Below are 576716 nucleotides of genomic sequence, written 5' to 3'. Positions count from 1 at the left end.
TCAAGCAGTTCTCTCACCCTATTAGATGTTTAGTTTTTAATACACAGGCTTCCCCTTTAAACCTGGAACTAGTCTCTTCAGTTCAAGTCTTTGTCTTCCCAGTGTTCTTGTTGCTCCCAATGTAGGTGGAGGAGGAGAAAGGCAAAGGCATGATGCTACTGTCCCCTATTTTATATCCTCAGTCCATATACCTGGAAAACACTAGCCAAGACATGTCCTGGTGGGCTTTGCTGAGTCAGAGTTGAGCAATCCCCCATTGTGTGATGCTTGTGCAGCCCTCTTACAGTATTGTAAATCCCTTGTTGACAACTCCCCTACTGATTAATGGTCGCTTAACACCCTCCTGGGAGTTGATCACCACCTAGCAGTAGAGACTCTCAAACTGACAACATATTTCAGTAAAGCCATACAGCAAAATCTCATAACTTCATCAGGGGCGGCTCTAGAAATCAGGCTGCCCCAAGCAGCGCGGAGCGCTGCGCCGCCCTTCCCCGGTCCCGCGGCGGGTCCCCTCTTCCCGCGGCTCCGGTTGAGCTCCTGCCGGCATGCCTGCGGCAGGTCCACCGGAGCCCGGGACGAGCGGACCTGCCGCAGTCATGCCTGCGGGAGCTCACCCGGAGCCGCGGGAAGACGGGACCCGCCGCAGTCATGCCTGCGGCAGGTCCGCTCGTCCCGGGCTCCGGTGGACCTGCCGCAAGCATGCCGGCGGGAGCTCCACCGGAGCCAAATGCCGCCCCCCCGGGAAACGGCCGCCCCAAGCGCCTGCTTGGCGCGCTGGTGTCTAGAGCCGCCCCTGAACTTCATACACACTAACGATATACATATTTGGACAGAACAATGTGTTTCAGCAGATCATGACCTTTCATATGATATCTTACATGGCATGCTTTGTATAAAATATATCATAATTATATGAGAAGGGTGAATATGGGGGTTCCAGAGTGCTGCTTTGAGGTACAGAGTGCCATGGAGTGGCACATGTGGCTGCATCCATGGTGGTCCCTGTCAGGACGGGGGCCAGAAGTAGTTTGCATACAGTGAGGATAAGCCAGTGCAATTTGTCCAGTAGTCGAGGGAACAATGGAGCCCTCGTCATCCTCTACTTCCTCCTCCTCACTGGGGAAGGGAGGTGCTGTTCTCAGCGGAATGAAGGAGGAATTTTTTGAGTCCAGAGAGGAGGGTAGAAGTGAGGGGAGGTCCCGTTGAAGAAGTGATGACTTACTTGGTGCCAATGGCTTTGTTGGTGCCAGAAATGGTGTCAGTGCCATAGTTCCTGCACACGGGCTGCCTCAGTCCCCAGAGCTGGGAAACGGTGCCGAGGGCTGAAGGTCTGCGCAGACAGGGTCTTTAGACTGTTTCTTTGAGTCGGTACCAGAGGTACTTGGACAAGCCCTGGACCTGTGTCCCCTGTCGGATGAGGTTGAAGCCACCGACCTAGCTGGGGATGGTATCCTGGCAGGCTGCGCCTCAAGAGTGTGAGGAAGAGGAAGCCCGTTTCTTGTCAAACGCATGATTACAGGATGACTTTCTTTTCCAAGTGTGTGGAGAGTGGGGGTCAGCTGATGACCTGGCAGAGTATGAGGGCCTCTGTGGGAAAGAGTTCAGGCCCAGGTTCATTGCTGCATGTAGCGATTTCTTCATGAGGAGAAATTTCAATCTAATGTCTCTTTCTTTCCTGGCTCTGGGTTTCAGGCCAAGGCAATGGGAACATAGTTGAGGGATGTGTCCCTCTCCTGACAGTGGATACATTGCAGGTGGCCGTCCATTATCGAGAAGATGGTCGCACACGAATCACACCTCTTAAACCTGGAAAAGCTGTGCATAAGAGTGAAGGGAAAAGGCTTCCTGGTTGGCAACGGTGGGAAACGGGGGAAAACAGAAACCTAAGCTATGAGAAGAACTGTAAAGATAAACAATTTTTTTTAGATAGAAGGAAAAAGAAGAAGAAGAGGAAAGTACTAATTACACTATCAGGTAAGGCACCATCTATGAGGGACTAGAAGAAGCGGGTTCTGCTAGCAGATTCCGTCCCAGACCAAAGATGTTAGAGAAGGAACTGGGGGGCCTTCAGACCAGACAGCCCTATATATATGACCTGCGTGCAGTGCAAAAGAAGGGACATGCCCATGTGTGGCCCGATGGGCACTGCTGATGAAGATCTACAAACCCAGGCGCAGGGGGTGCTGCCGCACCTACAGTAAAGCAGCCATAGGGACATCACTTGAAGAAGAACTGCCTGCTACACCAAAGCCTGTCGACCCGAGTCCTGAAATGATGCAGGTTTGCCTGGGTTGCAGACACCTGACCTTGGAGGAGAAAGAATGTCAATGGCAGCTGAAACTCTGTACTGTGGGGTGCCAGGACATGCCCTCGCCTCCTGTCCAGCTGGAAAGAGCTTGGAAAATGGACCAGTCCAAGTCCAATGGAGGGGGGGGGTACAGCTTGGCCATTACCAGAGCTCCATGCTCTAGAACTACCTTCACCCCTCAAGTAGAACCTGACCCAGGAACCATGGGGTTTCCCTGCATTTCTAATTGCTGATGAGGTTGTGAGTCTTCAGGCAGGTGCAGCAGATCCCACCACAACTGGTGATGATAGATGCCACTGTCAACTTTATAGGCACTAAGATAGCCCAAATCATCCAGATCCCTCTCTGGCCAAAACCTACACCAGACCTGGTAGAAATGGTTGATGGGTCGCCTCTGCTGTCAGGACTGGTGACCCAAGAGACTGTTTCCTTAGAGGCCATAGGGGAAGGGCACCAGGAAATAATATGCTTTCTTCCCAATAATTCTTGGCATTCTTTGGTTGTAGCGACATGGCCTGTGTATATCCTGGTGGTGGAGGAACATTCGCTTCTCCTCTAAATATTGCCAGAAAGTTTGCCTCCAACAAATCAACAACCCCCCAGGTGACCTGCAACCAGGGCCCCAGGATCAGATAAAGACCCTCGGAAGCGAGACCCTGGATTGCAGGGGCTAACCCAGAAAGGAGTAACTCCAGACCAGAACCTCAGCTTCCCGTACAGATACCAAAACTACCTGGGTCTGGTGGGAAAGAACATGGATTCATTACCCCCACATAGGGACTACAACTGTCCAACAGACTTAAAACCCAGGGCAAAGGTGCCCTGTGGATGGATATACACCATGCCTGAACCCAGAAATGGAGGTACTATGCATGTATATACAGGACAATCTCGTAAAGGGCTTCATTCAGAGATCTACCTCTCGAGCAGGGGCACCAGTCCTCTTTGTGCAAGAAAAGAATGGATCACTGCACCTCTGCATAGATTATCATGCATTGAATCAGCTGACTATTTGTAACCGGTACCTCCTGCCCCTCATCCTGGAATTGCTGGACCGCCTGATGATTCACCTAGGTTTTGGGGGCATATAATCTAGAGCACACAAGGCCTGGGGACGAATGGAAGACTGCTTTTTGTACCTGATGTGGGCACTTTGAATACTTAGTAATGCTGTTTGGCTTAACCAGTGCCTTCACATTTCAACAGTTCGTAAACAATATGTTCAGGGACATCTTGGACTGTATATAATCACCTATCCTGATGATATACTGGAGTTTTCTGAGAATTCTGTGCAGCACTGTCTGGTCTGTCCTGGATAGACTATGGAGGCATGGTTTCTATGCCAAACTAGAGAAGTGCACCTTTGACCAGACCACGCTTGAAGTTTTATGTTCCCTAGTCTCCCCGGAGGGTACTCAGATGGAAGCCATGCACAACTGGACAGCACCCCAGCTCCTCTGAGAACTTCAGTGCTTCCTGGACTTTGGCAAATTTTTATAGGTGACTCATCGCCAACTTCTCAGAACAAATAACCCCCTGACCTCCCTCCTTCATAAAGCCATTTGGTTCACTTGGTCACCTGAAGCCCAGCTCACTTTTGACCAGTTTAAGATCGCATTCAACACAGCCCTGATTTTGGCATACTCTGACCCAATTTTCCTGTTAATAATGGAAGTGGATGTGTCCAGCATGACCATCGGGACAGTACTCTTGCAGAGAGTTGGACCCCAGTCAGTTCTGCTACCTTGTGCATTCTGCTCTCAAAAACTCAACCCCACAGAGATGAACTATGGAATACTGGACAAGGAGCTCATTGCAATCAAAACTGCATTTGAAGAATGGTGTCACCATCTTGAGGGAGCTTGGCACACAGTACAGGTTTTTGCTGACCAGAAGAACTGGGAGTACCTCTGGAAGGCCTAAGCTTTGAATCAGAGGCAGTTAAAGTGGGCCTTGTTCTTCTGAGTTCGAGTTTATTACCTACTGCCTAGGAAACCAAAATGGGAGAGCCAGTGCTCTATCGCGGAAGGGGAGATACTACCAGGAAAACAAGGAACTTACTTCTGAGACCCCCCCACCTCCTCAAGACTAGTAATGTTGTCAATGTCACAATTCAGCAAGACCTGCTCGCCCTTATCAATTCTGCCTTGAAAGAAGACTCACTTGCCCAAAGAACAGAGTCTACGCCATTGTGGGCTAAGAGACAGTGTTCTGTGAGGGATGGGATAACATACTTTGTTGAGTGCATATATGTCCCTCTGGGGCGCCCCTGACTGGAGGTGCTACGACCATGCCACAGTGCTCCATTGGTGGGTCACTTTGGTCACCTAAATATCTCCTGCATGGTTGCCCATTTTTTATGGTGGTCCCGCATTCGGGCCAAAGTCTGGGCTTTTGTGGACTCCTGCACATGCTGTACATGTTTCAGGATGTTTTGAACGGAAGCCCTCAGTATCCTAGTACCCCTGGAGACTCCAACTAGGCTTTGTCTGGCCATCAGCCTAGACTTCTCTGTGGAGCTCCCAGGGTCTGGTGGCTGCACAGCAGCCTTACCGTCTGACTAAAATGGCCAACTTCATCCCTGCAATCACCTGACTTTTGCCAAGACTACTGCTTATCTCCTGAAGTAGAATGTGGTTTGTCTCCATAGACTTGCAGACCACATAGTTTCAAACTGAGGCCCATACATGTTTCCCTTCTGAAGCTCTATACTGAGAACTTCTTCCTTGACTGAACCACACCACTGCCTCCATCAGTCAAAATGAGTAAAAAGTGCATGTAACCTCAATTTCCAATGGACATGTGGCCACCTGGTGGACTGGGAAGTCTACAGCCCTGAGGAGCACACTTGGACACTTCCCACATCCACACCTTTGACCTGGTGGGGGAATGCCACAGGACTCATCATAACTAGCCTGGCCTCACCTTGAAGGAGGGCAGTGTAAGAACCTGTGGGATTAGAACCTGGGACCATGGGGTTCTGGACTACTGAAGCTTCTGCATCACCACTGGAAACTTAGGTTGGGTTTTTACTGGAGGACACTCTGAAGCTAGACATTACAGGAAGTATCTCCCAGCAGGGTCTGAGTGGTGGCTCCCTGCAGTCCAATGATTGTCTCATGCTGGCATATAAGCCAGAAAGCCAGCATGAGGAGCTGTCTGAGCAACAACACAGACTGTCTGCTTGCTTTCACTCCAGACCTTGCCTTGCTGTGGATCCTAGACTCCGGCTTCTGACCCTGGTTCATCTTTGACTTTGCTATTGTAACCTGGTACCTGACCCTGGCTTCCTGGTATCCTGACCCAGCTTGACCCTGACTCCACCACTTGCCTCCCACCTGCAACTTGGTGCCTGACCCTGTTCAACTGTGATTCTACCAATTGTCTCCTGACCACAACGTGGTAACACATGAGCCACCTACGGCCTGGTCCAGACACCACCTCTGGAGTGAAGAGCAGCAATTGAAATTTAGAAAGGCAGAATAAAATCACCCCTTCAGAATTTTACCAGGGCAGCAGAAACCGTTCCTTAAATCTTGAGAAAAGTGCCAGAGGATCTTTACTTCAGATCTTTACAGAGGTCAGGACCTCTGTTTTCTATCTAATTCAAAATAAGCTATTACATGCATATTGATTTAATTTCTTATAGTATTTGAATCAAGAAACGTATTAAAGAATTAATATTAAATAATGGTAATTCATGTCTGATATGCTAAGAATGTGATTCACACACATGGTAGCTCATTTTAAATACTTCTGCAGCCTGGACTGTGACACATGATGCTGGTGAGGGCAAGGAAATGGCTGCACTTTGGAGTGTAGCGTGGTTTTGGATGTAGAAATTTGCTGACACATTAATTTGGTTTCATTGTCTGGGATGTGCCCAACCCTGAGGCATCAGTCTGACTGAGACATTGGAAATTCAAAAATTTCCAATTTGCTCTAAAACTGTTATTACATTTTCCCTCCAGAGTGGAACTGTATGGTTTAATCAAACTCTCACTTCAATAGGAGTTGATTTGTGCCCCCAGGTCATATCAATCTGCTTTATTTCCTGCAGAAACTGTGGTAGCCAATTCAATTAAGGGAAATGTTCATCTGTGCAGTGTGAATACAGGGGTGTCTGATTACAATGGATTCTGCTACAGAATGGACTTTATTTCCTGATAAAATGGGGACTATATAAACATATAAAAAGGTGGATGCAGATTGGAATTGAATCATGGAGCATTTCACCTATCGGTTGTTGGGGGACCAAAAGTTATTGCCATGGTGTAGTAGGAACACTGATGTCAGATTCCTGGGTACTGTTTGTGGCTCTTCCACGGGCTTCCTGTGTGCCCTTGAGCAAATCTTTTCCCATCTCTTTTCCTTAGGAAACCCAACTGTGCAATAGGGGATAAGACTGACATGGCTCTGAGGGGGCTGAGATCAGGTTTTTTTTTTAGCAGAGGTTAGGAAACAAATGAGCCACGAAAACTGAACTCTCCTCTGCCCTTTAGAGAGGGTCCAAATGAAGTCTATTGGCAGCGCCTTGAGGCAATTTGAACTAGGGAGGCTGCTGCATGTGCTGTATCTATTTTGGGGATGATTGAGAGGTTCATTCTTCAGGTCGTGAATCTGGCAGCTGTTACTAGCACAAATTCACTTAAAAAAGGAACTAATCATTCTTCATGCATCTTTCCTATGTGATATTCTCTCAGAGGACTTTCCAAGTTCTCTGTTGCTTCACCTCAGCATTATTCTAACAGATTAGAACAGTGGCTGGGAATTAATTGCACTTACAAATACGATCCATTAGTGGGGGCTCACAGGAATCTTTGCAAACCACACATGCTTTTTCCGTATTACCTGTTTCATCACTGTATTCCCCGTCAGAGCAGTTCACGCATTGAAAGCAACAGGTGGGCTCTCCCTCAATGATACCTTTTCTGGTACCTGGGAGGCAATCCGTGCTGCAGTTAGAGACTGGCACCTGCAAGACAAAGAGTAGTCTGGTTAAACATGCAAATGCATGATCCAGAACCTTGATGGGGAAGGGGCTCATACATAGGGTGACCAGACAGCAAGTGTGAAAAATCAGGACAGGGAGTTGGGGGTAATAGGAGCCTATATAAGACAAAGCCCCAAATATCAGGACTGTCCCTATAAAATCGGGACATCAGGTCACCTTACTCATACACATTCTACTCTGGTGAGAAATTACAAAATGTGCTAAAATCAGATACTATGGTGATGAGCACAGTATAAAATTCTGGAGAGATATCCATCCTGAAGGTTGGTTGGTCTCTCAATATTTTCCAATTTTCTAACCCAAAAAATGTTGCAGCCAACACAGGGGAATTCTATATTAGACCCTGTCCTAACAGATAAATAAGAACTGACCACAGAAGTAAAAGATGATGGTAGCTTAGGTAAAAGTGATCATGACTTGATCACATTTATATTGTGCAAGCAGAATAAACTCTAGACCAGATATATATATACATACACTTGTTGCTTTAAGGGCCGATTTCACAAAGCTGAAAACAATTATGAGCAAAATCAACTGGGATGAAGAATTTAATCCCAAACATACAAATGATAATTGGGAGTCATTTAAGAACACCTTACTAAATGCCCAGAAAGTCACAATCCTGCTATTGAGGAAGACGGCTGTGCAGGTTAAAAAAAACAATCTGGGCTAGAGGGGAAGTGAAGGCAGCTGTAAAAAAAAAAAACATACACACACAGATACACCAAATGAAAGAAAGGGGAAGTTGATAGTAATTAATATAAATCAGAAGTTAGGAATTGTAGAAAATTGATAAGGGAAGCCAAGGGACACATAGAAAAATCTGTGGCCAGGAGAAGTAAGGATGATAAGGCATTTAAAAATATATTAGGAACAAAAAGAATCTTGACTCATAGACTCATAGACTTTAAGGTCAGAAGGGACCATTATGATCATCTAGTCTGACCTCCTGCACAATGCAGGCCACAGAATCCTTGACAATGTTATTGGTCCATTACTAGATGAAAAAAGAATTATCAATAAGAATGCAGAAAAGGCAAATGTGCTCAACAACTATTTCTCTTCTGGATTTGTGGAAAAACAGATAATGCAGTCTCATCATATGGTGATGATAACACTTTCTCAATTTCACTAATATCTCAGGAGGATGTTAAACAGAAGCTACTGAAGTTAGATATTAAATCAGTAGGTCTGGAAAACCTGCATCCAAAATTTTTAAAAAAGATTACTGAGGATTGCACTGATCCATTAATGCTCATTTTCAGTAAGTCTTGGAGCACTGGGGAAGTGCCCGAAGACTGGAAGAAAGCTAATGTTGTGCCAGTGTTTATTAACGATAAATGGATTGGAATGGGTAATTATAGATGTCAGTCTGACATCAATTCCAGGCAAAATAATGGAGCAACTGATACTGGACTAGATTAATAAAGAATTCAACTCATGCAAATCGACATGGATTTACAGAAAATAGATCATGTCAAACTAACTTCATATCTTTTTGATGAGATAAGTTTGGTTGATAAAGTTTGGTTGATGTAATTTACTTAGACTTCTGTAAAGCATTTGACTTGGTGCCGCATGACATTTTTATTAAAAATTGAAATGACATAAAGTTAACATGGCACTCACTAAATGGATTAACAACTTGCTAACTAATAGGTCTTAAAATGCAGTTGCAAATGGGGAATTGTCACCAAGCACATCTGTTTCTAATGAGATCCTGCAGGTATTAGTTCTCAGCCCTACACTATATAATTTTTATCAATGACCTCGAAAAAAAACATAAAATCATCACTCATTAAGTTTGCAGATGACTTTGTGGGGAAAAAATTGTGGAACTAGTAGATAATGAAGAAGACAGGCTAGAGATTAAGGGTGGTCAGGATCACTTGGTATATTGGGCACAAGCAAACAATATGTGTTTAAATATGGCTAAATATAAATGTATACATCTAGGAACAAATAATGTAGGCCATACTTACAGGATGGGGGACTGTATTCTGGGAAGCAGTGACTCTTAAAAACACCTGGGGGTTGTGGTTTGTGGTGGATAATCAGCTGAATATGAGCTCCCAGTGTGTGATGCTGTGGCCAAAAGAGCTAATGCTATCCTCGATGCACAAACAGGGGAATCTCAAGCAGAAGAGCAGAGGTTATTTTATCTCTGTATTTGGCAATGATGAGACCACTGTTGGAACACTCTGTCCAGTTCTGGAGCCCACAATTAAAGAAGAATGTTGGTAAATTAGACAGTTCAGAGGATAGCCATGAGAATGATTAAAGGATTAGAAAATCTGCATTATAGTGATTGAGCATTTTTGAGTCTATCTACTTAGGGCTAGTCTACACTTACGAGCCGGGTCGACGCGGTGAGTTCGACTTCTCGGAGTTTGAACTATCGCGTCTAATCTGGACGCGATAGTTCGAACTCCGGAAGCGATAGTTCGAACTCTGGTACTCCACCACTGCAAAAGGCAGTGGCGGAGTCGACCTTGGAGCCGCGGACTTCGATTCCACGGCGTCTGGACGGGTGAGTAGTTCGAACTAGGGTACTTAGAATTCAGCTACGCTATTCACGTAGCTGAATTTGCGTACCCTAGTTCGACCCGCTTCTTAGTGTGGACCAGCCCTTAGGTTAGCAAAGAGAAGGTTGAGAGGGTGACTTGATTACAGACCATAAGTACCTATATCGGGAATTGATATTTAATAACGGGCTCTTCAGTCTAGCAGAGAAAGGCACAACATGCTCCAATGGCTGGAAGTTGAAGCAAGACAAATTTAGACTGGAAATAGGCATACATTTTTGACAGTGAGAGTAATTAATCTTTGTTACAAGTTACCAAGGGTCATGGTGGATTCTCCATCACTGACAATTTTGAAATCAAGACTGGATTTTTTCTAGAAGATCTGCTCTAGGAATTATTTTGGGGACGTTCTATGGCATGTGCAATACAGGAACTCAGACTAGATGATCATAATGGTCTCTTCTGGCCTTAAAATCTCTGAATCTCTCTCAAATCGGTGCTCTGATTCTGGCCCAACAGGCCTGTCGCTCAGGGGGTTGCAGGAGAAGCCTGAATATAGCTGGTGCTACAGGAAGGAAGATACATACTCCAATAAGGGAGTAGGTAAATTTTGTAAGTGGTGGCCAAACTGCAAGGGTAAAAATGAATTTAATGCTGGTGGAAAGTGTCAGATTGACAGCCCTGGAGACTGAAATCTGCTGAGAGAACATGTGTAACCGAAAAACTGTCCTCCCTCAACCAGCCTTATCAGTATTCTCCACTTTTGTGTTTGAAGGACCATTTCTAGGGAGGAGAAGGTAGACCACAAGTCTTTGTAATCTCTGCTACATAATGGACACTAATTCCACTGGGAACTCATATTTAGGGTACTATTTTTAGGTTTTAACAGATAAACACCAATAAAACACCCCTGATTAGAAAAAAAATGAAATGAGTGTTTATTCAATAAACACTAGAAATGGTTACTCAATTCATGCTTACTACACCTCTTTCCCAGTGCAGTTTGTTTATGTAGGTGATGTCCCTGCTCCCTGGCTTGTATCTTAGGGCTTCTCTACACAGAGCAGTAATGCAGACTACCGGAGTGTGATTTCTGAAATGCACTAATGTGTTGTGCATTAATTGGTTGGTACACAATCTGTGGGCATGCACTAGAGGTTCTCTATTGTGCTCTATATAGAAAAAGCCTTGAAGAAAATCCAATTTTTGGACATCTACATAGAACTCAAAAATTGCTAAAAATAAACCCTGAAAAATGACATTATTAAACCCCGAAAAACAGAAGCCCAACTCATGTTACTCATAACATCTAAGCGTTATCAAGTGGTAACAAAAGTCAGTTCTTACTGGCCTGAATTTGAATTAGCAGCCTAGAGTTGAAAGGTTCTAATTACCATGAAACAAACCGCTGAGTCAGCCTGTCTCCTTGATCTTGCATGATTACTAGTAACTAAAGCAAAGTAAAATGATTTCTTGCCACTCACTTTTATCCAATATCCCCTCCCACACAAATCCCCCCTCCAACATTGACTAAAACGAATTAACTAAATGTAAAATATTCACTACCCTGAGAAAAAGTTTAACCCCTAAAAGGGAGAAGGGTTAGATTTTTAGGTACTTAGGCGCCTAAAATTGCAGATAGGCACCTAAGGGGATTTTCAAAAGCTCCTAGGCACCTAACTACCATTGAAATGAAGGGAATTAGGTGCCATAGGCTAGGGACTCAAAGGGACTTAGGTGCCTAACTGCCACTGAGATCCTCAAAACACCTGGGACCTAAATTCGCATGGTGCCTAAGGTTCTGTCGGTGGCCATGCACAAAACTGCCTACGTTCTGAAGCTGATAGCTGCTTAATGTGCTTGCTCATGCTGAAGTCCCAGCAGGATTCACAAACGTAGTGTTCCCTGCCTGTGTCATCTGTGGGGCCTGATTTACTAGGTGTGCTCAGAGCACGCCCAACCCTACAAACGACAGCTGGGGACAACCAGGTGGGGACTTTTGGAGTTGGCAAAAATCTATCCAATAGCCCAGAGATTAGGCTACCTGCTATAGTCACCAGGGATGCAGAAGATTTAGGTTTCAATACCTAATTTGGAGCAGGGACTCAAACTTCCACTCCCAGGTGAGTGCCCTAATTACCATGCTGCAGGGTGGGTGTCTCTCAGTCTGTCCTTTGGGAGCTGTTCCACTTTGTAGAAATAATTGAATATTACTAGGAGCAGGGTCTTGACTGACTTTCCTACCTCTCGGATCTGTGCCCTAACCACCAGTCTACAGAGTCAATCTCTCTCTTTTTCTCTCTTCATCCAGCTCAAGGAGTATGTAATTATTTACACAAACTGGAACTGGCCGGCTTAGGTGGCTCCCCAGGGTGTGTCTGGGGGCCTGACTCTGGGTCGTGAATTCCACTGAGCAGCAAGGTGCCTAGGAGTTAGGTGTGGGACTGCCTAAATCCCTTTGTAGATCTAGCCCCTCGGCACTTATGAAACTCCCACTAGGCATCTAGCTGCATCTTTAGGCTCCTAATTAGCTTTACAAATCTGACCCAAAGTGCCAGAGACTCCCTGAAGTCCACAAAGGATTATACTATTGCTTTTGATTATACATGGAAGCGGTATAAAACCATAAGACAGATAGATGGTTGGATAGATCAATAGATCACCTATGAATCAACAATAAATAATAAATAATAATAAATAATACATAATAAATAAGTAATAATAAATAATAATAAACTGTTATACATAAAGAAGCCTTTCATCCTCAACGGACTTTAAAAGCTTTACAAACTTAAAACATGTAGAAAAACACAGGGGTTACTACATCTATCCTGATCCAACTCAACCATCTCTGTAATAGAACATAACAGCTGTTTCATGGGGTATAGTAATGCTTCACAACAGTATAGGTCAGGAAGTGATGATGAATACTGTACTCAACTGATACTGCAGGGGGACCTTAAACCTGAAGAATGTAATAGTCTAGAATCCGGCCAGAAAATTTGGGCTCACAAGTTTTCCACAACTTTTGGGGAAAGTGCCAGAGGATCTGTAATGATCAGAATGGGCTAGCACCTCCGTTTTTACATCTCTTTTGAAATGAAATTTATTGCTGCTGCTCCCAGATCCAGAACTTTAGCCTCTGAACTTGCCTAGGGAACATAAGAGTCAACTACTCAAGGATGGCAGGGAGAGATCTAACAGGGGACTATTGGACAGTTGCAGGAACTGAAAGCAACTGGAGGATCATAGGGATAAAGGATCTGTTGAAGGTAACACTGTTCAATATAGGGCTTTGGGCATGAAACTCCACAGTTCTAGGCCTGTTGCTTATGGTCCTATAAACCTCTGAAGCAGTGTTGCAGTCAGGAATCTGCTCCAAATAACACTGACCCATGGCATGTCTATAGCTCATTCTATCCAAGGATCTCAAAGTATTTATTTTACAAACTTTCACCAATGATTTTCCAATTCCCCTTGTGAAAGTCAGCTTACTAGGGAAAGTGAGGCAGAGAGAAGGGCAATGACCTTGCCCAATCAATACGTCAGCAGCAGAGCTAGGAATGGAACCCAAAACTCCTGGCTCTTCAACTCCTGCTGTAATCCCTCACTCATATTCCTTACGAATGTGTAACATGTATTCCCTCAGCTACTGTGATGTGAGGCAGTGCAGGGGTAGGACTAATTGAGTGTGGGGATTCTAGATGGATCTCTTAAATGTTTGCCAATCTGAACTTTCATTTTTAAAAAGTGTAAATTTCAGGTAGTGAATAAAACTTTCAAAAGGTGAAGCAAGTATAACTGATGCAGAATCTTCTGCTTGAGCTTTTGGAGAGACTGAAACAATAGCTTTGAGGTGTGAACTGTCCCATTAATTTAAATAGATGCTAAGTCAGTGGTTAACAATGATATTATTATGGTGAAAGATGCTAATGGCTGCAAGTAGTGGATCTAGGAGCCTATCTAGATTAATAGTGCAGCCCAGTTTGCTGCGCACTAAGTGTTCATCTAAACAAGCCCTAAATTCCAAAGTTAATCATAAACCTAATTAAAACCAATGTGGGTGTAAGGTACCTATCAGGTTCAACAAAAGGGGCTGTAGTATATAGTAAACCTGCTGCAGAAGATGGAAGCTATTGCCTGAGAAAATAGATGGCAAGGCATCCCAGAAATAATGTAGGTAGATTAACAGAGGTTTTCCCTTGTAGTAAAGGCAGGGGCTCAATCAGGATATAGATTAGAGATTGTGGGTATTGGAGATGGGAATCCAGCAGATGGATTTCTAGCCTCCTGAAAGGAAAAAAAGTCCCTGAGAGGAAGTACTGTGACTGAATTGCTTGGGCACAGAGCTTGCTAGAGTGGCAGACCTGGGGATTTCTGAGCAAGGACACTGCCTGCTGTTGTTTGTTTCTATTGTGCTCAGGGAAAAGGGACTTTGTGTACATTCTCTTCTTAAAAAAACAACAGCCCAAACCCAAGAATATATCTGACTCATATAATCAATTTCTCTTCCTAACAGAAACAACTTTGCAATGCACCACATTTTGGCTAGCCAGTGGGGCCAAAAGAGGCAACACTATTTTAAGTATCAGCATTCTTAACTATGAGAGATTGAGAAGTGAAGCACTAGCCGAGGAGTATGGAGGATACATAAATTAAGATGAATCAGTCCTTAATAACACATGGTGGCATTGGAATGGAAGTGTGTGTGTGTGTGTGTGTGTGTGTGTGTGTGTGAGATCTAATTTTCTTGAAGAAAGGCTCAGCTTTCAAAGATTTAGAAAACACCATGGTGAGGCCATAAGGTGACCTATGGCACTTACCTCCCTGGAGAATCCACTCCACAGGATTTTGTTTTCATTGATAAAGAGCCTCTCTCCCTTCTTGGCATAAACATTGTAGTGTCCGACCTCCTCAAACATGATAGAGCCATCTTCTGGTGACAGGTGCCAATTGATTATCGAGTAATTCCCTATCAGGTCCCCAGACTCGTCAAAATCCACTTGCTCCCCCATGTTACTGGTGAAATTTAAATGACGCAGATGCTTCAGTACCTAGAGAGAGAGACAAAGATGCCTTGAACACCTGCATGTAACAATCCCTCCTGGGCACAGGTCTTCTGGAGCATCAGTACCTTCAGCACAATACCCCATAGCCCCTACCAATTGAGGTGACTTCATTACCTCAGAGCAGTAGCAGGCTCCTGTCTTGTATATGGACCAGTCACTAAATGATGATATCACATCATTTAGCCAGCCTGTGACATACAAACCACACTCCCCACCTTCGCTTGCATCTTCACTGAACTATCAGTTATTGACGGACATGCAGCTATTACTCAACGCTTTTTTCTTCATTTTATAAAAAATACACTGCATTCCAGATGGAACATTAAACTAAGTCTCTTGAAAACTTGTAGGCCCTAGAGATCTTGTGACATTTTCCCAGAATTGTGTTGATCTGGCATCCTAGTCAAATTTGATAATTATATTCTGCCTCTGTACATTCTCCCTGCAGTTTAGCTAGAGTATTCTTCACTCCCTGTCTTAAACTCTGATGTGGTGTTGGTATGAGCAGTTAAACAATCCTAGGAACACTGAAGTTGCCATACCAGATAGGGCCAGTTGTCTATTTAGTCTAATATCTTGTCTCTGACAGTGCCTAGAACCAGATGTATCAAAGGAAAGGACAAGAACCCTGTATTGACAGTTAAGGAATAACTTCTCCTTATAGGAAGTTTCTTTCTAATGCCTGCCAGTTAGTTGCTGCTTTATCCCTCAAGCATGACGTTTCTATCCCTTATAGCATCTTCTCCTATTTACAGGAACTGTGGATGTTCTCATAGCTCATACTTATTCATTACTTATTTGAATAATTACATTTCTCTAACATACTTAAAAGAACATATCTTGACTCCTAGGTGCCCTTGACATCAGTTATAAATATATAACATAATCAAAATAACTCAACGAGCAGCACATTCCCCATTCCTATGCATACAACCTCAGACAGCAAATCAAATCAAAACCAGGCCTGCCTATCTGAGCCCTCCAATCAGGCAGGTGTAGCTGTGGGGAGTGGGGAGAGGGATGGAGGCAGTAGCAGTTCCTCTTTTCTGAATCTGGAGTCTTGGGGATCTCACCTTGGATATGGAACAGAGGCTCCAAATCATCTCTCCCTTCATCTCTACTCACAGCGTCGACAACACTTGAAGGACAAAGGAAGCCTCATTAGACAGAGATCCTGTCTGAAAGGAGTTCAGTCGGTAAGACTGCTAAAGCATGTGATGAGAGAAACCTTTTGCTTTGAATTCACTTAGTTTGTTAAGTTAGGTGTTAGTTGCGTTTTACCTTCATTTCATTGTAACCAATTTTAACTTTTATGCCTCATTACTTGTAACCACTTAAAATCTATCTTTCTGTAGTTAAGAAACTTGTTTTATAATTTTTCTCAACAAGTGTGTGTTTGGATTGCAGTGTTTGGGAAACTCCATTTGAGGTAACAAGATTTGTGCATATTATTTTCTATCAGTGAAATGAAGGACTTTATATGAGCTTGTGTTGTCCAGGAGAGGGCTGGGCAGTACAAGATGCACATTTTGGGGGGTGGGGAGGGGAAGTCTGAGACTGGGAGTTTGCTGGTGTTGCCCTGCAATGTAATTCATAGGCGGCTGGCTATAGCGCTCATATAATATAGCTGGGAGTGATTTACATGATGGAGGCTGTGTGTGAGCTGACCAGTAGTGGTTGCTCTCACAGCGAAGCAGTGTCAGAGGCACCCCAGTTTGAAGAATTGAGGGGACACAGCTGTCCATCAGTCCAGATTGTACCCTGGGGAATGTGTATACTTGGTATCCCTATATATGTAAATCCATACTTTGCTTTGTTGATCGAGTATTTTTCTATGTTCCTGTGACAGTCTACACTATTATGGTCAGTACTTTTACAAAACTATGATAAATCTTGTACAAAGTATACCTTCTGAGGTATCACTGGAAAAGGCAATCTGTTGAACATAACTGTTTGGTTGAAATGTATGTGTCTTCACTGTATATGAAGTTCTGAGATTTTGCTATATGTTTGTTACTGAAACATGTTGTGAGTTTGGGGAACACCCACCGACCAGTCCTCTAGAAATAACAAAGGAACTATAAAACAAGCATTACATGTCAAGCCTCATGTATATGGACAGGGGCAGCTCCAGGCCCCAGCACGCCAAGTGTGTGCTTGGGGCGGCATGCCGCGGGGGGCGCTCTGCCGGTCGCCGGGAGGGCAGCAGGCAGGCAGCCTTCAGCGGCATACCTGCGGAGGGTCCGCTGGTCCCGCGGCTTCAGTGGACCTCCCGCAGGCGTGCCTGCAGAGGGTCCGCTGGTCCTGCGGCTCCACCAAAGCCGCGGGACCAGCGGACCCTCCGCAGGCACGCCTGCGGGAGGTCCACCGGAGCCGCAGGACTGGCGACCGGCAGAGCGCCCCCTGCGGCATGACGCCGTAATTGGGGCGGCGAAATGTCTAGAGCCGCCCCTGTATATGGAAAGTGAAAGCAAGAATTTGCAATTCATATGTAAGACTGGATGTGAAACACATAGACAATGGGGGCTTCCTAACCCCATGACACAGCAAGAATTTTTCCAGCACCTGGAAGAGATTATAAAGTAAGAGACAGAGACATCATCAGATCACCTCTCTTCCCCTCCTCATACTGAAGGCAACAAGATCATTTAGAAAAAAGAAACATCATTGACTTGGGGGAAGTGGTCCTAACTGGAATACTTACCAGTGTGCACAGACTGCTGTAGACTTTTGGGTAAGGAAAAAAAAATAGTTACCTACCTTTTGTAACTGTTGTTCTTCGAGATGTGTTGCTCATGTCCATTCCATTCTAGGTGTGCACGTGCCCACTTGCATGGCCGTCAGAGATTTTTGCCTTAGCGATATCTGTAGGGCCAGCTGTGGAGACCCCTGGCCCTCATGCCACAGTATATCAGGCACCACCGGCTCTACGCCCTCTCTGTTTCTTCTTGCCAACCACTCCGATAGAGGGGCAGGAGGGCAGGTAGTGGAATGGACATGAGGAACACATCTCGAAGAACAACAGTTACGAAAGGTAGGTAACCGTTTTTTCTTCTTCAAGTACTTGCTCATGTCAATTCCATTCTAGGTGACTCACAAGCAGAATCAACAGAGGTGAGCTCAGAGTTCACAGTCTCGCAGCTTGCAGCACTGCTCTGCCAAAGCCAACATTGTCTCGAGCCAGCTGAGTCAGGGCATAATGCGATGCGAATTTGTGGACGGACTACCAGGTCACGGCCCGACAGATCTCCTGGATTGGCACCTGCACCAGGAAGGCTGCAGATGATGCCTGCGCCCTAGTCGAATGAACCGTCACGATCACTGGTGGGGGCACCTTTGCCAGCTCATAGCAAAAGCGGAAGCAGGCCATGATCCAAGACGAAATTCTCTGGGCTGAGACTGGGCAACCTTTCATCTGGTCAGCGACAGCAACGAACAACTGCATTGACTTATGGAATGGCTTTGTTCTATCAACGTAGAAGGCCAGTGCCCATCTGACGTCCAGGGTATGCAGCCTGCGCTTGTCATCTGTAGCATGAGGCTTTGGATAAAGGACTGGTAAGCAAATATCTTGACCAGTGTGGAACTCGGAGACGATCTTGGGCAGAAAGGCCGGGTGCAGATGCAGCTGGACCTTGTCACTGTAGAAGACCATATAGGGTGACTCCAACATGAGCGCACTCATCTTGGACACCCTACAGGCCGAAGTTATAGTGATGAAGAAGGCCACTTTCCAGGAGAGAAGCAGAAGGGAGCAGGAAGCCAAGGGTTCGAAGGGGGGACCCATGAGTCTGGACAGCACAAGATTCAGGTCCCAAGGGGGGACTGGGTCTTGGACATGCAGGTAAAGGCGCTCCAAACCCTTCAGGAAACGCCCCGTCCTGGGATGGGCAAAGACCGACCGGCCTTGAAGCAGAGGGTGGAACACCGAAATGGTCGCCAGGTGTACCTTGATCAAAGATAGTGACAGACCCTGGTGCTTAAAGGTGCAGTAAATCGTTCAGTATGTCCTGCAGCTGGGCCTCAGCCGCACTATTGTGACAATCCAAGGCCCAACACATGAACTTCTTCCACTTTGCCACGTAGGTCACCCTGGTGGTTTTCTGCTGCCCTGCAGGACCTGCTGGACACCAGCGCAACACCCCCATTTATCCACACTCAGCCACGCAGCAGTCAGGCTGTCAAGTGCAGCTACTCCAGGTTTGGGTGCAGCAGGTTGCCATGGTTCTGTGACAGCAGATCCAGCCGAAGAGGTGGCTGCAGTGGGATGGCTGCCGAGAGACTCAGCAGCATGCCGAACCAGTGTTAATAAGGCCATGCCAGGCCTATGACGATGATCAGTGCTTTGTCTTGCTTTACCTTGATCTGGACTCGTGGATCGGCAGTACCGGCGGGAAGGCAAACATCAGCGCTCCCGACCACGGAATCAGGAAGGCGTCCAATATGGGAGGCTTTGTCCCTGCACTGCTGAGAACAGAACACGTGGCACTTCCTGTTCTGTCTGGATGTGAACAGGTTTACCTGGGGAGTCCCCCACGTGCAGATCAGGCTGACCACCTCCGGATGGAGCGACCATTTGTGGCGAGACGAGAAGGTCCTGCTGAGGCGATTCACCAGGATGTTCTTGGCTCCGGGTAGGTGGGCGGCTACCAGATGAATGGCATGCTGCACACAAGTCCCAGAGGCTGAGCATTTCCTGACAAAGGGCTGAAGACCTGGCTCCTTGCCTGCTGGTGTAGTACATCGCGGCTGTATTGTCCATCAGGACCTGCACCGCCTTGCCCTTCAGGGGGGCAAGAATACCTGGCAGGCCAGGCACACCACTTTTTAGCTCCCTGGCAGGAGTGTAGGTCCCATATCGCTCCTAAGAGTCAGTGGTGGACCTTTCAGGAGGCTGAACACCCCAGCTGGGGAGGCATGATCACGTGGCTCCAGAATAGTCTGGTGGGCAGGCCTGGGTTTCTTGATAGATGACCCCTGGGCCAACTTGCTCAGTGCCGGGAAGTGCTTCTTGGCCTTCTTCTTTGGCACCGGCGATGGTGAACGGTGCCGTGAGGAGTCGGTGCTGGCAGTGCGCTGCGCAGAGAGGCTGAGGCACTTGGTGCAACCTGTCTGGACAGCTCAGAAGCTGGGCGGAGGGCGGACTCCATCAGGAGAACTCTGAGGTGGATGTGCTGCTCCTTCTGGGTACGGGGCTGAAAGTTTTGCAGATCTGGCACCACTCCTTAATATGTGACTCCCCCAGGCACTTAAGGCAACCGCTGTGGGAGTCACTCACAGGCATAGTCCTAGTGGGGATTGAACCCAGAGACCGGGGCATTCCCCGCCTGAGGAACAGTCCCGCTGGGATCCTAACTACTAACTAACTCATACTTAACAACTATTTAAGAACTATTTGACAACCACTTAAGACTAGCAAAGTGAAGTATATACAATGGCCTTAAGGCACAAAGCTCAAAATGGTAGACAACCACTAGCTCTTGCCAAGCAAGAGAGACACTCCGACTGACTACCACGAGCGGTAAGAAGGAACTGAGCAGGCGTAGGGCTGGCAGCGCCTAATTTACTGCGGCATGAGTACATCCCTCCAGGGGGCGCCACATCCCACCCTACAGGTACCACTAAGGTAAAATCTCCGATGGCTATGCATGTGGGCACGCGCACACCTAGAATGGAATCAACATGAGCAAGCACTATTACTAAATATAATAGAGCAGGATAACAAAGCAATGAATATAATACAGGTAAGCTGGCCCACTGGGCTACAATGGCCATGAATTTGGTAGGGCCCTAGTTATAACTAAATGGACAGCAACCTCCTGGATTCCTGGTTTAGGATTTATGAGGATTGATTATCTGCTGAATTAATCTGATGATTTGACTAAATTGATGACTTAACACCATCCAATACTGCTTCTGATTTTGATTTGATAATTGTATTATTCAATTTTTAGATAAGTTTAGTAGTGTTTATAATAGTTTAGCCTTAGTGACATGTTTTCTTGGTTTTCTGTTAGTTAATTAAGCTTAATAAAATTTATAAAAAGAATACTTAGTCATATTTCCTTCAGTAACTACCAAGAACCAGAACCTTTGATTCAGAATCTTGGTTGGCATCAACCAGTCCACCCAGGAACTTAATCACTGTTCTCTAAGTTAACAATATGAAACATCTTGGGCCTTGCGTAGACATTCTACAGCACCAATATGGCAAGAGTGCAGAGTAAATAAAAATAGATTATTAAAAAAACAAAAGTTTTTTATTTAAGTTGAAATTTTTCTTTTAATTTAAATTAAATACTGGGTTTTTTTAAATTGTATTTAAAATAAAATGTTAAATTAACAACATATTTTTAAAGCCTAAACTTATTATAATCTATTAAAATAATTTAAATTGAATACAAAACATAAATATTAAGAAGTATGTGTTTGCTGCCAAGTTTTAAAGAAAGTCAAACCATTGAACTGATGAAAGTTGATGGCTAAGTACCCGGAATCAGAGTTTTTTGACGTGCTAAATGTGCTAAACCAGCTTTTGTTAGCAACAACCTTGTCTCATAGAGAGATATATTTTTGAATTTTCATAAATAGCCTTTGAAAATATTGTGGAGCTGATAGCAAAGGTTTTTTGAAGGTGGATTCCAAAGATTTGTGGTTATTGTCCACATGGATATGATCATGTCACACAAGATACTGGTCAAACTTGAAGCATGCTAAAACAATGGTTGGCATTCCTTCTCTGTTTGAGCATAGTTATACTTTGTAGTAAAGAGTGTTCTAGAAGCAAATGCTACAGGCTAACCATCTTGTAACAATGCTGCTCCAAATCTGTATTCATTGGCAGCACACTGAATAGTTACAGATTTCTTCACATCATAATATTTTAGGACTAGATGGTTAGTCACTAGCTCTTAGATTTCTTTGATCAGAGAGGTAGCCGTGTTAGTCTGGTTCTGTAAAAGCAGCAAAGAATCCTGTGGCACCTTATAGACTAACAGACGTTTTGCAGCATGAGCTTTCGTGGGTGAATGCCCACTTCGTCGGATGCAAGAGTGGAAATTTCCAGGGGCAGATAAATATAAGCAAGCAAGAAGCAAGCTAGAGATAACGAGGTTAGTTCAATCAGGGAGGATGAGGCCCTGTTCTAGCAGTTGAGGTGTGAAAACCAAGGGAGGAGAAACTGGTTCTGTAGTTGGCTAGCCATTCACAGTCTTTGTTTAATCCTAAACTGATGGTGTCAAATTTGCAAATGAACTGAAGCTCAGCAGTTTCTCTTAGAAGTCTGGTCCTAAAGTTTTTTTGCTGGAGGATGGCCACCTCCCTGATTGATCTAACCTCGTTATCTCTAGCTTGCTTCTTGCTTGCTTATATTTACCTGCCCCTGGAAATTTCCACTCTTGCATCCGACGAAGTGGGCATTCACCCACGAAAGCTCATGCTGCAAAACGTCTGTTAGTCTATAAGGTGCCACAGGATTCTTTGCTGTTTTTACAGATTTATTTGAAAGCATCTTACTGTTGGGATGCCCATCCCCATCCAGCATCTTTATCAGGCAATTTCCTCAGAGGCCCTTTGATCTGGGAAAGTTATGGCAGGAAGTTGGATGGATAACTAGCAGATCCCATGAAGTGCTGTATGTCTTGCATACTTTGTGAAGAGGCAGTGTCCAAAATGGTTGGACCGTCTCTGGGCCTGGTTTTACGCCCTCTGCAGTTAGAAGGTGTCCAATATACAGCACATCTTTGGAAAACAGGAAACAATTCTGTATGCACTCTTTGAGTCTGATCTCACCCCTCCTGTGTGCCCTGGGTTTGGTCAGTGTCCATAGGTAGCCCTTTCTGATTCTCTCTCCTTAGCCCAGTCTTCTGGCATGAGGCAATGAACAATCCCCCTTCACAGAGAGCATTCCCTCTTAAATATCGTCTCTAACTCCGTTGGCCATGGGCCCAGGATGATGAACAGGAGCTCACTTCCCACCAGGCTTCTGTGTAGAGCAGTGGTTTTCTAATGGGTTGTGGAATGTAAGGTACTGGTCACGGTGGCGCTGGTCAGCATTGCCGACCGGGCCATTAAAATCTCATCGGCAGTCCTGCCCAGCTAAGGCAGGCTAGTTCCTACCTGTTCTGACACTGCGCTGCGCCCCAGAAGCGGCTAGCAGCAGGCCCAGCTTCTAGGCAGAGGGGTCATGGGTGCTACCCCCACCCCGAGCACCAGCTCCGCACTTCCACTGGCCGGTTCCTGCCCAATGGGAGCTGGGGGGGGAGTGGTGCCTGCAGGTGAGAGCTGCAAGGAGCCGCTTGCACACCTCCGCCTAGGAGCCAGGCCTGCTGCTGTCTGCTTCCGGGGAGCAGTGTGGTCCATGGTGCCAGGACAGGCAGGAAGCCTGCCTTAGCACCCACACTGAGCTGCTGACTGGGAGCTGCCTGAGGTAAGTCCATGCCCCAATCCCGCATCCCAATCTTCTGCCCCAGCTCCAAGCCCCCACAAACCAGGAGCCCCTTCCTGAACCCCAAACCTCTCATCCCTGCCCCCCCATAACCTGCACCCCCAGCCCAGAGCCCTGACCTCCTCCTGCACCTCAAGCCCCTACCCCAGTCCTGAGCCCCCGCAAAACCCAGAACCCCCTCCTGCACCCCAAACCTCTCATCCCCAGCCCCAACCCAGAGCCTGCACCCCCAGCCCAGAGCCCTGAACACCTACCAAGCCCCTGCCCCAGCCCAGAGCCCCCTCCCCCATACCCTTCATCCCCAGCTCCACTGGGTCGCGGGCATCAACAATTTTTTTCAACTGGGTCGCCAAAAAAGAAGTTTGAAAACAACTGGTCTAAGGAGCTCATTGTTCTTGTGGATGGCCCGGTGGCTGAAAGACAATCAGAGTTGATGGGCCTAGATTGCTCTGAGCCAGTTACTCAGGCATAGTCATTTAACTAGGTGTCAAGCTCTTACCACAAAAGGGATGTGCTAGTCCACAATGGAGGTTACAATACAAAATGAAGGTCACACTGAAACATGAAGGTTACAACAAGAAGTGGAGCCCCTGAAAAGAAATGGCATTCACGAAACTAGATGGAGTTGACAATTTGACACAGACATACCCCCAATCTTGCCAGAGAAAAGCCAAATGTCATTCACAGCCTTCTAGATCTGCCAAAAGGAGTCCAGAAAGATGTCAGTAAGCAGCTGTTTGTGGGCATGAAGTTTTCCCAGTCAGAAATCATCTTTGGGATCTAAAACAGGAAAGACCTTGGCAGGATCTCTTCAATTGTTGGCAAAGATTAATGGGAACATTGCAGAGCTTTAATGAGGTATCACAGAATATGAGGGTTGGAAGGGACCTCAGGAGGTCATCTAGTCCACCTCACTGCTCAAAACAGGACCAATCCCCAGATGGCCCCCTCAAGGCATGAGCTCACAACGCTGGGTTTAGCAGGCTAATGCTCAAACCACTGAGCTATCTCTCCTCCTGATACAGAGATAAAGTTTGCTTGGCCTTTTTACTAGCTATCATATTGCCTGGTGGCCCTGTAACTTCCTCTAAGTCTCCCAACTCCACAACGTTGTCATTTTGTTTTTTTAAGTTCCTTCTTCAAAGATGGTATAGCAGTTTCACCTTAGGGTTGATAGCCAAGTGGCCCAGGTTTTCCAGGCAGGCAACCAAGGCCTTTAAAACCATCCCCATATCGATTGAGTTTGTTTCTTTATTAGAGGCATATGGCTGGAATGCTTTAAAGCATTGCAGATCATTATTTCATCTGCCACCTGTAAAAGCCTCAATTTTCACTGGATTCTGCTGAGAGCAAAGGCACTTATGCCTGGTTATCTATTGGTCTATACTATAGTTTCAGTGTCATTTTGATAAGATGTACTGAAAAGATCTCTCTTATATATTCCATCTCTTTTAGGAAAAAGGTAGCTTTCTAAAAAATCTAGGATTTTACTTAATCTTGTTGTTCGGCAGCTGCTAGCTGTAAATGCAGAAATGAGAAAGTGGCCATGATCCAAAATCGATATGGGATTCACTGATAAAGAATTAAAAGATGGGAATATAATTAATACTAGTCAACACAGTTTTGTGGAAAATTGGTGTAGTCATACAAACCTGATTTCATTTTTTGATGAGACAACAGGCTTGGTTAATAAAGATAACTGCAGAGAAGTAATATACTTTAGTAAGGAGTTTGACTTAGTAGCACACAGCAATGCACAAGCAATGCATATTATGATTAAAAAACGCACTATACAATATCAACAGATCACATATTAAATAGATTGAGAACTTGCTACATGACAAATCTCAAAGAGTAGTTATCAGTGGGGAATTATCAAATATGGGTGTGGTTCTAGTGAGGTTCTGTAAGAATCAGTTCTAGGCTTGATGCTATTCAAGATTTTGATCAATGAAACAGCCAATGGGAGTGGGAGCCAGTGCTCGGGGCAGGGGCAGCGCGCGGAGCTCTGTGGTCCCTTGCCTAGGAGCCGGACCTGCTGCTGGCCACTTCCGGGGCACAGTGCAGTGTCAGAAGAGGTGGGAACTAGCCTGCCTTAGCTGAGCAGCACTGACGACAGGACTTTTAACAGCCCGGTTGGTGGTGCTGGCCAGAGCCACTGTGACCCAGTGCCTTATTTTCCGCGACCCAGTACTGGGTTGCGACCTGCAGCTTGAAAACCAGTGATCTAGACCATGCTTACAGGGCTTTATCCTGATAACCAGGGATTCTGAAAAGGACTTAGGTGTCACAGTGCACAACCAAGTCAACATGAGCTCTCAGTGCGATGCAGTGGCAAATACTGCTAAATGAAATAATTGACTGTATAAACACAAGAATAGATTAATAGATTAGAAGATCAGAAGAGACCTGTGATCATCTAGTCTGCACTTCTATATAGAACAAGTCATAGGACTTCCATGAATTAATTCATGTTGGAAATTGAGCATATATTTTAGAAAAACATCCAATCTTGATTTAAAAATTGTCAGTGATAGAAAATCCACCACAATCCTTGGAAAGTTGCTCCAGTGGGTAATAACCTTCATGGTTAAAAATTTGCACCTTATTTCTAGGCTGAATTGTCTGCCTTCAGCTTCCAGCCATTGGCTCTTGTTATAATTGCTAGATTAAAGAGCCCATTTTCAAAATTTTGTTCTTCATGTACCTACATATAGACTTTGACCAAGTTGTCCTGTAATCTTCTTTTGGTTGAGATAAACAGATTGAGCTCTTGGAACCTCTCACTATAAGCAGGTTTTCTAATCCGTCAGTCATTTTTGTGGCTCTTGTCTGCACCCTCTCCAATTTATCAATATCCTTCTTGAATTGTGGACTCTAGATCTGGACACAGTATTTCAGTAGTGGTTGCAGCAGTGCCAAATACAGAGGTAATATAACCTCCCTACTTCTATTTGAGATTCCCTGTTTATATAATGACAGGTTTCAGAGTAGCAGCCGTGTTAGTCTGTATCCGCAAAAAGAACAGGAGACTAACAAATTTATTTGAGCATAAGCTTTCGTGGGCTACAGCCCACTTCTTTGGATGCATGGATCCATTCCATGCATCCAAAGAAGTGGGTTGTAGCCCACGAAAGCTTATGCTCAAATAAATTTGTTAGTCTCTAAGGTGCCACAAGTACCCCTGTTTATATGTCATCTTATCCCTTTTGGCCATAGCGTTGTACTGAGGGTCATGTTCAGGTGATTACCCCTCTTGACTCCCCAAGTCACTGCTTCCCCCATCCTGTACGTATAGCCTGCATTCTCTGTTCCTAGAGTAGTGAGTAGGAGTAGAGAGGTGATTTTACCTCTGTATCCTACATTGGTGAAACGGATACTGGAATACTGCATCCAGTGTCCATGTTTTAAAAAGGATATTGAAAAATTGGACAGGGTGTAGACAACAGCCATAACAATGATTTGAGTGTTGGAAAAAATGCCGTGCAGTGAGAAACTTAAGGAGCTCAATCTGTTTAATTATTAAAGAGAAAATCAAGATGTGATTTGATCAAGGTATATAAAGTACCTTCACAGGGAGAAAATACCAGATACTAAAGGGATCTGTAATTTAGCAGAGAAAGGCATAGTATGAATCAACAGCTGGAAGTTAAAGCTAGTCAAATTCAAATTTGAAATCTGGTGCAAATTTTTAAAAGTGAGGATGATTAACCAGTGGAACAAACTACCAAAGGAAGTGGAAGATTCTCCATCTCTTGAAGTCTTCAGATCAAGACTGGATCCTTTCTGAAAGATATGCTTTAGCCAAACAGAAATTATTGAGCTGAACACATGAGTAGTTAGATTTAATTTTATGTCCTGTGTTACACAGAAGTTCTGACTAGATAATCTAATGGTCCCCTCTGGCCTCAAAACCTATGAATCTATTAATATAAATGAACTGCTGTGTTCAGCATATTCACCCTGATCGCCATGCTGCCTTTCTCCTGTCTTACATCCACGTCATAGTTTTCTCTGTGAGGATCTAAATAAACTCCAGTTTTCACACTTGCATTTGCATTGTGCCAAGGAGTGGAGTGCGGTTCACAGCTATTGCTGAAGTGACTCAATGCCTCTGGTTGGCCACAATAAAGAATTAAAGCAGTAAAAACTACTTTACTTCTGACACATTATGGTCTGCATGTAAAGAGCAGCCAGAGGAAACCATTTACAGTGCAAAACAAGAAGTTTTATCAGTTCTATAAAACCCAGGAACTAGACTACATATTATTGACTGCCATCTACTGGTATCTTATCTATTATTAACTAGCTGTTTACATGTATATACATATAGAGTTCTTCTGTAAGAGCTCCCTGTTATCTGCAGCTGCCTCCAGGCAACAGCCCATATGTACCATAGCCTTTTCAAAGTGGGAATGCATGAGTTTAGTCTGCAGAAGAGAAGAATGAGGCGGGATTTGATAGCTGCTTTCAACTACCCGAAAGGGGGTTCCAAAGAGGATGGATCTGGACTGTTCTCAGTGGTGGCAGGTGACAGAACAAGGAACAATGGTCTCAAGTTGCAGTAGGGGAGGTCTAGGTTGGATATTAGGAAAAACCTTTTCACTAGGAGGGTGGTGACGCACTGGAATGGATTACCTAGGGAGGTGGTGGAATCTCCTTCTTTATAAGTTTTTAAGGACAGGCTTGACAAAGTCTTGGCTGGGATGATTTAGTTGCAGTTTAGGTCCTGCTTTGAGCAGGGGATTGGACCAGATGACCTCCTGAGGTCCCTTCCAATCCTGATCTGACAGAAACCTTGAAATGGCTTCATTCGGTAACCAAAAATGTGCTACAATTGAGAGGTATGATGCCTAGCACAACAGAGGCCTGATCCTGATCAGGGAGTCTAGGCACTACATAATAGTAACCATATAGTATAAACGTCAGATTAAGCTTTCTCCCAAGCTTGGCTATTTCTAGTTTTCTCTACAAGACCCCTTTGGGTAGGTCTACACAGCATTTCGGACTGAGCAGAAGCAAGCTTCCCAGCCCAGATCAACAGACTCGAGTTAACAGGGCTCCTGCTACTGCTCTAAAAATAGTTGTATAGACAGTGCTTTGAAGTTGCAGCTTGGGCTGGAGCTTGGGCTTTGAAGCCTAGGGAGTTGGCATATAGTATTTTTTTCTTCACTTCCTGTTCTAATCTGTTATGCAGTGTTGCAGTCTGCTATTAAACATTTCCCATGTCCCACCCGAGAGCTGGCTGGATTTCAGTGGTGGGTTGATGATCTCTGTGTGTAGAAAGTACAGAACTTTTACTTGTTTTGATAATAGGCATTATACAAATTCACAGATATGGTGTTTGATTCTGCAACAGCACTTGCACAGACACATCACTGCACAGTGTTGCCTTTTTAGGGGCATGTAGAATGTTGATAGTTAATAGTGTCAGTGAGTTGAACTAATGAGAAATGTCTGGGTTCCCTAGAAACCCTTTTGCTTTATTTTATCACATTCATCTCAGTTAATCTGTTCTTCTGCCTTACATCCTGACATTAGTCTTCCTAGAAATCATTATATATCCCTGGCTGGGAGCTGGTTTTACAGAATTACCTTAGCAGCACATTTTCTTCAGTCACATACACCATAGATGAGGATTAGAGTCACCAGACCGTAGATATCTGCAAACCAACTCATGTATAAAATGATACTTCTAATTTACAGGGAGATAGTTGTACAAAAGCATTAACCTGCACTGAATGGCTTATTCTCTAGTACAGGGGTCAGCAACCTTTCAAAAGTGGTGTGCCGAGTCTTCATTTATTCACTTTAATTTAAGGTTTCGCGTGCCAATAATACATTTTAACGTTTTTAGAAGGTCTCTTTCTATAAGTCTATAATATATAACTAAACTATTGTTGTATGTAAAGTAAAAAAGGTTTCAGAATGTTTAAGAAGCTTCATTTAAAATTAAATTAAAATGCAGAGCCCCCTGGACCGGTGGCCAGGACCCGGGCAGTGTGAGTGCCACTGAAAATCAGCTTGTGTGCCGCCTTCGGCACGCATGCCATAGGTTGCCTACCCCTGCTCTAGTATATAGATTATCACTGCAGTCCTGCCCAAGGAATAGAAGATTCCATGTAAGTCAACTCGTGCAGGGAAGCAGCAAGTCCTGCCTAGAATATGAACCAGAGGGGCAACAGCAACCAGAGGAATAAACTTTTTGATTCCTGCCTACCAATAGGCTTGGCCTCCATTGCTGGAATTTCTGATGAGCATCTCATGAAACAGCTCTTGAGTTGAAAAGGGAGAGGCCTTGTTAACAGTCTCAGATTATCATGAACACAAGGTTCGTGGCCGACATGTGTGAAGTGCTTTACTATGAAATGTGGGACCAAAATAAGGAGGAGAGGCTCAAGCAACCCAGAAATGTTTAAGCTCTAAACTTTAAAAGAAAGAGCTGCAGCCTGTGTTCTTTCATTGTGTAATTATGGGCCTTTTTTTTATAGGCACCAGCCTATCAATGATTAGCCAAACTCGTCACGGTCAAAAATATGTTTTGTAGCTAAAGATAGAAACAAATACTGAGCACTCAATCTAACATTTAAAAGACTCTGATATATTTAAAGAGTGCAATCATATCTCCTCTTATCCTTCTTTTGGTTAAGGAAAACAAACCGAGCTCCTCAAGTCTCCTTTCATACGACAGGCTTTCCATTCCTCAGATCATTCTAGTGGCCCTTCTTTGTACCCGTTCCAGTTTGAATTCATCCTTCTTAAACATTCTTGTCCCCCAGTGCATCACTAGATGTCAGGGGAGAGCTTATTCACACCCTGCTTACATCAGACAGACAGAAGATCCTTGTTGGTGATTCAGTACTCAGAAGAATCAAAAGAACATTCAGCAAGGGCCAGGCAGGGCAACAGGACAGTGGGCTGCTTACCTGGAACCAAGAGACAAGACATCACGCTAAGACTGGATAGGCTTTTGAAATCACTAGATAAAGATCATAGAATCATAGAATATTAGGGCTGGAAGAGACCTCAGGAGGTCATCTAGTCCAACCCCCTGCTCAAAGCAGGACCAACCCCAACTAAATCATCCCAGCCAGGGCTTTGTCAAGCTGGGCCTTAAAAACCTCTAAAGATGGAGATTCCACTACCTCCCTAGGTAACCCATTCCAGTGCTTCACCACCCTCCTAGTGAAATACTGGTGATGTTTGGTGATGATTCATATTGGCACAAATGACACTGCATTGTGGGATATCTCACAGACAGTAGATAACTTCAGGGCACTCAGAAGCATGCTGAAGCTGAGGAATGTCCAAACCATCTTCTCTGGTATCCTTCCTGTTCTCCGAGCAAAGGAAGACAGAAGGCAGAAGATTCTGGAAGTGAAACCCTGGATAAGTAAGTGATAAAGTGACTTTGGTTTTGAGAAACATTGATCCACCTTCTACAAGGTGTGTGGGGGCTGTATAGTTTGAATGGCCTCCAGCTCAGTAGAAGGGGACACAATCTCCTTGAGTACGGACTGGCTAAAGTGGTCAAGAGGGGATTAAACTAATACCAAGAGGGGAGGGTAGAAAGAGGGAAGATATGATCATCAGCTTAAAATTGGGATGTTGAAAATTAAATAAATCAAGGAACCAAAGGACACAAAGAGAATAAATTCTTTAATTGCTTATTCACCAATACTAGGAGCCCAGGTAATAAACAAGAAGAATTGGAATTCCTCATTTATGAGCATAAATTCTATCTAGTTGGTATTACTGAAACATGATGGAATGATTCACGCAATTGGAATGTTAAAATCAGTGGTTAGAATCGATTTAGGAAGGACTGAGTGGGCAAAAGAGGAGGGTGAACGGCACTCTGTATCAAAAATGGCATTACCTGTTTTCGAGTCACTGATAACTTGGAAGAAAATTAAATTGATTGCTTATGGATTTGTGTCCTAACAGCACAAGATGGAGTACTAGTTGGTGTCTGCTACAGACTACCAAATCACAATAGGGAGCAGGATGACCGCTTCCTTATATGAAAAAAAGCTGCGTGATCATGGGGGACTTCAGTTTGAGTATCATATGCTTGGGGTGTCATGCTGCCAATATTAAAACATCCTTGGAATGTCTAAATATTATAAATGACAATTATAACAAGTTGATCACATTTATAGTGTGCAAAGTGACATGTATATATGTTGTTTTAATAGGGCCATTCCACAAAGCTAAAAACAATTTAAGAATACCTTATTAGATGCCCAAATACCACAACATCTAATAAGGTATTCTTAAATGATTCCCAATTATCCTTTATATTTTCCTGATTAAATTCTTCTTCCCAGATGATTTGGTTTAAAAAACAACCACCTTGTTTAGAAAACAAGTGAAAACAGCTGTAAAAAATAAAATTTATACATATAACAAATGGAAGAAAAGGGAAGTTGATAGTAATGAATATAAATCTGAAGTTAGGAATTGTAGAAAATTGGTAAGGGAAGCCAAAGGACATAAGGAGACCTCTTTGATGAGCACAGTTAAGGACAATAAGAAATAATTTAATTAAAAATATATTAGGAACAAAAAGAATCCTGAGAATGGTATTGGTTCATTTCTAGATGAAAATGATATAATTATCAATAATAATGCAGAAAAGGCAGAAGCATGCAATAAATATTACTGTTTTGCATTTGGGGAAAAAACAGATGATATAGTCCCATCTTATGGTGATAACACTCTTTCCATTCCACTAGCATCTCAAGAGAATGTTAATCAACAGCTACTAAAGTTAGACATTTTTAAATCAGGAGGTCTGGATAACTTGAATCCATGGATTTAAAAAAAATCTGGCTGAGGAGCTCACTGGACTGGTGGTTTTCAATAAGTTTTGGAGTATTGATGAAGTTCCAGAAGATTGGAAGAAAGCTAATGTTTTGCCAGTGTTTAAAAAAAGATAAACGGGATGACCAGGGTAATTATACATCTGTCAACCTGGCCTCAATCCAAGCAAGATAATGGAGTGACCAATACAGGACTCAATTAATAAAGAATGAAATGAATATAATATAATTAATGAAAATCAACATGTGTTTATGGAAAATAGATCCAGTCTAAATAACTTGATATCTTTTTTGATGACATTACAAGTTTTGATGACATTACAAGGCTATAGTGTTGACATGATATAGTTACATATGACTTACATAAGACATGTGACATGGTCCCACACAACATTTTGATTAAAAAAACTAGAATGATATAAAATTAACATGGCACACTTTAAATGGATCAGTAACTTGATAACTGATAGGTGTCAAAATGTAATTTTAAGCAGGAAAAAGTCAATGAGTGGGTCCATTTTCAGTGGGGTCCCACAGGGATCAGTTCTTAGCCCTACACTATTTAATATTTTTGATAATGACCTGAAAGAAAACATAAAATCATCACTGATAAAGTTTGCAGATGCCATAAAAATTAGGGGAGTAGAATCATAGATTATTAGGGTTGGAAGGGACCTTAGGAAATCATCTAGTCCAACCCCCTGCTCAAAGCAGGACCAATCCCCAACTAAATCCCCAAATGGCCCTCTCATGGATTGAGCTCACAACCCTGGGTTTAGCAGACCAATGCTCAAACCACTGAGCTATCTATCCCCTCTCAGGGCAGTAAATGATGAAGACAACAATTCACTGAATTCAAAGTGATCTGGATGGCTTGGTAAACTGGGCACAAGCAAATAAGGCACAATCCCACAAATGAGGAAGAAGGCTGTGCTGGTTAAAAAATGAAGCTTATAGGGGAAGTGAAGACAGCTGTAAATGTATATATGGCCAGCAAAGTTAAGGACAATACGGAGGAGTTGTTTAGTATATTAGGAAGAAAAAGAATCCTAACAAAACCATTGGTTCATTACTAAATGGAAAGGGTAATCAGCAATAATGCAAAAAAAAGGCAGAAGTGCTCAATAAATATTTCTGCTATTTCTTTATATTTTTGGGTGGGAGGGGAAAACAATGATATAGGGGAAACAAATGAGGCCAGCACATCCCTCGGCCTGCGCCGCTTCCTGCAGCCTTCATTGGCCTGAAGCGGCAAACCTGCAGATGCGGCAAGTAGGTAAACTGGCCCGGCCCACCAGGGTGCTACCCTGGTGGGCCACGGGCCAAAGGTTGCCGATCCCTGGGTTAGGACATTGATCTTTAAGCATTTAAAATATTTTTTTGTCCGAGTTGTCAGTGACTTGGAAACAGGTAATGCCATTTTTGTATTGAGCACTACTCCCACTCCCCTTTAGCCCAATCGATCCTTTCTAAATAGGTTATGACCATTGATTTTAACATTCCAATCATGCAAATCATCCCACAAGGTTTCAGTAATACCAACTAGATAGAACTTATGCTCATAAATGAGCAATGCCAGTTTTTCTTGTGTTACCCAGACTCCCAGCACTGGTGAATAGGCAATTCAAGAATTTCTTCTCTTTTTGTCCTGCAATTCCTTCATTAATTTTGTTCTCAACATTTTAATTCTGTGCAAAACAAGTGCTCATATCTTCCCTCTTTTTACTCTCTCTTTTTGTTATTATTTTAATGTTCTCCTGACTACTCTAGCCAGCCTGTCCACAAAGAGATTGGATCCCCTTTACTGAGATGGAGGCCATCCAAACCATACACCTCCCCACACTCACAGGAGTTGGACAAATATTCTACAAGACCAAAACCCTCCAGCCTACATCACTTAGCCAGCAGTTCAATTCTGGAGTCTTCTGCCTTCTGTCTTCCTTCACTTGTGGGACAGGACCTCAGAGAAAACAGCTTGGACAGTCTTCTGCTTCAGCATGCTTCTGAGTTCTCTGAAGTCCCCTATTATCTGTGAGACATAACCATCTCCAATGGATTGTTTCCTGCAACTTAAGAAGCCTATCCAATCTTTGAGTGACATGTAATGTCTTGGCTCAGGAAAACAGCACACCATCCTGTTGTACACCTGTCTCTTGCAGAATAGTCTTTTGATTTTTCTGAGTATTGAATCCGCAACAAGGATTGTCTGTTTTCCTTGGATGACTGGGGAACTCTTTTTGGCCAAGCTTGATTTTCTTACAGGATGGGTTGCCATCCACAGGTGTGTTCCATACATCTCTCCAGTCCCTTGGACAAGCTGGATCTTGAGAGGCATCTTTCACAGATTCCACATTGAGAACCTGGGTATTGATTGGAAATGTCTTAGCTGTATGGAATTCCTCCCAGTCTTCTAATTTCTGGTGCCTACAGCCTGCCCATCCTCATCTGTGTTCAGCAATATAGAATACTGCCATGACCTCTTCTGGTTACAAACTTCCAGGCATCCTCTCTGACTTCCTCTCCCCACCCACCCCCTGACTCCTTGATGGCCAGCTCCTTTCTTTCTTGAATCTGGAGTACTGGTGTTTCCTGAATCTGGCTATCTAGGAACTCCTCAGCTTCTCTGATTCTCAATAGCATCTCTACTTGCCACTCCAGTCCAAGAATCTTTTTCTCCAGCACAGCCACCAACTTGCACTTCATGCACAGGAAGTTCCTTCTGGCTTCAGGCAGGAAAGGAAACATGGTACATCAACTGCACCACTGTTCCATCTCTGGTCATCTTGAAATTGCATATAGGAAGGAAAAGTCTCTCATATTCTCTTTCCATACTCCCTCCAAAACTCTCCTTCTAGTTGCCTCTGTTGGCAGTTCTCGAGTTTGCCTAGCAGAGACTTTTTATGCCAAGTCTCCCTGCTTAGCTCAGCTCAGCTCAAATCCACCCCCCTGTCACCTGATTAACTACGCAGAGACTTCAAACAGCAGAGCTCCAAGGGTCAGAGCTTTGCGGCCCTTACTGAGGCAACAACAAACAGACCTGTTTCAGCTGCTTCCTCAGGGGCCAGCAATGCAGAGAACAAATAGTCAAACAAACAACCCACAGATGGAACAAATGAACCACTCACTGTCTCACTGCCACAAGCACAGAGTCCATGGCCATGTCCTCTGAAACACTGCTATTACCTGCCTCTGTTCACAACTCTTGAATTCACCTTGCAAGTGATTTTTATACTGTCTACCTGCTTAGCTCAGCATTGCCTATGATCTAAGAACCCCTCAATGCCAACTGACAAAGAGGTCCCAATAATATCCTGATTCTGGTACGTACATCCTGGTTCACCAAAGAATGTCATGTAAGGTATCAAAGGAAATCCAGTGCCACACTGGTTGTGAATATCATGGTAAAAAGTATGTGCTGCTACTACGTAAGAAGGTATGCATATATACTGGAAATAAACCAGAGATGTTTATCCATCTGTCTGCTGAAATATAAATTAAGAATTATCTAGCTATCAGTCACTGGTCTCAGCTAAATGCAAATATAGGATTGTGAAATTTAACAGGAAAAGAAAAACAGTGGGAGGAAAAGAACCTTATCTGGGGTTGCACTTGACAGGTTACTGGACTATAACTAGGGGACAAGAAAAGCACCTTGTTATCCTGCACCTATAAAGTGAGATTACCTTCATGAAAATGGGATTTCAATCAGGCTTGGTTGAAAACTGCAAAGGACATTTGGGTGAGATAAACTTCTTTAAACAGAAGGTTAACTTGTTTAGTCTAGTCCTTAGGAACCATGTTACAGTTCTGTTTATATGTAACCCTTCTCTTTCCATTAGCCATACTCATGCGGTACTGGGTTTACGGTAACTTTGATGTCACCACAGACAGGGAAAGCCCCATTCTTTTTCATTACTGGCACTATTAAGATGCTCCATTCACTCCAGTTAGCCCTGGATATAATCCCAGAGTCTTGTAAGTGCTGAAATTCTAACTTTGCCTTTTGCTGTATTGCAAAAGGCACTGGAAGACATTTGCAAAATTTAGAAATTGCTCAAGCAAAGTTTTTTGCTTTCATGGGCTTTAAGTTTCTCATACCATCCTGAAAGATACCAGTTGTCGTGTACAAAAGTCTAGCTAATTTTTGTTTTGGGCTGGAATTCATTATTTTTTTAAACCTGAAGTCATTTTATACTTTACCAGTCTGGCTGAATCTCTCTCAGCTATTCTCTACCAAGTCCCAGCGTAGATTCTTGCATCTGCTGTTTAGTTATATGTTACCTTCATTGTAATAGCAACCAGGAGATTGAGGATTTTCCCTGTACATGTATTTAGTAGTACTCAGATTCTTCTGCAACTTCACCTCTTTAAGTAGCCTCTATAATCCTGTGTGAAATTACAGAAATACCATATCCTGTATCAAGCTCCATTTTAACGCTTAATCCTTCCATTTCTAAAGCAATCCGAATATCGCTTCACTTATTGTCTGAGATGACATAACAGTCAACTACAGTTGTAGAGATGAAATAATATTCTCACTTGAGTCTGTGTTGTCATCTGCAGGCTGATGAATTTGAAATCCTCTGGTATTGTCGTTGTGCTTTTTGCACTGACCTGAACATTTTCTGTGTGTGCTCCCAATTTGTTACCATTTCTGCAGGGTTTGTCCTTGAACCAACCATCATTTGCATTGTGAGACTGATTCCCTCAGTGAAAGCAGGCAGTGATGACATGTGGTGCCTTCTGCTTGACTACCAGTTTATTAGTTACAGATCACATGATGGTGTTGCAGCTTCCTGGAATCTTTAATAGCTATCTCCACTGATACAGCATTTTCTAATTCATGCTTTAGGGTCAAATCAATCCGTCAATAGCTGGTTTTGGATTGTTTCATTTTGCTTATGTCAAACCAACTGGTCCCTTAAGGCACCATTTCAATTCTCTCCGAACAGGCAGTGCTCTGTTAATTCCCTTAATCCAGTCACATATTCAGAAATTGTTTGATTTTCTTTTTGACTCCATTTAGGGATAGGCAATTTTCTAGAATTTCCACGTTCTCAGTAAATGTTTTCTCTTCTAGTTTAGTTAAGCTAAGCAGCATTAGCCCCATTACACTCAGTAAATCTCCTCCCTGTTTCTAATCATTTATGCTGTTAGTAATCATACACTCCTCCAGTTCCAGTCAGTATATATGAGACAGTAAAAATGTAAGGGTACAACGTCACTCAAACTTTGACCCCGTCCCCTAACCCTATAAAGCCCCACCTCTGCCCCATAAGAACCGCCCTGCCATTATATTACTTCCAGAGTCTGGAATATGGCCAGAAGCAAGGGGTATCAAATAACCCCTCTAAAAATTTCTCTCACCACCATCTACCAATCAGAGGGGATTTCAGCACCACAGATCCTTCCCAAGAGTGGAGAGGTCATGTGACCCATCTGGAACAGGGTCATGTGACCCCTCTAAGAACTTCTACCATTGTCCTTTACCAATTGGAGTGGGTTCCAGTGCCCCAGGACATCCCCAAGAGTGGGAGTGACCAATTAGGGAAAGTTCAGGGGTTGGGTGACCCATCCGGAAGAGGGTTGTGTGCTCCCTCTAAAACAGGGGTTCTCAAACTGTGGGTTGGACCTCCTCAAGGGGTCATAAGTTTCTTACATGGGGGGGTCATGAGCTGTCAGCCTCTAACCCAAACCCTGCTTTGCCTCCAGCATTTATAACGGTGCTAAATATATAAAAAGTGTTTTTAATTTATAAGGAGGGGTTGCACTCAGAGGCTTTCTATGTGGAAGTGGTCACCAGTACAAAAGTTTGAGAACCACTGCTCTAAGAACTCCTCCAACTACACTCTACCAATCAACACAGGTTCTAGCCCTGTAGGACATCCAGATGGGAACTGTGTACCAATCAGAATAGCTATAGCACAAGTTTGTAGCTGGAAACTCCACCATCTGGAGTTTAGTAAATGGCTGGTCAGCAGCACCATCCCTGGAAGCCCCTCACTGTGGTGAAGACGCCATATGTTTCAAGAACATATTTTCAGAAATTGTGGAAATGGTGAAAGGAAACAAGGCAGCCTTCATCACCCCTGTGAGAACTATGGCATTTACTTTAGCTTTGAGAGTGCTCGGTCACCTGCAAAGGAAGTGCAATATTAAAGACAGTTCTGAGGAGGAGAGAGTGGCCAAATGGAGCCCTGTAGCCCAGCCATTGCTGAATATGGCAGAACCTGACACCGAGATCCATGCGATCGTGAGCCAGACTGACTAGGGTGATGCCCATCCGATGTCTGAAACCGTGGGGGAAGGTGACAAGGCCTCTTCAGCGACACCATTGGATAAGGTGAACTGAGGAGATGTTGCTTAGGTAAATAGATTCTAAAAAGTGGAGGTCAAGGGGGGTGTAATGCAGTAGGATCTGACCTGAGGTTGTGTAAATCTAAAACAGGGGACTTACACCTGTTTCTGTTCTGAAAATTTTTCAACAGCTTGATGACACCTTTCTAGAGGCCCTGGAAGCCCTGAAGAATGTTGCATCAGAGAACAAAGATGAATCAGGGCAAACTTGTTGCTCAGCAGCAAGACAAATTGTTCAAGAGGACATCAACCATGAAGAGGATGACAGCTATCTGGCTTTATGGAAGGCACTAGGCATACAGCTAATGGCATCCATGGCACGTCGGGAGTGTAAAAGAATTAAGCAGTTTATTCTATACATTTCTGTTGATGCTGTCCTTAATTATTGTCTTAGGGAGAAGGTTTTTGAAGACTGTGAGGGCTGTGTTATAGATACATGAGGCCAATGGCATCATGACTGTGTCAACTAGACTTCAGAGGATATAAACTGCAAGCTCTGGGACCTCTGTGTTGACCTGTGTTTGGAAAGCTTATTAACCTATTAAACACAGTTATTGCCATAGGTTATGCAATGCAATGCCTGTGCTTAACCTAAGAAAATTTAGCACTAAGGGTGGTCTTGGTAAATGCGGTGCAAACTGCTAGAGACTCTGGCAGTATTTAAACAAAATTACTAAAGTGAAGGATATCCACTTATTACATTATACTGACCACCTGATCTGCACATCTGCTTAGGAAAAAGACTACTCTAAGAAATCTAAAAGGATTAAGTTAGAATGGTGATGGGACAAATGTGATATAAAATATAATAAAATGTGTCATCTGTAAATGAAAATATCTGTTGAAAAGGTATTTGATCATATCTGTGTTTCTGTTACAAAGCCTGTGTGAGGCCTTAAATGGGGGGTTTGAAGGATACCCAAAGGAGCTTTCAAGGGGGATTTTTTTTAAAAGGCGCTTCTGAGACCCCAGCTATTCTTTCTTTCTTTCTTTCTTTCTTTTTCTTTTTTTCAAGGCCTATTTTACAACAAAAAGATGGAATGTTCGTAGCCAATTCAGGTCGAAAAACCCACGGTGTTTAAAATAAAGCAAAAAACGATAATGTTTTATAGTTGTATATCTCAAACCATGTCTTGAGAACAAGACAGCTGACACAAATCCATCAGTATGACTAGGGGTTCTTGGTTTAATCAATCTATTTTTTTAAATTTCCTGGGGTGTGGTCTATTGCCTTCAGCAAATGTGTAAACAGATGCCTCAGATCCTTAGCATTACAGCAGAATAAAATATTATGGTTTGCAAAAGTATCAGTAAGCAGTGTTGATGAATATTCAGATTTGGGTAAACATAATGTTTTGTTCAGAGTTACCAACATTTCAGAGTTACAAACAACCTCCATTCCCAAGGTGTTTGTAACTCTGAGGTTCTACTGTAATACTTACGTAAAGACAGTTTATCACCCAGAGACATCAAAAGGGAATGTTCAGGGAGGGATGCATAAATTCCACATGTCTATTAGTTAAGAGCAGCAGTGATCAAAACAATCTGGTAACAGACATTGAAGTTTTGTTTGAAACAAAGCAATATATTGAAGCAGATATACTGGAGACAGAGAGGCCTGTATACTTTCCTGATGATACCATAGTCAGAATTATAGAGACACCGCAAACAGAGCCACTGAAGAACCAGGAATATGCTCTGACACCTTTAGCAACAATGACACCACAAAGCAGCAGAAGACCACAGAGACAGCATCAAGACAGCCCAATGCTCAGATACATCAAGTTAAACGACAAAGCAAAAAACATTGGTAAAAAGCAACAATGCAAACACACCTCCAGTTCTGCACTAAGCCCTGAAAAAACTGTGAGTGAAAACACAAACCCAGAGCATGTGCTTTTGGGGCTGTGAATAAAAAAACAAGGACTGAAAGTTCACACACTACCAAACTGTTTTCTTGTGAAATATCGGATACTGTGGGTGAAATATGGTCTCTCTTTAGGGTTAGTGACAAAGTTGTTAAAGCTCTTTGTGAAAATTATGGTTCTTTGAAGAGATGGGTGACAGATGGCTTTGTCTTGGGAGTTGCCACGGAGGATCTCCAGGGGGCAAAAGACATACATAAGGCTTTAAAAAATGTGAAAGTTTTTCAAGGGTTAACCTGTAGCTCTAAACAAACCTGCCTAGGCATGAGTAACAAGGTTGTGCAGAAAAAGGAGCATAAAAGGGGGCTGAATGCAAAAGGGACTGCACAGAGTTTGACAGGAGGCAATGTTAGGGTTAAGAACAGGGTTGCACAGTAGTTGCTGGGGAAACAAAGGGGGTGGGGCTCAGCATTTGGGGGATAAACAGACTGCTGCTAAATCGTTACATCCAGGGTTTTTGTAAAAAAAAATATTAAAAGGCAAAATAGGTGTTGAGGAGAAAACAAAAAAATAAAAAGGGAAGCCCCCAAGTGGAGACTCTCAAACTGACATGTCAGAGAATGAGGATGTGGGATCTGGCCCTTATGGCCTATGGGATGGTAGTGGCTCTCAGGGATAAATTACAAATGGCTACACTTGCTCAGCAAATGTACCTCAGGAAGGCCTAATTCTTTCTAGAAGCTTTTGAGGATGTTACCAAAATATCTTATGGGTACTGTGACAGACCCAGACTAGTTGGGTGCAGGAGTCTGGTAGAAGGCAAATATACTGGTCACTGGATGAGTAATTTTCTGCTCCCTGAGTCACCAGAGCAGGGACTGCCCCAGAGCAATCAAAAAGCTACTAGAATCAATTATGGCAGGTAGGCTAATCAGGACACCTGGTTTAAAAAGGACCTGCCATCAGTTAGTTAGTGGGGGTTCACAAGGATCAGGCAGTGAGCAGGGGTGCTGCTGGAGGACTGAGGGAGTATAAGTGTTATCAGGCTTCAGGAGGAAGGTCCTGTGGTGCGGATAAAGAAGGTTCTGAGGGGACAGGGTGACCAGTCAGCAAATGTGAAAAATTGGAATGCGGGTTGGGGGTAATAGGAGCCATTATGAGAAAAAGACCCCAAAATCAGGACTGTCCCTATAAAATTGGGACATCTGATCACTCTATGAGGGGAGGCCATGGGGAAGTAGCCCAGGGAGTGCTGCAGTCCACAGGGCCCTGGGCTGGAAACTGGTGTAGAGGGTGGGCCCGCGTTCCCCCCATCCTGCCCAACAACCTATCTGACACAGGAGGAGTTGACCTGGTCAGATCAGAAGGAAAGGTCTAATTTGGAAAGGGATCTGGCCTGTCCCTGACCCACTAGGTGGGACAACAGAGACTGTGGAGATTGTTCTCCATTTCCCCCATGCTGGCCAGCGATGAGGTTAGCTGAGTGAATGGCAGGTTTGAGCCTCTAGCACAAGTGGCCAAACTGAGGGCTGCCATGAACCTCTGAGGTGAGCAAATCCACCAGAAAGTGCAGGACCCACCAAGGCAGAGGAAGAACTTTGTCACAGTACCTAGTGGTAGATTTAAATGCCTCTACACCAGACGCTTATAGATTAGGAACTGGGCTTTTCCCTCACAATTAGCCAGTAGCTTATACTTTGAAAAGAACAACAGCTGGGTGTAAAGAGCAATGAATTATCATCAGGCCCCTTTTAACAACCAAGGTTGCTGACTGAAAACATGTCTAGCTACATGAAGAGACACCTGGCCCTTTTAAAATTACCTAGCAAATCACCACCACAGCAAAGGAAAGCTATCATGTGTTCAGCCTCTGATGATTTAATAGTGGCCATTTCAGAAATAGCAATCAGCAACTTAAAAAGAAACATCCCTTCGACACAAAATCAAGTGTGTGTGCAGAAAAAGAGACACAATTTTATCAAAACTCTGTGTAATAAAAGGTGTCAAGTATCAGAAGGGTAGCCGTGTTAGTCTGGTTCTGTAGAAGCAGCAAAGAATCCTGTGGCACCTTATAGACTAACAGATGTTTTGCAGCATGAGCTTTCGTGGGTGAATACCCACTTCTTTGCATCCGAAGAAGTGGGTATTCACCCACGAAAGCTCATGCTGCAAAACGTCTGTTAGTCTATAAGGCACCACAGGATTCTTTGCTGCTTGTAATAAAAGGGTCTCTTTTAAAAGAAAGAAGCATCTCGTAAAACATGCTGGGGCATATATTGGACCTCTGTTAAGTTTTGTTATCCCTCCGATAATGGGGTATAAGAACATAAGAACGGCCTTACTGGGTCAGACCAAAGGTCCATCTAGCCCAGTATCCTATCTTCTCACAGTGGCCAGTGCCAGGTGCCCCAGAGGGAATGAACAGAACAGGTAATCATCAAGTGATCCATCCCTGTCGCTCATTCCCAGCATCTGGCAAACAGAGGCTAGGGACACTATTCCTGCCCATTCTGCCTAATAGCCATTGGTGGACCTATCCTCCATGAATTTATCTTGTTATTTTTTTAAACCTTGTTATGGTCTCGGCCTTCACAACATCCTCTGGCAAGGAGTTCCACAGGTTGACTATGCATTGTATGAAGAAATACTTCCTTTTATTTGTTTTAAACCTGCTGCCTATTAATTTCATTTGGTGACCCCTAGTTCTTGTGGTGTTTACTACTTCTCATAAACACTTCCTTATCTACTTTCTCTACACCAATCATGATTTTATAGACCTCAATCATATCTCCCCTTAGTGTTCTCTTTTCCAAGCTGAAAAGTCCCAGTCTTATTTATCTCTCCTCATACAGAAGCCATTCCATACCCCTAATCATTTCTATTGCCTTCTTCTGAACCTTTTCCAATTCCAATATGTCTTTTTTGAGATGGGGCGACCACATCCCCACACAGTATTCAAGACGTGGGTGTACCATGGATTTCTATAAAGGCAACATGATCTTTTCTGTCCTATTATCTATCCCAGAGGTAGGCAACCTATGGCACGAGTGCCAAAGGTGCCATGTGAGCTGATTTTCAGTGGCACTCACACTGTCTGGGTCCTGGCCACCGGTCCCAGGGCCTCTGCTGCCACCCTGCGGTACCGTCCACTGGCCCCGCTCAGCCTGCTGCCAACCCCAGGTCACAGCCACCTGTTCTGGGGGCTCCACTGCTGGCCTGGGGTACTGGCCCCCTGCCAGCCGGGGTTCTGGCCGCCATCCCCCTCAGCCCGCTGCTGGGCCCAGGTCCCAGCCACTGGTTGGGGGGGCTCTGCTGCTGGCCTGGGGTACTGGCCGCTGGCCCCCTGCCAGCCGGGGGTCTGGCCGCCAGCCCTGCTCAGCCTTCTGGTGGCCCTGGGTCCCAGCCACAGATCCGGGGGGCACTACTGCGAGCCTGGGGTCCCAGCCCAGGGCTCTGCTCCTGGCCTCAGCTTGGGCTCCACAGCCGCCCCCAGCTGTGGCCCTCTAGCCCCAGCCTGGGGCAGTGAGGGGTGCAGACAGGGCCAAGAGGGGGCACAGCTCAGCATGGATTGCATGGAATCTTATTGCTGGCACGTGAAACCTTAAATTAGAGTGAATAAATGAAGCTTCAGCACACCACTTCTGAAAGTATCAGAGGGGTAGCCGTGTTAGTCTGGATCTGTAAAAGCAACAAAGAATCCTGTGGCACCTTATAGACTAACAGATGTATTGGAGCATGCATCCGAAGAAGTGGGTATTCACCCACGAAAGCTCATGCTCCAATACATCTGTTAGTCTATAAGGTGCCACAGGATTCTTTGTTGCTTTCACTTCTGAAAGGTTGCCGACCCCAATCTATCCCTTTCTTAATTATTTCCAACATTCTGTTCACTTTTTGACTGCCACTGCACATTGAGTGGATGTTTTCAGAGAACTATCCGCAATGACTCTAAGCTCTTTCTTGAGTGGTAACAGCTAATTTAGACCTCATCATTTTATATGTATAGTTGGGTTTATGTTTTCCAATGTGCATTACTTTGTATTTATCAACACTAAATTTTATCTGCCATTTTGTTGCCCAGTCACCCAGTTTTGAGAGAACATTTATAGCTCTTTGCAGTCTACCTGGGTCTTAACTATCTTTAGTAATTTTGTATCATCTGCAAATTTGTTGTGAGTTCAATCCTTGAGGGGGCCATTTAGGGATCCGGGGCAAAAATCTGTCTGGGGATGGTCCTCCTTTGAGCAGGGGGTTGGACTAGATGACCTCCTGAGGTCCCTTCCAACCCTGATATTCTATGATTCATCTGCATCGTTCATGAAGCAGAAGGAATCTTCATTCGGTGTGAATTTAATTTTTACATCCACACCATTCAACAGAAGTTTTCTTGAAAAACACAGGTTGCTGTGTAGATGACCCAACAACTCTATGTTTCTGCTCTGGGCCATCAGATTTACCTGCATTATTATTAACAAAATGGATGTTGGTTGAACAATTTGCTTTAAAGTTTGTTTAAAAAATCTTTTCCCCAATCAGTTTGTAACTTTTGAGGCATGTGACCTTTGCTGAAAATAGTTTTAAAGCCCTTTGATACTTGACCACCTGTCTTACCTTTCAGGCGTAAGGCCAAGGAGTATTTGGATTGAATGCCTATCGCTGTTGAGCATAAAAACACAGTTGCGTATGGAGACCTGAAGCATAACCACCAAATCTGCCTGCCACTGTGCAACCACATCTGAAACAATAGTCTTGTTTTATTTTAAAACATATTTTAAAACATGTTTTTTTAAACCTACTTTTACACTGTAAATGTAATATGATGTAACTACACAGGCACAGTGGGGTTCCAACAACCATGTTTACTAATTATATACTATATGCAAAGATATACCATAGGCAAGGATAGCAATGGGGAGATCCTGTCCAGTTTGGTCTCTATTCTATGGCTATACATGCACAGGCATGCTTTATACTGAAAGTAAGACTTACCTGCCATGCCTCAACCTTCTTAATGTCTGCACATGATCCATTGGTGAAGAGGCCTTTTCCAGGGGTACATGTGTATATATCCTGCAAAGCATGAGCAATGGAGTACACTGCCAAGTACACATTATAAGATATCCTCAGGTGTGTAAAGTCCATGTATGGCGTCTCTACATTGGTGATGTTCTCCTCCCCTGTGCATGGGGGTCGGAAGGCAGCTGTGCTATTTCCAACTCCACTTCCTTCTTCGTGGCCCTTGTGGAAAGAGGCTGAAGCTGGGTGATTCTTGGACCCTTCTGGGAGGTAGCAGTTAAAAGTCTCCTCCCAAAACTCCTTGGCAAAGCCATTGTTGGTAGATTTCTTGGGATGCACTTTCTGTAGAAACTCACGAAAGCCCGGGATCTGCCCTGCCTTCAATGCAAACCCAATGGTACCTCCAATGACATGGAAGAACTCTGGCATGGCTATCAGGGAAGAGCTGGCCCAAGCCTCACTTGCCAGCCAGATCTTGCCAGTTATGTTACGCCTGACTATCTCCTTGATGAGGGGTTCCAGGTCCGGTCCACTGGAGAAGACAACAATCACTTTAGCAGTGGAGTTCTGGATGACCTCCACCACTTGCTGGATCTCCTCCTCCACTGAGTACTGCGATATGAGCTCACTGAAATCAATGCAGATGTCCCTTTCCTCTGCCTCCTCCCGGAACTTCTCAATCCCTGGCCGACCATAGTCATCATCAGCTGCAATTGTTCCCACCCAGTTCCACCGGAAGTACTCAATTATATCTGCCATGGCAGTGGCCTGGTGCTCATCATTGGGGATTGTGCGGAGGAAAGACTTGAATTGGTTTTTGTTGCTCAAAAGTCGGCTGGATGAGGCATAACTGACCTGTAGGAAGACAAGGAGCAGGCAATATGGCTCATTAAGAAAACTGTGTGGAGATAAATTGCCTAGTCTTGTTTTAGGCTCACCATCTAGATGTGTAATCTGAGATGGCGATGCTCAGCCAGCCACTTACTCTTGGGCATTTACAGTGCCTGAAATTACATTTTCAGATGGAAACTGACATTTGGGTATGTTCTTGTGGTAATAAATGACTTGCAGAAACATGTGTGCTCAGTGTGTCCCAGAGCTAGATAAGTAGGGCAGACATATGTACACCTCATGGGTCAGAGATCTGGGGAAATGGGGCAGAAACACATAGACACACAGACTGGGGGAAATGGACAGAGATGTGTGCCACCGGTGGATCACACAAGCAAGCCTCTGCACTTCTTGCCAGATCTGGAAAAACAAGAACTTGTCATTAGAGTAAACTAAGAATGTATACATCATTTCAGATAAAATACAAATGGTCCCTCCCTGAATGTGGTATCTACAGACTTCCATTATCATCACAACCTCAACTACACCACTAGCCTCCTGAAGTCCTTCCCCCACTCCCTCCTCCTTGCATTCCATTACGCAGACTTAGCTATGAGCCAACAGATCTCCATGCGATACCGTTGCCAACTATTATTTCAGTCTAGGTGCAAGAGGTGTGTGAAAAAACAGAAATGATATGGACCTGTGGGTAGTATTAAATAGTTTATGTAAACTCAAAATATCCATGGTCAAACTCAAAAAATCAGCAGTGTGATAGTTAGTGAATCCATGGTCACGGTGCATTGAGTTTTGCAATTAAAGTGGAATTTCAATTTCTTTGTTAGGGCTGCAAACAAATGTTTTTTTCCTAACCAAATTTGTACCACTTACTTGTAGGGAATAGATTAAATCTTCTAGAAACTTAGAAGAAACAGCACTGACTAGTATAGGGATTTGAAAGAGTTAAAATTACTCCTCTGAAATTTCAGGACTGATGTTTAACTTTTCTGAGGACTCCTTCTAATGTACAAGTGGCTTTGCTTTAGCATTTCAGACATTGAAAGATGAAAAAAACACATAAAATCTGATTTTATTCATCTAAAAGAATTTAAGAACAAAAGCCCAGGTCCACAAAGGTGCATAAGCACCTAAAGGCCAGACTTAGTCAAATAAGACTGTGGTTTAGGATCCTAAATCCCAGTTTTAGGCTTCACTGTAATCCACAAAACTCCTGCCATATGCTGTAGGTGCCTAAGCTCATTCAGTGTCTAAGTTTTTGCGGTAAAAGTTCCTTAGGTGCCTGCCTCTGGACATGCCTCACTCAAGGTGTCCAGACACCAATCTCCTGCCTAAGCCCTAGAGCGATCCATGAACTGGGGAAAGATAGGCAGAGAAGCACCTATTTTGCATGTGGGGCCTGATCTGACAGGCATGCTCAGGGACCACCTACCAGATCAAAATTTGGTAGAAAAAGGGCATGAAGTGGTGGTGGTACCCACCTTATACTTTTTAGCCAAATGGTTAGAGTGCTCACCTGGGATGGGGGAGACCCAGGTTCAATTCCCCCATCCCTGCCTAACGGGGAGAAATGATTTGAACAGGGGTCTCTCACTGCTCAGGAGAGTGCACTAAACACTGAGATATTTTGAGGCAAGGGTTTTCTCAGTCTCTTCCGTTGAAGCTGTTCCATTGTGGATAAATATTTAGTCATTGGGCCAGAGAGAGAGAAAGAGAGTGACTCTGTAGCCTGGTAGCTAGGGCACTGAGCTGGGCGACCCTGTGTCCCCTGTTCCAATGACCCTCTAATTATTTATACACAGTGGAACAACTTCAACAGGAGAGACTGAGCAAGTCCCACATTAGAATATCCATACCTGAGCAGCTGGAGCATGCACCTGAGAGGTTCAAATTCTTTCTCCTCCTTAGGTAGAAAGGTGACCTGATCATGGGTCTTGAATATCTTAGGCGAGTGCTCTAACCATTGGACTAAAAGCTAGCAGGAGGGCACCTCCACAACCACTTGCTGTTTTGTGTGGCATGAGACAGGTGCCTAACTTGTATGACTCCAGGAGAGGGGCTCCTGATTGTAAATCACATGCAGAGATACAAACCTATCTCTGTGAAAGGGGCAGGCTTTGGATTCCCATTGGCTAGCTTAGGCAGCTCCCTGTGTAATGTGCTGGTTTTTGTGGATGACATTTGAAGATGCCTATTTCTCCCAATTCATTGCATAGGGAGCCTAGGTACCTACCCTGGCTTTGTGGCTCACAGTACTGTTCCTGTGATTTTTTTCTAGCACTATTGTTTCTTACTATTTCTTTTGCAAAAGCCAATAGATTAAAAAAATTCCTTATATTGATGTGTAAAATTTTGCATGCTAAAATGCTAGCATTTAAAATTTTAGATGTAAACTCTTCTGAGAGAGAAAAGAGAGAACCTGGCTAGCGAAAAATATTCCCAGCACTGCTCCTCCTCAGGTGCACAGAAAATTAGCACCTCTTCTGAAGACCTCAGGATGTGCCCAGTAGCAGGGCTCTCATCTCCATAACACCTTCTAAAGTGAGTAGGGAGCATAGGAGAGGAGTTCCATGCCTGCACACCTCATAAGGTACTCAGTAGCTGAGCTCTTTTTTCTGTTATTTTTAGGACTGCAGAACAAGAGTTGCCCTTCTGTTCACTTTTTAAGGTGCAAAGAAGGCGAGTTCCTCTGTGCAACTCCAAAGAGCTACAACTTATACCAGTGTAAATCAGGAACTGGTGTCAAATTGATGCAAGAGAAGGATCAGTTTCAACATGTTTATGTTTATTAAGTTGGCAGAGTGGAACTGATGTCTAATTATTCCTTAACTTTTTTTTAGGGTTTTTCTTTGTATTATGTGTTTTTTTTAATTAAAAATAATCTGAAGTTGCCAATTCTCTCTGCATAACATCTCTAAGATACAGCCTTCCTTATTCACACAAACAGCTAAGAGTCTTATCCAAGCTCTCTCATCTCATATACTGCAAATATCCTTCCCTCTGGCCTTGACAAAGCCAATCTTTCCCCACTCATATTCTGAATGTTCAGAATGCTGCTGCAAAGACCATTTTCCTAGCCTTTCCTTGCTTTGACCATATCACCCCTCACCTTTGCATCCCTCCACTAGCTCCCCTTTCTCTAGCCCATCAAACATGAGTTGCTTGTCTTCACTTCCAAGGGCCTTCGCAGCCTATTCCCCACCACCTATCATCCCTCATTCAGGATCAAGAAGTTGATTCCTGCCTCTGACAGGCCCTTAATGCCAGCCTCCACTGCCTACTTGTTAAATTTTCAAACAAACATCTTCATGCTTTCCCTCATGCTGCCCACACACTTGGGAGGTGCTCCGATTAACCATCCACAAAGCTGCTTAATTGTTTTCCTTCAAATCCCTCCGCAAAACTCTTCTGTGCTGTGATGCCTACAAAACACTTGTTAGACTGTTATTGCGGAGAGATCACTGCCTATCATGCTGACCAATACTGTCTCATTGTTTCCTGGTACTCCTCCATCAGTCTATATCCAGCTCTTGTCTCCTGTCTTATCCTCTGATTATAAGCTCCTTGGAGCAGAGGTGTCTTTTTGTTCTGTGTCTGTACAGCACCTAACACAATGGGATCCTGGTCCATGACTAGAGCTCCTAGGCATTAGGGTAATACAAATAATAATGGTCTTTCTACACAGGGACCCACAAGGGTGGGAGAGGTACAAGCATAACTGATGGATATAGAACGTCATAGTATGGACATTAGGAAAAACTTTTTCACTAGTAGGGTGGTGAAGCACTGGAATGGGTTACCTAGGGAGGTGGTGGAATCTCCTTCCTTAGAGGTTTTTAAGGTCAGGCTTGACAAAGCCCTGGCTGGGATGATTTAGTTGGGTTTGATCCTGCTTTGAGCAGGGGGTTGGACTAGATGACCTCCTGAGGTCCCTTCCAACCCTGAGATTCTATGATTCTATGAGCACTTGGCAAAGAGAAGGAGGCCCTATTTAGGAGTATAGTTCTGTTCTGTGCAGGGGACTGGTGACTGCCACACACAGGAAGGACTTGCAGTAGACAGAGGACAGGAAGGACTCCACCCAGCCTGAAATGCTGATGAACATCGGGGTCACAGAATGGGTGAGCTAAGCTCTGACTAGGGGAACCCTGTGTCTCAGGATTTTTGTTATTTTAAAAAATCTGTAACTGTCAAACGTCTTAAGAGTAAAGTCACTGTGATTAAAAAATGTCTTTGTTACACCTGGGTTCCTTACTTTCCTGTCGCATTGTCCCTGAAGGGATTAAATGAGTAAGCCAAAGAGTCCACAGACGAGAGGGCATATATAAGCAACTATGGGGGCAGGAGGACTGACTGGTTTCAGGTTATTGAGCAGCTGGACAACAGCATCCCAGAGAAGGGCTGCAGACAAGCGGCCTGAGCCTGGGAGTGTCCCCTAGAGTCTCAGAGCTAGAAACAGTGACTAGACTCTACACAAACTCCTTGGCTTAGAATCACTTGGGGTCCAATTACACCTCTACCCTAATGTAACGCTGTCCTCAGGAGCCAAAAAATCTTACCGCGTTCTATCGAATTTGCTTTGATCTGCCGGAGTGCGCAGCCCCGCTCCCCCAGAGCGCTGTTTTAATGCGTTATATCCAAATTCGTGTTATATCAGGTCGCGCTATATCAGGGTAGAGATGCACTTGATCCACTAGCAACAGGCTGGTAACTGTATAGTGGGGTTATGGGACCAGTTTGTAACAGCTGACATACACCACATTTTAGGTCAAACTATTTATTGACTGAAAAGTCATCTCTGAAGGAAGATCAGAGGGGCAAGAAGATATTTATATTTGTGCTAAAGTATTCAAGTGTAAATGTTATGCTAAAACTTTGTTGTAATGCACATATTACAAATCAAATTTTAATTCCATAAATGTTTGTAATGACAGCAGAGTTTGTAGAAGACACATGATGAGATTTAATAGCTTTTGTTTATTTAAGGCCTGGGTTAGTTTTTTGAATGACAATGAATTCCCACTGTTGATAACAATGAATGGTCATTGGGCCATAGAAAGAGAGGGAGAATGATTCTATCGAGTGTGTGGCGGTGGGCGGGCACTCACCTAGGATGTGGGAGACCCAGTTTCAAGTCCCTGATCCAATGACCATTTAATTATTTATAAACAGTGGAAAAGCTTCAACAGAACAGACTGAGGAAATCCCACACTAGACTGTGTGGCTCATGCACTTTCCTAATAGGTAAAAGACTCAAATCCAAATCCCTTTTCCTCATGGGGGGTGGGGGTGGAGATTGAAGCCAGGTCTCTCACATCCCAGAGCAGTGCCCTAACCACTGGTCTAAAAGTTATAAAGAAGGCACCTCCTGCTCCTCCATTCACTTTGTGAAGCTAGTCTTCCTTTGCTTCTGTTAAAACACCCAAAATTGAAAATTGAAAATTTTGAGCTGAATTGAAACAAAATATTTTGTTTGGACTCCATGCGAATTATTTTCCATGTTTTCAGCCAGCCAAAAATGATGAAAAATTTATTGTTTGGTTTGACTCAAAATGAACCTTTTTCTGATTTTTAAGAAATGCCAGTGAAACAAAAAATTCACCCAGCTCTAGCAACGAGCCAATTGTCTATAATGACTGGCAACTGTGAATGATTTATTTGAACTAAGGGTATTCAGGGGACTAAATCACTGAAGAGAATGCCAATGAGATATGTATCTGGTAATCATAGGTTCTGTCTAATCCAGATTGCTTGTGGCTGGAAGTTGTTGCCATCTGTTGGCTTCTTGGTGGCCTTAGGCTTTATGAAATGAGTTGGATGCACTTCAATCCAATTCCCAGCAGCACAAATGTTCATAGCACACAGAAAAATGCAATTTGTAGTAATTGACCTTCTTGTTGGCAGTCTCAACAGAGAGGTAAAGGAAAGAATGGACTGAACTCCTTTTGTGCTTCTAAAGGTGGTCCTGCTACGGAAAATTGGCAGAGAGTGGTAAATGGAAGCTTGCATTGCCATTGCCCAAGGCTGGACCTATTCAGTCAGAACACACAGACCTGGCAATTCTGCTAGATTTCCTAGCACATTTCACCAACAAAAATATTGAGTCCTCCATGACATAAAATATTTATGAAAGGAATAGGTTGTGTCACATCATATAAATCGACCAGGTTGTTTTGTTGTGTGTTGTTGTAAATGTCTGTGAGAGTCACATAAGGGTGCTGTCTATCTCACGGCACTTTCTGGGCCTATTTGTACTACAAGCCCTTACCAGGACAGCTCACAGTTAGGCCCTCCATGCTAAAACTGTTTTTGTCTGTAACGGAGAAAGGACTACAAGGAGCGAGGATCACATTAGGTTGTAATACTATTCCTGAACATGGCTCAGTAAGTTTGTTTTTTCTGTCCATACGACTAACAATTAGCTATTTTACAAAATAGTTTCACCTAACTTTGCCCTGGCCTGGTTAGACTAAAGAGTAGACAGGCCAGGCCCTAAGATCTAACCCACCTTGTAAGCTAAACAAGAGAAAAATATGCGGTACCTGAGGTATGTAAAAGAGTCCCAGCAGATTGGCCACTGCGGTGGAGATCCCAGAGCCGGTTGCCCCCACTACTGCAATGGTAGAAGGGATGTGGTCTGAGCAGTTGCAGAACTCATCCAGGTTCAGGGAGTCTATCTTGTTCTGGGCCACAAAACTCAGTGTGGCCTCCAGGGCTTTGGAGACAGTGTTGCAGGTATCAAATATCCTGTATCCCAAGGTCATGTTGGGAAGGAGAGTCGGGCTACTGTTTATTTCCTCTATGGCAAAGATCATAGCCTGCAACCACCGGAAACCTCGGAAATTATACCTACAAATGGGTGAGAAATAAAAATAAGAGAGAGTAGGAGGCAGAGAAAGAGAGGGGGAGACATTGTTTGGATGAGAGAGACAGTGAACAAGAGAGCATGTGAGCAAGAGAGAGATGGAGAGATTTTGTGTGTGTGAGAGAGAGAGAGAGAGAGAATTGGAGGTTTTAGATATGAAAATCAAAAGCACAGTATAGTGTGAAGAGCCCAGTCATACATCCTATTGTATTTAATAGAGAGTTTTACTATTGACTTCCGTCAGTGCAGGAAAAGGTCCCTGGAAAAGATGGACCTAAACTGCAAGATTTGGATCAAGACTTCAAACTCCCATATTTGGGAGTGGGTTGGATTTGAGGATCTGGTTCTCATCCAGAGCTGGCTGTGGATTTCTAACCCCCCACAGAGTCTAGGGAAGATGAAGGAGATCAGGTCTGGAGTGTTGGTTGGTATCTCTTGTACCTTGGAGACCTTACCAGATACAAAATAATTACCGTACTTAGTCCCCAGATCTAACTTGGATACGTATGGCCATTGCCCACTGTCAGAGGACAAGATACTGGCTTGATGGACCTTTGGTCTAATCCAGTATGGCTGTTCTTATGGTCTAATGTTAATTACGACCAGGCATTCACCTCACAAACACTGAATGGATGGCCCTTCACAACACCCATGCAAAAAAGGTCAGTATCAATATGCCTGTTTTACAAATGGAGAAACGGATGCTCAGAGAGGGGAAGTGACTTTCAAGTCTACAGAAAAAACAGGAATGGTGTGTAAATTTTCAATAGTGCCAAAGTGGGATTTATGCTCCTAAGTGTCTGACTTCTGAAAATGGGACATATGCTCCTAAATTATTTAGATGGTATTGAAAAATTTAACAAGAATACAGAAGACCTGGGTCCTAGTCCAGTGCTTTAACTACTGTCTTCCTCTGTTATAATGGTCAGGGCAGTTGCCTTATATAGGAGTTCAGAACCTTGCAAGTAGATCTTGGCAGGGAACTCTATGACTCATGGATGTTTAAGGACTGCCTCATAAGACTGCTGCTACCACTCTGCTCTGGAATGGCTAAGCCATATTTCAGGACTACTTTTCAGCTCTGGACTGAGCTTCCACAGTGACATACATTGACAATCAGAAATGGCCATCAGGGCACTAGGAATTTGGGTCTGGAGTGTCACCTCAGGGTGGGGTGAGCATTATCCCTGTGATGTGCTAAACTTTCTAATTGAAAACTTTAAGACATAAGAACAGCCATGCTTGGTCACACCAAACATCCATCTAACCCAGTATCCTGTCTTCCGACAGTGGCCAATGCCAGGTGCCCCAGAGGGAATGAACAGAACAGGTAATCATCAAGTGAGGGAGAATGATTCTATAGAGTGTGTGGTGGTGGGAGGGCACTCACCTAGGATGTGGGAGACCCAATTTCAAGTCCCTGATCCAATGACCATTTAATTATTTATAAACAGTGGAAAAGCTCATTCCCAGCTTCTGGCAAACAGAGGCTAGGGACACCATCCCTGCCCATCCTGGCTAATAGCAATTGATGGACCTATCCTCCATGAACATATCTAGTTCTTTTCTGAAGCTTGTTATAGTCTTGGCCTTCACAACATCCTCTGGCAAAGAGTTCCCTTTTAAATTACTTTTTAAAATTATTTTTTAAACGGGACTTTTCCAGAGTTGACACTAGTAAAGGATGACCTAACTTGAACCTGACTGGATCAGGCTGCATGACTGCAAGGTAGGCCTTACACATGATCTGTGAAAGATCCTGGAGGGAGGTGCTGCCAGGCTTAGGGAAGATCTATACCAAAAATGCTGCATCAGCACAGCTGCAGCTGCGCCTCTGTAGCACTTAAGCGAGACACTCTTACACTGATGGGAGAGCTTCTCTTTTCAGCATATTTAATCCATGAGAGGTGGTAGCTATGTTGACAGGAGAAGCTCTCCAGCTAACATAGCACGGCCTACTCCGTGGGTTAGGTTGGTATAACTACATTGCTCAAGGATATGGATTTTTCACGTCTCTGAGTAACGTATTTATACCGATATAAGACTGTAGTGTAGACCTGGCCTGAGTAAGTGAAGTGAAGGCAGCTATAAAGAAATAATTTCAAAATGAAGAAAGGGGAAGTTGATAGTAATGAATATAAATCAGAAGCTTAGAATTGTAGAAAATTGATAAGGGAAGCAAAGGGACACAAGGCGAACTCTGTGACCAGCAGAGTTAAGAATAGTAAGGAGATTTTTAAGTATATTAAGAGCAAAAAAAATCCTAACAATGATATTGGACCGTTCTAGATAGAAATATTAGAATTGTCAATAATACAGGAAAAGAAGTGTTCAATAAGTATTTCTGTTCTGTATTTGGGAAAAAGGCAGATGATATGGTCATATCACATGATGCTAACAATGCTCTTTCCATTCCAATATTGTATCATAAAGATGTTAAATTGCAGTTATTAAAGTTACACATTTTTAAATTGGCAGGTCTGGATAATTTGCATGCCAGAGTTTTAAAAGATTTGGCTGAGGAGCTTGCTAGACTGCTAATGCTGATTTTCTACAAGTCTAGGAACACTTTGGAAGTTCCAGAAGACTGGAGGAAAGCTAGTTGTGCCAATATATAAAAAAAGTAAAAAGGATCACCTGGGTAATTATAGACCTGTCAGTCTGACATTGATCCTGGGCACAATAAGAGAGCAACTGATATGGGCCTCGATTTATAAAGAATTAAAGGAAGGTATTAAAATGAATGCCAATCCACATGGGTTTAGGGAAAATAGATACTGTGAAACTAACCTGATACATTTTTTTATGAGACAATAAGTTTGACTGATAATTGAACTCATGTAATATATTTCTGTTAGATATTTGACTTGATACCACATGACATTTTGATTTAAAAACCCAGAATGATATGAAATTAACATGGCACACATTAAATGGATTAAAAACTGGCTAACTGATAGGTCTCAAAATATAATTATAAACACAGAATCTTTATCAAGCATGTGTGTTTCTAGTGGGGTCCTGCAGGTACTTGTCCTTGGCCCTATGCTATTTAACATTTTTGTTAAAGACCTGGAAGAGAACATAAAATCATCACTGATAAAGTTTACAGATGACACACAAATTTGGGGAGCGATACATAATAAGGAAAACAGGTCACTTATATATAGCGATCTGTCTCACTTGGTAAGCTGGGCGCAAGCAAACAGTATGAATTTTAATATGGCTATGTGTAAATGTATTCATCTAGGAACAAAGAATGTAGGCCATATTTGCAGTATGGGGGATTCTATCCTTGGAAAAGGTGATTCTGAAAAAAGATTTGGGGGTCATGGTGTATAATCAGCTAAGAATGAGTACCCAGTGCCATGCTGTGGCCAAAAGGGCTGATGCAATCCTTGGATACATAAAATGGGGATTCTCAAGTAGGAGTAGAGAGGTTATTTTACCTCTGTATTTGGCACTGGTGCAACCGCTGCTGGAATACTGTATCCAGTTCTGGTGTCCACAATTCAAGAAGCATGTTGATAAATTGGAGTGGGCACAGAGATGAGCTACGAGAATGATTAAAGAATTGGAAAACATGCCTTATAGTGGTAGACTCAAAGAACTCAATCTATTTAGCTTAATAAAGAGAAAGTTAAAGGGTGACTTGATCACACTTTGAGTATCTACATGCAGAACAAATATTTGATAATGGGCTCTTCAATCTAGCAGACAGACATATAACAAGATCCAATTACTTGTTGCTGAAGCTAGACAAATTCTGACTGGAAATAAGGTGTATATTTTAACAGTGATTGTAATTAACTATTGGAACAACTTACCAAGGATTCTCCATCACTGGCAATATTTAAATCAAGGTTGAATGGGTTCTTTAAAAGATGTGTTTACTTCAAAAGGAATTATTTTGGGGAAGCTCTATGGCCTATGTTATAAACAGGTCAGACTAGATGATAACAATGGTCCCTTCTGGCCTTGGAATCTATGAATCTATGATGTTTTCAAACTGTAAAACTCAAGGGTCAGACTGAGAATCCTGGCCTTTTGACTCAACAAGCCACCTGAGGGAAAACTGATGTTCCAGAATCCCCAAGACTGATCATCTTGTAAAGAGAAAATCATAACATCAGCAAACAGGGTACTCCAGCCTTTGACTACTCTGTCCCTGTACCTAGGGAGATGTGCTGTGCCAGCGGAACATCAATACCTGCTCCTTGACTGCAGGTTCCAGCTCCTAGACAATGAGAGTCCAAAACACTGTGAAAGCTGAAGAGGTCGCAAACCTGTTATCTTAAATATGTTGCTTATCTTTTATCTATTTTTGTCTTATATTTTTATTAGCTGGGAGATGTCCCAGGCTTTTTATTTTCTAACGTTAGGATGCAATAGGGTGATAGTGTGCGTGCATGCATGTATGAGAATCCACAGTCACATGGTTAAGTTACCAGAAAAAAAGTTTAGACTCCCATAATCCTTGTCTCATGGAGATACTCATTGAAGTGTCTTTGGTATTCTGTATTTAAAAGTCCTAAGAAGCGTAAACTGTAGCAAACATTTGGGTTCATAGGAAAGCTGTCAAACTCCTGCTTATCAAAATGTTTTCTTACAGCCTGTCTTATAATATGTGTTCTAGTCACCACACTGGAATTTAATTCTAAGAAAGAAGCATAATGGCTCTTAGGTAGTGATTCTGATATTAGATAATTTGGTTTCAATATTAAGCTTTTAACCAGTTCTAAGTCATAGATTTAATTGAGATCAGTAAAATTCCTTAGTTGGGGGTTTATAACCAAATGCACAGTTACCTTCTTAAGAATCGTCTTTGAGAACTTAAAAGGGTTTATAATTTTTAGAACTGATTTGATGATTTAACTCATTTTATTATTTAATTCCAGTTCAGTGAGATTAATTTATTGATCTGACCAAGATTCAATATTGACTTGATGGCTGTATTGATTTATTTTATTTATATATTAGTTTAACATTAGCAATAAGAACATATCACCAAAACCGCTGCTATTACTCGCTTGTGGAATTAAAAGCATTAGATTCGCTCACATTCTTTTAAATGTCATTAAAGGTGGACTAGTGGTGTGTAAAGCACAATGGTTTGGTTTTGGTTCACAGATTTTTAAGGCCAAAGGGACCCATAGATCATCTAGTTTGACATCCTGTACAAGACAAACCATAGAAATTTAGCCAGTTCCCATTTCTGTCCTTTACTGCTTCTCTAGGATCATTTTCTGGTGTTTTTAAATTAACAGTTTCCTCTAAGCAAGTACTCTTAAAATGTTCAAGGTTTGCTCAAGACATGACCCACAGTATTTTCATTTAGACCAATGGCACTTAAACTGTTTATATGATGGACCACCATTTAAGATGTAGATCATCTCTGAAAGTGTCTACACCACAATGTAAGCCTGGGTTTAGACACAGGCTCAAGCCCAAACCCTTTCTTCCATCTACACACAGGTCTGTCTGACTTGGGCCAATAAGCCCTTTGGGCCCTAGCAAGAGGAGTGGGTTTGAGTCCGAATCCCACTGGGACTTGGGTCCAAACTCCATAGTTTTGCTATGTAGATGCAACGCATGTTTGGGTCTCCAAGACTCATGTTTCAGTCTCCGAGACTCATGTCCTGAGAGTCTGCCAATGCTATCCCACAATCCTATTGGCCAGTGTTCCGTGTCCTTTCTATCTCAAGATTAGCCAACTGACTGCCAGGAAATGGAAGCAACCCCCCTGGTTCAAGTATAGCTGCTCAGCATTTAACTCTCTATTTGATTCTGACTGCTGAGCTGCAGATGGCCACTAACAAGAAGTCCTTTGCCGAGCACACTGCTATCTGGTCAGGGGATCAGAAAAGTTTTGGTGAATCTCTGGTGAGAGATGAGCAAAATATTTGACTTCAGCAAGAATTCCAGGAACACATCAGGAAATAGCAAAGAAGTTAGCAGCACTGTAGATTCACTGGACCAGTCACCAGTGCAGGGGGCCAATTAAATGGTTCAAGAGCAACAGTCGTAAAACCAGAGATGCAAACCACACCTCTGGGAACTCAGCATCATCTTTCCTCTTTTACAAAGAGTATGATTAGATGCCGGGTACTGCTCCGAGCATTGAGTCACCAGCATTTCACAATAGCCTAGTCAGCCAGGATGGTGACTTCTGACTCCCGAATCTAGTCAGCAGGCACCAGCTCAGGTTAGTGAAGTGACTGGTGCTCATACTGATCTCTGAGGAGGCTTTGCTGCCTGCAGTACATCCTGGGTCCCTACTCGGAGAGGCTGTTTGATGATCCCCTGGAAGAGCAGTCCACTGCAGAAGTGGCAGCAGGACCAGAAGAGGTGCAGAAATTACCTACCTGATAAGCTGGTAGCCTGGAAAGTTTTTGGCTCCATGTTTGTTATATTAATATAGAAATGTGAGGGATTTCCAGTTTATGACCCAATGTAAAATTTATCACAAGTTTTGGGAAGCAGTGTCTATCTGCTAATGGCAGAATGCGTGCCAGCACCTTCGTGTCACCACCCCACATGTGGAATTCAAAAGTGAAACACAACAGTTATACAAGCATTTATATTTAAATTTTTATTTGATACTCACACATTCTTACAAAGATGTGCCAGGGTGTTAAAAGTAAGAACCGTATATTGCCTTCCCTTTTAGTATGCTGCACTGTACAAATCAGCCATGACAGAGCATAATGAGCCTCTTGTAAACAGTTAACTATACGCGGGAGGGGCAGGGGCAATGTAGGCCACGGGTGATGAAATTAATGTTCAAAATACAGCTGAATTTTTTTTCTGCAGTCCAGAGATGTGCCAGGGACAGGGAGGGGAATGACTGTGTAGCTCTTTGAGAGTCAGTATTATTGTGTGTGTTTGCATGTAGTCCATAGCTAGATGTAGTCAGAGCAGACTGCATTGGAAGGTGCAGGGAAGCAGTGATCCATGTGAATGCTAATCCAGCATCCTGTTGATTACCTGAACAATGTTGACCCAATCCCAGGTGCGAAGAGCTGCAAACTTTTCCCATGGTAGGAAGTCCAGATAAGTAGTCACATTTCAGATTGCATTTTCTGGGGCAATCTCTGTAGGACACCAGCCCACTCCATTCATAGGTGTGCTGCTCAGTCACCATAAGCTTCAAAATCTCTGTGGCACACTTGCCACCAGCAGAAGAGAATGTCCCTTTACATTCGGGAACCTCCAGGATTGTTATGTCACGTGGAATGTGAAAGGACAGAGAAGGCTGGGTGGTAAGCCATGCTGTCCCTGCCCTGCTCCCCAGGCTACAGTGGTCTGCAATTCTTAAACATATAGCACCTTACCATTATGTGTGCACTCTTTTCATTCTGATTAACTCAAGTTGTGTCCATGGAGCTTCTGGGAACTGAAGTGTTCCTCTGACAATATACTGAAGCAGAGTTTTACAAAGTATTGTTTTTTAGCCTGAAGAGTCGTCTGATACTTTTCTCTGTGAATGCGCTGAACCTTTTTTTAAAGTAGAGACAATAATGTATTTTTGATGTTGTTTTTTCAGGAGGAGCCTGAGATTTGGAACGGTCATGGAGCTGTCCAAGAGGAAGTGTTTCCATGATGCACTTATGGTGGACACGCAGAACAGAGCCAACAAGCAGGTTTAATACCAAAGAGAGAAGGATTCACAGCAAGTGGAAAAGCACAGACAGGATGCAGAGTGCGAGGACAGAATTGCAGTGCACGAGGAGCGACTGGCAGTGCAATTTCTGGAGTAGGAACGTCGCTTTAGGGAGGAAGATAGAGCCCTGGGGAAAGACCTGTTTGAGAGGCAGGCTACTCCTGCTGCACCCACCCCACATCCCGAGTCCCCTCCATGGTACCCTGTGCTGCAGACCAGGAACGCAGTGGACAATTCCATGGTTGGGTGGCCCATGCAGCTGGGACTAGCCGGACAGGGCAAATGTACTCCTGCGGTCTTCTCCTCCCTGCAGGCCTCCACCCTGGTGCAGAAATGCCAAGTACATGCTCCATGGATGAGAAATTAATGCCGGGGGACCAGGGGCGGCTCTAGGAGTCCCGCCGCCCCAAGCAGGGAGGCTCGCCGTGCGGGGCGCTCTGGCGGTCGCCAGTCCCACAGCTCCGGGGGGCCTCTTGCAGACGTGCCTGCGGAGGGGCCGCTGGTCCTGCGGCTCGGATGGACCTCCCACAGGTGTGCCTGCGGATGCGCCACCAGAGTCGCGGACCAGTGGACCCTCCGCAGACATGCCTGCGGGAGGTCTGCCGGAGCCGCCTGCCGCCCTCCCGGCAAAATGCCACCCCAAGCGCGCGCTTGGTGCGCTGGGGTCTGGAGCTGGCCCTGCGGGGGACACACAAAAGCAGGGAATTTATTTGTCAGCACTGGCTTCACTGTTTGCCCTATTCGATGTTTGTTTTATGCACTTTATTTTATTACTGGTTTTGATGGTTTGTTATTTGTTATGGCAGCTGAAAACGCTTTTAATATTTTTGTAATACAGCCATGTTCACAAATAAAGGCTTTTATTTTATTAAGAAAGTTTATTACCGTCACTGTATCACATCATGTAATGTGTACTTCAAATAATAAACACATGATAAGGCACAACTGGAAAGTTGTATCTAAAACACAATTTCTCAATACATCTATTTATATCAATCCATAATGAAAATCCACAGTTCTTGCCATATAGTGTATCCTCCCCCCATTACATAAGAAGTCATCTAATCCATAATTAAAATTCATGACAATCATCCTCTCATTCATTGCATACAGGGACAGTATTTCATTCATGGTTAACACTGCTGTAAAAACACATTCATAAACATGCAATTCTCCCTCTTCCATTGGTCCGTACAAGTCCATAATGTGGTAACATAAAGCATCCCTGATTTCTGTTGCACATCACCTAGCTCTAGGTGTCATGGGTGTCTGGCTGGCTGAGTGTACCAGGTTAGCAATCTACTACTGTCAAAAGTCCATTCTGGGGGCAAATGACTCATCTTTGGTTTCACAAAGATTGAAGAGCTGCAAGCCACAGCAATGCAGGCAGCATTGAGGACACTAGAATCCATATGGTTCTGTAAACAGCACCAGCGGGATTTCAGTCTGCCAAACACACATTCAACCACCATTCAACACCTACTTAAAGTGTCATTAAATCTTCTTTTGCCAGGGCCTCCGAAATCAGGAAACGTTTTCATAAGCCAATGCAAAAGGGGATACGCAGGGTCCCCTAGAATAACAGTAGAAACAGATACTCCATTTATGATAATATCATTTGGTGGGAACAGTGTCCTGGCCTGACCGTGAAGATAGACTCACGATCAGTGGAAAACCCTGGCATCATAAACTTTTCCAGTACAGCCCACGTTGGCATCCACAAATCAGCCTGCATAAAAATGGAGTAGTACCCTTTGCGGCTGATGTATTCATGTGCTCCTTGAGGATGGTGAACTTTGAGTACGAGTCCCATCAATGGCCCCAGCACAATTTGGAAACCCCATTCTCTCAAAACCAGCAGTTACTTCAGGAATATTGTTTACGCCTGCCTCCTTGGGCACACCTCATTGCCATACACTTGATTTCCCCAGAAACCTCTGCCACCACTTTATCCAGAGTTACTTTCCATTGCCAAGCTGCTTAGCAATGGACTTGTAGCAGTCTGAGGTAGCCAGCTTCCAGATGGTTATAACAACTTTCTTCTGGACCAGTAGGGCGACAACATGCATGTATATTGTGATGCTAGAGGGTTGTAGCAAGCTGCTCAGAAAGCTCCAGAAATGTAGCTATCTTTATGCTAAATTTCTGGACCTATTGCTGGTCACCCCAGGTGCACATGATAATGTGATCCCACCAGTCTGTGCTCCAGAATCTCCAATCTACATAGCAGGCATCAGTAACTGTACCAAAAGTCTTCAGCAGCCTCAGCCAGTTTGAGTGTGTCATGTCTATATCATCCTCCTCTTCCAACAGGTGCCTTTGGTAGCTCAGAAAATGCTGCCAAAACATCCACTAGTATCTCATGGACACTCTGCCTATTTCCTGAAACAAGAGTGAAAGTCCAAGCAAGATATATTCCTCCATGTTGCTGGCTTTGGTTGCCAGGATTGTGTAGACCCAGCAGACAGCTCAGCAAGTTGTGTTGGCAGGCTGTGACAACTTCCTGTAATGTGCAGGGTGGACAGTCAAGTTTTTCCACACTACACCACAATCTAAGGGCTACCGTGGCTACAGCTGGAGAGGGAGCTAAGAAGCCTGGTGCAGGCTGGTTTGACTCAGGTTTGTGTAATGCAGTGTGGATGCCTGAGCACAGGTGTGAGAACTGGGTTCAGCAATTCTAAACCTAGGGTCAATATTCAGTGTGGCCGCTCAAGCCTGAGCATATAAATACGGAGCCAGTGGGCTTGAGTCCAGGCTTACATTGCAGTGTACACGTACCCACAGACATCTCCCCTCCAAATCTTCCTACTGCAACTAAAGTGCTGGGTTGAATGCACGTTGTTAAAGAAACAAGATGAAAATAAACTAGCTTTACATCACTTGTGTCAACCAAAGTTTGTAGTGTAGACATGGCCTAAGCATTGCAAGTCCCTTTGTGGATCCTGGCCAAAGTGTTTAACCCAAATGACTTGCCCAAAACAATACAGGAAGTCAGTGCCAGAACGTGGATCTTCTGACACCAAATCGTGTGCAAATTGTGTGCCTTAACCAGGTGACCATATTGCCTCTTCAAGAAGGAAAAGATACTCTTCGGCCTGTTTTACTAGCTGCCACAGGCTGTGCACTGCCGAGAACCATTAGTTGTTCTGCTTGGAATCAAGTACATTCTCAAAGGTTCTAACTGCAGCTTGATCTGTGAGAGGAGTTTCAACAATGTTCTCAGTGAATCTCATATTAATAGAAGATCCAATGTTTCTCTTCTGTGAATTCCCAGTCTTTAAAGCAGTGGTCCCCAAACTGTGGGGCGCTCTCCTCTAGAACGTTGGGAAGGTGCACAGCAGAGACTGGGGGGCAGGGAGGGAGCACCACCCTGCTCCACTCCGCTTCCAGCCGCAGCTCTGCTCTGCCCCCATCCCAGCTCTGGCCCCAGCCACAGCTCCATTCTTCCCCCGCTACACCCACAGCCCAGCTCCAGCCCCGGGCGAAGCTCCACTCTACCCACAGCCCAGCTCCAGCTGCACTCTGCCCCCTGCTCCACCCACAGCCCAGCTCCAGCCCCAGCCCCGGCTCCACTCTTCCCCCTGCTCCACCCACAGCCCAGCTCCAGCCCCAGCTCCAGTCCAAGCTCCACTCTGCCCCCTGCTCCACCCACAGCCCAGCTCCAGCCCGAGCTCCACTCTGCCCCCCGCTACACTCACAGCCCAGCTCCAGTCCGAGCTCCACTCTGCCCCCTGCTCCACCCACAGCCCAGCTCTGTCCTCATTCCCTCTCCAGCCCCAGGCCAGCTTCACCTTAGCCCCAGCTCCTCCCCGATTCTGCAGTTCTGCCCCCAGCTCTGCCTTCAGTCCAAGCTCCTCTGCTGAGCCAACTGTCCTATAATGGAGGGTGGGGCATGGACAGAGTCCATCACTGGTAAAGAGGGCATGACAGGAAAACTTTGGGCACCACTGCATTAAAGCTTCCAGGGCCATTAGAGCAGGGAATGGCTGTTACACTATGACTTTGTCTAGCCTAAGGTTTCAAGGTGTGATATGAGACTGAGTTGGCTCATTGACATGGAGCTAACATGATGTTTGCTGCCATCACATAGTTCACTCTGCTTGTTGTGTTCTATCCCTATCACGTGTCTGTTTTGTCTGCTTAAACAATATCGTCTCATTGTTCCCTGCTCCTACCTCCCAGGGGTCTGTGTTATACTCAGATTACTAGTGTTTGAGACAGGAACTATCTTTTTGCTCTGTGTTTACACCAGGCCTAGCACAGTGGGGTCCTGGTCTATGACTGGGGCTCCTAGGGTAGGCGCTACAGTAAGAGAAATAATGATAATGAATAATAGCTTCAAATTAACACCTTCAAAATCCTAGTCAAAATTAAGAGAATGTGCTAAACTGGTCAAGTTAAAGCCTAGCCCATTTTAACATAGAAAGGCTTTCTCTTCACTAGAGATTTAGAAGGTGTTAAGGTGTGATACTAGAAAATCTATACAAGGCATATTATAAAATGCTTCCAGCTAATCTTAGATCATCTAAAGATGCCCAGGGCAATCACATTTCTGACCTGTGAGCCAGATCCCACTCACAAAGGACTTCTGTTTGGCCCACCAGGCATCAGCTACTAGGTCCTGCTTCCTGCTGGGGGCTCTGCTGTAAGGACAGCCCTGATACCCGGCTCCAGCTCCACCCCGGGCTGCTGGCAGCTCCAGCACCCGTGTGCCTCTGCCCAGTCACATATGCAGTGCTCCCATGCTAACCCGTCTTTGAGCACTTCCACCCAAACTCGGCGGACGCTCTGCAGCCAGGGAGAAAGGGACCACCTGGCAGCCAGGGAGCACAAAGGCTGGGAGCTGCCAGGAGCCTGGGGCCAGCCAGAGCTGGGTGGCCTTTACAACAGACCCCCCATTGGGGAGCAGAAAGGAACTGACACCCAGCAGGCCAAATGGAAGGTCCTCATCAGAGGCTCCTGCGCTCCCATGTCAAGCCCTTTCCCGCCCCTGCAGAGCATCCTCTAAGTCAGTACATTCTGGTGCCAGGTCCAGGCGGAGAGTGAGAGGTGCTTAGAGGCAGGACAACATTGGGACACTACAGCCTAGGACCAGGCATGGGAGCGCAGGGGCTGAAGCTGCTGGGAGCCTGGGGCGGACCCAGAGCTAAGTAGCAAAGCTGCCAAGACAGTGGAGCTCCCAGCAGGAGACAGAGATGGGAAGGACTTTGAGAGAATTCACCCCCTGCTTCCTTAGAATCATAGAATCTCAGGGTTGGAAGGGACCTCAGGATGTATCTAGTCCAACCCCCTGCTCAAAGCAGGACCAATCCCCAGACAGATTTTTGCCCCCGATCCCTAAATGGCCTCCTCAAGGATTGAGCTCACAACCCTGGGTTTAGCAGGTCAATGCTCAAACCACTGAGCTATCTCTTCCCCCCAATTTGTTTTAAAACATATTTACATAATCCACATTGCATGTAGGGTCCCTGTAGTAGGTATATATACCCATCTCATAGAGCTGGAAGGGACCCTCAAAGGTCATTGAGTCCAACTCCCAGCTTTCACTAGCAGGACCAAGTACTGGTTTTGTCCCAGATCCCTAAGTGGCCCCCTCAAGGAGTAAACTCACAATGCTGGGTTTAGCAAGCCAATGCTCAAACCAGTTGAGCTATCCCACCCCCCTCCTTGAGTTTCTTCTAATTCCCCTGCTGCCCCTAACACTGGCAGGGGCCCCGGAATCAAGGGGGCCCAGAATGTGTGGAGAAAGAAGTGGTTCAGGACTATTTAGAAAAGCTGGTCCATGGGGCCGGATGCGCTGCATCCAAAGGTGCTAAAGGAGTTGGTGGATGTGATTGCAGAGCCATTGGCCATTATCTTTGCAAACTCCTGGCAATCGGAGGAGGTCCTGGATGACTGGAAAAAGGCTAATGTAGTGCCTATTTTTAAAAAAGGAAAGGAGGAGGATCCGGGGAACTACAGAGAAATATCAGGGTTGGACTAGATGACCTCCTGAGGTCCCTTCCAACCCTGATAGTGTATGATTCTATGAATAGTCACATTTTATCGAGGTAGAAGGCCAGCGCCCATCTGACGTCCAGCGTATGCATCCTGCGCTCCTTATCTGATGCGTGCAGCTTTGGACAGAGGACCAGTAAGTAAATGTCCTGGCCCATGTGGAACTGGGAAACAACTTTGGACAGAAAAGTGGAATGCCGGCGCAGCTGGACCTTGTCCTTGTAGAACACTGTATAGGGCGGCTCTGACATGAGCGCCCTGATCTCGGACACCCACCATGCCAATGTTAAAGCAGCCAAGGATACCCTGCAGTAAAGGAGCTGGAGGAAGCAGGAAGCTAGGGGTTCAAAAGGAGGGCCTATAAGCAGGGGCGGCTCTAGACATTTTGCTGCCCCAAGTACGGCGTCATGCCGCGGGGGGCGTTCTGCCACTCGCCGGTCCCGCGGCTCCGATGGACCTCCCGCTGGCATGCCTGTGGGAGGTCCACCGGAGCCGCGGGACCAGTGGACCCTCCGCAGGCATGCCGCTGAAGGCACCCTGCCTGCCGCCCTCCCGGCGACCGGCAGAGCACCCCCCGCGGCATGCTGCCCCAAGCACGCGCTTGGCGTGCTGGGGCCTGGAGCCACCCCTGCCTATAAGTTTCAAGAGCACCAGATTCAGGTCCCACAGGGGAACCGGGTCTCGGACGTGCGGGTACAGGTGCTCTAGACCTGGCCTGCACAACATAGTGCCCGCGGGTCGCATGTGGCCCGTGTGGGCTCACTGTGTGGCCCGCGGGGGGCGGTGTAGGCTAGCCAACGGCTGGCCAGTTGTCTGGCCGGCTGGCAGCTGGGGAGGGGGGCTGACGCGGCGCGCGGGGGGGCAGGTGAGCTGGCAGGGGGGGGGGGCTGAGGAGGTGAGTGGGCAGGGGGCAGGTGAGCCAGCGGCGAGGGTGGGGAGCTGAGGACGCAAGTGGGCAGGGGTGCAGTTGAGCCAGTAGTGGGGGAGAGGGGGCTGAGGAGGCAAGCAGGTGGGGGGGCTGGTGAGCTGGCGGTGGGGGAGGGGGGGGGGGCTGAGGAGGCAAGCAGGGGGGCGGGAGGGCAATTGGAAAAGGGAAATGGCAGACTGTCCCCGACGGTCCCAAATGTTCAAGTAACTGCCCCAGGGAGGTAAAGAAAACTGGGTCATTAAGGTTTGACAGTCTCTGAGGGGAATCACTGCTAATCCCCAGGACCAGACAGGCTGCTGTGTTTGGATCAGGGGTTCTTCAACTTTTTCATAGTGTGAAAAACTAGTTAATGCAGGAACTGCCTCATGGGTTCATGTGCCTGTCGTCACTGCAGCAACTGCTTCCATGGAAAAGCCACCTTAGGAGGACGTTTAAATGTATATTTAGCTTCTTTCTATCTCACAGTCAGAAGAAGCTGGCCCCATATGCACACACCCAGCTCTTTGGACTCAATCCCACCACACTTTGGGATCCTGTGCAGCCGAGTCTGTCCCCAGCAGTGCAAAGGCAAAGTGAGGACAGGATCAAATCAAATGTCCATCCTCGCGTTAGAGAAGAGAGAACTATGACATAATGCACATAAATCCGAACCACTTCATTAGCTGAAGAGTTAAGCTGTAAATTTTAGAGTCCAGTTAAAAGCCCATCAATAAATCTCACTTACAAATACTCGACAGCTTCCCTAAAAACCCAAAGGCAGGACAGTCTAGAAATGAACAGTTCAGGGATCCAACCCCACAGCCATATCATTCTTCCCTGTTCCTCACCATCCCGCCTGCCCTGCCCTGCCCTGCCCCCAAGAATCCTAGCCACATCCCACCCAATCCAGGCCTCCACCTCTTCCTCTGCAGAGTAGAGGCCATAGAGCCAGGACTCAGCAGAAGGGCAATTTAAATAATTTTACAGAGTCAGTGTTATAAACATGACAGAGGTCTTTGTGATCCCCCAGCTATTCCCCAGTAACACTCAGAGGCCCCCGTCCAACTCCGCCAGACACCTGGTGTTTGGGGCCAAGCCATTTTGGGGTTAGGAAGCTAGGAAAATGTTCAGAAAGGGAATGAAGGATATTTGTGAAATACCTTAAGTGCAAAACCCCTTTTCTGAAGGTTACCAAACCTCCCAGACAAATCCTACCTGGCCTAGGAGAGCTCAGGGGATCTGGTAATTTTTTGGAGAAGTTACACCGAAGTTAAAAATGGATCTTAGTTGTAAGTTAGGATCAGTCTGAACTATGGAGTGGCTAACACTGGCCCATTACATCCGGGTGAGTGAGCAGCACTGGGCCTGATCTGGTCTGGCTCCCATCCCCTCTCCAAGGGTTGCAGCTGTCTGGAGGTGTAATAATAAAATAATTGGAGATATACCAATCTCCTAGAGCTGGAAGGGACCTTGAAAGGTCATCGAGTCCAGCCCCCTGCCTTCACTAGCAGGACCAATTTTTGCCCCAGATCCCTAAGTGGCCTCCTCAAGGATTGAACTCACAACCCTGGGTTTAGTAGGCCAATGCTGCCTTCCACACCTGCCTCATTCACACCTCATTTATTCAACAGGGCAATCAATTACAAAGTGGGGGGAAGCAAAAGAAATTTTTCTTTTACCTTAATTATACTACCTCAGGGGCCCACTATAACATATTGCCAAGGTTCAATACAGAGTCATTTAAAAGTTATACAAAAATGCATAATGCTGAGATTTATCTACAACTGCATTGATTGACTGCTGTGTGCAGTAATATAGTGACCCCTGGGTCTTTGAATGAGGCTTTATACTGGAGGTGGGCAAGAGGGCAAGTAGCAAGTTGGAGGTGGGGCGGTGGGCAGTGGGCAGGTGGGCAAAGAGGCAAGCAGTGAGCCAGCAGGAGTTCTAGGGGCAGGCATGGGGGTTTCTGGCAGGGGAGGAAGAAAGTGAAAGGAGGCAAGTGGCAGGTGGGGGACTGACTAGGAGGGATGCAGCAAGTCAGCAAGGGGGCTAGGGGGTGAAGCAGGGTGTGATGGTGGGGCTGAGCAGGGAGGGGGTAGGTCCTATTTTACTGCTGTGATCTGGTCACCCTATGCACGCCATTTCTTTCCCCCTTTACACTACAGGCTTCCACACACTGTCAGTGCCTTCCTAGTGTGCCATACACCGTGAGATATCTCTTCTCTTTGTGTGTGACTGTGAGTGTTTCCCTTGTGTGTGAATTTATTCAACAAAATCTTGAGCTTCATAATGGATACCATGAGTGAAAAGAAAAAGAGAAAAATAGAATCAGAGCACAGAGTTTTCAAGATTGAATGGATGAATAAATACTTATGTACTGTTTCCAAAATACTGTGCCTCGTGTGTCGTGAACTGTTAGCCATTCCGAAAGAATACAACCTTCAGCAGCACTTTGAAACTAAACATCCCAATCTCGTCAAACTGAACCCAAATGAAAAAAATAATGAAAACAGCCAGTTTAGTGAAAAACCTTAGGGGAGAACAGCAAATTTTCAAGAAAGTGAGCACTGAGAACGATACAGTTACTAAAGTAAGCTTTCAAATTTCTAAGGAAATCACTGCTGCTGGGAAATGCTTCACAGAAGGCGAGTTTTTAAAAAAGTATATGTTGATTGCTGTATCTGAGTTATGTCCAGTAAAGAGGGGAATATTTGAGAAAGTCAGTCTATCACACATGACTGTACAGAGAAGAATAGCTGACATTTCTACCAATCTAAGTGATCAGTTAAAGCAGAGTCAGTGATTTCTGCTTTTACTCCCCAGCTATGGATGAAAGCACTGATTTAAAAGACTTCTTATTTTTATTAGATGTATTGATAAAAACTTTGAAATTACTGAAAAACTTGCTGGCATGTGCTCCATGACAGGTCGCACAGCCAGAAAAGAAATCTCCAGTGAAGTGATAAAGTGCATGAATGATAAGTCAGGATTAGATTTCACAAACTTGGTGGCCATTTGTACTGATGGTGCTCCAGCTATGTGCGGAAAAAATGTTGGAACAGTTACTCTTCTTGAAGGATTTATCGGGAGACAAATAACCAAACATCACTGCATTATACATCAGCAGGTTTTGTGTAGCAAAGTCTTAAAATTTGAGCATGTAATGTCAGTGGTAGTTTCCATTGTAAACTATATCCGCTCTAGAGGACTAAAACATAGGACGTTTCAAGCCTTTCTTAAAGGGGTAGATGCCGAATGCAGCAACTTAATCTACCATACGGAAGTGAGGTGGTTGAGTCAAGGAAGAGTGCTCAAGCGTTTCGTTGCTTTGAAAGAAGAGGTAGCAAAATTCCTAGAAAATGGCCCAATAAAATTCCCCAGAGCTTGAAAATGAGTCCTGGAATCAAGATCTCTTTTTCTTTTGTGATATTACAGCACACCTGAATGATCTCAACATTCAACTTCAGGGAAAAAATCAACTTCTATTTCAAATGTGTGCGGCAGTGAAAGCTTTCAAAATGAAATTGAAACTTTTCAGAAGTCAGCTGTCAAAAGGTGAAATGTGTCACTTTCCCACTTGTGCACAGCATATCCCTCAGCACAAACACGCCGAGTTAGGAGAAAAATATGCAAAGCACATCAATCTTTTGACTGAAGAATTTGACAGAAGACTTACTTTGTCTAAAGAAGAAGACATCCAGTTGAAGCTGATTGAAGATCCCCTTTCTGTGGATCCAGAGGAAGTGCCACTAGATTTGCAGTTATTGAACTTCAATGTTTGGCAGTTTACCAAAATAAACACAGAGAAAGCAGCCTGCAGCCTTTTACAAAAGTCTGGACGATGAAAAATACAAGAATCTTACTGAAGTTGCACTGAAAACGTTCAGCATTTTTGGAAGCACTTACATATGTGAACAAACATTTTCCATCATGAACATGAATAAAAACAAGCAATGTTCTTCTCTGACTGATGACCATTTGGAAGACATTATGAAAATATCCACTTCAACTATGACCCCCGAATACGACAAGCTTGTTGTCAAAAAGAAATGTAATATCTCTCATTAAATTTGCAAGGTAATTATGAAAAGTACAAATGTTTTCTTTCAATGGAATAGCTGTTTTTCATTTTTCCATGATTCATAAAAAAATTTTAAAAAGTCTTTGCTTTAATTGAAAAATTCTTAAATTATCACCCCCTCCCCCCCCCCAACCCTTCCTTTTCAGCCCACAGCTGTTTCGGCGGGGCGGCGCTGGAGAAGGAGGGTTTGTTTCCGCGGGGTGGGCGGCACTGGGGGGCGGTGTTGTGTTTCAGGAGGGGCTGGGGGGAGTGGTGTTTCAGTGGTGCTGCGCCGGGGGTCAGCCCTCAGCTGTTTTCTTTGGAGTAATATGGCCCCCGCCGCTTTTCGAGTTGTGCGGGCTGCTCTAGACCTTTCAGGAATCACACCGTCATGGGATGGGCAAAGACAGACCTGCCCTCAAGTGGAGGGTGGAACGCAGAAATGGCTGCCAGGTGCACCTTGACCGAAGACAGCAACAAGCCCTGAAGCTTTAGATGCAGCAAATAGTCCAGAATGTCCTGCAACAAGATCTCCTCAGGACTAATATGCTTGTCCAATGTCCAACATGTAAAGCACTTCCACTTGACCACATTGGTAACCCTGCTGGAAGGCTTCCTGCTGCCCAGCAGGACCTGTTGGACTGCTGCTGAGCACCTTTGTTCATCTGTGCTTAGCCACGGAGCAGCCACACCGTCAGGTGCAGCGATGCCAGGTTCAGGTGCAGCAGATTGCCGCGGTTATGGGACAGCAGATCCAGACGGAGAGGTAACTGCAGCAAGTCTGGCCACCGAAAGACTCAGCAGTACGCCGAACTAGTGCTGGCGAGGTCACGCCAGGGCAATGAGAATGACCCACATTCTGTCTTGCTTCACCTTTAGCAGGACTCTGTGGATAAGCAGCAGTGGCAGAAAGGTGTACATCAGTGCTCCCGACCACGGGATCAGGAAGGCATCCGACAGGAAACCCTCATCCCCACCGTACAGGGAGCAGAACACATGGTACTTCCTGTTCTGTCTGGATGCAAACAGGTCCACCTAGGGAGTCTCCAACCGTCCGAAGATAAAGTTGACCACCTCCAGATGGAGGGTCCACTCGTGGCGAGAGGAGAAAATCCTGCTGAGGTGATCTGCCAGGACATTCCTGGTTCCTGGTAAGTGAGCAGCCACCACGTGGATGGCATTCTGCACACAAAGGTCCCAGAGGCTGAGCGTCTCTTAACACAGGGCCAAGGACCTGGCACCGCCCTGCCTGTTGATACATACATTGCAGCTGTGTTGTCCGTGAGTACCTGCACCACTTTGCCTTTCAGGTGGGGGCAAAAACGCCTGACAAGCCAGGCACACCACCTTGAGCCCCCTGACATTGATATGAAGAGCTAAGTCGTGCCGCATCCAGCGACCTCGGGTGCTGAGCCCACCCAGGTTAGCTCTCCAGCCCAGATCTCACATGTCCGACACCAGGGTGAGTGATGGTGATGGGGACACAAAGGGAATTCCCTGCAGCACTGACTTGGGGTCTAACCACCAGTTCAAGGATGAGAGGATGTAGTCTGGCACCGTGACCGCTTGCTGCTGGGAACATAGACCATTGCTAGCCATGTTTGCAAGGGTCGCAGATGAAGCCAGGCATGCCTCACCACGTATGTGCACACTGCTATGTGCCCATCAGCCGCAGGCAAGTGTGGGCCATGGTGATCGGATGTCTCCTCACGTGGGCAATGAGCTCCACCATGGCCTGAAAGCGTGCCTCTGGAAGGAAGGCCCTGGCTTGTGTGGAATTAAGAACCGCTCTAATAAACTCTATGTACTGCACTGGCGTTAACATGGACTTTTCTGTGTTTATTAACAGGCCCAGGTCATTGCAGGTGTAGCGTACCAGATCGAGGCTTCTCTGCATCTGTCCCAGAGACCTGCCCTTGATGAGCCAGTTGTCAAGGTACAGAAAGATCTGGACACCCCCGACATCTTAGGCAAACCGTTAATGGTGTCATGCATTTTGTGAACACCCTGGCAGCCAAGGACAGGCCAAAGGGTAGCACCATGAACTGGAAGTGGTGCTCTAAAACTATGAAACGCAGGAACCATCTGTGTCCTGGGAATATACAGACATGGAAGTAAGTGTCCTTTAAGTTGAGAGCGGCGTACCAGTCCACCGGATTTGGGGAGGAGATAATGAAGGCCAGGGAGACCATGCAGAACTTCAACTTCTTGAGAGACTTGTGGAGGCCATGCAGGTCCAGGATGGGTCTGAGGCCCGCCTTGGCCTTTGGAATTAGGAAGTATCAGGAGTAGAATCCTCTTCCTTTCATGTCCCGAGGAACCGCCTCTACAGCCCGCAACTGCAAGAGCTTGTCTACCTCCTGAACTAGGAGTTGCTTGTGAGAGGGTCCCTTAAGAGGGACAGGGAAGCAGGGGGGCAGGAAGGAGGGCTAGCCACAAACTGCAGGGTATAGTCCTGAGCTACTATGTCCAGCACCCAGCAGTCCGAGGTAACCTGCGACCAGGCCGAGCAGTAGGAAGAAAGGTGGTTGAGGAAAAGACAGGCAGGAGCCAGCCAGCTGACTGGAGCATCACTCTTGAGTGCACCCTCAAAACAATCACTTTTATACGTACACCCCCCCCTGGTGCTTAGTGGGTCCAGGCTGGGCTGGCGAACGAGAGGAGGAAGGGCGGTGATGACTAAACCCGGTGTCCTTTCTCCTTGAAGATCCTTGCCGGGCTTGCCAAGGCCTCGATGGCAGCGGAGGCCGGAATGGCTTTCTGAGAGACTGTGGGGTATGCATGCCCAACAAGTGACGGGTAGCCTTAGTGTCCTTCAACCCGTGTAGCCCGGCATCTATTTGATCGGAGAAGAGCCCAACTCCATCAAAGGGGGATCCTGAATTGATCCTGAATTGAGGCCTGCCTCTCCATGGGATAGGCCTGCCGTCTGGAGCCAGGAGCTGCGACTCATAACCACCACCAGTAAGATCACCCTCACTGCTGAGTCCCATGCCATCTGCAGAGGACATCTGGCTGCCGCGATCCCTTCCTCTACCAGGGTACCAAACTCCTGAACCTGACACTCAGGACGGGAATCCTAGAACTTCCAGAGACTGTCCCAGAGATTAAAATTGTATCGGCCGAGCAGGAATTGTAAGCTGGCAGTTGAATACTTTTTTTTGCCAAATAAATCAAGTTTCTTGGTTTCCTTGTTTTTGAGGGTAGACGCGGTGGGGACCTGCTTGTCCTTCTCGTTGGGGGAGTGTGGGTATACAAGTACTCAAAACCTTTGGCCAGCACAAAGTACTTTTTCTCGGCCCATTTCAAGGTGGGTAGGATAGAGGATGGAGTCTACCATAAAGCCTTAGCAATCTTGAGGACACCATCATGTACAGGTAGGGCAATCCGGGCAGGCATGGAGACCGAGAGGACTGTGAAAAGGGTGTCCTCCTGCTCTGTCATCTCCTGCACTTCCAGCCACAATTTTTTGGCCACCCATCTGAGAAGGGCTTGGTGTTCTTTAAAGTCATCCGGGGAGCTGGCCTTGGTCGGTCCCACGACTGCCTTGTCCGGGGAAGAGGAGGAGGCCCTGGCCGCTGGTGGAGGTGCTGAGGGCTCAGCAGCCACTGGAGAGGGAGGTTTGGGGTAGGGCACCAGATCCTCCACCCAAACCTCGGAGCGAGCTTCTGGTAGTGGGTCCGATGCCAGTGGGGCCATCAACCTTCACTGCAAAGGGGGCAACGTCATCACCGGGATGCCCCATGCTCCCCAACATGACCACTGTGTTGGCCACTGGCCTTGCTGCCACTGCATTGTCATGGACAGCAGAGCCGTTTCCAGTGCCCAATCCTGTCACTGGGTGATGGGTTCAACTGGGTGTCCACGCCAAAGGAACCACTCTCTGGTGACCAGGGAGGAGCCATCGACGCCTGGGTCTGCTTGCTGGTTGTGGCTACCAATGAGTGCTGACCAGGCATAAGCGACCAGTGGCTATACCAGGGAGGACGGTCCTGGTGCCGGGAAGATCAGTGTCGGGGGAAAGGTGCCGCAGAGACCGGTAACGTAAGGGGGAACAGTCCCACAGTGACAGTGATTGAGACCGTCTAGACGCAGATCGGCGAGAGGGACAAAGGCATCAATCATAATATGAGGAGCGTCGACCCTGCACTCAGGAATAATGTCTCAGCATCCAGGGGGAGAGTTTGGGTGACCGGCGGCGCAGTTGCAACCTGCCACAGGATTGCTTGGCCGGCAACCTATGGTGCTTCCCCGCCCCCAGAGGGGGTCTTAACACTGGCTTTCCCCCTCAGGGAGCTTTAGCCTGGTCCTGCGGCACCAGAGACATCATATTAGCAGGTAGAAACCTGTGTTCTCTCTGTGCCTGGGCTTAGGATGACAGCGGTGCAGGCAGGGTGGTGGGTCCCATACCACTCACCAGAGTCAGTGACGGACCTTTAAGAGGGCTAAGAGCCCCAGCCGCAGAGGCACGCTCGCGCTGCTCCGGAGAAGGCTGGCGGACAGGCCCAGTCCCTTTATCAGATGACCCCGGGATCTTCTTGCTCAGCACCGGCGAGCGCTTCTTCGCTTTCTTCTTTGGCACTGACAACAGCGAACGGTGTCGAGAGGACCCGGGCACTGGCAGCGCACTGCGCACGGAGGCCGAAGTACTTGATGCAGCCTGCACAGAGGGCTCAGAAGCCGGGCGGAGAGCAGACTCCATCAGGAGAGCTCTGAGGTGAATGTCCCTCTCCTTCTGAGTGCAAGACCAAAAGTTCTTACAGATCCGGCAACTCTCCTTGATGTGTGATTCCCCCAAGCACTTAAGGCAGCTGTCGTGGGGGTCACTCAAAGGCATAGGCCTGCCACAGACCGAGCAGGGCTTAAACCCGGGAGCTTGGGGCATGGCCCATTTGGGGCAACGTCCTCTCTGGGACCTTAACTATCAGCTAACTATGTACTTAACAACTACTTAACACTAATCGCTAGCTCTTGACAAGCAGGAGAGGTGGTCTAACTGGCCACCACGGGCAGCAAGAAGGAACTGAGAGGGCGTGGGCCGGCAGCGCCTGATATATTGTGGCATGAGTGCGGCACTCCAGAGGGTGCTATAGCCAGCCCCACGGGTACCACTAAGGCAAAAATTTCCAACAGTCATGCACATGGGCACGCACACACTTAGAATGGAACTGACATGAGCAAGTACTCGAAGAACCTCTGTTCCCAGAGTTAGATCAGTCAGAGAATGCTTATCTAAGAGCAGCCTACATAGATACATAGTGGCTTAATTGCTTTGCTTCAATATCAGCCTGATCCAAACCCCACTGACGTCAATGGACCCATGTGAGCAAGCAAAGGCTGGATCCTGAAGATGTCAGTTTGCACATTTAAAATGCAATTTTACTGCATCTAAGACAGTAAAGGAACACTGGATCAAGTTCAAATGCTGACATGCACCACTGCTTGGAGAGTGTGACAGAGAAGGTATGCTGGATTTTATATACATTCAGTGCTAGATCCACAAGGAAATTTAGGCACCTAAATCCAAAATTTAGATGCTCAAAACCCCTGCTCAGCTGCTTCCTAACCCTGAAGCAGGGGTGGTGGAACAATCTGTATAGTGGGGGTGCTGAGAACCCTTGAATCAAACTGTAAACCCTGCATATGATGGAAATCACTTCAAGCCAGGGGTGCAGCAGCATGCCCGGAACCCCTAGTTCCAGCACGTGCCCTGCAGGGGCATAAATTCCCTTGGCACCAATATTTCTGCTAGCAAAATCCCTGAGACTCCTAAATGTCTCTCAGTGGCCATGCGCAGCTGCCTACATCCTGCTGCTGCTGAGCTGCTCTGTGCCTAAGCCACAGTAGAGTTCTCAAACTAAGCATTCCCCTGCCTATCTTGTCTGTGGGGCCCAATGCAGTAGTCATCCTCAGAGGCTGCCTAAGAACATGCTTACAGGATTGGGCCCTGCACAAGGCAGAGCAGAGGAGTTGTTAGAGCATTCACCCAAGATGGGTGAGAACAAGCGTTTGCACCAGATCTACTCCCAACCAATGGGCTACAGGGTATTCTAGGGTTGGGGCTCTCTCAATGTCTCCCATTGAAGCTGTTCAACTTTGCATGAAACAGTTAAATATGCATTGAAGAAGCAATAGGAACTTGAATCTGGCTCCCCCACATCAGTGCCCTAACTAGCAGGCTATAGAGTCATTTTTCAGTCTCTGGCCCAATGAACGAATGCCAAGGACGTCTACTTGAGTGCTGAGTATGTGGCAGGGCGCTCCTCTTCCCCCTCAGTTTTTTGCTACAAAGGACCGCCTGGGTTCATAGCTGTGAATCTTGAGTGAAAGGAGACATCCAACTCCCTTTGAGGGGGTGGGACATAGGCATTTCTTACTGGTTAGCTTAAGCCTCTCTCTGATCAGCTTGCTGCCTTCCATTAATACCTTTCCCAGGCACTAAATTCTCCTTGTGAATTGTACAGGGAGCCTGGGTACCTAACTAAGGGCTGTGGAGTCCACTGGGTGGCAGAGTGCCTAAATGTCAGCTGTTGCAACACTGAATCTAAGTCCACTGTGTAGAATCATAGAATCGTAGGACTGGAAGGGACCTTGAGAGATCTAGTCCAGTCCCTTGCACTCCTGGCAGAACTAAGTATTATCTAGACCAGTGCTTCTCAAAGTGGTGGTCCGCGGACCGGTGCCAGTCCGCAAGCCATCGGTTGCCGGTCCGCGGTGAGTTTCCTCATAAGAGCGTCAAATAGGATAATAATATGGCACCGGTCCCTGGCACATTGGGAAAAAAAATTGCCGGTCCCCCACATAAGATAGCTTGAGAAGCACTGTCCTAGATCATTCCTGACAGGTGTTTGTCTAACCTGCTCTTAAAAATCCCCAATGATGGAGATTCCACAACCTCCCTAGGCAATTTATTGCAGCGCTTAACCACCCTGACAGTTAGGAAGTTTTTCCTAATGTACAACCTAAACCTTCCTTGCTGAAATGTAAGTCCATTGCTTCTTGTCCTATCCTCAGAGGTTAAGAAAAACAATTTTTCTCCCTCCTCCTTGTAACAACCTTTTATGTACTTGAAAATTGTTATCATGTCCCCTCTCAGTCTTCTCTTTTCCAGACTAAACAAACCCATTTTTTTCAATCTTCCTTCATAGGTCATGTTTTCTAGGTCATTTTTGTTGCTCTTCTCTGGACTTTCTCCAATTTGTCCATATGTTTACTGAAATGTGGCACCCAGAGCATTGGCCTGCTAAACCCAGGGTTGTGAGTTCAATCCCTGAGGAGGCCACTTAGGGATCTGGGGCAAAAATTGGTCCTGCTAGTGAAGGCAGGGGCTGGACTAGATGACCTTTCAAGGTCCCTTCCAGTTCTAGGAGATTGGTAACTGGACACAATACTCCAGTTGAGGCCTAATCAGCATGGAATAGAGCAGAAGAATTACTTCTTGTGTCTTGCTTACAACACGTCTGCTAATACATCCCAGAATGATGTTTGGTTTTTTTGCAACAGCGTTACACTGTTGACTCATATTTAGCTTGTGATCCACTATGTCCCGCAGATCCCTTTCTGCAGTACTCCTTCCTAGGCAGTCATTTCCCATTTTGTTTGTGTGCAACTGATTGTTCCTTCCTAAATGGAGTTCTTTGCCTTTGTCCTTAATTTCATCCTATTTACTTCAGACCATATCTCCAGTTTGTCCAGATCATTTTGAATTTTAATCCTATCCTCCAATGCACTTGCAACCTCTCCCAACTTGGTATCATCCACAAACTTTATAAGTGTACTCTCTCTGCCGTTATCTAAATCATTGATGAAAATATTGATCAGAACCAGACCCAGAACTGATCTCTGCAGGACCCCACTCATTATGTCCTTCCAGCATGACTGTGAACCACTGATAACAACTCTCTGGGAACGGTTTCCCAACCAGTTTTGCACCCACCTTCTGGTAGCACCATCTAGGTTGCATTTCCCTAGATGTAGATCTAGCTTATAGTTTTTAGGGACCGGTAAGTGTATTGAATAAAACAAGAGAAGCTTTAGAATTGTTTTGTTACAGTTCTTTCCTTCTGCTCTCTTATGCACTGTATTCAGACCACTGTGTGCTGTGCCTCTGTCTGATCTTACAAACTAGTTGGATTCAACCAGCTCAGTATTTGGATGGGAGACCACTAAGGAAAGCTAAGGCCTGGTCTACACTAGGAGTTTATGTCGAATTTAGCAGCGTTAATTCGATTTAATCGTGCAACCGTCCACACCAGGAAGCTAATTAGTTCGACCTAGAGGGCTCTTTAGTTCGAATTCGGTACTCCACCCCGACGAGGGGAATAGCGCTAAATTCGACATGGCTATGTCGAGTTAGCCTATGTGTGGACGGAAATTGACCTTAGTAGCTCCGGGAGCTATCCCACAGTGCACCACTGTGTTGACGCTCTGGACAGCAGTCCAAGCTCAGATGTTCTGATCAGCCATACAGGAAAAGCACCGGGAAAATTTGAATTCCTTTTCCTGTCTGGCCAGTTTGAATCTCTTCTAATCGCACGGGTGTCTGGCTGAGCATAATCAGCAGCCAGGTGATTTGCCTCAACCTCCCATCCCGCCATAAAGGTCTCCCCCTTGCTCTCACAGAGATTGTGGAGCACACAGCAAGCTGCAATAACAATGGGGATATTGGTTTCGCTGAGATCCGAGTGAGTCAGTAAGCTCCTCCATCTCCCCTTGAGCCGTCCAAAAGCACACTCCACCACCATTCTGCACTTGCTCAGCCGGTAGTTGAAGAGTTCTTTGTCACTGTCCAGGGCGCCTGTATAGGGCTTCATGAGCCAGGGCATTAGCGGGTAGGCTGGGTCCCCGAGGATCACTGTAGGCATCTCCACATCCCCAACAGTTATTTTGTGGTCCGGGAAGAAACTACCTTCCTGCAGGCGTCTAAACAGACAAGAGTTCCTGAAAACACGCACGTCATGAACCTTGCCCAGCCACCCAATGTAGATGTTGGTAAAACGTCCCCTATGGTCCACCAGTGCTTGCAGCACCATTGAAAAGTAGCCCTTTCGGTTAATATACTGGCTGGCCTGGTGGGCCGGTCCCAGGATAGGGATGTGAGTGCCATCTATAGCCCCACCGCAGTTTGGGAATCCCATCGCGGCGAAGCCATCTATGACGACCTGGACGTTTCCCAGGGTCACTACCTTTGAGAGCAGTAGGTCAACGATTGCGTGGGCTACTTGCATCACAGCAACCCCCACGGTAGATTTGCCAACGCCAAAGTGGTTCGCTACTGACCGGTAGCTGTCTGGCATTGCAAGTTTCCAGAGGGCTATGGCCACTCGCTTCTGCACACTCAGGGCTGCTCGCATCTGAGTGTCCTGGCGCTTCAGGGCAGGGGCCAGCAAGTCACACAGTTCAAGGAAAGTGCCCTTACTCATCCTGAAGTTTCGCAGCCACTGTGATTCATCCCAGACCTGCAGCACTATGCGGTCCCACCAGTCCGTGCTTGTTTCCCGGGCCCAGAATTGCCGTCCCATAGCATGAACGTGACCCATTGCCACCATGATCTCCGCGGCGCGGGATCCCATGCTTTGTGAGAGGTCTGTGCCACTCTGACACTTCATGTCCTCACCGTGCTGCCGGAGCCTCCTAGCCCGATTTCTCAGCAGCTGACTGTGGAAGAGGTGGACGATAAGGTGCGAGGAGTTGACAACGGCCATAAGTGCAGCGATGATCGCAGCGGGCTCCATGCTCGCAGTGCTGTGGCGTCCGCGCTGTCACTGACCAGAAAAGTGCGCTAACAGATTTCCCGCCGGCGCTTTCAGGGAGGGAGGGTGGGAGTGATGGTTGAATGACGACAGTTACCCCAAACCACCCTCGACATATTTTTCCCCCAGCAGGCATTGGGGGCTCTACCCAGCATTCCAATGGGAAGCGGGGACTGCGGGAACTGTGGGATAGCTGCCCAGAATGCACCGCTTCCAATGTCGACACTTGCCCCGTTAGTGTGGACTCACAAAGTCGAATTAGTGTCCTTAGTGTGGATACACAAATTCGAATTCATAAGGTCGAATCCACAAATTCGACCTAAGTTAAATCGAACTACTCTTGTAGTGTAGACATACCCTAAGTCAGTGATTTTCAACCTCTATTTGTGAATCCCTACAAAATTTCGAATGGAGGTGCAGACCCCTTTGGAAATCTTAGACATAGTCCAAGGATCTGTGGACCACAGGTTGAAAATCACTGTTCTATCGTAACAACAACCTTTCTCAGACTTCTTAAACATTGTCTCCCCCTGCCCGGGGTCTGCAGACCACAGGTTGAAAACCACTGCTCTAGGTGAAGCAGGAATGGCGTTAGGCATTCATTATCATCATTCTGAATATGTATTGAACTAATTCCCCCGCCTAGTATTAGAAGTCAGTATGCTTCGAGACATGCTATTTTTAGATAAGGTGTAAAACAGATGCCCTGACCATGTGTTGTTATTAAAGTCCCATGCCACTTTACTGCTCAGGAGCACAAGTGTTTCTCCCTTTTTGTCATGACCAAATTCCAAACTGAATATCTTACATTTTGCCTTCATGAAGTTTCAATTGAATTCAATTTTTGTCATAATTTCCAATCTTAAATTGCTATGTAGTGTTGCTGTGCAAGGTTAAACATAAGCCACATCTCATCCCAGAACTGGCTATATTTTGGTAGTGGAAGAAGCAATTCACATACATGCACATAGAGCTTAGTGCCAAAGGCTTTGCCCAGTCTATAGGCAGTATTTACACAAAAGTAACTGAATTTTGGTTGAGCAAGGATTGATTATGGAATTCAGGTTTGGGACCATAGGGCCAGATTTCTTAAAGTATTTAAGTGCCTAAGGAGGAAGATAGGTGCCTAGTGGAATTTTCAAAAGTGCCTCGCCATCTAATGCCCACCTATCTGCACCTTTAGGCACCTAAACACTTTTAAAATTTAGCTCACAGTAAGTGAAGTGCTTTGGGAGGGAGGAGGAAAGGCACAACAAAAATATAAGATTTCATTATTTCAAAACCCTTTTTTGCCACACATGACTGTAGTCAGACAATCTTATATAAAATTTTGGTCACTTCCATTGCGTTTGCTGTGACTTTAAGTGAAGTATATATATATATATTAATTAAACATCCATTATTCGTTGCCTGAATAGATTTGTGTATTTGCGATTTGGCAGCATTTGGAACTATAACTTGTATCGATCTTTCTCATTGTAAGCTCCCAAATAATTCTTAACATTTACTTTAGCTTATTCACCATTCATTCTCTTTACACCACACACTTCCATGGTCTTGTATTATTTAACTCTTTGAGGAGCAAGTCTACTGCCTTCACATGGTGCCCTTCATCAGTAGCAAAAAACAAAGATAACATAGATGGAATCCAGAATTGGAGCTTGAGTTCTTGTCATAAAAAGCAAAAGACAAATACTTAACTCTGTAAAGCATTTGGGTTACAAATTGTATTAAAGATACTATACACAGTAAAGATGTGTTGTATTTGATAGTTAGCTACAGCTATACTACTGAAGTGGTAAGGCACCTCACTTATAACTGATCAAGGTAACAGCTCCGGCATTGTAGATTTTTACCAGTTTCTTTTTGGCTTACCTTATACACTCCACTGATTCTGGCCTAGATTTTAAATCCTGGTCTTTGGCAGCCACTCCAAAATGAATGGGGAACAGTCCCCCAAGAATAATGTCTCCCTTCTTCTGCGCCCTTTGGTTTGGTCCGTAGGCAGAGGTGTTCCAGGTAAACGCCAAGAGAATCAAACAGCAACTATAAAAAGTCATCATTCCTCTTTTCACAAGTGGATTACAGGACGCAAAAGTAAAAAAGATGTAAGAAAATAAATGGATCTAGTAATGTCTGACAAGTATTTCCTCTCCTAAGGCAGCACACTCTGGGTTGGGAGTGCATGTCTGCAGTACAATAAGCCACAAGATGGTAGCCTCAAGACTGGTATTTCTCCTGAAGTCTTCTCCATTGTACACTACTGATCCTACAGTCTTTGGTTCTTCAGAACTGACGTGTTATGTGGAGCCCATCTCTGAGACCTTCTGAAAAAAAATGAGATATAAAAAATGACCAAGTACACAAAGAATTGTTCTTTGCACTTTTGTGCAGTACCTTTTAATCATGTACCCCCACTGCTTACTGCGTTATGCCTACTCTATTTCAGTTTTCATAGGAGAGCAAGGGTCACCACTCCTATCAATACGTGGTATAGGCCTGGTTTTCATGGGTTTATCCTACTTCTTCGGCTACTGAAGAGTCCCAAACTCATGACGGTGTTACATCACTGCACCTCCACACAACAATGTTGCAACAATACATGGCAGATACGGGGGGAGGGATAGCTCAGTGGCTTGCATGTTGGCCTGCTAAACCCAAGGTTGTGAGTTCAATCCTTGAGAGGGCCATTTAAGGATGTGGGGGAAAAATCTGTCTGGGGATTGGTCCTGCTTTGAGATAATCTCCTGAGGTCCCTTCCAACCCTGATATTCTATGATATGAAACATCCATGGAAATTCTGTATGTATAGCAGCACCAGTCCTAGCTAGACACTAACCAATGCAAAATTATACAGGGTCCCATGCATTCAAGAGTGGCCCTGCTTTGTCAGATTCCCCTTCCCAGGACACATCCAGCCCTTCCTCCACACAAAAGCCCATAACAACTCACTCCTACTTTGAAAAATGAATCTTTGGGCTCCACCTCTTCTAGTTGCTGAGATACTCCCTGCCCCACTTCTAGTTTATGAAATCTACATGACAATCCCCAATCCCTTAACAAGTCCCCTGGACCCTCTCAGCTGCCAAATTCTCCCACCCACCCCCAGATGTGCTAAGTGGGTTACAGAAGTCTGCCTGAAGATTTGTGTGTCTTACTTCACAATGAGCCTTGCAAAACCTAGAGTGAGCCCTATATAAACAGTGCACATGGTGGTAACTGGGGATCAGGGTGGAAGATTACATCCCATTTAGGATAGGAGAGATGACATAAAGCAAGTAGAGAATGGGAAACCCTATTTAAGTAAAGTAAGAACCAATCTACACCTTGGCCCAAAACTCAAACCAAACATATTTGATACTCAAAGAAATATGGTAAATTGTTTGGCTAGGGTTTTCCACTCCATTTTCACACAGTCCTTACCACCTTCTTGTTTGGGCCAGATTCCTTTCTCCCCAGCAGAAAGAAGCTAACAAAAAAATCTTTTCTCACAAGCCTTGCCACCCAAAATGGCATGGAAAACCATGTGGAATCAGGATACTTCTCCAAGATGAACCTCTGAGTCTTCTGAGGTTCACTGATCATACCATTCCTGGTTTAGTTACTAATCCTGCTTTGAGGCCTGCATCCTGTTGGGAAGCTAAATATTGTATCTCATCTGTGTTCAGAAGAGTTCCTTCTGTAACATATTAACAGACCTCCTAAGTTAAGAGGTGGCTTAATCACAGTCTGCACATATGTACATGTGGAAAAAAAATCTGCTAATGGAAAGCTCTTCAATCTAGCAAAAGTATAACAAGATGCAAGGTCTGGAAGCTGAAGCTAGACAAATTCAGATTAGAAGCAAGGTGCACATTTTTAACAAGGTAATCAACCATTGGAGCAATGTACCATGGGTTGTGGTAGATTCTTCATCAATTAACATTTTAAAATTAAGATTGGATGTATTTCTACAAGATGTGATCTAGTTCAAACAGGAATTAATTCAAGGAAGCTCTGTGGCTTGTGTTGTGCAGGAAGTCAGACTAGATGATCACAGCGATTCCTCCTGGCCTTATAATCTATGAATCTCTAAGTGTCATGGACATTGTGTGAGACATATGTGGAAGTTCTTCATGCATTCTCAATAAATTGTTTTTCTCAGGAAACAATAACAGACAGTGGAAGAGCTGAGAGTAAAGCTCAGGGACTCTAGGTTTGTAGTTCTGTGCACAAAGACTTGAGGGAGAAACTCTCTTGTTATGCACATATACACAGAGGCACACACACATACACACATAGTCATACACACAAACTCCTGTGCCCCCTGAACCTTTTTGTTTCTCACCCACTCTCCAAAATGTTGCCAGATGGCCTTTCATTTGTCCTTGTTTTCATGTATTGCTTGGTTTAGGTCTTCCATGTCCCTGCACAGGATCTAAAAGCCAGGCCTAGTATCATAGGGAATCGTGATACTACTGTGGGTTTGGGTTATCTCCCTTTTGTGTTTTTCCTTAGTTTTTCCTCCCATTTCTCACCACCATGGCTAGGCCACAACTCTCTCCCTGATGGGAAAGGCACATGATTCTGCCTTCTTAAACCAGCTGTTGGTTGGAGTGGGGAGAGAAGGTTTCCTTTAGCCGCCTCACAAATGTTTATGGTCAGGTTGCCAAGCTGTTCTCCCAAACCCTAGGTCCCCAGGCGCTTGAGGTGGCTGAAGTCACACCAGGAAATCTGCTGCACCTCTGAGTGAAGAAGTTGGTACTAAACCTTCTCTACATCTATACTCTGATATGGGACTTGGAGCAAGTGCTCTTCTATCAGCAGACATCTGATTTCCTAGGTACCCTGGATCATTGTTAGTTAGAGCTGGTCAAAAACTTTCCACCAGAACTTTCTGATTCAACAAAATCAAAATGTTTTGCAGGAATGTCATGATTTTGTCAAAAATTTCAATGAAAAATTATCAAAACACTTTCAATAAGGTCAAAGAGCTTCATTTCAACTTCATTGTTTCAATTGTTACATTCAAAGCATTTCAACCTTGTCAAAATGAAACTATTTTTATAAACAATTTCACTAATTCTGAAGTTACGTTTTTCAGAATTTTCATTTCACGGGAAATGTCAAAATTTTGACTTTTTGTTTAAATGTTTCATTTAATTTTCAAGTTTGTTTTTACCTTTTGATTTTAAATAAAACTGAAGTAAAATTCAAAACAATCAATAATTTCACAATGAAAATCAAAACATTTCATTTTGAAAAAAAATCATCTCTCTCTAATGGTGGGGTCCTGGGAAATGAACTCCCTCATAAGAACATAGAATATCTGGGTTGGAAGGTACCTCAGGAGGTCATCTAGTCCAACCCGCTGCTCAAAGCAAGACCAATCCCCTTATTGATTTTTGCCCCAGATCCCTAAACGGCCCCCTCAAGGATTGAACTCACAGCCCTGGGCTTAGCAGAACAATGCTCAAACCACTGAACTATCCCTCTCCCTAGAGGTGACTACCGCTTCTTTCTGACTCTAGCCTAGTTCTCAGAAACCCTCCATCTAATGCACAACAGCAAATCCCTGGGAATCTATAAACTGACCATTGAGTCATACGGGCTGAGACAGGGACACACATTCCAGAAGGCTAGTACAGATACACACAACATACAGTCATGGCATAAACACAATCCTGAGAGATGATACAGGAACACAAGGAATAAGGAAAAGGATGGAAGAACAGGATGATGAATGGAAATGTTTTGTTTGAACCAGCAGGTACAAGGTGTAGGGTCGGTAATTAAACACACCAGGAGTGTAATATGTAACTTGTTTGTATCAATGTATAAAAAAGAATTCATAGGAGGGACATTTCTTATCCAGACGAGAGGGGCACTGGAAAGTCCCACCACTGACTCATCTGAGTCCATTGTAACAGGCACACGTGTTAGTGCTCCCGTAGAGTATACCAGGCACTTGGATCATGCTTTATTGCCAATAAACCTGATCAAGCACCTTCACCACTGAACTGAGTCTGTGGTCTTTCTCGGTAATACTATCGAAGTCTGCTGAGCCAGCTTCCTACACAAGGCTGGGACAGCATATGGAGAGAGCACACACGCACACCAACTGACAGCAGCGAGGTCCAAAAAAAAGTGAGAGGCAGACCAGCTGAAAGTCCCTGGGTGAAGATAACAGGGGAAAGATGGGGGCAAAATCCAGGGAGTGGTCTACTATAGACCAGCTAATCAGGAAGAGCAGGTGGATAAGGCATTTCTAGAACAAATAACAGAAACATCAAAAACACAAACATCTGATAGCAATGGGAGACTTTAACTACTAAGAGATCTGTTGGAAAAGTAATATGGCAACACACAAAGTTTCCAATAAGTTCTTGGAATGTGTTGGGGACAACTTCTTGTTTCAGACAGTGGAGGAAGTAACCCTGGGGAAACCATTTTAGACTTGATTCTAATAGGGAGGAATTTGTTGCCAGTCCAGACGCTGAAGGCAATTTGAATAAAAGGGATGATGAAAAGATATATTTCATGATTCTAAGGAAAGGAATGAGTGAGAGCAGCAGAATAAGGACAATCAACATGAAAAAGCAGACTTCCTTTAACTCATAGACTCATAGAACTGGCAGGTAAAGTCCCATGGGAAGAAAATCCAAGGGAAAAAGGAATTCAGGAGAACTGGCAGTTTTTCAAAGAGAAAATATGAAAGGCATAAAAGCAAACTATGCTGATGTGAAAGAATGTCCATCAGGAGTTCTTTAATGACCTGAAAATCAATAAAGAATCCTATAAAGAGTGGAAACATGGACAAGTTGCTAAGGATGAATATAAAAGAATACTACAAGCACGTAGAGAAAAAAATCGGAAAGACTACATTATAAAATGATTTAAACATAACAAGGGACAAAAAAGTTAATAATAAAAAGTTCTATAAATACATTAAGAGCAACAGCAAGATGAAGGAAAGTGTAGGTACCTTACCTAGCAGGAAAGGAGTGCTAATAACTGATGACATCAAGAAGGCTGAGGTGTTTAATACATATTTTGCTTCAGTTGTCACTAAAAAGGTTAACGGTGGCCAGATGCTTAACAAAGTTAATATTAACAAGAAGGAGGAAAGAACACAATCCAGAACAGGGAAAGAACAGATTAAAGCAGGGGTTGGCACCCTTCGGCACGTGGCCGATCAGGGTAATCTGCTGGCTGACACTTCTCACAGCTCCCATTGGCTGGGAACGGGAAACCGCAGCCACTGGAAGCTGCGGGGGGCCATGCCTGTGGACAGTCAATGTAAACAAAATGTCTCGTGGCCTGCCAGCATATTACCCTGATGGGCCGCATGCGAAGGTTGCCGAACCCTGGATTAAAGAATATTTAGATACATTTGATGTATTCAAGTCATTAGGGCCTGACAAAATTCACCTTAGGGTACTTAAGGACCTAGCGGAAGCAATTTTGGAACCATTAGCAATTATCTTTGAGAACTCCTGGAGGACGAGTGAGATCCCAGAAGACTCAAGAAGGGCAAACATAGTACCTACCTTTAAAAGGGGGAACAAAGACAGAACAGGGAATTATAGACCAGTCATCTTACTTTTTGTATCTTACTTTTTGTTCCAGATACCAGAACAAATTATGAAACAATCACTTTATAAACACTGAGAGGATAATAGGTTTATAAGGAACAGCCCATATAGATTTGTCAAGAACAAATCATGCCTAACTTATTTTTTTCTTTGACAGGGTTACTGGACTAGTGGATGGGGGGAACCCATGATATATCTTGATTTTAGAAAGGCTTTTTGACTCAGTCCCACATGACATTCTCATAGGCAAATTAGGGAAACATGGTCTACATGAAATTACTATAAGGTGGATGCACAACTGGTTGAAAGATTGTATTCAAACAGCAGTTGTCAATGGTTTGCTGTCAAAAAGGGAGGGAATATCTAGTGGGGTGCTGCAGGCGTCTGTCCTGGGTCCAGTACTATTCAACATTTTCATTAATGACCTGGCTAATGGAGAAAAGAGTGTGCTTATAAAATTTGCAGATGATACAAAGATGAGAGGGATTGCAAGCACTTCGAAGACAGGATTAGAATTCAAAATGATCTTGACAAATTGGAGACTTGGTCTGAAATCAACAAGATGAAATTCAACAAACTATTACTTTTAGAAAGGAAAAATCAAGTGCAGAGATACAAAATGTGGAATAACTCTATGCAAGAGTACTGCTGAAAAGGATCTGGGGATTATAGTGGATCACAAATTAAATATTAGCCAACAATGTGATGTAATCCCGAAAAAGGCTAATATCTTTCTGGGGTATATTAAGAAAAATGTCAGAAATAAAATACGTGAGGTAACTGTCCTGCTCTACTCAGCACTACTGAGGTCTCTGCTGGAATACTGTGTCTAGTTTTGGATGTCACACTTTTGGAAAGCTGTGGAAAAATTGGAGTGTCTCCAAAGGGGAGCAACAAAAATGATCAAAGAAAACCTGACCTAGGAAGAAAGGTTAAACGAACTGAGCATGTTTAGTCTTGAGACAAGAAGACTGAGTGGGGACCCAATAACAGTCTTCAAATATGTTGAGGGTTGTTATAGAGGATGGTGATCAATTGTTCTTCATGTTCATTGAAGGGAGGATAAGAAGTAACCCACCTGATATGCAGCAAGGGATGTTTAGGTTAGATATTAGGAAAAACTTTCCAACTACAGTATAAAGGTAGTTAATCTCTGGAATAGCTTAACCTTCCAAGGGGTATTGTGGAATCCCTCTCAGAGGTTTTCAAGAACAGGTTGGACAAAGACCTGCCAGGGATGGTCTACGTAAACTTGGTCCTGCTTCAATGCAGACGAATGGATTCTCGATTTCCCTTCCAGCCCTAAATTTTTATGACGTTGTGTTCTGAGACATCCTCAGTCTAGACTTTCTCACTGTGTGGACCAGGTCACTGGGGAGCTGTGTACTCCCCCATTCATGCACAAAGACTGTGCTTGCACTGCTGCTTAAGAAAGTGCTTTTGTGCCCTAAGTTATTAGTATTCTTCCTATGCATGGACTTTAAAGTCATAAGGAGGGCAATCTTGCTGCAGCAGAAGTCTATGATGATAGTAGTGACTCACCTTAACCAGACCTACTCTGTCCCAGACTGACTATATTTGACAAGTATCAGAGGGGTAGCCGTGTTAGTCTGGTTCTGTAGAAGCAGCAAAGAATCCTGTGGCACCTTATAGACTAACAGACGTTTTGCAGCATGAGCTTTCGTGGGTGAATACCCACTTCTTCTTATTCCAACTGGTCTCAGACCTTCTCCAGCCTGCAACTAGGGATGGTCTTTTCCCTCACCTGTCTGGCCCTTGGCTAGGAGGATCATGTTTATCTTTTGGGAAAGTTGCTTGGGTCTGGCTTTGAGATCCACTTTGCAGGGTTCTTCTCAGTGGCATTCTGTTCTGCAGCTGCTTGCTTAAGCTCAACCAGACCCTGTCATCAGGAATGCCCTCTGTCCAACCAACTATTCCACTGCCATAAAGCCCTTCCTCTATCTCTTCTATCAACGGCTGATGAGGTTAGTGCTCAGAGAGAAAGCTGGTGCTGTCAGTGTATGCTGATGACATCATCATTGCAACCAGGGACTCAGAAGAGCTGGTGACAATGAATACCCAGGCTAATCTCTAGAGCAGTATTTCTCACTCTTTGCAGGTTGGTGGCTCCTGTTCAAAGTCAAACATTTTCACAATCCTTTACATTATAAAAGTATGAGTAAAAACATGTATCAATTATAACAATGATACGCCTGTAGAATTTGTGTGTTCTGAGAAGTTGACAGGAAATACTTGAACAGATTTTCTTTGCTTTAAACTGTAATGAAATGTTCACTGCTTTGCAACTTCCCTGAATTGCATTTCATAACCTCCCTGGAGGTCGAAACACTGCTCCAGAAGAAAGTCCTGGATTACTCCTAGCAGGCCTGGTCTGTGTTTGAAGTCTTCTGTGGTCACTGAAGTTCAGAGCTTTCTGCTTCTGCACAGCCCTGTCTTCTTGGCCTTCCAGATATCCCTCATTCTCCACCTGAGCAGGCTGCATCCTATCCAGTCATTTCTCCTTCCAGCCCCACCCATGGAACACCTTCATAGAATCATAGAATATCAGGGTTGGAAGTGATCTCAGGAGGTCATCCTGCTCAAAGCATGCTTGTGCTCCGTACCATCCACTCTCTCACCCCTGTGTCCTGCCCAGACACCATGTGGCAGGATCCTCAGTGGGAGAGTGTATTCTCTAGCTTTTTTCTGTAAGATGCCAGGGATTTGAGTTAGTAGCTCCTTCATGGAGGCATGAGCATGGGCATGTTGCTGGTGAACTTCATAAATTCCCCTGATACCTACCAGTGTTGTGTGCACAGGGAAACTGTGCCCCATGCTTATCTTCAGTGCACCAGGCTGCAACCCTTTACTACACGTTTAAAAACAATGCATGTGGAACTCATTGCCACATGCTATCACTCAGACCAAGAGCATGACAAGATTTTTAAAAGGATTAGATTTAAATACAGATAATGATAACCTGATAACACGAGATAGAGTGAAAATATAAATTTCATGGCATAAGCCAAGTACAGATGTACAGATGTATGGGGTTTCTTGCATCTTCCTCTGAATAATCTGGAACTGGCCCTTATCAGACACTGGACTAGATGTGGCCCTCATCTGAACTGGTATGTATCTAAATGAGGTGAATTATGCAAATAAAACATTTTTCCCTGAGGAAATAGATTGGAGGCCAGATTTACAAAGGTATTTAGGTGCTTAAAGATGTATATAGGTGCCTAGTGGGATTTACAGAAGCACCTAAGCAGGGCAGGCACCTAACTCCCATTCACTTCTTATGCACTACTGAAAATCTCACTAGGCACCTATCTGAATCTATAGGTACATAAATGCCTGTGTAAATCTGGCTCCGAGATTCCCCAACTCACTTTATACAATCCACAATAGTTATCAAATATTTTCAGTCACAGACAGAGAGAGGGTTTGTAAACACTGGTGTACAGATGCAAAGCTCTTGCTTCTTGCCAGCACCCTGAACTAGCCAGCCCCTCCACCCTCTGTCATCTTTTGTTATCACAGATCTTCCTTGGGCTCTATTTTCCTTAATTTCATTAAGAATGTCGGTCTCTTCCTTATTAATGACAACTTTTTAGAGTCAGCGGTTGAATTATCCACTAATGCATGCCTGCAGTCATCAAAATTTATCAAAGGATAGGGTGGAAATTGTGCTATTAGTACAAATAATTTTGTTCCTGTGGTTTCAACACACAAATTAAAAGATCAGATTACTAAGTGATTGAATTGAGCAGAAGGCTCTGTATCTATTTCTACTTCCGTTCTTTAGCAAATATTTGTTACACTCTAAACTTTATCCCTAATAGAAAGCAAATATTTATATTGCAAACTCTTCACAACTGAGATCTTGTCTTTCTACATGTTTGCCTCACACACAGAGCTGGTTAAGATTTTTTTGTGAAGAATTAAAAAAATATCCTTAATGTTTTCAATTCACATTTTTTTGAAACAGTCTTATTCTTCATTTTCCATTTTTATCAAAGTATTTTTTCTGTTTTGTACATACAGCCTTTTGGGGTTTTGGACTCCACAGGAAGGAAAAATAAAATGTCAGCCATTTTGCCTGAATTCCTGTGGAGGGAATTAAGGAGGTTTCAGTGAGAGAGAAAGATGGAGGGCAATGTAAGAGGGAGATGAAGAGGGTCCTGTGCAGGCAGACACAGAATCAGGGGAGGGAGCATAGGGAAGAACAAAAGAAATCATAGCAGTGGCATGGGTCTTTTACAAGAAAGGATATAACATTTTTAATAACGATGCAGAAAAGGTCAACAAATATTTTCTGTTCTCTACTCGGAAGATGTTGGATGATGTTTTTACATCTTACCTAGAAGAGAAAGTATTTCATAAACAAACAGTAACTAGGCAGGATTTTAAACAGCAATCTAAAGTTAAACTGCTTAAAAACTGCAGAACCAGGTAATTTGCACCAAATTGTTTTAAAATAATTGGCTGAGGAGCTCTCAGAGCCACTGCTGTTGATTAGTGAACAAATCTCAGAATACTGGGGAAGTTCCAGAGGTATGGGAAAAAGCTAATATTTTGCCAATATTTAAAAACAGTACACAGGAGTGCCTGGAAGCCAATTAGCTGATCCAGATTGCAATCAGTAAAGAATAAAAGGATGATACAAAAACTAATGCCAATCAATGTGGTTCTGTGAAAACTAGGTCTGGTTTTACAAATGTAAAATAGGTACTTGATGTGATTACAAGTTTAGCTGACAAAGTTAACATAATATATTCAGATTTCTGTAAGGCATTTGACTTGGTATCAAATGACATTCTAATTAAAAATGAGCACTATACAAAATCAATGCAGCACATATTAAATTGATTAAAAACTGGATAACTGATATTTAAATAAATTGTAAAAGAGGAATTGTCCTCCAATGAGATTGACACTAAGTGAGATCCCTCAGGGACTCATTTTTGGACCAGTACTATTTATTAGCTTTAAACAGTGACATGTCCATTCTGAAAAATAATCTGAATTGCATGGCAATCTAGGTTTGCTAAAACATCATTTTAATACAGACAAATACAAGTCCAAACGTCTAGGAACAAAGAATGTAGGTCACACTTGGAATTTTAGCAGGTAATGACTTAGGAAAAGCCTGAGGGGGCTTGGTGTGCAACCAACTGAACATAAACTCCCAGTGTCCTGCAGTGGATAAGAGAACAAATATGATGTTTGGATATATTAACAGAGAAAAATCAAGTAGAAGTGGTGAGGTGGAAATCTGATGACGTTCAACAAGGACAAGTATCAGAGGGGTAGCCGTGTTAGTCTGGATCTGTAAAAGCAACAAAGAATCCTGTGGCACCTTATAGAACACAGACGTTTGCAGCAGCATGAGCTGAATGTTGAATACTCTTCTTCAGATGCAAGACAAGTGCAGAGTCCTGCACTTAGGATGGAGGAATTCCATGTACCGCTACAGGCTGGGGACCGACTAGCTAAGCAGCAGTTCTGCAGAAAAGCACCTGGGGATTACAGTGGACGAGAAGCTGGATATGAGTCAGCAGTGTGCCCTTGTTGCCAAGAAGGCAGACGGCATATTGGGCTGTATTAGTAGCATTAGGAGCATTGCCAGCAGATAGAGGGAAGTGATTATTCCTCTCTATTCAGCACTGGTGAGGCCACACCTGGAGTACTGCATCCAGTTTTGGTCCCCCCACCACAGAAGGGATGTGGACAAATTGGAGAGAGTCCACCAGAAGGCAATGAAAATGATTAGGGAGCTGGGGCACATGACTTACGAGGAGGGGCTGAGGGAACTGGGGTTATTTAGTCTGCAGAAGAGAAGAGAGACCCATAACAATTAAATAAATATGTAAAAAGGGAGCATTTTCCACTACATACAAGAGGACAGTTTTGGGGGAGATGGCCAATGCCAAATATTTTTCTACACTTCATGAGGTAGATGCCCATAGAAACACTGAGCACACATTTGTGCAAATTCAACACCCCTTTGGGAGAAACTATTTCCACAGAGTGCTATCTGGGTTTTGCTCAGCATCTGAGATGTTTCACTGGAAAATGTGACACATTTTTGATGGTCTACAGGGAACTAAGGTTTACATAGATGACATTTTGATCTGGGGAAAGAAGAACAGGCCCAGAGGCTCTGAGTAGCTTTGGAAAGAGCCAGAGCTGCAGGGCTAAAGTAAACAAACAAATATGTAGAATCATAGAATATTAGGGTTGGAAGAGACCTCAGGAGGTCATCCAGTCCCATCCTCTTCTCAAAGCAGGACCATCACCAACTAAATCATCCCAGCCAGGGCTTTGTCAAGCCAGGCCTTAAATGTTATATGTAAATTCCATATAACAAAAATAACTTATACTTGGGAGAGAAGCTAACACAGCAAGGTGTACAAGTAGTTCACAGTAAGGTTGAAGCCAGAACCAATATGCCTCTCCCAAGAGACAAGGAAAGGCTTCAAAGATTCCTTGGAATGATGAACTATGTAGGGAAATCTGTGCCTACTCTGTCCAAATCAGCAATCTGAGAGCACTATTGTGCAAAGATGCCCAGTGACATGAGATGACAATCTTAATAAAGTGTTTGAGAAACAGAAGGAGTTTATTAAAGAGGCTCCAGTCATGATACTAAGTGTAAAACTACCATATATACTCGTTCATTAGCCCATTCGTTTATAAGCTGACTCCCCAAGACGGTTAGGTAATAGCAAAAACTATATGACCCTTTCATAAGCCGACTGTATATTTCAGGGGTTGGAAAACTTTGGCTCCCAGCCCATCAGGGTAAGCCGCTGGCGGGTCGGAACATTTTGTTTACTTGGAGCGTCTGAAGGCACGGAGCCCCTCAGCAAACCGCGGACACTGAGAGCCGAGGGGCTCCGTGCCTGCAGGCGCTCCAAGTAAACAAAACGTCCATCAGGAAAATGTTTTAGGCAAGGTTTTTCTTTTAAAAATAACAACAGGAGGGAGCTTTGATCCATTTGCCAAACATGATAAAACCACCGTAAAATGGATTTTTTCATGGCCAGTGCTTTTAATTAAAACTATTTTTTCACCAACACCAGTTACCAGTCTGTTGCTCAGGAGATCGAATGTCATTGGTGTTTCATCCATATTTCCTATTTGTGACAGTTCAAATGCATATTCCTTTCAATATTTTATAATAAACCTTTAGAAAGATTCTATTTTTTCTTCCAGATCTCTAAGCAGCTTTTGAACTATCTCTGTTCGCTGACGAAGACAGAGACGATGACAGTTCATGCAGCGAGTACACCAACTCGCTGATGCGACAAACATTGATGGCTTTACTGACTTGTATTTGTCGTCTTTCGACATTTGCAGAGCAAGCAGACGAATTCCAGTTCTAGTGACAATGTACCCATTTTGTCGACATTCAACAATCCAATTATTGAGATCTTTCTCTAGCTCAGGAAATGAAGCGCACCTCGTTGGACATTTTTTCTTGCTTCTTGGCATGTCTTTTAGTGTTGTTTTATTTTTTCACCATTCTCTTACTTGCTTCTCATTGATACAGAATTCACGAGCAGCGGCACAATTATTGTTTGCTTCTGCATATTTAACAACTTTAAGTTTGAATGTTTCATGATAAGACAACCTTTTTCTTTTGATTTCACCATTGTTCATTTTAAATACTAGTATGAAAACAGATTATTATTATTGTAGTTATAGATTTTGTAGGACTTTATATAGGAATGTCACCTGCTTTATCTCTGTCAAATTATTATTATTCTTTGTTTATTTCAAAGCAGCCCTGTAGATTGGCATGTCTGTAGGGATAACAGGCTATTTCAATTTTATTAGAGAGTCCATCAACTCTGCACGTTATATTTTCATATTGGCTCGAGACTTATGAGGTCAATTTCAAGCCAATCTAGTTCACTACACAAAGCCTTTGCAACTTTAAAAGGCTGCAGTACTGACATCAATAAATGCGTCAGCAAACTTTGGCTCCTGGCCTGTCAGGGTAAGCCACTGGCGGGACGTTTTGTTTACCTGGAGCGTCTGCAGGCCTGGAGTCCCTCAGCTCCTTGTGGCCGCAGTTCGCCATTCCCAGCCAATGGGAGCTGCAGGAAGTGGTGCCATTGGCTGGGAACGGCGAACCGTGGCTACCGGGAGCTGAGGGACTCCATGCCTGCAGACACTCCAGGTAAACAAAATGACAATGTATTAGATATTCAATTCAATGATTCCATAGAGTTTAAAATCCTCAAATTTTGGTGTAGACCCGTTTATAAGCCAACCCTTGCTCTTTGATGAGTCGCTTTTTTACCAAAAATATTCGGCTTATGAACGAGTATATACGGTAAGTTGTCCATGGACAACTCTAAGGAGGGCATTGGTGCAGTGCTCTTACAACAGCTGGTCAAACTGGAGACCGGTGGCTTATGAGTCATAAGCACTAACATAAACTGAGTATCAATATGCTCAAATAAAGAAGGAAACTTTGGCCTTAGGCCATGGTTGTAAAGGTTTCATTTCTTTATAGGACGCCAGTGTTAGCTGAAACTGACCATAAAACACTTATCGCCGTTACCAAAAGGGGCCTGGAAGATACTCCCCCAAGACCACAGGGACTATTTTATCAGTTATAAATGTATGATTTTCAAACTGAATACAAACATGGGAGAGATTTGGTGGGTGCAGATATTCTCTAGAGCACTTGACAATAATACAATGGAGCAAAGTCCAAACCTAGATTTTGTACTTGTCAATCTGATTAAAAAAAATATATCTGTCCAGTCTCAGACAAATCGTGGACTGTGACTGCCAGAGCTACTGCTCAAGAGGACACCCTACAGAAAATAATTAAGAGCTATTAGCACCGAGCGGCCAAGACAACATATTCCCAGACCCTTTTTTAATTGAAAAGGGAGCTCTGAGTCCTAGATGGGATTTTGTTTAAAATTATCACGATAGGGATCCCTAAGAAACATATGTTAAAAAAGATACATGAAGGTCATTTAGGGATTGAAAAATCTAAAAGATGGACCAGAGACATTTTATACTGGCCTCAAATGACCAGTGACACTGAGGAAGCTGTTAGGACTTGTTGTATGTGCCAAACATACACAGGACACGTCGAGCAAAAGGGCCCATGTTGGTGATACAGAAAAAATTGCCCCCCTTGAACAAAACAAGCATAGATTTATTTACATTGCCTGGAAAAATCTAAGGAATTGTTCCAGATTATTATTCTCACTTCCATGAGAGAGTCTTACTAGAAAATACTACAGCTGAGCCGATTATTGTGCATATCAAATCTTTTTCTGCTAGACGTGCTATACCTGACACAGTAATTTCTGCCAATGGGCTAGTCTGGTGGGTATGAGTTTAAGCAGTTTGTACAGGTTTAGACATGTAACCACCAGTCCTCATTACCCCCAATTCAATGGGTTGATGGAAAACAGTATCAAAATAATAAAGCTCCAACTGAAAAAAGCTTCAGAGTCAGATTCTGATCTGTATTTATCACTGTTAAATTATAGGACACCACTGAAGCATGGGTTGTCACCTGCTGATGTTCTGACCAACAGAAAACTAAAAACAAGAATGTTGGCACTGCTACAATGGCATGTGTGAGTCACTGTGAACTTACAGATGTATAAAGAGACAGGTAAGGCAAAATAAACATTCAATATGGTTTTGGGTCCTGGGAGCTGCCACCATTTCATGAATATGGTTCTGTGCATATATATGATGGAAAACAATGGTCACAAACACCAGTGGTATCAGAAGATGTAGCCCTGAAGTCCTATAAGGTTGTCATTCCAGGTGGACACATACAGAGGACTGTAGCGGGGTGGTCACCCGCTCCTGCCTTAAAAGGCTTAAAACAGCCTGGGGAGAGGGCTGTGGCAGGGAAGGAAAAGCGGGGCTGATTGGGGAAAGCAGCTTCAGCTGGGGGGCCACACCCCAATCAGGCACGGCTGGCTTAATGAGGGCCCGGGTGACCCTTGTAAGAGGGCTGGGACCAGAAGCCAGAACAGGAGTTTCTCTCTAGCGGTAGAGAGGGAAGGGCCTGACTGCCTGGAAGCTGAGAGGATACCAAGACTGGAGAGGGCTGGGGGAAGGGGCTGGGGAGCTCCGGCCTAGAAACCCTCCAGGCTGAAGGCCTTGTGAAAGGCCAGAAAAAGGTACTGTGGAGCAGGGCTGGGGGAAGGCCTGAGGAGCTGGGCAGCTCCCACCCTGTTACAAGGAGGAACAGGTGACACCTTCTCCAGATCTCAGAAGGGAAGGAGATAAAGGGAACTGAGTTACCTGTCTTGCTCAAGAGGGTCTCAGAGAGGAAACAACCACAGTAAGTTGAAATGCCTGTGTTATAATCTTGGGGTTCATAAAACAACAAACCAGTGAATGAGAAAAGAATAAAACTTCTATGAAAAACAAACTAGAGAGTTTTTGTGGTAAACTGGTGTACATAGCTACTCTGTGTTCTCTATCCCTGGTTCCAGGACATGTCTCCGTATTTGTGTGATTACTCTTAAATCCCTGGATTATGCAGAAAGACTTTGGATGCTGCTGTCCTTAAATGGTACCCCATTTGACTCCAAGTATTAGAGGTGTGATTCCTCAGGCACGCTCTACCACCTAAACTAAGATATGATCACAGGCCCTTTTTTCAAAATAATATTTCTGTTTCCCTTCTGATTTTCTTTCATCTGCCATATAGTTTCATTGTCATGAGATTTCAGCACGTTACCAGTGTCTGGTAAATTAGATCTGATCCTTCTTCCCTTTAACAGCTGAGCTGGGGAAGAGCCATTCCCCAGAGGTGTACTTTGGCAAAAATCACTCCCACTGTTGAAAGTATTTTTCATAAGGTTCTTTACTGTCCATATCAACCTTTCCCCAAATCCATTTGACTGGGGGTAATTTGGACTTGATGTTTTGTGATGAAAATCTCAATCTAGGGCAAACTGCCTATAATCTGCACTGGAAAATTGCAGCCCATTATCCCTAAGGACTTCATCTGGAATTCCATGTCTGGAAAAGATTCCCTTCATGCTGGCTGTCACTGACTTACTATTAGTACTGTGCAGTGCAAATTTCTGGATATAGAGAATAATAATCTTTGACTATTAAATAATCTTTTGATTGCCAGGTAAATAAATCAGTGACTACCTTCTCATAAGGCCTTTGTGCAACTGGACGAGGTCTCAGCAACTCTGTCTGTTGGCATGGCTTGTATTTCAAGCATGAGAACAGTTTCCTACCACATTAGTAATGTCATGATTGATCCACAGCCAATACGTCACCTCTCGTGTGCGTTGTTTGCACTTCTCAATGACTAAATGACCCTCATGCATCATCTGTAGCATTTCTTTCTGGAGGCTCATTGGTATTTACAACCCTTCTACCATTGAAAATCACCCCATCTATCACAGTAAGTTCGTGTCTGCAGTTTCAACAGTCTCATACTTGGACAGCAAATGCTTACTTCCTCAGGCTACTCTTTAATCATCCTCAACTCTTTAAGGATCCCCAACAATTCATCTTTTTCTGTTTCCCCTATTATTTGTTGCAGTTTCCTATTAACTAAAGGAATTGACTTTACAATCAGATTTATACAGGCTTGCATCTCTATCAGTAAGGTCTTTTCTGGTTTTGTAGTAGGAGTCACCATTCTGGAAAGAGTATCTGCAGTGAACATGAATTTATCGGGCATATAGGTTGCAACCAAATCGTATTTTTGTAGTTTTATCATCATTCTTTGAATCCTTAAGGTAAAGTCATTTAGCAGTTTGCCAGATAATGCTATCAGGGGCCATTAGTCTGTTTCAATATCCATTGTCTGGCCATAAATATATTTATTGAACTCTCACAGGCAAACAATATTCTTAAAAGCTCCTTCTCAATCTGTGCATATCTGGTTTCTGCATTAGTCAGTGATTTGGATGTGTACGCCTCTGGTTTCCAACAAGTCTCACATTTCTATAAAATCACTGCACCTAACTGCAGACTGCACCTAACCCAAATTGTGAAGCATAAAACTTCAGCATTGGTTCTTGTATCAGTTTTTGTTTCAAACCTTCCCATGACTCCTCCCATTCTACACACCAGTACCATTCATTTTTATTTTCTAGGAGTTTTCTCAAATCCACTGCTTTTGTAGATTAGGTATGCATTTTCCAAGATAATTAACTGTTCCCAGAAACCCCTGGACAGCTTTCTTTGACTGGGGATGTGGCATCATTTCAATGGCCAAAATTTTCCTCTTATCAGATTTACACCTTTGTTGGAAATAATATCGCCAATAAAAGTCAGTTCTGGAACCCATAAAACACATTTCTCCCTATTTAGTTTCAAGATTCAGCTCTAGTTGCATCCAAAACTTCCTGAAACCTACAGCCATGCTCCTCTTTAGGTGAGCTGCAGATGATGATATCATACATTGAGGTATCAACACTGTTACTATGTTCACAGATCATATGTATGGTTCTGTGATCCACTTCTGGTCCTGAAGCTATGCCAAATGGTAGACATAAGATTCTGTATCTTCCAAATGGAATATTAAAAGTATATAGTTTTGAGCTTTCTTCAATTAATTTTAGCTGCCAAAATCCTGAGGAGGCATCCAATACAGTAATTTCTCACTTAATGTTGTAGTTATGTTCCTGAAAAATCAACAAAGAATCCTGTGGCACCTTATAGACTAACAGACGTTTTGCAGCATGAGCTTTCGTGGGTGAATACCCACTTCTTCGGATGCAAGTGGTGGAAATTTCCAGGGGCAGGTTTATATATGCAAGCAAGAAGCAAGCTAGAAATAACGAGGTTAGTTCAATCAGGGAGGATGAGGCCCTGTTCTAGCAGTTGAGTGAAAACCAAGAGAGGAGAAACTGGTTCTGTAGTTGGCAAGCCATTCACAGTCTTTGTTTAATCCTGAGCTGATGGTGTCAAATTTGCAGATGAACTGGAGCTCAGCAGTTTCTCTTTGAAGTCTGGTCCTGAAGTTTTTTTGCTGCAGGATGGCCACCTTTAGATCTGCTATTGTGTGGCCAGGGAGGTTGAAGTGTTCTCCTACAGGTTTTTGTATATTGCCATTCCTAATATCTGATTTGTGTCCATTTATCCTTTTCCTTAGAGAACTTTTCCTTATGTGGACTCTCTACTCAGACCCTATGCCACCAGCACTCCCAGCTATCTCCGTGACACCACTTATTTCCTGAGGAAACTACAATGCATTGGTGACCTTCCAGAAAACACCATCCTGGCCACCATGGATGTAGAGGCTCTCTACACCAACATCCCACACGCTGATGGAATACAAGCTGTCAGGAACAGTATCCCTGATGATGCCACAGCACAACTGGTTGCTGAGCTCTGTGCCTTTATCCTCAGACACAACTATTTCAAATTTGATGACAATATATATCTCCAGATCAGTGGCACCGCTATGGGCACCCGCATGGCCCCACAATATGCCAATATTTTTATGGCTGACCTGGAACAACGCTTCCTCAGCTCCTGTCCACTCACGCCCCTTCTCTACCTACGCTACATTGATGACATCTTCATCATTTGGACCCATGGGAAGGAGACTCTGGAAAAATTCCACCACGATTTCAACAGCTTCCACCCCACCATCAACCTCAGCCTGGACCAATCTACACGGGAGGTCCACTTCCTAGACACTACGGTGCAAATAATTGATGGTCACATTAACACCACCCTATACCGAAAACCTACCGACCGCTATGCCTACCTTCATGCCTCCAGCTTCCATCCCGGGCACACCACAAGATCCATTGTCTACAGCCAAGCACTGAGGTACAACCGCATCTGCTCTAACCCCACAGACAGAGACCAACACCTACAAAATCTCCACCAAGCTTTCTCAAAACTTCAGTACCCGCACAAGGAAATAAGGAGACAGATCAACAGAGCCAGACGTGTACCCAGAAGCCTCCTACTGCAAGACAAACCCAAGAAAGAAACCAACAGGACTCCACTGGCCATCACATACAGTCCCCAGCTAAAACCCCTCCAGCGCATCATCAGGGATCTACAACCCATCCTGGAGAATGATCCCACACTTTCACAGGCCTTGGGTGGCAGGCCAGTCCTCGCCCACAGACAACCTGCCAACCTGAAGCATATTCTCACCAGTAACTGCACACCGCACCATAGTAACTCTAGCTCAGGAACCAATCCATGCAACAAACCTCGATGCCAACTGTGCCCACATATCTACACCAGCGACACCATCACAGGACCTAACCAGATCAGCCACACCATCACCGGTTCATTCACCTGCACGTCCACCAATGTAATATATGCCATCATATGCCAGCAATGCCCCTCTGCTATGTACATCGGCCAAACTGGACAGTCTCTAAGGAAAAGGATAAATGGACACAAATCAGATATTAGGAATGGCAATATACAAAAACCTGTAGGAGAACACTTCAACCGCCCTGGCCACACAATAGCAGATCTAAAGGTGGCCATCCTGCAGCAAAAAAACTTCAGGACCAGACTTCAAAGAGAAACTGCTGAGCTCCAGTTCATCTGCAAATTTGACACCATCAGCTCAGGATTAAACAAAGACTGTGAATGGCTTGCCAACTACAGAACCAGTTTCTCCTCTCTTGGTTTTCACTCAACTGCTAGAACAGGGCCTCATCCTCCCTGATTGAACTAACCTCGTTATCTCTAGCTTGCTTCTTGCTTGCATATATAAACCTGCCCCTGGAAATTTCCACCACTTGCATCTGAAGAAGTGGGTATTCACCCACGAAAGCTCATGCTGCAAAACGTCTGTTAGTCTATAAGGTGCCACAGGATTCGTTGTTGCTTTTACAGATCCAGACTAACACGGCTACCCCTCTGATTCCTGAAAAATGTGACTTTAAGCAAAACAATGTTAAGTGAATCCAATTTCCCCATAAGAATTAATGTAAATAGGGGGGTTAGGTTCCAGGGAATTTTTTTTCACCAGACAAAAGACTACAGTTTAATACCATATACAGCAATGATGATTATGAAACTTGGTTGAGGTAGTGAGAGGGTGGGATATTTCCCAGGGAATGCCTTACTGCTAAATTATGAACTAGTACTCAGCTGAGTCCTCAAGGGTTAATACTGTGGAAGCAGGGAAATAATTAACAAGGATTTGAAGGGGATTTTAATGCATGTCAGTCAGTTAGCAAGAGTCAGGCCATACTGTAACCCTAATGATGTGAGACTTGTAGAAGCAAAGATAGTGTGGGACAGATGAACGAACTGTGTAAAAAGTTATTACGACCTTGCATTGATAACCAAATATGCAGGCTTGCTTTTTCTAGTAGTGAGACAAATAAGATAGCAGAAAGGCTTATGTATAAACAAATGCAATTGTTTCTTTTTACCGTCTGTATTATTGCTAGAAATTGTCTGTAACAAAGGTATAAAGGCTTGCTGTAATTGTTTACCAGTTGAGAGACCTGTCCAGGACTGGGGCGACCCTGTGTCCTATGGCACTCTCTCCCTCCATTGTAATTACTGGAGAAATAATAAAGTATTTGATTTTGCTGCACACAAACAAAAAGCGAGAACTGAGTTTTTCTCCGACAATACATTGTTGTTAATGTAGCCTCACACTCTACAAGGCGGCACAAAATGGAGGGAGGGGAGACAGCATGGCAGACAGAGACACAACGTGTGTGTGTGTGTGTGTGTGTGTGTGTGTGTGAGAGAGAGAGAGAGAGATGCGCATTGCCCCTTTAAGTACAGTGACTCCACTTTAAGTACATTGCCTTTTTAAATAGATCAACAGGTTGAGACAGTAGCTGCTGCGAGCAAGCTCCCTCTGTCCTGAGCCCTGTCATGTCCCCCCAGCTCTATGGAGATGGGGTAAGTGGGGGGCAGGAGTAGGGGGACACCCTGACATCAGCACCCTTCATCCCCCCCGCCCCGCACAGCAAGCAGGAGGCTTCCAGGAGCAGCTCCAAGGCAGAGGGCAGGAGCAGCACACAGCAGTGGAGCGAGGGACAGCTAAACTATCTGCAATTGATAGCCTGCTGGGCGGCTGCCACACAGCGAACTTAAGGGAATGAGGAGCTGATGGGGGGCTGCCGGTCCACCCTGTTTACAAGCCCCCACCAGCTAGCTGCAACGGGCTGCTCTTTCTGCAAGCAGTGAACAAAGCAGGTGGCTGCCAAACAACGTTATAAGGGAGCATTGCACAACTTTAAATGAACATGTTCTCTAATTGATCGGCAACGAAACAATGTTAACCGGGACGACTTTAAGTGATGAGTTACTATACATTAACTGTGAGCATTTACAACTTGAGCCATTATCTCTTCCCTCATTGGCAGTCTGAGATATTCTCTTTTTATAGTCTTGTTGAAGTTTCTGGGATCTAAGCATATGAGTAGCTGGCCACTATTTTTCTCCACAATGACTACAGAGCTCACCTATTCCTTTGGCTCCTCAATTGTTTGTATTACTTGCATTGCTTCCATCCTTGCAAGCTCAGTCTTGAGTTTATCACAAAGTGGAAATGGCACCTTTCTACATCAATGGATAACTTGAGGCACCTGCTTGTTTATCTGGATTGTATGTTCATCCTGCAACTAACCCAACACTTGAAACAGATCATGATATTCTTGAATCATAGAATCATAGAATCTCAGGGTTGGAAGGGACCTCAGGAGGTCATCTAGTCCAACCCCCTGCTCAAAGCAGGACCAAACCCAACTAAATCATCCCAGCCAGGGCTTTGTCAAGCCTGACCTTAAAAACCTCTAAGGAAGGAGATTCCACCACCTCCCTAGGTAACCCATTCCAGTGCTTCACCACCCTACTAGTGAAAAAGTTTTTCCTAATATCCAACCTAAACCTCCCCCTCTGCAACTTGAGACCATTACTCCTTGTTCTGTCATCTTCTACCACTGAGAACAGTCTAGATCCATCCTCTTTGGAACCCCCTTTCAGGTAATTGAAAGCAGCTATCAAATCCCCTCTCATTCTTCTCTTCTGCAGACTAAACAATCCCAGTTCCCTCAGCCTCTCCTCATAAGTCATGTGCTCCAGCCCCCTAATCATTTTTGTTGCCCTCCACTGGACTCTCTCCAATTTATCCATATCCTTCTTGTAGTGTGGGGCCCAAAACTGGACACAGTACTCCAAATGAGGCCTCACCAGTGCTGAGTAGAGGGGAATGATCACATCCCTCGATCTGCTGGAAATGCCCCTACTTATACAACCCAAAATGCCATTAGCCTTGGCAACAAGGGCACACTGTTGACTCATATTCAGCTTTTCGTCCACCGTAACCCCTTGGTCCTTTTTTGCAGAACTGCTGCCCAGCCATTCGGTCCCTAGTCTGTAGCAGTGCATGGGATTCTTCCGTCCTAAGTGCAGGACTCTGCACTTGTCCTTGTTGAACCTCATCATATTTCTTTTGGCCCAATCCTCTAATTTGTCTAGGTCCCTCTGTATCCTATCCCTACCCTCCAGCGTATCAACCACTCCTCCCAGTTTAGTGTCATCTGCAAACTTGCTAAGGGTGCAGTCCACACCATCCTCCAGATCGTTAATGAAGATATTGAATAAAACCAGCCCCAGCACCGACCCTTGGGGCACTCCACTTGATACCGGCTGCCAACTAGACATGGAACCATTGATCACTACCCGTTGAGCCTGACCATCTAGCCAGTTTTCTATCCACCTTATAGTCCATTCATCCAGCCCATACTACTTTAACTTGCTGGCAAGAATACTGTGGGAGACTGTATCAAAAGCTTTGCTAAAGTCCAGAAATAGCACATCCACTGCTTTCCCCTCATCCACAGAGCCGGTTATCTCATCATAGAAGGCAATTAGATTAGTCAGGCATGACTTGCCCTTGGTGAATCCATGCTGACTGTTCCTGATCACTTTCCCGTCCTTTAAGTGGTTCAGAATTGATTCCTTGAGGACCTGTTCCATGATTTTTCCAGGGACTGAGGTGAGACTGACTGGCCTGTAGTTCCCTGGATCTTCCTTCTTCCCTTTTTTAAAGATGGACACTACATTATCCTTTTTCCAATCATCCGGGACCTCCCCCGATCGCCATGATTTTTCAAAGATAATGGCCAATGGCTCTGCAATCTCACCGGCCAACTCCTTTAGCACCCTCGGATGCAGCGCATCCGGCCCCATGGACTTGTGCTCGTCCAGCTTTTCTAAATAGTCCCGAACTACTTCTTTCCCCACAGAGAGCTGGTCACCTCCTCCCCATACCATGCTGCAGAGTGCAGCTGTCTGGGAGCTGACCTTGTCTGTGAATGAGTGCCTCATTGTCAGGTTCAGTACGATCTTGTAGTGAGCACACCCGATTTACCAGATTAAGTTTTAATCTGGCGGCCAGGCCTAAAATTGGTGTAACCTCCTTGGCACTACAACAAATGGAAGTCTGTACATGGTGTTTGTATAGCTGATGCTAAAAGTGCACCTCCCCTGCACTGGTATATCTGTTCCAGATTAACCAGTTATTTTTATTTTTGTTGGTCCTAATTTTAGTGTTATTTTCAGTGTCTCATAATCTTGTTGAGACAGAATATTAATCTGAGCTCCTGTGTCCAGTGTGAGTGGAATAATTGTTTCATTCACTTTCATGGGTAGTATCCAGTCCCTCTCATCAGGTTTGCTTGATCCCAGCATGTTTTTTTTTTAATATTCAACCATGTTGTCTTCAGCTGAATGCACTTAACTGTTTTTGCATTTTGGATCTGCAGCATTTTGCGAAAAGGATTATTTCCCCCCCCCCCCATTTATAACAATGTTTCTCAGAGGCCAAACACTGTTTGGGGTCATGCTGTGATCCACACCTTCTACATAACCATCTGTACCCAGTCTTCTCCCTAGCAGTGGCTTTCATAGTGAGCAAAGAATCCTGTGGCACCTTATAGACAGATGTTTTGGAGCATGAGCTTTCGTGGGTGAATACCCACTTCGTCACCCACGAAAGCTCATGCTCCAAAACGTCTGTTAGTCTATAAGGTGCCACAGGACTCTTTGCTGCTTTTACAGATCCAGACTAACACGGCTACCCCTCTGATACTCTCATAGTGAGTAGATTTGACTTTTTCTGACCATACTCTTTTGTACTAAGTATGTGGATAACCACTTCTGGTGAATTTAGCTCTTTGGTTTGTGCTTTGACAGTTTCTGCTGCCCTGCAAATCTGGAGAGCTTTTTCTAAAGTTAAATCTCCTTCACAGAGCAGTCTCTCTCTTAACATATTGTTTTTAATGCCACAAATGATTCTATCTTTGACTAGAGATTGTGTCAACTCACCAAAGTGACATGTTTTACTCTGTGTACTTAATTCAGTGACATGTTGCTCTATGGTGCATGCATGTAAAAAAATTGTGTCTCATTCCTTTTTGGCATGCAATGTTCCTTAAAATTAGTCAGTATATTAATTAACTTCTTGCTTTCACTTTCTTCAAACTTAAAGTTGTTAAATATCCAATGCTTCCTCCCCAACAACATCCAGAAAGATTGATGTTTTCTCTTTATCATTTTTCTCCTCTCCCCCTGCGGCTGCTAAAGACAATTCAAATCTCTGTTGGAATTTCTTCCAGTTCTCTGCAACATTGTCTGACAATTGCAAACTGGATGGAGGTTCCCACACATCCATTTTTTGCTTTCTTCTCTTCTTAAGCTAGTCAAACTAATAATGTGCTCATAAAATACATACAAAAACCTTTGTTGTTCTCTGCTGCTACATGTGCTCTCCTTTCTTCTGCTTTCAGTTTCAAAAACAGGAGTTAACCTCAAAATGACTGCAGTCTCTTTGTCATTTGGCACATCTGATACCAGGTAGTAATCTTGGGGTTCATTGAACAACAAACCAGTGAAAAAGAAAAGAATAAAACTTTTACGAAAAACAAACTAAAGAGCTTCTGTGGTGTGCAGCTACTATGTGTTCTCTACCCCTGCTTTCAGATCGTGTCTCCAAATCCCTATATGCATAATACTGTCCCTTATGAGGGAGGATCTCTAAATTATAACCTTGCACAACATCTCTACAGATGGAGCCCCAGGACATGGAACCACCAGAACAAGTGAACTTGCTGCTTTCTGACAGCAGTAATGCCAATGTTCCAGGAGAGCTCCACAGGTCCAACCAACAGTGCAGAGCACCGCTAAGACTAACTGAACACTGTTTGTAAATTTTCTTAATAGATTGGTTATAAGTGTTTGAAATTCTGCATTATATTAATGCTGACTGTTAATTGATTATTTTTTGTTTGGCTGGGGAAGGAAGAGGTGGGGAACTGCACTTTTAAGTTGAAACTGGTTGTGATGTAATGCATTGGCTGATGTTGTGCAATGCAGATCAGTTAGAACTCAGACACTGAATGAATCAGACCTCTGGGAGACCCCCCTGGCTGAGTGTTTACTGAACACCACAAAAGCTTCTCCTCATTCCCCGCGGGAAGGCAGGAAAATCTGTCTGTCACTCTTGCTCCTGCTGTGCTGAACAGGAGTTCTGAACAGACACTGCTAGGCTGATACAGCACTGGCTAGATAGTCTTTTCAGACGCCATTACAGAAAAAGGTTGGCGTTTGTGGACACCAGCAAATATATCTTCAAGGGACTTAAAGGCTGGGTCTCCGAGTACCAAAAAATCATCTAAAGATCCAGGATGAAGGCAATGGTCAACAACTTCACTCCCTTGGTGCAGCTGGACCTTACTACAATAAGGGTAAAGCTCATCTCTGCTGTAGACCAGTCATCTCCAAAGTGGGGTGCGCGCTCCCCAGAGGATGCACAAGAGGGTCCTTCAGGGTGTGCAGCAGGAGGAGTGCCACCAAAGCAACGCCACTTTGGCAGTTTGGGTGGCTTTTTTTTTTTTTTGCTTGGGGCGGCAAAAATGGTAGAGCCGGCCCTGGGGCACGGGAGAGGGTACGTGCTCAAAAAATTTTTACTGATAGGGATGCACGATCAAAAAAGTTTGGAGACCACTGCTGTAGACAGAGCTTTCTCGGGGGCCAGTGTGAGATTACAGAATGAACTCCCCCAGGAACTAAGACCATCACAAATTTCATCACCAACTTCTCCACGTGCAAGGTGCATTTCTTTGACCTTCTCTAACATAAATAGAGCTATGTATTGATCTATCTATACAATCTGACCAAACAAAACATTCCATGGGGCATACTCCCCCCACCACTGTGATAACCAATGATATGTGACAGATGTCAGTCACATTGCTTAATCCAGTGCTGGAATGTGTTCAGATACTATGGTGATGAATGCAGAGAAGATTACAACAAAATAGAAGAGAATAGCTACAAGCAATTCAATGCAGTTATAGACTGCAGAACAGCCTATAGGCAACCTTTGGGAAGCTGCCATGAATCAGACCAACTTCTGGCTCCCCTAATTTATGCTTTGAACCACATTAATCCAGAGCAACCTAGAATCTCTAGGATGCAAATATGTCATGAAATCATCTTTTCGCCTTTTTCCTTCTGGGCTGTGCCTTCAGTGCTGCACTTCCAGGAGATGCAGCACAGAATTTCGTCCTCTCTCTTTCCCATTTCATGGCTTGCAAATTTTGTTTCCCCCCAAAGAAGTGCATGTTTTTCTCCTCTGCAAAGGAACTCCCCCTTTAAAAGGACACCATTAACTTGAAATTAATCAATTTGTACAAATGGGTAAAAGAAGTTTCAGGTACTATGCTTGTCTCTGTGTGTCCTTGACAATTTTTGTGATTTTACAATAGTATTTTCCTGTTTTTATATCTCCTCTCCCTTTTGCTGTATGAAAGACCCACATAAGCAGAAGGAGAAACTGATTAAACAGAGGAGATAGTAAAACTGACTATACCAGGGGTCGGCAACCTTTCAGAAGTGGTGTGCCGAATCTTCATTTATTCACTCTAATTTAAGGTTTCGTGTGCCAGTAATACATTTTAACATTTTTAGAAGGTCTCTCTCTATAAGTATAAACTATTGTTGTATGTAAAGTAAACAAGTTTTTTAAAATGTTTAAGAAGCTTCATTTAAAATTAAATTAAAATGCAGATCTTATCAGTTTAGTGCAGTGATTCTTAACCTGGGGTGCACGCACCCCTTGGGGCAGGGCCGGGGCAACGATATTTTGCGCCCTAGGCGAAAATTCCACCTTGCACATCAGTTCATTGAGGGGCAAATCCCCAACGAGCCTTTATAGACCCCAGGGGCCAGCCGTGCTCAGGGGCTGCTCCCCAGACCAGGTTCCCCCCTCCCCGCCCCCTGAACTCCCCTGGAGGGTGTACAGCCCCCCCCGCGAGCCCTCCCAACACAACCCAGGTGGCCCCCGCCCCGAGTCCACTCACTGGCTTTGCCAGGCTTGGGCTGCTGCAGCAGCTCGGCAGGGAGGAGCCGCCTTCCAGAGGCACCAGAGAGCCAGAGCGACCCGCTTGCGGCAGCAGCGAGCCCCAGCCATGGAGGAGCCGGCGCGGTGCAGGGGGGCAGCAGCCCTGCAAAGGCGGCGGCGGCGCCACTAGCAGGGAGCAGCTGCACCCCGCTGCCCCTCCTGCCCAGACTGTAGCCCGGCGCACCCCCCAGGGGCGCCTGTAGGCTGCAGTGGATGTATGTTGGCGCTAGCCCCCATGTGCCCCCTGGTTTCCCCCTCGCCTAGGGTTACCATATTTCAACAATCAAAAGAGAGGGGAGAGACCTGCCCTAGCCCCCATCCACTCCCTCCCACTTCCCACCCCGACTGCCCCAGTCAGAACCCCCAACCCCCCCCTGCTCCTTGTCCCCTGACTGCCCCCTCCTGGAACCCCTGCCCCTAACTGCCCCCTAGAACTCCACCCCCACCTAAGCCTCCCTGCTCCTTGTCTCCTGACTGCCCCCTCCTGAGACCCTCCCACCCTAACTGCCCCCCTAGGACCCTACCCCCTACCTGTCCCCTGACTGCCCCAACCATTATGAACACACCCTGCCCCCAGACAGACCCCCGGGACTCCCGACCCATCCAACCCTCCCCCTGCTCCCTGACTGCCCCCCCCCGGGACTCCCCTTACCAGGCTCATGCCGGTCAGACGCTGGCTCCATGTGGAGTTTTGCCTCCACGTGGAGTGCTGAGGCAGCGGGAGGAGGGGAGCTGTGGGAGGGACAGCGGCGGCAGCTCACACTGCCAGGAGCCGCAGAACCCGAGCACGGTGAGGGGGGAGCTAGGGCGTGCGCCTGCCCGGGCTGCGGCCTGGTGCCCCCCCCCCGGGGGGCTCAAGTGGATGCATGCGGGCGGCAGGCCCCGTGCGCCCCCCGGCTCCTCCCTTGCCGCGCTCAGGCTCTGCGGAGTGTGAGCTGCCGTCACCCCTCCCACAGCAGGTTCTGTGGCCTGCTTTGTGCAGGAGGTCAGACTAGATGATCATAATGGTCCCTTCTGACCTTTAAGTCTATGAGCAGGCTCAGGGTCTTGTGCCCCGGCAGCTCACACTCCCGGGAGCCGCAGAACGAGCGTGGTGAGAAGGAAGCCGGGGCGGGGGGTGCCTGCCGCCGGTCTGGGCTCTTGGCCACCGGCCCCACTTCACTCAGCCGGCCATGTGCGCTGAGTGGGGCCGGCAGCCAGGACCCCAGCTGGCAGCCGCGTGCCAGGCAAAATCGGCACGCGTGCCAAAGGTGGCACGTGTGCCGTAGGTTGCCAACCCCTGGACTATACATACACCATCAAAGGTAGAAAGGAAATAAACAGAAAAATATAGAAGTGAGTATTTTTTCACTTATATGTTTCATTTATATCCATCTTAGGCATTACTTGTAAAGCAGAGGATACAATATTTTCATTTAAAAGTGTGGTTTTTAGATTGCCAGTGTCCCTGACCTTGCTGTCTTCTGATGACATTACCACAATCCACATCAGACAGGGCATAATACAGGCTTGCTCCTTCTATACCGGGCATCGAGAGAGTCTTTTCTGTAAAGTGGATAGCAACTCTAGTATATAGCTATAGTCCCAATGGGTATACAGTCAAGTTTGAAAGAGAACCAGGGACAGATGCTTTGGGTTCATATGTATTCCCTCTGGAAGGCACCCTGCTTCCAAGTTTGATTAGTTTAGACTTTTGCCTGAAGGTGAAACAGTTAGGCATTCAACATGTGTGCCTTTCAGAGGATATAATACATTCCTGCATATTATATATACATTCCTGCATCTCAAACATGCCATTTATCCTACGTGTATTACAGAAACTTTGCCAGTAACAGGTGTTAACACAATCACTTAACTGACTTGCTCTTACTGTCTAATGTACAATATTTATATTTTTTTTCATCAAATGCAGAACTGGTGAAAGGTGCCAGATTCGTATCCCTAGGGAATGAAGTCTTCCATTGACCTACTGAGCAGGTTCAGCACAGGCAACAGGAAATGTTTCTCCAACACTCATGATCTGCCAGTGTGCCTGAGTCCAGTCTTCGAGGGAACAGTGCTAAGGGTCAGACACGAGTTCAGCCTCTATGGCCTTCTCAGTCATTGCTCCTTGCTAAGACTGCAAATAAAACACCAATTAGTGTGTATTGTGACAAGTGATTTTTTTTAATGTGGATACTTGTCCACTAGCAAATAGAAAGAGACTCCAACTCATTTCACACAGGTCAAAGAACAATCAAAAGGCATCAACTTTCAGGGATTGCTGACGTAAACTGGATTTGAAATGGTGGGCAAGAAATACATGTCTGAGAGACTTGTTACCAGTTCCCTGACCCATCCAGCCCCCTATTCCTTCTTTTAAAATCACTTTTCCTCAGCCTTTCTTACCTAATTAGGAAAAGAAAAAAAAAAGACGACTCAGGGAGGAGGTTTGTCAGCAGGATTACAGAACTTTCAGGACAGTTTAAATCATTTCCTTTCTGTCTACTTGAGCGAGGGGAGAGGGCCACAGAGCAAAGAGAGAAAGACTGAGGCAGACAGAAAGAGAGACTGAAGAGCAGAGAGCAGCTGTACATAAGTTATACAAATTATACCATTTTATGCAATTGTTATTCAAAATACAACTCGCACTTTCCAGTTGGCCAATGTAAGCAACTGTGTCTGGTGGGTCTGACAGTGATGGGAACCATGCTGAGAGGATAAGGCCATCGATTGGAAGAGGCATATGGGAGCATTCAGTACAGCTATCTGCAATGCTAAGGGGTTAATCATCAGATTTTTGATCAGTTCACTATTTTACAGCTTAGCAGTGGAGCAAATGACCCAAGATCCTCTTTCCTTGTAAATAAAGAAATGCAGAAAATGTATGATGAGTCAGCAGAATTGCCTCTTCAAAACTTTAGATAAGAATCAACAGTTCTTTAAAGCCACAGTATTTATGAGCCCCTAGAAGAGCAGCATGTTTTTAAGCCTCTTCATTTTCTGTTTTTATTTTATTTAATTTTTCCCAGGATTTATCAGTGTTTATTACCACAACAACAAAAACAGGTGAAAATTGGTGGAAAAACTACTAATAATTTTTCTTGGTAAATATCGGGGTTTATTTTGGCAGACAGAAGGACGGGGGGGGGAGTATTCAGTAGATTAATGCTTTGATTAATGGAATTCAATGTGGTTGGCTGCAGAACTAAAACAGAACTCAAAACACAATCCCACCGTTTAAGAAAACAATACATCTCTAATCCTCAAATAAAACTTTTCATTTGAATAAACAGTTTACTGTTGTAGACTTAGAACTATTAGCCTATAAATATTTACATTTAATAATTGGGCCACATCATTTGCAACATATACACTCAACTTCATCCTTTTCTCCTGTTTTTTTTTTCTTTAAACTTTCAAATACTTCCTTGTGTTCTGAAACATCTCCTGATACAGATTTTCATTTTTATCCCATTTTACTGTGTCAAATCTTTAAACCATTATCTGTTAACAGCTTGAAGTGTGTATGTGGTGGACGTGAGATTCATCGGTAACTTCAAAGCTTGTGTGCATGCCTGTTTGTTTGTTGTGTGCATCTTCTAGACTAATACACAGCCTTACTTCAACAGGCAGCTTTGCATATACACACAGACTAATGTATTATCATAACACACAGATATGCAATGTATTGTACTTTCCTAATAAAACAACTTGTTTTTTATATATTTGAATGATACAAAAGTAGGGTGAAAATCAGAAAAAAATGAATAATACTTTTCATAAAACCCAGGATTTTTTTTTGTAAAAATTGGTTTAAACTGAAAACGAAGAGGCTTAAAAACATGCTACCTGAGCTCTGACAGCAGATTAGTACAGTGATATGGGAAGCAACATTCTGTACTACTTAGAAAAGGGGACTGTGACCCAATGCCTACATCGTACTCTTGGCTCTGCCACTGACTTGCTGCGTAGCTTTGGACTGGTCACTTCAGTTGCCTGTGCTTGGTTGCCCAATCTGTAATATGGTCAGGGTCCATTTCAGAAATGTGTTGGAATTGTGTCCCATCAATGTCACAAAACAGAGGTCAAATGGAATATTAATTAGATCCTGGCTAAATATGAGAAGGCAAAACTACTCCATAAAGTAGTACTAAAAAACAGTGCTGCTCCCAGGGTCGGACCCAAACATGTAGCTGTTCTGAGCCAATTTCAACATGGTGTCAATTCAACAAAACAGTCAAGAATGTGCTTAACTTTAGTGGGCTCTGACTTCAGTGAAACTTAAGCAGATACTTAAAGCTAAGCACATGCTTTAGTACTTTGCTGAATCCGAGCCTAAATTATCCCCAGGCCTAACTGCTGTACTGTAGCTTGCCCATTTTATTAAAAACCCTTTTTGTTGGGTTATTTATTGTAATTTTTTATTTAATTCTATGCTGTTTATTAATAAACCATTTTGGATCTTATTATATGTGCTTTTTTCTTCCCCTTTCCTTTCTATATTACTTTATTTTTATATACTGTATCTTGATATAGCTCTTTGTCCATTTTTCTGTGGCCATTTTCCCTTGTTCTTATTTTTCTAAACTGAATCATAGGGAGGGAGTCTGTGAAAGGGGTCACTAGAGGTGGTAGGAAGGAGGTCAGAAGTCTGGTTGAGCCAATGAATGGGGAAAGCCTATTAGGCTCACACCAATTGCAGAGGAGTAGAGAAAAGTTAGATAGGGGGGACTACAGTTGCGAGGGGGGAACACAAGTGGGCACTAAAGAGGAAGAAGTGGCTATAGTGGGATTCAGATCTATCCTGATGGTCATACTCATAGAGTACGTCTACGCTGCAGGGTTTCAGAATCTAGGCTCCAGCTTGAGCCTGAATGTCTACACTGCAATTTTTAGCCCCACTGCTCAATCCCCAGGAGCCTGAGTCTTGATGCCATGGGTTTTTTTTATCTGCACTTTGATAAGGCCAGAGGGGACCATCATGATCACCTAGTCTGACCTCGTGCACACCGCAGGCCGCAGAACCTCAGCACAGTATTGGGGTCTGTGGGAAGAAAACAGCAGCGTTGTTTTTGCTGACTCCCCTGTGCTGCTTTTCACTGTAGGACGGGCCCTGTGCCGGCATATTCCATGGGGGCAGGAGAGCATGATGCAGCACGGAAGTCACAATCATATGCTGTCTAATGAATCCTGACTGGGGCTAATAACCCTGGTCTTTCTGGGCAAAGCACTGCAAGACTGTTGGATCAAAGGTGATGTAGAAGGGCAAAGTTATTATCAATGATTAACTAAAGAAAAGTTCCTGCAAGGCTGCATGTTTGCTGAGGATGCCAAAGGGATGATACCTCAGGTATATGACTCTCTGCCAGTACAACCAGCGGCATTTCAAAAAGGACCGGTTGTCCTAACACCCAGCATAACTTCCACAACAGTCCCCTTGCTTCCTCTGCAACACTATTAACTACTCTTGGGTAAAATACATTTTCACTGGCTAATTTTCCCTACCTACAAGATGGGGAAAGTAAGTTAAAGGTTTTCTCAACAATCACACTTTGATGCTAACTACCTCTTCCCAAAATTCCCACTGAGACCCATTATCCACTCGATAGCCTATGTAGGATCATAGGCATTGCCATACTTATTCAGACCAGCAGCCTATTTAGCCTAGTATTCTGTGTCTGACAGCTGCCAGTAACAGATGCTTCAAAGGAAAGTGAAAAACCACCACGGTGGACAGTTATGGAATAACTTCCACAGGAGAAGTTCCTTCCTTGCCCTATTAGTCAGTAGTTGGCTTATGCCCTGAAACAAGAGAATTTATGAAAATCAAACTTATAATATCATGGTTGCAACCTTAATGATATTCAAGCTAGGATCTCTCTCCATAATTAGGAGCATCAATTATGTTCCTACAGCATTTAAAAGGTCTGCATGGACTCCTGCAAATGTTGCTTTTCATCTTATGAAAGTTTATCCTTGAAGGGCCCCAGTTTTCCACTTGCTACAAGCTCCCACTCCTCTCTTCAGATGAAAATAAGTCTGGGTTCATTTTGTCTGCATTCATGCTCAACTGGCCCGGTCTATATGGTGTTTTTCAATAGAACAGGCTTAGGGATACAGCTATCAGTGTATCAGCTTTAATCCTAGGTAGGAATTTGTATCCTCCTCACTCCTGGCTTGATTTCAGCTGGCAAAGTCCATACTGGACCTGAATCAACCACCTTGAGTAGTATTTTATTCAGCAGTTAGTACCATTTGGTCTACTTCCAGAGTGGGGTACTACTTATTGCAAGTAAGGGTGGCCAAATCGGGCCTAGAGGCAAGAGGAGGGAAGAGAGAGGACTAAGCACTATTCAGCTCACGAAATCATTTGTTTAAAGTATTCTGAGCAGGAGTTTTTATGTGCTGAAGTCTTTTCATCATATAAATGTTACATGTATAAAACTGTACATACTAATTTACTTCCACCACGTGTGAAAACATATATGCATAACACTGCATGTGACAGTAAGACTTCAGCGTGTAACAAATTATTCACCAAAACATTAATGTGCTAAATCATGCCTGATCCTCTATCCCATCTGGCAGAGGCCTTCCCATCCAAAAGAAAGCATGAGATCCCAAATCTGCACTCAGTGGATCTTTTTTCTAAGCCTCCTATCCTTTGATATTTTAAATGGAGTCTTTTTCTGTTTCTTGGGTTGTTATCTTGTATCAATTTTTTCCAGCTCTGGCTTTAATAAATAAAGGGCAGATTATGGAAGGAGCTCTGGAAAGTCTCCTTTGACTCATTTCTGTAACCAACACAAAAGGTGCTCAGGGATTTGGGAAGAGAATAGAGTATGGGTTTACAGCATGGAAATGGTTGAGGAATCCCTTTAATTAACACATGAGCGGGCAAAATAATAGTCACTCATGATCAGTGTCTCTTGAATGGCAAATCTCGTCACTAGAATTCCATTTGTCCCTTTGCCCCCACTGAGCGGAATGATCTATTAAATCTTCAGATCCTAGGGACCATTCAGGGGCAGCGTGAAAGCCTCTGGGCAGGAAGGGAAGCAGGAGTAAATGAATGTTGAAAACATTACAGGCAGTGAAACAGCTTTACCCCTTCCTGTCTGCTCACTCAGCAGCTCTGGAATCAGATGGGATTGGGGACAGAGAATTGGAGGATGGCACTCTGTCTGATGGATTGGCCGTGAGGGCCCAGGAATTGCATGGCCATAGGAAGCTTAACAGGCCTGAAATAGTCTGGGACAACAGATGTATAACAGCAGAAAACACATAGCACAATGACTAATATCATCATCATTAAAATGTGTACAATACACTGTACTGCCAGCTACAACCACCTGCACTTTCTCAGTGCATGTAACACAGGAGAATACAGTCTCATTACCTGACAGTAACCAGGGCAACCTACCCATCATGCAGTGTCTTTTCCAATGAAATTTGAAAATTGACTGTTTTTACTTATTGTGAAGGTGATCTTTCTTCGTAAGGTGGAACACAAAAACACCCAGGGTCACACTCCAGTGAGTCCCAGCCACTCACCTGCCTGCCAACTCTGCAGCAATTCGCGTTCCATCTCCAGGACGACGGTGTGAGTTTTGGAGGCTCCATGCCTCATTTAGCCCTGGTAATGGCCTAATTGGGTTGGAAAAATGCAGGAGCAGGAGCGTGATAAAAACCAGCTTTGCTGTGCTTATTTAAGCCATCGGAAAAAAAGAAAAGAAAAAACATTTCCCACTTTGACCAGCCATTTATTCATCTATCTCTGTTTATAATTATGCTGATTCTGGTGCTGCCACTGGCAGGGCTAACATCATAAGCAAGTGAGCCAGCAGGAAAGGGGCAAAGCCATGAAGCTTTCATATATGTTTCACTTCCTATAATGGTTTCCATAGTAATATATCCCCCTCTCTCAACTACAGGCTTTCCCTCCACCCCTGAATAGTTCCCAGTAGCCATAGAGTTAATGGATGATTTCATTAGATGTGTGGGAGGAGAACTAAGAGAATTCTAATAACAAGAGTTACTGCCATTCAAGACACAGATCCATTTTGACATCTCATGTAGTGAGCCAGAAGTTCCACCATTTCTATTCCATAGTTCCACACTCTATTCTCTTCTCAAGATACACCTTCCTTAGCCCAGATACTGTGTGCTGGTTATACAAACACTTCAGAGAAGGCACCATGCTGTCCTCTCCAGAACTCCTCCCATAATCTGCCCTCTATTCTATAAATCCAGAAATGCAGGAAATGCACACACACACACACACACACACACCCCTAAGAAAGAAAAAAAAGGAAATAGTCTATTTCTAAATACCAAAGGACAGGAGATCTCAGCATACGCTAAGCTGTTCTCAACAAGTATCTGATGCAAAACCAGCAGTGGAGCAAGCTTGCTGAATAAGATTTGCTCTCTCTCTCTCTCTCTCTCTCACACACACACACACACGCCATACTTTTAGCTCTATTTGAGCTTCTGATACCGGTCATCACAGGGTTCTGGTGACTTTTACTTAATTATGGAACCCTGTAACCCCTAGAAAGGCCCTAGCTTTTTGATGGCTCTGTTCTTTATTTTTAGAGTTAGGATCCCAGAGGACTGTTTTGGGTAGTTGCTTATCTTCTTTGTGAGTGATCTGGCGGGAGGTTCTGTCTCCCCTCATATTCAGTGACTGAGGAACTAGAGAGTGGAGTGGGGTATATGTGTGCATAGTGTACCAGTATCCAAAAGTGCTTTCTTCCATCTCCAGATGGGTCCCTTTTCTTTTGGCGTAGGATTTTTTTTTTAAACCAATTAATGGTAAATCAGAACAGGATGTTCCAAATCTAAGATAAAAGTGTCCACACACAGCTTTCCACTAAAATAACCAAAAGGATGAATTAAAGCTGAATTAGTTCTTTTGGTGCATCTTTGTGTCGAGACCAGGATTATTCACTTAAACTATCCCTCTGGGGACTACTGTAGGACAATTCCCCACAGGACATCCTCTTGTCCTTTGTTCAATCTAATGTAAAAGTCCAAAGCATTAGTCTCACCATTTCCTCTGGGAGATTCCTAATGCAGTTTGATAAAGCTCACCAATGGAAATCCTTTACTGATGTCTTTTTGCTCACTGCCCTCCTGTTCCCAGTTATGTTTTTTGGCTTCCCATAAAGAATCTCTTTTCCTCCCTGGTGTTTACATCCTTCCAATCCCTGTGGACAGTTATGATGTCTTCCTTTGGTTATCATTTGGCCAGGTTAGATATATTTAATATTAGGTTTTCCAAAGCCCTAGTGGGCAAACAAAACAGTGTGCTGTCTTCCTGGAGTGAAGAAAAGCCATGTGTCTGCAAGACCAGATGGGGTTCTGAACGTGGGAGACAAGGCTCCATTGGTTATGACATATAACAACACAAATGACATAGCTTCAGGTAATAATTCACAGATCGCTGAAAACTTCAGAGAGCTAAGAAGGGAGCTAAAGGAGAGGAAAGTACAGGTGATCTTGGAGAGCCTTTCTATCCCATGAGCAAGAGAAGACAAATAACAGAAGATACTAAAAATGAACTGTTGGTTAGGTACGTGAAAATAAAAAGACTAGGCCACCAGCTATGGAGACAGGAGGATGTCTGGCTTAGCCACCATCTCAGCAGAAGGGGAACAATCTCCTGATGACAGACTAGCTAGACTAGTTGGGTGGGTGTAAAACTAATAACAAACGAGTAGAGTGTTAAGGGTATAAACATAGTAGAAATATACAACCATAAAACTCATACTCAAGGTATCATAAAGAATGTAATATAATGAATCAAATGATGTACGAAAATAAATCCTTCAATTGTGTATATACCAATGTTAAAATCTTGAGTAATAAATAAGAATAATTAAGAGTGCTCATTTCTGAGAAGATATTTGATATAACTGGCATTATTGAAACCTTATGGGACGATTCACATGACTGGAATGTTAAAATCAGGAAGGACAAAGTGGTCAGAAGGGGAGCACATTAAATATATGCTATCCTGCTTTAGCATTATTGACAATTCAGAAATGTAGGTTTTGGAATGCTTATGGATCCAAGCGATAACGCACAAGATGTAATACTGATGGGGGTTTGCAATAGACCGAGAGATGAGGGAACAGGATAAGCAGCTTCTTAAAAATATATCTATAATGTGAAAGAAAAACTGCATTAACATGAATAATTTAAATCTGGGGAAATATACTTACTCATGCTTTCATAAGTAAAACCTTTTCTAAAAATTATAGATGACAACTATAAAAATTCACACCTAACTTAAGGTTACTCTGTATTATAACTCAGGGGTCGGCAACCTTTCAGAAGTGGTGTGCCGAGTCTTCATTTATTCACTCTAATTTAAGGTTTTGCGTGCCGGTAAAATACATTTTAACGCTTTTAGAAGGTCTCTCTCTCTCTATAAGTCTAAACCAGGGGTCGGCAACCGATGGCACGCGTGCCAAAGATGGCACGCGAGCCAATTTTTAATGGCACGCTGGGGCCTGCTGGGACTCCAGTGTGCCATTAAAAATCCTGCCGACACGGCAAGAAACAGGGTCCGCGCTCCCCGGCCGGAGCACCAGGCCGAGCACAGCAAGCCGCTGGCCCCTCCCCCACCTTCTCCGCCTTCCTCCCCTTCCCCTGGAGCCCTGCCGCCGCACGCACAGTGCTCTGGGGGCCGGGGCTGCGCGCTCCCGCGGGGCAACATTTGGCTCCGTGGGGAGGGAAAGATGCTCCCTGCTCATCCGGAGCCCTGCCACCACGTGCGCAGTGCACTGAGGGGTGGGGCTGCGCGTGGCAGCAGGGCTCCGGATGAGTGGGGAGCCTCATGGTAAGGAGTCCGGGGGGGTTGGATAAGGGTGGGGGCAGTCAGGAGACAGGGAGCAGGGTGGGTTGGATGGGGGTGGGATCCCGGAGGGTGGTTAGGGGCGGGGGTCTCTGGAGGGCAGCCAGGAGCAGGGGTTGGATGGGGCATGGGAGTCCTGGGGTCTGTTAGGGGTGGGGATGGATAGGGGTCAGGGCAGTCAGGAGACAGGGAGCAAGGAGGGTCCTGGGGAGCAGTTAGGGTGGGGGGGTCTCTGGAGGGGGTGGTCAGGGGACAAGGAGCTAGTGGGGTTGGATGACTCGGGAGTTCTGGGGGGCGGCTGTCAGGAGGTAGGGGTATCGAGAGGGGTTGTGGCAGGCAGGGAGCAGGGGCGTTGTATGAGTCCAGAGTTCTGGGGGTCCTGTCAGGGGGCGAGGAGAGGTTAGATAGGCATGGGAGTCCAGTCTGTCTGGGTGCGGGGGTGGGGATAAGGGTTGGGGCAGTCAGGGGACAGGTAGGGGGTAGGGTCCTAGGGTGGCAGTCAGGGGACAAGGGGCAGAGAGGCTTAGATAGGGGGTGGGGTCCCAGGAGGGGGTAGTCGGGACAAGGAGCGGGGGGGTTGGGTGTTCTGGGGGGAGCAGTCACCCAGCCCTCTGCCCTGAGCCCTGACCCCCCCCACACACAGCCCTCTGCCCTGAGCCCTGCACCCCCACACACACCCCCAGATCCCTGCCCTGAGCCCTGTACCACCCAGCCCTCTGTTGACTCCTTCACCCCCCCCATGACCCCAGCCCTGACTCTGGCACCCCCACACATACCTAGCCCCCCTACCCTGACACCTGCACCCCCCTCACATGCCCCCAGCCCTCTGCCCTAACTCCTGCACCCCACACATCCCCAGCCCCCCCACATCCCATGCACCCCGCACATCCACACCCCCACCCTGATCACCAAACGGGAGCTCACAGTCCCACTCACAGTCCCACCTGCACCCCTCACACCAAATGGGAGCTGCCCAGGTAAGTGCCCTCACACCCAAACCTCCTGCCCCAACCCTGAGCCCCCTCCCTCATTCTAGCTCCTGGCCAGACCCTTCACCCCCAGCCCTGTGCTCAGTGCACTCCCACCCTCAGCTCAGTGCAGAGAGAGGAAGAGAATGGGCCATAACCAGGGGGAAGGTAGGTACCCACTGTATGTGGGAAGGGCCAGGACCCCAGATCAGCAGCGGGCTGACCAGGTCCAGCAGCCGGGGTCCTGGCTGGCAGGAGCCGGCGGACGGAACCCCTGAGTGGCAGTGGGCTGAGCCGCTCAGCCCACTGCTGGTCTGGGGTCCCGGCTGCTGGCCCCGCACAGCCTGCTGCCGGTCTGGGGTTCTGGCTGCCAGACCCTTCCCAGCTGGGGTCCCGGCCACAGGCCCCACTCAGCCCACTGCCGGCCTAGATGAACAGAACCCCAGACCCGCAGCAGACTGAGCGGGCCAGCAGCGTAAAATCAACATTTTAATTTAATTTTAACTGAAGCTTCTTAAACATTTTGAAAACCTTGTTTATTTTACAATACAACAATTGTTTAGTTATATAATATATAGACTTGTAGAGAGAGACCTTCTAAAAAACATTAAAATGTATGACCGGCACGCAAAACCTTAAATTAGAGTGAATAAATGAAGACTCGGCACACAGCTTCTGAAAGGCTGCCGACCCCTGGTCTAAACTATTGTTGTATGTAAAGTAAACACGTTTTTTAAAATGTTAAGAAGCTTCATTTAAAATTAAATTAAAATGCAGATCTTATCAGTTTAGTGCAGTAGTTCTTAACCTGGGATGCACGCACCCCCTGGGGCAGGGCCGGTGCAAGGATATTTTGCCACCTTGGCGAAACTTCCACTTTGCACATCGGTTCATTGAGGGGCAAATCCCCAACGAGCCTTTATAGACTCCAGGGGCCAGCTGTGCCCAGGGGCTGCTCCCCAGACCAGGTTCACCCCTCCCTGCCCCCTGAACTCCCCTGGAGAGTGCACAGGCCCTCCGCGAGCCCTCCCCACCCCACCCAGGTGGCCCCCGTCCCAAGTCCACTCACTGGCTTTGCCGGGGTTGGGCCGCTGCAGCAGCTCGGCAGGGAGGAGCCGCCTTCCGGAGGCACCAGAGAGCCAGAGCGATCCGCTTGTGGCAACAGCGAGCCCCAGCCATGGAGGAGCCGGCGCGGTGCAGGGGGGCAGCAGCCCTGCAAAGGCAGCGGTGGCACTGCTAGCGGGGAGCAGCTATGCCCACCTGCCCCTCCTGCCCACGCTGCAGCCCAGTGCCCCCCCAGGGGCGCCTGTAGGCTGCAGTGGATGTATGTGGGCGCCAGCCTCCATGCGCCCCCTGGCTCCCCCCTTGCCTAGGGTTACCATATTTCAACAATCAAAAAAGAGGGGAGAGCCCTGCCCTAGCCCCCATCCACTCCCTCCCACTTCCCACCCCGACTGCCCCAGTCAGAACCCCCAACCCTCCCCGCTCCTTGTCCCCTGACTGCCCCCTCCTGAGACCCTCCCACCCTAACTGCCCCCCTAGGACCGTACCCCCTACCTGTCCCCTGACTGCCCCAACCCTTATGAACACCCCCTCCCCCAGACAGACCCCCGGGACTCCCACGCCCCATCCAACCACTCCCTGCCCCCTGACAGGACCCCCAGAACTCCCAACCCATCCAACCCTCCCCCTGCTCCCTGACTGCCCCCCGGGACTCCCTTTACCAGGCCCATGCCGGTGAGACGCTGGCTCCACATGGAGGCAAAACTCCATGTGGAGGGGGGGAGCTGCGGGAAGGGCAGCGGCGGCGGCTCACGCTTCCAGGAGCCACAGAATCCGAGCGTGGTGAGAGGGGAGCCGGGGGGGCACCTGCCAGGACTGCGGCCCGGTGCCCCCCAGGGGGGGAAGCTCCTGAAGTGGATGCATGTGGGCGGTGGGCCTCATGCACCCCCCGGCTCCCTCTTCGCCACGCTTGGGCTCTACAGCTCCCAGGAGTGTGAGCTGCCGCCGCCACCCCTCCTGCAGCAGGCTCAGGGCCCCACACCCCGGCGACTCACACTCCCAGGAGCCGCAGAACCCGAGCGCAGTGAGAGGGGAGCCAGGGGGCGCACCTGCCACCAGTCTGCAGTCCCAGCCACCGGCCCTGCTTCACTCAGCCAGTTGTGCGCGCTGAGCAGGACCGGCAGCCGGGACCCCGGCTAGTAGCCGCGTGCCAGGCAAAATTGGCTCGCGTGCCAAAGGTGTCACGCGTGCCGTAGTTTGTCGACCCCTGTTATAACTCCTTCTGATGGATAAAAATGAACTGATCACTGCACTAATATTTAGTGGTTGCATAAGTGCAAGTTATCATGACCTAGATGTATTTATCACGTGCAAATTAACTATTATCCTGACCAGTTATATATAAATTTGGTACTTTAAAAGGCCAAACAATCATGAGCAAAACTGATGTTAAACAAAACTGTATGAATTATAATTGGGAGATGCTTAAGAGAACTTTGTGCCATAAACACTCACAATGCTACCATCTTGAAAGAAGGCTTCTTCCATTAAAAATGCCATAATCGTTAAGAAGACATGTGAAAGCAGCAATAAACAATATGAAAATATATAACAAATGGAAAAATAAGAATGTTGATAGCAGTGACTACAAATCAGCAGTAATGAAATGCAGATAATTGACAAGGGAAGCTAAAGGCATCAATTAAAACTCTACGGTCAGTAGAGTTAAAGACAATAAAAATGTATTTAAAAATATATCAGGAACAAAAGAAACCCTAGCAATTATATAGGTCCAGTACTAGACAGGAATAGTAAAATCATCATCATTATCAATAGTAATCACAATAATTAGTAGTAGCTGAAAGCCTGTGCTGTCACACAAGCCCTGAGGGAGAGAAGACTTTGTAACACTAAATAGTGATTTCTCTGGCTGAGTGAGTGAGTGATCTATGCATTCTTTGTTGTCCAGAAAGGTGGCAGCCACAACATTGGGCCTCAACAGTGATGATGTTAGCCTGGCAAAGTATGGGGCTGAAGGTCTACAGGGGTTTTATTGAAAGAGCTGAATGGCAACTGAGCCCAGTTCTGCTGCATGATAGTGACACAACCACTCTCAATCCCTTTCACTCCTCTTATGCATTTCTGTCTCCATTGTAGAGTTAGTCAGAAAAATTTGAATGATCCAAAATTTTGATGAGTGGGGGGGGGGAATTGAAAAAAATGTCATGAGACTTTTTTCTGAGTTTTGATCATGTCTGCTCAATTGTACTTCAAGCATTCTTTCTGTTTTTACAAATGAGTAGACCTGCCACTTTGATAGCTGTATTGTGATGCTGCTTTGCCATATTACAGCCATGAGGATATTTTAAGACATAGTGGCCTGAAAAGCACAGATTGTCCCGTCAGAATAAGAAATGCTGTTTGAAAGAAGGGGCCCTACATAGTCCTAAAGAATCTCACCTCTACCTATACGTTGGCTCTCATCTACTCCTGCTTACCCTTCTGCTCCCTACTATAGGCGCCAAATTCTGCTTCCGCTGGTGGGTGGTCGACCCCCCTCTGGCCCTGTCCCCACCCCGACTCTGCCCTTTCCATGAGGCCCTTCCCCCGCCCCAACTCCACCCCCTCCCTACCGCTATTCCGATTCCTTCCCCAAATCCTGTCCCTGGTCCCCCCTCTTCCCCTGAACGTGCCACGTTCCCTCTCCTTCCCCTCCCCTCCAGGAGTGGCCAAACAGCTCTTTGGCGGTGGCCGGGCAGGAAGCAATGGCAGGTAGACGGAGGAGCAGGGACGCGGCACACTCAGGGGAGGAGGAGGAGGTGGAGCGCGGGGGGAGGAGAGCTTGGCTGCGGTGGGTGCAGAGCACCCACTCATTTTTCACCGTGGGTGCTCCAGCTCTGGAGCACCCACAGAGTTGGCACCTATGCTCCCTACTCTCATCTGAGTCCTCTCACCTGACTACTCCCTTAATTTCCTTCTCCCACTCTTGATTGCATACTTCCTATCACACTACTTTCTTTGCTTGAAATGTTCTCCCTCTTCTCGTTCCCTTGATCTCTCAATTCCCTTCTTCAAGCCCAGTCCTTCAATGAGTCTTTCCTCAATAGTGAGTGGTCTCTGCACACACTCCCCTATCTGAGCTGTTGTTTTGTGTTTTGCCTAATCTGTGTTTAAGTTTAAGCATTTTGTGACAGGAACCATGAGTTATGATTTATTAGGTAAAGCCAACATGCAAGTGGCATCGATGTCTCATCATCATTAAAATGGCAACATGGTGACATGATTTTCTTGCAGACTTTAAACTTCAGTTGCTGAGAGACTAATTTATTTCACAGCAGAACAGTCACCATTTAGTTGATTAAGCAATTTTTTTAAAATGGGAAAAGGATCAGAAAAATAACTGAAAAAATGGTCACTACTACTATCTGTTCCTTGTATTTACTAGGTCGCATCCACTTAGTTTACTGACAAAGGACATTTTTCCTATAGAGTCAGCAGAATGAGCATTGAAGTCCAGGGTCCAGGTGTATTTGCCTTGAGCATAATAAAAAACCCAGATGAGTTCAGACTCTAGAATGTGGGTGATATTGTATTGAAGCAGAACAAACCCTGCTTGATTTTCAGATAGCTGGCTGAATTTGCACTGTCAGCAATGGTGAGAAATCTTGTTTTGACATGTAAACTGAGTAGAGCAAAGACAAAGCCGCTGAAGGAGAATAAATATGGTATAACAAGTGGTCATTTTCCTGACAGTTTATTTTTCTGACAATTACCACACTTAAAATGGAAACTGCAGCCACTGCTTTGAAAACTGATTCTACAGAGCTCCTCATTAAAGTTCTACAGTATTTTGTCCTTTAACTACAAAGATTGAATTCTCAGAATGTACCAGGTCAAATCCATCCCTGCCATGTCCTGAAGCAAAGACCAATGAATTTAGAAGCAGTGAAAATATCATATGAGTTAAAGAGAAATAACCCTTAAAATTTACCTGCTAAGGAGGGGTGGGGGGAAGTCCCCCCTCCCCCTTTACTCCTTCTTATTGCTGTAGAAAGAAGGCCTAACTATATGAAGGTATTTTACGTTAGAAATTCAGGATCTGTGTATTCTGAAAAATGTTATGGAGATTCTGGAGGGCTAGTGAAATGATGACATTATAATAATCCAGAAAGTTAAAATTTATCAACTGAGAAGGGGAAAGGATTTTTAGTCAGATTGTTTAAATTCTTTGTTTTTTGTTTCCAGCTATTTAACTTCAATGACTAATTCAGACAAAATTAAGGTGTAAGAACTCAAAAATGACACCTCTTAGACCCATAGCAGGTTCTCTAGGAAAGAGCACACTTTAGTTTCCTGATATTTCTAACGATAAAAAGAGGAAAATATATTTTTGGGAAAACAAAACCTTCCAGTCCTTCTGGTAAGACAAGCACAAACCCAATGTTAGCATTTATATTGTTTCCAAGCCTCAAATCAACAGTGGGGAAAAAACACTACGGTCTAGGAGACTTTAATAAAAAGACGTTGCACTGAGTAGATACTTTGAGAAGGGCTGTCAGCTAGTGGTTGGAGCATTGGGCTGGCAGTTAGGGGATATATGTATACATTTTTGTTTCTAGCTCAGCCATTGACTTGCTGTGTGATCTCAAGTCAGCCATATGGCATCTCCGTTTAATAGCTGGAGAGCTTAAGGTGCCATGTGACTTACTTCTCTTCGTGGCTCTTCTCTGAACCTTCTCCAGTTTATCAACTGGAGAGGGTTCAGAGAAGAGCCACGGGGAATGATTAACAAATTAGTAACCATGCTTGATAGTGATAGACTCAAGGAACTCAATCTACTTAATTTAACAAAGAAAAGGTTAAGGGGTGACTTGATTGTAGTCTGTAAGTACCTACATGGAGACCAAACATTTAATAATGAGCTCTTCAATCTAGCAGAGAATGGTATCATATGATCCAGTGGCTGAAAACTGAAGCTAGAAAAATTTAAACTGGAATTGAGACACAAATTTTTAACTGAGAGAGTAATTAACCATTGGAACAAGTTACCAAGGGTCACGGTGGATTCTCCATCACTGGCAATTTTCAAATTAAGATTGAATTTTTTTTAAATATATATATGCTCTAGTTCAAACTGGAATTAATTCAGAGTAGTTCTATGGCCTATGTTATGCAGGAGGTCAGACTAGATAATCACATTGGTCCCTTCTGGCCTTACAATCTATGAATATATCTCACTGAGGAGGTGGGAGGGAACACAGAAGAAGGTTTAATTAATGTTAGTAATTCTCAGGAAGGGCAAAATATTATCATCAGAATTGTAGAAAAAGAATATATGATACTTTATCCTTCCCTCCAAGAATCTCAGCAATCTGTACAAATAATACTGTATTAAATTAAACCTCAAAACACCACTGGGAAATAAATAGATCTTTTCAACAGTTTGCATCTGGGAGCATATAATGAGCAAGCTATTGCCTGCAAGTCTCATTTAATGCCTTTATATTCATGATTTGATTTTAAAATGTTTAATTTTTCATTTCCCAAGAGTTAAATGAACAAAAATGGGTTATTTCATGTCAGCCCTTCTGTCCTTGACCTTCATGTAGGAGCTACAGCTGAGCCTTTAGATCCAATGTCTGTGTTTGGTGGCTGAGTCCTGATTATTCTATTGGTATCTTGGACATATTTAAACATTAGTTCTTCTCCCAACTTTTTTTTCAATGCATGAAAGTGCCCTTCATTTTCTCAACACCATTCTTTTTCACAATACTGAATTAGACAAATTCTGGAAATATCACCTCCTCTATTTCACCTAGAGGAAATCAATGTGCTGCAGGGATAGGACCAAACAAAGGTGCAGAATTGGCTAATAATACTTTTTAGTATTAGTATTCACACAGAACTGATTAATATACTTTGCAAATGTTACATACTGAATTTTCACAGCAGCCATATGCAGGCTTCAGTGCAACAGTTGTGTGTGTTTCTCCTTGATGCAAACCTGCCCCCTTTGTTGATTTTAATTCCCTGTAAGCCAACCACCCTCCCCACTTCGAAATAAAGTAACTATTGTTTTGAAACCATGCATTCTTTCTTTATTAATTAAAAAAAAAAAAGAAGAGATAATGGACAAGGTAGCCCAGGTGGGGTGGGGGAGAAGGGAAGGACAAGGACACATTGCTTATTGTAGCCACACTAAAAATCAAACTGTTTGAATGACAGCCTTCTGTTGCTTGGGCCATCATCTGGAGTGGAGTGGCTGGGTGCCCGGAGCCTCCCTCCGTGTTCTTGGGCGTCTGGGTGAGGAGGCTATGGAACATGGGGAGGAGGGTAGGTGGTTATACAGTGGATGCAGTGGGGGTCTGTGCTCTTGTTGGATTTCCTGCAGCTCCAACAGATGGTTCATCACGTCCGTTTGCTCCCTCAACACATGCTTCATCATGTCCATTTGCTTCCCCATTAGTCTCAGCATCGAGTCCTGCCTCCGCTATTCATGCTCAGGGCCGTCCTTAGCCATAGGCAGAACAGGCAGCCGCCTAGGGCACCACTAGGTCTGGGGGCACCGCTCTGCTGTGAGCCCGGACAGATGGGAAGCAGTGGAGCATGTAAGAGCAGGGCTGCTGGGTCCTAGAGAGAGCCGAATGCAGCACAGTCTGAGGGAGGGGATTGGCTGCTGGGGCCTCTGGGAAGGGGTGGGGGAAGGAACTCACCTGTAGGGTGACCAGATGTCCCGGTTTTATAGGGACAGTCCCGATTTTTGGGTCTTTTTCTTATATAGGCTCCTATTCCCCCCCACCACCGTCCCGATTTTTCACAATTGCTGTCTGGTCACCCTAGGTGGGGGTAATTGGTACCTATATAAGAAAAAGCCCCAAATATTGGGACTGGCCCTAAAAAATTAGGACATCTGGATCTGGTCACCCTAGCTGGGGAGCACGTCTCTCCCCCGGGCTGGCAGTGATCCATCTCATCCAGGGGGAGGTGCACAGGGCAGGATGAGCTGCTGTGGCTCCATGGGTGCCCCGTCCCTAAGATCAGATGCTGTGCTAACTTCACCATGGTCGTTGGGCTGGCAGTGGTGCCCAGTGGCGTGTGATCGGAGATGAGGGTTTGCTGCTGCTGTTGCCACTCTGCACCCCAAGAGGTGGATTTTGGGGTCCTGCCGTTTTCCACCTATCTCCTCCTCTACTGCAGCTGTTGGACCAGCAGGCTGGGGAGTGAGCCACGCATGAAAGCAGTACTGAGTTGCCATTTAGATTGTCATTTAACAACTTTGTTTGCCAAAAGAGCTTGCTAACAATCCTGAATTAAATTTCAATATATTTTTTTTAAAAATCAATATCTTAGCCAAAAACAGAAAATTAAGTTGTTGACAATTATTTGTGACAAGTTTGGTATGGGGAAGGGAGTGGGCCAGTTTTCATCAGAGAAACAAAAAATGTTGACTGACTTTCCTATAGCCATGTTACTGCTAAATAGAGCCCTCCAACAACTGTAATATGCTCATCTCCTTACTAATGTATAGAGCAGGGGTCAGCAACCTACGGCACACGTGCCAAAGGTGGCACGCAAGCTGATTTTCGATGGCACGCAGCGGCTCAGCCCGCCGCTGCTCTGGGATTCTGGCTGCTGCCCCATTGCCACCCGGGGTCCCAGCCGCCGGCCCCACTCAGCACCCACTGCTGGCCTGGGGACCCCCAAGGAACCCCAGGCTGGCAGCGGGCTGAGCAGGCTGGCGGCTGATACCCTGGCTGAGCCACTCAACCCGCTGTCGGCCTGGGGTTCCATTCACTTAGCTGGTAGCGGGCTGAGCAGGACTAAATTCAATGAAATAGGAAAACAAGAGCAACTAATGACAAAGTGCAAGAACCTAGAGCAGTGGTCCCCAACCTTTTACCGTGGCAGTGGACGAGCATCCGCCGAAATTCGGCGGCATTTCAGCGGCGACGCCTCTGGATGACGCTGCTTATCGGCGGCAAGCGGCATCATCCAGAGGCGTCGCCGCCGAAATGCCGCCGAATTTTGGCGGCATTTCGGCAGATGCTCGTCCACCAGACAGTACGCAGGTGCACTGAGAGGCCCCTGAGGCGCCATGGCACCCGCAGGCACCGCGTTGTGGACCTCTGACCTAGAGAGCCTCCTGAAGCACGGCGATCGTTTTGATTTAAATGGACTTGAACTGTACGAAGAATTGAGTACACTGTCATCAATGTTGCCACATGCAAAATCGATAATGGACATTGTACAGTTTACTCATACCAGCAAACTTGTTGACATATATCCTAATGTGTACATTGCCACTCGTATTCTACTGACAATTCCTGTAACAGTAGCATCAGGAGAACAGAGTTTCTCAAAACTAAAGCTCATTAAAAACTATCTCCGCTCTACAAGGAGTCAGGAACACTTGACTGGTCTTGCTATTCTTGCAATCAAACAAGACATCACTTTGTCTTTGTCATACGATTACATTATTACTGATTTTGCAGCCAAAAAAGCCAGAAAGATTGCTTTTAATTAAAAACAAATCCTTGTTTCAATACCTCTTCATATAAATTTCCAATAAAATGTTGACAAATTAAAAAAATTACATTATTTGCATCATTCTGTCAAATCAGAATTTTTTCTATAGTGCTACTTCTTTAGTGCTAGTCCATCAGCACTACAGTGTGCTTAATTAAGTTAAACTGGTTTTAATAACATGCATGTGGCAAGTTTTCCAATAGTGTAAGCTTATGTTTGTGTTGCTAAGAGCAAGACAGGCACAGGGGCACCAGTTTAATAATCCTGCCTAGGGCACCATAAATCCTAAGGATGGCCCTGTTCACGCTCACTTAATTCTTTCCTGGCCTCTGCCACTGAATGCCTCCATGCATTAAGCTGTGCCCTATCAGTGCAGGAGGACTGCATGAGCTCAGAAAACGTGTCATAGCGAGTGTGTTTTTTCACCTTCTAATCTGTGATAACCTCAGAGACGGAGATAGACTCATAGACTCATAGACTGTAAGGTCAGAAGGGAACATTATGATCATCTAGTCTGACCTCCTACACAATGCAGGCCACAGAATCTCACCCACCCACCCCTGTAACAAACCCCTAACCTAGAGATGATAGGGGGAGCGTAGAAACACACTACGCTATACAATTCTGGGGGGACTGCATGGTCACCTGTGCTGCTGAGTTCACCATGCTGACCAAACAGGAAATGAAATTCAAAAGTTCCTGGGGCTTTTCCTGTGTACCTGGCTAGTGCATCAGAGTTCAAAGCGCTGTCCAGAGCAGTCACAATGGAGCACTCTGGGATAGCTCCTGGAGGCCAATACCATCGATTTGCGTCCACACTACCCCAAATTCGACCCAGCAAAGTTGATTTTAGTGCTACTCTCCTCATTGGGGAGGAGTACAGAAGTCAATTTTAAGAGCCCTTTAGGTCGACGGAATGGGGTTGGTTGTGTGGACGCATTAGTTTTTAAATAAACCTAAAGCGGCTAAATTCGACCTAACTCCGTAGTGCAGACCAGGCCTTGGTCAGAAGAGCCAAGAGATCACCATTTAAGCCTTGTAGCAACAGCGCACAGTGGCTGCTCGATGCATTCCACATCTGCATTCTGTCCAGCCCTTGCCTGCCCTGGCTCCAGCACCAGTCCCTGCCTACTTCTGAACACCTGATTTCTAACTCCTGCCTCTGACCACTACCTTGTCTCCTGACCCCAACTCCAGCTCTGCCCTTTGGTTCTGTTCTGGTTCTTGATTCACACCATTCACTTGTCTCCTGACCTCCAGTTCTGCCCGCCAATTCTGCTCCAACCACTAGGCCATACCCCTGCTCCCACTACTAAATTGCCCAACCTACACCTTGGTGTGTGATAACAACCCCCAAATCTTTTTCAGAGTTTTGATTGAGTGCCTTTTGTTGTAGGGATGACCTGAGTGCCTGGGGCCTAGGAAGGAGGGCCTGAAGATAGTGCGACTGTGGGTGTTTACTTATCTATCTTGGACATGGGATTTATTATCAGAAAAGGGAAATTTTCTGTTCTCCCTTCCTCTTTCCAACATAAGGGACGGCTCAGCAGTTAGAGCATCCCCTAGCACTCAGCTGTAACTAGCCCAAGTCTCCAGTTCTCTCAAGCCCCCCTTCTGGGGCCCCATTCCTCTTCTCCTACATGTCTATGATTCTATGGCCTGGCTGGAGGACCCAGTTTCCAGAAGAGGAAGGGAGCACCTGGATGTCCAGAGCGGGTTCTTGAGATTTGAAAACTTGATGTAGTCATGCCTAAGTACTAGGGGGTGCTCTAACCAGTGGGCTATCCCTTGATAGTCCCCTCGAGATTGTAACTCCTGGAGATACTCGCACATACTAGTTCAAACTGGATTCTCCAGGGAGCTACAAAAAGGACTTTTGGACAAAGAGCCTGACTCATGGCCGCCTTTCTGATCCAGCAAACAGACAGGACCTTCTGTTTTAGAAAGGGAGGGAAGAAATTCTTATGGAAGGATTGGAAGAACTTGACCTACAAGGGCCCCATAAGACTGGTGGGTGACCTCCAGTAAGCTTTTCACATGCATCCAACTAAGTGGGTATTCACCCACGAAAGCTCATGCTCCAGTACATGTTAGTCTATAAGATGCCACAGGACTCTTTGCTGCTTTTACAGATCCAGACTAACATGGCTACCCCTCTGATACTTTTAGCATGTGTATAGGAACTTTTATTGTTTTTATATGTTTTCTCTCTAATGCTTTTACCTTAAGAATTAATGTGCTCGCTTAGAAGGAGCTGCATGGTAACTTATGACTGTGGGCAATGCAATGGTCACAACCTTCAGAAAGACAGAAAAGTGCAGACACTGGTCTGTTTCGGGAGTCTGGCCTATTGTGCATATCGCAGTGTAATCCAGGTAGCTGTGCAGATTTAAAACCCCTGGTCAAGAGGGAGTGAGACTTTGTCTCAGCCCAAGTCAGGTGACAGCTGGGAACTGAGAACCTAAAGTGGGTTCCCTTGGTGGACCACAGAAGGGGAACACAGGTGCAGTTGTTCAGCAACTGTGATAACCTCACCCTTATTACTGGAAAAGAGCAAATCCTGGGTAGACATCTCTCCCCACCATACTTGTCAGTGAAGACAGAGGCAAAGAAATTGTGTTGCTTCTCAGCAATGTCCTTAATTGTTCTCTTTAATCCCTGGTGATCCATCAGACCACCAATTCTTTTTCAGGCTTCCTGCTTCTGAAACACTTAAAGAACTGTTTGTTTTTTAAACCTCTACCTATTGGCTCTTTGAAATCCATTTTAGCCCTCTTAATTTCCCTCTTACATACCACTTGCTGTGATTTGTGCTCCTGTTTATTGGCTTCACTGGGATTAAATTTCCAGTGTTGAAAGAATTTCTGTTTGGCTTGAGCAGCCTCTTGAACCTTGCCATTCAACCATATTCTTGCCTTCCTGTTTCCCTGTTTGTTCAGTGGTACGTATCTTCTGAAATTCTATTATTGCTTCCTTAAGTAGCATCCATGCCACATGTAAAGATTTTACTGCCTTTACTTTTGCCTTTTAGGGTCTTTTTAACTAACATCCTCATCTTATTGAAATCACCCTCTCTAAAGTTTAATGTCACTGTGACACTTTTTGCACCACACCGCTCCATAAGCTGTAGAATCTACTTATATTGTGGTCACTATTATTTAGTAGCTTGGCTACTGTTATTTCTTGAATTAACTGCTGGATGTTACTTAAGAATAAGTCAAGAATAACTTTTTCTCTTGTTTGTACTAGAACTGGCTGTTTCAAATCTCTGTATCTTGTGGAGGGCCACGAGAGCCTAATAAATCCTAAACTTTTCTAGCAGGAGCTAAATCTCTAAGCATGCTTTTCAGATATAAACCTGGTATGTTTATGCCATAGGCTTTCGTTTTAATTATCTTTTTAATGTTTTTTTCTCCAATTTTAGGATGAATTTGATACTCTTAGAAATTACAGTGCAGGCTAGATTTATGCACAGTGTAGGTTACCACCACCAGGCAAGCTTCTCCAACTCAGAGCTTTGCCAGTCACCTCGATCCCGAACAGGATCATCTGTTATTCTAATCCTGGGCCCAACTACAGCTCTGCCAGTGCACTTTAATCCTACCTGGCAGCATCCCATTCCAGCTATGTATTATTCTCCTTTCTTCTTAGATCAATCATGACCTCAAGCACCCACTGCTATTCCTGTTTTAGGCCTCTCTTATAAAATTATCACCCGTCCTGTTTCTGCTGGGATATCTCCTGATTTTGTAGGGTTGATTCTGCATTCTAAAACCCTGATAATGAAAGGTTAGGGATGTTTCCCCCTAACACTTATACACAGTGATGAGCTGCTAAAATCTTAACAACCGGTTCCCTATAAAAAGTTCTGATTTAAGGGATGTGCCACAGTATGTATTTTTTGTACCAATAGGGTTACCATACGTCCGTATTTTCCTGGGAGGTTCCACCCGGACAGCGATTTAAGAACCAAAAAGCCTGACATCTCCGGGAAAATACGGATGTATGTCAACCCTACCAAAAGTTCTTTTTAAAAAAGATGGGCCTGAACTAGAAAGGAGCTCCGTTTCACATGTGGGTCCCTGCCACTCCTTGGGGGTGTGCTAGGGTGACCAGATGTCCCAATTTTATAGGGACAGTCTCGATTTTGGGGTCTTTTTCTTATATAGGCTCCTATTGCCCCCCACCCCCTGTCCTGATTTTTCACACTTGCTGTCTGGTCACCCTAGGGTGTGCACATGTGTGGGTCCCAGCTGCTTCCTGCCCCCGCCCCCATTGAAGCAGGTGTGCAGGGTTACTGCCCTGAGAACTGCAGGGCACCAGTGGACCTGGGGCTGGCTTTAGACAGGGGCGTGGGGCAGGGCTCGCTGGAGGCAGGGAGTGTGACACGGGCTGGCTGCAACAGAGGGTGGCTGCGGGCAGGGGCTGGGGAGAGCGGCTGGGAGCAGCTCAGGCCCAGCAGAGCAGCCAGGGACCCACCAGGCAGCAGCAGGAGCCCCAAGGCCAGAGGTCTGAGGAGCAGCAGCAGCAACAGGACCAGCAGGCAGCCCACATGCCTCCCGCAGCGCAGCGCCCCCCAGCGGCCGGGAGGAGGAATTACAGGCTTCCTGGCCAAAGCCAATCAAAGCTTCCCTGGCAGGGAAGCCAGTTAACAAGCGGTTCTAAAACGGCTTCAAAATTTAAAAACCAGTTCATGCGAACTGGTGCGAACTGGCTCCAGCTCACCCCTGCTTATACAGCATAATTTTATAGATTCTGATCTCTGGTCCACAAATGCACAAAATCAGAATTGGAATATTTACCCATATGAATGAGAAACAGCCTCAAAGTTTGGTTCTGCTGGATTACGGCCATTTTCCCAAAACAAATTCAGGTCTAGATCCACAGATTTAGATGCCCAACCCCAATTTTAGGCATCTAAATCCAAAGTTAAATCCTCAAATCTGGGTGATTGGGCAACAAAATGACCGCTATGGGCACTCGCAGGGCCCCACAATATGCCAGCATTTTTATGGCTGACCTGGAACAATGCTTCCTCAGCTCTCGTCCACTCACACCCCTTCTCTACCTAGGCTACATTGATGACATCTTCATCATCTGGACCCATGGGAAGGAGACTCTGGAAGAATTCCATCACGATTTCAACAGCTTCCACCCCACCATCAACCTCAGCCTGGACCAATCTACACAGGAGGTCCACTTCCTAGACACCACAGTACAAATAAATGACGGTCACGTTAACACCACCCTATACCGAAAACCCACCGTCCGCTGTGCCTACCTTCATGCCTCCAGCTTCCATCCCAGACACACCACACAATCCATTGTCTACAGCCAAGCACTGAGGTACAACCACATTTCCTCCAACCCCTCAGACAGAGACCAACACCTACAAGATCTTCACCAAGCATTCTCAAAACTACGTTACCCGCACAAGGAAATAAGGAAACAAATCAACAGAGCCAGACGTCTACCCAGAAGCCTTCTGCTGCAAGACAAGCCCAAGAAAGAAACCAACAGAACTCCACTGGCCATCACCTTCAGTCCTCAGCTTAAAACTCTCCAACGCATCTACAGGGATCTACAACCCATCCTGGACAATGATCCCTCGCTTTCACAGACCTTGAGAGGCAGGCCAGTCCTCACCCACAGACAACATATACGGCATCACGTGACAGCAATATACATCGGCCAAACTGGGCAATCCCTACGTAAAAGAATAAATGGACACAAGTCAGATATTAGGAAAGGCAATATACAAAAACCTGTAGGAGAACACTTCAACCTTCCTGGTCACACAATAGCAGATTTTAAAGTAGCCATCCTACAGCAGAAAAACTTCAGGACCAGACTTCAAAGAGAAACTGCTGAGCTTCATTTCATCTGCAAATTTGACACCATCAGCTCAGGATTAAACAAAGACTGTGAATGGATAGCCAACTACAAAAGCAGTTTCTCCTCCCTTGGCGTTCACACCTCAACTGCTAGAAGCTCCCTGATTGAACTAACCTCATTATCTCCAGATTGATTCTTGCCTGCATATTTATACCTGCCTCTGGAAATTTCCATTACATGCATCTGACGAAGTGGGTATTCACCCACGAAAGCTTATGCTCCAATACATCTGTTAGTCTAGAAGGTGCCACAGGACTCCTTGTTGCTTTTTACAGATCCAGACTAACACAGCTACCCCTCTGAAAAATGACAAATGAAACTGAATGTTGATAAATGCAAAGTAATGCACATTGGAAAATGTAATCCCAACTCTACATATAAAATGATAGGGACTAAATTAGCTGTTACCACTCAAGAAAGAGATCTTGGAGTCATTGTGGATAGTTCTCTGAAAACATCCATTCAATGTACAGCAGCAGTCAAAAAAGCTAACAGAATGTTGATAATCATTAGGAAATGGATAGATAATAACACAGAAAATAGCATATTGCCTCTATATAAATCCATGGTACGCCCACATCTTGAATACTGCGTGCAGATGTGGTCGCCGTATCTCAAGAGATATATTGGCATTGGAAAAGGTTCAGAAAAGGGCAACAAAAATGATTAGGGGTATGGAACAGCTTCCATATGAAGAGAGACTAATAAGATCCAGAATTTTCAGCTTGGAAAAGAGATGACTAAGGGGGGATATGATAGAGGTCTATTAAATCATTACTAGTGTGGAGAAAGTAAATAAGGAAGTGTTATTTACTTCTTCTCATAACACAAGACCTAGGAGTCACCAAACAAAATTAATAGGCAGCAGATTTAAAACAAACAAAAGAAAGTATTTCTTCACACAACACACAGTCAACCTGTGGAACTCCTTGCCAGAGGATGTTGAGAAGGCTAAGACACTAACAGGGTTCAAAAAAGAACTAGGTAAGTTCTTGGAGGATAGGTCCATCAATGTCTATTAGCCAGGATGGGCAGGGATGGTGTCCATGGGACTTTGTTTGCCAGAAGCTGGGAATAGGCAACAGGTAATAGGCAATCACTTGATGATTACCTGTTCTGCTCATTCCCTCTGGGGCACCTGGCATTGTCCATTGTCGGAAGACAGGATACTGGGCTAAATGGACCATTGGTCTGAGCCAGATTGGCCATTCTTATGTTCTTATGTTCAAAAACCCCAATTAGGTACCGCCTTACCCTGCCGGTACATAAATTCCCTAGATACTTAAATTTCTGCTGGTGGGCAATCACAAAGCTACCTAAATCATAGAAATGTAGGGCTAGAAGGGATGTCACAAAGTCATCAAGTCCCACCCCCTGAACTGAGGAAGGACCAAGTAAATTTAGAACAGGGGTCTCAAACTCAAATGACCCCGAGGGCCGCATGAGGACTAGTGCATTGGCCCGAGGGCCGCATCACTGACACGCCCCCTTGCTGCCCCTGGCCCCACCCCCAATCCACCCCTTCCATGAGGCCCTGCCCCTGCCCTGTCTCTTCTCCACCTCCTCCCCTAAGCGCGCGGCTCCCCGCTCCTCCCCCCTCCCTCCTGGAAAGTGCTAAGCGCCACCAACAGCTGTTTGGTGGCTTGGCGGCGGGAAGCGCCTGGAGGTAGGCAGAAAAAAAAATGAAGAGTAATATAGTAGTATAGTATTAAAATATAGTATGCTATTAAAAGTCAATTTATTAACTTTTTTATTAACTTCTTTAACTGTAATGTGAAACGTCGGTGCTAATTTTGACAGTCATTTCATTTTTGGCCACTTAGCTGGCAGCGTTTTGCATCAACCAGAGCATCAATATTAGGTTTGATATCCTAAGACGAAACCAATCTCAGTGTTGCTTGCAAATGTTCATCAGTGAGCCTTGACCTTAAAACAGATTTGTTAATCTTCATGGAAGAGAAAAACTGTTCACATATATATGTACTTCCAAACATTGCCATTATCCTTACGGAAGCAGAGAATAACATGGGAAATCTTTCTTGTGAAAGAAACCTGTAGAATTCTGGAATTCCAACATCTGTATACTTCTGCTTCAAAATCGTGTCACACTGAAGCTCCACTAACTCCATCTGCATTTCCTCTGCAACATTGTCAATTTCAACAGCAAATGGTGTGGAAAAAAGTTGAAAATGTGGTTCAAGTGCCTTGAAATCTTTAAACCGCACATCAAACTGTTTGTGTAAGTTAGAAATGATCTCTGCATATTCTTTCAAGGATTTGGGTTCAACTTTTCCTAAGGAATTCAGAGTTGAGAAATGGACCAAATTGCCAGCAGTCAGCTGTTTCCCCCATAAAGTAAGCTTGACTTTGAATGACATAACACTGTCATACATCTGTGTTATCACCTGTTTTCTACCCTGAAGTTTCAAGTTCAGTGCATTCAGGTGATCAGTTACATCTGTTAGAAAAGCAAGGTTGCAGATAAAAGTGGAATCAGCAAGCTGTGGAACCTCCTTGTTTTTAATTTTCATGAAGGAATCAATCTCCTCTTTAAGTGCAAAAAAACGCTTCAAAACATTTCCACGACTCAGCCATCTAACTTGAGTGTGATACAGAAGTTCCCCATATTCACTGTCCATACTTGCTAGAAAAGAAGTGAACTGTCTGTGATTCAGCCCTCGTGCACGTATAAAATTAACAGTTTTAACAACTACATCCATAACTTCTTTCATTTGTAGACTTTTACTACACAGGGCTTCTTGGTGCAAAATACAATGTATACTGGTGAAGCTAATTCCTGGTATATTGAGGCTGTTCAGTTTGGTCTTCAATAATCCAACCACACCAATGTTTTCAGAGCACATTGATGGCGCACCGTCCGTAGCCAAAGATACGAGTTTGTTCCATGGCAGCGCAGCTTTTTCAATGCACTCTTCCAATCCTTGAAATATGTCACGTCCCGTTGTGGTACCCTTCAGTGGCATTAAGTCTAGCAATTCTTCAGTTATATTCAAATTGCAGTCCACACCTCTAATGAACACTGCACACTGTGCGGTATCTGATACATCTGTACTCTCATCAAAAGCAATTGAAAATACTTCAAAGTCTTTTGCCATTTGAATCAATTGTTTTTGCACATTATCAGCTAAATCCGTTATCCTGCAGGCAACTGTATTTGCAGTCAAGCTTATGCCTTCAAAAACTTTCTTCCTATCAGGACTTAAAATTTCACTGGCCTTCATAAGACATTCTTTTATGAATAAACCTTCTGTAAAAGGTCGCGATGATTTAGCTATCATTTCGCTTATCACAAAACTTGCTCTTACTGAATCTTCGCTAGACTTGTTAATCCCTGAAAATAAATTTCTTTGCTTGGCAAATGCTGCTTTAAGTTGCTGAACTTTTTCCTCTCGGATTTTTCCGGTGAATGCATCATATTTTTCACGGTGCATCGTGTCATAGTGCCGACGCACGTTATACTCCTTGGGAACAGCAATCATTTGCTGACAAATAAGGCATTGAATTTTATCTTTTACCTCTGTGAAAAAATATAAATTCTCCCATTTGTCTTGGAAAACTCTCTTTTCTTCCATGAGTGTTCTTTTTTTTGACGAAGTCATTTCCAAGCTGTTTTAATAAATATATACACTCAGTAATGCACCTCACTCAAAGGACAAAACACGCACTTAGATTTACTGCCTAAGGCTCTGGGAGGGAGTTTGGGTGGGGGAGGGGGTTTGGAGTACAGGCCCTGGGCTGGAGTTTGGGTGGGGGAGGGGGTCTGGAGTGCAGGCTCTGTGCTCGGTGCAGGCTCCAGGCTGCGGCAGGGGATGGGGGTGCAGGCTTTGGGACGGAGTTTGGGGATAGGAGGGGGTGCAGGGGTGAGGGCTGTGGGGCTGAGGGTGAGGGGTTTGAGGCATTGGAGAGGCTCGGGGCATTGGAGAGTCTCAGGACTAGGGCAGAAGGGCAGGGGAAGGGCAGCCTGCCCTGGCCCTAGTGAAGGGGGGCTCTAGGACCCTGCGGCAGCAGGTGATGCCGGAAGCTGGCATAGCAGAGGAGTGGAGTCAGCGTGAGCTCCCGGGCAGGCTCCCGGGCGGTGAGGGGGCAGCAAGTGGGGGCCGGGAGACACTGGGGGGAGGTGCGTGGGGGTGGCAGGTGGGGCCAGGGGAGAGACCCGGCCCCAAACATTGGGGAGCAGCGCGTGGGGAGCTTAGTAACAGAAAATAACTTGGGGAGGGGAGTTTGGCGGTGACAGGAAGTAACTGGGGGAGCTCCAGGGCCGCCCAGAGGATTCCGGGGGCCCGGGGTCTTCGGCGGCGGGGGGCCCCTTCCGTTCCGGGACCCGCCGCCAAAGTGCCCCGAAGACCTGCGGCGGGGGGGGTCCCCGCCGCGGGTCTTTGGGGCACTTAGGCGGCGGGTCCCGGAACGGAAGGGGCCCCCCGCCACCGAAGACCGGGCTGCGCTTCGGCGGCGGGTCCCTCTTTTCCCCACCCCGTCCGGTCCCGCTTCCCACCCCGGCCCCGGCGGGTCTCGCTTGCCTTCCCCCCCCCACCCGGGCCCGGCCCCGGCGGGTCCCGCTTCCCTGCCCCCGGCCCGGCCCGGCCCCGGCGGGTCTCACTTCTCCCCACCCCGGCCCGGCCCAGCGGGTCTCGCTCCCTTCCCCACAGCCCGGCCCGGCGGGTCCCGCTTCCCACCCAGGCCCCGGCCCGCCCCGGCGGCTCCCGCTTCCCCACTTACCCGAGCGCTCTCCGCGAGGCCTGAGCTTCGTCCGCTCAGAGCCGCGTGGTGAGGGGCGGGGCTGTGAGCGCCCCGCCGAGCGGAGCCAGCTGCCCCGCCCCCTCCCCACGCGACTCTGAGCGGGGCGGGGCTCAGGCCCCGTTGGAGCTCCCAGCCCCGCCCCCTCCCCACGCGGCTCTCAGCGGGGCGGGGCTCAGGCCATGTTGGAGCTCCCAGCCCCGCCCCCTCACCACGCGGCTCTCAGCGGAGAGGGGCTCAGAGGCCCCGGCGGAGACTCGGCGCTTGATGCGCTAGGGCTCCCGGAGAGGGGCGGAGGCGGGAGCCTCCGCTTTTCTCTTGGGGGCCCCTGCGGAGCCCGGGGCCCGGGCAAATTGCCCCTTTTGCCCCCCCCCTCTGGGCGGCCCTGGGGAGCCCCGCGGGCCGCATGTTTGAGACCCCTGATTTAGAATATCCCTGACACATATTTGTCCAACCTGTTCTTAAAAACCTCCAATGATGGGGATTCCATTACTTCCTTTGGAATCCTATTCCAGAGTTTAACTACAGGTCTGTCATATCTTACGTGCATTTTACAGGCGCGACTTCAGCTTTATGTGGTCGGCAAAAGAAAAAAAGAGAGAGAAAAATAACAATTTTAATACTGTACCTGTAGTGCAGGGAATTCTGCCCATTACACTCAATGTAATTTTGACTATACGCAATTTTCACTTTACTCGCTGACTGCGGAACATAACCCCAGCGTAAGATGTGACAGACCTGTACTGTTATGGTGAGAAGGTTCTTCCTAATATCTAATCTAAACATCCCTTGCTGCAGATTAAGCCCATTACTTCTTATCCTTCCTTCAGTGGACATGGGGAATGATTCAACACAAACCTCTTTATAACAGCTCTTAACATATTTGAAGACTATCAGGTCCCTACTCAGTCTTCTTTTCTCAAGACTAAACATGCTCAGTCTTTTTAACCTTTCCTCATACGTCAGGTTTTCTAAACTTTTCATAATTTTTTCTGCTCTCCTTTGGACTCTCTCCAGTTTGTGCACATCTTTTCTGAAGTGTGGCACCCAGAACTGGACACAGTACTTCAAATGAGGCCTCACCAGTGCCAAGTACAATGAGACAATTACCTTCTCTGGCTTACGTTAAAATATTCCTGTTAATACACCCCAGAATTATATTAGCCCTTTTTGCAACTGCATCACTCTGTATTTAAGTCAATAATTTGTGATCCACTATAACTCCCAGATCCTTTTCAGCACTGCTACCATCTAGCCAGTTATTCCCCCCTTTTTTTGTTGTGCACTTGATTTTTCTTTCATATGTGAAGTACTTTGCACTTGTCTTTATTGAATTTCATCTTGTTGAATTCTGACTAATTCTCCAATTTGTCCAGGTCATCTTGAATTATAATCCTGATCTCCAAAGTGCTTGCAACCCCTCCCTGCTTAGTGTCATCTGCAAATTTTATAAGCATGTTCTCCACTCCACCATCAGGGTGGAAAAAAATCTATGATTTAAAAAAAAAATTAAAAAATGGATTTTTTTTATAAAATGCTTTTTGAGGAAAAAACCTATCTAAAGATAGTTTTAATTAAGATATATTATAGCTCAAAGATATCTCATCATGGAATAGGGATTATAAATTCTAATTCTATAGTATGAGACAATATATTCATGTAATGTTTAAGAAAAGTTTTGTAAATGAGTTCCAATAGTTCATGGATTAGGGACCCAATTTTATGGGGTTCCAGGGGCTTCTGTATAGATTATCTAGATTAATCTTTCTATCTACCGAATGGGACTCAGTGCTCAGTCTAGAAGATACCATCAGGGATGCTTAGTTTTGCAGTTCTCAAACTGTGCATTTGTGTCTCCAGCAAAAATGTTTTAAAATAAATAAATAATATATAGAGGTGAGAAATAACAGACTTCAACCCTATTGTCCCTCTGCAAATTTGTGTACACAGAGTCAATCACTTACCTCTCTCTAAAAGTGCAAAGTTTCAAAAAGTTCAATGAATAGAAGATTGTTGGGGGCGGAATAGATCTGGACAAGGAGAACAAGTCTGGAGATAAATGTGAGAAGGGAGGGACAGGCAGTAGAAACAAAAGTAAAACTCTTTCAGGAGCATATTCCAGAAGTCTTGAGATCTTTCTAAGTGTAGACTTCATTGATTTGAGATCTACTATACCAGGGGTCGACAACCTACGGCACGCGTGCCACCTTTGGCATGCGAGCCAATTTTGCCTGGCATGCGGCTACCAGCAGGGGTCCCGGCCGCCGGTCCCGCTCAGCGTGCACGGCCAGCTGAGTGAAGCGGGGCCAGCGGCCAGGACCCTAGACTGGCAGCAGACGCGCCCCCTGGCTCCCTCCTCACCACGCTCGTTCTGCGGCTCTCGGGAATGTGAGCCGCCGGGGCACGGGGCCCTGAGCCTACTGCGGGAGGGACGGCGGCAGCTCACACTCCTGGGAGCTGCAGAGCCCGAGCACGGCAACGGGGGAGATGGGGGGTGTATGAGGCCTGCCACCAGCATGAATCCACTTCAGGAGCCATCCCGGGGGTGGGGGGCACCGGACCGCAGCCCGGGGAGGCGCGCCCCCTGACTCCCCCTCACCGCACTTGGGTTCTGCAGCTCCCGGGAGTGTGAGCCGCCGCAGTGCAGGGCCCTGAGCCTGCTGCAGGAGGGGCAGCAGCAGCTCACACTCCCGGGAGCTGCAGAGCCTGAGCGCAGTGAGGGAGGAGCCGGGGGGCGCACGGGGCCCGCCACTTGCATGCATCCACTGCAGGAGCCCCCCCCCTGGGGGGGCACCAGGCTGCAGCCTGGGCAGGCTCGCCCCCCGGCTCTCCCTCACCGCGCTCAGGTTCTGCGGCTCCCGGAAGTGTGAGCCGCTGCCGCCACTGCCCCTCACGCAGCTCCCCTCCATCCCACTGCCTCAACACTCCACATAGAGTTTTGCCTCCACGTGGAGCCAGCGTCTCACCAGCATGGGTCTGGTAAGGGGAGTCCCGGGGGGCAGTCAGGGAGCAGGGGGAGGATTGGATGGGTTGGGAGTTCTGGGGGTCCTGTCAGGGGGTGGGGAGTGCTTGGATGGGGCGTGGGAGTCCCCTGGGTCTGTCTGGTGGCAGGGGTGTTCATAAGGGTTGGGGCAGTCAGGGGACAGGTAGAGGGTAAGGTCCTAGGGGGGCAGTTAGGGTGGGAGGGTCTCAGGAGGGGGAAGTCAGGGGACAAGGAGCAGGGAGGCTTAGGTAGGGGGTGGGGTTCTGGGGGACAGTTAGCGTGGGGTGGTTTACAGGAGGGGGCAGTTAGGGGACAAGGAGTGGGGGTTTGGGGCTTCTGACTGGGGCAATCGGGATGGGAAGTGGGAGGGAGTGGATGGGGGCTAGGGCAGGGCTCTCCTCTCTTTTTTGATTGTTGAAATATGGTAACCCTAGGCGAGGGGGGAGCAATGGGGCACATGGGGGCTGGTGCCCGCATACATCCACTGCAACCTACAGGCGCCCCCAGGGGGGTGCCGGACTGCAGCCTGGGCTGGAAGGGTGGGAGGGCGCAGCTGCTCCCCGCTAGCAGTGCCACCGCCGCCTTTGCAGGGCTGCTGTCCCCCTGCACCGCGCCGGCTCCTCCATGGCTGGGGCTCGCTGCTGCCGCAAGCAGGACGCTCTGGCTCTCTGGTGCGTCCAGAAAGTGGCTCCTCCCTGCCGAGCTGCTGCAGTGGCCCAAGCCCGGCAAAGCCAGTGAGTGGACTTGGGGTGGGGGCCACCTGGGTGGGGTGGGGAGGGCTCGCGGAGGGCCTGTGCACTCTCCAGGGGAGTTCAGGGGGCGGGGAGGGGTGAACCTGGTCTGGGGAGCAGCCCCTGGGCACGGCTGGCCCCTGGGGTCTATAAAGGCTCATTGGGGATTTGCCCCTCAATGAACCGATGGGCAGGGTGGAAGTTTCGCTTAGGTGGCAAAAATATCCTTGCACCGGCCCTGCCCCAGGGGGTGCGTGCACCCCAGGTTAAGAACCACTGCACTAAACTGATAAGATCTGCATTTTAATTTAATTTTAAATTAAGCTTCTTAAACATTTTTAAAAACTTGTTTACTTTACATACAACAATAGTTTGGGCCTATAGCAAGAGAGACCTTCTAAAAACACTAAAATATATTACCGGCACGCAAAACCCTAAATTAGAGTGAATAAATGAAGACTCGGCACACCACTTCTGAAAGGCTGCCAACCCCTGTACTATATCATTCTCTCACTAGAAGGGAAAACCTATAATGGAAGCAGGCCATAAAAGATATCAAGTTTGGGAATAAGAACCATTCAAGAAATATAGGTTTGCTGATGATGTTTTAAAGGAAGTCACACCAATGAACTGGTGGAAGTCACTTAAGCACTTAGGCCTGGTCTACACTACGCGTTTAAACTGATTTTAGGAGCATTATACCGATTTAACGCCGCACCCGTCCACACTATGAGGCCCTTTATATCGATATAAAGGGCTCTTTAAATCGGTTTCTGTACTCCTCCACAACGAGAGGAGTAGCACTAATATCAGTATTACCATATCGGATTAGGGTTAGTGTGGCAGCAAATCGACGGTATTGGCCTCCGGGCGGTATCCCACAGTGCACCACTGTGACCGCTCTGGACAGCAATCTGAACTCGGATGCAGTGGCCAGGTAGACAGGAAAATCTCACTTTTAACAGCAGTAGCTTCTTCTGCCAGTGTAGAAGGAATATTTTCTTCCTTCAGACTAATTCATTCCAAATTGAGAAATCGTTTGGGACCTGAAAAAGCAGGAAAGCTTGTTTTTCTTTTCCAGATTATGAACAAAGGAAAATAAGGTGAAGACGACTGAGTTAGCTGCAGAAGCCAATATTTTAAGTTTCTCATGTAGACCTGGCTGACATAGTCGATTGAATTTTTGTTTTGTTTTTTAATATTTCATTTAACTATTTTAGTTAAAAACAATTTTAACAAAAACCTGATTTTAAAAAAACTTTAATGTTTAACTAAATACAAAAATTCATATGTTTGTTTTGTTCAAATATTATACGTTTGCTGTTGAAGAAAAAAATCCAGAATACATAACACTGTTGTTTTAGTTAAATAAAAATTTAAATGTCTGTCTGGTGATGTTCTCCTCCTAATACAGGATGGCAAGAAAATCCTCCAAATATTAATGATTAAACTGTTGAATTGGAGATAGTTCACGTCCCAATAACTTCATAAATATCTGCTTCAATTATCTTTGGTAAATGAAATAACCAAACGATCATTCATTTTCTGAGATAGCTGTAAAACTAATCTGACACGTTTTCAAAATAAATCACTTTATATAGTGTGTACCTTCTAAAAATGAAACCTACATCTGACTCTGAGTTGTGAAGAATATGTATTAAGGTTATAACAACCAACAAGAATGCACTTTTATGTAGAAATCCATGATTAAATCGAGTCTTCCTGATGAGTGATTTAAATCATTATTTTAATCAATTTGATTTTAATCGATTTGATTTTAATCAAATCCACCCTGTCCACCATCCATGTCATTAATTAAAATATTGAATATTACCAAACCCAGGACTAACCCTAGCAGCACCCCACTATATACACCCTCCCAGACTGACAGAGAACAGCTGATAACTACTCTTTGAGTATGGTCTTTCACCCAGTTTATAGTAATTACTTCTAGATGGCATTTCCCTAGTTTGCTTATGAAAATGTCACACTGGACAGTGTAAAAAGCCTTCCTGAAATCAATATATATAACGTCTACAGCTTCCCCCCCCCCCCATCCACTAGCCAGTAACTCTATCAAAGAGGAAAATCAGGTTGGTTTGGCCAGGGGCGGCTCTAGGAATCCCGCCGCCCCAAGCAGGGCGGCGCGCCGCGGGGCGCGCTCTGGCGGTCGCCGGTCCCGCGGCTCCGGGGGACCTCCTGCAGACGTGCCTGCGGAGGTTCCGCTGGTCCCGCAGCTCCGGTGGAGCATCCGCTGGCATGCCTGCGGGAGGTCCACCCGAGCTGCGGGACCAGCGAACCCTCCGCAGTCATGCCTGCGGGAGGTCCACCGAAGCCGCGGTACCAGCAGACCCTCCGCAGTCATGCCTGCGGCAGGTCCACTGGTCCCGCGGCTCCGATGGACCTCCCGCAGGCAGTATCTTTTCAGGTATTGAAGTTAGGCTGATTGGTCTATAATTCTGTGGGTCCTCTTTGTTCCCCTTTTTAAAGATAGGTACTATATTTGTCCTTCTCCAGTCCTCTGGGACCTCATCTGTCCTCCAGAGTAATTGCTAACAATTCTGAGATTGCTTCATTTGTTCCTCAAGTACTGTAGGGTGAATTTCATCAGGCCCTGGCTGAAGCCCGGTGCCTTTAGCCCATGAAGGATCTTCAAGCTAGGCATTCCTCTGCCTATCTTGCCCGTGAGGTCCAGTCTAATAGGGATTCTCAGAGGCTGACTAGTGTATCACTGTCTCCCCACACCCAACTGCTCCCTTTTAAGGGCTGTAACTAGGGATGTGGGAGACCCAGGTTTAAATTCCCCACTCTATCTGCTGTAGACTAGGGACTTGAACACACTTCTCTAACTTCCTAGGTGAGTGCCCTAACCACAAGCTATAGACTCATTCTCACTTGCCATCCCAATGAATATTTAAGTGTTTTATTCGTAATGGAACATCTTCAGCAGAAACTCCAGAATATCCCCACAGACCAGTGGTTAGGGCACTTGTCCCATTTATTTATTTTGAGAGAAAGAGCTGACCTGGCCTAGGCACCTACCCCCAGGAGAGGGCTCACAGCTGCAAATCCTGAGTGGAAGGAGGTGCCCCTGCTTAGCGAAGGGGATTAAAACCAATAGCAAACGGTTTTTTAGCCATATAAATAGGAAGAAAACCAAAAAGGAAGAAGTGGGACCGCTTAAAACTTTAAACGGAGTGGAGATTAGGGATAATCTTGGAATGGCACAATATCTGAATGAATATTTTGCCTCAGTCTTTAATGAGGCTAATGAAGGGCTAGGCAATAGTGATAGAGGGACCGATGGGAATGAAGATATGGGGGTAGACATTACGGTATCTGAGGTAGAAGCCAAACTTGAACAGCTTAACGGAAGTAAATCGGGGGGCCCGGATAATCTTCACCCTAGAATATTAAGGGAATTGGCGAGTGATATTGCTAGCCCGATAGCGATAATTTTTAATAAATCTCTAAATTCGGGGATTGTACCGTTTGACTGGAGATTAGCTAATGTAGTTCCTATATTCAATAAGGGGAAAAAAAGTGACCCGGGTAACTACAGGCCTGTTAGTTTAACATCTGTAGTATGCAAAGTCATGGAAAAAATCTTAAAAGAGAGAGTGGTTACGGACCTTGAGGCCGATGGCAACTGGGATAAATTACAGCATGGATTTACGAAAGGTAGATCGTGCCAAACCAACCTGATCTCCTTCTTTGAGAAAGTAACAGATTTTTTAGACAAGGGAAATGCGGTGGATCTAATATATCTGGATTTCAGTAAGGCGTTTGATACGGTACCACATGAAGAATTACTGGTTAAATTGGAAAAGATGGGGATCAACATGAAAATCCAGAGGTGGATAAGGAGCTGGCTAAAGGGGAGACTGCAGAGGGTAGTATTGAAGGGGGAACTGTCAGGTTGGAGGGGGGTTACCAGTGGAGTTCCTCAAGGTTCGGTTTGGGGTCCGATTTTATTCAATCTATTTATTGCTGACCTGGGAACCAAGAGTAGGAGTGGGCTGATAAAGTTTGCGGATGACACCAAGTTGGGAGGTATTGCCAATTCGGAAAAGGATCGGGATATCCTCCAGGGAGATTTGGATGACCTGGTAAACTGGAGTATTAGTAGCAGGATGAAATTCAATAGTGAGAAGTGTAAGGTAATGCATTTAGGGATGACTAACAAGAATTTTAGTTATAAGCTAGGGACGCACCAGTTGGAAGTAACAGAGGAGGAGAAGGACCTAGGAGTCCTGGTTGATCGTAGGATGACTATGAGTAGGCAATGTGATGTGGCCGTTAAAAAAGCTAATGAGGTCTTGGGATGCATTAGGCGAGGTATTTCTAGTAGGGACAAGGAGGTGCTAGTCCCGTTATATAAGGCGTTGGTGAGACCTCATTTGGAGTATTGTGTGCAGTTTTGGTCTCCCATGTTTAAGAAGGATGAATTCAAACTGGAACGGGTACAAAGAAGGGCCACTAGAATGATCCGAGGAATGGAAGGTCTGTCGTATGAAAGGAGACTTGAGGAGCTCGGTTTGTTTTCCTTAACCAAAAGAAGGATAAGAGGAGATATGATTGCACTCTTTAAATATATCAGAGGGATAAATACCAGGGAAGGAGAGGAATTATTTCAGCTCAGTGCTAATGTGGACACGAGGACAAACGGATATAAGTTGTCAGTCAGGAAATTCAGGCTTGAAATTAGACGAAGGTTTCTAACCATCAGGGGAGTGCAATACTGGAACAGCCTACCGAGGGAAACAGTGGGGGCGAAGGACCTCCATGACTTTAAGATTAAGCTAGATAAGTTTATGGAGGAGATGGTATGATAGGATAACGGGCTTAGTCAATAGGTCAATTAAGTGCCACACTGGTAAATTGTACAATGGGTCAATGACATGATATAACCTTTTTCCAGAGGGTATGGCTGGAGAGTCTTGCCCGCATGCTCGGGGTTCAGCTGACCGCCATATTTGGGGTCGGGAAGGAATTTTCCTCCAGGGAAGATTGGCAGTGGCCCTGGAGGTTTTTCGCCTTCCTCCGAAGCATGGGGCAGGGGTCGCTAGCTAAAGGAGTGGGTGGATCGGCTTATGTGGCCTGCATCTAGCAGGAGGTCAGACTAGATGATCATAATGGTCCCTTCTGATCTTGAATTCTATGATTCTATGATTCAGCAGAAACTCCAGAATATCCCCACAGACCAGTGGTTAGGGCACTTGTCCCATTTATTTATTTTGAGAGAAAGAGCTGACCTGGCCTAGGCACCTACCCCCAGGAGAGGGCTCACAGCTGCAAATCCTGAGTGGAAGGAGGTGCCCCTGCTTAGGCCACTTCCCTTCTCAGATGGCTCCGTGCTCATGTTCCTTCCTGGCTTTTGAAGGATACCTTTCTTATGCCCCTGACTCTCCCCGTGCACTGTATAGGGAGCCTGGGCACTTAACGCAGGGCTGTGGATTCCACTGGGTGGCAGGAGGCCTAAACGTTAGTCATCGCAATATCTAATGTTTAAATCCCTTTTGTCGACTGTGCCCCTAGTGTTCAAGCCTGTACTCACTGAAGCCAATGGTAAAACTCCCCTAGCTTCAGGGGTGTAGGATCAGGCCTCAAGACAGATGTATATGTCTTACGTACCAAAATGGTTACTCTAGGTTAAAGTTGCAAGCATGGGAGGAGATAGGCAAAGTACTTACTGCAACAAGCCTTTTCCATCTTTAATTTCTGTGAGTCTGTAATACTGAAGGGAGTCTCAGGGAAAGGATTACAGTTCTAGATTTGCAAACCCACTGCCACCTCTATTAGTGAAAATTTTGTTCTCTTAATTAACAGGTATACATCTCATAATCCCTTCCCCTAACAGTGTATGAACTCTTGTTCACTTAAAAAATTTCATTTAGGAGGAAATGTGTATCATTAGGAAGTGTCACTACTGCATTATTCTTAGGTAAGAATTATGATTTTTTTCCTTCCTTGTCCATATCTATAACATTTTGTGTGTGAAAAAATAGACATTACTGTATTGTGTCTTGATACAATGATGATAAGCACTTACAAATACCTTAGATTGTCTTAAATAAATGCTGACTTCCAGCCCACCCCGTATGGCTACAGTGACTGTTGCAATTGTTAACTAAAAAAAAATTCATACATGGATTTCTAAAATCCCTCAGTGCTCAGTACTCTGGTTTGTAATATTATAGTTCTTGTTTCTGTGTTAGAAATGTATCTCATTTGTATGTTTTATGTCATCTGCCCTCATATTTCTTAATAAAGTTAAGATAATTGCTTTTTTTCTAGGTAATGTGTGTATTTAAAAAACTTGTTCAACTGTTTCTTAAACAGCTGATTGTGCAATTTATAACTACTTGTTATTCATTTGAAAAGTTATTGGTATCTTTCTAGTCAAGTACATGTAAATTGAAAAATGTGTTTATAATTGCTGAATATTCTAAATAACTGTATTAAATAGCAGTAGTATATTCATTGTGAGATGTATTAATGAAGCACTAGTTGTGTTGTGGTTATTGATTTAATTTTAAGGCTCTGTACATGCTGGCCCATTTTCACCATTACTCTATGTTGCTATTAAAGCTGGGTGAACAACTCACAATGAACTTACTCAGATAATTTAAGTATCAGAAGGGTAGCCGTGTTAGTCTGGATCTGTAAAAAGCGACAGAGTCTCCTATGGCACCTTATAGACTAATAGAAGTATTGGAGCATAAGTACTTCTGTTAGTCTGTAAGGTGCCACAGGACTCTTTGTCAGGCTTTGGCTACACTTGCATTTCAAAGCGCTGCCGCGGCAGCGCTTTGAAGCGCTAAGTGTAGTCAAAGCGCCAGCGCTGGGAGAAAACTCTCCCAGCGCTGTCCGTACTCCACATCCCTGTGGGGAATAACGGACAGCGCTGGGAGCGCAGCTCCCAGCGCTGGGGCTTTGACTACACTGGCGCTTTGTAGCGCCGCAATTTGCAGCGCTGCAGAGGGTGTGTTTTCACACCCTGCTGCAGCGCTGCAAATTTGTAAGTGTAGCCAAGCCCTCAGACAATTTAGCCACTTTTTGGTTTGTGAATTATCTATGAACAGACTTTGTTTTTTGGTCAATTTGTTTCAGGAATGTTTGTGTGAACAAACAAGTATATGGTTCACGCACAACTACAAATTCATTTTTGGAGAAAGTTGAATTCCACGTTTAATTGTGGTCTATGGGCTAGGGCCTACATTTAGAACTCATACTCCTCTTGATCCACAGGAGCTCGCCCACAGATGTCAGTAGGAAGTTTATACAGAGGTCCAGGGAAGAATCTGGCCTCTATGTAATAAACTAAAACGTTTAGTTATCTGTTAAATCACATTCAGTATCACTCACTGGAAAATATTCTCATCTTTAGAATCAGTGCTCGCTCTGCTTTCTATATTTCTTCCGTAGCCTTGTATTTTTTCACCAGCCTGCTTTTTTGTCTGCGTATGGACAACTGAAAGGTCTTAAAATGAAATTGTAAATGGGGAACCATCATCAAATGCATTTGTTTCTAGTAGAGTCCTGCAGGGATTTCTTCTTGGCCCTAAGCTATTTAAGATGTTTATCAATGGTGTAGAAGAAAACAAAATCATCACTGATAAAGTTTGCAGATAACCCAAATTGGGGGAATAATAAATAATGAGAAGGACAGGTCACTGATTCAGAGCAATCTGGATCACTTGGTAAACTGGGGCAAACAAACAGTATGAGTTTTAATACAGCTAAATGTAAATGTATACACCAGGAACAAAGAATGCAGGCCATACTTACAGGATGGGGGACTTAAACCTGGGAAACAGTGACTCTAAAAAAGATTTCAGAGTGGTAGCCATGTTAGTCTGTATCAGCAAAAAGAATGAGGAGTACTTGTGGCACCTTAGAGACTAACAAATTTATCTGATCATAAGCTTTTGTGGGCTAAAATCAACTTACTCAGATGCATGCGGTGGAAAATACAGTAGGAAGATATATATACACACAGAGAACATGAAAAAATTTCTCCTGCTGATAATAGCTCACCTAAATTAATTACTCTCGTTACAGTTGGTATGGCAACACCCATTTTTTCATGTTCTCCGTGTGTATATATCTTCCTACTGTATTTTCCACTGCATGCATCCAGTGAAATGGGTTTTAGCCCACAAAAGCTTATGCTCAAATAAATGTGTTAGTCTGTAAGGTGCCACAAGTACTCCTCATTCTGAAAAAGATGTGGGGGTCATAGTGAATACATGAGCTCCCTGTCAGCTGTGGCCAAAAGAGCCAATGTGATCCTGGGATGCATAAACAAGAAATTCTTGAGAAGGAGTATAGAGGTTATTTTACCTCTGTATTTGGCTGTAGGGCAACTGCTGCTGGAATACTGTGTCCAGTTCTGGTGTCCACAATTCAAGACAGATGTTTATAAATTGGAGAGATTTCAGAGAAGAGCCATGAGAATGACTAAAGGATTAGAAAACATGCCTTTCAGTGATAGACTCAAGGAGCTCAATATATTTAGCTTAACAAAGAGAAGGTTAATGGGTGACTTGATTATATTCTCTAAGTACTAAATGGGGAACAAATATTCAATAATGTGGTCTTCAGTCTAACAGAGAAAGGTATAACATGATCCAATGTCTGGAAGTTGAAGCAAGACAAATTCATACTGGAAATAAAGTATAAATTTTAACAGTAAGGGTAATTAACCACTGGAACAACTTACCAAGAGTCATGGTGCAGTCTCCATCACTGACAATTTTCAAATCAAGATCTGATTTTTTTATTTGGGAATTATTTGGGGGAAGTTCTATGGTCTGTGTTATAGAAGTTCAGACTGGATGATCACAATGGTCCCTTCTGGCCATGAAATCTATGGCTCTATCAATCCAAGTACTCCAATATCCTGTCTCCCACAATGATCAGAACCAGATACTACAGAAGGTGCAAGAAACTCTACAGTAGACAGATGTGGGATAATTTGCCTCCTTCAAGTTTTCATGCTAGCCACTAATAGTTAAAATTGGGTAAAACCCTTAATCATTAAGTTTTATCTGCCTTCTAAAACCCTTTTAAAAATTATTAAATTAAATTATTAAATTATAAATTCCAGTTCCTCTTTAAATCTTGCTAATCAACAGCATCCTGTGGCAATGCATTCCACAGTCTTGTATGACAAAAGTATTTCTATCCATTCTGAATTTGCTGCTTTTCAATTTTATTAATCATCCCCTTGTTCTTGTGTTACAATACAGGGAACAGAATTTCTCAATCCACCTTCTGTTTAGCATTCACTATACTTACTCTTATTATACTTTTATCATTGAATCATAGAATCATAGAATCTCAGGTTTGCAAGGGACCTCAGGAGGTCATCTAGTCCAACCCCCTGCTCAAAGCAGGACCAAACCCAACTAAATCATCCCAGCCAGGGCTTTGTCAAGCCTGACCTTAAAAACCTCTAAGGAAGGAGATTCCACTACCTCCCTAGGTAACCCATTCCAGTTCTTCACCGCCCTACTAGTGAAAAAGTTTTTCCTAATATCCAGCCTAAACCTCCCCCTCTGCAACTTGAGACCATTACTCCTTGTTCTGTCATCTTCTACCACTGAGAACAGTCTAGATCCATCCTCTTTGGAACCCCCTTTCAGGTAGTTGAAAGCAGCTATCAAATCCCCCCTCGTTCTTCTCTTCTGCAGACTAAACAATCCCAGTTCCCTCAGCCTCTCCTCATAAGTCATGTGTTCCAGCCCCCTAATAATTTTTGTTGCCCTCCGCTGGACTCTCTCCAATTTATCCACATCCTTCTTGTAGTGTGGGGCCCAAAACTGGACACAGTAACTCCAAATGAGGCCTCACCAGTGCTGAGTAGAGGGGAATGATCACATCCCTTGATCTGCTGGAAATGCCCCTACTTATACAACCCAAAATGCCATTAGCCTTCTTGGCAACAAGGGCACACTGTTGACTCATATTCAGCTTTTCGTCCACCGTAACCCCTAAGTCCTTTTCTGCAGAACTGCTGTCCAGCCATTCGGTCCCTAGTCTGTAGCAGTGCATGGGATTCTTCCGTCCTAAGTGCAGGACTCTGCACTTGTCCTTGTTGAACCTCATCATATTTCTTTTGGCCCAATCCTCTAATTTGTCTAGGTCCCTCTGTATCTTATCCCTACCCTCCAGCGTATCAACCACTCCTCCCAGTTTAGTGTCATCTGCAAACTTGCTAAGGGTGCAGTCCACACCATCCTCCAGATCGTTAATGAAGATATTGAATAAAACCGGCCCCAGCACTGACCCTTGGGGCACTCCACTTGATACCGGCTGCCAACTAGACATGGAACCATTGATCACTACCCGTTGAGCCCGACCATCTAGCCAGTTTTCTATCCACCTTACCGTCCATTCATCCAGCCCAGACTTCTTTAACTTGCTGGCAAGAATACTGTGGGAGACTGTATCAAAAGCTTTGCTAAAGTCCAGAAATAGTACATCCACAGCTTTCCCCTCATCCACAGAGCCGGTTATCTCGTCATAGAAGGCAATTAGGTTAGTCAGGCATGACTTGCCCTTGGTGAATCCATGCTGACTGTTCCTGATCACTTTCCCCTCCTTTAAGTGGTTCAGGATTGATTCCTTGAGGACCTGTTCCATGATTTTTCCATTGCTCTTCCTATTCATCTCTTCCCTAAAGTGAACAATCCCAATCTTTTCAATCTCTCTTCACACGAGAGGTTTTTCATGCCTCTCACCATTTCCATCACCCTTGTCTGAATCACTTCTAAGCCTGCAGTATTTTGGTTTGTGATTAAGTGACTTGCGCTGAACATGGTCTCTCAAATGAGGGTGAACCATATATTTATTTAGTGGTGTTATACTTTTCATATTATTCTCCATTCCATTCCTTATGCATGCTAACATCTTGTTTGCTTTTTGATCATAAGTGGTCATTAGGCAGATATCTTTGTTGATGGGACCACGGTGATGCCCAGATCTTCTTCTTCAGTTGAAACTGTTAATTTAGAAACCTGTTAAGTTATATGAGTCACTTACATTTTCCCTCTCATGTGCAATGCTTTGTACTTATCAACACTGAACTTCAGTTGCCATTGTTCTTGCCCACCATTCACCTAGCTTGGTCTGGTCCTCTGAAGTTACTCACATTCTTGTACGGACAAGAGTAGCTTAAACAGTTTTGAATCATTGCGCAAATGTTATCACCTTACTGCTCACCTTCATTTCCAGATCATTAATAAATGTATTAAACAACACTGGATGTCGTATGAAACCTTGAGCACTGCTTCCTTCATTTTACAGTTGGCTCCCTCTTCACATGGATCCCCATTCTGTGCAGCACATTTTAATTGGCCTCTAATGGTATAAACAGTGTTTAAAAAGTCAATAGTGGGACCAGAGAAGCACCTTTCACATCCATTATTTATTTGTATGATAATAGCACCTAGAACCTATGGAAATCAGGGCTCCACTGAGCTAGCTGCTATACAAACACATAGTAAGAGACAGTCCGTGCTCCAATGAACTTACAATCGAAATAGATAAGACAGACAAAGGGTAGGGGAAGTTTTCAGAGACAGTGGATCTATTTGCTGCTCCCTCTTGAAGATTGCAGAATGTGGGGGTGGGCAGTTAGCTGGGCATAAGGGTCGCAGCAGTCAGTTGACCACCCCTGAAGATGCCAGAGAAAAGGAACTGGAGATCTCAGGACCTCTCCCCAAATTTGATTCTATAGTAGACATGAGGATGGGTGATTATAATCATAAGGAGTTGCAGAGTGATATCTTTTTAAAAGTTCAAATTTTGAGCTTCCCAGCCTGGACAGTATCTTTTAACTTGGCCATCCCAAGACACTTTCTGAGGCTATGTATACAGTACAGCTTAAGACAATATAAGTTATGTCATTCAGGGGCATGAATAAGCCACCCCTCTGAGCAACGCAAGTTACACTGACCTAAGCACTGGTGTGGACTGTGCTATGTTGGCTTCTCCCACTGACATAGCTACCACTGCTCTCAGTAGCTGGAGTAATTAAGTCGACAGGAGAGCTCTCTCCCATTGGCTTAGAGCGTCTGCATTAACAGCACTACAGTAGCAATGCTTCATCAATACCAGCTGCACCGCTGTAAGCTCTGTAGTGTAGCCAGAGCCTTAGGTAATAACAAGACAGACTTTCAAATGTGCAAATTTGAGCACCCCAATGTATAGTGGGTTGGGAGTTGCTTCTGACCAAGTCAAAGATGCACATTTGAAAGAGCATTTGAAAAACTGGCCCAACAACCAATAGTAATAATACTACTTTGTATGCACATAGAGCCTTTCACCTGGGAATTTCAATAGGCCTTACAAAGCTCAATTAATCCTCAAGACAGAATGCCAGGAAGTAGATATTAGTATCCCCATTTTACAGCGGGGCAAACTGACAGGAAGCGGCTTCCCAGGGTCAGAGGCCAAGCCCAGAAAAGAATTAAGGTTTCTGAATCCCAGTCTGCTGCCTTAACCACTACACCACATATGTATTATAGCCACATGGGAACTGATTACAAACCAGTATATTGTGCATGCTAACGAGTTCAGCAGGCAAGATTTTCTTGACTCTGCAGAAATGCAGCATTCACACTTGAAATAGCCCTGGATGCGACAGGTGCAAAAATTCAACACTAAAGCTACCGGTTCTGTCAGTGCTCCACTCTATTAATGGACAGTTGGGTGGACAATGATCATACAATGCTCGGCAGCAATTAGCGCAGGTAAAGCATTCCTCACTCCTGCAGTTAATAAGTGACTGAGAGGCATATCAACTTATGTAGTAGGAGCTATTTGCAACCAGCAGTACATATGCAGATAAAAGGGGAGTTTATTGATGGCCAACCTGAGCTTTGCCATTTTCCCAAGCAACACAAAGTCTCACTGACAGGTTTTATGTTGATTTAATAAAACAATTATAAAAATATTAATCATTTTTGTAAAGCACTGAGGTTTGAAAACTGTGCAAAAGGTACCAGATTGATAGACATGGAGTCTGAAGTCCTTCCCTTATAGTACGTCTGCTCAGCACAAAATGACCCACGGCAATGAGTCTCAGAGCCTGGGTCAACTGACTCAGGCTTGCACGGCTCATGTTAAGGGGCTAAAAATAGCACTGTAGACATCCAGGCTAGGGCAGGAGCTCACACTCTGAAGCCAGGTGAAGGTGAAGAGTCTCAGAGCCTAGGCTCCAGCCCAAACCCAAATGCCTATACTGCTATTTTTAGCCCCACACCACAAGCCCCATGAGCCCAAGTCAGTTGATCCAGCGTCTGAGTGCGGGGGCAGGCCCGACTCCTTCCCCCAAGCCTCTTGCCCCTCTGCCCAAGTCAGTTGATCCAGCCTGCTGCTGCAAGGGGTTGGGCAGAGGGGCAGGGGGTTGCTGTGTAGATGCACCCATGCTTACAGCACAACATAAAGTACAGCTTAGGCAACAGCAGCACAGACTGCCCCAACAACATGCCTCTGCCCCTTTCTAGAAGGGAAAGTGAAGTCAGGCTCAATCCTAAATCCATGCTAACCCAGAGTTCCAGGACCCCCCTGGGGTGGAGGGTACGAGCAGGGCCGTCCCTACCTACGGTGGTGCCCTACGCAGCCCGAGCACCTGCACACACACACCCCTGCAGGGGAAGCGGCCGCTCCGCTGGGGGGCCGGCCCCTCCGCATAGGGGAGGCTGCGCTCAAGGGCTGCAGGGCCACGGGGGCAGGAGCTGTGGGGGGCAGAAGCAGGGCAGGAAGGCCAAGGGCAGCGCAGGGGATTAGCGGGGGGCCTGGCGCCGGGAGGAGTCGCTCCCCTCCCTCCCCGCATTCACTTGTGGTGGCGGGAATCAGAGCGACCCAGCCCCAGCCTGCTCTGCTCCCCCAGCTCCCAGCCCTGTCGCTTAGGGGGAAGAGGCTTGGAGGAAGGAGTCGGGCCTGCCCCCGCACTCACCGGCGGCAGCAGGAAGCGGAGCAATGTGGCTGGGAGCTGGCGGAGCAGGGCGGGCTGAGGCCAAGTCGTTCTGCTTCCTGCCGCTGCCACTGGTGAGTGCGGGGGCAGGCCCGACCCCTTCTGCTGGCTCCAGTACCCCCACTAATCCCGTGGGCCATGTCACTTGGGGCAGAGGGCTTGGGGGAAGGGGTGGAATGGGGGAGGGGTGGGAGTGGAGCAGGGGTGGGGGCTTAGGGAAAGGGGTCAAATGGGGGCAGGGCAAGGGCAGGGGCAGAGCAGGGGGGCTGGCCGGGGGATGGGGCTGGCCACTGGAGCCGGCCACTAGAACCAGTGCTGCATATGCAGCATGCAGCTGCCTAGGGCCCCACAAAATTTGGTACCCCAAATTACATGGTGCCCTATGCAGCTGCGTATTCTGCGTATGCCTAAGGACGGCCCTGGGTCCGAGCCTGAGTCAAGCCGGGACCCAGAGTTCAAGCCCTATTGTTTTGCACTGTAGACACAGCCCCAATGGACTCGTGCTCTGGGAGTCTGCTAAAAGTATCCCACAATCCCACGGGCCAACTTTCTTTGTCCTTTAGAGAGCCAAGACTGGTGGACAGTCATGTCTTTCCACGCCGCACCATGAACAAAGGGCTAGAGCGGCCACATTTTGAAAGGGCACTAGGAAGTCTGGGATATGGGTGATTGGACTCAGGCTTGCATAATGCAGTGTAAACGCAGATGCCCCAGGTTGGGACCTAGGCATCAACAATTCCTAACCTAGGTTACAAATGAGTGTAGATGCTCAAGCTCTAGTTTAACAAACCCAGGGTGTGCTAACTCGAGTCCTACTACTAACCCTGGGCTTACATTGCAGTGTAGACATACCATCCTCACAGCCCATTCAGTCCTTGGCCTCCATGTGGAGACTGCTGAGATGACAGCGTGGTAGCAGTTTTTATGATGAGACCACTTATCCATTTGGAAGTGAGCTGAAAACAAGTCACTTCATTCAGGCCGCCAAACAAGTCACTGTATACCTGAGCTGGACTGAGAGAGATGACAGAGGTGAACAGCTAGTTCTGTAGCTCATTACTAATCCTCTTTGTCACCCATCAATTTGCTTTAAAACTGCTCTATTTTTCACTAATCTACACTGCACATCCACTGCAACAGCTTTTAGTTTATTCCATTAAACACGGGTAACTAAAACATTTCTTTAAGCTGCACAACTAACCAGTCACTTTACTACCTAGTCATTTAGCCCCATTAAAAATATTTTTAATAATCACATTACTCACATTTTACCACTTCAATAAATATAATGAAAATGCACATGAACTCAATCCTGATCCCACTGAAGTCAATGACAGAACTCCCACTGAATTCAATAGGAGCAGGACTGGATTCTACATCCTTAAGGCATAAACTTGCATTTCTTATTTAGACTAAGGGCTCAATTCTGTATCTGAACAGAGCCTGGGTGCACTGAAAGGAGAAGTGGGGTTGTGGCTAGCTGATTCTTAGTTGCCCAGCCCTGGCATAAATTAAAAATACTAGGTAGCAGCTTTAATTTATGTTGTTGGCAATAGGTACCTCAGGGAGGCAGGGAACCAGCCACAACAAAGCATCTCTCAGCCACACTCCCTCAGACTTGCCCCTCCTTCTCTTCTGGCAGGTGATGGAGCTGTTGTAAGAGGAAACAGAGTCTCTATATTGGCAGATTCCCCTATACAGGGGAAATTCTCCGAGAAGAATCTCCAGCAGGATTAAGCTCACTGTGTGCTATATGAGTAAGCAGTAGGCAGTGCAAAATTGATTTAGCAGACCAGAGAGTATGACACAAGGAAATTAAGGGGAGTTTGACCTGTGAGCAGGGTAGCCATGTAATTGGAGGATCCACCTCAAGAATTACTCTTTACAAGAGAAAAAGTAAAATAGACAAATATTTTATAAAATCAAAGTAAAAATGTCAAGATTATTTTACAGTAACATTCTATGAAAATTGAGACCAAAATGAAAACTTCAAAGCAAGATGTGTTAGTTCACAAAATGTTTCTTTATACTTAGGATGAAATCTCTTTTAATGGTATCATAATCTACCAGGCAAATTCTTTTAGTACATTTTCTGAGACACTATTTTTAGTATTCATTTTCCATCAAGCATATTTGAGACATTTTTTTTGCAGCCTATGTGATTTCTGTAAAATATGTAACTAAATAGTTTTATTTTTAGGAAATTGTCTTAGCTCCACTAATTTCTCCATAAACCTTCACCTGAGAAAACATGTATGAGTAGTACTGCTTGCCAATGAATTTTCTTTCACTTGGACATGTATATTTACAAAATACTTTAGGGCCAAAATTCACAGGTTTTTAAATCAGTCCTTAATGGAAGTTTTGCCTGAGTAAGGACTACAGTATTGGGAAACAGTTCGCTATTTAATTCCTGTTATTTCAGTGGCACATTAATCATTGGCCTTCTTACCATTACCCCTTTCAAAATGCTCTAAAACTCCTATTTTCCAAAGTATCCAAGGACAACTCTAGAGAGGCACCAGAAAAGCCCAGCAGCAGAATTTTATGCTACAACATGTTCCTTCTAGCCACGCATCATAGGATGGCACTTAACCCCGGTACATATAACCAGAGGCATGAACACCTTTTAGGCCTGGAATCGGACTTGTGCAAAACCGTACGCTTCACACTGTGCTTCCCACTTTTCGACCCCATCGGTGAAAATCTTCCAAATCAACCAAAACATATCAGCCCTCAGTTCCTTTGCTCGGGAAGAAAAGCAGGTGAAGTAAGTCCTGGGCTGATGCGAGCACAACAGAACCTGCACTAAATATCGGTGCCCCCGGGGAGCTGGGAGCCGAACGGAGGGGGCAAAGCGGGGCGCTCTGGACTTAGCCGGGGTGTTTGCTCCCGCCCCACTTCCAAGCACACTCTCCCGCAGTCACTGGCGCAAAGCCGCCCCGCTTCCCGCCCGCCCGCCCTCGCTCGCTCTTCAGCCTTTGCCGGGCTGCTCAGCAAACTCACCTCCCTGCCCGCGGGGGAAGGGGTGCAAAGGCCATGTCCAGCCACCGGCCCCGATCCCGCGCTGACCTTGCGAGGAGCGGGTCGGACTTCCCCGGGTCCCGTCCGGCCGCAGGGGCAGCGCGGCCCCCCGAGAGAGCCGAGCCGGACCAGCTGGGAGCCCTGAGCGGCCGCGGAAGCGGCGCGTCCCCTCTCTGGGGCACCCTCTGCTTGCGGCCGGGAGGTAGCGGCGCCCCCGGGCTCCCCGCCCCAGCCCCGCTCACCTCCTGCCCCGCTCCGCCTTGGGCTCGGCTCGCTGCCTCGGCGGCGCCCAGCTCGGTGCCCGGCCGGAGGGGAGGCAGCAGCTTGCGCGCTGCGGCTGCGGAGATGCTCCAGTTGCTCGGGCTGCCCCCGCTCCTACCCCTCCTCCGGCGCCGGCCAGGGCGGCAGCAGCGGCAGCATCTCCCGCAGATCCCCCAGCGGCAGCGGCGGCACTTGCAGCCTGGCGGGAGCCAGCGGAAAGGGAGGGGCACGAGCCCCTGGTCAGCTCCCGCTCCCCGCTCCCTTCCCCCAGCACCTGGGCACGCGCCCAGGCACATGCTCCACATGGACACGCGTCTGAAGATGGGTAGACTTACACCCCCCCACGCCACCCCCACACACCTGCTGCGCACACGTACTGTGTTGTGTGTACAAATAAATCACTCACACAAGTTCAGCCAGGCAAATACACCTACTACACAGGTGCACAGAAAGAGCATACACAAATCTCAGCTGCCACAGCACATCCATGCAACCATCCTATACCAGGAACATACTGGACTCACATTCCACATGTAATATACTGATATACTGGCTCTGCATGTGTTGCATAGGCGGGGGGGGGGCGGGGAAGGGGCATCGACCCCCATACCCACTTGTGAGAACATGAACTTGGGAGCAGTGCAACAGGGGGCTTCCCCCGCCCAAGGCCCCTGGCTGGAGCCAAGGTGGCATAACAGCGGAGCCCCTTCCCTTACACCTCCTCCCCCATTTGGGCCACTTTTGCAGCTCTTCTGGCACTAGCAGGGTTCCCATTCATCACCACAATATCTGAGAATCTCTGGAACAAGGAATTTATCCACAGCACACACCTATGAGGTAAGGTCGTGTTTCATTTTACATGAACTGAGGCAGAGTGGAGAATGGGTACTTGCCTCCAAGTGACAGGGAAGCATGTGGCACAGCCAGGAGTTGATCTACATCACCTGAATCCTAGTTCAGTGCTGTGAACACAAGACCCTGACTGGGGCTCCTAGATAGAAATAAATAATAATAATGGTTAATTAATTAATTATTATTATTAGTATTATTAAATGAAAGTGTAGAACCATTATACAAGACACTGGTGAGACCTCATCTGGAATACTGTGTGCAGCTCTGGTCTCCCATGTTTAAGAAATATGAATTCAAACTGGAACAGGTGCAGAGAAGGGCTAGTAGGATGGTCCTGAGGAATGGAAAAACTACCATATGAGAAGAGACTCAAAGAGCTTGGCTAGTTTAGCCTAACCAAAAGAAGGCTGAGGGGAGATATGATTGCTCTTTATAAATATATCAGAGGGATACATACCAGGGAGGGAGAGGAATTATTTAAGTTAAATGCCAATGTGGACCCAAGAACAAATGGAAATAAACTGGTCATCAGCAAGTTTAGGCTTGAAATTAGACAAAGGTTTCTAACCATCAGAGGAGTGAAGTTCTGAAACAGCCTTCCAAGGGGAGCAGTGGGGGCAAAAAAAAGCTAACTGGCTTCAAGACTGAGCTGATAAATTTATGGAAGAGATGATATGATGGGACTGCCTATGATGGCATGTGGCCCATCGATGACTGCCAGTAGCAAAAATCCCCAATGGCTGAAGACAGAACACTAGATGGGGCGGGCTCTGAGTTACTACAGAGAATTCTTTCCCAGGTTTCTGGCTGCTGGGTCTTGCTCACATGCCCAGGGTCTAACTGATTGCCATATTTGAGGTTGGGAAGGAATTTTCCCTTGGGTCAGATTGGCAGAGACCCTGGGGTTTTTCATCTTCCTCTGCAGCATGGGACACGGGTCACTTGCAGGTTTAACCTAGTGTAAATGGTGAATTCTGTGTAACATGAAATCTTTAAACCATGATTTGAGGACTTTAGTAACTCAGTCAGAGGTTAGGGGTTTATTACAGGAGGTCAGACTAGATGATCATGACAGTCCCCTCTGACCTTAAAGTCTATAAGAGAATAATATCTGTTTACCACTCTTGTATGCCACACTGTCGTTGAGGCAGTTTACGCTAATACTTTGAATAGATAATGGAGATACTACAAAACTGTGTCTTTGAAGCTGAAGATTCTGGGTTGCATCTGTGCAGTTTAGTTGATGCTTGTGATTGGGTGTGTGAGTGTAGCCACAGGTTTGCAATATACACACACTATTGTAGTACAGTACTTGGTTCTCAAGAGGTGTTACACTTAACAGAGTTTATGCTTTTAATCTTTCTTCAACCACTGCAGCCCCTGATCATTTTTGTTGTTCTTCTCTAAGTTCCCTCTAATTTCTGTTATGAGATGCCTAGGATTAAACATGATGGACTATATTCATCACTGATGAACTGCACTGAGGCTGCAATGAAGGTATACCACAGATTAAATTGGCCCAATATTCCAGGCATGGTTACTCCTCATGTGGTAATGTAATGAGTGTACTCATTTTGGAATACTCTGAATATTAGATATTGATTTCCATGATCTCATGATATTTCATCACCTGGTAATAACCCTTGTTGTCATGATAACATAAGGAACATAAGCTGCTTACACCAATAAGCAGGGACACTGGAGAGACAATTGGACAAGCCTTTAAGATGTAACTGAAAGTGTGATGTTGCACCTAGTTAGTTAATATTACTATTATTGTATGATTATTATTTAACACCCACCTGTTTCCTGTCATCCATATCATATATTGTCCTATGTCTTGCATTACTAACACAGGAAAGTGATTTGGGATACAGTGCATTTGAATGAAACTATAAACATATGAATGAAACTACAATAGTTCACTTTCAATTTAGAAAATGTTTGCTATTAAGGGGAAAAGGTGGAGTATAGAATGGCAGATAAAGTAAAGGTGCTTGTGCTTTGAAGGTCAGGGACAAGTCAAAAATGTGCTTTGAGGACTGCTTGCAATTATCAGCAATATTTGACCCATACAGAACTATACATTCAGAGGTGGCACTAGGCATAAGCAGAGTAAGCATTTGCTTAGGACCCTGAGCAGCTCAAGGGGGCCCCCATTCTCTTTTTATTATATGTTGGGGGGGATATTATTGCTTAGGGCCCCCAGTGGGCTAGTACCATCTCTGTGTAGAAACAAAGAAAAGCCAGGCTATGATTAATTTGAGAACTGTGCCCAAAGGCAAAGAAGAAAACTGTTTTCACAGTACCATGGCTACTGCCTTTCAGTACTCTGCATCTCCATTTTACAATATAGCACAGTCACAGCTGCTACTAGGGAGACGAGATAACTGAGAAAAATCAAGACACTTTTTTTTCAGGGGAGGAGGAAGGGATATAGTTGTATATATAAGACAAAGTCCCTAATATCTGGATGGCTGGTCACCCTAGCTGCTACACACTGGCGGGGTGCTGGAACATTTTGTATAGTGGGGGTGCTGAGAGCTATTGAACTAAACTGTAAACCCTGTATATAATGGAAACCTCTTCAAGCCAGGGGATGGGGCAGCAACCCCAGCACCCCTAGTTCCAGCACCTACGTCCACTGGCATTCGTTTTTTGGTCTCACACTGCCTGAAATGCAGAGAATAATCCTGTTAAACTAGTACTACAAACTCTATAGTTCTCTGTTATTTTTTTCTAATCAACATTCTTATGGTGGTAGACAGCATAGCAAATATTGTACCTGCTTTCTCAAATGCTAGACTTCTCTTCATGTATTTTTAATGCTGGTATAAGGGGTAGTATTGACAGCTTTGCAGACTGCAGTCTTCTGTCTGTCGCATAGCTACAGCGCAGGCAGTGATAATGCAATGGCTGGCCCACAGAAATTATGCAAACTTTTGTTATTGCTGGACTATACGGATTTTCCTTTTGCTCAGCTAGCAGATACCTATGTTTCTTGAGCCAAAGGTTCTTTCCTGCTGATGACCATCATGCCTGCGTGTCTGCAACACACACATTCACTACAGAGGAACAGATCTGCAATTATGGGGGAGGCAGAGGTTGTTTCAATGGGTGTAAGAAATGGGAGCAATTCATTCAAGATGACTAAATGCTTTAAAAGCTGGACTGGCTGTAACCCTGGAACTTCTTAGTGACAACTAACAAGATGCACTGGGTAGGTGCAGATGGGTTACAGGAGTCGCTTGAGTCAGGCATGTACATTCTAGTTCACTAAATAATGTTATGTGAAGTCTCAAATGAAAACCAGGGTCACACTGTTCATCAATAGCATTGTGAAGTATAGGTGCACATACTATGGAAGGGGTTATGAGTATATACAGAAAATACATTCTTAAAGCCTGTATGTCAAGGGGTTGGTCACCAGTACAGATTTTCTGTCACACAGGAGATGTTTATCCATCTGTCTGTTTACATAGATCCTGAGTATTAACTTGTTCACAATGGGTCTCCTATCATCAGTCCGACTCAATGCAAATGAAGGATTGTAAGAACTTCAAAAATAAACTAATATGAATAAAAAAACAGGGGAAGAAACCCTTATCCAGAGGTGCACTTCAAAGATTTGCTTTACTATATTTTGAGGGCAAAGAAGATACTTGGGCACCTGGGAAGTAAATAAACAACAAATTTGCTTCATTAAAGTGGGATCTAAGCCAGGCTTGACTGAAAACACTGGAGAGAACTTTGGGAGAGAAAAGCTTCTTTATACAAGAGGATAACTTCTTCACAGTGTTGTTGTAGCCATGATGGTCACAGGATATTAGAGCAACGAGGTGGGTGAGGTAATATCTTTTGTTGGACCAACTTCAGTTGGTTGAAGAGACAGCTTTCGAGCTTACATGTAGCTCTTCTTTAGGTCTGGGAAAGGTACTCAGTGTCACAGCTAAATATAAGATGGACCAGATTGTTTAGCATGAGTAGTTAACACATATTATAAGAGACCATTCAAGGTGAAGTGGCCAGTTAATACTTCTGAAATCATAGGACAAAAAAAGAGGATTAGTGGATTAAGTCCCTGATTTGTAGAGTCTAGAAAAGTTATGAATTTAAGCTCTCAGGCTTATCTTTTGAAAGTGGTGTGTGCTGGTTTCCATGAAAGATGAGGACTAAGAGGTCACCCATGAAGTGGTTGCCTTGTGAAAAGTGTTCACCAATGGGTGATATGGTGTTTTTGTCTTTTATCATTCAAGAGCATAGTGACTATGTCATTTCACCCACATAGTTGTTATTAGGGCATTTAGTGCACTGGATGAGATACACCACATGTTGTGATAGGCAGGTATAGGATCCAACAATCTTGAAAGGTGTGTTATGGGAGGTATTGATCACCGTAATGGTGGAGATATGGCTGCAAGTTTTGCATCTGTTGTTCTGGCAGGGTTTGGTGCCACTTTGAGTTGTGTCCTGGTATATGGGGATCTTGCTTCTGATGATGAGCCTGATGAGGTTGCGGGGGTTGTTTGATAGCCAGAAAGGGGATTGGGGACAGAAGAGGCTTGGGAAAGAGAATACCTTGTTAATTAAGTGTAGTATCTAGAAAGCAGAAAGTAGTCTCTATGATTTTGTTTTATATATAACCATTTGTTTCCAATATTCTTACTTATATCTCCCAAATCTCTATTTTTCATAATAGATATATTTATAATGAATACAAGAATAAGCTTAAGTGTTGTGGTATTAAGCAAAGTGCTGTTCCTGACTTGATTCTTACAAGCTGATGTGTACTGTTCCTTTGGGAACAATAGATCCGGTAATTCTGTGAGTGTTCAGTGGATAAGGAAACACTCCGAGTGTTGGAGGGGGTTGCCAGTGCCTGTCACTACCTGTACAGAGAGCAGGAGGCCTGCAGAGGCTTGAAAGGCAGTGCTTGTGCTGCCAGAGGCTGTTGGTTGCAGGAATCTGATCCACAACAGATACAGCCAAGAAACTGTTTCACGCTAAGGGCAGGTGGTGGCAGGGGCGGCTCTAGCTATTTTGCCGCCCCAAGCACAGCAGGCAGGCTGCCTTCGGCAGGAGGTCCCCGGTCCCACGGATTCGGCGGCTTGCCTGTGGGAGGTCCGCTGGTCCCATGGCTTTGGCATACCCACTGCGAATTGCCGCCAAATCCGCGGGATCTGGGACCTCTTGCAGGTGCGCCACCGAAGGCTGCCTGACTGCCGCCCTCGCAAGGACCGGTAGGACACTCCCTGTGGCTTGCCACCCCAGGCACGCGCTTGGAGCGCTGGTGCCTGGAGCCACCGCTGGGTGGTGGTGAGGTGCCTCACAATCCCAGGTAGCCTGGGGGGAATCACACTGGCATTATGCTACACCAGCTGGATCTACCGCTACAAGCTAGGATTAAAACATGGCAGGCAAAGTCTGCATTAGGCCTGGCAGAGAGCGTGCATGAGAGCTCACACCCAATATATATTCAATAACATCAGCAGCTCTAGGGACTGAGGACAATCCAACAACAACTCTAGGCTGAGCTCCACAAATGTTATTGAACAAGTCTTGTGAAGGCGTGTCCTATGTGAGTTAGCCTTAAACAAAGAAGATTAAAAAGCTCAATCTCATTCCCTCTTCATTCCTGTTGCCTTAGTTTAAAAAGGTGAAAAGTCATGATTGAATTGGCGTTACTTTTTATTTAATATGTTTGGTTTGTATCTATGATTTTTTAAATATTTACCATATTGCAAAAGAACTGTAACTGTTGTACTAGGAAATAGAAGTGGAAGAGACACAGTAAGGTTACATCCAGTCCATCCCCCCTGCTGCCAATGTAGCATTACTCCCTGGTGTACATTTTCCAGGACTTCCTCCAAACTAGTTTTGAAATGTTCCACTTCCCTGGGGAGATTATATCCCTATTGAATAGAGCCAACTGCTTGGAAATATTTCTTGATATTTATCATAACTTTCCTTTGCTTAATTTCATCCATGCCTCTTTGTTATGCTCCACACAACTCTCCACTGGAACTCCCTCAATGATTCCTCTCCCTCCTTGGTGCTTACTCTTCAACTTTTTGCAGACTTATTCAGAAAGGATATGCACAGTTGGGCAGGGCTGGTCTGGAAGATACAAGCAGTCAAAGCAATGTGATTTGAGCAGATGTTTGTTGCACATCGGTGGGGTATCCTCCACTGGGGAATATTTTTTAAAAAATGCAAGCTATTTGCTGAATGAAAGGGGAAAAGCCCACTGTCCATCTATTAATCGCAACAAGCTTTCCCAAGCACAATAATCCTAGATAGCAATGTCTCCATATATTATAAAATAAAAGTGTATGTATTTTACTATAACATTTTGACATCAAAATGTCTATACAGAAATAAAAAAATGAAACTATTATGACTCCTTTGTTTATTATTCTTCTCTGTCTTCCTTCACTCCAGGAGACACATTGGGCAAGTTCGTGTCAGTTCAGTGAGCTGGGGGATTTCCCGGCTGATTGTGATTTTGTCCTTCAGAATCTGAACTTTCATTTAAATAAAAATTAAATCTCTAATTTTGAGTATTGCAAAAAAAAAACCCTTCTAAACATAGCTCAGGTGTAACAGATGCAGTGACATCTGCCTCACCCTGCAGCTTCCCTGAAACAATAGCTCTGAGAGTTGTGAACTGCCCCATTCATATAAACTCTGAAGCCTACTGATGACTATTTAAATATCAGTAATGGTAACTATTTCACTACCTATTAAAGGAAAAGAACAATACTAGTGTGAAGCTATGCACCCTAATATGTGACATCTCATTTTAGTGTCATGAATGAATGGAGGCTGGATTGTGGGCAGAGTTTAGCAGAGTTCCACGGCCTATTTTTCCAGTGTGATCCCTACTTCACTCCCTGATCTCTTTTCCTCAGTCATCTTCAGTTTTGCAGCATATTTACTTTTAATCTTATTTTTCTCTCATCTTTTTCTTTGATTCTCACACCATATTTATTCATCTTTATATTTACAGGCGAGTCTTATCTTACGAGGGGGTTCCGTTCCGTGGTTAGCATGTAAAGCGAAAACCGCATATAGTCAAAATTACATTGAGTTGAATGGCAGGCAGAATCGCCTGCACTACAGAAACAGTACTTAAATTGTTATTTTTCTCTTTTTTGTTTTTGCCGACCGTGTAAAGCTGAAATCGTGCATGTTAAATGCGCGTAAGATGCGACAGACCTGTATCAAGTTTAGTTCAGCTCCATGTGTGACCTCATGCAAATTATTTAATCACCAAACTTGCATATTTACAAATAATTTGCATGAAACCATACACTTCAGCATACAAAAAATTGAATGGATTTAGTGCTGTTGAAAGGCATTGCCTTGGCAGTCCTGGTAAATTCTCTTTTACGTTCAGGGGAGCAGGAGAGAAAGCTTCCTACACAGGCTGCTGTGCCAGCCTGCCTCAACCCTGAGCTGAGGGCTGGGACTTCCTGTAGGATCACAAAAGGTAGTTAAGTCTCCCTGACTCATTAAGTTCTTGGCATCTTTGTGGAATCTGCCAATTACTGCGAGTGTGGTACTGAACTGAGATTCACCATACTCATCCAAATATGGGCTACCACAAATCTCATCAGTACTGCCAACTCCAGCCATTCTAAAAGCATGGGTGAAACCTCAAAAAATTATGATATTGGATTGAAATGCATGAGACTTTACATGAATAATAAATGTTAGGACCTTTTTCAATTTGCCTGCTTCTTTTTGAGCTTTCTTGGGGAAACTGCCACTCCTACTGTGTGGGTAGAGTTGCCAGGTGTCCGGTTTTCAACCAGAACACCCAGCCAAAAAGGGATCCCGGCAGCTCCTGTGAGTGGCTGTTAAAAGTCCGGTTGGCACGGGGATGGCAGGCTCCCTACACAGCTTCATGTGGCTCCTGGGAAGTGGCCGGCATGTCCCTCCAGCTCCTACACATAGGGGCATCCAGGGGCTCCACATGCTGCCCCCACCCCGAGTGCCAGCTCTGCAACTCCCATTGTCCAGGAACCACAGCCAATGGGAGCTGCAGGGGCAGCACCTACAGGTGGGGGCAGCATGCAGAGCCACCTGGCTGCCCCTGAGCCTAGGAGCCAGAGGGACATGCCGCCATTTCCCGGGAGCTGCCTGAGGCATGGCCCCACCCTGGAGCCCGCACCCCCAGCCAGAGCCCTCACCCCATCCCACACCCCAACCCCCTGCCCCAGCCTGGTGAAAATGAGTGAGTGAGAGTGGGGGAGAGCGAGCAACAGAGGGATGGGGGCATGGAATGAGTGGGGGTGGGGATTTGGAGAAGGGATGGAGCAGGGGCGGGGCCTTGGGGAAAGGGCGGGGCAGGGGTGTTCAGTTTTCTGCAATTAGAAAGTTGGGGGTGTGAAATCTTAATTTCTTCAAAACAAAACGTTATTGAACAGGTAGATAAAAGCAACCAATCAAAAAAAACCCACACACATTTCAAATGAAGAGCTTTTCTGCATTAGTCAAAGGTCAGGGTAAGGTCGGTACTAGCAGTTCTCTTTGGTTTCCCACTGAGGGGAAGGGATGGTGTGGCACACTATAGTGTCATCTTGGTGGTGCAGGACAGGGGGATGTATGGGAAATGGCCTGGACACATGGTGATGGCTATGCAGTTCAATGGCTCCTGGGGTGCCAAATGTTGAGAGTTTTGCTCTAAAATGCTTTGTAGCATTTGTGTTTGCTGTCTCAGGAGCTGTATGTCTTTGTGTACTTCACTATCCACCACCCACTCCTTCTGCCTGTCTTCCCACTCCTTCAGTCTCTTCTCAAGCATGCACTCCCTCCACTGTCTTCTCTCCTGGACCCCAGACTCAGAGCTCCTGAGGAGATCTGAGAACATATGCTCCCTGGTCAATTTCTTCTTCCTCCTGATCAAGATCAGTCTTTCAACAAGTGGGGAGGGGTGCCTCTCAAGGATGCCCCAGCCAAATCACTGATAAACACCAAGACAGGCAGATGTTAGCTTTAAAGGCTTGCCAGACAGAAACAGATAGGTCAGAAAACTCCCTAAAAAGTTCCCATAAAGATATTCATAAAAATATGAAGTTGGTCAGACTAGCTTTAGGACAGTTCAGCAGCTTGCACCATGGTGAGTATATTGTTGGCATTAAGGCTCATAGGTGTTGTCAAGCTGTCCTGCAGTGACTCAAGATCATGAGTGCCAACCTCAGGGCAGACTGTTAAGAAGCAGGACACAAACCCCAAATTGGCTGCGAGTTCTGTACTTCCACCGACCAATTATCAAGTGTAAACTCCTCAGGCACCATAACATCCTTAATATGCACAGTCACAGACAGTCCTCTTAGGCAAGCCTACCTTTGTGATAGAAGATCCTTTATACCACAGCAATATTCAGGTTACTCCCAGTCTCAAAGGACCAGTCGCTTACCCAACATCAGTTGCATTTTATATCTCACACCATAGGCAACGCTTGTAGCCAAACCTATAATAAACTATCTAAAGATGTATTAGGTAGGAAATAATAATTATTTACAAGGTTAAAGCATGTAAACATACAAACACAAAGGAGTTACAGTCTTAAGTTTCAAAAGGTGATAAAAGCTTCCATAATAAGGAAGGTCAACATGTCCTTTAGGACTAACCCAGAATAAGCACCAGGGGTCTTTTGCTTATGCCTAGTAACCCTTCCCCCCCACCCGCCCCAGAGTCCAAGCAGCATAAATATACATTTCTTCCTTGTTAGGGTTTCCCCTCCCTGCACTTCTTCCCTTCTTCTTTAAGCTGCAAACTCAGCTGATGGGAGGAATTCACTTGCAAGACTCATCTTTAAGGGTGGAGAGGGGGAGTAAACAAAGTCTTTTGTCTTCTTTAATGTTCCATTCCAGTCCATCTGGTGTTGATGGGCTTCCGGGCCAGGCATATAACCCCTTCTGTTGGAAATCAGCACTTTACACTAGTTAGGGTCTCTCTCCTGTCTAACGGTTTGTACAGTTAGGCTTTGTCTACACTACAAAGTTTTATCCGCAAAAGCTGTACACACTATAAAGCTACTTATGGTGGCAAAACTCTGCTGTTTTGCAGACAAAATAAAACCACCTCAATGAGAGGCATAAAGCTTTTTGTGGCAAATTTAAAGCAACAAAGCGTAATCGTAAACATTGCTGTTTGTTTTGTCAACATAATTGGTCTCCACCAGTATCCCACAATGCCTGCCATGACCGCCCTGCTCACTGTTTGGATCTCTGCTGCCCTGCAGGCCCTCCCCTTTCAAAGCTCCGGGAAGTATCTGACAGCTGAGTGTGGTGCTCCTTTTGGGGAACAAAGAGCAAATCATCAATGTGGAATGCTTTTGCTCTGCCCTGTACTAGAAACCCAGGGGCAGGCAGACTGCTGTTGCAGGGAAGCAGGAGGACGAGGGGGAGAGAGGGGCGATTGCTGTGCTGCTTTGACATTCCTCTGCAGGGAGAGCTCAGGGTGCTGCTTCCAGCATCTGAGGAGGTTGTGGAGAACTCGGAGGAATCACAGAACCATAGGCAGGCAGGCAGAGTGGGCTGCTTTGGGAGAGATGCTGTGCTGAGCAGAGCTGGGGGCTGACATGGGGGGTGTCCCCCTCCCCCTGCCTCAGGATAGGTCAGTCAGCCTGCTGTCTCCCCAGCCTAAGACACACCACTCTCCTCTCTCTCCCCAGCCCCTACTTCTGTTGAAAACGTGGTTGACAATGTATTAGGATGCCCCTGGAAGATGGGATTGAGAAATCTGCATCACGTGACACTGTACCTGCCCCACAAGGCATTGCAATCCCTTCCCAAAGCCAGGGGCGGCTCTAGACATTTCACCGCCCCAAGCATGGTGGCATGCCACGGGGGGCGCTCTGCTGGTCCGCTGGTCCCACGGCTCCGGTGGACCTCCCGCAGGCGTGCCTGGAGAGGGTCCACTGGTCCCGTGGCTCCACCGAAGCCGCAGGACCAGTGGACCCTCCGCAGGCACGCCTGCGGGAGGTCCACCGGAGCCGCCTGCTGCCCTCCCGGTGACTGGCAGAGCGCCCCCCCCCCGGCATGCTGCCCCAAGCACGCGCTTGGCATGCTGGGGCCTGGAGCCGCCCCTGCCCAAAGCAACCTGTGGCCAGTTGCACAGTGGGATAGCTACCACAGTGCACTGCTCTCTGTGTTGATGCAGGAGCTGTTAGTATGGATGCTCTCTGCCAACACAAGAGCTAGTGTAGACATGCAACAGCGGTTTTAATTAAAGCAGCATAACTTTTGCTGACAAAACTTTGTAGCATAAACAAGGTCTTAGAGAGGCTTACAATGCAAATACTCAAATATTACCTTATAATATGGGATACAGATGTTACAAGTGAAATTCATGCATGCAGCAATTCACAAGCATTCCATAATAAAGACTAAACACTAAACACATTCTTAGAACTTGAATACCTATTTTACCAATACTAACAGGTGAGCCAGACTGATTCCAGCAAAATATTTGTAAGTGTTCCACTGAGGCATGGGAACCTTGGCATGAGCTGACACCTGGTCTGCCAGCAACACAGGTGCTACAATAATATAAACAGTAAATAATAACTATTGAAAACTCTGTAGTGTTAAGTGGCAGGGTCTGCAGCCTCTACCAGGCAATAAGTGTAGGGAAAGTGCAGGAAATACTGCCAAATTTATTAAAGGCAGCAATGATCATGGCTGATAATTCATCCATGAGGTGCTAATAGTCTAGAGAAGCAATTGCTTGAGGCTGATCAAGGCTGTGCTATAGTGTGCATCCTCCAGGAAGCACTGAGATGCCACACTTCCGCTTCACTCTAGATGCTGTCTTTGCTTTCCTGTGACACTTCCTGCTGGAGGCAGAAACAAGGACAGGGCAGTTGCAGGCTGCAGCTACACAGAGCAGCAGAATGGTTTGTTGTCTCCTAGCTGTACATAAATTCTGTTATGAACAGAAACTTTCTCATGCTGCCAGGCTGGAAGAACAAATGAGAGAGGTAACATTGCTTAAGGAACTTAGGCTGTATCTTGATTCAGGCCTAAGTAACTTTGGTTGGCCAAATGTTTAACAAATGGTAGCATTGCTATGAAATGCTTAAAGCAGCTTTCTGTAGGTAGGCAAAAGATTATATACATATCCTAGCTGCTACCTCGATTCTTAGGTATTTTCCCAATATCATAACGAACTTATCATCAGAATGTGTGGAAATGAGTGAATCTTGACTAAGTCATGAATAGGGTCTGACCAAATTCATGGCCATGAAAAACACGTCATGGACTGTGAAATATGGTCTCCCTCCCTTGAAATCTGTTTTTTTGCATGCTTTTACCCTATACTGTATAGTTCAGGGTGTAAGTAGGGTCTGAATGAATGCTTCCCTGACAGCTAGCTGGGAAGTTTGGGTGTGTTTATGTAAATACAGTTTGCTCCTACTCTGCTTAGATATTCAGCACATAGAGCAGTGTCAAAGTAATCAATTTTGGCTGGTGTTGGGTACAAATAACTTCAGTACTGAATGCAGGGGAAGTGAAATGCTGTTACCAAAATGTTGTACAGGGAAGCAGGACTGTGATTAACCTGTCCCAAATGAGTGGGGTCCCTTCAGCTGAAAGGACCTCGTTAAGCCAGGGGCTCGAATGCCAGAGCCCTGTGAAAGTAAGAGGGGTAGGCTAGGAGGCTGCACATCCTCACCAAGGGTCCTTCCTGGACTGGTTTAACCTGTTCCTCCCAACTGTTTAAAGAAAGAGCTAAATGGGCTTCATTAGGAGCTTCTTTGTTATTTTAAAATGGTCAATCAAAGCTCAAAATCACTGAAAGGTGAAATCACTTGTGGCAGGACCGTGTTTCTGCCAAGAGCTAAAAATCACTGAGAGACTGACTGACAAAGGTCACAGCAGAGAGGCAGGTGGGCAGACATGGTCAGCAGGCGAGGTGAGCAGGCGGCTGCGGCGAGCTGGCAGCTGGCCGGAGCCCAGACAGCAGAGAAAGCATGATGGCTTTTCCTTCCCCACTTGTGGCAGGAGGAGAATCCATGCATATGCATCTCTGAACTCTGGGTCTGCACTGACCAGGGACAACCACTGTGAGTGTGGTGTTAAGGTGGGGGAGCACATTATAGGAACTTTGGTGTTGGACTCAAGAACCTGAAGCAAGGACACTGCCTATAGTGTACCCTGGGGAGGGTGTCTTGCTCATGCTTTTATGTTTATGAATACCGCTGGTGCTGTTTTCTCAGATTAATGCTAGGTTAGTTTCATTAAAGAAACTCTTTCTACCTCAGCCTCTGTGCTTGAAAGAGGGGGAAATTGCCTCTTAGAGGCGCCCATACACACCCAAATGAGTTACAGTCTTAGGTTCCAAAAGCTGCTCTATATGCAAGTTCTAAGTCCTTTAGGGCTAACCCAAACTAAGCAGCTTGGGGATCCTTTGAATATGCATAGGGCAAGTCTACACTACAAAATTAAATTTACCTAAGTTACGTCGACATACAGCTACCACAGTAATTAAATCGCTTTTGCACGTCCACACTATGCTCCTTGTGTTAGCGGTGTGCATCATCACTACCAGTGCTTGCATCAATCCAGAGAGCAGTGCACGATGGGTAGCTATGCCATCGTGCAACTCACCACCATCTAGTGCAGGATGTTTGGGGAGGGCTTGCAGTGCCTCATGGTGGCAAATAAATTGCGCAGGAGTGACATGGTTTTAACATCCCTTGATGCATTTGTCTCCATCCCATAATTGTATCTGCATCCCAGAATGTTTTGCACCTCTTTTTGAAAACTCCACAAACCTGCACACCTGCCATCTGTGTGAGAAGCATGGATCCTGCACAGCTCTGCACTATTGTGAGGAGCATTGTGAGCACAGAGCACCTGATCCTGCATTATTTGCAGAGCCGCCAGAGGAGCTGCAGGGAACAAAGTGATTCCTTGGAAGCTAGCTTGCTTGCTGTGGGACATAGAAAGAAACAATTCAAGGTTGTTGTTAGCATTCACAGAGCAGCTGCAGATGGTGGTACACTGGTTCTGGCCCAGAGAAACAAGCATTGACTGGTGGAATTATGCAGGTATGGGATGACCCAGCAGTGGCTGCAGAATTTTCAGATGCGCAAGGCCACATTCCAGGATGCATGTTCTGAGCTCACACACATCTTTAAGAACAGTGGCCTGTTCAGAAAGCTGCTGTGAGGCTCTATGAAATATGAGTAACCATTTATATTATTGATATCAATATTTCAAAATTTCAATGATTCTTACAAGATATGCTATGTGAGGTATCCGTGGAAAAGTTATGATTTTCCATGTATCATGAATTACAAATATGTGTGACACATCTGTATTTCAAACTTGTGCTGTGTTTCTGGGTGACACCCCCAGACAGATTGACATCCGCACTATCCAGCCTGCTTGATGGCCTGTCAAAGGCAACCATCTATTGCAATTAACCTATCAAGAGAAGGCGGGGACTACATCTTATGAGTCAGCATGACATGCCAGGGCATGCCTATGAACAGAGAATGCTAAGGCTTTTCCATGCCATGTGCTGTAAAGCTTGTGTTTGGGACAAAGGAAGTACAAGCCACATGGCAAAGATTATGAAAAGGCAGCTGCATCTTCTCTATTTTGTCTTCAATCCTGCTTCTCAACTCTGGAATAACTTGTCTACAAACTGAAGCTCTGAACAAAGGACTGAATGACCCATCCAAGCTGTGGATGTGTTCCAGAGGGACTTTCAAGCCAGCAAACTCAACAATACTGCTGAGAATCTGATGTATGGACTCAGAAGTCTTATGTATGTAACTGACTGCTTTGATCATTTAACAATTCTCTGCTTGTTCTTTTCTTTTGTAATAAACCTTTAGTTTTAGATACTAAAGGATTGGTTGGCAGCATGGCATTTTGGGTAAGCTCCAAACTAATATCGATTTGGTAATGTAGCTGGCCCTTTGGGGATCAGAAGAACATTTTGTATAGCGAGCAGAGTTTTAAATAACTTCTCACTGTACTGGACCTAGGTGCTGACTGGGACCCAGAGAACTGTGTGATTTCTTTTTTTAGCTTCTTGATAACCAGTGTGGGGTATCTGAAGCAGAGTTTGTGACTGGTTGTTTAGTCTAACTTCAGTGTTAACCACCAGTTTTGCAAGACCATTTCAATAGTCAGCCATCGTAATGTGTGGTAGGGGGCTCTGTCTAGCATGGGGGCAGGGTTGGTTGTTTGTTTTTGCACTCTGGGCTGAACCTTGTAATGAGTGCTATGTATGTAGTACTATAACATTGCAAATGCACCTGTTGCTATTATCTGTGAACAATGTCACTAAACTAAATAAAGATTAATTAAGTTCCCATAGACAAACTTTTATTCCATACAGACGTTTATAACTGAATTAAGCTTTATAAATACAGGGAAAGAACCTTTGAAGGGGAAAGAGCAGTCAATTTCACAAATGCATGCACCAAGTGAATCTCTCACAGGTCAGTGTACGGGCAGCTGTGAATGTCTGTACTCTCCCCTGGGGTGGAGTGGTAGAGCAGTGGCCTCTGATACCATGTGGAATGTGAGTGGGGGGTGTAGGGAGGTCCCAGAATGCAGTTCTCTGTGGGTGGTGGAGGGAGGTGAGTACAGGTCTCTTGAACCTGAAGGTCAACAAGAGTCTCCAGCATACCAGTATGTCTCTGCCTCTTGCAAAGCACCAGCATCTCCTGTTGCATGTCCATCCTTTTCTCCTCTTTGCTCTATCCTTGTCCATTCTGTCCCTGAGGGTGATCTTCCAAGCCCTGTGCTCAGTATCCAAAAGCACCAGAGGCTTACATGATCTCTTGCAATATCATCCCACTTCCTCTTCCTTCTCCTTATCTGGCTGAGCCACTCTGCTAATGTGGATGGAGAGACCATCAAGTCGAAATTGCTAGCTGCAAAGGAGGCAATGCACAGAGGTGCTGTTGAGATGTTTTCATTCCCCTTGATCCACACAAGTTGCAAGCACTGATCTCACTTCTCTTTGGGATTTATAGAGTATGGTGGCAGTCACAGCCATGGTGAGTGTGGCCTGGAGAGGGAGGGAGGGGGCAAGTTGGGACAATAAGTTGAGGGTAGCTCACAGGCATGAGCATATGCAGATATGGCAACTGAACTGAATACTGGCACCATTTTCCACAGGCGGTGGTGATTTTAGCTAATCTCCTCCTGAGAGTAACAGGTGAAAGGGAATAGCTCCTGCTTGCTTCTGACTGCAGATAGAGGCCATATGCTGCTAGCCTGTGTGCTGCAATGGTGCTGGCTGAAGTAATTGCTGAGTGGTGTGGGAAAGTGTCCTACTGAGGCAGTAGAAATAAGGCAGCCCTCCGCCGGAAACCTTTGACGGAGGACTGCAGACTACCCTTCAGGAAAGTTTCCTCAAGATCTCTATGGAGGATTCACAGGACATCCTGGTGCATATAAACAAACTGTTCTGCAGGGCTCCATCTGCCTAATTGTACGAGGGAATGAGAGACAGATAGCAACTCTACCTTTATTGGTTATTCCACTCCTCTTCTAGCATGATTAAAAAAAGTGGAAGTGAACAGATGTGTCCCTGCAATATCAAAGCAAACAGTGTACTTACCAGAGGTTCCTTCCCGTGCATCAGGCTTGCCCGTGCTGAGCTGTAGGGATTGGCTCGACTTCTCTGAAGTCAAAAACAGGTCCTGACTCGCTGTGCCACCAGATTCCCCAGTTACTTGTCCCACATACACCTCCTCCTTGTCCCACACCTCCTCCTCCTCATTGGGACAGGCAGGTGGGAGCTGGGGAGCTGCCCAGAGGAGTGCCACGACAACCAAATGCTTGCAGCTGCCTCCACTGACCAGAGCTGCCTCTAGTGCCATGCACACTGGCCCCACATGTCTCCAGAGGTGCTACCTGGAGCCCCAGAGGAGGCTGTGTAGTGCAAGGCTCCAATCGCTGCTGACAGCACCAGCACAAACACCAAGGCAGCGCATCTTGCTGCCCTGGGGAACAGCTATTCAGGAGCAATAGCTGGGCACTGCAGGAAGAGGCTACTGCTTTGCACACACACACACACCTCCCCCCATCTCTGCCCATGATTTGGAGATTATGCTGGGCTGGTGTGTAAAGGTGCAGGACTCATCCCTGCAGCACCTCCTGCCGGTCGTCTCTGGGAATTAGCTCTGTTCCAGCCTCCAGAGTGCCCTCTGCAGGCCAGTGTCCCACTTGTTGCTAGCCCCATGTCCCTCCCAGACCTCGGTGCCCCTTTACCTTGGGGCTGCCCCCTAGCAATACCCCACCCAGTCTCTATGGGTTTCCCCTCTCTGGGAAACCCCCAACCCTCTAATCCCCACCTTGCCTCAGTCTTGTCTACTGCCAGTCATTGCCAAGCTCCCGCTCCCTGGGGCAGACTGCAGTGTAAAAGCAACTCATCATAGGCAAGGGGATTCGGACTTGCTGCCTTTGCCTGCTTCCCCGTACCTCTATGGCCCTGGGACCAGACCCTGCAACCTGGGGAGTTGCCAGCCTGGAGCTCCCCTGCTCCTCTGGCTCTCCCCAGCCCTGCTTCTCTGCCAGTACCCTTTCTGCAGACAGCCAGGCCCTGCTCTCTCCCAGCCTGGAGGGAGACTTCTCTTGGGCCTCTGGCTCACAGCCTTTTTATACAGGCCAGCTGTGGCCTGACTGGGGCGTGGCCCAGCTACGGCCGCTTCCCCAATCAGCCCAGCCTTTCCCCTGCCACAGCCCTCTCCCAGGGCTGTTTTAAGCCCTTCAGGGCAGGAGCGGAGTAACCACCCCACTACAGGGGTGGGGAAAATCTGCTGGTGTCTGCATGCAGCCACAGTGTCCACATTTCAGAAATGCTGGACTAAATCAAAGCCTGAGTGAGGTGCAATCAAGAGAGAGGTAAAGATCAAAGACTCACTTCATGTAAAAGCTCAAGTTATATCATATCAGGAAAGAAACTGGTCTTAAGCTAATCACGAGTTAAAGACTACAAGAGAAGGTGGAAGAACCTTCTGTAGAGTATTTTGAGGATGCTTGAATTGCTCCTACACCTTTTGCATAACTGTTCCCCAATATAGACACTAAACCTTTAAGTTTGATATTGAAAGAATAATGGATTTGGAATTAAAAGCAGTGTTGTTTTAAAGCTGCCATAAGTCAGGAGTTTTATAAATCATTTTGTGTTTGTGCCAGACTGTCAGAAAATTACAGACATTGTGCAACATGAAGAAGGAGTTTAATATAATTACTTTGGTAAGCATGTTCAAGTCACTGTGGGACAACTTACATTTCAAAAGGTAATAGAAGCTTCTCCAATAAGCACTGGGGAGCATTTGCTTATGCCTGGTAATCCCTGGTGCACAGAGTCCAATCAGCATAAAGATACAGTTCAGTGCTTGTAAGTTACTTCATGCCTGAATATCGTTTATAACATCTGTGTCATAGAATCATAGAAGATTAAGGTTAAAAGGATGGAGATTCCACCACCTCCCTAGGTAACCCATTCCAGTGCTTCACCACCTTCCTAGTGAAATAGTGTTTCCTAATATCCAAGCTAGACCTCCCCCACTGCAACTTGAGATCATTGCTCCTTGTTCTGTCATCTACCACCACTGAAAACAGCCTAGCTCCATCCTCTTTTGAACCCCCCTTCAGGTAGTTGAAGGCTGCTAACAAATCCCCTCTCACTCTTCTCTTCTGCAGACTAAACAAGCCCAGTTCCCTCAGCCTCGCCTCGTAAGTCATGTGCCTCAGCCCCCTAATAATTTTCGTTCCCCTCTGCTGGACTCTTTCCAATTTGTCCACATCCTTTCTGTATTGGGGGGCCCAAAACTGGATGCAATACTCCAGATGTGGCCTCACCAGTGCCGAATACAGGGGAATAATCACGTCCCTTAATCTGCTGGCAATGCTTCTACTAATGCAGCCCAATATATTGTTAGCTTTCTTGGCAACAAGGGCACTCTTCTGACTCATATCCAGCTTCTCATCCACTGTAATCCCCAGGTCCTTTTCTGCAGAACTGCAACTTAGCCAGTCGATCCCCAGCCTGTAGCGGTGCATGGGATTCTTCCATCCTAATTGCAAAACTCTGCACTGGTCCGTGTGGAACCTCATAAGATTTCTTTTGGCCCAGTCCTCCAATTTGTCTAGGTCACTCTGGAACCTATCCCTACCCTCCAGTGTATCTACCTCTGCCCCAGCTTAGTGTCATCTGCGAACTTGCTGAGGGTGCAATGCATCCCATCATCCAGATCATTAATAAAGATGTTGAACAAAACCGGCCCCATGCCTGACCCCTGGGGTACTCCACTTGATACCGGCTGCCAATTAGACATTGAGCTGTTGATCACTACCCATTGAGCCCAACAATCTAGCCAGCTTTCTATCCACCTCATAGTCCATTCATCCAATTCATACTTCTTTACTTGCTGGCAAGAATACTGTGGGAGACCATATCAAAAGCTTTGCTAAAGTCAAGATATATCACGTCCACTGCCTTCCCCATATCCACAGAGCCAGTTATCCATCACAGAAGGCAATCAGGTTGGTCAGGCATGACTTGCCCTTGGTGAATCCATGTTGACTGTTCCTGATCACCTTCCTCTCCTCCATGTGCTTCAAAATGGTTTCCTTGAGGACCTGCTCCATGATTTTCCAGGGACTGAGGTGAGGCTGGCTGGTCTGTAGTTCCCTGGGTTCTCCTTCTTCCCTTTTTTAAAGATGAGCACTACATTTGTCTTTTTCCAATCGTCTGGGACCTCCCCTGATTGCCACAAGTTTTCCAAAGATAATGGCCAATGGCTCTGCAATCACATCAGCCAATTTCTTCAGCACCCTCAGATGCATTAGCTCTGGACCCATGAACTTGTGCACATCCAGCTTTTCTAAATAGTCCCTAACCTGTTCTTTCACCACTGAGGGCTGCTCCCCATACTGTGTTGCCCAGGACAGCAGTGTGGGAGCTGACCTGGTCTGTGAAGACTGAGGCAAAAAAAGCATTGAGTACTTCAGCTTTTTCCACATCTGTCACTAGGTTGCTTCCCCCATTCATTAAGGGTCTCACACTTTCCCTGACCTTTTTTCTTGTTGCTAACATACCTGTAGAAACCCTTCTTGTTACCCTTCACATCCCTTGCTAGCTGCAACTCCAGTTGTGTTTTGGCCTTCCTGATTTCACTCCTGCATGCCTGAGCAATATTTTTATACTCCTCTCTAGTCATCTGTCCAAGCTTCCACTTCTTGTAAGCTTCCTTTTTGTGTTTAAGCTCACTGAAGATTTCTCTGTTAAGCCAAGCTGGTCGCCTGCAATATTTGCTATTCTTTCTGCACATTGGGATGGTTTGTTCCTGCGCCCTCAATAAGGCATCTTTAAAATACAGCCAGCTTTCCTGGACTCCTTTCCCTCTCATATTAGCCTCCCAGGGGATCCTGACCATCAGTTCCATAAGGGAGTCAAAGTTTGCTTTTCTGAAGTCCAGGGTCCGTATTTTGCTACTCTTCTTTCTTCCTTTTGTGAGGATCCTGAACTCAACCATCTCATGGTCAATGCTGCCCGGGCTGCCACCCACTTCTGCTTCCCCTACCAATTCTTCCCTGTTTGTAAGCGGCAGGTCAGGAGGTGAACGGCCCCTGGTTGGTTCCTCCAGTAGTTGCACCAGGAAGTTGTCCCAAACCATCTCCAAAAATTTCCTGGATTATCTGAGCGCTGCTGTATTGCTCTCCCAGCAGATGTCAGGGTAATTGAAATCCCCCATTAGAACCAGGGCCTGTGTTCTGGAAACTTCAGTTAATTGTCCAAAGAAAACCTTGTCTACCCTCATCCTCCTGGTCCGGTGGTCTATAGCACATGCTCACCACAACACCACCCTTGTTTCTCTCCCTTCTAAACTTACCACTGAGACTCTCAACAGGCTTTTCTCCAGTTTCTTACTGGAGCTCTGAGCAATCATACTGCTCTTACATACAATGCAACTCCTCCACCTTTCCTCCAATACGTGTCCTTCCTGAACAGTTTATACCCATTCATGACAGTGCTCCAGTCATGTGAGCTACCCCACCAAGTCTCTGTTATTCCAATCACATCACAGTTCTTTGACTGTGCCAGGACTTCCAATTCTTCCTGCTTGTTTCCCAGGCTTCTTGTACATGCACCTAAGATAACTAGCCAATTACCCTGCTCTCTCAGTATGAATCAGGTAATATTTGAGTGGTTTGCATTGTAAGCCTCTAACTGTGTAAGTAACCAGACAGGAGAGACATTAAAATGCTCATCTCCAATTAGAGTGACCAGAGAGCAAGTGTGAAAAATCGGGACGGGGGTGGGGGGTAATAGGAGCCTATATAAGAAAAAGACCCCAAAAATTGGGACTGTCCCTATAAAATCGGGACATCTGGTCACCCTATCTCCAACAGAAGTTGTTATGCCCTGCCTGACAAGGAAGGCCCATTGACACCAGACAGACTAGAGTGCAACATTAAAGCAGATAAATATAATTTGTTTACTGTTTAAAGATATTAAGCAGTAAAGATTAACATCGGCTATCTCTCAGTGCGAGGATGATATCTGCCAAGGGGGTTTATTGGCAGGTTTAAGTGCCTGAGGAGCCCAATTCGTGCCCTGCAGATTTTCCCACAGAAGTGACAGGTGTAATCTTGGAGGAGACATAGTTGTTGGCTGGACTGTTGTGCCCTTTTCTTTCCTCCTTTGTCACTTCTCTGTCTCATGAGTACGTCTGTTCTCCTCAAAGTGAGCTGTGGCTTGGTGTGGGTGGGGTGCTGCTGTGTTCTGTTCCGCGCAGAGTCTTCCCCAGTTGATTGGGTTGATGCCTCCTGTTTGAAGGTGTACTTTTGGTATGTCTTTGAAGCACTTCCGCTGTCCTCCGCAAGCCCTGCTTCCCTGACTTACTGAGAGACGAGTACTTGCTTTTGGAGTCGAGTGTCAGGCATACGTACACAGTGGCCAGCCCAGCAGAGTTGGTATTTCATGACCTGAGCTTCTATACTGCTGATGTTGGCTGTAGAGAGAACCCTGAATGTTAGTGCATCGGTCTTCCCAGCTGATCCTGAGAATCCTCCTGAGGCAGCACTGCTGGAACCACTCCAGCCACTTGAGATGTCGTCTGTAGGTTACCCATGTCTCACACCCATAGAGAAGGGTGGGGATGACAACTGCCTTGTAAATCAAGATCTTGGTGCCTGTTTGCAGATCCCTATCATTGATGACTCGTTTGAGTAGTCTTCCAAAAGATGTGTTGACGCAGCGGATCCTGTTTTCAATTTCTGTGTTGATGCTGGCTCTTTGGGAGAGGTGGCTACCAAGCTATAGAAAATGGTCCAAATTTTCCAGGGGTTCTCCGCTGATGGTGATTTGTGGGGTACGAAGAGTAGTTTGTGCTGGTGAGGGCTGGTAGAGTACCTTGGTTTTCCTGATGCTGAGAGGGAGACCCAGGCTGTGATAGGCATCTGAAAAAAGATTTAGGGTGCTTTGCAGGTAGACCTGTATGTGCACGCGAGAATGATGCAGTCATCTGCATACTGTAGATCAGTGATGCCAATTCTTGTGATCTTAGATTTTGTTAGGAAACGTCAGAGATTGAGGAGTTGACCATCCATATGATACTCAATCCCAATTCCATCAGGAAGGCGGTCACGGATGAGCATCAGAATCAAGGCAAGGTAAATGGAGAAGAGGGCTGGAGCAATGACACAGCCCTGCTTGACACCAGTGCAAATGATGAATGGTTCGGTCTCTGAGCTGTTACACAGAATGGTGACAGTCATCCCATCAGGGAGTAGTCTGATGATGGAAATAAATTTCTATGGACAGCCAAACCTACACAGCACCTTCCATAGGGCATCATGATTTATAGAGTCAAAGGCCTTGGTTAGATCGATGAATGCCATGAACAGTTCCTGGTATTGTTCTCTACATTTCTCTGAATCTGTCGTGCCACGAAGATCATGTCAGTTGTGCCTCAAGATGGCCTGAAGCCACACTGTGATTCCAGGATGAGTTCCTTGGCAAGGGGGAGAAGGCAGTTTAGTAGGATCTGGGCAAGGATCTTCCCTGTGATGGAGAGGAGGGCAATACCTCTGTGGTTCCCGCACAAAGATTTGTCCCCTTTCTTTAATATTGTAACAGTATTGGCGTTCTTAAAGTCAGGTGGTATTTTTTCGCAGATCCAGATTTTGTGTCGAGGAAATAGCAAAGTTTGTGCTGGAGCAGTGTTCCACCACTTTTAAAAACCTCAGCTGGGATGCCGTCTGGGCCTGGTGCCTTGTGATTTTTGTCTGGGTAGTGGCACGCTGGACTTCCTCAGAAGATGCGGGATCAACAAGGTATTACTGAGTATCGTGGAATAGATGCAATGGTGTCTTCAGAGACCGTGGATTTGCGGTTTAGTAGACTCTCAAAGTGCACCTGCCATTATTGTTTAATGGCTGTATAGTCCTTGAGGAGGGTGGAGCCATCCTGGGAACATAAGGGAGTTGGGCTCATATACACTTTTTGTTGCTTGAAAGAAGCTTCTCATGTCATCCTGGTCTATAAAAACCTGGATCTCAGATGCCTTCTCTTGCCACCACTTATTTTTGATGTCATGTAGATGCTTTGAGTAAGTGATAAGCCTCATGTTTTCATTGGTTTGTTGGTCATTTTGGCAGTTACAGAATGCAGTTCTTTTCTGTTGAATTAATGCTAGGATTTCCTTGTTGTTCTTGTCAAACCAGTCTTGGTGCCGATGAGTGGAATATCCTATAGTTTCAGCACATGCACTGTGAATGGTATTTTTAAGTTGATCCCAGTACTCTTGAATGTCAAATGATGTTATCAGGCAAGTTAGAGTTTCTCAAACAGGTGTTGCTGGAACATCTTGCAGCAGTCTTGGTCTTGAAGTGCTTTGACGTTGTACCACTTTTGCTTAGTCTTTGGGTGTTTGTGGTGTGGTGGAGTGAGCTGCAGGTACATGATTGATCTTGGACATCAGCATAGTCTCAGACTCTGACTATAACATAGTCAAGGAGGTGCCAGTGTTTAGACTGAGGATGTTTCCAGGTTGTCTTAAATTTGTTACTCTTCCTAAAGATGGTATTTGTAATGAGCAGGTCATGCTCCACGCATTTGCTGAGGAGGAGAATACCATTGGGATTTACATTTCCCATCCCTTTTTTGCCTATTGTGCTGTTCCAGAGTTGGGGAGTCCCGTCTGACTCCGGCATTGAAATCTCCCAGGAGAATGAGTTTGTCTGCCTTAGGTGTGGTTGGTTGTGAGGACTGCATAGAGAGCGCTATAAAACTGCTCCTTGTTGTCTTCCTCATCATCAAGTGTTGGACGTATGCACTGATGACCGTGGAATATTGGTTGTTGCTGAGCTTGAGCCGAAGATTCATGAGATGCTTGTTGATCCCTATGGGAAGCTCCAAAAGCTGACAGGCAATCTTATTTTTGATGGCAAAGCCAATCCTGTGAATGCATCTCTTCAGTGACTTTTCTTTCCAAAAGAAGGTGTAGCCACCTTCATCCTCTTTTAATTGACCCTCATCAGCCCGGCAGTTCTCACTAAGAGCTGCAATGTCAATGCTGAGTCTTGCCAGTTCTCTAGCAATTATGGCAGTTCTTTCTGGGCATTCACTGCGCTGAGAGTCCACAAGAATGCGGACATCTCAAGTTGTGAAATTCATTGTCTTCTCTCTCTTCTTTCAGCCATGGAGTTGAGTGATCCCACTGGATACAGCCATCCAGTCGGAAGAGTGTGAGACAGCCTATGTTTGGGGCACCTTTTCTAGCCCCCTCCCTATTTGGGGTGAACAGAAGGGATCCTAAAAAGGCCTGCTCAGTCACAGTCGCTGCTGCCAAAATGCACTCCTGTCTCATCCAAGCACAAGATGACCATCACAAGGCTGCCATCTGCATGCAGAGTTGTGACTAAAGACTCCCATAAATCACTGCTCCTCACTTCACCGCCACTCATCCATCAGCGAGGCTCCTGACTAACCATGGTCCAAATTTCACAAGACCCCAGCGGTGGATCAGGCACATATAGAGGAACTTTTAGTACTCTGTGGCTATGAAGGCGGATGAGGGCTGCAGAAGGAAGGAGGCCCCTGGTTGTCTTGGATCTCCTTGCCACTGGGTCAGGGTTTTCCTCTTGTCAAGTCCCGTGTGGTCACCGCCTGCATGCCTGTTTCCCCACGTTAAAAAGAGTTCACGTGCAGGTGTCTTCCAAAGGCCTCACACCCACAGAAAACAAGAGAGGTAATTAAAAGGAAACTACCAAATTATTTTAAGAGTCATACATCCTTAAAACTCAAGATGAAGTAATAGCTGCTGCTTTCAGCAGAGTTTGAGTTAAATCAATCAAGTTAGAGGGAAAGGATTCTCCCATTAATCTTTCTGTAAAACCATAAAAAGGATTGTTCTCCTTAACTTGTTCAGTATAATTTAATCACTAATTGTAAAGGGTGAGCCACGTAAATCGAACTAACAACTTATTGGTTGTATTTTAATTGTAGAGTCAGTTTGGCTGTTGTAATGTACGCTTGTAAATTAAGATAGGAGAACTACAAGTTCACCTAGCTAGGCATATATTTCACTTAAACTGACATTTTGTAACTTCCTGCTTTATCTTTTAAGTTTAAATGAGAAATTAAATTTAAATGAGAAACCAGTTCAGTGTATTTTCCAAAGCTTCAGTGCAGACCATGTAACCTACATAGGAGCAAAAAAGTAAAATCCTTAAGTAATTTCTGAGAGCATTCTATATTTCAATAAACTTCAAGTATAATCCTATTATTCCTACAATTTCAATTGCTGCTAGCAACTCCCTCATCAGCCCTGAGAATCGGGGGAAATGTTAAATATGCCCGGAAACAGTTCAAACAATTGGAGCTGAACATTAAAGCAACAGGAGCAAATAAATTACTCTGCTCTCCTCTCAATGACTGGCACAGAAGCCCTAGATGTATACAATGCATTTTATGCAGATGGTGGTGGGGAGAGAGTAAAGCTTTGCAGAAATAATAAAAATGTTTGAGGATCATTGAGTCACTAGAAAAAAAGTGTTACTTGAAAGATGTGTGTTCAGGATGAGAATACAGAACAAAGGGAAAACAGAGTAGTTTATCACAGACTTAAAACTAAAAAAGTCAATCCTGTGATTACAGAAATTAAAAGACTCTCATTAAAGACCAGATTGTTCTGGGATGCAACACCACAGTATGTGAACGGGTACTAAGGAAGATGGATCTGACGCTAGGAGGGGAGATATGTATATGCCAAGCAGCAGAACAAACAGATACAAATAAAGCCTAGAGAAAAGTATGGAGCATATGACAGAACCATAGCTAAATCAGCAAGGGAAAAGAAATTAGATGGGCCAGGGATAGAAAAATGGAAAGCAGGAAACAATGCCAGCAACGTGACAACCAGCATGAGTATAGGAAATGCCCATCATTCAGGTGAATAGGTAAAAACTGTAATAAGCCCAACCGTTATGCTAAAATGTGCAGAGAAAGCAGGAAATTGTATGCATTTAGTGCAATAATTTATTCATCAAATGAAGAAGAAGGCTTGTTCTTGGGCACAATAATGGAGGAAGCTAAAGAACTCAAAAGATTGGCTAATTAAAATGTGCACTAATGGCACTTATGTGACATACAAGATAGACACTGGGGCAGAAGTAAATGTAATAAACTGAAATAGAAAGATATAAGGAGTCAAAAATCATGTGGGTGTATACATACACACACACAGATGGAAGAAAGGGGACGTTGATAATAATAAATATAAATCAGAATCTAGGAGTTGTAGAAAATTGATAAGGGAAGCAAAAGGACACAAGGCAAATTCTATACCCAGCAGAGTTAAGGACAATAAGGATTTTTAATATATATTAGCAACCAAAAGAATTCTAACAATTCTATTCTATGGTATTGGTCCATTGCTAGATAGAATTGATAGAATTACCAATAACAACAGCATAGGAAAGGCAGAGATGTTGAATAAATATTTTTTATTTATATTTGGAAAAAAAGAAACAGATGGGTCTCAAAATGTAACTGTAAATGGGGAATAGTCATCCAGTGAGTGTGTTTCTAGTGGGGTCCTGCAGGGATCAGTTCTTGGCCCTATGCTACTGAACATTTAATGACCTGGAAGAAAACATAAAATAGTCTGATAAACTGGTGGATCTAAAGAGTTTGATGGCAAGGTAGACAAACTGGTGTGTCAGGGAGTGGTCACACAGCTTAGCAGTAGAAAAACTTACTTGCTGTGGTGACACAAGCCCTTAGGGAAGGTGTGACCAAAAACAAAGAAAAATCACATTTAGATGCAAGGTAAACAAAGACAGCTGGAGAGCAAGTGGGGAAAGATGAATACTTAATCTTGATGGGGGATGGAGACTGCACCCCCTGGAAGTCTTCCTGTGTCTGGAAGCAGGCTCAATGAACTTTGGGAAGACAGCATGATGTCTATACCCCAGCAGAAGAGAAAAGTTTTGTCTGGACTTACTTTCCAAAGATGACATTTCAAAGGTTCACTGGACTATAAAAAGAAAAGGCAGGTGGTGGCGGGGGGGGATGGTGAGAGAACCCCATAGTTATCCATTAATGGGCAGATACAAGAGGCCAAAGCACTTGTACATATGATAAAATGTATCCTTCAACCAAGGGGGGTTGAAGACTCGGGGAACTGAGTTTAGGTGAGAAACCTGCATAGGCAAAGATTGTACCTTGCTGAAATTAAAGTTTTAGAAGCTTACTTCTACTATCTTTATTCTTTGTACTTGATATCACTTAATCTTAAATCATTTTGTTAAATAACAGCATGTTTTACTGTTTCTATAAGTCACTTCAGTGCTGTGATTGGAATAAGAGTTTGTCAAACCCCAATTAAATTAATGAACTGTAGTGTATTGTCTCTTTAAAAGGAGCAACAAACAATTTCTGTAAGTATTGCAGGACGGGGCTGGACACAGCAGGGAGATGTCTCTAGGGAGCTCGGCCCTCACTCTTTGATACTTGCAAGGCAAGGTTTGGACTGGCAGAGTCCTAAAGGCAGACAAGCTGGTGTGTCACTGAGTTATCCCATAGCTTGGCCATAGCACGTGCTCAGCACAATAGCACTTGCTGAGGCTGAGTGGGGTAACAGTGACTCAGTTCTGGGACACCCAGCAGATTTCACATAGGCAAACTGTTTTGGGGAAATGCAGAACTCTGATAGTGTTGGGGTGCCTCTGCATAAAGTAAGTAGGTGGTGGAAGCCAGGGTGTGAGTGGCATGCTTGTAGGCTGGCTGGTGTCAGCAAGACTACAAACTGCAGTGGCACAGCATTTAAGGAACCCAGATTTGTAGGGCAGACACTACCACCACCTTACTGGCCTGGATTGAACCCCATGGTGTCACACTGGGGGAGTCACAACAGGATTTACGCACAACTTGCTATTTTAACTGAGGTTTACATTTTAAGCACTGGTGACGTAGTTTTTAGTGATTCCCAAGTGCAAAGGCAGGGAACAGTCAAAGACAGGTTAGAGTTTTATTACTTTGTTTGCTTATTTCAGGAAGGAAATAGAACAAAGCAAAGTATAGTGTAAAGATAAGTAAGCAGCAGGAAAGGCAGGAGGAGCAAAGAAGCATATGCTGAGCTCACCAAGAGGCAGTCAGAAGTGCGTGAGGCCCCAAACTGGACACAATACTCCAGATGAGGCCTCGCCAATGTCAAATAGAGAGGAATGATCACCTCCCTCGATCTGCTGGCAATGCCCCTACTTATACAGCCCAAAATGCTATTAGCCTTCTTGGTAACAAGGGCATGCTGTTGACTCATATCCAGCTTCTCATCCACTGTAACCCCTAGGTCCTTTTCTGCAGAACTGCTTCCTAGCCATTTGGTCCCTAGTCTGTAGCAGTGCATGGGATCCTTCCGTCCTAAGTGCAGGACTCTGAACTTGTCCTTGTTGAACCTCATCAGGTTTCTTTTGGCCCAATCCTCTAATTTGTCTAGATCTCTCATATCCTATCCCTACCCTCCAGCGTATCTACCACTCCTCTCAGTTTAGTGTCATCTGCAAACTTGCTGAGGGTGCAATCCGCACCATTCTCCAGATCATTAATGAAGATATTGAACAAAACTGGCCCCAGGACCGACCCTTGGGGCATGCCGCTTGATACCGGCTGCCATCTAGACATGGAGCCATTGATCACTACCTGTTGAGCCCGATGATCTAGCCAGCTTTCTATCCACCTTATAGTCCATTCATCCAGCCCATACTTCTTTAACTTGCCGGTAAGAATACTGTGGGAGACCGTATCAAAAGCTTTGCTAAAGTCAAGGAATAACACATCCACTGCTTTCCCCTCATCCACAGACCCAGTTATCTCCTCACAGAAGGCAATTAGGTTAGTCAGGCATGACTTGCCCATGGTGAATTCATGCTGACTGTTCCTGATCACTTTCCTATCCTCTAAGTGCTTCAGAATTGATTCCTTGAGGACCTGCTCCGTGATTTTTCCAGGGACTGAGGTGAGGCTGACTGGCCTGTAGTTCCCCGGATCCTCCTTCTTCCCTTTTTTAAAGATGAGAACTACCTTAGCCTTTTTCCAGTCATCCAGGACCTCCCCCGACCGCCATGAGTTTTCAAAGATAATGGCCAATGGCTCTGCAATCACATCCACCAACTCCTTTAGCACCCTTGGATGCAGTGCATCCAGCCCCATGGACTTGTGCTCACCCAGTTTTTCTAAATAGTCCCGAACCACTTCTTTCTCCACAGAGGGCTGGTCACCTCCTCCCCATGCTGTGCTGCCCGGTGCAGCAGTCTGGGAGCTGACCTTGTTTGTGAAAACAGAGGCAAAAAAAGCATTGAGTACATTAGCTTTTTCCACATCCTCGGTCACTAGGTTGCCTCCCTCATTCAGTAAGGGGCCCACACTTTCCTTAACTTTTTTCTTGTTGCTAACATACCTTAAGAAACCCTTCTTGTTACTCTTAACATCTCTTGCTAGCTGCAACTCCAAGTGTGATTTGGCCTTCCTGACTTCACTCCTGCATGCCTGAGCAATATTTTTATACTCCTCCCTGGTCATTTGTCCAATCTTCCACTTCTTGTAAGCTTCTTTTTTGTGTTTAAGATCAGCAAGGATTTCACTGTTAAGCCAAGCTGGTCTCCTGCTGTATTTACTATTCTTTCTACACATCAGAATGGTTTTTTCCTGCAACCGCAATAAAGATTCTTTAAAATACAGCCAGCTCTCCTGGACTCCTTTCCCCCTATATTAGCCTCCCAGGGGATCCTGCCCATCAGTTCCCTGAGGGAGTCAAAGTCTGCTTTTCTGAAGTCCAGGGTCCGTATTCTGCTGCTCTCCTTTCTTTCTTGTGTCAGGATCCTGAACTCAACCATCTCATGGTCACTGCCTCCCAGGTTCCCATCTACTTTTGCTTCCCCTACTAACTCTTCTGTTTGTGAGCAGCAGGTCAAGAAGAGCTCTGCCCCTACTTGGTTCCTCCAGCACTTGCACCAGGAAATTGTCCCCTACACTTTCCAAAAACTTCCTGGATTGTCTGTGCACTGCTGTATTGCTCTCCCAGCAGATATCAGAGTAATTCAAGTCTCCCACGAGAACCAGGGCCTATGATCTAGTAACTTCTGCTAGTTGCCGGAAGAAAGCCTCATCCACCTCATCCCCCTGGTCTGGTGGTCTATAGGACACTCCTACCATGACATCACCTTTGTTGCTCACACTTCTAAACTTAATCCAGAGACTCTCAGGTTTTTCTGCCATTTCATACCGGAGCTCTGAGCAGTCATACTGCTCTCTTACACAGAATGCAACTCCCCCACCTTTTCTGCCCTGCCTGTCCTTCCTGAACAGTTTATATCCATCTATGACAGTACTCCAGCCATGTGAGTTATCCCACCAAGTCTCTGTTATTCTCAGGAGCAACAGAAGCTTGCTGAGCTGAACAAATGGAGGCAGCTCAAAGAGAAGAAAAGGGTCAAGTCACACCCATGGGACTGAGGAGGAAGGACATACTTGTGTACCTGATCAGGGGCTAGCAGACAACCAGATGTGGGTATGATGGACCCCATTACTCTGCCTGTAGCCTGAGTCATTATGGACACTACAAGCTGCTCTGGGATTGGGAATGTGGGAAATATGTTCTGTAAAGATGTGATAGGTACAAACCCACCATAGCTAGGCTCAATGGCTGAGGAGGTAAATCCTCACCAGGGAAATTGAACTAGTGTTGAATACGGCTGACCCAGCTAAAAAGGTGCTGTGACCCAGGATCTGCTAGGAGTGGTGGGATCTGGGCATAACTAGGAAAGCTGTGAGCCAGAACTCTACGGGGAGTGGGGCAGACTCAGGGTGACAAGAGATGTGGTTTCACCCCTTTTGGGGGTGACAGAACCTTTACTGGTTTGGGTGACCCAGGTGGGTGTGACACAACTGGTGGGGGTGTAGTAGGGAAAGAGGACCTGGAGCACTGGGCCTGCTACAAGATCTAAGCCCTGAAACAGAGCCTCTAAACCAAAGTCAGGCCATGTATTAAAGCAAATGCTTAAAAGTTCACTGTCCAGTATGTGAGCTTGGCAAAGTTGTTGCTAGGCACTAAATATTTATGTAAATATATTCCAGGTAGTACAGCAGATACTTCTCCATCTAATACAAGATGGTTTGCAATTTAATGAAGAGGGATGTTTTGTCCAGGAGAGCAGGAACAAGGGTAGGTAACAAGTGGATGTGATGAAATACTTAAAGTGGTGTGTAAGTTGTGTAGTCCAATTATTTTCCTCATCCTATAAATGTCAGGGTACTTGCCAGAATTCATTGTCCAGCCTAGGGGCAGCAGAAAGTCCCACCCATGACTGAGCTGAGTCCATTGTAATAGGCATACGTGTGGTCATGTACGTCACCACAGAGCCAGGGCACTAGGACCGTGCTCTGTTGACAGTAAACCTGGCTGAGCGCCTTCACCACTGAACCATGCCTGTTGTCTTCCTTTATGAGTAATATCGAGGTCTGCTGAATTATCTACTTATAACATTGGAGTTTGAAAGACAGAAGCACTTAGAAGCCTAAACAGCATTACTGAGGCAACATTCCAGCCTCCAGCACTTAACCACACTGGGTAGCACTATCAAGGTCTGCTGAAGCAGCTATCTACGCCGAGCTGGACAGCACACTGAAAGAACACACACATGCAAGCCAGCCGACAGCAGGGGTAGTGGGGGGCATATGAATGTTGGAGGTACCCCTTAGTCCTGTGGTTCCCAAGCTTTTCAGGGTCATTCCCCCCCCCCCCACCCCCTTCTCTGCACCCTCTCCCAGAGCCAGGGCTGGGAACAGGGCTTCTGTGGGGGAGGGGGAAGAAGATGCAGATGGGTAAGGGAGCCGCAGCTGGGGACAAGAGTGGGGCTAGGGCCTGAGGCCAGGTGCAGAGCCTCAGCCAGGGGCCAAGGCCAGGGGTGGAGCCGGGGCCATGTCTGGGCCAGAGCAGAGCTGGGACCAGAACTCCCTCCCAGCCCCCCCCCAACATTCCTCTGTGATGCTTCTCACTCCTGCTGGGATGTAGACATCACACCCCACAGTTTGGGGACCTCTGTCTTAGTCAATGGTTCAGTCTGAGGGTTCAATGTATTTAGTTTGCTGCTCCTTTAAAGAGACTACACTGCATCTTATTAATTTAATTGGGATTTAACAAATTCATATTTCATTCACAGCTTGGAACTAGTTTATAGTAAAAGTAAAACAGGTTTATTTAACAAAAAGGACACAGGATTAAGGATAAGTAAACAGAAGTAAAATTATGCTTCTAAGACTAAAACTGAATTTCAGCAAGTTGCAGTCTTTGCCTACAATCTCACTTAAAGTCAGTTCCCAGAGCCTTCAACCCTCTTGGTTGAAGAATTCACTCTTCTCAGATATAGAAGTGCTCTGGTCTCTTACCTGCCCATGAATGGACAATTATGGGTCTTTTTGTAGTCCAGTGAACCTTTGGCATGCCTTTGAAAAGGAAGCCTAGACAATGCTTCTCACTCGTGCTGGGGTATAGACATCATGCTGTCTTCCCAAGTTCTTTGGCCCTGCTTCAAGAGGCAGGAAGGCTTCTGGGGGCATAGTTTCCAGGCCCCACCAAAATTCAGGATAATTCATCTTTCCCTACTTGTCCTTCTGATGGCTTTGTTTGCCTCGCACACAAGTGTGCTTTTCTTTGACTTTAGTCACACCTTGCCTAATTCACATCAGACACACATTCAAGCGGGCAGAACCATATTCCTTTGTCTGAAACAGGCATGACTTAGGCTCTGCTTGCCAAAAACATTTTAAGAGCACATTTGCAGTACTTATCTGTGAAGTGCTTTGTGGTTTACCATACCTATATCTCACAATCAGCGTGATTATAAAGATTTTAATAACTTTTTAGTGAAATTAGTTTTCCAATGCCACCTTTTTAGTATAAGAGTTGTTGACATGGTGGTTCTATGCTCTAATGCAGTGGTCCCCAACCTTTTTGTGGCCAGTAGCACATTCATGTTTTCAGAAGAGTGTGGCGGGCGCCAACAATTTTTCAAGACTTATTTTGTATTTGTACATTAAATAATACAAAAAACATCATATTTAATATTACATAATATATGAATCCATAAGATAAAAGGGTAATTTTACATGTAAAAGGTATTAATTAAATTATTCGGCAATTACTCTTTCATCTTACCATGTGAATTTCCTCTTTTTTATCTACCTGTAAGAGAAAATAAGGAGTTTTTACAAAATAAATATCATAAAGTTTTCATGTTATTTATTTTAAAAAAGTAAAATATATTTGGACCAGCAATTCAACATTTATTATTCTTACTTTAACATAGAATGAAGCCTGCAGTCCCGGAGTTCTCTGTCCCCGGCAGGGGCGGGGCCGCGGCTTCTCTCCGGCTTTGAAGCCATAGCCTGGTGCCTGCTGGGGACAGAGAACACCGGTGCCTGCAGCCTGCAGCACTGGAAAGAAGCCATGGCCCCGCGCCTGCCATTGACAGAGAACTACGGGGCTGCAGGCGCCGGTGTTCTCTGTCCCTGGCAGGCGCAGGGCTACAGCTTCTCTCCAGCTTCTCCGGGGCTGCAGGCGCAGGTGTTCTCGGTCCCCGTCAGGCGCCGGGCCGCAGCTTCTCTCCGGCTTAAGCCACGGCCCCGCGCCTGCCAGGGACAGAGAACACCAGCACCTGCAGCCCTGGAGTTCTCTGTCCCCAGCAGGTGCTAGGCCATGGCTTCTCTCCCCTGCTGGGCACTAGGCGGGCACACATAAATGCCCCGGCGGGCACCACGGCGCCCACGGGCACCACGTTGGGGACCACTGCTCTAATGGGCCTGTGTCACAGGGGACTTCTGGCTCTGCAGCACAGACTGTAGAGCAGATGGAGGCAGTACAAGGCAGGCAAGATAATTCTTTAGCTCTAGCCCCACATCACCAGAATAGTCAGAGGACTGTCCACTTCTGCAGACCCAAAACCAAGTGTTTGGGCTGCTTCTGACCCTGCCAGCAGCAGGTGCCATTGAGGGAGAGGGAGAGGAAGGATTTGAGCCAAGGTTGTTTTTTTCTGAACACAGAGGGTTGTATGTGTGTTCTAAGCCTGGGAATGTTGGGTGGAAGAGGGATCAGAGTTGAGTGGGTGGGTCTGAGCTATGCACAGTTTAAGAAGAGATAGGTTCTTAGGCTTAGTCTCACATGGTGGAGATGGGGACCAGTGTCTGAGTAGCTGGGGTTGTGTTGGAAAGGTTCTCATCTGGGATGGTGGTAAGTGGGGGAGTTGAATGCGGGGCAAATGGAATCAATTGGCAAATGAGCCAGTTTGTGGGTGAATTGGAGATGTGAATGTTTGGGTAGGATAGTAGTTTGGGAAGGGGACAGGTTGGAATAAGGACAAAACAGTAAGTGGGTCTCCGAGGGACAGATGCGGTTTTCTTCCCCTCCTTGCCTTATACTCTAGAGTGTCTAAGTGTTTTTATTCTGAAAGAGTGAAGCTGCCATTTTGTCTTCCCACTTCTTCACCAATCCCACCCCAAATGTTTCCCTGTGATGCTTCTTCCCCTGCTTTGATCCCCTAAGTGATTGACCTTCTATCCTGGGAATGTCCACATCTGCAAACTCTGCTATCAGTTTAACTGCTGTATCTAAGGTACCTGGCTGACACTACCTGATCCATACCCTTATGTTCTCAGGGAGGCACCAGAAAAAATAATAATGAAATAAAATAAAGAGTGCCTATAATCTCTACCAGAGTTTGAGTGTCTGGTCTCAGCCACTACATGGCCCAAAACTTCTGTCTATGCATTTCAGTGACCAGACCCACCCAATCCAGGATGGCCACCTCAACCACCCCAGATCATTTAGAGTCTCCTAGGCCACTTAAGCTTCTCCAGTCAAATAGGTGCCAGCTACAGGGCCCAGGTTCCCCATCCCAGCCTGCAGCCATAGCCACTCTCTGAAGGCACCCAGGAACACATCAGGGTCAGCTGCAGGGCCTATTTGTCCAAGGCCCAGTCCCTGATTGCCATTACAGAGCTCACCCTTCTTTGTAGTAACTGCTACTGCTGCAGCACATTCACTTGCTCTCAGATGAGGTCATGCAGGCTCTTTTACTGCTTCAGCTGCCAAGCAAGCAACACCTGCCTCTCCAAGTGGTGAGACTCCTGGAAACTTTGCATAGTCATCTACATCTCCTTTTGCTGTTTCACCAGGTATGACAAGGTCTCCTCCATTGTGCAGGTCACAAACCCCCACACCAGCTATGATCCTAGATAAGCCCAAACATATGACAGGTCATTACCCAATTCCTCTTTTCTGCCTAGCCACACACTGCTCAGAGACCTTCTCACTCCACAGGGTAGGGGAACATCAAGTCTATTCCCTGAGTATGTCCGTCCTGTGCCTTTTCTACCTTCTGGGCTAATGGGTTAATTAGCCTTGCAGCTCTCTCCAGACCCTTCCTAATCAATCAATTAGGCACAGCTTTGCCCCTCAGGTTTACTCTGGGGCAATTTAATTGGTGATCCAGCTATCAGAATGCTGATATAGCTGCTGTTGCCCAGGTCTCTATTACCCACACACTTATATTAACTGAATACCCAATAGGCCTATTAAGTAATAATAATACCTAGCTCTTATATCACTTTGCATCAGTAGGTGTCAACGTGCTTCACAATCTTTAATGTGTTTATTTTCACAACACCCCTGTGAGGTAGGGCAGTGTGATTATCCCCACTCTATAGATGGGGAACTGCAGTACAGTTAAATATTAGCTAGATGCTGTTGCAACTTAAAATATCAAATAAGGAAAATGTTGACTAATCTCAGCTCAAAAATAGCTGCTCCAAATAAACTTGCCACATTCCCTATCACCTCGCCCTGTCAAGAGATGAAATACTATCACAACAGTTGTTCATCTATTGGTTTTCAATTGGTAATATTCCTTGTCTCAGGGCTGCTGCTCCAATACTACCAATGTTTTCCTCTGTTTGTGTGTGCTTTGTTTAAATAAATGTCTCTTTGCACAAAGCAAAGTCAAATTATTTATTTTGCTTCTGTTGCTCATATTTGATCAAGGGACAGATCAAGTTATTTGGATCAGGTTCAGCTGACAGCTTCAGAGTTGTTTTTCCACCCCTATATGCTCCCAACATGCTGAAAATCCCTTATGGTTGTGGGATTTCTTGTTTGTTTGCCTGAGGAGGGTTTTTTTTCTCCCCCAGCAGTTAATTTCCTCAACAGCGGTGTGGAAAAGTGAGGAATGCAGCAAATCTCCCAGATCCCAGGAAGCAAGGAATGTGGGTTGTTGGCAAAAGGTGTCAGCTAAGACATCCTGGATACCATCAAGTTAAAAACATCAGGGCTGTAGAGTCAATGAGTGCATCCACAGGAAAAAAAAGTAAAGCTGCAGCTATTAGGTCTTGGAGCATATGGTGAGGATGTGAACTAGAGCGTCAGGATCAAAGGTTCAAAATTCAACTCAGATAATAGTGATGATAATAATAATACTTGGCACTACCACACTGCCTTTTATCTGAGGATATTAAAGTGCTTTTCATGGGGGGAACATTAAATATTGCCTCATTTTACAAATGGGGAAACTGAAGGGCACAGAGTTAAGGGTCTGGTTATAGTAATGAAGCAAATCAAGCTGGACTGCAATAGCTGAGTGAGCCAGTTTTTTATGCTGCAGCCTGCTATCTTGTTGCCACAGAATCTAAGATTTCATTAAAGAAAAAAAACAAAATGCATTCTCTGCGAGCATATCTCCATTGACTCTAATGGAGTTATGCCAACAGATAACTTATCCCTAAGTTTTTAGCCCTTTTGATGGCAAAGAAACACTTCAAAATATGCAGTTATGTCGAGCGTGTAGTGATCATTTAAATGTCAATGGGTGATATTTTCAAAAAATGCTTAAATGAGTTAGGAGCATAGCCACTTTTTTGAAACTCCAACCCAGTATCACTATTTCATTGCTGAAATCGTGACCATATAATGATCTGCAAAAGCTCCTGTGAGTGACTTTTCATTTGACATCACAAGCGCATAGACCTGGGTGTGAGTAAAGCCTGAATAAGGATTACCTCTTCCCTCACCCCACCCCACCACTTGATTCCTTCACCATGAAGGAGTGGCAGAAAATTACGACACTGAGCTTTATTAATGTATTTTTTTCTTGCTGTCATGATGGAGCTGTTTTGGTCCCAGGATATGAGACAAACAAGGTGGGCAAGGTAATATCTTGTTGTATTGGACCAACTTCTGTTAGTGAACGAAACAAGCTTTCAAGCTTATGTAACATCGACAGACCCCGGTCACTGGTGGGTAGGATTGAACCTGGGACCTCTGGAGCTTAGTGTATGAGCCTGTATTGCATGCACTAAAAGCCAACTGGCTGTTAGCTAAGGCTGTAGAGAAGACTTATTTTACCTCTTTCTAAGTGGTCTCAGTGCCACTAGATGAGACAGAACACCACACCCAGGAGGTATGTGGGTTACTCAGAGCTCTTCTTCAGCTCTTCAGGCATGGGAAGAGGGTAGTGAAACAGCAGCTTTTTCCTCAGGGACTGGAGCCACCAATGGGACTGGAGGTGCCAACTCGCAGCAGGAGGTGAATATCTAGGGAGACATGTTCTATGCCAGTGGTTTTCAAACTGTCGGTCATGACATGTAAGGGACTGGGTTGCGGTGGCTCTGGTCAGCACTGACGACTGGGCTGTTAAAAGTCCCGTTGGTGGTGCTGCTCGGCTAAGGCAGGTTAGTCCCTACCTGTTCCAACACTGTGCTGCACCCCACAAGTGGCCAGCAGCAAGTCCGATTCCTAAACGGGGAGGCAAAAGAGCTCCACGCACTGCCCCCGCCCCGAGCACTGGCTCCACACTCCCATTAGCTGGTTCCTGGCCAATGGGAGCTGGGGGGGGGGAGGCAGTGCCTGCAGGCGAGAGCCGCTTGGAGCCACTTACGTGCCTAGGAGCCAGACCTGCTGCTGGGCGCTTCTGGGGCACCAGGTGTCTGGACAAGCAGGAAACCTGACCTAGCAACTCCGCTGCACCACTGATTGAGGTAAGTCCGCACCCCAACCCCCTGCCCCAGCCCTGAGCCCCCCACCAAACCCAGAGCCCCCTTGTACTCCCCAAACCCTCATCCCCAGCTCTATCCCAGAGCCTGCACCTCCAGCCCAGAGTCCTTAACCCCTCCCTCACCCCAATCCTCTGCCCCAGCCCTGAGCCCTTCCCTTACCCCAAACCCCTCATCCCAATCTCTGTTGAGTCGTGGGCATCGACAATTTTCTTTAACTGGGTCACCAGAAATTTTTTTTGAAAACCACTGTTCTATGAGACTACAAGTGAGATGGGAAATGGTCTATGGTACAATCTTTCTATTGACACATGATGAGCTAAAGTTGGAAAATTCCTGATGTGACCCAAAACAAGGCATGGTTTCTGTTGCTATTGCCAACCTCTTGTCACCTGTCCAACTGCTCGTTTGCTCATTGTTGTCCTCTACAGACAAGCAGCTGAAGCCTGAAGCAGTGAATCCAAGTCAGATGCAAGGAAGGCTGGGAACCAAACAACAGAAGTATTACTATCAACAATCTGCTAAACCCCTTTCAGTATTGCATGGAAACTGAGCACCCATGTGCAGTGCTTCAGTATACACGAGACAGGGAAATGCTCATGGCCCCTTGAAAGCTGCTATTGTCATTAAGAGGCAAGTACTGAGAGATCATCTGATACCCTCAACCTGGATGGATGAGAATATAATCTCAAGCATTGTCATTTGCTCTGGACGGCAGAAAATAATATCCCTGCCTGAGCACAGGGTACCAAACTGAAGGGTTAAAATCCATGGGCATTTTATATAACAGCCTGGTATATGGATTGTGCCAGCTGTTTTACAGGCCCAAAGTCCAGAGTTTGGTCAAGAGGCCAGAGGCCAAGCAAACAGTGATTAGCTAAGAGAAAGCTAAACTAAGCCTAGTCAGCAAAATGTCAGATGTTGGAACAATAATTTTCTTATTCAAAGTTGCAAAACAGAACAAAAGTCCTGTTTCTGTTGTGTTTGTTTCTTCTGTAGGGAGAAGTTCTTCCCACATGCCAACCTTGAGTTTTGAAAGGTTCAAACATTTCAGTATAAGATACGGCCTTCTCCCATCTCCCTTTCCCAGGGACCAGTGCCTGCCTTAAAATGAGCAACTTGAAAGACAATCTTCATTGCCATATACTTTCACTTTTTCTTTGCTTCAATCCCTAGGAATGTACCTGATGGACAATCAGAGGAGTCACTTCATTCCTATGGACCCCAAATCAGAATTCAACATATATATTTTATATTAATATATTTCATTAAAGTACTAATTAAATGTTAGTTTGTTAACCTGAATCCAAGGGCGGAGACATTATGTAACCTTTGATTATTGGCTACTGTGCTATTTTGTCTTGCTGTTAGACCTATCTGGGGTTTGGGACTACCTACCCCATCACTTTCCCCTGCCCATGGTAAATCCATATAATCCATTGTAACCAATTGATTGACAAAGTCTCTGAACCTAATAAGCAAGGTAACACTCCATCAGCGCTATACATAATAAACTCCTATGCTTGACTTCTACACGGTGTGGATTTATGTTCCTTCACAAATATAACAGACCTACATCCATCAAACTACTATTTCCATACTGCCTGACCAAACTCACTCCTGAGCAATGCTGGCCTTTATCCCAGCAGCCAAAAGTTCCCCAGGTTCAAAGGCTATGTAGGTAGAAAAGGTCCACAATCTTTGCCAAGCACAGCAACGTGGATGTTACTGGCCAGAGAGAAATGTGGCCAGAAGGATTGTGTGGTGCATTTATTCAGTTCAGTCGCTGTGCAGCCTCCAGGTGCTGGGCTCCTGTGAAAGGATGGATTTGTGGCTAAGGCATTGGGGTGGTATGCATGAAATCTAGGCTTCATTCCTTGCTCTTCCAAAGATTTCCTGTGGGACTTTGGGCAAGTCATTTAATTTCCCTGTGTCTTAGTTCACAAACTGTAACTGGGCATGATACTTTCCTGTCTCGCTTGCAAAATGCTCAGATATTATGGTGATGTAAGCAACTAAATAGATAGCCTCAAACAGAACTTACAGTCAACTTCCCTGGCAGAAACTTCAAAGTCAGGCAGGCAAGGGTATCAACAGCTGTCTCCCTTAGGAGTGACTCTCCTCTGGCATGTTGGGCTTGAATTGGAACAACAAAGCTCATCTCTGATACTGATGTGTTTTGTTTATCTAAACCAATAAGGCATCCTATTATTAACAGGAACAAGTATGTTTTTTGCCTATGCATTTTCAAACTCAGATATTAATTAAATGTTCTCTCTAAGCATTATCCCTGAAGTTTCAATTGGATACACTCTTCTTCATTTTCCTCCTAAACTTTTGTTGCTATGTTTTGTTAAACATCTGCTGTTGTCCACCTCAGAGTTGGCTACATTTCATTAGAGAGTGAAGCTATTCCTAAACAGCACATACATCACGCTTATAAAGAACTTGAAATGCTTCTGAATGAAAGGTACTATAGAAATACTAAGTCATTTTCACTGATACAAAGAGAAGATTAAATTTACTTTTACTTAAAGGAGAATGAACTAGCAAGAAAACACAACCTAAATAGGCCATTGTGCTGTTCCCCTCACACAAGGTGGCTTCCTCTCTCAGCAGCATTTCCTTGCGGCTGAGACCCCATTCTAAGGTCATTCACATGCTGTCTTTTCCATAACAAAATATCTTGGGAAACTGGCTGTGGCTATGCTGTCAGGAGATGGTTCCAAGGCCAGTTTTCAGTTCAAATTCCTATTTATTTATTTTCATGTGTGGGTTTGGCTGCATGAGAACAGTGTTAGGGGTAGGGGTCCTTGGACACCAGTATGCAGAGCTGAATTTTCATCAGAGACACTGCAGATGACCTGCTAACCTTTTCCATGTGACATGAAGGTGACAAATTTCTCCTACTCTGTTTAAATCCAAGAAATTTTATTTGGACTTTCTAAAAGATCCCTGAGCAATTCAAAACAAAATGCACATTAAAACATTTTGCCTAATAAGACAGAACCAGCTTTTTAAAATAAAATATTGGGCTGGACTTCATAGTGGAGTTAGCAACATGGCTCTTTCATTAAGAAGTACATTTTGCTCACCACTTCTATAGGAGCAGAGGGTCCTGAACACAGTGGACCTGGCATGTCAATTTCTTCAAACTATCCTTGAGACGCCAAGGGACTTTCAATGCCCTGTAAGACCAGCTTTATTTAATTACAATAATGACTTCATTTTGTAACATATAAATGATGCCTGATTCCCAATATTTCAGTGGGCATTTGCACAATTAATTTATCACATGATTTTCAGTGCAAAAATCTCAAACACACACCACTCCCAACCAAAATCCCAGATCTATTCACTTCCCTCAATTGAGTCTGTCCAGCCCTTGATGTTTAAAACAAAGATCTCAAGCACCTTAGATGATCTCAACATTCAGGACACTGAAAATCAGGATTTGTGCTGCCCTCAGTGGGATGAGTGCTTTGAACTTCTGCTCAGGTGGCAGTTGTTCTCACACACACCCTGCCTCTGCTTTTACTCTCTCAGCTGTTGCATGAATCACATTCTTGCACTAGCTACAATGACACAAAATCAACATGGCACACATTAAATGTATTAAAAGCTGGATAACTGACAGGTCTCAAAATGTAATTGTAAATGGGAATTCATCATTGAGCAAGTGTGTTTCTACTGGGGTCCAATGGGGACTGGTTTTTGGCCCTGTGCTATTTAACATTTTTATTAACGACCATGAAGAAAATAAAATAATGCAGCTGAGACAATGATTGGGGGAGTGAGAACTAATGAAGAGGCCAGGTCACTGATACAGAGCGATCTGGGGTCACTTGTTCAACTTCACACAAGCAAACAATGTGGGTTTCAGTATGGTCAAATGCAAAGCCATACATTCAGGAACAAAGAATACAGGCCATATTTACAGGATGGGGGTGGGAGGAGCTCCAGCCTGGGAAGTAGTGACTTTGAAAGAGACTTGGTGGATAATCAACTAAACATGAGCTCCCAAAGTGACATTGGCTACAGCTACACTGCGATAAAAGACCAGTGGCAGGGCCTTGGCTGCTCCAGGTCAGCTGACTTGGGCTCATGAAGCTCAGGCTGCAGTGCTATAAAACTGCAGAGCAGACGTTCAGGCTCAGGCTGGAGTCTAGGATCTGAGACCCCATGAAAGGGAAAGGGACTCAGAGCCTGGGCTACAGACGTATGCTGCAATTTTCAGCCCCGAACCCTGAGGTCTACAAGCCTAAATCGGCCGACCTGTGCTCGCAGACTCGGTGCCACAGATATTTTTTGTTGCAGTGTAGACATACCCCTTGTGGCCAAAAGGAATGAGATCCTAAGATTCCTAAACAGAGGAATATTGACCAGCAGTAGGAAGGGTATAGTACCTTTGTATCTGGCACTGATGCAACCAGTACTGGAATACAGTGTCCAGGTCTGGTGTCCTCAGTTCAGAAAGGTTGTTGATAAATTGGAGAAGGTGCAGAGAAAAGCACAAGAATGATTAAAGAATTGGAAAACATGCCTTCTAGTGATAGGCTCCAGGAGCTCACTCTATTTAGCTTAAAGCGAAAACTAAGAGGTGCCTTGATTACAGTCTATAACTACCTGCATGGCAGGGGCATACACAAGAGGGGGGGGGGCAAACAGGGGCATGGGCCCCCCAATCAGCAGGGGCACAGAACTCCTCTGGGGGTGGGCAGGAGAGACAGGTCCTCTGGCCTTGGGGCCATGGAGGGGAAAAGAGTTAGCTCCTCTGGCTGCTGGAGGAGAGTAAGCTCCTCTGGACCCAGGGCTATGTTTGGAGGGGGAGAGAGCCAGCTCCTTTGGCCACGGGGCACACAGAAAATACCCCTCCAAATGTTCATTTCTGTGCACCCCTCTGCTGTGCAAAGAACAGAAATTTGATAATAGAGGGCTCTTCAGTCTAGCAGATGAAGGTATAACAAAATCCATTGGCTAGAAGTTGAAGCTAGAAAACTTAGAATAGAAAAAAGTGCAAATTTTTAAAAACGAGGGTAAGTAACCACTGGAACAATTTACCAAGGATTATGGTAGATTCTCCAGGACTGGAGATTTTAAAATCAAAATTAGATGTTTATCTGAGAGACATTGCCTAGTTCACACAGGAATTAATTCAGGGAAGTTCTATGGCTTGCATTATGCAGGGGGTCAGACAAAGATGATCACAATGGCCTCTTCTATGAATCTCTCCTAAAAAAATGCCTTCCCTGCTAGCAAGCATGCTATGCTGGGTTCCACATTCACCTACTTTTCCCTGTCTTGTTTAAAAAAAGGGTATTGTACAGCTAACAATTTATCCAAAATAACCAGGAATAAAGGACCTAATATTCTTAACAGAGCATCCCAGACTCTATATTTTATTTAAACTTGATCTGGAAACATTTGTACCACAATACCACTGTATTACTCTATCAAGATTAATTAACTGACTCTGCACCTGTCTCCTCTCTGCAATGCGGGTTGAGAGGGAAATTAATTAAAATACAGGATAGTTGTGTTTCCAAAAATATACTAGTGCTCACAAAAGCATGGCTCAGGTAGTACTGGCTATAGCCAGGTTAGTGCTAGTTGGTGCTTTGCAAATTAACTCAAACAGCAGTGCCAGTGCACATCTACCTTGACCTGCAGCTCCCACTTCGGTTCCAGTCCAGATTCCCTCCACAGCTTTGCCTGTCTTCCTGTTTGACTGGGAGAGGTATTCAGAGTTTAACATGGCACTGAGGAGAGATGTTGTGATACTGTCACAGCCACCCTCCTTACATGGAGGGAGTACATAGATATGTGCTAATGGGACAGAGTTACGGTTGTTTGAAGACATTAGAGCCGCATTTCCAGATTTGCTAGTGTTTGAGTGCTTTTTAGTGTAACTTTGCATTGCTCAGATTTCACACATTTATTTTTAAAAATACAATATCCTATTACAGTTCCTGTCTCTCTGTAAGTTATTGATCCATACATAAAACCTTAAAAGCAATTAATTTTTTCTTTGAATTTCCTTTATTCTGTGTCTTTTGTTAATTTTGGGGAAGAATGATAATTCAGTGAGATCATTATATATATTATTGGTATGGAACCTCCATCTTTGTCCGTTCAGAGTTTAGAAACTCTGCAATAGCTTGACTTTTGCGTGTCACCACCCAACAAAGCGTAAAATAAACTCTCGTCCTCACATCGCCCTGGTCCTTGCCACCAACCCTCACCCCTTTCATCAAGCCACAGCCATATGATGTAAGGAGAAAGCAGATTTCTTCCCAAACCAGTTTATAAAGTGTACATTTGTGCGAAGTAAAGTGCAGCAGCTTCTGGGATGGAATGCAGCAACCAACTCAGGATTGTCACCGGGTAGTTTAACAGCAGTCCCTCAGAACTGAGAAAACAAGGGAACTCCAATTCACTGTGCTCTTTGGCTCTGAACTTAAAGCAGCAGTCTGAGATTGTTCAAACTCTCCTGCCTTCCCAAGATCACTTCCTCTCCTTGTGGTAAAGCAAAGCCTCTCCTCTCTTCCAGTCCTGTTTCTTTTCACACAATGTTCAGAACTCAAGGAAACCACATGGATACATTTGTGTTCCAAATAACCATGTTTGCTAAGTATGTACAAACGTATGAGGACTAGCTACATATGTACACTGCTGAGCTGTTAGATCCTGGTGGCTTCTACAGTAAATGGGGACACCTACTAGAGGGCTCTCAAACTATTTAAAGCAGTGATATTCAGGGCTTGTCTTCACTACGGAGCTAAATCGGTGCTGCTGCAATTGATGGAGCAACATCAATTTAGTGGGTCTAGTGAAGACACACTCAATCAATGGGAGAGCGCTTTCCCATCGATTTCTGTACTCCACCTCCACGAGAGGTGGAAGCAACGTCAGCAGGAGAGCATCTCCTGTCGATATAGTATAGTGTGGACCCCGCAGTAAGTAGATCTAAGCCCATCAACTTGAGTTACACTGCTAACATAACTCAAATTGCGTAGCTTAAAATCGACTAGCAGCTGTAGTGAAAACAAGCCCTCAGACTGAGGCTCACAAGTTGCACATGGCTCTTTAATGTGTCTCCTGCAGCTCTTTGCAGCACATGATAATAAACTATTGTGTGATTTAATTACTAACCAATCTAAGATTAACCAATCAGGGTGCTTTTACTATGTTATTAACCAACTATAGTTGATAAAATAATAATACTTGGTCAGTCATTTTGCTGTGAGAATTTATATAGTAAATGAAACAATGAAGTCACACTATGCTCTTTTGGGTAATATTGATCGCTAATTTGGCTCCTGAACCACTGAGGCCTGGGTATCACTGCTTTAAAGCAATACTACCCAATTCATATATGCTACATACTTTTTCTGCATTCGTGTAAAAGAACATGAACAAACTACACATTTCAAAGTATCAAAACTACTATAATTAAATATACAACACACTACAAATTGAATCCGAGAGGTGGTTTACAACATCTCTCTGAATAACGTCTCAGTCATAACAACAGTATCTGCACTTTCTGATGGAGCTGTCAACATTTTCCTGCTCTGTGTGATTAATGTGCATAAGCCTTGTCAAGTAGTGTCAGGCTAAGTACTGTTAGGCCTCAAACGTCTGGAAGTTGTAAGAAGCGCATACAGTAGAATCCTGCAAGCATAAGCATAATCTATCTAGGAAGCTTTATAGACTAAGAAGGAAACTCTGTAAAGGTTGATACAGGCTTGTGGTTACTATGCTCTGCAACCAGACACCTCTTTAAGCTGATTTGAGCTTTTTTGAGTCTAGCAAGTTGACCACAACTAGTTGCATAGAGAAGAGATGAGCTGGGCACTGGTGCACAGTTCATAAGTTCAAAATAACCGTAAATGCCACCCTGGAATATTTGGCCACCTTGATTGGTTGACTTGTTTTGAAGCACGGCCAGCAAATAAGATGCAAAGGGGTGTGTGTGGACCTAAAAGAAATTGCTCTTTGTCAGGCTCACATACACCCCCCTGAACCAAAGGAACTTGTGCTTCACTGACTATTTGTACCTGGCCAGCGCAGGAAATGGTCAGCTGAAAGGTAACGGATCTTTGGATGAATGCAGGGTGAGAGATGAACTAAAATGGTCTGGTGATGCTTGAGCTGGTTAATCTTAAATCTGTATTAATACTATAGGTTTAATCAATATATAGTAACTGTATATGTTTTGTGCCTTACTGGAAACAGTTACAGCATTGGTAAAGTTAGTAGTTTATATATCATAGTAGCTTTGCAAGCCGCTGTGCCTGTCTTCGGTATACCATCAAGTTATCATAAAAGTCAATAAGAGTTTATAAATTAAATAAAGTTATAAATAGGTTAAGGTTACTAAAATATAGTAAATCAATGTATTAGTATTGCATATGAACTTGTATTGGTTGGGGATGGTTACAGTACATGTAAAGTCATTAGGCACATTATCATTAGGTACATTCTGTCTGTATTGGCTTTATAGTCATAAGTAATTAAAAACCTTTCTTGAGGAATAATTAGTTAGTTTCTCTTTTGCGGACACTACTCAACCTCATTACATTTGTTTTGGGAAGTAGCGATCACCCAGAGCCCCACTAAGGCCCCAACTCTGATGTGTGCCTCCTCCTTCCACACTTTGTAGTGTTTAGGTCTCTTGTGGTAGAAACACGGACATTAGGTTCACTGGCACTAGTTACTGTCTGTGGTTGTAGTATAGGCTCAGTATTTTCAATGGGCATCAGTGGTGTAGAATATCCTGCAGAATTTTGCTCAAAAGCTGGCTGAAGTGTCTTCTCCAGGATACGTTTGGTGCCACTGTTATCTGATAAAGGTCCAGGCTGTAATCACTCCAGGTTTCCATAAATTCTCAGAAGTTTTACTGCGTTTTCTCTTGTGGAAAAAAAAAATCATTGTTGGGCATGACTGTTTGTGGCCATTTGAACCCAGCACTTCTTACAAATGTCCCTGCGGAGATCAGGTTTTAACAAGTCCAGGTGAGAACCTAATTACACCCTATAAACAACATTGCTGATGTCTAATTTGTATTAGCATGTCTGCATTCCTATAGGTTAGTAGAAAATTTGCAGCCTTGTGTTGTAAACTAGCTTTATCTGGAGCCACAGCATTGGCTGAATAAATGTTTCTAATCCATGTGGCAGGATGATAGTCAGGTGATGTGACATGTTTGGTACAATTTCTTTTGACAAAAAATGAGAACTCTTTGGATGTGAACTGAGTTCTGTTGTCACCTACAGTCTGTTCAGGAACTCCCATCCATGAAAACAAGTCTTAACACTTCCAGCACCCATACTGAATTAGCTGAATTCACATGGAAAACTTTAGAATGGGCAGCTGTTGCAACTGAAATCATATGCCTCTGCCAACTGTTCTTGTGGCAGTCTCTCTGGAGATCCTGGCTTTCTGCTCACTTGGCTCCCTCTGTTCATCTTAAAATTAGCCCAGACTATCAACTTAACCTAAAATGAGTTAAGCAGCCCTGAAACACTAGGGCTTAGAGTCTTCCTTTGTCTCCCTGTCAGTTTCAGAGGCAACCCAATGTGGAGCTATTGCCCCTCCTTTACTCCAGGCCTTTCTGCCTTTCTCAGTTCATCTTTATAGCTGGGTAGGATTGTTTTCCATTATGATCCCTACTGTGGGTTCTGCCCACTTGTGCTGGTATATGGTCAGCCTTGTTGCTTGTAAGCAGAGAAGATTCTACTCTCCCTTTTGCACTGCGCAGTATGGGGTTTGTAAACCCCATCACAGCTCCCTAAATGATCCAGCGTAGTCTGTGTAGATTCACTGCCAGAGTAGTTGGCCACTAGAACTGGCAAATAACTGATTTGGGAGCTCACTGGCTGTTCTGAAAAATTGGGAAAAAAAAATCTCCCCCAAAAAAGTCAGTAAATCAAAAGAGCCTGTTGTGTTGGGGGAAAAAAAAAAAAGAATCATGTGACCTGAAACATTTTGTTTCCAAGCACTTTTAAAGGGCTAGATTCACAAAATAACCAGAGGAGCTGCTGGTGGTGTTCACCTTAAAACTTTGAGCCCAGTGATTATGACATTCATCCAGGATATGGAAGACCCAGATATAAATATCTGTTCTGGTGGTTCTTCAATTGCAATAAACAGAAGGGATGGGCGTGGAAGTTGAAATGAGCAGAACTAGTGACTGCATGAGTAAAGACAGATTAAAGTGGATAAATAGCTTCCTAATATTACATCTTTAAATAAACATGACGTGTCCGACAAAGTAGGTATTCACCCACGAAAGCTTATGCTCCAATATATCTGTTAGTTTATAAGGTATCACAGGATTCTGTTGCTTTTTACAGATCCAGACTAACATGGCTACCCCTCTGATACTAAATAAACAGGTGTTAGCCACGCCAGCAGCACTGGGCAGCCAGGAAGGGTGGTTCCTGTTAATGGGAGGGAGGTTCCTATGAGACCATCTCTAATAAGATGTAGTCCTTCCAAGGAAGAGCCTGAGAATTCCCGTTTCACACTGATAAATAAACACCAGCAGAGCATTGTGGGGTCACTTCAGGATCAGACTGAGGAGAAAGTTCTTATTCAGAGAAGCAACAAAGAATCCTGTGGCACCTTATAGACTAACAGACGTTTTGCAGCATGAGCTTTCGTGGGTGAATAGCCACTTCTTCTTGCATCCGAAGAAGTGGCTATTCACCCACGAAACCTCATGCTGCAAAACGTCTGTTAGTCTATAAGGTGCCAAAGGATTCTTTGTTGCTTTTACAGATCCAGACTAACACGGCTACCCCTCTGATACTTATTCAGAGAAATAAGCCAAGAACAGGCCTAGTCAAATCAATTGATTTTTTTCCAGGTTAGCCAAGTTTTTTTTATCTTCCTAGGATGGCAAGGAACTTTGAGCCAGCGCTGGTCTAAAGGCCACTTATTCTCTTTCGTTGTGTGATAGACGTAGGGAGACCAGACAGCAAGTGTGAAAAATCAGGACAGAGGGTGGGGGGTAATAGGAGCCTATATAAGAGACTCAAATTGGGACTGTCCCTATAAAATTGGGACATCTGGTCACTGCCTAGATAGAGGCAACAGAAATCTGTTTACTTCAAGCAATACACAAGTGAGTGTCTTTTGCAAGAGATTTTGAAGAACCACTAGGGGGCAAAAGAAGCACACTTTTAATGAGTGAACTGAAGGATATGCAGTTTACTTACTGAAAGATTTAGGGTGGTGATTATATATATATATATATATAAAAAATGCAAAGCAGCTATATTTAAAGAAAGTGACAATGATGCTCTTGTAGCAGACTGAATAATAATTCCTCACACCAATGAGCTTCATTATACATTGTTTCCAGGTGGCTAATACAAATGTGGCATAAGTTACCAGTTCATAAAGGGATGGATTTAAGGCCAGAAGGGACTATTACAATTGTCTAGTCTGACCTCCTGCATAGCACAAGACAAAGAATCTCACCCTGTCATTTCTGCATCAAGCTCATACCTTTTTATTTTTTTAAATAGCAAAGCTTGGAGATATATCAATCTTGTAGAGCTGGAAGAGACCTTGAAAGGTCATTAAGTCCAGTCCCCTGCCTTTACTAACAGGACCAAGGACTGTCCCTCAGGTTTTTTTTGTGTGCCCCCCCCCAGCTGCCTCAAGGATTGAGCTCACTGCCCTGGGTTTAGCAGGCCAATGCTCAAATCACCAAGCTATCCCTCCCCCTTACCTTTTAGAAATATGTCCATGATATAAATGAGAGTGAAAGCACCATATCGCTAGATAAGTTGTTCCTATGCTTAATTACTCTCACTGTTAAAAATGTGCACCTTATTTCTAGTCTGAATTTTTCTAGCTCTGCTTTCTACCCACTGGATCTTATGACTTTTTCTGCTAGATTAAAGATCTGTCAGAAGTCTCTTCCCCATGTAGGCACTTGTAGACCATGTGCAAGTCACCTCTTAACCTTCTCTTAGATAACATAATAGATTGAGGCTTGGACACACAGAAGGAGTTGGGTGCCTAAGTCCAAGTTTTAGGCTCCATTATGATTCACAAACCAGCTGCTGATCCCTGTAGGTACCTAAACTCACTCAGCCTGTAGATGTTTGCAGTAAAAGTTCCCTACACAGCTACATTTCTGCCTCCGAGTATGCATAGTGGTACATCCTGCCTATATCCCCGAGTGATTCACAAACCAGGAAAGACAAGAGTTCGCCTGAGCTGGTAGGTGCTCTCTGAGCATGCCTGCTGGACAGAGTCCCTCAGGCAAATTCACACAAAGCAACCAGGGGAGAGAATGAAACTTCCCTCAGCCTAGTGATTAGGGTATGTATATTGGATGTAGGTAGAGCCCTGGTTCAAGTCCCCCATCCATTAAGAGGAAGAAGGGATTAGAATAGGGATCTTCCCCCCTCGGTGTGGGACCTGTAACCAAGCTATGGAAGATTCAGATACTGGGCCCCCAAATCTCTTCTGTTGAAGCTGTCACTCTGAATAAATTTTTTAAAAAAAAGTAATTGGAGCAGGGCTATAAAGTCACTCCCATGCTTGTTCGTGCTCTCGCTCTCCAGCGCATACGACTAATTTTTTATCCACAGTGGAACAGCTTCAACAGGAAAGATTGAGAGAATGCCCGTCACACTGTAAATATCACATCACATTAGGTTACTCCCAATCCCAAATGGGGAGTCACTTACCCCAGGTCAATGGATACTCTCAGTCTTACACCAGAGACAACTCTGGCAGCCAATTTCTCTAGTAAAATTAAAGGTTTTATTAGTTAAGAAACAGAAACAAGAGTGAGGTTAAAATGGGTAGAATATATCAACAGGTGAATCTAAGGTTGTAAGTCCAAAATGATAACAGATGCAGTAATCTGTCAGTCTCCAAAAGTTTTCAGGGTTCCCCAGGATAATTTTGAGGATCTTTGCCTTCTTGTTTAGTTACTCCATCCTGTTAGAATACAACCCTGCCAGAGATGCAGGATCATTCCCTTAAACCAGTATTTATAGATCCTTCTCACAGAAGACAATCTTAACAGTGTCCTCACCCACGTGGATTTTGATGAGTAGCAATTGCAGACTGAGTGTGAATTTCCACTGTTGAAGACAACGACCCTTGCTTTGAAGTTAGCATTTTACTTCCTTTGCATTCACATGTAATTTAGTTACAGCGATATACATAATGCAATTGCCTGCTGTTACATTATAATAGGAATAGATACTTGGTTTGTTTTCACTTAACATTTCATTAGTTTTTATGCAGTTTGCACATCAAACATCTTATCTTAGCCTCTCACACACTTTGGTCTAGGGTTATCTAATTACAGGATATAGGTCACGTGATAGCAATCAAAAAGTTATAGATAAGTGAAGATAATATTCACATTTCCTTTGAACTAAATTAACACTTGAGTGAATTAGTACACTTAACATTTCTTTGATACAAACAAGTTAATTATCCTGATGCTTTGGCATGCGGCCTGTCAGCGTCACACCTCCACCACACACACATACACACCAGATTATCCCATAGCTCAGTAGTTAGAGCACTCACTGGAGATGGTAAAGTCCTGTTCAGATCCCTCTTCCACCTTCTCAGGTAGAGGGAGAACATGAATTTCAATTCTTCCACATCCAGGTGAGTGCTTTATCCACTGGGCAAAAGCTGTGAGGTAGGGTCTTCTTGCAAAAACAGCATAGGCTCCTAATGCCAAGAGAGTGATTTTCAGCTGTGAACCCTAGAAGAGATGGCAGCCTTCTCACAGAGATAGACACCTAGGACACACCCCTCTCATTGGCTATCTTAGGCAGTTCCCTGCTGGCTTTGTGAATCACACTCTAAGGTTCCTATCTCTTCCCATTTATTGTATTGGGAGCCTAGACTCCCAACTCAGGCTTTGTGAATTGCAGGGATTTTTCTAGGTACTTATGTCCTTTTGGGCGTCCTTGCATATGATTAAGTCTCTCAGTTTAAAGCAGCTTTCAGACCTTGAATCACTGTTATACCTCTAACTTTTTCTAATTTTTCAACACCCTTTTTGAAGTGTGGACCTGAGAATGGACCTAGTGGTCCAGTAATGGTCCCACCAGTGCCATATACAGAGGTAATACCACCTCCCTACTCTCCTTCGATATTCCCCTGTTTATAGAGCCAAAGATTGCATTGACTCACTTAGCCATGGCACTAGGATCTGAGCACCTGAGTTGCCTGGCCTGGCTATGAGCATCCCCACAGAAAAAGCTGCACCCATGTTATTGTGTCACTGTTTCTGCACTTACCTGTGTGGGTGAATATTCCATGGTCCTTTGTAAGAAGAAGCTATAAGATTCTTTCTAAGTCAACTGTATCAATTGCAGGAGAACTTGCCTGTCCTTTGGAGGAAATTGTAAAAAGGCATTAGAGGACTACCAGCACTCAAGTAATTTTGCTTGTGTTCTCACTGCAAAGTGGGTGGATTCAGGCCCAAATTAAAGCAGAGCTTGGGTTCTAACCTATGTAAGCTAGCCAGGCTCAAAATACCCCCAAATCCAGGTCAGAGGGTTTTTCCCCCTGTGGGCTACAACCCCAGTCAGAGCCTGGATTAACTGTGCAGTGTAGACATACCCTTAGGTACAGGGGCGGCTCTACCTTTTTGGCCGCCCCAAGCAGTCATGCGCGGGAGGCGCCCCGGAGCCGCGGGAGCAGCGGACCTCCCGCGGGCATGACTGCGGAGGGTCCGCTGGTCCCGCGTGGCTCAGCTGGACCTCCCGAGGCTGCGGACGGTTCGCGGGTCCGGCGGCTCCGCTTGAGCTGCCGCAGTCATACCTGCGGGAGGTCCAGCCGAGCCGCGGGACGAGCGCCCCCTCTGCAGTCATGCCTGCGGCAGGTCCAGTCGTCCCAGGGCTCCGGTGGACCTCCCGCAGGCATGACTGCGGCAGATCCGCCGGCCCAGCCTGCCGCCCCCCCCCGGCTGCAAGGGACGGGCCGCTCCTCGGCTCGCAGCAGCAGGATGAGCTGGGGCCCCAGCCTTTTGCCGCCCCCTAGATTTTGCCACCCTAGGCACCAGCTTGTTTTGCTGGTGCCTAGAGCCGCCCCTGCTTAGGTATAGCATCAGACTGACAGCTTATGTTCAAATGACCCCTAAATCCTGTTCAGGGTCACTCCTTCCACAACAGAGTCCTCCATTTTGTAAATGTAACCTACATTCTTTGTTCCTAGGTATATTACCTTGCATTTAGCTATTTTTAAAAATATATATTATTCGAATGAGCATACCAGAGTAGTCTCCACCATTGTTTGTGTAATCTCTAAAGGTTACCAATTGTGATTTTGTATTTTCTTCCAGATCATTGATAAAGATATTGAATAGCACTGGGGCAAGGATCCATGTGGGACCCCACAACAAACAACCCCATTGGTGACAACTCCCTATTTAAAATTATTTTGCAATCAGTTAACAAGTTTTTAATCCCTTTAAAATGGGATAAATTGATTTTATATAAAGTTCATTTTTTAATCAGAGGGTCATACAGGATTAAGTCAAATGTCATAGGGAAGCCTGAGAATATTATGTCAACTTTACCAATCAAACTTGTGATGTCATCAGAAATGATATCAAGTTCATTGACAAGACTGGTATTCCATGCAACCATTAATTATGCTATGAGCCTTTAATTCTGTGTCCCATATCAGCCTTAGCCTGATTTTGCCTAGGATCAGTGTCAGGCTAGTAGGTGCACAGTTTCCTGGGTCATCTGGTTTACACTTTTTAAATGTGGGCATGTCATTAGCATTTTAGATTAATTGATACCACCAGATAGTAATTGGTCAGTCATAGTCCAATTCCTCATGGACAGATAAGCATATTGTTAAAAAAAGTTGATCTCTGTTGGCAGTTTCCACAGAAGCCAAAGACTGAACTGGACATAGAAGGGAGGGGACAAAGGTAAGGCATACAGGTTACATGGATTTATGAAAACTAGAGCTTTTCAAACCTACTTGATTTGGGAGGGGGGCGGGGGGGAAGGGCGGGAAATGAAGCTACAAGTTTGGTTAATAAAGGTAATATTGTCACGCTGTCTGAAATGGCTCAACCATTTGAATCCCTGCCCTGAGTGATCCCTCAGCAATATCAGTGTGTCAGACCTCTGTAAGCCATTTGTAGCACAAGGTAGAGCGTGAAGACAGATAAATTTGGGGGAAATTGAAGAGAAGTTTAATGTTTTTAAAATCCTTGTATTTCTACTTTCCAGAATCTTTCAGGCAAATTAAAGTACCATATTCCTCCTTTAACTTTTATTTTGAATGGGATATCATCTACCTCAGGGCAGACTGTCAAAACAGGGCATACACCCCAAACTGGTTGTGTATTTTATAATTTGTCGCTGGCTTGGTGAAATCTAATGTGAACTCCTGGATCACTATAACAGTCTCACCATGACTCAGACAGTACCCTTAGACTCTCCAGTCTCTTGCCACCCAGACAAACTGATAAATGGTCACTTATACTTTAAAAAAATATCTATATCTATATCTATCATACCATATTCTGGTTGCTTCCAGTCACTTACCCCAGATTGGTACCTTAGATATTACACCAATCAAAGACAATGCAAATTCTGTAATAAACTATTATATAAGAAAAAAGAAATGTGTTATTTACAGGCTAAAGCAAGCAAATATATATACAGATTAATCATCACTACAACTCTGTCACTGTTAGGATTTAGATGATCTGTCAATTCAAAGTGTCTTTCAGGACGGACCCAAGAGTAACCTCAGAGAATCTCTGCCTCAGTTTATAGTCTCATAGACTTTAAGGTCAGAAGGGACCATTATGATCATCTAGTCTGACCTCCTGCACAATGCAGGCCACAGAATCTCACCCACCCACCCCTGTAACAAACCCCTAACCTATGTCTGAGTTACTGAAGTCTTCAAATTGTGGTTTGAAGACCTCAAGCTTCAGAGAATCCTCTAGGCCCTCTCAGAGCTCAAACAGTGAAGATACAGGAAAAATTTCCATCTAACTTGATTTTATTTCCTTCATTCAGCTTCCAAGTCCACAGGACAAGCCTTCTTGCACATACCATTTCCAAGATGCAATAGGGCCATTAACCGGTGCTTTGTATTGTGATTTCCTTGATGACCCATCTGATTTTGATAGTCAGTTTGATTTGAATAGACTGAGAGGGGGTGAGGATTCCTGTGCCTGGATTCACAAGTTCTAAAGCAACATAGATATTTTCTTATAGCAGGCAATGCATATACTACAAGTGAGATTAATGCACACAGCAATTTACAAGCATTTTATAGAGTCTAATCAGTAAATAAATTCTTACAAGACTAATACCCATTTTGAGGGAAACATACAGGTGAACTGGTCAGCTATGAGTTTGTTATTTCTTCGCTAATGCCTGGAGTCTTGGTAAGAGCTGGCACCTGGTTTGCCAGTGTCACAAGAGTATTGTTATAATATGCTTAGACTTCAGTAGTAAAAGGCTGTATATGTTTACACATCATATAAATTATGACAGGTATCCACATCCCCTTTTATGTATGTCCCATCTTCAGGTCTCATTTTTGGATGTGTACACTTTTGGTGCAGCAATCATTTTTATTTTATTTTTATTGGGAACAGTGAGGGGCTGTGTCACCACTTGCCCTGAAGCCTTGAGTACCCTACAATGCTTTGCTGCTGTAACTCCCAACCTGAATCCCTCAAACAGCATGCAGGTCACATGCTGAGTCTCTGTATAGCTACAGCTTGCCAGCAACACTCCAGTCACACTCTGGCTTCCACCAACCTTGGTTACCATCTTCAGTGACCCCCACCCCACTGCCAGTCCTGAATTTCCTCCCAAAAAGTGCATTTTGCATTGTCCAGCTCTTTTCTGGACAATTCAGATATTCAAGGTTCATTGCCCCTGTTAGAGCTCAATATACAACAGTTTGCTACTTTAGAATCATAGAATATCAGGGTTGGAAGGGACTCAGGAGGTCATCTAGCCCAATCCCCCTGACAGATTTTTACCCCAGTTCCCTAAATGGCCCCTTCAAGGATTGAGCTTATAACCCTGGGTTTAAACAGGCCAATGCTCAAACCACTGAGCTATCCCTCCCCATTAGAGTTATCCATGCCATTCAGTTTAAACACTGGATTAGTTTTGATTGAAGTTTGGGGTCACAGCTCAGACAGAAGAACTTTGAATGGATTAAAAAAAAAACTGCTGTGAACTCTGACACAATGAGCAAAAGCAGCCCTACAGAGATGCAGACTCAGAAAGCTTGCCTGGGACAAGTGGAACCCACCTAAACAGGCAGGGAAAGGATAAGGTTTAGTGATATGTCGATGGGCTTCTGTTGTTGTACCCTCTTCTCTCTCTGAGATGTTCCTATGGCTAAAACATACTGTTCTGAACAAGCTGTTCTCTGTTGCTGCATTAAACAGCAGACTATAGCTCCTGAACAGGATTCTAGAGCACGGGCCAACCCCTATTGGACATAATATGGTTGTGCTATCAAATGTGGTCCAATCAAAAATGGGATGAATCACAGGAATCCACTCACATAAATGCAGACGTAGGTCTGTCACTTGAGATAAGTGCTCAGAGAGAGAGGACACAGGTATTGCTCGCCCCTGAGCCTTAACCAGCAAAAGAATGCTTTTGGAGATATAGCTTATACTAGTTGTCGAATAAAATAAGTTGTACCAACAAAAAAGTTGTTTTGCCTGTGTAAGTGCATCTAGACTAGTGGCTTGCTGGTATAGAAGTGTCATTAAAAATATAAATAAATAACTCATAAGCAACATTACTATACTGGCAAAAGTCTCTAGTGTAGACCAGGCCTTAGGCTGGATTGGGGTTGCCCTAGTGGGTGACAGAATAGCCAGAAAGCATGTGTCTTCTATTCCAGCTGACTGAAGCTAAAAAGGCCTCAGGCAGTTGTTACCCAGTAGTTTGAGCTGATTATTTCCAAAAACACACACAAACCAGAATCAAAGTAAGCCCTAAAGAAAGGGATGAGAAGAGACCTGTAGTTAGATTTCATTTTTCCATCCCCAGCTGATGAGTCTGCACTCAGGCTTATCCATTCATATTATACTCCTTTGTTTCACAGAGATTTGTTTGCTACAGAATGAAGTTGTTATTGCACTTACAATATTGGTAATATAGATGCATCACTTAACACAGCTCACACTTTCCAAGCATACAGAGTTGTATAGCTTTTAAGATGATTTATTTAATCATAAATAATTGTATTTCCCATTGCACAATACACATTAATATAGGGAAATAAAAAGATAAATAGAAATGTAGAGTGAGACAGAGCATCTCTTTTAATAAGGTGAACTACTTATGTTAAAAAAAATATTCTGTCAAGTATTCACTTGTCAGTTGTACCATCTATTGGACACAGGAACATTTCCTTTCACCATGCCACAAGAGAAGGCCATGTTACTCCCTGAAATGCAGTACAGACAGGTTTGCTAAGCAAAATAATTGTTTGAATAGCAAACCATTATCAAAGAACATTCCTAAAGTAATACCTGTGACAGTTGTAAAAGGTGCTTGTCAGTACTCTTAACTCCATTGACATGAGTGAGGGCCCTTACTACCTATCAGAAGGAGTCCAGTTCCTTACAGGATTGGACCTTGGATCATCTGACTTCTAAGTACCTTCCTTATATAAATTCCTTCAAACAACTACCAGGAAGCCTTGAATTTGAAGGTGGATGCTCTTTCTTCCCCTCTGGTATTTATAAATAAAGCTCTTATATACCATTTTAAATCAGTAAATCTCAAAGCACTTTACCAAGTGTTATATCCTTGGGGGCAGCCAGTTTAGGAGAAGAACTCAATGAGGAGAGGAGAGAGCTAACAAAACCCAAAATTTTTTTTTTTTTATACTAATACTCACTCAGTGCCATAGCAGCCATAGCAACAACCACCACAAACAAAACACACAACAATAAGAACATCCCCAAATAAAAAAAAAAAAAAAAAAAAAAACACTAGACACTAGAGAGAGGGAGGATCATTCCCGCTAAACCCTAGGGGATTATTTTGCCCCCATAACCCCATAACCGCCTAGCTGCTAGAGCTCCAGCCGAGGCCGAGGCCTCTCTGTCTCTCTCTCTGGGGTCTACGTGTGCGGTGTGGTGTGCACTAGCACTAAGGGGGGCTCAGGTCAGGGTAGCGCGAGTGAGGTGAGGAGTGAGTGTGTAGCTCTCAAGGCAAGCAAAGGGCAGAGTAGAACGCAATAAAGGAGTAGAACAGGTGAAACAGGAACAGGTGGATTTGGGTGCCTCCAGAAGAGGACCAAAGAGGTCCAAGTCCTGCAGGGGACTGGCGACTGGTGGCACATGACATGGCAGGCACTGCGCAAGCCCATCATTCTCCCAGTCAGAGTCTGTGCTCCAGACTGTGTGAGAAAACAGGTCCTGTTTGAGTGATGACTGTGGTGATACCCATTTGGGCCTAATTCCGAGCCAAAACAAGAAAACTGGCTGGGTTTGCTGTCCTGTCGGGTACTGATGTCTTATTGCTGCTGATATGATGTTGCTTGCTGATGTTGCTTGTGCTTCACAGGCAGTTCAAAGCAAGTGCGCAGCTGTCCAGCAGACATTAGCTGGCTGGAATTGCTGGGGGGGTAGCATGGGGGGGCTGGGGGGTCTGAGCATGAGGTGTTTCTGTAGGAAAGTAAGAAGATATCAAGATGCTTTTGAATGGTCAATGCTTTTTTGCTTGCGTTTTTCATTTTCTGCACAAATCTGTTGGTGGAGCGATGCTCCGTGGATGATGTGATGGTGGTGCATGATGGTGCTTCCTTAAAATGCGTTTTTTGAAGAAAACGAAAACTGAGAAAACGAAAAGTTGTTCTGGGTCCGTTGTAAGTTGTTCTGCAGACCAAAAGTTCTAAAGAGTCCTTTGGTGATAGAGAGTGCTCGCATTAGTTGACTTCTGGCCATGAAGTGAATGCCATTATATTGAGCCAAAGAATGCTAAAGAACACATAACCTTCAAGTCCAGAACCAGTCGCTTCAGGAAGGTGGGGGTGGCCAGTTGCCAGGTGTCCTCCACCCCAGGGGTGTGCACATGACTCACCCCATCACCCTGAGCTGCCTTCTCTTCAATTGCCTTCTGCTTAATAATAATTCAATCAATCAGCCCAAAAAAAATGCACCAAGTGATCGCTCTGTGCAATTTCTATCATGTGTGAGTGAAGTGGTGGTGGTTCTAAATGTGGCTGTTGGAACATGGTGGAATATTGGACCGATAAACAAACAACAACCCATCCACAACAAACACACAATCACATTGGACCAGGGAGGATTTTTAGATTTGATGAGGGGGAGAAGAGGGAGACACTTCGGATGCATCACCAGGTCCATAACTTGGGACAAAGGGTCAGGTTTTTTCTTTATCTGTTATCTGAGTATGGAGTAGCAGATCTGTGTGTACCTGTTCTGATTAGAAGTTTCTCTTGATTTGAGCGTGCTGCAAAGACGCAGGCCGCAATTCGAGAGGCCATCTGCATTCTGCATTGTAAGTTTTCATAGGTGTGCATTGCTAATGAATGCATCAACAAGCAGCTAATATGTGCATGTAAAGCAGCTGTATGGGCAAAAGACAAAAAAGGTCTGAAAGGTCTGGGTGAAAGAGGTCCTGAGAAAGTACAGAAGTGTAAGAAAAAGAGGTACAAAAAACTTCCAATTCCAAAAAAAAAAAAGTTTGATTCGTAACAATTCCTAATGCCTAAGAGTCTGCTTTAGAAGTAGAGCTTTCCCGCTTAAGCAAAGTGAAGCAAAAGCTTCTGCTCTCTCTTCTCTGGGCCAAGTGACTTAGGGCACAGACTGACTCCTCAGAGATCCATAGATGGGGGTAAGGATGTGTCAAAAGGCATCAACACTTTTTCATAGTGCGCATTCACCTTCAAACAATGCAGGCTTTGTTAGCAGTTGTTAAATGTAGGCCTTGTTCTTTGAGTCCACTTCCAGAGTGTCCAAGACTTGGAGGCAAAGCTAAGATAAACTGTGGGTTGTGGTGCACTCTCCAGTGCTAGTCCACAGTTCTTAAGTCCTAGAATTCCTGGGTTAGGTGCCTACATTTCGTGGTGGGAGCCTTTGCAGGAATTTATGACTTTTGCAGGGCCTTATGAAGACCTGCAGAATCTTATATGTGTCAAATATTTTCAAGAATTTGTTTGAAGAATTCTCTTGCCCATACTCACTCTTCTTTGTAGGTTCTCTTCCTCCAGTTAGTGATGATTCTCATTCTTCAGCAACAGTAGCTCTTTCCAGAGACAAGACACAAGACCAGCCCCACATAGCTCCAAGATGGCCACCAGAACTCTCTGGAAGGGGAGGCTATGACTCTCTATAGTCGACGTAGGCAGTGTATAGTCACAATGCGATTATGAGTCACAATAGTCAACAGCTCAATCAACTTTTCTGAACTTTTTCTTGGCAGCCTTTTTGACACTTTTCAATGCTCTGAGCTTGTGTCCCTTTCTGCTCAGCACACTACCAGGCCTGCGGGTGGGTCACAACATTGCTCTGCAGAGAGGAACAAATCACACTGCACTGAGCAACTCGTGTACAGCATACATCACCACTAGGAGGAAGGATCAGAGGTACTCTTCGGCCACTGAGGGCCGGGGTAACTGGGATGCCAGGCTGTTGGTATTGGGGGCGGGAGGCTGGTGATGGGCCTTGGAGGTTGTGGCTTTCCAGGGCTCTGGCTGGGCTGCCCTCTCAGTGGTTTTTTGTTTTCACAATTCCCATTGGCTCATCAAAATTTAGCAATCTGTTTCAGTTTTATTTCCCAACATCTTCATCTTTCCTCTTCCTTAGTTCAGTTGCACTTCTGCAAGTTCAGTTAGTAGTCTTGGGGTTCTTTCCAGTTTGTTACTTTAAGGCAGGGTAGTTACCTCCACACAGGCCAGACCTACCCATTAAGGCCCAGTCCATACCTCACCACAAGCAGCCTGTGATGCACGACCATGGGCCAGGCTTCCACCTTAACATCAGCAGAATTAGTGACCAGCTTTAGCTCAGCGGTTCACAGTCTTTAGACCAGCGAGAGTCTCATGTCCAGCGCCAGAGCTTTTAGGTTTCTCAGTCTCAGCTCTTTGAGAGACAGTCCAGTTAGAGGTTGCCGGTGTCAAGGCAGCGCCCCAGTTAAAGACAAAACATGTTTCCTCTGCCTTCCTCTTGTGACATGCAAGGTTTGGGCTCTTCCTCTTGCTCTACAGGTATGCAGGTTCACAGGTTCTCTTTTGCTTTGTGACTCTCCTTTTCTTTTTGTTACAGGCACCTGTCAGTGTCCCAGGTTTTTCTTTTTTCGCCACACCAGGCCACCAGTTTTTTGCACCAGCAGCGACACACAGTCTGTCCCACCTTGTTTACAGCCGGTTTCAGTGGCTGCCCCCACACTTTGCTGGTGCACAGTTTTGTGGTGTTGTGTGCCTCCTTTCCATGGATTCCACAATATCAAGATCTTCTGTAGGGTAACCTGAGCCTCTGTCAGCCATTTGTAGTCAGCCAGTGCCAACAAGCCAATATCAACTTCCTCACACTGGTAAACTGTACCTGCTGTCTGCACCGCTTCAAATATTTTCACTGTAGTGTTCACACACTAACCTGTCACGCCTCCTTTCATGTACTTTTTTATCTTCCTTTTGTAACCTATATTTTTTTTAATTTTTTTTCTAAAATATTTCAGAAATTTCTTTCTGGTTTCCATAGGATTTCACAATGTATTTAGTAGTGTTTTTACCAGTGGTTTGGGGAGGTTTGGACCTTGTAGTAAGGGGGAATAGGGGGTGCTGGTTTTGGCACAAGGTGTCAGGGTAAGTTGAATTAAAGAAAGCTCAAAACTTGTTTAAGAATATTATGTTGCTCTTCCAGCTTTCAAAAAGCTCACCTTCCTATATCAGCAAAGCCTCTATTTTTTCTCATCAAAAACAGTCAGTTGCCAGTGCTTTTTTATTCTCATTTTAGTTTCACTTTTTTTTTTTTCTTTTAACTTTGAGTTTTTGTTTTGCAGCCAGTTTTTTTGTCCACTTGTTATTTTTACCTGGGCATTTTTTCCTAGGTTTTCCCAGAAGCCTATTTTAGCTCCAGCAGGCAGCCAGTTTAATCTTTTTTTTACATGAGATATACAGCACCTCAGTAACCCAAACAAGAAATTACTTGAGGCCAGACATCCAACACCAAGAAGGTCCATATTCTGTAATCTTTCATTTAAATCAGCTTCTGTACCAAGTGACTGGAGGATAGCTAATGTGACGCCAATTTTTAAATAGGGCTCCAGAAGTGACCCCAGCAGTTACAGGCTGGTAAGCCTAACTTCAGTACTGGGCCAACTGGTTGAAAGTATAGTCACCTGGATTGATTGGTCTTCAGCTGTTAAGACTGAGCTGATCACAACATGTCCGCCATTCTTCTTGCACTCTTGCTTTTCTTCTCCATGTTTGTCCGAAACATTTAACAATGTCATCTTCCCATCTTCTTGGAGGCCGACCGGGTGGTCTTTTCTGTTCTCGTGGGTACCACTCAGCAATGATTGCAGTCCACCTATTGTCCATGAGCCGTGCTGTGTGGCCCACTCATCGCATCTTGTTATATCCGCTTTCCATGACAATATCTTTCACGCTGCTGCGTTCTCTGATCATTTCATTTGGGATGAAATCCAGAAGGGAAATTCCCAACATAGCTCGTTCCATTGCCCTTTCAGCTACCAACAGCCGCTGATCTTCTCTTCATCAGTGTCCATGTTTCACTGCCATACAGCATGGCTGGCAGCACTGTTGAACCAAAGGTATTTGTACGTGTGGTCTTGTCGATTTTTCCTTTGAGGATGTCCTTGATGGAATTAAACGCACACCATGCTGCCTGAATCCTTCACAAGAGTTATCCATTCAGGTCTTGGTGCATATTAACTTCTTGGCCCAAATACATGTAGTGTTCCACTCCTTCGATTTCTTCTCCTGTTACCATTATTCAGGCTTTTTGTAAGACGTCCGATCGCATGTATTTTGTTTTGCAGCGGTTCATTGTCAGGCTGACCTGATTGCTTTTCTTGTTGAGTCTTCGTAGCATGCTCTGCAGTTGGTTGGTGCTTTCAGCAATTAGTATGATGTCATCTGTGAATCTGAGATGAGATAATCGTTCTCTGTTTATGTTAACACCACTCCTCCAATTGATCTTGTTCATAACTATTTTGAGGCAGGCAGTGAAGGCTGCTGCAAAATCCTACCTCAGCACCTCATCATGGTGCAGCGGTGACCCTGGCCGTCTGACAGCTATGGTAGCGGGGCATATGCCCTGGTAGGTCTAACCATGCTACAAAGGTGTCTGACTATCCAATCCAGGGAGGGGATTGCTCTCTCAGAAAAAGCACTTTTCCTTCTCCTTAGGAGGTTGAAGGCTAGCTAAGCTTGAGGTATGCATGCCTGCCCACTTAGCTAGTGGGATGGCTTGAAGTTAACGGCTAAACACCATGAGTAAGTGGATCTTAGTTCCCTGCGTGTCAAACCGTTCTACAGTAGTGGAGTGGCAAGAAAATATAGCAAAGAATAAAGCTGTCAGACACACAGATGAACATAATTTGTTGGGAAAGAGTCAACATGGTTTTTGTAAAAGGAAATTATGCCTCATCAATCTACTAATTCTTTTGGGGGGGTGTCAACAAGCATATGGATCAGGGGGTCCAGTGGATATGGTGTATTCAGATTTTCAGAAAGGGATAGCTCAGTGGTTTGAGCATGGGCCTGCTAAACCCAGGGTTGTGAGTTCAATCCTTGAGGGGGCCATTTAGGGATCTGGGGCAAAAAAAAAAAAAAATCTGGGGATTTGTCCTGCTTTGAGCAGGGGGGTGGACTAGAGGACCTTCTGAGGTCCCTTCCAACCCTGATAATCTAGGATTCTATGACAAAGTCCCTCTCCAAAGGCTATTAAGCAAAGTAAGCAGTTATGGGATAACAGGGAAAGTTCTCTCATGGATTTGTAACTGGCTAAAAGATAGTAAACAAAGGGTAGGACTAAATAGTCAGTTTCCAGAATGGAGAGAGGTAAATAATGGTGTCCCCCAGGGATCTGTATGGGGCCCAGTCCTATTTAACATATTCATAAGTGACCTGGAAAGAGGGGGTTAACAGTTATCTGCAAATTTTGCTACCTATCTTGAGTATCTATTAACTAAGTCTCAGGCAGACTGTGAAGAGCTGCAAACATTCTCTCAAAACTAGGTGACTGGGCAACAAAATGGCAGATGAAATTCAATTTTGATAAATGCAAAGTAATGTACATTGGAAAACATAATCCTAACTATACATATACAATGATGGGATCTACATTATCTGTTATCACTCAAGAAAGATCTTGGAGTCATTGTGGATAGTTCTCTAAAAACCATACACTCAATGTGCAGCAGCAGTCAAAAAAGTGACCAGAATGTTGGGAATCATTAAGAGATAGCTAATAAGATAGAAAATATAATATTGCCTCTATATAAATCCATGATATGCCCATATCTTTAATACAACAACATGCAGATGTGGTCGCCCTATCTCAAAAGATATATTGGAATTGGAAAAGGTTCAGAAAAGGGCAACAAAAAATGATTAGGGGTATGGAACGGCTTCCATATGAGGAGAGATGAATAAGAGTGGGACTTTTCAGCTTGGAAAAGAGACGACTACTAAGTGGGGATATGATAGCAGTCTATAAAACCATGACTGGTGTGGAGAAAGTAAATAAGGAAGTGTTATTTACTCCTTCTCATAACACAAGAACTAGGGGTCACCAAATGAAATTAATAGCCAGCAGGTTTAAAAACAAACAAACGGAAGTATTTCCTCAGACAACACACAGTCAACCCATGAACTCCTTGCCAGAGGATGTTGTGAAGGCCAAGATTATAACAGGGCTCAAAAAAGAACTAGATAAGTTCATGGAGGATAGGTCCATCAATGGCTATTAGCCAGGATGGGCAGGGATGGTGTTCTTTGTTTGCCAGAAGCTGGGAATGGGCGATAGGGGATGATCACTTGATGATTACCTGTTCTGTTCATTCCCTTTGGGTCACCTGGCATTGACTACCATTGGGAGACAGGATACTGGGCTAGATGGCCATTTGGTCTGATGGAGTATGGCCATTCTTATATATCATTATCCTCATTTTACAGATAGAGAAACTGAGGGACAAAGATGAAGTAACTTGCCCAAAGTCACCAAGCAGGCAAGGCTAAGCCCAGAATAGAACCCAGGTCTCCTGAGTCTCACAGCAATGCTCTATCCATTAGGCAACACTGTCTCCCTAATGAGTTGTGAAGTTGAAGCAAACCACAACAGTGACTGGACATTTTTTTAAGTAACTAGACATTGTTTGTCCAAAAGCATATTCTGACTTGTCACTCAGGCCTTTTGGATGTCGATATAGCGATGCACCAGTTTCCCAAGGTACAAAGTCTGCTCATAATACTACATGGGTAACACCAAAAGGAAATAAGGAAAAGCATTTTACTGTCTTTTCCTCCATTTCTCTTCCACCTCCATTTAACAGAATAGCTTAGGAAGCAGAAGGGGGAGTTTGCTTTTAAATAAGCTTTGGTTGCATAGGCAGCCAATACCTCCAGCAACCCATCACCCATCTGCCTGCCTTCTCTACCAGTTCCTGACCTCTCCTAAATGAATCCTTAAGAAACTGAATTAGGAGCCTTAAACCAGATCCTAATAAAAGTCTCATTGCAGTAAGTGTGCTAGCAGCAGGACTTCAGAGATGATTATATCTCTGCACTGTGATTTTCTCTTCTTCAGCTCAGAGCTATCTTTCCTAATGGAAAGATATTAGATACACTTCTTCCCATCCCCCTGACAAAAAATATTTTTTAATGGTTTTGCGAAGAACTGAGACTCCCACCCTTTCAGGAAAAGGAAACAAATTCCACCCTGTAATAGCACATCCTCACCTTGAAGGCACTCCTCATCTCTGGACACAGCACTGCATTAGGTCCTTGTCTCTGGCACTCCTACTGAGTTCTCCCTCAGCTCTGCAATGCCCTTTCCCAGCCTTTGCCTTCTTCTGACTCCCCCTCTAGGTGTTCTAATGGCTTAGTCCTCCAGCCAAGACATGTGAAAGTCTAAATCCCTTCCAGGGTAACAAATTCCAAACAGATGTCCAAACAAATCTTCTAACCTTCTCAAGCTCCACTGTAGATCCCTTGGGTATGTCTACGCAGTGAGCCTTACCACCTGGGTCAACAGACTTATGTTTGTGGGGCTCAAGCTAGGGCTCTAAAAATAGCTATGGAGAGAGCATGTTTAAGTTGCAGATCAAGCTGGAGCTCGGGCTCTGAAAATTCAGAGCCCAAGTGTTATAGGGCTTTTCCTTCACCCTCTTCCCTGATTCTTGTCACATAGACAGAAAGCAGTAGACCAGAAGTCCAAAGTGCAGACAATGCAATGTTTATTGGGGTTAGTTTCCAAGCAAGCATATTTGAATGCCCTTCACATATCAGGCATATCTTTATATGCCAACAGAGTCTGTTCCCCAGTGTTCCGTTCCCAGCTCTGGCACAGCAGCGCTTTGCCTGTGTCCCTGCTCCCCCTGCCTTAGCAAACATGATTCCAATTTCCCTGCCCCCACTTCCTGTTTGAACCATTTATATAGTAATATTCTCCACTATACCTTAATCAAGCATTTTATTGAAATTTAACCAATCCTAACATATTGTAATACAATTCTCTAACCAATTATATCCCACTGCCCCAATTAACTTACACCTAGCAAAATTACACAGCAGACAATTAGAGAACCACCCAGATTAACAATAGAAAAGCAGGGGCCATAAAGATAAAACATAGAAATTACTGTTTCACACCCAAAACTATTCATAAGTTATTTCTTGCCAGACAGGATGTTATCAAATTAAGTTTTCTTCAACCATCTTAAGATCTGTTTCTTTATCTGATGGTCGTGGGCACTATCAGCCCAGGATCATCTTCCTAACAGCCCCATACCACCTTATTTCAATGTGACTGGTTTGGAATGTGAGGATGTGACCCTACACTTCCCAGCTTATGGCTTCCCTTGCTGCTTAGCCAAAGGGCTTAGCCTAAGAACAAGGCCTCAGATTATCCTAGTGAGAGAAGGCACATACAAAGGTGAACTATGACTTTGATTCTTTGTTTTTATATCCCTCTAACTAGCTAAGTGATAAAAATACACCTACATTCTTAAAGTATGGGCCTGCCTGTAAAGGCCTAAATATCTATATTTTAACAATAAGCTCTAGCCTAAGATAGAACTTGAACATTCTATCTACACAGACTTTTTAGAGAGCTAGTACAAGCCCACATCTGTTGATCCAGACTGAGAGGTTCACTGCTGTGGGCTGTGTAAACATAACTTTTGTTAGTCCTACTTCAGGTTTTCTCCTTCAGAGGTCTAACCTACTCCTGTAGAGCTCTTCCTCTTTTGTTTCCTGTCAGCTAAACCTTATCCCAGACAGACCTGATCTCTCTTCAGTCTTTCCACAGTTGCTGTCAGCTCTGTTTAAGAAGTCCTCTGCAGCTGGGGTCAGTCACTCTAACTCCATTTTACCCAGCTGGGATCACTAATTGCCCCCACCTTAGCTAGAACAGGGGTCAGGCTGAAGGCTGATAGGCATTGAGTCAGGATGAGCATTAACATGGGTCTAAAGATTTGCATTATTATCATAACACACTGGATATCTAATGTTAAAAGTTTGTGTCTAGCTACTCCCACTTCCACAGTTTAAGAGATAACAAATCAAAACTGTTGAAAATACAGCAGCTGTCTGCCCAACAACATGCAAGCACACTTGTGTGTGTGTGTTAGAGAGGGTTTAAAGGTAATAAATGGAGATATACCAATCTCCTAGAACTGGAAGGGACCTTGAAAGGTCAGTGAGTCTAGCCCCCTGCCTTCACTAGCAGGACCAATTTTTGCCCCAGATCCCTAAGTGGCCCCCTCAAGGAGGGAACTCACAACCCTGGGTTTAAGCAGGCGAATGCTCAAGCCACTGAGCTATCCCTGCCCCCTAGGTTTGAGTCACCTGAAAGTGAGATGTGTGATGTTATCATTTTATTGATATGTAAAAAGCAACAAAGTCCTGTGACACCTCATAGACTAGCAAATGTATTGGAGCATAAGCTGATGAAGTGGGTATTCACCCACAAAAGTTTATGCTCCAATACAGCTGTTAGTCTATAAGGTGCTATGGGACTCTATTGCTTTTTAGAGATCCAGACTAACATGGCTACCCCTCTGTTACTTATAGTATCTTGAGAGATAACACATATCAGTGACTGTTGAGGGGGGGTTGCAGAGTGAGTCACTTTGTGGTTCAGTATTGGAGTTGCAACAGCCTTGCTTTGTGTGTGTGGGGGGGTGCCAGTATTTTTTGCACTTCAGGTGGCTGTCAGGTGCCACAACATCTCAAACCCAAGTCCAGGGGATTGCCAAGTGGGAGCCCTACTCTGTGCCACCACGCTGGACAGAGAAATCAAAGATCATATCCACAAACAGAGGCTATATCCATTGACTCTGTGGGATCAGCAAGTAACAGCCAGCTGCTGATTGGTCATGTCCTGCCAAAACTTCCTGTTCCAGACACACCCCTTTTCTAAGGAATCAGCTGCTAGGCATGCTGCTGACCAGACCCCTAGCACCGTAGTTCCTGCCTTTGCCTGGTTACCACTCCTTCTTCCTGTTACATAGAATCATAGAAGATTAGGGTTGGAAGAGACCTTAGGAGGTCATCTAGTCCAACCCCATGCTCAAGGCAGGACCAACACCAACTAAATCATCCCAGCCAGGGCTTTGTGTCCCGGGCCTTAAAAAAAAAAAGGGGAAGGAGAGATTCCACCCTAGGCAATGCAATGCATTCAGTCACACCCCCTCCTAGTCCTAGAGAAGTTTCCTAATATCCAACCTAGACCCCCCCTTTACTGCAACTTGAGTTGCTCCTTGTTGTGTCATCTACCACCACCACTGACAGCTGAACTCCCCCCCCTTTGGAAACCCCCCTCAGGGTTATTGCTGCTATCAAATCCCCCTTCAATCTCTTCTCTTCTGCACTAAAAACAAGCCCAGTTCCAGCCTCTCCTCCTTAGCCATGTGTCAGCCCCTGATCATTTTTTGTTGCCTCCTTCTGGTCTGGACTCTTCAATTTTCTACCATTATTGGGGAGTGGGGACCAAAAACACAATACAATTCAGTGTGTGTGGCTGCCGAAGTGCGAATGTGGATAATCATGTCCCCCGATCTGCTGGCAATGCACCTAATTGCAGCCCAATATGCAATAGTTTTCTTGCACTGCAAGGGCACACTGCTGACTGCTCATCTTCCTCACCTCAGGTCCTTTTCTGTCCTTTTCTGCAGTTCTTCTGAGCTTTCAGCTCTGTAGCGGCCTGTAGCCAAACAAGCCACCGTCCTTCGATCTTCCTTGCAGGCATCTGCACTGGTCCTCCTCAAACCTCTTCAGATTTTTTTTTTTTTTGTCTCTCCTTCCCTAGCCCCTCTGAACCCCCCCTCTCCTCTCCTCACCTCCTCTCCCCCATCCAGCTTAGCCTCTGCCCCCATGCATATCATCCATGCCATTATCCATATCATCATATGCATGTAACAAAAAAACCAAACCAGGCCCAGCCCCCCCCACCTGAACAGCAACGCTGCCTGAAAGCAAAGCCTGAGACAACACAAAGCCAAAGCCAAATGATGTGCTGGGTGTGGCATGTAATGGTGTGGGTGGGGAATGGGATGGGGGGGGATGTGTTTCCATGCCCTGTTGTGTTGCAGTTGTGTGTTGTTGTGTTATGTGATGATGTTTCAAAGTCCAGAGCTGTCCCTGTCCCCTGACTGGACCCTCACTTTGAAACCCCATGTAGCTGTTACTCCCACCTTCTCTGATCAAATGATCAACTTCCACCAGCCACCGATCTCTTCCACTCAGTGTTCCTTGCCTGCCCAGCTGGGACCCAGTGCCCAGGTGGGTGGCAAACTTCCACACTGCCCAACAACTCACTGTTTCCATGGCTTCACACTGACTCAGACATTCACACATTCAGACAAAATATCAATCTCATAACAAAAATCATATTTATTAGTTCTCCATCTAGGCCCCTAGTATAATATTGTTCCATATATAAAATATTAGGAGAAGGTTAAAAAAGTAAAAGGCAACAGAGTTAAAACAAATAAAACAGGTTTCTTCTTCACACAGCACACAGTCAATAGACAGAATGAAGAGGAGGAGGAGAGGTTGGGCTAGGGATTTAAATAAGTTTAAAGAAAGGGAAATAAATAAATGAATGGTGTGAAAAGTCATTAATGGGCTATGAGAGTGGTAATGGGTGATGGTGGGTGTGGCCTATGGGAGAGGGATGGATGGTGATGGAGGAGGTTGGGAGAGATGTGGATCATTAACTGTTGGGGGTGGCTGGACCTTTGGTCTTGGACAGTTATGGGTTCTGTGGACCTTGGGTCTGACAGGTCTTGGCTGTATTGCTGTTCTTAAATTCCTAGTCTTATTAGAAAAATTATCATTTCTATTTTTGCATTTTTTTTTTTTTTTTTAAATTTTTTAAAAAATTTTTTTAAAAAAAAAAAAAAATATTTTGTGAAAAAATAAATAAGGAATGTTATAATTTCCAGTGGGCCAGATCAGTGGTGGCCAATCTTATAATTCAGGAGGTCAGTACAGGGGGGGCCTGCAGGTTCAGGCACAGAGGGCACCCAGGGCACAGGGGCAGAGGCAGCACAGGCTCCAGGCCCAGCAGTCAGCCAGGAGCTCAGCAGCAGAAGCAAAAGAGCCCAAAAAGACAGCCCAGCCCAGCCCAGAGCAGAGCCAACAGCAGTGCCCAAGTAAGCAGTGTCTATAGGCCAGCAGCAGGAGCAGAGCAGGGCAACCCAGCAGCCAGGCCAGGCAGCAGAGGGCAGGGCAGGGCTGGCAGGGCTTTGGCAGGGGCAGGCCAGGAGCAGGCAGGAGGCCTTCCAGGGAGGAACAAGCCTTGGCCAGCCTCTCCTCAGGGCCAGGGGGGGGGGCCTCACCCCAGGGGCAGGGGCAGGCCTCAGCAGGGGGGGTGGCAGGCCTGCAGCCCTCCCAGCAGGCAGCAGCCAGCAGGGGGCCTAGCAGCAGCAGGGCATGGGCTCTCCCAGGGGCCTGGCACAGGGCAGGGAGCAGCAGGCAGCTGAGCACAGGAAGCTCAGGGGCAGCTGGCCAGCAAGGCTCCTCTGGCAGGCTGTCCTGGCTACAGCCTGCACTAGTGCTGCATGGCCGGGCGTCCCCACTCCAGGGCCCTCTCCGACCACTCCACCTCTGGCGCCAGCAGCCGCCGCGCTCACCGCGCCTGGTCTGGCTCGTCTCCTCAGGGGCGCGGGCGCCCAGGCCCTCCTCCTTCACACAGTATAGCCTAAGACGCCCTTTGCCCACCCAAACAGATTCACAGCCTTTTGTGGAGGTTCTGTTGGTGCCTCAGCTCCATATTTTGGGTTTTTAATATAGCCTAGCGGAGACTTTTCAGCACATATAGAAATTTTTTTTTATTTTGAAAAAATAGAACAATTTTTTAAGTTAAATATATAAAAAACAATTTTTTTTGTCTATAAAATATATACAATAAAAATTAGTATATAAAATATTATAAAATATCAATAAAAATTATATATATATATATAAAAATATATATATATATATAAATATATAAAAATATATAAAAATATATATATATATATATATAATAGTAAAATATTTTAAATATATATATATATATATATATATATTTTTTTAAATTTTTTTATTTTTAATTTTTATTATTTATAAATAGTAGATTTATATAATATTTTTCAAATTTAAACTGTGCCCCTATTTCTCATTGTGGAAAAGCCCCTTGTGCAACCAGCCAAAGTGCAAATAGGCAAATCAAAGAGAATCAAAACATGGTTGGTGCCTCAACAAGAGCAAAGCAGTGCAAAAAGTGACAACTATCAAAGTGTATAAACAGACGAGAAAGTACAAAGTGGTGGTGTGTGTGTGTGTTGTGTTGGGTGATTGAACAGCACTTGTATGTGGGTGTTGTGTGTGCTGTGTTAGGTGTGTGTGTAGTGTTGTGTTTGTGTGTTGTGTTGTGTGTGTTGTGTGTGTGTGTGTGTGATCTGTGTATGTTAGTGTGTGTGTGTGTTGTGTTGTACTGTGTGTATGTGAGGGACTGGTTGTCAGGGTGTGAGCTCGTGAGTCCTAGGTCAGAGCCTCAGAGCAGGACTTACGAGGAGGTAGGGCCTCTCCGATGGCCTCCAGCATAAGAGAGCAGGCGGCTAGGCCTGGCAGGGCCAGGCTTGGCTGCAAGGGGGGGCTCCTGAGCTGAGGGCTCCCAGCTGGCTTGCAGGGCCCAGGCTGGGGGGGCTGGGCCAAGGGCTGGCTGCCCCTCCGGGCTGAGGGCCTGGCTGGCTGGGCTGGTGGCTGGGGGCCTGGGCCTGGGAGCTGGAGCCTGGGCCTGCCTGGGGAGCACTGGCCTGCTGGGGAGGGCCCCTCCCCCCCTGAGGCCCAGCTGCCAGGAGCAGGGAGGCCCCGGGCCCCCAGAGGGCCTGGCCTCTGGCAGCACAGCAGAGGCCAGGCCCCATTGAGCCTTTGCTGCCTGCAGCTGCGGAGGCCCCAGGCCCCAGAGCCTGCCTAATGGAGCCCGGCAAGCTCCAGCACAGTGTGCCAGTTTCCTGGCAGCTGAGTGTACCACAGCCAGGCAACTAGTTGCTTGCCAGTGTGCTGTTTAGTGCTGTTTTTGCACACCTGCTGTTGGTTAGTGTTAGTCCTGTCTGTTAGTGTGGCTGGAGCAGCTGGTTTGTGAGCCCTGGTTGTAGAACTGGGTGGCTGACCTGGCGGCTGGTGTGTGATGGTTGTGAGGATGGGCATGGAGGTGAACTGTCACCTGGTTGTTGCACATGCAAGTCAGTGGTGCTATGATCCCACAAGCCTGCTTGCCCCTGAACCTTACATTATTACAGTCTTTCCAGTGCCCATGGGCACTGGGTGCTTCCAGGGAGAAGTGGAGTAGGGGACACCAGAAACCTCCAGTCCTCAGGAGGGTGGGAAGATTGGATCCAGGCTTTGTTGCTTCTTGGGAAAATGGAGAGGCAGAAAGAGGATGCGATCTGGGACTCCCAGGACTCCCTGGTAAGGATGGTGCTCTTCAGCCTGACCAGTGACCTCTCTGAGGAAAAGCTCACAGCTGGGTGGGGAGACTGTGGGCTGGGTGCAGGGGGGAGAGGTCAGAGTTGAATGCAGGGCAATGTGAGGAAAAAAGCATGGGTCTGGGTCAGCAAAAGGAGAGCGTGTGTAGAGCTGCATGCAGGGAGATGAGGGTGGATCTGGATGCAGAGGCAGTGTGGGGGGAACGTGTGGGTCTGGAGGCAGGGCAGAAAAGAAGAAATTTGGGCCCCATCTTAAGGAAAATTCTGGTTGTGTTCCTGTCTCTGTGTTAGATCTCTCTGTGTGTATGTGAGTTGCAGTGGTGGTGCAGCTTTGCTGGTCCCAGGATATGTGAGAGACAAGATGAGCGAGGTAATGTCTTTTACTGGATCAACTTTTGTTGGTGGAAGAGACAAGCTTTTGACTTCCCAGAACTCTTTCACAGTTCTGGGAATCATAATAAGAGTGTTCAAGATAAATACAAGGTGGGACAGATTGTTTAGCATGAGAGATTCACACATGTTGCAGAACATTTCAAATGAAGTGGGCAAGTAACATCTCTGCAGTCATAGGGCAAAGGAGGGTAGTAAGCAGCCGGTAGGGTGACCAGATAGAAAGTGTGAAAAATCAAGACAAGGGGTTGGTGGTAATAGGTGCAGATATAATCCCCAAATATCAGGACTATTCCTATAAAATCGGGACATCTGGTCACCCTAGTGGCAGGGTGTGTTACAAATTGTTGTAATGACCCATAAAACTAGTGTTTCTGCTAAATCCATGTTTTTTTGTCCAGCAGTTATGAATGTAAGTTCTTGGGCTAGTCTTTTGAAGGTGTTGTGCAGGGTTCCTTAGGCCCCTGGGGGTGTGAGATGCCCTTTCAGTGGGTGCGAGACATGCCAGATTTTTTTAGAAGGTAAATCATTGAAAACACAAATTAAGCACAGGCTCGTAAGTACAACTACTTTGTTTAATCAAACCTATGTATTTATTAACATACATTTTTTATTGATTACTGTAATATACAAACAATATAATATACAAACAAAATGTATTTTCAAGTTTTTAAGCTAATTGTAGGGGTGTGAGAACATATTTTGAGAACCAAAGGGTGCAGGCTGCAGTAAAGGTTAAGAACCACTGCCTTAGGGGATGAGGACTGAGAGATCAGATATGCACTGATTGCTTTGTGAAAAGTGTTCACCCATAGACAATAGTGTTTTTGTTTTTTATCATTTTTCTGTGTGTTCATTCAAGAGCATATTTCAACCATGCTGTTGTTGAGGCAGATGATGCACTGGATGAGATATACCACATGTGGTGATAGGCATATGTAGGATCCATAGCTCTTGAAAAGGTGAATTGTGGGGGGTATTGATCATCATAGAAGTGGAAAGTATGTCTGCAGGTTTTGTATCTGTTGTTCTGGAAGTCTGGTGCCACTTAGTTGGTATCCTGGTCTGTGGGGAGTAGGGTTACCACCTTTGAAATGCAAAAAACTGTGGAAGTGGGAATTCTGCAGCATCTTTAGTTGGACACAAACTTTTAACTAGGGCTGTTAAACGATTAAAAAATTAATCGCCATTAACTGCAGTTTTAATTGCACTGTTAATAATAAAATACCATTTATTTAAATATTTTGGATGTTTTCTACATTTTCAAATATATTGATTTCAATTACAGCATGGAAGCATGTCCTCTGGAATGGTGGCTGAAGCATGAAGGGGCATATGAATGTTTAACATATCTGGTACATAACTACGTTGCAACGCCGGCTACAAAATTGGTATGTGAACACCAGTTCTCACATTCAGGTGACATTTTAAATAAGAAGTGGGCAGCATTATCTCCCATAAATGTAAACAAAGTTGTTTGTTTTAGCAATTGGCTGAATAAGTAGGACTGGGTGGATTTGTAGGCTCTAAAGTTTTACGTTGTTTCGTTTTTGAGTGCAAGTATGTAAAAAAAAATTACATTTCTAAGTTGCACTTTCACGATAAAGAAATTGTACTACAATACTTGTAGAGGGGAAATAGAAAAATACTAATTCTTTTGTTTATCTTTTTATAATGCAAATATTTGTAATAAAAAAATAATAAAGTGAGCACTGTACACTTTGTTTTTTGTTGTTGTAATTGAAACCAATATATCTGAAAATGTAGAAAAACATCCAACATATTTATAATACATTTCAATTGGTATTCTATTATTGTTTAACAGTGCAATTAAAACTGCACATAATCACAATTAATTTTTTGATTGAGTTAATTGGTTTTGAGTTAATCACTTGAGCTAACTGGGGTTAATTGACAGCCCTACTTTTAACATGACATTATTGTGATGATAATGCAACTCTTTAGATGCATGTAAAAGAACCCAGGCAGATTAAATTATTTTTCTGGCAACTGGTAAATCCATTTAAAAAAAAAAACCCATCCAAGCGGCTCAATTACGGCTCAGGTGGTAACCCTAAGGGGGGGTTTGCTTCTGATTATAATCTTGGCAAGGTTGGGGGGGAGATTTGTGTTAAGGCCAGAAGAGGAGGGTTTGGGAAAGATTTTTTTTTTTTGAGGCTGTGCTCAGCATGGGCTGTAATAACTGTTTGCTCACACCTTGAACTGGTTCCAGGGTGGGATAACAGGTGGTGCGCGCGCATGTTTTACTTATACTGGATCAACTAACACCACTGGAAGATATTGACTTACGCTACCTGTGACATAACCTCCCCTATCAGGCTGCCCAGCCTGCCACTCTCCGGCCCAGCCTCAGGGCAGGCCACACCCTAGCGCGGGCCCCCTCCCCCCCTGCTCAGCCTCGGGAGGCAGCTCAGACCATGGGATCCCTGGCGCGCAGGCGCGGAATGTGTGCGTCCGCGGGGGGGGGCAGTGTAGCGCATGCGTAGCAGCGGGGTCAGACGGAGCGGAGTCGGCGTTGTCTGCCGCTGCCGTTGCCGTGCTGGGCTCTGCGCGGGGGGAGGGGCGGAATGAGCCGTCACCTGGCTCGGCCTCGCGCACGCTGGGGACCCTCCCGCCCCCAGTAGTTACCGCCGCGGAGCGGCCCCGGAATCCGCCTGCCCGGCCCCGCGAGCCGGCATGGGGCCCCGTGGGTGCGGGGGGCGCCGGCGCAGCCCGGCCTCTCGCCGCTGAGCCGGTGGCTGCAGGGCCGGGCCGGGGGTGGCTGTGCCGTGACCGAGCGGCCCGGGGCGAGGAGCAAGGGGACGGCGCCGGCTGAGGGGAAGCCAAGGGCGGACGCCCCGGCGGCTGGATCGGCGCACGGCTCGGGGAGAGCTGAAAAGCTCCGGTTTGCCGCTCTCCGGCTGCCCCGGTCCTGGCTGGCGGATATGAGATGATATAAACTCTCCGGTTTGCTGTTAGAGGGACGATGGCCACCCCCGCGCTGCTGCCCCTGTCTGGGCGTAGACTCCCCCCCCTGAACCTTGGGACCTCCTCCTTCCCCCACCACAGGGCTACCTTGAGACTGTCCGAAAAATTTATCCTCCTCCTCATTCTTAGTGCCTTCATCACCCTCTGCTTTGGGGCATTCTTCTTCCTCCCGGACTCTTCCAAACACAAACGCTTTGATCTGGGTTTAGAGGATGTGTTAATTCCTCACGTGGATACCAGCAAGGGGGGCAAAAACCTTGGAGGCTACTTGATCCATGGGCAAGGACACGATGAGCACAGGCACAGGTATAATGTATACACATGGTTTTGTTTGCTTCACGTAAGAAAACAATGCCTGATCTTGCTGTCATTTGAGTGACTATAAGTGGGACTAAGATTTGGTCCAAAGGAAACCTAGTAAAGGGGACTGGGGTTGGCCTACTGTGTAATGTGGTTTTCCTTTTGCCGTTTCCAGGAAAATGTAGCTCTACCTAGATGGCATAATTTTCTTCTGACAGATGTAAAAGTCACGGTTGCTTAATCGTGGCTGAAAGCGATACTGTCATGTAAGGAGCATAGTGACTTTTGGATGGGCCCACAAGTGGAGAGTCACCTCAGATAGCCTTGCTCTCATGAACATGAAATATCCGTAGTATTTATTCTCCATATATTTCCCAAATGTCTTTCTGCTTCTGAGTTCTTTGTGCCTCTCCCCATACCCTTCTTCCTCAAGCTGCTACATGTGATGCTGTTCGGGGTCCCTTAGCTCCTGGGCCCTTGTCCACCATTATTCTGTCTCCTTCAGGCTCTCAACCCCTGGCCCTAATTTGTGCTGCTGTTTTGGACAGGTGGCAGTAAGCCAGGTGGGTTGCCTTTTCTCCCTGTTTTAGCTTCCTAACTATCTCAGCAGAGCAAGAAAAGTAGCATGAGCGAGAGCCTGCAGCTGTGAGAACAAACTCAAGTGGCAGCTATTGGGATTTTTCTATTAATGGTCACTAGTGGAGGGACACCATAGTTAATCACTAGAACTGAACTCTTAGTGCTGACTGGTCTAGGTGGACTTGGACTCTCTGCAGCATCAGGTCTTTATTCAGTATAGAGTTAGGTTAGCTCAAATTAGGCCTCAGACTTGGATTTTGTAGAAAAACTAGCTTTTTACAAATAAAAAAAAATTCTGATTTTGAAATTTTCAGATGAATTTTTGAGTACACTTATAAAATAAGTCTAATAATAATAATCCTAAAAAATTAATAACAGTAACAGAATTAAAAACAAAACACTTAAGCTTACAGTGTTTCTTTTGGAGTGGTGTGAAATAGGTTCCCCCTTCTGCCTGTGATAAGAGTTCTGTAAAGGTGATTTGTGCCAGCTTTTAATAAACGGGATTGTCCTTTTTTGTTACTGTATGGTGTATATAAAGGCAATCTGAATATGGGGTATTTCTCACCCTGGTTTGTGCCTTATGTTAAAAATATCAGCAGTGTTAAGCCTGATTATTCTCTGCTATTCATGGAGGACCTGTTAGACATCTTGGAGTACATTTATTATGATCTCTGATGCCTTAATTGAAAGGGCACAGGTGCTGAATATTTAACAAATAATTAATTTCTCGAAAACGTTAATTAGCCACTACTGTTAAATGCTACACAAAACAGTTCTAGACATTGACTAATAAACCCTCATAATTACATACGTAAGGAGGTTTTACAGGTTGTCAAACTCCTGATGGCAAGTAATCGTGAACAGGAGCCAGTGTCCCTCTGCTTTGGGTTCAATGGTCTGGGTTGTTAGCTGCTAACTGGTGGTGCCTCCAGGGAGTCAGGAACCCTATGCTACCGTCTTTGTGGTTTCAGCTATTCCTGTCTCTGTACTTACGCATATAACTTGCCTGATACCTTGTAGATCTACTCTTCTACACCTCTGTAATGGCTGAATCAGTGTACATATTATTTATAAGGGAAGTACAGAGGAAGCATATAAAGGGAAGGGGAAGATGGATTTGGAGTGGGTATATCAGTAATATCATACAGTACACAAGTAACACAGCTCCGGGGTTGATTTCCCTGGATTCATGGGTCCAGTTTATTCCATGCTAATGGGCTCTGTAACATGGAAATGCCCACATATATTTGAGTCATTGCAAGTCTGAAGCTGTCTGAGTGTGGTGAGGTGCTGAGGGTGCTAATTCGCTTGGGGGACTAACCTCTGCAGTAGCAGTAGGTGGTGTTCTCAGTGGAAAAAGGCCCAACAAGGTAGGGGGCCTTCTCAGTGTTTCCAAGACCAGTTGCTCTCTCCCAGAGTAGTTCAGCTATAACCCCTTTCTGGGGAAAATAGGCAAACCCCAGGCAGGGAGAGACTGCCAGGAGATCACCTGAACCCCTCTCAGGCAGGGCTGTCCTCTCATCCCCCATCCAGTTGGCTTCCATCCCATAGGGTTCACCTTATGACAATCCTCAACACCGTTGTCAAGATGAACACACCCCATGTGTCAACTACCTGGCCACAAGCTTGGCTCTCTTTTTTGTCAGACCCATTAACCCAAGTTATGCTTACCTTGTGCTGTTTTGCGTCTCGTGGTTCTATTGTTTCCCAGTCATCATGATCTTCTAGGACAAACATGATTTGCATTTCTAAAGTAGACAACCAAACGAAAAGCTGTCACACGTTTTTGAATTGCATGATCCCTTCTAGTGGCTGGCCTATAGAAAGGAAAATAAACTTGCTACTGCTAAAAACTAATAGATTTTTGGCATAGCTTTTGGAGCTAGTTGACCAGGTTGTAGTTCCAGCTCCCTGTGCATGTGATCTCCCCTCCCTTCCAACATAGAAGATATCTATCTGAAGACATATAATCAGTTCAGTAGTGATATCGCAAAGGAAATTATTATGGTTGTGCCAACTTTGGTTTTATTTGTGGATACCTGTAGATAGAGGAATCTTTTCAATTATGTTCAAAATAGACTTCAGTCAGTCTACACAGGCACTGTCCACACTAGAGAAACTTGGCATGCTAACCCTTGTGTGTGCCTAAACTTTAGCTCTAAGCACACAAATGCTTCTAGTGATGCACAAGCTTTACCCCAGCCTCTTTTTGGATTACATTTGATTTGACATATCAGCATGGACAGGGATCACAAAACTTAGTCATAAGTGATACTTAAGTATGACTGGGTTGCTGAAGGGACAGAAGGTCCCGCATCAGCTGTTATTGCCTCAGTTTGTGTTAGAAACTTGCCCCTTCTGTGGTGAGTTGGAGAGAATCCTCAGGTATCACCTGTACCCTGCTGGAGGTGCTTCTGGATAGCACCAAAGTGCCATGTAGAAAAGGAGAAGATGGGCTCTGTTAACGGGCAGAGAAACAGGTTGAAGAGCTGGGCTATGAGACACCAGACACAATGAGAATTTTCAGGATCTCCTTTCAAGAACCCTGGATCTTCAGTCAGTGTCCAAGCTGATTTGGGTGAAGGAGGAAACAGGATGAAAAGTCCTCTGTCTGGTATGTAGCTTATAAAACGTAATGACAGATTGATTTTTGGTGGCTTGGTGGCTGAGGGAAGAATGTTTTGTAAGAGTGCTGGTGTGCATTTGTAAAAGATAGAAGCTACTGATCTTGGATATGTAATGCAGTTCTCTACATATGTAATGGAGATTCTTGTTAATCTTTTCCCTCCAGTATCTGAATAACTCACTCAGCAAATCCTCCAACCTTGCAATCAAATTTTGGGATAGTGCATATTTCTTTCCACCCAAATGGAACCTTGAACAGCCTTTCCATTCAGAGGCAGTCCTTTGATATCAGAGGTGCAAATGATCCTCGTTGGTCTTCATGCTTGCTGAAATTGCTCTTCTTTTCCTGGATGGGACCATAAACAAAGATGTTCTTGAAGGTCCTTTGTTAGTTTATTTAGAGCTGCAATCTACCCGGCCCCCATCTTTATTCCATTAGTCAGTTAAAATAGCACCCCCTGCTCACTTGTAATTTTATCAGTGTTTTTGTGAATTATTTGTCTGTGGTCCAGGAAAAGTGTCTTACAAGAATACATTTAGAATCTGAAACAGAACTGTGATTGTACTTTTAGTCTCATTCTTTGGTATTTCAGGAAATGGATGGGCTGTTGCTATGGTTATTAACACTTTTTAATTTCTTGTTCTTCATTTCAGTGCTACTCAGACAGGATGGGTGTCCCAAAGTATTCATAGGGTCAAGTTAACTGGATTCACAATGTTGGAAAGGCACATAAATCTCTGGTCTAGGAAAAGGGGAAGCAGAAAAGACTGCTACTGGACATGTACAGATACATGAATAGAAACCGTGAACACATGTACAGTTTGAAAAGTGTGTGTGTGGGGGGGTGAGCTCGCCTTTTAAGAGACAGGACAGATTCAGAAATCATACGGGACTTCTGAAATGAGAGACATGCACATGAAATGGTGGATAGACTATTCCAAATGGAAATCTTGAATGCATACCTGAGGACTCAGGAAAGAGTGACAGTTGTGTAAACTCAGCAACAAGCTGATCCCCAATACCACAGTTTACAAGTAGCTATTTATTGGGCTGCTCCTTACCAAGTCCTTCAGAGCCATTACAAAGTCGCTTCACTCTTTTACAAGATTGATTTCAATTTTCCTTTCTACAAAATGAGGCATTTTATTAACTTTTTTATTGATATGTCTATTGCCACCTAATATAAATGAGTTAACTTGTTTTGATATTGTAGTTGTCCTGTGACCTCTTGTGTTAATTAAATGTCTTGAAGGCCTCTCTAATTTGAACATCAATCATATTCTTATTAAATTCATCAAATGATTCCTCTAAATGCTCCCTCACCAAACTCTTTGCAGTTCAAAAGCTTGTCTTTCACCAGCAGAGGTTAGTCCAATAAAAGATATTTTTACTCACCTTGTCTTTCAAAATGACTGTCATTACTACAGCAGGAAATATATAAATGTCTGCAAATAAGAGTATAATCACACCAGCACAACATCTCAAAGCCACTTCAGAGCAACAGCTGGCCTATCACTATGTCAACAGTGCAGTCTTTCAGAAACACATTCATATTACAGATTGAGAGTGGGATAATTATTAAAAACAAATGTATTACAAAAGGACAAATCCAGCACCAGCGTGGCATTTAAAATTGCAACTACTGTAAGGGCTCAGCTACATGGTGCAGCAACGTGTACTATAGGGAAGTGATTTTTAAAGCTCACTAATGTATGATAGTGTTAGTGCCTGGGAGGATGGGGAGTGGGATGACAATGTGCTACACAACTCTCCTCTGGGCCTGATCCCCAAAAGATGTGAGTCTGTTATAGTCCTTAGCAGTACAGCCTGGCTTTCTACCTGAAGCTGTAGAGCCATGCTTTCAGTTATGTAGTCCCTAGTTCACTTCCTGTTCACAGAAGTCAGCATCCTTGTCATATGTCATGCAAAATGTGTCAAGCTGATACTATAACTGCTTCATTAGTCACTGAACAGTTATGGGTTAACAGCCATCTTCATCTTTTATTATACTGAAAAGACACTTCACCGTCTTCTTGCTCATTGTATAGTTATTTGTATTACATTAGCACCTAGATGCTCCATTGTTCTAGGCACTGTATAAACAAATAAAAATGTTATCAGAACCTTCCAATCTTTGTTTTTAGTTGGTCTAGTAAAAGATAATAGCTTATCCATCTTGTTCTTTTACCGCTTGTCTAAAACTAAGAAATGGGTAGGGTAATAATACAATCTGTTCATTAGTGTCTCAGAATCTGCCTCTCCATGTCTGTATAGTCAAAGATGATTTAATTAGCCATGATAAAAGTGGGAAGGCAGAATCACCTGGGAACACAATGGTCTTTTTGGTGTTCAGCTTTTAAAATTTGACTAATTTTTCTACTTAAATCAATAGATAGATTGTGTGTTCTGTGTTACTTGAATTGGTATAACTGTGAAGTGAGCTAATTAACTTAAACTAAATACATCCAAATGACTAAAGGTAGTGACACCTAGAAAGACAAAGGGAAATCAGGATAAAATAGACACATGATTAGAAAGGCACTTTATGTTTACAGTTCTGTTTGGATTCCTAAATTTTGGAATGTAATTGTTTATGTTCAGAAATTGGTCAGAATGGTCTTCACCTTGCTTGCATTATTTTATAAAACAGAGAGTGCATGTATCTCAGGCCATGGCTACACTTGCAAATTTGCAGCGCTGCGGCAGGGTGTGAAAACACACCCTCTCCAGCGCTGCAAATTGCGGCGCTGCAAAGCGCCAGTGTGGTCAAAGCCCCAGCTCTGGGAGCGCGGCTCCCAGCGCTGTACGTTATTCCCCACAGGGAGGTGGAGTACGGACAGCGCTGGGAGAGCTCTCTCCCAGCGCTGGCGCTTTGACTACACGTAGCGCTTCAAAGCGCTGCTGCGGCATAGCCTGAGAAACAGGAACCCTTGGTTCATTTTTTATTTCTTAGGTTGATATTCTTTGTGTGAATGAAAATTCACAGCCAAGGTTTGTGATTTCACTCTCAAGAGATTGAGTATGTCTTTTAAGAAAAGGAGGGGATAAAAATTCTTAGGAATTTTTGAGAGGGCAATTAGGTTCCTATATTTACTGTAATTTTGCTATTCATAGATTTTTTTTTTTTTTTTTTAAAAAGGCTAGAGGGAACCATTAGATCATCCAGTCTGAACTCCAGTATAACACAGGCCACTTATCCCTTTACTGAGCCCAATAACTTGTTTGACTGAAGTATATCTTCCAGAAAGATATCCAGTCTTGTTTTGAAGACTCCAAAAGATGGAGGATCCACCAGTTCCCTTGGTAGTTGCAGTTGTTCATCAGTCTCACTATTCAGTATGTACCTTTTTTCTTCTAATTTGAATTTTTTTGGCTTCAGCGTCCAGCCATTGGTTCTTGTTGTGCCTTTCTCTGCTATGTCAACCCTTTAGCAGCTGGTATTATTTCCCTTCGAAAGCACTTAATAAAGTCACCTTTCAAAAAATGAGTGAGCTCTTTAGGTCTCTCACTGGAAAGCAGCCCTTGCATAGTTTTTGTGGCTCTTCTCTGTACCCCACCAGTTTTTCAAAATTCTTTTAAAAATGTGGACCCCAGAGCTGGCTGCAGTATACCAGTATTGGTTTTACAATATCATATCCAGAGGTAAAATCATCTCGTTTACTGGTTTTATGTTGAAGATGCTCAGGTACTACAGTGATGGCTGGCAGTATGAAACATTAAGATGGATAGTGAATTATTTTTTGTAAAGGTCCACATTTCTTGGTCAAGGTCCAGACTCCAGAGAAGAAAATAATAAAAAAATAACATGATAATAAGTAGTAAAAAACATCTGGCAGTCCGGATTTGGCCCACGGTCTGTCTATTGATTACCCCTGCCCTAAGATATACTGATTATAGGCACTAGTGCTGCTGTAAACCCTTGTGCACGGCTTCACTGAAGGCATCCTGGTTAGGTAAGTGTTTGCAGGACTAAACCCACAGATTTCTTGGATTACCTGTCTTACTCATTGGCATAATTTCTTAATATTAAAAATTAATCTTTGTATTCAATATAACAGAAGAACAAGCAGGCAAAATATACATGAACAAATAAGGGAAACTTCATCTCTCCTTGTAACATGAACAAAATGAAACACAGCATTCTTAAAAAAATCATATGGTGAAAGGAATTTCTTGTTATGTTTAAACTGCTGAGTATATAGAAAATAAGATTCAATTGAAAACTTTCATTTCTTAACCAGCTCTTTGTAGTAGTCGTTGAAGTGACATAGTGTATGACACGAACAGCCTGGGAGACTATGGTATGAGATTGAACTAGTTTCCATCCAGGTTTAGCAGGGTTGCATTGGACCTTTCGGACATTCAAACTTTAGTTTGTTAAACATCAGTTATAATCATGTTTCTGTTCTGTTTGTTAGGAAAAGTAACTTTACCCATAATTACAGAGACAAGGTGGGTCAGATAATGTCTTTTATTGGACCAACTTCTGTTGGTGAGAGACAGGCTTTTGAGTTTACACGAGCTCTCTAATATCATGGGGCTGACACGGCTACAACAACACTGCATATTTATCCATAACTGTCACTTTCAATGAGCGAGATAAGTAGGTGAAGCCTGGTGGCTAAGAGGGGTGAAAACATTATCTAAGTTGTATCTTTTATTGGACTAACTTCTGTTAATGGAAGGGACAAGCTTTCAAGCTTCACAGCTCTTTCCCAGGTCTGGGGAAGGTAACCAGAGTGTCCAAGCTAAATACAAGGTATGTCAGATTGTTTAGCATTAGGGGTTCACACATGTAGGATACTACTTAATGAAGTGGGGACAACTACAGGTTAGCAGGCAGTAGGGTGTGGTACAAATTGTTGTAGTGAGCTATAAAATCAGTGTTTCTGAGTTTAGTGTCTAGCTGCTTTGAGCTGGTCTGTTCTGGTCTGTGGGGAGCTTGCTTCTGATGATAAGCTTGGTGAGGTTGAGGGGCTTGTCTGAAGGTTAGAAGCAGGGGTTCGGGAACACTTTTTTTTATTTTTTTCCCAGGATGACCTTGTCAAGTACGTGTGTAGCTGTTTGATATGTTGTATAGGTTCTAGTGTGGCATGAGAGGTGACAGCTAGGGGTATGTGGTCAGTGGGTTTTTTTTCTGTATTGACATCCTATGCATCCGAAGAAGTGGGCTGTAGCCCACGAAAGATTATGCTCGAATAAATTTGTTAGTCTCTAAGGTGCCACAAGTACTCCTGTTCTTTTTGCGGATACAGACTAACACGGCTGCTACTCTGAAACCTGTCTGTATTGACAATTTTTTCCAGGGTATTCGTATTCCCATATGCGATCTACTTCTCTGGTGCAGTCCTTGTATAGTGAAGGCATTTTAAGTATGTTTAGGTGTGTATCCCAGACTTTCTCTTGGAGGAGAGTGGATAAATAAAAAAATCCAGTTTTTATTTTTTTCAAAAAAGTTGATTTAAATAACTTTTTTTTTAAAAATTCTGTTTAAAATGAAATCTGTGTTTAATACAAAATATATTTAGGCTTAAACTACTCCTAAAGTCTTAACACATTTAAATAAAAAATAAATATGCTGAAACCATGAGCCTCTATCAAAAACTTTGAGTTATATGCTGCATTTCTGCATAAAGATCTCTTCCTCCTCCCCCCCCCCTGAATTCTGACTTTTGAAGTCAAGCTTTATAAATGTGGCACAACAAATTGTGTACTGTATTAAGGGCTTGATCCTGTGAGAGACCCGGCTGTGCTATTGGGTGCAAGAGCTTTGCAAAGTCACCACAGGCAATCCGACCCTGCCTCTGATTTCAGAAGACACCATCATGTATCTTATCAAGACCATGCACTGAGCCCACTGGGTGGTCTTATTCCTATTTTATAGTTTCTCCCTAGCTGATCTCTTATTGGCTCATTTCTCAAATTATGGATATTTGACTCCACCCACCATGGAAATCTACTCTCCAGCTCACGGAAAAACACCGACTTGCCCAGCAGTGTTCTCTTTAATTTTTTACATCCATGTGTGGAATGAGTTTTGTTATGTCCAGAACTAGAGGAGAGAAAACCTGCCCATGGCTGCAGGTTGTAAAATACCCTATTTGGGAATATTTTCAGGAAGTTCCTGTACCTCTGGGTAAAAAAGAAATGTGTCAAATGAAAACAGTGGAACAGAGAGATGCAAGGCTGAATTATCAGCGTGAAACAGCCTGAAAAATGCTCTTCAGAAGGCAATGACTGTAATGTTGATATGTGGACATGTCTGAACAATCTGGATCAAGAGGTTGGTAAACTTATTTTTGCACCATTCTTATGGACTGCCTGCCATGTTTTACTATGCTAGTAAATGATCATTTAGATTATTCTCCTAAATTTGTATTTTGGGTGGATTAATTACTTATGAATTTCAAAATGTTTCTTAAAGTATTAATTAAATTTTTACTGTTGCTGGACTTTCGAGAGTTTTTTTAATTGCTCAATATAATTAAACATCCTAGGTGAATTTCCTATATAAAAGTAAAGTTTTATTAGCCTTTTATGATTTTTACCATTTAAAGTGTCTTCTCTCCCCCCCCCCCCCCCCAAAGCTATTTGGTATGTTGCTAGAGATGAGTGCTTAAATAGATCATCCTTATGACTTATTAATTATTTTCCCTATAAAACTGTGTTTAGAATAAATTATATATTTTAAACAGTGGTACTAACAGCTGCAATGGGAGGAATCTTTACAATTTCATTTTTAAAGCAGTGCACTGAGTAATACTCAGTGACTTTTTTTTCACCCTTTTGTTTCAGGGTCCATCTTAGCTATAAGGGGTTATGAATATCCATCATTTACAATATCAGGGTCATCGGCTAGTACCAGCAGCAGTGTTGCAACTAGCCATATGTCAGGCAGTAAATTATATATATATAAAAACAGAAAAAACTTTTTTTTATTATCCTGTAAAACCACAGATTAGTTCGTAATCAGGACCAGCAAACTCCGGCAAGGCTCTATGCAAAGATTGCTTTGTCCATTTACGCAACACATTCTTCCTTTCTTCTTGTCTGGGAAAAAGAGTTGGGGCTGTTGATCTTACAGAAATAATTGATACATCAGAAAATGTGCATACAGCAGAATACTTAAAAAAATAAGTTTGCTGTAGCCTTTACTGCTAACAAAAATCTGTCTGCTTTTTCACAGACGATGATGTAAATGTAGCAAAGATGAGAAGAAATCTAGAGGAAGATAATGAAGGGAACCTGAAACTTATAACACACAGGAGCAGAACTCATTTCTTGCATCTTTTAGCCAAATAATTAAATATAAGTTTAGTAGTAAAGGAAAATGTTGTTGAATTTGCAAAATACTTCTGTAACACCACATTGCTTCAGGTTGACTGAAGAGAGCAGGATTAATTCTCCTCCAAGAAGTCTGTTGGAGTGGTTGATTGTTCTGAACTCTTTATTAAGAACTAGCCCATTCTGATGAGAATTTGTGAAGAAAATCATGGCAATATAGATAGATGGTATCCAAAGTGTAGTCAACATTGGACTAATGAGAAATGTAGAAGATTGGTTTCAGTATAGTCAGCTTACTTCCATAGCTTTGGACAAACTGCAGAAAGATTGCCGCTATATTGTTGATGCTTCTGAAATTTGGAAAGAACTTTGATACATTGTTATCCAACAACAAAGTTAAATTGCAGACAGTAAAGAAGCAGATGGTTCAGTCACTTACCCCACCTCATTTTTTTGCCAATATTCTCAGTCCAGAGTACTAGGGTAGATGCCACACTGGTGAAGAAGATGCTGCTATGACATGGACATCTAATAATAACCTATTAATCATGCCAGCCATAATTTTGGGGCTGGGCATGAAGCATTCAAGCAATACATGTTTGTTGATATTGTTTTATAGAAAATCATACCAATGAACTGATGGAGGTCACTAGCTAAGCACCTGGAACCAGAGTTTGTTGAAGTGCTAAATCACCATTTGACAGCAGTAGCCTCTTCTGCAGGCACAGATGGACTATTTCCTTCATTTGGACTAATTTATGCAGAGTTGAGGAAATCGCTTGGGAATTAGATAAGTTTTCCTGCTTATTCTTCTATTTCAGTTAATGAATAAAAATGAAGGGGTGGGGGTATCTTGAAATTTTCTGGTTTGAAAAGTTTGAAGGACAGCCTAAATAGCTTACGAGACTGTCTCATTTTCAAAAGACTTAGGTGATTAGGAACCACAGTTGCCAACCTTCACTTGGTAAATAAACACCCCAGCTTTCACAAGAAGCCAAAAATCAAGCTAATCCCATTTCAAAACAATACCAAAACAAGCCAGTCTCAAAGAACCCCAACATGTTATGTGACTAGATTCCCCCTGGCGTGCAGTCTGGGACTGTGGTGGGCCTGCTGTGCACCCCATGACTCTCTCCCCCTTGCCCGTGCTTTCCGGGAGCCGATCAAAAAAAAAAAAAAGCTACAAGACAGACCCAGTAAAGACAGTAACAGAACACTAGCCGTCACCTTCAGCCCTCAACTAAAACCTCTCCAATACATCATCAGGGATCTTCAGCCTATCCTAAAGGACGATCTGTCACTCACAGACCTTGGAAGACAGGTCAGTCCTTGCTTACAAACAGCCCCCCTACCTGAAGCAAATACTCACCAGCAACTACATACCACAAAACAAAAACACTAACCCAGAAACCTATCCCTGCAACAAACCCCATTGCCAACTCTGTCCACATATCTATTCAAGGGACATCATCATAGGACCTAACCACATCAGCAACTCCCATCTTTTCATATACTGTGTGTATGTATCTATATCTATATATCTTCTGTGTTTTCCACTCCTTGCATCTGATGAAGTGGGTTTTAGCCCACGAAAGCTTATGCCCAAATAAATTTTAGTCTCTAAGGTGCCACAAGTACTCCTTGTTTTTGCTGATACAGACTAACAGGGCTACCACTCTGAAACCTGAAAATGAAAGTGATTTATAAACAGAAATGAAGATTTTAAAAAGGGAAGAAATTAAAAAAATAACTTGGAGTCTTAATAGTATTTTAGATAGCAAAATCCCAACATGTTTTGTGATCTGTCACATGTATTCAGTCCTACTGAAAGTTTGTAGAGTAAAATAACTAGCTAGACTGAAATCTGTCATTCCAAGTTTCTGATGAGGTTTTAAATCCCTCATTAAGCAGGTTTATCATGGAATTCCTAGTAGCCTTAACTATTGCAGTGTAAATTTTCTAATCACGGTTGATGTGGGTACATCTTTTCCTCTTACCCTGTGATTGTAATTGCAAGGTCTTATTTTCATAAAGGCATCTGTTCTGCTGTTGTCAGTTTCTGCTTAAATGGAAAGTGTCCAAATTATTGATTATTTCATATTATAGTGGTTGAATTTTGAACTAACATTTTGGACGGATTAATAAAGTACTTTGGACTCTTGGCAGTTTTTGAAGACATTATATGTAAAGAGTAGTTATATTCAATAGAAAATGCTGTTATAATCAGGAGCTGTAGTGGTATTCTTCTGCATGACAGCTGGTCAGGATGGGGAATGATAGTGAAGAGAGAGAGTTTCTTTCTTTCTTAAAAAATTAAACATTCAAGTGAATTTTAATCATGCCTATGAAAGACATCCGATAAGTCCATAGCAGTTTATCCCCCTGCCCCAGGATTCTAATAGTATCTGATTAGAATGTCTAATTAATTTGTTAGAGACGGGCATTTTTAAATAAGCACATAGGCACAGATCTCAGGTTCAAATTGATGTCCAGGGTGGGTACATTTTGAAAAGATTAAATTTGTTTTAATTCAATTGACCAAAATAGGCCCTAAAAAGTAAAATTTTAAAACAGTCATTGACACAAATCAGTCTAAATTATTGTTACTGACGCTGATGGATTCAGGTGTTTAAAATGTGTGATTTGTCAAAAATATAGTGTTTGAGCTTTTAGCTGCTGGGCTTATTTTATCAGAATTGGAAGTTAAGAGAAATAGAGGATGACAAATCATTCCTTTCTCGCCCTTTAAAATACAACTAATATCTTCCGCCTAACATGCATTTTATATTAGACATTCAGATTATATACCCTTCTTCCTACTTATGACCTGTGGTAAATCATCCTCCTTGTTTTCTTGGCTTCAGGGTCAGCTTTCCAAATTTTGAAGAATTTCTTTTTTGGCTTGAGTAGCCTCTTGAACCTTGCTTGCCATTCAGCTATCTTGGTTTGCTCCTTGTCTTTTTAGTCAGTACTACTCCTGTCTTCTGAGACTATTGTTAATAGCATCCATGCCACATAAAAGGATTTAACTTTTAATGTTAGGGCCTCTTTGACTAGCAACCTCATTTTATTGAAATCTCCCTTACTGAAGTTTAGTGTCATTGTGTCACTTTTTGGTATACCTATCAGCCTTTTGGATGTTCCCATACTTGCCTTCATGGAGTGCAATGGCAGATTCATTTAGAAAACATTAAGCCAAAAATCTGCTGATTCTCTCAACAGCAAAAACGGGAAATTCTTCCTCCCTTTGTCTCTGTTCCCGTCTTGGCCGTCACTTTCTTCTTTCTCCTTTTCCTGTCCACTCTCTGTCCCCATTGGCACCATGCCCCACTCACGTAGCTACACATGTCACTGAAAGGCTCCAGCAGCGAGGAAGTAGTGAGACACTATATAGATGGGGAGGCACAGTTTGGGTGAATAGAGTCCCATGCAGTGGATGTAATTGGGTCTTTACTTGCCAAAGCTGTGCCTCATGGTCTATGCTTCTATTTATACCTGTACTAGGGAAGCTATGCATGTATATAGTGTAGTAACTGCTTTATGCAGGCGTCTGGTCCATTAATGGAAGCACTTAGTGACTGTTGGTGGCAAAAGTTTAAATAAACAATATCAGAGCTTTTTCCTTTGGAATGCTTACATTGGACTACTACCCTAGTGGTGTACTTACTATTTCACCTTTATGGTGATGCTGTTTTTTGCTTTAAATTGTTTGAAAGTTTTATCAAAAGTTCTGCGAATACAGTATCAATCAGTATGTTAATCTACTGGAAGGTTCTTTAGGCACTAGTGTAGACTACTAAAGAGTGAATTCTGATTTTTAAGGATTAGATCTCTAACAGATAATTTATGGTCCAAATGAAGTTCTGGTCCACATTCTTTTAGTCTGCATCTTTCTTAATGCTACCACTTTTCTCAAATATATTTTTTTCAATTTGGCATTTTAAAGAGAAGTGGTAGTTTGCCAATTATTAATTATTACTGGCAAAGAAAAATCAACAATGATTAGTTTTCATAAACTATTACAGGATCCCTTTTGCAAAATACAGAGCATTGCAATTTTAAAAAACTGATTGTAGATCTATGTAAAGTTGACTGGTGGTGGTGGTCTGTATACCAATTAACTGTCAGTTCAGCTCATACTAAAGAGTGACGTTCATTTCAGAGCCTATAGGATCCATATTAAGTTTTCTGTATATATTCAGATATTTAATAATGCATTTTTTTCATGCAGCACTGTAGTTATTGTATAGCTGGAATTACTCATCTTATCACTGGTCTATTTACAAGATATTAGAAAGAAAATAGAGCAAAGCTTTTTTACCAGAAATACAAAAATAGAAGTAGAACAATCAGCTCTCCGTAAATGGCTTTTTGTAACTAGCTGGCTGGTTTTACATTAGTTTTAGAAGTTTATTAATTATATGATATTGAAATGGGGTTGAATGTTCTGAAAATCTTCACTTGAAAAAAGTGTTTCTGCGTTTCAGGTGTAAATGTTGTGTCTTAGCGTTCAGAAGATTTGATGCCGGGGCTTTGTAATGACTATGAAACTTTGTTTGGAGTGACACAATTATTACCACTCATTTTTAGAAATGAGTGGTTTTTAATGTTTGATTTTTAAAAATGAAACTTCAGGAATTGATAGACACTTTGGCTTTGTTTACTTAAGGGTCAGAAATGGGATTTAGATATGTTTAGATGACTACTGTTTGTTACTAACTTTAAACCAATGTGTACAGGTAGCCAGGGATGGGTTTGTAGTTGTGCTGGTTGCTGCTACCATGCATAGGTGACCCATGTCTGAAAATTCTGTTCTGTTTGGTACAGTTTCTGATGTGTCCTGCAGTGCGCTAAACAGTCTATCTAACATCTGTTATGTGTTGCTTGTTTTTTAACTTAACCTCTCTAGAGGGAGAATTGTGAATGGTGGAGTTTTTTTTTTATTTGGTTGTAGTTCCTTGTGTTTCTTTTAGAGAAGACATGGTTGAAGTGTGCATTGAAAATGGAATGCAAGTTAGTGAAGTTTGTAATGGTCCTTAGCTCCTGTGGGAGCTCGTTCTAAAATCTGGCACCTGCAGATGAGCTTTACTTTAGTGGTAGAAAATTCATTGTGCCAGAGGAATTGTCAACCAAGGGTTTCATTTTGGAGCTTTAGGAGATCTTCCCTGGGCCCAGGTCACTGAGTGCCTTGAAGATAAGGACTTTGAACTTGATTTGATATTCTTTGGGAAGTTTGTGTAGGGAGAGGAGGGAAGATATGTGATGTTTGTGGTAGCCAGTGTTGCTGAGGAAACATGCTGCAGTGCTCTGTATTAGTTGGAGTATCCTAAGTGATGAAGGCTTTACATCCAGGTATATTGCATTGCTGTAGTCCAGACCAGAAATGACAGAGGTGTGTAAACTGAGGTCAGGTCATCTTCTGCCAGGATAGGACACAATCTCTTAGCCAACTGGAGATAGCAGCATCCGTGAATGTTTTCTACCATGTGAGAACTTGACATCAGTGAAAAGCAGAAGCACTCCTGAACAACAGACTGACCATTTGAGGGTGTGTACCTTCAGCCAAAGGAGCCTGCATTGTGGCTGTAAACTCTTCTAAATGTTTTCTTCTGCCCACTAGCATAATCCCTGTGTGTCTGGGTTCAGCTTCAGTCAGCTGTTCATCTGATCTCATCCAAACACTGGAATATCTTGCTGATAGTGGTTGGATTGTAATTAGTGAAGGATAAGTAGGGTTGGGTTGTATGTCACCTTCTACCCCACAAACAACAATCACTACAGATGCCTCCCTTGCGGGTTGGGGGGCCCACTTGGACTGCCACACAGCCCAGAGCATTTGGATACCACAAGAAGCCAGGATGCACATCAACATCCTGGAGTTGAGAGCAGTCAGTCTCGTATGCTGGGCATTCCTCCCTTGCATACAGTTCCAGCACATTCAACTGCTCTCTGTAAGTGGGGAACATGGAGACTTGGGAGATGCCTCAGAAATAGGAGGGAGCGTGGGCCATAATGGCAGAGAGAAAGGAGGGTCAGGGCAAAACTGGGAGGCAAGATTAAATCAGTATCTTAGATGCCTATATACAAATGCGAGAAGTATGGGTAATAAGCAGGAAGACCTGGAAGTGCTAATAAATAAATACAACTATGACATTGTTGGCATCACCAAAACTTGGTGGGAAAATGCACATGATTGGAATGTGGGTGTGGATGGGTACAGCTTGCTCAGGAAGGATAGACAGGGGAAATAGGGAGGAGGTGTTGCCTTATATATTAAAAATGTACACACTTGGACTGAGGTGGAGATGGACATAGGAGACGGAAGTATTGAGAGTCTCTGGGTTAGGCTAAAAGGGGTAAAAAAAACAAGAGTGATGTCATGCTAGGAGTCTACTATAGGCCACCTAACCAGGTTTGGATGAGGCTTTTTTAAAACAACTAACAAAATCATCCAAAGTCCAAGATTTGGTGGTGATGGCGGACTTCAACTATCCAGATATATGTTGGGAAAATAACACAGCGGGGCACAGACCATCCAATAAGTTCTTGGGCTGCCTTGAAGACAACTTTTTATTTCAGAAGGTTGAAAAAGCTACTGGGGGGAAGCTGTTCTAGACTTGATTTTAACAAATAGGGAGGATTCATTGAGAATTTGAAAGTAGAAGGCAGCTTGGGTGAAAGTGATCATGAAATCATAGAGTTCACAATTCTAAGGAAGGGTAGAAGGGAGTACAGCAAAATAGAGACAGTGGATTTCAGGAAGGCGGTTTTTGGTAAGCTCAGAGAGCTGATAGGTAAGGTCCCATGGGAATCAAGACTGAGGGGGAAAAACAACTGAGGAGAGTTGGCAGTTTTTCAAAGGGACACTATTAAGGGCCCAAAAGCAAGCTATTCCGCTGGGTAGGAAAGATAGAAAATGTGGCAGAAGACCACCTTGGCTTAACCACGAGATCTTGCATAATCTAAAAAATAAAAAGGAGTCATATAAAAAATGGAAACTAGGACAGATTACAAAGGATGAATATAGTCAAACAACACCGGAATGCAGGGGCAAGATTAGAAAGGCAAAGGCACAAAATGAGCTCAAACTAGCCACAGGAATAAAGGGAAACAAGAAGACTTTTTATCAATACATTAGAAGCAAGGGGAAGACCAAGGACAGCGTAGGCCCACTGCTCAGTGAGGAGGGAGAAACAGTAACAGGAAACTTGGAAATGGTAGAGATGCTTTATGACTTCTTTGTTTCGGTCTTCACTGAGAAGTATGAAGGAATGCCTAACGTAGTGAATGCTAATGGGAAAGTGGTAGGTTTAGAAGATAAAATAAAAAAATACAAGTTGAAAATCACTTAGAAAAGTTAGATGCCTGCAAGTTGCCAGGGCCTGATGAAATGCATCCTAGAATACTCAAGGAGCTAATAGAGGAGGTATCTGAGCCTCTAGCCATTAAATCTGGAAAATGATGGGAGACAGGAGAGATTCCAGAGGACTGGAAAAGGGCAAATATAGTGCCCATCTATAAAAAGGGAAATAAAAACAACCCAGGAGACTACAGACCAGTTAGTTTAACTTTTGTGCCAGGGAAGATAATGGAGCAAGTAATTAAGGAAATCATCTGCAAACACTTGGAAGGTGGTAAGGTGATAGAGAATAGCCAGCATGGATTTGTAAAGAACAAGTCATGTCAAATCAATCTGATAGCTTTCTTTGATAGGATAACAAGTCTTGTGGATAAGGGAGAAGCGGTGGATGTGGTATACCTAGACTTTAGCAAGGCATTTGATATGGTCTCGCATGATATTCTTATCAATAAACTAGGCAAATAAAACTTATAAGATGGGTGCATAACTGGCTGGATAACCGTACACAGAGAGTAGTTATTAATGGTTCTCAATCCTGCTGGAAAGGTATAACAAGGCGGGATCTGCAGGGGTCTGTTTTGGGACCGGTTCTGTTCAATATCTTCATCAACAACTTAGATATTGGCATAGAAAGTACGCTTCTTAAGTTTGCAGATGATACCAAACTGGAAAGGTTTGCAACTGCTTTGGAGGATAGGGTCATAATTCAAAATGATCTGAACAAATTGGAGAAATGGTCTGAGGTAAACAGGATGAAGTTTAACAAAGGCAAATCCTAAGTGCTCCACTTAGGAAGGAACAATCAGTTTCACACATACAGAATGGGGAGAGACTGTCTAGGAAGGAGTACGGTAGAAAGGGATCTAGGGGTTATAGTGGACCACAAGCTAAATATGAGTCAACAATGTGATGCTGTTGCAAAAAAAGCAAACATGATTGAGGAATGCATTAACAGGTGTGTTGTGAGCAAGACACGAGAAATCATTCTTCTGCTCTACTCTGCACTGGTTAGGCCTCTAGCTGGAGTATTGTGTCCAGTTCTGGGCACTGCATTTCAAGAAAGATGAGGAGAAATTGGAGAGGATCCAAAGAAGAGCAACAAGAATGATTAAAGGTCTTGAGAACATGACCTATGAAGGAAGGCTGAAAGAATTGGGTTTGTTTAGTTTGGAAAAAAGAAGACTGAGAGGGGACATGATAGCAGTTTTCAGGTATCTAAAAGGGTATCATAAGGCGGAGGGAGAAAACTTGTTCACCTTAGCCTCTAAGGATAGAACAAGAAGCAATGGGCTTAAACTGCAGCAAGGGAGGTTTAGGTTGGACATTAGGAAAAAGTTCTTAACTGTCAAGGTAGAAAACACTGGAATAAATTGCCTAGGGAGGTTATGGAATCTCCATCTCTGGAGATATTTAAGAGTAGATTAGATAAATGTCTATCTGGGATGGTCTAGACAGTATTTGGTCCTGTCATGAGGGCAGGGGACTGGACTCGATGACCTCTCGAGGTCCCTTCCAGTCCTAGAATCTATGAACATCACAATGGTGGTTTTCTATCAACAAGCAAGGCGATGCCAAGTCTCTCCCTCCCTTTGTGCCAAGTCCATCCACCTATTGAACTGGTGCATGAAATACCAAGTCACTGTACAGGCCATGTACCACCCAGATTCCCAAAAGTCCCTTGTGGACATGCTCAGCAGGTCTTTCTACATGAACCATGAGTGGGAGCTGCATGAGACCACACTGCAATAGTTCTTCCACAAGTGGGGCAACCCCCTGCTGGGACCTTTTTGTGACTAGTGTGAACCACAAACTGCCGCTTTATTGCTCGAGCGGGGCCATGGGGGAGGACTGACAAGGGGACACCCTTCTCCCCTGGACAGGTGACCTACACTATGCCTTTTCCCCCATTCCCTTCCTCCCGCAGGTCCTATGCAAGATCCAGTGGGACCAAGCTACGGTAATACTGGTATCCTCATTCTGGCTCCGTCAGTATTGGTTCACAGACTTCTGATTCTCTGTTTGCACATGACTCCACCTTCACGCTTGCCCGGATTTCCTCACACAAAATCATGGCCAGCTCTGACATTCCAGTCTGGACCCTCTCCATCTCACAGCTTGGTTTTTGGATGGGGCTCAAGGATAGACAATGCATGTTCCATCCTGGTCCCATCATATCCTTACACAAAGCAAGAGGCTGTCCAACGGGGCCTGTAACCGGGTGAAGTGGAAGCACTTCACCTCATGGGCACACCACTATCAAAACCCACTGAGGTGATCTCCATACCTATCATCCTCTATTACCTCCTCAAACTCAAAATATCAGGCCTCACCTTCAGCTCCATACAGGTCTACTTGGCAGCATTCAGTGATTTCTTCCCTGCCCCACCCCCAGGTCAATGGCGCTTCTGCAGATACTCCACCACCATATGCTTACTCAAAGATCTGATTAATATGATCCCACCTATACTCAAATCCATGCCTGTATGTAACCATAACCATGTTCTCATAGACTCATAGACTTTAAGGTCAGAAGGGACCATTATGATCATCTAGTCTGACCTCCTGCACAATGCAGGCCACAGAATCCCACCCATACACTTCAATAACAAACCCCTAGCCTATGTCTGAGTTATCGAAGTCCCCAAATTGGTTTGAAGACCTCAAGCTGCAGAGAATCCTCCAGAAAGTGACCCGTGACCCATGCTGCAGAGGAAGGCGAAAAACCTCCAGGGCCTCCGCCAATCTGCCCTGGAGGAAAATTCCTTCCCGACCCCAAATATGGCAATCAGTTAAACCCTGAGCATGTGGGCAAGACTCACCAGCCAGCACCCAGGAAAGAATTCTCTGTAGTAACTCAGATCCCAACCCATCTAACATCCCATCACAGACTCTCCACCCTCACAAAAACGCCCTTTGAACCCCTTGCCCCATGCGGTTGCTCTCTCTCTCACCTCTCCATGAAAATAATCTTTATAGCCATTACCTTGGCACATTGGGTCAGCAATCTGACAGTCCTGATGGATGACCCTCCTTACACAGTCTTCCACAAGGAGAAAGTTTCCTTGCGGCTGCATCCAAAATTTGTACTGAAGGTGTTGGAATTCCACCTAAATCAGTGCAATTCACCTCTTGGCCTTTTGTTCCAAACCTCATGCTTCACACGTGGACAGCGCACTATATTCCCTTGACATCCAATGTACACTGGCTTTCTTCCTCCAATGCACCCATGCCTTTTGGGTATCAATGAGACTCTATATCACCATTGTTGATCGATGTGAGAAGTGGTCTTGTCCCTTGCAAAGAATCTCCAAATGGGTCTCCAGTGCATCCATGAATGTTACAGATGCAATGTACCTCCTGCTGCGTGAGTGGCCATACTGTGGCAGGACATCTGTCGCTCAGCAACATAGTGCTTCGTTCACACTTTTGTGACTTCATTGCCCCAATGGTGGCTGCATATGCAGTTGTAGGCTGTGCTGTACTACAGACTTCAGTTCCTTGCATCCACCTGTATGCTGGTCAGTGCTCGCTATGCACCCATGTTTGGAATCCATCTTCTTGGAGACTATCACTTGAAGAGGAGGCAGTTACTTACCTATAACTGGAGGTTTTTTTGAGATGTCTGGTCCCTAGGGTTGCCAACCCTCTTGGTTTTGCTGGGAGTCTCCCGGAATCAGGCTCTATCTCCTGGAGGCTACTGAAGCCAAACTGGGTGATTTTAGGCCTCTTAAAAGTCCAGTGGGGCTAAGGCAGGCTCCCTGGCCCTGCGTGGCTCCCAGAAGCAGCCAGCACATCCCGGCAGCTGCGGCCAATGGGAGCTGCAGGATTGGGGCCTGCAAGCAGAAACAGTGTGCGGAGCCCCATGGGTGCTCCCCCAGGAGCCGCAGGGACATGCTGGCTGCTTCTGGGATCAGTGTGGGGCCAGGGCAGACAGGGAGGTAAAACGCTGCCCAGCCGGAGCCTGAACCCCTCACTGCAGCCCCCTCCCCCAGACCTGAGCTTCCTTCTGGAGCCCCTACCCCCTCCTGCACCCCAACCTCCTGCCCCAGCCCTAAGCCCCCTCAAGCACCCAAACTCCCTCCCAGAGTTTGCCCCCTCTCCCCCTGCTGCACCCCAACCCCCTGCCCCAGGCTCAGCCTGGAGCCCGCACCCCAGCCCCCTGCCCCAGCCAAGTGAAAGTGAGTGAGGGTGGGAGAGAGCGAGCAATGGAGGGAGAGGGAATGGAGTGAGCGGGGCAGGGTCTGGGGTGGGGCAAGGGTGTTTAATCACAGAAACCCAGACAGTTAGCAACTCTAGTGGTCCCTATTTGGATTCCAATATCTGCCCTCCATGCCCTCTGCTATGAACTAGACTGCTCAGTGTTAAAAGGGATACTGGAGTGGTGTCGACCCGCACAGCCTATTATAGCCTCTGCTGAGAACACAGAGACAGGTGACATTTCCATAATGTGGCTTATAACATAGGGAGCTGGTAGCACACCTTTTGCTTAAGGCTTGTTCATATTTGACATTTATTGCAAGTCAACTTGAATTTATTTCATGTTAGTTACTTGCATCCACAGATTTATTTGTTGTGAATCACCTGGCTTTTTAACGCATGTCATTAAACTCATTTTGAAATCAGGATTGTAGGGATGCAGGATGAGTTGTCATGGGGATCCACTTTGCTGCAGGTAAAAACAACTGATGCACATCTTCCAAGTCCTTCAACTGGTGTCCCACACTGTTTTACTGGCTATCTGGGCCATCCTGTCTTTTTATGTGTATGCCTTCTGCTGCTCCAGGGTCATCCTGACCAGATGTCACCGTCCCATTTAAATGATGGTACACAGCCAGGTTCTGCTTTTGTGATTCCAGCAGTTAGTTGAGTGACAGTCTGATTATTGAGCAGTGATTTCTTGTGCTTCTCTGTGAACTCACGCTGAGGTCCTGGACTTCATTATCCTGTGTGGGAGAGGAGCATGCACAGGCCCATCTGAATTTTAGCTAACATAATTTACAAATATACAAGTGGTTTTCTGAACAAATACAGGTGATACAAGCGGAACTCAAGCCATTCAGGGAAAGGAGATCCAGCTGGGTTACAAAAGTGTGAAGGACAATAAGACTTCTGGGATTGCTTGCAGCTTCAAAATGACCAGGACCGTGTATTTGCATGAGATCCCACCACTTGAAACACTGGATTTTGTGGACGCCAACAGTTACATCCCCACTGAGTTGACCAGGACCAAGAGGAGGACAATGATAAATAAAAACTCTGATCTGATCCACCTGGTAAACCATGATACACAATGTCAGAGACCTAGGATCTGGCTGACTCATAGCCAGAGGAACCAATTGGACCACAGGCAGAGCCTCAAAGTGGGGAGGGGACCACTTCCAGTAAGTATTGCATGATACATTATAATACAATTGTATGCAGGATTTGAAAAACTTAGTTCTGGGTTCAGGCAGGGCACTGATGAGTTGATCCATCTTCTCTTCACCTCCTGGATTTAATCTAAGCTGTCTCTGCCTCCTAGGCTTTAACACCGCCCCTCTGCCCTTAGCAAAGACTGCTCAGAATGGCATTTGCACTGGAGAGAGTACAAAATCTGCAACCTTTTCCCCCCCATCTTAGTGCAAACATACAACTACCACTTAAGCTCGCTGTGTTCTGCTCCACGTCCATCCATACTCTCTCATATGTAGTCCCCGCCAAGATGGCACCACCACATGGCTGAACGATGAGGTCATTTTAAGTAAAGGCCCTTTTATTGTAAGAGAAGATATAGAAAAGTCAGCAAGAAGGATTTATCTGGTTGATGGGTTCAATAATGCCCTTAGCTAAAAGTCATTGTGAAATGTTATGAGTTATATTGGAAAAGATATTTTCTGAAAGGAAGTTGTCAGGCACTTTAAGGATATCAATCCCTTTTGAGCTACTAAAGAATTAATATAATTTTGTAGTGCACTTATGTAGATTTGCACATATTATAAAAGAACTGAAGCCAAAAGTAGTGCTCTAACTGGGCACAGAGATTACATGGCAAGGCAGCTCTCTGCAAGGCCCATATAGCTTGTGTTTCCCTTTCACTTCTTCACCAGCTCTGGGGACGCCACCATGACAAACAGCAGCATGGCATATCTTCCCAGTTTGCCTATTGCCTTTCTGAACAGACTCCTCCTCTTCCTTTTGGGGATATGCATCAGGGTAGCGTCCTCCAAAGGACAGCCTGTAGAAGTGCACATACGGTTACATTGATTTGCTGGTGAAAAGTGCTATGTAAGAGCTAGGTATTAATAGCCTACATCTACAGGCCATTCCACCAGTCAACCCCCATTCCACCTACAGAAGTACAATAATTAGTATTCTGCCTTCTACAGCTCTGTATTTAATAGTCCCTACCCTTGATACTAACAGCCCACTTTGTATTAATTACCCCTTTCTGCCTGTTGGCATAACAACAACCTCCTGCCCACCTCACTCACAGCACAGGCCTGGAGGTCCAGCTCCAGCAGGAAAGATTGTGAAAATATCTCACTATCTCCAATCTTACCAAGACTAGGAAGAGACTATGGGAATGGAATTCCAAAATTGAGGAAGAAGCATTTTCTCACGGTCATGGAGACTTCAATTTTGACAATAATTAGTCGTCCTTTTTCTTTTTAATTTCCCCATAGCAGCTGAACAAGGACATGACTGGAACATCAGGTCAATGGCTGTCCAAGCTATATAGGCGGAAGAGGAGGAGCTCAAGGGATGACACATTGAAAGAACTCTTGGGCACATCTCAAGACAGGGATAAAAAGATGGAGTAGAGCGAAAGTATGAAGTGTGACAAAGAGGAGAGAGAAGAGGACAGGTCCTCCCGAGTACAGCTGCTGGGGCTGAGGGAGAGGCAAACAGCCCTTCTGGAAAATATGGTAATTTTGTGGTCAAGGATCATGTCACAACTTATACATCCCCCCAGTAGTCCTGTACCTCTGAAGTGTCTGCTTTCTGGGGCACACTATTCACTGCTACAACAGTGAAACAGATCCTTTTGTAGGCATTCTGTGCCACAGCAAAGAAAATAGTGGGTGATCCCCTTAACTCTTTGACCCACAAGGGAGATGCTGTTCTACCACCATCCCACATCCCAAGGAGTAGAGAACAGTTTTTGGTATGCTAGGTATATACATTTGTGACCTGGGGTCACAAACTTGATTGCATGCAACCCTTTTAAGGTTTGTTGTTCTCTAATTGCACATATTTTATGGTGAAGGTTATTTTTATTATTCAAACTGTTTATATTTGTGTATTCTTAATAAAAATATGTTTTATGTCTGGAACAACTCATAAAAATACTCATTTCCACTGCACATTCACAGGAGCTATACTAAAATCCATCCATACATAACGTGAATTAAAATCACCACAGTGTATACTGGAACCCCCACATCTGGCATAAACAAAGCTTTGTTGCACTGCATAATCACTAATACAGTAATCCTGATTTATGCCTCATTCAAATGCACAGACATTGATCACAAGTGGTCTACTAATCCCAAAATAGTAACATGTAATGCATCCCTCCCTCTGTGACCTTGTGTAGTTGCAGCATGTGATAGAGGCACCTTCTCTAGCTGTTTAAAATATTAAGCAAATTTCCAAACATCCTTAGCCCCACCCATCTGGAAGGCTCTCCCCCTTACTTTCATAGCTACATGCTGTGTTCTGAACAAATGTTATAAAAGACAGATATCTCTTATCAGCCTTCAGCCTAAAATTAGACTCCTCCATCTACTTTTCAGTTTCCCAAATGAACATTCCATGGTCATTCTACAGCTGTTCAGAGTATAGTTGCTCAATACCAGGCTTCATAGTGAAGCGGAGTGTAAGCAGGGTCTTCCAGAATGGCTGGAGGAAGGGCAGTGCCATTGATCATAGAATATCAGGGTTGGAAGGGACCTCAGGAGGTCATCTAGTCCAACCCCCTGCTCAAAGCAGGACCAATCCCCAGACAGATTTTTGCCCCAGATCCCTAAATGGTCCCCCTCAAGGGTTGAACTCACAACCCTGGGTTTAGCAGGCCAATAGACACAAGGGAAGCAAATGTTCCATTTCTCATTTTAGAAACTCTACACTGTTTTCAGATCTTGGCACCATAGGCCTTTACAGACCACCCTGTTTTAATATGGGTTAACTGTCCAGGCCTTAGAGTACCGTGAATCCTGAGGTGGGGGGTTGGAGGGGGGAGGTGCAAGGAAAAGGCATGTGGGTTCCATTAGTGGCCCCAGTGCAATTTGGGAACCCCATCCATGGAAACCCATTAATAAGTTCCTACACGTTGCCCACTCTTAGGACTGAGGAAGGAGGAGAAGCACCTTCTTAATTGCAGTGCATAACTCCATCAGTTGCCTGACAGTTGATCATCTGCCACCAAATTGGTTAGTTACCAACTGGCAGCAGTTGGAGGTGGCAACTGCACGATGGTGATGGCAATGCACTTATCCACACAGAGAGCAGTTCTCATGTAAATGTTTTGCAGCTGCAGCTCCAGCACAAGCTTTGCACATATTTCTACAAAAGTGGCTTTCAGTATCCTGATGATATGCCACCACTGCTGGTCATGTCAGTGCTATCTGGTCCCACAAGTCAGTGCTTCTTGACCAGGCTGAAAGGCAGCTCTCCACTGAGAGTAGCTGCCCCAGGAAAAGATCAAAATGTGTCTGCTTTATTTCAACTGCTGCCTCTTCGAGAGCTGTTATCAACCTTAATTAATTTAGATATTCTTTTAGCAACCTGTTTATATTAATCACTGGGAGGATTGCAGCGCTCGCCAGTGCTTCCTCCATGCTGTCTGATAGTGCTTCGAAAATGCTGTTAGATTATTGAATCCAGATGGATGATGTCATGAAAGGAGCAATAATGGGAATTTGTTAATTTGATCCCAAGCCCTAGAATTCTATTGCCTTCTGGTAAGTATCCCTCAATACACAGCATGAAAAATCCCAGAATGCAAATAGCACAGTGGTGGAGCAATGCACTATGAAATGTTTGACCAGAATGTGTGAGTACTGATTTTTAAAACATTTTGCTGTATGGTAGTGTAGGAACCCTGGCTCCAGAACTAGCACCTGCTGTAGCTTTGAGTTAGGTGCTATTAAGAGGCCTGCAGCTATGATGCAGCAGCATAGAATGCTGGCCTGGGAAGGGACTAGCCAGTGGCAGGGTAACTGAAGCTGGGGGAGGAGCTCAGATAATGTCGGAAGAAGAGGCAGTTGGTGTATTCTTTATAAAAATATGTTCTGTGTCTTTTTGTAGTCATAACTTTGTGTCTGGAACAACTCATGAAAATACCCATTTCCTCTGCACTTCCACAGGTGCTGGAATAAAATCCATATATATATATATATATGAATTCAAATCACAACAAAGTTTACTGAAACTCCTACATCTGCATAAACAAAGCTTTGTTGTACTGCAAATACACTAATATGTATACATTAATTCTGATTTAAATTCAGATACACTGGAAATATAATTGTAAAACAACAGTGAGAGATAAAAAGACTTCCTTTAGAAAGTGGAAGTCAAATCCTAGTGAGGCAAATAGAAAGGAGCATAAACACTGCCCAATTAAGTGCAAGAATGTAATAAGAAAAGCCAAAGAGGAGTTTGAAGAACGGCTAGCCAAAAACTCCAAAGGTAATAACAAAATGTTAAGTATATCAGAAACAGGAAGCCTGCCAAACAACCAGTGGGGCCCCTTGATGATCGAGATACGAAAGGAGTGCTTAAAGATGATAAAGTCATTGTGGAGAAACTAAATGGATTCTTTTGCTTCAGTCTTCATGGCTGAGGATGTTAGGGAGATTCCCAACCCTGAGCCAGCTTTTTTAGGTGACAAATCTGAGGAACTGTCACAGATTGAAGTGTCACTAGAGGAGGTTTTGGAATTAATTGATGAACTTAACATCAACAAGTCACCGGGACCAGATGGCATTCACCCAAGAGTTCTGAAAGAACTTAAATGTGAAGTTGCGGAACTATTAACTAAGGTTTGTAACCTGTCCTTTAAATTGGCTTCTGTACCCAATGACTGGAAGTTAGCTAATGTATCACCAATATTTAAAAGGGGCTCTAGAGGTGATCCCGGCAATGACAGACCGGTAAGTCTAACGTTGGTACCGGGCAAATTAGTCGAAACAATAGTTAAGAATAAAATTGTCAGACACATAGAAAAGCATAAACTGTTGAGCAATAGTCAACATGGTTTCTGTAAAGGGAAATCGTGTCTTACTAATCTATTAGAGTTCTTTGAAGGGGTCAACAAACATGTGGACAAGGGGGATCCAGTGGACATAGTGTACTTAGATTTTCAGAAAGCCTTTGACAAGGTCCCTCACCAAAGGCTCTTACGTAAATTAAGCTGTCATGGGATAAAAGGGAAGGTCCTTTCATGGATTGAGAACTGGTTAAAAGACAGGGAACAAAGGGTAGGAATTAATGGTAAGTTCTCAGAATGGAGAGGAGTAACTAGTGGTGTTCCCCAAGGGTCAGTCCTTGGACCAATCCTATTCAACTTATTCATAAATGATCTGGAGAAAGGGGTAAACAGTGAGGTAGCAAAGTTTGCAGATGTTCATAGTGGGGTCAAACCCCAAAACGTTAAGAGGTTTAAGTATCCTGCTGTATGGCATTCCCTGATGTATCACTTCTGTAAGTAATATATCTGTAAGATCAACAACCCCATATTCTGTTGTCACTTGTACACAATGATCCAGTAATAAGTGTTTATTTTTTCACCCAGCAAGAGTCAGGTTAACACATTTCCCATCAATTTTTTTTTGTACGCTATTACATTTCCTTCTTATAAACTGTCTCCAGCAATGTTTGCTCTGCCGGGTTCAGTGTAGCCTGGGTTGTAATGATTGAACCATGTCAATGAACTGTTTGTTCTGGACAAGATGAAAGGGAGAATGTGTTGCATAAATGAACCAAGCAATCTTTGCATCTATGGAGTCTTGCTGGAATTTGCTTGTCCTGATCGGAAATTCATGCATGCTTTTATTGGCTGATGAAGAAAATCTTTTTTGTTTTTGTTTTTATATAGGTAATTTGTTGTTTGACGTGTAATTGCAACACTGATGGTGGTACCAACAGATCACAATGAAGTTGTAGACATTGCATATGATGAACATTCATAACCCCTTATGTCTAACCTGGACTCGAAACAAAATGGTAAAAATCTCAGAGCAAGTCTACACTCAAGTGCTACATCGGCACAGCTGCATTAGTTGAAGATGTGCTATGACGACAGAAGAGCGCATCCCCGTCGGCATAATTACACCACCTTCACAAGAGGCAGAAGCTATATTGGCGGGAGAGTGACTCCTGCTGACACAGCACCAGTGTGGACAGTGTTTAGGTTGATGTAACTTATGTCGCTTGGGGGTGTGTGTCTTTTTCACACCTCTGAGCAGTGTAGGTTACATTGACTTAAGCGGTAGTGTAGACCAGTCCTCACTTTCATTCACTATTACTCAGTGCACTGCTTTAAAAATATAAGATTGTACTCCTACTGCAGCTGTTTGTACCACTGTTTAAATGATATAATTTATTCTAAACCCAGTTTTATAGAGAAAATAATTAGTCATAAGGATGGTCTAAATCTATTTAAACACTTATCTCTAGCAACATACCCAACAGCTTGAGAAAAATGTTTTTAAATGTTAAAATTCATAAGTGCCTAATACATCTTTACTTTTAAACAGGAAATCTTCATCTAGGATGTTTAATTATATTGAGCAATAAAAAAGTCATTTCAGAAGTCCTGCAATAACAGTAAAAATGTAATTGATAAATACTCCCACAACAAACTAACATACCAATTAGATTTTCAACACAAACATTCTGAAATTCATAAGTAATGAATCCACCCAAAACATAACTTTATGAAAATAATCCAAGTTATAATTTCATAGCATAGTAAAACATGGTAGATAGCCCATAAGAATGATGCAAAAATAAGTTTCCTAACCTGTTGATCAAGGTAGTTCAGACATGTCCATGTCATCTTACACACTCATTGCCTTCTGAAGAGCATTTTTCATAACGTTTCATTCTGATAAAAAAAAATGGGTTTTTTAATCTGATTTTAGATTTAAGAAATTAGAACAGGTACGCTTGAAAATTCCTGTTTTGGATGTTAACTCTAGCCTCTAATTTCTTTGCTTACAGGAAGGTTCCCCACTCTCAATTTTAAAGAATGTGTATTTTCATATTGCTGTCTAGCACAGTCATCAAAAGTGCCTGCAGTTCATTTTGGTGGGGCACAATTTCCAATCAGGGCTGCCCAGAGGATTCAGGGGGCCTGGGGCAGGGCCAGTTCTTCGGCGGCAATTCAGCAGCGGGTCCCTCTCGGCGGCGGTGGTAGAGCAGTCTAAGTGCTGCCGATCGGGTCTTTTTTTTTTTTTTTCCGCTGCTTGCGGCGGCACTTGTATTCACCAGGCAGCGCTCCGAGGCCTCGACAGCACTTCAGCGGCAGGGCCTTCACTCGCTCCAAGTCTTGCGCTGCACTGATGGACCCACCGCCAAAGACCCGGAGCGAGTGACGGGCCCGCTGCCAAAGTGCCGCCGAAAACCCGGAGCGGCTTGCGGGGCCTGGGGCAAATTGCCCCACTTGTCCCCCCCCTCTGGGTGGCCCTGTTTCCAATACAAAGTTCTCCTGTGTGGAGTGTTGTCAATACCAAATTTTTTTTTTCTTTTTTTTCAAAGTACCTTTTGGTAGTAGTGGTGCACCTAAGAAAACACGATATTTCTGTTTACATGCCTTTGGACAATTGGCTGTTGAATGTGGCTGTGTGCGAGTCCTGTTACTTCACTTTGAGGTAACAGTCCCCCTCTTCTCAAGTGTGGGTTACTTCTCAAGAAGTCAAATCTCTCCCAATACAGAGGTTTATAGGATCCATACTGGTCTCCGTAGCAGGGAGAGCTTTCCTTACAGAAAACGTGTTTCTAAAAATAGAACAAGTAGGTTCAGATTTGTGAAATCATCAGTAAGGTGGTCCTCTTCCTGGGTCTCCTGGGGTTGATGGCAGCTACCACTTATGTTACTCCTTTTGTTCATCTCAGAATTTGGGCAGTACAGCACATGTTTTTCTGTGTTTTTCACCATGCCTCATGAGTTTCTGGGTTGGCTGAGGCAGTGGATGAACAGATCCAATGTTTGCCAAGATGTTCTATTCAATCTCCCTTTGCCATCGGTGATGCTAACATCAGATGCATCCAACATTGGATGGTGAGATTGTTTGTCTCAATTTACAATTGGGTCACTGGACTTTCCAAATAAAGAACTTGCATGTCACTCTATTGACATTAAGAGCCATTCAGATCTCCTTCACCTGTCAGACACATGGTGCCTTTTGCTGTCTCTGGATATTTTGTAACCGCAACAAAGCAGATCCAGATCCATCCAGATCCACAGTCTCTTCATCTGACCGTGAAGGGCCATTGGACTTTGACTAGTCTTGAGCAGTCATGTTCTTCTTTGGTGTAGAATATACTGCTCAGTTCTAGAAAACTATCTACAAGAGAGTCAAGTATCAGAGGGGTAGCCATGTTAGTCTGGATCTGTAAAAGCAGCAAAGAGTCCTGAGGCACCTTATAGACTACAAGAGAGTGTTATCAGTTAAAATGGTATAGCGGGGTTTCAAATCAGTCAGGTGGTCCCCAAAGCGGTGCATTGAGGTGCACCACCTAGTGCCCCTGGTGCCTAGTGCCCAGCAGGGGAGAGGAGCTGTGGCCCCCCGCCTGCCAGGGACAGAGGGCCTCATCCTCCCTGATTGAACTAACCTTGTTATCTCCAGCCTGATTCTTGCTTGCATATATATACCTGCCTCTGGAAATTTCCACTACATGCATCCGACGAAGTGCGTATTCATCCACGAAAGCTCATGCTCCAAAACGTCTGTTAGTCTATAAGGTGCCACAGGACTCTTTGCTGCTTTTACAGATCCAGACTAACACAGCTACCCCTCTGATACTTAAGTAAACAAAGTGTCCTGGTGGGCCAGCTGCTTACCCTGGGCTGGGACAGTAACTGGTGGGGACATTTTTTGTGGGGGAGAAGCTGGGAGTCAGAGGAGTAACCTCCCACATGACCCCACCCCTAGCTGGGGACCCCCACACTCTCCCCATCCCACCCCATCTCATCCCTTCCCACCTTACCTGGGGGAGGGCCAGGGGAGGATGTCTCTGGCCTGGCTGGAGCTGCTCCGGCAGGCTGGGCGGCATGGCTGCAGCATGTTCCAGTGGGCTGGGCCAGGCGGTGTGGCTGCAGCATGCTCCAGCGGCGCGGCCACAACCTGCTCTGGGGGGGTGGGGCCGAGCGACATGGCTGCAGCCTGCCAACCCTGGAGCTGCAGCTGTTTTGGAGGCTGGGGGGAGAGCAGCGTGGCCAGAAGTGGAGAGACTCTGGTCCCACCTCTTCCCTTCTGTCTGTGCTGCGTCTCCTTGCTCCCTCTGTTTGGGGGGAGGGGCTGTGTCCCACCTCTCCCTCTCTATACCCGTTCATAAGCCAACCCCTGTCTCTGGTGCTTCCCTTTTTTACTAAAAAAATTCAGCTTATGAACGAGTATATACGGTATGTCTTTTCTGGGTTGAAGAATTATTTTATTTTTACTTAGAAGTATCAGCAACATACTGTATGTATTAGTATGATATTTAAATAATAGATATGAGTATCTCATTTTTTGCAATAAAGCTATTCACATATTTGAGTACATTATCAGTATTTGAAGGTAACTGCTTCATTTCCATCTACTCGGGGACACACTAACCCTGCTTTGTAATCAAAGCAAAACTTGCCTAAGTATTTTACCCCTTTAGAGAAAATTTTTAAGAACAGGTTTTACCCCCATTTGCAGGAAAAGATTACACTAAAAAAAAATGTTGGTTAATGAGAAAAGAATAGGCAACTGTAAATTCTTTTCCCAAGGCTTCTTAAAGGAGTTCCAAGGAGATTGTTCTCAACAGCATAATGTTCTGGAGAGGATGGAACTTTATGTTAGAGCTATACGTTACATAAAATAATCAAGATTAAATAAAACATTTGTGTTGCAGTAGTGCCTAGGCTCCTCGGATTAGACCGAAGCCCCATTGTGCTAGACACTGTACAAGTATTCTGTAAAAGACAGTCCCTGCCCCAAAGAATAATTTGAAGAGTTATTTTGCTGTAGGTTTTCTGTTCGTAAGTTACAAAAGCAAAGTCAGGTGGCTTATAATATCAGGGGGACCCTTGATGGGCCTATAATCCCGAACCAAAACAAAACAAAAAAACCCCACCACCAACAAAAACCTACATTAAGGCCACCATTATTTGGGTTGCAAAGTCATGCACTTGAAAGTTAGTAAAGGTTAAATTTGTGGTTGCCCATGCAGCCATAATTCTGACCCCTCATGCAACCAACCTATGCATTGAAGGAGGCAGGGGTCCCATAGAAAAAATAGTATGTGATCCTGTAATTGAAGACTTTATCATAAAACACACACACAAGGGGGTCGAATTAATGTTGCCTGGGCAACCGTAAATCTGGCATTTCCTAACTTTCAAGTGTTTGACCTTGCAATTACTACTTCTTAACACAGCTCTTTTGTAGGTGATTTCAGAGGGTCGGTCTTTCTTTTTACAAAAGAGAGAGAAAAACAAGTTCTATCATGCATAACCATCTTGACCTGAACCTTCAACATTGCAGCATAGACTGCTTCTACTTGAACTACAGGATTGCATTAGCTAGAAGCAGAAGGCAGTTGTTATCTCTAGTTTTGTGGGACATGAGCAGCTGTGTCCAAGGGATAGTCAGTGGACCCAGATCAAACAGTGTCTGTCCATTGTCCCACACATTCACTAGGTGGTGGTAGGGCCTCTACTCCATGCAGTGCTCCCAGACTGGGGTACAGATCACTGGGGCCAAGTGCTAGGTCTGGAGGTGAAGGAGCCAAGCCCATTCCAGCTCCTTTTCCCCAACACGCCACTACAGCAGCTCTCACATGTGCCCAAGGCAATGTGGCATGCTCGCAATAGTCACTTGAGAAACGGTGAGAGAAAGGAAACAGTGATTCTTTAACCATTTGTCTCTCAGCAAAGATTAACAGAATTTCATGGGACCATAAAAAAAAGAAAAACAAAAATGGGCACTTCTGCAGCCTGAGAGAGTCTGCCTGCTGAATATCCAAGGCCTGTTGCTAACAGAGGTATGATAGTTTCTCAAAGAAAGGGTCATAATAGTCCTAAATATAGGAGTCACAACCAATGCTCACTATAACATTGTATTCACCTATTTTCCGTATTTGTGAAAACTGATCTCAGAAGCTGCAAGCTTCTATTAAGTTTAGGCCTTGTCTTCATGGGAGGGTTGGGAGGGACGGAAGGAAAGGTGAATTCGTATGCGTTAAAATCCTAGTCATTTTAAACAAATCAGCAATTAATATCAAAGAAGAATAGTCAAAAACATGCTAAGTGTTACCTCACCTAAACTCAGTCACTATCCATAATTATAAATCATTCAAATATAGCTAACAAAGCTTATAATCTTACTATTTAGGAATCCTTCATTTTTTATACTTAAATGTTGTATGTTAGTATGTGCTTTCACCTTTATTTGTTGGGTGGTTTGGAGAGCACATTGATTAATGTCAACAATTCTTTATTTCTTTAAACATGGGTTTTTCATTCAAAGTCCAGTTTTGATTGTAAATCATTACAAAAAAAAAGTCATTAGAAATTTTCCTGTGTTGCATTTTGAGGGAGGGGGAGGCGTCTTGATTTTAGAGGCTTGATATTTAGTTGTTTTTATGGTACACCAGGCGCAGTTCCCCCACCTTTGAAAATGTACTGTTTTCAAGGGTGTTGATTACTTTACATGCTGGAGTAAAGTGGTATCCTCCAGTGCTTATTTCCTTTCCTGTTTCTTTTGCCAATCCTTTAACATACAGTTTATCTTACAACACATTATAAGCATTACTAGAGTTATCAATGTTTGTATCTACAACAATATCTTAAAAATAAATGCCACAGCTGGATGTTTCCTAATTGTATTTATTTGATTTCACTAGCTAATTGGTTTTAATGTGTTCTATTTGATTATCTACTGTATTGATTTTTTTCTTGCATGTGAATTAAGAGTTTTGTATTTTGTTTTAACAGACTTTAAATGTAGATTTAATTTAGCAACAGATATTGTAAAGTTAGGGAGTAATTACATAGCCTTAGACCAAAGCATGGGTGACTTATTACTCCTGGCTCCACAAATTTGAGTATGGGTATGATTTTGATTAATTTATTTATAGTTTTGAATTTAGGAATAAAACACCTATTGAACTGGTTAATTGGGAATACTGTCCCTCACTAATTCTGTTGTAACTGTTGTGTAACTAGACAGTATTCTCCACTTCATACATACGTGGCATGTGTTCGATGTACATTCCAGGTACTCAGCCATACTGGGAAGTCAAGATGAATCCTTTCATTGGTTTTTGGCTCATCGCTGTGATTTATACCAGAGCTGGGTTACTTGGTCCCTAGGGCATCACATTGGCAGATCAGTATGGCTTGTACTTCTGAGCAGCAGGCCAGAATGGGTGCTTGCCATCATTCATGTGAGTGTTTTACCAGTGTCTGAGGAACCTGCACACGGTACTTGAAAAGAGTCTTTGAGGACCCCTACCAAGTGAGCCTGTACTATTGTTTCATAAATGTGTTTTCTTTTTCAATTATTGGCAGGAAAAGTGAAAAATATGCTGTACTTGCAAGTCTTCTGTATAGTAACTATAATCAAGAGGTGACATAGCTACACAGCTAGATTCCAGAGGATATCAATCTCTGTGACTAGTTGTGTTCCATTCCTGTACTGATTCAGCAAATATTCATTGGCAACGAGGCCAGGCATTTCTCCATTTGAGCATTTTTTTAAAGCTTTTTGAATGTTTATGAATATATGAAACCCACAGTATTTCATATTACCTATAACTATAAATTTGAATCTTCATAATTATATTGATTAATTGATTCTTTTTAGTGTTTTCCTTAATACTTCCGCCATAACAAGAATGGTACTGGGGTGTACAGCGTATTGATACTCAAAGATGACAGTCCCACAACGTAAGCAAAATGCATAACAGCCCAAAATGTAGCCAACATATATTTCTCACACCAAGAATATTTCTGTTTTACAGAAGTTAATACCCGAGATGCATAAGCAATTGGTCTGCTTTTGAATTCCTGTGACCCAAAGCAGCTGCCAGTGTTATCTCTGTTGCGATGGTTGCGAATAATCAGATTGACTCAACATAGGAGCTGAGGCTAACGCCTGTTTCAATTAGTGACCGCTTTAGTCAATTTTGCATTTCATTTTCAGCAGCTACCTTTAAGTAAAGCATATAAAGGAGCAGCTATTTCTGTCTATTCAGGTATAAACTTCTGAGAAAATCTGTCATTCCTAGAAATTGCACTGTCTCAGTACAGTTTAATGTCATAATTTAACAAGCATTTTAGAAAATATTCCAGTAACAAAAACATTTTGCAAAATATTAATAACAATATTATGCTTTCCCTTTAAACAATTTAACTGATTAATGTGGATTTTCAGATTTTTGTTGCCCCTTAGTTGGTAAATTAGCCAGAAGTATATAAACTGAGATTATATTTTGTTTGAGGGCTGAGCATTCATACATTTTCTCATGGGGAGATTATATTACCCTGAGTGGGGGTCCCCTCATATTTTGAGCATTTACGAATAAAGATATCTACAAAATATAAACCAAAATAACTTTATAACTGACAACCTTATTACATCCTGAAAATAAACTTACTAAATGCCTTTTTTACCTTAATCAAAAGTGTCATATCACAAATAATTATAGTTATTAGCAAAATTATTTTTTGTTGCAACACAAGTAAAACTCAAATAAAAGTTAAAACAAAAAATAAAAAAGGTTGTGTGTCATGGAATATACATAAGCAATATGGATAAAAGCAATAAGAATAAACAAGTAGAACTAGTGTTCCAAAATACTAATAACAATGAACAGCTGAGTGAGAAATATATAAACGGTTATCGGGGTTGGTTATTGAGGAAAAAAACAACATATAAGCTGAATAAAGAGTGGATGCCTCAAAGGGAAAAAAATGGAGATAATAACTGCAGTTAAGAGCAGTTAAAGTTCATTCAGAATCCTGTTTTTCTTGAATTACTGCAGCAAAACAAGAACTATTAACTAGGTTAAAAAGAAAAAAATTTATACCAATACTTTTCTTTTTCTAAGGATTTGAAGAATTTTGTTTGCCTTCTTTTCTACTTTTTCTTTTGTGTGCAGCAATATATTGGCTACTTAGCACAAGAGTTTTACTCTTCCAGCTTTTTAACTTAGGCCTGATTTATACTAGGAATTTACTTTCGTATAGCTACGTCTCTCAGGGGTATGAAAAATTCACACCCCTGAGAGACACCACTATATCAACCTAACCCACGGTGTAGTCCAGCACTAGATCGGTGGGAGAATTCTGTTTCTAGCACAAACAAACTTAACAAACATATTTTCATGGATTTGGGTGCTGAGTGGCATCCAGCGCCATGTTTAGCCTTCTTAATGACTTAACACTAGCATAGACTTTTAACAAACAGTTTGAGAGATGTATAACCATTAACATTGTCACTGGCCATATTGTACCAAAAGGGTTTTAGGAGGAAGAGGTGTGTGTGGAGGGGTGGGAATACAAATCAGGCTAGCTATTATCCTCTTCCCAAAGATACAGATGAGGCAAGAAAGGAAGTAGTGCCAGTTCCTTTACATTTCCTTAAATTGTCTATAGTTTGATTCTACTCTCTGTCTGGGCATAGGACTATGCATTCTTTTTTCCCATAACTGCCTATTCTGTGTTGCTTTTAGTTTCTCACTGTCACAGCACAATGATTGATTTTTACCAAGAGCAAATACCGTAGCTGTCACTTGGCTGTCAGCTGTATGCAGACTGTTACTTTTAACTGTTTGCAGGATTCAGTTACCTTAATCAAACAAACCTGTAATTTCATCAAAAAACTTTGTTAGACAAGACCATAAAACCATGTTGATGATCAATAATTATGCTACCGTCTTTTAATTGTTTACTAATTGCCTCTCATATCAACCTTCCCATGATTTTGCCTGTGACCGATGTCAGATTAACTGGTCTGTAGTTTCCCGGGTCATTCCATTTACTCTTTTAAAATATTGGTACAACATTAGTTTTTTTCCTATGCTCTTCGCCAATGTTCCAACATTTGCTAAAAATCCACATTAATGGTTCAGAGAGACGATCAGAGAATTCTTTTAATATTTTTGGGTATAAGGTACTGTGACAGGTTGGACCCCTTGGGAAGCCAACTGATGGTGCTGAGATACCACTGAGTCTACCTGTTCTGCCAGCATGGGTCCCCTTTAACTTGTCTTGCTGAGCCAGGGTCTTAAAACCTCCTCTAACACACACACACACACACACACACACACACACACACACACACACACACACACACACACACACACACAGGCAGGGCAACATCCAGCTACAGATCAGCTCTGGGAAGACTCAGTTTAAGGGACTTGCTTCAGCACTCAGATGTCCACCTCCCTTGGAGTGCAGACCCAAAGATATATTATGAATTTTGCCCCCTCCCTCAATGTGGAGAGAGGTGTGCACACTTCTTCACGCCCCCACCCCCCGCCCAGTTAGAAATTACAGAAACTGGGTTTAATAATAAACAAAACAAATTTTATTAACTATAAAAGGCAGATTTTAAGTGGTAAAAGGGGTAACAAACAGAACAAAGCATATTACTAAGCAAATGAAATCAAACACCCAAACTAGGCTAGTTTCACTAAAGAAATTGGTTACAAATAGTATTTCTCACCCTAGATCAGGGGTCTCAAACTCCTGGCCCACAGGCCATCTGCGGCCCACGAACCTCCCCAATGTGGCCCGCAGGGCTCCAGCAGTTTTTGGGCTGGGTCTCTCCCTTGGCCCCGCCTGCTGTCCCCGGGTGCGCCCCCCTTCCAGGCGAGGCCCTGGCAGCGCAGCGGAGCTGAGCGGTGTCTGCCTGCTCGCTCCACGTGTCTGTCAGCCTCAGGATGGAGCGGGGCTGTGCCTTTGTGTGCTGTTCCCGCCCTGAGCTCCTCTGCAGCCAATGGGAAGCTGTGGGGGCGGTGCCTGGGGGCAGCAGCACACAGAGCCCCCCTGCCCCGCCTTGGAACCTCAGGTAAGTGCTGCACCCCTTGACCCCTTCCCAGAGCCTGTACCCCACCCCACCCTCCCACCCCCCAAACTCCCTCCCAGAACCTGCACCCCCTCTCCCTTCCCACAAACCCCCTCCCACTCCCAAACTCCCTCTCAGAGTGTGCAACCCCATTCCCTCCTCCTGCACCCCCACCCCTTGTCCCAGCCCAGAGCCTATACCCCAGAACCCCTCCCCCACCCAAACTCCCTCCCAGAGCCCAACCTCTCACCCCTTCTGCACCCAAACTCTCTCCTGCTTTTTGGATTTTGATTGCAGAGAATGTGCAACGGAGACAAGCAATTATTGTTTCCAGCTCCCAGCCCTCGTTTCCCACACAATCGGGCTGCTCTTTTATTCTGAGCGCCATTTGCACAGCACAGGGGGAGATGTCAGCAGTTTGATCTTCAACACATGTGGGGAAGTATCAGAGGGGTAGCCGTGTTAGTCTGGATCTGTAAAAGCAACAAAGAATCCTGTGGCACCTTATAGACTAACAGACGTTCTGCAGCATGAGCTTTCGTGGGTGAATACCCACTTCTTCAGATGCATTCTTGCATTCAGATTCTTGCATCTGAAGAAGTGGGTATTCACCCACGAAAGCTCATGCTGCAGAACGTCTGTTAGTCTATAAGGTGCCACAGGATTCTTTGTTGCTTTTACATGTGGGGAAAACAACTTGAGAGTAGCACATTTGGAAGGTTGTAGCAACATTTTTACACTCTGTGGTCTCCATGTTGCAGTCCTACCACTCCTCGAACTCTGATTGACTTAAGTGCATTTTGGTAATTGGAAAAATTGTGGTGCAGAGAGGCAAACTCCCCTAGTTTTACACCCAAGTTTTCAGAGGGGCCTCAACTCTTTTTTATGATAGAGGTTCAGTAGGAGCTCACTACAGTGCCTTGGGAAAGTTTCTGCTCCATGCTAGTGAAGGTTATTTTAACACGGCTTTTGTATTTTACATAATTTGCTTTATAATTTAAGGTGGTATTTCCCAAACTTTTGGAAGCTGAGCCCCAGTCCAGGAAAATGAAACCAATCGTCCCTACCCCTGCTGCCCTGGAATGTGTTGTTTAAGGCTTACTCATGTTAATTTATATACCTTCTGTGCCCCCTTACTCCCAGCTAGTCCTTCCTCTCCCTTCTCCCCCAGGAAGATGCCTTCCATATCTTGGGGAACACTGGTATAGATCTTTATTATATCACTAAGCAGCTGATTTGGTTGGACAGTGATAGCAGACTTTAATACCAGAGGGCACAGCTTTTTTAAACTTTAAAATTTTCAATCACTTTATAGTTGGATGAAAACTAATTCTGGAAGGCCCAAAATGAGCGGCCCAAATGCAGCTTTGAGGCTTCCAGAGACTGCAGTTCTCAGCATGCCATGATCCACCTTGATTTTAGCGACAAGCCATTCAAATCAAGATGGGACTTGCTGTGCTGGGACCTGTAGTTTTTGCAGGCCATGTCTCTTGAATGACTTGGGTGACTGCAATTTGCTGTGTTACACATAAAACAGGTTGTTGATGCAACCTTTTATTGAGCAAAAGGTAGGGAAGAGCCCTCTTGGTATTTTTTTAATTAGGTCATTGCTAAACATAATTTTGTGTGTTCTGTATAGGGGGAGAGATGCATTTATGAAACCATATGTCAGCCCTGTAGATGAAATTCAGAACATGGGGCCTTTTCTTTCTAAACTGTTGAATGAAAGGGCAAGGGAAAATACTGAGCCATGATTTACAATAACCAGTCACTGCCTCAGAAAGATGAGCTCTGTCATGGTTCGTGAACAAATAAGGCACTAAAGCGAAACTGTGTGGAATCGGTTTGAGAACTGGGACTAAATTCTAAACTGATATACTTCTGTGAAACTCTAAGTCGGGGTAGGCAACCTATGGCATGCGTTCTGAAGGCGGCACACAAGTTGATTTTTAGTGGCACTCACACTGCCCGGATCCTGGCCATTGGTCCGGGGGGGGCTCTGCATTTTAATTTAATTTTAAATGAAGCTTCTTAAACATTTTAAAAACCTTATTTACTTTACATACAACAATAGTTTAGTTATATATTATAGACCGATAGAAAGAGACCTTCTAAAAATGTTAAAATGTATTACTGGCACGCAAAACCTTGAATTAGAGTGAATAAATGAGGACTCGGCACAGCATTCTGAAAGGCAGCTGACTCCTGCTCTAAGTCAACATAATTGCCTACTGTAAACCAGTGCAGAATATGGCTTCTTCTCTTTAATGAGGGGTTGTCACAATTGTTATTTCCTTTATGAAGCCAGGCTCTGACTAGCATTTGTTTCTTTAGAGAAGAAGAGGAGCGCCTGAGAAATAAGATCCGAGCAGACCATGAAAAAGCTCTAGAGGAGGCAAAAGAGAAGCTGAAGAAATCTCGAGATGAGATTCGAGCAGAGATTCAGACAGAAAAGAACAAAGTAGCCCAAGAAATGAAGACGAAAGACAGCAAGCCTCTGCCACCTGTACCAGTACCAAACCTCATAGGGATAAACAGTGAAGACCCAACAGATAAGGACATCCGAGAGAAGAGGGACAAAATTAAAGAGGTAACAGGCAGTGTGTGATCATGGTTGTTGCAGGCTGTGATAGGAATTGTTTTATTTAGATTTTCATGAACATTTTATAAAATCACATTTAAAAAATTAAGTATGATTATAAATCTTTCCTTTTAAAAAAAGTGTTGAAAAAACAAAACATTTAGTAACAAACACACAAGAACTATTCATCTGTGTTTAGGAAGAATTGAATTCTGGTTGGCAGTTAGAAATAACACAGGAGTACGGATGTCTTGTGGCACATTTTCAACATTGTGCATTTTCAGTTTTCTGACTCCCTGAAGCAAAAGGTTCCTACAACATTTGATACCAAAGAAATAGGCTGGATGCATATGTGGTCATATATGCTTTCAAATATTGAACATGTGATTCACACTTATTGTGTTCCTTATCGGTTCCAGTGGTCCATGTAGTCCAGTGTCCTGACTCTTAACAGTAGCTAAAACCAGCTGCTTCAGAGGAAAGTGTAAAAAGCTCTATGGTGGACAATTATGGAATTGATTGTCCATAAGAGAAACTTGTTCCTAGTGGTTCCCAAACCGTGGGTCATGACTCCCAGGGGGATCACAGAAAGGGTGCTGTGGGGAGTGGATGGGTTGTGGGTCTCCATCTATGGAGGGGCAGATAGGCCAAACCTGAGTGGTGCTGTGACCATATATACCAGGTCATAACACCTGGAGTAGGGAGCTGGGTCCTGCACGACAGGATGCAGGAGCCATAACTTCTTGGGGTGAGTGTGGAGTGGGCTCCCTTTCACACTCTCCCCACATCCTGCTGCACATAGGAGCTGCGGCTGCCCAGAGTGAGTGCAGGGCAGGCTTCCTCTCGGTCTCCCGGCAGCCTCAGGGTGGCATTAATAGAGGTGAGCCCAAAGGGGTCATGGCCTGGAAGCATTTGGGAACCACTGAGGTAGTGGTTAGCTCCTTCTCTGAAGCACTATGGTTTAGTCATGTAACTATGAGAATCTCATCTTTCATTTTTTAAAAAATGTTTGCATCTCTTATGATCATGGAGAAAAGCTTAAAAACATGATTTACCAGGAAGCAAAGAAAAAGAACTCAAAAATTCCTCTTCTTCATTGAGTGGTTGTATATCTTGCAGTCATGGTATTGTGCACCCCCTAATACCAGAGGTAGAAACTTTTTCCCCCGTTGGTCCACACATGCTCACAGAATGCCCCCTCCCCTGCCTGCCTGAGGGCATAAAGGGCTTTGTTTCTTCAGGTGCACCTTAGGCTAGAGATGGAACAGTAAAGGTTCTTTATCTCTGTTTTAAGATTGGGTTTAATCTATTGTAAATAGTGGGGGTTTTTTTTAGTCAGTTAGCTTTAGATTAGTTCTTGTGTTAGTACTTTAAGCTAGTTTTAACATTTACTTAGATATTGGTGCTGGGTAGTAGACAGCTGTGCCATTTCCTAAATCTCCCAGTTTTAAAATGTGCCCCTTGTGTAACATTGCTATGCTGACCAGAAACACTCCTCAAAAGTGAGGGGCATATTTCTAGTAAATGTGTTATCTACTGTTCTTTTGCCAAGTGGTCTCAGAAGAACATGGAGATTAAATTTAGGGTGTAACTCCTGGACAGATCTATCAGACCTGACTCAGATTCTGGTCAGTCAGATCAGTCTGTCTCCAGTGTTCCCTCTACAAATAATGCTGCTGGAGCAGTTAAAAGATCCTTGGCTGAAAAGGGAAACAAATTTCATTCTCCTGGCCCTTCAAAGAAAAAGAAGATGAGATCACCTCAAGACATAGAAAAGTGCTCTAAGAAGTCCTAAAGGATACCAGTAAGAGCTTCGTACATTACACAGAGAGACTTCTGATCATTCTGAGGCTTCAGCAAACCTCTGAAGGTTACGGTACCTGTGTCCAGGCAGCTGCCCAATGGGAGGCAGTGCGGTTGCAGCAAGAGACTAATCGCCTGCTGATGGACCAGGCTTCTCAAGACCGGGCTATGTTGCGGGAACTGGTAAACCAGGTAAAGACCCTTACAGAGCTGAACCGCGGCCATGATGGGACGCAGATCATACGGGCCAGCCATTGGCTGCAGAAAATGACGCGGGAGGATGATGTAGAGGCATACCTTCTGGCCTTTGAGAGGACCGAGACATATCACCACATCGTCACGAACCCTGGGGCCAGAATAACAATGAGGTCCTATCGGGTGCCAGCGGCCAAAAGGGAGGAAATAAAAGCAGAAGTAAAAAAAATGGTGGAGTTGGGATCATCGAAGAATCCCACAGTCAGTGGTCCAGCCCAATCGTGCTGGTACCCAAACTTGATGGCACCACAAGGTTTTGCAACAACTTCCGGCGACTAAACGAAGTATCCCAGTTTGACGCATACCCCGGACTGGGAAACTCACCTAGAGAAGGTGGAGGCAGTCCTTGATACCTTCAGGCGAGCTGGCCTTACAGCAAACCCTGCCAAGTGCGCTGTAGGGTTTACAGAGGCCAAATATCTTGGCTACATTGTGGGAAAAGGTCTGGTAAAACCCCAAGTGAACAAGTTGGAGGCCATCCAAAATTGTCCCCGACCACGTCGCAAGAAACAAGTCCGGGCATTCCTAGGTGTAGTGGGGTATTACCGATGATTTATCCCCCACTTTGCCACAAGGGCAAGCCTCCTGACAGACCTAGTGAAAGCCCGTGGACCTGATCTGGTGAGATGGTCTGACGCAGCAGAGGAAGCATTCACAGATCTACGGACTGCTCTCTGCAGTAACCCCGTACTGATAGCCCCTGATTTCACCAAGGAATTTATCCTGCAGACAGATGCATCGGAAGTAGGGTTGGGGGCCATTCTGTCACAGATGGTCGGGGAGGAGGAACACCCAATTCTCTACCTCAGTAGGAAACTCCTTCCGAGGGAACAAAAATATGCAGTGGTGGAGAGAGAGAGACTATGCCTCGCCGTACAATGGGCCATGGAAGCATTGCACTACTACTTGCTCGGGCACAGATTTGTCCTCGTGACCGACCATGCCCCTCTTCAAGGGATGCAGCGGAACAAGGAGAAGAACACAAGGGTGACCAGGTGGTTCTTATCCCTCCAACCTTTCCAGTTCCGTGTGCATCACAGAGCCGGGAGCTGTCACGGCAATACCGATGGCTTGTCACGTGTGCACTGTCTGGCATCCCAAGCTGCCCAACCCCTTGGTGCTGAGCAGGGGGGAGGGATATGTGACAGACCCTGATCAGTGGGGTCCAGGAGTCTGGTAGAGGGCAAATATACTGGTCACTGGATGAGTAGTTTTCTGTTCCCTGAGTGACCAGAGCAGGGGCTGCACTAGAGTAATCAGGAACCTGCTAGAACCAACTAAGACAGCCAGGCTAATTAGATTACCTGCAGCCAATCAAGGCAGGCTAATCAGGGCACCTGGGTTTAAAAAGGAGCTCACTCCAGTCAGGCGAGGGGGAGCCAGAGGAGAGGAAGTGCGTGTGAGAAGCTGGGAGCAAGAGGCGCAAGCTGAGAGTGAGAGGGAGTGCTGCTGGAGGACTAAGGAGTACAAGCATTATCAGACACCAGGAGGAAGGTCCTGTGGTGAGGATAAAGAAGGTATTTGGAGGAGGCCTTGGGGAAGTAGCCCAGGGAGTTGTAGCTGTCATGCAGCTGTTACAAGAGGCACTATAGACAGCTGCAATCCACAGGGCCCTGGGCTGGAACCCAGAGTAGAGGGCAGGCCCGGGTTCCTCCCAAACCTCCCAACTCCTGATCAGACACAGGAGGAGTTGATCCAGACTGTGGGGAAGATCACTGAGGTGAGCAAATCTGCCAATAAGCGCAGGACCCACCAAGGTAGAGGAGGAACTTTGTCACAATATATATACTGAAGATATGTTCTAAAGTCTGTATCAAGGCAGAATTGACAAAAGCTTTCTGTCAGACAAAGAGATGTGTACCCATCTATCTGGTTGTTGAAATGTAAATTTAAGTATTGTCTCATTCATAATGGGTCTCCCATCACCTGTCTAAGCTGAATGCAGATGAAGAATTGTAAAAATGTCAGAAAGTACCTAACAGGTAGCAAAACACAGTAGGGGAACAGAACCTTATCTTGAGATACACTTCAAAGGTTTGCTGGCGTGTACTTGGGGAACAAAGATGACACCTTGTTATCCTGCACCTAGGAAGTAAATGGGCAGTGTGTTTACATTCGTGAAAACAGGATCACAACCAGCTTTGGATGAAGAGGCTGCAAAAGACTTTGGGTGAGATAAACTTCTTTAGGCAGGACATTAACGTGTTAAGTTTAGTTTCTAGAAGGCATGTTATGATATTGTTTTATATGTAACCTTTTTGTTTCCATTAGCCTTACTCACTATCTCTTGAATCTTTGATAAAATTTATTGTTGTTTTCACTATAAATATATCTCAGTACTCTAGTATTAAACAAGGTGCTGATCCTGAGCTGAATCATAAAAATGGATGTGTACCCTGCTCCCTTGTCCTGGTATTTCTGTGAGTGGTCAATGGCTGGGAGTGCTTCAAAGAGGCTTGGGAACTGGGGTGCACTTATTGTTAATCTACAAAGCAAAATAAGGGCTGGAATAACCCAGAGGGGTGATTAACAGTCTGGTGGTGTCAGGGAGCAGTTAACCTAGTTAAGCATAAGCAAGTCTCCCTCATGCTGGAGGAAATTGGGTAACAAGGTGAATCACAGTCTTAGGCACTCTGAAAACTGTCACAAATGGTTTCTGATAAAACTCATAAGAGTTTAGATATTCTATATTGTTCTGCTCCTGACAGAATAGCCATGCTCATAATTGATGGCTTACTGAAACCAGCTCAAAGTTTATGGCCTACTCCAGCGATGATTGCAGATATCTCAAAGAAAGCTGATAGGAAGTATCAAGTTCCCAGTAAGAACTTTGAGATTTTTTATACCCACATGTCACCCAATTCTTTGGAGGTCACCGCTGCTCAAGAGTGCACAATGCAGTGACTTTACAAAATAACTTTCAAGGACAAGAAGCCTAAATGTCTTGATCTTCTGGGTAGAAAGAGTTATTCCTCGGCTACACTCTCAAAGAGGATTTTTACCAGTCAGGTTCTTCTATCTGAGAAAGAAAGGAGGGTGCTGGAGGGCTGAGAAGGGAGCAGAGGGAAGAACAGGCGCACACATACATATGTGTATATATGTAATGGTGGGTCCCAAAAAAAGACAATGCAGTTGGTGGATCAACTTAGTACAAAGTTTGGGAACCACTGGTCTAAATGGATTCTAAGACCCATCTCCATTATTGAAAGTCCTTGTAAGGTTTTGGCTGGTTAAGGAACTGAGAGGCACTTGGTTGCCTTGCCCCTTTATGCACTTGGGCGGGGGTTATTCCTTGAACATATAAGGACCAACTGGGGACTGCTAACAAGAAAAAAACTTCCAATCTCTATTGCTAGGGGGTGTGCAATACTATGATTAGAATGCATATGGAAAACAAATCTCAAAGAACATCAGTTATTATAAGGTAACTTAACCTCTCAAAAAAAAAATCTCTTGATTTTGGGCAGCCTGACTAATTTGTTTTTTATGCTTGAGGTTGGCATCACAAAGTTTGTTCAATCAAAGAAAAAATATTTACTATTGTTTCCAAATACTCGGAATTTAGCCTACTATAAGACAACAGTTTGGGCTCACAGGAGAATAGATTTAGGTTATTAATAATCCATTTTAGCTTGTTGAACTTACATGACTGTTTCTCATTTTAAAAAGCTTTCCACTTTGAACTCTTGTTTGTTCCTGTAATTCTTCCATTGTACTGTTGTCTGTATTAAAAAAATACACTTGAGTTCACTCCAGGCATTGGGTAGACTATGGTAATTATTACACAGCCTTCCGTAAGAAAGTCTACAATAGCAGTTTCTCAACAGAGACTGAGAAACGAGTGTTTAGGGAAAATTATGTAGTGCTGCCTACATTGCTTTTCACCCTCCTCTTCCCAAGCTTCTGAGCTGAAGAAGTGTTCCATGCCCCTCTGCTGTTGGTGAATATTTTTTGGGGAAAGTGAACAGGAGGGAAAATCCCTGTACATTTAGGGGAATATTCAACTGTAAAGTGCTATAGACCACCGCTAAGCAGTAATTCAAAGAGTTAATACCTCTAAACTCTTAAATCTGAAACTAATGTACCACACTCATATGCACATGCCAACACTACCATCTTCCCTCCTCTCTCACATTGACAATTAATTTGAAGTCAGTCTTTGCAAGGGAAGTGTTTAATGTATTAAAACACAAAGTGTAAACTAGGTTTTGCTTGCAACAAGTTCCAGACCTCCCTTGGGCATTCAAAAACTTCAGGAAACTTCCCAACACTCCCACATTAAATTTGTTTGTTTAAAAACTAGAACCCAGTATTTGTACAATGAATAGTTCTCTGCTGAGACCCAGGTTAGATTATTTTGAGCTTTCTGCACCCCATTGTTTGGACTAGATGAACAAAAGATGATGAGAACAAATTCTGAAGTGTGACAAAGCACTAATTTTTCTAAGTCTTAGAAATCAGCAACAAGTATGTTGGATTTATTGATTTTTAAGTTATATTTGTATTGTGGTAGCGCCTAGATGCCAGAGCCCCATTCTGCTAGCCCTGTAAAAACATGTAACAGAGACTGTCCCTGTCCCAAAGAGCCTACAACCTAAGCATAAGAATATAGACAACAGTTGCAACCTTAATTCAAACCTTAATTCAAACCTCTTGTGCATATGCACTGTTATAAAGTCTTTAATTACATGATCACATACATTTTTCCCATAGAGCACCTACCTCCTTCTGTGCAGACTACATGTGGTGCACAGTGAATGGGTAGCTATTCAATGTTTCTTTTTATCCTCATCATTAATTTCCTGGCCCCATGTCTTATTTACTCCACACTATCCAAACCCTGCACTGAATACAGAATTATCAATTTATTCTTTGGCTTTTCTGTGACACATCACTGTAGAATCTGAATGTTTTACAAATATTAATGAATTTATCTTTGCAAAACCTCTGTAAGATGTGGTATTATCCCTACTTTACAGATGGGGAACTGAGGTACAGATATACTTTTTTACAGTTTTTACTCTGGACATTCTCTTTCCTCTGCTGATTGGCTGTTTCCTCTCACATTGAACCCCTGCCTCAGTCTTTTTGCATCAGCCTCACTCCCCCTGCCCTCCTCCTCCCCTTCTTCCTCTCCCTTCTCCCTTTTTCTTTCCCTCTTCCTTTAATTTCAACCTTTGCTTTGCTTGTCTCTCTTTAGATAACCTCCTCCCAGTAAAACCCTTCAAAAAAAAATAAAAAAAAACAAAACACACACACACACAAATCATGGCACCAACTTGACATTTGCAAACCATTACTTACTTCTCTCTACTTGTATGTTTCCTTTCCTCTTTCCCTTTGTGTCTCCTCTATTTAGATTGTAAGCTTCTGGCAGGGGGACTATCTACTACTCTGTGTTTATACCGTGGTTAACTCCGTGGGGTCCCAATCTCAGCTGGGTTCCATAAACACTACAATAATAATCTTAATAGAATAAGGTCCATTTTTAAAAATTTTCCCTAATTTTGGGTACCTAACTTGGGACTTCTAGGACTTGATTTTTTTTTTAACTTAGGATTTTTATAGCACTTTATACAGTCAAAGCATAGTTCCCATTCACTTCACTGGCAGCTCTGAGTGCTCAGCACTTCAGATCCCAGGTGTCTCAAAGTGAGGTCACAGAAAATGAGGAAAACACACTAACCTTTTTTTAGGTGGCCACTAATTGTAAGTGACTTGCCCAGCATCACGTAGGATCCTTGTGACAGAAGCAGGGAAAGAATCCAGTTCTCCAGGAAGACTTCAACTCTTTGATCTCATGGTTAAACCTTTCTCTTCCTACAGACCCCTATCTCCTTCACTACACAGTCTCCATCAAATGAGGTTCAATAGACAAGTCTCCTTCACTATAGAATATTGATTCCTTGCCTGAGTACCATCTTTCTCATGTTCCTAATGTATTTATAGAACCTCTTCTAATTGCCTTTTATGTACCTTGCCAGGTGTACCTTAGCCTTTCTGACTTTTGTCCCTACATGCTTGTGCTATTCTTTGATATTCATCCTTAGCAATTTGTCCATGTTTCCACTTTCTGTAGGATTCTTTTTGATTTTCAGGTCATTAAAGAGGTCCTGATGCAGCCATATTGGCCTTTTACTATTCTTTCTGTTTTTCCTTTGCACTGGGATAGTTTGCTGTTGTGCCTTTAATATTGTTTCTGTGAGAAACAGCCAACTTTTCTGCACTCCTTTTTGCTTTAGATTTTCTTCTCATGGGATCTCACCTACCAGTACTCTGGGTTTGTTAGTCTGCTTTTTTGAAGTCCATTGTCCTTATTCTGTTGCTCTCACTCCTTCCCTTCCATAGACTCAAGAAATAGATCATTTCATGATTCACTTTCATCCAAGCTGCCTTCCACCTTGAGATTCGCAGCCAATTCTTTCCTCTTAGTCAGAATCAAGCATAAAATGGACGTTTCCCCTAATTACGTCTTCCACCTTCTGAAACAAAAAGTTGTTCCAACAAATTTCAAGAACTTATTGGACATTTTTATGTTTTGCTGTATTATTATTCCAGTAGATGTCTGGACAGTTAGTCCCCCATTACTACCTGGTCTCGTGTTTTAGATATTTCTGTTATTTGTTCTAGAAATGTCTGACTCACCTCCTCCTGATTTGGTGGTCTATGGTAGACCTCTACAATGACATTGCCCCTGTTTCTCCCCATCCCTTTTATCTTCATCCAGAGACTTTCTTCCTGAGCAAGGTGTACCTTCTATACCAATAATCCAGTCATGAGATGTATCCCATGAAGTTTCTGTGATATCAGTTAAGTCATAATTTAGCTTGTGTACTAAGACTTCCAGTACTTCCTGTTTATTCTCCATAGTACCTCACATTTGTGTATACACATCTAAGAAGTTGAGTACATTCATCCATGGTTTTCCTCTTGTTGCTTATATGACCCTATTGAAATTTTCCATTCCTCCCAGCTCCCCAAATTCTGGGAATCTGTCAAGGTCATCTTTGCATAGTTATCTGTGGGCTATTGTCATCCACCCCCTTTGAAACTAGTTAAAAGTCCATCTTGCTGTGTTGGTGAGTAGGTGTCCCAATATGCTCTTCCCCTTCTTTAGGTGGACCCCATTTCTGCCCAGGAGTCCTTCATGGAACAGCATCCCATGGTCAAGGAAGCCAAAGCCCTCCTGTCAAGACCATCTGTGCAGTCATGCATTCGACTTGAGGATGAGTCTGTCTCTTCTTGGGCCCTTATCCTCTGCTAGCAGGATTGATAAGAATGTCACCTGCGTCCCCCTGACTTTCTCATTCTTGCTTGCAGCAATGATGAACATCACAGAGGATACTGAAAAGTTGGAGATGGTGCAGAGAAGAGCCACAAAAATTAGTTGTGAGCTAGAGAAAAAACCTCGATGCAAGACACTTTCGAAATTAGGCAAAGGTTTCTAACCATCAGAGGTGTGATGTTCTGGATCAGCCTTCCAAGGGGAGCAAAAAACCTAACTGGCTTCAAGACTGAACTTGATAAGTTTATGGAGGGGATGGTATGATGAGATTCCCTACAATGGCATGTGGCCCATTGGTGACTGGCCGTAGCAAAAATCCCTAACTGCTGGAGACAGGACATTCGATGGGGAGGGCTCTGAATTACTACAGAGAATTCTTTCCCAGGTATCTGCCTGGCGGGTCTTGTCCACGTGCTCAGGGTCTAACTGATCACCATATTTGGGGTTGAGAAGGAATTTTCCCCCTGGTCAGATTGGCAGAGACCCTGGGGCGGTTTTGCCTTTCTCTGCAGCATAGGGCACAGGTCACTTGCAGGTTTAAATTAATGAAAATGGTGAATTCTTTGTAACATGAAGTCTTTAAACCATGATTTGAGGACTTCAGTAACTCACCCAGAGATTAGGGTTCTATTTCAGGCATGGGTGAGGTTCTGTGGCCTGCAATGTGTGGGAGGTCAGAGTAGATGAGCACGACAATCCCTTCTGACCTTAAAGGCTATGAGCCTCTGAGACTTAAGGAGATCCATCTGTTTAGCTTGTCAAAAAGAAGAGTGAGAGGTGACTTTATTACAGAGTATAAGTATCTTCATGGGGAGAAAATATTGGCAACTAAAGGGCTCTTTAATCTAGTGGAGAAAGGCATGACAATAACCAATGGCTGGAGGCTGAAGCCAGGCAAATTCAAATGAGAAATAAGGCTCAACTTTTTAACAGTGACGGTGATTAACCACAGGAACAAGCTACCAAGGAAAGTGGTGGATTCTCCATGTCTTAATGTCTTCAGATCAAGCTGTGTATAATTGCAGGGTAGATGTTTGGTCTCAAGCTGGAGCCCAGGTTCTTGGAGCCCCTCCCCTCATGGAGTCCCAGATCTTAATCTCCAGTCCAAGCCCGCACATCTACTCTGCAATTTTACAGCCCCACGGCCCAAGCCCAGCGAGCCCGAGTGAGCTGACCCAGGCCAGCTGTGTAAACATACTCTAAAAGACATCAAGACTGGATGCCTTTCTGGAAATTATTATTCAGTCAAACAGAAGTTACTGGGCTGAACACAGGGATAATTGGGCGAAACTGAAAGACCTGTGAAATACAGGAGGTTATATGAGATGATTTAATGGTGCTTTCGGGTTTTAAAATCTACTAAATCTATAAATATTGAATAGCATTGGGCCAATAAGAGATCAGAGTGGGACCTTGCTTATGAATATCTCCACTGGAGGATGATTTTTATTTACAGTTACTTTGAGATGTTAGTTAACCCGACTTTAATCCATTTAATATGTGCTACATTGATTTTGTATAGCACCAGTTTTTAATCAGACTGTCATGTGGTACTAATTCAAATGCATTACAGAAGTCTAAGTATATTATATCAGGACAACTAGGTTTGTTAATCGAACTTGTAAACTCTTGTAAAAAGGGTTTAAAGTTTGTTTTACATCTATTTTTCATAAAACCATGTTGACTGGCATTAATTATGTTACTATCCTTTATTGACTGAGTACAATAATAGCCTTTCCATGATTTTGCTCATGATCAGTGTCAAACTAATCAGCCTGTGCTTTTCCAAGTCATCCCATTTACCCTTTTAAAATATGGCTACAACGTTAGTTTTTTTCCATTTCTCTTTTTTCCATTTCAGTGTTCTAAATTATGTTAAAACTCAACTTTATAGTTCAGAGAGCTACTTGGCCAACTCCTTTAAAATTTAGGGGAAAGTGACGTAGCTTTACAGATTTTAAAATGTTTTCATTTAGGAGATACTGTTTAACATCCTGTCTAAATATTGTTGGAATAGAAGGTGTGTAATTATCACTGAAATATATGAATACATATCCAGCTTCTTTCCAAGTACAGAATTGAAATGTTTATGGAACACATCTACCTTTTCTGCTTCTTTACTGAAAATTTTACCATCTGAATTCACTAGCAGATTACAGTAACTCCCCACTTAACGTTGTAGTTATGTTCCTGAAAAACGCGACTTTAAGTGAAATAATGTTAAGCTAATCCAATTTCCCCATAAGAATGAATGTAAATAGGGGAGTTAGGTTCCAGGGAATTTTTTTTTGCCATACAGTACAGTACAGTACTATAGTTGGGAGGTGCCCCCGCCTTACCCCACATAGGCATACCCCACTGGCACTGGCGACAGTGAGGCAGGCAAGGAGGCTGAAGGTGCTGTAGGGTAGGAGAAGCATGTTGCGCAGCAGCAGCGGCATCTTCCCCTACTCTGCAAGCACCAGGGGCGGGGGGCTCAACCCGCAGCCCACCCACGCCACCCCTTCCCCCAAGCCCACACCCTTAACCCACCTCCTCTCCTCCCCTTTACTCTGCACGTGGCATCCACACACCTCCCCCTCCCTCCCCTGCCTCCTGCCCTTGGCAATCAGCTGGCTTGCAGCATTCAGGAGGCAGGAGGGAGGGGGGAGGAGCGAGGACATGGGGCACAGGCTCCCCCTCCCTCCCCTGCCTCCTGAACACCGCAAGTCAGCTGATTGCCGTGGGCAGGAGGTGGGAGGGAGGGGGGAGGTGTGTGGATGCCACGTGCAGAGTAAAGGGGAGGAGAAGAGGCGAGCCATGTCCTCGCTCCTCCCCCCTCCCTCCTGCCCATGGCAATCAGCTGGCTTGCGACGTTCAGGGGGTAGGAGGGAGGAGCAAGGAGTCGGTGTGCAGGCTCCCCTCTCCCTCCCCTGCCTCCTGCCCACGGCAATCAGCTGGTTTGCGGCATTTGGGAGGGAGGGGGAGCCTGCACGCCGAGTCCTTGCTCCTCCCCCCTCCCTCCTGAACACCGCAAGCTAGCTGATTGCTGCGGGCAGGAGGTGGGGGGAGGAGGGGAAAGGCAGTGATCCGCGGGGTCTGCTGGTGGGCGAGAAGTGCTGTGGGGGAGGGGGCGGGTGTAAAGGAGCTTATAAGGGGGCTGCCAGCTGTGGACAAAGCAGGCAGCCAAACGACGTTATAGCGAAGCATTGCACAACTTTAAATGGAGCATGTTCTGTAACTGAGCAGGGATGTAAGATCGAAATGACATTAAGTGAGAGGACGTTAAGTGCAGAGTTACTGTACTGGGATTTCTTTTGTCCCTGATATATTTTAATACTTCTTTTTATTGTTAAATTTACCTGCTATAGATATTTCACTGATATCTTTAGTTTTTCTTATTAGTTGTCTATATTTCATAGCCTCTTATTCACAGTCATTGCTATCAACTTTCCCTTTCCCCCATTTTTTATACACATGTTTCATTGCTGGTTTCAACTTTCTTAACCATGGCGATTTTTTTAACCAAATCAGCATCAATTTGTAATAGTGGAATTGTGGGGTTTCGGAGTCTAGTAATATAATCTTAAACAATTCCCAGTTGTTGCTTACATTTTTCTGTTTAAATTTTTTCCTCCCAATCATAGATTCATAGATTATAAGGCCGGAAGGGACCATTGTAATAATCTAATCTGCCCTCCTTGTAATACAGGCCATATGAATTCCCTGAATTAATTTGTTTGAACTAGAGCATATCTTTCAGCATAAAATTTATTTTAAAATTTCTAGTGACAGAGAATCTCCCATAACCCTTGGTAAGTTGTTCCAATGGTTAATTATCTTCACTGTTAACATGTGCAATTTACTTCTAGTCAGAATTTGTCTTCTAGCCATTGGCTCTTGCTAGATCTTTGTCTGCTAGACTGAAGTGACCTGTATTATCAACATTCTGTTCACTATGTAGGTACTTAAATGTTGCTCATCTTTGTTTTAAATTTTAGGACACTGGCTTTTATAAAGAAACAACACTATATATTATTACTAGTGTTTTGCTAGTATTTTATGCTACTCTGTATATATTCTGTAATTTGCTTTTCTGGTCTTTGTCCTCATTTAAAATGAGGTGTTGAGCTCACAGTTCAGTAATTTTCCTTTTTCTCATTTTTTAAATGTAAAAAAGAATAAAGACATATATCTATAGAGACAGCACAGGAGAAGGAATCATTTTAAATGTGCACACCTCCTTCTTCGAGTGATTGCTCATGTGTATTCCACAATAGGTGTGTGTGTGCTTGCCACATGCACTGGTGCCGGAAGTTTTTCCCCTAGCAGTACCTGTAGGGGAGCGCCCCTAGCGACCCCTGGAGTGGCGCCTCTGTGGAGCGGTATAAGGAGTGCTGTGTGCTCCCCCCACTGTCAGTTCCTTCTTGCCGCCAGTGAAGGTGCATCGGAACTGCTCTGCTCCAGCTTGTCTGCAGCTTTCCTCTTGAACTCTTGTTCATTCATAGTTAGTAGTACCTGTAGTTAAAGTAGTTTAGATTAGTGTCACTTTAGTTTAGTGTGCCTGGGTTGGGGCATGCCCTGTGCCCCAGGCTTTAAGTCGTGCGACACTTGCAGGCGGCCGATGCCAGTGAGTGACCCACATGTGGACTGTTTATGCTATCTGGGGGAAACCCATCTCAGCAATCTTTCAAGCCTCAGACCAAGAAGAAAAGGGACATTTGGCTCCGAGCAACTCTGATGGAGTCAGCGTTGACCCCGACTCTGGTGCACTGCTCCAAGTCAGCACCGGGTACCGCGGTGTCGGTGCACGGCGACCCTTTGCTGCCTTCCACCAGTCAGCACCGCAGGGCATGCCAAGAAGGCTAAGAAGAGGTCTTCTCTGCCGAGGCACCAGAGCAAGACCAGGGGACAGACTAGACTGACTTTGGACAGATCTCGGTCCCCGTCGGCCTCCAGGCCTCCGACTCAGGTTGAGCAGAGTAGCGCGGCCCATTCGACGCAGGCTTTCCCGGATATCTGGGTGCCCTCCACGCTGGAGGCCCTGCAAGTGGCCTGGGACGTTATGTCTCTGCTGGAACCAGGGGCACCGCCACCATTGGCTCCCTGGTCCACAGGCAAGCCACCACTTGGATCCCCGCAGTCGCTGCCTGGTTAGTACCATTCACAGTCGAGGGAATGTTCCCGATGCCGTTCGCCGCACAGTGACCATCCTGTGCATAGTCCACGCCGGTCACCGTCGACCCCCACTAGGTTGTTTGGCTGGGTTCTGACTGACAGGGGTTCCAGGCACCGCTCTGCCTCAAGGGATCACAGACCTCATGAGGGGAGTGTGCCCCATCGAGACCAAGACAGACGGCACCAGAGGTCCTCATCTCTGAGAGGCTACTGTATCCGGTTGCAATACATGCGTTGACACCATTCCCATTCTTTGTCTCGCGCTGGAGCTGATTGTGGAGCAGCTGCTACCAGTGGTACCATCCCTCCATGTCCAGATCATGGTCTCATGGTCAGCACTGTTCCCGATGTCACTGCTCCTCCCAGTCCAGGGACAGCGGCAGGTCGTACGCCAGCCCAGCCTCTCCCAGTGGGGGCTCGCTTGGTGGCTGGAGCCTCGGAAAGACCGTCTGCCTCCCTTTCCCAGCCTCCCAGAAAGGAGTCGGTGGGGTGTGCATCTTCAGTTCCACGCCTGGAGGGCGACCAGGTGGTGGGACCTCCGGTATTGGTGGGTACGCAGAGTACCGCACCCGCATCCTCATCCTCCCCTGATGAGGCGATTATGGTCCCTCCTCCTTCTGTTCCACATGAGGACTCTAAAGCCCACCAGGAACTATTGAAAAGGGTGGCATCGAGCCTCAACCTTCAGGCCGAGGAGGTGGAGGAACCCTCGGACTCCCTCTTCAACGTCCTATTGGCCTTGGTACCGGGCAGGGTGGCCCTCCCACTACATGAAGGGGTGGCAAAAATTTCAAACGCCTTGTGGCAAACCCCAGCTTCCTTGCCCCCGATCTTTAAGAGGGCAGAACAGAAGTACTTTGTGCCCACCAAGGGGCATGAATACCTGTACACCCACCCTGCCCCCAACTCTCTGGTGGTCAAGTCGGTCAACTACAGGGAGAGGCAAGGCCAACCAGCACCTACTCTGAAAAATAAATAAGGAGGCTGGACTTATTTGGGAGAAAGTTTTATTCGTCCTTGAGTTTCCAGTTAAGGGTGGCGAACCATCAGGCTCTCCTGGGTCGGTATGAGTTCAATTTGTGGGGCTTTCTGCCCAAATTCCAGGACTCCCTCCAGGAGCGTGACAAGAAGGAGTTCAAAGCTCTGGTGGAGGAGGGTACAGCGGCTGCCAGGGCAACCCTGCAGGCAGCGTCGGATGCTACGGATATGGCTGCAAGGTCTGTGGTGTCCATGAGGTGTGTGTTGTGGCTCCTGCTGTCTGGACTGTCCAGTAGGCGCAGAACTCCTTGCAGGACCTACCTTTGAATGGCAAGGCCCTGTTTGCGGAACAGATGGATGTGAAATTGCACAGCCTGAAAGATTCCCGCACTACGCTTAAGACACTTGGCCTCTATGTCCCGGCTCTGGCCAGGACCAAGTTCAAGCCTCAGCAGGTTCCCACCCAGGCCACCCACTCTAAATACGAGCCCCCTTATAAATAGTCACGGGACTATAAGAAACGCCTGCAGAGGCAGTCCCGGTCTGCCTCCCAGCCTGGGTCCTCCAAGGGTAAACAGATGGGGAAATGTCAGTTTTAACGGGATGATCAGGGGCGACTTACCAGTTCATACCAGGGATCCATCCATAATAAAGCTTCCCTTCTCCAACTGGTTGTGTGCTTTTCTTCCGGAGTGGTCGTGGCTGACCTCAGACTGATGGGTCCTCAACACCTTCTCCCGGGGCTACACATTCCAGTTTACCTCTACCCCGCCCAACCACCCTCTGCCCCCACCTCTTCTGGGGGGCCCCCTCTCACGAGGCCCTGCTCCAGCAGGAGGTCAGGTGGCTCCTTGGCTTAGGAGTGGTGCCAGCAGAGTTCAAATGCAAAGGGCACTACTCCCTCTAGTTCCTTATCTCGAAGCCCAAAGGGGAGCTCAGGCCTGAACCAGTACATGGTAAAGCTCAAGTTTCGTATGGTCTCTCTGGCCTCCATCATCTCCTCCCTGGATCCTGGGGACTGGTACGCCACCCTCAATCTGCAGGACACGTACTTCCACATCCATACATTCAAGGGTCACAGGAGCTTCCTCCATTTCACAGTTGGGCAGGAGCACTACCAATTTACGGTCCTCCCATTTGGCCTGTCCACTGCTCCCAGGGTATTGTGATACAGCATGGCCAGAGGGCAGCAGGAGAGGGTTAGAAGGGAAACTTATTCCCTGTAAGGTGAAGAAAGTTTGCTATAGATTAACTAGAGCATCTGAAGCCAATTAGAGCAACTGCAGTCAGTCACATGATAAAAACCCATGCTTCAATCAGACAGTGTGGGAGTAGGAGCAGAAAGTGTTGGTGTTGGAGCAGAGAACAGTTTGGAGGAGTTGGAGCAGAAAGAATTGGTGTTGAAGCAGAGGACAGTTTGGAGAAGTGCTGCGGTGGGCTAAGAAGTCCTAGACCCTAGGTAAGGGGCACCTGGCTTGTGCAGAGGGAGGGCAGGAAGCCCCCCACAAGCTGAAGGGCAGGAGAGGGAAGTAGCCCAGGGGAAGGAACCGTCAGTTCAAGTGGTTCACCACTATCCTCAGGACCCCTGGGCTGGGACCTGGGCTGGGACCTGGAGTAGGGGGCGGGCCCAGGTCCCTCCCTCTCCACTCCCCTCCTCTAGGACACTAGTGGGGCAATTAATATTCCAATTTAGGGGCAAGAAATGGTGCCCTGAACCCCCCACAAAGAAGAGAAAGCGCGAGACCCATCATAATAGTGCTGGCAATTTGCCACAGTCTTCACAAAGTGCATGTCTGTGTTAGCGGCCTACCTCAGACATCGTGGGGTCATCGCCTCGGCCGAACTCATGAGGGGTCCGATGATCTCCACTCAGTGGCTCTCCAACTGGATCACCTTGTGTATCCATACCTGTTATGACCTGGCGGGAATCCTTCCGCCGTTGATTGTAAGAGCACACTCGACTAGGGCACAGGCCTTGTCGGCTGCCTTTTTAGCCCATGTCCCCATTCAGGACATTTGCAGGGCTGCCACATGGTCTTCCGTTCACATGTTCACCTCGCACTATGTGATCGTCTCCCAGACCAGGGAAGAAGGTGGGTTCGGCAGGGCTGTACTCCGTCCTGAGAGTCTGTGAACTCCTACCCACCTCCAACAGATATAGCTTGGAATCACCTATTGTGGAATACACATGAGCAATCACTCGAAGAAGAAAAGCCGGTTACCTTTTCTGTAACTGGTGTTCTTCGAGATGTGTTGCTCATGTCTATTCCCCATCCCGTCCTCCTTTCCCTCTGTCGGACTTGTCTGGAAAGAAGGAACCGAGAGTGAGGAGAGCATGCAGCACCCCTTATACTGCACCATAGAGGCGCCACTCTAGGAGTCGCTAGGGGTGCTCCCCTACGGGTACTGCTAGGGGAAAAACTTCCAGCACCGGTGCACGTGGCGAGCACGCAAAGCTTTTGTGGAATAGACATGAGCAACACATCTCAAAGAACAGCAGTTACGGAAAAGGTAACTGTCTTTTCAAAAAGAACAGGAGTACTTGTGGCACCTTAGAGACTAACAAATTTATTTCAGCATGAGCTTTCGTGAGCTACAGCTCACTTCTTTGGATGCATAGAATGGAACACACAGACATGAGATATTTATACATACAGAGAACATGAAAAGGTAGAAGTATGCATACTAACAGGAAGAGTCTAATGAATTGAGATGAGCTATCATCAGGAGGAGAAAAAAAACTTTTGAAGTGATAATTAAGATGACCAATAGAAGGTGTGAGGAGAACTTAACATAGGGAAATAGATTCAATTAGTGTAATGACCCAACCATTCCCAGTCTCTGTTTAGGCCTGAGTTAATTGTATCTAATTTGCATATTAATTCAAGTTCAGCAGTCTCTCTTTGGAGTCTGTTTTTGAAGTTTTTTTGTTGCAAAACTGCCACCTTCAAGTCTGTCACTGAGTGGTTAGAGAGGTTGAAGTGTTCTCCCACTGGTTTTTGAATGTTATGATTCCTGATGTCAGATTTGTGTCCATTTATTCTTTTGCGTAGAGACTGTCCGGTTTGGCCAATGTACATGGCAGAGGGGCATTGCTGGCACATGATGGCATATATCACGTTGGTAGATGTGCAGGTATACGAGCCCCTGATGGCGTGGCTGATGTGATTAGGTCCTATGATGGTGTCACTTGAATAGATATGTGGACAGAGCTGGCATCGGGCTTTGTTGCAAGGATAGATTCCTGGGTTAGTATTTATGTTGTATGGTATGCGGTTGCTGGTGAGTATTTGCTTCAGGTTGGGAGGCTGTCTATAAGCGAGGACTGTCCTGTCTCCCAAGAGCTGTGAGAGTGAGGGATCATCTTTAAGGATAGGTTGTAGATCTTTGATGATGCGCTGGAGAGGTTTTAGTTGGGGGCTGTAGGTGATGGCTAATAGCGTTCTGTTATTTTCTTTGTTGGGCCTGTCCTGTAGTAGGTGGCTTCTGGGTACTCTTCTGGCTCTGTCAATCTGTTTTTTCACTTCAGCAGGTGGGTATTGTAGTTTTAAGAATGCTTGATAGAGATCTTGTAGGTGTTTATCTCTGTCTGAGGGATTGGAGCAAATACGGTTGTATCTTAGAGCTTGGCTGTAGACAATGGATTGTGTGGTGTGTCCTGGATGGAAGCTGGAGGCATGTAGGTAAGTATAGCGGTCAGTGGGTTTCCGGTATAGGGTGGTGGTTATGTGACCATCGCTTATTAGCACAGTAGTGTCTAGGAAATGGACCGCTTGTGTGGATTGGTCTAGGCTGAGGTTGATGGTGGGATGGAAATTGTTAAAATCATGGTGGAATTCCTCGAGGGTTTCTCTTCCATGAGTCCAGATGATGAAGATGTCATCAATGTAGCGCAAGTAGAGTAGGGGCGTTAGGGAACGAGAGCTAAGGAAGCGTTGCACTTATGCAAATTAGATACAATTAACTCAGGCCTAAACAGAGACTGGGAATGGTTGGGTCATTACACTAATTGAATCTATTTCCCTATGTTAAGTTCTCCTCACACCTTCTATGGGTCATCTTAATTATCACTTCAAAAGTTTTTTTTTCTCCTCCTGATGATAGCTCATCTCAATTGATTAGACTCTGCCTGTTGGTATGCATACTTCCACCTTTTCATGTTCTCTGTATGTATAAATATCTCATGTCTGTGTGTTCCATTCTATGCATCCGAAGAAGTGAGCTGTTGCTCACAAAAGCTCATGCTGAAATAAATTTGTTAGTCTCTAAGGTGCCACAAGTACTCCTGTTCTTTTTGCAGATACAGACTAACACGGCTGCTACTCTGAAACCTGTCTTTTCAAAAGATTCTTGATTCTCCAGAAACAAGTATGGGATAGCCAACATGCTACACATGGCCACAAGCTACATGTAGCCTCCTGGAGTTCAGTGAGGCCTGTTTACTGTAGAGATGAAGTCAGCAGAGATTAGGTGTCCAGTATACAAAGCAGATTGGTTTTTATTAAAATCAAGATACAGCATTGTATGTGATAAACTTTACTTTTTTATAGGTATATATAATTTTCAAGTGTGAAAGTTAAAAGTATGACTAGCATCTTGTGTAGTACACCTCTACCCCGATATAACGCGGTCCTCGGGAGACAAAAAATCTCACTGCGTTATAGGTGAGACCACGTTATATCAAACTTTCTTTGCCCCCCACCATTCCTTGTTCCCTGACTGCCCCCTCCAGAGACCCCCCTCCCTAATCACTCCCCACCCCCTACCCAACCCCCCTGTTCCCTGACTGCTCCGACCCCTATCTGCCCCTCCGCCCGCCCCCTGACAGGCACTCACCGGCAGTGGCGGGAAGCAGAGCAGCGCAGCCCCAGTCCACTCCACTCCGCTAGCTCCTAGCTGCGCCGCTCCGCTTCCCGCCATCGGTGAGTGCGGGGAGGTTGGGGAAAGGATGCCCCCCCCTCACCTGCGGCGGGAAGCGAAGTGACGCAGCCCCAGCCCGCTCCGCTTTCCTTGCCCCAACCCCAGCCGTGTTGCTGGGGGGCGGCTGGGGAAAGGTCCTGCACTCACCTGCGGTGGAAAGTTGAGCGCCACAGCTGGGAGCTGGCGGAGTGTAGTGGGCTGGGGCTGGGCCACTCCGCTTCCCGCCGCCGGTGAGTGCAGGGAGGTTGGGAAAAAGATGCCCCCCCCCATACTCACCTGCGGCGGGAAGCAGAGCACTGCAGCTGGGAGCTGGCAGAGTGGAGTGGGCTGGGGCTGGGCTGCTCCGCTTCCGCCACTACTGGTGAGTGCGGGGGGATGCCTTCCCCCCAAACCCCCTCCCCCGAGCGACACAGCTGGTGCTGGGGCGAGGGAAGCAGTGTGGGCTGCTCCTGGCCCCCCGCTAATCCCCCGGGCCACTCTGGGACTGCGGGGACCCCCAAAAGTGCCCCCCCACAGCTCCTGCCTCCCAGACCTGGTGGGGGGGAGCCCCTAACCACCCCCGAGACCCTCTGCCCCTTGCCCCCAGCCTGGCCTGGCACCCTTAACACACTGCTCAGAGCAGCGTGTCAGAGCTTTACCGCCTTGTATGTGAATCTGCATTATATCGGGTTACCTTATATTGGGGTAGAGGTGTACATGGAAATTAGGGGTGGCTCTAGGCAATATTTGGGCCCCCACTCTCAGTAGGAATGAGCTCACTAAGGGAGGCTATGTGAGCTAATATACACCTGAAAGTATAAAAGGTAACTTTCATAGTAGATACATTTCCTCACTTAGCGAACAAAATACTAACTTTATACTTGGCAATCTGTCATCCACAGCTATGGGAAACTTTTGACCTTGAGTGATTATTGGGATTTCTGTTCATACAGAAAAAGGAAAAAAAGACTTGTTTTCCCATAGTTTGATAAATAAGTTTGCTTTGATTGGTAACTGAGAGAACCTGCATCTGAAGAGGATAGTGAGTCTGTCTATCTGAGAGCATTTTTTAAATGAAATGACTTATTCAAGTTGTCAGTATTTATAATTATAGAAAGCTCAAGCCCTCTTAGGTTGTCTGGAGATTGAGCATATGCTCTAGCACTTGCAACATATTACTAAATCCATCAATGTCAGTGGCTAAAATTTTAACACACAGAAGCTGATGAAATGAAATAACTTATTTCTGAACAATACAACTGAAAGTTAAGGGGAGACTTGATCACAGTTTATAAGTATCTACATGGTGAACAAAATGGGTTCTTCAGTCTAGCAGGGAAAGTTATAAAAAGATCCAGTGGCTGGACATTGACGCTAGTTAATACTGGAAATAAGACACAGATTTTTAACAATAATTAACCATTAAAACAACTTATTTAATGATGTAGTGGATTGTCCATCATGGCAATTTTTCAATCAAGACTGGATATTGCTCTAAAAGGCATGCTCTAGTTCAAACAGGAATTAATTCAGAGAAGTCCTATGGCTTTGTATTATAAAGATTAGGTGATCACAAGGATCCCTTCTGGTCTGAGGCTCTATTAAGCATTTACAATGTGTAAAACTCACTGCATGTGATTTATACAAAACAAAATGGTTATGTACTTTACACACCATCTTTGGAAAACAGGTTTCCTGGGGAAGTTCCAACCCCCCTCCCCCTGCAAATCAACCTACTAAAAAACAAAACAAAAACCCCCCCAAAGTAAAGTTTTCACCCCCAAAATAGAAGAGAGCCAGAGATTCTATGAAGACCTCTAGAGACTTTGCTATTGCTGTATATTTTATGTGGAGGGTACTTAGCTACCAGGGGCGGCTCTAGGAATTTCGCCGCCCCAAGCACGGCGGCACGCCACGGGGGGCGCTCTGGCGGTCGCCGGTCCCGCAGCTCCAGTGGACCTCCTGCAGACGTGCCTGCAGAGGGTCCGCTGGTCCCGCGGCTCCGGTGGAGCATCCACAGGCATGCCTGCGGGAGGTCCACCGGAGCCGCGGGACCAGCGGACCCTCCGCAGGCACGCCTGCGAGAGGTTCACCGGAGCCGCCTGCCACCCTCCTGGCGACATGCAGAGCGCCCCCCGCGGCATGCCGCCCCAAGCACGCGCTTGGCGCGCTGGGGTCTGGAGCCGGCCCTGTTAGCTACTAAGGCAAGGGTTGGCGACATAGAACCCTAAAACAGATAGAGATGGATAGATTTGTATAGTTTAATGCAATCGAGAACTAAGGTACAGGGTAAATTTACCAGTTGAGACCATTATTGGAGAGCAATGGTATATTTTTTAAGATAGCAGAAATGCCACAAAGTGTTAGGCTTATTTGCACACCTTTTGTTAAATTCTCTTCAGTGTCTCCCATAGCAACCCCTTAGAATATATGCTGTAGTGGGGTGGCTACCCGCTCCTGCCCTTCGGGGCTTTAAAACAGCCCTGGGAAGGGGCTTTTTGGCTGGGCTGATTGGGGAAGGGGCTGCAGCTGGAGGCCACGCCCCAAACTGAACAGGGCTTATAAGAAGGCAGGGAAGCCAGGTGTAGTCAGTCTCTCTCTGCTTCCAGAGGGAGAGGGGCCTGGCTGCTTAGAGGTTGAAAAGGTACCTATGGTGAAGCAGGGCTGGGGAAGGGCTGAGGAGCTAGGGAAGCTCCAGCCTGGAAAGCCCCAGGCTGCGGCCTAGGAAAGGGCAAGAGATACTGGGGGTTGCAAGGGCCAACCCAGGAGTAGGTAAAGCAGCAGGTCCAAACCCCTTTTGCCTGTGATAAGTGGGCTGACGCTGCAGTCTGCCCCAGGGTGTGGAGCTAGACCATGACTGTCAGCGGCCACTACTGAGGCAAAGCGGGGATAGTAGGGTGGGGGCTCCCCTGGGGGGAGGAGACCCAGTTATAGTTAAAGGGCACCGGGTCCAGGGAGGGACACGGGGCTGAGAGCAAAACAGGTGGATCACCAGCCTGCAGGGGGCGCTCCGGACTGGAAGAAGAGCTAATTCCCGGAGTAACCAGTAGGAGGCGCCGCAGGGGTGAGTACCACCCTGTTACAATGCATAATATTCATTAAGCAAATTCTTTATGCCAGAGGGTGTAATAGACTTCATTTCTGATTATATTGCATCTCAAAGTTATTAGTGTAAATGTTAATGTTGTTATTGACATACAAGGTGGCTTACCTGCAGCAGACTAACAAATTTTAAGGTATTTCCATTAAGACAAGGGATATCTGCTCTGTTGGTAGATTTGTATCTCAGGTCAGTGGTGTCAGAACAGGAGAGTCCTAGGGGGCCATGGCCCTCCCACTTTTCACCATGGCGGACTCCGCGGCCTTGCCCTCCTCTCCCTCCCCCCATGTCCCCACCCCTTGGGGGAAGAGGTGGCCTTGGGGGTAAGAGGAGGGGCCTGGCGGGAAAGGTGCAAGGCAGGGCCTCAGGGGGAAGAGTTGGCAGGGCTTTGGGGGGAAGAGGAGGGGCATGGTGAGGGCTGCAGAGGCTGGGGGCCCCCTTACCTTTGGGAAGGCTCTGCCATCCCTGTCTCAAGTTGCAGGAATTAAGGTGTTTTTAAAATGCTTGTTTATTGTTACAACATTACAAAAAAACATAAGAATGGCCATACTAGCCAGTGTCCTGTCTTCTGATAGTGGCCAATGCCTGTTGCTTCAGAAGGAATAAATAGAACAGGTAATCAGCGAGTGATGCATTCTCCGTTGCCCATTCCCAGCTTCTGGCAGTAGAGGCTAGGGACACTTCAGAGCATGGTTTTGCATCCCTACCCATCCTGGCTAATAACCATTGATGGACCTATCCTCCATGAACTTATCTAGTTCTTTTTTGAATCCTGTTATAGTCCTGACCTTCACAACATCCTCTGGCAAAGAGTTCCACAGGTTGACTGTGAATTCATGGGCGCCAGGTTTGTATAATTTTTGGTGGTGCCCAGAATGGGTCCAAGCAGAGCCGTCCCATCCATAGGACGGAGCGGGGCAACCGCCCTGGGCCCCATGCTTTGGGGGGCCCCGCGCTTCATGGGGATGCAGGGTCCAGGGTGGCCTGGAGGGCTAGCAGGGAGCTTGGCGCCAGCAGCAGTGAGCGACCCAGCCCCAGCCTGTCCTGCTCCTCCCTACTCCACTGGTTGCCCCAGTCTGCCCTATGGACGGGACAGCTCTGAAAATATAAGCCCTGACATTGGTGGAGCCTTGCCCACATTCCTGAATATTGGTGGAGCATGGGCATCATGGGCCAGTATAACTCGCTGCCTATGTTTGTTTTAAACCTGCTGCCTCTTAATTTCATTTGTTGAACCCTAGTTCTTGTGTTATGAGAAGGAGTAAACAACACTTCCTTATTTACTTTCTCCAAATCAGTCATGATTTTATAGACCTCTATCATAAGCCTCTGTAGTCATCTCTTTTCTAAGATGAAAAGTCCCAGTCTTATTAATCTCGCTTCATATGGAAGCTGTTCCATGCCCCTAATAATTTTTGTTGGCCTTCTCTGTACTTTTTCCATTTCCAGTATCTCTTTTTTGAGATGGGGCGACCACATCTGCACACAGTATTCAAGATGTGGGCGTAACATGGATTTATATAGAGGCAATATGATATTTTCTGTCTTATTATACATCTGTTTTCTAATGATTCCTAACATTCCGTTAGCTTTTTTGACTGCTGCTGCACATTGAGTGGATGTTTTCAGAGAACTATCTGAGTTAAGCATGGTCTGGGTTTTCACAGACTTGCAAACAACAGTCAATAGTTAACCTTTTATTAAACTTGAATAAAAAATGTTGTATGCACTGTTGTAGCTGTGTTGGTTCCAGGATATTAGAGAGACAAGGTGGGTTAGGTAATACGTTTTATTGGATCAGCTTCTGTTGGTGAGAGAGACAAGCTTTTGAGCTTACACAGAACTCTTCTTCAGGCTCTGCATAAGCTTGAAGCTTGTGTGTCTCCAACAGAAGTTGGTCCAATAAAACGTATTACCTCACCCGTGTCTCATGAATTTTAAAAAAAAGTTAAAGCATTTGGTGAAACTTGTACTATTTCCCTTATTTCTTTTAGTGGTATAAAGTCTTTTAAAAGAAATTTCCTCATCTGTCTGTATTTTAGGTAGCAAAGAATCCTGTGGCACCTTATAGACTAACAGATGTTTTTCAGCATGAGCTTTCGTGGGTGAATACCCACTTCTTCGGATGCAAGTGGTGGAAATTTCCTGGGGCAGGTATATATAAGCAAGCAAGAAGCAAGCTAGAGATAACGAGGTCAGATCAATCAGGGAGGATGAGGTCCTGTTCTAGCAGTTGAAGTGTGAAAACCAAGGGAGGAGAAACTGGTTCTGTAATTGGCAAGCCATTCACAGTCTTTGTTTAGTCCTGAGCTGATGGTGTCAAATTTGCAGATGAACTGGAGCTCAGCAGTTTCTCTTTGAAGTCTGGTCCTAAAGTTTTTTTGCTGTAGGATGGCCACCTTAAGGTCTGCTATAGTGTGGCCAAGGAGGTTGAAGTGTTCTCCTACAGGTTTTTGTATATTGCCATTCCTAATGTCTGATTTGTGTCCATTTATCCTTTTCCTTGGAGACTGTCCAGTTTGGCCGATGTACATAGCAGAGGGGCATTGCTGGCATATGATGGCATATATTACATTGGTGGAAGTGCAGGTGAATGAACCGGTGATGTTGTGGCTGATCTGGTTTGGTCCTGTGATGGTGTTGCTGGTGTAGATATGTGGGCAGAGTTGGCATCGAGGTTTGTTGCATGGATTGGTTCCTGAGCTAGAGTTACTATGGTGCGGTGTGCAGTTGCTGGTGAGAATATGTTTCAGGTTGGCAGGTTGTCTGTGGGCGAGGACTGGCCTGCCACCCAAGGCCTGTGAAAGTGTGGGATCATTGTCCAGGATGGGTTGTAGATCCCTGATGATGCGCTGGAGGGGTTTTAGCTGGGGACTGTATGTGATGGCCAGTGGAGTCCTGTTGGTTTCTTTCTTGGGTTTGTCTTCCAGTAGGAGGCTTCTGGGTACACGTCTGGCTCTGTTGATCTGTTTCCTTATTTCCTCGTGTGGGTACTATAGTCTTGAGAATGCTTGGTGGAGATTTTCTAGGTGTTGGTCTCTGTCTGCGGGGTTAGAGCAGATACGGTTGTACCTCAGTGCTTGGCTGTAGACAATGGATCTTGTGGAGTGTCCGGGATGGAAGCTGGAGGCATGAAGGTAGGCATAGCGGTCGGTAGGTTTTCGGTATAGGGTGGTGTTGATGTGACCATCACTTATTTGCACCGTGGTGTCTAGGAAGTGGACCTCCTGTGTAGATTGGTCCAGGCTGAGGTTGATGGAGGGGTGGAAGCTGTTGAAATCATGGTGGAATTTTTCCAGAGTCTCCTTCCCATGGGTCCAGATGATGAAGATGTCATCGATGTAGCGTAGGTAGAGAAGGGGCGTGAGTGGACGGGAGCTGAGGAAGCGTTGTTCCAGGTCGGCCATAAAAATATTGGCATATTGTGGGGCCATACGGGTGCCCATAGCGGTGCCACTGATCTGGAGATATATATTGTCAGCAAATTTGAAATAGTTGTGTGTGAGGATAAAGCCATAGAGCTCAGCAACCAGTTGTGCTGTGGCATCATCAGGGATACTGTTCCTGACAGCTTGTATTCCATCAGTGTGTGGGATGTTTGTGTAGAGAGCCTCTACATCCATGGTGGCCAGGATGGTGTTTTCTGGAAGGTCACCAATGCATTGTAGTTTCCTCAGGAAATCAGTGGTGTCACGGAGATAGCTGGGAGTGCTGGTAGCATAGGGTCTGAGTAGAGAGTCTACATATCCAGACAGTCCTTCAGTGAGAGTTCCAATGCCAGAGATGATGGGGCGTCCAGGATTTCTGGGTTTGTGGATCTTGGGTAGTAGATAGAATAACCCTGGTCGGGGCTCTAAGGGTATGTTGATTAGTTCTGGTGTTAGTGTAGGGAGTGTCCTGAGTAGATGGTGCAGTTTCTTAGTGTATTCCTCAGTGGGATCTGAGGGAAGTAGCCTGTAAAATTTGGTATTGGAGAGTTGTCTGGCGGCCTCCTTTTGGTAGTCAGACCTGTTCATGATGACAACAGCACCTCCTTTATCAGCCTCTTTGATTATAATGTCAGGATGGTTTCTGAGGCTGTGGATGGCATTGCGTTCTGCACGACTTAGGTTGTGAGGCAAGCGATGTTGTTTTTCCACAATTTCTGCCTGTGCACGTCGGCGGAAGCATTCAATGTATAGGTCCAGACTGTCATTTCGACCCTCAGGAGGAGTCCATGTGGAGTTCTTCTTCTTGTGCTGTTGGTGGGAGGGTAACTGTGTATCCGTGCGCTGTTCAGTGTTGTCCTGAAAGAATTCTTTGAGTCGGAGACGGCGAAAGTAGGCTTCCAGATCACCGCAGAACTGTATCATATTGGTGGGGGTGGCAGGGCAGAAAGAGAGTCCCCGAGATAGGACAGACTGTTCTTCTGGGCTGAGTGTGTGGTTGGATAGATTGACGATATTGCTGGGTGGGTTAGGGGTACCACGGTTGTGGCCCCATGTGGCAGGTAGGAGTTTAGACCGCTTACAGTCCTTTTTCCTTTGTAGAGAGGTGAAGTGAGTAATGTAGATCTCCTGTCTTATTTTAGTGAAGTCCGTTTGTATGGAAGTTTGGTTATTGATGAGAGTCTCCAGGTTGGAGAGCTCTTTTTTGATGTTTTCCTGTTTGCTGTATAGGATGCTGATCAGGTGGTTCCTCAGTTTCTTCGATAGAGTATGGCATAATCTCTCACTGTGGTCTGTGTAGTATGTAGATAGTAGTGGATTTTTTACCTTTAGTCCATTAGGTATGATGTCCATCCGTTTGCATTTGGAAAGGAAGATGATATCTGTCTGTATTTGTGCAAGTTTCTTCATGAGGTTGATGTATTTTAGGTGGTATTAAAGGTGATTTTAAATGTCCTTGTCAGAGGAAAAAAAGGTTAGTTATTGGTTTGGTAGCAGATTTTGAGTGGCAGTGGTTTGTGTCATTTTTGTTTCCTTAAAAAACAACAACAAATGATTGACATACAGGTAGAGAGAAAAGAATAGCAGAGATAATAAGAGAAAGCTTCTGTTTCTTTCTTGCAGCTTGTTTGCTAGGAATATTATATGCACAGAGCATGATTTTATTATCAATCCTGAGGCCTTGCAAAACTTTATCAGAATCAGGCTTGTGATAAAAGTGGGCATTTTCTGTAATATTTTAATAACAGTATGGGTCTCAGTTGACCCATTTGAGTTGGTGGTGTTACCCCCCGGATGCAGAATGATTAAAATGCTTCTCCTGGAACAGAGAGAAGGAGCTGAGGTGTTTGGGACATAGCTGTCTGGTGTGGTATGACTGTGCCAAAAGGAGCTGGCTGGAATCAACCATTAATGGAAGACTCTACAGAGACAACAGAAATCTCAGTGACTAAAGATTAACTTTTAAAGCGAGTTACTTCCACCCACCTCTCTTTTCCAGAAAGCAGAGCAAAAAAGACTAGCTGAAGAACAATGGATTGAATGTGTCAGGGCTCTCAGACACACAGCTGTCATTTGGGACTCAGGGTATGGCTACACTTGAGAGTTGCAGCGCTGGTGGAGGCTTTCCAGCGCTGCAATTAGTAACTGTCCACACCTGCAGGGCACATCCAGCGCTGCAACTCCCTGGCTGCAGCGCTGGCCGTACACCTGGGTCTGCTTGGGGAATAAGCATTTCAGCGCTGGTTCTGCAGCGCTGGTCGTAAAGTGTGGCCACACACCAGCGCTGTTATTGGCCTCCAGGGTATTAGGAGATATCCCAGAATGCTTTTAACTAAATGATTCCCTTTGTTTTGTTATGCAGCCTCTCTTTGTTTTGTTGTGAACATGGCTCCGGGCTCCAGGAGCTGCTTATGTAAAAAAACAAACACAGCTCCTGTTTGCTGTGATCAATCTGTGAACAATCAAATGAGATATCCCCCTCCCTGCGTGATTCACAGGGGTTGAGTGTTTGCTTTTTGCTTGACCAGCAGCGATAAAGGGAGTTGGCAGCTGCTTATCTGGTCTGCAGGCTTTTGCAGTTAAAGAGTAAAGGGTCGGAAAAAGTTTCTGATTTTGCAAGTCAGGGAGCCGATACACAGTGTTGGCTCCAAAAATCCTCTCTCTCTCTCTCTCTCTCTCTCTCTCTCTCCCCCGCTCCCTGTCACACTACACTCCACCCCACCCCCCTCTTTTGAAAAGCACGTTGCTGCCACTTGAACGCTGGGATAGCTGCCCATAATGCATCACTCCCAACAGCGCTGCAAATGCTGCAAATGTGGCCACACTGCAGCGCTGGTAGCTGTGAGTGTGGCCACACACCAGTGCTGTCCCTGCACAGCTGGACGACCAGCGCTGTAACTCCCAGCGCTGCAACTCTCAAGTGTAGCCAAGCCCTCAGAGTCAAAGGGACAGAGAGAGTGAGTCAAGATGGATTCTGCTGAAGGAGGGCTTGGTAGAGCCCTGGCTTCTGCCAGTAACAATTCTTTGATAACCTAAGTACTTCCTGATGCTCTATTGACTATTAAACTCCAGCTGACTATTAAAAATGAACCTGGTTTGAAAAAGCTTCCTGATGTTGCTGCAAGTGCTTACTGATATGTACTGGTGTCTGAAGGGAGTAAAAAGTCACAAGACTAGCTCAGGCAGACTTGCCTTTCAGAGCTAAGGTTGAGAAATAGGTGGTGCTGGAGCCCGAAGGGCCAGTCTCAGAGGCACTGTGGCTATGTTGGACTACACTTGTGGAAAAGTCTGACCCCTTGGGGGTCTGGTATGATAAAAGGGATACTCCCAGGAGAGTGTTTAATGGCTCAGGGACAGCCCAGAGCCTGGCTTCTTGGATTAAGATAGAGCATTGTATCCTAAGAGTCGAATTGGCATATGCTATACCTTCATATTAAAGATGTGAGCAGTCACGAGCTGCACTTTGACTGCTGCTGTGCTGTGAGTTATATATATTTCCTAATTGTTCCCTTGCTGCTCACCATAGATAAATTTCAGCCCAGAAGTCATAACCACTGTTTTTGTACCACTGTTTGCTCATTATACTTAAAATGGAGATTGCTGTCTCATTTGATTTTTAGAAACTGCCTTGATTTTTTGTTCTTCCCTTTCTTGTATCTATCACTAAGACACTTTCACATAGGAAAGTAGGACAATAATTTCATTTTATTCTTCTTTGTTATGTCTCTTCAGACTCTCTCCTTTTTTAGAAATCCTTCATATCCATAAATGGAACCACAACAAGATATTGATTGAACAAAACTTACCGCTTCAGGAAACACGACTCCTGAGCATTGTTCAAACCACTGTCTCTCTTGCGTACTGTATAATGGCTTTACTTATTGCCTATTTCATGTTCAGAGGGAGACTTTAAGCTCTTTAGAAAGACGTATCTGTTTTTTAAAACCTTTGCTTGCTTTTGGGGATGAGCAGTAATATACTCTATAAATCCACCTTTGGGAAGAAGTTATGAAATTACTATATGATACAAATGGGATGTTAAAGTAGTACAGAAACTTTTGAACATTGGATGGTGAATGGTTGCATACCACTTTAGAGGAGGAGGAGTGTTTTGAATTATGTAGACTTTCATTTCACATTAGTGATGTGTTCTGTGCAGGTAATTTTAGACTAGTTACAATATTGGGACTTGCTCCAAAAAAACACTGAAATAAATTTAGAGACTTGCGTTGTCTTCATTGGGCTTTAGATTCAGGTCTTCAGATATTGAATTAAATTAGTGGCAGTAACATAAGGGACACAGCCAAATAGATCAATATTTTTGAACAGTAAAGAATATTCTAGCACTCCATGATCCCATTTAGTGTGAGAAATACTTTTCTGATCACTTGTTCATGAGCACTTAAGTTTTCAAAATTGTTGGTCTGACCAAAAAAAGAGGTTGTCCCAGTTCTTAAGTCTCAATCTCTCAAATAAGTTAAAATAAAATATTGTTGCTGTTATGATTGTCTAAAGGCATTTTGTTGTATTCTGTTTGTTCTCCTGTGTCCTGTTATGCCAGCATTTCTCTTTTTTAATTTTATTTATTTTGGCAAATTTTGACGTTCATGTAGTTCTATTTAGTTTTGTCCTTGCTTTAATATAAATTGTATCAGGCACAATCTGGAGTTTGCTACTCTGATCTTTAAAAGATTTTCTGTATATTTAAAGGTATGTCTATTTTCAAAGACATTTTAAAGATTTTTACTAATTAACTTAATTAATAGTTCTCACTTAATTGTTCATTGTAGTCTTTAGCAGTTGGGGGGGGCTTCCCCTCCAACACGCGCCCCGCAGGGCCTCGGGGCATGCTGTCCTAGGGCTTCAAACCCTGTAGTTCCTGCGCTAAGCCTATGCCCATGGGTGACTCCCGCGACTCCTGCCTCCAGTGTCTGGGAGAAGCCCATCAATTGGACAAGTGCAAGATCTGCAAGGCTTTCAAGCCTCACACCAGGAAAGAGAGGGACATTCACCTAAAGCAACTCCTTATGGAGTCAGCCCTCCACCTGCAGCAGGACCCGGCCCTGAGCACCTTGGTACAGAGCGCTCCTCCTGCGGTGCCATCTGCGGTACCGAGAAAGGACTCAGCACGCCAACACAGGGGCCACCGGTCCACCGGGCCGCTGAAGCATTCTCCCCGGCACCGCTCTCACTCACCGGCTGCCCGTAAGAAACAGGCCAAGTGGAAGTCCCCACAGTGGCCTGCCACAGACTCTGCACCCCTGGAAGGGGACAGTGCAGGGAACAGGCCTATCGCCAACAGACCCTCGGTCCAGGTACAGTCGTCGCGGGCCTCTGTCTCCCCAGGAAGCCCCACGCTCCTGGACTTGCCGTGGCTGCATGTGGGGGAGGTAATGATGCCTTCCACTCTGGACACCTTTGAAGCTACTAGGGGGCTTATTGAGATGATGGCGCCCAAGTCTCCATCTTTGAGGCCTCCCCTCCCTTGAGGCACGGCACCGTCCAGAGGCAAGCCGGCCATATTCAGACCATCTGCCCCCCGACCAGGCTCTCTGCGCTGTTCGGAGTCCCGGTGCCGCTCTGAGTCCTGGCATCACACCTGTGCCCTGTGCCGGTGTGACTCACGGCACTGGTCTTGCAGCCCCGACCCTTGGTGCTGCTCCCTCTTGAGGTGTTTGTTGGTGGATAGGTCGTGGTCCCGCTCGAGGTCCAGGTCCTGCTCTGTGACCTCGTGGCACCGCTCTCAGCACCGGCCTCAGCCTGCACCCTCCGGGCATTACTCGAAGGACTGGCACCGCTCTATGCAGAGGTACTGCTCTACATCGCAGTACTGCACCCCATCCCGGCACCGCACTACCTCTATCTCTACCTCTACCTCTACCTTGCAGCACTGCTCCCCAACACAGCACTGTTCCCGCTCACGGTACCGGTCCCTGCTTCGACATTGTCCTCTATCGCGGCACCACTCTCCACCTCGGTGAGGCTCCATGTCGCGGCACCACTCTACTTTGCAGAACTGCTCCACATCCCACTATGGCTCCCCTCAGCGGCACCACCCTGCACCACGGTACTGATCAACGTCAAGACCCTGCTACTCTTCACGGCATCCGTCTCATCCGTCAGAGGAGGATGCCTCCCTGGTGCAGTCTCACACCACTCCCCCTTGGCCGTCCCCATTGTCCTCATCCCGGCACTGCTCTCCACCTCGGTGAGGCTCCATGTCGCGGCACCACTCTATTTTGCAGAACTGCTCCACATCCCACTATGGCTCCCCTCAGCGGCACCACCCTGCACCATGGTACTGATCAACGTCAAGACCCTGCTACTCTTCACGGCATCCATCCCATCCGTCAGAGGAGGATGCCTCCCTGGTGCAGTCTCACACCACTCCCCCTTGGCCGTCCCGCTCGAGATTGTCCTCCCTCAGATCCGGCAGGGCATTGGGGGCATGTGAGGTGCCCAGATCAGGGCCGGGGAGCCTAACGCAGGATACTTTGGCACCCCAGTGGCAGCCCCAGTGGCAATTCTGGACCCCCTTGGGTGTACCATAAGGCCCAGGGTACCCCTCCTGGCATCCCTCCACTTTCCCATTCAGGATCTTGCCTCCCCGAGGCAACCCTCAGTCGCCTACCCCAGGACCCACCACAAAACCTGGACCCAGTCCCACATCTGCCTGTGGAGGCTGCACCCAGTGCTCATGAGGACCCTGTCCCTGAGGATCAAGAGGCCGCCACGGAACCGGTCCTGACGGTGGCTTCTTCCTCGTCATCCCCTGACGAGGCGGTGGCAGGTACTTCCACGTCTGGGCCACCACCCATGGACTACAGGGCCCTGCAGGAACTCCTCCGACGAGTGGCCGTGAATACGAACCTCCAGGTGTAGCAAGTGGTCGAAGACGAGGACCCTCTGGTGGATATTCTGGCACCAGAGGGGCCCTCTAGGGTGGCCTTACCAGTTATAAAGACTATTCAGTCCAACGCCAGGACTATTTGGCAAACGCTTGCCTCCATTCCCCCTATTGCCAAAGGGGCTGAGCGCAAATACTTTGTTCCCACTAAGGGATATGAGTATCTCTTCACTTCTCCTCCCCCATGCTCTCTTGTGGTGGAGGCGGTGAATGAAAAAGAGAGGCAGGCTCCTGCACACAAATCAGGAGACGCTAAACAGCTTGATTTGTTTGGAAGGAAAGTTTATTCCATGGGGGTGTCTCTCTCTCTCTCAGGATCGCTAATCAACTTGCGATCCTGAGCAGATACAACTATAACTCGTGGTCTTCAATCTTAAAATTTAAAGAGCTTCTCCACTCTGAATCATGAGTGGAGGTGGGGGCCATTGCTGAGGAGGGCAGAGCTGTCGCTCGGACTTCCCTCCAAGACTTCCTGAATGCTGCGGACTTGGCGGCGCATACTCTGGCGTCCAGGATTGCAATGCCTGACTCCAATCCTCTGGTCTTCCCCCAGAGGTTCAGCAAACAATACAGGACCTTCTCTTTGATGGCCAGGGCCTATTTGCTGACCAAACAAATTCCAGACTGCATAGCCTAAAGGACTCCCGGAACACAATTAAGTCCCTCGGCATGCACACTCCGGTGACCCAAAGGAAGCCCTTTAAACCACAGACCACCGAGCAGCTGTCTTTCCCCCCTAGGCTCAGACAGGACTTACCTTTGGTCTGACCTGGTATGGCCGTTCTTATGTTCTTAGAAACAGATATAGTCATTGCAAGCTGTCGTGCCCTTCCTCTGGGCAGGGCCAGGAGCATCCCAGACCCCCTCCGGGCCCTAAGCACCCCTTTTGAAGGTGTGCATGAGGATGGATTACCAGTCCACAACCCGGCCATTCATCCTCCTTTCCTGAGCCGTCTATCCCGCTTCTACCATGCATGGTCCCTTATTACGTGGGACTGGTGGCTGCTCCACATGGTAGAAGCAGGATATTCCTTCCATTTCTACTTCTCCCCGCCTTCCCATCCCCTTTACCCGTCCCTCTTCAGGGACCCTTCTCATGAGCAACTTCTTGTCCAGGAGGTCCAGACTCTCCTCACTCTAGGAGCGGTGAAGGAGGTCCCTCTAGGAGCTGAAAGGCAAGGGTTTCTACTCCCGATACTTTCTTGTCCCCAAAGTGAAGTGGGGCCTCAGGCCCATCCTGGATCTGCGGGAGCTCAACAAGTTCATAGTCGCCTTGAAGTTCCGCAGGGTCTCCCTGAGCACACTCATCCGTTCCCTAGATCCGGGAGACTGGTACGCCGCCCTCGATATGAAGGACGCTTATTTTCACATGTCAGCACTGGTCTCAGCCTGCACTCTCCAGGCGTCGCTCGAAGAACTGGCATGGCTGTATGCAGCAGTACCGCTTTGCATCATGGCACTGCGCCCCATCCCGACACCTCTCTACTTCACAGCACCGCTCTACCTCACGGCACTGTTCCCCAACACAGCACCATTCCCGCTCGTGGCACCGCTCCCGATCCTGCTCATGGCATCGGTCCCCACTTCGACATCATCCTCGATAGCGGCGCTGCTCTATGTCCCCAAAGTGAAAGGGGGTCTCAGGCCCATCCTGGATCTGTGGGAGCTCAATAAGTTCATAGTCAGCTTGAAGTTCCGCATGGTCTCCCTGAGCACAATCATCCCTTCCCTAGACCTGGGAGACTGGTACGCTGCCCTCAGTATGAAGGACGCTTATTTTCACATATGTATCACCCCGGCTCACAGATGGTCCTCCGCTTTGTGGTGAACAAGGTGCATTATCAGTTCACAGCCCTCCCATTCAGGCTGTGCACAGCTCCTTGCGTCTTCACCAAATGCATGGCGGTTGTAGCATCTTTTCTCCACCACCTACCACGTGCATGTCTACCCTTACCTGGACAACTGGCTCCTTCGGGGCCGCTCCCATCAGCAGGTGGAATCGCAGGTGCAAATGGTCAGAGACACAGTCGAACGTTTAGGTATCATTCTCAATGTCAGCAAATCCGTACTCACCCCAACTCAAAGAATATAGTTCATTGGAGCAGTTCTGGATGCAAATCAAGTGAGAGTGTTCCTGCCAGAGAACTGCGTTCCTCTCACAGATAATTAGCACCCTTTGCAGCTTCCCCACCACCACGGTGAGGCAGTGTCTCAGACTGCTAGACCATATGGCATCCTGCACTTACGTGGTTCAACACACCAGGTTACGACTCAGACCCTTGCAAGCGTGGCTCGTCTCTGTGTATAACCCGGGCCGCGACAGCCTAGACATAGTGCTGACCATCCCAAGACACACCCTCGATTCCCTGTGGTGGTGGCTGGAACCCCACATGGTAGGCGCCCGGGTTCCTTTCCACCCTCCCCAACCTACTTTGACTTTGGTAACAGACGTGTCCGCGTTGGGCTGGGGAGCGCATCTCGGAAGCCTGACAACTCAGGGCTTATGGCAGGTAGAGGAATTGGTTCTACATATCAACATCAACAAACTCAGGGCGATCCGCCTCGCCTGCCAAGCTTTTCTGTCCCGCTTTCAGGGCCACTGCGTAGCGGTATTGATGGACAATAACACGGCCATGTTTTATATAAACAGGAAGGCGGAGCCCATCTCCTCTCTGTCAGGAAGTCCTCCTACTGTGGGAATTTTGTCTAGCCCACTCCATTCTTCTCCAGATCTCATACCTGCCAGGCGTTCAGAAGGTGCTGGTGGACAGCTTTAGCAGATGTTTCCTCAAGCACGAATGGTCGATTCGCCCAGACATCATCCACTCCATCTTCCGCAGCTGGGGGTCTCCCCGAATTGACCTGTTTGCCACATGGGCCAACAGGAAGTGCCCAACCTTTGGATCCTTCAGGAGCCACAGTGCAGGCTTGATCTCAGATGCATTCATAGAATCATAGAATCTCAGAGTTGGAAGGGGCCTCAGGAGGTCATCTAGTCCAACCCCCTGCTCAAAGCAGGACCAAACCCAACTAAATCATCCCAGCCAGGGCTTTGTCAAGCCTGACCTTAAAAACCTCTAAGGAAGGAGATTCCACCACCTCCCTAGGTAACCCATTCCAGTTCTTCACCACCCTACTAGTGAAAAAGTTTTTCCTAATGTCCAACCTAAACCTCCCCCTCTGCAACTTGAGACCATTACTTCTTGTTCTGTCACCTTCTACCACTGAGAAGAGTCTAGATCCATCCTCTTTGGAACCCCCTTTCAGGTAGTTGAAAGCAGCTATCAAATCCCCCCTCATTCTTCTCTTCTGCAGGCTAAACAATCCCAGTTCCCTCAGCCTATCCTCATAAGTCATGTGCTCCAGCCCCCTAATCATTTTTGTTGCCCTCCGCTGGACTCTCTCCAATTTATCCACATCCTTCTTGTAGTGTGGGGCCCAAAACTGGACACAGTACTCCAAATGAGGCCTCACCAGTGCTCAGTAGAGGGGAATGATCACGTCCCTCGTTCTGCCCCTACTTATACAACCCAAAATGCCATTAGCTTTCTTGGCAACAAGGGCACACTGTTGACTCATATTCAGCTTTTCGTCCACCGTAACCCCTAGGTCCTTTTCTGCAGAACTGCTACCCAGCCATTCGGTCCCTAGTCTGTAGCAGTGCATGGGATTCTTCCGTCCTAAGTGCAGGACTCTGCACTTGTCCTTGTTGAACCTCATCATATTTCTTTTGGCCCAATCCTCTAATTTGTCTAGGTCCCGCTGTATCCTATCCCTACCCTCCATCATATCAACCACTCCTCCCAGCTTAGTGTCATCTGCAAACTTGCTAAGGGTGCAGTCCACACCATCCTCCAGATCGTTAATGAAGATATTGAACAAAATCGGCCCCAGCACTGACCTTTGGGGCACTCCACTTGATACCGGCTGCCAACTAGACATGGAACCATTGATCACTACCAGTTGAGCCCGACCATCTAGCCAGTTTTCTATCCACCTTACCGTCCATTCATCTAGCCCATACTTCTTTAACTTGCTGGCAAGAATACTGTGGGAGACTGTATCAAAAGCTTTGCTAAAGTCCAGAAATAGCACATCCACTGCTTTCCCCTCATCCACAGAGCTGGTTATCTCATCATAGAAGGCAATTAGGTTAGTCAGGCATGATTTGCCCTTGGTGAATCCATGCTGACTGTTCCTGATCACTTTCCCCTCCTTTAAGTGGTTCAGAATTGATTCCTTGAGGAGCTGTTCCATGATTTTTTCCAGGGACTGAGGTGAGACTGACTGGCCTGTAGTTCCCTGGATCTTCCTTCTTTCCTTTTTTAAAGATGGGCACTACATTAGCTTTTTTCCAGTCATCTGGGACCTTCCCCGATCGCCATGATTTTTCAAAGATAATGGCCAATGGCTCTGCAATCTCATCGGCCAACTCCTTTAGCACCCTCGGATGCAGTGCATCCGGCCCCATGGACTTGTGCTCATCCAGCTTTTCTAAATAGTCCCGAACTACTTCTTTCTCCACATTCATGATTCCATGGTCAGGTCAGCTGCTATATGCCTTCTCGCCATTCCCGTTCATCCACAAAGTGCTTCTCAAAGTCTGCAGGGACAAGGTGGACATCATACTGGTGGCCCCAGCTTGGCCTCGCCAGTGCTGGTACCCCACCCTCATGGTCTTATCGGTCCAGTCACCGATATGGCTACCTCTCACCTTGACCTCATTTCACAGAACCACGGTCACGTCCTTGACCCAGACCTTCAGTCTCTCCATCTCATGGCCTGGAGAATCCGTGGCTGAACCAGGCAGAGCTCACCTGTTCTGACCCGGTGAGACAGGTGCTTCTGGAGAACCACAAGCCATCTACTAGAGCCACATACAGGGCGAAGTGGTAGAGGTTCTCTAGCTGGTGCACCCAAAGGCAGGTGCTTCCACTTCAGGCTCCCATCCCTGGTATCTTGGACTATCTTCTGTACCTGAAAGACCAGCCTCTTGCATTTGGTTCTCTCCAAGTCCATCTCGCGGCCATCTCGACGTTTCATCCGGGCGATTCCAAGCTTTCGGTGTTCGTGCACCCCATCGTGGGTTTGTTTCCTGAAAGGTCTGGAAAAGATACATCCCTCGATGAAGCCCCCTATTCCAGCCTGGGATCTCAACCTAGTCATCTCTCGCCTTATGGGCCCTCCCTTCGAGCTGTTAGCATCTTGTTCACTTCTCTACATCTCTTGGAAGGTTGCCTTTCTGGTGGCTATCACATCAGCATGACGCGTGTCTGAACTGTGGGCCCTCACCTCTGAGCCTCTGTACACTATCTTTCATAAAGACAAGGTGCAACTTAGACCTCATCTGGCTTTCCTTTCCAAGGTGGTGTCCCGTTTCCATATTAGCCAGGACATCTTCCTGCCAGTCTTCTATCCAAAGAGAACAGCCCTAGCAAACAACAGCTGCATTTGCTGGATGTCAGGAGTGCACTCGATTTCTATATCGACCATACGAAGCTGTTCCACAAGACAAGCCAGTTGTTCATTGCAATAGTGGAGCGGATGAAAGGTTTGCCAGTCTCTTCCCAGCGGATCTTCTCCTGGATTACGGCATGTATCCACGCTTGTTATGACTTGGTGAAGGTTCCTCTGCCTGCCATCACAGCTCACTCCACGAGGGCGTAGGCCTCGTCGACAGCCTTGCTGGCCCATGTACCTCTCCAGGAGATCTGCAGGGCTTCAACGTGGTCTTCAGTGCATACTTTCATGTTGCACTACGTCATCGTCCACCAATCTAGGGACGATGTGGCCTTCAGCAGAGCGGTACTTTGGTCGGCAATACCTTGACTCTGACCCCACCTCTGAGGTAAGGCTCGGAAGTCAGCTAACTGGAATTGATATGAGCAAGCACTCAAAGAAGAGAAAACGGTTACTCACTATTTTTGTAACTGTTGTTCTTCGAGATGTGTTGCTCATATCTATTCCATTCTCCCCACCTTTCCCTCTGTCGGAGTAGCCAGCAAGAAGGAACTGAAGGGGGGTCAGGCCAGCTGGGTCGTATATAGAGCGCCATACCGGCGCCACTCCAGGGGGCTCCACAGCCGGCCCGACGGATAGCTTCTAGGGAAAAGTTTTCCCACATCTGTGTACGCGACGTGTGCACACACCTAACTGGAATAGATATGAGCAACACATCTCGAAGAACAACAGTTAATAAAAGGGTGATTAACCATTTTTTCTTGGTGGAAAAGGTGTTCTCATTGTTCTATTAGCACTTCAATAATAGAATATGGAGTTTCTACACTGATCTTAGTCAAAACAAAACAAGTAATTGCACCTATATGCTGCAAAGGGTACTCCAGATCTTGTTGCTGAAAGGAGTTCATTAGGCTACTCCCTACTGTCTTGAAGGAGGACCAGGAACAAAATGTTTTCACGGACACCATCACCGTGAGCAAGCAACAGTGTAGGATGGGACTAGAGCTATTTTAAATATATGATCAGATCTACATTTCAAACTGGACAGATATTAATCATTGCAATATGTAGCAATTAGAATGTTGACTAGGATTTGAAATAAATTACATAGTCTCAGTTCTGGCCCATCGTTTCAGTCTGTTGGTAACTGTAGTATTTTAAGTTGGGTCTCTAGCTAAACATAAATAAGTCGAAATTAGCCCCTGTACAGAGAGTACAGGTCATAGGGGCATATTTGGATTTGTTGGCAGCCAGGGCCTTCCTTCCCACAGAGAGATTCATTACTCTGTCAAATCTGGTATATTCAATTCAAGGAAATAAGAAACTGTTTGTAGCTCCTGGGTCATTGTCAGTATTCCCTCCCCACTCTGAACTCTGGGGTACAGATGTGGGGACCCGCATGAAAGGCCCTCTAAGCTTATATTCTACCAGCTTAGGTTAAAAACTTCCCCAAGGCACAAATTCCTTTCCTTGTCCTTGGATGGTATTGCTCCCACCACCAAGTGATGTAAACAAACATTCAGGGAGGGGCCACTTGGAGCCCTATCTCCTCCTCCCCCCAAAATATCCCCCCAAGCACCTCTGTAAAATCAGGATGGAAGGTAATTTTACAGTGTAATAAAAAGATTTAAAACACAGAGGATTCCCCTCTAGGCTCAACTTCAAAGTTACAAAACAGGAATAAACCTCCCTCTTAGCATAGTGAAAATTCACAAGCTAAAACAAAAGATAATCTAACACATTTCCTTGCTATTACTTACAATTTTTGTAATTTTAGATGTATCATTTCAGTAGGGGCTGGGTTACCTCCTTGGTCTCTCTCTTTGTCCTGAGAGGGAACAAAAACAAAGAGCACAAACAAAACCTCTCCCCTCACCCTCCCGATTTGAAAGTATCTTCTTTCCCCATTGATCCTTCTGGTCAGGTGCCAACTAGGTTAATTGAACTGATTAACCCCTTACAGGTAAGTGATTCTGTACTTCTGGCCAGGAGGGATTTGATGTTACTGCATATATAAAGGTTGTTACCCTTCCCTTTATATTTATGACAGTCATATAACAGCTTGCATATTCATGACCAAGCACACAAGATTACACCTCCGCTGCTTTTAGGGCTGGTTCAGGAGGACCTGTTCCTCAACCAGAGACAGCTTGGACAAACCGGTTACAGTTCCCTTTCAGATAAAGAACTTCTAGGACTGATGAAAGGATCAATGCAATGTCTCCACTGGCATCCTTTTAATCTACCCAGTCCCAACAATAACTATGTGACAATGGATTCATGTTAGGATGGGGAGTATACCTCAATACTCTCACAACTCAAGGCAGATAGTTACCTTAGGAAACCAGTCTTCACATCAACCTGTTGGAGCTTAGGGCAGTCAGGTACGCTTGCCTTCAGTTCCTACCCTCATCAACAGCAAATCAGTCAGGATCATGATGGACAAAGTGGCTTGCATGTTATACATCAACAGACAGGGAGGAGCAACCCTCCCTGTGCACTGAAGCTATACAGTTATGGAACTGGTGTATAACTTATCAGATTCATATCTCAGCAATTCACTTTCCTTGAGCCTAGAATGTCACAGCATATATGCTCCGCAGGCACTTCTGCCAGGACTACGAGTGGGAGTTGGACTCTCAAATTCTTCACGGGATATTCCAAAGATAGGGTCTTCCTCAGGTGGATCTGTTCAACACATTCAGCAACAAGAGAAGGCCTACATTGCCTCTCTGTGGGAGATGCTTTTCTCCTTCCTTGGATGAAGGGCCAGTTTTACACATTCCCTTCAGCTCCACTAATTCTAAGGCCTGGTCTACACTACGCGTTTAAACTGGTTTAAGGAGCGTAAAACCGATTTAACGCCACACCCGTCCACACTAAGAGGCCCTTTATATCGATATAAAGGGCTCTTTAAATCGATTTCTGTACTCCTCCCTAACGAGAGGAGTAGCGCTAGTATCGGAATTACCATATCAGATTAGGGTTAGTGTGGCCGCAGATCAACGGTATTGGCCTCCAGGTGGTATCCCACAGTGCACCACTGACCGCTCTGGACAGCAATCTGAACTCGGATGCAGTGGCCAGGTAGACAGGAAAAGCCCCGCGAACTTTTGAATATTTCCTGTTTGCCCAGCGTGGAGCTCTGATCAGCACGTGTGGCGATGCAGTTAAAAATCAAAATAAAAAAAGAGCTCCAGCATGGACCATGCGGATGTGATCGCTGTAAGGGCAGGCAAATGTGTTCTATCAGCGCTCCGTTACAGAAGATGAAATTCAAAATCATTTTTAAAAATTCTCCACACAGACGCCATAGCAGGAACTCAGTGCACTGCTGCGTGACAAGCGTAACGGAAAGCCAAAGAATCAAATGGACGCTCATGGAGGGAGGGAGCGGGGACTGGAGGACTCAAGCAATCCCACAGTTCCTGCAGTCTCCAAAAAGCATTTGCATTCCTGGCTGAGCTCCAAATGCTTCTAGGGTCAAACACAGTGTCCGCGGTGGTTCAGGGCATAGCTCGGCAATTTACACCCCCCCACCCACCCCCAGAAGTGAAAGGTAAAACAATCCTCTCTTGACTCTTTTACATGTCACCGTATCTTTACTGAATGCTGCAGATAGACGCGATGCTGCAGCAGTCAACACCAACATCCTCACTCCCCCCCCGCCATGGGTGGCTGATGGTGCAATATGGCTGATATCCATCATCATCATCAGCCTTTTGGCACATGAGGCAGTGCACAAGGACTGGTAACCATGCCGACTAGCATCCAGTGAGGTCGACCATGGGCGCCTGTGTAAAAAAACTCCTGATTTTTTCTGGTAGATGGTGCAGTATGGCTGGTAACCGTCTTCATCATAGCAACAGGGGGCTGAGCTCCATCAGCCCCCGCCCTTCATGTGTAAAGAAAAGATTCAATTGTCCCTGGACTAGCAGTGGGATGCTGGGCTCCTCTCCCCCACACTGCTTAATGTCCTGTCTGGACTATCATAGCAGCTGGAGGCTGCCTTCCATTCATTTCTCACTAACAAGTCACTGTTTCTTATTCCTGCATTCTTTATTACTTCATCACACAAGTGGGGGGACACTGCTACGGTAGCCCAGGAAGGCTGGGGGAGAACGGAATCAACAGGTGGGGTTGTTGCAGGAGGACCCCCTGTGAATAGCATACAGCTCATAATTTCTGTGGGATCTGACACAGATCAGCTGTGCTCTCTGGTTCTATGATAACACTGGTTCTCTAGTACACTTGCCCCATATTCTAGGCAGGACTGATTCTATTTTTAGATACCAAAAAGGAGGAATTGACTCAGGGAGTCATTCCCAATTTTGGCTTTTGCGCCCCCGGCTGATCTCAGCCAGGGGCACTTATGACAGCAGCAGATGGTGCAGTGCAAAAGGACTGGTAACCATGATCATCTTATTGCCAATTTATGGCATGGTAGATGGTACAGTATGGCTGATAACCATCTCTGCAGTCATGCAAAAGCAAATGCATGCTGCTGTGTAGCGCTGCTGAATCGCCTCTGTCAGCGGCATCTAGTACACATACGGTGACAGTCACAAAAGGCAAAACAGGCTCCATGATTGCCATGCTATGGCGTCTGCCAGGGCAATCCAGGGAAAAAAGGCGCAAAATGCTTGTCTGCCGTTGCTTTCCCAGAGGAAGGAGTGACTGACGACATTTACCCAGAACCACCCGCGACAATGATTTTTGCCCCATCAGGCACTGGGATCTCAACCCGGAAATTCCAAGGGGCGGGGGAGGCTGTGGGAACTATGGGATAGCTACGGAATAGCTACCCACAGTGCAACGCTCCAGAAATCGACGCTAGCCTCGGACCGTGGACGCACACCACCGATTTAATGTGTTTAGTGTGGCCGCGCGCACTCGATTTTATACAATCTGTTTTGCTAAACCGGTTTATGTAAATTCGGAATAATCCCGTAGTGTAGACGTACCCTAAGAATGATAATCAAGATCAGACATCACAAGGTAGGGTTATCCTTGCAGTACCGACCTGGCTGAGGCAAGCTTGGTATTCTTACCTGCTTCACCTATGTGTCAAATTGGCATTTATGCTTCCGACTGTCCCTCATCTTCTCTCCCAGGATGCAGCTTGGATACTTCACCCCAACCTGTGAGCCCTCAGCCTCCAGACCTGGCTCTAGATCAGTGGTTCTCAAACTTGTGTACTGGTGACCCCTTCACACAGCAAGCCTCTGACCCGCCCTTTTTACATTAAAACCGCATTTTTTAAATAATAAACACCATTATAAATGCTGGAGGGTTTGGGGGTGGAGTCTTGACAGCTCACAACCCCCATATAATAACCTCATGACTCCCTGAGGGGTCGCAACTCCCAGTTTTAAGACCCCCCTGTTCTAGATGGTTCACAGGATTAGAATCATCCTGTTTGATAGGAGTACAACAAGTATTACTAAACAGTAGATGGGAGTTAACTCAAATTACTTACCTTCAGAAATGGAAAAGGTTCAACCACTGGTGTCACCACTTATGCCTTGGTCCACACCACCAGATCTGATGTGGCACTTGGTTCTGATGTACTGTCTTCAATTTTGGACTTGATTCCAAAGCTCTCTCCCGCCTGTGAGGATACTGCTCAGGAGTCACCTGAAGTGGAGTATCTACAGCAGAGGTGGCCAGACTATGGCCCGTGGGCCACATCCAACCTGCCAGCCGATTTAATCTGGCTCTCAAGCTCCCGCTGGGGAGTGGGGTCTGGGGCTTGCCCTGCTCCCGCGCTCCGGCCGAGGAGCGAGGTCGGGGGCCATTCCATGTGCTCGTGCCACAGCTCCTGAAGCAGCAGCATGTCCCCACTCTGACTCCTACGTTTAGGGGCAGCCAGGGGGCTCCACGCACTGCCCCATCTGCAGACGCTACCCCTGGAGCTCCCATTGGCCGGGAACTGCAGTCAATGGGAGTTGCAGGGGCGGCGCCTGCAGACATGGCAGTGCGCAGATCCGCCTGGCCGCACCTCTGTGTAGGAGCCTGAGGAGGGACATGCCGCTGCTTCCGGGAGCTGCTTGAGGTAAGTGCCACCCACAGCCTACACCACTGACCCCCTCCCATGCCCCAACCCCCTGCCCCAGCCCAGATCCTCCTCCCACCCTCCAAACCCCTCAGTCCCGACCCAGAGCCTGCACCTCCAGCCGAAGTTCTCACGCCCCCTGCCCCAATCCAGAGCCCCCATCCACACACTGAGCTCCTCGTTTCTGGCCCCACCCCAGAGCCTGCATCCCCCCTCCCCTGTGCCCCAACCCTGATCCCCCTCCTGCCATCCAAACCCCTCAGTCCCAGCACTGAGCATCCTCTTACACCCCAAATCCCTCATTCCCAGCCCCGCACCTCCAGTCAGAACCCTCACCCACTCCTGTACCCCAACCCCAATTTTGGGAACATTCATGACCCGCCATACAAAAAGTTTGCCAACCCCTGATCTACAGGGGTGCTACCTGGAGAGGAAGAAAGAGTTACTCACCAGTAACTGTGGTTTTTTGAGATGTGTGTTCCTCTGGTTACTCCACTACCCACCCTCCCAGGAAAGTAAAGGAAACAGACATACTTGATGCTCAATACAGAGGGCCTCAATCCATGACTGGAGCCCCTATGTGCTACCACAATATAAATAATTAATAAGAGTGTTTAGTGCTATATATTATGGGTAAGATTTTTGAAAATGTCTGTTAAATAATTCCTGAGTTACTTAGACACTTTAGTATCAGAGGGGTAGCCGTGTTAGTCTGGTTCTGTAGAAGCAGCAAGGAATCCTGTGGCACCTTATAGACACTTTAGAAATTCCCAATCCATGTGAAAACAAAGCTCACTCTTTGTTAAATGGTAGAGCAAGTAATATTTAAAGAAGGAATTACAAACCCACGGAGAGAGAGGGACACAATAAAAGTAGATAAAACCAATTTTATGCATGAGTGTAGAAAACTGAGTTCATTTGTATGTTGCTTCTTGATGCTTTAAAAAGGGGTTGTTAGAGAAATTTACACATTGACTCACTCTTTGTGTTTCCTTATCTTTAAAAAGGGATAGTGTTACTTACCAACTTACTTTATATAAATGTTATGATTATTAATTGGCTGTTCTGCATTTATGTCAGTTGGAATGTGTAAAGTGCTGTATAAATAAAATGCTAAGTATTATTTTTATTATTAGGACATGGGTCTGCTGTTTGCTTGGCACAGTTCACCTACTGTACAGAATTGTGTGTCTATTAGTGCTCTACAAAGAATTACCAGAATGTCTAACACAAATTGTGAACTGTAATGAAATGGCAGGCCTTCTGGAGCTCTTCTCTCTTCACCTTTGGTGTATTGTTCATATGTTTTTAATATATGTATCATGGAGCTAAAGATGGATAAGTACAACAGTATTAGATCATCTAATCCACTTCCCATGGGTCAATGCAGGGTTGTCCCCTACAGAATATTTTCTAGCAGTGTTTCTCAAGTGTTTTCCTACTGGGAAGCCAACTTTTGGAACTTGTGGCAACCTCCCCTCATTTTGCGTGGCAAACCGGTGTGCTGTAGGCAAGGTGTGCCCTGCCTTGCCACATAGTAACTTGCTCTGTTGGCAAGCCCTAAATAATTCCTCCTTGCTCTCCTGGAAATGTACACCCTTCCGATATTTGTAGATTGTTGTCGTGTTATTGCTTAGGCAAGTTAGATTTAGGCCAAGATTTTTAAAAATGGATGTTGTGCCATATATAGGCACTGAAATCAGCAGCCTGAATTTCAGAAAGGCTGAGCACCTAATAGCTCCCACTGAAATTAAATTGACCTAAGTTACTGTTTGTGCTTTCAATAACTCCTGGTTAAAAGAGCGCAGTTTTATGTCCTTTGACACTGCTGTAGCATGTACAATGCATCACTCCTCTTTACTGGAGTATTTTAGATACTCTTGAGACTTTTTTGGATCAAAGACTGTTCGTACTATATAGTCTGCCTGTTGTAACTGATAGAAATAGAGTAACCATCAATATGCTGTGGTGAGTTTGAGGCATAGAATGTTCAGATAAGGAGCTAGATTATAAAACTGCATTGTCTGAGTAATCCATATTAACTGAATCAAATATTTCCCTTCCTCAGATGATGAAACATGCCTGGGAAAATTACAGGCAGTATGGATGGGGGCATAATGAACTCAAACCCATTGCCAGGAAAGGACATTCCACCAACATATTTGGTAGGTTATACTTTCTGTTACTTTGGTGCTTCTGTCCTCTCCTTCCTTCTCATAACGCTCTTTTAGAAATTCCATATGAATTTTCTTAGTATAGTACACTGTACTGTAAATATTATAAAATACTGTGAATCATTTTAATGACCATTCTTATCCACGTAGAAACTGTTTAATGGGATTTTTTGTGACAAATGCTTTTAAAACATATTTTATTACTACAGTTATATTGCTGAGTTTGGCTTATGAACAGTATCATTTTGATGTGCATACCAGTTGTAATAATGTGGTAATGATGTTTATGAAGTGCCATATATGTTACTCATTGTGAAATGTGTGGAAATACAGCATGCCTTCTCCACATGCTTGAAGTTAAACTCTCAAAATTTAAATGCAAGACACATAGAAAAACTATTCATAAGAAGATCAATTGGATCTGAAGGAAGAAAATGTAGGAATTTAGGAGCAACTCTAAACTTAGGAGTTGAATGTAAAAAGAGTAAAGCTCAGAGCACAAGAATATGGGTTTTAGCAGGTATGAAGTTTTTAAAAGGCTTGAAGGTTTAGTTCCTGACAATCTTGGCTAATAGCCATTGATGGACCTATCCTCCATGAATTTATCTAATTCTTTTTTTGAACCCAGTTATATTTTTGGCCTTCACAATGCCCCCTGGCAATGAGTTCCACAGGATGACTATGCATTGTGTGAAGAAGTACTTCCTTATGTTTGTTTTAAACCTGCTGTCTGTTAATTTCATTGGGTAACCCCTGGTTTTTGTGTCATGTGAAGGGGTAAATAACACTCCCCTATTCACTTTCTCCACAACATTCATGATTTTATAGACCTGTTATATCCCCCTTAGTTGTCTCTTTTCCAAGATGAACAATCCCAGTCTTTTCAATCTCTCCTCCGATAGAAGCTGTTCAATAATCCTAATCATTTTTGTAGCCCTTCTCTGTACCTTTTTCCAGTTTTAATATACCTTTTTTGAGATGGAATGAGCAGAACTGTAAACAGTATTCAAGGTGTGGGCATACCAGGGATTTATATAGTGGAATTATAAAATGTACCATCTTATTATCTATCCCTTTCCTATTGATTCCTAATATTCTGTTAGCTTTTTTGACTGCTGCTGCACATTTAGTGGATGTTTTCAGAGAACTATCCAGAGTGACTCCAAGGTCTCTTTCTTGACTGGTAATAGCTAATTTAGATTCCATCTTGTTGTATGTTCCTGATCACCTTTTTTGTATGTATAGTTGTGATTATGTTTTCCAATGTGCATTACTTTGCATTTATCAACATTGAATTTCATCTGCCAGTTTGTTGCCCAGTCACCCAGTTTTGTGAGATCCATTTGTAACTCTTCACAGTCAGATTTGGACTTAACTATCTTGACTAGTTTTGTATCGTCTGCATACTTTGCCACCATTACTGTTTACCCCCTTTTCTAGATCATTTATGAATATGTGGAACAGCACTTGTCTCAATAAAGATCCTTGGGGGACCCTGCTATTTACCTTTCTCCACTGTGAAAACTTACCTTTTTTTTCTACTCTTTGTTTCCTGTCCTTTAACCAGTTATTGATCCATGACAGGACCTTCCATCTTTTCCCATGACTGCTTACTTTGCTTAAGAACCTTTGGTATGGGACCTTGTCAAAGGTTTTCTGAAAGTTCAAGCAGCAAAGAGTCCTGTGGCACCTTATAGGCTAACAGACATATTGGAGCATGAGTTTCGTGGGTGAATACCCACTTCGTCGGATGCATGCACCCACGAAAGCTCATGCTCCAATACGTCTGTTAGTCTATAAGGTGCCACAGGACTCTTTGTTGCTTTTACAGATCCAGACTAACATGGCTACCCCTCTGATACCTGAAAGTTCAAGTACACTGTAATCATTGCATCAGCACATGTTTGTTGACCCTCCCAAAGAATTGTAATGATTCTAATGATTTCCCTTTGCAAAAGCTATGTTGACTCTTCCTCAACAAATTATATTCATCTAAGTGTCTGATAATTCTGTTCTTTAATATAGTTTCAGTCAGTTTGCTTGGTAGTAAAGTAAGGCATACCAGCCTGTAGTTACTCGAATTACCTCTGGACCCTTTTTTAAAAATCAGTGTTACGTTAGCTACCTGTCAGTCATTTAGTACAGAGTCTGATTTAAATTATAGGTTACATACCACAGTTAGTAGTTGGGCAATTTCACATTTGAATTCCTTTGGAACTCTTGGGTGAATACCATCCAGTCCTGGTGACTTATTACTATTTAATTTATCAATTTGTTCCAAATCCTCCATTATCGACACCTTAGTCTGGGACAGTCCCTGAGATTTGTCATCTAAAAAGAATGGCACAAGTGCAGTGATCTCCCTCACAGTCTCTGCAGTAAAATTGATGCAAACAATTCATTCAGCGTCTCCACAATGGTCTTGTCTTCTGTGAGTGTTCATTTAGCAATTCGATGGTCTAGTGGCCCCTCTGAGTGTTTGGCAGGGTCCCTGCTTCTGAGGTACTTAATTTTTTTTATGTTAGTTTTGTGCCAGCAATCTGGTTCCATTTTGGTTTAGTAGATCCCATTGTTTCTGTATAGGTTCCTCCATTCCCAAAAGCTTCACCAATTCCTAAGAAACCTAAGTCTCTCTTCTCAACACTGTCATCTCATCCATGCATTGAAACCCTGCAGTTCTGCCTGTCTATCTGTTCCTGTATGTGGAACTGGAAGCATTTCAGAGAATGCTATGGAGGTTCTGGACTTTAATCTCCTTTCTAGCAGCCTAAATTTGGCTTCCATGATCTCTCTCTTATCTTTCTCTTTGGTACCTACTTGTTCAGTGACCACCGGTCCTCCCCAGCACTGCACTTAAGTCTGTCAAGATGTCTCAAGAGGTCCACAACCTTCTTACCCAGTGAGCACTTCACCATGGAGTTCTCCCAGTCGTCACAAACCCAACTATCTATATTTGTAATAATCGAATCCCCCATTACTATTACCTGTTTCTTCCTAATATCTGGGGTTCTTTCCCCAGGAGGGATGACCTCAGTGCAAGAGCATCATCTGGAAGGAGAGTCCCAAATTTGGACGGGACAGGAGGGTGGCATTTTTGGCTCAAGTTTAGAGAATGTTTATTAAGTGTATCTGGCTCTCACGCTACCTCTCTGAACTGCCTGGCAAAACTCCCCTGTTTGCTGCTCTTGTTCTCTTGCTCCTCTGGTCACTTAGAAGCTGGCTTTTAAAACCCCTGTTCTCCCTGAATTAGCGCCATCTCCCTTGTCAAGGAATCTAATTTAAGATGCTTTCATTAAGTGATCTAATTAATTAAGCAGAACCAGCTGTTCAAATTGAAGATTTTCCTGTCTCTTTGTGGCTACTGTCTCATGAAAAATTAGGAGAGGGTAAAAATCTGTGTGTAATTAAAAAGCATATCATCCCTTTGCATAGCATTGTGCCCTGTGTTGTAGTTCACTTTAAATTCATTGGTGACTTGTGGAGTGAGCCAAAGAAATGGCATCACTGGTTTGCATGTTAAAGGCAAGTCCTTCCTCTGGATGCCTGAATCTGCCAGAAACCAGGTTACAAATTACACTCAAATGAAGCTGATATGATTAAATCTAGATGGCAAACTAGCTGTTCCTCTAATGTGTGCACTCCCTCTCGCCCCTCCCCCTTCACTTCCCAAGGCATTGTCTATACATTTCCATTTTAGTAGGGAGAGGCAATGTGGACTGCACCAATTTAAAGAATGGATTTATATAAATCCAAGCAGGGATGCTGTGTTCTCCCTGAAACTGTGGCTAATATTTATTTTGAAAAGGTGTATGACTTCCAGTAATTTTAAATCATAAAGCAGAGTCTGCTAAAAGCGTGAGCTAGGTAGTCAGTGTTTGACTAAGACAAGGTATAGTATCTGTTCTTATCAGTTTAATTTATTTTGATGGACATCTGCAACACCTGCTCTGAAGATGGATTCTTCTGTTGCCATTTTTGAGAAAATCGATGCTGCTTTGAAGATATACTCCATTGCTGCTACTTTGGAAGAAAACCCTCTCTCTGCTTCTGAGACACCCCCAGCTGCGCTCTCAGCAGCTGCTGCTGCTCCTGCATCCTCTACTTCTCAGAAAGCTCAGCGGAAGCCCATCTCGAAGACCACCCTTGGTGCCTCACAGAAGACACGGATCACCAGCAAGGATGTAAAAACCCCTGGGGATATCTGCAGGGAGACCTAGCACCACAAGGATGGCTCTTCGGGACCTCACATCCAGGTGCAACAACTTCTCACCAGCTCTTCAGGAGGAGGATCCCTGGAGAACCTCTCCCACTGCCCAGGACCAGGATGCTAAGCGCTGCCCTGCTGCTCCTGAGAAGGCTGCTACCAGAGGAGCGCCCCCCGACGACCCAGGACCAGGATACTGATTGCTGCCCCGCTGCTCCAGAGAGGGATGCTCCTGAAAGAACCACCTCCTAAATCCAGGACCCCGAAACTACTTACCACCCTACTGCCCGGAGGAAGGCTGCTCCAAGGGGAATGCACTCCACAGCCCAGGATCTTGATGTCACACGCTATCCTTCCAAGCAAAGAGATATCATGGCCAGTGAGTCTAGCACCCCCCCAGGAGCAACTTCACCTCCTCAAGCTTCTCTGCCAGACTGAGAGGAATCACCTGGCAAGTCTGCAGGCACAACAGAGGTCTGCCCCACAGAGGGTGAGGCAGGGGAAGACTACTGCATCTACCTCCAGTACCCGATCCCTACAGGCCTCCTCCTCTGCCCCTTCTGTTTCCCCTTCCATGGAGTCCAGACCTTTGGGGTCCTCAGCAAATAGGTTTGGAAGGCCCACAACAAACAGATCGCCTTCCGGTGTAGCCACTGCGATCTACCCTTCAAGACTCAAAAGAAATGTAAGTACTATCAAAACACATGCAAGGGACCCTTCACGACCACGAAGGTCAATCCCACTGACACCCTGCGGGTTCCAACCCTGACCCCCACCAACGCTCCTGATTCAGCACCCCAGCCAGCCTCCCCAGAGCCACAGCATGTAAGGGGGGACCAATTGCTGACTGAGGGAAGTGCGACCCCTGCCTTGAGGGCTGACCAACAAGATGATGCCACCAAAAGAACCAGCCCCATCTCCAGAATCCCCACGCTGGATTCTGCCATGAGGGAGATCACCACTATGTCGCAAGTCAGCAACCTCACCAGATGCCTCAGTGGCCTCACAGAAACCATCTGGCACAACACGGATACAAGACGGGGCAGCGCTCCCCAACACGTAACCTCATGCCGCCCTGCTGTAGGAGCAACTAGCACTGCCTCCCAGGCTGCCCGGCAAGATCCAGCCAAAGGAGGAGCCTCCCACAGCCCCTAGATCCCATGGCCGGACCCCACCCCTGGGAGACCCAACACCTCCTCCAAGGTTGCCCAGCAAGACTCCGACTGCCAAGAATCCCATGCCCCACAGAGGACCCCTCAGCTGGATATCGCCTGCAGGAGAACCAGAACCATCCCCAGCGCTTCCAGACACAACCGCGCCCCCGCAAAGCCCAGCACCGGTGCTTCCAGAACCCTTCTCTCTCCTGGAAGATCCAGCGCAGCCTCAGAGACACCGAGAGCTGCCCCCCGCACCACACCAGGACCCCCTCACCCCCAAGATCCACCTGAACACCACTGTCCAGTCTGAGGAACAACAAGGCCGTCCACGCAGCACCTGAACCTGTGGAGACAATGCAGCAGGAGGAGCAACGTCCGTGAGCGAGGGTTGCCACACCGTGGCAATCCGCCTGGACGGAGGAGCTGGCAAAGGCTGACAACTTCAAGAACTTTGAAACCCTGATGGACAGACTGACTGCAGAACTGTCTGCGGAAATCACAGCCAGAAGGAGGGAACCCCAGGAGGTCTCATGGACCACTTGCAGATTTTCCGTGCCGAGCCGTAACGACACTGCCAGAGAAGGCAGGAGAGGGGATGCCGGCCACCACTACGATCTGGCAGCCGAATCCCTTATTCAGAAACTATACAGGAGGAACTGCCCGAAAGCTATGAGGGACATCCTCGACGGGACCTCCTTCTACTGTACCATCCAGCCTGAGAGGCTCTACTCCTACTTCAAGGACCCTAACCCTAACTGACGTGTGACGCTCAGAGTGCCTTCTCTCGCTACCCCGGATCAACCTCACAGAGGACCTGGAGTGAGATTTTTCCCCGCAGGAGGTTCTGGCGAGGCTGATGAGGAGCAAAAACACTGCCCCTGGAAAAGATGGCATCAGCTACCACCTGCTGAAGAAGTGAGACCCCGGCTGCCTGTTGCTTGCTGCCATCTTCAACAAATGCCAGAAACCTTCATCCAAATCCTCCGGGACCTCTACAAGGACTGCACCACCACCATCTGTGCCATGGATGGAGAGACGGACACCATCCCCATCCGCTGCGGTGTGAAACAAGGCTGCCCCCTCAGTCCCATCATCTTCAACCTGGCCATGGAACTGCTCATCCAAGCCATTTCCAGCGGCCTGACCGGCTTCAACCTGCACGGCAAGAAAATCAGCATTCTGGCCTACACAGACGACCTGGCCCTGGTTGCTGACAGCTCAGAAAGCCTCCAGCAAATGCTTGATGTCACCTGCCGAGCCGCAGAGTGGATGAGCCTCCACTTCAACCCCCAAAAGTGCGCCTCTCTCCACATCAATGGCGGTACCAGGGCTCTGGTCTGGGTGTCATTTTCCTGATCCAGGGCGAGCTCATGGCCTTCCTCGAGGAGGGAGAGGTATGCCAACACGTGGGCATGCCCACAGGAGTCTGTGTCCGATGGCCCCCTGAAGACACCATCGCAGAGATCCTGCAAGACGCGGCCCAAATTGACTCCTCCCTGCTCGCCCCCGGCAAAAATTCAACGTCCTCAATACCTTCCTGATCCCCCGCATCTCCTTTGTCCTCAGGGGATCGTCCGTAGCCAAGGTGCCCCTGAACAAGGCCAAGAGCACCATCGGACGACTGGTGAGGAAATGGCTCTACCTTCCCCAGAGGGCCAGCACCGACATCATCTACATTTCCCACATGCAGGGTGATGCCAACGTACCTTGGATGGGTGACCTGTGCAACGTGGTGGTGATGACCCACGCCTTCCGCCTCCTGACGTGCCCAGACCTGATGGTGAGGCGCATCAAGCAGGAAGCCGTACAGGATGTGGTCAGGAAACGCATCGCCAGGGCTCCCTCCAAGCAGGACGTTGCCACTTACCTCAGCAGCTCCCTGGAGGCTGAGTTCGGGAGACGGGGGGGGACGACCTGGTCTCCCTCTGGTCCCACACCTGCAGTGCCTCGAGACGCCTAGAAAAGAGGATCGACTGCCCCTGGAAGTGGTGCGAGGAGGGCCGGGAGCTGGGAATACTGGTGCCGTCCATAAAGACCACACCATCATCACCCCAACCACCAGAACGATGCTGGAAAAGACCCTGAAAGGAAAGGACCCTGACCCATCTGCTGCCACTATGCCGAGAACCGCAAGCGGAAGCTGGACGAGGGCAAGGTGTTCGAGGTGTCCAGCAAGTGGGATGCCAGCAACCACTTCCTCCCGAGGAGCAGCTTCACCAAGTTCGCCGACTGGTGTTTCATGCACCGGGCCCGGCTCAACTGCGTTCCCCTCAATGGAGCCATCCGCCACAGCAACCGGGACAAGCGCTCCAGGAAGTGTGGCTACGCCAATGAGACCCTGCTCCATGTCCTCTGTGGATGCAAACAGCACTCTGGACCCTAGCGGCACCGCCACAACACCATCCAGAACTGGCTGCTGAAAGCCATCCCACCGTCCCTGGGGAAGACCACCGTCGACTCCGCCATCCCTGAGACAGACAGCCGACTGCGACCCGACATTGTCATGACGGATGCAGAAAAGAAGAAGGTCCTCATAGTAGACGTCATTGTGCCATTTGAAAACAGGTCAACGGCCTTCCACGAGGCCGGAGCACGGAAGGCGTTGATGTACACCCCATTAGCCGACACCCTGAGAGTCCAGGTCTATGAGGTCCAGATACACGCCCTGATCGTGGGAGCCCTGGGCTCGTGGGACCCCCACAACGAGCCAGTACTGAGACTGTGCTGAGTTGGTTGAAGCTACACCTGGCTCATGAGACAGCTCATGGTGTCCAACACCATTAGGTGGTCCTGACACATCTATACAGAACACATCACAGGACACTGTCAATACTATGTTGAGTAATCGAGACTGCCGACCAGGGAAATAACCCACTTCCTTTCCTGACGAACCAAGGGACACACGCCACCCATGTACTTATTCGCTACACTGATACTGACTTGGACTCTTAATACATTCCATGGGTGGCGTACCCGTGCCCACTTATCCACTGACGCTTTAAAAACTCCCACACCCCAATCTGGGTCTGTGCTGATTATGTGATATGTATGTATCTCATGATCCTTGTAAGCGATACCTGTAATCCCTCATAACTCAAGCCTGACCTCAGATGTACAGGACCTTCCCTCTTAACTTGTGTATATTTAATTTTAAACATTAACTTTAATTAAAAAAATTAATCTGTTTTTATCAGTTTAATATCTGAAGGAAAGCAATTGTGCAATAGTGCTTTTATGGATAAAGCAGAGTTTAAAAAAGGAGCAAAGAGTTGGTACTTCTTGGACCTTTTAAGAGATATATGCATATAGTATATTAAATAATAAGTAAGGCTTTTTTATGATCTAGGCTTGTGGCTTTTTTTATAGTGGTTACTAAAAAAAAATCCATTCCAAATTGGTAGAACTGTGAAGATACTGACTTGCTGCTATTTCCTATTTGTTGGTTGATGAAGTGTTGAAAATCTGTGAAAATTCTTTAGACATAAAATTATTGAGCTTCGTCAAAATATGGTTTGACAGGTGTGTTGATAAGAGCATGTCTTGGGCCCAACAAGGGATAAGATGTTAACAAAACCCTCTTTCATTATTGCAGTGTTTAACAATGAAAGGCATTTTTAGGTTTCATGTCACCTTATCACTGATCACTTCCATTGTAACAACCACCACTAATATGTAAAGTATTAAGTTAAAAGTTTCCATTTTAACAATATCCTTTATTCCCTTTCCTTTTAGCTGTCTAGGGGCCTGTATAGGGAGAAACCCTTGTGTGACAGTTTTTAGTTGGTATTAAAGGTAGTATTGTCCTTTTTGGGATAAAAGAAAAAAAGGTTTAAAAAGGTTAAAAAGGTCCCTAGCTGTTGTTATTGCTATTGTTGTTAGAGTTAATTGTTTTTCCTTTAAGACACATAAAAAGGGCAGAGAAAGGAATAGCAAAGATAGAAAACAGTTTCTCTGGTTTTGATTTTCACTTGCAGCCTCACAGCTGGAGAAACACAGGTCCAGCACTTGGTCTTATCAGCCACGCTAAGAATTGGCAAACTTTTATCAGTGTTGGGTAATTATATGTTCCTTTTAGCTGTCTCTCTGGTCAACAGGGTAACAGCACAGTTGAAAAGATGGAGTAAGTTTGGCTACTAAGTCAGAAAGATGAGAGATAGGTAAGAAAAATAAGGTTGGGAAGAAAAATGACATATGAGGGAGAAGATGTCACAACAGGAATCTAAGGACTTGTCTGCACTTAAAAGGGAATAGTGGTGCAGCTGTGTCGATGCAGCTGCACTGCTGTAGCGCTTTAGTGAGGATACTACCTATGCTGACAGGATGGCTTCTCTAGTCAGTGCTGTTTACACTGGGAGTTAGGTTGGTAGACCTGTGTTGCTCAGTGGAGTGGATTTTCCACACTCCTGATTGCCGTAGTTATATTGACGTAAGTTGCTAGTGTAGACCAACCCTAAGGTTCATATCCCAAGTAGTGTTTAGGATTTAGCCAAAGTCAGGGGAGGTGGTGATGTCATCTGGTTCCCCCTCTCTGGCCCACTCTGCTTCAGGACATCTTTCAGGATCAGAACAATGAAGGCCCAGCAGTGTCTTGATGGATTCTGTGGTCCCAGGAGACTGAGGGTGGCAGCCATGAATTGCTAAAACTTGCTCTTAACAGTCTACTCATCCCCCTCCTCCCATTTAGTTGACCCCCACATAAACAGTGTCCAAGAAGAGGTGGCAGCCTCACAATTAAAATGAACCAATCCGGCCACATTTCAGTGATTTTTACTATAAACATTTCTAGTAACTTTCAGCTCATCGTTATGATAGCACATGACTTTAGCTGGAGCTTTGAAGCCATATCCAAGTTCTTTTAATTTAAATAATCTAGTTTGTATTAGTTTATTTGTCTCCAACTTTTGCTTTTATAGACAATTTTATGTAACAGGCTGTGTTGAGTGTGACTTTGTTACCTTGCACAGCTTAGACTACAGTCTTCTGCACAACATGAAGCATTGTGAATAAAATTGATATGCACACCTATATTGTTTGGCATTTCCTGAAATTAAAGAGCCCTGACAATTCTAAAACCTCATCACTTTGTCTTCTGATTTTTCAGTTTTGTACACACCTAAGAATGAAATGAATTGCTGAGAATAGGTCAGAGAATGCTGTTAGGTTTGAGTGTCATAATGTATCAGTTACACAGTGTTTTAATAAAGGAAAATTAATTTGTCTGCAGAAGTGATGCACTTTAATGATACAGAATGTTATGAGATTAAAAACATAACAGTGCGTAACCATCCTGCTATGCAGTTCCAAACTTTGCTTGTGCACAGTATTTGGCAAGGGATATGTTGTGTTAAGAAAATCTGGTCCGATAGATATCTCTTTCTTATAGATTTAGAAAACGTGATAAAGATCTTTCCTAATGGATGATGCTCTTTTTGCAGCTGTTGCAGATATATTGGACTAACAAGTAAGATATCAAATGGAGGAGGTCAGGTCTCAGATTGGGTTGGCTTGGTGAGCCAATACTTTTGGCTTGGCAAACCATCATTTTGTTTTTGTTTCTGGACCTGTTTCACTGCCTAGCTGCTACTCAGGTGTGTGTGTGTGTGTGTGCGTGTGCGTGCGCGCGTGTGTGTGTGTGCGCGCGTGCGAGACCAGGCAGCTACATTGAGCCAACTGCTTGCTGCTGCCTTAAAATGTGGGAACTGGCTCTGGCTGCTGCCACATATCAGTGTTTGTTGCTAGGCAACACAGAGCTAACATTTCATTCTGTTATCTGCCTGAGAGCAGTAATAGAGAGCAGGAGCAACAGCAAGCTGGGCCCCACAAAGCAGGGGTGGGAGTGGGGAGCAAACATACCTTCAAAACTTTGAGGGTGTCAGATCACTCTGAGGATAAGCTGAGCCCAGTAGAACTGTCTCTCATTTTTATGTCTGTTTCATATAAATTTTTGTTGTGGGTGGAGCTTGGATGAGTAATGCTGTTTCTTTTTCCAGTGTGAGCCCTGGAAAGCCAGAGTTGGTGCATTACATGTATATAATAAAGGAAATTAACTATATGTACAAGTGTAAAATTATTGGAGAAAAATGTTCCATAGTCATCTGGATTATTCTATTCACCTATCATTGTGCTGATATTAGAAATAAAATCATTTTAGTTCTCTTAACAGATCAGACAGAACTATATAAGCTGGTGCAGTATCACTCAGCTGAACAACTATGCAATACTTCTCGGTTATAATATTCCTCCATTTCTACCTTCATTGCAAAACTTTTTCCTGGTTTTTACTATCCTCAACTATACAGCAAAAGCTGATATGTCAAGTATGAACTATAAAATATGCAGAAATCACTGTTGAAGAGACGCCAACCAATAAAAGTAGGTAACTTGGAAGATAGAAGGATCACTGACATACGATTGAGTGTGGCTTTGTCTTCACTGATTTAAAAAAAAAAAGGTGTTTGTTTTTTTACTCAGCAGTAACTAACACAGTTTGTGTTACCTCTGTTAAAATAGTGGAGGTGAGGAATTGTAATTTTACCTTGAGATAAACTAGGTGAGGTCAGCCATAAATGGGGCTATATTGCTGACCTTACTAGCCTACCTTGTGGTTAAAAACTACAGGTGTCTTGTCTTGGATTTTACAGTGAGATAACTGGTGTGTTAGTTACGTTACCCCCTCCCCCCCAACACACCCTTTTTTGTCAGTGAAGACACAGTCTCTGTGTGTGCATGGATAGGGTAAGTAGGGGAAGGGAAGGAGTGGTAGAGGCAGTGATTTGCCATTAAGCTTTACTGAAGGCAACAAGTGTAACATATCTGCATGTGCAACATTTTCCTCTGTGAAATACATAATGGGAGAAATCCATTGAGAGAGATTTTTGATCACCAGTGATTTCCACAGGATTAATATTTTAAATTAACTGCATGCTATTTTTCTTCAGTAACATAATTTTTGATGTCCTAATCTGAGTGTAACACCTATGCCTTCTGCTACCCTATGGGACAAATAATGTCATGTTTTAGAAATATACAGGAAAACCAGGGTTTGCCTCACAGCAGTAGAGATGCTCTTTGATTAGAGCATAAATCGGTTTTCAGTGACTCCAGCTGAGTGCAAGAGGGCTAGGATATGGGATGCAACTTTTTCTTTTTCATTTTAACTGCTGTAATACAGCTTTCATAAGGGGAAACTACTGTAGTTACAGTCGAAGAATGATTGAAATCTTTGCATTTCCTCAAATTGTAATAAGCATTGCAGCACAGTAAGTAAAGTTTAACATGCATAGTTCCTACTTCATCTGTTCCACTTTATAAGCAGTCCATTGTCCCATCTTACATTAATAGATTCATAGATTCCAAGGCCAGAATGGACTGTTGTTATCATCTAGTCTGAATTCCAATATGACAGGCCATCGAACTTCCCCAGAATAATTACTAGAGCAGATCTTTTAGACAAACATCCAGTCTTGATTTGAAAATGGTTAGCGAATCCACCACGATCCTTGATAAATTGTTCCAGTGCTTAATTACTCTCACTGTTAATATTTAAACCTTATTTATAGCCATTGGATCATGTTAGTAGAAGAGTGACAGACATCACCAATTTGGTTGATCAAATGTATCCTCTCTACACACGTGCACATCATACATCATTTGAAAGCTTATTATGTCTACTTCAAGGTGAGGTATGATGTGGAGTTGTTAAGTTGTGCCATTCCTATAGAAATGGGAATAAACAATGACACCATGAACATGTTAAATGACTAGTTTGAAATATTTGCATTGGTTTCTGTTTAATGACTCTATATATTATTTCAAGACACAAATTTGGATTTCTTTGTGACCTGCAAGCCTTAAAACAACAATCTAAATGGTCAAACAAAATCTAATAATAAAGTTTTACAGGTATCATTGATGTGTAATAGCACTGTTGATATTTTTTGTCATCAACTTGTTCATCATTTTGATCTCCGTTGAGAATTTGTGGGTTACCGTAATCTTCATTTACTTGTCATGTACACAGTTCTGTGCAAGAGAGTTCGGACTAGAGAGACAGTTGATTGTGCAGCCAACCCTACTGATACAGGCGCAAATAAGGTCTTGAGGAAGCTCAGATGCTAGTGGGCCCTTGAAGAATATAGGAAGTAGTTAATTATCCACTTTTCCCTATCCATGTTGTAATGGTGATCCAATGGCTGGTTTACTTATATGTAAAGACACTGAAATCTTTGTTGGCCAAGATGTTCTTTTGACATGCTTCAGAACTGACCTCACATGGTGGGAGTTTGACCAGTGACTTGTCCTTTTTGATGGCTAGATTAAGGTGCAAGCAATTCAGTTGTTTGTTGGTGGACTCCTCTTTCTTGCTCTGATCATACCCCACTTGTACTATCTTCCTTTCTGCAGCAATTGCAGCTTGTCCATCACTCTTTCTTAATTTGGCAGGACCACTGATGCATAACCTCTGCTATCATGATGAGGCACTTGTCCTGGTTATGCACTTCTGGCCTCCCTCCAGTGGTACAACAGACAAGCCAGGACCTACCTTTTAAAGAGAAACCACTCTTCTCAGAAAAGATGGATGAGACTCTGCATAGTCTCAAATACTCTAGAGCAGCCCTGAAATCCCTGGGCATTTACATCCCAGCAGGGAAGTGGAAACATTCCATCCTCACCAGTCCCAGTGTTTTGAGGGGTTTGCCCCTTGAGCCCAAGACCTGTCAAGGAGCAGGAGGAGAGGTTACAAAAAACACCCACCCACATCCCCTGCTTTGGCAGTCGCCTTTTCATCAAGACAGGCTGCATCTTCCAAGAGCTCATTTTGATGAGCAAGTAGAGAGCAGACTCCCAGTTCTAAGAGTTCCATTTGTTTCTTTGCCAATTTTTGGAGACCACCCTGTCCCCCTTCCATTATGCTTTGGGCCCACATCACAACAGATTGGTGGGTTCTAACCATGGTGGAAGTGGGATATACACTCCAATTTATTTCTACCAGCCCCTTAGCTCCCCTGTATCCTCCTTCCTTGTTTGTTTTCAGGGACCCCTCTCATGAGAAAGTGTTACTGCAAGAAATACAGTCGGTACTCCTTGTGGGAGCTATACAGGAGATCCATCCTTTGTTCAGGGGAAGGGTTTTACTCCTGATACTTCCTGATACTGAAAGCAAACCAGGGTCTCAGGCCTATTTTAGATCTAAGACAGTTAAACAAGTTCCCGAAAAAATGGAAATTCCGGATGGTCACTCTACTTCCATTATTCCTTCCCTGGAGCTGGGGGGACTGGCATGCTGCTCTCATTTAAAGTATGCCTGCTTTCATGTGGCAATTCATCATAGCCACAGAAAATTTCTGAGATTTACTGTCAGCGGTTGCCATTAACAGTTCACAGTGCTCTGCTTTGGTCTGATGTCTGCTCCACGTGTTTTTACAAAGTGCATGGCTGTGATAGTGTCTTTACTCTGGAGGACAAGGGTCCAGGGATTCCCTTACCTGGGCATCTGGCTGATAAGAGAGAGATCCCCAGGTCACAGGGGTGTTCAGCATAGGCAAAATCTGATCCACTTTAGATGCACTCTGATTGCTGATCGACTCTGACAAATCAGTCCTGTCTCTGGTGAAGAAAATACAATTGGAATGGTCCTGGAGTTGACAATGGCTAGGGCCTTACTACTGCAAGCAAGGTTTCATGCAAATTCTGGACTCATAGGCTTATCATCTTGCCATGGTGAGAAACTGCTGGGCTGCATGGCATCGTACACTTATGTGGTCCAGTACACCAGAATGCATCTCAGACTCCTTCAAGGCTGGTTGACAGAGGTGTATTCTCCAAAAAGGTGCCATGTTAGTTAGACATGTTAGTGTGTGTACCAAGTCACATCTTATCCTTCCTAGATTGGTGGACAGACCCACTGTCTGCAAGAGAATTCTTTTCACCTGTCCTCAACAAACTCTTGCCTTAGTCATGGATGCCTCGGACCTGGTTTGAGGGACTCACCTAGAACCCCTGCAGAGGCAAGGTCTCTGGTCTCCCCAAGATCTCAGTCTGCATATAAAGATCAAGGAGCTGCAGGCTATCTGATTAGCTTGAATGGCATTCCTTCCTGGCATCAGGAGAAGGGGAGTATTGGTGCTGACTGACAATACGACTGCCATGTTTTGTGTAAACAAGTGGGAGTGAGCCCAGTCTTCACTACTCTGTCAGGAAGCAATACTACTCTGGGACTTCTGCATTGACAAATCTATATTTCTGAAAGCAGCCTACCTCCTGGAGGTTCAGAATACACTGGCAGATCACTTGAGCAAGTTATTTATCAATCAACACAAGTCATCCATATTAGACATCTGCAGAATGGCAGCCCGCTCATCGTGTCACACCTTTGCCTCTCACTGTGCTCTCTCTCAGCAATGTATAGATGTTGCTAAATTTGGGCAAGTGGTCTTCTGGTCTCTGATCAAATAGACTCTGAACCTACTTCCAGTTGGGACTGCTTGTGGAATGGACATGTGCAACCACCCAAAGAAGAAAAAATGGTATTAACCTTTCTGTAACTGTTGTTCTTTGAGATGTGTTGCGCTTGTCCATTCCATGACCCACCCTCCTTCGCCTCTCTATTGGAGTCTTTGTGGTAGGAAGGAACTGAGTGGGGTTAGGGTCAGCTCGGCCCATTATGCCTGCACATGGTGTGCGAGGCAGTTGAGGGCACTTGTGCTACCCTGAGAGGTATCGCTAAGGGAAAATCTCTCTGACATCTGTGCACTGGAGTGCACAAACACCTATAGTGGAATGGACACGTGCAAAGAACAACAGTTACGGAAAGGTTAGTAACTGTTTTTATGTCCACTTCCTCTTGAGTACTGAACAAGCCTTGCGTTTCTTCAGTACCTCTACTGATGATGGACTTTGCTTCTTCACCATTGGAAAAGCCTTCAGGAACAAGGAGTATTTGTGTTAGGTGTGCTACACTGTCAGGTGAATTTTAAACCATATATGCACAGAGGAGTTTTACAAATGATTTGCTTTTTGGGTGCCAAGTTTAGAAACTTTTTCTGTGGAGACACCAATCACCTTGTATTTCTTGCATCCAACCTTAGATCCTGTCCAGCGCTGTGTTACTGTAGTTTTCATGGAGTTACTGTTGTCCCATCTGACAAATACTTCAGTTGCAGAATTAGCTTTGTCAAATCTTACAGGACCTGTCTGCAATTAACTGAATGTGTGGAATTTCTCTCCAGCCATCACTTGTGTGACACACATGGCATCTCTGATGTATGCTGGTTTCTTTGTTGCATGTTCTTAGCTCATTGATTCTTTCAGCTTGAGCTTCCAGCTGATGTCCTAATTCAGCTTTGTCTGTTCTCATTGTTATATCAGCATGGAGGAGGGACATAGTCACCCAATAGGATCTGTGCATAAGAACAGTTGTTGTTGAAACATCATCTCTGCATCTGGCTAAGTACAGGGCTCCGTGGAAAACAATTTCTGGACTGGTAGCTGCTGTGATTGTCCCTCTCTTGCCAGACTTATATTTGGTCTACTAGGCTGTGTCAACAAATGTTTTGATGTCAGGTACTACATGTCCCATCAGAATCAAATGCACCTCTCATAAATTTGTTCTTTGCTGACATCTGCTATTTTCTGTAGAGACTCTTGTACATCTGCTTTTACATGCAGTTTAGTAGATATGTTGATAGGCACCTCTAGATGTGATTCAGAGTCAAATGGATTTGTCATATTGTTGATGACATGGTTGGTAAGAGCTGTAACATTCCTTTTCAGTGCAAAAGCAAGGACTTGTTAGTGGACTTTGTCTTCACTACTTGTTAAGCCACTTCTTTCTCATAGCTTTTGCATATTCATAATATGAAGCTGTTTGTCATCTCTAATACGACATGCTGACCTGCACATAAGTGTCAACAATTAAACAGTTAATTTCTAAAATATTTCAAAGGTTAGTACTGCTTGCACAGGCAATTACAAATTAAAATCTTCTACCAGGAAGACTCCTGATACACTTCCCATTTCTCCTTCCTTCTCACAAAATCCTAGGAAGATACTGTGGCAACTTGCTGGAGTTCCCAGAACTGAGAGTCACATTGTTACCCCCTTTGCTTCTCCTAAGTTATGTGACAGCTCTCTGACACCCCCGTTTGTCTACATTGCCAGCAAAGGCTTCAGGGCTCTTCCAGCCCAAACCTTCCAGAGCAGGTAACAATCAGGGAACTCTAGCTCCCAAGTTTCTCAGAGATGCCTATCTTGAATGAAGAGTGCCTATCACTGTACAGTCACAAAAGTTATTATGTTTGCTGCTCCCTTAAAGAGATAGTACCCAACGGTTTATCGTAACTGGGATTAACAGACATTCTATTTTAATCAGAATACTGAAGTGGTTTATAGTGAAAGTAAAACAGATTTCTTCTTTGAGTTATTGCTCCTATGCATTCCACCTCCACAGCCTAGCGCGTCTCAATAGTTTTAGTGTATATAGTTTGTTAATAGTTTGTTAGATTTCTTGTTAAGTTGTATAGTTTAGTGTATATAGCAGTAGTTCTAATCAAATGGCCCTGCTCTCGGTATACCCTTAAACATCCTGGGCTGCCTGGGAAAGTTCGCGGAGCCACAGGACTCCCACCCGGAACCACGCTCCTGGCGAGCTAGAGGGGCCTAGGGACCCCTCTCCTGGCAAGTCCTCTTACACAGGGTCAGTCTCTGTTGTTGGGGGGGCTCACATAGGAGACCTGCACACCCAAGGTCTCTGGTCAGCAGAAGAACTCTCCCTCCATAATGTCCGGGAAGAGCTGAGCGATCCGTCTGGCGTCTCTTTTTTTGGACCCACCTTCAGGACGCGCGTGTGGCGGTGTACACCAACACCACACAGCATGTCAGTCAACAAGCAGGGGGCTCGGTCCGCCCCCGCCTTTGCAGGAGCCAGTTCTGCTGGAAAGCAGGAAGCCCCAGCCGGTCTACCTACTGCGCAAAGTGGAAAGCTGGCGCTATGTGCGCGCTATGCGACGACCGAAGTCTTAACCCCCCCCGGCCCCCATCCAGACTCGATTACCCTGACCTCCTGAAGGTCAAAGATCTCTCGATCGTCCCTGCTGGCTGCTCTGCTGTCAGCCTTCGGCCTGCTGGAGGCGCTCCGTCTTCGGCTCCGTCTTCTCAACTGCCCTCAATTCCTTACCTGGGCCGTCTCTACCTCTACTCTCGTCCGCCTGCTCCGACAGGGACCTACCTGACCTGAACTGAAGACCCGCCCCAGATGATGGGCCCGGGCCCGTGCTCTCCGTAGGGCCTCGCCCTTTACATCGACGGACACAAAGTCCTTCGTTCCGTCCTCCCAGTGGGCAATTGCTGGCGCGTGGCGTATGCGCCGGTTTATTATACAAAAAGGTATAGTTTTAAATGACACCATTGTAAGGAATAAAGTTAGCAAGGGTACAAGCAAACAAAAGTAAAAATACATTTCTACAGCTAAAACCTGGTTTAACAAACTAGCATCTCTTGCTCAAAGAAGAGTTTCTTACTAAGTCTCTCTTACAGCATGGCTGACCAGACGCTCTGGCCAGGACCCTTCACAGATCTCAAAGTGCTTAGTTCCTTCATCTCCTGAGGTGTAGGATGACAAAATGGGATTTTCTCTCTGCTTATATCTTCCCTAAGTTCGTTGAGTCTGCTTCCAGGGGCAGGAAGGCTTCCTTGAGGTGAAGTCTCTATCCACCATCAAGATTGTTAAGTGGTCATCTTTCCCCACTTGCTCCCCTGGTGGCTTTTTTTTACTTTGCATATAAATGTGCTTTTCTTTGCCTGATTGCCGCCACTAAGTCATAACATTCTTTCTCTATGACAAATTAATTTCGTTCAGTGAGTATCCGTTTCTTGCTTAAGAAAATGACGAGGTGTTTCTTATTTTTTTCCTCTGACTGCATTAGAACAGCATCTAAACCAATGTCAGATGCATCTGTACAGAATGCGAACCTTTTTGTCAAAATCTGGACTAGCCAGAGCAGGCTTTTCAGACAAGATTCTCTTTACCATATCAAAACTCTCTTGACAGTTCAACTTTGTTTTGCTTTATCTTTTTACAGTCTCCAAGACATAATATCAGAGAATATCCATAATTTCACCTAGAGCGTTGTTACAAACATTTCACACTGCTATTAATGACAAGTGTGTTGTTAGATTTCAAATGATATATTACGTGTCACATAAATATCATAACATTAGAGTGTGAGGGTTAGTGAGTATGTCAGGCCTGACAAGAGTTGCTGACAGAGTAGTGAACCATCAGTGAGCCTCTGTGTCACCCCCCAGGCGGTTGCTTCACATCCATCTGGGTCAACTATGCTAGTAAAAGGTTCTGTCACCTTCGAAGGCGTGAAACCAGATCTCTTGCCACCCAGAGTCTGCCCTGCTCCCAGTAGAGTTCTGGCCCACAGCTACTCTTAGCTGCGCCAGTGTCTCTCCGCAGTCAGTATTTTTTCCCTGCTCCCAGTGGAGTGTTGGCCCATAGCTGTTTCCTAGCTGTAGCAGAGATTCACTGCCCCCAGCAGTTTTTGGCCTCAGCATCTTCCAGCTGTACCTTGGTTTCCCTGCTCTTAGTGGAGTTCTGGGCCACAGCTTTCCTCAGCAGTCTTTGCTCTCAGTAATGTATTTCCTAGCTGTGTCAGGGTCCCACCGCTCCTAGCAGATCCTGGGACACAGCACATTTCTGCTGCACTACAGACACAATCCACACTGACTCATTTCCCCAGTGATGGTTTGCCCCTTCGACCGCTGAGTAGAGCTGTGGTGGGCTTGTACCTGAGCTCGTGGGCTCAAACCTGTTACATCTTTACAGAGAACAACTAATCAAGAAAAAACACTTCCCACATTTCCACAGTCTGAATTCCAGAACAGCTTGTATGTAGTGTCCATGACTCAGGCTACTGGCAGAGTGATGGGGTCCATCAAGCCTACATCTGGTTGTCTGCTAGCCCCTGATCAGGCACACAAGTATGTTCTTCCTCCTGGGTTCCCTGGATGTGACCTGACCCACTTCTTCTGTTTGAGCTGTCTGCATTTGTTCTGCCCGGCAAGCTTCTGTTGCGCGAGCTCTGCTTCCTCACTCTGACATGTGGCCTTCAGCTCCGTTTGTCTAGTATCCTCTGCAGAATTGTCTGGGGAACTGACTACTTGGCTTCAGCATACCCTGTAGTAGAAAAGGGGAACTTTCTGGCCCCCAGTTTTGAGCAGGTGCCCTATCCTGTCTCATGGCATGAGAGAGCAGCATTGGCACTAGCTCCGATTTCTTCTGATCAGCTGCTGATAGACCTTGCTGTGCATACTGCTCTTCTAACAGCCTCGTGGTGAGCTTAGCATCTGTTTTTTTTTGCTCCTCCTACCTTTTCTGTTGTTCACTTATGTTTACACTATACTTGCCTTTGTTCTATTTCCTCCCTGAAATAAATGGAAAATAAAAAAACTGTAACCTGTCTTTGACTGTTCCTAGTCTTTTCACTTGGGAATCACTAAAAACTACACCAGGGTGTAAAATGTAAACCTAAGTTAAAATAGCAAGCTGTGTGCAAATCCTGTTATGATTATGCAAATATGACAACCTGCTGGGGTTCCCAGAACTGAGAGTCACCGTGTTACTGTTCTCAGCCTTAGTAAGGGACCAGCTCATCTGCCTGGCCAGCAAACTGATCAAGGCTCTGCCAGCTCAAGCCTTGCCAAGCAAGCAACAATCAACGAACTCCAGGTTCTGAGTTCATCGAGTATGTCTATCTGCAAACATAGCCTGTATCACTGTACATTCTCCTAGATTCCCTGCTCCCTTAAAGAGACAGTACCCAGGAGCTTATTTTGTTAAATTGGGTTAACAAACACTCTATTTTAATCAAAACACTGAATTGATTTATAGTAAAAGTAAAACAAATTTATTGAACAAAAAGTCATAGTTTTAAGTGATACCAACTCTACAGAATTAAGATACAAGGATTACAAGCAGACAAAGATAAAATATGCTTCTAAGACTAAAACCTGGTTTCACAAGCTAGCATATCTTGTTCAAAGAAGAGTTTCTTACCAAGTCTCGCTTCCAGCATGGCTGACTAGATGCACGGGAAGGACCCCTCACAGATCTCAAAGTGCTTGGTTCCTTTGTCTCCTATGGTGTAGATGCCAAAGTGGCTTTTTTACCTGCTTATATCTTCCCTAAGTTCATTAACCCTGCTTCCAAGGTGCAGTCTCCATCCCCCATTGAGATTGTTAAGTGGTCATCTTTCCCCTCTTGTTCCCCTGATGGCTTTTTTTACCTTGCATGTAAATGTGTTTTTCTTTGTCTTTGGGTGCAACTTGCTTAATTTACATCAGAGACACATTCAAGCAGGCAGCACCAAATTCCTTTGTCTGAAACAGCCATGATATAGGCATTGCTTGCCAAATAGATTTGAAGAATATATTTCCAGCACCTACATATAAAGTCCTTGGTGGGTTTACCATCCATACATCACACAAACATATTACTGATCAGTAAGTTAGTAGTTTTCCAATATAATATTACCTGCCACCTTTGGGGTATATATCATGACAACAGTGTTCCAGTTGGCACTGGAGTGGTCTTAGGGTCACAGATACCCTCTGAAAAGTGCAGCTATTTAGTGTTTCCTATGGCTCAGTCCCTGAAGTAGAGTTACACTCATTTGAAAACCCCTGAGTATGAGGCAGGCCTTCCTGTTTTTGGTAAGATGAGCAGTTTGGCCCTCTTCTGTGTTTCTGATCACTTTTCCTTCTCCTCTCTTCATCTTAATACTATTTACCTTCCAAGAGACAATGGCAATATTTATTCTGTGCTTTTCTGACACTACTTTATGACCACGAATGTGGAACAATAATGAAGTGTACGCATACTCATTTTTGTAAGGAGGTAAAAGGTATCTCCATGCTTTGGGTGAAATTACGTATGTGTGCATAGTCACACACCCGTATGTAGTTTCAATGATGTCGATAAAGTTGGGAAATGCATAGCTAACCTAGTGACCATTGGTCTTGAACACTGTGGTGTGCCTTTCATATCTTTACGTGTAGTTCTGAACACGTAGTTTCCTGCCTTTTGTCAGCGCCTTTCCAGTCTATACAGTACTGGAATTTGATCATTAAAATTCCTGCATCTTGCAGTGTGATGAACCTCACCAGCTTTACTAACAGGCTGTGTGCCTACATCGTACAGGTGACATATGTCTTTGTGTGAGAGAGAGAGAGTGCTTACAGCTTCCCATAGCAGAATAATAATGTGTGAAAAAGCATGCAGACTGGTAGAATGAGCTGCAAATGCTGAAAACAATATGCTCTGATTTTAATTGTTGTTTCTTGATACCCATTTAAGTACTGTGGCTCTACATGGTCAGGGTTTGAAGAAGGCACCAGGTGTCCACTTTATTTTTCCTCAGGAAGAATTTTCTCTCTCCCCGTTATCCCCTGTCCTTCTCTTATTTGCCCCACAGGGTTTTTTTTCTGGATAGAAATATTAGTTCAATTCCCTATCTGGAAACTGTGGCATTAAGTTTAGTATTTACTTGCAGCTAGCAAGGGATGTGTGAAGGGTAACAAGAAGGGTTTCTTCAGGTATGTTAAGTAACAGAGGGGTAGCCATGTTAGTCTGGATCTGTAAAAGCAGCAAAGAGTCCTGTGGCACCTTATAGACTAACAGACGTATTGGAGCATGAGCTTTCGTGGGTGAATACCCACTTTGTTGGATGCATGTCAGGTATGTTATCGACAAGAAGAAGGTCAAGGAAAGTGTGGGCCCCTTACTGAATGGGGGAGGCAATCTAGTGACAGAGGATGTGGAAAAAGCTAATGTACTCAATGCTTTTTTTGCCTATGTCTTCATGAACAAGGTCAGCTCCCAGACTACTGCACTGGGCATCTCAGCATGGGGAGAAGGTGACCAGCCCTCTGTGGAGAAAGAAATGGTTCAGGACTATTTAGAAAAGCTGGACGAGCACAAGTCCATGGGGCTGGATGCGCTGCTAAAGGAGTTGGTGGATGTGATTGCAGAGCCATTGGCCATTATCTTTGAAAACTCATGGTGATTGGGGGAGGTCCCGGATGACTGGAAAAAGGTTAATGTAGTGCCCATCTTTAGAAAAGGAAAGAAGGAGGATCCAGGGAACTACAGGCCTGTCAGCTTCACGTCAGTCCCTGGAAAAATCATGGAGCAGGTCCTCAAGGGCACCATTTTGAAGCACTTAGAGGAGAGGAACATAATTGGGAACAGTCTGCATGGATTCACCAAGGGAAAGACATGCCTGACTAACCTAATTGCTTTCTATGACGAGATAACTGGCTCTGTGGATGAGGGAAAAGCAGTGGATGTGTTATTCCTTGACTTTAGCAAAGCTTTTGATACGGTCTCCCACAGTATTCTTGCCAGCAAGTTAAAGAAGTATGGGCTGGATGAATGGACTATAAGGTGGATAAAAAGCTGGCTAGTTCGTCGGGCTCAACGGGTAGTGATAAATGGCTCCAAGTCTAGTTGGCAGCCGGTATCAAGTGGAGCACCCCAAGGGTTGATGCTGGGGCCGGTTTTGTTCAATATCTTCCTTAATGATCTGGAGGATGGTGTGGATTGCACCCTCAGCAAGTTTGCAGATGACACTAAACTGGGAGAGTGGTAGATACTCTAGAGGGTAGGGATAGGGTACAGAGGGACCTAGACAAATTAGAGGATTGGGCCAAAATAAATCTGATGAGGTTCAACAAGGATAAGTGCAGAGTCCTGCACTTAGGATGGAAGAATCCCATGCACTGCTACAGACTAGGGACCGAGTGGCTAGGTAGCAGTTCTGCAGAAAAGGATCCAGGGGTTACAGTGGACAAGAAGCTGGATATGAGTCAACAGTGTGCCAAGAAGGCTAACGGTATTTTGGGCTGTATAAGTAGGAGTATTGCCAGCAGATCAAGGGACGTGTTCATTCCCCTCCATTCGGCATTGGTGAGGCCTCATCTGGAGTACTGTGTCAAGTTTTGGACCCCACACTACAAGAAGGATGTGGAGAAATTGGAAAGAGTCCTGTGGAGGGCAACAAAAATGATTAGGGGGCTGGAGCACATGACTTATGAGAGGAGGCTGAGGGAACTGGGCTTATTTAGTCTGCAGAAGAGAAGAATGAGGCAGGATTTGATAGCTGCTTTCAACTACCTGAAAGGGGGTTCCAATGAAGATGGATCTAGACTGTTTTCAGTGATAGCAGATGACGGAACAAGGAGTAATAGTCTCAAGTTGCAGTGGGGGAGGTTTAGGTTGGATATTAGGAAAAACGTCTTCACTAGGAGGGTGGTGAAACACTGGAATGGGTTACTGTAGCGGGGTGGCTACCCGCTCTTGCCCTTTGGGGCTTTAAAACAGCCCTGGGAAGAGGCTTTAGGCTGGGCTGATTGGGGAAGTGGCTGCAGCTGGGGCCACGCCCCAAACTGAGCAACAGGACCTTATAAGAAGGCCTGGGGAGCCAGAAGAAAAACAGTCTCTCTCTGTATTCAGAAGGAGATGGGCCTGGCTGCAGGGAGCTGAGATAGAGTACCTGAGTGGAGCAGGGCTGGGGAAAGGCTGAGGAGCTGGGGAGCTCTGGCCTGGAAAGCCCCAGGCTGCAGCCTAGCACAAGGCTAAAAGGGTACTGGGGGTTGCAGGGGGCAGCCCAGGGGTAGGCCAAGGCAGCAGGTTCAAACCCTCCTGGCCAGTGATGAACAGGCTGATACTGCAGTCTGCCCCAGGGCGTGGGGCTAGAGAATGACTGGCAGTAGCCAACACTGAGGCAAAGTGGGGATAGTAGGGTGGGGGTTCCCCTGGGAGGGGGAGACCCAGTTAAAGGGGCACCGGGATCCTGGGAGGGACACAGGGGCCAGGAGAAGACAGGTGGATCACCGGCCTGCAGAGGGCTCTCCGAAGGCTGGACCAAGCTAATGCCCAAGGACGACCAGCGGGAGGCGCTGCAGGGGTGAGTCCGACCCGTTACAGTTACCTAGGGAGGTGGTTCAATCTCCTTCCTTAGATCCTTAGGGATAGCTCAGTGGTTTGAGCATTGGCTTGCTAAACCCAGGGTTGCAAGTTCAATCCTTGAAGTGGCTAATTAGGGAGCTGGGGCAAAAATCAGTACTTGGTGAAGGCAGGGGGCTGGACTCAATGATCTTTCAAGGTCCCTTCCTGTTCTAGGAGATAGGTATATCTCCTATTATTATATATTCAGGGATCATGCTTGGCTGAGACTGGTGGGTCTTCTCCTTGAGAGAAGAATTAGAATGGAAGATCTTCCTTTTAAGGGAGATGACCTATTTATTATGAATGTGGTTAAAGTTTTGGAGAAAATGAAGCATGAGAGATCCATGAATAGATCTTTGGGTGTTTTTCAGACAACTGAAAGATGATCATCTGTTCCACTATTTAGATACCAGAGGCAGTACTTTTGGCTCTGTACTCCTACTAGAGAAGGAATTATCAGCCTCAGCATCACTTTCAATAACAGCAGCAGTGAAAGAAGAGATAATTTAAACCTTGTAATAAGGGGTAATCTGTGATTTTGGCTTCTGCACTTCATTCAAGACTGCAGATTTGACATAAGGACAGTGAGTTACAAACCTTTCCTGCGAGACACTTCTGCTCTTCCATTTGGGGCCACCTGTCCCATTTTTGTCATCAATGGCAATCTATTACAGATGGATAGGACAGGTGGATTCTAGAGATTATTTCATGCAGTTTCTCAATACAGTTCAAGTCCCTTCCTCCTCTCAACCACTCCCTCCCCTTCTTGGTCAAGGATCTGGTTCACACAACCTGCTGAGAGAGATTTTCTCTCTTTTAGCGTTGGGGCAATATAGGAGGTGCCTCACAAATACAGAGGAGGGTTTATTTATTCATATTATTTCCTAATTCCAAAAAAAGATGGAGGCCTTCATCCATGTTGGCTCTCAGAAAATTAAACTTATTTATAAAAAAGATTCAATTTCCACATGTTGTCTCTAGATTCTATAATACCTTCTCTTTCACTTCAGTATTGGTTTGCAGCTCTGGATTTAAAAGACATGTATTTCCATATTTTTGTAAGGCTATATTATCAAAAATACCTACGTTTTATGGTAGGAGAAGTTATTTACAGTACAGGGTCCTTCCTTTTGGTCTGTCCAGGGCACCAAGAATGTTTACAAAAGTCTCTCTTTAGAAGCAGCATATTTAAGGAAATCGGATATTTGTATATGCTTATCTAGATGATTGGTTCACAGAAGCACGATTGAGAGAAAAGAGCCTGGTAGATGTAAAACAAATATATTTTTGTCAGTTGGGAGTTACGCATAAATAGGGAAAAATCACTCCTCTAAGTCCAGCACAGAAAATTCCCTTTTATAGGGATCATATTCGACTTAACTGTAGCCAAGGCCTTTCATGCAGAAAAAAGGTTTATAAAAATTAATTAATCCATACATCTGCTTCTGTACTCTCCAGAGCAGATGATATTCTTTTTGATCAGTGGTGGGTCTTGTGGCATTAACCATGTCAGTGAACCCCATACACTTATCTTCAGATGAGAGACCTACAACACTGGTTGTTAACAATTATAATCCAGGTATAGACAGTGTACATTGCAAATTAATAATTACACAGCAGGTATTAACAGCACTGATGTGATGGATGTGGTCTAAATGAGATGAAGGATATTCCATTCAATCCCCTTGTGCTGTCACTCATAGTTACTTCTGATGCATCTACTCTGGGATGGGGGACCCATTTAGACAACAATTAAATGATGAGGGCACCAGTGGAAGAGATATTACATATCAGCGTTAGACCTGAGAACAATCAAATGGGCTCCAAAATCATTTCTGCCTCAGATCAGACACAGAGTGGTTCAGGTGGTAACAGACAATGACAATCTTGTAATATCTGAACAAACAAGGGACAGCACATTCTCTGCTATTTGGCAGAGGTACATCCCTGGGAATGGTGTATAAAATGTGCTGTTCACCCAATAGCAATTTGTGTATTAGGGGAAACCAAACCATCCGGCAGTCAACTGATCAGGTAAACCTCTCAGATGCACAAATGGTCTCTGAAGAAGGAACTGGTAGCACAGTTTTTCAGTTTGTGGGGAAAGTCAGTAACAAATCTTTTTGTAACCACCAGCAGCAGGAAGTGTCAGATTTTGCTTGAGAACAGGCAGGGACAAGGACTCTATCAGATGCATTTCTGAGAAATTGAGGTCATGGTCTCATAAATGCATCCCCTTCATTTCCCCTCATTCAGAGAGTGATAATATAAAACAAGACAAGCCAGAGTGGTTTTGAGAGTGCTGACTTGGGTCAGGCAGCTGTAGTAATTGGCTTTAATCCATTTGTCCAAAGGGTTGTATGAACTCCTACTGTTAATGCTGGACTTGTTATCCCAACAAGGGATGATATATCACCAAGACCTTCAGTCTCTTCACCTCACAGCATAGAAGATAGGACTCTGGGATTGCTTGAGCACTCTTGTTCTTTAAAGGTGAAAAATGCACTGATAAATCCAAAGAAAGTGTCAACTCAAAAACATTAGTTATAAATGGAAAATATTTTATTGTGTGTTTCCATGAATGAAATGGATCTATATTACTTATGCATTAGAGTATTCTTTATATCTTAAAAGAGTGGGTCTCTCTTTGTCATCCATAAAGGTTCATTTTTCTGTGATATTAGCACACCATGTGCCTGTGGATAGTAAATTGGTTTTTAATGAAGTTAAGAGGTTTTTAAGGGGGCTTAATCTATACCCTGCAGTCAGAAATCTTTTACAGTCTTGGGATTTGAAGATAGTGCTTGCACAGTTAATGAAACATCCATTTGAACCTATGGGGAGTTGTATGTTGTTCTGTTTATCCATTAACACACTCTTTTTAATAGCCATCACTTCAGCTAAACCTATAAGTCTGTTACAAGTGTTAATGGCTGACCTGCCATTTCCTGTGCTCATAATGATAAAGTATTACTGTGTACGCACCCAAGGTTCTTACCTAAAATGTTTTCTCATTTTCATATAAATCAGTCTATAGGTTTACTTCCCCCCCCTTTTCCTCCCCCCCCCCAAAAAACCCCCAAAAACAAAAAATGAAAACTTATACTCAGGTTGGTGAGACTAGATTACATACACTGGATGTTACAATAAGTTAGCCTTTTATTTAGATTGTCTAAAATTCTTGGTCCTGTATCCCAACTTGTTTATCTTTTATGAAGTTAGGAAAAAGGGTAGAGCTGTTAGTCTAACCCATCTACAAAGTGTTTGTATACAGTACTATGTATTAAAGAAACAAGGTGGGTGAGGTAGTAGCTTTTATTGGACCAGCGTCTGTTGGTGAACGAGACGAGCTTACAGAGCTCAGACCTGAAGAAACATTCTATGTAAGCTCAAAAGTTTGTCTCTTTCCCTAACAGAAGCTGGTCCAGTAAAAGCTATTACCTTACCCACCTTGTCTCTAATATCCTGGGACCAACACGGCTACAACTGCACTGCATACAACACATGTATTAAAGAGGCTTATGAATTGAAAGTTCTCTCTTTTCCTGGGGGAACTACAGCACATTTTCCTGTGTCAAAGACAGCTTCAGTGGCATTCTTGAGACATATTCCTTAAATAGAAATCTGCAGAGCAGCCATGTTGAATACAGTCCATGCTTTTTAGTTTGGGAACATAATGTAGTAAAATTTCATACTGGGGATAAGTTAGTGATAGAAAGGTAAGGGAGGTGTTTATTTGATTTGTAAAAATCTACAGAATCAAAATTTCAAGGGTGTCAGCCTCTGCAGTGGGGCAGGGAGGACTCACTTCCCCACCCACCCCCAGGTTCCCAGCTCCAGGTCCTCTGGTGAAAATGTTGATAATATAGTGTTGGAAATGGCTTGAGCTGGCTGTATTTGAAAGCCCTTTCTTCCAGAAACATGATACCAAACATGACAAACCTAGAACAATTATGTAGATAGATGCTTGTTTAAACATGAACTTTTAAAAAATTATACTTTAATACAGGGATGCTTACCATTTTAAAAAAAGGACACCGATCTTTGGTAATCCTAGGGAAGTTAGACTTGACATGACCAAAAATATTTAGTCATCAGTCATCAGTGCTGTCTCTGTCTAGGCCACAACTGCTAGACACGTTTGTCATGCTGTCTGATATGTGGCTGGCAACTGAGACTGCCAAAGTCAGGGCAGACTGGTAGAAACAGGACAGACATCCTCAATTGGTGGCGTATTCTGTACTTAGATTTTACCAAACCAGTAACAAGCATGCATGCCTGGATTACTATATTAGCCTTACCATGGAGTCACAGATTGTACCCTTAGGCTCTCTGGTGCATCTTGCCACTAACACAAACGGGACTTTGTAATAAAAGGTTATTCAAACCAAAAATCACCTCACATTAAGTTCTTCTAACCCCAAAGGGTCAGCCACCCTATGTCAATGCATGTTCTGGATCTCACACCAAGAACAACACTGACAGCCAATTTCTTTAGTAAATTAAACTAAAGATTTATTAGCTAAGAAGAAGAAATGAGTTATTGAGAGGTTAAAGCAGGAAAAATATATAACAGGTGAGTCGGAGTTTGTAAGTCTAATTGGTAGCAAAGATATAAAGTCTGCTAGTTTCCATAAGTCTCAGAGTTACCCAAAATGAGTTTAGGGACCTCTGTCCATTTGCTCAGTATTCTCCATCAGAATTCATCAGTCTAGAAATGCAGAATCACTCCCAGGCTTCCTTCTTATAGTCTGAAAACAGTCTATCAAGTGTTTTCAACACAGCATGGAATCTTGCTTTGTTGACTGAAGGCAGACAAAGGTTGTGGATTTTCCACTGTTGAATGCAAAGACCAATGTTTGAAGTTAACATGTTTCTTCATTTACAGTTCTGAGGCTTCTATCCCATTAATGCATTTAATTTCATCCTCCCAGACAATCTTTCATTAGTTTACAGGAATAAAGAGATAGTCTAGGGGTTCTAGATAGTCTAGGGGTCCCTCAGGGTGTTGCGAGGTTATTACATGAGGGGATTGTGAGCTGTCAGCCTCTACCACAAACCCCGCTTTGCCTCCAGCATTTATAATGGTGTTAAATATACAAAAAAGTGTTTTTTTAAATTTATGAGGGGGGGTCACACTCAGAGGCTTGCTCTGTGAAAGAGGTCACCAGTACAAAAGTTTGAGAACCACTGAGACAGTCAGAAATGTGCCTTTGTTAGTTTTCTTGCAGTTTTACATGTTAAATAAATTCTCAACCTAATGCTAATACACCTTTTGATCTAGGACTAAATAAGTATAATGTAAATCAACAAGTTTCAGGTGAACAAAGACAATAATATTAGCATTTCACTAGTTTTCAAGCATTTAGGGCAAATGTAATTATCAGGCATATGCCATGTACATGTAATGTGATAACATCCCCTTTTGTTCTAGTCTAACAAGTGAATTGGCTTGAACACACTATGACCTTTTAACATTTCTTTGGTTTCTATTAGCATGTGAGTGAATTAGCCTGCTGCCTTGTTTGAGCTGGCAGCCTGTTTGGCAGCATCACAATATTATCGCACCATTCCTTGTCTGTGCCGCACCTGTACATCTCCCTGCAAGGCAGGCTGTGTAGGGACTGGGGCATGGCCGGTCAGACTTAAGGGTTAGTCAGTATCCTGGAACCACAGCTGGGGTCAGAGTCAAGAGTCAAGCCAAGGGTCAAAGCCAGAGCCAGAGTCAGGTGCCAAGCCAAAGGTCAGAACCAGAAACAGAGTCAAGAGTCAAGCCAGGGGTCTAAGCCTGAGTCAGTGTTGGAGTATGGCATAGGAGCAGGGACCTGGAACAAGGCAGGAAAACTGGAACCTGGAACAGATGGCAGTCTGGGATAAGGACAGGAACAGACTGGGAGACAGGGTTCAGGAGTCAGGCAAATAGGCAGTGACCATAGTAGCAGCCAGCCAATGATTCACCTAGTTGCTTAGACAGCTTGCTGTGCTTCTTTCTGGTTTAAGTAGAGCGTCCCAGCCAATTGTATGGCTGGACATCTCCCCCAATCAAGAGCTTTGTGGGCAGGGCCCTTTGCAATCTAGACCTTTTGCTGGTCCCCTTTTCCACTGGTTCAGGTGAGCTGCTGGGTGGCAGCTGTGCTGTGAGCAGTGCCTGGGGACCCACAGGCCTGTGTGCAAGGCCTATGATCTCTCACATTCTACTGGCCAAACATTTGCAGGGTGGTGAGAATCTGGTCTTCCCACACACGCATTTGATTAGCTGAAGGATTGATTAGGGAGCAGATGGTATTTCACACATAACTGGTGTGATTAGTCCATCCTCCAAATCCCATCGATGCCTGATAGAAGAGGCTAGTTTTGGATGTGCTCAGTCTTCTCAGAGCTATTCCATTGCTTAATAATTTGACTTCTCGATAGCAGGTATAAAAGTGGCAATTTTTCGGAGTGAACTGAGCAATCAGTGGGGGTAGCAGGTTTGATTGGCAGTATGCATACTTGGGTTATTTGGTCTGGCATGTTGTGTAGTGCTGAGTTAAAGGCTAACTATGTTGGAATGTACCTTTCTTCTGAAATGGTGTAGGTATGGTTTATCCTGGGTTTCCAGATCATTTTGAGGGAATGTCTTCTATCTCTGTAGCTGAAGCAGTATTCAGTGATTTTTTTGCCTCTGGAATGCATCCCACTTTGCACAATAATCAAGTGAAGTCCAGATTAGTGACTGTAGAAAGTTCTACTATCCTCAGTTTAACTTCTGGTTCATAGAAAACTGGACTTCTTGGCTTCAGAATTTTTGGACCTTGGTAGGAAAGTAAGTTCTTCTTCGAGTGCTTGTTCATGTCCATTCCAATCAGGTGTGTGCACGCGCACATGCACGATGGCCAGAAGATTTTTCCTTTAGCAGCATCCGTTGGGCCTGTCTGGGCGCTTCCTGGAGTCGTGCCTTCATGACGCTCAATATAGAGCCCTGCCAACCCGCCACGCCTTCAGTTCCTTCTTACCGCCAGTGATGATCGGCTGCAACTACCCTTAGCCCTTGCTTAGCAAACGCGTTCTGTAGTTATCGTATATAGTTACCTTAGTGCAGGGGTCGGCAACCTTTCAGAAGTGGTGTGACAAGTCTCCATTTATTCACTCTGATTTAAGGTTTTGTCGGCCAGTAATACATTTTAACATTTTTAGAAGGTCTCTTTCTATAAGTCTATAATATATAAACAAACTATTTTTGTATGTAAAGTAAATAAGGTTTTTCAAATGTTTAAGAAGCTTCATTTAAAATTAAATTAAAATGCAGAGCCCCCAGACCAGTGGCCAGGACCTGAGCAGTGTGAGTGCCACTGAAAATCAGCTTGTGTGCTGCCTCCGGCAAACGTGTCATAGGTTGCCTACCGCTGCCTTAGTGTCTTCTTAATATTCAAGTTCCTAGTAGAGTTGTTGGGGGTTCCCCCTTCATCCTGCCTCCCTGGAGCCATGGTATGTCGAGGCGCTCCTCCTCTCCATGTTCCTCCGCGCCGGCTCACTTAGAGAGCTTACCCACTCCCCGAGCTCTCGATGCTCAAGGCAACAAGGCTCAGCTCCTCCGGGGTCTTCAGTCTCGGAGACCTCGGAGTCAGAGTCTGACTCCTATCACTCCAGGAGAAGCAGGAGCCGCAGATTGAGGTCTGAGAGAGACAGGAGGGAGCCCCAGGCGTGGCCTCTGCAGTGGCAGAACCCACCTCAGTGGCCCTTCTGGACCCCCTGGGCCTTTCACCAAGGACAGGGAGGAACCAAAGGTCACAACTCCGTGACATCTTATGTGGCCTCAGCCACCTTTGTCCCGCTATCAGCTACACATCTGGCCTTGGTGCCTGCCCATATGCCATTGCCTCTGACAGCGGCACTGTCATTGATTCCGGCACCGACTTCAGCACTGCCCTTGGCAGCATCCTCGCACCCGTCTTCCACTCTGGCACTGTTGTCGACTATGACACAGGCATTGATGGTCCCGGCGCTGATGTTGGTGACTTACCCTCCGCCTTTAATCAGCGCCTGCAAGCAGATTGGCACTGGCTCCATCGACGGTTCCTCCTGTTGTACCGATGGTGGTGCCGACACTTGTTCCAGCATCTGCAGCTCCTGCACCATCTGGTGCACCACTAGCACCAACACGGCATTGAGAGACTTGGGACCTCCTGGGGGCGGATGGCAGGGAGCATCCGCTCATAAACGCTTCCTCCTCTTCGTCACCGAATGAAGCATTGGCGTGTACAATGCTTGAGGACAACAGGGTGCTGCAGCAGTTGCTGCGCAGGGCCGCTCAGGGTCTGGGTGTTAAGGCCGAGGAGGTAGTCGAGGAGGCTGATCCCAGGTGGACATCCTCACACCGTCAGGACCTTCCTGTATTGCCCTTCCACTTATTGAAACCACTTATTAACACCACCAAGACCCTGTGGCAGACCCCAGCTTCCTTACTGCCCACTGCCAAGTGGAATGAGAGGCATTATTTCATGCCCTCCAGAGGGTTCAAACATTTATACTCCCACCCACCCCCTGACTCTCTTGTTGTGGACGCTGCTAACCAGTGTGAGAGACAGGACTTCCAAGGGCCCTCCCCCAAAAACAGGGAGGCTAAGCATCTAGACCTTGTTGGGAGAAAGGTCTATTCTATGGGGGTCTGCAGCTCTGTATCTTGAACCAACAGGCCATCATCAGCAGGTACTTGTACAACACCTGTGCGTCAATGGCCAAATTTACGGAGCTCCTCCCTTTTGACTCCCGAACCGAGTTCTTGGCTTTGGTGGAGGAGGGAAAGCTAGTCTCCCATGCTTCCCTCCAAGCTGCATTGGATGCTGCAGATGCTGCCACTAGGGTTTTGGTGAATGGGGTAGCCATGAGGAGGGGCTCCTGGCTCCAAGTCTCGGGGCTCCCTTATGAGGTCCAACAAACTATTCAGGACCTCCCATTTGAGGGTGAGACTCTTTTTTTTTCTGAAAAGACAGACAAGAGGCTGCACAGCCTGAAAGACTCACGAGCCACCCTCAAGTCATTGGGCCTGCACAATCCCGCCACACAGCGGAGACATTTCTGCCCACAACCTCCTCAGAGATTCCATAAGCAGAATTGACAGGATGCTTCTCCAGAGGAGGAACAGGAATGGCACGAGGAGGCAACACCCATCCTCAGGCCAAGGATCTGACCAGCCCAAGCTGCCCTCTGGCCCTAAATGCCCTTTGGAAGGTGCGGTCAAGGACAGCGCAGCAAATCAGAGACTGGATCTACTCTGTCTTACCTCTTCCTCCTGACTATCCCCTTTCTACCGTGCATAGTCCCATATCACTTCAGACTGCTGGGTGCTCCGCATGGTAGAGAGGGGATACTCCATCCAATTCTGTATCTTCCTGCCCTTCCACCCCCCCTTTCCCATCCCTCTTAAGGGACCCATCTCACAAGCATCTATTCAACCAGGAGGTGCAATTGTGCCTATTGCTAGGAGCAGTGGAGGAGGTTCCTCTGGAGCTCAGGCTTCTATTCCCGGTATTTCCTAATACCGAAAGCCAAAGGCGGCCTCAGGCCTATCCTGGACCTGCGAGAACTCAACGAGTTCATAAAGAAACTCAAGTTCTGCATGGTCTCCTTGGCCTCCATCATCCCCTCACTAGATCCAGCAGATTGGTATGCCACCCTGTAGCAGGGTGGACCCTGCTCCTGCTGTGAGGGGTTAAAAGTGGCCTGGCAGGGCTTGAGAGTGGCTGCTCTCAAGGCTGGGCTGATTGAGGAAGTGGCTGCAGCTGGGGCCACGCCCCAAACTGAGCCAAGGGCCTTATAAGAAGGCCAGGGAAGAGAGGCCCAGACAGTCTTCCTCTGCCTGAAGAGGAAGAAGGGCCTAGCTGCAGGGAGCTTGAGACTGGATACCTGAGTGAAGCAGGGCTGGGGAAAGGCTGGGGAGCTCTAGCCTGGAAACCCCCAGGCTGCGGCCTAGCGAAGGGCTAACAGGTACTGGGGGTTGCAGAGGGCAGCCCAGGGGTAGGCCAAGGCAGCAGGTCCAAACCCCTTTGCCTGTGATGAGTAGGCTGATACTGCAGTCTGCCCCAGAGTGTGGGGCTAGACAATGACTGGCAGTAGCCTGATACTGAGGCAAGGTGGGGATGGACGGTGGGGGTTCCCCAAGGAGGGGAGACCCAGAGAGAAAGGGGTTACTGCCAGGGGCAGCACTCCATGTGAAAGGGCACCGGGTCCAGGGAGGGACACGGGGGGCCAGAAGACAGGCGGATCACGGCCTGCAGAGGGCGCTCCAGCGCTGGAATGAGCTAATTCCCGGAGTCACCAGCAGGAGTCGCCGCGGGGGTGAGTCCGACCCGTTACACACCCTCAACTTGAAGGACGCGTACTTTCACATTGCAATCACTCAGCCCCACAGGAAATATCTCAGGTTTGTGGTCAATGGTACCCACTACCAATTTACTGTCCTCCCATTTGGCCTGTCAGCAGCATCTCAAGTGTTCACGAAGTGCATGGCAGTCACCACCGCGTTCTTGCGGAGGCACCAAGTACAGGTGTTTCCTTACCTTGACGACTGGCTGATCAACGGCCGCTCCAGGACCCAAGTGGAATCTCAGGTCACGTTTATCAGAGCAGGAGTACTTGTGGCACCTTAAAGACCCATGAAAGCTTATGCTCAAATAAATTTGTTAGTCTCTAAGGTGCCACAAGTACTCCTGTTCTTTTTGTGGATACAGACTAACACGGCTGCTACTCTGAAACCTGAAATTTATCAGAGCCACCTTTGAGGGCCTGGGTCTACTCCTAACCGAAGCAAAATCGACTCTGTCTCCTGTCCAGAGAATAGAGTTCATGGGGCAGTACTGGACTTGACCCAAGCCAGGGCATACCTGCTACAGGCAAGGTTTCAGGCCCTCAAAGACATAATCCAAGGCGTCATGCAGTTCCCCGCCCCACTACAGCAAGAAACTGCCTGAAACTTCTTGGGCACATGGCGGCCTGTACCTATGTGGTACAGCATGCCAGACTCAGGCTTCAACCTCTCCAGTCGTGGCTTGCATCAGTGTATCACCCAGCCCGGGACAGCTTGGACAGGATCGTGACTCTGCCTCACCCGGTCCTCGACTCCCTCCAGTGGTGGATTGACGCTCAGCAGGTGTTCTCAGGGTTCCCCTTTGCTGCCCCACAGCTGTCTCTGTCATTGATGATGGACACATCAGACTTGGGCTGGGGAGCTCATTTGGGAGACCACAGAACTCAAGGCCTCTGGTCGCAAGCAGATCTGCATCTCCACATCAATGTCAGAGAGCTGAGAGCGGTACGCCTAGCATGTTAGACATTCTGTCCTTACCTAACTAGGCAATGTGTATCAGTCATGATGGACAATACTACAGCAATGTTCTATATCAACAATCGGAGGTGTGCATGCTCCTTTTCCCTGTGCCAAGAAGTCCTCATGCTGTGGGACTTCTTTGTAGAACATTCAATTCACATGCAATGCAACAGAAAGTGCCAGCAGTTCTACTCCTTCCAGAATCACAGCCTGGGCTCCATTGCGGATGTGTTCCTCCTCCATTGGGGAGGTTCTCTCCTGTACGCCTTTCCACTGATACTGCTCGTTCACAAGGTGCTGCTCAAGTTCTGCAGAGATTGAGCTCGGGTCATACTGATAGCACAGGCCTGGCTCCGTCAGTAGTGGTACACATCCCTCCTAGTCATGTCTGTGGGAGCCCTGATTACCTTGCTGCTCTCCCCGGACCTTCTCACACAAGATCATGGAAGTCTCCTGCACCCGAACCTTCAGTCGCTCCATCTTACGGTATGGAAGCTCTATGGTTAAATCAGTTGGAGCTTTCCTGTTCAGATCAGGCTAGACAGGTCTTCCTTGGCAGTAGGAAACTGTCTACGAGAGCCATGTACCTTGCCAAGTGGAAGAGATTTTCAATCTGGTTGGTGCAGCACCATTCGCCCCCGACACTGTCTTCAGTGCTGTATATTCTGGACTACCTCCTCCATCTGAAGCAGGAGGGTCTCTCATTGTCTTCTATATGGGTGCACTTAGCCGCCATCTTGGCCTTCAGGACAAATTGCTTGGAGCAGGGCAGTTACAGCCCAAGGTTGGGTTTCCTGTATTATTAAGGCACACCAAACCAGACAAACAGAGAGGACTTCAGTCTCATCCCACTGGCTAACCATAAGTCATACAAGCAATTCTCTTAGACACTCAGTTTCCCAGTATCATCACCAGTGCCACTTGTTATGGGGATGAATGGTTATGAAAACCAATACCACAGTAAAAGAAAAAAGGTTCTCCCAATCCCAAAGGACCAAGCTCCAGACCCATATCAATATACAAGTCAGATCTTACCCACAAATCACGCCATTGCCAATCCTTTAGAATCTAAAGGTTTATTCATAAAAAGAAAGAAATATAGATGATAGCTAAAATTGATTAAATGGAATCAATTACCTACAGTAATGTCAAAGTTCTTGGTTCAGGCTTGTAGCAATGATGGAATAAACTGCAGGTTCAAATCAAGTCTCTGGAGTACATCCACAGCTTGGATGGGTCATTTGATCCTTAGTTCAGAGCTTCAGTGTAGCAAGGTTCCTCCAGAGGTATGAAGCAGGACTGAAGACAAAATGGAGGGGTTTCCAGGGCCTTTTATATCTGCTGCCATGTGGAAGGACACCTCTTTGTTTTTACTGTGGAAAATCAGAGCAGCAAGATGGAGTTTGGAGTCACATGGGCAAGTCACATGTTCACGCATGATTCAGTTCTTTTACAGGAAGAGCAGCCATTGCTCACATGCTACCTTGAACGTTCCCAGGAAGACTTCTCATGTGGATTGGAGTCTCCCAAGGTCCATTGTCAGTTAAGTGTTTCTTGATTGGGTATTTAATCTGCAAATTCCTTTTTCAAGAAGCTGACCAAATGCTTCACTGATGCTACTTAGAATCAAACACATTGAGATACAAGTACATAGCAAATATTCATAATTTCAACTACAAAATTGATACATGCATACAGATAGCATAATCATAACCAGCAGATCATAACCTTGTCTTAGACACCTTACTTAAGCTCCTTTGTACAAGATTTGGTGCTACTATATGACCTTGGTTGCAACAATGATCTATATGGTCACAGTTTATGTCAATAAGTCACACTAACCCCATAGTCAGCCGGTTACTAAAGGTGCTCAACAGGTTATACCCTCACGTGCGTCAAGTGGTTCCTGCCTGGGACCTCAACTTGGTCCTTTCTAGGCTCATGGGGTCCCCTTTTGAGCCTTTAGCAACATGCTCCCTGCTCTACCTCTCTTACAAGGTCATGTTCCTGGTAGCAATAACATTGGTCAGGAGGGTGTCCAAGCTCAAGGCCTTGACATCAGACCCTCCCTACACCATGTTCTATAAAAACAAGGTTTAGCTCTGGCCTCACCCTGCTTTCCTCCCAAAGGTTGTATCGCAGTTTCACATCAACCAGGACATCTTCCTCCCAGTTTTCTACCCTAAACCTCATTCCACTGGCAGGGAGCAGAGACTCCACTCTCTAGATGTCTGCAGGGCGCTGGCCTTTTACATCGAGAGAACAAAACTGTTCATAAAGTCGGTCCAGTTGTTCGTAGCAATGGGAGACAGGATGAAAGGTCAGCCAGTTTCATCCCAACGCATCTCATCATAGATCATGTCCTGTATCTGTGAGTGGTATGACCTGGCAGGTGTTCCCGCACCTCCAATCACTGCGTGCTCTACCGGGGCACAGGCTTCATCTACAGTAATGTCAAAGTTCTTGGTTCAGGCTTGTAGCAATGATGGAATAAACTGCAGGTTCAAATCAAGTCTCTGGAGTACATCCACAGCTTGGATGGGTCATTTGATCCTTAGTTCAGAGCTTCAGTGTAGCAAGGTTCCTCCAGAGGTAAGAAGCAGGACTGAAGACAAAATGGAGGGGTTTCCAGGGCCTTTTATATCTGCTGCCATGTGGAAGGACACCTCTTTGTTTTTACTGTGGAAAATCAGAGCAGCAAGATGGAGTTTGGAGTCACATGGGCAAGTCACATGTTCACGCATGATTCAGTTCTTTTACAGGAAGAGCAGCCATTGCTCACATGCTACCTTGAGTGGAATATACATTGGGACTGTCACTCAAGAAGAATATACATTGGGACTGTCACTCAAGAAGAAAGAAAGTTTTATAGTAATGAGTTCTTCTTCGAGTGATTGCTCATATCCATTCCATGTAGGTGTGCGCATGCCGCGTGCACGTTCGTCGGAGACTTTTACCCTAACAACTCAGTGGGTCGGCTGGGCGCCCCCTGGAGTGGCACCACTATGGCTGCGGATATATACCCCAGCCGACCCGACCACTCCTCAGTTCCTTCTTACCGCCCGTGTTGGTCGTTGGAACTGTGGAGTGCAGCGTAGCTGACCTCCACCTCCCTAGCATTCTCTTATAGTTCTTATTCTTGTTGTGTACATAGTTCTCCAATTTGTTAAATTTAGATAAGATAGCTAGCTTTTAGTGGTTTAGTTACAGTTTAGTGAGTTAGTCGGGTTCTGGGCTTAGGCCCTCCCCGCACCGGGGCCAGAGCTCATGCCCGGCTCCCCAGGATTCAAGCCGTGCTCGGCTTGCCATCGCCCGATGCCTACAGGGCATCCACATTCCTCATGTTTGAAGTGCCTCGGGGAGTCGCACTTATCGGCTAAGTGCTCAATTTGTAAGTCTTTCAAGCCTCGTACAAAGAAAGAGAGGGACATTAGACTTAAACAACTCCTCATGGAGGCGGCTCTAACCCCTCCGTCTTCGGCACCGAGCGCACCCCCGTCGGAATCGAGGAGCGCCTCTTCGGCACCGGGCCGCACCGGTGCGCCCACTACACCTCGGCACCAGGTGCCTGCTTCCAAGTCAGGCCAGAGCCGCTCGCTCTCACCTCAAGCGAGGAAGTCTAAGACCCCTGCCGCCCCGGCACTGCCTGCGGTGCAGCACGAGGGCACGGCTCCACCGCACCGGCCGGTGCCTGCAGCCACAGCAGTGCCTGCGGAGCCGTTGCCATCGACTCCGGTCCGCCAAGGGCCGTCGAGTCCGGCCCCTATCTCCCCGGCACCTGCCGTGGTGGAGTTGGTCGTCCCATCCACGCCAGAGGTCTGTGAAGTGGCGAGGGACTTGATCGCGATCTCGGATGCGGCACCGCCGCCACCCCCGGCACCACCGGTGCGGGTCATCCATTCAATTGGGAAACCGGCCCTGCTCCATCCACCTTCAGTCAGTACCCCCGACCGGCACCGCTCCCAATCGCGGTCCCATCGGTGTTCCAGATCCCGGCACCGTTCGCGTTCGTCCCGCCGCTCGCAGTCCCGGCACCGCTCCTTGACGAGACGCCAGTCGGACTCGCAGCACCGTTCCCGTTCCCGCTCGCCGTCGTATTATTCACGACACCGTTCGAGGTCCCGGCACGGATACCGGCACCGCTCCACCAGGAGCCGCTCTAGACACCAATGCTCTTGGTCACGGTCGACCTCCCGGCACCGTCCCGGTCGCAGGTCCCGGAGCTGCTCTCGGCACCAGAGTCCCTCACGGCACCGCTCCCCGGTGTGGAAGAGCAGGTCAGTGGGGACGTCGGCCCAAGGCCTATCTGCTCCACCATGGCCTTCTCGACACCCCTCGGCTTCGTCCCAGGCGGGTAGCCACTACTCCCAAGATCGAGAAACAGATGTGCCGGAAGGTTTATTCCAGGACTCCCACTCTGAATCGCAAGGAGTTCAGCAGTGGCCCTTTTGGACACCTTGGGCTTATCACCAGGCCCAAGGTGCTCCCATAGCTCCGCCGCAGACCGTCCCTTCCAAATGTCGGGCCCCTGAGGCAACCGTAAGTCGCCCTCCGCCAGCTGGTACGGATGCACAGCTGCCTCCTACCACCACCTCACCCGAGCAGCTGGAGCAGGAGCCTCAACAGGAGGAGCTCATTCAGGACGTCCTCGCCCCCAGTGTTTCATCCTCTTCCTCACCGGATGAGGTGGTGGCGGGCGCATCATCGACGAGCCCACCCCCAGTGGACCTTGCTGCGCATCAGGACCTCCTCAGGCGAGTTGCACTCAACATTAACCTCCAGGTGGAGGAGGTCGCAGAGGTCGAGGACCCGGTCTGCAGCATTCTGTCGGCAGACTCGCCCACCAGAGTAGCTCTGCCCTTTATCAAGACCATACAGGCGAAGGCAGATACGCTGTGGAAAACGCCAGCTTCTATTCCGCTGACGGCGAAGGGAGTCGAACGGAAATACATGGTGCCATCCCGCGGGTATGAGTACCTTTATATGCATCCGCCTCCCTCCTCTCTGGTCGTTCAGTCGGTCAACGACAAGGAGCATCATGGTCAGCCGGCCCCCGCCCCGAAATCTAAAGGGGCCAGACGTATGGACCTCCTGGGCCGTAAGGTCTATTCGGCGGGCACCCTGCAGCTGCGTGTAGCAAATCAGCATGCCCTGCTGAGTCGCTACGACTTCAACACCTGGGCGGAAATGGACAAGTTTCAGGACTTGCTTCCCCCGGATTCCCGCCAGGAGTACAAAGCCTTCCTGACAGAAGGGAAAAAGGTGGCAAGGACCTCCTTGCAGGCCTCCCTTGACGCGGCGGATTCCGCGGCCAGGACCTTAGCGGCTGGCGTTACCATGCGGCGCATCTCCTGGCTACAAGCCTCCAACCTTCCGCCCGAGCTTCAATACATCTTACAGGACTTGCCCTTCGAGGGAAAAGCCTTGTTCTCGGAGAAAACTGACTCTAGACTCCAGAACTTAAAAGATAATAGGGTCACTATGCGCAACCTGGGTATGCACACTCCCGTAACCCAGCGGCGCACCTACCGGCCTCAGCATTTCCGTCCATACTCTGTCCCTCGGCGCGGGCAGGATTTTAATAGACGCCGAGGGCGCGGAGGCCGCAGGCGATATTCGGGCCCTCAGTCCAGCCAGAATTGCGGCTCCTCTAAGCCGCAGTCGGACCCAAAGTCGTCCTTTTGAAGGCGCGCCCGGGGACAGCATACCTTTTGTCTCAGATCCTTCCCCCCAGTTCTCCAACCACCTCTCTTATTTTTTCCCGGCGTGGTCCCTCTTGACCTCAGATGTCAGGGTTCTACGCACCGTGAAGCACGGATACCACCTCCAGTTTGCTTCTACCCCGCCTTTCCGCCCTCCCTCCCAGTCCCTCTTCAGGGACCCCTCTCACGAGGAACTCCTCTTACAGGAGGTCCGGACGCTCCTCAATATCGGAGCGATAGAGGAGGTACCAGGGAAAGACTGGGGCAAAGGGTTTTACTCCCATTACTTTCTGATTCCAAAGTCAAAAGGGGGTCTCAGGCCGATCCTGGACCTACGCGGCCTCAACAAATTCCTAGTAAAGTTAAAGTTCCGCTGGTCTCCCTAGGAACCATTATCCCTTCCTTGGATCCCGGGGACTGGTATGCTGCCCTCGACATGAAAGACGCTTACTTTCATATAGCCATCTTTCCTCCACACAGACGATACCTCTGCTTCGTGGCGGGCCATCGCCATTTCCAGATTGCGGTCCTTCCCTTTGGCCTTTCCACAGCACCTCGAGTATTCACGATGTGCATGGCAGTGGTGGCCGCCCACCTCCGTCGCCAAGGGCTCCACGTGTTCCCCTACCTGGACGATTGGCTCCTCAAGGGGGCCTCCCAGGAACAGGTCGTGGAGCATGTGCGGGTAGCATCAGACCTGTTCACGAGCCTCGGTCTGCTGCTCAATGTGGACAAGTCCACCCTGGTTCCCACACAGAGGCTGGACTTCATAGGAGCGACCTTGGACTCCATTCTGGCCAAGGCCTGTCTTCCTCAGCCAAGGTTCCTGGCATTGACATCCGTCGTTCGCAGCCTTCAGGCCTTCCCCACGACCTCGGTCCGCACTTGCCTCGCTCTGCTAGGACACATGGCGGCGTGTACATACGTCACCAAGTACGCCAGGCTTCGGCTCCGCCCTTTTCAAACGTGGTTACATTCAGTGTACCGTCCGGCCAGAGACTCGATGGACACCCTGGTCACCGTTCCATCGAGTGCGCTTCGCTCCCTCGACTGGTGGCTGAACCCCTCCATGATCTGTGCGGGGTTGCCCTTTCACCCGCCCCAACCCACGCTGTCCTTGACGACAGACGCGTCTTCTCTCGGCTGGGGGGCCCACCTAGGCCATCTACGCACCCAGGGCCTGTGGTCACCAGAGGAGCTCTCCCTCCACATAAACGTGCGGGAGCTCAGAGCGGTTCGCCTAGCCTGCCAGGCGTTCCGCCGGTCTCTGTCCGGCCGTTGTGTCGTCGTCTTTACGGACAACACAACGGCCATGTACTACATAAAGAAGCAGTGTGGGACTCGCTCCTCCCCTCTTTGCACAGAGGCCATCCAGTTGTGGGAATTTTGCATAACTCATACGATCGACCTGGTGGCATCCTTTCTCCCGGGAGTTCGGAACACTCTCGCGGATCGGTTGAGCAGATCCTTCCTGTGCCACAAGTGGTCCATCAGACCGGACATTATCCACTCGATCTTCCGCAAGTGGGGCTTTCCCCAACTGGACCTCTTTGCGACTCGTGTGAACAGGAAGTGCCAAGCGTTCTGCTCGTTCCGAGGCCACTCACCGGGGTCGATCTCGGACGTGTTCCTCATCCAGTGGACCCACCGCCTGCTTTACGCGTTCCCCCCTTTCCCTCTAGTCCACAGAGTTTTGTTGAAGCTCTGACTGGACAGGGCTCATCTGATCCTGATTGCCCCAGCATGGCCCAGGCAACCGTGGTACTCCACGTTGCTCAGCCTCTCGGTATCCCCACCGATCACCCTCCCCCTCTGCCCGGACCTTATAACACAGGAGCACGGGTCTCTTCGCCACCCGGACCTCCTGGCTCTCCACCTCACGGTGTGGCTCCTGCGTGGTTAGACGCCTCGGAGCTCCGCTGCTCCGCCCCTGTGCAGCACGTCTTGCTCAGCAGCAGAAAACCTTCCACTCGGTCGACGTACTTGGCCAAGTGGAAGCGCTTCTCGTTATGGTGTGAGTCACGGGCTCTGGTACCCACTGCGGTTCCCGTTCCAGTCATTCTGGACTACCTATGGTATCTTAAGCAACAAGGCCTTGCTATATCTTCCCTGAAGGTTCACTTAGCGGCCATATCCGCTTTCCACCCTGGCGAAGGTGGACACTCGGTGTTCTCTCACCCGGTGATCATTAGGTTCTGCAGGGGGCTGGAACGCCTCTACCCTCAGGTTCGTCGCCCCGCCCCTACCTGGGACCTCAATCTGGTACTGAACAGGCTCATGGGTCCGCCCTTTGAGCCGCTGGCAACCTGTTCTCTTCTCTACCTATCATGGAAGACGTTTTTTCTGGTGGCCATTACTTCGGCCCAGAGGGTCTCCGAGCTTCAGGCCCTGATTGTAGACCCTCCTTACACGGTCTTTCATAAAGACAAAGTACAGCTACGGCTGCATCCCGCTTTTCTGCCTAAGATGGTTTCGGCCTTTCATACCAATCAGGACATCTTCCTCCCGGTCTTCTTCCCAAAGCCTCACTCATCTCCCCGGGAGCAACGCTTACATTCCCTAGATGTCCGCAGGGCACTTGCCTTCTACATCAATCGCACAAGGCCCTTTCGTAAGTCCCCTCAGCTTTTTGTGGCAGTAGCGGACCGTTTGAAAGGCCTCCCTATCTCCACTCAGAGGATTTCCTCGTGGCTGACAGCATGCATCCGCACGTGCTATGACTTGGCCCATGTTCCAGTGGGCCACCTCACTGCCCATTCCACGAGAGCTCAGGCTTCCTCGGCCGCCTTCCTGGTGCACGTGCCGGTCCAGGAAATCTGTAGGGCAACAACCTGGTCATCGGTACACACGTTTACCTCGCACTACGCTTTGGTGCAACAGTCTAGAGACGATGCCGCCTTCGGCTTGGCAGTTTTACACTCCACCACGTCTCACTCCGACCACATCGCCTAGGTAAGGCTTGGGAATCACCTACATGGAATGGATATGAGCAATCACTCAAAGAAGAAAAGATGGTTACTCACCATTGTAACTGTTGTTCTTCGAGATGTGTTGCTCATATCCATTCCACACCCACCCTCCTTCCCCACTGTCGGAGTAGCCGGCAAGAAGGAACTGAGGAGTGGGCGGGTCGGCTAGGGTATATATCCGCGGCCATAGTGGCACCACTCCAGGGGGCGCCCAGCCAACCCACTGAGTTGCTAGGGTAAAAGTCGCGCACACCCACATGGAATGGATATGAGCAACACATCTCGAAGAACAACAGTTACAACGGTGAGTAACCGTCTTTTATTTGAGATATGTGATTCCTATGTGTATTCTGTTGTGTCCTCCTTCCCCTCTGATTTGGATCCTTTCCTAAGATGATTGGTGGTAGAGAAGGAACGGGAAAGGCAGTCAGTCTGTGACATCCCTTATGCCCTTGGGTTGGAGCATGAGGAGGTGCAGGCACAGACCAACAGACACTGCTACTGAAAAATCTTATGCGGTCAGGTGAGTGGAGCGCATGCATACCTTGAGCAGAGTACACATAGGGACTACACATCTCAAAGGACTGCAGTTTCTGTAAGGTAAGTAGCCTTTCTTTTTTTGATCTGCTTTTTTAAATTGGTCTACAATGTTGAAGGCAATTAATTTTCTCATTGTGGTTTAAGTGTTTATTCATTGCATTTTATAGCTCTGCTGAAATCATATGTGGCAGTTTTATATACACTGCATATTTTCATTGACTTATTTTGAGCCACTTATTTGCAGATTGGAATTAAAATTCATTCTTCAATACATTTTCTTAAACATTATCTTGTTCATTGTGAACCATTAAGACATTTTATAAGAAAAGTGTTTTCAGTATTGGCAGCTTTATTGCCAAAGCCTTGTTAGAGATGAAAAAGGAAACTGAGGTGGAAAATTGTTTCAATTTTCATGTTGTGGATTTTTTAATTGGGGCTTTAATCCTCTGCCTGTTTCATATTAGGGGTCCTGTTCCCGTAAATAGAGGCGTTTGAAGTTTATTCTTTCAGAGAGGTCAGAGAGAGACTTTATGCTTGGATCTCTGGAAAAGCCAGACTATACTTTCTCAGTCTACGCAGATTAGGTTTTATTAAATAATCCTGTTCAAATGTTGGTATTTTAAAGACGTAATAATTAGGCCTAATTTTGAAAGAATCGTTAGTGGCTCCACAGTTATAGTACTGTTTTTTTGAGTTAAAGTATTGTTTCAATCACATTGTTTGAATTAGCCCTCTTCCTACAGAGGAGGTACAACTGCCTGCCTAAATGTATCCCACTGGTTTTCCTGCAATAGGGTTGCCAGGCATCCAGTTTTCGACCAGAACACCCTGTTGAAAAGGAACCCTGGTGGCTCCCATTAAAATTCCAGTTTGCAGTGCACCGGGGTTGGCAGTCTCCCTGCAGCTCCTGGGAAGCAGCTGGCATGTCCTGCTCCTAGGCAGAGGGGTGGCCATGGAGGCTCCGTGTGCTGCCCCCACCCCAAGTGCCACTCCACAGCTCCCATTGGGTGGGAACCATGACCAATGGGAGTTATGGGGCGGCACCTGCAGGTGGTGGGACAGCATGCAGAGCCTCCTGGTTGCCCTCCTCTTTCTAGGAGCCAGAGGGACAAGTCACCACGTCCTGGGAGCTGCCTGAGGTCAGCACCACCCAGATCCTGCACCCCGAACCTCCTCCTGCACTCCAAATCCCTCGGCCCCAGCCCGGAGCCCCTTCCTGCATCCCAAACCCCTCATCCCAGTCCAACCGCAGAGCGCACACCCCCAGCTTGAGCCCTCACCCCTTCCTGCACCCCAACTCCCTGCCCCAGTCGAGAGCCTCCTCCCACACCCTGAACCCCTTATTTCTTGCCCCACCCTGGAGCCTGCAACCCCAGCCCAGAGCCTGTATCCCCTGCCTCAGCCCAGAGCCCCCTCATCCATGGCTCCACCCCAGATTCTGCACCCCCAGCCGGAGCCCTCACCTTCTCCTGCACGCCAACCCTCTGCCCTAGCCTGGTGAAAAATGAGTGAGGGAGCTAGAGTGGGGGAGGGAGGGTGCAGGGAATGGAGTGAGCGGGGGCAGGGCCTCAGAGAAGGGGCGGGGGGTGGAGGGGCCTCTGGGAATGGATGGGGCAGGGGGCGGGGCAAGGTGTTTTGTTTTCTCCAATTAGAAAGTTTGCAACCCTACCCTGCAAGCCCCTGAAGCAGTTGAAGTGTGAGCCTGGAGTGCTCTGAGCAGCTGCTGTTGCTTCCCTTTTGGCCATGAGGTGAATCACAAGAAAGGGAGGAGAGTAATTCTGCTTGCACCATTACCTGTTTCACTATTAGGCTGTAGGAGAACAGAATAGGTGCTCAACTGAGACTGTCTGAGCCCAGGGGAGCACCTAATAAAGGATGGCTCTGCTCCCCTTTCCCTACGGCCAGGCAGAAAAGTCCAGGAGAGGAGAAGAAAAGCTGAGACAACTAGTTACTGCTTCCTGACTCTTTGTCTGAGCATGTGTGCAGTGTAGAATAATTTGGGGGCCCCTTCATGACCTCCCCCCTCCATGACCCTTACATGTTTGACTCCAGCCCCAACATTCCTGTGTGTCAGAGACTACTGAGGGGGAAGTGTGGGAGCTCTACACCTGTTGTGGTTTCCCCTAGTCAAGAGAATCCCTAGCAGGGGATTTGTGTTTTCCACTCACTTTGCTCTCTCTGGAAGCACAACAGAACAGAGATATTGCTCCAAAATATTGATTTTTGTCCTCAGCCTTTAAAAAATATTTAACTGACAGTGTTCCTCAAGGAAGAGGTATTGATTTACAACATGAGATTAGTTTGCAAACATCTAAAATAGGGAGGAAGTGCCTAGATTGAGGTGAAACAGAAGCCTACTTGTGTGGAAGAAGGAGAAAAGATGAATAAATTAATAAAAGTAAACTTAAGTAAATTTTCAAAGTTCCATTGAAAGGAAAACTGCAGTATAGTGCGAAGTACAGTATACAAAATCTACTTTAGGACAATGTTATTTAGGTTTCATAGTCAATAACTTATACATTAGGAAATGTCATAGTAAAGGTTGCCAGTATAACCCTGAATTTTTCCCCCTAGTATATATGTATTATGCTAGTCTTGAATTATTTAGAAATTAGACGAAGGTTTCTAACTATCAGGGGAGTGCAATACTGGAACAGCCTACGAAACAAAACAGTGGGGGACCTCCATGACTTTAAGACTAAGAACTAAGCTAGATATGGAGGAGATGGTATGATAGGATTAGGGATACCAATAGGTTAATTATATAATTTAACCACACTGGTATACAATGGGTCAATGATATGTTATTTATTCTTTTTTTTTTTTTTATGAGGGTGGAGTCTGAGAGTGCATGCCCGTCATGCTCGAGTTCAACCCGACCGCCATATTTGGGAAGAAATTTAATTTTCCTCTGGGGCTGGGGCTGGGCCCTTTTCGCTCCCCTCCAAGCATGGGGCAGGGCAGGGTGGAGGGGTGGGGAGTGGAGCAGGGGGGTCTCAGCAGCAGGTCAGGAGGTCAGAGATGGATGTCAGACTTCTGATCTATGATTCTATGATTCTATTTGGTCAATTACCAAATATGCAATTTACCCCAGGGGTTAGTACTTCTCTTGAGTCCCAGGGACAGCAGTAATTACCCATCACTGTTTTTAAGTCCTGGAGGAGCTGTGGTAATGCACCCCATGGAGTAGAACACAATCCCTAGCCTACAATGTGACATATAGCATTCATAAAGTTAATCCAATCATCCCCAAAAATAATGCATGTGGTTGCAATCGTTGTGACATCATAGTTAAGGCTGAATTCTACTTTGCACTTCTGGCAGGGATTCAACCTTTATTTTGTATGAAAAATACAGTACATCCTTTCCGAACTTACAGTGCTTATTCTTTGAATACTGAATGAATTTTCTGAGAATTACAAGTAAATCCATTAATTAATTTCAGTTTAAATTAATTAAAAAACTGGTCCTTTAAAATATTTAGCAACTGTTTCAGCCTTTTTTGTCTTGAATGGTTTTAACAAAGAAGTAACACTTCAAACTTTCTACATATAATTAACATTCATTTAAATCTTGTGCATAAGTTATATTTGAAGAAATTAGTTTACATAAGACCACAAGCATGGCCATAGCGGATCATAGTCCATCTAGCCCAGTATCCTCTGTTCTGTCAGTAGCCAGTGCCAGATGCTTCAGAGGCAGTGAACAGAACAGGACCACCTCCTGTCATCCAGTCCCAGCTTCTAGCAGTCAGAGGTGTAGGGCTGTGTACAAGAGTTCACCGGGGCTCGACCCTCTCCGGGGCGGAGGGGAGCCACACCGGCTCACTACACACAGATGGGTCTGGGGAAATAGTCCGGCCAAGGGATCTCCCTCAGAAGCCCTTGCGGTAGTTGGTTGCAATGTGGTTACGTCTGGCCCCAGCTCCAGCGAGGCAACAACCACTGAGTCAGGAGGCTCAGGCCCTCAGGCAGGGCTGAGCAGTAATAATAGTTTCAAGCCCAGCCCCAGGTCAGGGCGGCGCAACAACCACTGAGTCAGGAGGCTCAGGCCCTCAGGCAGGGCTGAGCAGTAATGATAGGCTTTGGCCTCCTCAGGCCAGGGAGAGGGGGAGTCTGCCACCCAGGAGTTGGGTGGCAGGGGGGACGCAGGCCCTCCCACTTCACTGCGTCCCAGCCCGGAGCCCTAGCAGCGGCTGAAGATCCACTGCTTAGTCAGTGGGGATCCTGGCCGCAACACACTGACATAGGCTCTGGTAATACTGCTGCCAGACTGGGGTCGGCTGCCCCCGGGCCACTTCCACACTCCCGCTCGGGCCCTACCTGGGTCCTGGCGTCGGCCTCTGCAGGGTCCAGGAGCATGGGTTCGTCATGGCCGGGGTTGGTTGGTAGGTCCGGCAACTCCTCCGGGTAGCTGGCGTGGGGTAGCTCCGGCAGCTCCTCCGGGAACTGGGCACGGGGTAACTCCGGCAGCTCCTCCGGGTACTGGGCGCGGGATAACTCTGGCAGCTCCTCCGGGTAGCGAGCGCAGGGTAGCTCCGGCCAGTTGGGGCAGCTGCCTTGGGCCGCAGGAGCTTCCCAGTCTCAGGCTCCCCTAGGGCCGTCTGCTCTCTCCGGCGACTGGGCTCCTACTGAACCCGGAGGGCCGGCCTTTATAGTTCCGGGTCGCTGCCTGACCCTTTGAGGGGCGGGCTCAGAGCTCCCTAGCTCCACCCACTCTAGCCTCCAGCGGGGCTCTTCCTCCTCCGGGGCGGATGGGAGCCACACCGCCTCCCTACAGGCTGTAATTAAGCTATTAAAGATTGTTGTATCTAATTTTTATTCCAAGACAAAAAATTAACGGAGTTAAGTTTATAATTATGTATCAGTAATTGAGGGTAGAAAAAAATTACAGGGATATCATGATTATCCCAAAATCAAGTACTACAAACACAGGAAATTCAGAGTTATGGCTGTGCTTGAAAGAAATGCAGAAATATGAAGTTGAGAAATGCACAATTAAGACATTGTTGGGGGGTTCGTGTCCGAGTCCAGCTGTGTCTCCCAGTGGTGAGGGTCTGTGGCTGGTGATAGGGGAACCCAGGTGTAACATTCCCCAGAGTACAATCTGAACTGGTGGACACCTGTATTTACTCAGTTCACTAACCTGGGCTGCCTCTGACACTGCTTCACTGTGAGAGCAACCACTCCTGGTCTGCTCACACACAGTCTCCAGCATGTAAATCACTCCATGCTATACTGTATGAGTGCTATAGCCAGCCATTCATGAATTACATTGCAGGGCAACACCAGCAGACTCCCAGTCCCAGACTTACCCCCAGAAATGTGCATCCTGGACAACACAAGCTCATATTAAGTCTGTCATTTATTAATAGAAAACAATATGTACAAATCCTGTTATTGCAAATGAAGCGTCCTAAACACACTGGTTTAAATAAAACAAGTTTATTAACTACAGAAAGATAGATTTTAAGTGATTACAAGTAATGAAGCATAAAAGTCAGAATTGGTTACAAAGAAAAAAAAGGTAAAACACAACTAACACCTAACTTAATAAGCTAAGTGAATTCAAAGCAAAATTTTATCTCACAACATGCTTTAGCAATCTTACTGGCTGCAGTACCTTCAGCTAGGATCTCTCCCTCAGTTCAGTGGTAATTTTCTTGTCCTTCAAAAGCAGCAAAGAGTCTTGTGGCACCTTATAGACTAACAGACATTTTGGAGCATGAGCTTTCATGGGTGAATACCCACTTTGTCAGATGCATGCAGCAAAGAGTCTGCATGCATCCGACGAAGTGGGTATTCACCCACGAAAGCTCATGCTCCAAAACGCCGTTAGTCTATAAGGTGCCACAAGACTCTTAGTCTGGATCTGTAAAAGCAGCAAACACGACTACCCCTCTGATTCTTGTCCTTCAGGTATTGTTGATGCCATGAGTAGAGATGCCGTGAGAGATGATTTGGGGCCTCTGTTCCTCATTTTTATCCTTTTTCTCTTCTTTGAGAATCATCTCCAGCTGGGGTTCAGGAGACAAAATCTGGGGAGATGGGAACTTCCAACTGCTTCTTTGTCAAGATGTAAATTTCTCGCTCACACCCTTTTTCCTGCCAAAGAATGGCTGTTTAACCAGGTGATAGTCTCTCTGATTTTGTTGATACCTGTCTGAGGTGTCAGTTTGCCTTTTGTCTTCGAAGAACTAGTTTGTGCCTGCTTTTCTAAACTTGGAATATGTCTCAGTAATGTTATACAGTAGAATCTTATAACTTTACATACGATGTTGCCACACATATTTTACAAGGACAGTAATGATCAGTAAATCATGGGTTTTCAAATGATACCTTACAAGGCATAGTTTGTACAAAATGTATCTTAGTCTTGAAAAAAGGGTGAGCATAGGGATACAGACTGTTACACCAGGCCCTTCTTGCTGCAGCAAGTTCCAACCCAGGGCCCTGTGATTGGCAGTCAGATAGGCAGCCTGGGAACGGGCACCACAAAGCCTGCTTCATGGGTTGCTTCCTGCCCTGGCCTCTACCATCTTAAGTCCCAGCAGGGTCCGCTTATGGACTCAGAAAAGGGGGTTCTCCCTAACTGTGATCTGGAAGCTCTTCTCCATGGTCCGCTGTTCTCAGTCTCTATGGGGGCCTTCAGTGGCTCAGATATGGGCTGTAGTCCAGGTGTGTGGATCTCTTGCAGCCTCTGTGTAGAAGCTACTAGTGTAGGACTGCTCCCATGCCCTAGCAGCTGTGACTGAACTGAGCGGCTCCCTTTTGAGCTCTGCTTTCATAGTTAGCAAGCCCAGCAGGTGCCTTTTGGGCCCAGAATTGCATGTTAACCCTTGATTCCCCACTGTGGGGCTTATACACACAATCACAGACACCCAAACCTTGTCTGTCCCCTGAAGTGATTCCAGAAAGGAGAGGATAAAAAAAGATTGAATGTGTCTTTAAAAAATCACCTTAATCTAATCTGGGACAAGAAACACAAAAATGCTTTAATCATAATTATATAGTTATTGCATAGCATCACTACAGAGTACTGATACATATGTGGAACCTTAACTGCATCTTAATGTAGTTTTTTGTCTGGAATATGACACAGTGATGGTAATTGACAGTTACCTTCAATAAGTAAGACACGCAATTAGCTAACATCAGTGTTTGCAAAATTCAGTGTAATTCCTCTGCTAAATGTGTGCAAAGGATTACTGCAGATACTTGAAATTACAGTAGATCTCTTAGGTAAAACTCTTTCCCCAGTCCTGTCCAAGAATCCCCTAATAGGTATTTGAAGTCCATGTAGCTGCCTGAGAATGTGGTTGTTCATCTTCTGATAAGGAAATCAGATAAGAATGGTCTTTTCAAGTTTCACTCTCCCTTTCCCCCCAAAACTCAAATGTGTGGCCTTCAGCAATGCACCTAAGCGTCAGGGCCTTCAGGCTGCTCCCAATTTCTGTCTGACTGTGAGATTTCTTCCTGGTACTATCACCTTGTCAAGATCTAAGACTACTTCGACTGTTTATTTTTGTCCGTGACATTTTTTTTCCAGTAAAATAATCACTTCTAATAGAAATCTTATTTTTTGCTTGTAGGAAATTCACAAATGGGTGCTACCATAGTAGATGCTTTGGATACTCTCTATATCATGGGGCTTCATGATGAATTCAGAGAAGGACAAGACTGGATTGACAAAAACCTTGATTTTAGTGTGGTGAGTAGAACATCTCCTTGCCTTTCACTGGTCCTTTTAAAGGTGTTTTGAGAAAACATACTGTAGTGTTCCCAAGGGGGGAAAAAGTTGCTAAGCTGGAACTATGGTTGAGGATACAAAAAACATTTATTAGAAAGACCTGAAATTCAGGTTTGTGGCTAAACTTCAAAGGGCTTCCTTTTTATTTTTTTTGTTTTGAAAAGTGAATATCTGTGGCTCCCTAATCAAGGATGTCTTTCTATTTAATGTGTTTAAAAGTTAGTGATTGTCAAAAGATGGATAATACTTAAATGTTCCATGACAGATAGTAAAACCTCTGCAGAAGAAGTAAGTACAAAGTTATCCCCAATACAGATCAAATTATAAGCATGTTACAACAGCACCAGAGTATTCAGTTGTGGAAGGAGAAGGGGTTTTACTTTTAAAATTGCAGTGCATGAACTACTTACAATATTTCAGTCCAATTGTTTATTATTATAAGTTTTTAAGGTATATAATCTGATGTATCCCAGAATAACAATCCAAAAACACAAAACAACAATGACAAAACAAGACACACATATAATAACCATGAACTGGTTATGTATGAACAAAACATAGCAGTCTGAACAGCAGATATGTACCACACACACACACACACACACACACACACACACACACACTTTCCTTCCGTTCTTCCCAAAAGTTCAGCAATGCCTAGTTGGAGGCATCAAGTGACCCTGGGGCTGTAGGCTGTACCTCTGATTCAGCCCACTATGTGGGTGCTCTTCCTGTGCTACAACTTCCCCAGTTGGCCACATGACACCATCATACACAGAAAGAGCATCCTCTTCCCTGTCTGTTCCTCTTTCAGGAAGCAGTATATCCTGCTGGTGAACAGTGCATTCTCCCTGTGGTAAATACATTTGGCAAGCTCCTTAGCTTGTAGCCTGGAAGGTCATGCCACAAGCATTCAAAATGCTTCCAGATCCCCATCTAACATACACTGCCTGTCCAGGATAGAATGCCTAGAGTCTCTTATGGATATGCTTGTTGAAACTCATGTATTTCCTAATCCCATCAGTTGTTTTCAAGGACAGCGAAGGAGTCACCATAAACAATTTGTTCCGACTAGCTTGGCTGAAGAGCTGATAGAATGGGGTTACTCCAGTACTTTTATGAGGCATATTCCGAATATCATGTAAAGCAGGACTTAATGCAAAGGTGTATCTCAGTGTTCCTCTAATATGTAAGCTACATGTTACTTCAGAGTCTCATGCAATCTTTCCACTATCCCATTTCCTTGGCATACACAGCAGATTTATAATGAAATGTACCAATTCTCATCAGAAACCCTTCAAACTCTTTTGGTACATGTGAGGGGGTACCACACCAGCACCGAAAGAGTTAACTATGCTTTGCAGGCTGAAGAAGCCCCACCCCTCTGACCCTGCTGGGCATGCTCAGCCTGGAGGCAGCATATAAAAGGTAGCAGCCCAGCTCAGTCTGGGGAGGCTGCTGATGGGGAAGGACGGAGACTGTGAGCTCTATGCAGGGAGTTGCCACAAACCCCGACTATGGGACTACAGCTCACAGAGTGTGTCAGTATATTCTACTGGCTCAAAGCAGGGCCAATACCAACTAAATCATCCCAGCCAGGGCTTTATCAAGCTGGGCCTTAAAAACCTCTAAGGATGGAGATTCCACCATCTCCCTAGGTAACTCATTCCAGTGCTTCACCACCCTTCTAGTGAAACAGTGTTTCCTAATATCCAACCTAGACCTCCCCCACTGCAACTTGAGACCATTGCTTCTTATTCTGTCATCTACCACCACTGAGAACAGCTTAGCTCCATCCTCCACCCTCAGGTAATTGAAGGCTGCTATCAAATTCCCCCTCACTCTTCTCTTTTGCAGACTAAATAACCCCAGTTCCCTCAGCCTCTCCTCATAAGTCATATGCCCCAGCCCCCTAAACATTTTTGTTGCCCTCCGCTGGACTCTCTCCAATTTGTCCACATCCCTTCTGTAGTGGGGGAACCAAAACTGGACACAATACTCCAGGTGTGGCCTCACCAGTACCGAATAGAGGGGAATAATCGCTTCCCTCAGTCTGCTGGCAATGCTACTACTAATACAGCCCAATATGTTGTTGGCCTTCTTGGCAACGAGAGCATACTTTCCTCAGATGGTGTCAGATAATTATACTATCTGAAACTAGAGACCCATATACAGTAGCAGAGATTCTGTGGGCATAATCTAATCCAGGGGCTCTCAAACTGGGGGTCGGAACTCCTCAGTGGGTCACAAGGATCAGGACCGCTGAAAGTGGGTTCGGGCCCCGGTGAAAAAAAGTTTTCGGGCCCCCCAGCAAGGGCGGACCAGCTAAACAGGGCCGGGGAAGCTGGGCCCCGGGCCCCCTTCTGGACCGCTGGGCCCCTGTAATTTGTACCGGCTTCCCCCCTCCCCCCCCCACCCCTTGTTGGCCCTGACGTGGTTATTACATGGGGGGTCAAGAGCTGTTAGCCCTCACCCGAAACCTCGCTTTGCCTCCAGCGTTTATAATGGTGTTAAATATATTAAAAACTGTTTTTAATGTATAAGTGGGGGTCACACTCAGAGGCTTGCTATGTGAAAGGGGTCACCAGTACAAAAGTCTGAGAACCCCTGTACTGCCATGCAGAATGGATTACATTACAACCTAGTTCCTTTCCAAATCAAGCCAGTCTGTTTTATGGTTTAAATATGATTTAAATTTAGGATTTATGATGAAAACTCTTACACTGTTGGGAATTTATTTAACTTCCCAAATAAGAAGTCACGTTTCATAGGACCAGTGAGACTTCTTATATAAGTAAAGATACTTATGTGCATCTGTGTTTGTAAGATTCTTTCCTTAGACTATACAAAGTAGGTAGAAAGAAGCATAAAGTTTGTTTTTTTTAATTAAAGTTCAGGCCACATTTGTATTCTGCTAGTGCATAAAGATTGGTTTCACTGTAAATTCCTGTTAACACAGTTCATAACTTGGTTGTAGTGATTGGCATGAAATGGAAACCTGCAAGAAAAATGTCAGCAAGACACCATATTTTTCCAAATATGAAAAGAAATATTTTTCTGATTCTAAAATAGAGTGTTCATGTTTTCAGGAAGTGGATATTTCAAACTCAGCTGGACTTTTAAACATAAATGATACTTGAGCAAAACTTTAAAGTATTCCATATGAGTAGCGTGTGAAAGCTTGAACAAATTTAGTTGTAAAATATGAAAGTTACGAATATTTGATAGTATCCACAAAAACAAGGAGTCCAATGGCACCTTAAAGACTAACATTTATTTGGGCAGATTTATTAAGTTTTCGTGGGTTAAAAACACTTCTTCAGATGCATGGAGTGAAAATTACAGATACAGGCATAGATATAGTGCACATGAAGAGAAGACAGTTACCTTACAAGTGGAGAACCAGTGTTGACAAGGTCAATTCAGTAAGGGTAGATGTGGTCCACTCCCAATAATTGATGAGGAGGTGTCAATAAAAAGAGATGGAAAATTGCTTTTGTAGTGAGCCTGCCACTCCCAGTCCCTATTCAAGCCCAAATTAATGGTGTTAAGTTTGCAAATGAATTGTAGCTCTTCAGTTTCTCTTTGAAGTTTGTTTTTGAAGTTTTTGTTGTTGAAGAATGGCTTCTTTTAAATCTGTTATTGAGTGTCCAGGGAGATTGAAGTGTTCTCCTACTGGCTTTTGTATGTTACCATTCCCGATGTCTGATTCGTGTCCATTTATTCTTTTATGTAGAGACTGTCCGGTTTGGCCAATGTACATGGCAGAGGGGCATTGCTGGCACATGATGGCATATATCACATTAGTAGATGTGCAGGTGAATGAGCCCCTGATGGTTTGGCTGATGCGGTTGGGTCCTATGATGGTGTTGCTAGAGAAGATATGGGGACAGAGTAGGCAATGGGGTTTGTTACAGAGATTGGTTCCTGTGTTAGTGCTTCTGTGGTGTGGTTTGTAGTTGCTGGTGAGTATTTGCTTTAGGTTGGGGGGCTGTCTGTAAGCGAGGACTGGCCTGCCTCCCAAGGTCTGTGAGAGTGAGGGATCATTTTCCAGGATAGGTCGTAGACCGTTGATGATGTGCTGGAGAGGTTTTAGCTGGGGGCTGTACATGATGGCCGCGGGTGTTCTGTTATTTTCCTTGTTGGGCCTGTCCTGTAGTAGGTGACGTCTGAGTACCCGTCTCGCTCTGTCAATCTGTTTCCTCACTTTCACAGGTGGGTATTGTAGTTTTAAGAATGCTTGATAAAAATCTTGTAGGTGTTTCTCTGTCTGAGGGATTGGAGCAAATGCGGTTTTATCTTAGGGCTTGGCTATAGACAATGGATCGTGTGATGTGTCCTGGATGGAAGCTGAAGTATAAGTATACTGAAGGTAAGTATAGCAGTTGGTAGGTTTCTGGAATAGAGTGGTGTTTATGTGACCATCACTTATGGTGGCCAGGATGGTGTTTTCAGGAAGATCACCAATGCATTATAGTTTCCTCAGGAAGTCGGTAGTTTCTCAAAGATAGCTAGGAGTGTTGGTAGCATAGGGTCTGAGGAGAGAGTCCAAATAGCCAGATAATCCTGCTGTAAGAGATGATGGGGTATCCAGGATTCCCAGATTTATAGATCTTGGGTAGCAGACAGAATACCCCTGATCGGGGCTCTAGGGGTGTGTCTGTATAGATTAGTTCCTGTGTTATAGCAAGGAGTTTCTAGAGCAGATGGAGTAGTTTATTTTGGTACTCCTTAGTGGGATCGGAGGATAGTGGCCTGTAGAATGTGGTGTTGGAGAGTTGCCTGGCAGCCTCCTGTTCATAATCCAACCTGTTCATGATGACTACAGCACCTCCTTTGTCAGCCCCTTTGATTATAATATCAGAGTTGTTTCTGAGGCTGTGGATGGCAGTGCGTTCTGTATGGCTGAGGTTATAGGGCAAGTGATGCTGTTTGTTCACAATTTCAGCCTGTTCAGGTCTGCAGAAGCACTCTATGTAGAAATCCAATCTGTCATTTCGACCATCAGGAGGAGTCCATGCAGAATTTTTCTTCTTGTAGTGTTAGTAGGAGGGTTCCTGTGGGTTAGTGCTCTGTTCAGTGGTGTGTTGAAAATATTCCTTGAGTTGGAGACGGTGAAAGTAGGCTTCCAGATCACCACAGAACTATCATGTGCGTGGGGGTGGTGAGGCAGAAAGAGAGTCCCCAAGATAGGACAGACTCTTCTGATGGGCTAGTAGGGACTGGCTAGGCCAGGGGCTGGTGAACAGGGACTGGGAGTGGCAGGCTCACTACAAAAGCAATTTTCCCCCTCTTGATATTGACATCTCCTCATCAATTACTGGGAGTGGACCACATCCACCCTGACTGAATAGCCTTGTCAACACTGGTTCTCCATTTGTAACTGTCTTCTCTTCACGTGCACTATATCTATGCCTATATCTGTAATTTTCACTCCATGCATCTGAAGAAGTGTTTTTTTAGCCATGAAAGCTTATGCCCAAATAAATCTGTTAGTCTTTAAGGTGCCACCGGACTTCTTGTGGTTTTTGTGGATACAGACTAACATGGCTACCCCTCTGATATTTGATAATATGGTACAGTAGTACATGCAGCATATGAAATGCAAACCTGGATGGGGAAATACAGTAAGATATTATGCTGGCCACATGCTAAATGCCAGAACTCATATGATGCAAATTCTAGAGGCTTTTTTGGAGAAGAGATGAATGTCAATTAAAGATCCTGGGACAGGATATAAAGTCCCAAGCTCACCTGGCTAGTGGACTGAAGGATTGAGTAGACGAATGTGGGAGACAGGCTTGAACTTGAGCTGCAAACGGAAGTTAAAAGCCGAGATTCTGTGTCTTCACTGCTATTTTAACTCAAGTTAGCTCCCCATGTTAGCTTACCCAAATTAAAAACATAACCTGTTTTGCAGTGTAGGCATTCCTTTATTCATTGTTCATGTATTCAATTTTTAATAATTTTAAAAATCTAGGAAATTCTCAGACAGAAACTAAATTAATAAGGAGTTATGGTTGAGTGTGCATATTAGTAATACAAAGTTAAAAAAACTGCAGGAGGGTTGTAATTATCCTTAAATCAATTATCCTTAAATTAGGAAGTTCAGAAAGTTAAGCTTAAAAGATATCCAAATGTGTTAAATTATGGAAATGCACAGTTAGGGCACCCAAGCAACCTTAACTCTACTCTGTGACGACAACATGGTGTCCATTAAAGTGTCTTTAAAGATCAGTTTAATGCTGGAATACAAATACTATTATTCACTATTTATAATTGTATGGTTATTGCATGGATAGAATTGTTTGGGGGATTATTGCAAGATCCTATACATTTTTAACTTTATGTTACTGATATGTACTCTCAACCCTTAATCCATTTTAATGTAGGGATTTGGGCGGGAGGGGATCTAAGCAGAGATTTGTGAAGATGTCACAAATGTCTTTTTATGCTACATAAATCTACAGATGTGGCCATTTTCCTGCTACCTTCCAATCCTGAGCTTATCTGGCTGTCTTTTGACACCTTTTACCATGTCAGGTTTTTTTTCCCTTCAGTGTTTTTCTTGCACGGGGGAGTTCAGTAAGGTTTCTCCTTTGCCTACTTCTGTGCTGGTGCGCATAAAATAACAATAGGAAGCAGAGAGAATGAGATATTTCATGATTTAGGATAGCAAGAATGAGCATGGCCTACCTTCCAGACCTTTGGCTTAATTACCTTAAGAAAAATCTTAACTCCTGGGGCAAATATATTTTCATTGCGGATTTTTTTAAACTTAAATGTAATATGCATTAGGTATATATTTTAACATTGTGGTACATTATGAGAATTTTATTAATACTGAAGTGATAAGATTTTTGTAATCAGATAACATTGTCCCAGAATTCCCAGTTTGTCATATGTTTCTGTGCAGCTCTCTCACAGAAAACAAGGGTGAGTGGATGAACAGCAAGGATTTTCTCCCATAATTTAGGTCTAAAAATTATACATTGTATTTGGAACCCTGAAGTGAAATGGGACAATTCCATTTTTAGGAGGCTGTCAAGTACCTATTCGTGGTTATCGTTATTCTACAGATACTGAAAATGAATTATGGAAGCTCAAGGGAAAAGAGTGGGAGGAGGCATATAGGACAGTGCGGGTGGGCTGTAGGTGGGGATGCTGGCACTTTTGAAGGAATATGGGAGAGGGATTCTGGCCAGGAGGAGGGAGTTGCAGACAGGCTGTGGTGGTGGTTGTCATGAAGATTTGCCAGCGGGCTGTCCTTGTGAATCCAAATATTGTCAAACTACAAGTCCTTGTGTGCATTTGGATTTGTATCTATGCCTACCCTAATGATAACAGTTTCCTCTGATACCTTGATTGTTGTATAGAGAAGCTTTTTAAACATTTACTTTTTCCTCTCTTCCCAGAATTCAGAGGTGTCCGTTTTTGAAGTCAATATTCGCTTCATTGGCGGTCTTCTAGCAGCATATTACCTTTCAGGACAGGAGGTAAGGAAACCATAACTGTGGAAATTAGTAGTCTATCAAATGAAAGCTGCACAATTGGAAGGTTCGAAGTTGTTGGCTTCACAGTATTTTTTTGAGCTAATATAATAAGTAGGATGGGCCGTGTTACCCAACTCTACAGAGATCATGGAACCTTCATCTAAAGCTGATTACTGTACAATATTTCTAGGCTAACTGAAGACCCTTTACCAGGACTTTGAAGCAGCCTGTGCCTTCTCCAGTTTGCTCTTTTTATCAAGGTTTTTTCAGCTTCACTGTTAACAGAGTTGAACCTTCTTACACAAGTAGCCACCTCAACCCTAGTTATCTAGTCATTAGACTCTAGTGCTTACAAATACCTTGTTTCAAGATGTTCCGCCGCTCTCAAAAGAGAATTTTTCTCAGCTGTCACTTGTTCCCCAAGGGACACAGGTACCTGAATGCAGAAACCCTTGACAGTTTTCTCAGGTATCTTTTGTGTAGGGAGCCATAACCATGCTACAACAATAGGCTAAGATTGAGGCACACAGGACCAAACTCATCTCACAAGTTCCCACTGAAGTCATTGTGAATTATGCCTGTTCTATATCAGGGCTACATTTAGACTTCACTCTGCCTGGGGATTGCTGGGAAAAACTTCTACTATATCCAGCTTTGGATTGGAAGGCCATCACCTCACTTTTATATAGCCTGCATGGTATCTTGAAATATAGGTTGGATATATGGGACAGTATTCTCAGAATTGATTCAGCTTTTTACCTCTAACTCACAGGTATAAAACTTGCCTCTGTCAGCAGTGGCTGGAAATTATTGCCGTCTGCTGACTGTTTGGGGGATTATATGCTGAATCTCATTCTGGTTCTTTGTTTTTAAAACAATAAATTTAGTGCTGGTGAAAGATGCTGCACTGACAACCGTGGAGAATAGAGGTGTTTGTTTAATCATGAAACAAAATATTGGTTGTGGCAGTTTAACTAACTCTAAGTCATAGTCTACAGTAGGGAAATGTGCCATGTTAGAAAATGTATTAACTAACGTGTTTTCTAACATGCTTTAACTAACAAGATTTTTTTCTTAGCTTGGACAAGGACAATTGTTGTATTTAAAGACGTGTTAGCCTGTTGTGTTTAACCCAGCGTACGGATCAACCCACATTTCAAAACATAGCTTGTTCCTGTCTACACTGAGTGCTAAGTTGTTTAACACAGTATGTTACTTAAAAGATGTTAGCTAACACACCTTCATAGAAGCTTGGTTTTCTGAGTGTAGACATGGGATGGTAGTCTCCATAGTGTATTTCAGTTTTTAAAGACTCTGCTGATAATTGCTCACAGGAGGAAAAAGTAGTATCAACTGTGCTTGTTTTTGTGGTGGAGGAACCTGATCATGGAGTACTGTGGAAATTAAGAGTTTATACTACGATTATATCTGTTACCATCCCTTCTTCCAATCAGAGTTCTTCTACATTTACTCCTAGGTGTTATAAATGCAAATGTTGTACTATGGGAAAATAATAAAATAACATAATTGATTTACAGTGTCTTGTTTTAGCAGCTAGTTCCTTGGCTTAAAATTGTGCAGACTTGTACAATCCTTTGTTTATTCACAAAACTTTTATTAAGTACCTGTTTGGTGAACAATGACATTGTATAATCTTTCGGGTAGCGGTATCTGTCACATCTGGATGCTTCCCAAGCTTTCTTGGGGAAGATACATGCAGAGTTCTGCAGTATCTTTAACTTGAGGAGAGAGGGTTTTTTCAGTGCATCAAACCAAATTCACTTTTCTGCTCTATCCCCTTTGTACTGGGAGGTTGGATGATTTTATGGTTAAAGCACAGAAACTGGGAGTATGGACAGCTGGATTCTCTTCCCAGCTATGCAGTAGATTCCCTGTATGATCTTGGGAAAATTATTCAAGGCCTCCATTTTCCCCACCTATAAAATGGAATTAATATGGATTATTCATAGATTTTAGGGCAATTATGACTATTTAGTCTGACCTGCATAATAGAGGATACAAAACTTCATCCATTGATTATTCATGAAGCCCATAACCTCAGGTAGGGCATATTTTCATTAATGTTTGTGAGGCACAGTTACTATGCTGATAGTCATAATTGAAATGCCTAAATATAAATAAAATATTCAGCTGAACCTTCCCTGAAAGTTTAGACTTCCAGTTTACTAAAATGGATCTTCAGATATTTTATATATTGGTGTAACATTTGGATGGGGAGAGATGAGTCTGGGATTTGAATAGTGAACTCTTACATGGAAAACAAAGGACTGGGTCATTTGTGGCAGTATGAAAACTTCTAGACCTTGAAGAAAATCTTTCACATTGTATCCTAAGCTCTTTTGTATTATCCTGGGTAGCCTAGTTTCCTTTTGTTTTTACTTTATAGTTGTGTTTTTTATCATTTCATTAATTGACTCCTGTTTTAATTGTTATACATTATATTGTTGTATGAGTTCTTTATTTCAATGTGTTCATTTATGTTGACATCATTATTACCTAGAATTAGTTATGTAAAAGTGGTTATCCTTTTCTTTTAAAAATAACACTAATAAAATTACTTGAAAAAAATCTTTGTACCTTTCTAGCATAACAACAACAAAATGGTACAGATGTCTAGTCAAAATTGTCACATGCACATATCAGAACACGTTAAAGCACTGCATTTTACAAAGATGATTTACATGTTATAGGTTTATTACTGCACTGAGATTGAATGTTCTTGCATTTTTGATCCATTTTCGAGGCAGACTCTTCAGTGATTGCAAAACCAGCATCATAATTACATGTCGAGGTTTTCTGGGTATGTTTGTGGAGCTTTTTCCTCTATCACAGAGTCTGACTCATTCTTCTCTGCTTTGAGAATTTCTCCCTTATGCTTACCATCATGTTGATTGATTGGTTCTTCTTTACATAGCATGGAGTCTGAGTTCTGTTCAACGTATATGTTGAAATCGGTCAATTCTTCTGTCACTACAATGGAGTTATCTAGCTGTTCTTCATTGAATGTGAAATTGATCAGTTTTTCTTCCCTTTCTTGTTGACACACTTTTGTATTTGAATCTCTTGGGGTATCTGGACAGCTGATCCCTGAGGAAGGACAAGATAAGTCCTCTGTAAAACCACTGCCTGTCCAAAAAATTGTGAGTTCTTTGCGCAGAAGAGCAACAATCAGGCTAGTGGTAAGCGTAAAGGGCACCAAGTAGAGTAGAGCTGGCTGACCCGTTTGCATTAATGCTGACACTACAAAGGTCACCAGGAGGCCATAGCTATAAGCTATGGTAGAAGCTACAAAATAGACTCTGGAGGAGTGCACCTGAACATCAAATCTGTGGCAGTAGGCTACCAGGAAACCAGGAATTACAATGTCACCAAGGCCAAGTATAGTAAAGGGGCTGTCATTAAAGGTTGATGCAGAGGATAATATTGGAACCTTCAACAAAAAAGGAATCTTTTCACGACTGACAGAGTCAGATGGTCCGAGAGCTGCCACTTCCATTATGCTCTTCCCAGACTTGGTTAGAAAAGGAGTGATAAATACGAAAAACACATCATAGACCAAAAGAGCAGCTAGAAACAAACTGCAGTTCTTCAAGGTAGGCATGCGGATTGTTTTTAGAACATAAAGGCAGATAGAGATTCCTAAAAAGTCTTGCAGGACCCAGGCCCACTGATCCTCATTTCTGAAGATCATCCATGTGATAGTGATGGAGACAGAAAATCCTGCCAGGAACAATGTCCTAACTTGTGGACCATTGTGAAAATATGGTAAATTGAGTTTGTATTCTCCAAATGGGAGTTTGTTCACAGAGGGAGACAAACAACTGTAAAGCCCAATGGATGCATATAAGCTAAAAAATCCTATCATTATATCCACTAAGTTATCGTAGAAGCAGTAGAGAGCAAGCAGCATGAAGGAGGACATTACTACACTTGCACAGATAAAGAGGACATCAGGGTCAATTGTTACATCATCAAAATCTTCTTCATTTTTGCATCTGCACTTCATGTATTGCTGCCTTTTCTTCTCTATGTTTCCTGCCCAGTAGCCTCCAGTGACGACTGTGCCTACGGCAAGGATGAACATGAGCCCCATATTGTATCTCAAGAGCCTGCCCAAGTGTTTGAAGAATAAATAGATTATGTCCATGTCATTGAGCAGATTTACAGGAGTAATGCTCTCCTCACAGTGACCCCAGTTGTGGCCCAATCCACTGCCTCCTGTGAGGGATATTGGGGCATCTCCACCAAGGATTAATAGCACTTGTGTTCCATTTATTCTCTGGAGTCTGCCGTTCTCAAAGAAGTTGCAGTTACCCTTCCTCACTGAGGCGATTCTAGTGCTGAGTCCCCCACCATCACAATCCTCCTCGCCAAAGGAGGAAGGAAGACAACACAAGGCTGAGTAAGTTAGGTCCTGATGTGGCTGAAGCCATTTGTTTTTGCCACTCTTATCCTGCAGTGATTGCACCCAGTGAGAAGGGAAGAGGAAGCAGTAATCCCCTCCCTTCTCTGGAATGACTCTGATGACTCCAAGGTGCTGAGCAAGCACATGTGGAATAAGAAGCAGTAGGAGGCAGGACAGCAGTGGTGTCATCTTCTTTCCTGGGTTCTGCAGGTTCCAGGTGCCTTCTCTCACCACACTCCCTGTCACATAGAAAGCTTTTCTCCTTGTGGCGAGACATCCACTCCTCCACCTGTTACATAATAAACTTTGGCTCCATGGAGATGAGCCCCGCCTTCTCTCTGTTACATAGAAAACCCCTCCTCCTCCTAGTCTGGGAGAGTCTCCATCCTGTTATATGACAAGCCTGTCCCCTTCCCCATGGATACAAGCCCCACCCTGTCTGTTACATTGTGAGCTCTGTACCCTCACCCTGGAGACAAGTCCTGCTGTGTCTTACCATCTGCTCATGGAGACAAGTTCTGGCTTTTGCTGTCACAGAGCAAGCTCCTTCCTCTCCCCAAGCAGCCTAAGAAGCCCTGCCCCCTGCCTTCTTCTCATGTAGTTGTAGAGGCAGAGTAGCTAGTTCTTGTGGTTTTATCACCAGTCTTGTGATTTCAGATTTTGTTTAAAATACTTCATAATTTCAGGAGCAACTGCCTTGTAAATAGGGTGAACAGATGTCCCAATTTTATAGGGACAGTCCTGATATTTGGGTCTCTTTCTTATATAGGCTTCTATTACCCCCCACCCCCGTCCCGATTTTTCACATTTGCTGTCTGGTCACCCTACTTATAAACATTTAACTTTAGTAAAGGTTGCTACCATCTGTCATTGTTTCCAGGATGTTTGGTTCTGGCTCCTCCTGTTTTGCACATGATAGAACCTAAGAGGGAGAGTATATAGAGAGCGTGAGGGGGAGGAGACATGATATTAGGAGAAAAAAAGCAGGGCAAGAGAGTATTTCGAGAGACTCAGGCATGGGAAAGTGGGGGACATATAAAAAGTAGATGGGTGACCAGGAAATTGAAGGAGCAGAAGAGAGAGCCAGAGCCTTAAGTTCCAAAAAGTGGTGTTATGTGGGTTCTTTTTAATTGTTTCTCTGCAGAACTAGGTCAGACACCCAAATTTTACCCAAATGAAGGGCTGCTCAGGAGCCTCCTGTCTACACTAGACTGGCATAAACTTGAACAGATTTGTAATAAGAGAACTGTACTATTAATTGTGTATATTGTCTTTTGGGCTAGCATCAGTGTTCTGAGTGTTCACAAAATGTGTGGCAGTGACAACTGCCTTCCTGCGCAGATAGGGAGTGCATGTATTACTCTAGACATAACACAGTAGTAACAATTTCAGTGAGATCTAGGTGTCCCCCTTCGTGAGATGCTAAATTAATTTGGCCTTGCACAAGGACCTTGCCTCATTAATAGCTTAGCCTTTAAAATTCGTATAGACTCACTGATTTGTCTTTGTGATCTCACCCTTTTTGCCACATAAAATCAGCAGGTTGTATATATCCCATTGGGTTAACTGACAGAATGACCAGGGGGCCATCTGTCACAGTTTTGGGGTAATAGCATCTGTAACACTCTGCTCCAGGGCCCCTTCCAGGAGTGCTACATCGGGTCTCAGATTGCCAGCTGTCACCTCTCTTTAGATGGGGACCCATATCCCACTCCCTTACACTTTGTAATATCCTTAGCAAGGCAATTTGTCTGAAGGCCAGCACCTGTCCATCACTTTCCTTATGAGGGCTGTGTACAACCCCTCCCCCTCCACAAATGTACCAAAACTGGTAATTGCAGAGTTAAGGTGATACTGCCCCACATCACAACCACTCATCCCCACCTCTGATTTAGAAGCCAGCAGCTTGTTGCATCATTCTTTTGGAAGTGGGGAATATTTTCCTTTGGTCACATGCGTGAACTGTAGAAAAGTAATTTAAGGATGTGCTGTAATTCATTATTAGACTCTTTAATTGTGATTGTGCAACCAGTAAATAATGAGGGAAAGGCTCAGTGTGACCACTGTGATTTCTGTCAACCAGTAGAAATTGCTCACTGTCAGACCACGTTGAGGGTCCTGTTGGAATGTATGAATGGGAGTCCTGATTTGGAGTAGTGGTGGGCACAGAGAAAGTAGTAGATTTTTGTTAGATATCGATAAGGTGTTGTAATGTTCTTAGTTTCTCTTTCTATCCATACAAGAACAGAGTTAAAGTTTGTGGTTGAACTGTGTGCCATGTCACCTTAACTCTACATTTCCTGTTGTTCTAGTATTTGTGTGTGTGTGTGTGTGGGGGGAGTTATTGTAACTCTAATTTTCTCTTAATGGATTATGTGGGAGAACCTTAACTCTGCATTTCCTGTTTTTCCAAGATTTGAATTTGGGGAATTAAAGTCTTATGTTTAGCATGAGTAGCTAAGGACAAATAACTGTACATTTAACAGTTTTTGTGTTTAAATTTTGCTATATTTTAAGCTTGTGGTATCATTTTTGTCAGGAAAAATGACCATTCAATTATATAGTGCATGCAGTGTTAATTCTGTCATTTTCTGCATATGCACTATTGAGGTAGCCTTTACTTACATGATCACATATTATTAAAACAACGAGGAGTCCAGTGGCACCTTAAAGACTAACAGATTTATTTGGGCATAAGCTTTTGTGGGTAAAAAACATCTGAAGAAGTGGGTTTTTTACCCACAAAAGCTTATACCCAAATAAATCTGATAGTCTTTGAGGTGCCACTGGACTCCACATTGTTTTTGTGGATAGAGACTAACACAGCTACACTTCTGATACTTGACACATATTATTAGTTCCACAAGGACCCCTATTTCATTCACTGCATAGGGTGGGCAATGCATGGTACCTCCGGTGCCAGTGCTCAAATGCTTACTTGATTTAGAGTTTCTTTTTTATTAATTCAATGTGTGGCTTCATGACTTATTTACTGCACACAACTCAAATCCTTTATTCTTGGGCTTTTCTGTGGTGTTCGTTAATATGGTATCTGAGCTCCTCATAAACATTAATGAAATTATCTCCACAACATCCCTGTGAGAAATGGAGGTATTATCTCCATTTTACACATGGAGAACTGAGTTATGGACAGGTTTATGGACAAAATATTCAAAAGTGTCCATTAATTAGGGTGCCTCAATAGTTGGAGGCCTAACTTGACACACCTAGAGCCTGATTTTTCAAGGTGTTCACCTATAGCTTTCAGTTGCTGCTGAGTGCTTAGCGTTTCTGAAAATCAAACCCGTAGTGTGTGAAGTTTGGGTACCCAGAAAGTAAAGAACACACAGTTAGTGGTAACATACAGTTAGTGGTAACCTCTGAGAATTCTGTTTTAACTGCATCAAATAGGAAGTCTGTAGTATAGCCAAGTACAGAACCCATGTCTCCTGGATTCCAATCCGTGACTTAACTGTAAAACCATTCTTTCTCTTTCTGCAGAGCTCTTTCTGCTGGAGTACACAGAACTTCAGTTTCAACTAATTGTTAGGCAGCCTAACATGCTGGCTATCAGTATTCTTGGGTTTTACGAATAGTTTTTGGAAGGGAGTAGTATCTAGTGGGCAGAGGAATTAGGACTCCTAGGTGATATTTATTTTTTAATGATACTTTTCCTTTACTTATAGCTGTTGGCCTCAAAGTGCTTTGTGAGAATGGGTTATGCAAGAATAATCATATTTGCAGGCAGCATAACAAAGCAAATAGATTTTGTCTATTATTCTTAAGCAACAATGTGGCTGTATGGATGAGATTTTCACCTGCCAAGTTAGAGATGTCAGTTTTATTCCAGCTACACATGTGTGACATGGTCTGCCCTCTGTTGTTCATTTGCGAGATGGGAGACTCTTCGCTTCTCCCTAAAGTAGGGGTAAGTCTTCCTCAAGAAGGCAGCTTGTAAACTGCATAGAATTATGAGTAATAGTGGGCTAATGGGGCTAGATCCTCAGCGAGTGTAAATCTGTGGAGGACCATTCAAGTCAAATGAATCTGCCTCCATGGTCTCCTTGCTCCGAGTGTGGTGCTCCTTCACGTAGACCAAAGGATATTTTGATATTGAAAGCAACGGTGGTGGTTCCATTTTGCCCATGTCTACTATGGATGAGGGGCTCTCTCTAAAGCACTCTCAAGGGATGCAGTATCAGCTCTACCCTTGATTGCAGTTTCTCTGGCTGGTGAACTTGATGTGGATCATTAGCAGGCAGTGATAACCCTCCTTATATTGCAGCAATCTGAAGATGGTTAATTGGAGCTAATGTTCCAGAAAAGAACTCCAAATCTTTTATTTTCTGTACTTGGGTGCTCCCAAAACCAATGAAGGGCATAATGCTGATCCAGTGGAGTTCACTGATGTGTGTTTGCCTGTACCCCGTGTACTTTTTAAGTTAAGAGTGAGCACATAAAGGTATAAGAACTTGCAAACAGAATGCCAATCAGTTATGGGAGATCCATAGTTCAGGAACCCTCATTCAATTTGCATGAAACGTGATAGAAAAGTTTTACATTTGCTCCAGAATCACCTTCCTGATTTTCAACCCCATAAGTCTTTATTTGCAGATTTTAGAGAGGAGTGAAAAATAGAGGGCTTATAATATGAACTGGGCTACAGCCTTAACTATGAAGTCTACTGGCTTCTCCATAACGAGGACAAGTAATAGAAAGTTGTTCAAATCCATTGTTTCATGGTGTCATCAGCGCTCTCTCTTGGGAAGCCTGTCTTCCATGATTTTCATCTCTCAGGTCACGTGAGAATTAATCACTTCCTTTTATCACTACAAGGACTCTCTCTCTCTCTCTGACTGAACCTGGATTCTGAGTTTTAACCTCAAAAGCTTTTGGCTAGAAATGGAATACATGAAACTTTAATCCTCTCCCTCTGCATTTTGACAAACAAATTCCTTCCTTGATTATTTGGCGTAGACTGCTCTGAACTGCTAGAAAATTGTATGTCAGGTATTTCCTTTAGAACTTTGAAAGTTTAGTTGAATACCATTTTGTAATCCCCTTTGATTTTAACTATGTTTAAAGGATATTGTCAAATTACAGATAGATATTCTCTCAGAATATACATTTCCAGAATTACTGGCTACTTAATGAAAAGCTTCATGTGGACTTTCTAAACTCATAAATCAGCTCTCTCTTGTTTGGCACAAAGAATGGATTGTCCAGAGAGATAAAAAACTGCTTAAACTCATCCCCTCAACCCAGAATTCTTGTTTTTTCTTACAAGGTGGAACTTTGTGGATCATAAAAACTCCAAATTTGATTGATAAAACCAAATAAAGAAACCCCAGCAGCAGCAAACAAGTAAAACACTAAAAAAACTCCTAAAATAACAGAACCCTAGTAATGGATAGACGGTCATTCTTTACATATGATACAAGCCTGAAATTGTATGAAATTTACACCATAGCATATTGCTATGTTTAAAAAATTGTATTATGTAAAAAGAACAAAGCAAACTTTATTTTAGTGGTATTTGCATGCGTGTAGGAGGATGAGGGCTATATGCCATCCTAACAAAGTATTCTCATCTATTTTATTTATTAACATCATAAAAGGGATGATTTATCATTTTATTTTCTCTGAACTAGGCTACTTATATTAAATCTACCCAGCATAAAAAGCCCAATTATTTATTGTGTTTACCTTTGCTGGCCTCAGATATAAAACAGTTCTTTTATGTGATTGTCTTTTCTTATTTTGATAACCATCATCAAAGTGGCATCTCTTTCTGGGTGAGATGATAATAAAATTCAGGTGGATAAATTCACTCTGAAAGCTGTCATTGAAAATAGAGAATAGGGATGTGGGATACCTGATAGGCTATTCATAGATAATCAAAACAATCCTTTTCCAGAAGATTGATATGCAGTGTATCTTTTGTTCAACTTTCTTAAAGAAACTTATGGTGATGCATGCCAGTGAAATGGAATGAACCTTTTTGTCCTACAACTGACTTGAATTTGTAAAGTACAGCTCTTCAAGTCAGTGAAACAGCATGTTGCATGAACTGTTTGCAGACAGCAGGCTTTGCTTTCCCTTAGAAGGGGCTTATCTACACTAATAGTTTACCAAAAAGTTGAAATACAGAGGCGAGAAGAGAATTACTATAAAGTTCCTAACTGTCAGGGTGGTTAAACACTGGAATAAATTGCCTAGGGAGGTTGGGGAATCTCCATCTCTGGAGATATTTAAGAGTAGGTTAAATAAATGTCTATCTGGGATGGTCTAGACAGTATTTGGTCCTGCCATGGGGGCAGGGGACTGGACTCGATGACCTCTCGAGGTCCCTTCCAGTCCTAGAATCTATGAATCTATTGTGGATATCCCATCATATAAAGATTAGATTTCACTATATTGCCAAGAAATTAGCTCTGTGTTCTTAAGCGGTCATGAGAGCTCTGTTACTCTCTGATGTGATGCCTCCCTACTGGCAATTTCACATTTTTTTCATAAATGTCAGACCCCAGACACACATGCACACAAAACAGTACAGATTGTAATGCCAATCCTCGCCATTTCGTATGTACTGGATTTTTCATAAATGGGAATATCGAGTTGGAGTTGGGAAATTATATTACCTCTATACTTGATACTGGTGCAGCCCCTACAGGAATACTGTGTCCAGTTCAGGCAGCCAGAGTTCAAGAAGGATGTTGATAAATTGGAGAGGATTCAGAGCAGAGCCTTGAGAATGATTCATATATTCCAGCCTGAGAAGGGACCCCTGAGATCATCTTGTCGGATTTCCTGCGTGCCACAGGCCATAAAATTTCCCCCAAATAATTCCTAGAGCAGATCTTTTAGAAAAACATCCCACCTTGATTGAAAAATTGCCAGTGATGGAGAGAGAATGCTCCACAGCCTTTGGTAAAGTGTTCCAATGGTTACTTACCGCGGCTGTTAAAAAATGTATGCCTTATTTACAGTATTGGAAAACATGCCTTATAGTGGTAGAGTCCAGGAGCTCAATCATTTAAGTTTAACCAAGGGCAGGTTAAGGGCTGACTTGATCACAGTCCTAAGTACCCAGATGGGGAACAAATATTTGATAAATGGGCTCTTTTGTATAGTACACAAAGGTATAACAAAATCCAGTGTCTGGATATTGAAGCTAGACAAATTCAGACTGCTAATAAAGGCAGTGAGGGTAATTAAGCATGGAAGCAATTTGCCCAGGGTTATGGTAGATTCTCAGTCACTGGCAATTTTACAATTCAGATTAGATGTTTTCTAAAAGATCTGCTGTAGTTCAAACGGGTCACTGTGATCATCTAGTCTCACCTCCTGCACGAGCACAGTGATCCCTTCTGACCTCATAGATTCCAAGGACAGAGGGGACCATTGTGATCATCCTATAGAACACAGACCATAGCATTTCCCTGAAATAGTTCCTCTGTGAACTAAAAACATATCTTTTAGAAAAACTGGTGACCAGTTTGCCTGGCAGAATTTGGAGCATATTCACAGCTGCTGTAACTTAAACATAGCTGTCCCTGGCCTCAAGGACTATTTCAGCATCTGAAGGTAGCTAGAATACAGTGGCACTTTGGCAATGTCTTCTGTTTCCTTGGCCATACCCCCTACAACAAGACCTGCAAGGGTGATGGTGTAGTTCTGTTACAGTTGCTTTGCATCATGGGTATTCCTGAGTGGAGGGGGTGGGACATTGGGAAGTAGGACGTGGATTTGAGTGGCACGAGGACTGGGGTAGACTAGGGTCAGGGGCACCTGTCAATCCCACATTCTCCCTTTCCATGTCTGTGCCAAGATATGGGGGGCTCCTGCCCCTCCAGGGGGGCTGAGTCCCCCCTCATATGAAGAGGCCTCGTTTCTCTGGGGGTGTCTGTGCCCTTTCACTGCCCCCAGTGTGTGCCAGGTTCTGAGGGGCATGTGTCCAGCTACAAGCATTGGACCCTCTCCCTGTGAGCTGAGTTCTGGGTGGGGCTTGCCCTTTTGGGTGGGGAGCTGAGAACAGGCATCCTTTGTGCATACCACAGCATCTAAAGCATGTGGGGGCGGGGGGGATGGACATGCGCTGAGATGAATTGAGCAGGTCACACATCTCAGAGCTATTTTTGCAGTTAGTAGTCACCTCCATGGGGTATTCTCATTCAGTTGAGAACGTCTCATTGCAATGAATGGGCCATTTCACACTGTTCAGGCCCTCCCATGCTGCAAATGGATGTATACAGGAGTCCTTTCCTTCCATTGTGCTTCTGTCCTTGCTATTTAAAGAACAGTGCTTCAGAGTCCTCTAAAGTCCACATGCTTGTGTGGATTTTCTTGACATTTGCAATGCCTTGTTGGAGTGCAGAAAATATTGGGTCATTTGGGTTGTGGGCCAAAAATAGGCATTTTGAAAAAAGATTCTAGTGGAGTCTTTTTGATGCATGTCAAAATGTCTCATGCAGTATTGTTGTAGCTGTCTTGGTACCAGGATATTAGAGAGACAAGATAGGGAAGGTAATTATTGGATCAGCTGCTGTTCGTGAGAGAAACAAGCTTTTGAGCTTACACAGAGATCTTCTTCAGGTCTGGAAAATATATATAATATACATTTCACCCACCTTCGGGGGACCCAAATTGCATATGACATTTAAGAACATGTTCACTTTTTAGCTTGCATAGATTTGCAGACTGAAAGGATTATAGTGCATATATGCCAATAAAGAAAAAAAAGTGAGAGGATTTCTACGCAGCCACTTTGTGCTTGCCTATGTATAGGGCCCTGCTGCTTGCGCGGCGCTGCCTTTAGAGCTGGGTGCCTGGTCAACAGCCACTGCTCTCCAGCTTCCCAGCTCTGAAGGCAGTGCAGAAGTAATAGTGGCAATATTGCAACCCCCCTAAATAACCTTGCAATCCCCCTGTAACTCCTTTTTGGGTCAGGACCCCCAATTTGAGGAACACTGGTCTCCCCCATGAAATCTGAATAATAGAGGGTAAAAGTACACAAAAGAACGGATTTTACTGTTGGAGACCAGATTTCACGGTCCGTGACGCATTTTTCATGGCTGTGAATTTGGTAGGGCCCTATCTATGTAGTTCAAGACAATGTGCTTACACCATGGTTCCTGCTGAACAGCAACCTCTGACATTTCTAGTCCAAGTCTTTATACAGCTGTGGCATAAAGATGTAATAACTCATGTTGCTTGCTATGAGTTGTGTCTGTTATACTATAACATGGTTTTTTTTTATGGGGAGGTTTACTGTGAATACAACAGAATAGTCAGTAGCCAGTCTACCCAAATTTTTTGTTTTATTGTGGGGACTGGCAGGAGCTGGAGGCAGAGAACTTTGTGAGGAGCAGGGAGGGGGGACAGGGAACTACAGAGAGGCAGGAAATGAGGATGTTTGGTAGGCAGGCCTTAGATTGGCTGTTTGAAAAAATCTGTTTTACTAGCCCCAGGAGGGTGAGTTAGTGGAGAGGGAGGAGCAAGTAGCTACTTCCTGATCTCTGTGCAGATTAATGTGGTGTTTCCAGAGAGACAGTTTGGAACTGACAACACAGATACCTTGACCTCTGTGGGAAAAGAAGTGTGCGCTGGCCAGGGTTGTCAACATATAGATTCTGAGCAATTACAGATGTGATGTAGCTGTGAAAAAGGCAATCTCCATCCTAGAACATATTAGGCAAGGCATTCCCACTAGACACAGAGAAGCATTAATGCATTGTATAAGGCACTGGTAAGACCTCATCTGGAGGTTTCACAAGTCTGTTCACCCATGTTCAAGAAGGAGGAAGTCAAACTGGAACAAGTACAGAGAAGAGCTACTAGGATGATCAGAGGAATGGACAGCCTATCTTAGGGTATGTCTACACTACAAGAGTAGTTCGATTCAACTTAATTCGAATGTGTGGAATCGACCTTACGAAGTCGAATTTGTGTATCCACACTAAGGACACTAATTCGACTTTGTGATTCCACACTAACGGGGCCAGCGTCGACTTTGGAAGCGGTGCACTCTGGGAAGCTATCCCACAGTTCCCGCACTCCCCGCTGCCCATTTGAATTCTGGGATTTCCCCCCAATGCATGCTGGGGGGGAAACTGTGTCGAGGGTGGTCTTGGGTAACTGTCAGAATTCAACAGTCCCTCCCACCAGCGGGAAATCAGTTCGCGCACTTTTTCTGGTCAGTGACAGCGCGGACGCCACAGTACTGCAGTGCGACCATGGAGCCCGCTGCGATCATCGCTGCACTTATGGCCGTTGTCAACTCCTCGCACCTTATCGTCCACCTCTTCCACAGTCAGATGCTGAGAAATTGGGCGAGGAGGCTCCGGCAGCGCGGTGAGGACATGAAGTCAGAGAGTGGCTCAGACCTCTCACAAAGCACGGTACGCCGCGCCGTGGAGATCATGGTGGCAATGGGTCATGTTCATGCTATGGGACGGCGATTCTGGGCCCAGGAAACAAGCACGGACTGGTGGGACCGCATAGTGCTGCAGGTCTGGGATGAATCACAGTGGCTGCGAAACTTCAGGATGCGTAAGGGCACTTTCCTTGAACTGTGTGACTTGCTGTCCCCTGCCCTGAAGCGCAAGGACACCCGGATGCGAGCAGCCCTGAGTGTGCAGAAGCGAGTGGCCATAGCCCTGTGGAAACTTGCAACGCCAGACAGCTACCGGTCAGTAGCGAACCACTTTGGCGTGGGCAAATCTACCGTGGGGGTAGCTGTGATGCAAGTTGCCAACGCAATCGTGGAGCTCCTGCTCTCAAAGGTAGTGACCCTGGGAAACGTCCAGGTCGTCATAGATGGCTTCGCCGCGATGGGATTCCCAAACTGCAGTGGGGCTATAGATGGGACTCACATCCCTATCCTGGGACCGGCCCACCAGGCCAGCCAGTATATTAACCGAAAGGGCTACTTTTCAATGGTGCTGCAAGCACTGGTGGACCACAGGGGACGCTTTACCAACATCAACGTCGGGTGGCCGGGCAAGGTTCATGACGCGCGTGTGTTCAGGAACTCTGGTCTGTTTAAACGCCTGCAGGAAGGTAGTTTCTTCCCGGACTACAAAATAAATGTTGGGGATGTGCAGATGCCTACAGTGATCCTCGGGGTCCCAGCCTACCCGCTAATGCCCTGGCTCATGAAGCCCTATACAGGCGCCCTGGACAGTGACAAGGAGCTCTTCAAGTACCGGCTGAGCAAGTGCAGAATGGTGGTGGAGTGTGCTTTCGGACGTCTCAAGGGGAGATGGAGGAGCTTACTGACTCGCTCGGATCTCAGCGAAACCAATATCCCCATTGTTATTGCAGCTTGCTGTGTGCTCCACAATCTCTGTGAGAGCAAGGGGGAGACCTTTATGGTGGGATGGGAGGTTGAGGCAAATCGCCTGGCTGCTGATTATGCTCAGCCAGACACCCGTGCAATTAGAAGAGCCCAGCGGGAAGCGGTGTGCATCCGGGAGGCTTTGAAAGCTAGGTTCCTCAGAGAGCAGGGTAACCTGTGACAGTTCTGTTTCTTTACAGAGAAGCTGAACCTGCCCCTGTTTCACTTACTGTTGACTTTTTTCTATGCTTACATACCCCGTTCACCATGTTTCCCCCCTTCCAACACCCGTGTAAAAATAAAGGTAATGGAGCATTTTTAATTAACAACCTTGTCTTTACTAATGACTTCGCATTAAAGGGTTGAAACAGGGACGCAGACTGTGGTGGGTAGGGTGTGCAGTGATGTAGAGACTGCTTCTAGACTCCAGGAATGATAGGCTACTGCTTCTACAGCGATCTCTGGGGGGAGGATGGTTACAGGTGGGTGTGCAGGAAGGGGTGAGGGGTGCAGGGTTTGGGATGGAGTTTGGGTGCAGGCTCTGGGCTGGGGGTGGGGGCGTAGTAAGGGGTGAGGGGTGTGTGGGAAGGGGGAGGAGGTGTAGGGGGATGAGGGCTCTGGCTGGGGCTGAGGGTTTGGGGCATTGTAGAGGCTCAGGGCTGTGGTGGAAGGGCAGGGTAAGGGCAGCCTGCCTTGCCATTTGTGGATGGCAGGCGCTAGGACCCTGGGGCAGCAGACAGAGACTCACCTCCAAATATACCTTGAGCAGGGCACCTGCCGCCTATGAACAGAACATTAAAAACACCTCACAGACTGACCAGGGTGCCTAGTGACTGCACTCTGTGTGTGACCTGCTGTTGATCCTGCCCCCATGTCTGTACCCTGGTAATGGTGAATGTCCTACGCAATTACAAACCCCGCCCCCCCCTTCACACAAAGTCTTCTGCAAAGAAACATGGCGGAAACAGTAATTAACAGCAAACTACTTTTAATACTCAACAACACAATTGGGGGATGAAACTGGGATTTGGGCTTGGGTGAGCCAGAAAGGTAGGGACTTTTCAAAATTTATGGACTGAGAGCTTTTGGGTAATTGAGGTCTCTGCTGGGGTGCAGTGACAGTTTTCACGGCCCCTCACGCCCCTCCTTCTGTTTATTTTGGGTGAGGCGGGTATTGGACTTTGTGGCGGGGGAGGGCGGTTGCAGATACAGTGCAGGGGGGCTCTGTCCTCCTGCCTGCGGTCCTGCAGAACATCGACAAGGCGCCTGAGCGTGTCCGTTTGCTCCTTCATTAGTCCAAGCAGCATTTGAGTTGCCTGCTGGTCCTCCTGACGCCATCTGTCCTCCCGTTCACTGTGTGAGCGCTGCTGCTGAGTGAGGTTCTCCCTCCACTGGCTCTGCTGGTCCGCCTCGGCTAGGGAGCAGCCCATAAGTTCAGCAAACATCTCGTCCCTTGTCCTTATCTTGGGTCGCCTAATCTGCGCCAGCCTCTGTGAGGGGCATGCTGGAGCAGGTCGGGATACAGTTGCAGCTGTGTGATGGGAAAAAGGGAATGAATTCCTTACAAAGATACATGTTTGCGAACAAGGAACATAGTCTAATCAGTGTCTGTTAACAAGACCATGCACAGCACCTATCTCATGCGAACTCACTCAGGGAAAGTTTGATTTTTCTGAATTCGCTTTCATTGCCTGGGGTATCGCACTGCAGATCAGAGAAGCGGGGCAGGACAGCAGAATCCGTGGAGCAGCCCGGCATGGTAAGCCAAAGACTTTTGGCTGCTTAAAAGTGAATGTATAGCTCTGTCCTCTTGCTGCAGGCAATCCTGAAAGCATAAACTCTGCCCCTGTTCCATCCCCTCGCGGCTCTTCCCTGGGAAAGATCCCTGTATGCTGCCACTCTGCAGCCTCCACCACGTGGCTGTAAAGTGACGCTTCTTGTTGTGCAAAGGAACAGTGAAGCACTACCAGTACTAATAGTACACAAATCACTCTACTTAAATGCAGGAGTCTGCGCGCGAGATCACCCTGTGGAGGGTCAGTGAGGCAGACAGAGAGCGCATGCTGCATGAAAGCCAGCACAAACCAGGGGCCTTTGCTGCCATGCTCGTGAAGGCAATGGTCCCGGAGTACCAGATGAGAGCCTGGCGCGGAAAAGTGTGCTACCACGGAGCACCCAATAAGCCAGCTCTCCCCAGGAACCTCCTGCGGAGGCTTTTCGATTACCTCCAGGACAGCTTCCTGGAGATCTCTGAAGAAGATGCCTGTTCCGTCCCCCTATATATAGACCTTCTTTTCGCCTAGCTTATATTCCTGTTTTGTTAAAAAATAAATGTTAACATGTTTAAATCACTTACCGACTGATCCTTCTCCTGATTCAGGGTCCGTGGTAACGGCTGGGGAGGGTTGGTAGGGGATCTCAGTGAGGGTGATGAAGAGATCCTGGCTGTCGGGGAAATCAGCGTTGTAAGCGCTGTCACCTGCCTCGTCCTCCTCAAACCCTTCCTCATCTTCCCCATCTGCGAACATCGCCGAGGAACTGGCCGTCGACACTATCCCATCGTCAGAGTCCACGGACACTGGTGGGGCGGTTGTGGCAGACCCACGGAGAATGGCATGCAGTGCCTCGTAGAAGCAGCATGTCTGGGGCTGGGCTCCGGAGCGTCCGTTTGCCGCTTTGATTTTTTGGTAGCCTTGTCTCAGGTCCTTGACTTTCACGCGGCACTGCATTGCATCCCGGCTGTATTCTCTGAGTGCCATGGCTTTGGAGACCTTCTCGTAGGTCTTTGCATTCCGTTTGTTGGAGTGCAGCTCCGAAAGCACAGACTCATCGCCCCACACAGCAATCAGATCCAAGACTTCCCGGTCAGTCCATGCTGGGGCCCTCTTTCTATTCTGAGATTGCCTGGACTCCTCTGCTGGAGAGCTCTGCATCGTTGCCAGTGCTGCTGAGCTCGCCCCGATGTCCAACCAGGAAATGAGATTCAAACTGGCCAGACAGGAAAAGGAATTCAGATTTTCCCGGGGCATTTCCTGTGTGGCTGGTCAGAGCATCCAAGCTCGGACTGCTGTCCAGAGCGTCAACAGAGTGGTGCAGTGTGGGATAGCTCCCGGAGCTACTAAGGTCGATTTCCGTCCACACCTAGCCTAATTCGACATAGCCATGTCGAATTTAGCGCTACTCCCCTCGTCGGGGAGGAGTACAGAATTCGAACTAAAGAGCCCTCTATGTCGAATTAAATGGCTTCCTGGTGTGGACGGGTGCACGGTTAATTAGAATTAACGCTGCTAAATTCGAATTAAAGTCCTAGTGTAGACCAGGCCTTATGTGAGGAGACTGGAAGAGTTTGGCTTGTTCGGTCTAGCAAAAAAAAAAAAGGTTGAGAGGGGATGTGAAGCACAGCCCGAGGGGAAAAAGTGCCCTGATATCGAGCAGTGAGTATCAGCTGACCTGCCCAGCCCAGTATACCCCAACTCGGTGTTGTCATAATCTGTCTCTGAAAGATGTCATGTAATATGTCAATGGAAAGCTCATAACTGACTGATTATTAGTATTGTTGTATAATATAGGTGCAAGTAACTGAGGCAAAGTTATGGACATATACAGAAATTGTAATTCTTAAAATATGTTTGCCAGACAAACAGGAGCTACCCCACCCTAAACAAAGGAATATGGTTTCTCCACCTGCAGTTACTTCCAGTATTTTGGAAAACAATGAGAAAGCATTTACATTACGGTTGTCAAATTATTAAAAAAATTAATCACAATTAATCATGAGATTTAAAAAAGTCATGATTAATTACCGTTTTAATCGCACTGTTAAATAATAACAGAATGCCATTTATTTAAATATTTTTGGTTGCTTTCTACATTTTCAATTATATTGATTTCAGTTACAACACAGAATACAAAGTATACAGTGCTCACTTTATGTTACTATTTTTTATTACAAATATTTGCACTGTAAAAAAGATAAACAAAAGAAATAGTATTTTTCAATTCGACTCATACAAGTACTGTAATGCAATCTCTTTTTATTGTGAAAGTGAAGCTTACAAATGTAGAATTTTTTTACATAACTGCATTAAAAAATAAAACAATGTAAAACTTTAGAGCCTACTAGTCCACTCAGTCCTACTTCTTGTTCAGCCAATCACTAAGAAAAACAAGTTTGTTTACATTTATGGAGATAATGCTGCTCACTTCTTATTTACAATGTCACTTGAAAGTGAGAACAGGTATTCACATGGCACTGTTGTTGCTCGCGTTGCAAGATATTTACGTGCCAGATATGCTAAACATTCGTATTCCCCTTCATGCTTCGACCACCATTCCAGAGGATGTTTACATGCTGATGATAGGTTCTGTTCGATAACAATCCAAAGCAGTGCGCACTGATGCACATTCATTTTCATCATCTGAGTCACATAAAAATCCATTTCCGCATCAGGGTGTTGCTCTTTCAAGACTCTCTTGCAGCATGTTCCATACCTAGTCCCTCTCAGATTTTGAAAGGCACTTCAGATTTTTAAACCTTGGGTCGAGTGCTGTAGTCATCTTTAGAAATCTCAAATTGGTACCTTCTTTGTCTTTTGTCAGATCTGCAGTGAAAGTGTTCTTAAATTGAACAACATATGCTGTGTCATCATCTGAGACTGCCATGACATGAAATATATGGCAGAATGAGGATAAAACTGCAGTGCAGAAGAGATACAATTTCTCCCAAGGAGAGCAGTCACAGATTTAATTAACATGTATTTTTTTTTTAATAAGCGTCATCAGCATTAGAGACTTGTGTACTCTTCAGGGACTAATGCACTTGACCCAGTATTTGCAGTGACACCCCAAACAGCATGTTCAAAACAGATTGGGATTTATTAGTCAACTGGACCACCGCACTGGAAGTCCTTAGGTTAGCATAGAGAAATGAAGGTTAAAGCATTCTGGTCAAGCCATAATTCATCAGTGACTCTGTAGTGAACTCCATTTTCAGGTTCTCTCTCTCTCTCTGACTTCCTTCCTTAGTCAGTTCCCAGGTGAGAGAACCCACAGTCTTTTTCCAGAGCCCTCACTTATTCTCCCATCTCACACCTCTCAGCCCTTTGTTCTTGAGTGGGGGGGGGGGTCTCTGCTCATCTTCCCTACTGAGAGTATGAATCCCTGTTTCTCAAATTGTTTCTCTTGGACCCCTTGTTGATCTGGGTTGATTTCAGTCAGTTCCCTACTGACTCTATTCATTCTACCCAGGCAGAGAGGTGACCCACACACCTATGTTTCTTAGGCCTTGTCTACACTACCAAGTTTTGTTGACAAAAGTGATGTCGACACTCAGAAATTGGCATAATAAAAGTCAGCAGAGGGTGTCCACAGTTGGGGCACTGTCATCGACAGTGTGAGCATTGCACTGTGGGTACCAGCTTGATACCGTCTGTCGCTAGGTGTTGTGGGAAGGTGGACCAGATCACGGTGCATCTTGGGACCTGGCTCAGTGTCCTGTGATGTATTGCTTTCTGTCCCAGAACTTGGTGGGCTTCTGACTTTCTTTCATGGCATTTTTCAATGGCCCTTCTTTGCTGTGCACCCTGGCATCTTTATGAGAAGGGATGGATCTCGCATTGCTCTCCTATGCTGTTAACTGCCATGAAGACATCGTGGATGGCAGTGCAGTTAGTTGCAAAGTTCCTAATTGAAGAAGACTCCCAGTTGCCTGACATGCTGTGTGATATGGATAGGAGCAACTTTATATTACTTTTGGCATTCACAGAGCAGCTGAACATGGAACGTTGTTTCTGGGCTTGGGAAACAAGCACTGAATGGTCGGATCGTGTTGTCATGCAGGTGTGGGATGATGAGCAGTGGCTACAGAACTTTCAGATGCAGAAAGCCACCTTCCTGGAACCGTGTGTGGAGCTCACCCCAGCACTGTGGCACAAGGACACCAGAGCTGTGTGTAGGTCCAGCTATCATTATGAAAGTTGTCTGAGGGGGTGGAGTGACGGGGAAACCGAGAAGTCCTGGAAAGTGGAAAGAACTGCGTGGGTGGAGTTGGGGGGCGGGGGAGGCACGGAAAAGAGTTCTGAATGTGCTGCAGGAGAGGGCAGGGACAGATCTGCTCAGTCTTCAGCACTATTAAGGACTTCAGCATCTGCGTTTGCCCCTCCATGACTTTAATCATCTGCTCAGTAGTGTCCTTAACAAACACCTGATTTTCTTTTCTGTCCTGCCTTTCAGCTTCTCTCCAGTCCTTTTGTTCCCTTTTCTCTGCACTGGAAGAGTGCAGTACCTCCCAGAACATGTCTTCTTTGCTCTGTCTTGGGCACTTTCGTATCTGGGGGAGACACTCGGCTCATGTGTATGGGTCACCTGAAGGTCACATCTGCCAAAGCACAAGAACAATGCACAGAAGCATGATTGTTAAATTCACTCACAGCATTGAAACATTTCAGTAAAATACACCTTTTGTAACATAACAATCACTTTCTCACTGACCCTTGGCAAGCACACATCTCTGCAAACTCCCAAAGCATGATGAGTATTGGCAGGGCCGCCCAGAGGATTCCGGGGGCCTGGGGTCTTCGGCGGCGGGGGGCCCTTCCGTTCCGGGACCCGCCGCCTAAATGCCCCGAAGACCCGCGGCGGGAGCCCCCCACCGCCGAATTACTGCCGAAGCGGGACCCGCCGCCGAAGCGCAGCCCGGTCTTCGGCGGTAATTCGGTGGCGGGGGGGAGTCCTCGCCGCGGGCCTTCGGGGCACTTCGGCGGCGGGTCCCGGAACAGAAGGGGCCCCCCGCCGCCGAAGACCGGGCTGCGCTTCGGCGGCGGCGGCGGCGGGTCCCTCCCCCCACCACCACCCCGGCCTCGGCCTCTTACCCGAGCGTGTCTCCAGCGGGGCCTGAGCTCCATCCCGCTCAGAGCCGCGTGGTGAGGGGGCGGGGCTGTGAGCTCCACGCTGAGCGGAGGCAGCTGTCCCGCCCCCTCCCCACGCGACTCTGAGCGGGGTGGGGCTCAGGCCCCGTTGGAGCTCCCAGCCCCGTCCCCTCACCACGGGGCTCAGGGGCTCGGCCGGAGACTCGGCGCTTGATGCGCTGAGGCTCCAGGAGAGGGGCGGAGGTGGGAGCCTCCGCTGTTCTCTTGGGGGCCCCTGCGGAACCCGGGGCCCGGGGAAAATTGCCCCCTTTGCCCCCCCCTCTGGGTGGCCCTGAGTATTGGGGGGACACTCCACATGGGGAAAAGAGCACTTACTATGCAAGGGTTGTGGTGCAGCCAACTAGGGGAAAAAATCTAAAATTCTCCCACACTTTTCCACAGGTGGAAGCAGGGCCAGTGCAACCATTTAGGGAACCTAGGCGGTCACCTAGGGCACTGGGATTTGGGGGGCGCCATTTTCTTCAGCAGCGACTGCGGAGGCCAGATCTTCGTCTGCCCCGGTCGCTGGCAGCATTTAGGTGGAGGGAGCTGTGGAAGGGGAGCACGGGGAGGGCCGCCTGCAGCAAGTAAGTGGGGGGGGGGCAGCACCAATCACTTCTCTCACCTCCCAGGCTTGCGGCACCAATCAGCTTAGGCGCCACAAGCCTGGGAGGTGGGAGAAGTGAAGCAGCGATGGCGTGCTCGTGCTCATCGCAGGGGTGAGCTGGGGCTGAGGGGTGCCTCAGGGCGGAGGGGGGAGCTGCTGTGGGGGGCGAGGGGGAGAGCTGCCACGGGGGGGCGGGGGAGGTGCAAGGTGGAAGTTTCGCCTAGGGCACGAAACATCCTTGCACCGGCCCTGGGTGGAAGTCATTGTAGCAGATATCTCACTCCTACGGGTAAGCAGGGAAGCGAGGGTACATCTACTACATGCTTGTGGCGTCTGCCCTGCTCCCTATGCTGCTTGCCTGTGTGCTGCTTTGGTCCCTGCACAAGTGGTTGCAAATGGTGTGGGAAAGTTCCCTACAATGGGGGAAGGAACAAAGCTGCTCTGCCATGGAACCTTCGGCAGAAGATTGCCAAGAACTTCCAGGAAACTTTCCTGGAGCTCTCTCTGGAGGATTCCCATGAGATCTCAGCGTGCATCAACACCCTGTTCCACCATACTGATTAGCTACACAGGAAAATGTCCAGCTCACAGAAACACAGCCAGCCTGCTACATTTCTATACCCTGCACCCACCTCCTCACTACAGAAACCACAGCCACTGACCAGGCATCTCCTCTCCTACTTCTTGCTTGTAAGAGAGCAACTACTGAGACTGACTAGACACCTCTGGAGTGGTGAATAGTTCCTGGCTGCCTGCCCCACCAGATGACCCCTCCAGGAGCTCTACATTGTCATCTAACTCCATCTCTTCATCAGTGAATTTGTCCTCCAGGTTAGGTCCTCTTTCCACCCCATCCAGGCCAGCTGAAGTATCCACAGGGCTCTTGGCGGTGGAGGTGGGGTCGCCACCAAGGATAGCATCCAGCTACTTACAGAACCAGCAGGTCTTAGGTGCAGTACTAGAGTGATGGTTTGCCTCCTCGCCTTATGGTACGCCTGGCTCAGCTCCTTTATCTTCGCTCTGCACTGCAGCGTGTCTCAATCATAGCCCTTTTTGCACAAGCCTCAATAAATGTGCCTGTAGATATCCCAATTCATATGGCTCAAATGCAGCTGGGAGTGCACGGCCTCCTCTCCCCATATACTGAGCAGATCCAGCAGATCCGCAGTAGTTCAAGCGGGAGAGCGTTTACTGCAATAACCTGCCATGATCACCTGGGAAGATGCAATGAGACCTCTCCATGCCAGATGGAATTTCAAAAATTCAAAGGAGGCTTCTAAGGGGGAGGGGCGGAGTTCAAACTGCTGACCAGAGCGGTCACGATGGCCATTGTGGGACACCTTCTGGAAGCCAATTAAAGCGATAAAATCAAGCATGGTGCCTACACTGGCACTTTGTTAACAAAAATTTAGAGGAAAAAGACTTATGTCTGTTTTCGGGGTGGTTGTATTTTTTTGCCAAAACAGGGCGTTTTTGCTGCCAAAAGTCACATCGCAGTGTGTGCGCATACATTGTTTGTAGAGTAGACAAGGCCTTAGTCAGCCATGAGAGCAAACTTAATTATTTTTTCCCCACTGAGTAGCAATGCAAAGTATAGGGGAAAACGAGGCACACCTAGGATTCGTGCAAATATTACAGGAAATTCCCACTTCATCACAAGTATGCAAATATGCATTATTTCTATGCAGAACTGTGTAGGTTTTTTCAGTATCAGGGCATAAGGCTTTTATTACAAAGGATATTGTCAGCAGTGAGCGGGAATATGAGAGGATTCTAGTGCTTTAATCATGGTTAAGCAAAATGTAGGTTGAGATAATATCCTGTGAATAAGTGTAAGGAAGTTGTAAAAGGCTGTGAAGTGGTTTTTAAATTGTACACGTGATATTCTTTCTGGGGAGTTGGTTAAGTGTGTGAGTTACACTGGGATCTGGAACCTCCTGAATCTTATAATGTCATGGGCCCGGGTGAGTATGTGCATATTGAGGCATTGTTCAAAGAGCATAAAGAGAAAGTAGCATGAGCAGCCCTCCCCCGCCCTTTAATAGTGTTAGATGGAATCTTGTGGGTGGGAGGGAACAGATTGTAAAAAGAGGTGAAGAGCTGGTACATTTCATCACCTGTGGGGTTGGCAGAGTAAAGGTATATGTGTTAATGGGGCATATTGGGACACTTCTGAAAGAGGGCAGAGTTAAGGTTGCCCATGCAATGTTAACTGAGTGTTCTCTGATTTTCAGAAGTTTGAATTTTGCTCAACTCAACATTCTGCAACGGGACAACATGCCACCAGGCAACCTTAACTCTGTGTTAATGTAGCTTTTTGCCATTGAATACACTCAGGCCTTGGCTACACTTGAGAGTTACAGCGCTGTTGGTGGCTTTATAGCGCTGTAACTCACTCCACGTCCACACTGGCAAGGCACATACAGCGCTGTATCTCCGTGGCTATAGCGCTGCTTGTACTCCACCTCCCCGAGAGGAATAAAGAGAATAGCGCTGGGGCGCCAGTGTAAACAGGGAATAATCTTAGTACACTGTGACTGACCTCCAGACGCTTCCCATAATCCTTTTAAGTGAAGGTTTTGCTCTTTGTTTTGTTGTGAACTCCGGGCTCTCGGAGCTGCTTATCAAAAAAACAAACACAGCCACTGTTTGCTGTGAATGAGCAGAGGCAGGGGGGCTCCCTTTGGAACGCCCACAGCTAGTGTTTGCTTGAGGAGAGGGGGAGGGAGGGGGCTTGAGGAGAGAAGCAGCGCAGCGGGTGGGAGGGAGGTGGGGTCTGTTTCGGAGTGGCTGCTTATCTGGTCTGTGAGGAAAAAACTGCTGTTTGCTTTCAGTGAGTGAAAGACGAGTGGGGGAGGGGGTCGGAACTTGCAAGGCAGGGCGCTGACACAGTGTCGGCTCCAAAAATCCACTCTCTCTCTCCCTCCCCCACGCTCCCTGTCACACTCCACCCCCGCCTTTTGAAAAGCACGTTGCAGCCACTTGAACGCTGGGATAGCTGCCCATAATGCACCTCTCCCAACGCCGCTGCAGATGCTGCAAATGTGGCCACGACAGTGCACTGGTAGCTGTCAGTGTGGACAGACTGCAGCGCTTTCCCTACTCAGCTGTATGAAGACAAGTTTAACTCCCAGCGCTGTACAGCTGCAAGTGTAGCCATACCCTTAGACTTTTGTAAAGCATTTGACTCAGTGCCAAAAACATTCTGTTTAAAAGATTAACAATTAGCACTCTACAGCATCAATAACAGGGCTGCCCGAGGGGGGGCAAGTTGGGCAATTTTCCCTGGGCCCCACAGGGGCCCCCACGAGAATATAGTATTCTATAGTATTGCAACTTTTTTATGGAAGGGGCTCCCGAAATTGCTTTGCCCCAGGCCCCCTGAATCCTCTGGTTGGTCCTGATCAATAAAGCACATATTAAATGAATTCAGAACTGGCTGACATATCTCAAAAAGTAGTAGTCAATGGGAAATCATCATCAAATGGGGATGTTTCCAGCAGAGTTCCACAGGGATCAATTTTAGGACCTTAACTCTGGGTTAACTAAGTTTTTTGCCATTTAATAATACAAAATGGAACAAGCATAGGCTCCGGTGTGGTTTCCACAGATACTGTGACAATGTGACAGGTTCCAGAACCCTGCATAGGTGAACCACCCTAAATTCAGGTGCTAGAATGCTGCGTAAAGATGCAGATTAATTACTGTTGATTGTTGTTAGGTGGGCTTTGTTAGCTCCAGCCATATAGTGAATGGTTTGGAATCATTCTTATGAGGCAGAGGGACCTAGACTAGAGACTGAGCAGAATTAATCCTTCTGGGACATCAGACTTAGGGAGAAATCTTAGGCTGAGATTTTTTTAAAGATAGTTTTTGAAGGTGTTTTCAAATACCTAATATTAATTGAGAAAAAAGTTAGGTGACGTGATCTTGTATTGGACTAACTTCTGCTGGTGAGAGAGACAAGCTTTTGAGTTTACACAGAACTCTTCTTCAGGTCTGGGAAAAGTACTCAGAGTGTTACAGCCAAATACAAGGTAGAAGAGATTGTTAAGCATGAAGAGTTAACAGGTCGCAAGAGACTATTCAAGGTGAAGTGGGGAGTTAATGGTCTCTGTGACACTCTGAGTACCTTTCCCAGACCTGAAGACGAGCTCTGAGTAAGGTTGAAATCCTGTGCCTTTCACCAACAGAAGTTGGTTCAGTACAAGCTATTACCTCACCCACCTTGTATGTCTAATATCCTGGGACCAACATGGTTACAACAGCAAATAATAGTAATTGGATTTTTTTCATATTCTTCAGTGTGTATCCAAGGAGCAGCATTGTTGAGCATGAAAGCTCAAAATTGAAACTTCATGTTCAAATCTTAGTGAAATGTGGAAAGTGAACAAATAAAAATTAAATAATAAATGTGAATAGAGAACAGAAAAAAAAATGTTTTTGATAATCTAAAGTTTTCCTAATGGGATCAGGGGGATATATATGTTTTAAAGTGACAATCTCTCTTTAATTTATAGTAAGCTAAAGAAAACCAGGTTTGTTAGAAATTCATCCTTCTGTCTACTGTCACAGGTGTTCAAGCTCAAAGCAGTGCAGCTGGCAGGAAAGCTCCTTCCGGCATTTAACACACCCACAGGCATTCCCTGGGCAATGGTGAATCTGAAAAGGTAACAGATTTTCTTTTGTCATAGTTTTAAACCAAAAATTGTAATGGCACATCTCTGTCCTTTCTAGGTAGAGGAAGTGTGGAAGATTCAGCCGAAGTGATATTCACTACACTTGAGAGTAAATATACTAGGAGCCTGAGGACTCTGCCTCATGTGCATTAACATTAACTGTAGCAGATTGTGACTGCTTTCATTTTGCATATGAAGGTTCGGCCCACTATAGCTCCATGGCTATTATGCAATGCTATATGTTGGCCCAGAACCTCTAGTCAAAAGGGGCACATGAGCGTTTTATAATGGGACCTGCAGTCTCTGTAGACCACACCTGGTCCAGGCAACATAGTTAAACTCCATGAGCTTCATGTGTTGTGTGGGCTGTGTGTTTGCCACACCTTTCTCAGCAGAGGTTCAAAATACTTGTAAAGATGAAAGGACTGATTATCCACCCATTCATACCAGTTTCACGCTGATGTAAATCTACTGATTTAGTGGAGTTACTCCTGATATACATTGGTGTAACTGGAAGAAGAGTCTTGACTGATGGTTACATATAATGTATAATGTCCTTCTCTGGCTTAGTCATCTCACGTTTATATTTTTAAATTACATTTTAAATTAACGTGTGTATGTACTTTATTTATTGATTGTGTAGCACCCTTGGTTTCACAGTCATTATTCCAGTTTAATGTAGCCTCAAAAAAATCTAAATTCTAAGATGGCTACATTAAGAAGGAGCTAAGTTTGAGAGTACATATAAGTAATTTATGGTAAAGTATGAGAGATGTTTGTAATTATCCCAAAACAAAGCACTATAAATCCAGGAAATTCAGAATTAAGATTAAACTAAATTGAAATCCAAATATGTTAAGGTATGGATATGAACAATTAGTGCACCCAAATAACCATAACTCTACCCCAAAATGACACCACGCAATGAGCATATGATTAACATATTTTAATATTTGTGGTTTCAGATTAAATCAAACTGATTTTTAAAGACACATTAGATTTTGTTCTTTCTCTTTTGTTTTCCACCTTTATTTCTTCAGGATGAAGTTAAGGTTGTTTGGATGCTGTATTGCAGGGGTTCTTAACCTTTTTCTTTCCGAGGTCCCCTTCAACATGCTATAAAAACTTCAGGGCCCAGCAGGGGTGGGAGAGGGAGATTCGGGGCTCCGGGCCAGGGGTGGGACCCTTATGCATGCAGGTGTAGGTTGACTTCTATTTTGGGGTGGCAAGGGCTGGCGGGGCTTGAATCAACTCTGCAGAGCAGGGTCCAGGGAGGAAGCACCACCTCCACTCCCTGACTCACCCTGTCTGGATTGTGGAGGGATGCAACCAAAACATATAACTCAAACCGGGGCTCAGCTCAAAAAGTTTGAAAACCGCTCAGGGTGCAGACAAGGGATAGCTCGTGACTGTGTGCAGTGAGGGTTCAGGCAGGGGGTAGCTCAGAGTGCAGGGAAGGGGGTAGATAGGGGCTGTGTGCAGGCAGGGAGGTAGCTCAGGATGCAGGGAGGGGGTATCTAGGGGTTGTGGTTGGGCAGGGGGGTAGCTCAGGGTGCAGGGAGAGGGGTAGCTAGAGGCTGTGTACCAGGAGCGCTCTCCCTGGGGTGGCTGCTCCCCAAGGGCTCTCCTGGCCCCAGAGCCAGGTCCCCCACCTGCGCAGCTCTTACAGGCTGCGTGAGCAGTCAGAGGGGGCTGGGAGCTGAGGAGCAGCTGCAACCCTGGGCACCAGCAGCAGACAGGGGAATGTCATGGCTGCCCACTCCTTGGCACCACCAGCCAGAGGAGCAGCTGCCCTGCACCGCCTGGCTCCAGCTTCCCCTCTGTCTACATCCTGGCCAGAGGGCAGAGCCTTAGGATGACTGGGGGAGAGGAGGAGGTGAGGGAGTGGAGCTGCTCCTGGGACTGCCCCACTCTGGGTAAGGCACTGTAGTTTTGGGTGGCAACACCCTTGTTGCTCAGGGCTTCTGCTTGAGTTGGGGTTTCAGCCCCACTGATTCTGGCTTCAGCCGGGGGTGGAGGGCACTGGGGCTCGGGGCTTCAGCCCTGGAGCAGAGACCTGGCTTCCAGCTTCAGCCCCGGGGTGGGGAAAGGGAGAAATGAGGTTTGTGGTTTCAGCCCCACAGCTCCTGCTTCAGCTCTGCGGAGGGGGAGAGGGAAGGGGAGGGGGGCAGCGCCGCCGGGACTCAGGGCACCTGGTTTCAGCCCCAACCCTGTTTGAGAAGCAGTGCCCTATAATGCATTTCCATACTTTGCCATTTTATTATTTCTTTAATTTTAGAAACTTATCTCTGAAGTGCTTGGGTTTGTAATGTTTGGGGTTGAGATAATCACAACATCTCTGTAATATATTTTACTCTAAATTACTGTCAAGCATTGTGAACCTTAACTCCACGTTCACAGCTGGGAATTTCCATATGGGCGTTTATGATTGTTTTTTGAAATTATTAAAAATTTCAACGTGAACGCTGAACAAGAAAGTCAAAAGCAATGATTCTCTGAGATTCATCTAATGATTTGTAGGTATGTCATATGGACTGGAAATCATTAAAAATATATAACTGTTAGAGTCTGATTCACCGGTACATTCTGGCTGCTTTAGGCTGCTCTGGAGCAACACAGGGCAGCCAGAGCAGTGCAAGTCAGCAGGAGATATATCCCATTTTCTTCTTCCCTACTGTTCTCTATACTCTCCTACACACACAAGTCCTAGTTTCTGACCACTGTTCATACACACTGCAAGTTTTCTATTCCCTCTTGTCCTCTCTGTTGAGTAGATCTGGTGCAGGGGGTGATAGTTTTAAAATAAACATTGAAGAGTAATAGTTATTTTTGCTGGCATTTTCATAACTGAAAATGTATCTGTCATCAGAGGCTGAAGAATAAAATCTCCTTAACAGAAACATATGACAAGTCACATTTCAAAATGGCCACCATTTCCCATTGTCTTTAATGGGCCTGATGCCACAGGCTACCTTTTGTTGAGATGCCTTCTTACAAAACAGGTACTGGCTCCCATTGCTTCCTGTGGAAGTGAAACCAAGCTGTCCTCACAAAAGATGGTGTCTCCCTATGCTATCAGGAAATGGAGAAGAGGACTATGAGAAGCAAGTGAATGGAGACAGTGGCCATTTTGACTAAGCTCAGCATGTGGCCTCAATCCCACTGAGAACATTAGGAGATAGCAGCCATTCTGAAAGAGGGCAGTTCACTGTCAAATTTTCTGAAGTAGAATGAGAAACTATCATTTATGAAAATAATGGTAAAAGTGATCAAACAAAAAAGAAAAACAAAAAACACCACCTTCAAATATAGCCACGCGTAAAATTTCAGTTAGTTTTAACTGTATTTTGGAGTTTGAAGAGTTTGCATTTTTCCTTTAGTGTTAGCTCAAGCAAAAGTAATGGGCTTTATGTCACTGAGTGACGTTCTATCGCTGTGCTATGCAGGAGATCAAACTAGATCAAAATGGTCACTTCTGGCCTTAAAATCTGTGAATTATTCCAGATATTAAAAAGAAGTCAGACAACTGATAATACATTTCTTAAAGAACCTATTTTAATTAATTTCCGTTAATAAACTAAATCATTAACTTATAAATGCTACACAGAGAAGTTTTTTTCCATATAGATACATTTCAGTTTTTCATCATAAACTCCCTTACATTGACACACAAAATTTCTTTTTTTATTTAGTTGGCATCTTATCCCACTTTAATTGGGAAGCAACATAACTCTTAGGTCTGGTCTATACTACAAGTTATGTTGATGTAAGGAGTCTTGCATCAACCCAGTTGTGCATGTGTCTACACTTAAATTTGTTTCCAACTGAGTAAGTGGCCTGTTATTACGACATAGTAACACCACCTCCCGGAGTGGGGTTGAGCCAAGGTTTATGTACAGAGGTTGGCACGGCACACATGTAGACATTGCGTTACCTTTGTCAACCCTAATGGTCCTCTAGCAGTTGTCCCACACTAACTGCTCTGGTCACCATTGTGAACTCCACTACCCTGGGGTCATATAGACTGGAAGACACCCCTCCCTTTTAAAGCCCTGTGGATTTTTGAAATTCCTTTTCCTGATTGACTAGCTTGGAGAGCACACCTAGCAGCTCTCCGCTGTTGTGTGCAACCGCCTAGCTGACCATGCCAGCTAAACACTCCAGTTGTGCTGCAACCTGGAGGAGACATGATATATTGGAATTCCTGGGCCTGTGGGGAGAAAAGGCTGTGCTTAGGGTATGCCGGAGAAGGGGCATGATGGGCCAGCAGCAGTGATGCGTGAAAGCCAAGGAGCTTCAGCAGGCATACCAGGAGGCCAACAATCAATTCGGAGTCAAGCCGCAGACCTGCCACTTTTACAATGAGCTGCACCGTCTATATCTCCAAGGAGCCCAAGTCACAGGTCTCTGCTGTGAACAGAAAGGAGGAGGGGGTGGACAAAGAAGAGAAGGATGGGAGACAGGCACCTGGATCCAGCTGCACAGCAGGCTAGGACCTGTTTTTGACTCCACTGCAGTCCAGCCAGTCCTCCCAATAGCACATGGGCAAGCCCCATGCAGGGGAATGAACCTCAGGTAAGCGTGTACATAAATTTTCCATTCCAGGGATGGCTCCCTCAAAATAGCAGGACACAGCTTTCGACTTTTCATTAATTTTCTTGTGATAGAAGAACCAAGAGAAGTAGAGTTGCTATCTGCTTTTCAGTCCCCTCTAGAGTTAGGTGCGGGGAGCGGAAGCATGCAAAGCAGTTTGTTTATGTACACAGGGTGTCCCTTGAATCCTCCTGAGAGATCTTGATGAAATTTTCACAGAGGTGCTTTCCAATACTCTGCCACAGGATTCTAGGGATGGAAGCCTTATTTCTTCCTCTGTGGTAGGACGATTTCCCACGGTACTCAGTGATAACATTGGCAGGCACCATTGCAATACACAGCCTAGCAGTATACGGACACAAGTGGCTTCGGGATGCCAGCAGCAGCTGTGTTCTCTGTATCTTTGTTACCACCAGGAGCGAGATATCAGCTACAATCACCACAACCTGTGGAAAAAGGTGCCAGTATCCAGTGTCAGTGCCCTATGTTAGTAGTTTTATGCAACCAAGCAATTCTCTCCTCATTTCCCTAATCTCTAATGGGCCTTACTCACCATGGCTGGTGCTGTGACTGGCACCATGCACAAGCAATCCCAGCCAGAAGTGAAAATGCGCTTGTAGTTCTTGAAACTTTAGGGGAGCAAGTGGAGCAAGTTCTGCATCTTAAATTTCAGTTTCCACAGTGACTATTCTGACAGCGGTAACTTTGTGTTTATCTGCAGCTGCTGCAGCCTTGAGGGTCTTCCCCTCCAGATCCACAGAATGCCTGACCCAGATAAGGAGGAGAAAGAAGAGAACTTAGGATGACATGTTCACTGAGCTTCTTCAAGTCAGTGCTGCACTGGACTTTGAGCACAGGCACTGCAGAATGAACATTGGGGACAGCCTGGAGAAGGAAAGAGTGGAGAGGAGGAGGGTGCAGGAAAAGGAAAGGGAGATGCACCAGGACATAATCGGGCTTCTCAAGCAGCAAACTCAGATACTCCAGACTCTGGTGGACCTGCAGGTTCAAAAATCCCATGGTCGCTTCCCTCTGCAGCCCGTTGAGAACTCAATATCGGGACCTCTCTATATCCCGTCCCCTTCAACATTCCACATGGCATCCAAGGCTGCCTCACTATCCCTACCACTCCACCCCGCGGGATATAAAGACAATCACAACTTCACATACACTTACCTGTGAAAGCGATGGTTGGTGCAGATGTAGCTGAAATAGGCATGAATGTTCTTTCCCTTTCATAAGTTCTGTTCTGTTCATTTAAGTTTCAGTAAGTTTATTTTAAATATATTTATTTTAAAATTTCACTTTCTTTTTTTCACTGAATTCTTGTACAAAATGAATGTCTATTATTTAAAACATAACTCTTTTTTATTTGTTTGCAACATCTACTACCAAGTGCTTAACAGGTCTGAAAGCAACCAATTACTTGTTACTGACAATGTGCTACAACTCATAGAATAAGCCATAAACAAAATTAATAGATGAATTGACAGCGTTATATTTCTGTACGTACAGCAATCACTACATGATTCCTATTAGGCCACAAAAGAGCAGGGCCATGTAGAGCACAGTACAACAAAACACATTACGTGGCTTACTGTAAAAATGGTCTTTCAAAACCCGCCCTGAGCTTTGAGCTCTTCTAATAGCCGTTGTGTCTGCCTGTTCAAACTCAGCCGACAGCCATTCTACCTCCATCCTCTACCCACGCAGAAAGGTTTCCCCTTTGCTTCAGATATTATGCAGGACACTGCAGGCAGCTATGACCATTGGGATATTTTTCTCACTGAGGTCCAATCTTGTGAGTAAACAATGCCAGAGTCCCTTCAACCTACCAAACGCACATTCAACTGTCATTCTGTACCTGCTAAGCCAGTATTGGAATTGTTCCTTGGTGTTGTCAAGATGGCTGGTGTGCAGCTTCATAAACTAGGGGAACAACGGGTAGGCTGGGTTGCAGATCATTGTTGGCATTTCAACATTCCCAATGGTAATCCGCTGGTTGGGAAAGAAAGTCCCTGCTTGCAGCTTTCTGAAAAGTCCTGTGTTCCCTTCCATGACCAGCCCACTCTTATGTGGGTGAAGCATCCTCAGTGATCCACCAATGCTTGTATTACCATAAAAAAGTAACCCTTTCTGTACTCTGTGGCAAGGTGGTCTGGTGCTTAAATAGGCATATCCATGCTGTCTATCACTCTGCCACAGTTCAGGAACCCCATTGCTGAAAATCCATCCACTATGTCCTGCAAATTGCCGAGAGTCACAGTCCTTTATAGCAGGAGGTGATTAATGGCTCTGCATACTTGCATGACAATGGCCCCTCAGTGGATTTCCCAACTCCAAATAGATTTCCAACTGACCGGTAGCAATCTGGCATTGCAAATTTCCCCAGTGCGATCACCACTTGTTTCTCTGCTGTTAGTGCGACTCTCATTCTGGTGTCCCTGCACTGGAGGGTTGGGGAGAGCTCGGAACACAGATCCAGGAATGTTGCCTTGTGCATCTGAAAGTTCTGCAGCCACTACTCATCATCTTACGCCATTGTTACAATCCGATGCCACTGATCAGTGTTAGTTTCTCGGGCCTAGAAGTGGCTCCCCACCATCTACAGCTGCTCTGTGAACACCACCACCAACTTTGAATTGGTTCTCGCTATGTCCCATAGCAATGTGTCCTCCATGAAATCGTCATGTTCCCTACTGATTCGGTTCTTCTGTGGCTCTGCAAATACTGCAGGATTGTGCACTCTGTGCTTGCAATGCTCATGACAATAATGCAGAGCTGGGAAGGCTCCATGCTTCTGTCAGAGATGGCAGATAGTGAGGAGGGCTATGCAGGTTTGTGGGATTTTGAAAAAAGGCATGAAAATTATGGAATACAGATGACATTGTGGGATGGAGACTGTTGCATGTTGAGAAGTTGACCCCAGGCTCCCAGTCATCCCGACACAACTCATTTTGGCACAATCATGCGTTGCCAAAACTTCCCAAATGACTGGATTCACACTGGGATATGTACCCATGGTGCACTGCACTGTGCATTGGTACTAGCACTCCTGGTGAGTACGTGCACTGCTGACACGAGGAGCCAAGTATGCACACATATTAGTGCTGTACTAATGGCAGAGGCTTTAGGCCAACATAACTTGCTCGAAATAACTTCGTAGTGTAGATGTGGCCTTATTTCAGAATGTTACAAGATTTGTGTGGAGGCATCCCTATTTTGGATTAACTGCTGTTTCAGGCAGTCCTCCCTCTGCTATCCCACACTGTATTGCTTCACACCTGCACTAGCCTATCTGTTTACTTGTATGCCCTCTGCTACTCCAGGCTCATCTTGGCTGGATTTGACCTCCATATTTAAATGCTGGCACACATCTAGGGATTCCCCTTTGAAATTCCAGCTTGTGACAAGTTCACACTCTTGGACTCTCATATCCAGTATAGCAGCCATGTGCAATGTCTTCATATGGTTCTGTCTAGAGGTCCTGGACTTCACTGGCCACTGGGGAAAAGAGCGTGTTCAGGCCCATATTAACAGCAAATGCAGGAGAAGGCTCAGAGCCATGCCAAAGCAAAGGAACTCCAGCAGAATTATAAAAATGCTAGGGACAAAAGTAAGACCTCTGATAATGTTCCCACTACCTGCACCTACTATGAGAAAATGGCCTGGATTTTTGCCAAGGATGCCACCCCCAAACCCTGATATGGGATTCTGGACAAGTTGATTAGAGTATCAGAAGGTGCCCAACCATCATGGAAACCAAGAGATGATTTCTCCAGACCGCCAAGATCACTTCAGCATGCCAAACACTGAGACTGAAAAATTTCAGCTCCTGACTAATAACATCAATCTCTAATAGCATAATTGTTACACAAAGCATATCCATTGCATTCCTTTCCGTGGTTACAGTGCATTAATTTTCCTGCACTACATGCTGGCCTCAAAGTAGGAGCACAATGCATCATTGAGCCCAGTTGCCTGACCAGTTGCGCCATTTTGCAGAGGCACCCTCTCTTGGCTGTTCACTCATTCAGAAAGTCTCTCCACCTTTGCCTCCCAGCCCTTGGTGAGGCTCTCTCCTTTGCTGTCACTGACAGCGTCTCCTTGTGCAAAATTCTGCAAGCGTCTATCACACAAGGCAGATATTGCTCAGAAGCCTCCAGCCTTGACATGAGACACTGCCACCATTTCTTCGGTGTACCATATGAAGACTTCACTGTCATTCTGCAGCTACTCAGCTCCTTTCTCTTATCCAAGTATCCAGTAATAAATTTCATAAACCAGAATGACAGGAGGATTCACAACCACATTAATGTCCATAGTGATCCTGTGGGCAAAAGTTCCATTTTTCATTGCATGGTTTCATTGCATATTTTTTCACAGCTGGAGTTTCTAAAGATCCTGGCATCCATGAATCTTTCCAGACCTCAACCCACATTAATATTGATGAACTTACCACATTGTTGTTGTTGTTCAAACAGGTGTCTGGTAAGAATTTTGACCCTGTTTGACCCTGTTTTGGCTCCAGTTCAGTGTATTTTACAATATTGGTTTCACTTGAATGCAGTTATTCAGAGACGCTGTACATAATTCTACATTTGTAAACTTTCATGATAACTACAGTACTTGTATTAGGTGAATTAAAAATACTATTTCTTTTGATTTTTACAGTGCAAATATTTGTAATAAAAAATAAATAAAAAGTGAGCACTGTACACTTTGTATTCCGTGTTGTAATTGAAATCAATATATTTGAAAATGTAGAAAACATCCAAAAATATTTAAATAAATGGTATTCTATTATTGTTTAACAGTGCGATTAATTGTGATTAAATTTTTTAATTGCCCGACAGTCCTAGTATTTAACTTTCTCAAGATTCACCTTGCAGAGAATTATAGATGATAATTTTCTAATTCATAAGGTATTGCACTCAACATGGGTAACTCTATTTTGGATCAAAAAGCCCATCCTGGTTCAGTGGTGAAGTGAAGGCAGAAATAAGATATGAAAAAGCAATATATAACAAATGGGGAAAAGGGGACATGAATACCTATCAATATAAACTAGAAGTTATGAAGTACAGAAAATTGATAAGGGAAGCTAAAGATGTCAGCAGAAAATCCCTGCCTGGCAGGGCTAAGAGCAATAAGAAGTTTTTTAAGTATTTTAGGAAAACAAGAAATCCTAGCAATGGTATAGGCCCATTACTAGATGGAGATGGTAAAATTGTTAATACTGAGGTAGAAATGGCAGGAGTGTTCAATAAATATTTCTTTTTTTGTATTTGGAAATAAGCAGGATAGTGTGTTTGTATGCCTTGAGGATGATGAAGTACTTTCCAGTCCATTAATAACTGGAGAGGATGTTAATATCTACTAGGGATAAACATTTTTAAATCTGCAGGCTTGGATAACTTGCATCCAAGAGCCCTAAAAAAGCTGACGGAGCAGATCTCTGCTCCGTTGATACTAATTTTTAATAAGTCTTGGAATGCCAGGGAAATTGTGGAAGACTGGAACAGTGCTAATGTTGCGCCAGTAATCAAAAAGGGCAAGCTGGATGATCCAGGTACCTATAGGATAGTTGGCCTACATCAATCCCAGGCAGAATAATGGAAAAACTGGTAGGGGATTCAATTAATAAAGAATAAAAGGATAGGAATATAATTATTTCCATAAATGTAATGCACTTAGACTTTTGTAACTGTTTGACTTGCATGACATTATGACTAAAAATTAGCACTATACACTATCACTAAAGCACCCTCAATTTATTAAGCACTGGCTAACTGACAGATCTTAAAAAGTAGTTCTCAGTGGAGAATCAATAGGGAGCAGTCTTTCTCATTAATACTCAACCAGCCAACGTCCAATGCACCAGGCCTAGGATCAATCCCTGCAGAACCCACTGGTGGCATAGTGCGTTTACACTGGGGCATTTGCATCAACAATGAGAGCAGTGCAGTGTGAGTAGCTATCCCCACAGTGCAGCTCTCCCCTTTCTGCTGCTAGGTCTTGTGGGAAGGTGAAGGGGACACAGTGCATCATGGGTCCTGGCTCAGTGCCCTGTGATGCACTGCTTTCCATCCCAGCATTCCGTCTTCAGTTCGTGGCATTTTTCAATGTCCCTTGTTTTCTACTCACCCCGCCACATCTATCTGCAGGAATGGATCCCACGCTGATCTCCACTGCTCTGCTAGCTATTACTAGAACATCACGAATGGCAGTGGAGTTATTCTTGAAGTTACGAAGGCAACGGCAGTCACAGTTGCCTAACGTGGTGTCCAACACAGGAAGCAGGTAACATTAGATTGCTTTTAGCATTCACGGAGGAGCTGAGCACAGTGGAACATCACTTTTGGACTCTGGAAACTAGGACAGAGTGGTGGGATCACATCGTTATGCAGGTCTGGGATGATGAGAAATGGCTGCAGAACTTTTGGATGCGGAAAGCCCCCTTCCTAGAACGGAGTGCTGAGCTCACCCCCGTTCTGCAGCACAAGGACACCCAAATAAGAGCTGCCCTCTCAGTGGAGAAGCGCATGGTGATCACAGTGTGGAAGCTGGCTACTCCAGACTGCTACCAGTCAGTCGTGAATCAGTTTGGAGTGGAGAAGTCAACTGTTGGGACTGTGTTAATGCAAGTGTGCAAGGCCATTAATCCCAACTGTGACATTATTGACATAGACTGTGACAATATAGATCATTGTTGCAACCAAGGTCCTACAATTGCACCAAATCTTGTACAGAGGAGGTCAAATAAGGTGTCTATGGAAAGGTTGTAATTTGCTGGTTATGATTATGCTGTCTATATGTGTGTATCATTTTTGTTTTTGAAGTGATGAATATTGGCTATGTACTTGTATCTCAATGTGTTTGATTCTAAGTAGCATCAGTGAAGCATTTGGTCAGCTTCTTGAGAAAGGACTATTCTGAGTAAATGCCCAATCAAGAAAATCTTAACTGACAATAGACTTTGGGAGATGCCAATCCACATCTGAGCTCCCCTGGAAACGTTCAAATTAACATGTAAACAATGGCGTCAGCCTGCAAAAAGCTGAATCATTCATGGACATGTGACTTGCCTAAGTGGCTACAAACTCCATCTTGTTGCTGTGATTTTGCACAGGGGAACAAATGGCTTTCATCCCACAAGAGAGAGAATATAAAAGGCCCTGGAAGCCTCTCCATTTTGTCTTCAGCTGGCTCAAGAGATGGCCTCTCCACTCCAAAGAGATGCCTGAAAGAAACTGGAACAAAGGACAGTAACTATGGGGGTGTGAGTGATTGCTGGTCCCAGGCTATAAACTACAACGTTGGTCTGAAAAGGATTGGGCCCAGACTACGAAGGAGTCCAGTGTGTGAAAGAAGCTTATTGGAACATCTCTGAGGGTGATTTACCTGTGTTCGGTTTCCTATGGTATTAGCTTAGACTTGCATGTTTTGTTTTATTTTGCTTGGTATCTTCCTTTGTTCTGTCTGTTATTACTTGAAACCACTTAAATCCTACTTTTTATACTTAATAAAATCATTGTGCTTATTAATTAACCCAGAGTATGTATTAATACCTGGGGGAGCAAACAGCTGTGCATATCTCTCTATCAGTGTTATAGAGGGCGAACAATTTATGAGTTTACCCTGTATAAGCTTTATACAGAGTAAAACGGATTTATTTGGGGTTTAGGCTCCCAAAAAGACTGAATACTGGGTGCTGGGAAAGTCCCAGTTAACTGAGAAGCCCCTGGGCTAAGTGAATCTTAGTTTCTGTGCACTGCAGGGGGGCATGGTCCAACCTTTTGGTCTGTGCTGTAGCTGACTGGAGTGTCTAACTCAGCAAGACTGGAGTGGAGGGAAGCCTTCTCTGGCAGGGAGGTTTGCTCTCAGTGGTATTCCAGCACATCTAATGACAGTCTTGAGAGAGTTTCTGTGACCAAACTCGTCACAGCATCCTGCTGTGAAAGACTGGTACTCTTGGCAATGTGCATGACATTGTGGATGGCTTTGCAGACATGGGTATCCCTAACTGCGGAGGGGCGATAGATGGCACACATATTCTAGTTCTGGCACTGGACCACCTTGCGACAGAGTAAATCAGTTGGAAGGGGTATTTCTCCATGGTTTTGCAGGCTCTTGTGGATCACCGTGGGCCTTTCACTGACATCAACATGGGGTGGTCCGGAAAAGTGCATGACACACGTATCTTTAGGAACACTAGCCTGTACAGGAAGCTGCAAGCAGGGAGTTTCTTTCCAGACCAGAAGATCACCATAGGGGATGTTGAAATGCCCATAGTGATCCTGGGAGACCTGGCATACCTCTTAATGCCATAGCTGAGTAGGTGCAGGATGACTATGGAATGTGAGTTTGGCCAAGTAAACCCACGCTGGTGATGCCTATATGGCAGATTAGACCTCAGTGAGGAAAATATTCCCATGGTCATAACCATGTGTTGCACACGGCATAATATTTGTGAAGGGAAGGGCGAAAAGCTTACTCAGCGGTGGACTGCCTAGGCACAACGCCTGGCTGCTGATTTTGAACAGCCAGATACCAGGGCTAGGGTGGTGCAACGTGGGGCAATAAGAATCAGGGATGCCTTGAGGCAACATTTTGAAGATGAAAACCAGTAATGTTTGTTGCTATGCTTGGGACTGCAATGGTTAATTACATTTGGTAGGCTAGGAACCAGTTGTGATTGTTAAAGATTCAGTGTAAGAAACTGATAAAAGTGCCTGTTGATTTGCAGGTGCCATCTGCTATCATAACTTGCATGGAAACAAACAGAGTGCTTATCATTTAAAGAACTTTGCTTTTATTGCCAAATAAACCACAACACCACATGCACACACATTGACACACACATTCTTGTTCGAGGAGAAGGTACTGTGGGGGCTGACTTTCAGAGCTGAGCAGAAGTTCAGCAGTCGTTTGAAAAGCTGTCTGTGGGGGTGGAGTGCAGGGGAAAGCGCGAAGTCCCAGAAATCAGAAAGAAATGCGCGGGTGGAGTTTGGGGAGGGCATGGGAAAGAGTTCTGACTGTGCTGAAGGGGAGGGTGGGCATGCATCTGCTCAGTCTGGAGTGTTACGAGGGACTGCAGCATGTTGGTTTGCTGCTCCAAAACTTTTATCATCCTCTCTTGTCCCTATTGTACACATATGTGTCCCTATTGTACACATAATTTTCTTTTCTTTCCTGCTTGGCGCTTTCCCTCCACAGCTTGCGTTCAGTCTTTTCTGCCTGTGACTACTGCAGCACCTCCCGGAACATATCTTCCTTGCTCCTTCTCAGGCATTTTCTTATCTGGCACAGATGCTCTGCTGCTTGTGTGGGTAGGGGAGCCTTTCAAGGTCATATCTGGAGAGGCACAAGTAACAATAAACAGTAGCACTATTGTTAACAACACTCAGAGCATTGAAACATTGCATTAAAATACACCACTGGTAACATACCTATCACTTTCTAGGTGACCCTTGTCAAGCGCACATGCTGGTGAACACCCCAAGCATGGTGAGTGCACCCAGGAGCAGGGGCATTGTTCATTGCAGAAATAAAATCTGAAAGGGTCACGGGGCACTGATGGGGGGCAATAGTCTAAACTTTCCCACCATTTTCCACAGGCAGGCCTCATTATGGAAGATATCTCACTCTTGAGGTGAAGCGGGGAAGCAAGGGTGCATTTGCTACACACTTATGGCTTCCACCCCGGTTCCTGTGCTGCTCGCCTGTGTGCAGCTTTGGTCCCTGCCCAAGTAATTGCAGAGTGGCGTGGGAAAGTGTCTCTCAATGGGGGAAGGAACCTCCAGCAGAAGATTGCCAAGTACCTCCAGGAAAGTTTCCTAGAAATCTCTCTGGAGGATTCCCCGTGAAATCTTGGAGTGTATAAACTCCCTGTTCCGTCGTACTGCCTAGCTGCACGGGGAAATGCCCAGCACACAGAAACACAGTCAGTCTTGTACATTTCTCTGCCATTAACCTGCTTCAGAACTTCACAAAGCAAAACCACTTACCAGGGTCTTCTCTCTTGCTTCTGGCACACCAGAGAGTGAGTGCCGAGACTGGCTAGACACCTCCAGAGCTGAGAACAACTCCTGACTGGACCCAGCACCGGACAACCCTGACATGGGCTCCACATCTTCTTCTGCCATCCATGACTTCCTCCACTGGCTCTTGACCTGCCGAAGTATCCATGGGGCTCTTGGAGGTGAAGGTGGGATAGCCGCTGAGGATAGCATCCAACTCCCTATAAAAATGGCAGGTCTGAGGCGCAGCACCGGAGTGATGGTTTGCCTCCCTCGCCTTCTAGTACGTGTGCCTCAGCTCCTTCACCTTTGCCCTGCACTGCAGCGTGTCCCAGTCACAGCCCTTTTTACGCAAGCTGGCCATAGGTACTGGAATTCTGACGACTGGAGCGCAGCTGGGACTGGACAGCCTCCTCTTGATATCAGTCAGCTCTGTGTTCTTGGGGAACCAGGGTGCAGTATCCAGCCTGTCTGACTCATGAAGGACACACACCCCGCCCCCCCCCAGCCTTTGCTTGAACCGAAACCAATCAGAGGAAAGATTTACAGAAAGCAATAAAAAGGTGGTGGGAGACACACCTAAACCCCTCCTGACAAGGGTGACAGGATTAAGGCAACTCCCCTAGCTTCATCTGCTTCAAAGGTGGGACAGGGAGGCATCTGTACTAGCATACAGAATGAAGAACAGATTCCAAGGCAAGAACTGCACTGAACTCTGGGACCAGAAAAGCAGGGAAGCACTGCATGATGGGGGAACTCTGCTCCAGATGTTAATGAACCCATCTGCCCACAGCCAGCTCAGCAGTTATCAGACCAATTCTAGTAATATATCCTTGATTGATATCCAAAATACTGAAGCTGCCCGATTGCATTATGAGCTCCCTTGAAGGAACACCACCCATAGCCAGGAATGATCAGTTCCTGTTGTCTAGCCTAAAGAAAACCCTTGAGTCATTAGTTTACCCATAAACAAATCTAGTGTTCTCCCTTGACCCATTGTTGTTTCCCTACAAAAACCCCTACCCATGCTCAAATAAGTATTCTGATGTCTGGATCCAAACTCTGCATCGGTTCCACTGGGACTTAATCTTCTCCTGCCTGATCGTGCTGGGGGCTCTGCCTGTCTCCAGCACTCAGGACCCTGAGCTACGACCATCACCTGGGAACCCCGACCAGTTCAAGCATCATGGATCTGTGAGACCCCAGTTCTCTTTCTATCTCCCTCTCTCTCTCTCTGTTTTCTTTTCTACCTCAGGTATAACTTTTTAACCCTGATTTGTTTGATCAGGTATAGTTTTCTATATCTGACTTGTATAATCTTTAATAATGGAACTGTTATGTTTGTTTAGGCTCTCCTTGTGTTTATTCAATAAATAACTTTTATGGTTAAGATGGTTGCTTCCCTCCCTCTCTCTCTGAACTTTACTCTTTTGTGTTTTTGGCTTCCCCATTTACTCTGCAGCAACGCTCCTCTTACCTAAGCTAAAGATCTCTGTAGCCCCCAAGAATACTGTGGGGTTTGCTCATCAAGTGGGTTACTACCAGAACAATTGTAATGTGAAAGTGGGGATAGGGACGTGCTGAACCTGTGACATATAAGGGTGGCAGCTTGAAAGTGCAGCTTGACCCAGTCCGCTGAGTCCAGGGGCATATAAGGGTGGCAGCCTGGAAGTGCTGCTTGACCCAGTCCGCTGAGTCCAGGGGCATATAAGGGTGGCAGCCTGGAAGTGCTGTTTGACCCAGCCTGCTCAGGCTTACTCTATTCTGGTGCAGTACCTATGGCATATAAGGGTGGCAGCTTGGAAGTGCTACTTGGCCCAGCCTATTGAGTCCAAGGGCATATAAGAGTGGCAGCCTGGAAATCCTGCTTCACCCAGCCCACTGAGTCCAGGGACCTATAAGGGGTCAGCTTGAGAGTGCTGATTGACCCGGTCCACTCAGACTTGCTCTGTTAATATGTGTGTGTGTTCATCTGATTCTGGGGCTGGAGGAACCCAGCCCTGGGGAACCTAGGTCCTGCAGGATAGCTCCATTGGGAGGGGCTTTGCAGAAGGGAAAAGTAGAGCTCCATATGAAAACACAAGTAACACAAGCAATGCATTGATAGAATTACAGAACGTCCCCCTCCCCCTGAGAAGAGTAACCCTAATAAATGAGCATACCCCAAAGTAATGGGCAAATCGGGTAACACTCTCCCCAAACACTCATTAGATCTGGTAGCTCCGCATTGCTCCAAGCAGGAGATCATGTGTTGCACTTGATGGCCACTTGATGGCCACTGGGGTGGATGAGATGTGGGCTCTGCACGCCAAGCAAACAGAAAGGAGAATTTCAAAATTCCTGGGGCTTTAAAGGGGGAGGGGCCCTGGAAGGTTGTTTACCTGGTGTCAGGGCAGCAGAGTTGAAACTGCTTACCAGAGTGATCAGGATGGGCATTGTGGGATACCTTCCGGAGACCAATAATAGCACAAAAATCAAGCATGGTGTCTACACTGGCACTATGGAGCTAAAACTTTTGTGTAAAAAGCCTTATGACTCCCGTCGAGGTGTTTTTACTGCAGCACTGCAACTGAGGAGTTTCGTCACAAAAAATGACTTTGCAGTGCATACACCTCCACTGTGTAGACAAGCCCTTATAGTATCTAGAGACATAACACATATAGATAAGATGTTAAGATTGAAAACATTGCCAGTCTCCTCACTCTCATGTGACTCAAACCCTCTCTCACACACATGCGGGTGCGCTTGCATGTTGTTGGGCAGACAACTGCTGTCTTTTCAGTAGTTTTAATCTGTTATCATGTAAACTATGGAAGTGGGAGCACTTCAGCACCTTTAGCTGGACACAGAAACTTTTAACATTAGATATCCCAGTGTATTGTGATAATAATGCAAATCTTTAGACCCACATAAGAAAAGACCAGCAGATTACATTATTTTTTGGCAACTGGCAAATTCATAAAAAATCTGGCCAGGCTGATGAAATACCAGCCAGAGGATAATCCTAATAGGACAGATTTCAGAGTAGCAGCTGTGTTAGTCTGTATCTGCAAAAAGAACAGGAATACTTGTGGCACCTTAGAGACTAACAAATTTATTTGAGCATAAGCTTTTGTAGGCTACAGCCCACTTCATCGGATGCGTGTAGTGGAAAATACAGTAGGAAGATATATATATATACACAGAGAACATGAAACAATGGGTGTTACCATACACATTATAAGGAGAGTGATCAGTCAAGGTGAGCTATTATCAGCAGGAGAGAAAAAGAACTGTTTGTAGTGGTAATGAAAATGGCCCATTTCCAGTAATTGACAAGGAGATGTAAGGAACTGTAGGGGGAGCGGGGGAATAAGCATGGGGGAAATAGTTTTACTTTGTGTAATGGCCCATCCACTCCCGGTCTTTTATTCAAGCCTAGTTTGATAGTGTCCAATTTGCAAATTAATACCAATTCAGCAATCTCTCGTTGGAGTCTGTTTTTGAAGTTGTGGTTTTTTTTGTAATATTGTGACTTTTAGGTCTGTAATCGAGTGGCCAGGGAGATTGAAGTGTTCTCCAGCTGGTTTTTGAATGTTATAATTCTTGACTTCTGACAGTATCTTCAGGGTGGCACTGGGCCATGGGGCACATACATGCATGAGAGTGTGCCTGCTGTCGCCCTTGGGCCCTTTAAGAATGGGGATTGCCAGGTTTTGTAGTTTCCAGACAGGGCACATGATAGTAAAGGGTCCACTGTTTAACAAAAACCCCTGAAGGAAGACCCTCTGTAGGGACCAAGCAGGAGGCCTAGGGCAGTGGCTTTTAAACTTTCCAGACTACTGTACCTCTTTCAGGAGTCTGATTTGTCTTGCATACCCCCAAGTTTCAACTCACTTAAAAACTACTTGCTTACACCATCAGACATCAAAATACAAAGTGACACAGCACACTGTTACTGAAAAATTGCTGACTTTCTCATTTTTACCATCGAATTATAAAATAAATCAATTGGAATATGAATATTGTACTTACATTTCAGTGTATAGTATATAGAACAGTACAAACAAGTCACTGTCTGTATGAAATGTTTGTTTGTCCTGACTTCCCTGGCGCTTTTTATGTAGCCTTTCCTAACTTGTGGAAAGCAGAACAGGGTTCTGATACTCAATGTTTTGTGTTGTTTTGAGACTTGTAGATTCTGTTTATTAATAAAACCAGCCCTGAGGAAAGAGACTTGGAATTAATCTTGAGAGTTTGGGCTCTATTTTGACTACCCTGGCTGGTGAATCTGCTCATTGGCTTAAAAGCCAGTGTTAAATTCCTAGAGGTGACTTGTTCTGTTGCCTCACGGTGAAGCCATGGCATTGTCATTCACTTGCATTTCAAACTAGGTTCCTCATCCTTTTAACCCAGGGGTAGGCAACCTATGGCACGGTTGCCGAAGTTGGCACGCGAGCTGATTTTCAGTGGCACTCACACCGCCCGGGTCCTGGCCACCAGTCTGGGGGGCTCTGCATTTTAATTTAATTTTAAATGAAGCTTCTTAAACATTTTAAAAGCCTTATTTACTTTACATACAACAATAGTTTAGTTATATATTATAGACTTATAGAAAGAGACCTTCTAAAAATGTTAAAATGTATTACTGGCATGTGAAACCTTAAATTAGAGTGAATTTATGAAGATTCGGCACAGCACTTCTGAAAGGTTGCCGACCCCTGTTTTAACCAGTCTACATGTGCAGAACTAATCTGGCATTTTTGGAGCTCAGGAAAACTGGTATCAATAATATAGCTGTAACCCAAACAAATACAAGGATTACTACTTTTGTGTATTGCTTTAAAACCATGTGAGAGAATAGATATAGAAAATTATGCATCCAAGTGATGTGTCTGCTTAAACAACATTAAACGGCATCTAGAAATGTTTCTATTTCACTGTCATACTGTAATTTATGGGGTTAGGTAGGTTAGTGAAAATTGGCAGCCTTTGTATTATGTTGAATTTGACTCCAATTTTGTTGATTTGAAAAGTATTAAGAAGAAAATAGGGCATGAAACACTTCATTTTTCCTTGTTATGATTAGCTGTGCCAAAACATTGAGGCACAGGCCATGATGTCTATGTACACAGTATTTATTGAGATAAAATAATTGCTTCCTTGTCCGTAGTTATGGGATACAAATCCTGCTCCTTGATTCCTGCTTTCTCTCTCATATTTCTTCTCTTTTTTTAATATGATGTTTCTTTTAAAAATGAAATGTGACAACAGCAAATTCCTAATTGGCTTTTGGCTCACTAGTGACATCCAGCTCAAATCCAACTTCAGTGGTGGTTTTTGAATGAGAAATAATTGGCAGGAAGGATTATTGTTTAACTTTACAAATTAAAAGGCCCAATCCTCCAAAATGCTGAGTGCTCTCAAATCATATTAAATCAGTGATAGTTGAGGGATCTTATGATTTTATAGGTGAGATCCAGAGATCTGATTTTGTGGGAAGCTTTTAAGATGCGCTTTGATCTTGTCTACACTTGCCATAGCATGTAGGCTACATGTAGCTACACGCTGCAGTGAAAAGCAGGCTGCATACACACTTCTAGTGTGTAGCTGCACGTGAAAGTCTCTGGTAGTAGGGAAGCAATAGGGATTGCTGACTTTCCCCACTGCCTCCCCGCTGCTGCAGCCTTTACTTGCTGCCTTCCCCCTGCCAGAGCCTTATCCACTGCTGGAACCTTTCCCCATCACCATCTTCCTCCTTCCAGAGCTTTTTGCCACTGCTGCAGCCTTTCACAGCACCCAGGACACTACACTCCTAAAAATAGCAGCGTAGACATGGGAAGGACTGCTTGGGCATATAGAGAACTGCTTAATTATGAAGGTTTTTTGAACTATCAGGTTGTGAAGCCTATTTTTTAAAGAAATCACTTGTCATTCTAGATATAGGCTAATATCAACTTGCTGTATGTAGCTCTTCTAATAGGCAATCTAATGTGATGTGATTACTACACACACTGTCTGAATATTGACGGTATCCTTTCACTGACCAGCTGTTTGTTCTTTCCTTCCCCCTCTCATGCTTCACTTTACATTTGTTGCAACTCAGTGGTGTGGGTCGAAACTGGGGCTGGGCTTCTGCAGGCAGCAGCATCCTGGCTGAATTTGGTACTCTGCACATGGAATTTGTCCACCTCAGCTACCTGACTGGGGACCCTGTCTACTACAACAAGGTTAGTTTTGTGCTGAGAGTTCACTGTTATAAGAAGACTCAGAGTTGTGTACTGTGAATCTGATGAGCAATGAGAGAGCCTGATCGATTTACAATAATGTTTTTTGGTAACAGAACAATTATTTCATTCTTTGCATTTATATTACCAAAATACATAGCTCTCCAAAGCAGAAAATTATGAAGACAAGATCTTTTTTATTTTTTGTACAGATATTTAGAAATGATGCTCATGACATATGTCTACGTGAGTAGCCATTGAAAGGAAATGCCCATCTAGAAAAAGCCTGCAAGAAGCCTGTTTCATCAAATTATGAAAAATTGCTGTTGAAGAAGAGAGTCCAGATTTAAACAAATGTTGAAGGTAGATGAAAATTATTTTTGGTCATCCTGACTTTTGCTTTAATTTAGGTCATGCACATTCGGAAGTTACTTCAAAAAATGGACCGTCCTAATGGGCTTTATCCAAATTATTTGAACCCAAGGACTGGGCGCTGGGGTCAGCGTGAGTATTTTTATTATATTTTTTTAGTAATTAAAGTTTATCTTATACACTCAGAATAATGAATAGGAAAATTACTTTGAATGTAAGAGAGAGAGACTCTAAAATTGAGGAGTATAGAGAATACACAGCATCATTTGTATTTGAAGTGCAAAAGGGTTTCCAAGACTTTAAGATATTTAATGGAATTATCTTTTATTTATTACCTTTCATAGTGATCAATTGGCTGTCTTGATCAAGTCTTACAGTACATTTCCCCAAAGGCACTTCTCATATTACTTCGTGTCTCTGCCTCACGTATGTTGATCAGCAAAGTCTTCAGTAATAGTTATCAGGTTGGAAATTGTTTCTTTGATTTTCTTTGACCTCCTCAAAAGTGGGAAGAACTGTTTCACATTTCTGTGAGCCAGCTGGCAAATAGATGTCATAGTTTGTGGGAGTACTAATTAGAAGTAATTATAACTGTTATATCCTTAGGGGCAACAGTTTTAGGAAGAAATCACTGGAGACATAGAGAGCTGGAAACCTTGAAACAGCCATTTATTGCCACACACAGAACTAACCAAAAACCAGCCAAAACTGGCTGGGCTATCCCCTAATAATCTAACTCAGTTGCCATAGCAACAAAAATTCTATTACCACGACAACCAAATACACAACATATTCCTCCCCCCTTAATAAGAATGTCCCCTAAATAAAACAAACACTAAACTAGAGAAGGAGGGTAGACTGCCTCCATTCCTGGCTGAACCCCAGGGATTATTTTGCCCTGTAACCGTGGGTTCGCCCTAGCTAAAGATCCAGCCGACGAGGAGGCCTTTTGTCTTTAGGTGGATTATGGCAGACTTCTAGTGTTGGTGCACCCGAAAGTGTCTTGGGCACGGGCCTGACAATGGGCTCAGGGTTTGTAGGGCAAATGGGTGAGGATGGGGCATCAGCTCATGCCGGGCAGAGGGGTATCTCTGCCACTGGCAGTAATGGAGGGGAAAAGTCAGGAACAGGTGACTCTTGATTCGGTGTCTCGCTGGAAGTGGTGAAGTCACGCAACTCAACTGAAGATGTGTCCTGAGGACTGGTATGACCTGGCAACAGCTGATCTACATGTCGCCGCCAGGTGAGATCCTCTGCAGTCCGGACTGTGTAGGAAACAGGTACCCATTTGAGCGATAACAGTGGCAGGGACCCATTTAGCTCCAGAAGTATAATTCCAAGCCAAAACCAGCTGTCCCGGGCTAAAGGTTCAGTCTTTTGCTCTGGGTGCACACCTGATGACTTGATCTTGCTGCTGATGTTGCACAATTTGTCAGGGTTCAGAAGGTTTCAGCAGATCAAAGCAAGTGCGCAGTTGTCGTCCCATCATTAGAAAGGCCGGGGATGCCTGGGTCATAGCATGAGGTGTGTTTCTGTAGGAAAGTAAGAAGGTATCCAGACGCTTTTGAATGGAGTGTTGTCCCCTTGCTGATTTCAAAGCTTGTTTCATTGTCTGCACGAATCTTTCAGCTAATCCATTAGTGGATGGATGATATAGTGCTGAAGTGATGTGGTGTATCCCATTTGCCTTCATAAACTTTTGAAACTCCTGAGAGACGAACTGCGGTCCGTTGTCGCTCACAAGTTGTTCTGGCAGACCAAAACGACTAAAGTGTCCTCGTAGTTTTTGGATAGCACTCTCTGCAGTAGTGGACTGCATTATAGAGACTTCTGGCCATTTAGAATGGGCTTCTACCACCACCAAGAACATGCTTCCTTCAAGGGGGCCAGCGAAGTCAACGTGAGTACATTGCCACGGGTTTTCAGGCCAGTCCCATGGGTGTAGGGGTGCCTACTGGGGTGCATTCCTCACACCCTGACATGACATACAATCTCTTGCCTTCTCTTCAATAGCACTATCCAATCCAGGCCACCAAAAATAGCTTCATGCAATTTCTTTCATGCACACTATTCCACAGTGACCGGAATGGAGCTGTTCTAACATCTGTGATCTCAGTGGTGGTGGGTTCGTTGAGATGTTCCATGCATCACCAGGTCCATAACTTGGGACAATACTGGGTCAATTCGAGTTGCCTTCTTTACCTGAGTAGAGGTGATGGGTGTATTCTCTACCTGTTCAAAGTAAAAGATTTCCTTCTGGGCAATATCTTGATGTTTGACTGGCAAAGGCAGCCTTGAGAGACCATCCGCATTGCCGTGCAGAGTGGATTTCTGATATTTGATTTCATATATGTGTGCAGAAAGCAACAATGCCCAACATTGCATATGACTAGCTGCTAATGGAGGAATGCCTGTGCGGGGTCCAAAAATTGAAGTCAGGGGTCGATGGTCTGTGAGAAGAGTAAACTTCCGTCTGAACAGGTACTGATGAAACTTCGAATTCCGAAAACGATTCCCAATTCCTCACGTTCAATTTCAGCATAGTTAGTTTCTGCTTTGCTTAGAGTGCGTGAAGCAAAAGCAATAGGTCTCTCTTCTCCAGAAGGCATAATGTGTGACACAGCTGCTCCCACTCCATAAGGGGATGCATCGCAGGCCAACTGTAGGGGTAAGGATGGATCAAAGTGCGTCAGAACTTCAGAATTTAGCAATGCATCTTTTGCTTTGTTAAATGTAACATCACAGGCTTCAGTCCACTTCCAGGCCTTGTTCTGCCCAAGGAGTTCATGAAGTGGTTTTAGCAGTGTAGCTAATTGTGAGATGAACTTTCCATAATAGTTCAATAGTCCTAGAAACGAACGAAGCTAACATTTTGAGGAGTGGGAGCCTCCACAATAGCCTTAACTTTGGCAGGGGCCTTACGAAGACCTGTAGCATCAATGATGTGTCCCAAATATTCAACAGAGGGCTGGAAGAATTCACACTTGTCTTTGCAGACTTGCAGTCCATACTCTTCCAGTCTTTGTAGGGTAGCCTCTAAATTCTTTAGGTGAGCCTCCTCATTCCTTCCAGTGACCAGGATGTCATCCAGATAGCACTGGACTCCTGGCAAGCCACACAAGATCTGGTCCATAGCCCTCTGGAACAGGGCGTGAGCAGATGTTATTCCAAAGGGTAGGTGACAGTATTGATAAAGCCCCTTATACATCACAATAGTCAACAGCTATTGGGACTTTTCATCAACGTGCATCTGTAAATACGCTTGACTCAGATCAATCCTACTGAACTTTTGTCCCCCAGCCAGGCCTGCGAAGAGGTCATTGATGCGGGGAAGCGGGTATTGCTCTGCACACAATACTGGGTTAACAGTGACTTTAAAATCACCACAAATCCGGAGGGAGCCATCTTTTTTCACTATTGGAATGATAGGAGTTGTCCATAGGCTATGGGTAACTGGTATTAGGACTCCATTTGTGACCAGATGCTCCAGGTCCGCTTCAACCTTCGGCCTGATGGCATATGGCACGGTTCTGGCTTTCAGATATTTTGGTTGATTGTCAGGTTTAATGTTCAATGTCACAGTGATTCACTTCATACTTCCCAGATCCTCTCCAAAAACAGCAGCATGTTTTCTTAGTATAGTGGTCAGATCGGTTTCTTCTTTAGTCATCCGGTGCACGTCTGCCCAATTCAGCTGGATCTTCCTAAGCCAAGACCTACCCATTAAGGCTGGGTAATTACCTCTCACCACAAACAATGGAAATTTAGCAGCCTGTCCCTTGAGCTCCACCTTAACATCAGTAGTGCCCAACATGGGCACAGCTTCTCCCATATATGTCTTCAGCACTGTTTTTGTTGCTTTAAGCGGAAGATGCTGTAGCTTTTCTTTATACACAGTCTCTGAGACCAGTGAAACAGCTGCCTGGTGTCCAGTTCCATGCATATAGGTTTGCCGTCCAACAATGGGGTTACCCAGTATTCATGTGAGCCCACTGCCAAAGAGAAAACGTGGAGTGGCTCTTCTTCTTGTGTTGAGGTATCTCCTTGGTCATCCTGGGTCTGCTCTAGGGTATGCAGATTTCCCTTTTTGGTTGGCCAGACAACAGACCTTTTTCTTTTGTTTACAGGCACACACAATGTGTCCCTTTTTGCCACAGTGTCGACACACCAGGTCCTTACACTAGCATTCTGATGCATGGTGACCCGGCTTACCACAGCGGTAACATTCCTGATTCCCCTTGGTTTTGTGGGTAGGTTCTTGTGACACCTTATGCACCCTAGGGGATGCACCGATGGATTGCGCCTCCTTTGTAGCTAGTTCCATGGAGACTGCAATATCAATGGCCTTCTGTAAGGTAAGCTGAGCCTCTGTCAATAGGCGCTTCCGTATAGCTTCACTGTGCAGGCCACACACTAACCTGTCACGTAGGACATCATTTAACATCTTCGTAAATTCACAGTGTTCTGCAAGCTTTCTCAAAGTTGCTACAACTGTTTCGTCTTCTTTCTGGTCTCTTTTGTGGAACCTATAACTTTCAGCAACTACCAGTGGTTTTGGAGAAAAATGGGACCCCAGGATTTCCACAATGTCACTGTAAGATTTAGTCTCTGTAGTAAGCTGTGTAGCAGGGAGTAGGTCTTAGCCCCTACAACACTTAAGAATATTGGCACCTTCTTCTCTTCTGTAATGTCATTTGCAATAACAAAATGCTCAGTATACACATGCCATTGCACTATAGTCTCCTCAAAAGGTTCCAGTGGCCCTGCAAGTGTAGCCATGATTTTAGTTTCAGTTTGCACACTCAGTGCAAACAAGCCAGTTCTCACCCCCTTCCAGCAGCAAAAAAGGTTTTTGTGGGTTTTTTTTTTGTACCTTAACTTCTACTTCCTTCTGTTGCTGGGGCAGCACAGAGATCCCATCCTCATTGCCACATTGTTATATCCTTGGGGCAACAGTTTTAGGAAGAAATCACTGGAGACACAGAGAGCTGTAAACCTTGAAACAGCCATTTATTGCCACATACTGAACTAACCAAAAACCAGCCAGAACTGGCTGGGCCATCCCCTAATAATCTAACTCAGTTGCCATAGCAACACAAGATTCTATTACCACGACAACCCAATACACAACAATAACTCAACTGTATGCAGGGCCATCCCTAGAGGGTGCAGGGCCTGGGGTGGAAGTTACGAATCCATCGCTTCCAGGACCGACCCGTCACTTCTGGGACCAATCGCACAGGCCTGTGGGACCCCCCCAAAGAATGGGGCCAGGAGCGGTTGCCCTGATTCGCTGTACCCTAAGGATGGTTCTGATTGTATGGGATTGGTGGTGGACTATAGGACCGTTCACCTTTAGCTTGCAGATTGGCAGTGACTAAAATTTTTAGCCATCTGGTTTTTGTTCAGTGGCCTATGTGAAGTGACTTGGTATCAGTCTGGTTTCTAATTTAGAGATGTATGCATCATAAAAAACATCCTCACAAACGACACTAAAATTGGACCCCTTGATGGCAATGCAAGCAGAGAGCCCAAGCATTGACTAGGGCCTGGTCTACACTAGGCGTTTAAATCGGTTTTACGAGCGTAAAACCGATTTAACGCCACAACCGTCCACACTAGGAGACACCTTATATCGATTTTAATGGCTCTTTAAATCGGTTTCTGTACTCCTGCCCGACGAGAGGAGTAGCGCTAATATCGGTATTAACATATCGGAATAGGGTTAGTGTGGCCGCAATCGACGGTATTGGCCTCCGGGAGCTATCCCACAGTGCACCACTGACCGCTCTGGACAGCATTCTCAACTCGGATGCACTGGCCAGGTAGACAGGAAAAGCCCCGCGAACTTTTGAAATTCATTTCCTGCTTCGACAGCGTGGAGAGCTCATCATCACAGGTGACCACGCACAGCTCATCAGCACAGTTAACAATGCAGTCTCCTGAGAATCGAAAAAGAGCCCCAGCATGGACCGCTCGGGAGGTACTGGATCTGATCGCTATATGGGGAGAGGATTCAGTGCTAACAGAACTGCGTTCCAAAAGACGAAATGAAAAAGTATTTGAAAGAATTTCTAAGGCTATGACTGCTAAAGGCCACAGCAGGGACTCCGTGCAGTGCAGAGTGAAAGTTAAGGAGCTCAGACAAGCCTACCAGAAAACCAAAGAAGCAAATGGAAGGTCCGGGGCAGGTCGAAAAACATGCCGCTTCTATGATGAGCTGCATGCAATTTTAGGGGGCTGCGCCACAAGTACCCCACCCCTGACCGTGGATTCCGAGGTGGGGGTTGTAATCTCTGCCATGTCTGAGGATTATGCAGACGGGGAAGATGAAGAGGAAGAAGAAGAGGAAGACCTCGCAGAGAGCACACAGCACTCCGTGACCCCAGCAGCCAGGAGCTTTTATCACCCTGACGGAATTACCCTGCTCCCAGCCCTCACAAGCAACTATTGCAGAGAATGACGCCCTGGAAGGGAGCTCTGGTGAGTGTACCTTTGCAAATAGCAAACAGTGTTTTTTAAGCAAGCCTTTTTTAATGATTGATTTGCCCTGAGGACTTGGGATGCATTCGCAGACAGTATAGTTACTTAGAAAAGTTTGTTAACATGTCCGGGGATTGAGAGGAAATCCTCCAGGGACATCTCGATGAAGCGCTCCTGTAGGTACTCCAGAAGCCTTTGCAGAAGGTTTCTGGGCAAGGCATCCTTGTTCCGCCCACCATGGTAGGACACTTTACCATGCCATGCATGTAGCAAGTAATCAGGTATAATTGCGTGTCAAAGCATCGCAGCGTATGGTCCCGGTGACTGCTGGCATTCAAGAAGCATCCGCTCTTTATCTTGTTCTGTTATCCTCAGCAAAGTGATATCGTTCAGGATAACCTGGTTAAAAATCAGGAATTTAAGTAAGGGGGGTGGCCATTTTTCTACTGGGTTCGTGGAATGCAGCAGCTTAAAAACACTTTCCTGCACGTAGCGGCGGGGAGGAGGGGTGAAATGCCGATGATCTTTTCTGTTTGGTCACCGGCGAGGCGATCTTCCCCAAGCTACCGGACAAGCAGTGGGTGGGGGGGAGGGGGAAGGTTGTTGATTAGCAGGGAGCTAGCGTGGTATTAGCCATGCGTTGGGGGGGGAGGGGTAAATCACTGAGACAGTGGCTTACCATGGCCGCATGCAAGCTGAATCCTGATGCCTGGACCTGTGTCTGTGAGATCTGTAACCCCAGAGATGCAAGCAGTCACTATTAAGATGAAAATGCGACCTTGTAGGGAAATCACATGTGCTATGTAAGGTGAATAGTGCTTTTCACTGTGAAAGAGTATAACCATTGTTCTGTAAAATGTATCTTTCTAAATATTTATCTCCCTCATGCAGCTGCAAATTTTTCAACCGTCCCTCCTCCTTCCCAAAGGCTAGCACAGATAAGGCGGAGGAAAAAGAAGACGCGAGATGAGATGTTCTCGGATATTATGGAAGTTACACGCAATGAAAGAGCTCATCTGAATGAGTGGAAGGACGTGGTTTCAAATTACAGGAAAGAGGCCAGTGAACGTGAGGACAGGAGGGATGAACGTGAGGACAGGAGGACAACCGAGATGAGAGGTGGCGGCAGGAAGACCGGCAGGAAAATCAGCGGTGGCGGCAGGAAGATCAGCGGTGGCGGGATGCAACTCTGGGGCTGCTGCGTGATCAAACTGACATGCTCCGGCGTCTTGTGGAGCTTCAGGAACGGCAGCAGGATCACAGAGTGCCGCTGCAGCCCCTGTATAACCACCCTCCCCCCTCACCATGTTCCTTAGCCTCCTCACCCAGACGTGGAAGAACGCGTGGGGAGGCTCTGCACCCGCCCACTCCACCCCGTGGACAGCCCAACCAGAAGGATGCCGTTACTCTGAATTTTTTTAATGGCCTTCTCCATCCCTCCTTTCCTCCTCCCAAAGCACACCCTTACTTCTCTCCTCTTTTTATAATTAAAAAATAAAGAATTCATGCTTTTAAAATGAGAGTGACTTTATTTGCATAAGTAAGCTGTACTCTAAGGGGGAGGGGGAGTTGCTTACAGGGACTGAGTCAATCAAGGGGGTTGGGTGTTCATCAACAAACACAGCAGTCACACTGTACCCTGGCCATTGATGAAGCTCGTTTTCAAAGCTTCTCTGATGCGCACCGCTTCCTGGTGTGCTCTTCTAATCTCCCTGGTGTCTGGCTGCGCGTAATCAGCGGCCAGGTGATTTGCCTCAGCCTCCCACCCCGCCATAAAGGTCTCCCCCTTACTCTCACAGAGATTGTGGAGAATACAGCAAGCAGCAATAACATAGGGGACATTGGTTTGGCTGAGGTCTGAGCGAGTCAGTAATGTGCGCCAGCGAGCCTTTAAACGGCCAAATGCACATTCCACCACCATTCTGCACTTGCTCAGCCTGTAATTGAACAGATCCTGACCACTGTCCAGGCTGCCTGTGTATGGCTTCATGAGCCATGGCATCAAGGGGTAGGCTGGGTCCCCCAGGATAACGACAGGCATTTCAACATCCCCAACTGTTATTTTCTGGTCTGGGAAGTAAGTCCCTTGCTGCAGCCGTTTAAACAGAGTAGTGCTTCTGAATACGCGAGCGTCATGAACCCTCCCTGGCCATCCCGCGTGGATGTTTGTGAAACGTCCCTTGTGATCCACCAGTGCTTGCAGCACCATTGAAAAGTACCCTTCCGGTTTACGTACTGGGTGCCCTGGTGCTGCGGTGCCAAGATAGGGATATGGGTTCCATCTATCGCCCCCCCACAGTTAGGGAATCCCATTGCAGCAAAGCCATCCACTATGGCCTGCACGTTTCCCAGAGTCACAACCTTTCGTAGCAGCAGCTTAGTGATTGCTTTGGCTACTTGCATCACAGCAGCCCCCACAGTAGATTTTCCAACTCCAAATTGATTCCCGACTGACCGGTAGCTGTCTGGCGTTGCAAGCTTCCACAGGGCTATCGCCACTCGCTTCTCTACTGTGAGGGCTGCTCTCATCTTGGTATTATGGCGTTTCAGGGCAGGGGCAAGCAAGTCACAAAGTTCCATGAAAGTGCCCTTACGCATGCGAAAGTTTCGCAGCCACTGGGAATCGTCCCACACCTGCAACACAATGCGGTCCCACCAGTCAGTGCTTGTTTCCGGGCCCAAAATCGGCGTTCAATGGATAGAATCTGCCCCATTACCATCAGGATCTCCACAGCGCCGGGCCCGCGGTTTGAGATAATTCTGTGTCCACGTCCTCATCACTGTCATCGCCGCGCTGCCGTATCCGCCTCTTACTCGCCTCGGTTCGAAGGTCCTGGTTCAGCATATACTGCACGAGAGTGCGCGAGGTGTTTAAAACATCCACGATTGCGGTATGGAGCTGAGCAGGGTCCATGCTTGCTGTGCTATGGCGTCTGCACGGTTCACCAAGCAAAAAGGGCGCGAAACGGTTGTCTGCCGCTGTCAGGGAGGGAGGGAGGGGTGAGGCTGTACCCAGAACCACCCGCGAAAATGATTTTTGCCCCATCAGGCACTGGGATCTCAACCCGGAAATGCCAAGGGGCGGGGGAGGCTGCGGGAACTATGGGATAGCTACGGAGTAGCTACCCACAGTGCAACGCTCCAGAAATCGACGCTAGCCTCGGACCGTGGACGCACACCACCGATTTAATGTGTTTAGTGTGGCCACGCACACTCGATTTTATAAAATCTGTTTTACAAAACCGGTTTATGCAAATTCGGAATAGTCCCGTAGTGTAGACGTACCCTAGGTCATAGAGACATATATGATTCCTTGAATTGATTCTTCCAGGACAGAGTTGAAGCCATTACTGCTGCTATGGTATTGTATTTGTTCTGTGGACAAAGAGTTATTTTGCTCCAAGGCTTGTCAATCCAGTGTTTTTCATTTTAAAAAAAAACAACAAAAAATCTGACCAACCTCTCTTGTCATTAAAGAATGAATTCTTGTCCCATTTGAAGTCAGTGGCAGATTTCAGTAGGGCCAAGGTTTAGCACTAAATGCCTAGAGGAATTTCCCCAGAGCTTGTAAATGGAGAATTTGCTTCTATTTTTTTGTCCAACATGAGAACTCAAATGCAGTTGTCACTTAGACAGAATATGAAGGGATTTGTCTAAAGTGGTAAGATTAAATTCCACTGTAAGTGACGCCAATACATTTTGAAAGTCAGACTAGATTATCACCCCATGGTCCTTTCTGACCTTGGACTCTACAGTATTAATCTAAGAAGTAAAAAATAGTAACTTTTGAAAAAAGGAGCATGATTAGTGGACTAGTTTGTTTCAGCAAAGATTAGTTGTTTTTTAACCGTATGGCAAAAGCAAAGAGTGGGGAAAATATTACTCAAAGGAAAAAATTACAGTTTTGTTTCAAAATAAGACTTTTCGTTCTTGTTTACATTTTGAAGCCTTCTGCTTCTGCTTCTGCTGGTGCTGTTTTGCCAAAAAGTTGCATCATTTGGCACATACACAGGATTCTGTTTTTTTATCGCTTTTCAAAATTAACAGTCCCCAGGGAATGGAAATAATGCTATTAAGAGAGAATAAATATGATGGGCAGTGGATCATTTTTATCTTCACTGCTGAGGAAGTGGGGTGGGGACTCAAAGCACAGTGTCTTATGTGTTCTGAGGAAGGACGGACTTGTGAATAAAGCTCACAACAGAGTCCAAGACTTAGGTTCTTAGGATAAAAGGAAATATTACTTTATATAATATGTAATTAACCTGGGTAGCTCACTGCCATCAAGCTATTATTAAGCTACTTATGGTTGCTACAGGGCATGCTACTTCCCCTCTCTACATGCTCACAAAGAACCAATTTTAAAAGCAAGAAAATGCTACATTAAAGGGGTGGGGGGGGGTCTTCCTCACACATTCCCACTACATGTCAATTTATTCCACTGTCAGTGAGACACTTCAGCCCATCCTGGAGATGTACTTTCCACTTCCAAGTCACACGCAGTGTACTCCCCATATTCATCTGACTTGCACAGCAATGGAAAACTGTAACTCCAAACCTCAACTACCTTAGAATGGATACATGGAATACCTAGATTTCAGTTTATTGGAGGAGTTATGAAATCTTCTTAGGGGAAATATGAGTTTGAAGTTAAGGTTTTGTATTGCATCATGAGTCAGATGAATATCCTGTTTCTAGATGTTAACTTATGATTACAGTCCTGAGAGACTCACCCCATCTCCAGAACCTATCTGACTCACAGTAGCTTTGTCATCATTTAGCTCTTTGGGGAGCATCTGAATATGGCTGTCAAGGTGACAGCAGTCCTCAGGAGGAGGGAGAATTAGTAGAGGAACACTTAGATGTTCCCCCCTCACCCTCTATTCATTTTCACCAGATGAAGCTATCACTCCAGGGTTGACCTCTCCCCCACCCTACAGAGGACTTCAGTTTTTCAGGCAGTCACTTCTTGAGGAGTACAGGAGGAGTTTGTGCAAGATAACTCGCACACCCTCCTTGATATTTTACAGACACCTGTCCCAAAAGAAGTTGCCCTTTGTATCAGTGAAGCCTTTCTGGAGTCAGCGAAAACCCTCTGGCAGACCCCAGCCTCTATACCTCCTATGACCAAGCGAATGGACAGGTGATATCAAGTCCCTCAACAAGATTTTGACTGTTTCTTTAACCAGCCTGTTTCTTATTCCTTGGTGGTCACAGCCAGTCTCATCAGTCCTGTCCTAAAGCCACTCCCAAGGATATGAAATTTAAGAGGCTAGATTTATACAGCCAAAATATTTATTCCACCACCTCTCTTCAAATGAGAACTGCTAATAATCAGGCTCTCTTGTCAAAATGTAATTTTATTTTTTTCTGTATTTCTAAATTAGCTGACAAGTTGCTAGAAGAATTTGAGGATCAGGTTTTGGCTTTGGTTTCTGAGAGATGCCTTATGGCTCAAATATCCCTTCAAGTAGCAGTAGATACTACTGATATGGCCTCAAATTCTATATGCATTGCAATTTCCGCGAGGTGTTCTTCCTGGCTGCAGGCTGCTGGTGTTCCAAAGGAGCTGCAGAATACAATAGAAGATTTACCCTATAAGGAGTCTAAACCATTCTCTACCAAAACGGACAATGCCATGCAGACACTGAAGGACTCCCATGCAATGTGTCATTTGCTAGGAGTTTACAAAAAGGAAACGGTTTAAGCCACAATCTTACTCCAGACCCTATGTCCAACGGAGATTATAGTATGCTACCAAGAGAATATCAAGACCTCCTTGAGGTCGCCACCTGTCTTTGTTGATGGGAGGCCCTTCTTACCAGCGGGTGCTCAGCACAGTAGGGGAGGGGATATGTTACCCAATTTAGCTCCCTCCTTTTTCCCAGCCCACCTTCCCTGTCTCTTTTCAGGGACTCTCAAGACTCTATTACTTCAAGTAGTACCGTCTCTTCTGGAATTGGGAGCAATGCAAGAAGTTCCTTACCAACATAAAGGGAAAGATTTCTATTCCCAGTACTTCCTGGTCCCACAGAAATTTGGTGGTCTTCATCCTATTCTATATCTAAGGATATTGGAAGTATTTCATCGAGAAAATCAAGTTCAGAATGGTCACCATTCCATTATCCCTTCCCCAGAGATTCATATGCTGCCCTCGGGACACGTATTTCCATGTGGCAATTCATCCCTGCCACAGGCAGTACCTTTGATTCATAGCAGGCAACAACCATTACCAGTATACCATGCTTCCTTCAGGCTGTCAGCTCCAAGGGTCTTCACCAAATGCATGGCAGTGGCAGCAGCCCACCACCAGCTGGACATTCAAATATTTCCTTACCTGGATGATTGGGTAGTTTATGGAACATCAAGTGACCAGGTCCAAAACAGCATCCTAATAACCAGACTGCTGTTTTTTCCATCTGGGCCTGAAATTAAATTTGGACAAATCACAATTACAACCAATGGAGTGCATAACCTTCATAGGAGTGGACCTTGATGCCATGACCACCATGGCTTACCTTCCAAAGGAAAGGTTTCAATCTATGACCTTTCTTTCAGAAAGCTTCAAATCCAACCCAATGACATTGGTGCATACCTGCCTGCAGCTATTGGGCCACATGGCCTTGTGCACATATGTAACTTTGCATGCCAAACTTCACCTTCACTGTTTTCAGGCCTATCTCGATTCAGTGTATCGTCCCTTCCAGGAACCCTGTGGACATGCAGATTTGCCTACTTGTGCGAGTGCTTCAGTTTCTGGATTGGTGGTTAGACACCTTAAATGAGTGTAAAGAAGCTTCCTTTCCTTCACCAGAACTGACTATGTGTCTGGTGACAGATGCATCTTCCAAAGGCTGGGAAGGGCCCATCTCAGTCAACTCTAGGCACAAGCCCTTGGTCATCTGAGGACGTTTTGCTCCACATAAATGTGCTGGAGCTCTGAGCTGTTCTTTGAGCCTGTGCAATGTGTATGTTCACCTCAAGAACCAGGTGAAACAAGTTCTTATGGCCAATGCCCCTGCCATGTTTTATCTAAACAAGCAAGGATGTGCAAGATTGTCTCAGCTATTCCAGAAAGCTATCCTTCTCTGGAATCTATACATATATCACAATGTCTCCCTGACGGCCTTCCAGAAGTGAGAAACACACTTGCAGATTGCCTCAGAAGGATTTTCTTAGACCAACATGAGTGGTCAATCAGGAAAGACATTCTCCTTCAGATTTTCCACCACTGTGGATACCCAGTAATAGACTTATTAGTGACCAACCTGAACAACCAGTGAACAAGATTTTGCTCCAGAGTGGGCCACAGCTTAGACTACGTCACAGATGCTTTCCTCTCCCATGGTCTAGTCATCTTCTGTATGCCTTCCCTCCAATTCCTTTCATTCTGAGGATATTCAGGAAACTGAAAAGAGACAAAGCAACATTAATCCACAGAAGTGTTGGATTATCTGTTGCACCTGAAATCCTCAGGCCTTTCAGTTTGTGAGTCCACCTGGCTCTCATTTCTGTGCTACATCTGCTAGTAGATGGGTTTTCCATTTTCTCTCATGCTCTGGTTTTTGAAAGGGCTACTCAATGTTTACCCTCCTGTGTTTGATCATGTAACTGTATGGGATCTCAGTCTAGTCCTCTCCAAACTCATAGGACCCCCCCTTGACCCTATGGCTACAACCTCACTACCTTTGTTGTCTATGAAAACAACATTTCTGGTAGCAATTGCTTCCACAAGGAGGATTTCAGAACTTCACACTCTCTTGACTGATCCTCCTTCCATAGTCTTCCATAAAGACAAGGCTTCCCTTAGGCCACACCCTAAGTTTATGCCTAAAATAGTGTCAGCTTTCCATTTCAACCAAACTAATTCATTTGCCAGTGTTTTCCCCAAAGCCCCATTCTTCTAAAGCTGAAGGAAAACTTCATACCGTGGACATTCATAGAGATTTGGAGTTCTACCTAGACCACTCTAGATCCTTCAGGACTTCTCCCAGGCTTTATGTAGCCTGCACCGAGAGAGTTAAAGGGCAATCACTGTCAGCAAATCTCACATTGGATTCTGACTGCATTAAGCTCTACTACAATCTTGCTAAAGTCTCTCATCAACTGAGAATAATGACTCACTTCCCCAAGGCTCAGTCCACTTCATCAGCCTTTCTGAGCTATGTTCCAAGAGCTGATATCTGCAAGTCAGAGATGTGGTCGTTTGTGTATACTTTTCCCATCACACAAGTCTCTCATGATGATGCCAACTCTGGCAAGTTGGTGTTACAGTCTCTGTTGAGATGATCCTCCTGTAAGGGAACTGCTGATGTGTCACCTGCAGTGTAACGCATACGTGCACAAATCACTCGAGGAAGGAAAGACTGTTACTTAGCTGTACAGTAACTGTTATGCTTCAAAATGTGTTGTGCAGGTGTGAAGGAATGGAGAGAGAAGCAGCAGACATGCCCCATTATTCTCTTGTCCGAGAGCATTAGGAGAGTAGGGGTGTATGAGCTGCTTAGTGGTACTGCTGCCAAAGTCTCTGACTTCAGTGCATTGGCGCATATACCCATAAACATGCCAATGCAACTCGAAGGACAACAACTACTGTATATATAAAAGTAACTGTTTTTCCTGAAATCAAGCATCACCCTCAAAGATGTAACACTAGTATTTATGGGGACTGGATGCTCAGGGCATTGCGAATGAGCCACAGAGTCATTCACCAATAGGTAATGGCTAGAATCCTGCCTACCTCAGCAGGGATTAAAACATGTTCCCATCTCCTGATCCCTGTGTGACAAGAGTTCTAGTTCCAGGTCCCACATCACAAACTCACCACCATGCTTTGAACTAGAGTGCAATCTGTTCAGAGCAGGGGAGAGGGAAGAAGTGAGGGTGCTTGGGGGAGAGGGTGCAACTGGGTGGGGAAGACATGGGGGCGGGAAGAGGTGGGGGGAAGAAGCAGGGTGGGGGTAGGGTCTTGGGGGAAGGGGTGGGGTGGAGTGGGGTGGGGCCTGGTCAGAGCCGGGGGGAAGCACCTCCTGGCAAATTGGCGCCGAGTTTCTAATGTTCTGGGCCCCACACCCTCCTAGGGACAGCCCTGATTAGTACCATAGCAAACACAGCATTAAAAATCCTTTTAACTTTTTTATTGAAGAAACAGAAAAGAAGAACAAACTGTAAGAGCATCTGAAATGTAAATTATTTAATATAGCTTTCATTTTAACATTTTTTGTTCCCTTTCCCTATAGTTGGAGAGAGTTTTAGAAGGAAGGAACCCCTTGTTTGACAGTATTTTAGATGGTGTTAAAGATGATAATAACTGTCCTTTTTAGAAAAAGAGCAGAAATTAGTTAAGGTGGAGCTGTTGCTGTCTGCTGCTGTTAAAGTCCTTTCATCCCAGGTGATGTTTGGGATTCAGCTGGAGCTAAATGGCAGTGTCATCTGGGTCCCTCTCTTTGGCCCTGTCTGGTCAGGACTTTTCTCAAGATCAAGATAATGAAGGTTTGGGGTCTTAGGGAACAGTGAGCAAGGCAGCCATGATAGTGAAGCTCACTTCTGTAAGTTCTTTTTGTCTGTTCTTTTTTTATTGTTGTTGTTCTTTCGCACTTTCCTCCCCAAATCTCTTCTTTTAAGGATCCCAAAGGGAGAGATGGGCGGAATAGCCCATCCCCGCATTCTTTGTCCACCAATTAGACCTAATATCTGATATATCAACTTTGGCTTATTAACTTCTGGCTCCACATCTCCTGATTTTAACAAACATAATTTTATCATAGTCCTTGAATCATATCAACTTGGCCTTTTTGTTTAGACTGATTTAGTTATTCTCTCTCCTTTCATATCTTTTTCCATCAATATTTGTTGTTAGAGATAATTTTAACATTTTATGACCTTTTATGTACTTTTTACGGGTAAGTTTACAATGTAGGTAAATGAATAGGCCCAATTGTCACAATGGTGACCTTCCTTTTCATTCTTGTGAGTCCTTTCAGGTTTGTGCTGAAGCATGTTGACCGGTCACAGCATGAGTGTGAAAAGCTTGCACTGATTTTGCCTCTTGCAAGATTCAATATCAAAGCCTATTTTTATGACAGTTTTCATCAGAGCTAAATTCATTTTAAGAAAAAAATTGAAAAGCTGCTTTGAAAAAAGTGTTTGTTTAATATGTCATGTAAGCCCTCTCTTTCTTCCTCCCCTTCCCCTTCGAATTACATCTTATAAAATCAGTTACACTTAATTCAGTGACATTCTGTGCACTTGTGCTTTTCAGGTAGTTGATGGCATTTGTGCTAATACAGCATGTTCAAGGTCCATTATTAATGCATATCTTTACATGTACTACCGTTTACAAACTGTTGCCAATAGTTAACTGTATATATAGCTGCCTTCAAAGAAAGGGCTACACTTAGGCCTGGTCTATACTACAAAGTTAGGTCAATGTAAGTCAGCTTACATCAACCTATTTATGCATGTGTCTACACTCAAGTTCGTCTCTCAATGACATAAGTGCCCCGTTACAACAGCGCAGTAACACCAGCTCCCTGAATGGTGATGAGCCCGGTCAACATAGTGTAATTGATTCAGTGCAAGTGTAGATATTGCATGACCTGTGTCAACCCTGAAAGTCTTCCAGCAGCTATTCCACAATGCCTGACACTGACCGCTCTGGTCACAATTGTGACCTCCACTATCCAGGGGTCACGGAGACCAGAAGCCACCCCTCCTTCCTTTAAAATACTTACATACGTTTGAAGTGACTTTTCCTGTTTTTCCTAGCTTGGTGAGCACATCTAGCAGTTCTCCCTTGTTGCATGCAACTGCCCCTCCAACCATGCCAGCTGCATGCTGCCGATGTGCTCCAGTCTGGAATAGACAGAAGGTATTGGATCTCCTGGGCATGTGGGGAGAAGAGGCTGTGCAGACTCAGCTGCAGAGCACCTGTAGAAACATGGAATCTTCAAGCAGGTTGTACAGGGAATGCAGGAGAAGTGGAATGGCAGGGATCAGCAACAGTGCTGCATGAAAGTGAAGGGGCTGCAGCAGGTATACCAAAAGGCCGGAGACCAATAGTCGAACCAGTGCCAAGCCATCATATACAGAGTTTACAGTTTGGTTCAAATGCTCTCAGACCCTCCAATATAAAAAATTTTCCAGCATCCCTGGGCAGACATTTTCTTGGAGATCCTGCAAGCCAGTGCTGCATTGGACTATGAACGGAGGGCCTGGAGGGTGAATATTTCAGATAGCCTGGAGAGGGCTAGAGTGAACAGGAGAAAGGCCCACGTGTCTCAGCAGGAAAAGGAGAGGGGGATGTATCAGGACATAAATGGGGCTCTCCAGCAGCAAACACAGAGACTGCAGACTCTGGTTCAACAAGCCTGGGCTCACCTCCCAGTCAATGGAAAACTCCATTTTAGCACTACCCTACACCCCTCCAATATTCAACATGGCATCAAGGCCACATTTGTATCCCTACCACTCCTTTCCAGAGAACAGTAAAAACAATCGTAGCTTCACATACACTGTCTTGTAAGAGCCACGGTTGGTGTATATATAGCCAAAATGGACTGAAATGGACATGAGTGTTCTTTTCCGCTTGTTAAGTTCTATTCAATTATTTCAGAAGTTTTTATTGTATTTGTTTTTTAATTGCACAGAGGATTTTTGCACCCATTTTGGTATGCAAAAAAATCAATTTGGGGGGGAAATAATTTATCTTTATTACTTCACAACATATGCAGCAGAGTACCTAGTGCTACTGAAAGCACCCACTACTTGTTATTGTACAAGGTGACAGAACTCATAGGATCAGTGACAAACTTCAGCACTTCAAAATTAATAGGTGTATTAACAGAGTTGTATTCATAGATGTACACCAAGCCCCACACAATTCCTAGTAGTACACAAAACTTCAGGGTCAAGTAGAGCACAGCCCACCATGCCACATTACTGTGGCTGACTGATGAAGTGCTATTTCAAGGCCTCTCTCAACCACCTAGCTCTGTGCTGAGCTTTTCTAATAGCCCTTGTGTCTGGCTGTTCATACTCAGCAAATAGATGCTATTTCTCTGCCCTCCATCCTGTCAGCAGTTCCCCGCCCCCCCTTGCCTCACAGATGTTATGCAGGACACAGCATGCAGGTATTGCCATTGGGGTATTTTTCTCAATGAGATCTAGCTTTGTGAGTAAACACGGCCAGCATCCCTTCAGACTACCAAAAGCACATTCAACTGTCATTCTGTGCCTGCTGAGCCAGTTAATGAATCTTTCATTGGTGCTGTTGAGGTGGCTTGTATACAGCTTCATGAGCCAGGAGAGCGAAGGGTAGGCTGGGTCCCCCAGGATTACTGTTGGCATTTCAACACTGCCAATGGCAGTGCTGCTGGCAGTTTTCTGAACAGTAGCTGTGTTCTTAAAGATGTGAGTGCCATGCACTTTTCCTGACCAGCTAACTTTGAAGTCAGTGAAGCATCCCAAGGGATCCACCATCTCTTGCATAACCATAGAAAAGTAGCCCTTTCTGTTGATATACTCTGTGGCAAGGTGGTCTGATGCCAAAATAGGGATATGCGTGCCATCTATCACTCCACCACAATTCAGGAACCCTATTGTTGCACATCAATCCACTATGTACTGCACATTACTGAGATCATAGTCCTGCATAGCAGTAGATGATTAATGACTCTTCACACTTGCATGACAACATCACCCACTGTGGATTTCCCAGCACTAAAATGATTTCCCACTGACAGATGAGAATCCAGCATTGCAAGCTTCCACGGTGCAATCGCCACTCACTTCTCCACTGTTAATGCAGCTCTCACTCTGGTGTCACTGAGCTGGAGGGCTGGGTCAAGCTTGGCACACAGATCCAGGAATGTGCATCCTTTTTTTGCATCCAAAAGTTTTATAGCCACTGCTCATCATCCCAAACCTCTATTACAATGCGATGCCACCGGTCAGTGCTTAGGTCTTGGACTCAGAAGCGACACTTCACCATCTGCAGCTGCTCCGTGAACACCACGAACAAATTTGAATTGTTTTTTACTATGTCCCTCCACAATCTGTCCTCCACAAAATCGTCATATCTCCCGACTGCTGCGGTTCTTCCTGCAGCTCTGCAAATACTGGAGGATTGTTGCAACACTCATGACAATGGTGCAGAGCTCTGCAGGCTCCATGCTTCTGTCAGAGATGAACTGCCTTGCAAGTTTATGGGATTGCTAAAAAAGGTGTGAAAATTATGGGATATGGATGGCACTATGGAATGGAGAAAGTTGCATAATGGGAACTTGGTCCCATTCTTCCAGTCACCCCAGTACGACTCGTTTCTGCCCCACCAACTTTAAAAAAGGAGAATCCGGGGAACTACAGACCTCAGTACCTCACCTCTGTCTCTGGAAAAACCATGGAGCAGGTCCACAAGGAATCCATTTTGAAGCACTTGGAGGAGAGAAAGGTGATCAGGAACAGTCAACATGGATTCATCAAGGGCAAGTCATGCCTGACCAACCTGATTGCCTTCTATGATGAGATAACTGGCTCTGTGGACATGCGGAAAACGGTGGACATGATATATCTTGACATTAGCAAAGTTTTTATATGGTTTCCCACAGTATTCTTGACAGCAAGTTAAAGAAGTATGGATTGGATGAATGGACTATAAGGTGGATAGAAAGCTGGCTAGATCATTAGGCTCAATGGGTAGTGATCAGTGGCTCCATGTCTAGTTGGCAGCTGGTATCAAGCAGAATGCCCTGGGGTCAGTCCTGGGGCCAGTTTTGTTCAACATCTTCATTAACGATCTGGATGATGGGATGTATTGCACCCTCAGTAAGTCAGCTAATGACACTAAACTGGAGGGAGAGGTAGATACACTGGAGAGTAGGGATAGGGTCCAGAGTGACCTAGACAAATTTGAGGATTGGGCCAAAAGAAATCTGATGAGGTTCAACAAGGACAAGTGCAGAGTCCTGAACTTAGGACGGAAGAATCCCATGCACTGCTACATGCTGGGGACCGACTGGCTAAGTGGCAGTTCTGCAGAAAAGGACATGGGGATTAGAGTGGACGAGAAGCTAGATATGAGTCAGTAGTGTGCACTTCTTGCCAAGAAGGCCAACGGCATATTGGGCTGTATTAGTTGGAGCATTGCTAGCAGATCGAGGGAAGTGATTATTCCCCTCTATTCAGCACTGGTAAGGCCACATCTGGAGTATTGCGTCCAGTTTTGGGGCCCCCCACTACAGAAAGGATGTGAACAAATTGGAGAGTGTCCAGCGGTGGGCAATGAAAATGATTAGGGGACTGGGGCACATGACTTACGAGGAAAGGCTGAGGGAACTAGGCTTATTTAGTCTGCAGAAGAGAAGAATGAGGGGGGAGTGGATAGCAGCCATCAACTAACTGAAGGGGGGGTTCCAAAGAGGATGGAGCTGGGCTGTTCTCAGTGGTGGCAGATAACAGAACAAGGAGCAATGGTCTCAAGTTGCAGTGGGGGAGGTCTAGGTTGGATATTAGGAAAATCTGTTTCACTAGGAGGGTGGTGAAGCACTGGAATGGGTTACCAAGGGTGGTGGTGGAATCTCCTTCCTTAGAGGTTTTTAAGACCCGGCTTGACAAAGCCCTGGATGGGATGATTTAGTTCAGGGGCCTCAAACATGAGTTATTTCCTTTGGCCGCCAAGCTCCCCTCCTCCACCATCCCCTCTCCCCCATAGCACGCTGTGTCCCAGCTCCTCTGCCTACCTCCAGGCGCTTCCCGATGCCAAACAGCTGTTTGGCCGCACTTAGTGCTTTCCAGGAGGGATGGGGAGGAGCGGGGAGCCACGCGCTCAGGGGCAGAGGCAGAGGAGAGGTGGGGAAGGGGCTGGGATTTGGGGAAGGGGTTGGAATGGGGGAGAGAAGGGGTGGGAAGAGGCAGGGAATGGGCAGGGCCTCAGGGAAGGGGTGGAGTGGGGGCAGGGCCAGGGGGTGTAGTGAGGGGGCTTTTGTACCTTTATATGAAAAGGTGTCAGTGATGCGGCCCTTGGGCCAATGTACTAGTCCTCATGTGGCCCTCATGGTGATTTGAGTTAGAGATCCCTGATTTAGTTGGTGTTGGTCCTGCTTTGAGCAGGGAGTTGGAGTAGATGACTTCCTGAGGTCTCTTCCAACCCTGATCTTCTATGATTCACCATGCATTGCCCAAATTTTCCACAATATGAGGCTGAGTTGCATACTGGGATATCTACCCATGGTTCACTGAACTGTGCAACAATACAAACACTTCTGGTGAGCATACGCAGTGCCAGTGCAAAGGGACAAGAATGCATGCACATGAATGATATACTAACTGTGGCAGCTTTACAATGATGTAACTTACATTGACCAAAGTTTGTAGTGTAGACATAGAGTTGGATAGATAACTATTTTTTGGAAGCTGGGGGATGTTTAACATGTTAAAACTTTCTGCTTCGAACACTGTAAAGAAATGCAGTTAGAAATATGCTTTGCAGAATGTTGTAGTGTAGATTACTTTTATAACACTACCAGATGTATTTCTGAACAGTATTATTTGTGTGTTAAACAAGATAACTTGAAATCTATTATTATAGTACTGCAAATAACGTCAGGCTCTGGGCTGTCAGTTCTTTTTATATGTGTTAAGAAGGGTAAAGAAATGAAGTGTTTGCTTATTCTGTTTTAAAGATTTTAACATTAGATTGCTAAGCGTGCATAATGTTTCGGGCACTTATGTGAAGTGTGAGCTTGAAAGAGTCTGTGTATGAAGAGCTTACTAAAGATAAGATCTGGAATTTGTTTTTTATTGAGCTTCTAAAAGTTCTATATACAGCTTTATGGAAACTGAGAGGAGTCCAGCGTTTCAGCTGTGACCATATAAAACAGTTTTTCTCAAGGTCCCTGATATGCTGGTCTAGATGAACCATAGTATTGGCAGGAAGTGATTATCTCCAATTTGAAATGCATTGCACCAGATCTTAACTCTGTTTTTCTTTTCACAGTGAAATTTATCATGTGATCTAGGTTGTAGAAGTACTAATATGCCATTATACATCACTAGTGTCTAGCCTGTGTCATGGAAACCATTTATGGCTCTTGAAGGTCTAAATTGTGGTCATCAAGGGCAACTGTGTTAAAAAGAAATATATCTTTGATTAGGAAATGAAAATGTATTCTTTAACCCATGTCCTGTAACTTTTAAAGGAATGAAGTGTTTATATACAGATACAAATTATATTTCTTTCTATATTCAAACATTTTCCCTTACTTATGCAACCTAGCACCTTATTGATTTTCTTTGGTATTCTTCAGTGGTCAGCACTACCTCAAAAGCCCCTTGGTTTCTTATCTTTTTAGTGAGTATTTCACTTTTTAACTAGATATATCTGCTACATTTTTTTATTTTAAAAACCTTCTTCAACTTATTTGCCCATTTCCTGAACCTATTAAAATGCCATTGCAAACTAGCTCTCTCACTCTGTCAACATTTCTTCGTGTATATCATTTGCAAACTTGGAAGCTGTGCAACTATTTATATTTATTAACTTCATTTCCCAAGGCACTAATATATTTTAGATGACATGTAAAACCCAATCTGGCCTTTAAAGATTCCATAATGCTCTTTCCACGAGAAAGAGGTGTATTCCAAAATTGAGTATTTACATTTTTTCTACATAAAATCCCCTTGTTGTTTCAGGTGGCTTCATAATGTGTAATCTTCTCTTACTGCTTAAAAATTAAATTAAATTAAATAGTTCACTTAATAGTGATGTAGTAGTGTTGTCCTGCTCCCACCCAGAAGTGACTCTTATTTCAGTGGTGAGTTAAGTGATCCCTGTTTACGTCTGAAAAACACCTTGGGATAAAATGTTGTGTAAAAAGTAGGGTGTCGTTATCAGACTCATTTCCTACTATACTATGCAGAGGTCCAGATTTTCAAATAGCTTTGTGTACAGTTTTCAAGGTACCCATAATAGGCACACAAATCCTCACAAGTTTAGGTTAAAACTGCATGAGCATCTGTATAGCCCCTTCCTGTCTGTACATGTGGTGCAATTTACAAGTACACAGAAAAGTGCAAATATATCTGATCATCTAGCTTCTCTGAATCACTTTATTGACTTCCAGCTATTCATGCTCTGTATATATGTAAGCTATTCAAGTCTCATCACAAAAGACACATAACAATGCTGCAGACAGTATACTGGTGGGAACAATTCTGCACAGGCTGAGGTTGGACTGGACTTACTAAGTCTTTTCTATCTCTGATTTTTGTCTTTGAAGTGCAGGATCAAAGTCAGTGTCGCCAGAAGTTAGAAATCATTGCATGGATACTTGTAATCTCAAGAAATGTAAAAGGGAGTAAGTGTAAAAGGAGAGACTTTGCTGCAGCTTTGAATTCAGCACTCAATGTATATGAACAGAAACAAGGAGTTTCTAATAAGATATTAAATGTGGGTGTGGTGAAGCAGGGGAACCACCTACCAGCACGCACAGAAGGGGTTAAGGAGAGCATTTGAGCTCACCTATCCCTACCCCATTATACCTGCAGCCAGTGCCAGGCCTGGAGAGAGGATAAGAGAGATGGCTCAGTTCAGGGCTGACTGGTGAAAGGGTTGCCACCTGGCCAGTATTTGACTGGCCTGGCCAATTATTTTATGGATTTGCCAGTTGCCAGAAAAATAATTTAATCTGATAGTTTTTTTTATGTGGGTCTAAAGATTTGCATTATTATCACAATACACTGGGATATCTAATGTTAAAAGTTTCTGTGTCCAGCTAAAGACGCTGCAGTGTTGCCATTTCTGCAGTTTAAGTTATAACAGATCAAACCTGTTGAAAATACAGCAGCTGTCTGCCCACCAACACGCAAGCGCACCTGCCTGTGTGTGAGAGAGAGTTTGAGTCATATGAGAATGAGATGTGTGATGTTATCTGCAATCTTAATTTAACCCCTTTGTATGTATACATTATGATATAGTCTTTAATTACATGATCACATACTATTTTTTTCTGCAGGATCCCTGGCTCATTCAGTGCACAAGATGGACAGTGCTCTAGGAATTAATCAGGATTGTGTAGTGAATGAAGCTGTGGTCTGCAAAACCGCTGCATTATTTGTTGCAGAGGTTGGAAGGTGTGTAAAGAATGAGACAGGGAACTCTGCAGGAAGAGAAAAGATGGTCCCTGATTAAGGCAGTTAAATGCTTCTCTGAAGAATTGGATTGTATCTCTGCCTCTGCCATAGAGTAACTGTGTGATGCTGAACAAGAGACTTAAATCAGACTTTTCACAGTTGGCCAGAAATTGTTTTCCTCATTTTCTGGGCACCCAAATTGAGATTGGATGTTCTTCTAAAGCAGGGGTAGGCAACCTATGGCACGAGTGCCGAAGGCGGCACGTGAGCTGATTTTCAGTGACACTCACACTGCCTGGGTCCTGGCCACCGGTCCGGGGGGCTCTACATTTTAATTTAATTTTTAAATGAAGCTTCTTAAACATTTTAAAAACCTTATTTACTTTACATACAACAATAGTTTAGTTATATATTATAGACTTCTAGAAAGAGACCTTCTAAAAATGTTAAAATGTATTACTGGCACGCAAAACCTTAAATTAGAGTGAATAAATGAAGACTCGGCACACCGCTTCTGAAAGGTCGCCGACTCCTGTTCTAAAGGTTAAGAATTATTTCTGGAAGTTCTGTGGCCTGTGTTATGAACATAAATTAGTGTTTCTGAAGCACTCAAATGCTATAGTGAAAAGCATCGTAGAAAAGCCCATCAGGGAGTTAATAGCTGTACTCGATTTAGAGCAGGATTTGAGTAGTGTGCAGTAAATAAAGGCAAGAGCTACACCTTGAACAGTGAGAATAAAGCAAAATATTGAATAGTTGCTTTTTAAGTGAGACTGTCCATCCTATGCACTGATTGAAACAGGGGTCCTCTGGGGAAAAAAAAGTGTGTGATCATGTAATTAAAGGCTATCCTAATGCATCTGCATAAAAGATTAAATCAGGACTGCACATGTAACTTTAATTCAGGTATTTTCTAATTTTTGAGTGCTCAACTTTGCAATTTTAACTTTGTTAATAATAGGGGTGTTAAAAAGAGCACTAAGCTAAACGCCTATTGGGCAGTCGTGCTTGCAGTGCTTCTGCTCAACTTATTGCCGCCACATTAGAAAACTCAATTAATTCCACATGCACTGTCCTCAGTCTGTTTGCAGTCAAATGGTGGGAAAAGATTCCCAATATCAAAAATCCTTAATTGCTTTCGGATGTCAGGCATTCAAAGCATGCTCATACAGTAACTCCTCACTTAAAGTCGTCCCAGTTAACGTCGTTTCATTGGTACAATGCTGATCAGTTAGGGAACATGCTCATTTAAAGTTGTGCAATGCTCCCTTCTAAGGTCTTTGGCAAGCGCCTGCTTTGTCCACTGCTTGCAGGAAGAGCAGCCCGTTGCAGCTAGCTGGTGGGTGCTTGTAATAGGGTGGACCGGAAGCCCCCCCATCAGCTCCCCCTATTAGCTCCCTGCTCCCCTAAGTTCCCTGTGCTGCAGCTGCCCAGCAGGCTATCAATCGGCAGTCCAACTGTCCCTCCTCCCACTGCCCCCCGGACCGGTGCCATGTGCTGCTCCTGCCTTCTGCCTTGGAGCTGTTCCCAGAGACTCCTGCTTGCTGTACAGCAGGGTTGTGGGGGGTAATGTCAGGGTGTCCCCCTGCTCCTGCACCCCAATCTTGTCTGTCCCACACTGTGTTTGCAGTTCTCACATTGATCTGACTTTGCATATACATTTTCATCTATAGTGTTCACTGAATCTTTGTAGGTCAACATAAGCATAAGACTCCATCACTATAGTTAAAATAACTGAAATCTCAAGGATATGTGACATTTGAATACTATTTTTTGGAATTAATGGTCAATTTTTTTCTATTATTCTTCACAAATGGAAATTTCTTCTTCATCAGAGACTGAAACATAAAACAATGTTGTTCAAGGATTTCTTTAAAGAACTGCCCTCTTTTAGAATGTCTGCCATCTCTAATTGTTCTCCGTGGAACTGAGGCCACAGTTATGCTGACACTTAAATCTAAACATGTTAAGGTATGCAAATTCACAGGCACTCAAACTACCTTAAATCTGCTCCTTATAACACCATGAGGGGGAAAGACTTCATCTGTCTTTAAACTCAGTTTCATCTAATCTGGGACCACACAGGCACTCTGGCGGATCAAAGCAAGTTTGATATAACATGGTTTCACCTATAACACAGTGAGATTTTTTGGCTCCCGAGGACAGCATTATATCGGGGTAGAGGTGTGTCATAATTTATAAGCACAAGATTCCAAATTAAGGTGGCATGAGCAACTTTAATTCTAGTATTTCCTCACTTTTAACTTCTTGATTTTGTTAATGTAAAATTTGTATAGGTAATTTCCTAGCTTTTCAGAAACCAAACTGAATAATCAGAAGTTCCATCATGTGAAACCAACCACGTTGATTCTCTGCATAGGCCAGTAACTGGGTTGGAATGTTTAAGTTCATAGCACAGTCATAGAATCATAGACTATCAGGGTTGGAAGGGACCTCAGGAGGTCATCTAGTCCAACCCCCTGCTCAAAGCAGGACCAATCCCCAACTAAATCATCCCAGCCAGGGCTTTGGCAAGCCTGAGTGTAACAATCTCTAAGGAAGGAGATTCCACCACCTCCCTAGGCAACCCATTCCAGTGCTTCACCACCCTCCTAGTGAAAACGTTTTTCCTAATATCCAACCTAAACCTCCCCCAGGACAACTTGAGACCATTACTCCTTGTTCTGTCATCTGATACCACTGAGAACAGTCTAGATCCATCCTCTTTGGAACCCCTTTTCAGGTAGTTGAAAGCAGCTATCAAATCCCCCTTTATTCTTCTCTTCTGCAGACTAAATAATCCCACTTCCCCTTCTCCTCATAAGTCATGTGCTCCAGCCCCATAATAATTTTTGTTGCCCTCCGCTGGACTCTTTCCAATTTTTCCACATCCTTCTTGTAGTATGGGACCCAAAACTGGACACACTACTCCAAATGACGCCTCACTAATGTCAAATAGAGGGGAATAATCACGTCCCTCGATCTGCTGGCAGTGCCCCATCTTATACAGCTCAAAATGCCGTTAGCCTTCTTAGCAACAAGGGAACACTGTTGACTCATATCCAGCTTCTCTTCCACTGTAACCCGTAGGTCCTTTTCTGCAGAAGTGCTGCCTAGCCATTCGGTCCCTAGTCTGTAGCAGTGCATGGGATCCTTCTGTCCTAAGTGTAGGACTCTGCACTTGTCCTTGTTGAACCTCATCAGATTTATTTTGGTCCAATCCTCTAATTTGTCTAGGTCCCTCTGTATCCTATCTCTTCCCTCCAGCGTATCTACCACTCCTCCCAGTTTAGTGTCATCTGCAGACTTGCTAAGGGTGCAGTCCACGCCATCCTCCAGATCATTAAGGAAGATATTGAACAAAACCGGCCCCAGCATCAACCCTTGGGGTGCTCCACTTGATACCGGTTGCCAACTAGACTTGGAGCCATTTATCACTACCCGTTGAGCCCGACGAACTAGCCAGCTTTTTATCCACCTTATAGTCCATTCATCCAGCCCATACTTCTTTAACTTGCTGGCAAGAATACTGTGAGAGACCGTATCAAAAGCTTTGCTAAAGTCAAGGAATAACACGTCCACTGCTTTCCCCTCATCCACAGAGCCAGTTATCTCATCATAGAAGGTAATTAGGTTAGTCAGGCATGACTTCCCCTTGGTGAATCCATGCTGGCTATTCCTGATCACTTTCCTCTCCTCTAAGTGCTTCAGAATAGTGTCCTTGAGGACCTGCTCCATGATTTTTCCAGGGACTGAGGTGAGGCTGACTGGCCTGTAGTTCCCCAGATCCTCCTCCTTCCCTTTTCTGAAGATGGGCACTACGTTAGCCGTTTTCCAGTCATCCGGGACCTCCCCCAATCGCCATGAGTTTTCAAAGATAATGGCCAATGGCTCTGCAGTCACATCTGCCAACTCCTTTAGCACCCTCGGATGCAGCACATCCGGCCCCATGGACTTGTGCTCGTCCAGCTTTCCTAAATAGTCCTGAACCACTTCTTTCTCCACAGAGGGCTCCTCCCCATACTGTGCTGCCCAGTGCAGTAGTCTGGGAGCTGACCTTGTTCGTGAAGACAGAGGCAAAAAAAGCATTGAGTACATTAGTTTGTTCCACATCCTCTGTGACTAGGTTGCCTCCCCCATTCAGTAAGGGGCCCACACTTTCCTTGACCACCTTCTTGTTGCTAACATACCTGAAGAAACCCTTCTTGTTACTCTTAACATCTCTTGCTAGCTGCAACTCCAAGTGTGATTTGGCCTTCCTGATTTCACTCCTGCATGCCTGAGCAATATTTTTATACTCCTCCCTGGTCATTTGCCCAATCTTCCACTTCTTGTAAGCTTCTTTTTTGTGTTTAAGATTAGCAAGGATTTCACTGTTAAGCCAAGCTAGTTGCCTGCCATCTTTACTATTTTTTCTACACATTGGGATGGTTTGTTCCTGCAACCTCAATAAGGATTCTTTAAAATACAGCCAGCTCTCCTGGACTCCTTTCCCCGTCATGTTATTCTCCCAGGAGATCCTGCCCATCAGTTCCCTGAGGGAGTCAAAGTCTGCTTTTCTGAAGTCCAGGGTCCATATTCTGCTGCTCTCCTGAACTCAACCATCTCATGGTCACTGCCTCCCAGGTTCCCATCCACTTCACCTACTAATTCTTCCCTGTTTGTGAGCTGCAGGTGAAGAAGAGCTCTGCCCCTAATTGGTTCCTCCAGCACTTACACCAGGAAATTGTCCCCTACACTTTCCAAAAACTTCCTGGATTGTCTGTGCACCACTGTATTGCTCTCCCAGCAGATATCGGGGTGATTGAAGTCCTCCAGGAGAACCAGGGCCTGCAATCTAGTAACTTCTGTTAGTTGCCAGAAGAAAGCCTCGTCCACCTCATCCCCCTGGTCTGGTTGTCTATAGCCGACTCCCACCATGACATTACCCTTGTTGCTCACACTTCTAAACTTAATCCAGAGACTCTCAGGTTTTTCTGCAGTTTCATACTGGAGCTCTGAGCAGTCATACTGCTCTCTTACATACAATGCAACTCCCCCACCTTTTCTGCCCTGCCTGTCTTTCCTGAACAGTTTATATCCATCCATGAAAATACTCCAGTCATGTGAGTTATCCCACCAAGTCTCTGTTATTCCAATCACATCATAATTCCTTGACTGTGCCAGGACTTCCAGTTTTCCCTGCTTGTTTCCCAGGCTTCTTGCATTTGTGTATAGGCACTTAAGATAACTCACTGATTGTCCTGCCTTCTCAGTATGAGGCAGGAGTTCTTCCGTCTTGCACTCTCCTGCTTGTGCTCCCTCCTGGTATCCCACTTCCCCACTTACCTCAGGGCTTTGGTCTCCTTCCCCCGGTGAACTTTTTACTGCATGAGCTAAAGTAGTAACTAATAGCCATTATAGGTTGTTATCCTCTATTATTATTTATATTTTGATAGTGCCTGGAGGCCCCAGCCAAGATCAGAACTTTATCATGGTAGGCAGAGTACAAATACATAGGAAGAGAAAGTCCCTTCTATGAAGAGTTCACAACCTATTAAGATGAAGTAGACAAAGAATGGGAGTGGGACAGAGGCACACAGCCAAAGGTCACATAGCAAGTCAGTGGTTGAGCTAAGAGAATAACCCAGGTTTCTTCTTTGAGTGCTGTTCCTGTGGGTGCTCCATTCTAGGTGACGGTGCGTCCCGGTGCCATTGATCGGAGATTTTCAGTAGCAGTGCCTGGTTGGGACGCACGCACTCAGTTGGTATCTCCCGTCTCGTTGGAATCTTCCTGAGTGCGTGCGCCCCACACCCTCCTCAGTTCCTTCTCAACCGTCCTCGGCCGAAGACGGAACTCGGGGCAGTGCTGCCTTCTCTTCCCTGGTCTCTATAGGAAACAGTACCAAAGAACATAGAAATAATTATTAGTTACATCCCAGTTGTTTCCCTTCCTTTAGTGTAGTTACATAGTTAGTTACTTAGTTTAAAAAAAAAATCTCTCAGGCTTGTCTCCCGTTGAGACACTCTCCTCAGCCATCTCTAATTCATAATGCCAAGAGCTTCAGGATTCAAAAGGTGTATTTCCTGTCAGGAATCCATGCCACGGACAGATGGGCACTCATACTGTGTGAAGTGCCTCGGGGACACCCACGTCCCTGTGAAGTGCCTCCATTGCGCGAGCCTCAAGTCAAAAGCTCGTCGTGACAGGGATCTGCAGCTCAAAATGCTGATGATGGAAAAATCCTTACAGCTGCTTTCGGAGATGGGAAAGGTTAAATCCGCTCCCACATGCTCCCCAGCCAGATCGGAACCGGTGGGCAGCGTTGCTTCACCCTCCCTGGAGCGGAGACAAGAAGCAGAACAGTCTCACAGGAGAGACTTTAACAAGGGTAGGGGGTCTCCCGCGAGATCCCTACCCTCTGTGCTGACAGCACCAAAGGCAGGTGCCTCAGCTTTTTCTAATGCCTCAGCTGCAGCTCTGACAGAGCGCAGAGGCAGGGACCCAACCTTCCGTGTCAGGAAGGTCCTTGTGGCTCCGGTCCCCTCGGCACGGCAAACGAGCGCGGTGCCGGCAGCGCGCTGCTCCTCAGCACCAAAAACGGCCGTGGTGCCGGCAGCGTGCTCCTCCTCAGCACCGCAAACGGCCGCGGTGCCGGCAGCGCGCTTCTCCTCCGCACCGCAAATGGCCGTGGTGCCGGCAGCGCGCTTCTCCTCCGCACCGCAAACGGCCGCGGTGCCAGCAGCGCGCGCCTCCTGGGCACCGCAAGCGGCTGCGGTGCTGGCAGCGCACACCTCCTGGGCACCGCAAACGGCTGCGGTGCTGGCAGCGCGCCTCCTGGGCACCGCAAACAGCCGCGGTGCCGGCAGCGCGTGCCTCCTGGGCACTGCAAACGGCCATGGTGCCAGCAGCGCACTGCTCCTCGGCACCGCAAATGGCCATGGTGTCGGCAGCGCGCCTCTCCTCGGCACCGCAAACGGCCACGGTGCCGGCAGTGCGCTGCTCCTCGTCACCATAAACGGCTGCGGTGCCGGCAGTGCGCTGCTCCTCGGCACCAAAAACGGCCATGATGCCGCCAGCGCAATCCTCCCCTGCAGGGATAAGAACGTTGGCACCGAGCCTCTCTTCCACCCGGGCACCAGTAGCAGACCCCCTGCAGGGCACCTCCAAGCAGTCTACAGCACTACTGTCACTTTCACTTTCTCCTGCTAATGAGCTAGAGCAGAGAGCAGGCTCAGCTCAGCCCAGGGAGCAGGAGCAACAGTTTCTCACTCAATGTGACCTTTCAGTGCCACCTGAGCCTCACTCTCCGCTCCTAGATACACAGGGCTCATTTTTTGAACTGCTGCTCTCTTCACCTGAACTGGTTTTCACTGACGGTGAACTTGATTTACAGCAGCAAGCGGAGTTCTCCCCTCCTGCTTCTCCTCCACAGGCACCTCTTTCACCTCAGATCACGGCTCAAGGCCACCAGCCTCAGTTTCCCTACTTCGCCCCCCCATGGGCGACACCTGGGTTCTCCTACCCTATGCCTTGGCAACATCCTCCTACCAATCATCCTCCTTCTGTGCCTCAATCTCCTGCTCCGTCCACTTCTAAGGTGCCTGAGCCCCCTCCTGAGTATGCAAGTTACGCACCATATCCTTAACTCTCCATTAGCCCTGGACAGAGCCCTGCTCCCTCCGCCTCCACGGGCCGTGGACGACTGTAAACAATTTCAAGAACTTTTCAGGAGGGTGGCACTCAGTCAAGATATCCCCTTTCAAGAGGTTCAGGAGACGCAACACCATCAGAATCCTTCAACCATCAGCTCAAAAATCGTGCTCGCTATAAACGAAGCACTCCTGGAGCCGGCTGACACTCTCTGGCAAACCCCAGCGTCTTTAGTACCAACTTGCAAAAAGGCCGAACGTAAATACTATGTCCCTGCTAAGGACGCTGGCTTCCTCTTTTTTCATCCACCACTGAACTCCCTTGTCATGGATGCAGTTGCACAGAGGATGAAACAGTCACAATATCGACCCACCCCACAAGACAAGGACCTTAGACGCCTTGACGTCTTGGGCCGCAAGGTTTATACGTCCTCCACACTACAATTCAGAACTGCAAACTATTCTGCTCCCCTCGCCAGTTATGACTTTGATAATTACAATAAACTTTTGAATTTGCCTCCTACATTCCACAGGATAGGAGAGCAGACTTCAAATCAATCCTGACTGAGGGCCTACTGATTTCCAGAATGGCCCTACAGGCATCTCTAGACACGGCAGACACAGCAGCCCGTACAACTGCAACTGCTGTGGTTATGTGCAGATCCTCATGGCTCTCTGCATCTGGCATTCCCAAAGAACTGCAGACCAAAGTGGAGGATCTCCCTTTTGATAAGGACAAACTTTCTCCTACCCTCCTACCCTTCCCCGTCCCTCTTCAGGGACCCTTCTCACGACCACTTACTTCGCACAGAAGTGGCGCATCTTCTACAACTAAGTGCAGTGGAACCTGTGCCGACGCAAAATCAAGGGACAGGTTTCTACTCCCATTACTTTCTAACTCAGAAAAAGACCGGAGGATGGAGGCCTATACTAGATCTACGCCGACTGAACAAATTCGTGAGGATACAAAGATTCAAGATGGTCACACTGGGCACAATAATACCTGCACTGGATCAAGGGGACTGGTTCACAGCCCTCGACCTACAGCATGCTTACTTTCATATATCAATTTATCCAGCTCACAGACGCTTCCTACTATTCACAATCAGTCATGACCATTTTCAATACAGAGTTCTTCCTTTCGGACCCACCACAGCACCGAGAGTTTTTTTCCAAGACTCTAGCCGTGGTCGTGGCTCACCTCTGCAAACACGGGGTCACGCTGTTCCCCTATCTGGACGATTGCCTCATCAAGGGCAACTCCTATGGCGAGACACTTCAAGCTACCCGTTTCGCCATCTCCCTCTTTCACAGCCTAGGCCTTCAAATAAACATCCAAAAATCCACCCTGACACCTAAACAACATATCGAGTTCATCGGAGCTCATCTCGACTCAATCCAGAGCAGGGCCTTGCTCTCATATCACAGATTCCTCGCTATCACGCAGCTCAAACGCACGCTCTTTATTCGTCCCAGGACACAGGCAAGACTCTGCCTACAGCTCCTTGGTCACATGGCAGCCACCACCTTCGTGGTTCACCACGCCAGGCTACACATGAGATGTCTCCAGGGCTGGCTCAATTCCAATTTCAAACCCAACAGACACACCTTAGGGATGCTGCTAACTCCTCCTCCCAATGTTATAGCTTCCCAACATTGGTAAACAAGTCCAGAAAACCTCTGCACAGGGGTTTCCTTCCAGCAATGTTCCCCAACACTCATGCTCACCACAGATGCTTCCCTAATCGGTTGGGGAGCGCACCTAGGGCGGCACAGGGCACAAGGCCGGTGGTCCGCATCAGAGACGCACCTACACATAAATCTCTTAGAGCTCAGAGCAGTGAGGCGAGCATGCCTTCACTTTTTCCCCTCATAAAGAACAAATCTCTTTGGGCCTTAAAAGACAACATAGCATGCATGTACTACATAAACAGACAAGAAGGAGCCCGATCACATTCCCTTTGCATGAAACCATTCAACTATGGAATTGGTGCATACGATATCGAATACAAATCATCGCTTCCTACCTACCAGGCTGCCACAACACTACTGCCGACGCACTCAGCAGGCACTTCTTGACACAACACGAATGGGAACTGCACCCCGCAGTACTCCAACAGCTCTTCTCACTCTGGGGCACCTCGTCAATAGATCTCTTTGCCATGATCCAGAATCAAAAGTGTTCCATTTTGCTCCAGAGCGGGACTCGGGACTGCATCCCTAGGAGATGCATTCCTCATCCCATGGAACAACTCCCTCCTGTACACCTTCCACCAATCCCTCTGTTACACAGGGTTCTTTGGAAGATTGTGGACGACAAGGCCCGGGTCATCCTTATTGCCCCGGCTTGGCCAAGACAGATGTGATATCCCTACCTACTCTGCATGTCCTCCCGTCACCCACGGGCTCTCCCCAACAGGCCAGACCACGTTTCCCAGGACAACGGATGGGTTCTTCATCCCCAGCTCCAAAAGCTCCACCTCACAGCCTGGTTCCTTCATGGTTCCAAACCCATGAACTAGCCTGTTCCGAGCAAGTCCAATATGTCCTCCTGCACAGTAGGAAAGACTCCACTTGTAAAACCTACCTGCAGAAGTGGAAGCGTTTCGCCCTCTGGTGCTCACGTAATCACTTAGCACCCAATAACGTGACCCTCCCTAACATTCTAGACTACCTCCTGAAACTAAAACAGGACGGATTTTCGCTCAGCTCCATCAAAGTGCACCTGGCAGCGCTTACCACCTTCCATGGCCTATTAGACGGTTATTCATTCTTTACCCACCCACCATAAAACGCTTTCTCACAGGCCTGCAAAATCTCTACCCTGAAATTTATCCAACAGCGGCTGCATGGAATCTTAACCTCATTCTTCATGCTCTCATGAAACCTCCATTTGAGGCCTTGGCTACCTCCTCTCATCTCCATATGTCCATGAAGGTGGCTTTCTTAGTTGCCATAACATCAGCAGGGAGAGTTGGTGAAATGAGCACCCTGATGGCCCACCCTCCCTACACAATCTTCTCCAAAGACAAAGTCACTTTGAGACCACATCCTAAATTTCTTCCTAAGGTGGTATCGACCTTCCACCTCAACCAACCTATATACTGACCTACTTTCTATCCCAAACCTCACAGGACTCCGCAAGAGGCAACCCTGCATACTCTCGACATCAGGCGAGCAATTGCCTTTTATTTAGACAGGACTAAACCATTTCGTAAGTCCCCACGACTCTTTGTTTCCATTACTGAAAGATCTAAAGGTATGGCTATCTCTAAACAACGTCTATCCAAGTGGATCTCTGACTGCATCAGATCCTGTTACCATGCGCAAAATCTTCAATCGCCCGAAGGCATTAGAACTCATTCCACTCGAGCCATGTCGACATCCGTTGCCTTCCTACACAATGTTCCCATTCCTGACATCTGCAAAGCAGCTATGGGGTCATCTGAACACAAGTTTGCAAAACGCTATGCTCTCACGCAAGACACCACGGCAGACACCATAGTAGACCATACAGTACTATCTACAGTACTCACTGCTGCATCTCCAAAGTCCCACCAACCATAGTGGGTACTGCTACACATTCACCTAGAGTGGAGCACCCACAGGGACAGCACTCGAAGAAGAAGAGAAAGTTACTCACCTTGCAGTAACTGAGGTTCTTCGAGATGTGTGTCCCTGTGGGTGCTCCACTCCCCGCCCTCCTCCCCTCTACTTTGGAGTACTAGTATGATTCTCCACGGTAGAGAAGGAACTGAGGAGGGTGTGGGGTGCACGCACTCAGGAAGATTCCAACGAGACAGGAGATACTAACTGAGTGCGTGCGTCCCAACCAGGCACTGCTACTGAAAATCTCCGATCGATGGCGCCGGGACGCACCGTCACCTAGAGTGGAGCACCCACAGGGACACACATCTCGAAGAACCTCAGTTACTGCAAGATGAGTAACTTTCTCTTCTTGAGTCCTAGTCCAGTGCCCTGTTCACTAGTCCACATTGTCTCTCTGCAGACAAGCCACTAAAGGGGGCAAGAAAAACACTTTGCCTGTGTTTTCTACAACTGTTTGCTAGATAGCAGAGGAATGTTAGGACTCAGAAATCCTGGATTCTATGCATGGTACTGGAGAGGAGTATCATCCAGTGGTTACAAACAGCATAGCCAAGCACATAGGTTTGTCAAGTTTATTTTGAAAGGCACGGTGGCTAATTGCAGACCCAAATCTCATTCATATTAGAAACCTTGGGTGAAATCCTCTTGCTAATGAAGGCGATGAAAAAGCTCTTATTTGACTTCAGTAGAGTCAAGAGATCACCCCTGGGTTACTTTATGCAACTTCTTATTACTCTATCTGTAAAATGGGGAGTCAGTAATATTTGCTTTCCTCCTAAGGTAAAGGTATGAGGTCTCATCCAATAATGAGGGCTCTGAAGTGCACATAATTATTATCACTTCACCTGAGCCAGTGGAGTGTCTCAAGAAGTGAGCTTGCCTAATCTTACAGAAGTCAAATCAATATTCAGCTCAGGATGGTCCACCTGCACCTCACATTAAGCAAAGTAAAAAACACAATCTTTCAGCTCAAACACAAATATCCAGTCATAGTTAGGTCCAGACCAGACCAGGCTTATTGAGTTAAGAGAGAGGGGAGAAATGATGGATTCTAAATTATCTTTTTCCATTCAGGAAAGAGATCTTGGAGTCATTGTGGATTGTTCTCTGAAAATATCTGCTCAGTGTGCAGTGGCACTGAAAAAGGCTAACAATGTTAAGAACCATTAAGAAAGGGATAGATAAAAAGATAGAAAATACCAAAATGCCTCTATATAAATCCATGATAAACCCACACTTGGCAGTTCTGGTCACCCTATCTCAAATATATATATAGATAGATAGATAGATAGAATTGGAAAAGGTATAGAGAAGGGCAACACAAATGTCTAGGGGTATGGAACAGCTTCCATATGAGGCAATATTAAAAAAGGACTGGGACTGTTCATCTTAGAAAAGAGAAGACTAAGGGGGCTGTTATAGAGGTCTATAAAACCATGAATCGTGGAGAAAGCGAATAGGGAAATGTTATTTACCCCTTCACACAACACAAGACCCAGAGCTCACCCAATAAAAGTAATAGACAGTAGCTTTAAAACAAACATAAGGCATTGCTTCCTCACGCAATGCACAGCACTTGAGGAACTCATTGCCAGAGGATGTTGTGAAGGCCAAAAATATCACATCAGAGTCACCAGTGTTGTTAGTGCTATGCAGTGTTGCTGATGGTGCAGAGTTGTTAATGCTCCTACTGCTGCTATTCATAGAGCTCCAGTGTTAGTTGCACTAGCAGAGAGTGCAGCGTGGTGATTCATCAGACCTGGATGTTCATAAGGAAAGACTACAGGCTTGGTTCAGTGGTGAAGGCGCTTGGCCAGGTTTATTGACAATAAAGCGCAGTACTAGCACCCTGTCAAACGGGTCACAGGGACACAAACACATTATTGCCTGTGACAAGGTAAATGCTGTCAGGATAACGGGATGCTGTCCCCTTGGCTGATACAAAGATACCCCTCCTATGACTTCTTCTTTTATACCTTAATACAAACAAGTTACATAGAACACTCCAGATGTTCTTAGTTACCACCCTTATAACTTGTACCTGCTAGTTCAAACAAAACATTCTTATCCATTATCCTGTCATCCCATTCTTATCTTATGAGGGGTTGGCGTTTTCCTGTACAATCTCTTGGGAATTTGTTTAGGTAGTTACTTGAGAACTCTGGGTGTGCTTGTACCATCCTCTCCGGTCAGGAATGTGCTTACTTGGTTAGCTGACACCTAGTGTGGTGCTATTCTCCCAAGGCCTACTCTGGTTCACAGCCTTTGGATCACACAGTTAATTGTGCCTAGGACTCCAGCAAGGCCTACAACTGGGTTAAAAAAAGAATTAGATAAGTTCTCAGAGGTTACGTCCATGGTAAGGTGTCCTTAAACCTCTGACTGCCAGACAACAGGGAATGGATCATTCGATAATTGCCCTGTTCTATTCATTCTCTCTGAAGCTTCTGGCACTGGCCATTGTTGGAAGACAGGATACTGGGCTAGATGGACGATTGGTGGGACCCAGTATAGCCATTCTTGTGTTCTAGAGCTTTCCTACCCTGTCCCAGCTTCACCCAGAACTAGCTTTGGAAAAAAGCAGCCACCCTTTTTTTTTATCATGCCTGCTGGGCCCTGATTGGCTTCTGCCTGTTCCTAGCTGTTCTAGCTGTTGGATGATCAGTACTCTACGCACAGCTGATTTGGGATGGCTTTTCTAGGTCACTCCTGGAGGACTAAACCTTTTCCTCCTAAAAGATGCCTTCTTCGGGTGGAGTGTACCAAGACAGCGGGGCCTCCAGCAGAGTATAGCAAACGCTTGGTACATCCCATCCCACGGACATATCACCTTATCAGGAGGTGACAAAGGCCACCAGTGACAGTGTCCTCAGTGGGTAGATATGGGCACAATTGTTTCTGCAGTCAAGCTCAAAATAAAGAGGTTTCTAGCCACTGGTGCCATCTAGGACTCCAGGAACTGTGGGATCCTAGTCTGCAAACTTGCCTGACCTTGGCAAATGATATCTTACAACCTCATTAATGAGGAGGCACCACACCATCCCCTGCCCTTTGCTAATGGTTTCCTTCCCTAAGAGCATCTCTTCCATCTTGTCTCAATTCAGCCTTAACCTACTCACTCTCATTCAAACTCCTATTGCCTCCAGGCACTGGGAAAATAAGACCCTTCAATTATTTGATTCCACCATATATTTTCTAAGGAACTCTGGAGTTACTTAGGGTACATCTACACTACGGGATTATTCCGAATTTACATAAACCGGTTTAGTAAAACAGATTGTATAAAATCGAGTGCGCGCGGCCACACTAAACACATTAAATCGGTGGTGTGCGTCCATGGTCCGAGGCTAGCGTCGAATTCTGGAGCGTTGCACTGTGGGTAGCTATTCTGTAGCTATCCCATAGTTCCCGCAGCCTCCCCCGCCCCTTGGAATTTCCGGGTTGAGATCCCAGTGCCTGATGGGGCAAAAATCATTGTCGCGGGTGGTTCTGGGTAAATGTCGTCAGTCACTCCTTCCTCTGGGAAAGCAACGGCAGACAATCATTTCGCGCCTTTTTTCCCTGGATTGCCCTGGCAGACGCCATAGCATGGGAATCATGGAGCCTGTTTTGCCTTTTGTGACTGTCACCGTATGTGTACTAGATGCCGCTGACAGAGGCGATTCAGCAGCGCTACACAGCAGCATGCATTTGCTTTTGCATGACAGAAGAGATGGTTATCAGCCCTACTGTACCATCTACCATGTAATAGATTGGCAATAAGATGATGGTTACCAGTCCTTTTTCACTGTACCTTCTGCTGCTGTCATAAGTGCCCCTGGCTGAGATCAGCCGGGGGCGCAAAAGCCAAAACTGGGAATGACTCCCTGAGTCAATTCCTCCTTTTTGGTATCTAAAAATAGAATCAGTCCTGCCTAGAATATGGGGAAAGTGTACTAGAGCAGGGGTCCCCAACCCCCGGGCCGCGGACCGGTACCGGTCCGCTGCCTGTTAGGAACGGACGAACCACCCCCCCCAGCACATCAAGGCGCATGCAGCGGGGGCCCTGCCCTGCCCCCCTCCCCTCAGTGCCGTGGGGGGGGGGCTGGGCTCTGAGGCTGGCTCTCTCTGCCTCTGCCGGCGTGTGCGAGCTCCACCCCCCCCCCCCCCGGGGCTGGGGGGGGGAGCCCAGGGGCCCCAGCCGGGCTGCGCACAGCTGTCAGGCGCTGGCGCTGAGGCCCGGTGAGGAGGGAGAGAGGGGGAGGGCTGGGGTTGGCTGGGGGCAGGGGGGGGCTGGGGAGGGGGGGGAGAGTCAGAGCACAGAGAGGGTGGGGGGGGGGGGGGGGGGGGGGCGTGGGGGGGGGGGGGGGGGGGTGGGGTGGGGGGGGGGTGGGGTGGGGTGGGTGGGGGGGGGGGGGTGGGGGGGGGGGTGGGGGTGTGGGGGGGGGGTGGTGGGGGGGGTGGGAGGGGAGGGGGGGAGTGGGGGCTGGGGGGGGGGGGGAGGGGGGGGGGGGGGGGGGGGGCAGGGGGGGTGGGGGGGATAGGGGGGGGGGGGACCCTCATTTACTAATTATGTGTATAATTATTTTTTTTATATATATTACATATATAATAATAAAAAAATAATAAATAAATAAATAAAGCTTTGAAAATCCCCAAAACCATCCCACAGGTCCGGAAATTTTTTTTTTTTTTCCGTTTCCTGGTTTGGGGACCGCTGTACTAGAGAACCGGTGTATCATAGAACCAGAGAGCACAGCTGCTCTGTGTCAGATCCCGCAGAAATGATGAGCTGTATGCTATTCACAGGGGGTGCTCCTGCAACAACCCCACCTGTTGATTCCGTTCTCCCCCAGCCTTCCTGGGCTACCGTTGCAGTGTCCCCCCACTTGTGTGATGAAATAATAAAGAATGCAGGAATAAGAAACAGTGACTTGTTAGTGAGATATGAGGGGAAGGCAGCCTCCAGCTGCTATGATAGTCCAGACGGGACATTAAGCAGTGTGGGGGAGAGGAGCCCAGCATCCCGCTGCTAGTCCAGGGACAATTGAATCTTTTCTTTACACATGAAGGGCGGGGGCTGATGGAGCTCAGCCCCCTGTTGCTATGATGAAGACGGTTATCAGTCCTACTGCACCATCTACCAGGAATAATCAGGAGTTTTTTACCCAGGTACCCCCGGCCGACCTCACTGGAGGCCAGCCAGGAGCACTCACGGGCTGATGAGAACGGTTACCAGTCCTTTTGCACTGCACCATTTGCCAAAAGGCTGATGATGACGCTGGATAGCAGTCATATTGTACCATCAGCCACCCATGGTGGCGGGGGTGGGAGGGAGCGAGGATGTTGGTGTTGACTGCTGCAGCATCGCGTCTATCTGCAGCATTCAGTAAAGATAGGGTGACATTTAAAAGAGTCAAGAGAGGATTTTTTTCCCTTTTACTTCTGGGGGTGGGTGGGGGTGTTAAATTGCCGAGCTATGCCCTGAACCACCGCGGACACTGTGTTCGACCCTACAGGCATTTGGAGCTCAGCCAAGAATGCAAATGCTTTTTGGAGACTGCAGGAACAGAGGGATTGTTTGAGTCCTCCAGTCCCCGCTCCCTCCCTCCATGAGCGTCCATTTGATTCTTTGGCTTTCCGTTACGCTTCTCACGCAGCACTGTGCTGAGTCCCTGCTATGGCGTCTGTCTGGAGATTTTTTAAAAATGCTTTGGAATTTCATCTTCTGTAACGGAGCTCTGATAGAGCGGATTTGCCTGCCCTTACAGCGATCACGTCGGTATGGTCCATGCTGGAGCTCTTTTTGTATTTTGATTTCGGACTGCATCGCCACCCGTGCTGATCAGAGCTCCACGCTGGGCAAACAGGAAATATTCAAAAGTTCGCGGGGCTTTTCCTGTCTACCTGGCCACTGCATCCGAGTTCAGATTGCTGTCCAGAGCAGTCAGTGGTGCACTGTGGGATACCACCCGGAGGCCTATACCGTCAATCTGCGGCCACACTAACCCTAATCCGATATGGTAATTCCGATACTAGCGCTACTCCTCTCGTTAGGGAGGAGTACAGAAACCGGTTTAAAGAGCCCTTTATATCGATATAAAGGGCCTCTTAGTGTGGACGGGTGTGGCGTTAAATCGGTTTAACGCTCCTAAAACCGGTTTAAACGCGTAGTGTAGACCAGGCCTTACACTGTATCATCCTTTCAATATTATTACCACCACAGGACGATCTTAACTGAACTAACTAGTATATTACCATTTTGTTCTGTCTTTGCTTAACTGCCATATATCTGGAAATGGAAATGTTCAGCTTTTTCTGTAAATGACAACTGACTAGTAATTTGCTTTCATCCATTTCCATTATTAACATTCTTATCATACTACAGTTCCAGTGCTTCCACCTGTGTTGTTAGGTTTCCTGATGGAGGTGTCTGGAGAACCAGTCTTGACCACACATTCAGAAAGTTGAAGAGGAAATGATTGATTGCAAAGCTGAGTTTCCACTGCAGCTCTTTTTAAAAGGGCAGTCTTTTATGATTCATATGTCATCTTGATTGCATGGAAGCTCTGAGTCTAATATACTTTGACTGGATGCCAGGTCTGAAGTCTTTTCAAAGTACTATTATTTCTCATTCCTGATTGCAACTCTGGCACCAGAGACAGTGTCTCATATAAATGAGAAATCATCGGGATTGTTTACTGACATAGATAATTAGCTTCTGGAGGAGACTAATTAGACCAGGCTTGATGTATTCCTCATTAACTGATTTTAAATGAAAATATCATAAAATAAATACACTAAATTATCATGTTGAATGTACCCAGTATACACAATCACTTCTCTTTGGGGTGACTCGTTCACTAATTAACCCATTTGAGTGACAGAAGGAATTCCAAGAAGAGAGATCACTGTCACATTCCAGGGTGCAATCCAGACCACTGAGAGATTGTATTACCACCTGCCCTGCAACCTTTTGTGCTTTGCTATTGTAGCTCCTAAGCTGGGCCACTCACAGAGAGCCAGACAGCATGCAGGTCTGTGTATAGCTACAGGCCTGGTCCAGCAACCCTGACCCCAGCAGTCTGTCAGCAACACACTGACTTTCAGCAGCCTTTGTTACTACTTAACCAGGTGACCCCAGCATGCTCCTCATCCTGCATTTTTTCCAAAATGTGTATTTTTCACTGTCCTGCCCTCTCCTGGCAGTTCAGATATTAAAGGGCAATTGCCCCTATAAGGGTCAATATGCAACAGCCTGCTCTTTTAAGTTGAGTTACCAAATAGCTCCATTGAAACACAACACTGGATTAGTTTTGATTAAAAAATAAACAAAGTTTATTTAATTACAAAGAGAAAATTTAAGTGAGTATAAGTCATTAAAGTTGGAATGGTTACAAGAGAAATAAAGATAAAACACTTTCTAGTGCCTAAAACTTAACAAGCTAGACTTGATTCAAGGTAAAATCCTTCCCACATGTTCCCAGCAACATTGCTGTCTGAATTTTTGAGTCAGGATCTCTCACAAAGTCAAAGGCCTGATTCCTTTGTCTTCTTAGGTGAAAAAGAGAGAGTTATGGAGAGAGCTGGAATACCTTGGGATGGTTTTGCCCCCTCACTTTTATAGTCCAGTCACTCTTTGAAATGCTTTTTTCCTGAAGGTTCCCTGTAGATAAAGTTCCTTCCAGCTGTGAGAACAGAGACATGGAGTCTCCTGGTTTAAGAAGTTCCATGTTGTTGTTTGTTAAAATGCAGATCAATCTGTTCCTGTACCCCTTCATTGACAAAGAATGGCCACTTGACAGGTGATTGACAATCAACTTTTCTGACACCTGGCTAGAGGGGTCACCTTGTTCCTTGTCCTTGAGAAACAGGTTGTCTGGTACCAGACTTGTCAGTCATAATTTCAGCTTATTCTCATAACTTTACACATAATGTTGCTATACACATTTCCCCATGATATTATTGACCAGAGAGTTATTAGTTTTCAAATGATACCTCACAAGGCATGCTCTCCTGTTCTGATCTTGCTTCCCATTACCATCTTCTACCCCTTTATTTCTACCCCTTTCTATCCCGCTTTCCTTCTACCCCTTCTCACTTCTGAAATTAAAAAAACCACCACCACCTCTGTAATGGAATGATAAACTGTATTATACTGTTCAGCCACCAGGTGGCACTGTGTGTAACATACCTTGCTTGGGAATAGCTCCACCATGCCAGAGGAGTGCATTAAAGGATCTTATAGTAAATACAGTTCTGATTTCAATTAGTGCACAGCATCAAGATCCATCCTATAAACCATTACAAACCTGAGAAATCAAAAGTTTTGAGACTTTCTTTTTGGTTCTATGGAATGATGTATATACAGGACTACTTGGGTAAGGGCTGGTCACAAATTTTCTAACAAAATACTTACCTATCAGAAAATCAGTTTTCATCAAAATTGAGAAAAGATAGATTTTGACAGGGTTTTCTGCCAAGGAAAATATAAACAACATGTTTTGGGTTGAGCTGACAATCTGCATCCGTCTGAGTTGTGGCTCAACCACAGGGAGAGACAGCAGTGCACCGTCGAACATGTAGTCTGGCTGAGGAGCAGGACCTACATGAAAGAATGGAGCATGAATGACTCAAAACTACAATTTTCCAGAGGCACCATGGCAGCTATGTTTATATTCAAGAATGCTGAAATTGCTGTGGATCATAAAATGATTATTGGAATCTCCCCTACCATATTTGCCACATGTCCATTCTCCTCACCCATAAATTCCTCTCCCCACATCCATGAGATATGCCTCCTCATATGTTGTCCCCTCCTTCCTCCAGTAATACTTCTTAGAAGGGCACCAAGAACAGAGCTGATAGCTTTGCTGCTCCTGCCATCTTTTTCCTCTTGCTCCAGCCAGGGAGGGTGTAGCAGCGAGAAAGTTAGAAGCCTCATAGCCCTGCAGCTCTCAGCTCTTCTCCTTTAAAAGCAGGTGATATGTTGAGCAGAGCAGAACAGCTGAGAACTGCAGGCATCTCAACAGCTCAGCTCCAAGCTTCACTAAGTTTGCTTCTCCCTGTAATACATGGTCGGGGCAGCTACAGGCAGAGTGGGGGTCAGAGAAGCAGTACCTTTGTCAACAATCCCTCATTTGTCTAAGGGATTGCTGAAGAACTCAATTTTTGAGAAACCAGGTATTTGTCAAAGATCAGAGAGCTGTGTTTTTCACTTCAGCGAAGACAAGACCTAAACAGTGCTGCCAACTCATGCAATTTCATCATAAGGCTCATGATATCTGGTATTTTTCTTAAAGCCCCAGCTCCTGGATTCACGTGGTTATGTGCGTAATACATTTTTAAAAAGTAGTTTCTAGGTCTCATGGTTGTGGAGGAAAGCTTGAAAATGTGACCAAAGTGCACCCTAAGGGCCCAGAACTAAAAGGCAAATAAAATGAATGAAATTTTTTTTTTAAAGAATCTCATTTTTTGAGGCCTGACATGATTTTTGGATGCTTGGGTTTAGCAATTCAGTAGAATCTCAGTTTTATTAACATTGATCCTGTGAATGACAAATTATATGAACCATTTTTCTGCCAGCAAATTTATCTTTCTGCTGCTTAATGTGAGTTAAATACTGAGCCATGTTCAAGAGGCTGTACAGGAAAAGACTCAGAGATCTGGCAGCAAAGAGATGCAGTTCTCTCAAACAAAGCAAAATCAGGCTCACTGTATACATTTGTTACCATTCATTATGTCCAGCAGTGGTTTTCAAACTTTTTTCTGGCAATCCAGTTGAAGAAAATTGTTGTTGCCCATGACCCAGTGGAGCTGGGGATGAGGGATTTGGGGTGTGGGAGGGGTTCAGGACTGGGGAAGAGTGTTGGGGTGCAGGGGAGGGCTGTGGGGTGGGGCCGGGAATGAGGGGCTCTGGGCTGGGACAGGGGGTAGAGGTGCAGGAGGGGGGAGGGCTCTGGGGTGGGGCTGGGGATGAGGGGCTTGGGGTGCAGGAAGGGACTCCGGATTTGAGGGGATCAGGTCTGGGGCAGGGGTTTGGGACGTGGGATTGGGGCGCAGGCTTACCTCAGGTGGCTCCCACTCAGCAGCGCAATGAGGATGCTAAGGCAGGCTTCCTGCCTGTCCTGGCACCGCGGACCATGCTGCGCCCCAGAAGTGGCCAGCCGCAGGTCTGACTCCTAAGTGGAGGTGCGCAAGGGGCTCTGTGCAGCTCTTACCTGCAGGAACCAGTCAGTGGGAGTGCAGAGCTGGACCTGCTGCTGGCTGCTTTTGGGGCACAGCGTGGTGTCAGAACAGGTAGGGACTAGCCTGCCTTAGCCTGGAAGCATTGCCAATGGGACTTTTAACGGCCCGGTTGGCAGTGCTGACCAGAGCCACCACGACACAATGCCTTATATTTGGTAGGGCCCTATACATCAGTGGTTTTCAAACTGCGGGTTGGGCCCTACCAAGCTCATAGCCATGAAAAATGCATCACAGACCATGAAGTCTGGTCTTTTGTGTGCTTTTACCCTCTACTACATAGATTTCATAGGGGAGATCAGCGTTTCGCAAATTGGGGGACCTGACCCAAAAAGGAGTTGTGGGGAATTGCAAGGTTATTTTAGGGGAGTCACGGTATTGCCACCCTTACTTCTGTGCTGCCTTCAGAGCTGGGCGGCCAGAGAGCAGCAGCTACTGATGGAGGGCCCAGCTCTACAGGCAGCAGCCTAGAAGTAAGGGTGGCAATATCATACCATGCCACCCTTACATCTGCACTGCTGCTGGTGGTGGCTCTGCCATCAGAGCTGGGCTCCCTGCCAGCAGCCGCTGCTGCAGCACAAAAGTAAGGGTAGCAGTACCATAACCTCCCCCAACACACACACACAACTCTTCTCTGGGTCAGGACCCCTACAATTACAAAACCATGAAATTGACCAAAACAGACTGTGAATTTGGTAGGGCCCTAATTATGTACACTTGTCATTGAACAATGAATACATTTATGCACTGTAATTTTGAGATGTTCAATTTTAATAATGTTTTGTTGTATGAAATCCCCAATCCCCCATTAGTCCATAAAATATGGGTTCTTCAGTACTGCCTAGAGAATACTGGGATGGGGAGGAAGGAGTAAATTTATGTGCCCCCCAGTACCCTGGAGAGTCCTTTTACCTGCCCCCTACCACACACACTTTCAGGGACCCACTAAAAGGGGCCATGGAAGTAGGGAAAGGAACAGAACTGCTAGGTGCCCTGACCCTAGCTTCTAACTCTAACCTGGAGGGAGCAAGGGTAGGGGAGACTAGCTAGGGGAAAGGGGTAGAAGATGGTAATGGGAAGCAAGATCAGAACAGGAGCACGTGCCTCAGACTTTCCTGTCCCTTCCACTCCCCTCTCCCAAAGAATTTCTGGACTCACTGAGCCTGACTGCCTCTGGTTCCCAGTCACCCACCAGTCACAGCCACTGAAGAGGCAAGAGCACAACTTGACTCGTGAATGGAAGATCACAGCCAAGCTTGGCTGTAATACACTGGAAGAATATGAACTTTTACTTTATATGACATGACAATGTCTTGGTAGTTAAGTTTAGGGTCTAGAAGATGTTTTATGTTTTTATTTTATACGTAATCATTTGTTTCCAGGACTTTGCTTGCTTGTTCTTGGATCGCTGTTCTTTGTTATATAAACTTTTACTTCTTTTCACTATAAAGAAATCTAAGTGCTGTGAGGAGTGGTGATCCTGAGGTGTATTGGTCCTTTGGGAATAATGGATCTGTACAAGGTGCAAGAGAGATTCCTTACTGATGAGAAATGTCATAGATGCACATATCTGGTAGATATGCTTTGATTTAGGCTATAAAAAAGAGAAAAAATCAGTCCCCTTGTGCATATGCATTATGATACAGTCTTTAATTACATGATCAGATACTATTTTTGCACAGGACCCCTGCCTCATTTTTTATTTTTTTTAATCATCTTCCTCATTCAGTGTGTGATGCCAGACCTTATTATATGTACACACACCATCCATTCATTACTTTTTCAGGATTGTTTATGATGGATATCATAGTGCCCTTACCTATGCCAACCCAGAGGCGGAAAAGATTTATGTTGGCGGCGGTGGACCATCGTTTCTCTTGTGGTCCTGAGAATACAGCAAATATTAGCTGTGCTTTGTTTGATCCTCAGCAACAGTTGAGCTGCTTTTCTTTGCATAGCCCAACCAGACAATTTTTCTTCAGCTGTTCATAATTCATTTCCCCAGTCTGTCTTTTTACTATTCCTTTCCCAAAAAGACCATTGAGACTTTTCTCTGTGCTTTTCTCTTCTTAGGGTACTTGCTTTCACTGCTCTTTGCACTTGTGTAATTCACACTGTTACAGATCCATACACACTGCCACCATAATAACCATCTCTTTCTCCAAGAGTTGTCCATTTGAATGAATGACTCTCCATTGTTAGCCCTGTCACAGAATCATAGAGTTTTAGACCAGAAGGGATCATGAGGTCATCTAATCTGACCTCCTGTATATCACAAGACACCAACACTACCTGCACATTAAGCCCAACAACAGAAATGAGACAAAAGTAAAGGAGACCCGCAGGAGACTAGACTATTATGTGTCACAGGCAGGGAATAGGAAGAACTGAGGTGCACCAGTGCTTGAGGCCCCCACAATGGTAGGGTATTAAGTGAGGTATACCCAGATAATCCTGGCAAGTGACTTGCACCCACACACTACGGGGAAGGTGAAAAACCCCCAACATTACCACCAATATGACTTGGGAGGAAATTTCTTCCCAGCCCCACATATGGTGATCAGTTAGATCCTGAGCATGGGACCAAGAACCAGCCAACCAAGCACCTGAGAAAGTGAATGCTTGGTGCCACCTCAGAGCCCTGGCTAGTGCTGCCCATTATCCCATTTCCAGTTTTGGCCATCCCGAATGCTTCAAAGGAAGGAGATAAAAAACCTCCCAGAATACATTGCAGAGGGTGGGAAGGATCCCTTCCTGACCTCTGTAGTGGCCAGCTGAAACCCTGAAGCATGAGCTTTAGTAACATAAGACATAAACCAGAAGTAAGCCACAGGCCTGTTGAGCCTTCCCCCCATCATCACAAGCAACTCCATCATACAATTGCACTTATAAATGTGCCCCCCTTCTCTCTTAAAACTAAGTTGTTTGCACCCACAACTCTTATTAGGAGTCTGTTCCAGAGCTGCATCCCTCTAATGGTTAAAAATCTTCTAATTTCCAGCCTGAATTTGTTCATGGCCAGTTTACATCCATTTGTTCTTGTTACAACGTCATCCTTTAACTTAGATAGTCCTTCACCCTTCCTGGTATTTACCCCCCTAATGTGTTTATACAGCATAATCATATCCCCCTCAGCTTTCTTTTTGCTAGACTGAACAAGCCAAGCTCTTCCAGTCTCCTCTCAAGCCTTCCATTCCCCTGATCATCCTAGTAGCTTTTCTTTGCATGTGTTCCAGTTTACTTTTTCTTGAACATGAGTGATCAGAATTGTGCACAGTATTCCAGATGCAGTCTTACCAGTGCCTTGTAAATGGCATTAATACATCTCTACCCCTACTGGAAATGCCTTGCCTAACATTTTAGCATTGCATTTGCCTTTTTCACTGTCACAGGACATTGGTGGTGTATAGTCATCCTGTGATCACCCTACATACCCAGGTCTCTCTCCTCCTGTGTCACTTGCAATTGATGAGTCTCCCAGCTTGTAGCAGAAATTCTTATTATTAGACTATAATACATAGGTTTGTATTTTTGCTATTGAATTTCATCCCATTTCTGTCACTCTAGTCTTCAAAGTCATCCAGATCTTCCTGTGTAATGTTCTGATCTTCCTCTGTATTGGTGATGCTTCCCAACTTGATATCATCAGCACATTTCGTTAGCATACTGCTACTTTTTGTGCCCAGGTCATTAATAAAAATATTGAATAAGATGGGTCCCAAGACCCATCCTTGAGGAACTCCACTAGTAACCTCCCTCCAGTCTGATAGTTCATCTTTCAGCATAACCTGTTGCTTTCACCCCTTTTGTCAATTCCTTATCCACCTTACAATGTCTGTACTGATCCACATCTTCTCTAATTTAACTAATAATTTCCTATGTGGTATCATATCAAACACTTCTATCATCATCGTCGTCATCATCACTCCCATAACCGCATTGGTCATTGGGGCACCATCATTGATGAGCAGTCAACCAATTGTCTCCACCCCGATGATTGTGTGTCGGTGCTTGAGTCTCTGCGAAGTCCATTCCTGTCCACTCTTTTATGTTGTCAGTCCATCTCTTCTTCTGTCTACCTCTTCTTCTCTTTCCCTGTTCTGTCCCTTGGAGGATGATCTTGGATAGACCAGATGATCTTGTTACATGGCTGTACCACATCTGCTAGTGCTTCTTCATGGTCGTCAGGAGGTCTTTATATGACCCAGCGCGCATTGGCTGATGATGTTGCGGACCTCTTCATTAGTGACATGGTCGAAGTAGGAGATGCCCAGGATTTTACAGAAGTATCTCATCTCTACTACCTGTATTTTCTGTTCAAGTTCTGCCGTAAGGGTCCATGTCTCGCACACATACAGAAAAATGGAGGTTACCAATGCATGCAGCAGTTTCAGTTTGACTTCCAGGGAGATGTTCTTATCCCTCCAAATTGGCTTTAGCTTTGCCACTGCTGCTGTTGTTTGCACAGTTCTTGCCCGAATTTCTGCCTTGGATCCTTCATCAGTGATGATTGCCCCCCAGATACTTGAACTGTTTCACTGTCTTCTGCTCATGTCCACTGACAGTGGTATGTGAGCTGATCCATCACGTTTGTTTGTCATCAGCTTGGTTTTCTCTGCACTGATTTCCATGCCATATTTTGCAGAGGTTTCATCCAATCATTTCACAAGGTTGGCAAGTTCATCTTCGCTGCCTGCCAGGCCACCAATGTCATCAGCAAACTGAAGATTTGAGATTGTTCGCCCCCCAATGTTAACTGTGCATATGTGATCTTCTAGGGCATCAGTCATTATGCGCTCCAAGTAGATGTTGACTAGTATGGGCAAAAGAAGGCAGCCTTGCCGGATTCCAACAGTAGTGTGAAACCACTCTCCTGTTGTGCCATTGACAAAAACTGCACTGCTGGCCTTGGCATGCAGATGTTTAATGGTAAGAATAAGCTTACGACCAACATTATACTTCTTCATGGTTACCCAGAGAGCTTCATGCCATACTCTGTCAAATGCCTTCTTGAAGCCAACAAAGACATGGGAGATGTCCTACTGGTGTTTTAAGTACTGCTTGTGGATTCAGTCTGTTCAATATGACTTTCAACATCACTTTGCTGGGATGGCTAATTAAGCTTATGGTCTGATAATTTTGACACAATTGCAGGTTGCCTTTCTTTGGCAGAGTGATTATTAGTGACTGTGTCCACATGGAGGGCCACTCACTGGTCTGCCAGATCTTGTTGCAGACCTTGGTGAGTACATCTGTTTCTCCTCCGAATTTCATCAATTTGGCTGGAATGTTGTCAATACTTGTAGCCTTTCCATTCTTGAGTGATTTCACAGCAGTCTCCACTTCTTCACATAGTATTGGAAAGTGATCCTCCTCTGTTGAATCTGGGCTGTCTAAGATACTAGGATCTTCATTTGTCTGGCGGTTGTATAGATCAGAGCAGTAGTTTGTCCACCTATTGATGATGTCCCTTTCTTCTATAAGACTGTTCCCCTCTTTGTCTTGAATTGCGGTAGCTTTGGTCCATCTTTCCTTTGTCAGATCTTTTACAACCTGGAAGTCTCGTTTGCTATTTTTATTATTGATACACTCTTCAATTTTAGAGCATTGTTTTTCAATCCATATCTCCTTGGCCACCTTCATTCCTTTCTTGATCTTTCTGCCAATCGCTCTGAATTTATCAGCTCCCTCAGTGCTGTTCTTGTCTCTCTTAAGTTCTCTTCTAATGTCACACAGTTGTAGTATTTCATTTGTGACCCATGGTTTTGTCTTCTTACGATTTTTCCCAAGGATGTCCATTGCTGCCTCATTCATTACAGCGTTGAAATTGTTGGTCATTGTTTCTATGTCTTCCTCTAGAGCAAGCAGCAGGGCAAATTTTCCACCGACCATTGCTTGGAATTACTCTGCAATGTTTCAGTGTCTGAGTCTTTCTAAGTCAAACTTGGTTCTGGTGAGCTTTGGCCTGATGATTTTCCTTAGCCGCAGTCAAAAATTTAGCATCACAAGGTCATGATCACTTCCCATATCAGCACTGGGGAAACTCCTTGTTTTAGCTCTGTTAATCCCAGAATGAAATCGATTTTGCACCATGATGTAGTTGATCTGGCTGTGATGTAGACCATTAGGTGTGTGCCATGTTGATCATCTGGATGCTTTATGTGCTCCTAATGTGTTTGAAAGAACCAGATTGTTATAGCTGGCAAACTCCAAAAGGCTCAATCCTCTCTCATTGGTTACCGCATTACAGAAAGGGCCACAATAATCTTGCCAATCTGCCTGTGTGTCAGTACCCACTTTAGTATTCCAATCTCCTTGTACAATCAAGATATCTTTCTTGTGTACCTTATCAATGATGTCTTGGAGCTGATTGTAAAAATCTTAAATTTGCTCATTGTCATAATCTGTTGTAGGGGTGTTGACTTGTGCCACTGTGATATTAAATGGTACTGCCTTTAGATGGATGGAAATAAGCCTGCTGGACATTGGGCGGCATCCTAATACTAAATTCTTGATATCTTTATGCACAGAAAATCCTATGTAATTTACATGTTTGTCCTCTCCACTGTAATAGAGTACATGGCCTTCTTCCGTTAGTACCTCTCCAAAGTTCTTCTGTCTGACCTCAGAGATTCCTAGGAGGTGCCAGGTGTATTGTTCCATTTCATACATGAATTCTTTCAACTTCCTTATTTGTCTCAATGTCCTTACATTCCATGTGGCTATGGTGATGTTATATCTTCCACAGACCCTCTTTATAGACTTTATTGGGGTTACACCAGTAGTATACTTGTCACGTCTGCCCTGGTGGGAGATGGATGGCATGGTCAATATTAACCCGGGCTGCAATCAATCCGGTATGGACATCGTTGACTTCTTCATCATATGGTGTGTCTTGGGCAAATTTCTAACCTGGCAGAGCCCATCCCTCTCCAGGCAGCCCCCTTTTAGTTGCCTCTTATGACATGCAGGAGGAACAGTGGGCCTGTTCTGTCCCCGGACCCACAGGGGACATCAAACACTTTACTGAAGTCCAAATATATTGGATCTACTGACTTCCCTTATCTAAAAAAATGTTATTTTCTCAAAGAAGGAAATCTAGTTAGTCTGGCATGATCTGACTTTGCTAAACCCATGTTGCGTTCCATCCCCTTTACCATTTACCTCTGTGAATTTAATTGTTCTTTTCTTCACAATTTGCTCTAAAACCTTTCATGCTACTGAGAACATAAGAACATAAGAATGGCCCTATTTGGTCAGACCAAAGGTCCATCTAGCCCAGTATCCTGTCTTCCGACAGTGGCCAGTGCCAGGTGCCCCAGAGGGAATGAACAAAACAGGTAATCATCAAGTAATCCATCCCCTGTTGCTCATTCCCAGCTTCTGGCGAACAGAGGCTAGGGTCACCACTCCTGCCCATCCTGGCTAATAGCCATTGATGAACCTATCCTCCATGAATTTATCTAGTTCTTTTTTGAACCCTGTTATGGTCTAACAGGTCTGTAATTGCCTGGATCATTTTTTTCCTTTTCTTAAATATAAGTACAACATTAGCCGTTCTCTAGTCATATGGTACTACCTCCCAGATAGATTTATTAAAAATCCTTGTTCTTGGTCTAGCAATCTCATGTGCCAGTTCTTTCAGTATTCTGGGATGAAATTACCCAGTCCCCCCAGTTTGAGCACATTAAGCTCTTTATGTTTTTCTTCAACATCGTGTGGTAATTTCCAGTTATAGACACTCATTTCCATCAACCATACTGTCTTAATGCACATGCTCTATATTATCATTCTTACTGAAAACTGAGGCAAAATATTCATTTAGTTTTGGGGCCATACCTAGATTATTTTTAATCTCCTTCCCATCCACATTGTGTAGCGGCCCAACCTCATCCTTCCTTATTCCCTTTTTATTTATGTAACTAAGGCTATGTCTACACTACACACCTTACAGCAACACCGCTGTACTGCTGCAGCTTCACCACTGTAAGGTCTCCTGTGTAGCTGCCCTATGCCGACATAATTAAACCACCCCCAATGAGTGGCAGTAGTTATGTCGGGCGAGAGCATCTCCCACCAACATAGCACTGTCCAGACTGGCGCTTCTGTCAGTGTAACTTATGTCAGTCAGAGGGGTGTTTTTTCCACACCCCTGACCAACAAAAGTTTGCCGACAAAAGTGCTAGTGTCGACATAGCCTAAAAAACTCTCATTATTCATTTTAATTTCCTTGGCAAGAGCTTCTGTCACCTCCTGTGGGTTTTAGCTTAATATGAAGGTAAAAGACAGCAGAGAAGGAAAACAAACCCCACACTGAAAGTAAAACTCGTAGTCTGACACAGGTACACAGGGGCAGCTCCAGGCACCAGCACGCCAAGCGCGTGCTTGGGGCGGCAAGCCACTGGGGGCGCTCTGCCAGTCCCTGCGAGGGAGGCCGGCAGGCTGCCTTCGGCGGCATGCCTGCGGAGGGTCCGCTGGTCCCAAAGGCAGCCTGCCTGCCGTGCTTGGGGTGGCAAAATGCCTAGAGCCGCCCCTGCAGGTACACATGGAGAGTCCCCAATATAAAACAGCATGCATTATGTATGTAGATTCTCCAAATTCTCACAGGTATTCTCTGATGTCCTTACCGTGCCGTCTGTGGGTACATGTGAACATGCATTTGAATGTGATGAATGTGACTTCTGAGGATAAGCAGCCCTTGAAATGAAAATCATCACAGTAAGGATCACTGTGTATGTACTTAAGGAAACCCAGCGTTCATTGATGTTGGATTCTAATAGATATGCAAGAAAGCACAACTAACAATGTAGTGAACAGTGCATGCCTGAGATAACAGAACAAGGCTTGCACTGTATGCTGCAAAGGAAAGTAGTCACCAATTTAACTGTGAAAGAATATGAATATGAGTATTTATCTTGGCACATTTTGAAGGTTCTGTAAGTTATTATTTCATGATGAATAATAAAAATGTCCTTGAAAGTACAGATTCCCTATAGGTTTGAACAATTTATATAGCTACATGTTCCAATTATATCCCTGCTATTGAATCTGAGAGTATACGTTCTTATTTATTTAAAACAGCAACAACAACAAACAATGAAAAGATTAAGTTCTGTGTAATGGAGCCAAAACATTCCTTACATTAGATCTGTGACATGGAAGGGTCAGCTTTACTCTGTAAGTGACACAGAATGAGGAATACTGAACATGCACAGTAGGAAAACTGTAAAGCCTGCTGTGGGACAGATTCCAAGAAAATGAAATAAAAGGTTTGAGGGGAAATAGCTGCTGAACTGGATTAAAATAATGACGGTTTGAAACTGGTAGGGGCTTAAACAAAATGTAGAATTTTGTCCTGCATAAATCCAAGGTGGTACTGTATTTAAATCCCCAACATTTTATTCTCTTTTTCTCTGTTATAGATCACACATCCGTGGGCGGGCTGGGAGACAGTTTTTATGAATACTTATTGAAGGCCTGGCTGATGTCAGACAAAATGGACACGGAGGCAAGGAAAATGTACGACGATGCTATTGAGGTGATTATAATCTGCTGAGTTTTTCTATGTAATGGATAAAAATAGTGCCATTGAAAAAATCACTTTTGATAACTGGGAAGCACACGACTTTACCTGTTTTATTAAGTCTACTTGGAAAACAATTTGGTTGTTTTTAAGGCTCCAAGAATACAACAGAAACCTTTCCTTTTGTGTAGTTTAAGAAAAAAGATTTCAGTGGAATCTATTTAGTGCAGATTATCGTACAAAAAATATCAACTCCTTCAAAATGATTAGCTACAGAAAATCAAGGTGAAGTTTAATTGGGACTGGCCCTACAACTCTATATGTGCAAAATTCCCCATGACATCATGGATAGTCTTCTTGCCAGTTAAGTGTATGTAATGACACTAGGAATTGAGGTCCTGAATTTTTTATTCCTTAAATTATTTTTGAAAGCATTTGGATGTTATACAAAATATTTACTTAGTAATTGTGTAGATGGTACAAACCAATGTCCCCCCACGGTGACTCTCTTTGCAGTGTTTTTCATGCTACCTTGTAAAGTGATCTTGTCTGATCTTAATGTTGAGTGGTGTCGGCATAGTAACTATGCTTCTAGTAACTATGCTTCTAGTAACTATGGGTCACACAAGGTGCACTCCTAGGATGATCTGTGGCTTAATTTTTTCCTTCCAGATCAGACTGGGGGAGAATGGGACTCCTTGTCAAGAGTCAGAAGGCTAATTATAAGGTTTTTTTCTTTAAAATGTTTTAAATGTTTAGGCCATTCACCTTGATGAGTATGATCACCAATTAAATATAGTACTAGAATATAGATTTTCATACATAGTTGGATAATCTTTGAAACATCTCTGTAGGCAGACACAGTATTATTCCAGGCATACTACTAATGCAGTAGTTCCCAAGCTTTTTACTTTGCGGTGTGGGGCCAGCAGCCGGGGCCCCAGGTGCACAGCTGGCAGCCAGGGTCCCGGGTGCAGGGCCAGCAGCTGGAGTCGGGGCCAGGAGCGGAACTGGGTGACCCGGTGGGAGCTGGCTCGGTGGGAGCTGGCCCAGGTTCCAGCTGGACCCCCCCTCTGTGCCTCCTTAAGGGGCGCCCCATAGTTTGGGGACCTCTGTACTAATGCTATGATACACTGTTCATGTGATTATACTCTTGTGGTTTCAAACACAAACTTCTTTGTTAAATGTTGACCCTAATTTGGCCCACACAATCCCCCATCCTATAAATATGACCTATATTCTTGATTCCTAGATGGTCTGAAGTAATTAGGATGAAATTCAATAAGGACAAATGCAAAGTATTCCATTTAGGGAGGAACTATCAGTTGCACACATACAAAATGGGAAATGACTGCCTAGGAAGGAGTACTGTGGAAAGGGATCTGGGGGTCATAGTAGACCATAAGCTAAAAATAAGTCAACAGTGTAACAGTGTTGCAAAAAAAGCGAACATCATTCTGGGATGTATTAGCAGAAGTGTTGTAAGCAAGACACGAGAAGTAATTCTTCCACTCTACTCCACGCTGATTAGGCCTCAGCTGGAGTATTGTGTCCAGTTCTGGGCACCACATTTCAGGAACGATGTGGACAAATTGGAGAAAGTCCAGAGAAGAGCAACAAAAAAGATTAAAGGTCTAGAAAACATGACCTATGAGGGAAGACTGAAAAAATTGGGTTTGTTTAGTCTGGAAAAGAGAAGACTAAGAAGGGACATGATAACAGTCTTCAAGTACATAAAAGGTTGTTAAAGGAGGAGGGAGAAAAATTGTTCTTCTTAACCTCTGAGGATAGTACAAGAAGCAATGGGCTTAAATTGCAGCAAGGGAGGTTTAGGTTGGACATTAGGAAAAACTTCCTAACCATTAGGGTGGTTAAGCACTGGAATAAATTGCCTAGGGAGGTTGTGGAATCTCCATCATTCGAGATTTTTAAGAACAGGTTAGACAAACACCTGCCAGGAATGGTCTAGATCAGAGGTTCTCAAACTGTGGTCTGTGGACCAAACTCCATTCAGGTGGTTCGCGGATAGTTCCCTCTAAGGTATGCGTCTGGGTGGCCACACACGAGAGAATGAAGGGCCACCTACTTAATTAGTGGAGCCATGTAGACATGGCTCCACTAATTAGGTGCCTGGACCCTGGAGAAGACACACACGTAAGGTGAGGTGGTGGACTTGGGGGGAATAGTGGGCAGTGGGGTGAGAAAAGGGGGTGGGGGAATTTGGGACGTGCAGGGCTGCGGCAGCCAGAGAAAGAGGTGACTTTCCCCAGCTGTGGCTGTGGCTGCCAGGGAGAGACCTCCCACTCCTTCCCAGCCCCAGCTTGGGGGCTGCTGCGGTGTGGGATAGAGGGCACATCCATCACATTAGAAAGGTAAGACTACTGATATGAAAATACGAGTTGTGTGCTTTTATTTGTAGCACCAAAAAAACCGTTTATTATTAAGGTTTTTTTTTCATAGAGCGCTTTTATCCAAAGTGCTTTACAGTAGTTAGCTAATGGTACAAACAACATTTGGAAAGATCATTAAGTGGTCCGCTGAGACCCTCCGCAATTTTCAAGTGGTCCATGAAAATAAAACTTTGAGAACCACTGGTCTAGATAATACTTAGTCCTGTCATGAGTGCAGGGGACTGGACTAGATGACCTCCCGAGGTCCCTTCCAGTCTTATGATTCTGTGCATGGCCTTGCATTTAGCTATATTAAAACACATGCTGTTCAAGTATGCCCAGCTTATTATTTGTTTTACCTGTTCTGTAGAACTGACCTGTCTTTATGATTAACAACTCTGCCAATTTTTGTGTCACCTGAAAACTTTCAGCAGTGATTTTATATTTTCTTCCAGACCATTGATACTGAATAGCATTGGACCAAGATCTGATCCCTGTGGGATCTGTTGTGTTAATTTTGATGGTATTAAATTAATTCAGAGAGTCACAGGGGTCTACTTCATCCTTTCACTGTACAACTCTAAACATTTAAACATGGTTCTGTTTTTTGAGCACAGAGATCTCAGCCTGCTTACAATGGCAAACACACCACTAAAAATCTTATTAATCTTTTATTAAAGCTACAAAAAAGAAGGAAGTATCAGAGGGGTAGCTGTGTTAGTCTGGGTCTGTAAAGCAACAGAGAGTCCTGTGGCACCTTATAGACTAACAGACGTATTGGAGCATAAGCTTTCGTGGGTGAAAACCCACTTTGTCAGACGCATTATGCTCCAATACATCTGTTAGTCTATAAGGTGCCACAGGACTCTTTGTCACTAAAAAAGAAGGAAAAGCAGTTAAAGCATTTGAAATGTAAAGTAATAAGTAAGGCTTTTATTTTAAGAACGGTCCTTGTTCCCTTTCCCTTTAGATGTAGAGAGTTTTTATAAGGGAAAAAAACCCAGTCTGACAGTCTTTTAGAGGATATTAAAGACAGTAAAAATGTCCTTTTTGGGGAAAGACACAACAAGACGAACACACACAAAAGGAGAGAAAAGAACTGCAAAGATACAAAATGCAGCTTCTGTCTCTGGCACTGACTTTCGCACTTGGAACCTTTCAGCTGAAGAAACACAGGCACAGCACACTGTCTTATCAGCCACTCCAAGGCCTAGAAAACTCATATCAGAATCGGGCTGTTTAAGATACTGCTTTTATTGCCTCTCTGATTACTGGCTCTCAGCAATGTTGCAAAAAAATGCAGTCTTGGCCAGCTAAGCCAAGTTCTTATTAAACAGAAAGCAAAAAGAGAGGAAAGAGAAGAAATAAGGTGTGGGAAGCAAAAGGACACATACGATAGGAATGACAGCAGGAACCCAAATCTCACATTTCAGATGATTTAGCTGGGGCCAGTGAAGAGGCTGATATCATGTGGGTTTCGCTCTGGCCCAGTGTGGGCAGGACATCTCTCAGGATCAGAAGGGTGAAAGTCCAATAGTGTCACAGTGGCTCCTGGAGTTCCAAGAGATAGTGGTGGGAGCCATGGTGGTGAAGATTGTTCCTTTTGGTCCACCCAGCCTCCAAAAATGTTGATCCATGAAGTCTTATTTTTAAGGACTCCAAAAGGGAATGATGGGGGAAATAGTTCATCCCCTTATTATTTGGTCCAGCAATTAGACCTAATTTCTGACACTTCAGTTTTGCTTCATTAGCTTCCAATTCCATTCTCATCTTGTTCACCAGTCCTGATCTTAACACCATCCTTGGGTGGTATCAGTCAGCTCTTGTTTTGACTAATTCAGTTTTTCTGTCTCCCTTTTGTACCTTTTCCCATACAGTTTTATATAACACTCTGACTTTTAATTTTGTTACTTTGGACAACTTAGAGTACAGGTGTCTGCCTAAGAGGCCCCACTGTAATGCCCCCATTGGATAATGATCCCCCATTTGTAATTGTGTTTTGTGATGGGTCTGTTAGCCAGTTTTTAATCTATTTACTATGTTCTACATTGATTTTATATAATGCTACATTTTTAATCAGAATATCATATGTCAAATGCCTTACTGAAGTCTATTATGTCAACACAGTTACTTTTGTCAAACTTGTGATTTAATTTTAAAAAGATTTGAAATGTTTTTGAGAAGACCTATTTTCTACAAAGCTATATTGATTTGCATTAGTTTGCTGCTGTCTCTAGCTCTTTACTAATTCCATACTATCTGAGCCTTTCCATGATTTTGCTTGGAACTGATGTCAGATTAATCTGATCTGTAGTTACCCAGTTCATCCCATTACCCTTTTTAATTTTTGGCACGTTAGTTTTCTTCTGGTCCTTTAGAACTTCCACAGTATTCCAAGATTTGTTAAAAAGCAACATCAGTAGTTCAGAGAGCACCTCAGCTCCTCAGCCTCTTTTGATATTTTTGGGTGCAAGCTACTGGTCCTACATGTTTAAAAATGTTTATCAGTTGCTGTTTAGCATCCTCCCTAGTTACTGTTGGAATCAAAAGTATTTCATTATCACTGTGGTCTGTGAATATGTAAACCCCATTTCTTTTTCTTTTTTCATGGTGGTCAGCCAAAAACACTTAAAAACTATATCTGTCATTGTACTCCCTATGGTCCCAGTCTTGCCAGTGATTCCATATGGGCAGACCCCTGTGCTTGCATGGAGACACAGGGAAGTTAAGGTGGGTCAAACGTGCATCGGGGTCCACCCATGTGGAACAGCTTTCAGAATCAGGGCCTATTTTTGTAGTCAGAAATTCTGCTAGACATAGCAGGAATATGTGTGCAAACAAGTGTTCAGTAAGTATAGCTGATTGTTTTCTCTAACTACATTTTGGATGTTTTATTAAATCTGTAGAATAGTTAATCAGAGTTGATCTCTAGTGCATGGATGACAGCATATGTTTGTAAGTGTTCTGTGTCTCTGGGCATATCTACATTGCAATGTAAGCCTGGGCTCAGGCTCAAGCCCTAACCCCCCTTCTGTCTATACACAAATCTCTTGGACTCGGGCTCAGACCCAGGGTCCTAGGACCCCATGATGGTAGAGGGTCAAAGCCCAAGTTAAGGTTGGACCCAAGTTTCAAGCCCTATCATTTTACATTGTAGACGCAGCCTTCCCTCACTCCACAGACTTGGGTTCTTGGAGTCCTCCAACAGTATCCCACAATGCAATGGGATGGCTTCCTTTGTCCTTTCTCTTCCAAAAATCACCAGTTAACTCCAGGGAAATTGAAGCAGCCCCCTTGTTCCAGTGCAGCTGTTTAGCGTTTAACCCTTCTATTTTATTCTGAACATTGAGTTGCAAATCCACGTTAGGAGAACCTTCAGCATTTGCAATGAATGCCAACTAGAAGAAATCCATTACAAAGTGTGTTACTTCGTGGTCGTGAGAGCACAGCCAGATTTTGGCTATACAGTGGATTTTAGTAAGAGTACCAGGATTGACCATTCATACCAACAAATAGCCAAGATGATGTCAGCATTGGAAATTTAACGGACCATGACCAATGCAGAGAATAGATTCAGTGGCACAAGACTGAGTACCTGAAAACCAGGGACCACAACTGCATCTCTGGCAACTCACTGACATCGTGCCGGTTTTATGATGAGTTGACTGGGTGTGGGGCACTGCGCCAAGCACAGAGCCACCAGCGGTGCACAATGACCTGATCAGCTGGGATGGCGTCCTGCTGGCCTGAGAAGCCAGCATGGGAATCGATGGGTACAAGCAGGCACCAAATGTGGCAAATAAAAAGACTTTGCTAACAAAATGGGTCCTAGAGGAGGCTTTGCTGCAGGAGCAGCTGCAGCACATCCTGGGGCCATACCCAGAGGAGCTTTTTGATCCCCCAACCAAAGGAACAGTTCATCGCAGGACTGGTATCAGAAATGGAAGAGGGCAAAGCTACCTAAAGCCTGGTAAGTTTCTGGCTCCATTTTTGTGTTTATTAATATAGGAACAGGAGGGATTTCTGCTCTAAGAACCAGTGCAAAAGATATAAGCCGTGGGTAGCAGCATGTAATGGCGGATTGCATGACAGCACCTTGGCGTCCCCTCACTCTCCACCCACCATGGGGAATTAAAAAACGAGACTGGGAAACACAAACAGTAAAACAAGCATGTAAAAGAGAATATTTAAGGCACACAGTTTTGCTAGTACATTCTAGTTTGTTAGAATGAGAATCTTATATTACATTCCCTGTATGCACGCTGCTTAATACCAGCCCAAGAGTGTAACAAGCCACCTGTAAAGACTGAACTGTACGGGGGGAGGTTCAAATGTTGTCCATTTTCACATGTAGTCCATTTCTGTTAAATGCAGTCCAGGCTTTCCATGGGTGATGAAATCATTAGTCCCAAATACGACTGGGGTTTGAATTCAGTCCAGCAATTTGCCGGGTGAAAAGGGGATGGCAATAGAGTTCTGTGTGTTTGCAGGCAGTCCTAACAGACTGTATCGGAAGCCATGGGGAGGCACTAAACCATTTGGAAGATAATGCCGTATCCTGTTGATTCCCTCATGAATTCTGACCCAATCCCAGGTGCTGATAGCTGCAGACTTTTCCTGTAGCAGGAACTCCAGATAAGTAGTCACATTTCAGGGAAGGGTGTATTTTCCAGGGCCACCTTAGTAGCTCACCAGCCCACTCTACTCGTAGATATGCTGTTCAGCCATCATACATTCATGGGTGCTGGAACAATTTTTATAGTGGGGTCCTGATAATGGAAACCATGTCTTTGGGGTTTGGTATCATTACTTCAAGCCAGAGGGTGCGGCAGCACACCAGCACCCCTAGTTCCAGCACCACTGCATACATTTGAATACTTCAGTGACAGACACATCTGGTTTTTCACCAGCAGCTTGGAATAACACCCCTCTTTGCCAGTCGGGCACCACAAGAACTGGTATGGCCTCCAGAATGTGCAAAGCCTGAAGTGATAGAGAAGGCTTATGTAGCACAGCCACCAACCTCCCCCCAAACTCCATTTCACTGAAAAACTTTAAAAAAAAAAGTTTTAATTTTTAATATACCATTCTCTCAGCACTTCTTTCACTGGGATTAACCTGGCTATGTCCAGGGAGCTCTGAAGCAGCCCTCTGCCAATACACTGAAGTTCAGTTTCAAAATTTAACATTTTCTGTCCTTGAAAGTCCAAAACGATTGTTTCTGTGCCTCTGCACTGAGACATTTGAGACAGTAACCCTCAGTGTCTTGTCCTATTGCAGGCCCCTCGACCTCTACAGGCTGCAGTACCTCCACAGCTCGCCCGCACCGCAGAAGCCTGGCTCATCAATTGTACCTTCATGAACCATTCCAAGAGGAAGCGTTTCTGGGATGAACTTGTGATTGAAGTTCTGGACAGGGCCGACAAACAGGTCGAGTACCAAAGGCAAAGGGGTTTGTGGCAAGAGGAAAGACATGCAGGAGGCAAGTGGAGAAGGCTCAGGGTAGCTTTGCGGCTTGAGGACAGGGTAGCGGCGCAGGAGCAGGCGCTCACTTCGCAGTTCCTGGAACAGGAATGATGATTAAGAGAGGAAGATAGAGCACAACAGAGAGAACTGTCTGAGCAGCTGCTGTCTCTAATGTCTGCAAGAGTCCTGGCTCCTGCTGCACCTGCACCATGGCCCAAATCCTTTCTGCAGTACCCTGGCCTGCATTCCAGGAACAGCTTGGACAACTTCATGGCTGGGTGGCCCATGCAATTGGGCCCTATGAGCAGCTGGACAGGGCAAATGTACCTCATGCAGTCCTCATGCTGAACCCCTGCCCCATGGATGCCTCCACCTTCTTGCCCCGGCACCAAGCGCATGGCAAATGTGGAAGGAAGGGAAAAGGGAAGGAAGGAGTAGGGGGCACGCAATAGTGAGGGGAGCGTGTCTTGTACATAGTTTAACTGTTTGCACTTGTTTATGCACTTTGTTCTTGTTTACTTTTAAAGCTTTTGGTGTTGCTAGTGCTTTGGTGTGCTAGCCTGCCAGGCAGTGGTTTAATGGTGTACTTTTCCAATACATGTGTAAGGTTTTTATTTTATAAATACATTTTATTGTTATCATGCAACACATCATATAATGTGAATTTCAAATAATAAAGGTAAACACATGGGCAGGGACAACTGAGAGGTTGTATGCAAAACTCATGTCTCAATACAGCTATAAGCGTCAATCCATACATCAGTTATTTACATCAAGACATACTGTTCCCCTCCCCCCATTCCTTAAGCAGTCATGTCATTCAAAAGCACAATGCATGGCAATCAACCCCCCTTCCCACACAAACAATCAATGCCCGCCTCCACCAAACAAGCACAGACATAAAGGTACTATTCTCCATGTTCTGTTGGCCCATGCAAGTCCATAATGTGGGAGCACAAAGCACTTATGATTTCTGTTGCCTGGATGCATCCAGCTTTAGCTGTGATAGGTATACTTTCTGACCGATTCAGCAGCCGATAGCTGTCATAGGGAAATGGCTCACCTTTGGTTTAAAAAATATTGTGAAGAGCACTGCAAATTACAGTAATGTGGACAGCATTGATGACACTTGGAATGCAAATAGGTCTGCAGACATCTCCAGCCAGAATTCAGTCTGCCAAAAGCACATTCAGCCACTGCTCTACACCTGCTCACAGTGTAATTAAACCTCCCTTTGCCAGGGCCTCTGAGATCAGGGTATGTTTCATAAGAGAAGACAAAAGGCGGTACATGGGGTCCCCCAGAAAAACAATGGGGACAGTAACTCTGTTTATGACAATGTCCTGTGGTGGGAATAGTGTCCCAGGCTCTCTGTGAACATAGACTCCCAGTTGGTGGAAAACCTGGCATCATGAACGTTTCCAGTGCAGCCAACACTGACATTCATAAATCTGCCGTTGTGGTCCATGGGGGCCAGGGTAATGATAAAGTAGTCCTCTTTGTGATTTATGTACTTGTGTATCTTGAGGAGGGCAAACCCAGTGCAGTTTGGAAACCCCATTTTCTCAAAGCCAGCAATTTACTTCAGGAATATCTTTTATGCCTGCCTTCTTAGGGCTCCCCATATTCCTGATTGCCTCCGAAACCTCCACAGTCAACTTTCCAGCACCAGACTGGATGGCAGTGGTAGCCAGCTTCCAGACAGTTATAGCAAGCTGCTTCTGGACTGGCGTGGCTGCCCTCATCCATGTGTCTTTACCCTGAAGGGTCAGGGCAAGCTGCTCCCAAAGCTCTAGAAATGTAGCTTTCTTCATGCAAAAGCTTTGGACCCACTGCTTGTCATCCCAGGTCTGCGTGATGATGTGATCCCACCAGTCTGTGCTTGTGGCCCTGCTCCAAAGAGCTCATCTATGTAGGGGGCATCAGCAGCTGTACTGAGTGTCAGGAGCAGCATCAGCCGGTTCACATGTGCCATGTCTGTGTCTTCCTCCTCCTCCTGCTCTGTTATTAGCTCTGTCAGATGCCTTTTGTGAGTGAGAAAACACCACCGAACTGCCCATCAGTGTCTCATGGAAGCTCTGCCTGCATCCTGATACAGGATTGAAAGCCCAAACAGAAGAAGTTATTGAAATGGTGACTTCTCCATTTTGCTGGCTTCCATTGTTGGAAGCACACCTAACAAAATTGATGACTTAGAGGATGTTCTGGCAGGCCATTCAAACTTCCTATAACGTGTTGCATGGATGGATGATCAAGTTTTCCCACACTGTACCACGAACAAAGCAATCACATTTCTGGAGGGCGCTAGGAAGTGTGGAATACAGTTGGTTGAACTCAGGTTTCAACTGTATTGTGGATGTCAGAGCCCTGATTTGAGACCTGGGTTAAAAAATTCTTAACTTAGGGTTGGCAGTTATTGTAGACAAGCCCTGGGTTCTCAAACCCAGGGACCGCTGACTTGACTCCCATTAACCCATGGCTTACACTGCAGTGTAGACATACCCTTTAAAACCAAGTCCCAGCTTCCAATCAACCTACTCTTTTGTAGTTGCTCATAACTTTCTCAACTCTCCTTTAAGGGTGATGTTTCTAACTTTGGTTTTGGAAAATTTGAGCAAAATCTCTTCATATCATTTTTTAAGTGGAAGGGGTAGAGTACAAAATACACTTTCTTTCCATAGTCCAGTTATTTTTGTGTGTGTTCCCAGAACTTAAAAATGGATGGAGGAAGGAATGTGAAACTTAGTTTGTCTTATAGTTCTCACTGAGAAAGGAAAAACAATCCAACTGATGGTAATTTATATTTAGCATTTTTGTAGCACTTTGTTTTCAAAGCTGTGTACAGACATTAACTAATCCCCACAACACCCCTGTGGTGCAGTGGGTAAAGAAAAATGAGTTCTGTGTTTTCAAAGTTAGAATGTTGGCTTGTGTGCACTGGAACTCTCCAGCTGAGTTCTCAGAGAAAAGTGAAGTTAAGGGTTATTAGAACTGGCACTGTTCTTACTTGCTGCTTAAGAACTAAAGACAAATAAGCCCTTAAGGCCATATTTAGCACTGAGCTGATTTCAGTGTTCAAGATGGCTCAGAAACTGTGGCTAAACTAAGAACTTAGGTGCCTTAATCATTTAAGAGTAAATTGTGGATACTAAAACACATCCTTGAGGAAGGGGCCTGCCTGTAATGAACAATATCTCTGCATTTGTTCCACACACATGGGACATGCAAAATCTGCTCCATCATTAGAATAGAGCAGATTGCTGACCCCTCTATTTTGGCCCAGCTCTGAGGGGTAGTGTAGAGTGCGGAGGACCATGACCCTACTCTCTCTGTACCACCTTCTTGGCATCCTGCTTCCAATCAGGAGAACAGGGGCAAGCAGTGCCTCTACTTCCCAAATCACAGAGGGTTCAGGGACTACTTCCCAAATCAAAGGGCACTTGCATAGTCATGCAGACAGCAGATGAGGCATGACCATAAGGACTTCTGACAATCTGGTCCTTAAGCTACTTTAAACTCTTTAAGTGGTTTAGTTTAGGCCTTAACCTTCAAGTAGACTTTAGTCTTTAACTGAGCTTAACTTTGAGTTTACCCATACTTCACTCCCCTAGCTCTCACTGGGTGGGGAAGAGAGCATCATTGCCACCTTTACATTCCCACTTGTGTCTGGCTGTGACACCCTTCTTCTTGCAGAGATTGTGAAGAAGGAAAAGAGAACAGAATCTATTCTGCAGATTGTCAACCCCCAGAATTTAAATACCTTCAACAGAGTATCATGTACTTCACAACAGAATGGGAACAAATTCCATGGCAGCAAGTGCTAAATTCTACCAAAATGCTGATTTAGTCTACTGCCAGAAAATACCCTTCGTTCCCATCTTCCCACCCCCATACAAACATCTATCTGGCTCAAAATTGAAATAGTTACTGGTGTAAAATTTGTTGATATTTTTGACGGTTATTATTGAGGTTGGGTTTTTTTACTCTCCAGGTTGCCAAATCAGCTCTCATAATGCTTTCCAGACAGACAGACACATTTTTGCTAGGGAAGGGGAGAGCTTGTAATTGACTTCCTTGGCTCATCTTCTCAGCTCTCAAGGCTGTTGAACTGTTCTCCAGGCAGCCTAATCCACCAGCCTACATTTCTGGCTTTCTGGCTACAAGCTGGACTCCAGCTCTGGCTCCTTGACCTCTGCTGCCTGGCTCCATGGAACAGCGCAGGGAATGCGCTTTATAATTGAGTCTACTCCCACTTATGGCAAAAAGCAGCTACAGGCAGATTCTGGCAGAGCAGGAATACAGAAAGCTAAATGTTTGGTGGCAGGTTGCAGCAAAATAGCAAATTCCACTGCAAAAGTGCTGACTTCTGTAGCATCGTGGGAAAATGACAGATTTTGTGGTTACAAAATCCTGAAGTGTGAGAGGCCCCAGTTGAGATGAATGGGCTGTTCACATCTCTCAGGAGCTATTGTTTCTAGCTAGCTGTGGACTCAGGAAGATATTTTACATCAGTTACACACAGTTTACAGTTTTGAGGTTTTTCTGCAACCAGAAGGGCTAGAACAATTTTATTTAATGAATGTAGAGAATTTGGAGAACAATTTGTCCGAAAAGGGGGGATTCTGCAGTCACAAAATTACAGAATATATGGGGTTCTGGTTTTAATAAATCAACTATAATAAAAGCTCAAGTATCTTAAATAACCTGGGAAATTAAATACAAACACTAAAAATACCATGTAACCCACATTAACACAGCGTGGGTCTTTGTCCTGCTCTAATGGCTAGTGCCCATAAAGAAGTTTGTGAGGCTGCTACTGCTGCTAGTTAATGGGTCATAAGCCTTTATTTTCAATAGTAGAGTCATATGGTTTTAAATGAAGAGGTCCTGGGTTCAGTACCTCCAGCTAGCTGTCATAAAATGTATCAGATGTAAATTGTACTTCAGATGTGACTGAGTTAATATTGTTGTTGAACCCTTGATTTTTTGGAATTTCATTACTTTTGCATGCTTGATTTCTAAACCATAGAATTACGTTGTGGTTAATTTTTATGTTTGCCATGTTGAATGTGTTTTTAGAGTGTTCATAGATAAATGTGGTAAGAAGGGAAAAATATTCTTGTTTTGAAAATGACGTTAATTTTTTTACACAAGATCTGTGGTCAGAAATATATAGTGTTTAAAGCATAGTAAAAACAGATAGAATCTTGACTGTTTCCAGTATTTAAAGATTATCCCAATCTCCTTGCAGGCGATAGAAAGACATCTTATCAGAAAGTCTAACGGAGGACTGACATACATTGGGGAGTGGAAGAATGGGCACCTTGAGAGAAAGATGGGCCACCTCACCTGTTTTGCTGGGGGAATGTTTGCACTTGGAGCGGATGGTTCCAGAGATGATAAAGCTGGACATTATTTGCAACTTGGAGCTGAGATTGCACATACATGTCATGAGTCATACGACAGAACAAGTAAGAGAGATTATCAATTTAATTATTTTAGTTTAACAGGACCCTGCACAGTAGAAATACACAGGAAAGAGAGGTGGTCAGATTATTCAAGAGATTTGTCTTGAATGCATGAGCCTGACCATCCTCTAACTCACATCATTTTTATGCCAGTGTAACTTTCTTGACTTAATTGGAGTTACTCCTGATTTATGCAGCCAGTGTAAGTGAATGTAGACTCAGACCTTAAGACTTTTATGTTTGGTCATCTATGTCTATCCCTTCTAAATATAGTTTTGCATGCAGATCATTCAGATGATAAAACTACATTTGAAAGAGCATTGGTACATGGGGTAGTGTTTTATATATCCAACTTAAAATAGTTTTAGCAAAATAATTAATAAATGAGAATGTGCTCTGCAGAAAAACACCAGCCATTTTTATAGTAATAACTGTCAGTCAGCCTCACCCTCTTGAAACTGAATTAGTGTGTGAAATTGTTACAATTTGAAGTCACACTGGTGAATTGCTGTTTTCCATGGTTCAAAAATCCCATTTGTCATGACAGTGCCCTCCTGCCTCTGGCGAAAATGAACACAGGTGCATTTTTGCTGGCTGTACAAGTTCACAAACAGGTGCAGGTTGTACAGCATTTCCAACAATTTGGTGAAATTGTGAATCAGTTTGAAAATGAAGACAGTGAAATGTTAAAGGCTATTAAATTAAACTTGAAGACTTTGGGGCATTGGGACTCAGTAGCATTATATCATTGAACACTGATGGACACATTTATCAGCCAAGATAGTCCAAATAAAGCTAGCTCTTTCCATGACCCCAGATCTCTCATTGATAAGGGCAGACTGTCTGTATTTATAGTAAACACCCCAGCAACCAGAAGTTACATAATCCCTGTTGTGTATTCCCTGACCTGTGCCCCCTCAGTATTAAAAGACCAGGCCTTAAAGATGGTGCAGAAATGCATGCATGGGCCCCAGAACCAGCACTTCATACAATCATTATGTAACTGAGCCTCTGGTTTGCGTTTCATTTGCAGTTATAATTGATTTGTTAAGAGTATGGTGGTCTGTACAGTTTTGGCTGTCCTGAATGATAGCTTGCATTAGAGAACTCACATACTTAATAAAGCACAATCAATTGATCCAGTCAAAGGAATTTTCAGATGGTACCAGCAACCTGGAGACTGGGTCTGTTCTTATTACCAGTATAGTATAGCTGGTAGTTCAAGGTCAAGGCTGGGGGTATTTGCAAATCACTGTACTACAGCTTGCAATGCACTTGCCACTGTTTCCGTCTTTGGGTGAATCTAGAGCTCCATTCCTGGTTAAGTTTCATTTACACAAAACTCATCCAAATCAAAGGAATGGAAAAACATGCTGAAGTAATATTGCATAAGCATTCTTCAGTGTCATTATATTTAACTTCATTAAAAGAATCAGTGATAAAATTCTTTTAAATGTTTGACTTTAAAGGGCAAGCCTTCGCACAGCTTGGGGAGCTGAGGCTCAGTCTGCTGCTTTTATTCTTGATTTCTTTGTGGTTTTGGTTCATTTTAGTGAAAGTTTTCTCTAGAATGAAGATGTCTTGAGTTTATCCCCACATGCCGTCAGCTACTATACATAAGCTATATTGCCAGCAAGGGACACAAGAAAAAAAAAAAAACCTTTCCTACTCCAGCCACAAGGAGGTTGCTGTTCAGTTTTTATCTTTTCATTTGAATTCGTGTCCCCTCAACTTTTTACTGTTGACATCCCCTTCAATGTGGTTATAAGACTCAGACATTTTCACTTCTGATGTCCCACACCACGTTTTTGTGTTTGTCCATTTTTGCGGGGGGTGATGTAGTCAAAGTGGATGCAGAATGAGCATTGTGCAGAAGGAATCATCACGGTAAATGGGAAACAAATCGAGGTGGTTGACAAATATATTTACCTGGGTCAGCAGCTGAGCAGAGACAACTTATTCGAAGGGGAATGCAGTAGGTGGTGAAAGGCGGGGTGGGCAAGTTTCAACAAAATAAAGACATCTCTAACGGATGATGAACTGCCCACGTAGGTGCCGACTTCTGCTCCTGCCGGTGGGTGCTCGACCCGCCTCTGCCCTGCCCCCATTCCAACCTCTTCCCCAAAGTCCCCGCCCCAACTCCAGCCCCTCCCTGCCCCATTCCGCCTCCTTTCCCAAATCCCTGCACAGGCCTTGCCTCTTCCCCACCTCCTCCCCTGAGCATGCCACGTTCCCGCTTCTCTCCCCCCACCCTCCAGAGTGGCCAAACAGCTGTCTGGCAGCGGCCGGGGGGAAGCGCTGTGAGGTAGGCAGAGGAGCAGGACGTGGTGTGCTCGGTGGGGGGGAGGAGGAGGAGGTGGTGGGGTGGGGGAAGGGGAGTTTGACTGCCAGTGGTTACGGAGCACCCACTGATTTTTCCCCGTGGGTGCTCCAGCTCTGGAGCACCCATGGAGTAGGCGCCTATGACTGCCCATGAAGAAAAGGAAAGAACTGTTTAACTCCACTGTTCTGCCAGAAATGATATACGGAGCAGAGAGTTGGTTAGCAATGAAAGCGGAGGAAGAAAAATTCACTGTCACCCAGACAGCAATGGAAAGGCAAATGTGTAAGATGTCGCTCCATGAATCATATGCCAAATGAGATCAGAAGGCGTACAGAGGTGACCAATGTAGTGCAGGCAATGTATGACGCAAAGCGAAGATGGGCGGATCATGTAGTCCGCAGGCAAGACAATAGGTGGACAACCTGCATCAGTGACTGGATCCCCAGAGACCACAAGCAACCACTGGGCAGACCAAAAATGCGCTGGGCCGATCCCATGACAAAACTCTTTGGCCAGAAATGGAAAGAACGTGCTCGTAACAAAATAGAATGGTGTGGTGTCAACTTGTGTTCATAGAAGGACTGATGAGGACAAGCCGGACAAAGGTGACAACGGTGATGTAGTCCTATTTCCTGGATCAGGAAAGTATTTTGACGGAACACACTGGACTCCATGATATTTAGATCAGGATTTACTGACGCCATCATCAGTTCTAAAATACCAAGGTCTTCTTGATATGACACGGACAAACCAAAACAGCTTCTGTAAAAGAAAGTTATGCTTCTCTTATCATTGAGCTTTTTGAGTGTGTCTGTAAAATTGTGGATAAAGGAGAAATAGATTTTCAAAAAGCCTTCCTCAAAGTTCCTCACAAATAAGCTATTGAGAAAGCTTTATCTCACCACATGACTACTTAAATTATTGTCATGGATTAGAAACTAGCTAAGAGACAGAAAACAAAGAATACAGATAATTGGTCAAATTTTCATCATGGCAAAAGTGGATGGTGCCCCAGAGATCAGGATTAGTGTTGTTTAATATATTTAAACTCTCTTGGAAAAAAGGTGAATGATGGGTGCCAAATTTACAGGTGATACAAAATAATTCAAGATAGTTAAGGCTAGAAAAGATTGTGAGAAACTCCAGTGGGAATAGGCAACATAGTGGCAGATGAAATTCACTGCTGACAAATGCAAAGTAATGCATGTTGGAAGAAGTAATTTCACCTTATTGGGTTCTAAATGAACGGTAGCAACTCAGGACTGAAAGACCTAGACAACTCAATGAATCTGCTCAATGTGCAGCAGCAGTTAAAAAAGCAAATAAAATGTCAGGCTATATAAGAAAGGGGATAGATAATAATGTTTTAAATAATATTACATAGAAAAAAGCTTCAGTAAAAGAATATTTATTTTATAAATTCAAGCACTCAGAACTTGTGAAATGCCAGATTTATGGTTGTTTATGCAACCGCAATTCCTCATTCATCTGTCCTGTGAACTGAATGATGCAAAGGTCCTAAGGAAGAAATAGCATGTGATTACGTATTTAAAGACTGTATCATAATGCATGGGCAAAAGGGAGTAGAACGAGGTTGTTTGAGCAACCAGAAATTTAGCATTTCCTAACTTTCATGTGTTTGATATTGCAACCTAAATAGCGTTCACTTAACATTTTTTTAATTTAATTTTGTGGGTGTTTTAAAGGAAAAAAGTTAAGATAAATCATCCTATGTGCAAGGTAACAACCTCCCCAATAAGTATTAGGGCTTCAATCCCGAGTCTTCCGGATTGCAGCACAAACTGTTACCACTTGAGTACAGGACTAATTGTTAGTGAGGGCAGGAGGAAGCTGTTATCCCAGAGTGGGGAATGAACTTCTAGGTCCAGGTGCTGTGGTCAGTGGGAGAGCACCTGGCCTGGCCTGGCTCAAATATCTAGTTCTCTCCCACCATGGGAGTTGGAGGAGCTCTTGCACTATGAAGTACCCCCAGAGGGGGCATATTAAGGTAATGTGCTGGGTCTGGGCGAGGGAAGCCCAGCCCAACTCTGTTCTTCATCACACCCCTGCTACAGCTGCACTGGCAGCTTCCAAGTATTCTCAGGGCAGCTGCGACTGCTTTGGGGAATGCATGTGAGAGAAGAGAAATCGCATTCTATTCTTTTGACATTTCTCAGCAATGAATGAAATTTTCATAAGAAATTTCCTTTCTGTACCCTAAGGACATTCCCCTGCCAAATATCAAAGGCTGTTACAAACAATGGAGGGGTGAGAATTTCTCAAAGAAATTATGGCAAGAATGCTTTATAATAGAAAGTGTTAGGGAATCTAAAGGGGTGTGGGGGTCACTACCAGCTTCCCCTATAATAATGTCATCATATAAATCACAGGACACCATCATCTGTAATACTGTGTTCAGTTCCTGTCACTCCATCTCATCAAAGATATAAGTAAATAAAGGCAATTCTGATTTGGGCAACAAAAATGGTATGGGGCCTGGAGAAATTTCTATGTGATGAGTGAAAACTTTGGAGGCCAAGCTCTATTGTTACGCTACTGTTAATCCAAAGTAACTCAGTTGACTTTAGTGATGTTACTCCAGATTTATGCCAGTGTGGCTTAGGACATAATATTGTTCTATTTAGTATAGTGAGACTAATAAGGGACATGATAGAGGTACATGAAAAAAATGGTATTGTGAAGAGAGGGTATTTTGACCACTCCTTTTTATCTAATCACATGACACAAGAGGACAGTCAATGAAATTGGAAATGCATCAAACTAAAACCTGATAAATCAACCTGCAGAATGCACTGTCACAAGGATACTATAGAAATTAAGAGCTTAGCAAGATTCCAAAAAGGGGTAGACACATATGGATACTGAGAACACCCAGATTTGTATTATATAGGGGTTTTATTTAATAAAGGACATAGACCTTTATGCTTAAGAACATACCCCAGCCATAAACTGACAGAGTTTAGAAACTGTCTGTGGGCTGTTTATTCTACAGTTGTCCATGAAGACGCTTCTTGCACCTTCCCCTGAAGCGTCTGATGATGGCAACTTTCAGAGACTTGGATACTGGATTAGTTGGTTTTATCCATAGTGGTAATTCCTGCATTCCCAATAGCACAAACTGCATAAGTGACTGATTCATGAATACGACTTCAGACAAGGTAGGGCTAAAGTAAGAGCAGGTACTGGCCCTGTTCCACGAGTGGCTATAATCAGACAAACAGACAAAGAAAATGTGGGAGAGATGTGATAGTTGTTCTCCTAGGAAATGTAAAATGACACTATATACTGATGGACTGGTTCTGCAGCTACAAACTACTGAGGGTCTCTTCCTCAGTTTTTATATTAGAGGTTAGAAAGCAACATTGGTTTTCTGACTCTTTCTTTCCTTTTCACTAGCTATTTAGTTTCTAGGCTAGCTGTAGTTTTATAGTGACAAATATATAAAAATAAAGGACAAAATTAGGACTAAAGTCTCTAGAGTTAGGTTCCTAAATCCATACTTAAGCACATGAATAAGTTCCCTAATTTTAACAGTGTTGAACACTCACAGCTCCCATGTATATCACCTTCACTTGGCTAAAGTCTCTTTAGGAGCCAGTCCTGTTATAGTTTAACTCTGCACTCTTGTGTGTTTCCAAAATCATTCTCTGCCCCCACTGCCTAGAATGAAGCCCCTCAATCTCCTGGATACCTAGATAAAACATCTGGAGTTGAACACTGTGTTAGACTATAGTAAAATATCCATGATGGACCCCCATACCAGACCTTGCTTTGCATGGAAGAAGGATGCTGTCCAACAGGATACTCAGTTTAATTTGTCTTTCCTCCTCTGCCCTGCCTTGAGCAGAAGCAGTGGTTCAAACTCCTGGAAGAGTTCATGAAAGAGGCACTAAAAGTCCAGCCAGATTGACACTGAGACCGTCTCATTTATTATAAGAGTGTGCTGTATTCCATGTGCCGCCTTGATTCAAGTGCAGGTAGACAGCACTCCCTGCTCTACTCTTCTTCTGGAAAGCGAAACCACTCCCTTCAGATCCCTGGTCTCAGCTTCAGTGGCCACTGCAGCACCACTCTCTGTATCCTTCCTGCTCAGGTAATGCAGTTTCTATAAGTGAGGCATAGATGGAGCAGTATCAGAGGGGTAGCCGTGTTAGTCTGGATCTGTAAAAGCAGCAAAGAGTCTTGTGGCACCTTATAGACTAACAGACGTTTTGGAGCACATTGCCCATCCCTGGCCTAGATGGAAATACAGACTATCTGCGATGATGATTCCTAATTCACCTTCTCAGGCCTTTTCCCATCCTGCCATATTAACTCAATAGAATGTTAAAAATGTTCCTGACCATTTTCTCGTTTCCTCATGTATAGCAAGAACCAATCTGTCTCAGTTTAATTTTACCTTATAACTGAATGTGTTAAAATGCTTATATTCTTAGTGTTTTATTAGTTTCTAAGGGGACTACTATTCTCCTGTCAAGATAAGTAGATTTAACATAGGGATCGAATACATTATTCATTAGAAATATTAGAAGCTTCAACAATAGGAAATATTTATGAGACTATTCAAAGAAAAGCTAGATTTCATTTCAGATTTTTTTGCATGCTTTGTGTAACTCCCTCCCCCAAAGATTGGAAAGGAATAAAGTATTCCTGTTTTCTTTTCTCTTCTCTCTGCAGCATTAAAGCTGGGTCCTGAAGCGTTCAAATTTGATGGTGGCCTAGAGGCAGTGGCAGTGCGGCAGAATGAAAAATATTACATTCTAAGACCAGAGGTGATCGAGACCTATTGGTATATGTGGAGATTTACACATGATCCCAAGTACAGGCACTGGGGCTGGGAAGCAGCACAGGTAACTGCTGATTGGCTCGGTCAATAGAATTATTCTGCTTTGTTCTTCTGTCGCTCTTTTCATCCCAAGCACTTTCCAAACAATAATTTATTAGTCATCACCAGCCTCTGTAAGATAGATTGGTTGTGTTGGTGGTGGTGATTACTATTATCTTTCCTGTATAACAGATGGAGAACTGGATGTATAGATAGGTGATCTGCTCCAGGTTACACAACAAGTGAGTGGCAGAGTTGGCAATAGAGCCCAGTAGCCATGATGCCCAGGCCCTATACTAATCAGTAGAATCCCAGTCCCAGTAAAGGTTTCTCTGAGACAAGCTTTGGAGGCTTTAACCCCAAGTGTTTTCCTGGGCCTCTTTGTGTGAGAGGACACCAAGCTCTTCCTTGAGCTCCTCCTGCAGTTTTCAGGGCAGCTTCTTCACATGCTCTTCAAATATGTGTCAGCGTGGATCCCACTGTAGGGGCATGTGCATTTTATGCATGTGACTGGATTCTTTTTGCTAGCAGTGTCCTTTGGGGCTGCACTGGCTCCCATACAAGGGCATAAAGGGTGGGCGGCCATGACTCTCCCTCAGTTCCCTCTTACCACCCATGGCAGTGAGATGGAACCTAGCAGTGTCCTATCTGCTAGCAACTCTATCATGGTCTATCTTAATCTAAACTTCTGAAATTCTTCAGACCAATCTTCATCCCTTTACCTTCAACCTTTAGGACTCAATAATCCTTGTCCGGACTGAAATCCTTCAATCAGACCTCCCTGAACAACTTCCATCCTCTAAACAGACCCCACCCCTCATGTATAGGATCATAAAATGGCAGACTCAAAAACAGTGGGCTTCAATCCTACCCATCATAGAAACTAATCCTGCTTAAAGATGGGCACAGCAGGTGCCTTTTCTGCCTAGATGAACCGCACTGTCCAAGCAGGTGCTTTTGTTCTCCACTAAAAACAGAAAATTAAGGAATGTGAAGCTCAAGCTCCACCTCTTAGAATAATCTGTGGGAATGGCATTGGACACAGAAAATCTGGGTTCAAGAACCCCCATACCAGTCAAACCTGTAAACTCAAAGTTTTGTCTCTCTCACCAACAGAAGTTGGTCCTATAAAAGATATTACCTCCCTCACCTTGTCTATATAATAAAATTGTCAAGATTTTAGAATACAGATCATAGAGATTTCTCTCACTGGCCCTTTTAGCAACTACACATTGCAAACATTTCAAAGTATGACCATTATCCCTATTCCACTATAGCAAAATGGAATCACATAGTAATTGTGTGGCCTAGTGGAAAGACTGTTGAACTGGGACTATTCCTAGCTCTGCCTCTGGCCTGCTGAGTGACCTTGGCAAGTCACTTCATCTCTCTGTGCCTTGGTTTCCCATATGAAAAGCGGGGATAATGTTGTAAAGTTCTTTAAGATCTACTGATGAAAAGCACTATATAAAAGCTAGGTCTTTTGATTAGTACCTAGCTGCAATAGCATATCAACTGCAAACCTAGGTGAGAACTACACCTGTCTAAATGACCACTAACTCCTACAAACTAACATTTCTTTTTCGGTTTAAAAAACCTAAGAAATTAAATGGCAAAGTCTTTGTTAATTCAGCGTTAAGGTTGCCTAGTGATAGCCCGTGCCCTTGCAGAATGGTGAGTTCAGCAAAGGTCAAACTTCTGAAAAACAGGAAACAAGACTTAAGTTAAATACCCACACAACCTTAAAACTGCCCTTTTGGAGCAACGCTCTGCAACCGCCATAACAGTACCCAGGGCAAAACCACCGCAGTGCCCTGCTACTGAACATAAGAACGGCCATACTGGGACAGACCAATGGTTTATCTAGCCCCGTATCCTGTCTTCTGACAGTGGCCAGTGCCAGATGCTTCACAAGTAGTGAACAGGACAGGGCAATCATCAAGAGATCGTCCCTTGTTGTCCAGGCCTAGCTTCTAACAGTCAGAGGTTTAGGGACACCCAGAGCATGGGGTTGTGTCGCTGGCCATCTTGGGAAACAGCTATTGATGGATCTATCCTCCAGGAATTTACCTCATTCTTTTTTTAACCCAGTTCTACTTTTGGCCTTCACAATGTCCTCTGGCAGTAAGTACCATGGGTTGACTGTGTGTTGTGTGAAGCAGTACTTCCTTGTCTTAGTTCTAAACCTGCTGCCTATTAATTTCATTGGGTGACCCCTGGTTTGTGTATTATGTAAAGGGGTAAATAACACTTCCTTATTCACTTTCTTCACACCATTCATGATTTTATAGACCTCTATCATATCCCCACTTAGTTGTCTCTTTTCCAAGCTGAACAGTTCCAGTCTTTTTAATCTCTCTCCTCATACGGAAGCTGTTACATACCCCTAATGATTTTTGTTGCCCTTTTCTGTACTTTTTCCAATTATAATATTTTTTTTGAGATGGGATGACCAGAACTGCACACAGTATTCAAGATGTGGGCGTACCAGGGATTTATATGGAGGCAATATATTTTCTGTCTTATTATCTATCCCTTTCCTAATGGTTCCTAACATTCTGTTTGCTTTTTTGACTTTTGCTGCACACTGAGCAGATGTTTTCAGGGAACTATCACAGTGACTCCCAAGATCTCTTTCTTAAGTGGTAACAGCTAATTTATACCCCCTCATTTTGTATGTATAATTGGGATTGTTTCCCAACGTGCATTATTTTGCATTTATCAACATGGAATTTCATCTGCCATTTCGTTGCCCAGTCTGATACAACCTACACAATTATGTATTGAAGTGATGCCGACAGGAACCTCAAGGTACACGTTTACATCCTTCCTTTAATAACACATGAGGGGATTCAGACCCAGATCTCTGCATATCACTGTCACAGCTCTGTGATGCTCATCTAATTAATTCCCAGATCTCATATCACAATAACTGCCCTTTCAAGTTGCCCCAGACATTCAGTACAGCTACACCTAACAGAGAATGCAGCTGAGTGCATGCAGATAATTCTCAGTGGCTATTGTCCACTTGCAGGAGGCAAGGTTAAGTTTATGTAGGCATTTACCTTAACTATGTATTACCTGGTTTTCAAAAGTCTGAATTTTGCTGAACTTGACGTTCTGGAAAGTCACAAACTATCACTGGGCAACCTTATCGCTTAATTAATGAATTTTTTTGCCATTTAATGCCTACCGCATAGTGGTCTTGTGTGAATTAATTAGCTAATGTTTGTAACATACTTTGTAAAAGCAAAGTATTGTTTTTAACCTATAGTATTTATGTTGCTATCAGCATTTATAATAGCTGTTGGAAATTAAAATCTGTCAGGAACAGACAGCATGACCTCCAGAAGTCCAGCCTCCAAAAGTCTTCAGTGGCTGCTGTCCTCTTGAATAGAGGTGCTTCCTGAAGAAAGTACAGATGCTGGCATACATTGTGGCCAGGTGACTATGTTAAAGATAGGACAGTCATGCTGAGACCTGGCGTTCCCCTTCCCCACACTCTCATCTACCCTCATTTTTAAGAGTCTGAATGAATTAAAGTTTCTTTATAATAGTCCTAGACTTTTATATGCCACACACTTTGACTATTTGACTGATACTGCTGGATTTTATAGTCATAGATATGGACAATTTTAACCTACAGTTCTACAGTTTTAGGGGAAACCACATAACTTCCCCTGCTAGTTTCCCTGATTGCATCTGCAGATATTCACAAACACACATTTCCAGTGGAGAATCTTTTTTGTTTCCAGCCCTCCAAGGTTGAGGCATAGATTGTGAGTAGCTCATTTAGTCTGAATTCATTTTCTTTGTGTATAGAGACATCTGTTTCTACACTGCATTTGTTCCCCTGCTTCAACTCCTCTCAGCTTCTGTTGAGCATAACAAACAGAAATTAGAATTAGCAGAAAACCCGGGCCTACAATAGCCTGTAGAGAAAAGACTTATACAGATTAATGGGCCAAATCATAGATAACTGAACTACAGGTAGCTGTGTTCTGTAGTTTGATAATGACAGGCATCTGAAGCCAAACACTTTCTCTGATCTTTGTGCCTTCTCCTTCCCTGCACGAGCCTATTTGAATAGCTGATGTCTGCTGAGGAGGCACCACCAAGTCAGCAGGGAAACCCAACTAATCTGTGAATCATTGCAGAGTAATTTCTTTGGGCCTGGTTTTAATGGCTGTTATTCTCATGTGCCATAAGTATGAGGATGTGAGTAGAATAACGAGGCTCATACAAGGGGTGCTTTGAGCAGCTAATGTGTTCTTTGCACTCCTTCTTTCTTCCTTTGTGCTTTTTGCAGCAGTAAGTAGAGAGAGCTAGGTGCTGACCTGTGGGCAAGTTTGGGTGACATGCAAGGGTTTGAGGATTTGGGATCCACCCACTCCCACAAAGCCCTGGCTGGGATGATTTAGTTGGGGTTGGTCCTGCTTTGAGCAGGGGATTGGACTAGATGACCTCCTGAGGTCTCTTACAACCCTAATCTTCCATGTTTCTAGGATTCCTCTTTGTATTTGTGTGCTCAGGAACCTGGATTGCACCATTTCAAAGGCCAGGAGCCCTGCTGGGACAGCTGACCAGTGCAGCTGGGATCAAAATTCAGTTTAAGTAGGAAAGGAAGAGATCACATGGGAGTCCAAAGGGAGGTGGAGGATCCTGTACGGGTCAGCAGACAGCCCCTAGTGATGTGTACAATCCCTTGTGCCCCCTCTTAATAACCTTCTGCAGGAGCCCATGACAAACTATCTCAAAGTTTCTAAAACTCCTCCAGCTCTCCTGTTTACAAAGTCCAGTGATATGACTGTCCTTCGCCCATTATTTGAACACCATTAGCAGAGTATGTTGCAGTGTACTCTGGTCAGTACTGATCAATCCTTGTGTTGCGTATCTTTTCAAATATTAAAGTGCAGGTAAAATATGCCTCTTCTGTTCTTACTTCCTCTCTACAGGCTATTGACAAATACTGCCGAGTCAGTGGTGGATTTTCGGGGGTCAAGGATGTCTATTCCTCATCTCCTGCATATGACGATGTACAACAGAGCTTTTTCCTTGCTGAAACTCTGAAGTAAGCAAACTTCTCTTAATGCATATTCCCATAAAATAGCCTGGAGCAGTGTCACGTACTGTATGATTACCCAGTGCCTAAAATAATAGATTGGATTAACACTTCAATTTCGAGATCGTCACAGGGTGTTTTCCTCTTTTTGGTTTTTATTTTGGAGTTCCCTGGTTTCCCCATTCCAGTCCGAGAAACCATAGCAAAAATCCCCCAATGTAAGTGTAAGCTTATTATTCTTAAAACCTCAGTTTGATTTCTTGTATCTCTAGTCAGAACACAAACTGCCAGGGAAAAGGAGAGGTTATCACCTCTAAACAAATTCCATTTGTAAGGAGATCATTTAATTTTAGCTGCACTGAATCAACATGTTTTACATGACCAAGTGCCAGGACATTGATCTTGCAGAATCTACTCTGCCTGCATGTTGCAATGACCAAGATGGGGGACTGTGAATGGGAAAATATGGCATGGTACAAAAATCCACCACATGGTTATTGGATATTTTTTCTGTATTATGTCTACAGAATGTTTGTTTAGTGGGGTGACTTTTAATTCAAAGCCAGATTCAGCATGTTTTCAAATTTTAGATATCTTTAAATATTTTTGTTTAGTCAAAATTTGTTAACTAGAAATGGTTCTACTAGGACACACCTAGTCCATCTTCCAGATGGTAATGCAGTCCGTTTTCCAGTATTTCATCCAGTCTGGTTTTAAGTGTCCCAAGTAATGGATCTTCCTCCCACCTTTTTTCCCAAGTAATAACCTAGCAACTACTGTACAAGAACACACCAATGGTACTGAGATGCTGCCATAATGGATGCCATGATAGGAATCTATATAGAGATAACAACGTATTATGGAGGCTTTGCTAACATTCCATAGTTAAGATTGAGTTGAGTTTTGCACTTAAAGCCAGCATCTTTTATATTTATGAAAAATACAGTGTCATCTTGTTAAGTACAGAATGACTATTCAGAGAATTTAAAATTAAATCTCTTAATTGGTTTGATTGGTTTGGTCTTAAACGAACAGTATAGAGTCTTCAAACTTCCTATGTAGTTAAAACTCACTGAAATCTTGTGCATTGACTCCACTGAAAAATGTTTAGGATTAATGGACATTGTTTGCCATTATTCTTCATGACTGAAATTTCTCCTTCAGCAGAGGTTGAAGAATAATGTTCTACTCCATAAAATTCCAAGGAGAGCTTTAAAAATGGCTGCTACTCCTGTTGTTCTCAATGAGATCGAGGCCACACACTCCCCTTAGCAAGAATGTCCACTCTCTCAGTGTATCTGCTCCTCACAATGCTCCTCTCAGCCTCCCAAGAAGGGACCGTAATCTTCCGTCCAGACAGGTTGGCTTCACACCTGTTGGTAACAATTGGAGGCAGTATGCATTTGGGAACAGGACATCTTAACTGTGTGCAGCACTTTGGTCTCACTTTTATTAAGAACTAGAGCTTGTAGAATTTTCCTAAATATTGCATTTTTGTCAAAAGTTTTTGTCAAATTCAATTTTCAATGAAAAATTAACAAAAAATATTTAGTAAAACATTCTGGGTTTTCAAACAGCTTTAGAGCTGGTTGGAATTTTTTGATTATCAAAAAATGTTAATGAAATGTTGACATTTTTCGAACCTTTGAAAAAATCCTGAAAAATGTATTACTGCTTTTTCAATCATTCCTGTCAAGAAAAATGGGAGATGGAGACATCTCCTTTGTCAAGAAAGGCTGAAGAAAAAAATCACAAACTTTCCGTTATGAAAAATAATGGCAAAATGACTATTAATCCTAAATATTTGTTTTAAAAAACTAATTGTTCTTCGAGTGATTGCACATGTCCAGTCCACTGTTGAAGTCTGTGCGCCCAGCGCATGGCTGTCAGAAACATTTTCCCTCAGCGGTACTCGTTGGGCAGCTTAAGTGCCCTCTGCACTGGGTTCTGCTGACTACTCCCTATTTGACCGTCCATGTCACTGACTGATTATTTACATATTGAATCCTTACTCCATTGCTTTTCTCTGCTGGATTTATCTGCTCCAGAATTGAATCATCATAGGTCTCATTTCTTGTTTCATTTACTCACAATGTAACTGCTTGTTGTATGTAACCGATTACTTATCATGACCAGTCACTTCTCTCCTATGGCTCTAGCCTACCCTCTTCTATATATTTTCTTTTTCCTCTTGTGCCCTCTTCCTTCCATCTTCTCCCCTTGCTCTTCTCCCCAATCGTTCTCTATGATTTGGACAGTACCACCATTCTCCCTGTCATTCAGCCTTGGTATCATCTTTTAACTCAACACTTTCCTTTTGTCCATATGTCCAAACAATGTCTAAATCTTGCCGCTCCCTCCTGCACAACATCTTTAAACGCTGATCTCTCTTCTGTGCCCACACTGCCCAAACTCTTGTCCAAGCTCAGATCATCTCACATCTCAGCTACTGCAATCTCCTCCTCCTTTACCCTTAATGTCTGTAGCCTCACTCCCCTCAAATGCTGCTGCTAAAATAATCTTCCTGGCTAATCACTCTGATTGTCACCTCTTCCTCTGGCTGACCCTCTTCTACTACAATCAGACTCCAAACTTCTTGTTGCATCTCACAAAGCTCTTCCCAACCTAGGTCTGTCCTGCCTAGCCAACCTTTTATCTTACCGTAAGGTTGACTCTTGCCTTTCTCATTGATGCCACCCCTGATAGCCCAGTTCCCCATGTCTCTGACAAACACTTCTGTGTTTTCTCCCATGCTGCTCCTTACATGTGGAAAAGTTCCCAGTCAAAATCCATGAAGCCACCATCTGACCCTCCTCCAACTCCCTCCTCAGAAATCATCTCTTCCATAATGGACACACTAAAATACAATCTGATTCTTAGATTCCAAGGCCAGAAGGAACCATCATGATCATCTAGTTTGACCTCCTGTCTAACACAGGCCATAGAACTTCCCTGAATTAATTCCAGGTTGAACTAGAGCAGATCTGTTAAAAAACATCCAGTCTTAATTTAAAGATTTCCATTAATGGAGTTTGTCTAGCTTCAACTTATAGCCATTGGATCTTGTTACACCTTTGTCAGCGAGATTGAAAACCATCTATTGTCAAATTTCTGATCATCATGTAGGTACTTATAGTCTGTCATCAAGTCACCCCCTTAACTTTCTCTTTTGGCCACAGCATCTCACTGGGAGCTCATTTTCAACAGATTATCTACCATGACCCCCGCAGGTCTTTTTCAGAGTCACTGCTTCCCTGGATAGAGTTCCCCCATGATAATGGGCAGGTGGCATTATGATTGCTGCTCCTGATTGCCTGAGAATTGCACACATTCTATTATTTGTGTTACCCTATCTCCCCCATCTCACCCTGACCTACTTGTCTCATCCACTGTTGTGTGTTGTCTGTTGGGCTGTAAACTCTTTAGGGTGGGACACTATAATTTTCTATATGTTTATACAGCTGCTAGAAAAATGGGGGCCTGACCTGGTTGCTACTACAATATAAATGTTAAATAATAACTCCATATCTAGCACACTTTTTTTGTAAGTGAATAAGGGGAAATGACCAACCATTTATTAATAAAGAAAAACAGAATTTTACTGCCTCAAAGTTTTTCTAGTTCCCCAAAGACTTGAGGATGTTTCCATTTGGAGCTGACCTCGGAGGTTGTGCCACACTCTGCCCAGGCCTGTCTCCACACAGCTCCCAAAGGCTCAGTTCTAGTCTTCTGCTCTGGCTTCATAGGCAAATGGGTCATATGAAATCAGCTTCCTAGGAGCCACTGCTCCTCCAGTTGGATCTAATTGAAGCTGCTGCCTCTCCTCAGAGGACTTGAGCTCTTAGGGTCTGTCTGTACAGCAACTGAAGGTGTGATTTGCAGGGCAGGTAGGCAAGCCGAGTACGTATGGAGGTCCCCAGCAGGCTTGTATTGGGGAGGCTAGCCCATTCAGAGCCTGTGCAGCAACATCTTCACTGCTATTGTTACCCCTGTTAGCTAGATTAACGGTAGTGCAGGTATGCCTACCTGTGCTAAAATGACACCTTCATTTGCTGTATAGACATGCCCTTAGAATCAAGAAAATGAGTGTATATGAATCAGTAAAATAAAATTAATGACGAGGAAGAAAACACACACAACAGGCTGATTCTCTCTGCTCTGGAGATGACCTAGGGAAAATGGGACAATATGGCAGTTAAGAGAGATATACAAAATGCATCACATCCTCCTGGGCTAAGCACCTTGCCTCACCTGCTCCTAAATGATCTCTTGCAGGGTATGCATATTTTCACCTCAATAGCTCCAGCTTTCAATATATTAAAATTTAATTTTAATTATTTCTCAGGTATGTCTCTTGCTGCTAAAACCTGAGAGTATAACTTTATAAGCAAAACTCTTCTGGTTTGTGGGAGCTCTGTTTCATTTTACCATACCTAAACTCCCAAACAGTGTGATAGGATCTCCTCAATGGCTGTGGTTTGTAATTAGTCTGTGAATATAGAAATTGGGCAGTGATGAGTTTTCGTAGCTGCCAAGTTTTCTGCCACTTCATGTGACAGTTCATACAAATTCTGTAATGGCATATATTGCATATAATTTGCATATACTGATAAATGTAACATTGTGAACACAGCCTGCCCTGAGCACTGATGACGGTAGGACATGAAGATGCACAAAACATTTTATCTCTGGCAGGGTAGATGCTCAAGGGTGTCTGGGGACATAGCTGGGTGGAAGACTTTGACTGGGTAGATGGATAGAGGGCTGCTGGGGCTACAGGAGGATAGAGTTCATGAGCTACTGATGCATGGAGCTCTTGAGGCATGGGGATACATGGGGGCAGGTGGGTGCTGTGGGATAGGTAGGTGTTTGAGTAGCTGGTGCAGGGAGGAGTTTAGGGCAGCTGGCTGTTGAGGGTGCAGACACAGGCCAGCCTGGGGCCACTATCAGGCTCCATACCTTGTGCTTTTGCCATCCTTAAACCTCTGTTTTTCTCTTTTGATGTCCAGGTATCTGTATCTGCTTTTCTCCAATGATGACCTCCTGCCTTTAGACAACTGGGTTTTTAACACCGAAGCTCATCCCTTGCCTGTTTTACATTTAGCCAACACCACACTTTCAGGAAATCCTGCTTATCGATAAAAACAGCTCCAGGAAGAGGAGGAGAGACTGCACTCAGCTGTGTTTTGTTTACATGGACCACTTGAGACTTTAGGCTGGAGAGGAGACAGACATTTGGTTAATCTGAGTTGAGACGCAGGGTGAGAAACAACCTCTGCCTCCAAAGCTCTTCAACCTGTAGATAAGTAAACTCTGAAATAATTCCTTTTTATACATGACCAAAACACGCTACTGGGGCATTTGCAGGACAGAGAGAGACCTTGTGTGCTTTGAACCCGAACAGCAGCGTGAAGCCTGTTATTAGATATAGAGTCCAGCAGCCAAAGGAACAACAGGCTTCCTGGCCCGGGGCTGGAGTTTGCTGCTGCTGGCCTTTGCAAGAAACTGCACACTTGTCTCCTACTCAGATGGGGTGTATTCCAGAGACTAAGACATTTTGTTTTTTTCTTTCTATTTTGATGATGGCATGAGCAAAGCAACAACAAAAAAGCAACGTAACTGCACCAGCAGCACCAGGATTTGAAATTTTTTCTGTACCTGTCTGAATTTTCTAATCTGCTTCAGTTTGCCGAGACTGGCAGCCATTCCCAGTGCCTCTCAGACCTTTGCCTCCTTTTCATTTACCCCCTTCATAACAAAGTCCAAAGACCTGTGAAGCACAATCACACCTAGAGAACAGTTACCAAGCATTTGTTTTTGTAATTTGCTGGCAGCACTGTGCTGTTAGTTCATCACACAAGATATGGGCACAGAGCATGGAAGACACAGCTAAGTGTCCTGTTTCCCTTGGTCACCAATCCTGTCATATGGAAAGGGCACACTCCCTTATATCAGTCCTTTTCTGCCACTTCCACAAAGATAACAACAACAGAAATTGCCCATCCTGGTTTATGTGGCAGACTGCGTCACATTCACTGGGACACAGTTCTCTTTAGGTGAGATATAGTAGTTTGTATCATTGCATTACATTTGTCCATGCAACCTGTGCTTTTCCTTGACTCTCACTTTTATTATTTGGATAATGTTCACAAATCCTGCTTTGTAAATCTCAAGTCTTGCCTTGTTTTTTTGAGGTGTATGGCAAGAGACCAAAACTGCCTCAGATTTGGTTTATTAAAACAAGTTTTATCTGGGCCATAAACTGCCCCAATGCAAAGTCAACATGAGATTCTCTCTGGAAACATGGTAAAATCTATTACACACCAATATACCACATAACTCCAGTTAGTAAGGCTGTGTTACCTGCATCCATTAGGGGGTCTAGTTATTACATAGTCCTTCCCTGAGTGCAGGGGACTGGACTAGAGGACCTCTCGAGGTCCCCTACAGTGCTACACTTCTGTGATTTCCTCTGGACATTGCTGGCTGAAGCAACCCCACTGTTCTGAGTTCAGGCCCAACAGCATGAGTTAATGGGGTAGTGCATTTCAGTCTTCACTTACAGCATAGGTGTCCTGACTCTTGTCTCCTATTACTGAGAATCTCTTCTCATCTGTAGACTAGAATCCTGTGCACTCAGAAATAACACCTGTTAACATCAGTAGGGTTTGTTTAAAGTGAGTTTCACTTGCTGCTTTAATTTCTAAACATTTCCTTTCTTTCAATTTTTCTGCTTAAGTGGGCAGCTCTGTACCAGGCATCCTGTCTCGCTGACAGCTTACCAGAGAAGTGTCTTAAATCAATATTGTATGCATAGACTGGAATCAGATTGTTGGTTACATATTTTAAGTGTTTCCTTTCCAGTCAGTTGGCAATAAAACAACCTTAGGGAAGATGGCTTATTCTATTAAAAGCATATATAAGATTCATGCTATTGGCCTTTGGGTCTGCCTACCATGCCTCAGTGGGTAGAATAGGATATTACATGTAAGTCGTTTATTTCTACACACCTCAGTGCCAAATTTTCAACATGTTTGAGATCTTGAAGGCGTCTCCATTTTGTTTTCTCAAAATACAACAAAAGGGCAAAGTACCCCATCGTGGGCTCTATTTATTTAAAGAAACTCTGTCTGCAAAAGCAAATCATCTCTCCCCCCAGCCCCAGCACCTTGAGAGCTAAAAAGGATTCTGCTCACCTCCTTTTTCACTCTTCTTCCTCACAGCTCCCACGATTCTTTCCCCAGGGTGACTGTCCCTCGAGCTGAGAAAGGGCTGGCTGTAGATCATCTTAAGGTGCTTCTGCCCTCTTCACACCAGCAGGATGAACATGCTGCCTTTACAATAGTCCTGTTGTAGCTATGTCAGTTCACTACAGAGGGAAGTACCATTACTAGGCAGCCAGCCACGAAACACCTTTGTCTTTGATTCCTGTGATATTTTTAATTATGTGAGCCTTTCTGGGCTCTCAGAACTTCATTCCCCTCATGTCAGCTTAAAGAGAGGTATGGGGTTTTTTTTGCTTTGACTGAGTTTTAAGCCCCTAAAAATGAGCTTTCTATAATGAGAACATTGCCGCAAGAGGAACTCCAGGATGGGATGGAGACAGGAAAGTGCAGCCCACTGAGCGCTACAATGAACTCCATGGCCACCTTCATCTTTTGTGCACAGCAGTGTCCTGCAGAACACTCTGTCCCCCAATATGCAATGTCCCCTCTTGGCCTGAGTGACCTGGCTGCAATCTGCTCCATTTTGTATATCTAAAGTGGCATTTCGTTTTTCCATTTTTAGTCCCCAATTCAGCAAAGCAGATAAGCCTGTGGCCTTAATGCACAGACCAAGAACCATGCATGGAGACCGAGAATGATAGAACCACTGACTCCCGTGATGAAAGTCCCACCTTAATGCTAAATTTCCTTTACTCTTTGGCATTAATTTAAAGCAGTGTTTCTCAAACTGGGGTCACTGCTTGTGTAGGGAAAGCCCCTGGCGGGCCGGGCCGATTTGTTTACCTGCCCTGTCCGCAGGTCCGGCCGATCGCAGCTCCCGCTGGCCGCGGTTTGCTGCTCCAGGCCAATGGGAGCTGCTGGAAGCAGCGCGGGCTGAGGGACTTACTGGCCGCCGTTTCCAGCAGCCCCCATTGGCCTGCGGTGGTGAACTGTGATCGGCCAGACCTGCGGACGAAGCAGGTAAACAATATAAAGATTAAAAAATCATCCCCTTGTCATGGCAATTCTGATGTGGTGTACTCTAGGAACAAATGTTAACCAAATGATTGTTGCCAGATTGCAACTTCAGTTTAAGAGGAGGAAGAGGGAGAGCTTGGAAAACACTCAAATGCCAAGAGTTTTTATCTTAGTACTAATTACTCAATTACTGTAATTTGCAGCACTAGTAAAAAAAATTAATCTAAAAAAAGTCAAGGTAATGAATGTAGTAAATTCTGATTCAAGTAATTGTTTACTTCAAATTAAAATAAACTGATTCTTTTTACTACTGCCACAAAATGTAATTTTCTAATTAGAAATTAATGATGAAGAGCTAATGCTTTTCCATTTTAATATTTTGTGGTTTAAATTGAGGTTTTCCAGTCCCAGTTTGAACCTGCACTTCATTGCCTTAGTTTTGTAAGCCTCTCTGTGTTGAAGGGGGACTGAGGAAAAACAGGGAGTCTTTAGTAACAGGCTCTACCCCAGCCAACCCATACTCCTCCTGGCCAGTGGAAGCACGGAATGGCTGCCAGTCTCTTCAGAGAAAGGTCAAGGACAAAATTCTAGAGTCCCAAAAATGGAAACACCAAACCTCTCCCTGATGTTTACTCTTTTCCCATCCCACTGGTTTGAATTACAGAACCACCACTCAAATTAATTGCCTATCACAAGAAGTATTTGAATTTAGGTCCTGAGCCACTTCATGGCAAGAGGATTGTAATTTTCTCCAGTCAGGTGTACAGTAGTGCCATTTCTCCTGTGTGTAAACATGCAACAGGTTCAAAATAAAGGACATTTGCTTCCTGTCATCTAGTTATCCCAGGATCTGCTGGTTTCTACCATATCCCAATTTAGAATGCAATCGCTCATCTCCCTCAAAGCTACTAATGTGCTGCCTACTTCTAAAGTAATACATTTTGTGAACTAATTTCTGTACCCTTCATGCATTGCAGCATTCTGGGCTGCCCCCAGAGCAGAATGAGTTTGGCTGTCATGAGTTCTGAGCAGGATGTCCATAATAGCCAGACATGGATGCTGAAGCATCCATCTTGTTTTCCTGACTTCAGGTGGTAGGCTTTTTCTCAGCCCTTTTCAGAGCTGGGATACTGACCTGCAGCATGGAGTTGGCTGCAGCCAAGAGCTCAGACTCTGTTTTCTCTTGGGTACACGTGGGCATACTAGGACATTGTTACTTTCATTCTGTTGCTGCTGTTTTACAGCCTTTTCTGAAGGTATAGATACTTATTTTTTAACAGAGTGATATTTTAGTGTTAGCTGTCTCCAAGTCTTGTGCTATATCTTCTAACCAAACAAACACATAGTTCTGGCTTTCATTCAAGTGGCTGCTGTCTTGGTTGGCAATTTCTACAGCACCCTGTGTTCTTACAGGAAGAAACAAGAGCGGAAAACAAAGTGTGCACGTGTGGCAAACTGGCTTTGCGAAAGAACCTGGAGATCCCCAAACTGTCCGTTTTCTGTTTGCATGCACTCAAGGTACGAATGTGCAATCCACATCCCAATCAGGCCTCTGTAGGCCAGGATCCACCAGGAGCAAAGCCATTATTTTTAATATTTTGGGCCTGATTTTCAGAGGGGCTAAACATCTGCAATTCCCAGTGACTTAGCTGGAGTTGTGGGTGCCCAGCACACCTGACAGTTCCCTTCTTGGCTTTGCTCCATTTACTGAATAAAGCTAAAATGACATTCCAGCTGCTCACTTACAGCACAAAATGCTCCTTAAAACTCTTATTGAAGATTTTTGTATATACAATTGTAGCTATTCTGGAGATCCAGAGAACAAACCTGAAGTCAGTGAAAAGTCAGAGAAAGTTCTGTGGTTCCCAAGTCAGCTCAGGGTGCTTAGGTTCCCTTGCCCCAAACCTTAAAGATGATAACCCTCCATGCACTGCCCCTGCTACCTCTCATTCCTTGGTGCGCACTCTGAACCAGTGTTTGCCAAACTTTTGAATGCTGGAAAATGAAACCAGTCACACTGTTCTGGGAGCCCCACCATGTGTTGTTAAAGGCCTACAGATCTTAATTTATACACCATCTGGGCTCCCAGATGCTCCTCTCCCTTGTCTCTTTTGGAAATGCTGGTGTAGAGCTTCATCATAGGATATTTCTTCTGCTTTCCTACCTAGTGTGGTGAGCAGTAAAATGGTTAATAATGTGGACATTTAAAGCATCATCACTGGGATCTGAATTAGCATTCATTGAAATGCATGGGGAATTCACACTTCAGAGCTATCCTTTCATCCTCTCTACCAACTCAGGCAGACATCTCTACACTAGTTACACTTAGGGTATGTCTACACATAAGCCACTACAGCTACACTACTGTAGCGCATCAGTGAAGACACTATCTCCCATTGGCATAGTTACTCCACCTTCCCAAGAGGCGATAGCTGGGTCAATGGGAGTATTCTCCTGTCGACCTAGCGCTGTCTACATCATGGATTAGGTCAGATTAACTGCATCACTCAGGGGTGTGGATTTTTCACACCCCTGAGCAACGTAGTTATATTGACCTAATTTCCTAGTGTAGACCAGGCCTTACTCCATGTTTCTAAGGTTTTTGCCACAGGCATAGCACCCAGAGATTGACTTTATTTTAAAGAAATAAAAGCTGATGCTCTGGAGGACAATTGAGTGGTCTGACTGCACTCCCACCATAACTCTTCAACCAGTCCTTCGCATGCCATGTTTTGGGAAACATTACTCTGACCCAAAGTGCAGATTGGGCTGTCATACTGAGAGCAACCTGAGCTCCATTACTGGTTAACGTGTGCACCGTTCTATAAGGGAGGGCAAGCACTGGCTTCTACAACTGCTCTACAGTTGCCCAAAAGGTTGAGAACCACTACAAGCTAGAGGGAATACTGCATGGCTTGGTTCAGTCAGAATCTGTTGTTTTTAATCCCTGTCACTCTTGGTGGAAGTTGCACTGTCGGTCTGCCTCACTCACTTTGCATAAAGTTCACAGATTATTTTTCCTCTGAAATAACAGAGGGGCAAGAGACAACCTTCTGATTTGGGAACCTTCTGGCTGCCTCCAACCTGGTACCCTGCATATGTACTTTTTACAGATGAAAAGTAATATTGTATATAAAAAATATCAAATAAAGAATGTCTTTACGTGAAAAAGGGCATGTGCTGTGTTCTTATCCTTCTTTCTTAGCAACAGGCCAAGGCACTGGGCTGTGGACTGGTTTTCATTCTGCAGTCCTGCTGGTGCTGTAGCATTCCACTCAACCAGTTTAGCCAGGCACTTCCTCTCCAGTGTTAAACATTCTTCAAAGTCCGCTATTTCAAAACTAAGATTCCCACATCTCTTGGCTACCATTAACAGATGATTTCCAAGTTTGGGGTCTGTTCAGGATGCAATCAAGCATACAGCAACCTGGGCTTGTCATTTTACACAGTTATGTCTTAAATTTTGATGTTTATGTTTGAAAAGAAAATAAATTATCTAGGACCTGACACTGTGCTAGAACAGCAGATGAACTGCCCATGATGTGTCCTCCATGTGGAGAAAAGTCAGTTCTTAGTTACTGTTTAAATGTTATGCATGTAGGGAACAGATACAGAGGAATCCTCCTAGATTGGAATAATTTCCCCATACGCCCTCTGCAGAAATACAGAACAATTTCACTTGAACCACAACCACAATCTGTGCACTGCAGTACAGTGAACACATTTTGGATACTACTTCATTCCACTTCACAATAAAAGCAGGTAACATTTAGCACTTAAAAATAGTGATTTTTAAGCATTAAACAATGTAACCTAGCATCCCATACCTCTCAGGCTCCACTTAACCCCATGGCATCCATCCCCCATACTACCTACATGGGCAGCAACCCACCGCTCTGCACTACAGTGCCATGCACACCACTCCAACAATACTGCATCCTCACACCTCTGCAGCACCCCATGCCGCACACCACATTCCCACAGCACCTCACCCTGCTGAGCCCCATGCTCATGGCACACACACCCCCCAGAACCCAACTCAATACCCCCCCCATGCCTCATGATACCTTATCCACAGGGACCCATCCCTCTGCATCCCAACTCTAAAGCACCCCACCTATGTGCAGCACAGCCACATGGCATTTCACCCCACACCCACAGCACCCACCTAGTTAATCCAACCCACTTAGGGCCCAGCACCCTCTCCTCTAAGCACCCTTCACTGACAGCACTGTACACCTGCAGAACTTCACCACCACACATCCAAGCTCCAGGCATTTGATGCCTCCCTCCCCCACCTCTCGCCCTCACAGCATACCACCACCTTGCATCCAACCCCACGCCCCAGAGCAAAGCACTGCCCATCCACTCAACAGCCATTTGCTCTAGCCCTAAGGCACCCAACCTCCACAGCACCCCGTGTCATCCCTCCCCTATAGCAACCTGTATCTGGGCACTAGTCCCACGACACTCTGACCCCATGTACATCACCTCCCCAGCACCATTCCTCAATACACTCCACCTACTGATATGACAGCCCATCTCTATGTCAGCCTACCATTCACCATCCCATCACCACGGTATGTCACTGCCCTGACACTCCACCCTTATACACCCCACTTGCATGGCTCTGCTTGGTAACCAAATCCCCAGACCTTCATTCCCTTAACAGCCTGCACCCGGCCACATCAGCACCACATACCCATGATATCCCAACCTCCAGCATACCACCCTCATGGCATGCCACTTCTACACCATACCCTTATGACTACCCCATGACTGTGCACCACAGCCCCATAGCAACGTCACCCCCTTGCATGCCAGATCCACTCCCCCACCACCATAGTCCCACTTGCCACAGCACTCCACATCACAGCACTCCACCACTATGGCACCTCATCCCCAGCACCCACTCCCTCAGCCCCCAACCACCTCCAGGACACCCTCCCTTCCAACCCCCCACTCCTTGTGCCCCAACCCTGCTATGTCCTACCCTTGGCACACCATCTCCATGACACTTCACCCCCTTGGCAGCCTACCCCAGTGCACCACATTCCTATAGTACCCAACCCTCTGCACCTGCCCATGGAACGCCAACACCTGCATCTCACCCTCTCAATACACCAGTCCCTTGTACTCCCCCACGGCTCCCCAAGCCAGCAGCAATGCATCCCTCCTGATGTGTCCCCACCACTCCCTGTGCCCTCGCTCTACTGCACCCTACTCCCACACACCACACCCACCCAGCACTCCATTCCTCTGCCCTTGCTCCTGCCAAGCAACACACCTGCCTGCACCACACCCTCACAGCAAGCGACATCCACAGCAGCCCTCGCCCCACAGCAGCTTACACCCCTGTGCCCTAGCATGACAGTACCCCTTGTGCCTTCATTCCCTTGTATCCCCCGACTCAACAGCCCCTGCACTACACTGCCTACCCCATGGCACTCCACTCCATTGAATCGTCCCGCTCTGCAATCTATCCCCATGGTACACCACACCCCACTATCATAGCGACTGACCCCCATGGAAAAACACCCCCTCTAGGTAACCCATCTCCCTGTACCCTACTCCTATGACATTGCCTCCCCATAACTGTCCATTCCTACCATACACATACCCCATGCAACTCTCCAGGGACCACCACCCCTCTCCACTCCGCTCCCTAGTCTCATGCTTCTGGACCACGTGACTTCATTCTAGTCAAATTCTATTGTGTAATCCACCAATATACTACTAAAAATGTACATATTCAGCCAATTGGCTCATTCATCAACTGCATATGTTTAAAGAAGGGAGCATTGCTACGTTTCCCCTGTCATGTGCAGATCTGCGGTTGCCATCTATCACGCAATAGGGAGGCTGGAGCCATTTTAAGAGTACTGTGAGGGGAAGGCTTCCATTCATGCCAAGTCACTCCTGTCTATGGGGTAGGTGTGTTTTGTTTAAGTGAAATGTCAGTGGTATGTCAATCGTGTTCCAGCTTCAATGGGCTAGAGGGGCACAGGCAACATAAAATACCTAAGGCCAAATTACTAGCAGGTGAAAACTTGTGGGGAAAAACCAGTGCTTGTTCCTGCATACTACTAAGATTAGCCAGCAGTTCAGTCATCTTCCATCCAAAGGTTTCCACTGTGCAAGGCAGCTGTAGGCAAGGGATGGGGTGGTGTATATGTGTCAGTTAGCAAGGCTGTACAGTTCACTATCAGAGGGAAGATTAAATGCTATTTTTTTAGCATTGGCACAATCCTGTATGGGGCATATTTGCCCCTATAGTTATAAACAGGCTATAGCGTTCACACTTATTGTGCCCCCATATCCAGTTCTTGCACAAGTTGGCATCACATGCACCCCTGGTAGGTCTTTCAGCAAACCACCAGAGAGATAGAGCAATGGAAAAGCCAGAAAACCATTTCAGTGAAGAATAATTAATCTGCAGGGAGCTTCAGCCACACGACACCTGCCCACACGTTCCCGATGATGCAGTGTAAAAGGGTTTATCTGTGGCTCTGCTCATACAGAGAAGAAGGCCCATTCTCCTAGCTGGCCTATTAACCACTCCCATATCCCCATGTCATACAGAGTCTGAGCTACTCTTGACAGAATTCAGAATTTTGAGTTTGGGGTTTACACTGAGGAGAAAAAGCCAGCTGGTCCCTTTATTAAATGAATAGCTATCAGGATTAGAGCCCTAGTAGACAGATACAGAATGAATCAGAGAGATTCCTAGTCAAATATACATTTCCACAGTTGCTGTAAGTTGTCTGTGGCATTTCAGCTCATTCACAGTGAACTGGTGAAAGAGGGAGGGAAAATGTTGAATGAATCTGGGGGAGATTTTTTTCAGAAGCCAGCTCGATGCAGGGAAGGTGGTCCAAGTTTTTCCCTTTGGAGCCATTCCACCTCCACATATTGTTAAACTAATTCTCCACTCTGTTACTGCTGAAATAAGTGGTGTTACACCGGTGTAAAACCAGTGTGTGTGTGTGGAGAATCAGACTCCATAACCAATTGTTTGCTTACCCCCTCCCCTTTGTCATCTAGTTTCCTCCCCTTAAGTCCTGGGATGTCTGGGTCAGCTTGTCACTTGAGACAGCACTTCCCAGCTGGGCTGGATAGCAGTGGTTAGTCTCTGGTAAGAGGAAATGCTTCAGCCTCTTCTCTCCTTTTCCTTTCTGTTCTTTCCTGACTTCCTTTTCTTTTCTTTCCTTCTCTGTGTCCATCACTCTCCTCCATCAAACTCCACATTGCAGACAACACAAACAGATTCTGAGGGCTCTGCGGTATTTCCCCAGCAACACCAGGCTCCCAGGACTTATTAGAGGGCAACGCTTCCTATCACTATTATTCATCCAATTGCCAGGTACCTCACAGAACAGGGAGGAGACATGACCCCTGCTCCACAAAGCTTAAACTATAAACTCTAAATTAGCAAGACAAACAGTGGAGATGGGAAGGAGTTGAAAGCGGAAGGGATGCTAAGCATGTGGCTTCTTAGTCTTTTCCTCTCATCTTGCCCCATCTGACCTTGTGTTCAGGCCTCCCTACTCCTCCATTAATAGCCTCTGCACCCAGGCTACAGAGTTAAGGCTCAAGTATCAGAGGGGTAGCCGTGTTAGTCTGGTTCTGTAAAAGCAGCAAAGAATCCTGTGGCACCTTATAGACTAACAGACGTTTTGCAGCATGAGCTTTCGTGGGTGAATACCCACTTCTTCAGATGCAATACCCACTTCTTCTTTTGCATCCGAAGAAGTGGGTATTCACCCACGAAAGCTCATGCTGCAAAATGTCTGTTAGTCTATAAGGTGCCACAGGATTCTTTGCTGCTTTTACAGAGTTAAGGCTGAGTGTGGACATCAGAGGGTAAAACTGACAAACTGGATGGTGCCTGTCATTTACTACTTATACACAGTAGACTGCAGGGTTGTTATTGGCAGGTACCAGATATAGACTGTACCATATATAAACTGGCTATAAAGCCTCCTTCTGAGAGACATACACACCAGATATGTTCACTATGAGATCCTTTAATGCACTGCCAGGTATGGCTGAGGTTAGCTTAAATAAGTCATGTTACACACAGTGCCACCCAGTGGCTGAACAGTATAATACAGTTTTGCATTCTATTGCACCAGGGGTTATCAAACTTCATTGCACCGCAACCCCCTTCTGACAACAAAAATTACTACATGACCCCAAGAGCGGGGACTGACGCCTGAGCCCGCCCAAGCCCCACTGCCCCTGGTGCGGGGGCCAAAGCTTAAGCCCAAGGGTTTCAGCTGCAGGCAGGGGCCTGTAACCTGAGCCCCACCACTCAGGGCTGAAGCCCTCAGGCTTCAGCTTCAGCCCCAAGCGATGAGGCTCAGACTTTGGCCCTGGCCCCCAAACCACAGCAAGTCTAAGACAGCCCTGGTGACCCCCATTAAAATGGGGTCACGACCCACAGTTTGAAAACCACTGCATTACATCTCCCTCTTAAAGTTCTACATTCCTACCATTTACACTATTTACATTATCATGCTGCCTTTGAAGTTCGGCATATATCAGTCTGTTAAGTGTCTCCCAATCATACTGGTTTTCTAACTACATGACCCGAAAACGTAAGAACTTGGACATCTGCCTGTCCATTAGTTGCAATGAATCGGTGTGGTGGGTTTGGAATCCTCACGTTGTCTTCTTCATCTCCCATCTGTAGAGTTTGCACTGTGGATTGTTCTGTGTAACCAACTGTAGATGTCACCGGTTTCTGTTGAACTCTCCCCTGACAGTCTCATTCACATGATCTGGGCGCAGAAGTCTTTTTCTTTATGACAGCTGGATTTATCTATCTTTTTATTCCATCCAGTTTGACATGAACACGATCACCTGGATCTATGATCTGGTGATTCTCTGAATGACACCTGCTGTAAAAGTGTTCTTTAAGCTCTTTTAGCCTTTTATCTAGTTTGGCTCCTTTCTTCATGTCTGTCCAGTTTGGAGATAAGTTATTTTCCAAAGTTGGAACAGCAGCTCTTGGAGTGCTTGCCCATGTCCATTCCAATGTAGGTATGTGCTCACCCCAAGTACCACTGCCAGAAAGTTTTCCTTCTGTGGTATCCATCAGGTCGGCTTTGGTGCCTCCTGGAGTCGTGCTCTCAGAGTACCGGTATAAAGTGTCCTGCCAACCTGCAGCCCTCTCAGTTCCTTCTTACCTCCCAGGATGGTTGCTGGAACTACCTTGTCCTTGCATTTGCAAGTACTCCTTCAGTGGACTTTATTCTACCTGTTGTATTTAGTTATCTTTATTCATAGTTGTTAAGTTTCAGTTGTTAGATTGAGTTAGTGAGTTAGGTTAGCAAACCCCCACTGTGCAGGGTTAATCCCTGCCCAGTACTGCGGCATGCCTCAGTCTCTGGGTTTAATTAAGCCTTGTGCATCTTGCCACAAGCCTGTGCCAGTGAGTGATCCCCATTTCAGCTGCCTTAAGTGCCTGGGGGAAGCTAACATGTGGGAGCACTGTAAGATCTGCAGAGACTTTGGGCCCCACACCAAAAAGATAGAGACACTAGGCTCAGGTTTATCCTCATGGAGGCAGCACTACAACCTCCCTCAGAGCCGAGTCACTCATTCTCAGCACTGAGTACTTCAGCCTCGGTAAGGAGCGCCCTGGCTACGCTAAGAGAGACTCAGCGCCGGTCCTCATCTCTGGCACCGAGAAAGGATGCTCCTGCTTCTCAGGAGCCTCAGTAATGTCCGTCATCCCCAGTGCTGAAGATCGCTCCAGCGAGGGACTCTCAGCACAGTGTCCATCATCAGTGCTGAGAAAGAAGCAGAAAAAGACGAACAGAGTTTGTTCTCCAACTCAGAGGCTGGGGAGGCAGAGAGACACTAGTAAAGTGCAGCTCAGGCCAAGGCATTCTAAGGCTCCAGCAACACATACGGTGCCATTGACTCCTGCCTCGGAATGAGTACTGTTGAGTCTGGCACTGATTGACTCTCCACAGGGTCAGCAGGAGCCAACCCCCAAGGCCAAGAATGCCGAGAAACTAGACATCTTTGGTAGATTTAGGATCTTCAATTCAGGATCACAGGTCAGAAAGTGCTCCTGAGCCGGTATGATTTTAATTCCTGGGACTCTGTGTTGAAATTTAAGGAGCTACTAACACATGAGTCCGGGTGTGAATTTTCAGCTCTAGTGGAGGAAAGCAAATCTGAGCCAAGGGTGTCCCTGCAGACAGCCTTGGACATGGTGGACTCTGAAACCCCATCCACAGCCTCAGTAGTGGAAATGCACAGAAGGTCTTGGCTTCAATCCTCAGGCCTACCTCCTGAGCTTCAGCAGACATTACAAAACCTTCCTTTTGAGGGCACATTGTGCTTTTCCGAGCAGACAGACTCTAAGCCACGCAGCCCAAAGGACTTGAGGGCCACCCTGAAGTCCCTAGGGTTGTGTACACCGGCTCCCTCTAGGAAACATTATAAGCCGCAACCAGCTACCATTTCTTCCTGCCACCTGCCCACCAAGACTATAATAGAAGGAGCAGGGTCTTTCAGAGAAGACCTCTGCCCCGGGTAGCTAGTTTGGAGCTGGTTCACAAGGTGCTTTTAGGGAGCAGAAAACTGTCCACTTACCTGGCAAAGTGGAAATGGTTCTTGATTTGGTCTATGCAGAAAGGTGTCTCACCCACACAGTCAATACTGCCATTCACTTTAGACTACTTACTTCACTTGACACAGCAAGGGCTAACTGTGTCATCTATTAGGGCCCATCTGGCGGTAATTTCAGCCTTCCATCCCTGGGTGAATGGCTGTTCTGTTTTCTCAAACTACATCTGTAGTTGATTTCTTAAGGGCCTTGAGAGACTGTACCCCTAGGTATGGCAACCAATCCCTTCCTGGGATCTCACCTTGGTATTGGCAAGATTGGCAGGACCTCCATTTGAACCACTGGCAACATGGTCGCTGCTCCACCTGTCATGGAAGATGGCCTTCCTGGTGGCCATTACTTCTGCCAGGAGGATCTTGGCGATCCAGGCCCTCATGTCAGAACCACCTTATATAATAATCTTCAAAGACAAGATCCAATTGCGCTGGCATCCGGCCTTCCTTCCAAAGGTGGTCTCCCAATCCCATAGTAACCAGGATATCTTCCTTCCGGCCTTCTGTCCGAAATCACATGCCAACAGAGAGGAACAGAGGCTCCAGTATCTGGACATTAGATGCACACTAGTCTTCTACATAGAAAGGGCTAAATCATTTAAGAAATCCGCTCAACTTTTCATAACCATTTCAGACAGGATGAAGGGTCTCCCGTCTCAGCCCAGACAGGAAACCCTTCCTGCATCACTTCCTGTATTTGCTCATGCTACGACCTTGCAAAGGTCTCTGCTCCCCCTTGCCTAATGGCACATTCCATGAGGGCCCAAGCATCTTTGGCAGCATTTCTGGCACACGTTCCTACCCAGAACATTTGCAGAGCGGCAACATGGTCATTAGTTCACACTTTCACATTTCACTATGCCATCACCCAACAGGCTAGAGACCATGTTGGGTTTGTCTGAGTGGCAGTACAATCAGCATACCAATAACTTTGAACCCCCCACCTGCACAACTGCTTGGGAGTCACCTACATTGGAATGGACATGAGGAAGCTCTCAAAGAATAAAAAACGGTTACTTACTTTCCATAAATAAGGGAAAACTTTTCAGCAGCGGTGTCTGAGGCGAGCACACAGCTACATGAGTAACACATCTCAAAGAACAACAGTTACGGCAAGGTAAGTAACTGTTTTTTCTGTTTTCTTTCCATTAGGAGTTGTGTTGGACTGTATCCAGTAGCTGCCATTAGTATTGATTGGTAGCTTAGAAGAGCAAGGAATGGATTTTCCAGTTGTAGGATTTTCTTGGCTGTCTGCAGAGCTATCTCAGCCTCTCCATTCATTTGTGGGTAATATAGGCTGCTAGTAACATGATCAAAATTGTATTTCCTGCAGAATGACTTAAATTCTGCTGCAGTGAATTGTGGTCCATTGTCCATCCCTGGTTGGTCTGGAATATTGAAATGAGCAAAAGCACACTTCCTGATAATATGGTCTCTTCCAGCCTCCAACTCTACGACTGCTGTCTGCTGCAGATTTTAGTATTTCTTCTTTTTATTTCCCTTAATGTAAAATAACCCCGCAAAGTAAATTAACATGCTGCGACCCTGGGTTCTGTAGGCCCCATAGAACATGTGCAGTGTAAATGGCTTTCTCTGGCAACTTCTTACTACAGCTTTTAACATAGAATAATAGAGAATCATAGGACTGGAAAGGACCTCCAAAGGTCATCTAGTCCACTCCCCTGCACTATTCAAACAGCAGAACAAAAGGCAGGAGCAACTTAAAAAACCTGAAACTAGCTTAAAAGTTGTAGACAGCATGAAAGCTGAAAGTCATTATCATAAAACTCCTGAGGCAATGAGAGAGAACTCCCAGGCTAAGAGGGACAAATTCGAGTCAAACACTAAAGCCGTTCAGCCTACATCCACAAGCGTGGAAAAATTCATAGCCCAAAGATGTATGTTTTGCCATAGGCAGAAGGCATAATAGATGAACAAAATATGGACATTCTGCAGCTGTTTGCCGCACCAAAGCAATGAGGGAGCTGACTAATAGTACAGACAATGAAGAGCTACTGTTTCTGGGATCTATCATGTCTGATGACACAGAGCCTGCCTGGAGAGTGAAATTGAATATTCACGGAAAGACTATTGAATTTAAAATGTACTCAGGAACAGGCTCATGGCAGGACTAAGTATTATCTAGATCATCCTTGATAGGTGTTTGTCCAACCTGCTCTTCCAGAACCTCCCTAGGCAAATTATTCCAGTGGTTAATTACCATGACAGTTAGGAAGTTTTTCCTAATGTCCAACCTAAACCATCCTTGCTGCACTTTAAGCCCATTGCTTCTTGTCCTACCTTCAGAAGTTAAAGAGAACAATTTTTCTCCTTTCTCCTTTTAACAACCTTTTATGTACTTGAAAACTATTATCATGTGCCCTCTCAGTCTTCTCTTCTTCAGGCTAAACAAACATAATTGTTTCAATCTTCCCTCACAGGTCATGTTTGCTAGACCTTTAATCATTTTTGTTGCTTTTCTCTGGACCTTCTCCAATTTGTTCACATCTTTCCCAAAATGTGGTGCCCAGCAGGGCCGGTGCAAGGATATTTTGCGCCCTAGGCGAAACTTCCACCTTGCGCCCTGCCCTCTGGCCCGGGGAGCCAGGGCTGTCCCTAGCTATTTTGGTGCCCTACACAGCCCCCCCAGGCCTCCATGGGGGAAGGGGGGGGCTAGACCCAGGCCTTCGCGGGAGTGTGTGTGTGGGGCCCCGCCCCAGGTCTCCATGGGAGGGGGGGCTGGTGCCAGGCCTCCATGGGGGACAGGGGAGAGAGGGACAGGCCACTTCCTGCGGGAAGTGGAGTGACCCGACCCCAGCCTGCTCTGTTTCCCTGGCTCCCAGCCGCATCGCCGGCGAGGGCTGGGGGGCGGTTCCCCTCTCCTCCTAAGCCTGGGAGCCAGGGGAGCGGAGCAGGCTGGGGCCAGGTCACTCCAGTTACCATGTGGTGAGTGCAGGGTCAGGCCTGGCTACAGTCTTCAGGGGAGTGGGGGCGGGGTTGGGGTGGAGCAGGGGAGGGAAGAGGCGGGGTTGGGGCAGGGGCCATGGGGAAGAGCCGGGGAGCCCCCCCTGTGGCAACTCCCAGCCCTGCAGCTCCCCGCCGCACCCTTTCGCAGCAGCTCCTCACCATTCCCCCCCTGCGGCAGCTCCCCGCTCCAGCTCACCTCCGCTCCGCCTTCTCCCCTGAGCACGCCAGCGCCGCTCCACTTCTCAAGCCTCCCAGGCTTGTGGCCCCAATCAGCTGTTTGGCGCGGCAAGCCGGGGAGGGGAGGAGAATTAGAGCGGGGGCAGCGTGCTCAGGGGAGAAGGCGGAGCAGAGGTGAGCTGGGACAGGGAGCGGTTCCCCTGCATGCCCTCCCCCCGTTACTTGCTGCAGGCAGCTCTCCAAGTGCCCCCCGCCCCAGCTCACCTCCACTCCACCGCCTCCCCTGAGCGCGCTTTTTGGTGCCCCCAACCACTTGGCGCCATAGGCGGCTGCCTAGTTCACCTAGTGGTTGCACCAGCCCTGGTGCCCAGAATTGGGCACAATACTCCAGTTTAGGCCTAATCAGTAGAGTACAGCAGAAGAATTACTTCTTGTGTCTTGCTTACAACATTCCTGCTAATACATCCCAGAATGATGTTTTCTCTTTTTGCAAGTGTTACACCATTGACTCATATTTAGCTTCTGATCCACTATGATCCCCAGATCCCTTTCTGCAGTACTCCTCCCTAGGCAGTCATTTCCCATTTTGTACGTGTGCAATTGGTTGTTCCTTCCTAAGTGAAGTACTTCGCATCAGGGCCGGCTTTAGGAAGCGCGGGGCCCAATTCGAACAGTTTTGACGGGGCCCCAGCAAGGATGATTTAAAAAAAAAAAACACGTAAAAAAACACGTGGGGTTTGTACTCACCAGGCAGTGATCTGAGTCTTCGGCGCCACTTTGGCGGTGGGTCCTTCACTTGCTCTGGGTCTTTGGCGACACTGAAGGACCTGCTGCGCGCCGCCAAGACCCAGTGCTGCCAGGTGAGTAAAAATTAAAAAGCACCTCAGCCAGGAAGGATTCTCTCACTGGGCGGGCCCTCTCTGGAGGCGGGGCCGGGGGAGGGGAATTGGAATAGGCCTAAAGCCGGCCCTGCTTCGCATTTGTCCTTACTGAATTTCATCCTGTTTACTTCAGACATTTCTCCATTTTGTCCCGATCATTTTGAACTTTAATTCTATATTCCAAAGCTCTTGCAACCCCTCCCTGCATGGTATTGTCCGCAACTTTATGTGTGCACTCTCTATGCCTTTTCACTGATGAAAATATTGAAGAGAACTGGACCCAAACTGATCTCTGTGGACCCTACTTGATATGCTCTTCCAGCTTGACTGTGAACCACTTATAACTACTCTCTGGGAATGGTTTTCCAACCAGTTATGCACACACCTTATAGTAGCTCCATCTAGGTTGTATTTCCCTAGTTTGTTTATGAGAAGGTCATGCAAGACAGTATCAAAAAGCCAAGATATAACACATCTACAGTTTCCCCTTATCCATGAGACTTGTTACCCTATCAAAGAAAGCTATTAGGCTGGTTTGACACGATTTGTTCTTGACAAATCCATGTTGTTACTCATCACCTTATTATCTTCTAGGTGTTTGCAAATTGATTGCTTAATTATTTGCTCCATTATCTTTCCGAGTACTGAAGTTAAGCTGACTGGCCTGTAATTCCCTGGGTTGTCCTTATTTCACTTTTTATAGATTGGCACTATACTTGCCCTGTTCTAGTCCTCTGGAATCTCCCCCATCTTCCCTGACTTTTCAAAGATAATCGGCTAATGGCTCAGATATCTCCTCAGTCAGCTCCTTGAGTATTCTAGGATGTATTTCATCAGGCCCTGGTGACTTGAAGACATCTAACTTGTCTGAGTAATTTTTGATTTGTTCTTTGTCTATTTTAGTCTCTGATCCTACCTCATTTTCACTGGCATTCACTATGTTAGATGTCCAATCGCTACTAACCTTTCTGGTCAAAATTGAAACAAGTAATTTAGCACTTTTGCAACTTCCACATTTTCTGTTATTGTTTTTTCCCCCTCGTTGAATAATAGGCCTAACCTGTCCTTGGTCTTCCTTTTGCTTCTAATGTATTTGCAGAATGTTTTATTGTTACTCTGTGTGCTGCTAGATAGTTTAATCTTGTTTTGTGCCTTGGCCTTTCTAATTTTGTCCCTACATGCTTGTGTTATTTGTTTATGTTCATCCTCTGTAATTTCACCTTGTTTTCACTTTTGGTAGAACTCTTTTTTGAGTTTCAGATTATTGATGATCCCTTGGTTAAGCCAGGGTAGTCTCTTGCCATAATTCCTATCTTTCCTACACAGTGGGATAGTTTGCTCTTGTGCCCTTAATAATGTCTCTTTGAAAAACTGCCAACGCTCTTTAACTGTTTGTCCCCTTATATTTGCTTCCCATGGGATCTTACCTACCAACTCCCTGAGTTTGCTAAAGTCTGCCTTCTTTAAATCCATTATCTTTATTGTGCTGTTTTCCCTCTTACCATTCTTTAGAATCATGAACTCTATCATTTCATGATTTCACCCAAGCTGCTGCCTTCCACTTTCAAATTCTCAACCAGTTCCTCCCTATTTGTCAAAAACAAATCTAGAATAGCCTCTCCCCTAATAGTTTTTTCCACCTTCTGAAATAAAAAATGGTCTGCAATGCATTCCAAGAACTTGTTGGATACATACTAAAAGTCTATTGAAAAAACATAGTGTAGCCAATCCCAAAAGTTCAAACATCATAAGTCAGACTCCAAAATAGCATGAGATCAGCCCCAACATCAAATCATGGGTTTTGATCTGTCTTCTGATTTTTGAACTCCTCCTGCTCATCCCAGTGTGTGTATAACAATTGCAGCGATGCCACTTCCCACAAATTTATAGTGAAAAGGGCCATTTTGGCCCCTGCTGCAGGAGTTCTAATTAGAGGATCCAAGTGAGATCAGGGAGCCATCGGGCTAGGCCCAGCACAATCACATGGTGAGAGACAGTCTGAAGAGATGATGTGGAACCTAGAAGTGAGCCTCATCTCAAATAGGGGCCACCAAACATCCATTCGATGTGAACAGCTGTTAACCCCTGCTGAGCTGGGCAGGATTCAGATTGTGACCTATTGGTGAAAAACGCTGTAGTTCATTAGCAGTACTGTCAACCCCAAATGTGCAAAAATCATGAGTCGGGGCCCAAGAATCATGATATTTTGTTTTAAATAATAAATGTTGCCTTTTTTCTTTGCCTTCTGGTTTTGAAATCTTTAGTGTGCTCTAACTTCATTTTTTCAAGGTTTTCTCTGCAACCAGGAGGATTAGAAATGTATGCGGGGCGGGGACGAAGGGGAAGGAAAGCTGAAATTCTCCTGCAGTCTTCTGGTTCCAGCAGCAGGGACTTTAAGAAAAACACCACAAGTCTCACAATAAAATCACAAGACTTTTTTCTGCATTAACAACACCCTGAGCAGCATCTCAAGAGAATGAGGGTTGTTTACTGGGAAAATAAGTTTATTAATTCAAGTTCTGACCTTTTCAGATCTTAGGCAGGCAGGGTCTTCCAGACAGTGGACACACAGGTCATATCACACCACTCAGTCTCCAACACATGCTGTTTCCCACATTCTGTTCTTAAAGGGGGCAGCGCCTTTTAATCAAATACAAACACTAAAAATGCAACAGAAAAACAAATATTAACACAACATCCAAATACAATGTTTTACAATATCAAATCATTCCCGCAGTTACTCCAGGGTCCTTACACTAACTCTTACAGATGTATGGATATTTTTTTCACCTCTAACTAGGTTTGACCCTCCCCCTTTCAGAGCCACAGTATAGACCTCTTCCACTTCTGCTATAGGAGTAACTGGGGAGAGGGGAAGCAGCTTACTAACCTCTACATGTAGCAGCCCATGCAGGGAGCCACAACGCACACATTGCGGAGCACCAGTGGAGTGCTGGGCTTCGGCTTCTCTTCCAGGAGCAAGAAGTTGGTTGTGGTTTAGCGGTTACAGATGGCATAGCCAAATGTGACACCACTCCTGTTTGCGATGTCTGCAGGGAGTGAACTGGGGCCCTCCGCATGTAAAAGCATGAGCTTTACAACCTAAGATAAAGAAAATGTGGAAGCAACACTAGCGTCTAGATGTATTCCAGCAGATAAAGAAACACCTAATTTGACATACACCTTCCAAAAGTCTATTGGACAGAATGAATAAGCTCAGCTGCTTTTAGAGGTCTTATTATATTACGTAAGAACATGCAAATTGCTATACTGGGTCAGACCAATGGTCCATCTAGCCCTGTATCCTGTTTTCCAACAATGTCTTTTACCAAATGCATCAGAGCAAATTTATTGACTGATCTATCCCCTGTTGTCCAGTCCCAGTTTCTGGTAGTCAGAGGTTTAGGACATCCAGAACATGGGGTTGCATCACTGATCATCTTCGCTAATAGCCATTGATGGACCTATCCTCCAGGAATTTATCTCATTCTTTTTTTAACCCGGTTTTGCTTTTGGCTTTCACAAGCCCACTAGCAGTGAGTTCCACGAGTTGACTGTGTGTTGTGTGAAGAAGTGCTTCCTTATCTTAGTTTTAAATCTGCTGCTTATTAATTTCATTGGATGACACCTGATTATATGAAGGGGTAAATAATACTTCCCTATTCACTTTCTCCACACCATTCATGATTTTATAGACCTCTATCATATCCACCCCCACATCTCTTGTCTAAGATGAACAGTCCCAGTCTTTTTAATCTCTTTCTTCATATGGAAGCTGTTCCATACCCCTAATCATTTTCGTTGCCCTCCTCTGCACCTTTTCCAGTTCGATCTTTTTTGAGATGGGGCAACCAGAACCACACACAGTATTCAAGGTGTGGGAGTAACATGGAGTCGTACGGTGGCATTATGATATTTTCTGTCTTATTATCTATCCCTTCCCTCGTGGTTCCTAACATACTGTTAGTTTTTTTTGGCTGCCACTGCACATTGAGCAGATGTTTTCAGGGAACTATCCACAATGACTTCAAAAACTCTTTTTTGTGTGGTAACAGCTAATTTAGAGCCCATAATTTTGTATGTATAGGTGGGATTATTTTTTCCACTGCAGTTCTTTGCATTTATCAACACCTACTTTCATTTTGTTTCATTGTGCCATTTTCTTGCCCAGTCACCTGGTCTTGTAAGATCCCTTTATAACTCTTTGCAGTTGGCTTTGTACCTAACTATCTTGAATAATTTTGTATCATCTGCAAACTTTGCCACCTTGCTGTTCACCCCTTTTTCCAGATAATTTATGAATATGTTGAACAGTACTGGTCCCAGTACAAATCTTTGGGGGACCCTGGAATTTACTTCCCTCCGCTGTGAAAACTGACCATTTATTCCTAACATTGTTTCCTATCTTTTAATCAGTCACTGATCCAGAAGAGGACTTTCCTTTTTATCCCATAATATCCCACTTTGCTTAAGAGCCTTTGGCGAGGAACTTGTCAAAGGCTTTCTGAGAGTCCAAAAACATTGCATCACCTGAATCACCATTGTACACGTTTGTTGGCACCCTCAAAAAAATTCTAATAAACTAGGGAGGCATGATTTCCCTTTACAAAAGCCATGTTGACTCTTCCCCCAACATATTGTGTTCATCTATTTGTCTGATCACTCTGTTCTTCATTATAGTTTCAACCACTTTTGCCTGGTGCTAAAGTTAAGCTTTCCAGCATGTAATTGCCAGGATCATCTCTCGAGCGTTTTAAAAGATTGGTGTTACATTAGCTATCCTCCAGTCATCTGGTATGGAGGCTGATTTAAGCCCTAGGTCAAATATCACAGTTAGTAGTTCTGCAATTTCTTATCTAAGTTCCTTTGGGCCTCTTTGGTGAATGCCATCTGGTCCTGATGACTTCTTATTATTTGTTCCAAAACCTCCTCTATTGATAGCTCAATCTTGGATGTCACCTAAAAAGAAGGGCTCAGGTGTGAGAATCTCCCTCACATCCTCTGCAGTGAAGATGGATGCAAAGAATTAATTTAGCTTCTCCACAATGGCCTTGTCTTCCTTGAGTGCTCCTTTAGTACCTCAGTTGCCCAGTGGCCCCACTGATCGTTTGGCAGGCTTTCTGCTTTTGATGTACTTAAAAAATGTTTGCTGATCATTTTTTGTCTCATTTGCTAGGTGCTCTTCAAATTCTGTTTTGACCTGCTTAATTATAGTTTTACACTTGACTTACCAGAGTTTATGTTCCTTTCTATTTTCCTCAGTAGGATTTGACTTCCAATTCTTAAAGGATGTCTTTTTGTCTCTGACCACCTCTTTTACTCTGTTGTTTAGCTAAGGTGACTTTTTTGGCCCTCTTACTGTTGTTGGTGGTTTGTTTTTTGTTTTTGCATTTGAGGTATACATATAGTCGGAGCCTCTATTATGGTGTTTTTATAAAATTTCCATGCAGTTTGCAGGCATTTCACTCTTGTGATAAGACGGTTACTCACCGTTGTAACTGTTGTTCTTCGAGATGTGTTGCTCCTATCCATTCCAGCGTGCACGGCTCTTCGGAAGATTTTTACCCTAGCAACACTCGGTGGGTTGGCTGGGCGCCCCCTGGAGTGGCGCCGCTATGGCGCAGGAAATATACCCCTGCCGACCCATCCGCCCCTCAGTTCCTTCTTGCCGGCTACTCCGACAGTGGGGAAGGAGGGCGGGTCTGGAATGGATAGGAGCAACACATCTCGAAGAACAACAGATACAACGGTGAGTAACCGTCTTTTCTTCTTCGAGTGATTGCTCCTATGCATTCCAGTTAGGTGATTCCCAAGCCTTACGTAGGCGGTGGGGTCGGAGTTAGATGTTGCAGAATGCAAAACTGCTGAGCCAAAGGCTGCATCATCTCTGGACTCTTGGGCCAATGAGGCAAAGGTGTGGACCGAGGGCCAGGTAGTTGCACGACACATCCCCTGAAAGGGTACGTGAGCCAGGAAGGCAGCAGAGAAGCCTGAGCCCTGGTGAAATGTGAAGTAAGGTGGCTCTATGGAACATGGGCCAAAACACAGGAGGTGCGGATGCACGACATCATCGAAGACGAAATCCTCTAGGAGGAGACAGGCATGCCCCTCGTCCGGCACGCCAGCACGACGAAGATTTGGGGGCGTTACGAAAGGGCTTTGTCCGCTCGATATAGATTGCGGATGCCCTACGGACGTCTAGGGAGGGCAATTGTTGCTCTCCTTGCTATAAGTGAGGCTTCGGAAAGAAGACCGGAAGGAAGATATCCTGGATGATATGAGAGGCTGACACCACCTTTAGGGAGAAAGGCCGGACATGGACACAACTGCCCTTGTCCTTGAGAGACACAGTATACCGTGGGTCCATCGTGAGCGCCTGAAGCTCGGAGACTCGTCTGGCCGATGGAAAGGCTACAAGGAAAAACTGTCTCCCAGGACAGGTATGTCAGCGAGCATGTTGTCAGTGGCTCGAATGGGCAATCATAAAACTGGTTAGAACCAGGTCGAAGACCCAGGTTTTGGTGGGGGCCAACTGGGGGGGGGGTATAACGCTCCAAGCCCTTGAGGAACCTAGAAACCACAAGGTGTAAGAATACGGAGCGGCCACTCTCCGCTGGGTGGAAGGGAGAGATGGCTGCCAAGAGTGCCCTTAATGAGGACCGCGCCAGGTGCTGCTGTTTGAGAGACCAGAGGTAGTCCAAGACGGAATGGATCGGGACCTCGGCGGGAGAAACATTGTGCGTTTCGTAGCAGCAGGAGAAACGCTTCCACCCTGCCAGATACGTTAACCGAGTGGAAGATTTCCTACCACCCAGGAGAATCCTGTAGAACCGAGGCAGAACAATGTAATTCGGATCGGTTTAGCCACGCAGCAGCCATGCTGTGAGGTGCAGGGATTACAAGTCTGGGTGGTGAAGCTTGCCGTGATCCCGCGTTATGGGGTCTGGGCAAAGAGGTAGGGAAATAGGGTTGGCTACCGACAGGGGTAGCAACCTGGTGTACCAGTGCTGCCTGGGTTACGCTGGAGCGATCATGATCAGGTGCGCTCCGTCCCTGCGGAGTTTTAGCAGGACCCTGTGAACCAGCGGGAACGGTGGGAAATCGTACAGCCGATGGCTCATCCACGGCATCAGAAAACCCCTCCAAAACTGAGCCCGGGGAGAGGCTTTGGAATAAGGAGAACTTCTCTCTCTTTTCGCTCTCGCGGGAGCGAAGAGGGCTCTGCGGGGAAAGACCCACTTCCGAAAAACGGAATGGATAATGTCCGGAGGAACGACCACTTGTGAGACAGGAAGGATCTGCTGAGGCGATCCGCCAGCTGAAACGCCTGGTATATAAGGCAGACTGCTCTCAGCTCTCGGACACTGATGTGTAAGGCCAGCTCTTGAGCCAACCGAAGGCCGTGAGTGCGAAACTGACCCAGGTGAGCACCCAGCCAAGAGATGGGGTGTCTGTCATGAGGGACCCCGAGGGGTTAATGGAACAGCCTGCCTGGATACACCAGGGAGGGCGCTGACTCCCGGTCGAGGGAGCCTAGGATGCTCAGGGGGAACGAGATGACCAGGAGTATGCTATCTCTGCCCGGGTGGTACACCAAGGTAAGCCACGATTGAAGTGGACGGAGGCGAAGCCTGGCATGTTTGGAAACAAACGTGCAGACAGCCATGTGACTCAGGAAACCTAGGCAAGTGCGAGCCAAAGTTGTCGGGAAGGTCCGTAGACCTTGTACAATTGTTACCATCGCATGAAACCGAGGCTGAGGTAAGCAGGCTCTGGTGAGACTGGAGTCCAGGATGGCCCCAATGAATTCTATTCCCTGTGTGGGAACCAGAGTGGATTTTACTATTGATCATCAGGCCTAGACACAGGAATAGGTCCGTGTCGATGCCCACAGGACTGGTAACTTGGGCCGGGAGGTCCCTCGAATGAGCCAATTGTCTAGATACGGAGAACGTGTATCTGACGGTGGCGAAGAGAGGCGGCGACTACCGCCATGCACTTTGAATACACTTGGGCTGTATACTGGAAACGACGGTAGGCCCCCAACCGGGGGTACCTTCTGTGTGGAAGAGAAATGGCGACGTGAAAATTCGCGCCCTTCATATCGAGGGCGGCATACAGTCTCCGGGATCCAAGGATGGGATGACGGTCCCCATGGGTACCATGCGGAACTTATCTGCATCGTGAACTTGTTGAGGTCCCGCAGGTCTAGGATAGGTCTGAGACCTCCCTTCGCCCAGGGGATTAGGTTTCATCCTTAGGTACCTCCTGTATAGCTCTGATGAAGAGGAGCGTCCGCACCTGTTGCAAGCGGAATTGCTCATGAGAGGGGTCCCTAAGAGGGACGAGGATGGGTAGGCTTTTGCCCCATTGGTGGTTAGAAGGACCTTAATTTTGGCTCCTTTGGGGGCCTGATTGACGCCTACGACTGCGTAAGTGATGCCTGCTGGCAAAGTCCTGTCTTTGTCTAGGCGCAGGGTAAGAGCGGTGAGGCTGGGGACGGAAAGGTCAGCGCTAAAGCACCGGCGTGTGCATGCCGAGAAAGAGAGCAAAGTGACCCTGCTGCCCTTCAGGCTTTGCAGCCTAGGGCCCGTTTTTTAAGAGAACAGGCCTTTGCCATTGAAGGGCAAGTCCTGTATAGTGTACAGCAGCTGCGAGGGAAGGCTCGATAACTGGAGCCATGAAATGCGCCTCGTGGCAACACCCGAGGCCAGGGTCGTGGCAGCGGAGTCAGCTGCATCCAACGAGGCCTGGAGGGAAGCTCTAGCCAGCTTCTTCCTTCGTTCCAGGAGGGCATCGAACTCTTGAGAAGAGTTCTGAAGAACCGACTCTGTAAATTTGCCCACCGCCACCCATAGTAGCAGCTAAGCAGGGCTTGCTAGTTTGCTACACGAAGTGGCAGGGCCCCCGCCGAGTACATCTTATGGCCCAGTAAGACCATTCGCCTAGCCTCCTTGGCTTTAGGGGTTGGTGCCTGCTGGCCATGGCGTTCCATCCCATTGAGGGACTGGACGACAAGGGAGCGGGGGGGGGTAGATGTACCTATAGGTACTCGTACCCCCTAGATGATACCATGCACTTGCGTTCCGATCAGAGGAGGGCCCGAGGAGTATGTTCCTGTCCCCGCCTCATCTGGGGAGGAGGCAGAAGAAAGGCCAGGGACAAGCGGGTCCTGTGTGGGCTCGCGCTCCTGGACGACCTCCTGATCCGGTGGGATCTGGGAGCCCGGTGGCTGAACTGGGGCTTGCTCCGTACCGGTCGGAGGGGGATGGCTAATTGTCGCCTCTGGCACCCAGAGCTCCGATGGAACGGAGCGAGATGGGAGCACCGGTATGCCTCTGGCATGGTAGTACGCCCAAGGTGACTAGAAGGACCACTGATAGGTCTCCTGGAAGACTCTGGAGGGCACATCGGAAAACAGAGTACTGCGCATGTGAAGTGTCCGCACGTGGCAACACTGATGCGTGGCTGGATGGCCCTGAAGGAGCTGAAGAGCCTTTGGTAGAGTCTCCTTCTCTAACTGACGTCGCTCGACGCGGCACCGGGGATCGGTACCGGGAGACATACTGGTACTGAGAACGGGACCTGCCACCGGAGCTGTGCCGGGCGGTCGACTGAGAGCACGAGGCTCGATGTTCAGGAGTGGTTACGGGAGTCTCGGTGCCTGGGGCGGTGCCGGGAGCGGGATCGGTGCCAAGTGTACCGGGCCAGCGAACGGGACGCTGACCGGTGCCGCGAGTACTAAAGGTACCGAAATAGAGAATGGTGCCGAGACTGCGAGCGGCGTCGGGACCTCGATCGGTGACGGGACCGAGAACGTCTGCGGGACTGCGATCGGGAACGGTGCCGCTCTGCGATACCGAGGCAGGGTGGCGTGAGCAAGACAGGCTCGCCGATAGACAATATAACCCGCACCAGCGGTGTCGGGGGTTAAAGCAGCGCAGGCTCTGCCCTTGCCATCAACTCCCTCGCTGTGGAAATGTTTCCAGCGTGGAGGGAATAGTGAGCTCGACCACAGCTCGCACCGGAGAGCGTTCAGGTGCTGGACTCGACGGCTCTTGCATTTCCGGAGTCTATGGTGCTGATACTGTTGGTGCTGCAGCAGGTACCGGTGCCGGGCAGTACAACGTAGTAGAGCGCTCAGGCCGCGGAGCAGGCGGCTCGGACGCAGCTTAAAAGCAAGCTCGACCACGGTTCGTACCGGGGAGTTTTCCAGCACCGGACTCGACGGCTCTTGCCTGGCCGGAGTTAACGGTGTGGATACTGTCAGTGCCGCGGCAGACATCGGTGCCGGGCGATCCGACTAAGCATAGCGCTCGGCTGCAGAGCAGGCGGCTCGGACGCAGCTTCATAGCGAGCTCGACCACGGTCCATACCGGGGAGCTTTCCAGCACCGGACTCGACGGCTCTTGCCTGGCCGGAGTTAATGGTGTGGATATAGTCGGTGCCGCGGCAGACATCGGTGCCGGGCGATCTGACTGAGCATAGTGCTCGGCTGCGGAGCAGGCGGCTCGGACGCAGCTTCATAGCGAGTTCTACCACGGTTTGTACCGGGGAGCCATCCAGCACCGGACTCGACGGCTCTTGCCTGGCCAGAGTTAATGGTGTGGATATTGTCGGAGCCGCGGCTGACATCGGTGCCGGGTGCTCCGACTGAGCATAGCGCTCGGCTGCGGAGCAGGCGGCTCGGACGCAGCAAGTATATTGTGCCTCTTCATCCTCCAGGAGAGGGAACCATGCCGAGTGGACGTCGGAGCCAGCGAGGGCCAGTGCCGGGAGGCCTTGGCGGTACCGGCGATCTGGTGCCGAGGGAGCGCTCCTTGAAGACTAACCAGCGCACGGCACCGAGAGCGGAGGAGCAAGAGCTGCCTCCCTCAGGAGCTGCTTGAGACGAAAGTCCCGCTCCCCTTTGTTCTCGGATTAAAGGCCTCACAAATGCGGCACTTATCTGTTTGTTGAGATTCCTCGAGGCACTTAGGAGAGGATCTCTTGTTGGCATCGGCTTGTGGCCAGCCGAGCAGTGTAAAACCCTGTGGACCGGGCATCGGACCCGGCACCGGGTGAGGGGAAGGGGATAAACCCCAAACCCCTGAAAACAAATACTATACTACAAACAAATAAAGTTAACTACAACTATAAACATCTGAACTATATACTAAATGAGAGAAACTACGAGTAGCTAGGGAAGTGGAGGTCAGCTAAGCCGCGCTCCACTGTTCCAACGGCCGTCACGGGCGGGAAGAAGGAACTGAGGGGCGGATGGGGCGGCAGGGGTATATATCCTGCGCCATAGCGGCGCCACTCCAGGGGGCGCCCAGCCGACCCACCGAGTGTTGCTAGGGTAAAAATCTTCCGAAGAGCCGTGCACGCGCGGCGCGCACACCTAACTGGAATGCATAGGAGCAATCACTCGAAGAAGAATATTCCTTTTAATTTCCATTTAACTAGATTCCTCATTTTTGTGCATTTTCCCTTTTTGAAGTTAAATGCTACTGTGGTCGGTTTCTTTTGTATTTTCCCCCTATAAGAATGTTAAATTTGATAATATATGGTTGTTATTACTGAGCAGTTCAGCTATATTCACCTCTTGAATCAGATCCTGTGCATCACTTAGGACTACATCAAGAATTGCCTCTCCCCTTGTGGGTTCCAGGACTAGCTGTTCCAAGAAGCTGTCTTAATGGGATCTAGAAATTTTATCTCTGCATCATCTCTTGAGGTGACATGTTTCCTGTCAATATGGGGATAGTTGAAATCCCACATTATTATTGGGTTTTCTGGTTTTGTAGTCTCTCTAATCTTCCTGAGCATTTTACAATCACTATCACCATTCTGGTCCGGTGACTGGTAGTATATTCCTACTGCTATATTCTATTCATAGAGATTCTATGGTACTGTTTGATTCATTTAAGAATTTTACTACACTTCTACCTCGATATAACGCTGTCCTTGGGAGCCAAAATATCTTACCGCATTATAGGTGAAACCGTGTTATATTGAACTTGCTTTGATCAGGGCCGGCTTCAGGAGTTTTGCCGCCCCAAGCAGCCAAAAAAAAAAAAAAGGCCGCGATCGCGATCTGTGGCAATTCAGCGGGAGGTCCTTCACTCCGAGCGGGAGTGAGGGACCCTCCACCAATTGCCGCCAAATACCTTAAAGTGCCGCCCCGCTCCGGAATTGCTGCCCCAAGCACCTGCTTCATAAGCTGGTGCCTGGAGCCAGCCCTGGCTTTGATCCACCAGAGTGCGCAGCCCCGCCCCCTCACCCCCCCGGAGCACTGCTTTACCACGTTATATCCAAATTCATGTTATATCAGGTGACGTTATATCGAGGTAGCGGTGTATATTTAATTCTATGCTTTCTTTAAAATATAGTGCTACCTCACCTCCCACCCCCTCAGTGCACTCTGTCATTTCTTCATACATTGTACCTAGAATTACCGTGTCCCATAGATTATCCTCATTCCACCAAATTTTTGTGATGCCTATTATGTCAATATCCTTATTTAATACCAGGGGCACTCAAGTTCATCCATCTTAGTATTTAGGCTTCTAGTGTTTGTATACAAGCATTATAATCATTAATGCTCTGGATGATGGGATGGATTGCACCATCAGCAAGTTTGCAGATGACACTAAACTGTGGGGAGAGGTAGATCACTAGAGGGTAGGGATAGGGTCCAGAGTGACCTAGACAAATTGGAGGATTGGCCCAAAAGAAATCTGATGCGGTGCAACAAGGACAAGTGCAGAGTCCTGCACTTAGGATGGAAGAATCCCATGCACTGCTACAGGCTGGAGACTGACTGGCTAAGCGGCAGTTCTGCAGAAAAGGACCTCGGGATTACTGTGGATGAGAAGCTGGATATGAGTCAACAACAGTGTACCCTTGTTGTCAAGAAGGCTAATGGCATATTGGGCTGCATTAGTAGCAGCATTGCAAGGAGATCGAGAGGAGTGATTATTCCCCTCTATTCGGCACTGGTGAGGCCATATCTGGAGTATTGCGTCCAGTTTTGAACCCCCCACCCCTCTCATTACAGAAAGGATGTGGACAAACTGGAGTGAGTCCAGCGGAGAGCAATGAAAATGATAGGGGGCTGGGGCACATGACTTATGAGAGGCTGAGAGAACTGGGCTTATTTAGTCTGCAGAAAAGAAGAGTGAGGGGGGATTTGATAGCAGCCTTCAACTACCTGAAGGGGGGTTCCAAAGAGGATGGAGCTCAGCTGTTCTCAGTGGTGGCAGATGACAGAACAAGGAGCAATGGTCTCAAGTTGCAGTGGGGGAGGTCTAGGTTGGATATTAGGAAACACTATTTCACTAGGAGGGTGGGTTACCTAGGGAGGTGGTAGAATCTCCATCCTTAGAGGTTTTTAAAGCCCCAGCTTGACAAAGCCCTGGCTGGGATGATTTAGTTGGCGTTGGTCCTGCTTTGAGCAGGGGGTTGGACTAGATGACCGCCAGAGGTCTCTTCCAACCCTAATCATCTATGATTCTATGATTATAAAATTTGTCAATATTTAGTCGTCTGTCTTCATGGGGTGTAATTGAACAGTTTTTTGATTGACTGTTTTTCTTCAGTTTCTACCTGTAATTTATTAATGTCTATCCTCTCCTCTTTACTAGGCTATAGAATATCCTCTTTAATAAATCCTTCCCTAACGGAGGCCTTGGGTCTATTACCAGTTCTGCCTAAAGTGACCTTGTGTAAACTCTTTGATCTGTGAAATGGATAAATGATAGCTATTCCCCAGCAGTTACAGTATGAGACATTGCCTTGTAATAACGGTTGTGAAGGGCAGAGAAATATTGATAGGAGTCAGTAGGAGAGCTCCAGATTTACAGTTTAGTGCAAACCTCTCTGCCGCCTTGTCCTCACCCCCAGGGGTTGTAAGGTGATGTTCCTCTCCCTTTCTGATTTGTTTGCCTAATGCCCACAGCCTTTCACTTCACAAGACTGCCTACAAGTCCAGCCAAAAATGTGTTACTCATAATCAAACCGCAAATACTCTCAACACAGAAACATAACAATAAGAACAGTAGAACAGGCTTTAAGGATAAAACTCTCTAAAAAGCAGGTGAGGGGAATCCAGTGATGGAAGTGACACTCCCGTAGTAAACAGACCTACAGACTGATGGAGCCAGTAGGCCTAGCTCTAATTAATGCAAGAATGTTCCTCAAGTACCAATCCTGCCAAATCCCTGACAACAAATTCATTCCTGCTGAAGCAAAGACTGCTATTGAAGGATGCTTTTCAGGATCTGACCTATATTCTGCTGTTGCATTTTTTCCCCTGGGCTAATAACTGCTGAGGGAAAATGCTGAAATGAGGCAAAGGTTATGCACTGACACCACCCAGTGGTCACTTCTCTAAATCTCTTCCAGAATGGATGGACAAATAGACTGATATTTTCATTTGGAGATCCAATCGTTCAAATATCAGCCTCTGTCTATCCCCACAAGCCTTGCCCAGAGTACCTCTATCTCAAACAGCCTGGGTGCCAATTCACATGAGCACACTGTAGGACAAGTGCACATACTTGTGTCATACTATTTTCAAAGACTCTAGGTGCAAGCCCAGCTACATGGACAAATCAGACCTGGGCACTGCATCAAAGTGCATATTGCAAAAGCTGGCCCTGGCCCTGCCATAGTCCCTCTTTGTTTTCTCCCATTTCCCTGCGTCCTCTCCCACACCAGCCATATGTCTCCCTCCATCGTGTCTCTGTTTTTTCTGTCCTCCAGTGTCCCTCTGAGCCTTCTTCCAATTGTCTCTCATATCTCACCGGGCCCCCCATTTGCCCTGACTTCCCCCCACTATGGTCTTGTTTCTCATTTCTCCCCTATGTCTCTCACAGTAAGGGACAGGTGCTCTTTGGGCAGAGAAAGGTAGGTAGGTACACAAGTAGCTGTTTCTTGCCTTCTGAGGTTCTTGCTAACTCTGGTGACCTCTGCAAAATGGGACATTTGGCAGGTTTGTAAAGCACAGGCTACTGTTGTGAGGATGAAACTTTTCAAAAGTGGATTTCCTGTGTTCCTTGGCATAGGATAGGTCAGGTCAAGACAGCTAACAAAGCCCTAAGAAGCAGGGGGTGCTTGGGGGGAGCAACACATGAGGGCCATTGAAACACAGTGTGAAAGCTTCAAAGAGCTTACAACAAAAAATTGGGCTTTTGTACCACTAAAAAACAGGCACAAGTGGAACTTGCACTTTTTACGCATTGTCAAAGGAGTATGTAACTGGGGTGCAAGTGAGTTGTGTCAGGGGAGAGCCTAGCCAGAAAAATGCACCCCTTAAGGAATTTTCAAACTATTGCATCCTGGCACAAGTGGTTGCTGCAGACTAGGTTCTTCTTGCAACCCCCAGGTGGTGATTGACTCTCATTTGACAACTACACTAAATGGCCTCATTAACACCCACCTATCCTCAAGGTGTGAAGAGAAGAGGCAGCAAACTTGCACTCACTATCACTTTGCTTTTAAGTGAAGGATTATTCAGAGGCAACAAGTTGCCCATTAAACAAGGATGCCATAAGAGTGTATTATTTCGGTGTGTATGCAAATAGTTAATAATCGATAAGATGGTACTCAGTGATATGCAGTCTAGTTTCTGGATTGTGTGGAACTGGCACTTGGACACTACAGATGGTTTCCTCTGGCTGCTCTTTACATGCAGGCCTGAATAAAATAGTTTTTACTGCTTTAATTCTTCATTGTGGCTGACCAGAGGCACTGCAGGCCAGATTCACAAAGGTACTTAGTGGCATAACTGCCTCTTTAGGATTGTAAGTCTCTGTTTGGATGCCCTGATATCCTCCAAGCCACTACTCAGTGCTGCTTAACCCTGTAGGTGCCTACATTTCCATTAGTAGACATACACAAAGTCACCTAAAGTCCTGATGCTGCCCCACAGCTAGCAAGCAATTCTGAGCCCTAATTCATGCCTAAGATCCAGTTGAGGTGATCCCCCTCTTGGCTCCCCTGTGGGGTTTGATCTGGTAGGTATTCTCAGAACATGTGGTTTGAGCATTGGCCTGCTAAACCCAGGGTTGTGAATTCAATCCTTGAGGGGGCCACTTAGGGAACTGGGGTAAAAATCTGTCTGGGGATTGGTCCTGCTTTGAGCAGGGGGTTGGACTAGATGACCTTCTGAGGTCCCTTCCCATCCTGATATTCTATGATTCTAACATACCTATCAGATCAGGCCTCATACATAAGACAGCAGAGGGTGAGTGTGCATGTGTGTACAGAACACCCAGTTGACCAATGATTAGGGCACTCACCTGGGATGTGGGAGATCCAGATTCAAAGAAGGTCAAAGAAAAGGGAGATGGTATCAGTCCATAAATGCGCTGCTCTCGCCCTCTGGAAACTGGCAATCACAGATTGTTCTAGATCTGTAGATAATCACATATTGTCAGGTTGGGCATGTTTGGCCTGCTACGGGTACCACATAATCCAGTGCAACCTGCTGCGAGTTGGGTCCTCAGCCACTAAACCGGGAATGCCACTATTGACTGGTGGGACGTATGCCAGATACCCAGTGGAATGAAAAATAATATCCATAAAGGAGAAATTCCACCTTGCACTGCTGCCATAATAGAGGTGCAAACTAAATATATATGACAAGTTAAAAAAAATTAAGAGGATAAATAAAATGCCACGATGGCTAAACAGCTCAGTGAAAGAGGTGGTTAGAAGCAAAAAGGCCTCCTTTAAAATTTGGAAGTCAAATAGTAGCGAGGAAAACAGAGCTAATAGCAATTTTTTTTAGAATGTCAAAAGCTGGAGGCCTGACAAACAGTCAGTGGCCCCCCTGGACAATCAAAGTAATGAAGGCGCACTCAGGGAAGACAAGGCTATTTTGGAGAAGCTAAATTCATTCTTTGCATGGATTTTCAATGCAGAGGATATGCTGGAGATACCCACAAACAAACCTTTTATTTTTAGGTGAAAAATCTGAGGAACTGCCCCAGACGGAGGGGTCAGTAAAGGAGGTTTTGGAACAAATTTAACTGTAGTAAGACAGCTGGATCAGATGTTTCCTTCAGAACTCAAATATGAAATTGCAGAACTACTCACTGTAGTACTGTATGTAACCTATCACTTTAGCTACCTTACAGCCATCTGTTAAAGAGGTTGATTAATGTAACACATGATTTAGTCAAAGAGCATCCAACTTGCAGTAGGCTGTACTGGATTATGTTTTACCAGTAGCAGATTTTTTTTAAAGGCTCCAGAGGCGATCCTGACAATCACAGGCCACTAAGCCTAACTTCAGTACCAGGCAAATTGGTTGAAACTATAGTAAACAACAGAATTAACAGAATTATCAGATATATAAACAGGATATATTGGGGAGGCGTCAACACGGTTCTTGTAAACGGAAATCATGCCTCCCCAATCTATTAGAACTCTTTGAGGGAATCATCAAACATGTGAACAAGGGGGATCCAGTGGATATAGTGTACTTGGACTTTCCAGAAAACCTTTGACAAGATCCCTCACCAAAGGCTCTTAAACAAAGTACTGTAGAAGTAGCAATGGGATAAAAGGGAAGGTCATCTAATGAACTCCTTAAAAGATGGGAAACAAAGGGGAGCCATAAATTGTCAATTTTCACAATGGAGAGAAGTAAATAGCAGAGTCTTCCAAGGATCTGTACTGGGGCCTGTGCTGTTCAACATATTCATAAATGATCTGGAAAAATGGGGGACTAGTGAGGTGCAAAAATTGCAGGCAATACAAAATTACTCAAAATAGTTAAATCCAGGGCTGACTGTGAAGAGTTACGAACTGGGCGATTCAGTGACAAAATGGCTGATGAAATCAAATGTTAAGTGCTACGTAATGCCAGGGGCGGCTCTAGGCACCAGCAAAACAAGCTGGTGCCTAGGGCGGCAAAATCTAGGGGGCGTCCCCTGCCGCCGGAGAGGGCGGGAGGCTGGGCCGGCGGACCTGCCGCAGTCATGGCTGTGGCAGGCCGACCGGAGCCCGGGACGACTGGACCTGCCGCAGGCATGACTGCGGAGGGGGCGCTCGTCCCGCGGCTCGGCCGGACCTCCCGCAGGCATGACTGCGGCAGGTCAACCGGAGCCGCGGGACCACGACACTAGTCCCGAGCTCCGGTCGACCTGCCGCAGCGGGAGCTCAACCGGAGCCGCGGGAAGAGGGGACCCGCCGCAGGACCGGGGAAGGGCGGCGCAGCGCACCGCGCTGCTTGGGGCAGCAGGATTTCTAGAGCCGCCCCTGCGTAATGCACATTGGAAAAAATAATTCCTCCTATACGCACAAAGTGATGGGATCCAAATGAACTGTTAACACTCAAGAACGAGATCTTGGAGTCATCATGGATAGTTCCCCTTAAAACGTCTGCTCAATGTGCAACAGTAGACAAAAAAGCTAATGGTTAGGAACCATTAGGAAAGGGCGATAGTAAGATAGAAAATATAATGCCGCTATATAAATCCATGGTATGACTACACCTTGAATATTGCGTGCAGTTTTGGTGTGTCCCCCCCCACCACACACACATCTCAAAAACAATATACTGGGATTAGAAAAGGTACCGAGAAGGGTAACAAAAATGATTGGGGGCTTGGAACAGCTTCCATATGGGGAGAGATTAAAAAGACTGAGACTGTTCAGCTTAGAAAAGAGATGACTGAGGAGGCATATGATAGAGGTCTGTAAAATTATGAATGGTATCAAGAAAGTGAATAGGGAAGTGTTATTTACCCCATCAAATAACACAAAAGTCACTCAATTAAATTTATAAGCAGCTCGTTGAGAACAGATAAAAGAAGTACTTCACATAGTGCAATCAACCTGTGGAACTCATTGTTGGGGGATGTTGTGAAGGCCAAGTAAGTTTCTGAAGGATAGGTCCATCAATGGCTATTAGCCAAGATGGTCAGGGACACAATCCCCTGCTCTGGGTGTCCCTAAACCTCCACATGCCAGAATCTGGGGCTGGACAACAAGGGCAGGATCACTCTCAATTACTCTGTTCTGTTCATTCTGTCTGAAGCATCTGGCATTGGCCACTGCCAGGAGACAGGATACGTGGCTAGCGGGATCAGTTGTCTGACCCACTATGGACATTCTCCTGCCTTGCAGCTGGCTCTTAATCCATTGTGGAGAAAGTGTTAGGTGACTGGCCCTGCAGTTCAGTTCTTGCCCTGCTGCATCTCTTCTTGCTGGGCTGGCTTCCAAATGTCTTGGTCTTCCAAGCCTTTGGGCTTGGCCAGTACTGCTATGAGGGGGACTTTTGTCCTGCCTCACTTATTTTTCTGCCTAGGTGTACAATCTGATGGTTCAGGTATGATGATCTCCCTCTTCACTTGGGGATGGCATATACTATTTTTCCCCAGGACCCCTGCCTCATTCAGTGAACAGGATGGATTATGCTCACTGAATGGGAAGCTAATCAGAAGCATCTTATCTTCAGAATTCAGTGTTGCCTCATATCTTATTTATTGCATATCATTTAAACCCTGCACTGAATACACACTTATCAATTTCTTTATGGGCTTTTCTAGGATACTCATCACTGTAGTATCTCAGTACCTCACAAATATTAATGAATTTATTTTTACAAGATCCTTGTGAGACAATATGGTATTACTAGCTCCATTTTACAGATAATTAATGGAGGCCAGAGAAATTAGGCCTTAAACGGTCAAGTGTCCACTAATTTTGGGTACCCACTTTTAAGTTGTCTAGGGCCTGATTTTTCAGAGACTTTATATATACTGAAATACTCATTGGGCCACAGAGACATAGAGTGCAAGACTGAGACAATAGGAATGACTATAGACTGGCTGTTAGAGCATCCACCTGGGAGACTCTGGGTCCAGTCCCCCTGCTCCAATGACTCTAGAATTATTTATATACTGATTGCTCAGGGTACTGAGGCCACTGGATCTGTATATGCACAGATCTATGACCACACATCCAAACTGACCTTCCGTGCTGGGACCCTCATAGACCACAGCAGAGATAAGCTGTGCTGCATGCCAGCGATGCTCAGACTCCCCACCCCTGCCTGTTTGTCCTGCCAGCCCCCAGTGCAACCTAAGTGGTAACCAGAACCAGCCTATTAAGTTCAATACAGCTCCATACCTATGTAAAGTTTGTTACTTATATCAGTGTTTGCAGGATGAAGGCCCCACTAAACGATTTACAGGAAAATAGGAGGGGGAAGGCACAATGTTTTTAAAACATTAAGGTATTTGAGCCCATGCCTACTTTCCCCTTTATTTGATTTTCCATCCTGGGTGAAATGAGTAACTCTCACAGTGGCCATCTGCAGAGAGGCAAATTTCACAGAGAGCGACTAGCTCTATTTGTTGGTTGTTGTTCACAGTCTTTGCCGACTGTATTATCATTTTATCCCCCACCTAATTGCCTTGGCTGCCCTTAACCCCTTGCTGGTTTTCTTAACGCTGGTTTTTAAAACATTTGTGGCCAGGGCCGGGCTGTACGTTTCTAACAGTTGGGGTTTGGGTTTTTTGACTAGCTGCTATTTTCGTCCCACGGCCCTGATTCTGCCAAAGCTCCCCCACGTACTTAACCTTATCCGCGCCAGATGTTTCTATGGGCTCCTACCCTCCGCTCCGCCGAGCGGCAGCTGGAGCACGGGGGCCTCTCGGGTTTCTAACCCCGGCCTGAAGGAAACCCCGCAACGTGGGCAGCCCCTGTTTGCTGCAAAGCACATTGCTGAGTGGAGACTCCGCGAGCCGCCAGCGGCCCCGCCAGGCCTCCCCGCGCGGGGCGCCACCGGGGCAGGTTTGTGCGGGCCGGCGCTGGGGGGGGAGGAGCGGGAGGGGGGCTCCGGGGCCGGCGCGGGGCACCCCCGCACGGCACACACCGGCCCGGCCCGCCGGGCCGCGGGGACTGACAGCCGCAGCCGACGTGGCTGCGGGGCGCGCGGGAGGAGAGGGGTGGGGCGCCGCTGGCCGAGCGCGGGACAGTCGTCGGGGCGGCGCGGGCCACGGCCCTTGGTCCGGCCGCGCGCGGGGAGACGGCGCGGCGCGCGAGCCCGGCAGGTCGGGGCGGGGCGGCCGCACGCGCGCGTGGGGGGGCGGGCTCGCCCCGCCTGCAAGGGGCCGCGGGGCAGAGGCGCGCGGGCTGCCCGCAGGGCCCTCCCCGGCCTGCGGGGAGCAGCAGCCGCGGCCCCCGAGCGAGGGCGGCGGGAGCGTGACGTGTCCGTGGCGTCTGCGCCGCGCCGCGATGGAGCCGCCCGGCCCGGGGTGAGCGGCGCGGGCGGCGCGGGCGAGGCAGGACTCGGCCCGGCCGGGCGCCGGGGCTGGGAGAGCCGCGGACAGGGCGCAGCAGCGCCGCCGGCCGAGGGGCGTGTCCCGGGCACAGGGAGCCGCCGCCGCCGGGCAGGAGCCGGGGAGGTGTGGCACAGCGGGGGCGGCCTGGGCGAGCGAGCGAGCCCCGTATGGCTATTGCAGCCCGTCCTGCAGCCGCCCCTGCCTCCCGCTAGGCCCGGGGCGCCGAGCGGGGCCCTTGGTCCCACACATAATAGGACTTACAGACTCTGAGGGCAGAAGGGTGTCAGGGACTGTCATCCCCCGGTCTGTAGTCTGACCTCCTGCACACGGAGGTAGGGTGACCAGATGTCCCGATTGTATAGGGACAGTCCTGATTTTGGGTCTTTTTCTTATCTAGGATCCTATTAACCCCCATCTCCTGTCATGATTTTTCACATTTGCTGTCTGGTCACCTTACACTGAGGCCACAGAACGTCCTCATCTGCAACCCTGCAATAAACCCCCCAACGTCTGGCTGAGTTACCAAAGTCCTTAAATCACAATTAAAAAACTTCAAGTTCTGAGAATTCAGCATTTACACTAATTTAAACCTGCAAGTGATCTGGGCCCCATGCGTCAGAAAAAGGCGAAACCCCCCACAAGGTCTCTGCCAATCTGACCCGCAGGAACATTCTTTCCTCACCTCGGATATGGTGATCAGCTAGACCCTGAGCAGGGGGGCAAGAGCCTCAAGGGAAAGATTTCTCTGGAGTAACTTAGAGCCCTCCCCAGCGAGTGTCCCTGAGAGACAGTCGCTACCCCAGGCCTTCTGATCTAAAACGACAAGACATAGGCCGGGGTGGCCAACCTGAGCCTGAGAAGGAGCCAGAATTTACCAATGTACATTGCCAACAAGCCACAGTAATACATCAGCAGCCCCCCATCAGCTCCCCCCTGCAGTGTCTCCTGCCCACCGGCAGCCCCGATGATCAGCACCTCCCCGCACCTCCCGATGAGCTGTTTCATGGTGTGCAGGAGGCTCTGGGGGCGAACGGGGAGGAGCAAGGGTATGGTAGGCTCAGGGGAGGGGACAGGAAGGGGTGGAGTGGGGGTAGGGCCTGTGGCAGAGCCAGGAATTGAGCAGTGAGCACCCTCCCTCCCCCCCCGACACACTGGAAAGTTGGTGCCTGTAGCTTCAGCCCTAGAGAGGGTGCCTATACAAGGAGTCGCATATTAACTTCTGAAGAGCTGCATGTGGCTCTGGAGCCACAGGTTGGCCACCCTGACATAGGCAAAGGAGCCAAAGTGACCGGCAGAGCCATCCCCCTCTCTCCTGCCAACCTCCCCCAGTGCCTCCTGCCCACCAGCAGACCCTGCATATCAGCACCTCCCCCTCCCTCTCAGTGCCTACTGTTAATATGCGACTCCTTGTATAGGTTGACAAGGGAGAGCTCTGGTCTCCATGCCCTTCTCAGTCATTCTCCTGCTGTATGACCCTGTCACCAGGGCCGTCCCTAGGGAGGTACGGGGCCCACGAAATAGGTGCCAAGTTTCTATCTGCAGGGTGGTGCTCCCCCTGGCTCTGCCCAGGCCCCGCCCCCACTCCACTCCTTCCCCCAAGGCCTCACTCCTGTTCCACCCCCTCTTCTGAGCGTGCTGCGACCTCCCTCCTCTCCCCCCCAGCGCCTCCAGATGCAGCGAAAGAGCTGATCAACCCAGGTCTGATTCTCTACTGCCTCAAACCTTGTGTAGTTATGTACATTTGTGCAAAGTCGCTGTAAAATGCTACCAAATCACAATGGTACCATTTTACACCCCCCCGCCCCCGCTTTGCACTGATGTAGAGACAAGGCAGAGGAGAGTCTAGTCCCTCTATTTAAAGGCCCAAGCTCTTTCTCTTCCCCATGTCTCTGTCAGTCACCCTTTTGAACATATTGATGAGAGGAGAACCACATTCTCCTTCCTTGTGCGAGTGTTTGGTGGCCTGAATCTTTCCTCCTATTTTCACCCTTAAAATCCAACACCCCCCACCTGCCTGCCCCCCCCCCCCCCGATATATAGCAGATTCTTCCGTCCTGTTTAAATGGCTTACAGCTTGTTCTCTCCATTTGCCAGACCAAACCATGGGGACCTTCTGCTTGCCTCAGTTTAGTGCCCATTGTACTGCCTGGCTGGCCCAGACTGGTAGATTACATGGCAATTATGCTGCGGGGCCAGGAGGGAGACAGTATATTTTTGTCTTCTCTATTTTTGGTTTCCATCTATTTCCCTTTCCTTAGACTGGCTCTCGAATATTTATATACAGTGGTTGGTATTAGAAATGGAGTCCTATGTTTTATTTAGTTATATGGATCTGCTATAATTAACCTCTCCACTGACTGAAATTATTATTAGTACCCAGATACCTTGGTGATGAACCTGTTATAAATATTTAATAGATAGATTAATAGATTTTTAAGGCCCAAAGGACCATTGTCTCATCTGGTTCCCTGCATTACACGGATCATACAATTTCATCTAATTCCTGCATCAAGCCTGTAACTTCTGGCTGAGCTACAGCATGTCTTTTAGAAAGGGTTACAGTGTTGATTTAAAGGCTTCAAGTGTGAGAGAGTTAGCACTTGCTTTTTGAGACCTATCAGCCAGTTTTAATCTGTTTAATGTTACATTGTGTAAAATGCTGACTTTTTAATCAGACTTGTGCAGTAGTAAGTCAAATGCCTGCCAGAGATCTAAGTATGTTATGTCAAAACAGTTATCTTTGTCAACTAAACTTGGAATCCCTGCAAAAAATCAATATTTTGTTTGTTTGGCAACGTACATATTCAATATTCCAAAATGTAGTAAAAGTCAAGGAGCTCCTTGGCCAACGTTTTTAAAACTCTTGGGTGCAAATTATCTGGTCTTGCAGATTTTTAAATATTTAATGTTAGGAGATGGTGTTGAATGTCCATCATTGGTTACTGTTGGAATAGAAAGTGTTTCATTATCAGTGTAAGCTACAAGTGTGTCATTCAGGTTCTTTCCAAATACGGAACAGAAAAAATATTTATTGAACACTCCAATCTTTTCTGCCTCCTTGACAGTTTGACCATATTTTGGGGCTAGGTTCACAGAGGTACTTAGATGTTGCAATGCCTAACTCAGATGCTCTGCTGCCTCATGGAATTCTCGGCCCCGAGTTAGGCAGCAAGCTCCCTATACCATGCATGGGGAGAGTTCGGCACCTGAGAAGAGGATTCTCAGATACCAGCAAACTGAACAGGAGTGAAATGCCTAGATCCTCAAAGGTGTCAAAGTTCTGTTGATTTGGGCCTTAGTCACATGGCTGATGGGCTGGAGAGAGGCACCTCTCTTTGTTTAGGATTCTCAGCCACGAACCCTCCACCACAATTAGGCTCCTAAAACAGGTCATTCCTTTCTCTAATATCCAGAGAGCAAGACACACACGCTGACACTCCCACCTATTAGGGGACTTAAACCCAGGTCTCTTATGTCTTAGGTGAGTGCCCTAACCACCAGGCTATCAGGTATTCTGAGGTGGATCTCTCTCAATCTATTTTATTGGAGCTGTTCCATTTTGTAGAAATAAATATTAATGAGGACAGGGCGAAAGCAACTCCACTGCCCAGTGGTTAGGGTACTCACCTAGGATGCAGGAAAGTTGGGATCAGATCCCTGCTCCAATGAATAGTTAACTGTTTTTATCTGCACCTTTGAGACCGAAAAATTCCTGACCTGCTCATTCTCAGCTGTCTTTTGTGTAAGGCTGATCCTACAGGCATATTCTGAAGATTGGGCCCCCGCTGGTGAGATGTAGGGAATGCTTATTTTGAGAATCCCACTGAGGCTAAGGTGTGAGTGAGGGCACCGAGTATCTTGTTTGCTATGGGGCAGTGTCAGGACTTACTTCGTTTGCTTTGTGTATGCTTAGAGGTAGAAACTTAGACACCTACAGAGTTAGGTGGCATCCGAGTGGCGATTTTGAGAATGTCAGTGACACCAAATGTTGGACTTAGGTGCCTAAAGAGGCAATTTAGGCACCTGCATACCTTTTCGAATCTGGCTCTTTGGTCTTGATATAACGGGGAAAAAACCTTTCTTATTGGACTTAATCCTACTGGTCGTAGATTTTCATTGATACCAGTAGCTTCCTTTCTCAGTTGTCAGTAAATAGATTAGATGGGGAGTCCAGGTCATATATAGCAAGTACTGGAACTCTTCTTGCCTGGGTGGATTTTGTAGACAGGCTCCTGAATTGCTAAGGTTGTAATTTTACTAAATTCTGGTTGGGTACACTGTAAAGCCACATTTGGATTGAACTGACCCTAGGTGGTAAACTAGCTGAAACCCAACTGCAAATAGTAATATTTAGTGGGGGCATTAATTTGGGGAAGACAACAATTTTTATCTTCTTCCCCACCTGCCCTGGAATTTTTAACTGATATTCAAAAAATGACCATGCAGCTTTCAACTGCAAATGTAGTCCCAAAGACATAACTTGCTCTCCTGCTCCTCTCTTTCCCTTTCCTAGCTTCCCTGCTGAGAGGGACCTTTCTTGGGGGTAAAGGGAGGAAAGAGGGAGAGAGACTGATCCTTTCCCAGGAGCTTGGTTGCTATCTTGGCAGCACTTTCGGGCCTCAAGCAATTTTAAACTTGCTTTCTACTGTCAAAGCTAAGTGAGTGGGTAACAAAATATTGCAGTATTGCCAACTACAGAAGTTCAAAAATCATGAATCAGGCTGCCTCAAAAATAAGATTTAAAAAATTATAATAAAAAAGTAACGTTTTTGGTCTGTCTTTGGAAATTTGAATACCCTCATCCTGTTCTCCTGACCCCTAATGTGTATGTAACTGTTCAGGTCTTGCCAACATGTGCAAATGTATTGTGAGTAATGAATGGGATTGTGATTGAAGCCTCTAATGTAGAATCTTTTGATTAAAAAAAAACAATTGAAGTTGGGGTCCCGTTGTTCTAGGTGTTGTATACTAATAAGAGGCAGTCTCTGCCTTCGAGAGCTTATAATCTAGCGGTGCTATATTCTCTACTAATGTAGCTCTCCTCCCAGTAGAAGGGTTGGGTAACTTTAATATCGAGGGGAAGTGCATTGCAGCAAACACTCAGGGTGGCCAGTTCATGTGAAATTTCTGTGACTCTTATAACTTCACTTTGTCTTAGCAGCCGCTTGCAAACTTGCTAGCAGCTGTCTTTCAGCTCAGTATTTCTGACTATGGCCTCTAGAGGCCTCTGTTGGCAACCAAGCAGGTGGCTTTGGAGCGCAGGTTCCTCCGTGAGGCACCCTGGCTCCCTGAAGAGCTTCTACCCTGTTCCTTGCTTTGTAAGCAGTGAGGGAGTTGCCAGCCAGCCGGGCAGAAGCAGCAGCTCCCTTGCAGTTTAATGTAATACCAGGGAGAGTGGGATGGAAAAGTGAAAGCAATGGGGATGTATAGAGATAGAGGAGAGTGATTTTTACCTCCCTCCACTGGCACAAGAGGTGCTCTGTGCTGGCCCCACCTGCCCTCTGCTGTGAAACTGTGTGAGGGATAGGGGCCTTAGGAGGAGCGGGACAGGGGCAAAGGTGCCAGCACCCAGATCAAGGTGTATATGGCAGGTAATTAGGAAGAGTTCCCCAGGGAATTCTTAAGGTGAGCATAGGAGGATGCTCGGGGAGAGTGCCCCTCCTGTCTGTCAGGAGGAAGAGGAGGGTATTTCCTTGTGTGTGTGTGTGTTTCATGTACAATTCAGCAGGGTGGTCTTCCTGTTCTGAAATATAAAATCAGAAGACAGACTGAAAATTAAATATGACATACCCTACTTCGTTAGAATGCCCCTGAGGGTTCAGTTGTACTTGGGAATGCTTGATGGGGGACACGTAACAATTTTTAAGTTAGTCTCATGAGTTTTTGTTTTTTTTCTTGTTATGCCCCTTTGGGGGTTGTTAATAGGAAATACTTGATGGTGATGTAACCAGGTATGATACTGACCCTTTTAATGGCCATGAGCAGGGTCCCTAAGCCTGCCATCATCTCTGGATGGAACGAGAGGAAGAGCTGTGTGCTCCAGTTCTCCAGGACTCTGAGGAAAGGGAGATCCTCTTTGGGGCCTCCACAGGTGAGGAATAAGTTAATTCAGAAATTGCTGGAAATCCAACATTTTGTTTCATTTAAAACCCTTGCCATACTGTCTTATCTTCTCTGCATTGGGATTACAGCCAGCAGTTATTTCTGGCAAGCCTCACTTATGGTTTTCCACCAGTCCTGACTGACTTCTGGGCAGAGTTCTGTTTTTCTCTCTCCCCCTCCCCCATTCAACTTTTCTCTAAATGTTCATTTGAGGTTTTGAAGAAAAATTGCCCTCTCCTCATTGGGGAATGGCTGTTTTTCTTTTCTTTTCTTTTTTGTGGCGTGGGGTTGGGATTTTCCTTCTCACATCCAGTCTTATATTTTATTTAGTTGACTCATACTCTCTGCAGTTTCCCTTTCTTAGATTTCTTTTCTACCAAACACTCATGTCTGGCTTCTATTTATTCAAGGAGACAGTGAGAGTGTGAATGAGCATGAGGAGAAGAACTCCCAGGAAGATGGTCCTGAGAATGTGGAACAGTGTGGGACGATATCAGAGGGGTTTGAAGAGAATGTCTTCCAGAGCCCTGAGGAGGAGGAGGCCTATGAGGGCCAGTACATGTCAGAAACGCAGAAGGGAGACCTTCCTGGTAAGATACTGGGTAACTCCGTTCATCCAGAAAGAGATTTGGAGGCTCTCCAAGGTATCATCATCCACCAGAGAATTCCTATAGGGGAGAGACCCTATGTATATACTGAATGTGGGGAGGGCTTCAGTCAGAGCTTGAACCTTACACAGCATGAGATAACACAGACGGGAGAGAAACCTCATAAGTGTACTGAATGTAACAAAAGTTTCAGTTGGCGCTCAGACCTAATTAAACACCAGAGAACCCACACAGGCGAGAAACCCTACATATGTAGTGAATGTGGGGAAAACTTTAGTGTGAGCTCTCACCTTTTCACTCACAAGAGAACCCACACAGGAGAGAGACCCTTCCACTGTAACGAATGTGGGAAAAGCTTCAGCCGGAACTCTCACCTTATTAACCACCAAAGAATCCACACCGGAGAGAAGCCCTTTGAATGTGCTCAGTGTGGGAAGAGCTTCAGTGATTTCTCAACACTTACCCAGCACCAGAGAACCCACACGGGTGAAAAACCCTACGTATGTGTTGAATGCGGGAAAAGCTTCATCCAGAGCTCACACCTCGTCAGGCACCGGAGAATCCACACAGGAGAGAAACCCTATAAATGTGCTGAGTGTGGGAAAAGCTTTCGATACAAGAGTCACCTTTCCCAACACCATAAACTCCACATGGAGTAGAAAGCACAGCCATGAGAGCCCCTGTCCTGCTCACAGAAACTGATGCATAAATTATTATATGGTGTGATGACATCGAGAAGGAACTACAAAGGGAGGGGGCACATTCTTAATGCAAGTAGATTGTTCTAGGATGGATGGGGGGCGCTGAGTGTTGGGAATGAGTTTGATGTTGATAGGAATCAATCATTTGCGGATTGGGGGGAACAAGATGAGAGAGGCAGCTGGGGGAGTTGATCATTTGGGATTCAGAGGGCTGGGAGGTGGGAGGAATTAGGGTGCTGAGGGAATTTGGTGCTAAGGAACATTGTTTGGAGTACAGCAAAATAGAGGGACAAGAGGGGAAATATATATTTCATTGTCTTATTAAGAAGTCAAAAATGATAAATTGGACACCAAGACAGATACCTGGCTCATAAGATGTTAGAGCCAATGTCCTGGGAAATGCCTCACTTACTGAACTGAGGAAGACAAAGTGCCCTTTGTTCTCTCTGGCATTGTCTCCAGCAATGGTTTCCTCATTTTAGATTATATTTATTTGTAGCTGCTATTTTAGGAGCTCAGTTAAATCTGGGCAAAAATGTCCCAGTTTTCTGGTACATGTTATAATATCTAGTTTTCTGTTGCGTTGTGTCTCCCCCTCCTGAAATAAAACTTTTTTTTTAAAAAACAACAACAACCCTATGTTCTCCCATCTTCTCTCCTATTGTCCTGTTTCTAGGGTAGAATGGCCCTGTATAGCGTATAGTCAACTTCACTGAAAAGGAACAAAGCAGTCTAATTAGGGCCTGTCTAGACTAGAAGAATTAACTGGTGTTAGCAAACACCTTTGCTAAGCACACCTCATCTTCCCAGTCTAGATAGGGCCTTCATGGTCACTCCTCAAAAATGATTTGTCTAGTACACACTGAGAGCCGTGTCCACCCCTGGAGTTAGTTGAGTGAACCAGGGCTGAATGTATCTTTTAGCTGTTCTGGAGTTTTACTGTCAGGAGCCTCATACTTCAGTTTGCCTCTGGCTTGCCCTGGTCACAGCTCCATACCATGTTGTCCAAATATTATGTTTGTTCACTCTAATGTTAGGAGGGGAGCCTTGTCCCCTGCCTGCAGACTGTGCTTGTGCCATTTGTATGTAGCCACGTTTCAAGTCAATACCCTGCCTATCGGTTTATAGGGTATTCAGCCACAATATTATCAACCATAATAGCGCCTCCACAGGTCAGGTAAACTGCAAAAGGTTTGTTAAAAACTAAGGGCAGGTTTCTAAGGTCCCTAAAAAGAATTGTAGGGAGGGATGCAAAATCAAATGGCATGAAAAACAGCCCTTATTTGGGCACAAATTCTTGATAGGAAGGTGTTCATCGATACTCAAAGTTACCACAGCAACCACAAGGGGGAAGCACTCAGCCTTGTTCCCCCCAGCCTTGCACTTGTATAATCATTTGCACCTATGCAAAATGAGTGTGACCCACTGCCACTGGTGTGAGTGAGTGGAGAATTCTGATTTGGTAGCATTTAGTCTTTGAACTCACTTTGAGCAAGTGTAAGTAACACAAGGAGTAGGATAGTGGAGAATCAGACCCTCATTGCTTCCTATGTCAACCAAAATAACAGCACATTGTTCTGGGGCTAAGCAGCAGCTGCAGATTGCTCCAGCCCTGCCTGTGCTGCAGGACCTGCTGTGTTAGGAGACTGATTTTAAAACGTTTAGCTGTCTCTCTCTTGCTGGTATTGTGTGGACAGGGCATCACTTGGTTTCTAAAATGATTTCACAAAATTAAACCCACACCACAAAAAAACCATTT

At 45.3% G+C, this 576716-nt stretch overlaps 4 protein-coding genes and 3 long non-coding RNA genes across 19 annotated transcripts in view; 2 read left to right on the top strand and 5 right to left on the bottom strand.

The window, feature by feature from the left end:
• The window catches only part of CASR (calcium sensing receptor), a 181711-nt gene extending 17151 nt beyond the window's left edge, over positions 1-164560 (bottom strand). The window contains exons 1-8 of one of the 5 annotated variants that reach the window (XM_039504211.1): positions 164439-164548; positions 113450-113598; positions 83394-83845; positions 52817-53123; positions 45399-46280; positions 30187-30288; positions 14671-14901; positions 7160-7283 (exon numbers count right to left, since the gene is read on the bottom strand). In XM_039504211.1, the coding sequence (XP_039360145.1) occupies positions 7160-7283; positions 14671-14901; positions 30187-30288; positions 45399-46280; positions 52817-53123; positions 83394-83581 (1834 nt within the window). In that variant the 5' untranslated portion in view covers positions 83582-83845; positions 113450-113598; positions 164439-164548. Of the gene's footprint in view, positions 1-7159; positions 7284-14670; positions 14902-30186; positions 30289-45398; positions 46281-52816; positions 53124-60126; positions 60306-83393; positions 83846-113449; positions 113599-164178; positions 164262-164438 lie in introns of those variants that run through there. The other 4 variants (XM_039504209.1, XM_039504214.1, XM_039504222.1 and 1 more) reach the window with 4 other exon arrangements.
• A 6459-nt stretch (positions 164561-171019) lies between these two features.
• Positions 171020-201187, bottom strand: LOC120379705. 4 transcript variants are annotated; one of them, XR_005587542.1, is made up of 3 exons: positions 200866-201187; positions 199022-199048; positions 171020-171426 (listed from the first exon to the last, which is right to left on the bottom strand). It is a non-coding gene; the product is annotated as an uncharacterized LOC120379705 (long non-coding RNA). The 4 variants fall into 4 exon arrangements; XR_005587544.1 differs by lacking the exon at positions 171020-171426 and adding an exon at positions 186890-190530; XR_005587545.1 differs by lacking the exon at positions 171020-171426 and adding an exon at positions 190730-191008.
• An 8390-nt stretch (positions 201188-209577) lies between these two features.
• Positions 209578-220532, bottom strand: LOC120395560. The gene is made up of 3 exons (XR_005592694.1): positions 220473-220532; positions 218202-218294; positions 209578-209632 (listed from the first exon to the last, which is right to left on the bottom strand). It is a non-coding gene; the product is annotated as an uncharacterized LOC120395560 (long non-coding RNA).
• A 21480-nt stretch (positions 220533-242012) lies between these two features.
• MAN1A2 (mannosidase alpha class 1A member 2) lies at positions 242013-530345 on the top strand. Its single transcript, XM_039529767.1, has 13 exons — positions 242013-242801; positions 284236-284491; positions 331878-331974; positions 385463-385581; positions 393036-393116; positions 420965-421059; positions 441769-441892; positions 442300-442393; positions 497761-497876; positions 510969-511188; positions 518207-518379; positions 523310-523425; positions 528426-530345. Exons 1-13 carry the CDS (start codon positions 242494-242496, stop codon positions 528556-528558), a joined length of 1932 nt encoding a protein of 643 aa, XP_039385701.1. The 5' UTR covers positions 242013-242493; the 3' UTR covers positions 528559-530345.
• LOC120400779 (signal peptide peptidase-like 2B) lies at positions 395808-397945 on the bottom strand. The gene has a single exon (XM_039529776.1). It carries the CDS (start codon positions 397726-397728, stop codon positions 395914-395916), a length of 1815 nt encoding a protein of 604 aa, XP_039385710.1. The 5' UTR covers positions 397729-397945; the 3' UTR covers positions 395808-395913.
• An 18432-nt stretch (positions 530346-548777) lies between the features above and the next one.
• LOC120400799 lies at positions 548778-567015 on the bottom strand. 2 transcript variants are annotated; one of them, XR_005596081.1, is made up of 3 exons: positions 566842-567015; positions 549153-549364; positions 548778-548922 (listed from the first exon to the last, which is right to left on the bottom strand). It is a non-coding gene; the product is annotated as an uncharacterized LOC120400799 (long non-coding RNA). The 2 variants fall into 2 exon arrangements; XR_005596084.1 differs by lacking the exon at positions 566842-567015 and adding an exon at positions 562549-562663.
• On the top strand, positions 566881-575586 carry LOC120400783 (zinc finger protein 697-like). Of its 5 annotated transcripts, none has more exons than XM_039529799.1 (3): positions 566881-566985; positions 573471-573637; positions 574059-575586. In XM_039529799.1, the coding sequence occupies exons 2-3, from the start codon at positions 573559-573561 to the stop codon at positions 574913-574915; spliced, it is 936 nt and encodes a 311-aa protein (XP_039385733.1). In that variant the 5' UTR covers positions 566881-566985; positions 573471-573558; the 3' UTR covers positions 574916-575586. The 5 variants fall into 5 exon arrangements, with proteins under 5 accessions (XP_039385733.1, XP_039385743.1, XP_039385750.1 ...); XM_039529809.1 differs by having other exon boundaries at positions 566928-567055; positions 573472-573637; XM_039529816.1 differs by lacking the exon at positions 566881-566985 and adding an exon at positions 567253-567315 and having other exon boundaries at positions 573472-573637.
• The last annotated feature ends 1130 nt before the right edge of the window (positions 575587-576716 follow it).

Source organism: Mauremys reevesii, linkage group 1 (assembly GCF_016161935.1).
Source record: "Mauremys reevesii isolate NIE-2019 linkage group 1, ASM1616193v1, whole genome shotgun sequence".
Taxonomy (NCBI): domain Eukaryota; kingdom Metazoa; phylum Chordata; order Testudines; family Geoemydidae; genus Mauremys; species Mauremys reevesii.
Note: the sequence above shows the minus strand (reverse complement) of the source record. Positions and strands in the feature narration are given on the sequence as shown.

What these genes read in the sequence shown, in the direction of transcription:
- MAN1A2 (XM_039529767.1), top strand. Translation starts at nt 242,494, where the DNA reads ATGGCCACCCCCGCGCTGCTGCCCCTGTCTGGGCGTAGACTCCCCCCC. An exon ending in GCAATGGTGAATCTGAAAAG is followed by an intron (nt 421,060 to 441,768) that starts GTAACAGATTTT and finishes GTTGCAACTCAG; the next exon opens with TGGTGTGGGTCGAAACTGGG. An exon ending in GGGGCTGGGAAGCAGCACAG is followed by an intron (nt 518,380 to 523,309) that starts GTAACTGCTGAT and finishes TCCTCTCTACAG; the next exon opens with GCTATTGACAAATACTGCCG.
- LOC120400779 (XM_039529776.1), bottom strand. Translation starts at nt 397,728, where the DNA reads ATGACACCACTGCTGTCCTGCCTCCTACTGCTTCTTATTCCACATGTG.
- LOC120400783 (XM_039529799.1), top strand. Translation starts at nt 573,559, where the DNA reads ATGGAACGAGAGGAAGAGCTGTGTGCTCCAGTTCTCCAGGACTCTGAG. An exon ending in CCTCTTTGGGGCCTCCACAG is followed by an intron (nt 573,638 to 574,058) that starts GTGAGGAATAAG and finishes TATTTATTCAAG; the next exon opens with GAGACAGTGAGAGTGTGAAT.